This window comes from Uranotaenia lowii, chromosome 3 (assembly GCF_029784155.1).
Source record: "Uranotaenia lowii strain MFRU-FL chromosome 3, ASM2978415v1, whole genome shotgun sequence".
Taxonomy (NCBI): Eukaryota; Metazoa; Arthropoda; class Insecta; order Diptera; family Culicidae; genus Uranotaenia; species Uranotaenia lowii.
This window is the reverse complement of record NC_073693.1, coordinates 164,670,925-165,247,640: the sequence shown is the minus strand read 5'-3', so window position 1 is coordinate 165,247,640 and position 576,716 is coordinate 164,670,925. Positions and strand designations below refer to the sequence as shown.

The 576,716-nt window shown below is 36.8% G+C and overlaps 14 protein-coding genes and 4 long non-coding RNA genes across 29 annotated transcripts in view; 5 read left to right on the top strand and 13 right to left on the bottom strand.

Annotated features, from left to right (window-relative positions):
* Positions 1-62,103, bottom strand: part of LOC129758062 (transient receptor potential cation channel subfamily A member 1) — a 118,800-nt gene extending 56,697 nt beyond the window's left edge. Inside the window, 6 exon segments of the mRNA XM_055755489.1 lie at positions 1,432-1,627; positions 2,259-2,301; positions 2,304-2,505; positions 46,140-46,304; positions 46,404-46,503; positions 62,092-62,103. Coding sequence (XP_055611464.1) covers positions 1,432-1,627; positions 2,259-2,301; positions 2,304-2,505; positions 46,140-46,238 — 540 coding nt within the window. The 5' untranslated portion in view covers positions 46,239-46,304; positions 46,404-46,503; positions 62,092-62,103.
* A 17,893-nt stretch (positions 62,104-79,996) lies between these two features.
* Positions 79,997-138,926, bottom strand: LOC129752815 (fer-1-like protein 6). Its single transcript, XM_055748594.1, has 19 exons — positions 138,727-138,926; positions 138,379-138,526; positions 138,161-138,314; positions 137,973-138,099; positions 137,714-137,903; positions 133,230-133,888; positions 131,507-131,629; positions 130,883-131,413; positions 119,092-119,229; positions 118,285-118,617; positions 117,951-118,211; positions 117,445-117,894; positions 102,300-102,502; positions 102,014-102,235; positions 101,343-101,951; positions 101,078-101,198; positions 100,667-100,966; positions 100,475-100,575; positions 79,997-80,310 (listed from the first exon to the last, which is right to left on the bottom strand). Exons 1-19 carry the CDS (start codon positions 138,916-138,918, stop codon positions 80,070-80,072), a joined length of 5,103 nt encoding a protein of 1,700 aa, XP_055604569.1. The 5' UTR covers positions 138,919-138,926; the 3' UTR covers positions 79,997-80,069.
* Positions 138,927-142,971: 4,045 nt separating this feature from the next.
* On the bottom strand, positions 142,972-144,726 carry LOC129752814 (uncharacterized protein K02A2.6-like). Its single transcript, XM_055748593.1, has one exon. The coding sequence runs from the start codon at positions 144,724-144,726 to the stop codon at positions 142,972-142,974; it is 1,755 nt and encodes a 584-aa protein (XP_055604568.1).
* Positions 144,727-158,974: 14,248 nt separating this feature from the next.
* LOC129750710 (tetraspanin-18) lies at positions 158,975-381,615 on the top strand. Of its 9 annotated transcripts, XM_055745720.1 has the most exons (10): positions 158,983-159,277; positions 172,536-172,654; positions 206,593-206,620; positions 234,885-234,911; positions 289,041-289,059; positions 317,121-317,350; positions 334,887-334,985; positions 368,450-368,578; positions 380,365-380,727; positions 380,797-381,615. In XM_055745720.1, the coding sequence occupies exons 6-10, from the start codon at positions 317,285-317,287 to the stop codon at positions 380,947-380,949; spliced, it is 810 nt and encodes a 269-aa protein (XP_055601695.1). In that variant the 5' UTR covers positions 158,983-159,277; positions 172,536-172,654; positions 206,593-206,620; positions 234,885-234,911; positions 289,041-289,059; positions 317,121-317,284; the 3' UTR covers positions 380,950-381,615. The 9 variants fall into 9 exon arrangements, with proteins under 9 accessions (XP_055601692.1, XP_055601695.1, XP_055601691.1 ...); XM_055745717.1 differs by lacking the exon at positions 234,885-234,911 and having other exon boundaries at positions 158,975-159,121; XM_055745716.1 differs by lacking the exon at positions 234,885-234,911 and having other exon boundaries at positions 158,983-159,218.
* LOC129752813 (uncharacterized) lies at positions 235,954-242,280 on the bottom strand. The gene has a single exon (XM_055748592.1). It carries the CDS (start codon positions 242,278-242,280, stop codon positions 235,954-235,956), a length of 6,327 nt encoding a protein of 2,108 aa, XP_055604567.1.
* Positions 381,512-428,283, bottom strand: LOC129750709 (cubilin homolog). The gene is made up of 13 exons (XM_055745711.1): positions 428,144-428,283; positions 420,823-421,095; positions 419,846-420,761; positions 419,385-419,780; positions 410,776-412,357; positions 409,302-410,699; positions 408,731-409,074; positions 408,299-408,659; positions 404,515-404,847; positions 404,262-404,446; positions 399,822-404,201; positions 399,665-399,751; positions 381,512-382,501 (listed from the first exon to the last, which is right to left on the bottom strand). The coding sequence occupies exons 1-13, from the start codon at positions 428,230-428,232 to the stop codon at positions 381,638-381,640; spliced, it is 11,208 nt and encodes a 3,735-aa protein (XP_055601686.1). The 5' UTR covers positions 428,233-428,283; the 3' UTR covers positions 381,512-381,637.
* A 45,853-nt stretch (positions 428,284-474,136) lies between these two features.
* Positions 474,137-488,572, bottom strand: LOC129752812 (uncharacterized). Its single transcript, XM_055748590.1, has 5 exons — positions 484,527-488,572; positions 477,861-478,344; positions 477,616-477,799; positions 477,472-477,553; positions 474,137-474,224 (listed from the first exon to the last, which is right to left on the bottom strand). Exons 1-5 carry the CDS (start codon positions 488,570-488,572, stop codon positions 474,137-474,139), a joined length of 4,884 nt encoding a protein of 1,627 aa, XP_055604565.1.
* A 641-nt stretch (positions 488,573-489,213) lies between these two features.
* On the bottom strand, positions 489,214-493,419 carry LOC129752811 (uncharacterized protein K02A2.6-like). The gene has a single exon (XM_055748589.1). The coding sequence runs from the start codon at positions 493,417-493,419 to the stop codon at positions 489,214-489,216; it is 4,206 nt and encodes a 1,401-aa protein (XP_055604564.1).
* A 14,602-nt stretch (positions 493,420-508,021) lies between these two features.
* On the bottom strand, positions 508,022-508,964 carry LOC129756813 (ribosome biogenesis protein SLX9 homolog). The gene is made up of 2 exons (XM_055753835.1): positions 508,847-508,964; positions 508,022-508,786 (listed from the first exon to the last, which is right to left on the bottom strand). The coding sequence occupies exon 2, from the start codon at positions 508,771-508,773 to the stop codon at positions 508,057-508,059; it is 717 nt and encodes a 238-aa protein (XP_055609810.1). The 5' UTR covers positions 508,774-508,786; positions 508,847-508,964; the 3' UTR covers positions 508,022-508,056.
* A 317-nt stretch (positions 508,965-509,281) lies between these two features.
* On the top strand, positions 509,282-510,779 carry LOC129756132 (splicing factor C9orf78). Its single transcript, XM_055752905.1, has 4 exons — positions 509,282-509,489; positions 509,553-509,667; positions 509,795-509,949; positions 510,016-510,779. The coding sequence occupies exons 1-4, from the start codon at positions 509,365-509,367 to the stop codon at positions 510,497-510,499; spliced, it is 879 nt and encodes a 292-aa protein (XP_055608880.1). The 5' UTR covers positions 509,282-509,364; the 3' UTR covers positions 510,500-510,779.
* A 7,255-nt stretch (positions 510,780-518,034) lies between these two features.
* LOC129755826 (serine-rich adhesin for platelets-like) lies at positions 518,035-528,244 on the top strand. 3 transcript variants are annotated; one of them, XM_055752503.1, is made up of 5 exons: positions 518,035-518,179; positions 518,266-518,394; positions 522,804-523,139; positions 524,171-525,372; positions 525,435-528,244. In XM_055752503.1, exons 3-5 carry the CDS (start codon positions 523,046-523,048, stop codon positions 527,400-527,402), a joined length of 3,264 nt encoding a protein of 1,087 aa, XP_055608478.1. In that variant the 5' UTR covers positions 518,035-518,179; positions 518,266-518,394; positions 522,804-523,045; the 3' UTR covers positions 527,403-528,244. The 3 variants fall into 3 exon arrangements, with proteins under 3 accessions (XP_055608478.1, XP_055608479.1, XP_055608480.1); XM_055752504.1 differs by lacking the exons at positions 518,035-518,179; positions 518,266-518,394 and adding an exon at positions 519,240-519,396; XM_055752505.1 differs by lacking the exons at positions 518,035-518,179; positions 518,266-518,394 and adding an exon at positions 520,688-520,972.
* Positions 528,245-542,828: 14,584 nt separating this feature from the next.
* On the bottom strand, positions 542,829-551,932 carry LOC129751745 (microtubule-associated protein futsch). 2 transcript variants are annotated; one of them, XM_055747432.1, is made up of 5 exons: positions 551,434-551,932; positions 545,039-550,934; positions 544,814-544,972; positions 544,354-544,702; positions 542,829-544,094 (listed from the first exon to the last, which is right to left on the bottom strand). In XM_055747432.1, exons 1-5 carry the CDS (start codon positions 551,658-551,660, stop codon positions 544,018-544,020), a joined length of 6,708 nt encoding a protein of 2,235 aa, XP_055603407.1. In that variant the 5' UTR covers positions 551,661-551,932; the 3' UTR covers positions 542,829-544,017. The 2 variants fall into 2 exon arrangements, with proteins under 2 accessions (XP_055603407.1, XP_055603406.1); XM_055747431.1 differs by having other exon boundaries at positions 542,829-544,702.
* Positions 551,933-553,464: 1,532 nt separating this feature from the next.
* Positions 553,465-554,807, top strand: LOC129755201 (ubiquitin carboxyl-terminal hydrolase isozyme L5). Its single transcript, XM_055751576.1, has 2 exons — positions 553,465-553,741; positions 553,810-554,807. The coding sequence occupies exons 1-2, from the start codon at positions 553,666-553,668 to the stop codon at positions 554,706-554,708; spliced, it is 975 nt and encodes a 324-aa protein (XP_055607551.1). The 5' UTR covers positions 553,465-553,665; the 3' UTR covers positions 554,709-554,807.
* A 671-nt stretch (positions 554,808-555,478) lies between these two features.
* Positions 555,479-557,030, bottom strand: LOC129755781 (queuine tRNA-ribosyltransferase accessory subunit 2). The gene is made up of 3 exons (XM_055752426.1): positions 556,775-557,030; positions 555,754-556,709; positions 555,479-555,691 (listed from the first exon to the last, which is right to left on the bottom strand). The coding sequence occupies exons 1-3, from the start codon at positions 556,889-556,891 to the stop codon at positions 555,487-555,489; spliced, it is 1,278 nt and encodes a 425-aa protein (XP_055608401.1). The 5' UTR covers positions 556,892-557,030; the 3' UTR covers positions 555,479-555,486.
* A 1,293-nt stretch (positions 557,031-558,323) lies between these two features.
* LOC129756139 (uncharacterized) lies at positions 558,324-559,735 on the top strand. The gene is made up of 4 exons (XR_008739404.1): positions 558,324-558,655; positions 558,737-559,121; positions 559,177-559,270; positions 559,335-559,735. It is a non-coding gene; the product is annotated as an uncharacterized LOC129756139 (long non-coding RNA).
* A 555-nt stretch (positions 559,736-560,290) lies between these two features.
* LOC129756138 (uncharacterized) lies at positions 560,291-560,839 on the bottom strand. Its single transcript, XR_008739403.1, has 2 exons — positions 560,649-560,839; positions 560,291-560,593 (listed from the first exon to the last, which is right to left on the bottom strand). It is a non-coding gene; the product is annotated as an uncharacterized LOC129756138 (long non-coding RNA).
* A 7,047-nt stretch (positions 560,840-567,886) lies between these two features.
* Positions 567,887-570,434, bottom strand: LOC129757796 (uncharacterized). The gene is made up of 3 exons (XR_008739806.1): positions 570,292-570,434; positions 568,206-568,444; positions 567,887-568,070 (listed from the first exon to the last, which is right to left on the bottom strand). It is a non-coding gene; the product is annotated as an uncharacterized LOC129757796 (long non-coding RNA).
* A 2,172-nt stretch (positions 570,435-572,606) lies between these two features.
* Positions 572,607-573,155, bottom strand: LOC129757461 (uncharacterized). Its single transcript, XR_008739712.1, has 2 exons — positions 572,965-573,155; positions 572,607-572,909 (listed from the first exon to the last, which is right to left on the bottom strand). It is a non-coding gene; the product is annotated as an uncharacterized LOC129757461 (long non-coding RNA).
* Between the last annotated feature and the right edge of the window lie 3,561 nt (positions 573,156-576,716).

The window sequence follows — 576,716 nt, the reverse complement described above, 5'->3', positions numbered from 1 at the left end:
TCCAAAATAGTTGACAATAATAATTCCAACTCATCATACGCCGACATCGTAAAGAGACAAATTGAAGCACACAATCTGCACCGAACAAAACAACCAGACCAGCAAGCGGACAACGAGAAGTTCCGATTCAACAAGAAGACAATCAACAGCAGCAGCAAACAAGCAAGGAGATAGAGAAAAGAGATCGCTTCACAGCAGCCACCGCAAACCCAATTCCCGTGTTTAATGCTGATTCCCCCCCTAGGAAAAGAATCACATAACAGCCGCCCCCTCCCGTGCCGACAGAAAATATGGAAGACAATCGTCTACCCAAAGTTGGAGACAACTGTCCAATTCTGACCCGTTCACGGAGTGCAAATCGCATCAAAACTTATCCTCATTCCTCATCCCTTCCTAAATCCTGACCTTCCGTCGATCCTCCCCCCACTTTTGCTTTGTATAATTGACCCCCGGCCCTATGAAACTTGTAAAAGTAAATGGCCTTCAATAAAGAACTATTTGAATTAAAAAAAAATCTTTACCCAGTATGACGGGTTGGCTTAACGATTTCACCTACAAACTTAGTATTACTTTTATTATCCTATACCAACACTGTTGGAGTAAACATATTTTTCGTACAATCACCTTTTTTTTTTAAATAAATATTTTTATAATTAAGCTATTAGTCTGGGCTAATATGCGTCAAAATGCAAATCAAAGATTCACCTTTTAAATCTCATTTCCATATGCTGGAATATGATTATTTTGCATCACGCGTTGTTTTTGTAAAATTTAATAATAACTAGTTTAACCAATACGTCAATTTGATGACTCAATAACCTTAAAACTTTTAAAGTACAAGTGGTAAGATTATCTGTAAACATTAAACTTTTAGAGTACATTGAAGTTGAAAAGTGTTGCATGATGCCCCGATAGACGGTATGATAAAAAAGATTCATGAAAAGATAGTACCTAACGAGAGAGAAGAGACAGAAGAGAGAGAAGAGAGAGAGAGGAGAGAGAGGAGAGAGAGAAGATAGAGAAGAGAGAAGAGAGAGAAGAGAGAGAAGAGAGAGAACAGAGAGAACAGAGAGAGAACAGAGAACAGAGAGAAGAGAGAAGAGAGAAGAGAGAAGAGAGAAGAGAGAAGAGAGAAGAGAGAAGAGAGAAGAGAGAAGAGAGAAGAGAGAAGAGAGAAGAGAGAAGAGAGAAGAGAGAAGAGAGAAGAGAGAACAGAGAAGAGAGAACAGAGAAGAGAGAAGAGAGAAAAGAGAAGAGAGAAGAGAGAAGAGAGAAAAACTCAAAGAACACCCCAAAGATTTTTTTTTTAATGAAGCGTTAGACTCTTTGGAAACCGTGTTATTTATTTGGTTTTGAACATATTAATCTAATCATACATCATATTTAGTAGGATGAAAAGTTATATTCAAGGTCAGAAGATGAAAAACTTACCAAAATTCGCGCACACTCTTCGTTGTCGTAGATCGCAGCCAGATGAAGGGCCGTGCGGCCGTGTTCGCCTCCCTGTTGTATGTCGATAACGCTTCTGTATTTGCCCATCACCTGCAACCCCTTGACCTTGTTGAGCTCGGTGGCCAGATGGATTGGGGCCAGCTTTTTCTCGTTTAGTAAGTTCGTCTCGACAGGTCTGTGAGCCGAAAAAAAGGAAATGGTACCGTAGAACTTATATGATGAAATATGTTTGCGCGCCAGAATCAATTACTTGGATGCATTTCAAGTTTTGCTTCATTTTGTTTGCCGAAGTGAACAAACAATCGACAACACAGCATTACTGTACCCTTCAGAATATTTTTTTTGAAAAACCTCACGTTCGTGATCATTAAAAAAAAAAAATGTCAATCGTAATGAACAATCAATTAATAAAACCAATTGATTAATAAAACATTCAATCATGTTTTTTTATTTCTCAGATTCAAAACAATTACATACTTTGAATCCTCAATGAACCGATTCAATAATAATTGAACTACCTGGAAGAAAGCGACAAGGTAATTAACTGATGATATGTACAAGCGTTATTAAACTTTTCAAATTAACTTCATAGATCCAATGAAAATTGCCAATTCAAATGAAACACCTCCAGTTCTTCAATTTCAAAATATTACAGAGAGCGAAGTTGGTTAGGTCTCATACTTTTTCCAAGAAAACGGAGTAGTTTAGTTACGCCAATCAGCTTGTTAATTAGCTGTCGCTGTCAATTTGCGCCATTTTCAAACGACCTACCAAATTTGTGGTAGGGGGGTTGAAAAAATACTTACACGTTCAACAGGAACTCCAGAGCATCGAGCGAATCGTTTTCAAGGCCACGTGAAGCGGAGTGTTGCCGAACAAATCCTGGGCGTTGAGATTGCCACCCTGCTCGTGAACGAAGGAAAGTATGTTGACTCGATTTCGGGCGGCGGCCTGATGACCTGCGGTACGTCCCTTGCTGTCTTTCACCCCCAGTCGACTGTTGTCGCCTTCGTACAGTCGTATGAACTCGTCGAGATTTCCTTGTTCGGCCGCCTATAAGGAAAAGAGAATGATACCCACAATAGTGAATTATGATTGCTCGAATCTATCTTGATGCGTCTTAACAATATGAATAACGTTGGGAGTCACGAGTGGCTCCAGAGAGTGAAAAATAAAACTGCTTACGTAAGCAGCAAATAAATTTCGGTAGCAAACGTAAATTATCAGTCAATTAAAATGAATGCAATTGAAAGCTATTGATCCGTCATCCGGGGCTGCCAAATTTTTAAAACATTGCAAAAATCAATGAACTATTTTGAATTTAATGAGGGATTTGGATGTTTGTAAGGCCTGCGAATCATTTCTTAAATTGTTTTTATTTCATGGTTTATTAATTTTTTTCCATTAAAAAAATTAATGTAAAAATGGCTAGTTTTGTTATCTTGATGAAATATGCACTTCACATGTTTGCAGTTGCTTTGCCCCACAAACCTTTTCTTGCATTTTGGGCACGTTTTATGTTCTTTTAAAGGCATTTGATGCAATATTTCATATTGTCAAAAAGGACATTGGAGTTTTGTCTGGCTCAGATTACATTTTTTCCTAAGTTTTCAACTAGGGTAAATGATCTTGAGCGGAACTAATTGGGTCAATTCGACGCAACTCGGAACAGTTGACCAAGCAGTATGGATAGAGGTTATATCCGAACGAATCTTTTTTAGTTCAGCGGATATATTTTGGTTTCTGCCTTCTAATGATGGTTTGTAGAATATTTTAGAGTAAATCCTAATAACTCTAGAGCTGTTTTACTGAAAAAAAAATTCTGATCTTGAGCGGAACTAAAATATGATCTTGAGCGGATTCCAAATCTTTGCGTAACTGTGAACAATTCAATTAAATTTAATCTTTAAAGGTTTTAAAGTTAAAAAATTGATGTTTTTACGTAAATAAATGAAAATCTTATCATACTTTTCTAATTCAAAGTAAGAATCCTAAATTTTATATTCAACAAAAAAACTATGCAAATCCAATCGAAATTCAAAAGTTCTGTGAAATCTGTGAATATTTCAAAATTCTGTGTTCTGTGACACATATTCTGTGATAAAAATTTGCTCAAAATTCTGTGAAATTACAGATTTATCTGTGATTTCGGCAACCTTGCTCTAAACAACTCATTCATAGCATAAATTTTATAATAAATTTCAGTTTCTTAAGAATCACGATAAAATTCATTTATATTATAAAATTATGGAAACATTAAGTATTTAGCTCAATTGATAAAAGATTTTTTTCCCAAACCAATATCCATGAGTTCGAGCTCAAGCAATCGGATAGGATTTCAATCCCAGGCTTCCAATTGAATCGTTATGTATTATAAAATAGCTAACCCGGTGTGCTTTGCTACACTTTGTAGGACTGAAGGAATTCTTGTTAAAAGTAATTTGAATTTTTGCTTATTGGAATATCGTTTTTAATTGGAATTTCAACATCAAGAACAATCTCTTAAACGAAAGCTGCTTCTTAAAGTTCGAATAGTAATGGCAATGAAGATTGATTATTTTTCTGAAATAATGACTTTACTTTATTGGCTTTATTAGTTCTCGAATTATGCCAAAAAGTATATACCTAGTTGACATAGTGAAAGTTAAAGGTCACAGGACGTGACAGAATGTCTTCCTCCTCCTGACCGTCATCCGTCTGAAAGAAAGAATCGAAAAACATTTCTTGTACCCCAAAAAATTAAACATTTTGTGTGCCTGGTTTGGTACGCAATGACACCAATTATAGTAATTTTTGGTTCTATTCGAATTAAGTACATCTTTTCTGTCCCTAAAGCTGATATAATAAGAAAAAAATACAAAGGTGTTGCATACATTCAGGGGTAAAACTTGCGTGTGAGATATAAGGCATAAGGCAGCGCACATAGCGGTATATTTTGGAAGCTAGTAGTTCCGCTCTAGATCAAAGATGGTTAAACTCAAGATCATATTTTACTTTAAAAAACTACGCGATTAATTGATATTTTGATGGAAAACTTGTTACAAAAACCCGAATAATGCTTTTTTAAGAATTATTTTACCATTTTGATCATTAAGAATCAGTTTATAACGGTCAAGGGTTACAAAAATTGACGTTCAAAGTCAGCATAGATTGGTGAAAATTGCAGCAGAAATGCGTATGTTTTTAAAGCTTCTAATAACATCATTTCATTTCATTAATTTTAGCAAAATTGACAAAGCTTGTATGAAAAGATCTGGAAAAAGTGTTTTTTCAACATTTCGATAAGATTCATAAATAATCATTACCTAGATCTTAGGAAATGTAAATGGTTCCGCTCAAGATCATTTACCCTACCGTTTTTAAATTCAAATTCAAGAAAGCAGGTCGAGAGAGCAAAATGAAATCGGAAGGATACAGGTGATCACAGGCATTTGAAGTCCGTTATTTATAATTAGTTTTCAGTTTCAGGCAAAGATAAAGTTATTGTATGCTAAAAATGCTAGTAAAGCACATTTTTTTTGAAATTTTTTTATTCCATTAAATTTGAAAAATAAAAAATGATTGTTAACACTTAAATACTGAAAAAAATTAAACCATTAACGAGTGAAATGTTTTTGTTCTTGTATAAAGACGGAATTGAGGGAAGTGGGATAATGAAGACTGAATGAACTATTTTACATTTTCTATCAACATGATTCAGCATCAAAGTCTCCGATTAAAACTCTGAATTATAGACAAAAATAATATCTGTAATTCTGGGACTCGTTCCAAATATTTTATGACGATTATCTACGATGCTATTTTTCAAAATTTCATCGAAAAATCATGCCTAACGTCAACAAATCGAGTCATTTTACTTGAAAATTTACAATCCACATTACTAAAGTCATATGATTTTCAGGAATGCCAATCCCAATTAAGTAAATTCATGAAATCAGTGAAAATTTTTTGGGATCAAAACTTTGACAAAGTTTGCTTTTAATTTTTGAGAAATTATGATTTTCTGATCTGTTGATTCTGTGATTTTGACAACTTTGCATAACATGCAACAATAGACTGAGTCGATTTGGGGTCATTTTGGAATTTCTCAAATCCTGGGGTCTAAAAAGCTTCTGGGTCTGATAAACAATAAATTGTATTGACATCCCTGCAGGGTGCCTAGCGAGGTATTGCATGACTACTTTCCATGCAACACTTCGCGAGGCTCAAGCAGTGATGTCAACTGAATTTATTGTTAATCAATGCGAAAAGACATACCCCTGTTAAACAGCTAATAACTTTTTATCCTAATAAGATACGATGTTACGGTCTTGGACAAAGTTGTTCAGTGGAAAATTTCCTTTAGGAATTTTATAAATTGACACATAAACCATCAGCTGGCTCGGTTCCACAGACGAAACAAAAATGATTTTTCAGTACAAAATATTCAAATTTACCATACAAACCTAAAAGTTCAAATTTACTCATGTAAACGTTACTTAAAAATTTCTAAAAAAATCGTGGATGAGTTTTGGACCAAGGCGAAGCTTTTAAGACCCAAGGGTTTGAGAAATTCCAAAAGGACCCCAAATCGACTCAGCAGTCTAATGCAACAATGCAATCTTATACGGAACTTCAAACTTCAGTTTTTTCATTGTTTGTTCAATACAATTGGGTCTTCGAGGATAGAATTTAAATTGTGAAAATTTTTTTCGAAAATGCGCACAGAAAATAGAATTTTAAGTCTATAAATTCAACAACGATTAAACGTCCAACGCTGAGAAGACATTCATCGATTTTAAATGATATGTTAAATATTTTTCTGAAAGCAAAACCAGAATATTTGCGCTAATGCTTGTTTGTTTTTCCGTTTCCTTTCACCCGTCTTCGTGTGCGAAATGGCTTTGAGATATTTCCACCATCTGCGCCCGTCTGCCAAGCAAGAATTTTTGCTGATTTTTCAAAATACAGAAACTACAACTCTATTTTATTTATCATATTTTTGTTAAGCACTGTTCTTGTGCATATAGTTTTATTGCCCAAATTTTGCGGGAAAATACGCAAAATCCAGTGCAAAGGCGAAGGTAAGTGTAAGAATAGTCTCAGAAAATGCAATTGATAAAAATGTATAAAAACAGCTACATTTGAATAGTGAAACAAGTTGAGCACCACTGATTTTCAGTGTGTAGTGCACGGCTAACTATTACCCAAGACACAAACACGCAAAACCCTAAACTTGCAGCAATTATAATTATTTATTTACACACGACATTTTAAGCTAGCTTACATATAACATATCCCAGGAGTGAGCAACCTTTTGAACCAACGGGCCAATTTAAATTTGAAAACTTGTCGGCGAGCCGCACTTTAAATTATTTTTTTTTCATAATCAGCAGAACTTCACGTCAGTTTTTATAACTACAAATGTTTGGCGAAAACAAATCTGAAAAAGGAAAGATTAACCGAATTTACGAGTTTAAAAACAGAAAATCAACACGACTTTTTAAAAACCCGACAATGAAAAGGTACATCACTAAATCTTTGTAATTTTTACTCTCTCTCAATTTTTCAATAGTCAATCACCGTCTTCTCGGCGTTGAACGTATAACTGCTAATTGACTTTCTGTGTTTTGTTTTTCCATAATTAAAACTTGTCCTCAAAGCCTAGATTTTTTTCCAACAAACGATAAGAACCTCGTTTTTTAAAGCGAAGTTCTGTATTGGATCTTTGCATAGAGATGTTGAGCAAGGTTGTATAGAAATCACAGAAAAAATTTCAGTTTCACATATTTTCAAGCCACTATCTTCAAAATTCTAGAATTTTTATCCAGATTTTCATAATTTTTAATCTTATTTATATATCATTGGGATAGGATTTCAAAAGCTATATTATGAGTGAAACAACTCAATTTATCGATGTTTTTTATAAATTTTCTATAAAATTTCTGTTAAAAGCATCACAGATAATCGTCAAATAACTTTTGGGTCAAATCACAGAATTTCAGATATCTATTGTTTTTATCAAGAAATAATCATTTTTGTCGGTAACTTTAATGCCGGCTGATTCATGTTAATATAAAACCTAAAATCGTTCACCCAGGCTTTATTATTAAACTTTCGTTTTTTCGTCAATATTCAGAAATAAATAATATTTCCCCAGGTTTTGGTTTGAATTTTTTTGCCAGTATTTGGATGCTAACAGAACAAGCCTTTTTACCGAATAAGATAGAAAATTATCTGCTGAGCATATTTTTTATCATTCATCTTTATTTTTGCTTGAGACGAAAATAATGACTTCACTAAAATGGGCTTCGAAATTCCTTTGATCATGTGTAGCTTTACTTGCTCTTCCTCATTTTAATGGATTCTGCTTTTCAAGGTGGTAGGAGTTAAATAACTAGGAAAAATGTATCCTGATTTTAAAAAAAATCAAAATTACGTTATGCCAATAAAAAATATTGCATTTATGCCTTGAACAGAACATAATATATGCTTAAAAGCCAGAAAAAGTTAACAATTTCAATGATAGTGGGGAAAACGCAGATAAGAGCATATTTTGATCAAGTCATTTAAATTTTCCTATCAATCAATTGTTGAAAAAAAGGTAAGGCAAAAAATTTTAAAAAAGCTACGCGGGCCGCACAAAAGGGTCTCGCGGGCCACATGCGGCCCGCGGGCCGCGGGTTGCTCGCCCCTGACATATCCAAACAATAACAACTAACAACAATCATATCACAGCTCGGATGGCACACGGCATGTGCCTGGTTGCACTGCTCAACGGGCACATGGCGAAGGCCCGGAGCACCTCCGTTGTCGGCTTCCGGCTGGATTTCTTCCGGCTTGGCCCGACCGACTGAGCTGGAGCCAATAGTGCCTTTAGCTCCCGAACAACGGCACTCGGCTCTTTAACAACGATCCACGAGGGATCGTTGTCTTCTTCCAATCAAAATTTCTAACGAACCGGATGATAGCCGAGCTAGTGGTTTTGTTCCGGCACAATTTTTCTTTCGTCTTCCAATTTCCTTTTTGCTAGTGGTACGGAAACGCCTTCGACCTACGGCGTCTTTTCTGCTGGATATAGTTCTATTTGTTGGTGGGTCATCCGCTATCTCCCGTTGCCTCTTCACCAAACCAACTTGAATTGGGCTTCCAGTTTGTTGGCTTCTACTCCGGAAAGTAAGCGATGGACGGTAACTCCACGACGTTCCGAAAATCACAATCGCAATGACGAATTCTGGCGCTTAATTTGTTTTGTTCCACCAATTTTGTTTTTGTTTTGCCGAATCTTGTTTATGTTATGTGTGTTCAATGAAAGTTGGTTGAAACAGGTTGAAATAGGTCGAAACAAGTAGGAATGGGTTTTGACAGTTGATAATCTGTCTCTTTCCAATTGACTTCGACCGATTTCAACCAGGTCGTCCGTTGAACATACGTTCACCAATACTAATGCGTGTTTTGTGCGTTGTACACACGAATTTCCAGACAGACCGTTTTCATTCAAAAATTTTTGGAACCTGCGAAACGATTACATTTATACTTTTCTAAAATTCAATTTCGTTTAAAATTTCTTTCAAAATTCATTAAATGAGCAAAAGTCATCAAATAGAAAACTTCTTTTACTTTTTTCGCAGAACGCAAAATTATTTGAAGTATTAAGGAACGTTTGATAATTAATTCGAAACTTTTATTCTAGAATGCCACGTTTTTGTTTTCAATTTTTGTCAAAAGCGTTAAATAATTTTAACCTATTTAGAAAAGTTTTTTCAACATCAAGAGCTAGTAGAAAAATTGCATATTCAGATTCAGGGCACATAAATATCATCAGAACATTTTCAATTACATAAATGAACTCCTGTTACATGGTTTCAAATTTGTCGATGTATAAAACAAGTATTCGATTAATAAATTTTGAAGTTATAATGGTTCGTTTCAAACTATGTTCTTATTCAGTTACACTTCTTAATTAAAACCCATTCAAATGACGAGCTAGTGTTTTTGTATGTCTTATTTAGAGTTTCAATTAAAACAAAAGGCTAATTGAATTGCAATTTATAATTTACAATTAAACATTATATTTTCAATTATAGTGTCGTCAAATGAAATTAGGTTGATTAAAGTGTTAATTCCGCCGGAGGCGAACCAAATTTCTGACTTGTTTGTCAACACTTATTATTAAACACCTTTTAAGGTCAAGTAATATTCCGGAACTCTACAAAAAAATTTACTTGGAAAAAATCTTCATGGGGGGCGGGTTCGCACGGCTTTGGTTGGTACCTAAAAAGTTCAAAAGTACCTCCCGCAAGCACCACATCAAACCGTTTGATTGCGGTGCCAGCAGAGATCATGTATGAAAAATTAATTGCAGGAAGCACCGCGACTATCCCGACACGAAACACACAGGACCGACCGCCGACTGAATCCAAACATCCAGAGCACGAAAATGAAATGGCGAAAACGAAACAAAAACATGCTCTCTGTCTAACACACACGCTGCCTGTGTGTTAGTGTGGTAGAAATGAATCCTGCTTTCGAGCTGGATCGGTTTCGACTAGTTTCGAGCGATTTCAACTTGCTCCGTTGAACAACGACCAGACCTGTTTCAACCAAAACATCAGCCTATTGAACAACGACCACTTGACAGAAACTAGTCGAAACCAATCGCTACTTACGATTGAACGAAGCTGCTGTTCACGTGGTTTCGTTTGACATCTTACACTATAAACTCTAAATACTCGAGTTTGGCTCGATTTAAACAATCACTACACACTCAAAATCAAACAACACAAATACTTAATTATAACGCTACAATAGTCGGCAAAAATTCTGTGTTTTGTGTTTTATAAATGCCAAAATATCACAAATTAGTGAAAAAAAACGTTCAAATAAAAAGAGTCATGAAGAAAAATTAGTGTAAAAACAATTATAATAGGAGTAAAGTCATTAGAAATTCAAAAAATTTCATTTAACCCCCTCTGGTTCGAATAGTGTTAATAAGCATAACAATATCTTCAAGTGAACAGACAAATATGAAGAGCCAGTTAGACCAGGAATGAGAAACCTTTTGAAACAACGGGCCAATTATGGTATTATGCTTTATTTTTAACATAATTTATGAGTTTTAGAATTTTCGTGATTTTTTAAGTCACAAAATTTAAAAAGTGTGTGCGGTTAGTAAGTAACGTAAGCAGAAATTAAAAAAAGGCATAAATTTTTTTAAAAGAAAAATGCATAGAATTTCGATCATATTTTATATATTATTAAAAACAGGTTTTACTTTAAATCTTCTAAGATAGAAAACTAAATTGTATGTTTCACTAAAATTAACATTATCCGTTACATGACTAATTGAATAATTTTTTTTGTGTGATAAGTGGAAAATAACGTCACAAACAGTTAAATTCACTCTGTATGTTAATAATAATAATAGGAACACCTTCCCTGAGTAAAGATACTCACCTCAATCAATTTGTCCCCCTCGAAAAGCACATGTTTGAAAATATCAAACCAAGCCGCTCGAAATGCTTTCATAGGATGATCCGCACTTTTTGACTGCACAATTTCGATTTTATTCAAAACTTTAGTGGAACTTTTGCTTCGAGAAGATTTTTGCAATTTACTCCAAGCCATTTCGAAACTTTTTCGACTACAAGCCTTAGCCGGAATCAAACTGTTTCACCTTGCCACCGAATGATTAATGCCGTGACCTATCGGTTTAATTCATTGAGATGTACATGAGACCCTTCATTAAAAATGTATAGATGCGTTTGAAACGTAGGTACCAACATCATTATTTGAGGCTTCCGAACCAATGTTCTCGGCTTAGCATTGGCAATTAGTGCCATCTATTTAGATCTTATCGCAGCTTTATCATACAGTTAATTGTCTGAATGGTGAGTCGATTTGAGGGTCTCTTGCTGTGCATAGTATCAAAAGTTTGCCAAACAAAGAAAAAAAGTTTCGCGAACAAAGAAATCTTCTTTGAAAGGTTCAAGATTTTTTTTTAAAAATATTAGCAGATTAGAAATCAGCTTCCTGTTTAGAAAAGAATCGAATCAAAATCTGTGAATCAAATTAAAAGATGCTATACATATACACGTTGACAATGTTCTATCGTTCGTTTGCTCGAGAAAAGAAATAGTTTTTTCAGGATTCTGATTGATGTATTGAGAAAGGTTGAAAAAAAAACATCCTTGACGAAATAGTAAAGCATTACACTAGATGTGCCCTGTCGCTAGATTCGATCTTATAACTGACGAGGATGCTTTTCAATTGTTGAGAAAAAAAAAATGATGACGGGTCTTGTAGCTCCTTTTTTTTTATTTATATCTTTCTCAGCGGCTGCACACGTTTATTTTTCCAGAAAGATCACCTTCAGATGTTACAAGAGCATGTTACGTTTAAAGTCAATGAAACATGTATAGGGGAGAATGGAGATACATGATCCCCTTTTCTCATTTTCATCATATCTTTTTGGAAAAAAATTAACAACTCACCATCTTTTGCATTTTCTGACAGCGTGTAATTTCAAGTTTGTATGCTCCAAAAGTTAGAAAGATACATAAACCCATAGATGAACTAGAAGCATTTTCGTGAGACCAAAAAAAATTTGATATTTTTTAAGTTAAAGGAAATTAATTCAGGGTGCCCTGACCCTAGGCAAAAATCTAGCAAAATTAAAAGATAAAAGGTCCGGTGACTATTTTTTACCATATTTGTTCTCATTTCACAATCTGTAAGTATCAGACAAAGATAATTCTTAAAGTTTGTCTACTAGCCTAGATTCATTGCATACTTTCAGGCGCAATTTTATAGTTTTTAGATAAATCCAGTATTTTGAGTCCTTTTAAACAGAAAATTACTGGTTAAACATTAGTTACTGGACAAATATTAGTAATTCAGTGATAACCAATGATCACGATCCTTTTAGAAGAGAAATATCTGTTAGGACTCTAGGGATCAATTAAAACCAATAACATAAATTTTGGAAAACTTTGAAAATACGGCCTTATGATGTTCATGGGAATCATTTTAAAGTGATAGAAAAAGATCTTCAAATCACATTTTGTTAAATTTTTCAAACAAAGTTCGAAAACTCAAAAAATAAAATTTTGAAAATTTGTTAAGATAACAGCATTGTCGTTTTTTTCTATTTGGCACATTTTTCTAGAATATTTGAGTCATTCTGAATTCAAGATATAGCGAAGGAATCAAGTATCCCCAGGGATCAAGTATCCTCATTCTCCCCTATTGGAAGCCCGAAGATTTCTGAAAACTTTTCCTCGAAGCCGATCCTTTTCAAACTTTTCGGAAATGAAGATGTGTTGAAAGCTTATGTAGGTACATAGGTACGTATATTTAGGAATGTCATTTCTTTATTGAAACTCCTTCCTTTACAGTCCGTGACATTCTTTAGATCCCTTTATATCCGGTTGTATGGTGGTCTTTGAACTTTCCGGGTGCTATTCTGGAATCAATGATTTCATGTTGTTAACATCCATTTGATATAGCCTCGAAACAAAGGTTACGATGTTTTTTTTGTGTTTTTCTCCATTTTTCTTCTCTTTTTAATGTCTTTTTAAATTAGTTTTTAGTTTAAACAATTGAACACTGACTATTAAAAACTCTATTTGAACACTCTAACATAGTTTAATATTATGCAGTTTATATGTATTTTTATCACAATCTATTGGCTCGTATTACAATTGTCATAAATATAATGTACATTTGTCTGTTATATTACGCTCCTACTGTAGGAATTTTAAACTTTTGGTACATTATCAACTCAAACTGAGTAAGTGTGGGGCATAACTTATTTTGTGGATTGTTTTATGTGGTTTAACTCAGCTCAGCGATTCAGTGTTCAGCAGATGTATGGTTTATTTCTCTCTCGTGGTTTCTCAACGGCTGTGATGAAATCAACGGGTACAGAGCGGGGAAAACTTTTTATTCAAAAGGATCCAACTTTAGCTTGGGAATGTTTTCGCGCTTTACGTGAAAGCGTTACCGATGTTGGATGATGAATAGCTTGGTAAATGCCATCGCATCGTTGGTTTCTTTCAGTCTACAGGCCAGAGAGAAAGTGCCGTCAATCAACAATTAGGTAGCATTTTAGATTTTATACATAAATATTTTAAAGCAAATTCACGTAGTTTATTTGTCAGTCATTTTCCCATATTTGTATTTGGGTTAAACAAAAAAAGTTTAATGTTTAATGTTTATTCTTAGGAGTACGTGAGCCTGTCAGTTATAAACTACACAGCAAAAAAAGTATTGCTATATTACATCAAATACCTGCACATAACTTGAGTCGCAAATGGTACCTGATTTTACATTGTCTTGATGTGCCCGGCTGTTTGGAGACAAATAATTTGTTTCGTACCGCTGATCCATATGGGCCAAATTTCCTAAAAAAGGAAAAATTATGAAATTTGTTTTGAAGCAGTGGGTTTGCTTATATTTTTAATTAATTTTGGAAGTACTTACAAGCCAAACAAATACAGCTGAGGTCCATAATCCGTTTCTTTATTTTTGAAATGAAATCAAATTCCAACGTCAACAAAGGAAAACATTGACTACTTGATGTGATATCACATAGAAGGTTGTGATATTACACTTCACGACGTATTCACGTTGTGTACATCATTTAGATGTATTATTGCAACAGAAATACGTAATCCCCAGAAATTACATCGTCCATCGTTACATTATTTTTTGCTGTGTATAGTTCAGGTTAAGGATATAAATTCTTAGAAAAAACACTCACAATTCACGAGGCAACCCATTTTCAACATCTTTTCATTGCTTTTAACCTTAAGCTTAACCGTGAATAATTTGTTCAGTATGTGTTGAATTTTATATAATTTTCTATGAGATCTTCCAATTTTTAAATAGGAGACATCATTCATTGTAACATTCATCTTTTAAGGTATGTCAGAACTTTCTTGTGTTCCAAATTTGGTGATTGTAGCTTCAAAATTGTTGGAGTTATTTTTGTACCTAAGGTGGAGGTAATCTAGAATAAGGAATTATCTCGTTATGTCAAAACTTGTAGTTTTGTGGAGTTTTATATTGATTTCGGATGATGAATTTTAAATAAAAACTTTTCTGAAAAAACTATAGAAATGTTGATTCGATCACGTTATTTTTCAAGCGTTTCATTGAAAAATTTACTTGAAATCCGACATGAAAACTTCTCAACTTGTTTGGCATCACTGTAGAATATTCAAAAGTATTATATGTTAAACATTTTAAATCAACTGTCTTCAATCGCGAGCAACTTTGGCTATTGTGAAGAAAGTTATAAATGATTTGATTTCAGTTCTCTTCTGCCGTTCAATAAAATATCTGAATTTTCGATGAAAATGCGAAAGGTTATTCTTATTTAAAACTCAGAAAAGTTCTCTAGTGATTTGAGAAATGATTAAACGGGTTTATTGAATTACCGTCAAACGGGACATCATGCAACAGCAGAGTTTGTTGCAACATTTGGATATAATATTTTTTATTCATTTTTTATTTTAATATCTTCTAATTTATAAAGATGAGTTGGACTATACATGTTTTTTCTTTTTTTCATATGTCTTTATTAGTATTTTAATCATTACATTTAAGTTAAATTATTAAAGTAAATTAAGTGATCAGTACAACTCTTTGATTCAGTAAATTCTAAACATTGTTTATTTGATTTAAATTTGCTATAACAATAAAGCAGGGGAAAACTGTACAAGACATACCAGAGTAAGATGGCCCATGCCAATCTTTCTTAAAAATACACTAACCTATGGCTTCTAATGATGTTTTTCTTCATTTTTATTGTAGCAAACATCATTTAACACATGAAAAGTTCATTAAAACGACTTTAGATTTTAGAAACAGCATTGAAGCATGCATTTTTGGAAGACTATAAATATTTTGTTGTATTTTACTTATCTACTTCTCACAAATTTTAACCGTAATCAATCATATCAAAATTGGGGAAGAATGCCCACAAGACCACGTTCAAATTTTGAATGCTTGAACTCTTGAGAAAACTCGAATACCATGATAAAATGCCATTCTTTTTATTTGCTGACTCCCACATTACGATAACAATGAGTTTAAAAAGTGCACCAATATTTGACTCGAAAAAGACATCCGCCGCCATGTTTGCTGCGATATCAGGATGTAGAAAAGTGTATTTTGAAAAGCTAAATTTTCGATATGTTTACTACCTCTGGAAGAATGATTGTCACATGTTACATTTTGATATATAAGGCATTTTGGCGTTTGCCGCCTCGTTGTGATGAATATTTTTATTATTTTTAATAAAAACATGTTTTTTGGAGTGAACTTGATGTTTCCATCAAATAACGCAAACAAAAATTTTGAAGTAAGTCTTCTAAACGTTTACGCACCGCTGTTCGATAGTAGGTTTATCTTGTCGAATGTGGCAGACAGATTGGTATATATATAGCATCAGTTAAAGAAGTCTTTCATTTGGAAAATGTTTTTGAAAAATTAAATTTCAACTTATATGAAATAAAAAAAGATCAAACTAGATAATTAAAAAAAAAAAGGTTTTGAGAAATTCTGGGAAATGTTGATGGGAAAAAGGTCCTTTCTGTGGGATTAATTTTTTTTATATGTGGTGGAAATTTGTTCATGGAAAATGGTCCATTATTGGGTTTAATTTCGGGTATTTGTCATTCTGAGGCCCTTCTGATACCTTATGGCTAAATGAGATTCTTTTGATCGTGTTTAGGGTCTTTTGTATATATACAAATGTTTTAAAGATGATAAAATGTTAAATAAAACAAAATGTTGATTTATAGCGCATTTTCAGTAACTCATAGAACCAAAACTGTTGCTGGAGCTCTGGGGTACCTATCTCATATCCATTAATTGGTCGGGATTCGACCAGACCGAACTGAACGCCATCAGCATTTTTTCGATACACTTGAACTTTATGTGCATATATTTTCATCTAGGCACAAAATCTTAGATGTTTATGAGCTTAAATAAATAGTTTATAATTCAAGGAATTCATTTTAGTCAATGGTATTCAGTTTTGCGATGTAAGATATGTATTACTCGAGATTTAGTTTCTGTTGTTTTCAAATTTTCTCATGGCGCTCAGTTCGGTCTGGTCGAAGGCAGGCCAATTACCCAAGATCAAAAAATATTTTTTTTTAGAAAAATCTGAATTTATTTGAAGTGGAATAGAAGCCTGAATCTACGGATGAAGGTTTGTAAGGCGCTCCTGAAAAATAATCTTTTCTTCTCGTAGGGCTTTTTGAAATTATCGTGAAATAAGCTCTCTTTCATCTTGTTTGAATTTTTAAAATTAAACGCATCGTTGCAGACATAGCAGATTATTCAATTGGTAAGTAAAGTAATAAATTGACTAAACCCTAATTTCATGTTCGAAAATGATGTGAATCCAGTTACCTGCAGCACAATTTCCGGATTGATCCGCGACGATTGCAGCCGCAGGACGCGACTCCAGTTGACCGGAATTTTCAGTGGCGTTGCGATTGTCAGCGTGTTCTCAGGATAGCAATCTCGTAACATGTGCCGCAACGATTTTCTGCTATACATTTTGATAGTTAACAACAATCAACATCAAAGTCACTTTTCTTCGCGCGAAAATTAAATTTCAATTCAGAATTTCGATGTAATGTCACTTTACGTAAAATTTCACCTCAGCCTCCGTCAGCCACATTTCACGTAACTCGCGCAGGGCAAAGAATTTAATTAGCTTCGTCCTCGACTGGTTGGTTGGCTGGCAAGATTGCATAAACGAAACCATCCGTGCTCGAAATATTTATTTTATTTTTCTCGATTGTGTCCTGGAAGGAGCGATAAATTCAATCACTGTCATAACTGATGAACATGATTGGAAAATGATGGATGGGGATCGCTCTGCACAACACCTTGAGGGTGGCAAGCAGCACGATGACAGTTTCCTTGTCGAATTTTGTTTTTCTTTGAGGCCGGTTACATTGATTCTGATTAATCCTAATTTCATTTCCACTATTGATTCAGTGTGTACAATTACCACGGGCAAAATGAAAAGAATAATTTGAAACCTCGAAAATGGGACACAATATCACAAAAGGTATTCGGAGTTGCGAGAGGGGGTACAGTTCTGGTGTACCTATTTGATTTCTGATACAATTGAACAATGAAAAAATGATGTGTCATGTGATTTGGATCACTGATAATATAAAAATAACATCTATTCATATGCAACCTGTGATATGTTTTTCTGAAACAGTGATTATGGAGCCAGAATTTTAACGTTAACAGTTTTCTCTAAAATAAAACAGAACTTTACAAAACACGCCTTTGATCTCCTGGAAGTTGTTCTCTATTTATATTTAGAAATAAAAAATCTCAAGTTCCCTAAGCAAATAACAATGAACAAATTCACAATCACAATTCTGTTAAAATATTAACCAAAAGTATTTCTTCAAGAGTGGAAGACAAAAAAAGTCACGTAAAAATGAGCAAGCTCCTCTTTCTGAAATTAGTTAAGACCATGAATTCACCACCAAATTCTGCTAATAAAATTGTCTTCTCTTTGCAGGGCTTTGAGACTTTAATCTTGTCGTTGTTTTTGCGGAGATTGAGTATCAAAGTTGTACAAGAAATTCAGGTAAAAAGACATTAGGCAGAGTCGATTTGGGATCATTTTTGTATTTCTCAAACCCTGGGGTCTAAAAAGCTTCGTTCGGGTTGAGAAGTCATCCATGATTTTTTGCAGAATTTTGAATTAACGTTTACATGAGAAAATTTGAACTTTTAAGTTTTTATGGGAAAATTAAATATTTTGTTTTCAAAAATCAACCTCATTTTTGTTTCCTCTAAGGAACCGAGCCTGGTTATGGGCCAATTAATAAATTCTTTAAAGGAAATTTCTGCTGAATAGAGAGGGGTATGTCATACGGCATTGAAAATCAATCAATTCAACTGACATCACTTCTTGTGCTTATCGAAGTATTAGCTTAGCTTAGCTTGATTGACTACTCACATCCACCCTAAATCATTGAACTCGAAATACAACCTGAAGAATATTTAAGTTCGATATATTTTAATAAGCTTCGTAGACTTAGTTGATATTTTTTTAAATGATGGAAATCTTTTAAAAACAACCGCATTTCGAATTCCATGATCGTAGGCGTGGCTCAGTAGAACGAATTCCACATCGCCAATGGTTGCTACTCCGTGATTGACCGAGGCCATCAATTTTGTACAGAGGTCAAAAGAATGGTGTCTGGGATTGACAGCACATTCACAATGAACAAAACTGATGCTCTCTCTTTAAACATCAATAACGGCGCCGGCCACGTCCTAGTAGTCAATAGACAGATCTTGGAAAAGAGAGAAAGGGATTAAAGAACAAATTTGTGCTTTAGGACCGAGGTTACCTCTGCATCCTAGCAAATAATTAATTTTTGAGGATGGGTTGAGGGATATGATCAGGAGACACTTTTGACTAGTGTAAAAATCAAACAATGACAAACTATCGTATATTAACCTACGTTCCTTCTGATTTTATTAAAGAATTTGATTCTGTAGTATAGATTCATCACTTTTGCTATTATTCAACAAACAAATTGTAAAAACTTTGCTATAGAATATCTACTTTATCTGATGTCTTTATCAAACTTTAAATGTTTCCTTTGTTTATTATATTCCTATTTACACAAACTGATGAGTTCAATCAAAAGTAAAATAACTGATGGGATTGAATTCATCTTAAACAAAAAAAATTTAATGTGTTTTATTCTCAGATAAAACTAACCAAGAATGCATAGGATTTGGAAATAATTAAAGTTTTCATTACCAATGTAATATTCTGAAATCTCTCAACTTACAGTCTACCAATTTTCACTTTAAACTTCTTGTGCCTATCGAAGTATTCCTTGAAAAGTAGCCATGCAATGCCTTGCTATTTGAGGCCTGTCCCTATTCAAATTGCATCAAGGGGTAGAAAATAACCCATTGAATATTTTTTCATGAAAATTTTCATAAAGATAGTTTCAAATGTATTTTTTATATGTCGATTTTTTTAAAGTTGGAAATGACGTCAAGTAGTTGACGAAATTTTTCCTACAACTTTTGTTTTAACAATGCATACATAACAAAAAGTAAAAAAAAAATGAAGGTTGTATACAATTATTCAGGTTTTAGTTGATTTATTTTAATAGTAAGATATTTATTTTATTTTTTGTCTTTCGAAAATAATTATAGCAGTTGCCATTTTTTTTTCCAAGAATTTTTTGAAAATAAATAAGGGATTGGAAGAATTCATTTATAAGTAGTAAAGCTCATTTTTTTAACCACAAGCATGACCATTTGAGGCATTGGTAAAAATTAGTCAAATATTGATAAATAAAAGTAAGAGATTAAGTTTGCGGTTCAAATCAGATTTTTTTCTACTCTTGTAAAATCGAGTAAAATTAAAGATTTCAGTTTCAAGCTTTGTTTAAGAAGAATCTGCAATATAGATTATGTTAAACAAAAAACCAGTAAAATATGTTCTCAGATGACTTTTATCTTGGAAATAAAGTACAAGTTCTTTGGCCACAAAAAATAATTATTAATAATTCATTTCATGATTTATTTTACGTATGGGATTTCTTTTGCTTTGTATTCCAAGATAACCCTGATTGAATATAAATTTTTAATTTTGGATCCAGAATCAAAACTATAAAACAGCGATCGCCTGTAATTTGCATCCTTGATAAAATTCTCACATAGATATTTTAATCTTAATTATAATACTTAACTTCGAGCTAAATTTGAAGTTTTAATTTTGATATACACTCAGGCAAATTCTTATTATAATTATCATAAGATGCGTCTTATGAACCGCATTTTAGAGTGTAAAAATGATTTTCATAAGAGTCCTATGAAATTCTTCGAATTTTCAAAGTAAGTTCTTATGAAAAATAGAAAAACCGGCATTGTGAAAAATAATGGACACATTCATTCCATCAGTCATTATTTTTCATTGTCATACGAAGAATCAAACAGCAGTGAAGCCATTATAGTTTTCCTAAAAGTTAAGTGATTATGTTATTCTAAATTGAAAGTTTATTTTTTGTAAACGTTGACATTATTTGTAAACTCAAACACATTATTATTTGTTTACTTTTCAGTACATGGACCGGAAAAAAGTAAAAACTCGAAGGACCCGATGCGGCAGAATAGTTTTTTAAGAACCGGGTGTTTGTGTGCTGCTGTTCTTGATAATGATGTAACAAATTAGCTTGTAAATTAAAAAAATGTATTTAACATCAATTATCTTGAGCTATTCTCATCAAACATGACATTTTCTGTTTCCATGAGACCCTCTTATGAAAAGCAAAAATCTATCAACGAAGTAGGCGTTCATCTGAAGAATTCATTCGCGTCATAAGACAATCTTATAAATTCAAATGATTTTTCTTATGGCGCCAGTTCCTAAGAGAATCTTATGGCAAACTTAATAGTATTTTTCTGAGTGTTGAAATATGAATTCCGAGTTTGAAACGACTATTTCAAAAAATAATTCACATTATTTTTGATGAAGTTATTTAAAAAAAATTTAGACTCAAATACATAATTTTAACGACTCAATTATAATTTCAGATTGGTTCAGCAAATAAAGTGCAAAAACTTGGGGGAAATCTTGACGATTTGGCCAACTTATTGAAACTCTATATCCGGGACTGAATTTCAAACAACAAATTAGAAATTTTTCGAAAAACTGTAGCAGAATTATTGACCTTGGATAAGATTTCAAGGTTTTGGCTTAGCTTCTGAGTCGAGATTTTTACACTTGAATAATTTTAGTCGATCATCAAAATTTGATTAGAAATTTGTAATTTTTAGTTTAGAAGAACATTTTGCAATGCATTTTTGGACCATCATGAGAGTGGTATAACCTACAATCCCCCCCCCCCCCCCCCGTTCCTACGGCCATGCTTGGAGATATTTATATGAACCAAAGGTGGTATCTTTTGTACCTTAGGACAGAAATTCCCCGGAACTCAAGACCCATCGACCCATTTTTTAAGCAAACACTACTAAAACGTTTCGAGGAGTTTAGTCCTGAGGAAGAAATTAATAAAAAGTTGATTTCTGTAAAGAAGAAGCCGAAGCCAAATGTGTAGAAAAGCTCACTAATTCGTTATATTTCGTTGTCTGAGTATTTTAAAATAATCGGTCAACTAGTTTATTTTCTGCAGTGTTTTCCCGTGATGCATTTTTAGTCGGGACAGGCCTTATAAATAAAAAACCCCGAAAGATCGCAAGTATGTAAATTCACACTTTCATTCGCAAAATTAAGTTGATTCATTCACGATTGGATTGCTAACATCATTGCTTCAAAGCTCACATCCATCTTTGGTTTCAGAGCAACATAAAACAAAAAAGACGCGACATTGAAAAAGGAACTGTTTCACCATTGGAGAAAAATTGCATCCTCGTTGTGGTTCGTGATGTTCTTTCTTTCTCATCGGATGAGAGGAAATAGAATTTTCATTTTACTTGTTATTGCGACCCAACTGTCCCGTATCAGCATTTTTTTGGTTTACTTTCCTAGTCATTTCTTGTTCCTGATTTTTGAAATGTTAGTTTTGAATTCAAATTAACATTTTTTGTGTGCAATTCATTTAAATTTAGCTCACTTGAAGGAGAATTTTCAATATGCATTCTTTTTCTGTATTTTGAATCTGAATTAACTACGATTGTTCTTCTGGATATATTTTTATTCCTAAACTTGGAAGGACTCCGAAAGCTGTTCATAATGTCTCATTTGGTTGTGTACAAATTTTGATTTTGATGTCAGATTATGCATCGATTGTTTTGAAATTTTCACCTTTTGAATTTTTTTATACACTTTGCTACTGAAATGACACTAATTCTGGTTATTTTCTATTAGGCATTAATTTAAAGTTTCTTTATTCTTATTGTGAATGGTGGCTTTATGGCACTGTTTACGCTTCCATGTTTGCTTTTTTTATTTCAAAAATTTAAGAATTGCCGTCTACAACTTATAATTGGGTCGCATACATACAATTACTCTATGAGGAAATAAGGTACGAAATTGGTTGAAATATGTTTTGTAGGGTTAATTACTTTAAATTAACTTTTAGGGAAAAATACCTCCCATAAAATTCTGCTCAGTGGTAACAAAACATGGACCGCATCGAACATTTTCTATCATTTTCCCATAACAGATGATGACTTCATTGATTTTAAACCCTTTTCAATTTACGCTTGATTATTGCCCAATGTCTTTAGATGGGACGAAACTGTGGGCAGTTCGATGGAATAAAACATTATATAAACACATCAAAAATATTCTTCTGGTACCATTATAATTTATCCCAGGTGTTGTGGTAGCTAGTTAGTACAGGCTAGAACCTCACGGGGCCTTCGCCTTACTAGATAAATGGCAAATCTAACTCCGGGAGACATTTCTTCTTCTAAACTTATCCAATTGTCCATTTATGGTTGCTCCAGTGATGAAAACTTTTGTCTCCCTTCAACAGCGAAATTTACAATTGTCAAATATGTTTGAAGATTTTAATCGCCGTATTTTTATATGATTCAAATTTTCATGGCATGCTCGGCGAGAAGAACTTTTTTTTAAGAGAAATATTTTTTCACAGATATGAAAGAAAGGTGGATAGACAGGCAGACAGGCATTTTAATATGTCATTGGAATCAGGAAATTTTTCTAAAATTTGGAAAAGCTCATTTTTTGTGCCTATATTCAAATCTGGTCGAAAGTCTGACATTTGAAATTATCGCGGAATAGCCATTATCTCTTGCATTCCCAAGTTTTTTGAAGCAATTATAAACGAAAAATTATTTTCCCTAATTAAGAACCGAATAACTGACAGGCAACATGGCTTTTTCAAAGGCCGTTCAACCTCAACTAATTTAATTGAATTTATAGACTTTTCATTGAATGTAAAGGATGATGGCAACCATGTGGAAGCTCTTTATACAGACTTTAGTAAGGCATTTGATCGCATAGACATACCAATGCTTCTTTTCAAATCACAAAAAAATGGAATAAAATCCGAACTCCTAAAATGGCTTCAATCATACCTCACGAATCGCCAACAAATAATAAATTTCAATGGAAAGAAATCATTCCCTATCCAAGTCACTTCAGGAGTTCCGCAAGGATCTCATTTAGGACCTCTACTTTTCATACTTTATGTAAACGACATTTCCTTTATTCTCAAAAATCTCAAAATGCTCATTTATGCTGACGACATGAAGCTCTATTGGGAAATAAGAAATGAAGAAGACATCCGCATATTCCATAATGAAATTCACATTTTCTACCTGTGGTGCAAAAAAAGCTTTCTGAAGCTCAATGTAAAAAAATGCAATTTCATATCATTTAGAAGAAAAAGAACAGCACTAAACATCGCAATCACATTAGGAGATCAGAACGTAGAAAAATGTGAACGAGTCAGGGATTAAGGAATTATCTTAGACTCCAAACTTACTTTCACAGACCATTACAATACTATCATTCATAGGGCAAATAACATGCTGGGCTTTATTAAGCGCTTTTGCTTTAATTTTCAAGACCTATACACAATAAAAACACTATATATTGCCTATGTAAGGTCTTAACTGGAATATTGCAGCGTTGTTTGGTCCCCATATTCGATTTCACACGAAGAAAGAATAGAATCAGTCCAAAAGCAATTTCTACTATATGCCCTTCGTAAATTAGGTTGGACATCATTTCCACTTCCATCATATAAAGCGCGCTGCATGCTCATTGACATACAAACACGAAAAGAACGCCGCGAATATGCAATGGTTTCATTTGTAAACGATATCGTTTCGGAGCGTATAGCAGACACTGCTTAAACCTATTCTTAAGGAAATGTACATGTATCAAACTAGTCTACGTTACGGTTGACGAAAAAAGCTTGACAGTGCAGCCGGATGCAACGTTATAGAAGCCGTAAGAAGAACATTTCTCTGATTTAAGTTTTTTCTTAGATTTAAGCTATTATCTCCAATGATCCCAAGGCAATAAAGCTTCAATCTGATCAAAAATGCTTAAAAACAAGATTCACTAACACTTAGCAAATAGATGTTGGTCGTGTTGGTCACACGTTTTATAGAGTAATCGCGTAACGTTTCATACTCGCCCTGTCTATACATGGGAATTCTGTTTCTCAGTTTTTCATGCATAGGTCGCTAGTGTGTAGAGCAAAGGCGTTACAATTCATGGTAGCTTTTTATCAACATGCTCTCTAGCCCAAAATTTCAACACCTATCAAGCTTTCTTCTATTGCCGCACTAATGCCTGTTTTATCAACCTTTCTTTCATATCTGTAAAAAATTCTCTTAAAAAAAAAGTTCATCTCGCCGAGCATGCCATGAAAATATGAATCAAATTGTCAAATTTGTACATATAAAACTTGGTTTGTCAAATCATCAACATGCGAACAAATATAGTCGCGAAAAAAATCATTTTTTTTTCGTTTTGAGAGGAGTTAACCCGTTAAGGTCATTCTTCCGCGAAAACAAAGTGAAGCAATCTGGAACATTCTTCTTTTTGCCCCGGAATTTGTTGATCTTTGGAGTTTGGAAGATTGGCGATCATTCCTCCTGAACATATAGGATTTGCAACGTGATTGTGCAGAATTATTTTTCCTCTCTCGCAGTCCATCTTGTATATCTTTTTAACGCGTGTACCAATCCTTACCAAAAATTTCACCATTAGATAAACAAATCTTACGACAGATCGAAACGCTGTCATCTGTTTCTCGGTATGATAACCAGAAGCACTGCAGTAAATAATATAAAACAACCCGATACTTATGCCTTATTGTTCCAGGGAGTTTAACAACTTTATAATTCGAATTTCAATAGTTTTTTTGGTTGTACTCCATTTACCCGAAAACCATTGCCCAGAATGAAAAATCCCCAAAATTCCAATCGCCAGAAAGAACCATTCCCCAGAATTTTTTTCCCCAGACGAACCATTCCCCAGAAAAATTTTCGCCAGAATGTACCATTTCACAGACATTTTTTCACCAGAATGAACCATGTACCAGAAATTTTTTCGCCAGAAGGACCATTTCCCAGAAAATTGAAAACATTTATCCTTACTAGAAATTATTAAAAAAAAAGGAATTGTTACAAAAAAAATGGGGTTTCATAACTTTATTCTTTTGCGGCAATGCCGCAACCAACGAGGATGAAGGGGCTGAGGCGGCACAAAGCCGCCGAAGCTCCCAAATCCGAGGAGGCCGCCGTCGGAAGCGGCGGCCCTTAGACATTGGTCTAGGTCTGTCGGGGCTTCCTAGGTCTGCGTGAAAGCTAGGGGTGATCCCTTAGCCCCGTCCGCCACGCGACAGCGTGAAGGACAAAACGTCTTTCAAGTTCGAACGCGCAGCGTGAGGAGTCGGATACCAAAACGGCTTTTTAAAGGAACATGGTAAGCATTGAATCAATTAAAGTACTCAAACCATAAACAAAGCACAATATTGGTTCTAAAATAAATTTAGTTGGAATTTCAAAGTCGTAGTTTCATTTAAAAAATCTTTTTGAAAAAAATAATTTCGAATCATATGAAATATTCAAGAATTCATTAGAAAAAAAAAACAAATGAAAATACTAGGGGAAAAAATCTGGGATTTGTGCCATTCTGGTAAGTGTTCCATTCTGGGGAAAAAAATTCTGGGAAATGGTCCATTCTGGGAAAAAAATTTCTGGTAAATGGTGCATTCTGGGGAATTTTTTTCTGGGAAATGGTTTACTCTGGGGTTTGATTTCGGGTATTTGTCATTCTGGGAAAAATTAATTCTGGTCAATGGTTTTCGGGTAAATGGGATACAATCGTTTTTTTTGAAGAAATTTTGTTCTTCAAAATTTAAACGTTGACACTTTTCTTCAGTTTTTCATTCGTTGTTTGTATTTCAGAAATTTGATTTGAAGTTTGAAGCCCTAATTTTGGATTTTTCAAAAGTTTTAATCAATTTTTTTTTAATTTTCAATTTAACTTTTTTTTTTACTGAATGTAGAATCAGTACAGTAACCAATTTTTTGTTCTTATTTTTAATTTCGATTTATTACGTCGTTTAGCGTTTTGAAGCTCAACTTTAGTTTCAAACATTGGACGAGACAAATTAAAGACACCAGGACAATTTGATATGCAGTGGCCAGTGACGCACAGCAGACTGTGGCGCCCATTGATTTAATCACTCGATCTGTATTCTTTCGATGCGACTTTTGCACCAAGTGTCATGAGATGGAAGCAACAAGTTCACACAAACACACAATCCCCGCAGGGCTTGAAATCGATGAAAGATGTTGATTTTATGGGGGACATTTTATGCAGCTTCAACACTGGAGTCTCTTACTTCTGTAAATGACTGTTTATCTTTGAATTGTGCTTTGTGATAAAGTTCAAAACCCATTTCATCGTTCTTGAAAATGGACTCGATATCAAGAACTCCGAACCGAAAAAAATTCTGTGTTTCTGCGAAAAAAAAAATTCGGCTTTCTGTGATTTAACCCAGAAATTCTGAAATGGTTTTCTGTTATGGAAATAGCATTAATTTATGCAAAAGTCATGAAAAAATGGATTTTTTTAAATTTCTACTTTTTTTTCAAAACAAATTTAAAAATCCAAAATTTATATTGTCAAAAAAAAAAAGAATTTTAGAAAGATGTACAAATCTGTGAATATTTGCAAAATTCTGTGATCTATGACACAGATTCTGTGATGAAAATTTGCTCAAAATTCTGTGAAATTATATGATTTTCTGCGATTTCGGCAACCTTGCTTGCTATACCAACGAATGATGAAGTTAAAATTATCTGGAATTCGTCTGTTTATTCGGCCGTCGCTCTGCTCAATAAGGAAAATTATCCACTCTGATTTTTTTTAAAATCTGATCCTGATTTCTCATTTACGTTTTAACTCAACTTTTAGTTAGTTTCTCGTCCTAGGTGTTGATGGAATTGCTTGTGATCTTACAATTAGGATACAAAATTGAAATAAAAATTAAAATACTGATTTTAATTTCAAATTTGGAATTACAAACATACAGTCATACATACAACATTGGGATTCAGATTTAAGAATGGAATATAAAATCTGATTTATCATTTGGGTGTGAATTCAGAAGCAGATTTAATAATGACAGATATGCTTGGCAAAAGTCATCGTCATGAGGCGTGAAGCTGTGACTGTGAAGCCTCTTGGTCCGTCAAACTCAATTGACTGTTCCTTAACGACCAGTCACTTCGTTTGCCAGTCATTCATTCCCCATTCATTTGAAGCTAAAATAATAACCTAGTCAAGCAATCGCATTCAAGCGACCGATGACGAAAAAGAAACGCATTTATTATTATTGTTGCTCCTACCAGCAAGCCGAAGACGACCGAAGAGGAACAAGAAAAGCATTTATTATTATTGTTGCTCCTGCCAGCAAGCCCGTTTTCAGTTTTTTATTGCTATTGTTGCTCTCTGCCAGCAAGTCGTTCAATTAGTTGTACCTGCCGTCAGCAGCCGGTCGAAGTGTGAAGAGATTTGCCAGTCACTCTCAGGAGAAATTTTGACCATGTGTAAGAGCTTCGCCAGTCGATGATGGAGAAATGTTGATTGTTGTTGTGCTTTATCCGTCATGCGAGTAGTGAGGCTCCGTCAATTGAGAACAGTGCCATTCGTTTGATGAAACAAAACTAGTCGGGTCAAGCGTGACGGGCGAAATTTACCATCACTGATGACAGATTTAACCAATGACTGTTGACACATTCCACCATGACGTGAATTTAGTTTTGCGGGCTTTTCTAAACTGTTGTCATTCTAGAAGTCAACCAATTTACTGTAGAATGATAAAAATAATAGCAAAATAGCAAACTAATTAAATTTTCATTGTCATGAGTATGATTGACTCCTTAAACGATTTACAATATGAACTTTGATTAAATAGTTGTTTTCCAGCTGTTTTTGAGTCTGCCACTTTCCTGGATTTTTCACGATTCCGCCCAAAAAAAAAAATTGTACATGAGCTTCAGAATTGGATTCTATTTCGAAAGCTACTTGACATATTGTTACCAAATTTTGTACACGTGACGTATACATTTTACATTGCTAGGTAACTTTGCAGAAAATTTTATCAACTTCCATTCATGAACTCAAAAGGTGCAAAGTGTTGCTGTTTTTTTCGAATACACTCCTTAGTTAGCCACAACTTGATATACGTAGCTTTCTGATTGAACAGATTTAAAGTTGTGACGTGAATTCACTCAGTTTAAACACAACAGGGTTGTGAACTGATTTCACGTCACGAAATTTCAAGCTGTTCTGAACCATACTTTATAGTTTTCAAATTTTGTGTACACTTTTAAAAGTGATATTATGTAACATAATTTATGTTATTCCGACTTGTTAAATCTTAGTTTTTCAGTATCTTTTTCCTTATTTTGACTAGCACTTATAGTTATAAAAACATACTGAGGAATCGTGCATTAAAATTACTTCTGTTTCTCATAATCTACTTATATTTAAATATTTGAAAAAAATTTTCATTTTTTCCAGTAACTTTATTTTTTTTAAATTATGATTCATGGAAAAAAAAATGTAAAAATGTTGTATTTGTAAAAATCCGACCATCAAGATTCAAAACAGCTTTCAGAGCATATTTCCCTTAGAAAGTTTTTTCAAAAAACCAAATTTTGTTCACTTGAATTTGTTGTCAGCTGGATTTCAACCGATTTCTTTAAAATTTAGTGTGTCAGAATCGTCTCTTCATTTTCAAAAAAAGGTTTTTATCCTTGTGATTTCTTGTTATTTGAATTTCTGAAATTTAAAATCCCTGAGAAAAAAGGAAAAAAAATCTGAAATTATTGACGATTATGAGATTAGTTTTTGGATTGAGAACGGATAAAAATCACTTCTGAGCGGTATAAGCAAGGTTGCCGAAATCACTGAAAAAATCGATATTATCACAGAATTTTGAGCAAAACTTCGTAACAGAATCTGTGACACATTTTTTAAAATTTTCACAGAATTCACCGATCATCTAAATCTTGTACAGATTTCCAAAATTATAAATTTTTAACGCCCTTTCGGCTTTTTATTTCTGACTCTAAAGGGTGATAGGTCAAAATTTGGTCAAGGGAAAACGCGTGTTAACCGGTGAACTCGTTTATTTAAAAAATCAAATTAAATTTTTTTTTTCAAGTTTAATTAGTATAAAATTCAGGAAAAATATTCAGTTAGGCTTCCGCTTTTCCAAATCCGAATTGCCGGGCCTTACGCTTAACCTCTGCCATCAGATTTTGTACAGCCACCTTGTCCTCCTTCTTCGCCGCAGAAAACCAGTTTGCCTTGAACTGCTGCTCGTCCTTAGCAGTTTTTTTGGTCTTCTTTAGGTTTCGCTTGACAATAGCCCAGTATTTCTCAATTGGGCGGAGCTCTGGCGTGTTGGGAGGGTTCTTGTCCTTGGGAACCCCCTGCACGTTGTTGGCGACGTACCACTCCATGGCCTTTTTACCGTAATGGCAATATGCCAAATCCGGCCAAAACAGTACGGAACAACCGTGTTTCTTCAGGAAAGGCAGCAGACGTTTATTCAAACACTCTTTCGCGTAAATTTCTTGGTTGACAGTCCCGGAAGCTATGAAAATGCTGCTTTTCAAGCCACAGGTACAGATGGCTTGCCAAACCAGATATTTCTTCGCGAACTTTAACAGTTTCATGTGCTTGAAAATATCTGCTACCTTTCCCCTTCCTTTTGCTGTATAAAACTCCTGTTCCGGAAGCTGCTTGTAGTCGGCTTTGATGTAGGTTTCGTCGTCCATTACCACGAAGTCACACTACGTCAAAATCGTCGTATACAGCCTCCGGGCTCGCGCTTTGGCCGTCGTATTTTTTTTTGGATCGATGCACGATTGTAGACGATACACTCAGCTTATTTATTTGCGGCATCTCGGAGAGAGAGGTTAGGGTTTCGCTTGAAATTACCGGCAACTCTGTCGTCTCAGCGGCTTCCGGTTTTCGATTTCCCCCCGATCCAGACTTCCTGGCTGTCGACAAACGTTCCCCAAACACTTTAATTACATTTGTAACGGTTGATTTGGCAACTTTTAGCGATTTTGCCAGCTTTGCGTGCGAGTAGCTCGGATTTTCGCGATGCGCGAGCAAAATTTTGATACGCTGCTTTTCTCCCTTGGACGGCATTTTGACAACTGAAGAGTGAATTCCAAAATCAAAATAGGAGCAAAATTCTACACACACACACCTTCAAAATGAGGAAGAAATACGTCAAGTTGATATTGACCAAATTTTGACCATATCACCCTTTAATTCATATGGAAACGAGGTAATGTAAATTGATTTTTTTCTATCAAAATTGAAAGCAGTTTCCAATTTGTTGATGTTTCCCATGATTTCCCAATAAACTTCATAGAAATAGCGTCACAGAAAACCGTCACAGAATTTTAGGTTCAAATCATAGAAATCGAGATTTTTTTTTTGTCATAAATTTTAGGCAATCTTGCGTACATATATAAGCACGTGGAATGTGTATATTGGAAATTTGGTAGGTATTTGGTATTGGATTTTCTTTATCAGAGATGATTGTAAATTTCTTATTTCAGATTCTACTTGATCTTAAAAAAATATTTTTAAGCTTATTTTCATCCCAGAATCGTTATTACTAAAGTATGATAGGTACAACGAAAAATATCACAGTCACAGATATGCTAAATCCAGTACCAATTTCTAAAAGATGCTTTTTGAGCATCGGTTTAGTCATAGATTTAAATTTGATGGCAATTAAAATTATGCTTGAATATTAACCATGAGAATGTGCAAAAGAAAAGCAAGCAAGGTATTTAGAGTGTTTATTTCCAGGCCATTTTCAAGTTCCGGAAATCGGGAAGTCTGACGAGGCCTCTCCCGGGGTTTCTCGTGATCTCGGAAGAAATTGAAAATTAAAATTTTAAAACTCTATTACATACCATAACTTAATATGGTATGCCTTAAAAATTCATTAAGCAATTATGAATCCCAACACCCAAAAACTAAGTATTTTAACAAAAAAAAAAAATCTAATTCCTGCTGCAAAAAATTTAAAAAATTGTGAAAGATTTTTCACACTCGATTGAAATTGGTTAGCTAGACCTCATTCATTAGGTCTCGTAAATTTTCAGATAACTATCCTTTTGCTTCAAAAAATGTAATTTCTTCGCCGATGTTTTAACTACTGTCAAAGTTTGCTAAATGGAAGTTCTAAATGATGAGCAAAATAGAACATTCAGATTCGTTGCGTAGCGTTTCTTTATTGGAACTGTTTGGTTTCATATATTTTTTGTCATTTTTCACTTTTACACTAAGTTTTCTAACGGAAAACATGTTTTTTTATCATATCAATGTATTAACCAGTTTCAAGAAAAAAAAATTAAAGTCTAAGCCTATCAATTCCTTGCTCAATCTGATTTTTTTGTTTTCAATTTAGATCGTGTAAATTTGTACTAATTTAGCACTATTATTAGCTTCGAGAATTCCCGGGATATTTAAACGTTTCCCAGGATCTATCTAGACTCAAGACTCAAAACTAATAATAAAACCTCTATAACAATTCCCAAGTTTAGAGTTGTGCTACAGTTTTTCAAAATTTTCTCACTTGTTCCTAGAAATTCCATCTTGATATAAAATTTTAAACGAGATTAAACTCATTTCAGAGGTTCAGGTTTCATATTACTAAAACGAAACTTGTATTTCTATTTTCATATTTTAAATCAGGTTCACAATATGGATAAAAAACTAATAATTTCTATTATAAACTTAGATCGAAACCCTGAACTTTAGAATTTAAATAGGCTTAAGATAGGCTCTGAACAACTTGTTGCTTCATTTTCCAAATTCTGATCTGGAATTAAGGTACGGAAATCTTAGCTTCTGAGTATTTCATAAATCATATTGAAATTCGGAAACAGATTCAAAATTAAAATTTCAAATCAGGATCAGAATAAATATTAAGAATGCAGACTTTAAATTTTGATTCAGATAAAGCTCGGAATTGAGTTCTCCAATCACGATAATAATATCGAATAATTATTTCGTTGAGATATTGAAGATATCCCAAACTTATAAATTTGCTTGTTTATGCAGGTCAAAATTTTTAATTTTTCAAACACAATTAGTTTGTACACACGTTTAATTTGAAGTCCCAAATATCAATAGAAATTGAGTTAATTTTTAAGCTGTGTTTTAGGAAAAAAACTGATTTTTATTTTTCGAAAATTATTCTCTAGATTGAATTATGGAATTGATTTTTAATTAATCATATTTGCTGATAGAGTAACATGTACCTGATCTTCATCTAAAAAATCTGCAGAAATTGGTATAATTTCATGGTATTTTGTTTAACATTATCAATAGTTCAGTTTTTCAAAAGTCAAATTTTAAACTGAAGTCTTAAATTAGGATCAAGTTAGTTAGAAGAATCAGATTAAAAAAAAATTGAATCGCTTACTTTAAATTTAAGAAATTTGATTTATTTTTATCGATGGTGAAATTTTTTAAATTTGCTCAAGTGTTTAGAATAAGGATGCCAATTTTTTTTTCAGCACGCATCCGACCGGACAAATTCATGCTATGTTATCTGAAATCCGGGCAATATCCGGGCAAATTTGGTCAAAACTCAGGAATTACTCAATAAAAAAAATTGAAATAAAAAAATTTCCGTCAAAACTTATTTGCAGATTTTTATCGTATTTTAGGCTTCCAAAAAACCTTTCATGGTTATTTTTATGAAATGTATTCAAAAAATTTCGTTTTGGAAGCATAGATAAAAAGAAATTACAACACATTTTTTTTTAATTTGGCAAATAAAGTGAATAAATCCGGGCGAAATCCGGATTTTTCAATGAAATCCAGGCAACCGGACCGGAGCGGACTTTTCCTTAAATTTTGTATTAAATATCAGGGCAAATCCAGATACAACTGGGCAATCTGTCAAGCTTAGTTTAGAATAATAGGTTTTTTTGATATACGAATCTTCTTTTTTTTTTTTAAAAAATTGAAGGCTTTCTTAAAGAACTTGTTGTATGCTCAAATCAAGTAGGCTAAATCTGCAAGACTCCTGAGAAAATTCAAAGACTTTAACCATCGATGAAAGAGAGTTCTCTATTTTGTTACTCAAAACTATAATGAATCCTTGAACATCACCGATTTAAAAATTTAAACACATATTTTCTAAAGTCACGATTTAATACGAGAAACTTTTTCTGTTAAAGAACTAAAAATCGAATAATCATGCAAGTACTGCCGAAAATAAATTGCTTTAAAGTTTTTTTATTCATTGAAAAGTACTATAGAAAAAAACTAGTTACCTAAACCCTCCCCCATGAGTCAGTTCTTCCTACGGCCCTGATCACATTAGTATAAAAATTTTATTAAAAATTACAGGTAAGTTTCAGAACTAAAATATGTGCATTCTTAAGCATTGAAGTAAAAAAAAATCATCTCTATTTAAATTATTGAAAATTGGAGTTAAAATTTCGAAAAACTTGAGGAGGGATCAGTTATCAGGACCATAATTTAGATTAACAACCATTGAGATTCAAAATAAAGGGAAGATTTTAATTTAAATTTATTTTCAGTTTTTTGGTTTTCTCTTCTGTTTAATATTTCGATTTGAAAATTTCAATATTTGGCGCTCCAATCCACAATGCAAGGTTTTATGCGTCTGAGGTTTCACTTTACTGCTCAATAATCACTGTTTACATCATTTGTTCTTCGCATTTACTAATTTATTCGTTAAGACCTCACGAAAATTTTAAAGCCTTGACTTTAAGTTTCTTTTCCAGGAAATCAACCATCATTAGCATCATGAAATTGCAATCACACGCATAGGCTTTGTCGCTTTTAACAACCAAACGATTCTCCCGTTCTTTGAGCACATTTGAACTTGGTAGCGTGATCTACCTTAGCGGTTAATCACTTTCGAGTTTCACTATTACCACATCATTAAAACCCCGTCAAACGATAAGTATTCCTTACTGCCCAACTTGCTCACAGATAAATCCACAGTCACAGGTAGAAAAACCCTTTGATTTCTTCGAACTTTTACAAATCACTAAAATTTCCCTTACGGCTTCAAAAAGAGCTTAGCTTAGCTTAGCAGGTGAAGAAGGAGGGCAGGAGGGAAAACAGTAGCAGCAATAGGTATCCAGAAGGTAGAGGGAAAGCAATCTATCCGTTTTCACTACACTTTGCTACATCCTTCGGAAGGATTTGTTTCTCGCGCCGCGTTCTCAAACGAACTGGAGTTCATTCCGCAAGGATCGCTTATTTTTATAGCCCATCAATCGGGGCTGTTGCTGCTGGCTTTGATTTCGGCGTCCTGGCGCTAGAACGGCTCTACCATTTGATAATTTTCGATATCTTCAGTCTGTGAACCAGAAAGCTTCCAAATAAATAAATTGGTTTTTTTAAACAGAGAAACTCATTTAAAACCATTGCATAAATTTGGGGGTTTTCTAAGATATCCGCAGGAGTTGAGTGTTATTACTTGTGCAATGACTTAAAACATCAATTTTCTCCGACCAAATTGATAAAATAATTAATGATGCAGAATGTGGTATGAAAAATTTTCCCGATTAGATAGTTGAGATTGAATAAAACATTTCTTCATATGAATTCTGATTTCAATAGGGAGAGGTGTTTGGGTGTTAACCCTTCCCCCCTCTTCATTGAGATTATTTTCAGTTTCAATTGAAATAAAAAAAAACTCAAAAATAATATCTGATCATCGTTCAGTTATTGCTTTTCAAAACGTTGAATTAAAATTTGCAATTGAGATTAAAAATTTTGAAATTTCACGCACCAACGATGATTTTCAGAATTAGGTTTCCTAAACTGTGTCACCTAGAGTTTTGAGGCTTACATTTAATGGTTTTTGTTTCTTAAAATCTTCTCGTTTGATGTTTTACTACACTAATAACTCTTGGCCCTGGGATCTGCATTTAGATATTGTATAGTGTTTTAAAAATGTGTCATGAATTATGAATTCTTGAGCCATAATTGAACTATAATTGAGGGAAAAAGGGGGATTTTTTTTTCAGAAATCATACTTGTCGAGTGTCCGTCCCGGGATTTCTCGGGCGTTCCCGAATCCCGGGAAACGATGGAAAAATCCCGGGAATTCCCAAACAGAAAAAAATCGAGCTAAATTTTCGAGAAATTACACAACTTAAATTGGGAAAATAGGTCTTAGTCAGTAAGAAAATATCTTGGTATTAGCCCATTTTTTTTTCGAAAGATTGTTTAAGCATGATCATCAACAAAACAAAATTGAATTAAAAAAGGGTTTTTAGGAAAACCTTGCATTACAAGTGAAAAACAACGAATATGAAAAACCAAACATTATTAATAAAGAAGTACCACAAGAAAAGATAGAATGTTCTATTTAGCAACATTCATCATTTAGAACTTTCGTTTCGCACACTGTGGACTCTAAAAAAATCATTGGCAGAGAAATAACACTGTTTGGAACATAAGTGCAGCGGTGCAGTTATCTAAAAATTTACTATATTTGATGAATGACCTGAAGTTTAGCAAATCAACTTCTATCGATAGTAAAAAAAATCTTTCTCAATTTTATCCAATTTTTGCAGCAAGAAGCAGTCAATGATGTAGGGTAAAGTACTACAGAACCCATTCGATTTTGGCAATATTCGATTTTGGCTACATCCGTTTAAACCGCTTTTAAGAGATTTCATAGTCTAAATCAGGGGTGAGCAACCTTTTGAACGAACGGGCCAATTTAAATTTTAAATCTCGTTGGCGGGCCGCATATTGCGGACCAAATTCGAGATATCTCGTTTTTTTCGCTTGACGCGAGTGCACTTCACTAGGAAACATAACTCAAACGTGATTTATTTTACAAAGAAACTTTATTCTACATAATTGTGAACAGTGATTTCGATAACTCAAAGATACTAAATTTGAAGAATTTGATCCAGTTATTTCTGAAGTTGAAGATACCAAATTTTGGTGTTCTCGGGCTCAGATTTCTTTTCTTTCTGATCCTTAATGTGTTAAGATAACCCTTTTTTTAATAACTAGCAGAGCTTCACGTCATTTGCTATAAATTCATATTTTTGGCATTACCAAATCTAAAAAGGAAAGATAAAATGAGTTGACGTGATCAAAAACAGAAATTCATCACGATTTTTTAAATATCCTATATTGAAAAGGCACTCCACTAAATCTTTGTCATTTTTAAATTCTCCAAATTTTTTTATAGTTTTTTTTGCCGTTTCGTTCTTACAACTTTCTTGTTAAAACCGATGGTACTATTCGTCTTCGCTTCGATTTTAAAATCTTCTGCAGCTTACCCCAGGGATAACTAAGAGTGTGAAAAATATACCTTTATTTAAAGAAATCATCGTTTTCTTAACGTTGGACGAATCCAGATTTTTATATTTTTTTATCTGATATATATATCATTGGGACAGGATTTCTAAAGCTATAATATGACATTGGTAATGTGGAATGCGAATTATGAGTGAAATAACTAAATTTGGTATAATGTTTGTTATAAAAAAAATTCTTTCAAATTTCTGTAAAAGCATCACGGAAAATCGAAAAGACCTTTTGGTCGAATCACAGAACTTTAGATATCTTTTGTTTTTATCGAGAACTAATATTTTTTGTCGGTAACTTCAATGCTGGTTGATTTATTTTGATGAAAGAAATCTAAAATCATTCACCCAGGCTTTGTTATTTTCGTCAATAAATATTCAATAAAAAAAAATATTTCACAAGGTTATCGTTTAATTTTTTTTGCCAGTATTCGAATGCTAACAGAACAAGCCATTATGTCGAATTGGATAGAATAATTTAAAAAAAGTTTTCTGCTGAGCAAATTTTTTATCATACAACTTTATTTTTGTTTGAAATGAGAATAATGACTTGGACTACGACGGACTTCTAAATTCCTTTGGTCATGTGTAGCTAACGATTTTTAGCTGCTCTTTCACTCATTTTAATGGATTTTGCTTTTCAAAGTAATGGGTGTTAGATAATTATTTATATTTTCTGTTTTGTTTATTTATATAGGATTTTAACCAACTTGGTTATTCGTCCTTTGTGCTTGTGCTCCTTGTGCTCTCATGCATTCTTTCAGTATGATGCTGATTTTCGAGTTTTATACGATCATTCTGTAACGTAGGATATAAGACGCATAACAAAGTTGCTGAGAAATATACCTACAAAAATGTTTATGGGTGTGATTAAAAAGAAACATTTTACTCTCAAACATACTGCAACATGGTGTTTTCTTTCAATTTATTATTTATTTAGCATCAACAAGTGAGGCAGGCGTTGAATTGGTGAGACGTCAAAAAATTTCATCTCGTGTTAAAATAATAATTATTTTCATTAATTGTTCATGAAATTGAATGTTAAGTGCTTTTGTAAGAAAGAGCAGTCTTGTAGTCTTATGTCCAAGGGCAGAAACCTGTTAACTTCAATACGGTCAATGGAAGAATGCTGCTACTCAGCAAATATATTTGTTGGTTTATTTCTCAACAAACTTTATCATACGTTTAATGTACATTATAAAATCATCGCCTGAAACTCGAAAAAATGGCTTTTACCTACCAAAGTGGAGGCAATATACATAAGACCGCTGCAAAAAATGACTTTTTGCTCCCATATGTTTTTTCGATGCCTTTTGGGTCACCAAGCATCAGTGTAAAATTTGAGATGATTTGGTTGATTCCTGAGTTAGCGCAACGCGTTTCAATTTTGTATGGAAATTTGTATGGAAGAAGAAATTTTTTGCACATTAAATCATGCAGAAAATTTAAATAAGCTTGAAACGAAATCGGTCTTTGACTTTTGGTTTCGACTATTCTTAAGCTTCATTTTTTGTTAACCTGACAAGCAGCTAAGAATTCCATGAAAAAATTTAAAATCATTTCAAAATTAAAAGTTTGAATCTATTGAAAAGTATTCTAAAATGGCAGACTTTGCTTGCTAGGGCTGCTAATAATTGCATGAAAGGTTCTTGCAAAGGTAATTTAAATCAATGAATTCTCTGACAATGCAAAACAGTCAAGTCAGTCAAAAATGTAAAAATTAAAAATAATAATTTTCAAAAAAAAAAAAAACAATTTATACCATCGAATAACTTTTCTGGGGTACAAGTTATGTTTCTGCTTTGTTCACCTGAATTGTACTGCAAGAATCAAGCAATATTTTCCATCGTAAGTTGAAGTTTTTGGAACTTTCAATACATCTCTGGCGGTTTTTGAATGGAAAATTTTGCTTTCCTATACAAAATTAAAGCTCGTTGCGCTAATTCAGGACTGAATGTATCGGTTCAAAAAATTTTATTTCTGGCATTTCTGGCAGCAAAAACAACCAAAAAAAGTTATGGGAGTTGTATAAATTTAAGAATTTGAAATTTCCATACGAAGTTTGCAGTGGTCTAATATACATACATATTTTTAACTTCTGGCTAAACGATTGGACGATATTCAACATCTTGTTCGTACATCCTGAAAGTATACAAGAGAGCGCAAGTTTAGCTCTCAATGCATGCAAACCGTTGCCAGCTACAATATTTGCTGACAAATGGGCAATTTTTCAGAATGAACCACCTGATTATAAGCAATCAGGTTGCACTGCTCATCGCAGAGAGAACAAGGTTATTTTCTCACTCGAATCCCGCACGGGAGAACAAACTTGCAAACATGGCGAACTTTTTATCATATCCGACTTATTTATACCGACTTTAAGCAACCATTTTCACGACCGTTTATTTATTTGGTAGGAATTGCGATTCGCATTAACATTGTTAACGATTTGAGCTATAATTTCTAATACGATTTTATCTATGCTGGGTAAATTTCTACAAAAAATTTACGAATTTGTCCGCATAAATTACTTCTGCTTAATAAAAACCGCTCACTAGGAAATCTTCCGCACACCGAAAGAATTCTTCACATGAACGCTACGTGAAAATGTACATGGATTTTTGCCACCATGAAAATCACGTGAACCTACGTGAATTTCAGGTAGCAAACAGAGCTGGCGCAGCAAGCAAAATTCACGTAATTTTCATATGAGTTGTATGTGAAAATAACGTAGGTCGAATGTGAAAAGGGATGCGTTCTGCTACAAGTGATTCACTTAGATTTAATTGAAATATAAACGTAGTTGGGGTTTTTGGTTCTAATAAATAAAAAACACTTTTTGTACACTTCACTTCACATATCTAACACATAATACCGCATCGAAGATGGCATTTGGGTTGCCGCCATAGTGGTTGCCTGGTCGTCCTAGTAGCCCCAATTCCGAAATCTGTTAAAATAACAAAAAATGTAAATATTGAATACACAACAAAATTTTAACTACTTATCAAAATCAGCTTCTTCATCACCTAGAATTTCTCTTTCCGATAGCACCAACTGTTTGATCCGCGCCATATTGAGTAGTGTATTCCCTCACATAGATTTTACGTGAATAGGTAATCCAGAGCTACGTGAACGTCACAAAGAATACACCAAATCCCTTTGTACTTGGTGGATCACTGGATTTTCACGTAAATCGAATGTGTCTTCGTTTTGACAGCGAACAGCCATGTGAATTTCACGTACGAATCAAGTGCATTTGTATTAGCTTCGAAGTGATTCACGTAAGTCGGTCAAAAATTCACGTAGTGAGCATGTGAGCACGTGAAAATCCAGGTGAATTTAAAGTTGCTATTTCGGCTGAGTGCAGAAATAATGCTTTCACACGGTTAATTATTAACGCGTAGGGATAGCAAAAGATAAACTACGTTACACTGAACCTCGAAAATACCCAAACTAGAGAACTTTCCCCACCAACCCGAATGAAACCCCCTCCCTACAGGTTTGGCTATTGGTGGCATAGCTCAAAGTTAAGCTCTTAAAGAAGAACTCATTCCCCAAAATCTGATACCGCAATAAAATGGAAATCAAAATAAAAATAAAAAAAATACAGCCAGGTACAGGAATCAAGCCCATACCTGCAATGGCACTGCGATTACCATCTCAGGATGCTAACCGCTCGACCATCGGAGAGTTGTTGAGAGAGGCAACTGGCAACTACATCATCGTATATGCTAGACTTCCTGCGAATGAAGCGAGAATAAAAGTTTCCCCCCCAAAAAAAAAAAACAGTTCTCCGCTTTGAACTTACCCCCAAAACCTAAATCTGCCACGATGAGGTAATAGAATCAGATTCGCTTACAACAAAAAAAAAACCCTCAAAAAAACAGTTCTCCGCTTGAAGGACAAGTTTGGCGTATTTGCAAGCTGTGATTTTTTCTCAAACTTGAGTTGTCAAGATTGAACTCAGGTTTGGGGGGTGGCAGTTCTCAAGTTTGGGTATTTTCGATTTTCAGTGTAGAATTGTACGTCTCGGTGGTCGAGTGGTTAGCGTGGTAAGACGGTAATCGCTGGTCCAACTGATGGCATGGGTTCGATTCCCATCTCGGTACTGGGTGTTAAATGTTAATCTTAAGTTGTCCACGTCATTTATTCAGTCTGTAAAGCCTAATCGGCTAAGACGGTGTATGTCTTTTTATTTTATTTTTTTTTTTAGAATTAACATTTTAACATGAAGTACACACTCAACCGAAATAAAAACTTTAAATTATCCTGGATTTTCACGTAGGCGCTCACTACGTGAATTTTTGTCCGACTTACGTGAATCATTTCGAAGCTAATACAAATTCACTTGATCCTGAGGTGAAATTAATATGGCTGTTTGCCGTCAAAACGAAGACACATTCGATTTATGTGAAAATCCAGTGATCCACCAAGTACAAAGAGATTTGGTGCATTCTATGTGACGTTCACGTAGCTCTGAATAACTTATTCACGTAAAATCTATGTGAGGGAATACACTACTCATTATGGCGCGGATCAAACAGTTGGTGCTTTCGGAAGGAGAAATTCCAGATGATGAAGAAGCTGATTTTTGGTGAGTAGTTAAAATTTTGTTGTGTATTCGTTATTTACATTTTTTGTTATTTTAACAGAATTCGGAATTGGGGCAGCTAGGACGACCAGGCAATCACTATAGAGGCAAGCAAATGCCATCTTCGATGCAGTATTATGTGTTAGGTATGTGAAGTGAAGTGTATAAAGACTCCATTGAAAACAAAAAGTGCATCGTGTCTAAGAAAAAAAATAAAATGTCCTGCAAAATCAACACATTTTTTATTTGTAAGATCCGAAAAAATCCAACTACGTTTATATTTCAATTAAAACTAAGTGAATCGCATGTAGCAGAACGCTCTGTTTTCTACCTGAAATTCACGTAGGTTTCACGTGATGTTCATGGTGGCAAAAATCCATGTACATTTTCACGTACCGTTCATGTGAAGAATTCTTTCGGTGCACTGTAACAATAATAATCACTAGAAAATTATAGCGATACCGTGGTTCGGAATTTTCGGCAAATATGAAATATTTTTAAGTTACGTTATACTTCACGTTAATTTGAAAAATAATAGTGAATTCATAATTAAATGTGATTGAAAGATATCTAGAAACTACGATGAAGTTGATTGTTGAATTGAAAATCATTGTTCAGTTATTTTAATACCATGGTCTTTGCTATTCGGGAGTGTATGTCTTTTCTATAATCTTGACGTTTATGATTTTTTTCAACACAACCAACGACTTAGCTTGCGAAACGCATGACGTTTCGACCATTTTAGTTGCTTTTCTCAATAGAATTCCCGGGCATTTCAATAGATAGGGTTTGATGAATCCCAACCGTAAGATAACCAAAATACTAAGGAAACAGGTATCACGGTCGAAAACATAAATCTAATTTAAGAAGAATATTTCTTTGTACTTTAATTCGATTTTTAAATAGGTGACCAAAATAACAAGACTTTCACTGAATTTTGAAAGCCCCTACCATTGACGTAGCATTCACACGGGCCTTGGCTGTATTCGGAATCCAACTAAGTTAATTTCACCCTTACTTTGAAAATCATTCACAAACTCTAACTGTTAAAAACATTCAAAATAGCGTCGGCTCTAGGCGGTTGCTCGGGAAAGTTCGCGTTCGGATTTTTTTTACTGGTAGCGATGTTTTCCCCCGGATGAAGATAACTCACGAACGGGAGATACGCGAAACGACACAGAAAACCGTGCCATTGAAAGATTTCGGTTCCGTCGTGAGACAGATTTGTTTTGCCGGTTTTACCGAGGTAAGTAAGAAGAAAATGATCGGTTGCAATATTTTTCGCGAAGTTTTGCTTTACTGGGTATACGACACAACAACAAATTGACGCGCTTTTCCAGTAGCATTAATAGCTGCTGCGTGCTTTGAACTGTTCTTTAAGCTGCCATTCAAGTGCTTTAGAATGCTTACGAAAGAAGTGGCCACAGTGCCTGTTATATGACTTTAAGCTATCGATATTCAAACTATCTGATAATGTAATGTAGTGTCGATTTTATATCAAAAATCTGTGGTATCAATATGCTAATTTTGAAAAAAATCAAATTGGCATTTTTGGAAAGAGGGAAGTGAAACTGTTTTAGGGGCTGATATTTGTGTAATGTGATGGATTGTGTCTTCGTAAAGGCATCATTGGCAAACGAAGTGCACATTTCTACTTCTGTGTACTTCCGACCTAAATATGCTACGTTACATTATTTAGACTTTTCAATATTGAAAATACATTATCTGAACAGCCAGATGAAAAAATTATCTATTATATTTTGGATGATGAAAATGAGGCAATTCTACTTCCAGTCGTAGGTGAGAACGAAATGCTACAATTAATTTTCGGCAATGCTTCTATTTATGGTTTTAATCAAGTAAATCTTAATAAGAATAGTAACAGTACAAACATTGATATTTTATTTACAAACTGTGAAATAAAATCCAAAAATATGAAAATGGTTAGTCCCTGAAAGCTGGAATTTATGAAAATTGGCTTATCAGTTTTCAGCACTCAGTCAAAATACTTAAAGAAGTCAATTCATTATGAAGTTGAATTATTGCATTGCATTAGACAGAGTCGTTTTGGGTTTTTTTTAATATATCAAAACCTTGGGTCTTCAAAGCTTCGTTTTGGTTCAAAACTTATTCATGATTTTTTGCAGTTTTTTAAGTAACGTTTACATGAGCAAATTTGAATTTTTTGATTCGTATGGGAAAATTGAGTATTTTTTACTGAATCATCAACATCATTTATGTTTCTTCTGTGGAATCGTGTAAATTTATAAATTTTCTAAAGGAAATTTTCCGCTGAACAACTTTGTCGAAAAACGTAACTTCGTATCTTATTAGACATAAAAATTATTAAGTGTTGAATTGAGGCATGCCAATTGACATTGAAAAACAATAGATTCAAATGGCATCACTGCTGAGTGCCTAGCGAGACCATGATGGCTCTAGATATGGTGATCTCATATGCCAAATCACCATTCCGCCATATTGAAAAAAGTTTTGACAGCTGGCTGTAGTGTTTACGAAAAAAGGGGTCCAGGGATGCCAGGTGTTAGTGATGAAAAATCAGATGACAAAAAAGTGTTTGTATGTGCAGAAGCCAATCGTAAACGAAAGATCAAAAGATTTAAAACCGTACTGGGGTTTAGTTTATTTTATTATATTCAAATTGAGTTTTCGGAAAAAAGCAATGCAATGAGTATATTCAATGAATTAATTTGTATTCTAAACACTTTTTTTTTTAAATTACAATACAGTTCGGTCTATCCGTATGTTCCGAAAAAGAAAAACTTTTCATTGACCGTTATGATAGAAAGGATCTTAACAACAACTGGAACAAACAACTAAAACCCTAAACCGGATGTTGCTTGCTCCTTATATATTCTTTTTACCTTATCCAAAGAGCTATTTTGTTTCCCTTTAATCGAAAGGTGTTGGATGAAAATAAACGTAAATCGGTTCTGCTAAAGGAATGCTATAAATTCTGCTATTGATAATTTTCATGATTAAATGATAAAAGATTTTATGATTCGAAATTTTATTTTCAAATAACTGTTGCATCATGTAAATACTGCTTAAGCCTTTTTTTAATATTAACATATTCAGTTAATCTACCTTCACCACCACCCACGAGCAGCGCTGAGCTGGAGCTTTGCTGCACTTGAGGATGACTAGCAATTGGACAGCATCACCTGCAGAATCCTTCAGGGGCTCAATCCATTCCGGACAATCAACAGTCTGCAATGGATCGAACTGATTCCCCAACCCACTAATCGGACTTATCGTCATGCTGCTCAGGCGCCTAACGTTGCGCATATTTTCCTATTTCAGCTCATCGGTTCCTTCATTCAAAAGTGCCAAAAACTTCATCTGGTTTTTCCAAATGCTACCCATCAGATCCGGATTACTCGATTGGATCTTCTGGAGCAGCGATGGCAACAGACGGGGGTCTTCCTGAAGCAGCTTTTTCATCTCGATGAAGATCGGATGTTCCTGCAGGAGGGCCAGCCGCTTCTCGGACGATGGAATGTAACGCCTCGCCATGGTATCATCCGATTCGATGACTTTCTGCTGCTTCTAGATAGCTCTTGAAAGAAAAAAAGTGTTGGATAAGCATAAATTTGTCATAAGTAATGCAAAATTAATGTTACTAACCACTACCGACAAAGCTGGCACCGTCGTTTATAGGTCCAACTTCTTCCAGCTTTGCTTACTAGCCCGGAGCTCAGCCGGAAGATTTTGTTTCGATTCTATGAATTATATTTGCAAAAATCAAGGCGAAATCTTTGTCAAAGCAATATCTTGATGATTGGAAAAACTTCGTGATTTACAAAAAATCAGAGCACCTGGCATCCCAGCCAGACAGCAGCCAGCCGAACAGCCAGCTGTCAAATTTCGGCTCCTCCTCCGCATCCAACCCTCGTCTACTTTTTGTCAAAGTGAGACCACCATATCTAGAGCCATCATGAGCGAGACTAACGAGCCTATAGTAAACAAAGAGACGAAATGTCACGATTGGAATTTTTGATTTTCTGTCAGTGTCATTCCAATCGAGCTAAACCAAGCAGTCTTAAAGGCAGTCCTACAGCAGGGTTGCAAGCTTATTATTTCAAAAGGGATTAGATTGCGCTTCTTTGTTTACTATAGTTTCTTTAAGCGAGACCCATGGCTACTTTTCATGCAATACTCCGCGAGACCCCTGTTAAACAGCTGATAACTTTTTTGCCTAATTAGATACGAAGTTACGATCTTCGATGAAGTTGTTCAATGAAAAATTACCTCGCGAGAATTCAGCACAAAAAAAACCATTAGCAGGCTCGATTCCACAGCAGAAACGAAAATGATGTTTATTTTTCAGAGCAATATATTCGATTTTCCCATACAAACCAAAAAGTTCAAATTTACACATGTTAACGTTACTTAAAAACTCTGCACAGCATGTTGTAAATTAAAAGGTGATAAATCATTGATTTTTTTTTCAAGTTGATTAGATGTCATGTCAGTGGATTGACAGTTAATTTGTGCATTGTCAAGTACATGGCTAAACTTAAATATTTTAACAAGAATTTCCAGCAAAAGTTTTTTTCGTACTGTTTTAATTTATCATACTTTATCTATATTTTATTATTGCTGCGGGAAAATATCGATAACGCGTTCATAGATGTGCTACATACACAAATTAATATTCAAGGATGATTGGAATGTTTCTCGGTAAACTTACCCGCAGTATTCGGAAAGGGCTTTCACTTAGAAGACACACTTCGGCATCGACCGTTTGCGACAGAATGGCTTGCAGTTCACTGTTTTCCAGCTGATTCATGTTGCTGGCTCTACTCGAGTGAAGAATGCTTTCACTGGTTTTTCGCAATCTGGAGAGCAGCCAATTCTGGATGGATGAGGATGAGAGAATTAAAAGTTTAATAATTTCCCCCCGTTTCGTTTTCGCGATTGGGATTTTTGAAGGTTTTTCTTTTAAGCTACGTACTCCAAAGTGTGGCACATTGTGCAGATCGTTTCCGTCGAGCACCGCCGTCGGGTCACACACATCCAGTTCCGGTTCCGCCCCGGACTGAGCCGGTCTTGCGCTATGTAACAAATACAGCGGTGTTGGCATGGCTAATTGAATGAGTTGTTAAGTTGTGATCATTTTCGCAGAATTTTTTCCTCTTTTGGTTCATGAATTTTTTTAAATTCTTATTTCATTCCACTTTCGCAGAAGAGAGATTATGATTATGAAAGTGGATACTCAGTAGAATGGAATCATGTCATACTCGAAAATTCCATTAAATGGTTTACGTTATCGTCCATGGTTGGATGAGAATTTCATTCAACTGGTAAATGGTATCGTACCAGTACAGATTTATTGAAATACCAAAGACTCAACATCTAGTAAATACTTCTTCTAGATTTGTATTGAATATACAATGAAACTTGTATAAAAATCTGCCAGTCTCTAAGTTCCAATGAAAGTTGTTTATGTTTTGGTGTACAAAAATTAACAGATCAAATTTAGATTCTAATGATAAATTTATTGGGGTGCAACAAATTTTAAATCCTTCTTATGTCACTTGGAGTCGAAATATCACGAGGGTGGATAGTACAATATGATTCAAAAAAAAAAAAAAACAATAAACTGCAATAAATTGGACAAAACTTTATATGAAAAAAAAATGCTTAAGTACAATCAAAATAGAGCAAAATCGGAAAATCAAATTATTTCAGATCAAAGAATTGAAAAATCACGATTTCGAAAGGTAGAAAAGAACCTTTCACGGTTTGTTTTTTTGTTCTTAAAATTGTTTGATTTTCCACTAATCGTTCGATTTTATTTTTTATTTAATTGGAAGGAAGGGGGGATACTTTGTCCTCTTTCACCGTTCCTGTTTATTCTGATTATGCAAAACGTGCTGCGTATGGTCGAGAATAGGGTTACTGAGTTAAAAAAAAACGAGGGAACTTCGAATCAAGGTTCCGAAATTCGCTCGCGATAGCTTCTATCTACACACTTTTCTCATAGCACCCTCAGGCAGCGTTGGTTAGCCCCTGCCTTTGCTGTACGAACCGAGGAAATGCTGTGCGACATTTCATTTCCAAATTATCAAAGCGGGCCTTCCGTTTTCTTGTTTACGGATGAGGGGAAGGCTCTTTCCAAAACACAAATAGATGGACGACTCACAACAGAATTTTCCGTCTGATGCATAGTAGCTAAGCGATCTTAGAAGGGGAAATTTTTCGTTTGTTGCATTCGCTCGCGATCGTCTCTATGTATTATTCGGCTCTGATTATAATGTATTTCGTTGTGACAGAAGTAGTGTCAATAGTCGTCGTAGCAGGGGTGGCGGAGTACTTATAGCGGTGTTAAACAAGCTCAGCGCATCATTGGTTACTTTGTCTAATACCAATTGCATAGAAGCCTTGTGGGTGAAAGTTTCTCATGCTCATAGTTCGTTTTTAATTGGTACACCATATATTCCACCGGAAAAAAGTCAGGATGGATCAATTATCGATCTGCATGTTGATAGCCTATTTGAAGTTAGAGTGCAACATCCTTCGTGCAGCGTTATTCTTCTCGGTGACTTCAACCAACCGCAATTGACGTGGATTCGTGGTGACAGTAACAGTATGGTGATAGACTCTACTTCAGTATTAACATCGGCTAGTGCATCACTTTTGGATGGAATGCAACTGAATGGAATGGATCAGAGAAACTCTCTACGCAATTCTCAAAACCGAACGCTGGATTTGGTTTTTACGGACGAGTCTATCTCAATAAGCTCGGTCACTGAGGCCATCGATGCCGTTGTTCCGATTGACACGTACCATCCTCCGTTCAATTTTGATATCTCTTTTCCAAACCCTATCGTTTTTGATGCGGCGTTCGATACTTCAGCTCGCAACTTCAATCGCGCAGATTTTGACACAATGAATCGAGTCCTTTCTGAAATCGATTGGACGGATTTCCTCAATTGTACGGACGTTGATATTGCCGTGAGAGTCTTTTGTTCAATTTTGGATGATGTTTTTAACAACTCGGTACCCTTGGTGCAACCTCCGCATCGACCTCCCTGGAGTAATGGACACCTAAAGCGGTTAAAACAGTTGCGTTCTAAATTACTTAGAAAGTTCACTAGCTCCAGATGCCCTTTCGCTAAAATGAATTTGAACGTTGCTACAAGAAAATATCGCAGTTACAACCGTTTTTGCTATCGACGTTATGTTGCTCGTACGCAAAGTGAGCTTCGCCGCAATCCGAAAAAGTTCTGCGGTACTCCAGCTAAATGATAGAATTGCCACGTCTTCTGCCGAAAAATGTAACCTCTTCGCGATGCACTTCTCCAGTGTTTTCTCTGATCTATCGCTAACTGCTGATCAAACTTTCGCAGCTGTCACACGGTTACCCATAGATGTGTTGAATCTGGATGTTTTTTTTCTATAAGTGAGGAAATGGTTCTTGAAGCCATTGGTAAACTGAAGTATACTACATCAGCCGGACAGGATGGAATTCCGGCGTGCGTTCTTAAGAAGTGTCGAACTCTTTAAGTGAAACCACTCACTCACATCTTTAACCGGTCCCTAGAACAGCAAAAATTTCCCGACCTCTGGAAAAGATCGATTATGAACCCAGTCTATAAAAAAGGTGATAAGCAAAATATTCTCAACTACCGTGGTGTAACATCACTAGCTGGCTGCTCGAAGGTATTAGAGAGGATCGTAAACGATGTTATTTTCTCAGCTTGTCGGAACTGGATCTCTGAAAATCAGCAAGGATTTTTCCCTAAACGTTCGGTAACCACGAATTTGACAATTCCTGGACATGGTTGTGAACTGGTGTGCTGATAATTTACTGGTTTTAAGCGTTGCTAAGTGTTGTGTTATTACATTCGGTCGGAGGAAACATCAATTCATATATGAATACAGCATACTGGGTGAGTCACTGCAACGTGTGGATCAGATAAAGGATCTTGGAGTTTTATTGGACCGTCATATGACTTTTAAGCCCCATTACTCTGTGGTACTCGAGAAGGCCAACAGGATGCTGGGATTAATTATACGCCTGAGTGCAGAATTCACCGATCCCGTCTGCTTGCGAGCTTTGTATTGCTGCCTGGTTCGATCAATATTGGAATCTGCGAATCTGGTATGGTGGCCGTTTGAGGCTTTGTGGGTTGCGCGTTTCGAAGCAATTCAAAGGCGATTTGTACGGTATGCTCTCCGTGAACTACCTTGGGAAAACCCGTTAAATCTATCGCCTTATCCACAACGATGTGCTCTGCTTGGACTCCATACGCTGGCTGATCGTCATTCCATTGGTCGATCACTGTTCGTGGCAAAGATCTTGAGAAATAAAATTGACTGCTGTTGGCTGCTTTCCCGTTGTAACATTTATGCTCCAGAACGAACCCTTCGGAATCGAGACTGGCTCTCATTGGAACCACGAAGTACGCGCTATAGCAGTAACGACCCCCTTCGTGCCGCAAAACTATGCTTCCTCCGTAATTATACCCTATTCGATTTTCATGTGTCCATTGCAACTTTCAAACAACGGATTGAGCATAGCATGAGTGAACGATTAAGAAACTAGCAAACGATTTATGTAAACCTAGATTTAAGTTTTATTCATTCAGACACCCACCTTTGTCAGATGATATCAAGTTAATAAACAATTATAAACAATTATAAACAATTCAGCAGTGAAACATTCGGAAGTGAACTGCTCAAAATGTATCGCTTATATATCAATCGTAGACGCCGGGTAAGGCGGGAATGTTTGGGGGGTAAAAAATTTATACTTCCCCTGCTAAAAGCTTCAAGCAATTCTGACCAAAGATTGCTGCGACAATCAGGAAAACAAAAACAGCTCGGATAGTCTGCTTGCGAATAGTTCACCAACGATGCGCTCAGCAATGATCAGCGACAACCATAGTACTTTGAAATATAAGGGCCCTCCCAACGGTTCAGGCGTAAATATTGGTTTTAAGTATACCAGTTTAAGCACAATTTGAAATTTTAGAATCGGCTAAAACACCCACTCCCCACCGGTGTAGGAGCAAATTTAAAACGGAAACACTTTCATTGCAGACACTCAATAATTGAGAAGAAAAAACCCATTTTATTAGAAAAATTGCATAAGTTTTGAGTTTCACGATTAATTGTCTTAAAATTAATTCTACGAATATTCTTTTTGACAGAACAATGATTTCAACTATTCTACCAGGATTACATTAATTTAAAAGCAAACATGACTACACAACGAGGAAAAAAGCTCAATTGAAACAATTCTTCAATTAATTCAATCAAATTGCTTTGAATCAATGGAATAAGGTTTTGTTAAAATGAAATGAAAAAGCAATTTTTTTTTCAAGTTATTGCTGACATTGATAAAGGAAATGAGAAATGTTTATCCCAAAGTCAAAGGAAATTTTCCTTTGATTTGTCGACATTTTTGTTTGACAAAAACTTGTTTCACTATTTGTAAATTTATGTATGGATACAGAAAAATATGCTGATATTGACGAAAACTCCGAGCAATCCATACGAACTAAAAATCTCTCAATATCTCAAATAAAACAAAAATTATAGAACAAACAATAGACATTTATTTTACCTCATCGAAAAAGTATTAAAATTTTCTTTTCGTTTATTTTTTTCAAATTTTAAAACGCTAACTGGATTCACTTATTCGTCGAGCCCAAATGAAAACCTTTTTATTTAATTATATTAAATCGAGAATAATGTGACATCTATTATTTATACTTGATATGGTTTTTATAAACATCTTTCCTCAATTTATGTTACGTATAGGGTGGTTGAAGCGAAAAAAAAAACATTCAAATAATATCTCAAAAAGAAACTATTACACCCAATGTTACCCAAACATGTGTGAAAGAAATCATTGTTGGCTAAAATTTTCTCACCGTGAACTAAATCGGTCTGTCGTATATTTTGAAATCCTGTTCCAAATTTGCATGAATTTGGAACAAAGGCGTATAACTGTTGGGAATTTCGAAATCGATAACTGTGCTAAAACAGCAATATACGACACCGGTGCCAGCCGAAATGTTTTAGCGTGGTCGAAAACCGTGTTTTGCATCTACCGTTGGGACCGCCCTAACAGATAGGCCATTGCGCTTAACCTCAATTGGCAGCTCCGTGTATGTACACGGCATTCCTTCTACAAATAAAAATAGCTATGAAATATTACTGGTTTTCTATGGAATCGTTAATTTTGTCTTTATTAGCCGCTTAATTCTTCTGAAAAGTGCTTGAAATCAAAGATTGATTCTCAGAGGTCATATGAAACGGTAAGTTGGCATTAAATTTCTTAGTATTGTACATAAATTGTGAACATTACAAAAAGAACTCCGTCGTCGTCCCCGAATATATTATAAAATCAACGAAAAAAATTCCTGCATTCTTAGCAAAGCATTTATGAAATAAGCTGTGTACATAATATTTCGATGACTATTAGTCGTTTTGTGAGATTACTTAGGAAATTTTTACAAGAACATTACAAAAGTCAACCGAATTTTTGTTTTTCAGTCGCCAAAAACCCACCAGATAAAACTTTTTACTAATTCGAAGAGCCAAACATAGTTGACGGTGTTATAAAGCTAGAGCACATATTTTTTTCATAATTTTATTGCTTACCAGTTCTATAAAAAATAAGATTTTTAGATGAATTCCATACATTTGCTAACAATTTTCATAACTATTTTTTGGAGCCTTTCACCAACACAGTTGAAGAGGGCGGAATAGCCTACCTTGTCTATTTCAAAGTACTATGAGCGACAACTAGAATTCTTGCGTAACATTTCAAAAGGGCGAAACTGCCAAATGTAAACAAATCGAGTTAACGGTCATTCCGGATGTACGCGGTTGCACTTTACCTAATGACCGCGGTTTCATCTTAAAATCGCTTAAAACTTTAAAAAACTTGATAAAATTTAATTGGGCGAAACTTCATGTTGATGCATTTTCGTTGGAACATGAAGTTACGCCTATTCGAAATGGGGTTAATTTTCTATTCGTGTAGGCTCAATAGGCGTAACTGAGTTGACCGTGTGTGACAAAAGGGCCTAATTAGTTTTTGCGTGTAGGACCAAAGGGCTTAACTTCAAAACCAAAACAAAAACGGCCGATCAATTGGGCGAAACTTGCAGGCGTAACTAGAATCGAAAACAATAAAGGGCGAAACTCGAAAATCTCTGAAATTTAGTGGAAAAAGTTAAAGTTCTTGATAACCAAAGAACAATAAGTGAATATAATGTACATTTTTTGATTTTGTTGTACAAAAAGTGGTCGATTTTTTAAATAGGTTTTGATTAGATGTTCCGAAATTTCAAATGCGTTTTTCTCGATTCGAGCTAACTGCTAGTTTCGCCCTTATGAAATGTTACGCTAGAATTTTGAATGTTGCAGATCACCATTGAGCGTCTTTGTTGTTGATACAATATTGTTGCATTCGCTTGACTGCCTTATACAGGAAGGTAGATGCAACATACGCCTTCCCTTTTGGCTGAAAAGTGGCAAACTTGATTGTAGCAGGAAGGAAGAATAAAATTTGTGTTCCTGTGATGAGTTGGCTCGCTTGGTGATTAGAGGAAAGGAGCGAATTTCGGATCCTTGCTTCGAATTACCGTTCATACTTGCTTTTGCAGATGATTTGCTTGTTTTAGCTAGCAATAAAGATCAGATAGCTAAAATCCTGAAGGCACTAGAAGAGCAGCTGGAGGTAGTGGGTTTAGCAATCAATGTGGAAAAAAGTCAAGTTCTTATAAGAGAGCCAGATGCTAGTATAACTCACTGAGAGATAAACGGAAGTACATATAAGAGCAAGTTCACTGGTTGAGATGGAGTTGAAAATTTCGATGATTTACAACACATCACAAGATTTTTGCCGTACACCGGTGTTGGGAAAATCTGATATTCGAACAGTTTCGCGATGCAAAATTTATATCGTATAACACTTTTTGGCTGAGGGTGATAGAAAAACACGATGTTTTGCAACACCGAACCGAGTGATAGAGCCGGCGTTGCAAAACAGTATTCGTGCGTGAAACGCTTCGGTGCTGCCACCTATCTTATGTTCGAAACCTCGGTTAAAGGAAAAAAATGTAAATTGAGCCAATTTAAAATTTTTATGTTATATGATATTTTCATGTTTCATTATTAATTATCATAACTAAAATTGATATGAATTATAAACAAGTTAATAAACTCTTTAAAAATTACAACCAAATTTTCATAACCCATGGCCAATCGCGCGAACCATCACTTTTTTATCGACAACATGAGGCGCAGAGATGCCAGACAGCTGTATAATTCATCTCGTTTGTTTTGTTTTCGCGGTTTTCAAAAGTTAAAGTAATTCGTTTTAGAAAAAAAAAATCCGTCTGCGGTCTCTTGGTTGGTTTCCGGCGATCCCACCGACCTGCAGACCTTGCTTTAAAACGATGTTTTAACATGTTCATAGGAGTAATAATAAAAAATAGGCTAGCCAATGTAAGTTTGTTAAAAGTAAAACTTTTAAATCCGAAAAGTTTTACATAGTAAATCACTCCCAATGTGCGCGATCCTAACATACTGAAATTTTCGTATTAACACATAGCGGACCAAACGCGAGAATTCTCGTTTTTTCGCTTGGCGCAAGTGTTAAGATGTTATTAACTCTATAATGAAACTTTCATCCACAAAATTTAAACGATTTAAAAATCTTTAGAATTTCCTTCCGAGATATAAAATGCCAAGGGTTTTGTGTTTCACGGCTTAGATTTCCTTAGTGTCCTCAATGTACTAACACTATTATTTGAATTCGATGGTTGAATAAAGAGAATTGATTTAAATTTTCAAACGGTGAATTCAAATTACAAAATTTTACTGAAAAGCAAATTCACTTGGCATCGCTTTCGATTTTATACCTTCGTATTCTATCACACCGGTGGACGGCCAACATTTTTGTTCTATATTTCACGATATAAAAATTCCCATCTGTGCTACAGCTGTCAAAATTCCTACCACTTTTTCCCAACACCATTGGACTTGCTCTAAGGTGTGTAATTCAATTCGTTATCTAGGAGTTAATTTGACATCAAAGCTAGGCCAGAGACCGTTAGACCAAGATGCCAGAATGCACTGAAAGCAGCCAAAGTGATAGTAGATTTTTGTAAAACCTACAAACCTTCAGGAGAGTTAGGAAAATTTATGTACAATTCAGTTATAGCTCGTTCAATGCTTCATGGAACCAAGGTGGCAACGCTTACGAAAAGAAACAGGTTGCAATTGGCAAGGTTCGAGAAGCAAATTTTGTTGGAGATTTTGAGTAATTGCAGGACTAAACCAGGAGACAAGTTTAATATCAGGAAAATTTTAAGGGGCAAAACCATTAACAGAAGGGTTAGATCAGGTAGGTTAAAGTACTTTTGTCACATTTTACGGAGAGAAAGTGATCACCCGCTTAAACTAGCTAAAGTTTTGAAGTTCGAAAATAAGAAGAAAGGTAGGCCGAGTTTCACGTACAATACAGGAATAGAACAGGACATGCGAAGGTATGATATAAGTCAAGATGTTTGGTTAGAGCTGGCAAAAGACAGAGATGAATTCGTGCAGGAAGTGGACAGATATATAAGTTTAGCGATAGTGAAATCTCTGAATGTACATGTACCCAATCAGATAGTGAGTGAGAAAAAAGTACAAACAGATTAGGTAGTTGATCGATTCTCTCAAGACGCTCTCAAATGGGAATACATCCGGAAAAATTGCCACTTGCCCTTTCGTCACTCTGCTTGTATCAAATTCTTGTTCAATGGTTATAATAAAAACACAAAAAAAGGAAAACGAATACATCATTTAAACACAAAACACATAAAAATAGAAACACACAGACACACATTTAGGTAATCTAACTCTCTTAGTAGTAGTGTTGAATGGTGATCGTTCGTGGCCATGACCCGGCAACGTTACACGTTTTGTCTATGTATCGTGTGACCAACATCTTTTAAATATGTGCTCGTGAAACTCGTTTTCAAGCTTTTTTTTCTCAAATGTAAACTTTTCTTTGCCTTGAGAGCATAGGAGATGAAAGCTCAAATCTGAGGAAAAAAGCTTAAATCTATCAAAAAAAGGAGAAAAAGGGGAAATCTGAGAGATGTGCTCCATACGGTTTGAATAAAATTGCCGGGATGTGTTCGTGGCACGACTGTTAATGTGAACTCGAATGGCGTTATCGAAATGATACATCATTGTATTTCGCAGGACTGTATCCTTTTGAAAAATACCATAAAAATTGTTGTAATATAGTTTATATTATCTTCTTTCATTAACATTTTCATTATTTAATTATTATTTTATATGCAATTGTTTTTTTTTTACTTTTTGATTGTACCATTATATGCTCATATTATTATATTTCATCCTTTCCTGTATAACATTATGAAAGCCCTAGAATTAATTCGAAGGCCAAGCCACACAGACATAGGCAGAACCTTGCTACCGATGGGGGAACCATACATACATACATACATACATACATACAATTGGAAGGAAGGGGGGATACTTGATTCCATTTTTTTTTATTTCTTCATATCCTTTTTGAAAATTTATAAATTTGCCGCCTTTTGCAGATTCTGAACGCATGCAATTTCGAATTTCTATGCTTTTAAAATCAGGATGATACTTGATCCCGTACATGAATTAGAGCGTTTTCGTTGAGTGACAATAAATTAGATTTTTATTATTAAAGTAACTTGATCCTTAATTCAGGCATACTTGATCTTTCTTCAAATACGCATAAACTTTGTCGAAATTCCGGCAAGTCGAAAGATAAAAGGTTGATTGACGAGTTTTAGGCCATATTGGTCAAAAATATAGCACAGGAGAAGGCGCTCACAGCTACGGATGGATGCATTTTGAGGAAAAGTAGACAAGGGGTACCAAGAGTTTCTCAGTGGTGGAGGGTGGGAGACGGAGGGCTTTTTGACAGACAGTTGTTCGTCTACCATGCCTACGATTGTGATTGCCTGTCACAAGATGGTCGATTCCGTGTTTTGGTATATTAACACACCCGTAGCTGTACTCGCCCTGGCACGGAACATAGATCGAGTAGGCGCTGGCTCGCGCGAACGTCAAAAGTTTTCGCTCCGTGAAAATTTCGTTCTAAATAACTGAGGAATAGCATCAATATAGAAGAAGAACCAGTATAGTCCTATTTGCCGCTAGTAGTACGAACGTGTTCGTCGGCCGACTGTTCGATTTCTGCACTGAAATTTTTGGAGGTTAATTGTCCCGGTCTCGTCCGTACACGCCAGTGGGATGCCAGTTAATGTGCGTGAGAAATGTCAAAAACAACTCTATAGAATCAAGTTGAAAGCAACCGAAAGGGTGTATAAAATGGTAAAGTGAGCCATAGCATTCAAAAGCAACAGGATGTGAGAAGAAACAAATCAGTTTCAGAACTTCCGGTTGCAGTAGGTTCCGATTTCAAAACAGAATCAACCTTGCTCCTGACAACCTAAGATCTATGGTTGCGAATCAGCGAAGAATGTGTCCTGTCAACGATAACCTATTTTATGAGATCTAACCTTTTTACGATCTAAGACTTGTGCATTGTATGATTTCAATATAAAGTTATTGAACATAAAGCGTATAAAACGTTTGGTAGGCAACTCCACGCTTTATTTCTCCCCTTGTTCCACTATCTTTTGCGGTATTTACCACATGGTAGGCCTGGCCGTAGTAATCTCTGCTATGGATATTTAAAAATAACGTTGACTACGTTGAAAAAAAAATATTAAGGAAGCAAGTTTTTCATTTTTCAGGATGCTTACATGTTTTGGCTTTGTTGGTAAAAGAAGAAGAATAGAAGTTTTAAAGCTTTAAATATAAAAAATTCTAAAAGTCGGCCTACAACCCTATTGGCATAGCATACTTTCAAGCCAAAATTTATATTTTTTTAAATAAAATCATTTTTTTAAGTCTAAACAATCCAATCATTGGGTAAACAATAGTTTTTGGATAAGTATCTGTTTCATCGTGCTAAATTGTAGTCACAAATCATTTAGTTGAAAAACATGTCTTTTTGAACTAAAATGATCATAGTAAACATTGCGGAAAACTGTTTTCTAATAAATTTTAAAGGTTAACCTTTGCTCTGACATTAAGACATTTTGAAGTTCACATCACTCCGCAACGATTGCTATACCTACATGTTGAAATAAATATAAGTCGAAGGAATTGATTAAAGATCACTTGGGAATAAGCTGAATCAATATTTTTTATCATATCCTTAATTTTATTGATAAGATCCCTACTTGATAAATTTTGTTCACGTTGAAAACATTTGAGAATTATGAAAAAAGATCACATTTTGTTATATTTTTTATCAAAAGTCCTGAAAAGTATAAAAAATGTATTTGTAAAAGATAATTCATGCGAAGGCGCATAAAAAAATGCAGTGATTGTAATTTAGTGGAAAATTATCTTACACGATTTTTTTTATAAAAATTATCCTGATGATAAATTTTTGTTTGAGATTGACTAGAAGTTGACAAAACTTAAAATCTCTTAACTTACTGTACCAGAGTATATTTCCCATCAAAACAACAAAAAATATATAAATATACAAAAAACTACTGACTTTTGTAGAAATAAATCAACAAGATCAAACACCTGAGTTTGAAAATTTGTAGGTAGCAAAGGGGAATAAGTGAATTTATTTGGTGGCAAAAGAGTATAAGTGCGTTTGTTTGGAGCCAAAGGGGTATAAGTTAGGCTTGCCAGAAAAAGCGGGACATTTCACGAAAAAAGCGGGACACAGCCGATAAAAGCGGGACATTTAAGAAACTCCTAAAACAAGGTTTAATTGTATAGCCACACTTATACGTATACTTATAGCCAAAGATGTTCGTAGAAAGTACGTTAAGGTTTTTTTTCAACGTGGTTTGATTTTTTTTCTGTTTTTCTTACATGGTTTTATTTACACGGTTTTTGCCATAAGAGCAAGTTCACTCGTGTTGTGAAAAAGTGGTAGAAATTTTGACACTTGTAGCACTTTTTGAAAATTTTACCATGCAATAATGTTTTCAAGATGCACTGTTTCTATTTCAGCCGTATGTGATAGAAATGTTGCTATTTTTGCATCAAGGCATGCGGAAGTAGAAGTGTATTGTGAAAAAACTTGAAGGCCGCAGATCATGAAAATGTTTTTGCATGGTAGAGTTTTTAAAATGTGCTAAAAGTGCAACATTTCAACCATTTTTTTCTACACGAGTGAACTTGCTCTAAGCGTAGTTATTTTTCACGATTTTCGCGAATTGACACGTTATTTGAGAGAAAATATTTCAACTCCTACATGTAAACGGCGAATTTGATACCGCGTAAAAAATCTGTGTGTAATAACAAATATGATTAAAATTTGTTTTAATAATTTGATAACTCATGTGAGTCGAAAAAGGTTGTGTATACTTTAGGTTGCCAGATTGCACAGTTTTTATTGAAAAATCGATTTTGCCCGGATTTATTCACCTTATTCGTCAAAAAAAAAATTGTGTTGTTTTGAGCAAGTTTCATCAAAAAAGATTTGAGATTTTTTTTGAGAGTTTCATAAAAAAGAATTGAGAGATTTTCAGATTTAATTTCTGGGTTTTGACAAAATTTTCCCAGATTTTTCCGGCCCGGATACGTGTTGTAGAAAAGATTCTGGCAACCTTATGTATACTATAAGGCAATTTCCGGCAATTCCGGCGAAAAAAAGAAAGATCTATAATCATTTGTAAGAAACATGTACAATTTTTTCTTCATACCGAAATTATTTAAATTGCATTGGTTGAACGCGCTCTTATTTAGAATTGTAAATATTATAGCAGCTATGAAAAATATTGCTTATTTTGAGAAAAAAAAGTCGTAGTTATTTGAAATATTTTCTGTGTTGAACCAATTAATTAAAAATTGAGGCTAAGGTTGGTTTTATCGAGTGTAATTTAGTGAATTTTGTAAAAGTTTCCAAGGAAAAAAGCTGGACATTTTGAAAAAAAGTGAGACGACGGGACATTTATCAAAAAAGTGGGACATGTCCCGCTTTTTCAAGACGGTTGGCAACCCTAAATTGCCAAAATATAAAATATGTGTCGTCGCAATTAACGTAAAATAAATGTTGCTTTTTGGAAAAATGTTGTAAAATGATTTCTTTTCATTTCAGAAGATCATTCTCATAGAAAAGTTCGTAAAAAATATCTTTGGAATTCACTGGAATACAACAAAGTTCAAGTGCTTTTTTTTCATCGAAATCAGCTTTTATGCACTTACATATATCCCTCTGGCTCCAAAGGCCTCAAATATGATCGGCAAGGCCGTGTTAATGGGAAGGGGGCAAATGCCCCAAGCTTCCCGACTCAGCTCCCCCCTCCCGAGGAAAAAAAAGTAACATTATTTTAGTTTTACTGATTTTGTTCTAGGAATCTGGGAAAGTAAGAAAAAAAAAACTAGAAAATAGGTATTAAAATGAAAAGTAAGGCAGCTTTAATACAAGTCAGAGAGTCCCCTTAGAGTATAAATTTTAGAATTTATTCGCATCCATGTGGGCTGAGCAAATCAGGATGATTTTTTCCCGAAACCTGGCAAAATCGAGGCATTTAAAAATTTTTCTACACAAAATCCGGGCAAAGCAGAATTCAGTGATTATTTGAAAAAAATCGACATGAAAGTGAGGAAAAACACCTCAGGAGCGATTTCAAATAAAATACGTCAGCAGCGCACAATTATTGAACCGCAATAACTTTTTTTTGTTTTAAGTCCAATCGGGTTGCAGTCTTGGAGTGAAATATTAGTCTCAGTTTAGGCTTTATGAGAATTATTTATAGAAAGTAATCGGCCAGTGTAGATAAAAGTTATTAATGAAAACCCAGAATTTTTTGTTCCTCTTCAGAAAAATACCTCAAAATCCTATTCTCTTTTGAGACTCAAGTAACCCCTTCCCATGTTAAGATCGTTCTGAAATTTGGCATGTGACCTTCTGGTAAGCTAATAATTGATTTTGAGATTTGCCATGTTTAATTCTTTCTATACTTTGATAAATTTTCAGCTGATTTCGAAAAATAACCATTTGAAATCTTCGTTTTGAATTGGCATTTAGGGCCAATAGAAAATCAGTTTTTTAATGTTATCATCGAGTCTAAAACTTTCGCTGATACAAAATTTTCTCTAAAAAATGCGTTTTTTTTTCTATTTTTTTTTCTATCATAAAGGAACTAATATCAACAATACTGTTGAACATACGCAAAAATGAGGTTCAGATGATCAATAGGAAATTTATTCATCTTTAATATACCAGAAAACGCATTTTAAAGTTTTGATCACAAAATAAGCTCAGAATCGCTGAAAACGCTTCTAAAGACCAGAAAATGCATTTTAAAGTTGTGATCCCAAATTAATCTCAGAATCGCCGAAAACCGCTTCTAAAGGCCAGAAAACTCATTTTAAAGTTGTGATCTCAAATTAAGATCAGAATCGCCGAAAAACGTTCCTAAAAGCCAGAAAATGCATTTTAAAGTTGTGATCACAAATTAAGCTCAGAATCGCCGAAAAACGCTTCTAAAGGTCAGAAAACGCATTTTAAAGTTTTGATCCCAAATTAAGCTCAGAATCGCCGAAAAACGCTTCTAAAGGACAGAAAACGCATTTTAAAAAATTTCATATTTGGAGCATAACTCTAAAACCTGTGCTAAAACTGTTCTACTGAGATTTTTTTCAATTTCATTTTCGGATTCAGCGCTCGATTTCACATCAAAAATATAGGTCAACCAATGAAGTTTGCGATTTTTTTTAAAATTTGGTAAACTAGTGTAATTCGATGTTTTCAATCTTATCTTTTTCAAAAGACATAGGTGATATACAAAATATGCTGCTCCCCTTTGAGCTAATTTTGACTTATTTTACAGCGCCAAACCGAAACCATCAATTATTTTTTTCTATCAGTTTCCGTTCATAAGATTCCATGGTTGACTTGTAAAAATGGGCTTAAGTTCATTTTTTTCTTCAATTTTTAAGGAAATTTTAAATTAAAATGACTCTTAGTTGTTTTTATGCAATCTTGAAAAAGTTACAAAATAAATGAAAATCTTCAAAACGCCCTTCAGTGACGTCAAAAGTATTCCACACTTATTCCTTTAATATTTTCTAAAATTTGTGGAGTTTTTGTTTTAGAAACACTGTACATGTTTGAAACTAAAATTTATGCTAAAAACTGATTTAATTTGAATTTTCCAAACACCATAACGTTAGTTGATAGACAAAATCTGATCAAGGTTAGAATTTAATATGCCTAGCTCTTCCAAAATTACCTCTAAAAACAAAAGTATCAAAAATTTTGTGTATCTTAGGATTATTGTTTTTCATTCGAAGAGTAACTAGTTCAAGTTCTACTCGTATTAACTCGTAAAAAGGATTTAAAATATTTTCAATATTTACTGTTTAGTTGAGTTAATTAGGAAAATAATTTAAATCAAGCTGAATTAAAGCCGATAAGGCCTGTTGGCAAACTTAAACCATCCACATGTGAACTATTTATATCACTGGAAAGCTCCCATTCAAATTTGTTTGTCGAGAGTAAACAGATCACATTTGCTAGACCATGCCACACGCTTATTCGGACGGTCTATTTCCCGATCAAATATGTATCTCACATGGTAACACTGGTAATCCTTTAATCGATGGAAGTTTAACTTGTTTGACAATTTTCCACTAAGAGCTTAGTGTTTCTAGTTGATGTTCAACTAGAGTTTTTCTTCACTGACTGCGAGTCCTCGGGAGTCGTCCTACTGAAACGTTCAATCTACGCGACGGTTGGTGAAGAACTAACTTGGACGCGTTGATCCAGGCCGAAGAAATAACTGTCAACAAGTGGATATGGCAAAAATTAAACTTCGCCTGGGTGGGTCTTCGTCTACGGCAGCGTTTCCCAACCTTCCTGATAATTGGTCTTCAAATTTCTGGTAATTTTGAAAACTAAATAGGAATTGATGCCTGACTTTATAATAAGGTCTTTTTTAAATTGGATACTAAAGAAAGCTGTTTGTACTAATACAGAGGTGTCAATTTACGAATTTCTCAAATTCCGTTGCTAGGAAACGCTGCTCCAGTTGATATTGGAGTAGGATTTTTCCATTTTCGCAGCCGGTTATATACATATTTGTATTTGCAAGTGGTGACAGAAAAGCGGAAATCGGCCGCTAACCCCTTTTCCCGACTGGAAAGGGTTTGCATATGATGACGATGGAGCTAGGAAATAAAATAAGCAAACAATCCGCGTTCGGAAGAGGCGTGAATTTTCCCCCTATTTATTAGCCGTTACTCACACATCGGTCGAGGACCATTATTAATAGTAAACGATTCAGCTAATGTGATCTTTCAGATGGTTTGTACAATTGTGATACTCCACTTTTTTCCATTCGTATTGTGGAAATGGTTGATACCCTCTAACTGATAGGGAGCGACATTTTGACGAATGGATAATGATAGTGACAAATAATAGCGAAGGCTCTGATAAATTCAAGAAAAAACTGGGATAGTCCGGCTGTCCCACATTTTGTTGGCGGCTTGGCGTTAATCAGACTGTTAGTGGGTGTTGATAATTACATGTGAGCTTCACCTGTCTTTATGCTTCCCCAACATTGGAAAATGTTGCGAAATTCTTTTCGTACGATCCCATTGGAATACATTTGTGGATCTGTGGCTTGGCATGCCTTCCACCAATTCCCAAAAGTGAGTAAAACATTGTTTTAGCTATTTAACGTCGTATAACAACTTGAAAAAATCTTCCATAAAAATGCTCATGCTCTGTTAGTTATAAAAATCGTTTTCTTTCTAGGTATTAAACTAAGCTGTAATAAAATTTACAGTTTGTCACTTGGATTTGAAACATCACGAGGGTTCGGATAGTTAAAATCAATTGAAATTTCAAATAAATTGTTATAAAAAAGATACATTTTGTCGCAATCCAATTGCATTGCAGAATATCAATGAATCGAGTTATTTTTGATTGATTTTTTTTCTTTCAAATTCGAATACAAAAGCTGATACAGTTTGATTTTTGATCACTCAACTGTTTATATTTCCAAATAATTCATCAATTTTTTTTAACAAAATATGTAACGTAAACTGGGGGAACTATGATCACTTTTTTCATTCAGTTTTGAATATTTTGGAAAGGGTTGTTTTTTCGTAATACCTAAAAATTTTAAAACACTTACTGAGGTGAGGAGTATAAAACATGATCTTGATTGCAATAAATTCAAACGAAATTAGTGGCTATAATTAAATGTTTGTTACAAAACCAGATTTCGATTTTCGGGGTAACTTTGATCACTTTGGTTTTTACGTGCCTCAGCATCTTCAAAACTATTGTTATGGTCCCATTTAGCTCAGAAGGTATAAACATCAATAACAGTAATATTTGATTGGACTAAACTGGTTTTTGCAACGTTTTTTGTCAGAAACATTTATATTCAAAAGATGGACAATGTTACTGCTTACATTTAGGGGTAAAAATTATAAACATTTCTCAAAATTTTTTGCCCTCAAAAACAAATGAAATTTTGGCTTCATGCAATTCCCTAGGTCCTGGCACTATTACCATGTTCTTTTTTTCTCCAAACTCAACAATTTGATAGGGTTTAGCCACTTTTTCTATACGGGCTTTTTCAATATCCAAAAATTATCACCAAATGACCATTGAAATAACACTTAAACTAAACCTAAACGAAGAAAAAAGTTGAACTTCTTCATAAAATAACCCATTTGCTTCTTAATGCATAAATGTGCTCAGGAGAAATGTTTGTTTGTGGGCCTTCGAAAAACCAGATATTTTAAAATTTCAAAATTACATTTTAAGCAAGGTTGGATTAAAGGGGGGGCAAAAGGGGCAATTGCCCCGGGCCCCCCGGCTCAGGGGGCCCCCCGAGGGAGAAAAAGGTTTATTTTACTTTAATCATACTACTTCAAATCCATGAAAAGAAATCAAAACTAGAAAATCGGAATGAAAACTTGAAATATAAAAACTAATGGGCCCACGTGAAAATATATCTAGATAAGATTTTGTTTTAAAAAGTTAGGGGGCCCCTAGAGTAAGCAGTGAAGAAGCTCTCCCACATTTTGCAAGCTGAGAATATCAAAATCTTATGGACAAAACCGAGTTCGAAAAAAAGTTAAGAAAAATATGAGGCAAAACACCTCAAATTTTCATTTTTATCAAAACATATCAGTTACAATATTCTGTACAGAACAGGTAAAATAAAAAAAAAAACATCTCCTCATTTTCATTACATTCTAACGTCTTGCACAAAAATAATGTTTGTTGTTACGTTAAGTTTCTAAGTGATGGTTTTCTGCACTTAAATAGCAGCTTATTTCGCTTTATGATAAACATTTCAGAATTTTACCCGGGCAGTATCCGGGTTAATACCGCGTATTTTAATAACTTTTCACCTTTCAATCATTATTATTGAAATTTTCATTGGTTTATAAATTCTTAACACTTTTCCCTCCCTATTTTTGAAAGTAAAATCTTTATAAAAAACTGTAGTTGCTTAAATTGGACCAATCGACAGTACAGGGTTTCTTTATTGATTTTGCATACCAATTTCTGTCCTAAACTTGAAATTTGTACTGGATTATTTTCAACTGATTTAACCAAAATTTTATCATCTACTGAAGTGAATATCCTGAATTCAGCAGATCATTTTCCAAATGATCATTCTCAAATTGTCATAAAAACGATTGAGTGATTTTCTTAAAATGAATATTCCTATGATCATTATCCAAATTCAATTCATTGGGATTTTCAAGTCATGTGTTGTTTCTTCAGTTACTGAAGTTCAGTTTCATAATTTTTCTGAATTTTGAAAATTCAGGATCTTTGTTTAGAGTAAGGCTGCCACATTTTTCTCAGCACGTACCCGGGCCGAACAAATCCAGGCTATTTTAGCCTAAAATCTGGCAAAATCCGGGCCACCATTGATACCAAAATGTCGACCGAAAATCCGGGCAATATCTGGGAAAAATTAATCAAATCCCAGGAAATACTCAACACAAATCGAGTAAAAAAACTTGATTTTTTTAATCAGCAATTTCTAAATCGTATTTTTAGCTTTCAAAAAAAAACTTTTCATAATTAATTTTTAAAAACTTGCTCAACAAAATCCGTTTGGGAACAACACAACACAATATGATTTTCTCTATTTGTTTTGGCAAATAATGTGAATAAATCCGGGCAAAATCCTGGCTTATTTCAATGAAATCCAGACAATCGACCCGGACCGGACTGTTTTCAAATTTTGTGTTTAATATCCGGGCAAACCCGGATAAAACCGAACAATCTGGCCACCTTAGTTCAGAGTACTAAACTCATTTGGATTCCGTATCTGATTTTTTTCAATGATAACTGATTCTGTGTTTTAAACATTTAATCTTTATTCTCAATTTTTTTTCAACCGATCATTTTTGCACTAAGACCGTTTTGGCTTTGAGGGCATCGAATGAAACTTTCGTCACATTTAGAAAAACAGTTTGATAAAAAAAATTATCTGATGAGAGTCATATTCAAAAACATCTCACGAAAAGATTTTTTTTGTGTTTCAAAGACATAAAATTGAAATTCACATTTGGTGCAATTTCTGCTTTTGATCTGAATGTAACTTTGTATCTCTTTTTTAAATTTAATTCATATTTTGTTTCTTAAAACTTGATTTGAAATTATGATTTAGATTTGAGACACTGAATTTTGGTTCTGAATATAACATGATTTAAAGTATTGAATTCTTAAACGCTTATATCTGTATCTCATATGGAATATGGATTTAGTTATTTTGTATATTTTTATTTAAATTTTGTTTTCTATGTTTCAAACATTCAAGATACTTCCTAATTGTCACTAGGTATATATTTCTCGAATAAGCACAAATCAAACGATCAATGATTGTATGAAAATCATTTAAAATATCTATCCGGTCATTTTTTTAAATTAGAGAATTTTAGTTGGTGATATAAGGCTTAAAAAAAAAAGAATTAAATTTAGCATTTTGCAGCTTAAATTAGAGTTTTCATTTCTAAGAAATTTCTAAACTCTTCCGCAATGTTTGCGCGTGATTGATTAACAATTTTTATTTGAAGATACTAGAAACTATTTTCTACGCAGACGCCATGTTGGCTATTTGAAGATAGTATTCTGAATTCATCTCCAGTTTATTGACACGTTTAAAACGGTTTTGTACTTTCTGAGTAGCATTTGAAAAAAAAAAAATCGAATGATAGGGGCCCCCCGAGAAAAATTGCCCCGGGCCCCCCGATGGCTTAATCTGGCCCTGATTTTAAGTAATATCAAAAATCTCCTAATAAAAACCAAATTTAGCCTATTTGCAACTCAATTTGTAGACTTCCAAACGTTGTAAACAGTTTTCAGATATTTTATCTTTATACTTAGTTAATGATTATCATCATGCAAAAAAATTATTTTGATCAAAGTTACCCCGCTGATCAAAGTTCCCCCAGTTTACGGTACCTCATCATCTTCAAAATTACTTTTATGGTGCCATTTAGCACAGATGGCATGAAAATTAATTACAGTAATTTTTGATAGGACTAAACTGATTTTTTTTACCTTTTTTTCAAAACCAAATATACTCAAAAAATGGATAATGGTGCTGCATACATTTAGGGGCAAAAATTATAAACAATTCTCAATATTTTTTTGGCCTCAAAAACAATTGAATTTTTACCTTCATGCAATTCCCTTAGTCCTCACGTTGTTCTTTTTTTCATGTTCTTTTTTTCTTCAAACTTAGCCATTTGATAGGGTTTTAAGTCATTTTTTCAATACGGGCTTTTTCATGGAAAATGACCCATTTTTTCAATATCCAAAAATTATCATCAAAAAACCATTAAAATAACACTTAAACCAAACTTAAACCAAGAAAAAAGTTGAACTTTCACATTAAACAACCCATTTGCTCCTAAATGCTGAAATTTGGTTAAGGGAGATGTTTGTTTGTGAGCCTTCAAAAAAAACAGATATTTTAAGATTTTAAAATAACATTTTAAGTCACATGAAAAATCTCCTAATAAAAACCAAATGTAGCTTATTTGTAACTCAATTTATAGGCTTTCAAACGTACCTAAACAGCTTTCAGATATTTTATCTTTATACTTAGTTAATGATGGTTATCTGAAAAAAAAAAAAATCATTTTGATCAAAGTTACCCCGCTGATCAAAGTTCCTCCAGTTTATGTTGGTTTTTTTTTCTGTTTTGGAACCGAAATATAATCGGTTTATGCCAATTTTAAATTCTTCAAATGAAATTTTCTGCTCAACAACTTTGTCGAAGAACTTAAATTAGTATCTTTTAGTTACAAGAACCAAAACAAAACATTTGGTACCTGAGGACCTGAGAAATTCATGAAATTTTTTTTAAAGGAAATAAGTTCAGAAAAATAAGAAAATTTAAATAAATTTTCGAAACATTTAAGATTTTAGTTTATTTTTTTTAAATTAAATTGAGAATAATAAAATTGAAATCTGAATTGCAACGCTCTATGTGTGGTAAAACGTTCAGGCTAAAAATGGTTGTACTCCATTTACCCGAAAACCATTGCCCAGAATGAAAAATCCCCAGAATTCCAATCGCTAGAAAGAACCATTCCCCAGAATTTTTTTTCCCCAGACGAACCATTCCCCAGAAAAATTTTCGCCAGAATGTACCATTTCCCAGAAATTTTTTCACCAGAATGAACCATTTACCAGAAATTTTTTCGCCAGAAGAACCATTTCCCAGAAAATTGAAAACATTTATCCCTACTAGAATTTAATAAAAAAAAAGGAATTGTTACAAAAAAATGGGGTTTCATAACTTAATTCTTTTGCGGCAAAGCCGCAACCAACGAGGATGAAGGGGCTGAGGCGACACAAAGCCGCCGAAGCTCCCAAATCCGAGGTGGCCGCCGACCCGCCGTCGGAAGCGGCGGCCCCATTACATTGGTCTAGGTCTGCCGGGGCTTCCTAGGTCTGCGTGAAAGCTAGGGGTGATCCCTTAGCCCCGTCCGCCACGCGACAGCGTGAAGGACAAAACGTCTTCCAAGTTCGAACGCGCAGCGTGAGGAGTCGGATACCAAAACGGTTTTTTAAAGGACCATGATAAGCATTGAATCAATTAAAGTACCCAAACCATAAACAAAGCACAATATTGGTTCTAAAATAAATTTAGTTGGAAAATTTCAAAGTCTTAGTTTCATTAAAAAAATCATTTTGAAAAAATTAATTTCGAATCATATGAAATATTCAAGAATTCATTAGAAAAAAAAACAAATAAAAATACTAGGGGAAAAAATCTGGGATTTGTGCCATTCTTGTAAATGTTCCATTCTGGGGAAAAAAAATTCTGGGAAATGGTCCATTCTGGGAAAAAAAATTTCTGGTAAATGGTGCATTCTGGGGAATTTTTTTCTGGGAAATGGTTCATTCTGGGGTTTGATTTCGGGTATTTGTCATTCTGGGAAAAATTCATTCTGGGCAATGGTTTTCGGGTAAATGGGATACAATCGCTAAAAATATTCGAGTGGAATTAACGAAGCAAAAATATATGAGACTTTTGAGCAAACCTTTTGAAACAATTGACCATTGAAAAAAAAAATCAAAATTTTGTACATACTTCAAAAAATAATGAACCGATTCATTCTCTTGAACATTAAATTTCACATTTTATTATATCAGCTATTAATCTTCAATTTCAAATCCGAGAAAAAGTTAACTATTTAAATACAAGGAAATTAAAAATGGCTAAACTTAACTTTGTTTTAGTTATTTCACATTTAAATGATTTAAGAAAACATACCAAACTATAATAAATCATTATAATGATGCTTGATTGAATAAGACGAAAAATAAATGTTGATAAGAATATGTTTTAAGGAAGAAATTGAGTCCTATAATGCGAATAATCGATTCAACGGATTCAAGCCCGACCTATAGAATGAAATTAAAAAAAATATAATTTAAGATAATTTAAGTACCTAATTTGCATGGAAATTATTAAAAATCGTGATTTTAGTGACCATATTAAAAAAAAGTAACTGGTGAGTGACCAGCTTAAAAAAGTGAAGAGGTTATTAAAAAGTGATCAACTTGTAGCCCTGGAGAGACATGCGGTACTCTTCTACACAATAATTCTTCTATATTCCTGAAACTGTCTCATATCAATTTAAGAACTCGATCTAAAAAAATTGTGGTCCGAGTGAAAGCCCAGTACAAATATTTTGTTAAAATGCATCATGAGGTTTTCTCAAACATATTAACAAATATATTAACATTTTCGTTGAAATGGTCAAAACTGGCTGCTTTCCCGTGTCCGTGAGTTCGAGCCCAAGAGTAAACATCGATCACAGCTAAGGAAAATTCTTGAGAAAATGTTGGCTTCTAGGCTGATAAAGGGTGTTCACGATGAAATTGCCACACACAAAGTTGATTTGCAAAATTCGAGTTTTCATCCGATTGCCATCAAATTTTCAGGGATTGAAAAATAACTATAAAACTTCATTTTATCATTTTACTCGTATTTTATTAACTGTCCATACGCAAATGCCCGCACCTTGGCCTTAACCCCAGCCATAAGATTCTGCACAACTTGTGAATCAACCGTTTTTTGCATGTAAACCCATACTTTCTTCAGCTCTTCGACCGTCTTCACTACCTCAGGCTGTTTAAGGAGGTACTGCTTCATAATCGCCCAGTACTTCTCGATAGGGAGCTCCGGAGTGTTGAACATTTTCGGCACGATTCACCTTATTGTCCGCATCCCGATCACGAGAGCATATCAAAAAAATAACTCAAACATATCTCACCAAGATATTTAAATCTGATTCAGTTATAATTAAGTACTCTAAATTTTCGATTTCAAGTTTCTCCAATCTGAATTATATCTTATTCTTATTGACAGACTTGAATGGGGTTGAAATAATTTTCAATGATAAAGAATTTTTTCGGGGTTGTCTCAAAATAAAATGATTATATCTTATTTTGATATATGTACAACTTTTTCTGAAACACGGACATCGAAGTCAACGGCCCAAACCGTGCATTAATGAGTTTCGCTCAACAAATCCATAAAATTGCATCTAAGTTTTGGGAAACTGAAAATGGAGCATGGGTTTAGTATATAATGTGGTTTATTGACATTCCACTGACAAATTTTCTCGAAGCACTCATATCTTGATAAGTTATAATTTTGTCCAATATCAAACTATGCTATCTGAATAAGATATAATCTTGAAAGGAGCATATTTAAAATTGATATAATTTAGCATAGATCGCATAGATTTTTTGATATAATTTGAGATATTTTAACATCCTACGAGTACTGAATATTGGATAGGAAAAAATTGGTATCAATATATCTCATTTTGATAAAATTTAGTTGTTCCCTCCTGATCGGGACCCGATCGCCACAGAGGTAGGGCGGAGGCACAAACAACAGCAGCAGCCCCCTGGTAGACCCCAGGAGGCGCCACAGAGGTAGGGCGGATTCACAAACAACAACATCAGCAGCCCCCTGGTAGACCTTAGGAGGCGCCACAGAGGTAGGCCGAAGAACGATAGTGGCGCTAAGGTGCTACCAATCGGCCCCAGTCGGAGGGCGGCCGAGCAGCAGCAGCGGCAGCGGCGGCCAAAATGGTGAGTACACGCTAATTCGGGGAAATGTGGGGGTGTTATGCCGAAATCATTTGAAGCCATTATTTTTTATTTACGTGGCGATGACCATAAAAGCCTCCACAATAAATGGCAATTCAGTACTCGTAGGATGTTAAAATATCTCAAATTATATCAAAAAATCTATACGACCATAGCTAAATTATATTAGTTTTATTATTAGTTGATATGCTACTATCAAGATTATATCTCGTTCAGATAGCATAGTTTGATATTGGACATAACAAATTATATCAAAATTTTAACTCATCAAGATATGAGTGCTTCAAGAAAATTTTCTAGTGGAAGGTCAATAAACCACGTTATTTGATAAAACCATGCGCCATTTTCGGTTTCCCAAAAATTTGAATCAATTATATGAATCTGTTCGAATCTCGTTAATGTATGGTTTGAGCCGTTGATTTCGATGTCCGTGTTTCAGAAAAAGTTGTACGTATATCAAAATGAGATAAAATCATTTTATTTTTTGACAATCCGAAAAAATTCTTTATCATTGAATATGAGCTCAACCCCATTCAAGTTTGTCAATCAGAATAAGATATAATTCAGATTGGAGAAACTTAAAATCGAAATTTGGAGTACTTAATTATAACTGAATCAGATGCAAATATCTTGGTGAGATACGTTTGAGTTATTTTTTTGATATGCTCTCCTGATCGGGGATTCCACTAGTAATTTTTCTCGAAGCACTTATATCTTGATAAGTTATAATTTTGATAGGTTTTGTTCTGCCCAATCCCGATCAGGAGGGAAAAACAAAATTATATCAAAATGAGATATTTTGATACTTATTTTTTTCTATCTAAATGAGTTATAATTCAGTACTCGTAGGATGTTAAAATATCTCAAATTATATCAAAAAATCTATACGATCATAACTAAATTATATCAGTTTTTGATATGTTCCTATCAAGATTATATCTGGATCAGATAGCATAGTTTGATATTAGGCAGAACAAATCCTATCAAAATTATAACTTATCAAGATATGAGTGCTTCGAGAAAAATTTCTAGTGGAGTGTCAGTAACCCACACTAATTGCTAAAATTATGCTCCACTTTTGGTTCTCCAAAACTTTGATTCAATTTTATGAATCTGATGAGCGAAACTCATTAAAGTACGGTTTGGGCCGTTGACTTCGATGTCCGTGTTTCATAAAAAGTAGTTCGTATATCAAAATAAGATATAATCATTTTATTTTAGGACAATCCGAAAAAAATCTTCATCATTGAAAATGAGCTCAACCCCTTTCAAGTCTGAATAAGATATAATTCAGATTGGAGAAACTTGAAATCGAAAATTTAGAGTACTTAATTATATCTGAATCAGATGTAAATATCTTGGTGAGATACGTTTGAGTTATTATTTTGATATGCTTTCCTGATCTGGATATCAAACTATGCTATTTGAACGAGATATAATCTTGAAAGGAGCATATTTAAAATTTATATAATTTAGCTATGATGGTATAGATTTTTCGATATAATTTGAGATATTTTAACATCTTACGAGTACTGAATAATAACTCGTTTAGATAGGAAAAAATTAGTATCAAAATATCTAATCTTGATATAAGGTACACCGGGGTAAGTGGGGACGGATTTTCATATAGTTCAACTTCAAACGCTCATAACTTTTCGAGATTTCGATGTATTTCTTCAACAATAAGTTCAGTGTGAGCCTTGATATGTTCTCTGTCAAAGCTATTAGAGAAAAACAGAATAATATGCTCTGACTTTTTTTTCCAGAGCAATCTTTGAAGTCCGGCCGTCGTCCTCACTTACCCCACAAACTGGGGTAAGTGGGGACGATGTTTTTTTACGCACGGATGCCTCAAATATCTTCAATATCTTTCTAATTTCGTTCATTTGTCATCATTTGTTGCTATTAACGTCTCTGTATAAGACTACAGTACAAAGGGCATAAGTAAACAATGTTTTTAAATGTTTATTTATCAGTGTTAAAAAAAATCATAAAAAGTGAACTAAACAGTGAAATGTAATCCTAAAATGAAGTAAAAAATAACAACAAAAACAATTCATGAATAAAAGATAAAAGAAACATAAACGGTTGAATTAACAAACTTTCTTGGAAAAAAAAAATCAATATCTTAATCGGTTTTTAGAAGATTTGATAGTATGTTCGGCCGCCCTTCTCAAGGCTTCTCGAGATGTTACAACCTCTGCTCCGTTGCAAACACGCTTCTTTTTCTTTGTCTCACTTGGCAGCTGCTTGACGAATCGCAAAAATATCTCCTCAAATGTTATTGAATTAGAAACTGAATGAGTTTCTGAGGAATCGTTTGAACTTATGGAATAAGGCAGGGCCACTGAAACCGAATGATCGTCAAATCCATGGAAGGATGAGTCACTAGGACAGTCTGGCAGTACATAACTAGTTCTGTGATTGGGCGTAGAATTTCTAATAACGGAAAGATCTGTGCAAATAGGTTGTTTTGAGATTTGAAACCGTTTCCAAGCCGAAATGTCGTATTTTTCGATTGGAATCACATTCTCGCAAAACGGATTGATTCCAGCCTTACTAAAACCATTGACGATTACTTTGCTGTCCAGAGCTGTCCAGATGCGGCTGATAATAGTTGAAAACGAGGATTTTGGGAGCTTTTTCCCGTAGTGTGTTCGTTGCCATTTAATTAGTTCGCTATCGTACATGCCTTTCAACGGTTTAAACACACTCAAATCGAACGGTTGTAGTAAATGGCTGCTATGTGCTGGAAGCTTGAGAATAACAACATTCTCGGATATTGCTAATTCTACTAACTCAAAACAAATGTGAGATGCATGTCCATCGTAGATTAGGACTACTGGCCTTTGTGTAGAGATACTTTTTAAAAAACTATTTTTGAAGTAGTTTTTAAAAGTATCCTTCTCCATCCAACCGTTCTTAGTTGCTGCATAAGTAGTGTTAGGAAACTCCTCGCTTGTAGCAACCCAGGCATCCCAAACGTGCTTACCTTTGAAAACAATTAAAGGAGGCAGCTTCTCCCCAGAAGCACTTCCACCCATCAAAACGGTAAAATTTTCACGGCCTGGTCCTGCAGTGACTCGATGTGCTGCTGTTCCTTTCTTTCCGACTACTTTCACACGTGAAGGATCGAGACAAAAACTAGTTTCGTCAATATTATAAATGCGTGACGGTGGTATACCTTCGGTAACCTCTTTGAGCAGGTCGAAATATTCGGAGATTATGAATGGGTCTATACTTTTCTTACGAGCTACCTCGACAGCTTGGGGGCGTTTTTGCGATAGTCCATGTCTTTTTTTCAAACCAATGAAAAAATCAGCTCCGGGAATCCCATCTTTGAAGGGAGTCTTTAAGTTATTTTCAACAACATATTGTCGAATGGCTTCCAGAATCTCTGGCTTGGATAGTCCGAAGCCCCACTTTTCAAGCGTTTTTATACAATTGGCCAATCGCAATTCGACATCCTTATTTAGTGCCGTGCATCGTCCTTGGGTGTCTCTTTTACTTCCGCGGATTCCACTGGCCCGATTATGAAGCGTCGATTTTGGGATACCATATTTTTCCGAAGCGCCTTTAAGGGAGAGCACTCCGGATTTAACGGCATTCAAGGCAAGGACCATGTTGATTTCCGTGTAGGTCTCCCCCCTTTTCGTTTTCCGGACATAATGGCGAGTCATGTCAACTAAAAATGACGAATTTGCATCATTTGAATGAAAATATGGAACGGAAATCATATCGTCCCCACTTACCCCAGTGTGATCGAAAATTCGATTTTGTGTATTTTCTTCAGTTTCGGACTTTATTTAACGAATTTTCTTGTTTTTTCTTCTCACAAACCTAAATTACTAATCACTTTTTGAAACCTATAAAAAACCGAATAGTTTCAACTCGTTTTTGGATGAAAACAATCAATTTGAAATTTGCCGTATTCACCTCGTAGGCAGAGTTAAAAACACTAATGTAAACAAAAACAAAGTTTTGTCATCAAAAGTTGCCAGAAAAAAAACTTTTTCCGCAGTAACATGTAGCAGACATATGTGCTTAACTTTTGCATTCATTAGTTTTTGAAAATAGTGTATCGTTGTTTTTTAATAGCTGCCGTCCCCACTTACCCCGCGTCCCCACTTACCCCGGTGTACCTTAATTTAGTTTTTCCCTCCTGATCGGGATACCACTGCAGCACGCCCTTGGAGTAGTATCATGAGCAGTGATGGTAAATTTCGCCCATCACGCTTGACCCGACCAGTTTTGTTTCATCAAACGACTGGCACTGTTCTCAATTGACGGAGCCTCACTACTCGCATGACGGATAAAGCATGACAACAACCAACATTTCTCCATCATCGACTGGCGAAGCTCCTACACAAGGTCAAAATTTTTCCTGAGAGTGACTGGCAAATCTCTTCACACTTCAATCGGCTGCTGACGGCAGGTACAACTAATTGAACGACTTGCTGGCAAAGAGCAATAATAGCAATAAAAAACCGAAAACGGGCTTGCTGGCAGAAGCAACAATAATAATAAATTCTTTTCTTTTTCGTCTTCGGTCGTCTTCGGCTTGCTGGCAGGAGCAACAATAATAATAAATGCGTTTCTTTTTCGTCACCGGTCGTTTGAATGCGATTGCTTGACTAGGTCATTCTTTTAGCTTCAAATGACTGGGGAATGAATGACTGGCAAACGAAGTACTGGTCGTTAAGGAACAGTCAATTGAGTTTGACGGACCAAGAGGCTTCACAGTCACAGCTTCACGCCTCATGACGATGACTTTTGCCAAACCTGATCATGAGGCCAAATCCGGCCAGAAGATTATTGGGACGTTGTGGGCCTTCAGGAGAGTAAGCAGCCGCTTTTGGAGGTACTCTTTCAGGTACACTTGTCCGTTCATCGTGTCCTGGGTCACGAAAGGTGCACTCCGCTTCCCGCACGTGCAGACGGCTTGCCAAACCAGGATTTTTTTTCGCAAATTTGGACATCTTCTGAGTGTTGACATGCTTCGGAACGCTGAACTTATTCTTGGTTGTGAAAAACAGCTTGCCGGGGATTTGTTTGAAGTCGGCCTTCACATATGTTTCGTCGTCCATGGTGCAGCATTCAACTTTCGTCGTACAACTTCCTGGCACAGGTTTTGGCGGACTTATTCTGCTTCTCGTCGCGATTAGGGGTCTTTTGTACCTTGAACGTTCAAATCCCAGCCTTAGTTTTGGTGTTCGGGACAAAACTTTGGCTTTCATGCTGCTCTAAGCCACATCCCGAACGGAGGCGTTCGGGTTCTGGTTGAAGGCCCCAACTACGCGGTTGTGATTTTTGGACTTGTACGGAATATTTTTCCTCAACTTCTGGGCTTCTAATCGGTGGTCAATCGTTCCTCGAACCGCTTAATCACTTGCGACACCGTGGAATTCGCGATTTCCAACGTTTTAGCGATGCACAGTGGTCCGAAATGGCTAAAAGTGGAACTTTTTTCCTAGCGCCTCTGTCTTTCATCTAATGTCTTAAGTGTCTTTAGAACATTTGCTTCTTCAAACATGCTTCATAACTTGAAAGTATCAAAAGTTAGTTAAAGTCCACTATAAAAAAATTGAAAATTCTAACTTTTTTATTTCAATAGATGGAACTCTACTTTATACTACAAAGTTAAAGAATACGTAAAAATATGAAACTTTGTTGAATACATAAAAACTGTATCTCTTTTCAGACCAGAGTTATAAAGGTTTTCTTTTAAAAGTTATTTAAAAGTTAGTTTTTTAAACTTAACTATAGTAAGATGAAGATTTACATGAAAAAGATGTTTTGATTATTTGTTGGGGCATTTAAATTACACGTTTTGAACAAGATTTCAACATTCTACGACGTTACCTAACCAACTTATTGCAACTTTAAGTTTTATTTTTACTCAATTTCACGAGCGTTTATTGCAAAAACGTGCAAGTGGATTTTTAAAACTAATAAACCACATTGAAGCTTGAACTAAGTGCAACAAATTGGTGTTGGCGCCATTTGTCTCCACGCGCTCATATTTGAACACAACTAGCATACGTTTGATGTGTTTTGCGTGTTTTCATACAAAAATTATTTTCAACTGCCTTCTGCCTTCGTTCTGCATAGAATCTGCGTAGCCTGGAAATCAATTTTTCCATTTTTTGTATGGAAACACGTAAAACACATCAAATATATGCTTGTTGTGTTCAAATGTGAGCGCGTGGAGACATATGGCGCCAACACCAATTTGTTGCACTTAGTTCAAGCTTCAATGTGGTTTATTAGTTTTAAAAATCCACTTGCACGTTTTTGCAATAAACGCTCGTGAAATTGAGTAAAAATTAAACTTAAAATTGCAATAAGTTGGCTAGGAAACGTCGTAGAATGTTGAAATCTTGTGCAAAACGAGTGATTTAAATGCCCCAACAAATGTTCAGAACATCTTTTTCATGTAAATCCTCATCTAACTATAGTTAAGTTTAAAAAACTAACTTTTTAATAACTTTCAAAAGAAAACCTTTATAACTCTGCTCTGAAAAGAGATAGAGTTTTAATGTATTCAACAAAGTTTCATATTTTTACGCATTCTACAACTTTGTAGTATAAAGTAGAGTTCTACCTATTGAAATAAAAAAGTTAGAATTTTCAATTTTTTTATAGTGGACTTTGACTAACTTTTGTTACTTTCAAGTTATGAAGCATGTTTGAAGAAGCAAATGTTCTGAAGACACTTAAGAGATTAGATGAAAGACAGAGGCGCTAGGAAAAAAATTCCACCTTTAGCCATTTCGGACCAATGTGCGATGGAACGACGCGAGAGATCCTTGTCCATCGATGATGAATGCACAAGATTGTTTATCACGCACGAGCTGTTCTTTCGGCTCCATTTCCGCGAGTTTTAATCACAGATCTTTAAGTTTTGCAGGATGTAAATAATGCACTATGAACTAAATCCACCCAAATTTTCGGTAAATTCTATCCAACGGTTCAAAGTTAGAGCTATTTCATAGTGAGGCAATTTCATTTCAGACACCCAATAGATTTTCTCAAAATCCACAAAATTATTAATACTCGTCAATTAATACCTTAGCAGCAGCATGTGAGTTGTGAATAAAATTCTACATAGTCTGGATGCAAAAAAAATCTTGAGAATTCTCTATTTAGACCTAAAAAAGGCCTTCGATACCATAGATCACTTCAATAGCTTCTTTAAAACCCACGTCCACAGATAATCATACCCTTTATGCATCAAAATATGTTGATGGGACATCAAATTGACGTCGTCAAACTTAGTTTTTAATGAAAAATCTAATGAAAACGTAGGTATGTGAATTTATAGTTTTTGATAAATTTTTGATACCTTCAAAACCATTACGCATAAAAACATCAATTGCAGTAATTTCTGCATCTGTTGAAACTCATTTTTACATTTTATCTGAACATAAATATACTGCATATATTTAGGGGTGTCATAATTATCATAAAAAATAAATGTTTGGATGAATTAAATTTAAATGTTGACAAATGCGTGATGCAAAAATATCATATTCCAGCACATGTAAACGAGATTTACAAGGTGTCTCTTCGATTTGCATGTTACCCCTGATAGGTAACTGAATTATAAATTTTTTAACACCAGTAATCTTGGTACAGGATGGGTAACGTTTTTTTCGGTATCGACAAATTTTAAAATTTCTACATTTATTGGAGATTTTTTTTATTGTGAATGAAAATAAAAAACTTTAAAATACCAATTCAAGATGTGAGAAATTATGTCATCATCATTTTGTTGTTATTAAAAGATAACTAGATTACATCATATAAAATTAAAAATTATAACAGGGCTGTTGTATACAAGTGTTGCATTTAACCCCGCTGTTGCATGATGCCCCGTTTGACGGTACGCATTTGCTTCTGACTGTCGGCGTACTACAAGGGAGTAACTTTGGACCACAGCTATTTCTTTTGTACATAAACGACTTACTGAAGCTTGGCCTTAAAGGAAAACCACGACTCTTTGCAGATGACATATCGTTGTTATAATTCACCAATAATCCTGGTGAAGTCGTTATTTAAATGAAACACAATTTACAACTGCTTCAAAAATTTTTCTCTCACCAAAACGAAATTTACCGTTTTAAACTCTCGGAGGTAGTTACCACCAAGTATTGACCCCATTTGTTGGTTAATTCCGAAGTAAATACTTCAGATTTTCCACAGACAGCTTCTTTAAATCTTCAATACCTTTACAAAGATGTCATTACTCCCACGATTGTGGACCGTAAAATCGTCGATTATCCTCCAATCTTTCGTCATGCTGGACTACCCGATTAGACATCTACATATGATGGATACACATTGGCGACGTGACGTCGCCTTACCTTCGATTTCCTAGCATCACAGTACATGAATTTGCCAGTCTACATTTCAGCGTTGCTATAGAATTCAATGGACTTTGTCTTCTGTATCCGTTGAAGCATGGTTCCGGCTTTCCATACATGGACTTGATAAGCTATCAAATTACACATCAAGTCAATCGAAGACTGTTTTGTTATTCTTTTGCTATTTGAACTTTACATATTGAAATAATCTTATGTTGAGATTTTTTAAAGGATATTTGTTGAGATTATTAAGTAATGACATAAAAAAAAAAATTATTGCAAAAATATTCAAAAACTATAAAGCCAAACACCAAGTAAAAATTTGTCATCGATATTGATTTCTTTCTCTATCTATTTAAGTAAAACAAACTGAACTTGCTATCAAACAGATGAAAAATGTTTGCGGATACAAATATAATCGCAGTAATTAGCAGCACACATTTTATCAAACTGATAACTTGCTCTACACATACACAATGGCAGGAGGAACGACACCCGAAGCATCATTCGGACATAAACATATGTACGATTAACCGATAAATTAGCATTCAACCGGGGAGGACTAGTTATCTTCTTGTTCCGGGGCATCGACGCCAGTTTGGACGATCCTATCCAGGGAAGCCTTACGGGCCAGTGCTTTGGTGATGATGGACATTGGCACGGCACTTATCAGGGCGTAGCATCCCAGCACAACGAACCCTAGCACGAGGATGGACAGACACGCTCGGCGGACGTTTGGGCGCACAATCATTTGGAACGATTTGAGAGGGTGGCGGTGCCAGTTGAACGATGAAGTCGGCCGCCTGGGAATACAACGGAATGATTACAGTTTATTGTCATTCGATGTTACGCAGTTATGTTGAAAGTTTATGTATAATGCAAATAGTTAAGTTTCACTCAAACAAGCCAAGTGTTAAATTGCCCAGTTTTGGTATTACGTCGCATAAGTCAAGTCGCCAACAAAAAGTTAGGTGTTAGTGGATAAAGAATTTTGTGCCAAATACATTCCATAGTCACTAAGTTTTGTTTATCTCTTTCACTTTTGTTCTTGACTTATAAATATTCTTAATTATTTTAGAAACATTTGAACATCTTCAAATAACTTAACACATTACGGAGCATGAGAAAAATCATACCCTGAAAACTCCAAAATTAGGCATTCTATAGGTGTCTTGAAACCAGTGGAGCAAATTCTACCAATTTTATTATTTTGAGTACCTTTTAAACTGGGGGAACTTTGATCTCTTTTTTCATTCATTTTTGAAATTTTTTGGAAGGGGTTGCTTTTTCGTAACCCCTAAAAGCTTTAAAACACTTACTGAGGTGAAGAGTATTAAACATGATCATTGATTGCAGTTAATTCAAACGAAACTGGTGGTAATAATTAAATGTTTGTTACAAAACCAGACTTCGATTTTCGGGGTAACTTTGATCACTGTGGTTTTTGCGTATCTCAACATCATCAAATTTATTGTTTTGATGCCATTAGCAAAGAAAGCTCAAAACATCGATATCCGTAATTTTTTTTTGGACGCAATTGAATTTTTCATCGTTTTCTTTCAAAAACAAATATACTCAAAAGATGGACAATGTTGCAGCATACATTTAGGGGCACAAATTATAAACATTTTTCAATATTTTATGGCCTCAAAAACAACTGAAATTTTACCTTCACGTAATTCCCTAAGTCCTCACACTGTTCCCATGATCTTCTTTTCTTCAAACTTAACCATTTGATAGGGGTTTTAGCCATTTTTTCTATACGGTCATTTTCATAGGAAATGACCGTTTTTTTCACCATCCAAAAATTATCATCAAATGACCATAAAAATAACACTAAAACTAAACCTACACCAAGAAAAAAGTTGAAATTAACATTCAACAACCCATTTGTTCCTAAATGCTGAAATTTGATCAGGAGAGATGTTAGTAAATATGTGAGCCTGCAAAAAACGAGGTATTTCAAGAATATAAAATTACATTTTAAGTAACATCAAAAATCCTCTAATAAAAACCAATTATAGCTTATTTGTAACTCAATTTATAGGCTTTCAAACGTAGTTAACAGTTTTCACATATTTTAACTTTATACTAAGTTAATGATGATTCTCTGCAAAAATTTCATGTTGATCAAAGTTTCCCCAGTTTACGGTAATCTAAATTGTTGTGTTAAACTTTGGAGAATAAAGTTTCTTTATCAATTCGTTATCTTATTTTAATCGCCGCTGGGATAAATTCTTATTTAATTTTTGGCATTTCGGCGAGTTGTGAAAATTCAAGGTAGAATATTTAGAAAGAACATGAAAGTATTATAGGTGGAAAGATCAAAGCTAGAGCGCTTTGGGTAGAAGAAATTGAATAGTTGGTGAAAATGTGAGCAGCGCTTTTGTTTTGTGAACAGCTTTTGAACTACTTGCGTGATTTTTTGCCGCGCGCCGTTTCAATGTTGATAGGAAGCGATGAAACCCATCGCATTCCTACCCACATTGAAACACGGACGGGTCGAACACATGAGATTGTGTCCGACCGGGCAAAAAATCACCCAAGCAGCGCTCACATGTGTTGTTCTATTGCTTGGCTAAAGAAGGGGGGAAATGGGATAACAAAAATTACAACACAATTACCACGATGCATTTGGCAAAAAAGTAAGGCATCGGATGGATAATATGCGAATACAAAAGTAGCAACCATCCGATGTACCGTCAAACGGGGCATCAACACCACACTGAATCAATTTTTAATTTAATGCATTGTAACAAAGTTATCTTTTAATGATAACAAAATGATAATGACATAGTTTCTCGCATCTTAAGCTAGTTTTTTAAAGTTTTTTTTTATTTTTATATAAAATTTGAAAAATCAAGCATTAAATGTACAAATTTTAACACTTTTCGATGCTGAAAAAAACTTTACCCAGTATGACGGATTGGCTTGATAATATTATCTACAAACTTTTTACTGGTTTCCACATGCTATACCAACACTGTTGGTGTAAAAATATTTTTCGAACAATCACAAATTTTTTTTAAATAAATATTTTTATATTTTAGTTAGGTGTATGGGGTAAAATGCAACAAAATGCAAATCAAAGAAACACCTTGTAAATCTCATTTCCATGTGCTGGAATATGAATGTTTTGCATCACGCGTTTGTAAACATTGAAATTTCATTCATCCAAACATTAATTTTTATTATTTCAGCTTTTAGAATTTTTCATATTATCATTAAACCCCTAAATGTATGCAGCACTCTTATTTTCAGAAAAAATGTGAAAATTAGGTTTCACAGACCAAAAAATTACTGCAATTGGTGTTTCCATGCGTAATGGTCTTTAAGGCATCGGAAATATATTAAAAACTTTAAATTTTCATACGTGTTCATAAGATTTTTCATTAAAAACAAAGTTTATTGCAAGTTACCCCATTTTCTAAGGAGGGTGAAAATCGCATGTTTTTAGAAAATTAAAAATAACTGAAGAAACCAATAATTTTTTTAACTACGCCAATTTGATGTCCCATCATCCTTAAAACTTTTGATGCATAAGGGGTAGGATTAACTATGAGCATAAGTTTTTTAGAAGCCATTGAAGTTGAAAATTGTTGCGTGTTGCCCCAGTTGACGGTACCTAAAAAAGTAGCACGCATCGATAGAATTGGCTTAGCAATAGAACAACACATGTGAGCGCTGCTTGGGTGATTTTTTGCCCGGTCGGACACAATCTCATGTGTTCGACCCGTCCGTGTTTCAATCAGATCCCTGCAACGTTACACGATTTGTCTATGTATCGTGTGACCAACATCTTTTGAATATGTGCTCGTGAATCTCATTTTTAAGCTTTTTTTCCTCAGATTTAAGCTTTTTTTGCCTTGAGAGCATAGGAGATGGAAGCTCAAATCTGAAGAAAAAAGCTCAAATCTGTCAAAAAAGGGGAAATCTGAGGGGAAATCTGAGAGATGTGCTCCATATGGTTTGTATAGCATTGCCGGGAAGTGGTTTCAATGTGGGTAGGAATGCGATGGGTTTCTTCATCGCTTCCTATCAACATTGAAACGGCGCGCGGCAAAGAATCACGCAAGTAGTTCAAAAGCTGTTCACAAAACAAAAGCCCTGCTCACATTTTCACCAACTATTCAATTTCTTCTACCCAAAGCGCTCTAGCTTTGATCTTTCCACCTATAATACTTTCATGTTCTTTCTAAATATTCTACCTTGAATTTTCACAACTCGCCGAAATGCCAAAAATTAAATAAGAATTTATCAATTCGGTACATTTGAGTTATGCCTCTTAAAGTAGCACACTAGCGGCAAGCGAAAAAACAAGATTTCTCGTATTTGGTCAGCAATGTGTCTTGAACAGCTTCGAAGAATGAAATATTAAAACATACACAATTTAAAAAAAACATGGATAAGTGTTCCTAATTTGGCATGTGTGCTTGATGTTAACATACCGTTTGATTTTGACAGTTTGTGACGTTATTTTCGACTTATCACAAATACAAAAAAATTGACAATGTAATGGATCATCTGAACTTTAATCATACATACAATCCAGTTTTTTTACTCCTAAGATTTTAAGTAAAAACCGGTTTGTTTCAAAGTATGTCCAAATTGAACGGAATTCTTAGCATGTTTCTTAAAAAACACTGTTTTATAAATGGAAGATATAAGCTAGATTTTTTAATCGATTTTTATTGAAAATTTTCGTCGGATTGTCAATCACAATGATTTTTGTAATTAGACTGTTATAACTCTGGTTTTTTTCAAGTAAAAACTAAAAAATTGCTATGTTCACTATTAGGAACACTTTTTTCAGTGTGTTCCTAATGTTGGGCACAGTCAAAGTTTTCCAAAGCATATTGAAGTTATAGCGTGTTTTTTAAATGAATATGATTGACGTAAAGTTGTTAAAACTAATTTTATCTTAACTTTATTTTCAAGGAACTGTAAAAAAATGGTTATAACTTAAAACACGATAGTGTTTTTAAAACTTTAGTGCATTTCAAAGCTTTATCTATATGTCAAAAATATTTTTCCGAAAGAATAGTTTTATAAAAAACCCCAAGAAGTTCTGGAAATAGACATGAAGCTTCACAGCTACAATTGAATTTAAGGAAGCTTTTAATAAAAGTCATATATATGTCCATTCCAAAAGAAATACTTATTCATATTCGTGACTTGATGGGCATGGGCATTTTACAAAAGTTCTAAGGAAATCGTTGTTCAAAAGTTCAAAAGAACTGATTTGAACCATTGAACCATTTGAAATAACAACGAATTGATTTTAAAATAACATATCATGATGTTTAAATTACTACAGTAGGAGAAAGTTATCCTGGATGTGCCTTTTGCGTTAAATGCGCCTGCAGCCGTTCCAAAAAACAAATCTAATCTATGCATTTTGAGGGTGGTACGCTTTGAACATCAGGTATGTAAGAGATTTATGAATATACAAACTAAAAATTTTCAAAAAAAAATTGTTTAGACAATCCTTGACGTAATTTTTTTACCTTTTTTAAATGATCAAAGTAATTTGAAATTTAAAAATTATACGTACTGAAGCACAAAACGAAAAATTGGGTTTCCAATTTAATTGAACAGAGAATATTTTTGAAGGCCCATTCATGTTTGTAAAATTTCACTTTCCAAAAACAGGAAACACGGAATAAATTTGAGATTTTTATCATTTATACTTTGAATCTAGGCTCTAATTAACATCCCAAAAGAGATCAGAAGTTCTCAAAACTGATTTTCTAAAGTTTTTAAATGGATGAACGGCCTTGTCGTATAAATAATATCAGTTTCAGGCGATTTCAATCAAATTTCCCTGAAATATTGCTAAAGAAAGTTTTTTTTCTAACAACATCAATGAGCGCATTAAAACTGCACAATTTGAGGTTCGACAATTGAGACAACTTTTACAATAAAATCGTTTTTTCGAGAAAGGAATTTCGACAGGAAATTTCATTTATTAAGATTAATCACCGTGATTTATGTTTTGGAATTAATTTTTACGGCCTTATCGGTGAATGTTCTGTTCTCATAGTGAGAACATGTCAAGAATTGAAAATTATAGATGGATAGAAGAAGATTAGAAGAAAATTATAGGTGTTGAAAATGAGCGGGTAGAAATTTTTAAGAAGCATTTTCACCACATACTTAACTTTTGTTCAATCACGGATCAACTATTTTGAAATGTTAGAATCGGACAGGGTTGAGTCTAACACAACACAATAGTTGATCTTGCGTGGTTCGCACCGCGAAACTTGCAGTGCGAACGAACAAAAGGAAAGCATGTTCCAATGTATAGAACACAGTTGTCTGTCCCTGTGTATTTAGAAATTTTGTACACATATTGCAATAATGATTGAAGAGCAACAGGAAAACTTCTAGGAGTCTGCTACAAACCAGGATAATCGAAATTTGTCACATGCATGGGTGGCAAAACTCCTCAGATCGGCTTGTCCAGTGAAAGAGAGTGCCATTTTTTTCGTCTGCTCCCCCAATCGGTGCGGGGAGAGATAAATCGCACTGAAATTGGGAGTGAGATTGTCAACACATAAGAGTGAGCGAGAGCATTCATATCCGCTGATGAAGAGAATTCCCTTCTCCGGAAAAATCTGTTGCGCAATGTGCTGAGGAGAATTCGAGAGCTAACTCAGTTTATTCTTGGTACGTTCACGAGAAAAGATGCTACTTTACGAATCAAAGCTCCCAGCGGTGTCCTGATTTTCTAGAAGCCGTCCTTATCTTTATTGCAATTGATTTTGCAATAAAAACAGTTTAACCTCTTAAACCAATGGTAATCTTCGGTTCAGATGATATTAGAACGGTGTTTTTCGGTATAAACAAAAAGCCACCTAACTTCATATCTCTTCTGCTGCATAAATGAAGGCGTCTACTGCACCGCTATTTCGCCTTAATTTATGCAATCTAAGAAGAGCTGCATTTCATTTCCACCAATCTACTGGGGTCCTGAAAAATCCTGGTTTTTGTTCTTCGCGGTGTCCTTTTTGATGAAACAACCTGTCACCTCTTCTTCGAACGCTACCTTTTGCAAAAAAAAAATTCAAAACTGCTAACAGCAGTAGGCATGGTAGCGGAGTAGAAATTGCTTATATTTTTTCTACGTTGTGTGGTGGGAGTCTAAATAATTTTTTCCTTCTTTACTCTGAGGTGTATGACTGAAACACAGGGCGCTCTTTGTTTAGAATTCTCTTTCTCCCACTCGGATGCAAATGCTCTCACACTTGCCGTCCGAGTCACTTACAGCTCGTGTAAACTCGGGTAACGAGTGGAGCACGATCAGCGAAAGAGGATTACACTCGGAAGCCGAACTGAAAACAGTGTTGGTTGCTCCCGGCTCTTTGTTTTTTGAGAAGAGCCGACCAACCCTGGTCACATGTAATGGGCGATGATAGTCCAAAGGTTCTCAATTCGTCCTCAAATCGAAAACCAATTTGAGAAACCTCCACGCGGAATTGAAAACTAAAATAAATCTTATTAAAATACGCTATAAACTTATTTGTATTCATTACTTTTAATTTTCTACTTATTCAATGTTGAAAAAAAAAACAAGTTTTAAAAGTCCAAATTGAAAAATGAAAAGTTTTATTTTTTATTAGCTTAACATGCACTACTTTCTTCAAAATTGACATAAACGAATTTGATGAAATATTTTAAAAGGAATGTTTTCTCTGGTCATATTTATTCCAACAAAACATTTTGAAAGTAATGATAAAAGTATGTTTCAAGAATTTTCTCATTAAACTTATAAGAAACATAACCATATACAGAATCAGGAACAAATAATGTAGTTTTGGGTACGCTGATGCACTTTTCCTTTATATGTCCAAATTAGGAACATCGACACACTTAAAAAAACAGTTATCGAAAATTAAAGCTTAAAATGATTATTTCAAACTTCAAACGAGTGCATAAAAGAATTTGGAAATTAGTTACCAAAAAATGTTAAGTCTTACAATTGAAGATTTGGCTTACTCTTATCAAATCTAAAAATCCCTGAAAATATAGCTAAATTAGACACACCCACCTTACGAAAGCATTAGATTTTCCTTAAAGTACACAAAAGAGAATTAGTGCCTTAATATCATTCATTGAAAGTGTATTGAGATCTAGTGAATGAGAAATGAGCATTTTCTTTTTTTTTCTAAATATTTTTCCAACGAAAAATGTAGAATGGAGTCTTTTTCTTCTTTTTTGTTATGCGAGAAGAGTAGATAATAGGAAATTTCAAGCCCTCTATTAGGAAAATTTCAAAAAACCTATTCACATAAAAATGTTGTAAATATCATGACCTTTTTTGAGTTATTTTTAATAAACGCGTTGAGCACGCATGTCGATCAACCATCAGTGTAGGTTGCTATTCACTTTTATTTTAGTACATTTAATTTTTACTCTCGGATCACCAGTGTACATAATATTATTAAAGAAGATATTGGTATTAAAGTTTTGTGATATTAAAGTTATTATTTATTTTCAGACGTAAATGACATCACTCACTATCATCTACAATCAACATATCTCTATCTCTGTCCCAGGGGCGGTCCTAGAGTTGGCTTCTGGGGGGGGGGGGGAGGGGGGGGGGGATATTCCAAATTTTCAAAAATCAGTCAATATGAAGGACCGTAATATCTGATGAAAAAAAATCATTTTGAAAAAGCGAAAAGAGAGGGAGGGGTGGCGGGAAGGGGGCTTGTTTGAAGGTCTGCCACTTTCGAATGAGTGCAATGTAAGCTGCACACTGCTCCTCCTCCCCCACTTCCATTTAATTGAACAAAATCAGATGTATTTCGAAAAATATGAAATAAGAGAAGAACAATGAAATCTTTTAACAATATTTATAGAGCAACCAGCAAATCTATAATATTCACTGCAAAAAAGTTAATAAAAAAGAAAATTGTTATAATTTGTATATCTGGTAGTTTGAAATTGTCAAATTCAAAGATCTTTAAAGAATTTCTTGTTATAAATGTCATTTTACAAATGAAAAACATACACACGTTGTTGAGCTTCTGAATATTAGTGCTAAACCAAACAAAAAGTATAGTTTTGAGATAAGTTTTAGTTTATTGTTGCAAAGCATTTAAAACTGATTAATGGAGATTAAATTTTTCATTGGAGAAATTTACTGAATAATGATTTGGAAATTTCGAAATATTATTTTCAATTTGGAAACACAATGCTTGTTCAAAATTCTGGTTTTGATTTTTCAAATTCTCAATATTAAAAATCAACACTCAAAATATAAATATAGTTTGATATAAGATTATCTACATCAGATACTGAAGTATGAAGCTTCTGGAATTTAACTTTAATGGATTTGCTCTTAAATTTCAGGTTATAATACAAAATTTTTAATTTGAATTGTATTGAAACAAATGAAAAAGCAACAAATAAATTATAAAGAAAATGAAAAAAACGTTTTTTTTTTCTTTATGTATGTAGGTAATTATTCATAATTCCAAACTCTTGAAATGATATTGATTTATAATAATAAAAAAAACATAGAAAGAAGCCATGAAGGGTTAATTTAGTGAAGAGTGTTTATCAATTTCAATTGAAATAACCAAACTTTCAGACGTAGAGTATCAAACTTTAAACTGGATTTTAACTTAAAATTTCAAAATTATTATGTGGATAAGCTGAAAGCAGTTTCGGCGATATAATTGGTGTATATCTTGAAATCCAGTAGTATAAGTCAAAAGTCACTAAAAGCTCTTTCCTTGATGCATTGCCTTGTTGCCGAAAAAATAATCGATTGATAACGGGAAAATTTTAATCTACAGGGCAAAAAATAAAACATAGGCAAACTGATTCTGGAAAATTTTTGGGTCCTTAACTCGATTTTTTGTCAGAAAACTAATAAGTTTAGAGTTTAATCGATCAATGATAACTGATGAAGCAACTGACTTACATGAACAACAAATAATTATTTTGAATCTATAAATTATCTTTTATTCATTGATCGATGCAGATTTTAGGGGAGAACGCCACTAAGTGGCAAATTCCCGAAAAAAACGATACTGATATTGTTCCTAAAAAACAACGATTTGAAAAAAAAAAATAGATTGAACAATTTTTTAATTCTATAACTTTGTCGTCCAGAAGTCACCGTAAATTACCTACAGTCTTCAGAAAAATTGATCATGAAGTTGGAACCTTTTTTCTTAATCTCTTTGATAATGTACACAATTATTTTAAATAAATTTTAACTTTGTATTTCCAAAAGTTATGCCGAAAAACAGAGCAGATAGAAAAATACAAATTTGCATCCGGTCAAAGTCAGTTTTCAAATTATTTGCACTTCGGAAAATATGAATTTTGTTTCCTTGTGTTATAATTGTGAATGCAGATTTCGAGTTTTGAAGATGAATTTAAATCTCTTTCTTAAAACACAAAACGCTTCATATTGAAAAAGCTTTTATAAATAGTTTTTATTCCTTTTTAGCTCTAAAAACTCATAGGGAACGCAAAAAATAACAAACACTGCCCACAATTTCTCTTTAGGTTTATTGTTGCTCTGGAATCTCTTGTGTTTTATTAACGCATTAACTTGAATTAAGAAATCTTTAAAAGGTTTTTAAAACTTAAACTGTAACTACAAAAATTTAAAAATTTCATTTTCAATTTCTGATTGGTAGTATGTACTTGAAACTTTTCATCCATTATATGAATGCTTGATGTGATAGATTTCAAACCAAGTTAAATAAAATTGGTTCTATTTTTTTTTGAATTTCTTAATATAGGTTAGTTTTAAGTTTCATAATTCATATTTGAATGATGTAAAATCGAGGGAGAGATGAATTCGTGCAAGTGAATCTGTGATTCAAAAACTCAATTGTTATTTTGTAATCTAATTATGGACTCCTTGTAAACGCAAGTGAGAATAGTACTGCATTGGATTTTGGAATAATATAGACATCATTTTGTAAAGATTTAAAATTGTCAATTAACCAACTGTAACCAAATGATAAAATACAGAACTGGAAATGCTAATTTATATTTGAATTTCAGATCCGTCTAATCATTTTATTCTTGAAGTTAGTTTAATTATAATATTTGGTCCCGATTCCTTCGGTTTTTAAGATATTTTGAACTACAATTAAAAATTATGATGAGGAAATTTCCGTTGTCGTTGTTTATTACGATTGAATTTATTTTGTGAAATATTGGTGTCAAACAGAAAGATTAGAAGATACCAAAGACTGTCAATTGAAGTCACACGTTTCTTAACCCTTCATTTAATGATTTTTTATTTTCTTTTAAAAATCATTTTTAACTGTTGGAAGTGATGTGTACATCAAGAAAAAAATAAATTAAAATAAAATACGATTTTTCACTTTTTTCATTCATTAACTATTGCAAATTTGTTACTTTATAAAACGAAGGGTTAAGCGTCTACTGAAAAACTGATCACTCCAATGGAGAATGTGACTACAATTTGAATTTCTTACTAATAAGGCAATTTAACACTTTAAATCCAAAAGGTATTTTTTTCACTTCTTCGATGACGAAGATCTGTAAATCCATTAAACATGTTAGTAATTTCTGAAAATTAAAGGAAATTGCCAATCTAATGATTCCGTACATATGTAGGGGAGAATGAGGATACTTGATCCCTGGGGATACTTGATTCCTTAGCTATATCTCGAAACTGGAATGTCTTACAAAAATCAAATGTTCTAGAAAAATGTGCCAAAAAGAGCAAAATAACAATGCTTGTAGTTTAAAAAATTTTAACATAATAATTGTTTGAGTAATTGAACTTTGTTTGAAAAATTTCACAAAATGTAACTTGAAGATCTTTTTTCATCACTTTAAAATGTTCCTTACACGGGAAAATAATGAAAAAAATATTTGTTCCAATGTATCAATCGTTCGAGCGTGAAATGAACTTCATAATGCCATATTTTCAAAGCAATGGAAAACTCTGAACTTTTTTCAGAAAAAGTTTTCTAAAATGTTGATTATGGGTACAATTGATCCCCTATAGTTGGGTACAATTGATCCCCCTTCCAAACGGCATATTCTTCTTCTGAATTGATCGTTATGATTGTTGATTACGAAATAACTAATATTTATCCAAAAACTAATATTTATCAAACAATTGTCTGAAGAAAAGAGCAAAAATAATTAATTTTCTCTTAGTTATAGAAAATAGCGCCTTTAAGTATGCAATGTTATTAGCGTTGAGACAAAGTTATAGAATTCTCTTCTTATGTCTGCTATAAATAGTGAAATGAGAACAAACATGACCAAAATAGTCAATTAACATTCTATCTTGGGGTTTTGTTTGATTTTTATACAAGGATTAGGGCTTCCTGAATAAAAGATCAAGTCTCCTTCAATAGGGGATCAAGTCTCCCCTAACTTCAGAAAATTCGCAATTTTTTTACTCCCACGAAAATGCTTCTAGTTCATCAACGGGTTCAAGTATCGATCTAATTTTTGGAGCATAGAAACTTGAAGTTACAAGCTGTCAGAAAATGTCAAAGACGACGAGTTGCTAATTTTTTCCAAAAAGATATGGTGAAAATAAGAAAAGGGGATCAAGTATCCCCACTCTCCCCTATATATTTTGAGTATTTTATTGTTTTCTTCTATCTGACCGAATAAAAAAGAAACTGCATGGTAAAGGCAATCAATGTATGACATCAGAAGAAAAAATATTCAAGTATTTCAGTGTTATAACAATACTCACTCTCCTATTTGACTTTTTCAAATTTGTCGTTCCATTAAAATTCAAAACATAATGAAGAATTAAGAAGCTCAGATTTTGAAACAAATACAAAATTTATCACAATTTGCTCATGTTAATTTAGGCATATGAGGGATATTAGTGACAATTAAAAAAAATGTCTCTACATTTCATTACCGAGCTCAAATGTTAACTAGATAAATGGTTAGCAAATTTAAAGTCAACACTCTAAGTAATTCAACAGAAGTTGGTTGTTATAATTCGGTCCAGGGAATTGCAAGTTACAGCTGTCTGAGTTTGATAGGCCGACTTTTCTTCAATCTTGAGCCTTGAAGTGATAAACAAACTTTTTCGTTGATCAAACACCCCCACGGAGTGGAAAATTTTTGAAAATTCAAAAGCACATCTACTAGGGGAAGTTCAAAGTTTTTATAGAAATTCGAGCATTTACGGATTTTTGTAACGGTTTTTTGGCGCTTGGGGGGGGGGGGGGAATCCCCCCGATCACCCCCCCCCCATAGGACCGCGCATGCTCTTACCTATAATGTTATTAAAATTTATCGATTGCTCGTTAGAGCAATCATTTATAGATAGGCTAAATAGTGATGAATAAATATCGTTGTATTGCGACCCCCTTCGATAAAGTACCGGTTCAAGTTGACCAAGTCCAAGTCTTTTACCGTTTTTTTTTTCAATAAGGCCGAAACAAATGTATGCAATTTTGTTGTATATAAGATTTCGTGAAATTTATTCCAATTTATCAGTTTTCTGCATTATTTTTTATTATCACCCCCTCCTCTCGAGACGTTCCAATTTGAGTGACAAAAGAAGGATTTGAAATTTGTTCCGGCCTAGTTTGAATGAAAATTATTAACACTAAACATACCTGTACTTTGTTTATACCTATTTATACGGCCGAGGGTCAAATGACTTCTGACACTTTTTACGCTAAAACTCTCTTGTTTATAAAATTATTTTTACAACATTTCAGTTTTGGGAAGCTTGTAACGTGACTCAAATATGTATCACAGACAATATTCAGCTTTTTATTTTAAAGTTATTCAAAGTCGAAGAACTTGAAAAAAAAACATACCGTCAAACGGGGCATCATGCAACAGCGGGGTTCGATGTAACATTTATATAACACTACATTGAGTCAATTTTTAATTTAATGTATTGTAATAAAGTTATCTTTTAATGATAACAAAATGATGGTGACATAATTTCTCGCATCTTAAGCTAGTTGTCTTAAGTTTTTTATTTTTATGTAAAATTTGAAAAATCGAGCAATAAATGTACAAATTTTAACATTTTTTGATGCCGAAAAAAACTTTACCCAGTATGACGGATCGGCTTGATAAAATTACCTACAAACTTTTTACAGGTTTCCTCATGTTATACCAACATTGTTGGTGTAAAAATATTTTTCGAACAATCACCCAATTTTTTTAAATGAATATTTTTAAAATTCAGGTAGGTGTCTGGGGTTAAATGCAACAAAATGCAAATCAAAGAAATACCTTGAAAATTTCGTTTCCATGTGCTGGAATATGAATGTTTTGCATCACGCGTTTGTAAACATTTAAATTTCATTCATCCAAACATTTATTTTTATGATTTCAGCGTGTAGATTTTTTCGTACACAGCAAGAAAAAATTCGTGTAATTTTAGATTGAAAACGATGCACGAAAACGGAACATCGTTTTCAATCTAAATTTACATCATCATTACATTGAGGCGTGTAAATTTAGACCATAAACGATGCACGAAAAGAGAACAGCTTATTGTCGGGTAAAAATACACAGCGATGTAAAATTTTAGATATTCCTCGGGATATTTGAAATTTTTATGAAATATTGAAATATTATGAATCTTTTGAGAAGAAAACTACACTACAGTTTACTATTATTAAACATTTATTTAAAAAAAAACATAAATAGTAAAGAAAAACAAAGTACACCCACCACCACGAGCACCGTCAGGCTGGGGCACTGTAGAATACGAAGATATTCATATTCTGCTGATATTTCAACCGCTCACTGGGGAACCAAAGGAAATTTCGTTCCGGACAGTCATGGTCCGGATCCATACAGGTCACTGCCGGGTCAGGAGGGATTTTTGCTCACAAATGCCCCAGATTGTTCACGCGAATTCTTCGCCTAGCAATCATATTCCGGATTCCTGCCACTGCAACATCTGCCGTCGCTGTAATCGAGAAATAAATAATTAATTTTTGTAACATCATTCGTTTGTATTTTACTTTAGAAATTTACCACTTTAGCAATGTATAAAGATGATTGAGCTGCGTATTGAAACGAAGACGTTCGGTTTCCGAAAATGACTCGACTGGCAAATGGTATACAAAAAAAAAACAAACAAACAATTTCATTCAATTTTAAATCAACAGATATAATTTTACACTGCTTGCGATATAAATTTCACTGGCTGCTTTATTTTTACATCACGAAATGTAAAATTATAGCAGAACAATTTATTTCTATTTGCTTTTTGAGAACAGACTAAAATTACATCAAAAAGAGTGGAAAATTACATCTTTTTTTGATTATACTTGAGAAAAAATAGATCACTCGTGATTTAGATTCCGTATACTTTAAGAAATTTTTTGCTGTGTAGTATTCTTTAACCCTTAAATGTATGCAGCATCCTTATTTTCAGAAAAAAATGTGAAAATTTGTTTTTACAGACCCAAAAACTACTGCAATTGGTGTTGTCATGCGTAATGGTCTTTAAGGCATCGCAAATATATTAATAACTATGAATTTTCATACGTGTTCATAAAATTTTTCATTAAAAACAAAGTTTGTTGCAAGTTACCCCATTTTCTAAGAAGTGTGAAAATCGCATGTTTTTAGAAAATTAAAAATAACTGAAGATACCAAAAAATTTTTTAACTACGCCAAATTGATGCCCCAGCATCCTTAAAACTTTTGATGCATAAAGGATACGATTAACTGTGAACATAAGTTTTTTAGAAGCCATTGAATTTGAAAATTGTTGCATGTTGCCCCAGTTGACGGTACTTCGGGAAAAAGGCTGTGAGCCAGTTATTAAGTATTCACTTATTGCCTGAGAAAGCTGAAGTTGGAAACTGTATGGTCGGGATTCGACCAGACCGAACTGAACGCCATAAACTTGATTTCGAGAAATTCGAGTTCGAAGTTTACAGCCTTACCAACTGATACCATTTCATCAGATATACATATCATTTAATCATTTTACCATCCTATTTAGACTCTTATAAAGCCGTCGAAGTTGTACTGATCGATTTCTGATTACACATTAAGCAGAAAACTATATGGCTGATGCTTGAAAAATGTTTTTTTTTTCGTTGAGCCAGAGTGAACCGAGCCATACAAATTTCGCACTTTTGAAATGCGGAATAGCTGTGATTTTAAATTACCGGTCATTCAATATCGTTCGTAGCGACAGTAAGCAATAAAACGAGATCCATCATCATTTTGGGAGCATTTTAAAGATAGAAAACAAAACGCCACCGTACTCGTAGATGTAAGCTGTAAGTGTCACTGCCTCCAATCAAGCCGAATCGGTCAATTTGTTCGCGGACTTTTTCCAAAATGTGTATTGTTCTGTTAGCATTGATGCAGACTGCAACTACCTTGCACGTTGTAAATTTGCCTTCACCGTGCTTCACCGAACAGGATATTTACGAAAAGTTCCCGCTCTTCTGAAACATTGTGCTGCATCTTTATCCGCTCTGATCTGCAGTATCCTTAATCGATCGGTAACCGAAAGATCGTTTCCTAATGCATAGAAAGTTGCGGCTATTTCTCCGATACACAAATCCGGAAATGCTCACACAATTCAATGTCAAAGATCTTTGAAATTCTGATGCACGAGCGAATGTATGCCGCTGACAAACCTTTGATTGGAATAAATATCAACATGAATTCGACAAGAAAAGGTCAACAGTTATTAATTTGATGTACTACGTAAGTTAACTGAATAAAAGCATGGAGAAAGGTTGCCATGTGGATTCAGTCTAGGATTCGCTGCTCTCGGATTTCTGCGTCGCAACACGTACGTAGCATCATGGAACACGCCGTCCAGCTGTGGGCTCCAGCTCAAAGTACACAATGTCACCGTCTTGTACAAGTTTAACGCTGTTTCTTAAGATACGCTCTACGGCGCCTTTCCTGGAACGACCCGATCCTACTAAAAACATTTGCAAAAAAAAAAAAGTTAGAAAAATTGCTGAAATTTTCACAGATTTCGCAATTCCATCAAGTCTTTGAGTCTGAATTAATCACAAATATTTTCCTGCAGCAAATTAACATTGTTTGATAGAAAATTTCAAAACCGTATTGAAAGAAATTGAAAATTTCAAAAATTATTTTTGTACTTTGATATGTAATTACTTTTGTAAGACTCAAAATAACGATTTTCAAACAGTTGAAATGTGTTTTTCAAACAAAATTGATATAATTTAACTGATTGGTGACAGATTTTTGTTCAATAATATTTTGTTCCAACATGAAAGAAACACTTTTTTTTTCAGTACTATTTGATTATTCAATTTTGAAGATTTTTTTAAATTGAAAAGTATTGAATATTTCCATTTGAAAAAATCTCCGAAAAGATTAAAAATGCTAAGCACAGTTTGTGTAACGAAAAGTTGTGTAACAAAAAAGGAAATTAACTTTCATTGATTGTGAAAATCTTTGAATTGTCTCATGTCTAAAGTCTAATAGATTTAGCTCATTTGATTTGAGCATGGATTAAGTTGTTTTAGGATAGTCTTGAACTACTCAAAAAGAACACATATCAAACTCTAGAGCAAATTTGAAGGTTCAATTCAATATAAATACATTAGAACAATTTCCTCCATTCCGATAGATTTCGTCACCCGACCAGTATTACTTTCACATGCCGGGTTGTCCCCTGTAGTGTGTTAATATATGGGCCCCGGAGAGACGCAAGATGTGGGTTCAAGTTTTACCCGGAGACAAGGCGAATTTGTTTGCATGTTTTTTTTCATCTATTTAATCTAATCTATCCTCTGAAATTTCAACTTGCAAAGCTAGAATCATTTCTCCACAATGAATCAAGTTTTTAAAATTAAAAATTTGAAAATAGAGGTTGAGACTTTGTGGTTCAAATCTTGAATTTTCAAACTTGATCCATATATTGAGATTTTTGTTTGAAATTTAGCCCCTTACAAACTGCTTTCTACTTAATGTGAAACAATCCACCATGAAAATATGGAATTTCCGGTATTTTTCGAGAAGATACAATGTTTCTTAATAAACATCTATTTTTCTTTAAAAATTAATTCCTTATTCAAAATCTTCGGAAGGTTTTTTTTTTAATAAAATAAAGTTTTTTCATAAACAAAAAATATAAAACAAACAGCATTTTTTCATATTAGCGATTTTTTTTGCAAAAATGTGTAAATGAACTGATTTTTTATACAAAAAAAAATTGAAAATTGTTTCAAAAATCAATATTATAAGTCTCGATTTGCGAAATAGTTATCTTGATATTTTTATCACGAATTAAAACTCATTTACGAACTAAATCTGAATCGGAATATTGAACATTAATTCTGAATCAGAATTCTGAACATCAACTCCAAATTTAAATTTGGAATCTGATTCTGATTTCAATACGATTTGCGATCGGAGGAGCAGTCTCCTCAGCACGCCCTCAACTAACAGGAGTTCCGCATTGATCAGTACTATCACCGACCCTATTCATACTAGTTATGAATGGAATATTCGAGACCATCCCTAGAAATATTTCGGTCCTCATTTATGCAGATGATATTCTCCTGGTTGTGGGTGGAAAATTCATAGCGGTATGCCGAAAGAAACTACAATACGGCATTGACTGCATTTTGAAATGGGCCAAAAAAAATGGATTTTCGATCAACGCACGAAAAAGTTCATTACTACATACATGCTGTGGAACAAAGGGGAAAAGACACCGATTTTTCCTCCAAAGAAAACTGACAGCTGATGGAGTTGAGATAGAACGCACTAGAATTGCAAGAATTCTAGGAGTTACACTGAACCAGAACGGAAATGCTAACACACACTTGAAAAATACTAAAAAAGAATGCGCACACCGAATCAGATTCTTAAAAATTTTAGCCAGCCTGGGGAATCGTGAAACTCTATTAAAAATAGGGTTCGCAACAGTGGTTTCTAAATTATTTTACGGATGTGAAATATTCGAACCGGAGGAAATTATTCAACTAGAAACAGTCTACAACAACATGCTCCGAACTGTTTCTGGAGCATTCTGCACATCACCCATTGAGGCACTATGTGTAGAAAATGGAGTACTTCCGTTCACTTCCCTTGCAGCAATTACATGGGCAAGAAAGGCAACCTGGATTGCGGAAAGGAGTAGAGTAAGCGAAAATTTCCTTCTGAACAGAGCGAATAGAATGCTGCAGGAAATTACTTACCATCGACTACCACCAATACTCAAGTTGTCATCAGAAACAACGAGGAACTGGTACGAGAAGCCACCAAATATCGACTGGACTATAAAACGTCATTTCAAATCCGGTGGAAATAGTAGACAAGCAGTTGCCTTGTTCACCTCACTGAAAAACAACAAGTACCTACATAAAGCAGAATGTTTCACTGATGGCTCCCTATCAGAAGGAAAAATAGGCATTGGAGTTTTTCACCCAGATATGGAAAACGTTTCGAGACAACTCCCAGAAAATTATTCAATTTTTTCCGCAGAAGCAACAGCCGTTCTTCTTGCTATGAATAACATCAACATACCAACCGCTATTTACACGGACTCAGCTAGTGTTCTTATGGCTTTGGAATCCGGAGTAAAGCATCCGATTATACAAAAAATCTATAAACATGTAAACTTAAAAAAAGTTACATTTATCTGGGTCCCAAGCCACGTAGGCATAACCGGGAATGAAGCAGCAGATCGTCTGGCAAACGCAGGGAGGGAAGCCGAAATGCTGGAAACTGGAACACCGAAAGCAGACAACCTAAAATGGGTGAAATCGATTATTTCGAGACAACATTCATCAAAATGGAGAATCAACACAACAATCAAATTGAGAGAAGTGAAATCAGATACCGACAAGTGGAAAGACGTAGAAAACAAAAAAGACCAACGTATCCTAACAAGGCTAAGAATTGGCCACACGAAAATTACGCACGATTACCTGTTGAAGAAGGAAGAACCTCCAGTGTGCAGTACCTGCAATGTGGTGTTAACAGTGAAACACATTCTAATAGAATGTATAAAATACAACACACATAGAAATGATTTACTACGAGAAACAACTTTACAATCAGTGCTACAAAATGAAAAAAAACAAAGAAAAAAAAGTGATTCTGGCAACCTTAATCATGAATCAAGTTAATTGTAATATTTTTGCTTTCAATTTCGTTATTTCAATTATTTATTGTTAATCCGACTTGTGAATCTGAATCAGATTCACCATTCGGAAATAACATTATATTAACTTCCAATGATGAATCTGATTCTGCGTTTTCAATTCTGAATCGCCCTATTGAAGCTTTATGATGCTAGAATTCTGCATAACAATAAAGTTAAAGAACTTCAAAACTGAATGTGAAAACGAAATTCAAGATGGTTTCTAATCTCGCTTTTTCATAGAAACGGAAAATTATTACCCAAAATTTGAAAATGTGTGTATGAGTTTCAAAAAGGAAGTTTCGAATTATAACCAGGATCAAAACCGCTTTCCATTTCTTATTTCTAATGATGGTTCGAACATAAAATCAAGAATCCCAAACTGTATACAGAAATCGAAATATTAAAACAGAAATATAATTTTTATGGCACCAGAACCTCCGAGGAGAGATAAATCTCATTAAACATCTAATATTCAGAACTGATCATCTATCAATAAGTGAGAAATTTTTTAAAAATTGTGTTTAATTTTCTAGGTTATGATATCAGTTCTGAGTCAAGATTGTTACCTTTGAATAACCCTACTCAATCATCCAAATTTGATTAGGAATTTAACAATTACGGCCATGTTAAGAGTTAAAGTCATTTGAAGTTAAAATGTCATTCCACCCCTTCTTATACGTTTAGTGTTAATTTGAAGCCGACAGTTGTTGTCCTTATAGTAGCGTATTTAATTAGTACCGCCTGCAATCCACAAGCTCCTCATTATGTTGAAATTAAAACGGTATCAAGAATAAGATTTAAAATGCTGCTCACTTATGTCGGCTTAGCGAAAAACCATAGCTACTCACTCTGGCACCGGCAACCTTTGAGGAGGTTTACGACCTTTTCCGGCAGGTCGAGCGAAAGCGTCCTCTTCCGTTAGCAATTGGAGCTCGAGTTCGATTTTTCCCTGGAATCGAAGAAGAAGAAAAGAGAAACGAAATCTTTAATGTGTTATGTTTTTCATCACACGTCCAGCAAACATGCGGGAGGACGCACACGGTTTGGGCAATTTTATCGTTCACTTTTCCCACGAGGGGATACCACCCGCGAACTTTTCCTTCACGAAACAGGTTCAGATATTCTTCCCTGGTGTTGCCGGGCGTTGTCAATGGGCGGTGGACACAGTTAATCGCTTTCGGAACCGGTTTCGGAAGTTGCGCCAAATTGAGGTTCAACGTTCCCAGAAAATCATCTCGGGTTAGCAGATCATTATCCCAAGCTTGAACCGTCAACATTGGGGGCATTTTTTCTTCGGTGTCGAGTTGCTCGTAGAAACTTTTCTTCCTTTTTACAACCATCTGAGGTGAGGTGAAACAAACATCGGCCACATGGGGCAGGAGAAATGGGATATTTATAAACGAAACAATTAGGAAACTTTTAATTTTCTTCGATGGTTGAGTATATGTTACCATAGCTTCGGAAGGAGAGTAATAGAGCGGGAATATCATCCGCCAGTTGAAGTTTGCTGTCCCATCCAGGGATCGGTAATGAATATCGGTGAATTGGGCCTCGTCCACTTCATTGAGCCAACTGTTGATATAGCATATAATTAATGAATATTTTGATAATGTTGCTATTCAATATAAAAGCAGAAGAACAAGGCTAGCTAAAGGATAGTTCTTATTTTTTTACTTTTCGGCTTGTGAAATACAAAGCGGGATTTTTATTGCTTACCATTTGATGTAGATATCGCTCATTTTGGTTCCGAAAATATTACTCTCATCCAGAATCACATCCGCCGTATTCCACACTATAAGTCTCAGCTCGTAAGCCTTCGGAGGCAAGGGAGTGATATCAATAAGCACGGGCTCTACCGTCGATGGATAGATTTCAATCCACATCTGAAGTTTACCCTGTTCGATGCCAGGATGGTCATCGTGATAGAGTGGCCTTGATTCTACATGTTCAGGAACAAAATGGCTGCCCACGAGAGGAATTTTGTGGAAGTTTTTCAACCCAACTAGAGCCAGCCGTTCATGAAGGTCCTCATCTGTTGATACCAAGGTATCATCGTTGAATGTGAGATTTGCTAACTGTATGCTTTGTCCGACATAAACAGGATGCGTCAACCCATAGTTTTGACAAAGTTCTTCCAATATTTTGCTAGGTTTTTTGGGATGACGCCATGCGTTGTATCCCAATGAGCTGTACTCGAAGGGCAGCCCTAGATTCAGAAAATGAGAACTGCGGGTACGATCCTCAATATCGATTTTTGTGACACCAATAAGATCATCTGCAGTACAAATGTCATGATCAACTACCGCTATAGTAAGAATTTGATCCCTTAAAGCGTGAATATATGAGAAATTTCAGGATGAAAATACAAAGAAACATTATCTAGTTACCTCGGCAATTGTCCCTGCATAACAAATCGTTTACCAAACACCGGATTCGTTTGGTTCTTGACGTAATTTGGTCGATCAGAAAGCTTATTCTTACCATATTCTAGTTTAACATATGGATCCGAAAGGCCAAACATGTCTCGGGATCTTAAATTGAGTCCCTGGACGATGTATACAACAATTGTCAGTTTTGTGTCCGCCATAATCGTTGGAATTGATCTTAAACTGAAAGTTGAAATAGGTAAACTTTGTTAAAAGGCTGATAAATCTACAAAAAAATAATACTTACAGTATATTCGAACGGGAGTCCATCGCAATTTTCGACACCGAGTTACTTTTTTGGTTTGTTCTTATCAATATTTTGCACTTAAGTTTAGTGTATGGTAACGGATATCCGGATATATTTTCTAACACAGAAAACAATGGAATTGGCTTGCTCCAATCGTGAAACTTCTCGAATTCTGGGACTGCTTCAAGCTCGCAATCGAATATCTGGAAGCGAAATACCTACAGTTACTGAATTTTGTGTTTGCGGAAAAAGGAGATGATGTATAGCATTTACAGGAAGTTCCCTTGTGATCTAATATATTTAAGGCGACTTGGTATGTCTGCATGTCCTCAATGGACGCAGAAACTACTGAACAGTTTGTCGTTAAAATGGGCGTGGAGAAGTTTTTGAGGCCGGAAATCGTTCCTACGAAGTTTGAAGGCCTCCCACCTCTTAAAGAGAGGCCACCATACAAATCAAGGGTTGAATTCAGTAAAACTCCAGTTTTTCGTAGAGAGTTTCAACAGATTTATCCCTCTAGTGCCTCAACCCCGCCTTTAGACGGGGTATACTAAAATCGGCATTAAACCAATGCCAAAAAACGAACACACTCTTGACCTCTGGATTAGAAGACTACCTGGCTACCCTCTAGGCCTCGGTCAGCGGCGGCTCTTTTTTGGACAGAATGTGTAACAATTGATTTTTTTATTAGATGTTTCTAGTCTTAAATGATATGATACTACATATAACTTGGCAACCAAAAACCCATCCCCATAATGATAATTCTTAGCGTGTCGTTCAAATTTACACAAAAATACACGGCGTGTAAAATACACGAGTATCCCACGTTCAGCGTGAGGTGGAATATCCGAGAAATGTCATTTGCATTTCCGGGTGTAAAGAGAATAGCTCGCCACGAGAGCAAGTGGTAGTGCGTCAGTGCGTTGAAAAAAAAAATACGGAGAAAACCGGGAAAGACCGTTGAAAACGGGGCAGTTCCTCAGCACGCAACAAGTAGCAACAAGCTCCGGTAAGGTGCATATCTGAACACGCGGAAGCATCGAAGAACAGAGCTCACTGAATTCACGGGGAAGCTCATAGCTACGGAAAAATAAAAACAAAAGGGTCGCATAGACGACCTTCTTTTTATTATTACACCTTATTCGTCCACATTCGCCGGAAGTAAGAGGGCAAAAAGTTTGTCCCCCAACACTTCTCTCAAAGCACGTGTTTCCGCACCACTTGTCGGAAATTGTTTTCAGATCCTATCGACGGTGGCTCAAGCGGCGTCGGGAAATTCTATTCCGACTGTGGCTTCAATTCCAGTGTGGTCTGCGCACGAAAGGTAGCAAAATCTCTCAACGTCTGCGTCAGTGCGGCGCATCAGTAACCAGTTCCGGTCCCATCCCTTCGGCAGCTCCAGCCGTGTCGGGTTCCCTGCTTCGACGGCGGCGTTAGCATCTGCCGTTGAATGAGCAATGGTAATCCAGGGGTGGCGTCCTCGCGTGATTGCAAATAATCGTTGGAGCGTAGCATTGAGTTTATGACGTACCTAGCAATCAAGGTACCAATTTCACACAAGGTCAGGACCGCAGCGACAACAGCATCGCCAGGGTGAAGGCTGCCGCTCCGAGGCAGGCATATACGATCGGCTTCTTCGGGCCGCGACGCACACAGGGGTAAATGCATCTAATAAGTGATCAAAATTATTAGCGGACAAACGGTGAACGATAGACATTTGATGTCTTCGCAACATTTTTATACTTTTTGATGATCTATCAAACTCTTGAAAGAAAAAAGTGATTTTTCTACCTGTAAGGGAAATAAAAAAAATATTTCTTGAAATGATTTGTTTAGAGATTTGATGTCTTCACAAAAGTTGTAGATCTTATTATTTTAAGCAACTTTGTTGAAGACACCATCAAGATCACATGAAAATCATAAAAGTTACGAGCATTTTAAAAATAACGAGCATTTTAATAAGTAATTTTGAGTTATTATTTAATATCTTTTTTAGTATACGATTTACAAACTTGGTATTTTTTGAGAAAGTTGTTCAAATGATTGAAACACACAATTTTGTGGAACATTTTAAATACATATTTCAACTAAGAAAGGAGATATACTACAAAATATCCAAAATAATGGTCCACAAAATTGTGTGTTTCAACCATTTACCCCTGTGTGCGACGTTGCAATCTCCTGGAAAAGGAAGGTCCTCATTCAATGGAGGTATATTGCGGATTGTGAAATGCGATTGTAAGTACACGACTATGAACGGGGCCCTTTCAAAATGTTGCCAACATAAACAAATTTAGCGAAATTTACTCTTTCTTTACTTTACTTTACTTCTTTCTTTTCCGTGGCCTTGACCACGGAACCGCTTTTATAATAAATATTTTAAAATATATTAATCTAACAATCCCTGCTAATGAAAACTATTAAACAAGCAGTTGTCAAAAGCAACAGCTAAGAGAAGCTTCAAAACAAGAGAAACCTATTTTTGGAAAAACTATCAATTTGGTAGCCTCAGAAATCCTTGATCCAAGTGTTTTTCGATCTAAAAAACTGATTGGCAGTTATGTCTAGGAGCTACCAACATTCTGGATTGATTTTTTGAGCAAAAAATCCTAAGTTAGGTAGATCAGATGAAACATAAACTCCGTCTAAATCTCCGAAATATCTCAGTTATATGTGGAACAGTTTTAACAAAAACTTTATAAAAATATAGCTATGAGTCTATCTTAATATGTTTAAAAATAAAGGGAAAAAATGGTTGAAGTGTGTTAAAACTACAACCTTAAAAGTACTGAATGTCGACAAAAGGGGTCGTTCATACAACACAAATACTTTTTTTTAGCGATACTGACGTTATAATTCAGATGATTGGATGGGGAATTTGAACTCGAAAGTTTTCGCCGATGAGATGGACTCGCTAATCAAGAACAGGACATGGACTTTCATTTCATTGCCTCCAGGAGGGGCAATGGGCATTCGTGCTGGGGAGGACATGCAAACGCTCTGAACCGAACATACCAGAACTGCCAGCAGACGTAGGCTGGCCCCTGGGATTGAAACCGGTTCCCGACAGAGGTAAAAGAGTCGTTTATGGTCTACATCGGAAAATACCTAAAGGAAACCACATATCGAGAAGTTAAGAAGACTGCTAGGGTTATCAGCTTGAAGGGGGGGTATTAAAGTGTAGTATTCATCCAACTGATCACCCCTAGTTTTGTAATACCACTCTGACAGTTAACACATTATACCACTGTATATTCTGACGTAATAAAGTTCCCTTTGATTTTGTATTCCAACAGGTGCGGACGCGTCGTCCTCGGTTCTACCCTTTTGCTTTTAATATTCGCACTGCCGTTTTGAACTTTGAACTCGATGTTCTCAAAATCAAGTTTATGGCGTTCAGTTCGGTATGGTCGAATCCCGACCATATAACCGTCAAACGGGGCTTCATGCAACAGCTGGGTTGGATGCAACATTTGTATACCACAACATTTATTTAATTTTTATCTTAATATTATGTATTCAAGATATCATTTAATGATAACAAATCGATGATGACATTGTTTCTCACATCTTGAGGCCTACATTCGGCTTCTTGTCACAATTTGAGGTACATGGTCCTACGCCTCTCCTCGTGACTCGAGACCCTCTCACGCTCATCCCTCTTGACGCAATTCGAGACGAGAACAACTCGCCTCTCCTCGGGTCTGCAGATAATCGCACCACCTAACGTGTTCTCCATCTCGACTTCTCGAGACTCTGAGGCCCAACCTTTGGGCGCCACATGTTTACGGCATACGGCCCTCTGCCCGTCGTGAGTCGATCATATCCGCGAATCTCTTGGCCGTACGCCTACAGGTGACGAGTCTGCAGACACGCTTCCACTCTCCACCACAGGGAGGTGGAACTACTTCGCAGATTCAGGCACAAACTGAATGTTGTTAGCGGCATACCACTCCGTCGTTTTTTTCCATAGGGGTCGTAGAAATATTACGTAACGCAATTTTCGGTAATTTTCAACCCCCTCACCCCCGTAGGTAACACATGTTTATCAGATTTTCTATCAAAAATTCCCAAACCGTAGACCGCTGCAAAAATTGACTTTTGCTCCGTTGTGTTTTTCCGATTCCTTTTTGCTCTCTTATCATCTGTGTTAAATATAAGATGATTTGGTTCATCCCTGAATTAGCGCAACGGATTTTAAATTTGTATGGAAATTAGTATGGGGAATGTTTTTTTTCCAGATTAAAATCGTTAGGGAAGCGATTTTGGGTTTTATGCAAAAAATAACTTCTTCATTGGGTAACTGTACATGCAAGTACTTCCCAGTACTTCCCAGATACGTTTATCTCATATTTCTGTCTATTGGAAATCAATGAGGCTGTATCTGGGCGGGGGAGAAAATAGGTCAAGGTCAATTATTGCATGCAGAGTTCAGAAGTTTTTCAAGTTCAAAACATTGGAAGAAAATGTTTTGAATCTGAATCAGTTTTAAATTCTTGCTAGTATTTTTTTAACCTTTGTACGTATTTTCTCTCGAGAAGGGTATGCCAATAGTGCATATGTAGTACATGCATTTGCACAAGCTGTATTCTTCCATATTTTCTCGTTTTACCAATTTGGAATATGATTTTTCATTTAACTAATCTCTGCTCTCCTAGTAACTCCGTTCAATAAAATCTCTTCACAAGTGTTCGAATGTGAATCGCAAACCCATCGCTTACGGCCCCATTGCTTTTGGCAATCTGTTAATATAAATCGATTTGAAATCATAGAAGAATATGATCTACATCAGTTATAGCTGTTACGTCAAGCGCAAAATTAGTGTATTTTCCTTATAACTGACAAGTATTCAGTCCCTTCTGTGGTAGATATAGCGATAATGATAAATGATAATAAAAAAGATGGCCGAAATCTTCTAATTGATTTGTACTTTTTGTTTATTGAAACAAAGAAATATATTTAAAATTATTAATAATAATGTTATCATACACAAAAAAAAATCGTTTATCTGGCAACACAGAAAATACTGTCGGTGTGGTCTTGTTAAAAAGGACTAAGCCAGATGTAAATCATTGTCGGACTTAAACTTGTTCATGTGTGAGTGATAATCATATTGGCAAAAGCCAGCGATCACTAACACTAAAAGATTGGAGAGATGATTGGTAGAGTGTGAGTGAAAGCAAACGACGGACGAAGCGGGAAAATATCGTCATTCTATTGGCTACTTTCATCGTTGGAGTGCGGGTTTTTAAGTCGAGTGGAAGTAAAGTCTTAGTGAAAAAATAAACCGAGAAATGAATTCAGGGAAGAAATTTAAGGATCACCACAGTGTCATATGAATTCAGTGCTGTTAAGGATTCAACTTTTTTTAATTTGTAAATTTACATCAATAAATCGAGTTCCACGTCATGTAATGATACAGGTTTTCAATTTCAGTGTTGTTAAGGATTCAGATTTTTTTTCTGTGTATGTACACTCAGAAATGAAAAAAATATAAAAATATTATTTTTCATGCTTTTTCAAGCTTCACCGTGCCCACTCACTGAGTTATTTTTCAGCGTGTAATAACTGAAATATTTCTCGTCGAGAAATATCTCGGTTATTAAAATTTTTAGAAATATCTACGGCAGTGACATCTGGTGGTGGAGATCGGAATTAAATTCAAAGTAGGGGCAGTATAATGCAATGACCAATTTTGGTATATGATTCTTAAACACAGGTTTTAAAACTTCCTTCAACCATTTGCATGTTGTTTGGCATTGTAACGGTTCCGAACTCTAATCTGGAAGTTTTTTCTTATTTGCAAGCGTGATAATTGATGGATGAGTGAATCATCAAAGTAGCTTATAATTGCTTGACTCGAAGTATAATCAAAATATTTTGGAAAATCTTTGATTTTCTGAAAATCTGTATCAAATCTGTATAAATTTCCAATTATCTGTAATCTGTATATACAGAATTTGTGTTACAAAATTTCCAAAAAATCTGTATACTTACAGAAAAATCTGTATATGTGGTAACGCTGGGTGACACTGTCCTGCTGGCGCAAAATCGTAGGTCTAAAATGGACCCAACATTTTCATCGGAGCGATTCAAAGTTGTTAAACGGCAGGGGGCTAAAGTCGTAATAGTTAGCTCTGGTGGAATCCAGTACACTAGAAATGTACGGGAAGTAAAAAAAGCTCCTTTTCAAGATGAATTCACTCTTCCATCCGATGTCATTTCACCGGAACACAATGATGAAATCAATCCAGATTCAAACGAACTTGGAAATTTGAATTTACCACCAACTGAACTCGATAAGGAACTAATTCCGTACTCAAGATTCCGAGACAGATCTGTTGTCAAGAAACCGGCTCGTTTTGACGATAGTTACCTGTATGTGCTGTATGATTAAGACGAGTAATCAAAGCTATGATAATCATTAATCGATGACTGTTTACATTACCTAAAACACAAGAAAAAAGAATTCGAAAAATTAGTTAACGTACTTACTCACCCTGTTAAATTTCTGCAATCGAAGCAATCAAACTGAAATCCAAATGGGTCCGTATGATGATGATAGTTAGAGACGACCAATGATAAGCAAGTAATCAAATGACTGTATACCTAAAACAAAAAGAAAAACTTCGAAGAAATTGGTTACTTTACCTGCACAGCCATGAAATTTCCGCAATCGAAGCAATCAAACTCGGATTCAAATTTGTTGTTCTGATGACGAAATAGAGAGAGAGCGACCAATGATACCGAATCATGATGACAGAGAGACCATGAACCCAAATGACGTCTGCCGGATGTACTGTGGTAGTAAGTACACTGTAGAAAAATATATGTGTTATTTGTTCATGAATAATTTGTTTATTTTTTTCAGATATGTAAGAACGTAAAATTAAGATGTGATGTTAAAAAAAAACAAAAAAAAAATGAAAAGAACAAATAAACAAATAAAATAAAACAAAATAACTAAGTTATCAGATCGCAGAGTCAATCGTTTTATGAACTATGGGTACAAGTAAATAATAAATAATCACTTTTCGACTAGACTAGGAATACAATTAAATTTAATTTGCTGAAATAAGACGTAAATTATTGATGTACATATGAATGCAAAATGAAAAAAGTAAAAAAAAAAAAAATAATAATCAATCACTAAATACAGGTTTATCTTAAAAAAAAAAAAAAAAAAAAAAAAAGCCAGACGAAGAGTAGACAAGAGAGCGAATGTGGTAGATATAGCGATAATGATAAATGATAATTAAAAAGATGGCCGAAATCTTCTAATTGATTTGTACTTTTTGTTTATTGAAACAAAGAAATATATTTAAAATTATTAATAATAATGTTATCATACACAAAAAAAAAATCGTTTATCTGGCAACACAGAAAATACTGTCGGTGTGGTCTTGTTAAAAAGGACTAAGCCAGATGTAAATCATTGTCGGACTTAAACTTGTTCATGTGTGAGTGATAATCATATTGGCAAAAGACAGCGATCACTAACACTAAAAGATTGGAGAGATGATTGGTAGAGTGTGAGTGAAAGCAAACGACGGACGAAGCGGGAAAATATCGTCATTCTATTGGCTACTTTCATCGTTGGCGTGCGGGTTTTTAAGTCGAGTGGAAGTAAAGTCTTAGTGAAAAAATAAACCGAGAAATGAATTCAGGGAAGAAATTTAAGGATCACCACACCTTCTATCTTTGGATTGGTAACAGAATTTTGTGGAGGTAAATGTCCGTTCATATAAAGATATTTAATTGTTAAAATTGCGTCATGGTTATTCAATCATTGAAGCCGTACAAATATCGTTTCCGTGGAAAAAAAAATTCAAAAAAATATTTTTTTTTTTTAGGTTGCCAAAAGGCTTTAATATTCCCTATTAAATCAAGTTTTTGATCAAATCTTGTATCGCATGTCGACAGTCATATCTGTTTCACCTAATATATGTCACTTCTCTTGAATTGACACATGTTCCCTTAGCTTTAGAATGGTTATGGTGTTAAGAAGAGTCAAAGCTCCTTTAATATCGTACTCTGATATTTCGTACCATACGTCAAACCTGGTTCTGGAATCCACTGCTACAGCTTCGTGCACAAATTTGGCGTCACAGAAGCTCATTGTAATCGTCTAACCAGAGCGCTAACTGGTCAGTTAAATAAAAATATATAAAATCAAGACTTTGTGCTCTGAATCTCCTGTATGGTTAAGCTATGATTCAGAGGTACCATTGTACCTATATTTACCTTCCACTTATTGTGTACATGTCCTTCTTTTGCCCGACTTCATTTTTTTTTAATGTATGTCAGAATTTAACAAAGAAAGTTAAAAAAAAGTTCTTATTACCAATATTATGATTAAAAAAAAAGCTTCATTGCTCAAAAATCCCTATGTGGATAGGCTAAATGCCAACTTTGCCATTATAAAATCGTTTATTTGCCCTCATGGTAGCATCCTGGTTAGAACATTTTCTGATCATTGTAAACTCAAATTTCCTGAATTTTGTAGTTGTGAATCAATAATGTATGATTCATTTTAGCTCATATATGCCTGTTTTTCATTTGCTAGAAAGCTTTTATTTGCTCTCGCCTATCCTGTTAAAAGTGTATCTAATTCTAAGAATTAAAATAAAATAACAATCTGTCATTTTTCACCCAATGTGGTTATAAGCTTCAATGCTTCAAAATCCCTAAGTGGATCGGCTTTATGCCCTAAATATTTACTTATTTTCTAATCCTTTTATGGTTTTCAGGTTTCTCAGGTATATGATGAAATCTGTAATAAAAAGGTTAGGCACAATTTTCCCGTTTGTTTGGATAACGTGCCGCTATTAAGCCTACCCCTTTTCTGATACCTGATCGTTAGGGAAGCGATTTTGGGTTATATGCAAAAAATAACTTCTTCATTGGGTAACTGTATTCTTAAACTTCAATTTTTACTAAGGTTACTTTCAGCTAGATGCTACCAGAAAAAAAGTTAAAGCAATCTGTAAAAAAAATCATTCATAGTAGATCAACAGTCAAAACTGTCAGCAGCACTGGAATCATGAACTTGCATGCAATTTTCCTAGCTAAATACTTTAATAAAAGCTACTGCGTGGCATCAGGTACTATCGGCTTCTGAGAAATTTTTGGGACAAAACACTAGCGCCAAAATAATATTGACGAATAAAACTTTAACGATCAATTCGAAAATTTTAACAGCATGCTTTGGATTTTTTGTTTACACCACAATCGATGAAAGCTCCGTGTCGTGATTCGTTTCTTCGTGTGGGAGTGATTCGAGTTTCGATTAGATCTGGCAGATCAGCGCTTCACGGGAAAATAATGATCTGGGATTCCTGACGTTCGATCTCAATACCGTTCTAAATAGATTGTTCAACTAAAGTGTGAAGCAGCTATTCCTGTACCTGACGGCCGAGTTCCAGACGGAACAGAAGGAGCTCAATCAGGTGGTCCTGTGGGACAAAATCATCCTGCGATGCGAAAACGCTCTGCTGGACTTCAAGATCATGATCATCAGGTACTACTTCTGTGACGATGGCATGGCTCAGGTGAAATTTGAACTTTTTAAAAAATTTTGGATTGTGATCGGAAAAATTAATTTTGTTTTTCAGGGACCACCAGAACGTGACGACGACCCTTTCCTGGAACATCTTTCCAAATGCAGGACTGCTTCCGAATGTATTTGCTCACGGACATCATTCGTACAAGTTCTCGGAAACCTATATGCCATCACCGGTATAAAGAACTTAAAAAAAATATTACAAAAACCCTACAAGAGCTTATCTGTGATAAGCCACCAAAGGATTTGTTCTCCGCCGAACTGCAGCTGACAATGCAGCATTTCCATTTATTCCATTCTTATTAATTTGAGTTTAGTTTGCAAATTGGAGCTGCCTATATCATCATGATCAATCATCAATGAAAACCCATCTGCAGGAACATCTGGTCGGAATGATCCCAAGAACCGTATGCACTTCTTCCTTGGTTCTTCAATTATATTTGTTTAGTTGAAAGGAGAAAATGTTCGAAATAAAACGAAATTTGAAATCACAGGACCTTTCGATATGAATTTTTACTTTAGTTGATTGTAGTCACACAAATTCTGCGGTCTATGCTATGACCAATGACTGCCTTAAAAACTCGATAATAATTCTTCATAATTAGTTAGTTTTGCTCTGATGGCCGCTAGTTTGACCGTATTCCTTTTTGAATCTGAGATTCTATGAATTTCGGCCTTAAACTAAACAGATCCATTTTTAAACAAACTCCATAAAGTTCACAGTTGCAAAACCAACATGATTCGGGTATTCGATACGGTGTCACCTTTTATATACACACACCTTGGTTGTTTGGTTTTTAGTGTTTGCAAGCTTGAATGCAAGTTGAAAGCTTGAAGACTTTTTCGCTGGTGGCAGCACTGTAAACAAAGAGTTGATGTCCCAGACTACTTGTTCGAAAAACTATTCAGCCGGGTATCTTGATAGAATAGAATATCTTTGGTGGCATACACAAAGGCGTTTTAAATCGGGTAACGCAGATTGAAAAAAAACTACAGCACTATGTAGAAAGTAAGATACAAACTTTTTGAGATTTTTGAAGATATACGGTGATAGATGTGGTGAAACGTTCCCGAAATTCACAACCAAGTTGAAAAATAAGATAAAGTTACGCATGTGGTATACCTATTCATTCCGCGGGCGGTCAAATGACGGTAAACACTTTCCCCTAAAACTCTCTTGTTTCTCGACCGATTTCTACAAAGTTTATAGTTTTGGAAAGCTCGTAATTTGACTTAAATACGAATTTCAGCTACAATTATTTTTCTCAAAGTTATTCATAGTCGAAGAAAAAAATTCGTAAAACAGGATTCGGGAAAGGCTCTAAATCAGTTATTAAGTACTCGAAAAGAATTTCACTTAGTGCCTGAGAACGTTTCGATCCAGTGCAAAGCCAATTCTAGGTGCTAGAATAGTCTAAAAAAAGGCAGATTGATAAAAAGTTATAAAAGAAACAGCTACCTTTGAAAAGTCGTCAAAAAATCTGTTTCGTGTTTTAGAAATCTAAAGATGCCAAAATGTCACAAATTACGTCAAATTTCCATTTCACTTTACACAAATTTTCTAATGTAACGGGAATAGCTTTGGCGGTTGATTAATTAAAAATTACGGTTCACCACTTTTTTACATTTTAAGTGGCCATGATCTTAAGAAATTTTCAAAAAATATTTCCATATGTGTAACATATAGCTTCTAACTTTTCTAATTTTTTTTTTCGAGTACTTAATAACTGATTTATAGCCTTTTTCCCGAAGCCTGTTTTTTCGATTGTTTTTTTCTTCGACTTTGAATAACTTTGAGAAAAATGATTGAAGTCAAATTTTGTCTGAAAACCGTATTTGAGTCAATTTACGAGCTTTCCAAAATTAGAAACTATGTAGAAATCGGTCGAGAAACAAGAGAGTTTCAGCGGAAGAGGTGTTTGCTGTCATTTGACCGCTCGCGGTATGAATAGATACACAAAAAATGTAGGTATGTTTAGTGTTAAATTTGTAATTTATCATCTTAACTTCATTTTTGTGTAAATTTAACACAATACATACATATTTTGTGAATTAATGATAGAAAACACGATAAATAACGCATTTGTTTAGAAAAAAAAAAATCAATTTTATTTATGTCCAGAGACGAACCAGCCAAAGGCTGAAAGTCTCTCAAAATAAAGAAAAAAAAAACTTTATTTATCGTTTCGGACCTGATTATAACATTTAAAAAAAAATCATTTCCTGTGGATTCTGTGAATCAGTTAAAACAAATGATTCAAGAGGTTGTTTACCGAAATCGATTGAAAATTATATAAGTTATTATTGTTTTACTGTAATAATGATGCCTTTTCTCTTAATAATACCACCATAGTGTAAAGTAAAGTAACTAAACTTAGTTTATGAAGAATTCAACATTATAAATCTTCACCTGTTAAGGGGGGGGTAGGGTCTAACGGGTATAAAAAAACACCATTTTCACGATTTTTTTCTAGAGCTATCGTTCAAACAAATGTATTCAAAATTTTTGCATTATGCAAAGCATTGTTAAAAGAACATTTAGTAATTTTTTCGTAGAAAAATATTGAAAAATGAGCCGGTGACGGAGCATTTTCGAGGATGCCTTTTAGAAAACAGGATTTGCGGTGGACACTGTATCTCAGCACAGAATCATCTGAAGTCAAAAAATCAGAGCAAAATATTTTTAGTAGATGTTTTTCTGGACCCCAACGTTTTTATTTTACTTAAAAATATTTTTATGAAATTTTTGTGGCTGTTTGAAGTAAAAACTACGATTTTTCACTAAAAAATCCGCCATTTTTCACCTCTAAAATCTCCCCAAAGTAAAAAAATCAAAAAAGAAAAACGTTGGGGTCTGGTATTTTATATGTAGAAAATATGTTCCAAATTTGAAAAGAATCGGATAAGTAGTTTTCAAATGACGATGTCCACGGACTTTAAAAATGTGCTTTCGAGAAAAACGCGTTTAAAGTTTCTGCTCTTGCTTTCTTGCAGTATTAGATAGGAGGAGATAAAGGCCTATAACTTCTACAGTTTTGCTTCAATTGACTTGAAAATTTGACACAACATTCTTGAAATGTTTTACAATAAGAAAATAAAAAAATAAAAAAATCGATTTTTTGAAAGTGTTAGACCCTACCCCCCCCCCTTAAACGGACTGACTTTGGACTGATTTCTGACCAATTTCGGACCGATTCGGAACCGTTCCTTCGATCTGGGAAGGAATAACTTACATGCAAGTTTTCAGCCAGCGATGCCATGAGTGAAGCAAACTCGTCTGAGTTATTGATAAATCTTTTCTAAATTCCAAATATCTTTGTTGTATTACAACTAAGCATCATAGTACCTTCACATCATTTGTAGAGATAAACTCGAGGAATAGTATTCAGCCTTTTTTTTTATTTTTCCGAGATTTCTGTAAATCTGTAACGATTTTTGAATAAAAAAATTGATTCTCCATGTAATTCTCCATACAAATTTAAAACTCGTTGCGCTAAATCAGGACTCATTTAAGAGATGAACTGAACAATGAAAAATCAGTTCATCTCTTAAACGGAGACACCGGACCAGGGCACACTTGGTTGTTCAAATTCTTAGGTAAAAAGAAATACAATAATTTACCTGACAATGCCCAAAACCGGGTAGAAAATAATTTAGCACTACCAGAAAACACCCAGAATAGGGTAGGTAGACCCAAAAAACAGACAACGGCACAACTGCCGAGCATTCGGAGGTTTTTGCTACCTAGTAGTAGCTTACCTAACCCGGACAATATAAGGGAGGGAAACGATACACATTCATCAATCGAAAACGTTCACTGAAGAAGGTAGTAAGTTGCTATCGAAATACTGGTATATGAACTTTTCATTTACCGTGGTTGAATTAAAATGTATCGCTTCCAAACTTTACGGAGATTTTTGTGTGTGAAAATACCATCAAAAAATGGTATGGGAGTTGTAATAAATTATAAATTTCAGATTTCCCATACAAAGCCTGCAGCGGTCTAATGGCCAAAACAGCATAGACAAATCATGTTTCTTCAGGAAAGTCAGCAAACGCTTTTGAAGACGCCTTTTTCCGTAAATTTCCTTATTGACGGTCCCGGTTGCAACGAAAATGTCGCTTTACAAGCTTCAGGTACAGATAACTTCCCAAACGAGATATTTGGTTGTTGTATAAAACTCTTATCACGGAAGCCTAACCCTAACACTTTGTCAACAATGTCGCTACAGCTTCCGAAATCTTGTTTTTGCCGTAAGGTTTTGCTTTTCATTGTGATTTAGAGTCACTACCTTCTCTTAAGTCGATATTCCGGATCGTTTTTAAGATTCATGCACAGTTGTAGAAGATATTCACAACTTATTGGCGACATCTCGAACGGAGAGATCGGAGTTTCGCTTCTTCTGTTCGTCACAGCGGCTCCCAGATTTCGGATTCCCCCAGATCCCGGCCTCCTAGTTGTTGAAATACGTTCCCCGAACACTTTTATTACCTCGGTGACGGTTGATTTCGTCAAATTCAACGATTTTGCGTTTTCTGCGTGCGTGTACTTTGGATTTTCACGACCCATGTACAAAATTCTAATTCGTAGCTCCTCTTGCTTGGACGCCATTTTGAAAAGTAAAGACCTATGTCGAAAGCCAAATAAAAGCATCATTCTACACAAACACACCTACAAAATGAGGGGTGTTCGGGTTATTATATTATTGATTAGTAAAAATAAGGCGAATTTAGGTTGACCACTTTTTGATCCGAACACTCTTTAGAATAACAAATTTATGTTTCAATTGTTCCCCCTATCTATCCATTCCCTGGATTACCCTGGATTGGCACCACCCGGAAAGAAAACCTGCGAAATTGTGGATCATCGACAATGTGTTTTTCACGTTCCACATAAAAGAAATTTAATGAAGTTTTCAAAAAACCTTGTTCAATGTTCGATCTATAAATCTTATAAAAAGTGGTTATCAAAGATTTAGTATATAAAATCTCAAATTATGCCTTTCTTTCAGAAGTCGGAAGTAATACAATAGAAACAAAGTTTTCAATAGAAAGTTAATAGAGCGTATCTTTTTTTGGGGATAAATTCTATATTACAAGAAAACAGAATACTTATATAACGGAAAAAATTAAAGTTTTAACAGGTTCAGGAAAGAAGACAATGAATATATTTGAGAAGACTTTCTTTTAAGTATTATTAAAGTATTTTTCCTTAATGAGTGTGTTGAAACGCACACAGAGTTTATGCTAGTATGAAATAAAATATCAGTTACGTCGTTTGAAGATGGTCATTATCCCAAATAAATTTGATTAATAAATGTTCTCAAATGTTAGGACTTATGAAGGATCCGAAATTCAAATTTCGAATAGATACATTATTTATAACATATCCAGATTCGAATGTAACAACGATATTTAGAACTTTTAATTGAAACCTCTTTTCGAATATTTCCATTTGTAAAGTTTGTACCTATCTCTATCTAAAACATTTTTCAAGGCAAAACAAAAAAAAAACCACCAACCCGGGAATGACGTGAGTTTGTTATGTTAATGGACTGAACCAGTCCTTTTGAGACCTTTTACCTTCAATCTGTGCCTCAGTTCTGAGGGATTTGAGCTGCAACTGTTATAAAACTTTGTCCACCACGAGTACTCGCTCTCGTGGGAAATCCGTCTTCCAGTGCTTTCTGGATGCTTCCTATCATTGGCCGCACGCCTGGTTTCCAATGACTCCCAGAGTAGGTTTATAATTGGAATTAGCTTCTGCTTGAGCTTGTTGCACTTTCTCGCGGGAGTTTTTATCGTTTTATTTTTCTTAGGTTTGTCTAATGTATCGATTGAAATTTGTTGCTGACGTTTCAAAAGCATGGTTGATTTATGGAATAAAAGTTCTCCCGACACATCATGATCACAAAATAACAACTGAGGGTTGTGAATAACATTAGTTCCAACCACTGCTAAGGTTTTGGTTCTCGAACAATCCACATGCTGAACGATAAGTGGCGGCCAATATTCGAATTGGGACGGAAGAGTCTTGAAAGAAGTTCAAATGATTTTAAATGTTTCTAGAGACTTCATAGTTTTCTTACCAACGTCGCGGAAGAAAAGACGTCTAAGAAATTGATCGATCTTCCAGACTGTCGTCTTGATAGGCCACTGGTTAACTTCAACTCACCCAAAACAAGTTGAACGCGATATCTTCCGGTGGTGATAAGGTGAATCGATTTTCCAAAACCTCTCAAACCAGCAAAAACAACAAAAATTGTGAACTCTTCCAAAGAAGGAGTTATAGCATTCGGGATTCCCTGAACCACTTTCATTTCCGCCGTCTGCTGATGGTGTTGGTTGTCCTGAGGATAGAAAGATTCATTGATTACACGAACAGCAGCGGCTCGGTGACATTGGATGCCGTGCAGAAATTACCTGCTCTGTGTGCACGGACATTAGCACATCCGCTATTTGATTCCCGTTACGATGTAGACCAACCCATCTGAGCACTAAATCCCGCCGGTCATCGAACTCTTTCCACAGATCATTATTCGATGTGGGCTCACCAGCAAGGAGGGGCTGAATGGTTAATTTATTGTCTTTATTTCCGGTGGGACCTTTAACTCGAACCTGTTGCTTGTTTATTATTGAACATTGTTGAAAAATTTCCGTGAAATAGTCTGGCAAAACTGCTTCCAATGTTCCCGGAGGATGTATCGGGCTTCGGATTAGGCCTAAACCGAGGGGTTCGTCAGGTTTCTGGAAAAGCTGGAAATTGAAAGATTACAGTTAAACTTTTTTTATTATACATTTCTACTGAAACGATTTCTTTTGTATTTGAAATCACTACACTTATAACAAAGAAAGCTAAAAAACTATGTCATTATTTTCAAGTGATCTAAATTGTGTATTCTTTAAAACGAAGATTTGGGATACATAAACATTATCTGTTTTCAAATTATGATCCTACTTTGTTATTTAAAATAAAATCTATAAAAAAAACATCAGAAAAAAATCAAGAATAATCAGGTTTATGTTTTCGACCGTAGATACTGTATAGAATTTTAAATTTGGCTTTTTTCGGCTTTTTTGAAATGGGTATTTCAAAAACAATAGTTGTTCGATCTACATCCAAGACCGAAAAAAGCCAAATTTAAAATTCTAATCAAGAATAATCTACAATAATATTGCTGTCAGTGATCTGTGGTTTAAAATTTGATCAAAGAGCGAAAAAAAACTAACGTCCTTTTCATTTTCTTCCAACAGCATCAAAACGGCAACTAATTCATCGCATATGAACAGAGAACTGTTCTCCAGCAGCTTAATGTTCGAGAATATAATTGTTTCGTTCCATCGTGGAGAGAGCGTTCGATTAATTGTCTGAAAAAAAAAATGAATATTTATGGGGTAATGCATAAAAGTAAATTTACTGAGTATTTAAAGTTAATAATAAAAAAAATCTGGGTAACCTAAAATAAAAAGTATTCGAAAAAATGGACATTTTATTTTGTAAATAACTTTTGAATGCATTGATGGATGCTAGCATGTCTGAATTTTTCTAAAGGTTCTATCGATGAGATCAAAAGTTACGCGAGGTGCAATATTTCAGGCATGAACCTTGAAATGCGATTTCTATAGAATTTTGGACGTTTTTTCATAGGAAAATCACATTCTCTGTTTAACAACCAGTTATAGTGCGCAGAGGAACACTACTGGGAATTGTACACTGGTCAGTTTCGCGGTCGTTAAATGAGCGGCTTCAGCGCCACCTCTTTTAGTCGAGGACCACTCGTCGAGTCCAAATTGCCCGGCGAGAACTTTGACCTCAGGACAGGTCGTTCCTAAAAGGATCCAAGAATGGATACGAAAGATCAGGTTTTATACAATTAGCCTGAGTAGGAACCACTCGTATCGGCTTCCTTTCCCAATTAAGAAAAAGCTTATGGATACAGCGTTCTATCCCCTTAGAAACACTCGCTTGTGCTTCTCATCACTGGCTTAAAATGACCAAATCACCCTAGCTTAACACGTGATACGAAGGAGAAGCGAGCAGACTGATTTCCCGGGCAGTCCTCCCAGAGTAAAAGAAAACTAATCGGGGAAGAACATGTGAACCACCTTTTAACCCAAGAGCTCAATGTTCGGGGAAGCACAAAATAACAAACTAGAACATTTTGTTGGAAGAAAACATAATATTAACTTTATTATCATTATTATTATTATTTTTATTAAAGACATTTTACCATTTACATGGCATTCGTGTCTGTATTAACTTTATATTTAACGTTCATCAAACATATATTCGGAGAAACTATTATTCTATTTTCTGCATGCTAATTTTGGTTTATTTTTCTTATCCTAGGATTACATAAGTTTGATTTCTAATTGTTCCTTCCCTAACTCCCCTATTTCGTGTGCGATTTTTACATGTTCTGAAGACTTTTTGGCGAGTTTCAGAAGAGGAACCCTTCAATGGTTGGCGGTTCTGAAATAAACTGTGTGTATTTTTAGTTAACTTTTACATGAAGAGTTTGCTGAGTGTAAGTCTATTTATATATGCGCATATTTTTATCACTCACTCATGCGGTACCGATTTAGATTTCGGCCGATAAAGTAGGCTTGCTTGCGATAGTAAAACGGTGTTACTTTGAGACCGTGGGTCAACGACGAATTTGATGATGTTAATGATTTCAGCAACAACGACCCGAAGAATTCAACGGCCGGAATGATTATTCTGGAGGTTGGAAAAACAATCATATTGTGCATGCTCGCACTACATATTCTTGGAGAAATTCCCAAATGGGTACATACCTTCGGTGGAGTGATTACCAAGCACGTGGTTACTCGACACCGTATCGGGTCCAACGTTTAGTGTAGGTGGCGCTTCAAAGAGAATGGTGGTGGCTTGATGCAAAATAGAGTAGGTCATCCAAGTGACGACTGACGACCTCGTCCGACTCTCAGTGGCCGGGGTCCGAATCCTCACCGTGGTGTTGTACCGGAACTGCTGGGCTGTAGCGGTGTTAGCAATTGCTAGATGTGCGTCGGCTTTTGAGCTGGATATAATTGCCAGATTACGGCAAACAATTAATCACACACAGAACACACATTTTGGGCAAATGAGGTTTACCTTTTGGTAGCAACGCACACGACTATCATCTGACCGCACACAAATTCTAGCTAGCTAACTGGATGGGCTTAATAATTTCCTGGGAAGGAACATGGAACATTAAAACACTCAAATCAGAAGGCACTTAACGTGTTCTTACGGTACAAAGACGCGGAACAAGAACAATCTCGCTTCTGATTTTTACCACGGCTAAATTCGGAATAACCCAGTGGATTCAAGGGATTTCTCAGATTCGCACAAGGGCCATCGGTGGTTTCAAAAGGGAAGTCGAAGATTTCCCGAAGGAAGTCGTTGACCTTTGGACACAATAACCAATGGGCTTCCAACCAATAGAAAATAGGGCTTCTCTTTCCCTCCTACTCAGTCTAATCGTTCCATCTCATTACGATCCACCCTTGGAATCCCGATTCCTTAAAATAATGGGGTCAACTCGAGAGATGACGCTGAGCGCGCAACTTCTCATTGAGACCAAGGATCCGAAATTCGCTCGCGATAGCTTCTTTCTATACACTTTTCTCATAGCACCCTCAGGCAGCGTTGGTTAGCCACTGCCTTTGCTGTACGAACCGAGGAAATGCTGTGCGACATTTCATTTCAAATTATCAAAGCGGGCCTTCCGTTTTCTTGTTTACGGATGAGGGGAAGGCTCTGCCCAAAACACAAATTGATGGACGACTCACAACAGAATTTTCCGTCTGATGCATAGTTGCTAAGCGATCTTAGAAGGGGAAATTTTTCGTTTGTTGCATTCGCTCGCGATCGTCTCTATGTATTATTCAGCAGTGAAACATTCGGAAGTGAACTGCTCAAAATGTATCGCTTATATACCAATCGTAGACGCCGGGTAAGGCGGGAATGTTTGGGGGGTAAAAAATTTATGCTTCCCCTGCTAAAAGCTACAAGCAATTCTGAACAAAGATTGCTGCGACAATCAGGAAAACAAAAACAGCTCGGATAGTCTGCTCGTGAATAGTTCACCAACGATGCGCTCAGCAATGATCTGCGACAACTAGAATTTTGAATGTTGCAGATCACCATTGAGCGTCTTCGTTGTTGATACTATATTGTTGCATTCGCTTGACTGCCTTATACAGGAAGATAGATGCAACATACGTCTTCCTCTTCGGCTGAAAAGTGGCAAACTTGATTGCAGTAGGAAGGAAAAATAAAATTTTTGTTTCTGTGATGAGTTGGCTCGCTTGGTGATTAGAGGAAAGGAGCGAATTTCGGACCCTTGATTGAGACAATTCCTGTAAAGCGCAAGCTTCCTCCACTTCCTTTTAAACACGTGCATTATCAAATGCATTACATAAATAAAGGCACTTCTAAGATGTAAGTTCTAAGTATGAGTCTACATATTAAAGCATGCAATTGACTACAATAATGGACGAATTAATTGAAATAACGAAACTTTATATGATAATAATATTTAGACAAAAACGAATTAAAAAATTAAAATTCTATACAAATCCCATTTCAAGGTTCATGCCTGAAATATTGCACCTCACGTAACTTTTGATCCCATCGATAGAACCTTTCGAAAAATTCAGACATGCTTCATATCTCAACAATCACTGTGCAAATTTTCAATAAAAATTGTTGCGTAGTTTCAGAGATATTGCAGTTTGATTGAGGAAAGTCCAAAAAGTCCGATTTTCGTAGAATCACTGTTTCTCTGGCCACACAAACTCCAGAAAGCTCAAATTTTCTGATATAATAGTGTGATAGTTGACCTATCTAACGTAAAAAATTTGATCAAAAAATATCATCAGAGTAAAAAGTTATGGAAGTTCAAAGTCGAAGTGACAGTGCGCTTGCTTCCAGTTTCTATACAATTATGAACGGTACTGTATATACTAATTGTTAATGTTAATATGCCGTGACCGTTACATTGTTAAATCTTTGAATGATTAGAAAATCAAAAATTGTTGACATCAATACTGATGTTATGAAATCGCTTGGTACATCTTTGTACCCGAAGATAAACACATTTTCGTAGGTGAAAAATTTATGATATTTACGGCTTATGTTCTTTCGTTCTTTGATACCTCATGTTTCTCTAATTCTTCCCATCACCTACGAAAATGCAAAAATTGTTGAAATCGGTCATTATATGAAAAAAAAAAATGGTATATACACTGGTCGAAATTCTCATAAGCGCACACACATTTTGAGGTTTATTCTCATCATTAATTGAATGTCGCCAAAATAATGATTCCATTTGATAGATCTTTCAAAATAACACTAATTCTTCCATAACACAACCCAATTGTATCCTCATTAGCCGAGTAAATAGAAAACAAATGATTTTTTGGCTGGAAATTACTATAAGCGCACTTCCTATATTAACACTAGAAAGACCGCACCAGTCAAAATGACTGGTTGGACACTTTGTTTGTTGAATATCTTTTAAACACTACGCTCTAAAAATTCGCAAAAAACGACTTTTCATACATTTTGAATCTCTACAAAACTGTGTATTTTTTTGATCACTAGCTCTTTTGATAAGCGAGAAAAATTTCGCCATGGACACTCGGACCGTGACCAGTCAAAATGACTGGTAAAATTCACAATCCTATAACTCAAACAGGATACATTTTTTACGCTTGCTTTTGGTTTCATTTGCAATCTACATTCAAAACAATGAAGCTTAGTTGATTTATGGTGGGCAGGAGTGTGTCATTCGTAATGAAATTATTGATTTTCGATGCGAAGTCATGAAAATTTGTAGAAAAAGTTCTCGGATTGACCGCTGTGTGGCGCTTCAAGCACTTGACTCCCAATTTTTTCAGTCCGTTTTGTTGCTCAACTATAATCAAACTTTCTGTCAAAATTTGGCGAAATTTCGTCAAGATTTGTAAAAGTTATGTTAGATTTAATACATGTCCATTCGAGAAAGTTTTAGGTGATAAATATGTTTATACTAAACTAGAATGAGTAAAATAATTATGAATTGTGTACTCATTTATTTAAATTTGAAGACATCAGCTATGAAACTGAATAACTTAAATGATACTTCAACATGTGTTTGGTTTCGATTGTTTTGGTAACCCTGAAACGAGCGTCACATAAGTTTGTGCATAACCCCTTGTACCGTTACCATTGTGAATGATTCTGAATGTTGCCAGTTTGATTGTTTTAGCCGTTAATTTATTGTACTTTGCGCGGGAAAAGTTATAATTTTTTATGACGATGAAATAAAAACCCTCTTTAGTTCGAACTTTTATCCAGAAAAGTTGTTTCTCTATCCGAAATAAAAATGGTTTGACACAACATTTGGTGCCGTGACCAGGATGCAGGAAGCTTTTGCCAGGAGTTCATCACCCCTGCTCTGCATTAAGCAATCCTGCCCTGGGTAAACTTTCGCTGTACCTGTCTGACCCTGTACATAGACGATCTACGCCGCCCAGTTACCAATCCCGACCTGCAACCTAACCCGTGCGAATATGTGTACCATATACAACAAGTCACTGTAAAGATCGAGCTTCCATCAACAATGGCCCTAACCCTCCTGAACCCTGCCCTCGTTGCGGATCGACCGTGCAGCCCGAATGGGAGTACTGATGTTGACGGCCTAACATCAGCCATCCGGGATCCTGCGGTACTGACTGCCAGCCAGTGCCCGTCCGTAACTTCTTTCCAGTACTATGAACAAATCCTTGTATTCCGACCCGTCCCGAAACGTCATCCCGAATGGAAAGCGGTGGTATTTAGGTTGAATACCTGCCATCTGGATATCCACCGTGCTTGCTGGCTCGTAAGCACTCCTGTTGTTCCGATAGTCCAAACTATCACTCCTATGTGACCCGAATCCAGAGGCAAGCTGCTGATGTTATAAGTTACCTACCTGTGCCGACGTTTCTCAAGCTCATCGTCCAGTTTTTTTGTGACCCAGTCTGCAAGATGCAAGATGCATTTCGCAGCAAAGTGACCCTTTCGACGATGAACACTTTGCGCCAGTAGTTGGTGGAAGAATAATTCTGTGCTTCAATAGCGTGATCTGAAACCAAAACAAATATAGGGCTGCTAGATGTAAAACAGTTGTTTTAGGTGGCCGGTATGTTTGGTTTCGATTGTTTTGGTTACCCTGAAACGAGCGTCACAAAAGTTTGTGCATAACCCCTTGTACCGTTACCATTGTGAATGATTCTGAATGTTGCCAGTTTGATTGTTTTAGCCGTTAATTTATTGTACTTTGCGCGGGAAAAGTTATAATTTTTTATGACGATGAAATAAAAACCCTCTTTAGTTCGAACTTTTATCCAGGAAAGTTGTTTCTCTATCCGAAATAAAAATGGTTTGACACAACAACATGGGTGCACGGAATATTTTTTCTATGTTGGTTATCCACCATGGGTGCACGGATTCACCGCAGTTTCTGCCAATGGAAGTTCACTTACAGGTATTCCGGCACCCGTGTATATACCTGACCAGCTGGAAACTGATTGAACATTCTTATTGAACATTCTTATTATAAGAGGAAACACATCTGAAGTGTCGGAAACTTATGGGGTTTGAACCAAAGTGTTTTCGTGCCGATACCGGGAATCGAACCCAGTACGCCTGGCATACCTAGACCAGACTCGCCAGCCTATCTAATAGATCACATCGGCGGTAAGATATTTCAACATGGGTGCACGGATTGGCTGTAAATTTACCGTTGAGAGTTATATAGAAATAAATAGTTTTCAACTTGCTTCAGAACACAAAATATTTTTGAGTTAGATATGATAGGTATTTAAAATGCAATATTGATCAATCAAAAAACTTTTAAAGAAAAACAAATAAACGTGTACATTTGTCAATGTTGATTCATAATTTTTATTTTCACTGGTTTCCGTCGCACGACATAACTTGATGCATATAATTCCTAAAATTCACTCGGTCCATGGTAACCGTTTTCAGATTTCTTGGATGTTGATCAGAGCTTATCAGATAAATATACGACTTTGGTTTAGTTAAGATTTGTAAAAATGCTTTTTAAATATGTGAAAAAAGTCCAATATTTGATTAAAACGCAGTGAATCCGTGCACCCATAGTGAAAAACCATGTATTTAACACAATTTTTCATTTGAATCTATATAAGTCTTTATTCTTTACCTTTAGCATGCAAAAAAATTGATTTTTGGATGAATGGCGGTGAATCCGTGCACCCATGGTGAATTGATCTACTTATAGAAAAAGTATGCTTCAAAACCTACAATATCAGGTATAGTTTATAGGCAACGTGTTGAAAAATTTCAGAGCGGTGGATGCTAGAAAATATCTACTAAAACAAAATTGAAGTGAAACCGTGCACCCATACCTATACTGCCGCTCATAGCAAGTCCGTCCCATTTGCGTTTTTGTTGAAATGAGAAAAACGGCATTGAAAAATCGTAAAAAGTCCAACGGTAAATCAGCACTTGTATGCGTTTATATACGAAATAATCAACAGAATCTGTCACTGCAACGGCCAATGAAAGATTTTCGCTTTTTAATGATATTTTTTTTGTTTTGATTCTGTTGAAAATCTTTTGCTGGGCCCTTATGGCTGTGGGACTGACATGCTATGATTTATGCCATATGGGACCGACTTGCGATCATTTGTTCAATGGGACAAAATTACTTGAGGTTTTTTTCAATGTTCATCAGAACAAAGTACTGAAAACAAAGTTTTCTCTTGAAACTACAGATAAAATTAAAGTGATTCCAGCGATAAACTGAAAAATGATAAAAATGCAAATGGGACGGACTTGCTATGAGCGGCAGTATAGCCATTTATTTATTTATTTATTGTTAATAAATCAACGGATCACGTATTGATCCTAATGATTAGACTTAAAAGTAACATTAATGTAAAATTACAAAAAATCTCATACTACAGACTACACAGTTCTTAACATAGCTAGAATTCTTCTTTTAAACATGTTCCTGGAGGTATCAAAGTCGAAGAGCTCTGAGAAACGGTTGAATGTCCTAGTAATACCAATCAGGGCACTATTGGCCCCATAGTTGTTCTGGCGAAGAGGAATGTGAAGCTGAAGATTCCGATCTCTTAGTCCTGGAGGTCGAACGCACAAATTGATAGTTTCCAGCAGCATGGGGCAGTCTATATTCGAAGCCAGAAGATCGGAGACTAATAGTGCTCGAATGGTAGCTCGCCGGGCTTGGAGCGTGTCCAAGGATATGAGGTTGCAACGATTCTCGTATCGAGGAAGGCGAAACGGATCTTGCCAATTCAAGTGTCTCAAAGCGTAACGTATAAATCGTCTTTGGATGGCCTCGATTCGATCAGCACCATTCTGATAATAGGGACTCCATACGGCAGATGCATACTCCAAAGTTGAGCGGACAAGGCTACAATAGAGACTTTTCAGGCAGTAAATGTCTTTGAAGTCTTTAGTCACGCGAAAGATGAATCCAAGACTTCTCGATGCTTTGTCCACTACATAGTTAGTGTGCGACTTAAAGTCCAACTGTTGATCAAGAATTACACCCAAGTCATTGACGTGCTTTGTTCGCGCGATTATCTGGTTTCCAAGAAGATAATCAGCAATAACAGGAACCCGTTTACGGGAAAAGGTGATAACCGAGCATTTTTTGCGATTTAATGGCAGGCAGTTGTCGTCGCACCAATTGGCAAAATTGTCAAACTGTCGCTGTAAAAGTACAGTGTCTCCAGAACATTTTATAGTGTAAAAAAGCTTCAGATCATCTGCATAGGCGAGTTTTGGACCGTCAAGTAGTAAAAGCACGTCATTGAAGTAAATCAGGAACACGACAGGGCCGAGGTGGCTGCCTTGAGGCACGCCAGATGTGGCAGAGAATTGTTCGGAACATGAGTTACCAGATCTTACAGAGAATTTGCGTCCAATGAGGTAACTGCGAAACCAATCTAATAAGGACCCGCAGATTCCCAGCCTCTCCAGCTTCGCAATAGCTATTTCGTGGTTCACCTTGTCAAAAGCAGCTGACAAATCGGTGTAAATGGCATCGACTTGAAAACCGGCAGCAAAACTGTCTTGCACGAAAGATGTGAATGTCAATAAGTTCGTAGTCGTGGAGCGCTTGGGCATAAATCCATGTTGATCATTACATATATATTGCTTGCAAAACGAGAAAAAGGGATCAACGCCCACTTTAAACGAAACGAAGCGCAATGTGCTCACATCGGTACCTTTGGATACGAGTTTCACCACTTGCGCCTCATCCGTCAACAGGTTAGCCTTTACCATCGAAGCGACACTGTCTTCGCTCACATCAGGTTTGATGCGCGTGATGTACAGCCAAAACAGGTTTTCGTTTTCGTTGCTGCATAGAGGAACCGAAACGACATCAGCAGACGACTGCCTGGCACCCAGTTTACAAGGCTCGCTTATCGGTGGGTCAGGAGCTCTGAATCTTTTCAGGGCACGACGGTAGTCGAGACGAGCTGGAGTTAAAGTTGGTATCGGCGTAACTGGCGGCTTTGTGCATACAAGTTTAATTTCCGATCGCAGTTCGGTGATAGCTTCAGTGAGTTGAGCTATTCCAGTTTGCTCAGGACGTGGCGCAAAGGCTAGGCTACGAAAATGTCCATTTTCGAATAGCTCGGCGCAGTCGTCACACATCCAAAAGACATTTTTGGAAAGTGATTTTAAATTTCGAGCTGCGGTATTAGAAACACTAACACAACTTAAGTGGAATTCTTTACCGCACATTCCACGACAGATCATGAATTCAATCCCGTTGATCATGCCCGCGCAGCTTGAACATTCTTTAGCCATATTAGCCCGGCAGGTATGCAACAAGCAGTTCAAAAGCGAATAAGTTGGTGTAAAATTTTTGCCGTCGGGTGTCAATACTGTTGCAAAAAAGGTATAAAAGGAGCTTCGCCGCCCTGCTGATTACTTTTTGTTCCGGTCAACGGCGTTACGATCGCAATGTGGATGGGTATAGGCAAATCTGTTGCCTTTCCGCAGCAAAGCAGTTGGAGTCCCAGATGAAACACACGAAATAGGCGCACTTCAAGAGTTCACATAAACAAACTAATGTATTGTACTATCGAGCGCGCACGGCAAAGGTAATATGAACATAGAACAACGAATTAAAAGTCCAGAATACACAACGAAATTAACGGTTAAAAATGGTTAAAAATCACATAACAACAACATGAGCAGTGCTGTCAGTCCATTTTGATTTTATAATTAAATTGATAATGTGTTTATATTTTTCGATAATTATTTGAAATATTCATTTTATGACATACACGCATTCGCCAACTATGCGAAAATGAGGTGATTCCGTGCACCCATGGTGAAAAAATATTTCCATTTTATAATAAAAATGATATCGAATAAATAACAAAATAATTTCAAAAGAAAAAAGTTAAAAATATCTTGATATAAAATTTTTTTCCTTTACCGGTCATTTTGACTGGTCGCGGTCCGAATAGGTATATTCAATTTGCCGGTCCTTCTAGTGTTAAGAAAACATAGAAATTAATGAATAAAATCCCAATAACTGTTGAAAATAATGACTGATTGGAGTACCTTTTATCAAATTAGTTTCAATTATTTGGTTTGGCATTTATTCAATTGGATTATCCAAGGTTTTTGAGATTTTTTATCCTATCCAAATAAAAAATTGTAAATATTGAAGTTATTTTGTATCTACTACATGTTTGCAAATCATGGGTTGATCCAAACTTCTGATAATAACTTCAGATATATCAGATAAAGATATCCCTAAGAATTCAGAGCTAGATTATGACCTGGCACTGCGGAAAATGATTCTTTGCCTTGGAGATCTTTTCAATTTTTTTTCTTGGGGACATGAATTATGGCATTATTTACCAAAAAGATAACGTTTAAATGAATAACATCCTCCGTGAATTAGATTAGTACACTGTCTAGCTGTTCTGTGTAGTTATTTTGAATAATTTTATGCGAAATAAGGCAACAATTTAAATTAGACCTTTCCGCGAAAATCCAATCCATTCCCGATTTTTTCAATTTAGGTCGTGTAAATTTTGGAAATTTAGCCTTTATAATTGGGGTTCAGGGATTTCCGGATTTTTCAATCGTTTCAAGATTTTTCGATCGAGATTCAGGAGTTCCCGAAATTTTCTCATGGGTTAAAACTTTAATCGGGGCACACATAACAGTATATTCAACCAAGCCCAGTGAATTAATAGTAAAAATCCATTCTTAGGCTTTCAAATTTCTTTGATTTAGTTTCATTCTGGTCAACAAAATACACCACCTAAAGTAAAATTTGCACTGAAAACTGAGAAAAAGAAGAAATATAAACAAATTAGCTCGAAAACCTTACCCCGAATCACCCCATTGTACAGTTTTAACATATGAAGCCTTTAGAGCCAAAGAGGTTAACGTTAAAGTGCAAAAATGCTCGATTTTGAGTAAATAATACCAAAAAAAATTTCATATCTCTAATATATAAAAATGGAGGCGTTTTCTTTGTAACACCATCACGTATAAACGAGTTACGAGAATCTTACTTTTTATGGAAGAGGGGCTCCCACACAAAATCATTTTGAAATGGGACTCATCTTGAAGAATTTTATGACGATTTTCATGAAAAATTGATTCACGAGCGCGAAGAAGTTAAAGACGTGCAGATGAAGTAAAACATTTTCCAACGATTTTCTAAGTAAAGGGTAAAACTAAGTTTACCAGGTCAGCTAGTTTTAAACTAAAACTTGAAAGTGTGTTTTCTCGAAATTCGCTTTGATGCACTTGTACCTTTTTGGCTTCAAGGGCCTCATAATACAATATTCTACTTCTAAGCTAGGTCTGTTTACAGATTCAAAATCACTGAACCTGATGGGTTTCGATAAGTAAGGCTATGTGCAAAAAAAATTGTTGAACAAATAAGAGCGACTTGAAAATTCGCTTCGCTTTAGAAGTAACAGAACTTACCGAAGTTGTCATTTCATGGTTTTCCAGAAGAACCACCATTTTCGGATCACTCAATCCTCTGGCATTCGTACCGGCATGAATTTTGCCCTGATATACGCTGACGTAGCTTCGTATCGGTACATTTTTCTCCTCACATGGGACAAGATGCGGCCGAACCGTGGCCTGATTGCCCATTTGTGCTACCGGCTGATTTTTTGTGCTCCATTCAGCCGGTTGCTCCCGCTCTGGGCCAACCCAAATGGCCACATCCAGTTTGGCGTAGACACATCCACACAATTCTGTTTTACAGGAATGTGAACAGCAAAACGGTCGCGCCAGGATTGAAGTTCGCCTGACGACAGGCCGGATCCCATCACCGCGTGTCACTTTAGGGGTCGGGGTCATTCGATGCAAGTGTTTGATAGCTTTCAACCGGCAGAGGGCATCAGCGTGGCTTTGGTTACACGCTGACGAGCACCCTTTGACAAACTTGGTGACATTACCTCCAACAGACCAAATGAAAAGAAATCCTTCCGGGAATACGTTTTGCTCCTGATTTTCGGGAAAATTAGTGAGTTATTGGGAACGTTGAACGAAGTTACGTTAACGAGAATGAGCGTTGAGGTTTGTCTCATGGAATCTTACTTCATGCATCAGTTTCTCCAGCATCCCAAATATGTCTATCGTTTCTCTGTAAATTTGCGATATGTTGGGAGATTCGTCCTTTAAACTCTCTTTTAAATTGCCGATGTTTGAAAGAATATTTTTCTGAAAATATACTTAGTAGTTTTCCATTATAAATTTATATGATTGATTTTTTTTTTAAATTTAGTTATCTGAATTGCCAACTAGATGGATGTCGGTAGATTAGTATCGGGTAATTTATTCCTTGAAAATATATGACAAATAATGACAATAAATATCAATTTATATGTTGAAAACTCAACAATTCAATTAATTTATGCCTGAAATGTCGTCAGTGATGTCGACGTCGCTGATGTTGACGGAGATTTGGGAATTCAGCGACAATATATAAAGTTGAAGAAGTCAACTTGAATTTAATCTATAACATTATTATAAACGTCCTTTTTTTTTATTGTGTAGTGAGCCTTCTTGGTTGAATAATTCAACTGAATCAAAGAAAATCGAAAGATTCCTTTTAATTCAACCACGGTTTTACGGTTACGGTCGTTGAATTAATAGGAATCTTTCAATTGCTTTGATTCAGTTTTTTTTTGTCCCAATTTTATAGGGGAGAGTGGGGTATCTTGGGCCATGGGGAAACGTGGGCCACTTTTAATATCTCAGATGTGTGTTGAGATAAAAATCTTAAACCAACTGTCATCGTCGTCGCTTTGCGTGAGCATATATTCCTATATGTTGTTGACTGAAATACGCATCATATGTTTCTTTTATTTATCAAGCTAAAAAAAGTTTAAAAAAAATTACTTACATAATTACAAAAACACCCGCTAATTTCATCGATGGAGAACCTAAAGTGCAGATATAAATATTCTCATACGCTTATGATCTTAGTTTTGTCATGATCTTTCACGTCGAAAAGGAATTTTTGATGAAACATCAATAAGTCACACAAACGCAACCAATTTGCAAATCATAGTTTGTGGAGAATCGTGGGCCACACATCTTGAATCACCTATATTTTTATGTTTTTATAAACATTCAGAACTTAAAATACGTTTTACCTATCTGTAAAGTTTTCTTATGCCAAATGAAGAGCTATGAAAAATATTTTGTCCATCCTATATAAGTAATTTTGCCAAAACGTTCGCGAGCCAGGTTTTGGAATCTTTACGCTCATACACAGCTCTCATTTTTACTTCATCATCTGAAATTGCTTTATAAAAACGAAATGAATTAGGAAATCACAGTTTTGGGTCAACTCATAAACATTGCATGTTATTTGGTCAATTTGGATTTGGTGGCCCACGATTCCCCACCATTTTTCAAAATCCAAAAAATATTGTTTTTTTCAAACAGTCAAAATTTGGGGAAAATAACTTATTAAAAATTTTTAAAAAATATCTTATGATACCTTGAAAATGTAGAAAACCATACCATTTTTTATTTTCATTTTATCTTTCATAATAAAGAAGTTAAGGAACAACGAAAAAAAGTGGCCCATGATTCCCCACTCTCCCATACTTATTTTCATCAAAATCATTTTGTTGGAATTTTTTACTTCAGTATTGATATTTCACTTATAAAAAGGACCACTATTATCAAAATGTGTGGGAAGTTATGTCAAATTTGTGGAAAACGTCATTATTAGTTTCGTATGTGCAAGTGTCATTGTGCCAGAGAAATAAAAAAGATAAAATAATGTTTTTTTTTTTAATTTACTTACCATTCGTTCTAAAGCGTAGAGCATCCATTTCTTATCCCAGTCGGTAAGTCGATGGTTAGTTGTAACTTTGAAATTTATGCTGATCTGCTTCAAGTTGTTATCTAGTTCGTTAAGAATTCTTCGAATGACAACCGTCGATTGCCCAATTTGATCCCGACCACTGCACATTTGAAATAATTCAAACCTTTCCAGCGAAGCACGTCCTGTTAGCCAGCAATGGTGAAGCGATTGATGCAACACATACTTCCACCGGAAATCAGGACATTTGAAACGTACGGTGAGTATGGGCCTTCTTTTGGGGGGAAATTCGTGGAAAGGGGCATAGCGAGTTTTTGAGATGGGATGCTTATCGAGCTTGATTTCGATATGACCGGACGTTTGGTTCAAGAAATCTAAGGAAATTTCTATTTTCGACGGCTTTGATCGATCCAGAACAATAACATTGAGTAACAGAAGGTTCAGAACGAACGATTCCTCTGTCCAGAACAAGGCAGTTTCTAGTGACGGTTGGATCGGCACCGATGGATACTTTGTCGGTGATGCTCTTCGATTATGTAGAATTTCGGTCGAAATTGATAGGAGCACACGACCAACGTAGGAATAGTTCCGATGCCCTCGGTAGAAATATAGATACCCTGGTCCGAATGTCGGTAGAGAATCTGAGAAGGTAAAACATAATACATTAGGAGCTCGGATTCAAAACACCAATCAAGGGATAAGATTTATATTTCAGATTCTAAACTCACATTCAAAAATAGGGTTAATCATAAAAATTCGTATTTTTAACTGAGAATTTGATTACATTAAGTTATAGCTGACCCGGTTTGCCTTGCAACAACTTCGAAAAAATATTTGTTTTATGAAAGCAAATCTGATTTTGAATTTATTTTTCGTTTCATATTCAAAATCAGAATATTTGGCTGAGTTTCTTAAATTCTGTATTATAGAAGAATATATTTTAATTTAAATTAAATATCATATTTCTTGCATTATTACAAAAAAGCAACCTTTTTGCTAGATTTGCTAGAAATTCATTATTGAATTAGTCATTGGTCTTTAATTCGAAAAATTTAGAAATGAATTATTTTTGATGTGTTAATTCAAAAGTTGACCTTCAACATTTGTTATTGCCATTTTCTTAGAATGGTCTTAGAAAGATTATTTGAAAATTTTCTCCAATTTTTTCATTTCTTTCATTGAATATTCCAGAAATGCCTTTTTTTGTTTTGCTTCCGTCCTTTAGAAAAAATTAAAAGTAGGTGAAAGTGAGTGGAGTTTTATTTTTAAATTGAGTCATCTAATTATTAAATCAGATTTGTACACCAAGCTTAGTAAAGTTAATCAGAAATTGTTCAAGTAGATTATATATTAGAACACAGAAAAAATATTGATTCAATATCTAACAATACAAACCACGACCAACTTAGGGCAAACCACTTGAAATTTTCCCGATTTATGAACAACCTTACGTTGGTTTTGTATGGGAGCATCCACAAAAGGTGGAAGAGAATTTCAAATCGGTAAATCATTACATCAGGACTTGTATGTGTACCGAATTTTATCGGAACCACAGGAAACTTATTCTAGTTTTATCATATTCGTATAGGAGCCCTCCTCCATTTTTCTTAGAAAGAAGTGCTCTTACACAACAATAAATTATTAAATTATATCATGACTTATCAATCAATGTTATAAATCATGTCATTATATCAAATTTAGTTTTAAAGCAAATTTGATACATATCTCTTATAACTTTTTGGATATTGTTATAATTCATGCTATTTTTATATGGGAGCCAGACCCAATTTTTCATGAAAATTCAAACAAATATCTCAACTGTATAAACTTTTAAGTGCAAGTCTCTTGAAAATAATTCGAGTTTTGTCATATTTTGGGTCATTTTGTATCACCTTCACATAAACGGAAAACGCCTCATAATATTTTAAATCATCTCATAACTGCAAAACTTGGAAGTGTACCAAATTTGGTCAAAACAGATTGAAAACTGTTCGTGATCTGTCACATTTTTTATGGATTTTACATGGGACCCCCTCCCCCTTTTAAAAAATGGCAAGGGTGCTTTATAATATGTCGTAACATGTTCAATAATACAATAAACCATATGAAAGTATTAATTTTTTTTGTAGAAAATTTGATGGATACTGCTTCAACATTGTATAAGTTGTGTCCCCTCCCCCCTCCCTCAAGTCGGAGGGTTCCGAAACTATTATAGAAACCATTTCCGGTCCTGGAAACGGTCATATGCCAAATTTCAACATGATCAGTCCAGTAGTTTCTGAGTCTGAGGAGAACAAATTCTGACAAGATTTCAAGGCCGCTATGCTAAACATAGGTACAGGGTGTTCAAAACTTCGAATACACTTTTTATTTTATTGTTGTGGTAAACCCGTAGCACATACCGTCAAACAGGGCATCATGAAAAAGCGGGGTTAGATGCAACATTTCGATACCACAACCCTGTTTTTATTTTTAATTTTATATAATGTAATCAAGTTATTTGAAAGTTTTTCATTTTCATTCAAAATTGAAAAAAAAGATCTCCAATAAATGGTAAAATTTTAACATTTTTCGATGCCGTAAGAAACTTTACCCAGTATGACGGATTGGCTTAATGGTATCACATACCTACAAACTTTTTTCTGGTTTAATCATCCTGTACCAACACTGTTGGTGTAAGAATATTTTTCGAGCCTGTCTGGGGAAATATGCGAAAAGATTCAAATCGAAGGGACACCTTGTAAATCTCGGTTCTATGTGCTGGCATATGATTGTTTTGCATCCCGCGTTGGCAACGTCGAAATTTCATTCATCCAAACATTTATTTTTATTATTCCAGCTAGCAGAATTTTTCGTAGTATTTTTTACCCCTAAATGTATGCAGCATCTTTATGTTCAGAAAAAACGAAAAAATTAGTTTCGGAAGCTTATTATGAGCTTATTATGAGAACTTCTAGTTCAAATGAAATCCATATAAACCATCCAGTGCACAATGGGAAAATGCGGACCCATAATCGAAAAAAAAATACGAAGCCGCCTGTTTGAGAGTCTGGAATAGCATTTATCACACGTGAAATTTCCTCAGAAACTCAAATCCGCCGCTGAATTTAACCAGAACCATCTGATTGAAGGATTGTATCCCATTTACCCGAAAACCATTGCCCAGAATGACAAATACCCGAAATCAAACCCCAGAATGAACCATTTCCCAGAAAAAAATTCCCCAGAATGCACCATTTACCAGAAATTTTTTTTCCACAATGGACCATTTCCCAGAATTTTTTTCCCCAGAATGGAACATTTACAAGAATGGCACAAATCCCAGATTTTTTCCCCTAGTATTTTTATTTGTTTTCTTTTTTTTCTTCTAATGAATTCTTGAATATTTCATATGATTCGAAATTAATTTTTTCAAAATGATTTTTTTAATGAAACTAAGACTTTGAAATTTTCCAACTAAATTTATTTTAGAACCAATATTGTGCTTTGTTTATGGTTTGGGTACCTTAATTGATTCAATGCTTATCATGGTCCTTTAAAAAACCGTTTTGGTATCCGACTCCTCACGCTGCGCGTTCGAACTTGGAAGACGTTTTGTCCTTCACGCTGTCGCGTGGCGGACGGGGCTAAGGGATCACCCCTAGCTTTCACGCAGACCTAGGAAGCCCCGGCAGACCTAGACCAATGTAATGGGGCCGCCGCTTCCGACGGCGGGTCGGCGGCCACCTCGGATTTGGGAGCTTCGGCGGCTTTGTGCCGCCTCAGCCCCTTCATCCTCGTTGGTTGCGGCTTTGCCGCAAAAGAATTAAGTTATGAAACCCCATTTTTTTGTAACAATTCCTTTTTTTTTTTTATTAATTTCTAGTAGGGATAAATGTTTTCAATTTTCTGGGAAATGGTTCTTCTGGCGAAAAAATTTCTGGTAAATGGTTCATTCTGGTGAAAAAATTTCTGGGAAATGGTACATTCTGGCGAAAATTTTTCTGGGGAATGGTTCGTCTGGGGAAAAAAATTCTGGGGAATGGTTCTTTCTGGCGATTGGAATTCTGGGGATTTTTCATTCTGGGCAATGGTTTTCGGGTAAATGGAGTACAACCGATTGAAGTGTTATTTGACCTTATTTCCCCAGTATTGAACTTTTATCTTTTTACATATGTCCAAGCAACATATAATTTTATGTCATTGAAATTCCATTGAATTAAATGAAAGATATTTTAAACTTGCCTATTTACAGGTGAAAGGATGGAAGGACACGATATGTTTTGCCCCAGTGGATTTCAAATTATCGAAATTTTGATGTATTTGAAGTTATTGAACTCCCTGTAAATCGAATCAAGAAGAAATTTCCGTCGAAAATCATAAAACAAGAGTACGACAAAGTACGTAAATTGAGTAAGAAAGTTCTCAGGCGTTGGGCTTGGATACAGTTTTGACCTAGAGTGAAAATTAAAATAATTGGATCTTACAAATGCCATCGATCTTTTTGGACAAACTCGTGAACGGTAAATCCACGCTGGCGTAGATGCGTTTTTGGCAGCATCCATTGATAATGATATCAAAAATGAACAGTTGACACAGGGAAGGAAAAGTTCCAACAAAAGCCAGATTTTCATCCCAACGAGGATTGTTTCCGGGCGGAAGCATCTTTGTTCTGGACTAAAAGGGGGAAAAAGTAGTAAAAAAAAGGCAACAAAGGGATAAACTTTCTGGCAGCATCAAATTTACCCTGATGCCTCCGTAGGTAACTTGAATGGCATAATCCGCTTTTAATGCAAACTCGCCAGAACAAATCTTAACGGAGTAGTTAACTCGCTGGAGATTGTTGTCATCCGCGACTGGCATCAGCAGATTTCTGAAATAAGAAGTGTTATTGTAAAAAATATGTGATAATAAATTCAATTTTTAAGCCATACTGATCGATAATGTCACTGTCGATGAAAGGCATTGTAACGGGTTGAGGTCGTTGAAAATTAGCCAAAAGAGATAAATCTACTTGTAAAAATCCAATATCCGATTCATTGGTATCTGGATCTTCAAGAGTTGCCCATTTTTGTATGTAGGCATGAGCTGTTGAGCATTAAAAGGTGACATTAAAAAGTATTCGCTTTTGAACAAAATCAACAATATCTACAAGGATTATCCCATATGGTTTTGAGACCAATAGTAAATTCTCCGATGATTTGGTTTTTTCGAGAAATACATCTATGATGAACGACTGCCAGTTGTAAATTCAATCGAAATAGCTGCTTCTTGGTAGTAAAAATTTCAAAAACAAAATACTGAAAAACAATTCTAGGTAATGCTTCCGAACAATTTTTATTCAATGGGCGATGGAAGCGAAAAGTTATTCTTTCTCTCCTTAAGAAAAAACCCTTTAGAACTGTCAAAAGTTGGGTGAAATTATAGCTGCATCCCACTTGCACTAATGCAAAACCATCACCCAAATTCGTCAGCGCTTCCATCGCCTATTCAAACCTACCTCATTGAAAAACGGACAGTCCGAATTGCGAAAGGTTTTTGTCCGATAGTGTTTTCCATTGCAGGAAACCAGCACAAAGGTGTCCTCGTTGAGGAGCTTCAAGTGCCGAGCCTTATGAACAGTGACGCACAGGAGAAATGGCTGACTGATGGCCTCAAAACAATCCGGAATCACTGGTGAAAATTCCGACATTCCGAACGGTTTTTATTGATCCGTTTGTCTGAAAATGAATTTGGTTATTTAACTGAGACGCAGTTTGCTTTGATGTTTTTTTCCAGAAATTTATTCCATCCGACTCGGACGACCCGAGTTTGTAAGCATGAATTGAAAGTGAATTTATTTTGTTATATATTCAAGATTTACATGATTGAACAAGCAATCTTATTATTAGCATCATTGAATATCGATATGCATTTACAAAAAGTCATACTTTTTTCATGTCAAACTTTTTGACAAAGGTCCTACGCTGAGCAACGGACTGATCCATTATGCATGGCATGTTATGAAGGTTGCGCGTGGTGTTTTACTCTTGAAGCGTTGCGTCTCTCTTACAAGCAGAAAAAGCTTCATTTCGCTCAAAAGCTTTCGTGCAAAAGCTAATGCTTCAAAACTTAATGCCACAGTATATTGGATGGGAAACACGTGGGAAATCAACCTAACGATAAGTTCGTCGAAATTGTCAGCTTGTGATACCCATGAATAAGATTTTAACAATTTGTGATAATTTTACAAGAAGGAACAAATTTATTACTTACATTAATGACGATTCCAAGAGTTGGTGTTCTAAATGCCTAGAAAAGAAAATTTGACTATTACGTGTCACTGAAAACTGCAACCTTTAAAATAAATCACCTGTAATTAACAAAACCTGTAATTTTAAATAGTTTTCCTTGAAAGTTAACGAAGATTCATTTAAAAAAAAAAAGGTTAGATGGCCCATGTCATTCTTTCTCAAAAATACACCAACCTATGGCTTCGAGTGATATTTTCTTCATTTATATTGTAGCAAACAGGCTTTTTCACTATTTATTAGATTAAAAGTTCACAAAAACGACTGTAGTTCTTAGAAATAGAAGGATTAATAGAAACAGCGTGAAACCTCTTTTTTTATGGTTCACATTTAAGGTTTTATTGTAAACTGGCCTGGGCAATGTGATGAAAATACAGCTTATCGATTTTACACTCCCTTGCACTTTCGGAAGGCTATAAATATTTTGTTGTATTTTACTAACTTCATACAATTTTTAGCTAAAATCAATCATATCAAAATTGGGGCAGAATGCCCACAAGACCACGTGTTTAAGGTAGGGTTACCATACGTACTCTTTTAAGAGTACATGTACTCTTTTTCGATCGTAAAATGAGCGTACTCTTCTTATTGTGAAATTTTACGAAATATACTCTTTTTTTTTGTGGAACAAATTAAATAAAACTTTCTCATACAAATTAACTTAACTCTTCCGATACATAAATATTGTATCCTTATAAATTCAAGAGATCTAAATTTTTATGCATTCGATGCACAACACTTCAGTTTTGCTTCTTTTGTTGAATGTTTCAAAGGATGGATACCAGTGGAAGGAATTACGATAACATTCACGATTTTAATCAGGATTTTTCATTCAAAATAAACGCTTTTGAGTATGCAATGAACTTCCGGACAGTAGACAACATGCATAACAACAACTTGCTTAAATATAAGCATAGTGCACTAAACAAACGCGCACGAATCAGCAATATTGTTTTCAAAGAATCAAAAAATTCGCCTCTATAAAAAAACTATTTTTTAAATGCAGTTTTTTTATCAACTTTGGTGTGCTTTCTCAGCATATAATCGAAAATTTTGTATAATCCAACTTAAAATTCTGAGCACGTCAGTCATATATCTTCCAACAAATTGGCAGTTTTTTAATAACCTACAAGATCATGTTTTTTTTAATAAATGGCGTTTAACATGACAATTTTAATTTTTTTTCTCTATGTACTCTTTTATGGCGTTGCAGGATATGGTAACCCTAGTTTAAGGCTCAAATTTTGAATACTGTTAACTTTTGAGAAAACCCAAATATCAAAACAAAATACCATTCTTTTTATTTGCTGACTTCTAAATTGCAATATTAATGCATAATTATAACAAATTTCATCCTTGTTCGAGTTAAAAGTTGCACCAATATTCGACTCGATAAAATTATTTGCCGCCATGTTTGCCGCGATATCAGTCAACACATTGAATTTCGTTGCCTACCTGAAGGCGTTTTACCTATAAGCCTATAAAAAAGTGTATTTTGAAAAGCGAAATTTTCAATAAGTTTAGCATGATAAATGTTTTTTTTGCCAAAGTATGGTTGGTTTACAAAAATACGATGAACATGTAATTAAACATTTTATGTTTCAATCATTACATTCCTTATAATCATTGTTTCATTTTTTACCACCCTTTCGGTATGGTGCGTTCTGTCCACTAGTTTTGGCGTTCTACCCCGGGGTTTGTTTTCTGGCTGCTTAAGTTTTTTGCAAAAAAGTCATCAAAATCGTATTTTTATTATATTTTTTCTCTTTGATATTACGTAAATCTGATCCCTTAATCGTTGCAAACTTTCAATTTGGTTCTTAGATGATTGGTATCGCTGTAAATAGCGATTATGCTTAACTGGTGCGTCTTGTGCAGTTTTCCCCTAGGTAAATAAAAAGTGAAGAAAAAGTGAAAAAAGTTCTGTGCTCTTCAATAAATTTTACAAAGCCAATGTTACGGGAATACTGAACAGTTTTGTTTTAAAATTTCATTCGGAAGGCTAAGTTTAATCCAATCTAATAAGATTGAAGCCCAATGTCTTTCTTATTCTTGTCCAACAAAATTTCAATGATCTTTATATTATTTTTTATAATTATTCATATTGTAAAACTTCAATGATGATTTTAAACATAGTAAAACAAGACTACCTAGTGCTAACTACTGCCTCTGCATTCCATTATCTTCCTTAAAATTCTTGGAACTTGGAGTAAAACAAAACTGTTTAAACTGCAACTTGAAACTTGAAATAATTTGAAAATTTGTGACATTTGGTTTCCTGAATGATAATTTATTGCTGTTGGAACCTACCACTAACCACTAACCACCTTGGGCCTTAAAATGGTTTCTGTTTTTCGCGCTGGTAATATTAACATTATTACAGAAAATTTAATTTTTTAATCAAAACTAAAATGGATATCAAACCAAAAGGTCTGTGTCGCACGACTTTTGAAATGTTATTCAAGTTAGTTAAAATTCTTTATGTTCTTCTGTTAGTTTAGAAAATGTAGAAGAAATATAATTCCTTCTTTATTAATTTGATAATTTTTCAAACAACTGTGGTGTTCTTCCATTTTCTTCACCAGATAACTAGAAACTTGTCCTTATAAATTCTTGATTGACACGACACCAAAATATCAAAAACTTCACTTGAACATCCGTTGCCACCAAAATTACTCAACAGAATGACGAGATTTCGAACCGCTCTCAGTGTTCAGCAGTCGTCTCTCTCTTGATGATTTTATCTCTCAACGAAGCCCTGTAGCGTTTTTAGTTTTGTCCTTATAGTACTTTTGAGAAATGATCATTTTCAAACCCAAGAAATAAAAAGAGCGTATCTAAATTATTGATTTTCGTGTACAGCAAATATCAGACAAATCTTATTTCCCATTTGATCGCGAAAGTAATTTATTCATCAATTAGCTTCCAATATTTACTACATTGCCCTCCTTCTCTACCTTTTTACGAAAGCACATCTTAGAATGTTTTTGAACTTCTGAATTTCTTGATAGAAAATGTTAAACCGTAGAAATCAATAGCATAATGCAAACATTTGAATTGGATGAACAAGTTTATTTTAGTGTATATTCAGCCTTGTCTAAACGATTTTCCTATGTTTTAAGAGTGAAGCCCAGTCAATCAGTTTCAAAAAAATTCGATTGAACACTCCTATTAAATATATCATCGCGCGCATCGCATGCCCAATAATGCAATCAAAGCCCCTCGGAAAGCAATCAAAACAAATAAAAAAGAGATTGCGCGATTGCTTGTTTCGTTCGTTTGTATGTTTTCGGTTATTCGGATTCTAGAAGGTATGTTATTCGGGTACCTAAAATTACAAAATAAAGGATACGGTGACATGATAGAACGTAGTGTGATATTCACAAATTGATAAACGGGAAAATAACTGGTACATACTTACTTGTTTAGAGACCTCACTCAAATAAATCATTGTTTCAGTGAAATACCACATAAATATAATTATCGTCAAATCTTTGTGGTTTCCTTATCCTTTCTCTGGACCTTAGGGAGCTAGTAGCAGTTGTTTTCGGCTGTTGCATTGAAATGTCTGATTCCAAGGTCGATGTATCATCAGGTAAGTCGATGTTAGTGTTTACATTTGGATTGTCATCCGGTTCCGGTGTGTTAATCTCAATCTTTTTTAGATCTTGGATATTTCTGCTGTACTGCACGCCATTCGAACTCATGACGGCAACTTTTTTACCGTTCCTTGCAATTACTCTGTAGTATTCTGGTGAAAAGGTTGTGTCGGTTTTATTCTTTTTATTTTGCGCCATCAAAACTTTGTCGCCCACATTAATGTCCGATAATTTGGCCCCCCTGGAGGTATCAGCGTATATTTTACTAGACAGCTTTGATTCCGAATCTTTCTCGCGAATATCTATTCTATCCAAGGGCTTATCAACGGTTCTACTCCACAAAACTGGAAAAGTCCCCCGATATTTCCACCCAACCATCAATTCAAAGGGTGTGACTTTGAGCCTCGCGTGAGGAATTAGGGTATTGTGGTTGTGAACATACTTCTCCAGAGACGTGCGCCAGTTTAAACCTTCCACTTTACTTGCAGCTACCGCTTTTATCATGGCTTGGTTCTGCCTTTCAACCGCTCCATTTGATTGAGGGCTTAGTGGAATTGATTTTCTAACTTTTATTCCTTTATCTTCCCAATAATCACAAAAGGGAGAACCTTGGAAAGGAGGGCCGTTGTCGCTTTGAATGATTCTTGGCAAGCCCCAGGTTTTGAAAATCTCACACAGAGCAGTATTAGTAGATTGTGTGTCCTTGCTTCGCATTTCCACGACAGATAGGTACCTCGAGTCTGTGTCTACAGTAACGAGAAACTCGCCCGAGCCACAATTGGGAAGTGAAAGAAAATCGATCTGGAGTATCTCCCAGGGACCGTCCGGCAAATTTCTAGAGCAAAGTGGAACTGGTGGATTTTTTTTGGATAACAAATTACATGTGTTGCAACCCTTTACAAATTTTTCGGCTGCTTGGGCTAGTCCTGGCCACCAAAAATATTCTCGCAGAACACGTTTTAGAGCCACTTCTCCAATGTGTCCACCATGTGCTGACTTCATAGCTTTCAGACGTAGACTATCTGGCAGAACAATTTTGTCGTCTTTAAATAGCATGTTCCCTAGACAGTGTAGACTATTCCTTTGACTTTCGTACTTCTTCAGCATGGGAGACCAATATCCGCTTTCCAATGATTTTATTACTCCTTGCAGTTCTTTATTATTTTCAGCATGTCTTTCGATGTCTTCCCACGTTATCTCCATCGAGCATGCATCCAATGCATAAAGGAAGTGACCTGTGTTATCATCTTCAAAGGGCTCAGCGTTTTGTGTTTCTTGGATGAGTCTGGATAATGCATCCGCAGCATTGTCTTCACCGGCCACCCTTTCCATTTTAAAATTGTAGGGCTGCAGACGAAGTGCCCAAGATTCAGCTCTTGTTGTAGCCCTCTTGCCGATTCGGTGAAGACCATTGAAAATAAGTTGGTTCGCTTCGGCATCAGTTCTCACCACAAACGATTGCCCGATCAAATAAAAGGAAAAGCGTTCGATACCCCACACAACAGCGAGTGCTTCCTTCTGTGTGTGGGGATACTTTTTTTCAGTTAATGTGAGAGCTTTCGATGCACACGCTTTGATTCTAGGTGTTTCTTTACTGTCGTACTGAACCATTACTGCTCCCAATCCTACTACGTTACTACGTTAATCCTCCCAATGTTACTACGGGGTACTCTGTACCCTCCAGTGACCGAGGCGCACTGTTATCTTTGCCTGAGTTATATGTACTGTTCCAAGGTACTCTGTACCTAGATTTCAAAGAATACTCCGTATTCTATAATTTTATCTTGCCTATAAGGTATTGCCAAAGGCACTCCGTGCCGATATTATTAAGACGAGTATAATTATAATTTCTCTTAAGGCACTTTGTACCGAACACAATCTAAGACACTCTGTGTCATAATTTTTTTTAAGTACGTTGACACTCTGTGTCATCATTTTACTACAGTACTCCAAACTATCAAAGGTACTCTGTACCAGATTTTAACTAAAAGCACTCCGTGCCACATCGTAACGTTTACTTTTTTTTTTACCATGTATTGCAAAGTTTCTGAGGGCACTCCGTGCCATATTTTATCAACCCTATTTCTAGAGCACTTTAAATTATTTTTCAAGGTACTCTGTACCTGAAAACATAGACACTCTGTGTCACCATCTCACAGTACTCCGTACTATCAAAGGTACTCTGTACCAGAATCAATTTACGATAACTTGTTTTATTTTCAAGGCACTCCGTGTCAAATTTTACTGTATGTAATCTTGGTCACCTGTCTAATTATCTAAGATTATTCGAATCTCGTTGAAAGTTAGTGACGCTTTCCCAAAACACGTTTGGTTTTAATTTTACCGTGCGCCGCCATTTTGTTCTTTCAACGAATTCAATTTTACTTTCCTTGCTCCTATATAACTGACAATAATAAATTCGAGTTAGTTTACTCACCTATCGACTGCGCCATTGTGGTGTTCTTCCATTTTCTTCACCAGATAACTAGAAACTTGTCCTTATAAATTCTTGATTGACACGACACCAAAATATCAAAAACTTCACTTGAACATCCGTTGCCACCAAAATTACTTAACAGAATGACGAGATTTCGAACCGCTCTCAGTGTTCAGCAGTCGTCTCTCTCTTGATGATTTTATCTCTCAACGAAGCCCTGTAGCGTTTTTAGTTTTGTCCTTATAGTACTTTTGAGAAATGATCATTTTCAAACCCAAGAAATAAAAAGAGCGTATCTAAATTATTGATTTTCGTGTACAGCAAATATCAGACAAATCTTATTTCCCATTTGATCGCGAAAGTAATTTATTCATCAATTAGCTTCCAATATTTCCTACAACAACATCTTCCAATTCTTTTCAACCAGGTATTACCATAGGATTATTTGTCGTTTCATTATATACTTTTAAAAAGATAAGCGGTAATTGTTAACTAAAATACATAAAGAGGCTAATTATAAAAATAAACTCTGTATGTATATTCTTCAGAAATTTTTTTACAATCACAATGAAATGTGCATTCTTCAAATGAAGCATGGAAATACTTCGCATCTGAGTAGATTCAATATCAGATCGCTGTAAGCTTTAATAAGAAATTTTGAATTTATAATTTGGAATTAGAAATAACATATTTTGATAACAATTACCTTTGTATATAAAAAAATGATTTCAATTTAGGAGGAATTAGATTTGATCTAAAAATAGCGCATTGAGTTATAATTTTGTTTGGAAATTACTTTAAAAACATCATATTTTTTCAGACAAAAATCATGACAAATGTTAGTTTTTAAAAGATTCATCAATTTATAATTATCTTTGCACTCTCATTTAAGTTAAAAAAAAAAAATTATTAATTATTTTAAGCTAATTTAACAGCTAAATTCAAGAATGTCGGGAATTCCCGGGAATCCCAAAATTTTGGAAGCTTTTAAATTTCAGGAAATGTTCAAAAATTCTTGGAAATCCCCAAAGCCAATAAAGAAAACAAAATTTACAAAAAATAACCCAACTTCAATTGGAAAAAATGGGTCGTACTATACCATGGATATATTTGAATAAGACTTCGTTGCTGATTTTTCAACTATGACTAAGAAATCCAAAGACTTCACAAATAATTAAATAAATAAATTTCAGAAGATATAAAAAAATAATGATAAAATAAAATAAAAATAGTTTTGTTTGATAAAGGATGTATTTTAAAAATCGCTGTTATTTATAAAATCAAACACCTTCTTACATCATATAAACAATGTTAGATAGAAATTGGAAAACCGTTACGAAACAAACTGACAATTCCAGAAAATTACAGGTAAATGTTAGTAATTTACAAATTTGCCCAAACGAACAGTCCATTGCTTTTTTTTAAGGAATTTAACAGCAAGCTGTCATTCTTCCCAAATAACACTTCATTGCAAAACAAAAATTTAATTTAATATAATTTTGAAGAAAAGTTTAATTTCATTTTCTTCTTCTGAGATGGTGGTCTCTATCACGGACATCTCTTTGATTGTACATGTCTGAGCGCATCTCGTAAATATTTTTTTACGGATGTTTATAACCAGGGTAAAAGCTGCAAAAAATTGGGAAGAAGGAAGCCTAGGTCCTTCTGCCAACAGGGAAAATCCAATCACCACAACCAAGAGGAAGGAAGCGCCTGGTCGAAGCAGCGGTTCGACAATCGATTCAAAACCGACAACGTTGAAGATGGTGACCGCCCGCAAGCTTGTCGAAGTCTCGCTGTTTGGAGACGAGTGCGAGGCAGAGAGTTACGACAACCGGGTCAGCTTGTTGTACCTAAACCAAAAAGAAACGTTTAATCAATAAAATTGATCATTTCAAAAGTATTAATAAAATGATTACTAACAACTATCTCTTCATCAAAAGTTTAACCGACTCTGTAAGATAATTGATAATGAGTAGTTAAGTATGACAACTTTTCTCTTTTACTGTGTGATACGCAAAGTTCATACAACAAGTGTTAAGCGAAATATTAGTTATTGTTAAAGCCTTGCTTAGAAGTGAATCATGTCTTCAAAACTGTTTTTTAAATATTGTATTGTACTCACCTACTTGCACAAGCATTGCATCTGGAACATCCAAACGTATTTCATCAATGCAGGTCCCGAGAAAAAGAATAAACGTCACAGTTTTCAGAAATTCAAAAACTATTACCTTCTGATAGGACATCAGATCTTTGAAATTCACGTTATTTTGAATTTTTTCTGAATTATATTTACTTAGGTTATCCAAGGCAATACCAGTAGCTTTTTCAAAGTGATAACTTAGCATCTTCCTACGTCGTATAATTGGAAATTTATTTAAGTGCTCCGCAATATTTTGTTCATCATTGAAAATTTAACGAACAAATGGTTGACTTTTTTTAAGTAACCATTCATCGGTAACATTCGGCTTATCGCGCAGATGCAGCGAATATACATGCTGATTTTTCTTTCCAATAATCTTCGATGGTTCCGCTTCTTACAAGGCGATGTTTTCGGCGTTTCGGAAGTTGTTTCCACAATATCTTTTTTTATAGCTAACGCGGTTTATCGTCTTTCTAATAAGAATTTGATTCGAACTTCATATCTGGTGCTGAACGTTTCTTGTTACATCGCAACAATTTGACTAATACAGACATGACTCTCCATACACAATTTGATCCAATTTTTCGCAAAAGTGACTACCACCAAGCGTCGACATTGCCTACCAATAATAAAATGCAAAGAATTGAGCATGGTAGCCATGAGCTCTTGACCTTTGTTATGAAAGTGTAAACAAACATCCCAAACAAATAGGGCTTTTGCACAGTGCATTAGTATTAGTAAGCCGTTGGGCAGACACAAGTGACAGCTTAACCCTCATCCGCATTAGGGTGTCATTTTGACACCATTGCAAGTTTGAAGGCTTGTAACTTTTTTCAGAAGCTTCAAAATACAAAAATTTCTTCGGGGACCCTAAATGAATTCAAAAGTTCTTCAATATTGCATCTTTACTTTTTTTATGGACGAACCCTGGAAGCCTGGACAAAAAAACTCCCTTTTCCGACTTTTGGTGTCATTTTGACACCACAAAAGTAAAATCTATTTAAGTAGTTTGAATTATTATGAACTTCATATAAAACTTATATCAATAGAAACCTTGTAATGTCAGTGAAATATGTTTAGAACATTATATACAGCTAAAGTTACAAGTTTTCTCGTTATTCAGCATGAAAGAAAAAAAATCTGAAAAAACATGCCTCACGAAAACTGTTGTAATTCATATGTTACACGTCCAAAAAAATATTTGCCTTATGCATATGAAAGCTGAAGTTAATGCCTACATCATGAAGACAAGAAATATTTTTTTAAATTTTTTTTAATAAGATGGCCCCAAAAAGTTAAAAAAAGTGGTCTAAAAAACCTACTTTTCATTCGATTGCTAGTAAATACTGTTTAAGCGCTGGTAGAGTTTTGAAAAAAATATGACTACAAAATGTATTAAAATTCCAACATTTTGCTGTCTTTAGATTTTTAATGCAACAAAAATTGAATTTACTGAAATTTTTCAAAGTTCACTACTTTGCGCGATTTTTTTACAAATTGAAATTTCATCTGTTTTTGTGGTCCACCGTCAGGTTGTACCCGGATTATCGGTGCTTTTACTTTGTTTGGACCAACCAAGAGTATATTCATTGGAAAGCACATTTAATCTTCATTCTAGTGAGGTGCTGCAATTCACGCTGTGAGATTTTACAAAAATATGAAAATTATAAACATAAAATCATTCCTGAATTTCTAGAACCACAAGCACCTCGTCCAGCAAAACGTGTTTGTTTGCTCTCCGAGTAGGTACGGTGGGTGGTGATTCGGGCAGAGAGCGAAGCCGACAGACGAAATAATGATGCGTGTCGTGACTAGCAAACGAGAACTACTGTCAATAGAAAATTTCCAACCGAGAAACGTACGACACGCATCATTATTTCGTCTGTCGGCTTCGCTCTCTGCCCGAATCACCACCCACCGTACCTACTCGGAGAGCAAACAAGCACGTTTTGCTGGACGCGGTGCTTGTAGTTCTAGAAATTCAGGAATGATTTTACGTTTATAATTTTCATATTTTTGTGAAATCTCACAGCGTGAATTGCAGCACCTCACTAGAATGAAGATTAAATGTGCTTTCCAATGAATATACTCTTGGTTGGTCCAAACAAAGCAAAAGCACTGATAATCCGGGTACAACCTGACGGTGGACCACAAAAACAGATGAAAACTTTGAAAAATTCCAGTAAATTCAATTTTTGTTGCATCAAAAATCTAAAGACATCAAAATGTTGGAATTTTAATACATTTTGTAGTCATATTTTTTTCAAAACTCTACCATCGCTCAAACAGTATTTACTAGCAATCGAATGAAAAGTAAGTTTTTTAGACCATTTTTTTGAACTTTTTGTGACCATTTCATTAAAAAAAATTTAAAAAAATATTTCTTGTCTTCATGATGTAGACATTAACTTCAGCTTTCATATGCATAAGGCAAATATTTTTTTGGACGTGTAACATATGAACTACAGCAGTTTTCGTGAGGCATGTTTTTTCGGATTTTTTTTCTTTCATGCTGAATAACGAGAAAACTAGTAACTTTAGCTATATATAATGTTCTAAACATATTTCACTGACATTACAAGGTTTCTTTTGATGTAAGTTATGTTTAAATCGGTCCAACACGCCAAAAGTTATAACGATTTGAGCTTGTGGTGTCAAATTGACACCACAAGTGCTGATTAGGGTAATGAAATCTAATGCGGATGAGGGTTAATGCAAAATGAATACGATTCGAAGGAAGAAAGTTATTTTCGAATTTATTTTTGAAAGCTATCGAAAGTTTTTCAATATACAGCGCATTTTTGAGAAGTCAGTGCATTTGTTTATTTTTTTCTTAATTTGCTTTCTGATTTCGAGTGAGGTGCTTTGAAAAAATGAAGATTTTGTACAGGATACGACCGTTTCCTAAGGATGAGAAGAAAATATTGCTAAAGATCTTTATAAATTCCGCAACGAAATCACTTAGCTTCATCCTTTGGGTTCGCTGCTATGCTGGATTGTCAACGTTTGTGAATAAATCTTTTTTTTTTCGTAATAAAGCAAAAAATACCTTTCGAACAAACAAATGGTTTTTTACAATCAACGATGACAACTTCAGTCTTTTTCTTCATCTTAAATTTTAAGTTCATTTTAAATAAAATTAAGTTTGGCAATTTCGAAAATTAAAGAAAGTTTGATCATGAAAGTTATTGGTTTTGATTCCGGAACATAATAAAAACAACGCTCAAATTCCGGTGCCGTTTCTCGAAACAACCATACTTGCGGATGAAAGCCAGGTGGTCCCTCCGGATGACGATGGTCCGCTGCATCTTCGTCTTACGTTCCACCTCGGTCAGGATACGACTCCGAATCGAGATGTGACCGGTGAAGGGACATTTCTTGTCGATTTAGATTCCGGCGATGGCTTTTTGGGAGGTTTTGAAGCCGAGACAGATGCTGCGGTGCAGACGGACACCCTTCTTCTTGTTTGCGGTTCCGGTTCATGCCGATTTGCTTCTGGAACGCTCGCTCGATTTGATCAGCTATTTTGATATTGAGAAGGGTTTTCCTCGACAAAATCTGTAATAAAGTTTTGTTATTTTTTCTAGGATTTGTGAACTGTATAGCTTACCTGTAGAAAATTTGATAAATTAGAATAAACAAACTCGAATAACAACAAACGGTTACCATGTGAATATGTATTTCAATTTTAGTCGAATTGACGAAAACAAAATCGCCAGCTTCGATTATGTCAGCTATGTCCTGTCTGTATTAGTCTGTGGTATTAGGTTGTTTGGAGCCAACCTGTATACACATCTCAGGTGGCGATGGAAATCCCGTGCTATGTGTTAGTAAAAGTTTTTTTTTTGTAAACATTGTACACGCTCGGCCATATTGAACCATAAATGTTTGAAAAATAACCATAATCGAAGTTTTGTGGATCAAGTCGTTTTATGAGTTTTCAGTGAAAACTCATAAAATGAGATTTCACGGACAACTTGGATTATGGTTATTTTTCAACCGTTTGCTAAAGCTGAATAATGGTTATAAAATAACCGTTTTCCGAAAAGAAAAAAGCAGGAATCGATTTTTAAAGCTTAAAAGAAGGGATTCCGAATTAAATACAAAGGATCAATGCATTTAAGCAAACATGGTGTGTTAATAGGCTGAAATTATTTATTTCTGTTCAATTACGTATCAATTTTTCTACAGAAAATTTCAATGTCTACGTAAATCATATTTAAATCGGTTGAATTCCATCCTTCAAACCAAGGCACCCAGTTCCGGAAGTCTGGATTAGCACGCTGGGCAGCTTTTGTGAGAATCAAACAATGGATAAACTCGTTTCGGAAAATTATTGCACCTGGTGCATCAGTTATTCCGATTCCAACAGTCACGTCAGGTCCCAGATCTTTTCAAAAATCGTTAGGCTTTCTCAGAAATTTTCCTCTTCTGGAACGATGAACAATCTTCCGGTTCAAGAAAAATCGTAGATGAACTCACCCAGCGGCTGCAGTTTTTTTCAGGGATTTCAAAAATATTCCCCTACTGGAATTAGTTTAGCAGGAAGAAAACTCCGCCAGAAAGTCCAGCTGCTTAAAATAGTCCATTCGTTCATCGTAACGCTCTCAGGATTCTCTGGAACGACACTGACAATATGGACCGTAAATATCGCATAATAATTCAGTACAACAATTAAAATTTACCTGATCGTGGCCATAGATTTGAATCTTTCTATATTTTTCCTCAGTATCCCGAATGTTATTGAACGACAAATGAGTCAAACTAAACAAAACAATGGCGGACCGCTCAAAAAGTTCATGCGCTAAAATTTTAAACCATTATTTTGGTTTTCCACCAGAACTAAGAAAACGGTTGAAATTTAACAGTGCATTATGGTTAATTAATAACAATAATCGAAGTTTTAACAAAAAACTCATTAAACGGTTGAAAAAAACTCGAAAATGGTTATAAAAAAATGAGCGTGTAACCATGACTATTCGTGACGTCAGTTGCATTTTCAAACAAACAACAAACAGCGAAAGCTATAGAGAAAAAAATCATTGCCAACTGCTGTTTACGATTCTCGCCTAGGATACATAAACATCCTGGCAAGTGACGTAGGCTTTGTTTACCTTTTTACTTTTTGAATAACGAGTTCTGTAAGAGTGTGCGTGTTTGTTCATCACCTTCTTTGTACCACATTGGTTTGGAGCTTCCTGATCACTTGTACGAGGACTGATTGAAAGTGGGATGTTAAGAATTCTAGCGTAACATTTCAAAAGGGCGAAACTGCCAAATGTGAACAAATCGAGTTAACGGTCATTCCGGATGCACGTGGTTGCACTTTACCTAATAAACGCGGTTTCATCTTAAAATCAGCTTATTGCCGTCGGAATTTAGCGTCGATTTTCTCCTGGATTCTGTTAAGAATCAGGGTTGTACAGATAAACGTTATGCCAGTTACCGCACTCTGTCAGGTTTCCTTTCTTCGGAACCTTTACGAGGATACCCTGCATCCAGTCGGCCAGGAATGTTGCAGTATCCCAGATGTCAGCGAAAAGACGGTTCAACATTTGTGTTGACAGGGCTGGGTCGGCTTTCAACATTTCAGCAGGGATGCAATCGATCCCCGGTGCTTTGTTGGATTTCATGTTTTTGATTGCAGGTTCTATTCCAGCCAGCGAAGGCGCTTCCGAGTTGACGCCATTTATGCGACTTACAGTTGGCGCTTCGAGCTGCGGGTTCTGTTGGCCATCGCTATTCGTGACTCGGAAGAGTTGTTCGAAGTGCTCAGTCCATCGTTTGAGCTGATCTGTTCGATCGGTCAATAACTGACCTGCTCGGTCTTTTAGCGACATTCTTGCATTTTTCCTTGCACTACTAAGGCGACGAGAAATGCCATAAAGTAATCGGATATCTCCATTGGCGGCGGCTCTTTCTCCCTCTTCGGCTAGGGAGTTTGTCCAGGCTCTCTTGTCTTGTTTAACTGCCTTTTCCAGCTTCGCATATCGTAAGCGTGCGGCTGCTTTGGCTGGCCCGGTACATGCCTGCTCAATTCTGACTTTCGCCTTTCTCCGATCATCGACCATCCTCCAAGTTTCATCCGACATCCATTCACTTCTTCTTCCACAAACTTTACCGAGAGTACCATGACTCGTCGTAATAAAGGCATTCTTGATTCCATACCACTGCTCTTCGACTGTTCCGTCTGTAGGCAACTCCGAGGCTCGGGATTCTAGCTGTTCAACGTATGCCCTTTTAACCTCTGGATTTTCCAACCGGCGGACGTCGAATCGACACCCGACTTTCTCCTCGCGCCGTTGGACACGCGCAACTCTCAGTGTATCTCGCCAAAGACGAGGTGATGGTCAGATGCAGATGTGGTCAATTTGATTTTCTGTTCGGCCATCTCGGGATACCGAAGTGACCTTATATGCTGGTCGATGGGGGAAGAGCGATCCACCGATCATCATGTTGTTGTTGCCACAAAATTCTACAAACATCTCTCCGTTTTCGCTCATCTGTCCTAGGCCATGGCGCCCCATGATGCGCTCAAGGTCTTGATTGTCGGAACCAATCTTTGCGTTGAAGTCGTCCAAATGGATTTGAATGTCACCCTTCGGAATTTTCTCTACCACGCTGCTGCTCTTTCTCCGTCAAATCGGCAAAGTCAGTTGGCGCATAACACTGGACCATTGTAAGGTTTCTAACCCGTGTTCTAAATCTGGCTACGATTATTCTTTCGTTTATCGGTTCCCATCTAACGAGGGCCGCGTAGGCCTGCGGGCTTAACAGGAAACCAACTCCTCGTTCCCGAGAAGCATGTTCTCCTCGTATGCCAGAGTATACCAGTACTTGCCCTGACTGTGTCTTGAGTTCTCCAGTATTAGGCAAACAGACTTCGCTCAGTCCCAGAATTTCAAGCTTGAGGCGGCTAGCTTCTCTAGCAAGTTGTGCGAGTTTGCCTTGTTGGGCAAGGGTTAAAACGTTCCAAGTTCCAATTCGTGTCCGTGTTTTTATGTTGTTTATGCTTGATTGCATAAATATGCGTTTTTGGAGGCATTCGTGTATACAAAAATTTGGTCTAATTTAAGTTTTCAAGCGGATATTCAAGATTGTTAATTTTTGTCAAAAGTACACAAACGGAACCTAACGTCTTTCATTGATTTTTTTTTCGATAAAATGGAAAAAGAAGATTACAAAATCTCAACATCAATTTTAAGTGGTTGGTTTGATGTAATACTATTATCTAAAAATATTCTCTCAATTCACTTTAAACTTAAGTTATCAGATATTTTAGCGAATTTTATATTTTGTTTTCTAAAAAGGAATTTGTCGGCCTTAGCGGTGAAAAGTGATGTCCTTTTTAGTAGGGACATCTAAAGATTATGAATTTTTTATATAGATGGATAGAAGGTTAGATGAAATGAAAGTTGGTGAAAATGAACGGGTAGAATTTATTTAGAAGCATTATCATCACATATCAAATTTTTGTTCCTCACGGGCCAACTACCGTTTCGCATCCAAACCCCGGATGTAACAAATGCGAAGATTACAAACTGAGAAGGCCCGTAAGGAACAAAAATTTGATATGTGATGATAAAAAGGACATCACTTTTCACCGCTAAGGCCGACAAATCAAAGTAACATAAATACAAGCATTGCGATGGTTAATCTTCATAAAATAAAATTTTTACATTTGTTCAAATTAATGTAGGAATAAAATGGTTCACGGTCAAGAGTTCGGATCTTTAGATTTAGAACGCGTTGCTTTTAAGGTTAATAATAACTTTATTAAGAAGCTAGCGTTTCGCAAGAGGACCAGTTCTTTGGTCTTCCTCTTGAGTACTGAATACCCCTCCACTTTCTACTGATTCCACCAAAGTTCAGGAACATAAGGAATAGAGAAAAAGCATGGTCTCGGGAGAGCAAAGGATTGGTCTAGGAATGTGCATTGAATTTTCAATTCAACATTCATGATTTTTTTTTATTTCCTAGAATAAATAAAAAAATGGGTTTTAATCTGGTAGTATGGAACACTGAAAAATTGTCTGTGGATTTCAGCATTTTTGGCTTTCCCCTGGAATGATATTTTATACTTCTATGAAAACAAAATATAACATCGAGTTAGGAACAGAACTTAAATCAGTTGATTGAAATGCTTTAAATTATTTTTCTTCATTTATTTGCCCAGATAATGTACATATTAAAAATGTTACTTTGCTCAAAGTATGAAATGAGCAACAAAATTTTCAAGAAAAGCAGGTGCCGTCTTTTTTTTATATGGCCGGAACAAATTTGAAATCCATCTTTTGTCACTTGGAGTTGAAACATAACGAGGAGGGAGGGGGGGGGGGGGGGGTGTTGGTCTATAATAAAAATCAATTCAAATTTTTGGAAAAAATGGACAAAAGCTGGCTTGCAATAAACTTGTATACAAGCTACATTGCACAAAATCAAAAAATCGAGAAAATTTAGATCAAACATCTAAAGAAAAAAAACCGTAAACAACAGGTGATATTACTCCCATCTTCTATAGTACGGCTTTCGCTCTTTCAACTGTATCAAATGTATCAAATTTTTGTTCAAAATGCCTTAATCTTTATACATCCGCACTTCTGGATTTTGGGAAAAATCGAAGTGACAAAAAAAGAATTTGATATATGCTCCGGAATAATAAAAACCCCATAAATGCTCATTACTCCAGATAATCCTGATCAAATTTATGTAAAAGATTGATTGTTTAATGTAAATTATTCATCCTGAACATATACTCTCCAATGAACCACTTAGCTCGTAGAATACTATTTCTTGTCTTGGTACAATCAGTGATGTGAAGTTTTATTGATTTTTTTGAATGAAATGATAATCACTCTGTTTGTGACATTCTCACTCTTTTCTCTCAATTTTTATCACTGTCTTCTACTTACAAAGCCAGGAAAATTTCCTATTAAATCATGTTATTGACATATGGAGTTGGATTAACTCTAAAGGGAAGACGAGCGTTTTCACAGTGATAAGTATGATTTTGTCTTTGAAAAAAAAAACTATTAAAAAGGTTGAAAAATCTTTAAAAAAATTAACTGTTCTAGACCCCCGGGGGATTATTTCAAATTTGGGCTCAAATGAAAGCAGAAAATCCCAGCTTTCGAATGGTGCAAAAATTAGCGATGCTAATTTTAGATTAATAAAATGGTTCCACTAGAGACACCGTGAGGCCAGGCAAATCCGGGCATTCGATTTCTAAATTTTAAACTCTAAATCAGGTAATACCCGGGCAAATCCAGTCCAGTACTGCAGCTCTTCAAATTTTCTAAATTTTTGTAATGAAATTTTTCGCTCATTCAACTCAAAAAGGTTTCCGACTCCACTGGTTTGTAGAAGTAGCATAAGTTACATATTTTTATACGTTTTGATTCGTGAACTTACTAGAATGAGTTTTACGATTTGTTCGTAGGCTTCAATTTCTGAAGGTTTGTTCAGAGGAGCAATTCTACAATTCCTGTGTTGTGACCCAGTTGTCTGGGTTTCCTCTCAAGCTTTTCATATTGACATTATAGCACTCTATTTTTGCAACACATTTAAATATCTGAATTTACAACTTATAAACTCCGAAATAATATTCTGATGCTAAGCATCAACACGCCCCAACATCGCTTCCCAGTCACAACATTTATGCTCGCTTCTCGGGCCTGCCTGACCATAGATGCCACACCTACCGATTTTTCGGTATTCATACCGATTTTTGAGCAAATTTTTATCCAAGAATCGGTATATACCGAATACCGATTTTTGACAAAACATACCGATTTCATACCGATTTTTGAGATTTTGATACAAAATGTAAAATATATTTCAGTGTAAGCGAGACTACCGAAAATATTGGGTTTCTGTTCAATTGAAGACGACATAATTATATTATTTGGCGTTAGCTCAGTAAGAAACATTTGATGCTTTTATTATAAGTGTACTTTTTCAATATTTCAATTGAAACTCTCAAATTTTAAAGGAAAGAAGTATTTTGTTTTTGATAGTCGAAAGTTTAAAGATAAGTCTACGACACGAATAAAGTTTTAACTATCCGTTGGAATTTGAAGGTGATTTTTCCATTGAGAATGTTGGAAAACTGTCGTTTGCTATAAAATATTCTATGATATTTATAATTACGCCAAGATAACCAGCGGAAATTACTCTAATGAGGTTGAGTATGTATGAGTTTTCAGAATTTTGAAAACATAAAAAAATTGTAAAGAACACTCTATAAGGATTACACCTACAAGGAATCATGTGTTAATCGATAACATGAAGAAATTTAATGATTGAGAATATTACAAAGAGGCTTCATGATTTTTTTAAATAGAGAATTCCACAAAAAATTGAAAATGCGATTTTTTCAAAATTAGGGCCCACAGAGCCAAAAGAGTATAAGAGCAAATGATCTCTGAGTTTATAATACGGAACGATTTTTCATGTTTCAAACTATATTTCGTGATTTCTTCAGATTTTTAGAAATTTATTTTCATACCTTTATGTTCGAAAGAAAAATACAAATTATTTAAATACGTATGGAAAATTGCCAAACACAACAGCTTTAAAGCGTTTTTTCTCGAAATTTGCTTTGTGGCGTTTTTGGCATCAATGCAGTAATTTTCTAAAAATAATAATAGAGAAGAAAAAACAGTATAAACCTTCTAAGAACTCTTAAAATCAAATAAAAATATATAAAAACAAAAAAAAAACGAGCACACAAAATACTATAATATGATTTAATTCATCGACTTTTTCCGGCGGATTTTTGTTTGTAAGGTTTGAAATATTGTAAATTTAGATAAAAATTCATTGTTTAAAATATAATTTGAGTGTCCACTGAAGAGGAGCGAAAGCCATAGTAGCTCGAAACGTCTGGACAACTGGTAAAAACGTTTTTGATTCTAAAATCCGCCAAAAAACGTCGATGGATTAAATCACATTAAAGCGCGGCGATACACAAAATTCCAAAATGCTATAAGGCATTTATTAGAAAAAGTATTAAATTTACAGACTTCAGAATCACTATCGAAAATTTTTTAATCGCCATAAAATACCGATTTTCATACCGATTTTTCGGATTTCCATACCGAAAAAAGATTTTTTTGGGTTCAAAAATACCGATTTAAATGTGGCATCACTGTGCCTGACACACCTCCCGTCGCCAGTATTCAGGTGTATCACCGGCATGCGCCTCTCCCGCCGTCCATCCAAACGGGAGGGCGGCAGCATGCGTTTATTTCAGTTAGTCGGTAGTCGAGTTGAGCGAGTCCATTCAGCCAGTCAGTGCCTTCGCAGAGATCAACGGAGGAAGTTGTGCGCTTGGATTTTCGTTCGTTCGTACGGTCCCGGTTTTATGCTCTCAGCGCGTTCAAGTCGTCTCGGCTTAGATAATTAGCAACAACAACAGCAACAAGGTGCAACTACTAGTTCGCTCAGTGGCTAAGTTCGGTCGGACAGTGCCTAGAGAGTCACGCGGATCTCGCGACTTGGGGGTTTAAGTTTTAGTTCTTGGTGAGCGCTTTCACGGTTCGTTTGGCCGATCATCTGGGCGCAATTCATAGATTAGAGAGGTACGAAACGGCCAGCGATCGTGAGTGTTACGAAGGTTTTGCAGTGCCACTTTATGTTTGTAGCCTAGCCTTTAGCTTAGGTTAGCTTAGGTTGTTTGGGACCGAAAGACTCCCGCTTTCAACGACTCTTGAAGTGGAGTTGATGTTCGTTTTTTTTTCTACTGCTGTTAGCTGCTCCTTAACTTGCTCCCCTCTGCTGTGCTGTTTTGAAGAAAGGTGCATTTCACGGTCGCGTGTTTCTGCCTTTGGGAGGAAGCTTTCAGCAGTTGAACCCCCGCCCTTCCTTCAACTTCCCCGCCATTCGGTTGTGATGTTTAATGTTTCGCAAAAACAGGTTTGGGACATTTCTCCTTTCGCCAAGGAAGGAGTTTAGTGAAGTTGGGGCTCGTTCCGTGTCGATACGTTTTCGTGGAATGGATCTTTGTTGTTTCAGTTGATGGATGTTATTTTATGTGCGATTAATCCGAAATCTAACGCACGAAGACGGTATTATTCGTATACCTACCTACTAAACGAAAGTTCTACGCCAGCTGCTAAACGTAACGAAACGTGCCTCTCAAAAGTGCTCATCATCAGTAGTGGCGGTGCGAAATCGACGATACTTCTGCTGCTTGTTGATTCAATCAATTTGAGAAAAACAGACACACGAAAAAAAGAACGGCGCTCGTCGATCGGAAAGAACAACAACACCACAATCTGTTTCAAACCCTGTGATTCTGAAGTCGACGTTTGTGTCAGTGCGAGTGTGTGTATTTTTTGTGCGTGAAAGCAGAGGAAATTAAATCAACCAATTAATGTAAATGAACGAAGAAAGGCAGATCGGAATAGTGACAGTGCTCAGGGGTAGCAAGAAGGGAATCAAAAATAACTACGACGTTTGCTGGACTGTCTGACTGCAAATTGTAGACGCCTCAAGAAACAAACATCCCCCAACAACAGTCAGTGTGAAATAAACCTACCTCCCCGTGGCGTTTGATGCGATCCACCCCCACAGAGCTGAAAAACAACATCAACAACAGTCCTGAAAAGTGATTTTCAAGTTAGGGCAAAATTGGACGAACATTGTTTTTTTAACCTTTTTCCAAACCCAACCTGTGGATTATTTAGAGTAGAAAGTTTACCAACAACCTTCAGTGCAGTACTGTTTGATATTATACAATGTCGTTACAATAACCAAAACAACTCCGGAACGTGTTTTGTCGAAAGTTGATCATCGTTTGCAGTAAAACTCTTTTTGAAAGTTGAACCATTCAATTTAATTCCTTAATACATTCGTCTCTAAAAGCCCGATTTAAAATTAAGTTTTAAAATTTTGATAAGGCACATTTATGCGTTCTTAATCTGAATTCTAAATTTGAATTTGAATTCTGAATCTGAATTCTGAATCTGAATTCTGAATTCTGAATCTGAATTCTGAATCTGAATTCTGAATCTGAATTCTGAATCTGAATTCTGAATCTGAATTCTGAATCTGAATTCTGAATCTGAATTCTAAATCTGAATTCTAAATCTGAATTCTGAATCTGAATTCTGAATCTGAATTCTGAATCTGAATTCTAAATCTGAATTCTGAATCTGAATTCTGAATCTGAATTCTGAATCTGAATTCTGAATCTGAATTCTGAATCTGAATTCTGAATCTGAATTCTTAATCTGAATTCTGAATCTGAATTCTGAATTCTGAATCTGAATCTAAATTCTGAATCTGAATTCTGAATCTGAATTCTGAATCTGAATCTGAATTCTGAATCTGAATTCTGAATCTGAATTCTGAATCTGAATTCTGAATCTGAATTCTGAATCTGAATTCTGAATCTGAATTCTGAATCTGAATTCTGAATCTGAATTCTGAATCTGAATTCTGAATCTGAATTCTGAATCTGAATTCTGAATCTGAATTCTGAATCTGAATTCTGAATCTGAATTCTGAATCTGAATTCTGAATCTGAATTCTGAATCTGAATTCTGAATCTGAATTCTGAATCTGAATTCTGAATCTGAATTCTGAATCTGAATTCTGAATCTGAATTCTGAATCTGAATTCTGAATCTGAATTCTGAATCTGAATTCTGAATCTGAATTCTGAATTCTGAATCTGAATTCTGAATCTGAATTCTGAATCTGAATTCTGAATCTGAATTCTGAATCTGAATTCTGAATCTGAATTCTGAATCTGAATTCTGAATCTGAATTCTGAATCTGAATTCTGAATCTGAATTCTGAATCTGAATTCTGAATCTGAATTCTGAATCTGAATTCTGAATCTGAATTCTGAATCTGAATTCTGAATCTGAATTCTGAATCTGAATTCTGAATCTGAATTCTGAATCTGAATTCTGAATCTGAATTCTGAATCTGAATTCTGAATCTGAATTTTGAATCTGAATTCTGAATCTGAATTCTGGAACTGAATTCTGGAACTGAAGTCTGAATCTGAATTCTGAATCTGAATTCTGAGTCTGAATTCTGAATCTTAATTCTGAATCTGAATAATTGATTTGAATGTTAATCTTCGTCTAAAATCTGATTAAATTGTGTTTCTAAAATTTAAATTTTATTTTTTTTCTGATTATTTTACTAAGCCTTTTCGCTGTTAGTTTAACCCTCTAAAATCCAACCCTGGTTCACTAGCAAGGTTGCCGAAAAGTAATTCTGTGTTTAAAAAAATATTCTGACTTTCTGTGATTTTGCCCGAATATTCTGTGATTGTTTTCTGTGATGTTATTTCTATCAATTTAATTTAAAAAGTCATGGAAAATTTGGTCTTTTTACATTTTTTTTCGCTAAACATAAAATTTGACATTCCTAAATAGATTTTGATGAAAAACTAAAATGATTCAAGAGTAACAATAATAACAATCTCAACTCCAAAACCTCGAAATCTCATTCCAGGACCACAATTCTACAACAGTTTTTCAAAAAATTTCTCACTTTTTTATTAAAGTTGAGTCAAATATTGAATCCCTACAGAGTTAGACTAAGCTTACCCGATTGTCCGGATTTTGACCAGATTTTCTCACTCTACTTGCAAAATCAAACGTTTTTCAGTTGAGTCCTTAGAATTATGTATCTTGCGTCCAAATCATTTTTTTTCTAAAAATTTGTAGTAAATTTAAAAATAAAACATTTTTGGTAGCCTCAAATATGATTCAGAATTGGCTTATGTGTTTGGATAAAATGAACACAGTTGCTGAAAAATATCTAGTAAGTATCTAATTTAATGTTCTTGATTATAAGTTTGAATCAGATTAAATATTTAAAATTCAAACCATTTTTAAGATTTGGACTTGAGCCATAAGAAAAATTCATGAGTCCGGAATTGAAAAATGTGAAACAATATCATCATTCAAGATTTTATTTTAATTTACAAATTCAATTACGAAGAAATAATTTAAAAAATATATGTATTGAAAACCCCAAATTAATAATCAAATAAGAGATTTCTGGTTAAGGGTCTGTCACAAATTTCGCTTTTGGTTTTCAATTTCATAGGAATACTTATCTGGACATTAGATTCAGGTTTTGAATTTAGGTCCAAAATGCAGATTTCAGACTTGGAACCAAAATTCAAGACTCGCATTCGATTTAGCTCAAATTAAAGTTTTATAATCAATATTGAAATATCAATATTAGAATTTGATTAAGCATTCAAATTTAAGGAATTTATTAAATTAAAATTTAAATTAAATGAAAATTTTAAATTTCATCAGAGTCATTTACGAAACACAAACCTGGTAAGAATTAGATTTTCAAAAATAAGAACTGGATTCAATTCAAAGAATTTGTTTTTTGAAAAATCTAGATTTTGATTTTGAAAACTTTAATCACAGTATTTAAATTATCAGTCATAAAACAATAAACGATTATTTCTGAACTTTTTTTTCATCCTCAGGTAAAAAATCAGCTGGAAATTTTATTTAACATTATAACGTATATTGCAGATTCTTCAAAATCAAAGGTTCTAACTAAAATCTTAAATTTGAATCGAGTTTACAAGAGTAGAAAATAAACCTTATTTGGACCGTAACACTATTTTTCTACTTTTACTTCAGAATATTTGATACATTTTTACCCATGCTTGAAATGGTTATGCTTGTGGTTCAAAAGAATTTGCTTTCTCATTTAAATGATTAAAAATGTAGTTTTTCAATAACGATCCGCCAACTGTAACGTTGATAAAGTCGCGAATGCCATAATGATGGTAAAACGACTATAATCGAAAAAAAGTAGTTTTTCTAAATGAAGCGTTCAAAATCCATTTTTTTCATTTCGATTATGGTCGATTACGGTACATAATTGTGTCACTCGCGCACGGTGCCCCCCTGGACCGTTATTATAAAAAAAAAGTGACCAACAAAACCAAATATAGGGCTCGATTTCTTAGGTAATTCTACACCTCTGGGCAAATTTTTAAAAAAATCCCTAGTCGAATTTTCGAGAAATCTTGATTTGAAGTTTTTAGGTCAAAAAAACCAATTTTTATATACATATATATAAATGAATTTCTGTCTGTCTGTCTTTCTGTCTGTTCCCTATAGACTCAGAAACTACTGAACCGATTTACGTGAAACTTGGCAGGTGAGGGTATTGGAGGCCGGGGAAGGTTCCTATTATGGTTTGGGACCCCCTCCCTAACAGGAAGGGGAGGAGGGGCCTTCCAAACAAAAGACAATTTTTTGCATAACTCGAGAACCAATCAAGCAAATGGTATCAAATTTGGCATGGGGTGGTATTTTGGAACGGAAAATATTTCAATGAATATTAGGTACCCCTCTTTCCTCTCAGTGGGGTGATAGAAAGGGGGGAGGGGGCTACCTTACAATTTTCATATAACTCGAAAACTATTCAAGATATTGGAACCACATTTGGCATGGGAAGGTATTTGGATACGAAAAATATTTCTATGATTATTTGAGACCCCTCCCTCTTTACAGTAGGGAGATATAAAGTGGGGAGGGGCCCCCTTTTTAATTTTTACATAACCCAAATACTAATCAAGCAAATGGAACCAAATTTGGCGGATATTTGGGAACGTGATATGTTCTAATGATTGTTTGAGACCCCTTCCTTCTTCCAGCGGGGAGAAAGGAAAGAGGGAGGGAAGTTCCATACAATTTTTATTGCATAACTTAAGAACTACAACAGCAAATGGAACCAAATTTGACATGGAACGATATTTGGGTACGAGAAATGCTTCATTGAATATTTGGTATCCCTCAATCCTTCAAAAGGGTGGATGAAAAGGGGGAGAAGAGATTTCTCTTACAATTTTCAGTATAACTGAAGATCTGATCAGCAAATTTGAACCACATTTGGCATGTTAGGATATTTGGATACGAGAAATGTTTCTATTATAAATAAAAGCCCCACCATTTTTTCAGCGGAAAGATATAAAGGGAGAAGGGAGCTACCATACATTTTTGTGCATAGCCCGAGAATTAATAGAGCAAATGAAATAAAATTTGGTATCCAAAATTTGATCAGTACAAAAAATACTTTTATGAATATTAAGTTCTCACTCCTCCATTCAAAGGGGCGAATGGAAGGGGTTTGGTAGTTCCTTTCAAGTTTATGCATAACTCAAGAACTTACATCGCAAATAAAACCAAATTTGGCATGGGATGGTATTTTAAGAAGAGAATTTTTTTACGTCAAACAATTCCTTTCTTGCAGTGTGATGATAGAATTGGAAATAAAGGAACGGAAGGGGAAAGCTGACATTTAACTTTTTTTTTAACAAAATCCGAGAAATGGACAAAACTTAATATGGAAAACCATTTTGGTATGATTCTATGATTATCTGATACATCATCATCATCATCTGATACATTTCAGTGAGTAGGTACATAGGAGGAGGGAGGTGAACCCAATACAATTTTTTTAACATAAGTTCTCAATTTATGCTATAGCACATGGTCTTCATTGAGCACCCGTCGCGAACGGTTCGTTGAATTTAGTCAGTGCGTCGGATTACATTTTCGCTTTCAAGTAAAATCGCCCTGGTGCCGGAATCATTTTCGTTTTCAAAATTGAAAGTTGTGCTACATTGAAGTGGAAGATAACCTACATAGAATTTAGAAAGAATGCTTTGCGAAGTAGTTGAATATTTTTTCGAATTGAACAGTGGAAAGAAATTAAATTTCGTTTAGGATGAGCTCGGTGCAGAAGCATTAGTTGGTGTCCACGATAAGTTGCTTCGAGAGCGCAAATTTGAATTATCGCATGGCTTGCTGTGATTTTCTTGCGTTTGCCAAGAGCGCTTCAGAAGACGTTGTGGTGTTTTTCGTATGGTGATTGCTAAAGAGGATCTAAAAGAACATTAAATCATGAACGATTTAGCCAGATTAAGACACGAGCCCGGTTTTATTCGTTAAAAAAGAACGGAAGCATATTTGAAGGGTATGTTTTGTGTTGAAAACTAAATGGGGTTAAGAAGAAGAGTTAAGGGTGAGCTTCTTCCTAAAAACAGAGTGCTTTAAAGTGAAAAACCGGTCGCATATTTTCAAATTAATTCGTGAAATCATTCTCGGGAGACGGTTTTTTTTTCTCCACATCGGTTTTGTGCTGAAGTGCTAACGCGCATGCGCGTGGGGATGAATCGTGTCGTCTCGCTCCCTCAAATGGCTAAAGTGTTGCCGAAAACATCATCAGATGAATTGAGCTTTTTTTTCCTGCTGTATCAAGTAAATATTCTTGTCTCAGATAATGTCCTGTCTCGCTTTCTCCTGTGAGACACTGACATAAAGAATTCGTCACGCATGAATCATGTGTGGTGTGTGTTTTGCCGAATGAATTATTTAAGCAAAGCTCTGGAACCGATAAAAGCTAAGTATTTATGTTTTTTTTTTCTATTTGGAGCGAACTCTGTATTACAGTAGCGAAAGCTGATCTAATTGGTGCTCCTTCAAGTATAAGAAATCGTTCATAAAATAACTATATTGATGGCTGAGTAATAAACAACCTAACAATTTACTTTCTTCATACACTATCTACATTATTCCTCCCTTTTAGGTCGTTTATCATTTAGTGATAACTTCTTATGTCATAACATCGTTACAAGGACAACGTTAATTCTCATATGACCAAAAGTTCGCTTTATAAATTCAAACATATATCAGATACTAGAATTTCATTAATGTAGAAATTATTTTTTTCAAATGGTCCGAAATTTTCGACTCGTGACACTTTTTACCTTCTAAACACTGTATCAACCAAACCATTAATTATTATGTATTGTTATCAATTGTTACTGTTGTACTTCACCTAATATTAACAAATTTGATAAGTAACAGATATTTATCCATGGATCAACTTAACTTTTTTCATTCGATTTTTTATGACCTTTTTTTCCTATAATTATCAAACCAGTTGTTTTAAGGTATTTATATTCTTGGTAGCGTTTACGTTTTACGTGAAAAATATGTATTAAATTTCATTTTGAACAATATTCTTTATAAATTTTTTGAAAGTTGCAGTGAATTGAGGAATATCATCTAGAAACAATTCAACACAAAGTGCAAACTTAAAATAAAAACAATTATATAGCTGGTACATTTTTGCTATGAAACTAACCTATTCCTTAAGTAAATTGGATCGATGTAAGGTAATGTAAAATTTATATTTATCATGTTTTTGTTGCATCATTCCAAATTAGATAGTCCAGGTAGATGGCCAGATAATCTTAACATCATTCCATGATATATTTGTTGTCAATGTTTTGCATATTATATTCTTATTGTCTTGTTCAACCTACACAAAATTTAAAATATTCTACTGCTAATAACATACTATTTTCAGCTTAACTCAGCTTAATTTTATTGAAAATTGCAGCTCAATATTGTCATCACATTGGAAAGTAAACAAATTCAAATATTTTTACTGATAAAGGGACAGGATTTCATCACGATTTATATTTCAATTACTTCAAAAACTTAATTATAGAATTATCAGTCGAAATGCGGAAAACTTGCGAAACTGCTGAAATTATAGTATTGAACGTGTTTATTAAATTCCAATCCTTTCCATGACATGGTCATTTGACTTCTTATTTTTCAGGTGATTTGGAACATTTATAAGTTGAATGATCAGTATCAGTATCCATAATGATCATTCCATCCATTTTTTCAGCCTGGTTTTACGCACACATTAAACTAATAACATACTTTTTTTCATATAACCACCGATTTATTTTGATAACCATTTTTAATTCTTGTAGGTGAAGTGATGAATAATTTATTTCTTTAATTATCGCAATGATGCTTATACCTAGTATTTTAAATCATTCTTTTCAGTTTCAGCCTACATTCATTCAACATGTAATTTATATTTTTTCTCAGATGATGTTGGCTCAATGATGTTATACTCCTTTCATTATATTTTTACTATGATAGCTTCGTTTGTCTGCAGATTTTTATCTCATTGTTATATTCATATCGACCGTATTTTATTTTATGGGGATTTTTCAAATATTTAAATAAATTCAATAATTTAACAATTAATTAAAAAAATTTCTTCCATAGAATTAAATTATACTAGTTTAACCATAGCATAACAGATAACTGACCATTATTCACAGTAATTCATTTACATGTTCATTCAACTGATATTTAGCACCCAGCAGATATTTTGTTTCAGTTACATGATGCACATTTATAAAAAAAAATATTGTTTATGATGAAATTATATGATCGGAGTTAGAAAAGTCCGAGCTGAATGTCATCAGCTTTTTTCGGATACTGGAGACTTATATTTAAATATTATTCACTGGCGACATTTACGTTTCAAATTTTTGTAGGGCGTGGTCATGTTTACTGTTCTCAGTAATTTATACTTAAACTGAATTTATCATTTTCGGTACTTTGTTCAAATATTATGCTTCGAAATTTTTTAATGGTATAAAAATTGTTTATTTTAGATCAGATGGATTAAATATGGTTATGATGCTAAATAAGGTCGGTTACAGCTAAAGGTAAGCTTAGAGTGTTTTGAGGTAAGACGGGTATATAGGTAAGGTTATTCTATTGTATAACTATTTCATTTATTGACTATATTATATAAGAACATTCAATCAGTTGCCAGCTGGGCAGGTATCTACACGCATGCGGAATACCTGTCAAAGATTCATAACACTGAAAATGTTATGAATTTTATACGGTTGCGAAACTGTTTGCTTGTTCTACAAATAAGACATACACATACACGAAATACATTCATTACATGACAGTTCAAACGAAGCCATGGTGTCGGGTATGTGGTATTTTGCATTGAAGATTGGCCGAACTAATAATCTAAAGAATGCAATTAAGCACATACGTTGGCGAAACTGCGGTGAATCCGTGCACCCATGGTGGATTATCTACATACATACATACATACATAAGTTCTCAATTTATGCTATAGCATAATTTATGCATAAATTTATGCTATAGCATAAATTGAGAACTTATGTTAAAAAAATTGTATTGGGTCCACCTCCCTCCTCCTATGTACTTAATACCATCCCATGCCAAATTTGGTTTTATTTGCGATGTAAATTCTTGAGTTATGCATAAACTTGAAAGGAACTACCAAACCCCTTCCATTCGCCCCTTTGAATGGAGGAGTGAGAACTTAATATTCATAAAAGTATTTTTTGTACTGATCAAATTTTGGATACCAAATTTTATTTCATTTGCTCTATTAATTCTCGGGTTATGCACAAAAATGTATGGTAGCTCCCTTCTCCCTTTATATCTTTCCGCTGAAAAAATGGTGGGGCTTTTATTTATAATAGAAACATTTCTCGTATCCAAATATCCTAACATGCCAAATGTGGTTCAAATTTGCTGATCAGATCTTCAGTTATACTGAAAATTGTAAGAGAAATCTCTTCTCCCCCTTTTCATCCACCCTTTTGAAGGATTGAGGGATACCAAATATTCAATGAAGCATTTCTCGTACCCAAATATCGTTCCATGTCAAATTTGGTTCCATTTGCTGTTGTAGTTCTTAAGTTATGCAATAAAAATTGTATGGAACTTCCCTCCCTCTTTCCTTTCTCCCCGCTGGAAGAAGGAAGGGGTCTCAAACAATCATTAGAACATATCACGTTCCCAAATATCCGCCAAATTTGGTTCCATTTGCTTGATTAATATTTGGGTTATGTAAAAATTAAAAAGGGGGCCCCTCCCCACTTTATATCTCCCTACTGTAAAGAGGGAGGGGTCTCAAATAATCATAGAAATATTTTTCGTATCCAAATACCTTCCCATGCCAAATGTGGTTCCAATATCTTGAATAGTTTTCGAGTTATATGAAAATTGTAAGGTAGCCCCCTCCCCCCTTTCTATCACCCCACTGAGAGGAAAGAGGGGTACCTAATATTCATTGAAATATTTTCCGTTCCAAAATACCACCCCATGCCAAATTTGATACCATTTGCTTGATTGGTTCTCGAGTTATGCAAAAAATTGTCTTTTGTTTGGAAGGCCCCTCCTCCCCTTCCTGTTAGGGAGGGGGTCCCAAACCATAATAGGAACCTTGCCCGGCCTCCAATACCCTCACCTGCCAAGTTTCACGTAAATCGGTTCAGTAGTTTCTGAGTCTATAGGGAACAGACAGAAAGACAGACAGACAGAAATTCATTTATATATATGTACAGACCCCGTTTGATTTTGGCAACACGCCCGTACATTTTGTGTTGCCAAAATCGAATGTTGCCAAAATCGAACGGTTTTTTTTCTCATCTTGTTTTTTAGTTAATTTTATAAAATAACTATGATTATTATCAAAAACGTTGTTTTCAGTAAATTTTCGACCATTTGTAGTAATTTTTTTAATTTTTTCATCATGTTTCTGATGCATTTAGCACTTTTCTTGTTTTGTTTATAATATTTGTTTTCTTACTGTCATGTTTGCTGTTTTTGTCATTCTTCATCATTTTTAAGTTGTTTTTTGACATATTCAGTCTTTTATTTGAATTTGTTTTTTATCTTTTTGAATTTTTCATCTTTTTGTCGTTTTTGAGTACATTATAAAATTTTTAAAAATCTTTGGTTTTTATTGTTGCATTTTATCACCATTTCAGAGCATAAAAACGTGTTTATGATGTTTGTCTGAATTCAATTGGTCCTGTTATAACGAAAACTAAAAGGTAATGTTGTTTCTAAAAACCGTTCGATTTTGGCACATGTGCCAAAATCGGATGTTGCCAAAATCGAATGTTGCCAAAATCGAATGTTGCCAAAATCGAATGTTGCCAAAAACGAACGGGGTCTGTATATAAAAATTGGTTTTTTTGACCTAAAAACTTCAAATCAAGATTTCTCGAAAATTCGACTAGGGATTTTTTTAAAAATTTGCCCAGAGGTGTAGAATTACCTAAGAAATCGAGCCCTATACTTGGTTTTGATGGTCACTTTTTTTTATAATAACGGTCCAGTGGGGCACCGTGTCGCGACCTTTATCAACGATGCAGTTGGCACACCAGTCATTGAAAAACTTTTCTGGATTAACTGTGTTCGATGTTTACTTCTGGCCTCGAACTCACGGACATCAGCTCAGGGGGGCAACTGAATTGTCCCCATATTTTTTAAGGCTTTATGAAAAAGAAAATGGTAGCTCCTAGGACTTATTTAAAAAAAAAATCACTTATAATGCAAAATACCTTTAACCTGAATAATTTGTATTTAGTACAAACACTTTTTTTTTTCACTTGTACCTTGTGCATGCATTTATCAAGCAAAAATGGTTCAGAAAAAAAATTGTCATCAAACCCCACCCCCCCCCCCCCCCCCCTCCTCATGAGCTGGTTCTTTCTACGGCCTTGGTATGAACATTCAGCTCTATTTTGATTTGAGATTTCTCATGCGTAGTTTGGCTTTCAAAATTTGAGTTTTAATCAATTTCGAGTCAAACTTTCAGTGTGATTTCTTGTTTTTAGACAAGTTTAAAATTATCCGCATTTATAACCCAAATTTAAGAAATATTTGGTCATTATTAAAAACTTCTTCGTTCGTGTGTTTCAAATGTTTTGGAAACTCCAAAAGCACACTGCATTTTTAACGAAATTTGTTCTGCAATTTAAAATACTTTTGAGGATCAATTTTCAAAACGCAATGCATTTATGCTTCAGGAGACTTAGTGATTAGGTAAAAAAAAATTTCATCATCAGCTCTGCAACATCAATTGATGCATATTGACTCCTAAAACTTAAGTGGATTTGCTTTGGAATCAGGTCTGAAGAGTACAAAGATTCAAGAAACATAAAATTGTGCTTGCATTATGCGATCCTTTTAATTCTCTTCAATTAAATTTTTTTTTTGCTGAAAAATTCACAAAATTTGAGTTTTAATATTATAAACAACGTTTAAGAAATTTTTTAACAAATTTTTAAAAATTGCATAACTACAGGGGCTTAAGAATTGAATTTTCAGAACTTTTTCGATTGTAGTTTTTACGGACTTCAACCATTTTTTCTCTTTCCTACATTAGGAAACATATAAGGACTGTCTCATAGCTATAATTTTGAATATTTTTTTGTTTAAGTCATTCCACAAGTCACGGAAATATTTCAAATTATACATAAATAAAGCTAGGTACCATGCCTTTAGACTTACAGGGTTTACATTTCATCTTTTATACCTTACTAAAGATAATTATTTCTTTAAAAAATAGATGGTTGTAGCTCTTAAACCTAACTGACAGTACTTTTTCATTAAGGAACAAAAATTATGATGAAAATATAGGTTCATTTCCAGTTTCCTCATGCTTTCAAGCTTCTCTAAGCTGTAGACACAAACTTGTCAATAATTTTGATACTTCAAATCACACAAAACCAACGAAAAAAAGAGAATTTTTTTTAACATGTTTTATTTAATTTTGATTTTTGAAAATCAAATTTTTTGATGAAAAAAAATGTATATGTTGACTATTTTTACCTAATAATCAATTAAAATATATGGATTGATTTGTTTTTGAATGAAACTAATTAAAAGTTTTGAAGTCAACAAATACTGCTTCATTTAGTAGAAAAAAAATTGGTTTATATTCAATAGGGTTGTTTTTAAAACAGAGTTCTATACATTTGAAATTATTCGCTAGTATTCTTATGTTCAGTTTTTCTTCAATTTGATAATGATTTCAAATTCCATTGTAAATTGTAAACAAAAAAATTAATTAACCGAACTAAATGCTATCAATACTCCATTGACGAATCAGTTTTCGACAAAATCATCATTTCATCCGTTGATTACCAAAAAAAATGTGTGTCATTTATTAGAGAAGCATTCGTTGTGTGATAACAACAAGTGAACGACGATCGTTCCAGGAGAAAGGAAGGAAAATTTACGACGATACGGATTATAGACGCCGAGTCCAGCAAATAATCAACTCAATTCGGTAAGTGTTCTGTTTTGGTCTGATTTTTTTTGTTTTTCATTCATTCAGTACGGTTTAAGTCAGTTTAGCGTCTCGCCGCTTTGTTTTGTTCTTTTTTTTTATATAATGTTCATTAAACCGTTTTGGTTGTTTGCCGATAGCGATAGGGCACCTGCAGTTCAGTCAGCCAATTGTGCCTCATTATGTTCCGGTTGTTGACTTTTTCATTTCTGGCAAGCGATTCGAATTACAAAGTTTCCTTGTGTAACTTTACCTCCACTTATGAAATAAAAGAATGAATAAATTTGACTTAAAATTCAAAATTTAAAATTAACTCAAAGTTAGAATTTATTAAATTAAAACGATAAAATGTCGTAACATTTATGACAATGCTATTTAAACAACCGATAAACACCTCTGCTGCGTATTCCGACTGTGTTTTTATTGCATCCAGCCCAGCAGCATCCAGTAATAATTCCGGTATCGCAAAACCGAAGACAACTGATCTTTCCCTCGCCGAAAGGTCATGTCTAATCAAACTCATTTAGCAAACAATGGATCGGAATGGCTTGGTGTGGTGCTGGTGACCAACCGTGGCTGCTAGTTTGTACGTACGTAAGTCCGTATATGCATGCATTCATCAGACAAATTGTCGGTTCTGGAACCGTATAGGATAGTGACAATGCCCGGTGCGGCTTTGTGAATGGGCGAAGTCCATAGAATACGACTTTGAGCATTGGATTTAGTCTTATTTACAAATAATTCACTTTCCAGGAAAATCTACCAGGGCAGCTAGTGTTTGGGTCCAACTCCATTCCTCAGCTTAGCATCGACCTTTTCCAAAGTTAATTGTTTAGAACATTCGTGATCGTGCTGGGCAAGTTACATGTAAAATGATAGGTACATGATGTAAAGTGCCATACGGAAGTAAAGTTAAATAAATTTCTTGATCCAATCTGGCGAATCCCTCAAGCTAAGTTAGTGCTCTACTCATTCGCTAATGTGCTTGTGAGAAACTAATGGCATGAGTAAAGATTTTGTTATGTATCCGAAATAAAACTTAAAACAGGATCAACTTTTTTGACCCTATATCAATTCGTAATAGTTTATTTCGGTTAAATTGTTATCAAAACCTTATTTTTTCAGGTGTTCAGTAAAAATTGTAATGACAACACCGAAGAGTCAACTAAATTACCTTTAATTGAAATGGTTAGACCTGTTTGAAACTCCTTATAAACTTATATGAAAAACCAGTGAATAGAGTGTAATTTCAACATTTAATCTAAAAAATCTTAATCTATCTTATTGAATTAGGTTATTTCTTCTCGTTGAATCAATTTTGACGGTCGCCATATCAGATAAACAGAAATGAAAGGTGCGTCTATAGAACTCTAGGACTCGATTCTTATTTGTTTTCCAAAGAGAAGAATCAAACCACCTATCGCAAATATCTAGTTTGGCATACTATAAAGCTTTCATACCGCATTAAATTCGTCTAATGTTTGCATTAATCTAACTAGAACTAAAGCTTCGATCATTTAAAAATTGGACGATTGTTGGTCGTTGAAAGGTTCAGAAAATTTGTCTCCATTAGGCATAAGGCTGAATCAATCAATTAAACTGAGCTTCAAAAACAAATTTTGTCATTTCCAGAGCTTGAAAGCCTTACAGCCGGTGCCGACGCAATGCGATAGATAAGTTCTAATAGATGACAAAACATGTGAAAAAATCAATTTCAATCAAAATCAGATGAACTCTGTAACGTTCCTGCTCGTGATCAGGTCCCTAGCACATTAAAGTTTGTAATTCTTTTGCGAATAAAAACTTGATTTGCCAGCACCCGACTCCTGTGGAGAATTTTTCGTGACCGAAATTTTGGTTTTCACTGTTTTCAAAGAGCCCCTAAGCCTCAACAAACCGAATTGATTTAAGATTGAGTTACACGATGATTTTTCAATGGTTTTGTCAAATTTCCCTGCTGAAATTGCAGTGGATCGTGGTTTAGTGAAACGAAAAAAATCTAGTCTCTATCTAATCTAATTTCATTACGTTGTTCAATAAACTGTTCTCAGGTTCTTTCAAAAGAGATATACCGTCAAACGAAGCATCATGCAATAGCATGCAATAGGGTTATATGCTACATAAGTCTATTACAAAACTTTTTCAATATTTATTTTAATATAATGTAATGAAGTTATCATATAATGATAACAACATGATAATGGTATTGTTTTCTCTTCATCTCTGTTGCATCCCGAGTCGTCCTACCATTCTTCTTCATCTTCTGCTTGAAAATTGCCTAAAATTTTTCGTTAAGGCGGAATTGAGGGCAGTTGGGTGGGTTTATGTCCTTTTCGTCAAAATCCACCCGTTGGCCCGATACCACTTTAGTACCTCTTTGCTGTAGTGGCAGCTCGCCAAATCTGGCAAAAACTTTACTGGTCCTTCGTGAAACCGGGGTTTTTCGTCCGCAGATGCAAATACCTTGCCAGATCAAACACTTTCTTGCCAACTTATCGGCAAAAACGAATTTGAACTTGGCGGGGACATCACCCCGACCAGTGGCTTTGTAAAATTTTTGGCCAGGTAGCCGCCCAAAATCAGATTCCACGATTTGTGAACCAGACCACGTCGGGTTTTTGACGTGGGTGTCCAAAATTAATTTTCGTCTCGCGGCTCCCATTACGTGTAACTTTTTTGGAACAAAACGAATCGTAATGAAATTTACAGCACTGATAGAGGAAAGTATTCCGAACAAAGTACTGTCTAAACATTCCAGATCCGACAACTCGGAGTGATATGGTATAATAAACAGTGCGTTCAGATTTTGGATGATCCATGCTTTATGTACACAAATTGGAGAAATAAGGGCATGATAGCCATACGAGGCGAGACGGGAACTTCCAGTTTTAGCAAAATTATTGGCTTCGCTCAACGAAATTAAGTTTCTGCAATAACAAAACATCATTTACAATATGAATAGAAAGAGTAGACATATATTATATTCCATTCTCTCGTGAAACTAAGGATAACTTCATCTATAAAAAAATTAATCAAAACCTTGTTGATTTGTTTTCTTTGGAAAAACTGACGTGACTCTAGTAGATTAAAGGTGTTGATGGTGTTATGCAGTGCTTAAAATCTCTAAGAGTCTCTAATATGCGTTTTGAGCCACAATCGATTGCTTTGATGCAGTCTCTAAGAATATTTGTCAGTAGAAAACTATAAAATAAAAGTTTCTTTTTATGAAGAGATGAACCACCGTAATTTATATTTGTTACTTGTTAATTTATCGGCCTTAGCAGTGAAAAGTGATGTCCTTTTTAGTAGGGACATCTAAAGATTATTATGGATAGAAGATTAGATGAAATGAAAAATGTTGAAAATGAGCGGGTAGAATTTATTTAGAAGCATTATCATCACATACCAAATTTTTGTTCCTGTTGATATGTGATGATAATGCTTCTAAATAAATTCTACCCGCTCATTTTCAACATCTTTCATTTCATCTAATCTTCTATCCATCTATATACAAACTTCATAATCTTCAGATGTCCCTCAAACTCGAATGACCTCTCAAGGTAAAAAGGGCCTGATTGACTACTCACATCCACCTTAAATCATGGATCTTGGAATGCAATTTGAAAATATTCTAAATCGATAGTTCCTTATAAACTTCGTCATCCTTTAATTGTTTTTTTATCGGTAATAAAACGAACGCATTTCAAATTCCATGATCGTAGGCGTGGCTCAGTAGATTGACCGAGGCCATTAATTTTGTCCAGAGGTCAAATGAATGGTATCTGGGATTGACAGTACATTCACTATGAACAAAACTGATGCTATCTCTTTACACATCAATGAATAGGAGGAAAATAGAGAAAAAGGATTGAAAGAATAATAATTCATGCTTTAGGACCGAGGTCACCTCTGCGCATCCTAGAAAAACAGTTTTTTGTGTGGATTGGGTAAAAAGGATATGATCAGGAAACACTTTTGACTAATGTTATGCAATCTTGGTTACAATCCTATGCTTCTAGGCTGCCTGATTTGGTATTGGAACTCTTCCATTCTGATGACATTTTTTTATATCTACATAAACAAAATATGATAAGATATCATAAGGGCTACCATGTTTGTCGCATACTTAACTCCCTGCCACAAATCAAATTTAGTATGGAGAGAAACTCGAAACAATTTTTTTTTATAAATTTAAGTGGATCATCAAATTTCAGAAGATTTGAGTTTCGAAATTACGATGGTTTGATCTAATTCTTTACGATACTTAAACTAACTTTTCATTTTATTTTCCACGAATAAAATAAAACTAGCTTTTTCCTGGAGACATCAACATTCATAAAAAAAATTGTACTCACTTGGATAATGATTCTCAATAGTTTAGAAAATTATAGAAAACACATAAAAACGTTGACTGGATGTCAAGATTGAAAAATGAAAATGTAAAACAGAATCATATTAAATGCAGCAGTTGAGTGACATTTCGTCAAACTAACAACATTACTTGGAATGACTGATCACAATCATCTAAATCTATAAGTGCCCTTAGACTATGCTCTCAACTGCAGAAAACGCCTGCAAATATGCTGATTTAAAATGCGATACTAATATAATATTCATGATAGACTTACTTGGAACTTTTCAAACTTTAGGGCCATCGAAACTAGCAACTAAAGCATGCTAATGCAATAAAGGCTTTTCTTGTAAACTGACATGCACACAAATTGAAATTCCTATAGTGAAATATTTCACACCTTAATGCCATTAATTCAGCTATCAAAAATGGAATTTTACAGTTTTAAATCGTTGACACATTAGAAGTACAAAATACTTAACAAATTCCACTTATCTTAGGTGAGATCCGGATCATGATGGCCCAGCAAAATCCATTATACGCGTGCATTTTTAGATTTTTTTCGTAGTCATAAAACCGTCTTCACTAAACCGATTAGGGGGAAAAAGTCTTCTAGGATTTTTACGAACTCCACTTTCACATCACAGAAAACATTAAAATATTGCACTTGAATCACAAACAAACTATTTGAAACGTATTTTTCACCAAATATTTAAAATTTTCATCATTGACAACTTTATTTTCTGCGACCGTTTTCGTGCACAGCTTGCTGAGAATCCAGGACATCACCTTTCACCGCTAAGGCCGATAAATTAAAAAGTAACAAATAAAAATTCTTTTAATTGAAAATCTAGGGTAGTCTCTTTTTTCCTTATAGAACCTGTAGGCTCTTGTGAATTTATATAATGCGACTAATAAGTTTCATTAGAAAACTCTAGGAGATGAGGAAATCAGATTAAAATAGTCAGATCCATGCACTTGTCAAAAGTGTTTCCAGATCATATCCCTGCACCCACACTCCCATTTTTTTTGCTAGGATGCAGAAGTGAAATTTCTTTCTTTCATCCTTTTCTCTGTTTTTCCTAACTATCTATTGATCACTAGGACGTGGCCGGCGCCGTTATTGATGTTCAAAGAGTTTTGTTCATTGAGAATTTTGCTAATCCGAAGCGTCATTCTTTTGACCTCTCAACAAAATTGATGGCCTCGGTCAATTAAGGAGTAGCAACCATTGGCGATGTGGATCTCGTTCTTCTGAGCCACGCCAGCGATCATGGAATTCAAAGTGTTCCACCAAGGTAAAGCTCTATATTTTATATTGAAACTAAAATGTTTAAATGTGCCCAAATTGTAAATGTAATATGACAATTTTTTATTACCAACTATTTCGAGTCCATGATTTAAGGTGAATGTGAGTAGTATTGAAGCCAAGCTGAGCTAAGATCTATGAGCTTGTGTAATCAATGTTTTCAAAGAATTTTTAAATACCAGATCGAATGCGATGTTTTGATTTTTATTGTTGTCGAAAAAATGATCTATTTCGTCTAAGATCAAATTAACAATTGAAAGTTCAGCGTTTTCAGTAAGCGGAAATCAAAACTAGAGACATTTTCTTATCCGCCAGCTAACTAAAATTTTAGTGTCAAGAATAACTTTGTGCCAGACCCAGCGAACTACTATTAAATACTCTAGTATTTTATGAAAGCCATATTACAACGTTAAGACCAATTTACACTTCACGACAAAATGAACGCGATAAATTTTATTCCGTGAATAATTCAATAACGCGACGAAACGAGGTTTTGTAACAGAAAAGTTTTAAAATGTTTGAAATGTCTTAATGAGCTAGTACTGACAAGAAGAAATGCAGGAATATCGAACATTTATACGTTGGTAGTATGATTGCTGAAGCGAATTCTGTATTTTGGAAAATTCTGTATTTCTGATTCTGTGACTTGACCCAATGATAATTATCTAATAAATGTACCTGGAAATTCATGTAAAATTAACGACTTTACAATCTACCAAAAAACACAATTATAACATTTTTATGGATCAAAAATAATTTTATTGATACAATGTTTAACACTCCCTGCTTAACAAAATCTTCGGGATGGCAGGGACTTAAATTTTTCAGGAAAACGTTTACTTGTTGGAGCTACCTTGCATTGAAGGTCTGGGTCAACAAACCTTTTCGATGCTTTTAAAACCTAATTTTCCTGCCCTTCTTAGCAATATCTGGCAAACATAGCAACTGAAAACTCCTATCCAAAAGATATTGGTGTATATTTTGATGGCTTTAAAACAATGCTTTCAGGTTTAAGCAGCTTTTTCTTTTTTTTTAAGTTCCATTCCGGGAATTATTGGGGAATGACACTACAGTGTTAATTTGTTTTTTTTTTCAAATTAACTAATTAAGATAACTAATATGTTTTTAATATTGTTAATAATTATATTTTATGTTGCCGTCACATTTCAGCAATTAATCGCTACCATTTCTGATGAAAATGCTTCTCTTTGATGTCAACAGGTTCGTTATTCACGGATTGGCCATTACGATATATTTATAGGGTATCCAAACGATACCTCATTCATCTGTGCCGGCCAATCCTCCCGACACGAACCCATCAAAACTTGTCCCATCTGTTATGAAGGATTGGATACTCACTCACTCACTAGATGATGATAATTTGCTCAAATGTCGCATCATGACATCCATCGAGACGACCCGTTCAATGATGACGATGTTGGTTGATGTTGATGTCGACAGAACGCAACGCACTACGGAACAAACAAAAGCAATTTAAGTTAGTCGTTCACAATTCGATGTCCCGCCGGGTTGACCGACATTTAACGAAATCGAACATAAATACAACATGGTTTAACAAATGTATGTAAGGTGGTTCTTGTCCCAACTTGCATGTCATTTCGTTCCACTACATCACACTTTAAAAGGAGTTTTGAGAGTAGCCGGTGCAAGTGGTTTCGATTCAGTTCTGCAACGTTGCACAAATTCGTAAGAAAAAGGAACAACAATCTTTTCTTGCTGCTACCCAGAGCCAGCCGGTTAAATTTGGGCTCGTAAATTACTGGCATTGATTGTCGCTGCTCGTTTGCTCAAGTTGAAGTTGAAAGAACCTAGGACCAGCAGCAAAAGCAGCAGCGCAAGTTTGCAAAACCTACATACAAAAAATGGCAACCAATGGAACAGGTTTTTGCGAATCTGCGCTCGGAAAAGTGCATAAGGTGGAATAATGGGTTGAATATTATGCAATTCTTTCAAGGGAACGTTGTTCATTTTTTTGGGGTAAAAATAGGCTGACCCAATAAATAATGAAAATGTCGAAGCAGCACCACGCCATTTTTTTGAGAAAGGAGCCGTGAATTTCCTCAAATATATAAGATGACCTCCGATCTGAAGTCAATCTGATGATTTTAACGCAAACTTAAAAAAATGAATGGAGAATACATTAAGATAATCAAAAACGTTATAAGGAATCATATTTCTAAATCAAAATCAGCAAAATGTATAACCTAAAAAAGAATAAAAATTCTCGAAATTATTCAAATTTGTGTATACATTAGTAGAGTGTCTGTCCCGGGATTTCCCGGGAATTTGAAAAATTCGAGAATTCCCGATTCCCGGGAATCATAGTTTAATTCCCGGGAATTCCCGACATGTATGTAATTTTTTGTCTGGAAAAGCCTAATAGTCTTCGGAACCATTCTTATTGTTCTTTTTGAAAATTAGTCATACAAAACTTATTGAGAATATTCCGATTCCTGTGGGAGGAGACATTTTGCAGCCATTTGGTGCAATTTTTTTTCAAATAGATAAGTTTCAAAAGATTATATGTACTTCCTTTTCATTGAACGAAAACCCACATCACTTCGAAAAATATATGAAAAATCGCGTATCAGGTAGGAAGATTGTGTTTTCTCGAAAGTAACATTTATGCACTTGTTTCCCTCTGATTTTGAAAGCCAGATGAATTTCATAACTTTAAAATGAAGAATACATCGTATTTTTTCATATGAATATCAAATATGTAAAATATTCAGAAAAACGACAAAAGGTTGGAATAACCGAAAAAATAAAAAGATATTTTTAATTAACCCTTAATTGTATGAATGAATTCTTCATTTGACATATTCAGGTTATTTCATGGTTGGTTTGACTGTTTTTAACCCTTTAAAGCATAGTGTTGTTTTAAAACAACACTAATTAAATCAAATTTATCTCTTAAACGCACTGATATTCACAGAACATTCCTTCACTTAAGTTGTGCTTAAGATTACTGGAAATCAGTTCAGGATGTTGTTGAAACTGTTTTTCCAACCATTTATGAGTTATTTGAGAAGGTATGCATAAAAGTTGACTTTTTTCACTGTTGTTTTAAAACAACATTATGCATTAAAGGGTTAATTTATCATTGTTGAAAACAGTTTGATTTATTTGATTAAAAAACATTATGAACAGATCATTTTGAACAAATTTTGAGCTTGTATGCACGAAACGTTTGATAAGTTATGTATATTTGAATCGAAGTGCATATATTTTGTGTTTTTTTGAATATTTCCCGGGATCCCGGGAAACAGGCCACCAGATTTCCCGATTCCCGGGAACAGGAAAATGGCCGAGAAATGGACACTCTATACATTAGACTGCCCCAAATTTGTATGGAAAGTTTGAGACTTGTGAAATGTTATATGCTGCAGGCTAAAATTGATCCTAGGCCTAGCACAAGAACAACAGCCAAGCACAACTTGAATCGAATTGCAATCTTGGGATGAAAAATTTTCCTTAATTTAGGCTTTAAGAAAACCCTTATTTAAAAGAAATCGGCCGAAGGAGACCCAAGTTATTGATGAAAAACTGCATTTTCATGTTCCTCCAGAACAAAATGTCTCAAAATCCCATACAAACTTCCGGCTCGTTGAGCGACTTCTTCCCGTGATCCGATTTGACCCAAAATTGGCATGAAATCTTATACTAGACCTAGGATCAATTTTAGCTTGCAGCGCCGCCGCCACATATGGGGCTGAAAACGACTTTTTCAAAAGTCGTTTTCAGCCCCATATGTGAAATACCACGGATGTAGCTACTTCACATTGCTTCTTTCGGTGAAATAATCTTTGATTTGTCGCTTTAAGTCATTGATTCAACTCACTTGATGTCGAATTATGTACACTAGTTTTCGAAGACAGGATAAAAAGAAGGTAGGAATGTCTTCTTGTTTGAAAAACTATTAGATACAACTAAAAATCATGATAAGATTCAACTTACAATGTGAAATTTATGATATTTTCCCAAAATTTTGTTCTATCTTTGATAACTGCATTTAGTTATTAAATGATCAAATTTAAGTCTGAGAAAGTAGTTCGGTGAGCAAAACATATTCTATATGGGACTGTTATGCGAGTAGATTTGGAAAAGGTTCTGAATCAGAGGTGCCAGGTCGTTTTGTCAAAAATCAGGACAACGCGAAGAAAAAAGTCAGGATTTTTCAGGACACCACCAAATTGGTGATATTAACATGCAGTTCTGCTAAGATTGCATAACTAAGGGGAAAAATAGGTGCTGAAGACGCCTCGAATTATGCAACACAAGAATAACCTTGGCTGGCCTGTAGTTAATATCGATAAACAGAATTCAAATATCATTTGAACCAAAGATTATCATTGGTTAAACTGATTAAATTACTTTATTTAATATTTGTTTGATGTTCTCATCATTTAACAATATATTTAGTTATAATTTGGATATTTTTTTATGGGCCATTTTTCAAAAATCTGGACAATTCAAGCGTTTTTCAAAAATCAGGACGGCCTCTCGAAAATCAGGACAAATCCTGAAAAATCAGGACACCTGACACCCCTGTTCTGAATATACTCGCATAACAGTCCCATAACAAATAAAATGGCGCTCCAGACCTTACCAAATTAACCAATTTTAAAAATTTCAGGTCCTACGATTTGTTATGACAACCTAGAAAACATTACATCAAACGATTTTCGTTTATGCTAAAAGTTTTGGTCACAATTTGAAAATATATTCCAAAACAGAAAAACGCTGATTTTCTCGTTTGCTCGTTTTTGCAAATGGGACTGCTATAAAAGTAGGGGCAGTATAGAGAGTATATGAAACCCACTAAGAATCTATTTTGTGAAAGTAGGTATTTAAAAATAATTCTCTATTCAAAAATAACAAATACTATGGTTTTATTTTCTAACGAGACTTCTTAATTTATCCTTTATAACATCTCTTATGGATTGGTCTAGAAATGAAAAAAAAAATCTCAAGAAATAAAAATGTGTTCGAAAACATCAAATGGAGGGTAGAACGGAGATTCTTGATCCCCTTTTCTTATTTTTATATCTTTTTGAAAAATTTAGCACCTCGCCGTTTTTTTTTGCATATTTTTGGCAGCGTGTTGTTTCAAAAAGTATGCCAAGATTTTTTGACAACGGACGCGTATTGTTTTCTCTCCGTCGTTCAAAATAATGTTTTTTTTTATTTTTAAATATTAAAATTGTTAAAACTTTTGAATTATTTGATTACCGGAAGTATTACTTGTCGCTAAGTGTGATCGGGGGCGAGAGTTTCAGTCTCATACGGCGTAATAAATACAGGAAGGTGAAAACCATCATCAACTATCAGGTTCCTCAGATGATTTGGTGAGTCCGTTCCATAAGTAATACTTATTTTTCATAATTCTGGATGATTTCAGAGAAATCTCCAGGTTTTCGATTTACAATTGACGAGATTCAATTGCTGAAAAACGATTCGAAAATGTGGTCCAATGAAGAACATTACATAAGTGTAGGTATGACATTTAAGTGTTTTTTTTACATCCATGGTATTTAATTTGAAGCGGCCGGTAGCATTTTGATTATTTCATTATAAACACTTCTATGTGAGCCCAGCGTGGGTGTAAAGTGCTGCGTTTGGAAGTATATCAGCGATAGCAGGAAATATAGAGCTTAATATATTTATTAGTGCCTTTTATACGAAGCGATCATTTCGAAACTATACATTATATATCATGTTCTCATGTTAAAATTTAAAATAAATAGAATTACGTTGAGAATTGAAAGCTTATGATTAAGATTATTTTTCAGAAATTTTGAATGGGTAAGATTCGATTTTTTTTTCAAATGCTATCCCAGAGAATGTAAAACATTCTAAACGTATAAAAGAACTGGAGATGAGTTCAGTATACTGTCTTCAAATAGCCATGCTGTCTGCGTAGAAGATGGTTTGTGGTATCTTCAAATAAAAATTGTTATTCAATCACGTGCAAACATTGCGAAAGAGTTTAGAAATTTCCTTAAAATGAAAGCTTTGATTTGATCTGCAAAATACAAATTTAATTCTCATTTTTTTAATACGTTTAATACGTTGGTAATGATTATCACCAATTAAAATTCTCTGATTTAGTAAAAATGACCGGAAAGATATTTTAAATGTTTTTAATTTCTTGATTAATCATCGGAATTGAGCTTCATCGAGAAATATTCTCCTAATGATAATCGGGTAGTATCATGAAGATTCGAAACATATTTAGAATACAAAATTCGAAAAAATAAACAAAATAGGTAATTAAACTCAAATTCCATAGGGATGCAGATATTTGCTACTATTGAACTATTGAACCAGTTATGTTCAATGTTTGCAACACCTTCCCAGTTTAAAAATTCAAAACATAAAATTAGGTTAAATACAGAACCACAATCCAGTGTCTCAAATCTAAATCATAGTTTCAAATCAAGTTTTAAGAAACAAAATATGACTTTAATAAAAAAAAAAAAGAGTTATTCAAAGTTACAATCAGAGCCAAAGCAGGAATAGCACCGCATAATTTGCATCAGATAAAAAAATTATAACAATTTATTATTCTAAATGTGACAAAAGTTTCATTCGATGCTCCCAAAGGTAAAGTAAGTCTTTGTAGAAATTGAAATAGTATGATTAAAGTAATGTTAAAACTTTTTTCCGGCCTTGCGTGAGACGGGATACTACGAAAAAAAAAAAATAAATATTTTTTTATGGTTTAAAACTACTCATTCCAGCGATAATATAGAAATGGAGGAGGTGGTTTTTTACAAGTCCAGAACTGATCAAGGCCCTCCTCTATTTTTATGAAGAGGAGAGGACGTCTCCCATATAATTGGTTTGAGGGGATATTTGGGTGCGAAAATTGTTATAATATGAAGTTTATTCCACCTTCAGTGGGTAGATAAGAAAAAGTGAGTAGGTAATTTGTTTCGTAAAATGTTTTACCGACTGTTCGAGAACCCTCCCTTTCTCCAGCGCGCCGATGACAAGGCTGATTGCTTCTCTAAATATAAGTTTATTGGCATGAGGAAAGGGAAACTCCTTACAAAAAACATTAATTTTAGCATTATTTAAGGAATTATAAAAAAATATAATTTTAGATTTTCAACAATGATTAAAAAATCTAAATTAAGATCAAGCTACGACAAAAAAAATCATCTCTAAAAATCAAACATCTTTGTACAGCACTTCAAAACTCAAGTTGCAACTCTTGCAGACGTTTTATTTGAATCATGTTGAAATTTTGTTTTAAATTATGTACAAATACATCGAAATGTAAATAATTTCCAAAAATAAATTAAATTTTAATTCTAAAAAATCTCTAAAATCACGTATCAAATTTGTTTATTTCCATCCGTCTCCAAGACTGTTTATCAGCTAGCGTTATAAAGCGGGTTTACCTTTTAGAGCTACCACTCATGATTTCAAGGGGACAAGACGATCTGTTGTTTCGGCCTTATTTGGTATCCTGTCCCATTATGCGGCCGGTTTGAATCAGCCACAGAGAAAACAATTTCGATCTGGTATCAAAATACCTACCCAGTTCACCGAGTTCACCGGTTCTTCGCTTGGAAAAAGTGTTCATGAAAACTTGGTTCAGTAGCATATTCAATGTGTTATAAAGAATGAGTTAGCCTGAAGAGTGGACAATAAAGCGACTTCATTAATACTCGAAATTTCCTAAAATAAAACTGATCATTACTGAAAGCGAAAGAATTTCCGAAAAATTCACTCGCATAATTGGTTCATAATAAAAAAAAAACACTGAGCATTTTTCTCATGTCTAACTGTGTGGTTATGTTACCGTCACTGAGCGTTGAAATTTTACAAATCATATATCAAATAGTTTTCAAATTTACAGCCACTTTATGACGCATTAATTCATGCTGTTTTATGATTGCTGTTTCCGCTCACTTTCGTTTACGACTAGTGAAGCGCTAGAAAATAGCTTAAGCGGCTACAAACGATAACAAGCATAAATGCTCGCAATAATGCTTGCACAAATTGTCAAATGAAGCAATAATAATATTCGGCCGAGCGTTGTTTAACCATTTTATTGCACCTTGCGCGCCAGACTTAAATAGTTGAGCTGCTCGAAGCTTAGTTGGTCGGTAGTCTGGGCAGCTAGTCAGTCAGTCAGTCGAATGCCAATTTCCAACAGTCTTTTCCTTCACATCCAATCAAGCGATCAGGCGTTTGTTTTGAATTTTTCCTTCGTTTTTCATCGCACATAACATAACTGAATGAAACTCGATACACCTTGGGATGGTCACACAGAACAAACGCGGCGCTTCGAATGGTTGTTGTTTGTCTATGAGGAGCAGCCGCGGCAAGTCGATATCCATCTCAACCGAGGAGGGCATAACAAACAACTATTGGCCCATCCATGCAAACATACTTCTTACTTATGGTCATTCTGTTGTAAGCGGATTAAATACGATGACCGTTGCCACTTACAGCGGATCTAGGAAGAATTAATTGTTCGATGTCTACAATCCCTTTGCTTCCTGAGCATTTAAAATGAAAACATTTTCAAACTACCTATTAAATGGATTGGAATGAAACATGGATAAGTAATGAAAATTGAAATTGTGATTAATTTCTATAAGAATCGAATGATTTTCGTTAAAAGTTTCGTAATCTTAAAAATAGTTTAGTACCCCTATAAGACTTATATAACTTAAAAAAAATAAAAGTATAACTTTTATAGGGTACCTTACAGGTTTCAATCAATTTTTTGCGTATTCTTTCTTCACAGTTTCTGATGTAAGAAATTTTCAAATTCCCGCTCGTGAATAAAGGGTTGCACGATGTGGGCGTAGGCGTTCGCCCTGCAAGTGTGCGGTGTCAATTCAGTTGATTGGGATTTTGTTACATTGCGGGTGCACTCATTCTGACTGATTCGTCATGTTACGATTGGTTTGACATGGGCACGTCTTATTATGTATATGTACATACCTAAACGTTTCAATAGAATGACGAAAGGCGTTTGACATCATTTGACCGATAGGGATTTCGGATCGGGTGACTACTCGGGATTCTCGTTGATTGGATTTCGTTGTCAAGATCTGAAATTTTTATTCTTAGGATAGCTTTTCTACTAGTTTTAGAATGATTTTTTGACTTCTTTTTTTTCAATACCTCATTCCAACAGACTTCTAACAGATTATCGAATCATAATTTTTTTTCCAATTTTTGACACGATTCACTTCCATGTGTTTGTCCAACCCAAATTCTGGTACAATAAACACTAGACTAAGTTAATTTGGGGTCAACTTTTAATTTCACAAACTCTGAGGTCTTAAAAGCTTCGTTTTGGTCCAAAACTCATTCTTGATATTTTGCAGAATTTTTAAGTAACGTTTACATATGTGAATTTAAACTTTTAAGTATTTACGGGAAAATTGAATATTTTGTTTTAAAAATTCGACATCATTTAAGAGGAAATTTATCAGGGTTTGCCCGGATATTTAATAAAAAATGTAGGAAAAGTCCGATCCTGCCCGGTAGCCCAGATTTCATTGGAAAAGCTCGGATTTTGCCCGCGTTTATACCAACTTTCATTCTCAAATCAAACTAAAAAAAACACAAATTGTGTTGTAAAAATTGTTTTTTTATAAACGTCCAAAAAGCAAGTTTCCCAAAAAAATTACGAAAGGTGTTTTGAAAGCCTACAAAAAATTTAAAATCTGCTTATAAATTTTGGTGAAATACAATATTTTTCAAGATTTTTGTTTTTGATTTTTGATGAGTAATTACTAGGTTTTGACCAAATTCGCCCGGATATTGCCTTGATTTTGGTCGAAAATTTTGGAAATCAAATGCTCCGATTTTGCCAGGTTTTTAGGTAATTTAGCCTGGATTTGTCCAGCCCGGATACGTGTTGAAAAAATTCTGGCAACCTTAAGCTAAACTCTGCATAATATTTTAGGATATGCTTATAAAACTTGGATAAAATTAAGATTTCGGCATAGACATATGTTGACAAAAAAATCGCCTCTAAAAATGTTGATCAACACGAATTTTTTGCAGAAATTCATCATTAACTAAGTTTGAAGTTAAAATATCTGAAAACTGTTTTCTATGTTTGAAAGCCTATGAACTGAGTTACAAATAGGCTAAATTTTGTTTATCGTTGGAGTTTTTTTTTCATATTGCTTAAAATGTAGTTTTAAAGTTTCAAAATATCTGTTTTTTTCGAAGACTTACAAATAAACACCTCTCCTGATAAAATGCTAGCATTTAGAAATCGCATTTCAAGGTTCATGCCTGAAATATTGCACCTCGCGTAACTTTTGATCTCATCGATAGAACATTTCGAAAACTTCATACATGCTAGCTTCATATTTCAACAATCACTCTGCCAAATTTCAATAAAAAATGTTGCGTAGATTCAGAGATATTGCAGTTTGAATTAGAAAAATCCAAAAAGTCCGATTTTCGTAGAATTACTGTTTCTCAGGCCACACAAACTCCAGAAAGCTCAAATTTTGTGTTAGTTGATCTATCTAACGCAAAAAAAATGATCAAAAAATATCATCAGAGTAAAAAGTTATGGAAATTCAAAGTCGAAGTGACAGTTCGCTTGCTTCCAATTTCTATACAATTATAAACGGTACTGTAGGTATAGTATTAGAGTTATTTGTATGGTCATTCTATGATATTCTTTGGATATTGAAAAGTAACGGACATATTCTATGAGAAAGCCTGAATAGAACAAATGGATAAAAACCCTATCAAATGGTTAATTTTCAATAAAGAAAGTACATAGGGACAGGGGGAAGACCTAGGGAATTACATGGTGGTAAAATTTCATTTGTTTCTGAGGCCAAAAAATATTGTGAAATGTTATAATTTGTGCCCCTAAATGTTTGCAGCCACCTTGTCCATCTTTTGAGTATTTTTGTGTTTGAAAGAAAACGTTAAAAATTCAATTGGGTCCAAACAAATCAATACTGTTATTGATGTTTTTAAGCCTTCTGTGTTTATTGGTATCAATACAATAATTTTTAAGATGTTGAGATATGTACGTTAGAACCATAATGATCAAAGTTACTCTGAAACATGAAATCTGGTTTTGTAACAAACATTTAGTTTTAGCCACTAATGTCGATTAAATATTCCGCTATCAATGATCATGCCTTATACTCCTTACCTCAGTATGTATTTAAAAAAAAAATGTGTTTCAAAAAAGCAACCCCTTCCAAAATTTTCGAAAATGAATTAAAAAAGTGAACAATGTTCCCCCAGTTAATGGCACTCTTTTTTGTGAAATTTTACCAAATGTACCTACTATTTTTTATTATTGGAGACATTTGATAAGAAAAATAAACACATACAACTTATGCAAAAACTACGAAATGAATACTTACAGCTTTCAAAAAATTACTTTAGAATCTTTTTTTCAAAATCATGCATATCATGCAAAATCATGCAGGGAGCAGAAAAATTTAGATAATTTGCTCGAACGCCTCGTACAGAAATAATGAGCATCAAATAATATAAAATATAAATAATATAAACAAATAAATAATATGAAAAAAAAACTCTTTTTGAAATGGAATGTTTTATCATATTTATTGTGGTTTAAAAAAAAAGTAAAATCCATGTAATTGCCGAGCTATGCGCCTGGATTATATACAATACTCGAGCAGAAGGATTGGGTATTGCATATAATCCAGGCGCATGTGTTTTGTTTAATCCGAGGTTTCACTTATCCGAGGTTGTCCTTCCCCCGACTACCTCGGATAAGTGGGGTTCTACTGTCCATCCTTTTCCTTCTGTTCTGCAAACCATTCGGGCGCACAGCTCGATAAGTATGTAAAGCTTAGTTCTTTTAGAAATGGGACACTTTCATTTGCTAATAGCTCGTTAACTAGTTATTGGATATTAAAAATTTGAACAGCATTTTGTTGCCTGTAAAAAGTACTATTCGACCTATTTTTTTCAAAATTTAAAATTTACGCGTTTTTGAGATATGTACGATGCTTGAGAAAAAGAAAAAAAAATTTTTGCACAGATTCCTTTAAAATTCGTCATTATCAAATTGATAGCTGAAAAAACCGTTGATTATTCAAAGAATTACTGAGTTTATGTGGTGGATAAGTATGCAAACACTGTCAATAATGTCCACAAAGTTCAAATCAAGCATTGGAGTGAAGCAGATGATCGGCAACAACGGTTAAGGATCATCAAGGAATGCAAGTCTCATACCAGCATTTTTAATTTTCAATAAACGAAAAGCTAAGGGTAGATCGCTGAAATGTCCAAAACAATTTTCTCCGATAAGCTGAAAGTGTTGCCTAGTGATGACTCATTGAAATCCAACCTCAAACAGCCATTTTGTGATAGTTCCAAAGCTCTTAAGCTGTAAAACCGGTACCGAAAAAAAAACGTTCAAAAATGTGATAAAAAATAACCAAATTTGTTCATTTCGAAACAACTGTATCCACTAAAATGCTTCCAGTTTCCAGTTTCCAGAGAAGTATTGGACCAAAAAGTATCAGAAATTGAAGAAGGAAGGTGAAGCCACCTAAAATATAGATTTTACAAAGTATAAGTTGGAGAAACTGATCAATACCATGACAGAAAAAAGTGTGCGCCGGCCAATGGGAGACACCAAGAATAAAGTAGAAATTTCTTTTACAAAAAACGGTAAATATTTTTTTTCAAATTTTTTCATGAAATATCATAACATTGCCTACTTTTCCTTCATAGAAAGTATTTCGTTCAAACGAATGGTTTTTGAGATACAGGCATTTGTAACTGTCCCATTTCTAAAAGAACTAAGCTTTATATGGATCTTGTATCAATCTGATGGCTGGGATAATGCGGGAGCCCAGAAAACCGGAGTTTGGATAAGCTGGGTTCAACTGTATAACGTTTCCCATAACCATTTTGGAAGAATCATCTCAGCAGATAAGCTTCAAAACACGAGAAAACTGCAAATGGACCTATTTTTCGGAAAATATATTTGATAGCCTCACAAATCCTTGGTCAATGTGTTTTTTTATCTAAAAAATATGATTGGCAGTTAAATCGAAGAATTTACAGCATTCTGGATTGATTTTTTGAGAACCAAATCCTAAGTTAAAGAAGGAGAGATGAATCATAACCCCGTCTGAAGGGTTGGGAAATAACGACAGCAAGTAAAAAAATATGCACAATATCGTAACGGACTTATTTTGGACCGGGTACATATTATGGACCACCTTGCAGCTTTTTTCTAATGTTTCTCTCACAAATCATGTTAGTCATGAAAATTTTGAGCAAATAATAGTTAAAGCCACTTCTTATGATTCTAATCATATCTAACATTGCATTTAAATCAGTTGATAAGGGAGAGGAAATTGAAAACGAAGGTTTGATTTTTCACAATTGGGCCGAATCAAGACCATTTCATTATTGGAGTCAACTTTCAAGAGGATTTCTGTATAGCTGTGATGAATTTAACCACTACTAACATGTTCACAGCTATGACAAAACACTTGACAACTAGTTTGCAAATTCGAAAAACCAAAACTTGTTTTTGTAGCAATTTGACCCATGTCGAAAATAGGTCCTACACAATCCACAGTCCTTAAGGAACTTATTTTGGACCACCCAACATAACCTGAGTATTGAACTTGCTGTTCATGAACGTAATACGTAAGACGTTGTGCGACGATATGAAATCATTTTAACCGTTTATTTAAAAAAAAGGAATTTTCCCCTGTGGTTATGCAATTTTTGAAGAAAAAATCTGTTGAATAATTTACTCAAACCAAAAATTTTTTCGTAGAACAAAAGTTGTTTTGAAGATAAAACTAAACTTTTGTGAATTTTTAAGCGATAAAAACTGAATTTTAGATTGTTAAAAAAATCGCATTTTTTTTCGCACATTTTTATCTTTTTTAATCTATGTATTCTAGAGAACTGAAGCTAATATAAATCAACTAAGGTTTTGGAAGTCGAAATTCGTCAATTTATGTCGCAGAGTTGATGATGTCAGACTTTCTTAACTTATCATTCGGTCGTCGGAAGGAGATTTATGTTCTTAAAATTGATCCTAAAGATAAGCCAACTGACCAGTATTTAACACTGCAGAAAACGATAGTCGAGATTGCAATGTGCTGTCGAAATTTTCTAAACATTTGAAACATACTATGTAACGGAGGAGTTTTTCTGCTGTTACTCTATTCTTATTGAAAATTGTTGTTTTAAAGCAAAAAAGTTGTAGAAAAAAGGTTGTATAAAGAAATATTAAACAAACAAGTGTACCTAAATAGATAGAGATTGCTGAAAAGTTGAAGAAAATTAGTTCAGAAATGAATTAACGTGAACAAACAAAACTTGACTACAAGAATACGAATGGAAAAGATTAACTGCACTATTCGCATAATTTCACATCATTCACTGTCGTAAATATAGCAAAATTTAGAAAAAAAACCTTAATATGTTTAAGGATGGTTCAAATATGTCCAATCATTTAAATCTGGTTACATTGCAACAAACGACGATATGTTTCGATAGAAAAAGCCTTGATCTTCACATCAAACCGAGTCAAAAGGTGTAGCATGTATTTTTTTTATTTCAGGAAATAGCATAGCCGCTTCCCAAAGCGGTCCAAAATAGGTCCGTTATCCTATTTACCTTTTTATTAAGTTAAAATATCTAAGTTATTTGTGGAACAATATTAACAAAAAATAAATGAATATATAGCTATGGGTCGGTGTTAACCTGCTTCAAAATTAAGGAAAAATTGATTGAAATATATAAAAACTACAATCGGTAAAGTACTGAAAATCAAGTTCCTCAGCCCCTGGAGTTATGCAATTTTTGAAAAATTAGTCAAAAAAAAATTCTCATTTATGAAGTTTTTTGTTGAACAAAAATTGTTTGTAATCATAAACCTAAGGTTCTGTGAATTGTTCGGCGAAAAAAAATAGGTTCTAGAGGGTTGATTTAATGATTAATGGCAGTTCGGTGCAGCATTAAATTCTATTGCGAAGAATATCAAATGAAAGTAATGCAAATTATAGACGGATAGATTAGGTTAGGGAGCATGATAGGTGTTGAAAATGAGCCAAGAGCGTGTTATGAGAAAACTTCTTGTCGTACAAGACAATTTGTCCCGCACCGTATTATTGTATGAAAGAAGTAAAGTTGATAAGCTGATTTTTTATTGATCTATAAAATGATACATGAATGGATTGAAGGTCGTGTTTCGTACGGGTGGTTGATCTCCATCTCAAGAATTCTTTGTATCTGAAATGGTAATGATCAAAATTCCACAATTACTGCACAATTCGCAACAATTTGCTACAATTCGCAATTTTTTTCTCTCTCTGAACACTGGTTTTTCTCATTTTGAAACACATTTACTCATTCCCGTACAATTAGCCACAAATTACTTTTCCTATTTTTATTTATTCGCCTGATCTCTCATAGTGCTTCTGTACAACAACACACGGCTTTTACCTCCCAAAAAAATATTTTTTGCTCTTGATCGTCACTAATTTCCCCTTTCAATTTTTTTCATTGCTGAATCGATGTGCAAAAGCGAAAATTGAATTGAGCAAACAAACAAATATTTTTACTTGATCGGATGCAATTGTGATTCCATTCAAGCTGTGCCATAACTCATGAACTTATGCATGCCATAACCAAATGTGAATGACAAAACCAGATTGAATTTCTCGAGGCTTGAATTTCGTTTGGTTGTGAGGAAAGAAGAAAAACATCAAATTTCCCCATTGAATGACAACGGCCGCCGGTGGCCCTCTCGGATCACTCACAAAGGAGGAACCACAAAATAATGGCCCCCGGGAGAAAGGGTGAAGTGACAACATAAAAACCACATAAAATCGATCATCTCCTCGTTCGTATTCTGCCGGAATTTGTTGGCGGTTTTATTTTCATACCAGTCAGCCAGCCTTCGACATATTGTGTTGTTGTGGTCTGGCCACGAGTTTGTCTCCCGGCGGCACCACCGTAACTTCCACTGCCTACCGGAAGTCAGCGAGTCACATCAAAAGATCTTTTAACGGTGCAATTTCGCTACGGGGGGGCACTCGAAGCTCATTTCGGCTTAATCGGGAGGCTTTCCCAAAGCTGGAAGTGAAACTGTTACTTAATGAAGGGAAAAAGATTAACCATCGAGAGAGGTCTTTTAAATATATGACGAAAATGGCAAATCTGCTTTCCGCGAGGTTCATTCTTTTGACAATGAATGGTTTTCACGATGGAGCTTTTGCGAAACTCAAAGTGTAATTTAATTGGCTTTGGATTTCGGATTACTGAAGTTTAACTATTCCTTAATTTGAAAATTCAAACATCTCAACTTAAGAAAAGTGTAGAAATAAGTACTTAATCATTCTTTGAAGCGCGAATTGAAAACAGTTTGAAGTTCGTTTCAGTTACAAAATGTTAAATCTCCGTTTTTAGAAATATGCCGAATTGAATGAGTTACTTTAAAAAGACCTTATTTTATCGAATCCTATAAATGTTTCACGATTCTATTACATGGCTTGGAGGTGTCATCGCATCAACCGTTTATCCATTCAACACATTTCCAAATTTAACAGCTCGTTTCATGGTTGGCTAAAATCTTCATCTCGGCCGTTCTCCTAATTGACGACTCTAACAACACACGCAGCATTAGCTGCAGATTGGCTGACACCTGAACTTTTTTATTGAAGCTTTCAGCCGCGTGGAGCGCACATACCTACCTACATCTGTTGTTAGCATGGGATTCAATCGCTGCGCTGATGTTGTGCAACAAAAACTGCTTCTTTTTCACGCTCTTTTTTCGTGAGACTTCTGACTAAAGTTTAATGAAAATGCGCATGTGTTGCTCGATTTTTTTTTCACGATCCACAGTCAATTGTTACCAGTCAACGAGTTAAGCGTTTGATCTGCTGATCCACTCATGTTGATGGTGTTAATGATTTTAATCTCAATCGCATTGGTACATGAGTCAATCATCAAGTATTGGGATAAATGTTGCGTACCTACAGACAGCTCAAATTGGACTTTGAGTCAAATCGGATTTCATCAAGGTATAATATTACTCAAGTGCAGCTTAATGATGACTCCAAATAAAGCTTTTCTGAGAAAGTGTTAAACCGCTGTTCAAACCATGTTAATTGTTCAAGTACAGATTATAAGAGGAAAAAATCTCTCAAGATTCTCGTTTCAGATTTGCCTTTCGTTAGACTATTCTTATCAAGTCGTAGTTAATCTTTTCTTTTTTCTTCCAAACATTCAGTCGATTTTGTCTAAACAAAAGTGATCGATTTTTGAAATTAGATTAATGAAATCTGTTGTAGACCTCGAAAAAACAAACTATTTGAAGGGCAGTGTCCGGCAATAGAGCTTAATCGCTAGTATTCCTATATCCAAGCGAATTAATTTTGCCTCTTGCCATGTCGAACAACTCGGTGATCCGCTGCAGCAGAAGTAGGGTCCTGGCGATCATGACCTCGTCCATTTTGGGGTATGGAGCGGCAGCCCTGGCCAGGCAGTGTAATCTGCGGAAGCTCTGCATGTCCTCGGTAGCTGCTGATGTTGTGGCGGGGGTCAGGCCCATCTTGGCCTTGTTAGAGGAAAAAATCTTCTGCTACAAGCACAGGCACATGCCCGATGTGCGGAAACATGCCAGAGAGGCCTCGTTGTCCACCTGGCAGCATCAGTGGGACAGCTGGAATCGCGACCGATGGACCCATCGCTTGATCCCTAACATCGGATTTTAGATTGATCGGAGACATGAAGAAATGGATTTCTGCATGACGTAGTTCTTGACTGATCCCGGATGCTTCATGCACCACCACCATCGGTTTAGAAATGTGGCCTCGCCATTCGGCCCAACCTGCGGTGACACAGCAGAGACACCAGAGTACGTAGTGTTCAACTGTCCGAGGTTCAAAGGGGTACGCGCTAACATGCTTGCCGCCTGCAGACCAGACACGACAGCCGACAACATCGTGCGGAGGATGTGTGAGGGTGCCAACACTTGGCGTGTGGTCAGCGATGGGTTCACCCGGATCATGACTGCCCAGTAGAGGAGCGTCCGAACCTAGCATTAAAGCATACAGAGACAAGACTTTACCTTCTACGTATGCCGAGCTGCCAGGTACGTTGCGTGCGTGCGTAGGATATCTCAACCGTTAACGTCGCGGAGTAACTGAAAAGAAAGCGCCCTCTGCAACGGCGGCTGCGGGGATAAGACCTTCACCGCAATCGAGCTCGTAGGGGAAAGAGTATTCACGGGATACTCTCGGGTAGAGTGGACTGTCGAATGAGCCACTCGAGCCTGGTAGGATAACATCACCATCGGGATTAATCTGAGTCGTAAGCGTCGTAGTCATTAGCCTGTTACGTTTGCTGTAATAGGTGCGAGTCTAGGATAAGCTGCTCTCGATTCGGCACACGGCGGGCAAAAAGCCCAGGGTTGCCAGCCAAAGGAAGGAGGAAGACCGGACCACGGTCGGAGTAGAATGCCTTTTCGGCGGGGGCCCTTCGAGAAGTGTGCGTCCGATCCTAGCAATAAAGCGCACTAAGATAAGACTTTACCTTCTGCGTATGCCGAGCTGCTAGGTACGTCGCAAACGTTGCGTAGGATACCTCCACCACCGCGGAGTATCCAAGTACACACAAAATTTCCGAGACCGAATTTTAGCGAAAAAAAAAAAATCAAATTTGACCAGCTAGAAAAAAATCGCTAGTAGAAAAAAAAACAATTTTGCTATTTCCACCACAAGAACCACCAGCATCGCGCTTCCGGTCAGTTTGTTTTTTTTTTCTCATCCTACGGCGGCTTTTGTCTGTAGACAAAACGGCTAGAGAACCTTCGTTTTCTAAAATCAAGTAAAATTGCCCTTTTTATTTCTAAAATAAAGCATGTTTAGCTTTTTTGCTGGTGCTCCGTGAAAATTTATCAAAATTAAACTTTAAATAGCCAAAAAACGTGAAATTGTGCATAAAGATTAGAAAGGATTACGTTGATGTAAAGTGTTAAGATGGGTGAAGTTTGGAAAGCAGCTTCCCGGGATATATTATTGCGATTCTAAAAATAGTGCTTAAAATAAAAGAAAAATGGCTATCGGTGTGATCTGATTTGCGCTTACGCAGTACCATATTTATCGATTAATGTTCAAGCGTGCTTTTCGATATAAAAAATGTGCTCAGTGGACGACTGCTGGTGAAGTTAGGGGAAATTGTTTTAAAATACGTCTGATAAATTTGGAAAAACAGCAACGCAGTGGCGCAGCCCAATTATTAGTCCACAGCAAGATAAAAAGGGAAAATTCCGCAATGGGCGAAAAAATGCAGTTCTTTTTAAGATTGCTGCGATGCGCGTTGCTTGTAGGTGACAAATATATTGAAAAACATTTGGTTGCAACCTGTTCCAGTTGACTCCAATCAGGAAGAATTGGGAGACAGCTCCGGCCTAAATCTTATATAGCGTTTGATGGATTTGGTGAGATCGTTTCTTTTTGAAAATTCATTGCTTTTACTCATTTTTTCAGTCCTATTTGCCGAGTAGGATTTCCCATAAAAATATCCCTTCCCCTTCCTATCTGAATACAGCGCCCTGGGTCGTATGAGTTCTCTGCACCTGAAAAGTTTTATTTGCTGTATCAGATCATCCCCATTATGATTACATTGACTTGTCGCGGTGTGCATTATTGTACTACACTTATTTTTAAAACCAACACTTGAAACGAATATTGAATCCAGATACTCGTTTTGGCATCTTGTGTTTGTTTTGATGATTAAGTTGTACTTTGTGTATCAGCCAATGCAAGATGTGTGTAGTCACCCAATGCTATGCTATGCTATGCTATGCTAAAGCATATTTAGCTTTTTTGCCATCGCATTAGTAAAATAACTCTTTAAGCTAATCGAAACTAACAGCGAAATTTTGCTAAGTGGAGCCTCGAAATTTTTTTGTGTAGAACGCGCTCTTAACGACGGAAGCTGTGGGGATAAGACTTTACCTTCTCCGCAGTGGAACTCGTAGGGAGAAGAGTATTCACGCCGCGGAAAACTTTCGAAAAGTGACTTCACGTCGTTGGCGGGTGAGTCACTCGAGTCGGTGTAGTATGTCGTCTTTGCCGGGTATCATCCGAGTAGTTTCGTAAAACCCGGACGTGTGCTGTGACAGGCGCGAATCTAGGATAAGCTGCTCACGACCAGCACACGGAAGGGCAAAGGGGAGAAGGCCTCGAGCAAATCCAAGGGGGACCAAGACCTCAAGTCGTTAGAGTAGAGGTTATTGGTCTCTAGCAGTGGTCTCAAACAGAGGCAGAGCGCACGATAGTCGTGGCAACCAGGCGAGCCTTGTGTAACGAGTAAAGGCCGGACCTCGAGTCACCAAAGGAGAGGTCCTTAGTCTTGAATCCTAACAAGAGGCAGGGTATGTATGCTGGAGTTTTGACTTGAAACTGAGAAAGCCGATGAACGCAGAAGCGCGGACATGGTCTCCCATCACGGGTACAGCCTTCGTTGCAAGTCCGGATGGGAATTATGGCCAGAGGCCCCAGGCAGATTTTATGGCTTAGAGGTACATAGTATCTAGGGTCGCCAACAGCGTTGCCAGATTGAAAACCGCTCAAGTCCGTAGATTTCACGAAAATCGTAAAACGTACTGATTTCGGTAAAATAAAACTTGATGACCTTTTATTTTTTGGTTGTCAGGAAGAATTTTCATTTATCCGCAGAATCCCTTGAATTTATTCGATAATCCGTAGGAAATGCTGAAAACCCGTAGATTTCGAGCATCGATCCGTAGCTCCATAGAAATGCTTAAAATCCGTAGAACTACGGAGAAATCCGTAGATCTGGCAAGGCTGGTCGCCAATTGCACCTATGGACCTACAGTAGAATACTGGGGAGACGCGGGGACTCGCCGTGCCTTGGAATGCAATCCGTTAAAAGAATTTACCATATGGATGATCAACTAATAAAAAAAGATTGGTAGAGGAAGGGTTATTTGCATTTATGGGAAATCATACATGGCAGATGAATGAAAATGGAAAAGGCTCACCAATTTTTTGTCGTACTTAGCTAACTTAGTATATGGGCGACCTGATTGTGTGAACTATGTTGCACTGAATTGACTTCCACTCTGCAATCGTTAATCTGATTCCTATGTTTTACAATTTCTGGCCCTTTCAAAATCATTCTAGACGAATGGGTTCTTTTTTCCACAATTTCCTAACACCTGGTAAAAAACGGGTTCGATACTCATCCTTGGACAAAATAACTGCTTTGCTTCAATCCGCAAATCCTTATCGATGTTCCGGAGCCGCGGATCCTAGGTGAAAAACTGCTTGTATACTTCCATTGTGAATTTTTTGTATTTTTTTCCCTATCGGTACTATCTGAAAAATGATCAAACTTTATGTGAGGCAATCGAAAAAGGATTTTCCGGTTGAATAATAATGAATTCTACTCTAGATTTTCAATTTATGCAAGCTTTAATTTGGCAGTTGGAAAAAAACACGTCTTTCCTCGGCAAACGCCTACTTCCATTCCTCAATATAAATTTTGACCAAAAAGAATATCATAAAATTCCAGGGAATTTGAAGCATAAATAAAACTTTCAACGTTTAAATTAAAATCATGAGCAGACTCAAATTGTGAGGCTAATTTTTGAGATTTTTTTTGCGTTAGTTAAAAGAAGTTTATTTCCATCTTTCAAAGTAAGAATTGGCTTTTGAGGCTCTTTCAAAATTTTAGTAAATTTCCAAAATGACTTTGAGTAGGGTTTTATGTCCTCTACTGCGTTTGCATGATTTTCATCCCGAATAAAATTTTCACTACGATTGAATAAATTTTGAATAAGTATCTCTAGTTCGTTGGTATTGGCATCGATGAATGTTTTTCAGTCGTATCAAAAACTGAAGATCATCGTCGATCAAAGGTTGATTAAATTTATGTTTAACTTTGGGTAAAAGCGGCTTTAGCATTTACTAATGAAGTTTTCAAATTTTTCTGTTCACCGCTACATTGAAAAAGCAAGTATGCGGCAACAATTATAATTTTCCCCATAGAAGTATCTAATTCAACTCCAATTGTTTCTAAGACTTTTGTATTGAAAGAAGGAAGAAGTCGAAATTTGAGACGACTATTGATGACAATAGCTAAACCCCCACCTTGTCGATCAAGTCGATCATTTCGTAAAATTTTAAAGAAAGCATTGCTTTTCGAGTTATTGTTTGGCTTTAAAAAAGTTTCAGTGATGGCAGCAATATGTATGTTTTGAGTTTTCAAAGATAAAAAGAATTCATCTTGGTTAGCCAGTAATGATCTAGCGTTCCAATTCATAATATTTAAACATCTATTTGGATCCATGAGGGAATCGTAAAGTCATCATAATTTTGTTAGCATAATTAAAAGAAGTTTGGAAAGCTTCAAACATTGAATTTGCTTTCAATATAAGTTGCATCATTTCTATTAAACTTTGATGCAAAAATTTTAATTTTTCCTCAGAAATCTCACCCAAATCAACAAAATTGTTAGGATCAGAAAATGAAGGAGAAGAACAGGTATTTGAATTTGAATTCCGGGGACTTTCCCAAGCCTTCGCATGAACGTTGAGACTTGGTTTTTCCCATTTTCATTAGTTAAACCTGAAGAGGGCAACCCATTTTCAACCACCTCTGAGAACGTTAAACAACGAGTCTGTGGCGCAGAATCAGCACAGGTAACATTAAAATCACTTCGAGCATTACCAAGTCGTGATTCCAATGTAGGCCGAGGCTGACTGCGAACAGGCAGATTGTTTGCCTGCCTGACGTGTGAAGACGAAAAAGAGGAAGGAGGAGAAGAAACTTTTCTGACAACTTGGGGATTTTTCCTAGAAGCAATAATGTTTGCCCTAACGGGACAGTCTAAAGAATTCGAGGAATGATTACCTGCGCAATTCGCACACTTAAAAAATTCTGTTTGTGGCTCATCACCACCAAAAAGGCATTTAGATTTTTCATGATCGTATGAGCCGCAAAGCATGCATCTGGCATTCAATTTACAATTTTTAGTGCCGTGACAAAAAGCTTGACAACGACGACATTGCGTAATATTTTGGAGAAAATTGGTAGAAGATTTTCGAAAAGGTTCAAATTTGACTCGACAATGAAACATAAGACGAGCCATTTCAAGAATTTGCAAATTATTCAGCTGATCCATTTTAAAATGGATCGAATAAAGCTCAGGAGCAAAACCAACGCTACTGGTATTATTCGTGTTGGTTCTTTTCCTCATTTGAATAACCTAACAAAGAATTTAATTCGGTTGTGATTTCATCCGGTGTCTGAACGCCGGTGAGACCACGAAGCACAGGTTGTGCTTATGCGTTTCTCTTTTTTTAAGTTACCCCTTTCTTCCTCCCTGTGTGTTTGTCTTTTTTTAAATAAACAATTAAAACTCATTGTGCAGATCTCGCGTGCAACATATTTTATTGATTCGGAATTGGACACAAGTTGTGCAAACGTTCTCAAATAGGATGAAGTAGGTAAATATGTTTAGCTTTATTAACCCTGTTATCACAGACAAACAGACAGGGCACTCTGAAGAAAATCTGGCCAATTTTTCGCAAATCGATTATAGTGCCATCCAGGGCCGTAGGAAGAACCGACTCATGGGGGGGGGGGGGGGTTTTGGTGAATGATTTTTACCTATGATGTTTTGCTCAACAATGTACGAAAAAAAAAAACAAATTATATTTGTTACTATTTATATGATTATCTATTCATTTTAAAGTTTTCATTAATAGTTTTTGTATTAAAACGTAACTTTTGAAAAATGGTCCTTAGCCTGAAGGATGAGCTTATTTTTTTATGAAACCTTTAGAAACAAAATATGAAATTAGTTTTCATCGAAAGTTAAAATTTAATGTTTAAGAGTCTGGTAGGTCGAAAAATAAAAAAAAGTTCTTTTAAAGCTAAATAGCCTTCATTTAAAAAAAAAAAACGTATTCCATGCTCAAATCATACGAGCCCAATCTTTCAAACTCTTTTGCAAATTCCAAGAATTTAACCTTTGAAGAAAATAAATAAAATTTTTCAAAAAAAGAAAAAACAGAAAGCGATAACAAATTTTCGGATCGAATTTACTCGATGCTAACTTAAACTAAATATATGATTTCAGTTTGAAATTGAGCTTTAAAAAACTTTAAAATCAATAATGTTAATCAATACACTGAGAAAATACAGAATTTTTTGCAGATTTTTTAGGTGAAGAACAGATAGGAACTTGTTTTTTTTTAACAGGAAATATTTTTCATAAATAATCAATTCCATAATGGAAATCCTGTGGGTAATTTTTTTTAATATAATTTGGGATACTTTGCATAAAACAAAAGACAGAATATTAACTCAAATTCTACATTATATAAGTGATTTTCAGCTGAATTGTGTGTAGAAACTTCTTCTGATTAAAAAAAAGTAAATCTGGCAATTGACAAGCAAATTTTTATGTTCATGTTCTCTCAAATTCCTTTACAATTTTATGTTGATTGAAAAACTCGTTCACTCATTCCTGAGTTTTCAATCTGAATACTGAACCTGAATTCAAAAATTGTTTCTGAATTCCTATGCCATTTCTAAAATATACAAAAAATACGATTTCCGAATCTTAATTCCAGATCAAAATTTTATGAGCCAATCATTCATGAATCTTTTATTTAAATTCTGTATTGCTGGTTTAATCTTAATTAATTTTTTTTTCAATTATTTATTTTTAATCTGTATTGTGAATCAGAATTTAAATGTGAATTTCAAATGATGAATCTGAATCTGAGTTTTCAATTTTGGATTGCCACTTAGAAGCTTTTAATGTTTGAATGTTGTTTTAGAATAAAGTTTGAGAACTTCGATATAAAATGTAAAACAAAATTCTTATTTTTTTCATATTTGGAATAGAGTTATCAAAATAATATATTGAAAATGGAAATGATTTTCAAAAAAACATGATTCAAATTTGATATGAAATGCAAAACCGAATCAGGAAAGCAGCTTTTCATTCCTAATTTCTTATGATTATTCGAACTGAAAATCAAGAATTTTTAACTTGATACAGAATCAGAAATACGAAAATATGTAGAAATACAATTTTGGTTATGGGAATATAGAATCAGAATTTCCAAAATGGGTTTTATTTCAAATCTAATATTCGATACAAATTTCTATGATAAGGTTGCCAGATTATCCGACAAATAATATAAATATTCCTGGATATTTAATATAAAATTTGGAAATAAATTGGTCTGACCCGGTTGCCCGGATTTCATTGGAAAAGCCGGGTTTGTTCTCATTCTCATTTTAAATCAAACTTTTAAAAACAAATTGAGTTGTAAAATATTTTTTATTCATGCGTCCAAAATTTTTGGAGCAAGTTTCAAAAAAAAAATCAGGGATGGTTTTTAAAAAAATTTATTCATGATTTTTAATGAGCAATTCCTAAGTTTTGATCAAAATTGCCCGATATTGCCTAGATTATGGTAGAAAATGTTGAAATCAAATACCCGGATTCCGCCTGGTTTTACATAGAACAGCCCGGATTTGTTCGGCCCGGATCCGTGCTGAAAAAATTCTGACAACCTAAGTCTATGAACATGTGAGAGAATTTTGAAAAACTGTAGCAAAATTTTGAACTTGGGATATATTTTTGAGGTTTTGGCATTAATTTTTAGTCTAGACTGTTTTTCTTTAATATATTTGCTCTATCATCATAATATGATTATGGATTTAAAATTTTGAGTGTATAGTAGAATACCTCGCTTGCTTTTTTGGACACTCATGGGGGGGGGTTTAACCCCCAAAACCCCCCCCGTTCCTACGGCCATGGTGCCATCTGTTGCCGACATTGCCTTCCAATTTATTTTGATATTAAAAAACTATCATGGTCACCTTTGAAAATTTTACGTTTTGTTTTGAAGCGTACATAACCGTTTTGTCATTTTCAGAAGAAGGTATACTCAAGGTGGGTATATATTCAAGAGGTGTTCCCGAATAACGAATTCCCGATTCAGCCATTTTGGCTATGTAGGCTATGCAACTATGCGGAACTCATGAAGTTTGTTTACTAACAAACCACAGAAAAGCTGAGCAAAAAACAAACAAACCCATTGAGAGCCCCGCTCACTCCTCGCCTACTTACTGTGAAAGTCGGAGAACCTAGTGTATCTAAGAACCTTGGGTATACTGTTATTTGTGTCTCTTTGAATATTAATATTTCTGCTTTTTAGGTTTGATTCAAAGGGCTTCACTGCTGCCAGCGAAATCAGTCAAATGCATTAAAAACTATTGTGATAGTTGTGGTGATGGTTATGTAATGAATTCCAAAGATCACCTTCGGAAACGGAAAAGTTTTCCACCGTCAACCTCCCGTGTTCAAGAAATCCAACTCAATAATGACAATTTCGCACAGTCAGCTCTCATTTTGAACGAAACTATTGAATGTATTAAACGATTTCCCAAAAAAAATAATTTTTAACTAATTTTTCATAAAGGATATAATTATACAGATTTTACAGAAAATATGACTTTATAATGAAAAAGGAATAAGTACAAATTAATGTAAACTTTTGTTTAAAAAAATAATTAATTAAAGCAAGTTTCTAGATTAGCTTACAACACACTTCGCAAATTTTCTATAACACCTTCTACCTTCGGCAGTGGAAAGCATCTTTGGAATCGATTTGCACATAAAAAAAATATCTGGTTTCCTATTTCAGACAATTGATTAACCTGAACATTTAGATATTTCTCTCTTAAACTGAAGTTAAAAACTGTTTTAAATATAGTTATATTCATTCCGGAGTACGGCGAAATTATCTGCTGGAAACTGCATGGAAATAAAAATAATATCTGGAATGGGAACATTTGCTTCAGCTTTCCTTCACACTCTGGCGGGAGAGCCGAACGATTGAAATAAATTTTGATCGGGAGGCTACGAATGGTCAATCATAAGGTGCAGATCTTCTTTAAGTCAAGTGAATGTAAGATGAACGCACATTTTCCCAGGAAATCTGATGCACTACTCATCGATTCCTGTCTCTAATAATCGAACCACATACATAGCATTCACCTGTCTTCGTCATTCCTGAAAAACTTTGTGGAAATGTAAGATTTCCGAGAATTAGATACCATTAAATAAAACTTTCTGAAACGACCAATATCTTACGAATATCGTCGAGTTTTCCGCCAATGTATTTTAAGTTTTGAACAGATACCAGAAATGCGGCTGCCACCGCCTGATTCCAACTCGCTTTTCCGTCACCTTCTTTACACTTTCAAAAAGGCATTTGTTTTGAAGAATATTTTGGTCGGTAAGGAATAGTAAACAAATATAACACAAAAAACAGGACTACCATGATGGGAATTGTGATTTCCAAACAAGTGAAGCAGCGCTACCTGGTGATGACATTGCCTAGCTTCTCAGCTAGTTTTGCGAAGAATGAAAATGGAGTGTCCCGTCTGTTTGTCTGTGCTGTTATCGTCACCTTAAAATTGTTGTCAGGTGTCATCAAACCTTATACCTACTAATTTTTTTAACCTAACACTCGTATAGCCCAAACAACTCCACTTCAAAGCTCATTAAATATGACAATTGTCACCCAATCGTCAGAAACAGAACCATTATCACGCAACAGGTGATAAATGGTGCCGTAAATCAGAGAAGGAGAATTTCTACGAAAACTACCGTTGGATCACCATCGCCTATACAGTTCAGCGGGCGGGAGGCGGCGTAGGTCTCATAAAATCCAATGAATATCTTGCATTTCAACTTACCTTTTTTTCTCTGAAATCTGTTCGACAAGTTAATCGTCAACAGACGCACCAACGCTTTGCGCCACCCGACTTAAGGCGTAGGTACCCTTTGCAGCAGAAGAAATACAAATTAGGTAGGTACCAACTTACATCAACCAAGGCTGACGGGGATTTGTAGGAGTGTTGTCATGATTCAATCTCTTGAATGTGATCCGATTGTCTGCAGCAGATTAAATCCGCTGTGGTGCGTGTATGGCTTTTGAATCAAAGATATGTATCCGATGCACCACTAGAATACGAAACAAGACGGATCTACCTGTCAAGAAAAACGCGTGAGTTTTTCGAAGCTTGTTTGCACTCGTTTCAAAAACAAACCTACAATGAAATAATTCTGAGAATTTTCATTATAAAAATAGATTTTCCCTTTAAATTTAAAAACAAATCTAGTTTATATGTTATAATTAATGTAGGTACTTTTATCTTTCTTCAACAGGAACTTCACGCTGTGCTAGAGAAATAAGGTATGTAATATGAATATGATATCAAAACAATTTGCATTAAAACTTTAAATGTCAGAAATTGCATACTTCAAATTACTTCTCCACAGTCACACCCGACGACTGTTTCAGTGACAATTATTACTTGTTGTTCCTTTACTATAACAATACCGAATGAAGGTACTTAAACCATAAACGGCACGAAAGATCCATTCGACTTGGTTCACGCTTGGTTTGCGTCGAAAAGGAAACAAACTAAGAAATGCACCGACTGCAAATAAAAACTTCTCTACTGCGCTCTCCTCGAGCCGGGTTAGAGTATACTTATTAGCACAGCTTAATTACACATCGACTAGGCCATTAACTTCATCGGCAGATCGTAAGTATGCACGTCCGTCTCTGAATGGAACCTTGCGTTATGTATCGACCCTTACCTACAAGTTTCCATCGAGAACACCAATGAAAGTGAAAAAATACCATGCCGTCGAACAAATTATGAGAAGAAAAATAACACTTGTAGAGCAAATCTTGCGCCCGAAGACGCACGGACGCAGACGCTTCTGGCTACAGTTGCATTTGTATAGAATTTTCTACTGCTCAATGTTTGCTCTTGTTTGCCATCATCATTGCTTCCTTTTCGCAATAATGGTTTATTTTCCCCGCGGCAAACCATTTTCTGTGAGCTCTGTTTGTTCTGGGCAGCCGAGAGGGCAAAAAGAAACGAGTGAAGTGAAATTTACAACTTCCCCAGTGACCCAATCTTGAAGAACAATGATGTAATTGACGCTTGGAAAGCGTTTTACCCATGTGTCGATGGCTTAATTCCAGTGGCCGATGTCTATCGATCAATGAATGCTCTGCAACGATCTACAAGTACCTATATTTAGGGATGTCTGTACAGGCAACTGTAACTGAAATGGTTTAAATGGTTTATTGATTACAACATGACAACATTAAGAATCGTTAAAATTAATTGTACAAAAATTACACCTGATTATGAAACTTTAAATTTTCACAGATTTCAAATTCAGACGTTAAGAAATCATAAACAGTTATTTTAAATTTTCTTAACAGTGCATAATCAATTGTACATTCCACAATTCTGGATCGGAATCCTGATTGTTGAACCTCATTTCAAAATTAGAATTCCGAAACTGAAAACAAATTTTTAATCTACGGTCCTGTAGTTATTTTATGTCATTTTACTTTAATTTTCTTCAATTCAAACCCGAAATGAATACACTTCCATTTCCGTTAACAAATGTCTTTGCATATAATTGTTCCTAGTCTTACTTCGTAGTCTATTCCCTACAGGTTCAGATAATAATTTCTTTTAAATATGTTCAAAAAAGTGAAATTTGAATCAGAGCCCTCAACAAGAATAATCGTACTTAACTTATGGATTTTCGACTTCTGAAATGAATTCTTTCTTCAGTTATTTATTGGAAATTTAATTTGTAAATTTAAATGAATAATGCAAACGATGGAACTCTTTAAGATTTTTAGATTTTTGATAAACATTATGAAACTTCCAACTGTCTTAAATTCCAATTCTTCAAAAGAGTTTTTTTTCTTTTCACATTCCGAAATTATGAGTTTCAAATACGGAAAATGCATCTATCTATAGAATGCAAAATCTGATCACAGACATCGATTTTTAATGTTTATAAGCACGTTTGAAATCACAAAATCCGGAATTGTTCTAACTCAAGCTTACCAGATATTTTTCCGTTGGTTTTACCGGAATTAGCGATATCGGGCTTTTCGGAGGTAATAATTTAACGGCACTGCTAGTTGGACAAGACGTATAATATTCCACAGAAAATGAAATTAAAAACTATAGCGCGACGGTTCGGATCAACTGTAGAACGTTTATTTCTTTTAGACGGTACGAGACACAGAACAAAGGGACAAAAATGCGGTTGTTCTGCTAGACGGTTTATTCTATTCTACTTAGGTTTGGTATGGGATGCTTCAAGTGGCGCCAAATAAAGGTAGCTAATTTTGGAGCGCGAGAGACTGACCGGTTGTTTGATGAATGACGGTGTTCGATAATCTAGATTTTAGATGGTTGGATTTTTGTTCAAACATCCGTCAATACCCAGGATGTGCAATTTTAGGTTACTTTCTTCAATATCTGAATTGTTCAATAACCATAAAAAAAGCATTTGAAAAACTCTTTTTTAAACACAGCAGTCAATTTGAAATCATAATCAAAGTTTCCACATAAATCGTTTATATTAACTTTAATGAAATTTGCTCAAAAAATTGGGACGAAAAATACATAATTCTAATGAATAACATCAAATTTTTGTTTGATTTTGCAAATTGAGTGAACAAAATCAGGCAACAGCATGGAAATCTGGCAAGCTCAGTCTTATCTTATTGAATCTTATTGTCTTATCTTATTCGATATTCAATCAACAAGTGAGAAATTATTTGAAAAACTGTACTAGAATTGTGAACTTGGAATAAGACTTAGAGGTTTTGGCTTTTGTTCTGAGTCGAGATTTACTCTTGAGTCATTTTAGTCGTTCATCACAATTTGATTAAGAATTTGAAATTTTGAGTTTAGAGAGTATCATTTTACTTGGCATTTTTGACCCTCATGGTAGGGGGCGAAGGTTTAAAATGAATATTGATTTTAAATTTGTTATTGTAATTTTATTGAGTAACGATAGCCTTCTTTGGTACTACATAAGGTTAAGAAAACTATTTTCTTAATTTTCTAAAAGTCTTAAAAAAGACAAAAACATTTAAACTCCAGATCACAAAAAAGTTGAAGCAGTTCTAAGTATTAAGTAATTTTCTTAATTTAGTTCATTTATTTCCTCCCTCCCTTATTCCCTCCAATGTTTTCACAATCAGAAAACTTATAAATTGTGATTAAGTTAACTTTGTCTGAGATTTGTCAATATTTTAAAAAATAAATAAATTATCAGTTATGAAAGAAAATTAGCAGAAATTTGAAAAAGTGAAGAAAACCCTTTAAAATGTGTTTGAGTTGTAAATGACTTGGGATTTTCTGGGAATAAAATTAATAAAACAATGCAATCTCGAATGATCACTTTATAAGCATAAGTATGAGTATGAAAAATGCAAAATTAATGTTAGTTTTTGGATCACAATTAAAACATTGCGTTGATTTATACACTATCCTTTCAAATTTTGAAAAAATAAAAGATAACTGTAGTTGACTAAATAGGATAAATCGGGAGAACTGAGTCCGGTATTGAATTTTTATTCCAATTTGAATCTTAAATTTGAAATTCTAATTGAAGCTTTTCCAACTGACGTAGCCTAAATTTCATACTTCATAACGAACTTTTTACAGTTTCTTTGTATGTTTAAAATATTATCAGTGTATCTACAATTGCGTTCAAAAAAGAATGAAATCGCGTCAAGCTGCGCACTCCAACCCAACTTTGACAAGCTGCCATTTCTCTCTCGGTTGATATTTTTCCATAAAATTTTCACACAATTCAGTTCAACCACAGATGAACAGATGTACAAGCTCGAACAAGAAATATTCAGAAACTTATGTAGAGCTTCAAATGCTCTATTTTGAAGAAGCCGTAAAAAATTAAAACTTTTCAATTGTGATGTCAATTTGTGATGTCAATTGAATTTATTGTTTATCAATACGAAAAGACATACCGTCAAACGGGGCATCATGCAAAAGCGGGGTTAGATGCAACATTTGTATACCACAACACTCATTCAATTTTGATTTCAAAATACTGTAATTAATTTATCATTAAATGATAACAAATTGATGATGACATAGTTTTTAATATCGTGAAAGAGTTTTTTAAAGTTTTTGATTCTCATAAAAAATTTAAAATTTGGGCAATAGATGCACAAATTTTTACATCTTTCGATGCCGTAAAAAACTTCACTCGGTATGACGGATTGGCTTAATGATATCACCTACAAAGTTAATATTGCTTTCATTATTATATACCAGCACTGTTGGTGTATGAATATTTTTCGGACAGACACCTAATTTTTATAAATATAATTTTAATAATTCACTTAGCTGTCTGGGGCAAATTGCAACAAAATGAAAATCAGAACTAAACCTCATAAATCTCGTTTCCATATGCTGGGATATGATTGTTTTGCATTATGCGTTTGTTAACATTTAAATTTCATCCATCCTAAGATTTATTTTCATGATTGAAGCTAAGAGAATATTTGAAGTATTTTTTACCCCTAAATGTATGCAGCAAATTCAAACTTTTTCCTTAAAAACACTTTTGATAGAAAAATGTAAAATTTAATTCAAAGCAAACCAAAAATTACTGCAATTGGTGCTTTATGCGTTATGACATCACAAATGTATCAAAAACTATAAATTTTCCAACGTTTTCACTTGATTTTTCATTAATAGCAGAGTTAGTTGCAACTTATCCCTTTTTCTTAGTAGGGTGAAAATCGCATGTTTTTGAAAATTTAAAAATAACGTCAACGTCAACCTTAAAACTTTTGATGTACAAGAGGTTTGATTATCTGTAGGCATTAAGATTTTACAGTAGTTTCTCGATTTTATCACTATTCGATTTTATCAATACTCGCCAAATTCACGCTCGATTTTATCACGATTTTTGAGAAATCACTCAGAAACCATTACCAGGTCCTTAATTTTCATTCAAAAGCATAGAGCGTCTTTGTTTATGATATTTTTTATGGTTTATGTTATAGTATATAGGTATCCAATTATATGAAAATTCCATTGAACTGCTTATTTTATCTGTATAGTGTTTAAAATCGTCATTTGGATTTTACAAACGCTTGTAATAATCGACATAAGTATTTTAACGTCACGCTGATGCTAGTCTTGTTACTTGGGTTGGTTAGTCGCTTTAAAAAATTTAACTTTTTTGGTTATGCGAATCATATCAAAATGCGGGTGAATTTAAGCGTTTTTGATCAGAGATAAGTGTCTCTGATTTCTTTGGATATTCGGACAACTTTTTCCACAATGGTAGGCTGTGACCGTTTATGACGGGTGTTTATTTTTCGGCTGCAAATTTTTGCTTCTGAAAATGAAACTATTTTTGAAGAATTGAGGTGCTAAGAAGTTATAAGAAGTCCTGTGTTTTAAATCATAAGAAGTGTTTAATCAAGTGAAGTTTTATATACTGACTGACTCTAAGGGACGAGTGCTACGTCCAGGATCATATTCCTCCGTGAAAGACTTTGGCTTCGGAGGGCTCATTAAGATAAGTGTTTTTTTTATTATAATTTTTCTTCGGTTTACGATAATTTTTTCCGCGTTTGTCAAAGTCATAGTAGAAGATTTTTTTTTCTCAAGTTATTCAATAATAAGGGAGAGAATTACACAGTTCAGTTTCCTCTGATAGTGCATATGGATCAACCTTAAGATGACCCGGTGGCAGCGGCTTCTCTCCGTCAGTGAAAATTTTTTATTATTGTTAATATATTTGTGAAAATGTTTTTTTATTATCGATTTTCCAAATAAACTTTTAATCGTTAAGTGTGATCGTTAAGGCTGCTAAAGCCTCGAATAAATAGTTGTGCCTCGCTCGGTTCAAGTGCTGTGCGGAATTGGAAATCGTAGAGAGCAGATTAGAATGAGGAATCCACCATCAACTACCAGAGGCTTGATGTTTTACTTCTTTATTTGGTGAGTTTGTTCCATGATATTACTAATATTTGGTTGAAATTAAAATTGGGTTGTGGAAGTTCTTATCCGGAATGCTTCAGATTATGGTTACATTTGAATATGCTCGATTGCCGGAACTCGATTTCTGAATTTTTTTGCGCACCAATAAATCTTCCTAATTTTGTCCATCCAATTATTCTTTTTCAAATATGATACATACATAAATAGATAGATCAATCGAGTGTATAATATAATATTATCTACGTTGATTTCTACTGGTCGTTTTTCTTCTTACGGAAATCATTATTGTGGGCTGAATGTAAGTGCGCATGATCGTGCTAACATCTCAGATTGCTATGATGTGAAGTAAATCTGTGCTTCGAGAATAAACAAGGCTATTTTTTGAGTTGATGTGTTCAAAGGAATTGAAAAATTGACTTTTGAAAAAACTTTTCGAGTTCTGTTTAGAGCTCGAAAGGTTCATGTTCTACTAATTTTTCCCGTTTTCCTTTTTATTTTCAAGAGCGAGTAAAGGCGCTATATCCTTGGTCGATGACCAGAAATGATTGTACACTGAAATCCAAAACAGTGCAACGAAAAATAATAAAGATAAAATACTTAAAACCTTTTATCATTTTCATCAAACTCCTCATTAATGCTTCTATTGCCATGTTTGATGATTTCTGTGTACAAAATAAATCATTTCCAGCCGCTGAAGAATGGTCCTAGTGCAGTTACTTAACATCACGTCTGGTTAATATCATCAAGGAGCATTTTTCTTAGCATGCTTCCAACGATACTGCCCATTTGAAACGTATGGTACTGGTGGTCCACGTTTCTTCTGTTCCTGTGTTCCAGATGTCTCTGCGTTCTCTGCTCCATGGTAGGCCCAACCAGTTCATGTTTTCGAATATTTCAATATTTTTATGTTAAAATAATTGAAAACATGATTAAAGACAAGAAGAATAATAAAACACTTTTGTTATTCTTTGGGATCAGACATAAGTTCTGGCTGTGGAAGTACGATTAGTGATTAGTGATTAGAGATAAGTGTCTCTGATTTCTTTGTTGAACTTGTTTATTTTAAAGGGTGGCGTGCGTAATCCTTATTGGATGGCCTTGAGTATTGTCTGAATGAATAATTTTGGAAAAATAAAATGAAATTCTGCTAGCTTTGTCTGAAAATATGACTAAGATTTCTGTTTTTCTACATATAAAGACAAAAGATTATCTGCCCATAAAGCAAATTTCGAGAAACACACTGAAAAAGTCTAAGTTGAGCAAATTTTAAAATATTTTTCGAATAAATATACTTTTTAGTTCATCAAAGGTGTTAAGATTAAAATATTGAAATTTGAAATAAGCAGAAACAAATTTTTTGATGCTAATTTTTTTGAACTTTTTTTCAAAATCGAAATAAGAGATAACGACTGTTAAATTTCCATCAAAACAAAATAATTCACTTTAATTAGATGTAGACTATCAAATGGATATACAACATGGTTTTATTTCAAGAAAAAGCCTAAAAATTTGCTTTAGAGAAGAATAATTAGAACTGAAAACGATCCTTTTTGTTTAGTAATCTTTGATAATTACGCCTTATGATCGAAATTTATTGATACAAAACGTTTCCACTACTGAAAATATTATAAATTATTGATTAAAGACAGTAAACATACTTTTTTCTACTTCAATTTTTAGTTTCGCCAAATTCACGGTTTCGACATATTCACGGTGAAATTTTTTTTGACCGTGATAAAATCGAAAAACTACTGTATAAGCCATTGAAATTGACAATTGTTGCATGTTGCCCCAGTTGACGGTACCACTGTTAAACAGCTAATAACTTTTCTGCCTAATAAGAAACGAAGTTACGGTCTTCGACAAAGTTGTTCAGCGGAAAATATCCTTTCATGAATTTTTAAATTGGCACAAAAAACATCAACTGGCTTGGTTAACAGAAGAAAAAATGCTGATTTTTCGGCACAAAATATTCAATTTTCCCATACAAACTTAAAGTTCAAATTTACTCATGTAAACGTAACTTGGAAATTCTGCAAAAAATCATGGATGAGTTTTGGATCAAAACAAAGCTTTTTTTGTTTGAGCAATTCAAAAACGACCCTAAATCGACTTAGTTTATTGTCCAATCCAACAGAAACATTACTAACGAAAAGTTTCACCTAGCGGTACCAATTCTAAGCATCGTGCACTTTCATGTGTGACTCCTGTTTTTTATTCTTATTGTACATCATTTAGTACTTCAAACAAGTTCGAACTAATATTTAACATTTGCTGAATCATGCATGTGTTTCGAAACTTCATCAGTAACTTTATCAAGACTCATCATTTACCCATCTCAGTAAAAAAAAACTAAAACAATTACCTCATACGACCCGCTCAATACTGACTAGATGTTTGATTTTTTTTGTTCACACTGAATATTCTTTTTAACAGTTCTTTCTGGTTTTCTTGGAGAAATCAGGTGGCTCAATCAAAAATCATAAAAATTATACAAAATGTTCGTTGAGACTTTACACACGTTTCAAAGCTAAGCTTGTACATCTGTTCATCTGTGATTCAACTATCCAATTGACGCTCTACAAAATTTGAAGTCTCTACAACGACTGAAAACAATAATGGAATTGCTTTACTAAATTTGCTGTATCTTTGACAATTTTCCTTTAAAAATCTTAAAATTTGGTCCAAAGTTGTAAAAATATACGGTCTATTTAGTACCTGGCCAAGTTTGGTCAAAATCGCGATTAAAAATAGTGTCGCATGGAAGATAATATTGGTTATCGCCCAACATACCATTTCATTCTTTATTAGACGGATGTTTTATGGAATACATCATAATCAAGGTTTTCTTGGTTTTTTTCTTCTAAAAATCAAAATTTATCACCAAGAATATTGCAAATTGATAGAAACTTCATTCCTGCTTTGTTTAGAAATAGAAACTGTTCCAAAAGAACTGGTATTTAAACACAAGAGCGAATATAATACTCACTTTGGTTGTGTATCAAATTTGATTATCAGTGTATTAAGCAGGTCATTTCTGGAACTCTGTTCTTCTTATTTGATCTCAGTTGAAACGTTTTCAATTCCAAAACAAAGCGCGAATGAAGTTTCTATCAATTTACAACATTGCTTAAGATGAATTTTGACGTTGTGAAAGGAAAAACCATGAAAACATTGATAATGATATTTTCCATACAAACATCCGTCCAAAAAAGAATGAAATCGTCTGATGGGCGATAATGAATCTTATTTTCTACCCGGCACCATTTTCGATGGCGCTAATCGATTTTACATCTTTGGACCAAATTTCAAGATTTTAGAATGAAAATTGTTATAGACACACTGAATTTAGTGAAGCAATTCAATATTACTTTTATTATGGGGATAGCGAAGTTGGAAGAGAGTGCGTGCGCAGCTTCACGCGATTTCATTCCTTTTTTAACGCAACTGTATGTGTTCTCGGGACAGATTATGAAAAATAATTGATTCATAGGGGACCCGTGAAAAATTGTCCTGGGCTCCCCGATGGTTTAGTCCGACCCTGACCACCACACATTAGCAGGCCAAGCGTGGTTCGCCCCACAAGCGAAAACTTGCGGTGCAAGTGCGATCGAACAAAACAGGCAGTATATGATCGCTTAGATAAGCTCCCTTAAACTCATCAGTTATCTTTTTATTTTATTTTTTTGAGAAGCAATTTTTTACGAAATTTCTAAGAGATAACTTTACTTTTCATATAGCATCAAACTGTTGAGGTTGATTCGAGGAAAGGTTACCGAACCCGTATCTTGAGATCCTCGATTTCTCATTTTCCTCCCATGCTGAAACCTGCCAAAGTCCCGGAGTCCACACTACTGCCTGACTACCTTTGACTCCCTTGCCTCGCATAAGTTGTTATCGATACACCGGCCATATCTGGCCACTCACTTTCGTAGAAACATAGAAAAGCAACATTGGAAAAAATGTGCCTAGCACACGGAAAGGGAAAACTGTCCCATGGTTTATTTTTCCTTTTCTGGGTCCGACGACGAGCGACGCCAAGCTACATACATAGCTTGCCAGCCAACATTATTGTACATAAAAGACGCCCATGCAACTATTTCACTCCCTCTTGCCCCATTAAAGTGCCCCTTCTGTTTGGAGTTTAAATCCGGCTGAAATAAAGGTACCGATATTTATTTTTCTCTAGCAGCCACTTCCAGTTTGCGTGTGATATTTCTTTCAGCGCACGTTTGAATTATGCAGCGGATATGACTGCCATTCGACCCTTTCCCCTCCCCATCTCTTATGTTCCCAACTTAAACAAAAACCTCAAACCGCCGAAAGTCCGATTCTCATTCCCATTCCCAGTCGTAGTCGTCTTCGGTCGCCTCATCGTCAGACAACAACAGGACTGGTAAAACAAGCCGAGACAAAACGAAACGAAATTGGAAACGTCAATTCGAAACAACCAACCGGTCGTCGTCGATCGGCCGAAATGCGCCACATCACCCAACGCAGAGAGACGCAGCGCACCACACGGCAGCAGTACAAATCGTCAGGCGGATGCATGAAATGTCGTTATGTTGCCGGTTGTTTTTCTTTCTCTATTTAACCTCTCTGTTTCTAAATAAATTCCCGAATTCGTCCAACGACGATGACAGTCCAGGAGGCAGCAGCTAGCATGCATATCGTAATTCACCCACGCACACGCTACAACATAATCGCTTTCACCGATCGTGATGATAATGATGATGGTTTTCTACCACTCTAACTGGCTGGCGCAGGTCGGTGTTTGAACACTTGTTGTTGTTGAACATTTCTGTCTGACCCGGACGGGATGAGACCTGTTGGTGTTTTGGCTCCCGAGGGAGACCGCGGAAAGTTATCTAATAGGGAATCATAAGCGCACATCAAGATTGGATGATTGCACTTGGCGGTTGGAGACGATTTCCTAGAAACGATACTTTATTGAGGGAACACTGTAGTGCTTTATGAAAGTCATAAGTGTTATGGGGTGTTGGAACGTTATTGATATTGGAAAACATAAAGGATTTTTTTTAGAAAAAAAAAATCAAAATAACATTAGTTAACAACTCATCGTAAACTTTGTTGTCTTATTGTATATTCTAGTGTAAAATTTTGCGCTGAATCCAAAAATGAAATTTAAAAATTTTCTAAATTGGACAGTTTTCGAATTATCCTCAAAATATGAAATTTTTCGGAAAGAAAAAAAAATACTTGTAGGGACATAAATCGAATTATCTTGGGCTACATAACATCCATTTGATATCTGTTTCATTCATATTGAAGATGCTATTGATGAATTTGCCATCAATCCTTCGAACTTCATTTTTATGTGCGATAAACAGTATTGTTGATATTTGTAAATTAATGTTCGAAAAAGCGATAAAAACGTAAATGCCTTAAAAACTTCGGATTTAAAAATAATTACTTAGACTAAAATTTTGGATTCAGCGCACGATTTTACATAGACATAATTTCTAGTTTTCTGAGTAAACTAAGCTTGCGTAATTAATGAAGCCTCATATATAGCTTCAGAGTGACAATAAAGCTCCCGTACTTTTTAATATTTACTTTATCAACCCAGATATTTTTTTTTATATACATTCAAATCAAATCAACAATAGTAACAATCTATGGAATTCAATGAATAAATTATTAAATTATCTTGTCTATCAGATTGCACCGAAAAAATAAAAAAGGAGCTCAAAATCCTTACCGTAGACCTCCAAACATTTTTTTCAGTAAGTGTGCCTTCGACGCTGCTCTCTACTTAAACTCTTCCCATGGTTTTTTTCTTCACCAACCCTAAGATTTTCACAACTGAGCCACTTCACTACCACCAAATGCTCTAGATCCCCATTTTGAGTGTAACGTCAAGACTAATAGGGTAACGGACCTATTTTGGAACGCTTTGGGAAGTAGCTAAGCTATTTTCTGAAATAAAAAAGAACATGTTACAATTTTCGACTGCTTTATCCGTTCATTACGAAGATCAAGGCTTTTTCAATCGAAACATATCGTCGTTTGTTGCAATGTTACGAGATTTAAGCCTAAAAACTCGTTTCTTCGACCATCTGGTCTGGTCGGTATTTTGGACCACTAGGTTTCTATTTTGGACCACCCTCTGGACTTATTTTGGACCACCCTTAAACTAAATAAGTTATTTTTCTAAATTGCGATTCTGCGATTGATGCGCAATTATGCGAATGATTCATTTAATCTTTTCCTTTCTTATCCTTGTAGTCAAGCTTTGTTTGTTCACGTTAATTCATTCCTGAACTAACTTCCTTCAATTTTTTACCACACATGTTTGTTGAATATTTGCTACTACAACTAGGTATCTTTTTTTCTAACATAGTGTTTATGCTTCTTATGCTTTAAAACAGTAGTTTTCTATAAGAATACAGTAAAATAGTGTGTGTTGTTATATGGTGTGTTTCAAATGTTTCGAAATTTCCGACAGCACAGTGCAATCTGCGACGAAATTTGTTCTGCAGTGTTGAATACTGGCCAGTTTGCTTATCTTTAGGATCAATTTTTAGAACGAAAATCTCCTTCAGACGACCCAATGATATAATCTGTGTTACTTGTTAAGACATAATCGATTCCGCGACATCAATTGATGCATTTTGACTTGAAAAACCTTAGTGGATTTGGTTTGACTTCAGTTCTGTAGAATACATAGATTCAAAAAAGGTAAAAATGTGGAAGAATTATGCGATCTTTTTAACCATTTTAAAGCCAGTTTTTTTTAAATTGCATAACTACAGGGGCTGAAAAACTAGATTTTTAGTACTTTTTCGCTAGTAATTTTTACTAAAAAAAATAATTTTGAACCACATTAATCTCAAAGCTTTAGTTGAGTTTTAGTTGAATATATCATTTGTTAAAATTGTTCTACTATTAACTGGTTGTAACTTTTAGACCAAATTGTTAGTAATTTTTCATGAAGCATAAAAAATAATGACTTTATCAAAAATGTGCGTGTGCTGTTTTTTTTCATGTTTTAAGCTTCTTAAAATTGAAGCTTTTGACAACTGCTTATCAAACAGTTGCCATTAACATAGATTGTAAGATTAACTTGGTTTAAAGCATTGTGCTCAAAAAGAAAGTTAAAACAATGATTGGCTTGGTTTTATTCCGTTTGAAGTGAACCTTGTTTAAAGGCGGGTTTGGACGTTAGCGAGTTGATTAAATAAAATAATGCCAAAATTCCAATTTTTTTATAATAGGCGATTGAAATAGTGTACATAATTCTTTTCATATCACCGTACAACGTTTTATTACGTTCATGAACATTTAACAGTAAGTTTAATACTCAGGTTATGTTAGGTGGTCCCAAATAAGTCCCTAAGGAATTAAGTAGGACCAATTTTCGACATGGGTCAAATTGCGATTAAAACAAGTTGTTTTTATTCATCAAGCTTACAAACTAGTTTTAAAGTGTTTTATCATAGCTGTGAACATGTTTGTAGTTGTTGAAATCATCACAGCTAGGCAGAAAACTTTTTGGAAGTTGACTCCAATAATGGCACGTCCTTGTAACGTTTTCTTCTTGCCACTAATGCCAGCAACTTATTTAAGGGCGCCACTTCCTGGAAGGAAGATTGCTGGCACGTGTTTTTAAATCCGGCCGAGACTCTTTCTCAAGGCGGGTGCTAATTTGTTTGGCTCGAAAAATCGAATTAAGGACTCACGGAACCCAATCGGGAGACACAGGGGATAATTATGAATCAAAAGGGAAAAGTTGTGCGAAACGAAATAACCGATTCTAGTAACTCTAATTTGATGATATAAAAGAAGTCAAAAAGCTCACTTCGCTAGAGGATTGCCTACCCGCCAGGCGTATTTCGGGAGCCAAAACAGTACTTTGGTTATGGCAACAATTAGTTTTTATGTCAACTTTTTGGTGTGTGGAGCTCCTAGCTGAATCCCTAGCGGTTTGTTTGAGGTACAATATTTGTTGTTATTAATTCTAACCTGTTTTATTTCCGGTTCCTGTGATTGGTAGGTTGAAGTGAATCCGACACTGGTGGATGGCGATGCGATCTTCTTCTGGACGACTTTTTTCAGGAACTGGCACAGTAGCACTCGGAGGTATTCAAACCGCAACCGAGTCGCCTGTATCGATAGTGCCGAGCAATCCGGACACTGGTGGATGCGGGCACAAACTTTTTCAGCACGTCGCCTTCTCAGGAACTGGTCCAGGAAGACTCGGGGGTATTCAATCCGCAACCGAGTCGTCCGTGGCGATCGGGCCTAAACGTATAATAGCGGTTTGTATTCGGGTTCACGTTCTTGGTGGTAGGCACTGTCACTGCCCAGCTCGGGGTCTTCAATCCGCAACCGAGCAAACAGCGTCAATCCTGTCGACCCACAGCAGACGGACGAGACTTCCAGTCCCGGATAAAGACCCACGTTGACGTGGGTAACCTGTCAACGTTTAGCTGTTATTATGCCTCATAGATTACCAATCACAGTTTTTTTTTACCTTTTTAGACTCAACACGACTAGCGTATTGCCGACGGTCCTGTAGCCTTTTTTTTTTAACTACCCGTTTTAATCCTACGAATACATTTACGCGCGGTTTTTATAATTGGTTCCATACATTTTTTTTTTTCAGCCTACTTACAATTCGTCAGCTTTACAATATACGCTCGAATATTTTAATAATCGCAAATATCGTTGGACTATTGCTTTTGTTTTTTCCAATTTTACACTTGCCGGTTACTTAATATTACTTTTAAGTAACGTTATCTTAAGCGATATCACACTTCCGAAAAAACGAACTGTCGTACTTAGCGATCTCTTTAAAAGTGGCCGAGTCATTGTACGATTTAGACAAAGATGATTTTGAAGATTCAACAAAGGGATCTGTTATTTTGTCTCGCTTTTACTTGTGGGGATGGGAATGACCGGGATCAAGGAACAGTTTTTCCGTTGCTCCACAACCGGAGAGGAACCGTGAGCCAAGCGGTCGATATTGGAACCGTTTCAAGCCTATTTATTTCACAGGTAGATGGCGCTATCTGATATGAATTAGAGTTGGTGGCTATTACGTCTTATTTTAGTTAGGTGATTCGTTAAGGTGGTTCGTTACACTTGCCCACCCTTAATTCAAAAAAAAAATTGAAATTAGATTTTTTTTTTTTGAATCTACAATTTACTGTTAAACTTTTAATTTATTTTTGCCACAAATTTCTCTCGACGCTTTGCAACGTTTAAACATCGAAGAGGGTTGAATTTTTCTTTTCTGTTTCTCGTTAAATTTTTCTCCCGACGCGCGTCCACGTTAGAACTCAAGGAGGTTTACATATTTTGTTTTCATTATCCATCATTTATGCTTTATAATCATATTCATCGTAGTTATCCTAAAATATATTTTCCCTAAATTTTCTCCGGACGCGTTGCCACGTTTGAAATCGCGGAGGTTTTAAATTTCTCTCCTACCTCTTCAATTTTCTCCCGGGGGTGTTGCCACGTCTGAACATCGCGGAGGTTTAATTGTTTTTTTTTTTTTTTTTGTGAATTTTTCTCCGGACGCGTTGCCACGTTTTAAATCGCGGAGGTTTAAATTTCTCTCCTGCCTCTTCAATTTTTCTCCCGGGGGTGTTGCCACGTCTAAACATCGCGGAGGGTTAAATATTCCTAAATATTCAAATTCTGTGTTATTAATATCTCTTCTATACTTTATAATAATATTCATCGTACTTATCTTAAATATATTTTCCCTAAATTTTCTCCGGACGCGTTGCCACGTTTTAAATCGCGGAGGTTTAAATTTCTCTCCTACCTCTTCAATTTTCTCCCGGGGGTGTTGCCACGTCTGAACATCGCGGAGGTTAAATTTTTTTTTTTTTTTTTTAATTTTTCTCCGGACGTGTTGCCACGGTTAAAATCACAGAGGTATAAATTTGCTCTCCTGCCTCTTCAATTTTCTCCCGGGGGTGTTGCCACGTCTGAACATCGCGGAGGTTTAAATTTTCTGTTTATAAAACTTTCTCCGGACGCGTTGCCACGGTTGAAATCACGGAGGATTAAATTTGCTCCTACCTCTTCACTTTTCTCCCGGGGGTGTTGCCACGTCTGAACATCGCGGAGGATAAAAAAAAATTTTTTTTTCTTACCATTTTTTTTTCTGTTTTTATTTTTTTTTTTATTTCTTAATCTTTTTCATTATTATTATATGCCATTTTTATCTAAAATTTTCTCCGGACGCGTTGCCACGGTTAAAATCACGGAGGTTTAAATTTGCTCTCCTGCCTCTTCAATTTTCTCCCGGGGGTGTTGCCACGTCTGAACATCGCGGAGGTTTAAAATTTTTTTTTTTTCTTTTTATTTATTCATTTATTTATTGATTTTTTTAAGTTTGCTCCGGACGCCTTACGCGTTTGAACTCACGGAGGTTTAAATTTGATCTCCTTCTTCTTCATATTTCTCGCGGGGGTGTTGCCACTTCTAAACATCGCGAGGATTGTAAACTTTTTTTATTTGTTTTGTTCGAGCTTTTTGTAAATTATATATATATATATATATATATATATATATATATTTTTTTTTACTTTCTGTCATTCTTCCTTATGTACCAAAAGGGAAAGGTCGAAGATTCATATTCTTCTTTGATTAAGATTATTTTCGCACTGAAACCATCAGACATTTCTGATTATATACTTTCTATTATGTGAACTGACCTCAGATATATTTTTGAAACGTGTCCGTTTTCGAATTAATTGGCCTGAATCAGGTCTATAGCCTGAACGAATGTCATGATAAATAACTTTGCCGCTTTAATTTAACGGTTTATCGACATTCGATTTACTATTAAACTTTTTTTAAAGATATTCGCTTTCAGACGTTATCGTCTGGACCCTCCTAACAATATCGGGCAGCCCTACAGAACGAACTGTCACTTGATTAAGTGTCCAATGGAGACGATTCAAAGATCCTCGAAAGTAAACAAGCTGTGCTATCATAAGGATGACGAAAATTAATAATTTACATCTGATTAATATTTTTCGAGATTATAAAAAGGTAAGTTGCGTTGAAATTAAATGTGTTAATTTTTTTTTTTTTTTAGGTGGTTTCTAAACTAAAACTAAAATCGTTGGAATTGCGTGAGAAAGAAATAAAAATAATGCATATATTCTACCAATGTTATCCAATAAGACGAGAGAGAGTAAATAAATTTAATCATCATTTGACTGCGGAATTAATTATTTTACATGGCAATGGAAGGAATACCTTGGACAAACTGAGAAGCCTTGTACCTCTGAACGAGTGTTTTATTTGTGATTCTAGTTTTTGTGCCTCGGCAAAGGACACCGTCATAGCGCTGGGTATTACTATACACGTTTCAGAAAGGACCCGTGGTAACTTCCGGGAATTCGCTTACCCTCAATACTCTCCAAAATGTATGCATTGGAGCCCACAACTTGTTTTATTCGCACTTTGGTGAATTTTGGAGCGAACTTACCGACAAAGTTTCGGTCCTTGTTGGAAAGATGCACATTCCGTTTGTAGACGATTTCGCCCTTTTGAAAAACATGTCGTTCGTTGGATCGTAAATTATAGCTTGCGCTATACTTTTTATAAGCCTTTTCCAAGTTTTCCTTGACAGTTTGGTCTACGCTTTCCATCAGTTGGGGGCGATCAAATTTCCCCGTTGTTTTACCAACAGTATCACAAAGCAGTGTATCAAACTGTTGGCCGTTTTCAACCATATTTCGGCCAAAATTGACAAAATATGGAGTGAATCCCGTACTGTCGTGTACGGTTGTGCATATTGCCTTTGCGATTTGGGGAACAGATTCGTCCCAGTCGCGATGCTCTCGTTTCTTATTCAAAGTGCACCGGATAGCAGTAACTATAACCCGATTAACCCGTTCTGTAGGATTTGGACTGGGATGGTATACGGATAAATTCCAGTGGGTAGTGCCGTATTTGCGGAGCATTTGTTCAAACAAATTAGATTTGAAAACTTGAGCATTATCAGTTATGCACACGGCAGGTGCCCCAAATACATTAAAAACTAGATTTTCGACGAAGGCACACACGGATGGCGTGGTAGCTGATCTCATGCACTGTACAAGGGTGAATTTCGAAAAGAAATCGCACACGACAAGGACCCAAATATTTCCACGTTTAGAACGGGGATATGGCCCAAGGAAATCCATCGAAATAAGTTCCCAAGGGCGAGTACAAAGCTTTGGTTGGCCACATCTAGGTGTCACGTTATAGTTAGGGGGTTTCGATTCGCGACATACTTCACACTTAAGGCAGAATCGTTTAACGTCGGTGTACATGCGTGGCCAGTAAAACCGCTCCCTAAGCTTGCTTAATATTTTCAAATGACCTAAATGTGCTTCTTCGTGCACGGACCTAATCAAGTCATGGCGGTCGGAAAATGGTACTACTTCTTTCCATTTAAAATCTGGATCTTCTAAACCGGAAGCGGAAGGGATAAATTTCAACAGGCGATTATCATGAATTTGAAAGTTTGGATATCGAGTAGGATGTTTTTCGACCATTATTTTAAGTTGTTCGACATAATCATTAACTGGTTTAACCTCTATAGCAGTTATTGCCCTAGATAGCGCATCAGCTGGTACATTTTCTGATCCCTTCTTATATTCAAGTTTGATATCATATTTCGAAAGCTTTAGCGCCCACCTAGCGATCCTAGCCGATTTGCTTTCGATGGACATACTTCTCAGGAAAGTGAGGCTCATTGCATCAGTTTGTACAATGAAAGATGTCCCTTCCACAAAGTGCTTAAAGTGTTCAATACTTAAAAGTACCGCCAGGCACTCGCGCTCAGTTGCGCTGTAGCGTCGTTGCGTACTAGATAGCTTTTTGGAGAAGTAAGCGATCGGTTTTCGTGCACCCTCTTGGTGTTGAACTAACACCGCTCCGATAGCCAAATCGGAGCTATCGGTTTCGATTACAAATGGCAAGGCAAAATTGGGGTTTGACAAGACCGGTGCTGAAACTAGAGCCGTTTTAAGTTGGTTAAGCGCACGTTCGGCTTCAGGGGTCCAATTAAATTTTCTCCTATCTTTTTTTTAAAAGATTTGTTAAGGGGGTGGTGATTTCCGAATAATTGCGGATAAACTTCTGATGAACGCCGGCCAATCCCAATAATCGACGTAGATCTTTGACGGATTTGGGGGCAGGATAATCTAATACAGGCTGAATCTTACTGACATCCATAGAAAGCCCCTTTTCGGATAGAACGTACCCCAAGTATCGGATCTCAGTCTGACAGAATTTACTCTTTTGCAGATTAATAGTGAGTCCTGCCTCTCGAAGTCGTTGAGCTACTTGCCCGATAAGTCTTATGTGTTCTTCAAAAGAATTTCCAAGGATAATAATGTCATCTAAGTAGACATAAACGAGTGGTTCTAGGTCATGACCTAATACCGAAGACATGAGCCTCATCATTCCAGCTGGTGCATTCCGGATGCCATAGGGCATCACACAGAACCTGTAAACTCCACGCGTAGTCCTAAAGGCTGTTTTGTTCTTGGATGACTCGGATAACGGTACCTGGTAATATGCTTCTGATAGATCTATAACGGTAAAATATTTTGATCTTTCTATTCGCTGCAGAATTCCCATCATATTTGGAAATGGGAATTCGTCTTTCCGTGTACACTCATTGAGTCTTCTGGAATCTAGACAGATCCGCCATTTTCCGTTAGCCTTTTTTACAGGCAATAAGGGATTTATAAAATCTACGGCCCCAGGACACTCCTCGATTACGCCCAGTGTTTTCATACGATCTATTTCGGTTTCAATAACATTCTCGATAGTAGGTGACCAACGATAATATGGTACCTTTCGAGGTTGGGATTCTGGCAGCAGCTCAATGACATGCTCCATTGAATGGGTTCTACCGAAGTGTCCGTTGTAAGTGGCTGGTAGTGTCTTAACGACCTCGAATAGGGACTGCCGTTCACTCGAGTTTAACTCATGGCCAGTTTCTATCTCTTCCGCGCGTTGGATCATTTTGTCCGGTAGTTCAACCGTCGGTATCTCGAGGCTTTCATCGATTTCTGATCCATTAGGAGGCTCAAGAAAAGGATTCATTGGTTCCAATTGAAACTCAGCTCTGCCTGGACAACCGTCGGGTTGATTTTCCACGCGACATATTTCAAAACCATTCTCAGGGTTTACTCCTGGTTTCAAAAGAACAGAGTTTACGGTTTGATCAGCAGAGTTTACCAATCGAAATCCGAAAGTATTCAAGAAATCGATTCCCAAGATGAGATCTTTAGCTAACTCTGGCACTACGACCGTCGGAATCACGTGTGTAACTGATTCAAAAGTGAAGGGAATATTTACATAACCTAAGCAACGATATGCTGTTCCATCAGCCGTGGAAATGTTCAGTGAAAGTGGGTGAATTTTGAAACCTAATTGATCGATCAATTTGATCGAACTAATTACCGAGATACTCGCTCCCGTGTCCGCCAGACCTTCAATGTCGTGAGACAAAATTCTAACTTTTAAATGAGGGCATCGATGGAATGTAGTACTAATTCTGAAAATTTGGTTGAAATACTGATAAGCATTGGGAATCGGAAGATTACTGGTTTGAGGTGAGAGATTCCCAGACTCAGCCTCTTTAATTAGTTTTTTTGGTTTCCATTATAATTCAAGCGATGTTGATTGGGACAGTTAGTCGCAACTGCGTTCATAAAACCACATATGTGGCAGAACGTTCGTCTTTCTTCAGGGCATTCTCGCCACATGTGAGCTGAACTTTCACAGTTCCAGCACTTCCTAGGTCCGACATTTCTATTCACTCCACGTGTTGGCTCCCGCATTTCCACTTTGGTAGGTGGTCTAGAGACCTGGTTTTGAATCATGTAAACGTCCTCTTCGAAATCTTCGTAGTAGTTACGTTCTGATTTATCGACACTTATTTGATTCACGCCTGGTTTAAATCCCCCCGAATGGTAAAACTGATTTTCTAACGCGTCGAGACGAAAACACAATTGGGCAAGATGTTCGATTGAGGTGATATACGTCAAAGCTAATCGTCGTTTATAAGAAATCTTCATATTTTCCACCACGATTTCAAACTTCTCGAAATCAGACATTTTCCTGTTCAATCGTGAAGCAAACATTTCCATGTCCGTTAGATAGGCACTGAAGAGCTCTGTAGGACGTTGCCTTCTATTTCGCATTTCCTCCCGGATCAGTCGATCTCGGTTAGGATTATCGTATCGCAATTTCAAGTACGCCTCGAGGGTTTCCCAGGAATCGATCCTTTCCTCATAAGTAGTGTACCACGCGTAGGCACCCTCTTTGAATAAAAGATGTGCATGCATTCTAAGATCCTGTTTTGAGATACCGTAAGAACGACACAGAATATCAATTTGTCGCAAGAAATCAGAAACCGGTACTAAATTAGTGTCTCCCGAAAACTTTGGCCACTTCTCGATTATGTTACATTGCTGGTGTGGTAAACGATGAGGGGTCGTTTGACTTGACGGGTGATACGCATGGGAGTAGAACTGTGGTTCGCGCCGCTTTTGGGGAAATGAAAGTTGATTAGTAACTTGGTCGTAAGGATTCGGAATAGGCTGTCTGGACAGATGGTGTGGTTGGGCTGATCGATTCTCAAGGTTAAAACGCGGTTGGTCGCTTAGCTGCAACGGAGGTCCTAAATCAAAAGGAACAGGGTTTCGAGTGTTGATAATTGGATCAGGAGCTCCGTAGTCCATGCTAGGTTGTGTGTGCTGTTCACCAATTAGATTCATTTTGTTAAACTGTTTTGTCAAAGAGTGTTCTTCTCGTTCGGGTTTGCTATAATCCATGCCTGGCCTGAGAAGCTCTTTCACGTAAGCTTGAACGTACGCGTCGATCTCGGAAACGTGAATAAATTCATTGGAGCTGGTCTTAGCCATCAGGGGACTAACTTTCGGGACTGGACTAGGAACAGGAGGGTCCTGCCTGAAAAAATCTAAATCTTGAAGGTTCTCTTTGGGGTCATCGCCAGCTCTGCTCAACGATGGTTCTCGTGAGATCTCAATTAGATCATCATCGAGCTGTCTCCCAGTATTTGGTGAAACTTTCATTTGATCGGGTTTAGTTTGATTCAATTTAACATTAGACGGATGATGTTCGTTAACCCATTCTACTTTCAAGGGAGCATGTTTAGCTAAATTTTCACGGGACACTCCTAACTCCGCCCATCTCCCTTCGCTAAGAGTGTGCACAATCGATTTAAAAATTAATTTTTTTGGAATCGTTCCAGTGTAAGGTTTTGGATCTTCTGGATCAGGTACCATTATTTTCGATGCCGCCTTCTGCGAACCTTCCCCAGTGCCTTCGAAGAATTCAAAGGTTCGGTTGCCTAACTGATTTTCTTGAAATGGTGTCGAATTCTTTCGGTCATCTATAATTTTAGGTTTGATAATCGTAGGAAGAGCTTGCGCTGTACTATAAGTTAACGCCAATTGTTGGACCACCACATCAAAATCTATGCGAAAATATTCTCGAGTCAAACGAGAAATTAAATCAAGTAATAATTGTACATTTTTTTGTTGCACAGGATCTTGTGGAACATATCGTTTAACTCTCATGTGGTAGTGAACAAGACGGGAAAGTAGTTTTGATCGCATGTATTTTGTGGGATTTTGAGCAAGGCCTAGTCCTAATTGTTGGAGTTGGTACGGAATATCTTCATACTCATCCATTACTCCCACGTGCGGAATGTTTAGTGCATCTTGAGGACTTTCTGTCCGTAAGATATTTCGTAAAATTCGGTATCGACTTTCAATTGCGCCTTCCAAGGGCTGATTACGAATTAGTAGCTCATAGTTAAGCTCATCTTCTTCAAGGTCGTTTGCATTTATGTGGTATTGCTCCATTGCTTGAGCCAAAATTTTAAAACGTTATGCAATTGGATAATGTGTGTACTTGAAAATTTAAGAGAATGGAATGTATCTAACTTTTTTTTTTTTTTAGATCTAAGCTAAGGTAGTAGGTAATAACGTAACGTTGAAATATAAATAACTCACGTAAGTTCAACGCAAGAAACCAAAAAATAATCTCACTTCAAAACTCGATAAACTTACTATAACTTTCCAGAATAATCTAAAAAAAAAAAAAACTCATTTCAGTTCGTTTGATTCAATATAGTTTTCCCGGCCCCACGTTGGCCGCCAGTTTGTAACGTTTTCTTCTTGCCACTAATGCCAGCAACTTATTTAAGGGCGCCACTTCCTGGAAGGAAGATTGCTGGCACGTGTTTTTAAATCCGGCCGAGACTCTTTCTCAAGGCGGGTGCTAATTTGTTTGGCTCGAAAAATCGAATTAAGGACTCACGGAACCCAATCGGGAGACACAGGGGGTAATTATGAATCAAAAGGGAAAAGTTGTGCGAAACGAAATAACCGATTCTAGTAACTCTAATTTGATGATATAAAAGAAGTCAAAAAGCTCACTTCGCTAGAGGATTGCCTACCCGCCAGGCGTATTTCGGGAGCCAAAACAGTACTTTGGTTATGGCAACAATTAGTTTTTATGTCAACTTTTTGGTGTGTGGAGCTCCTAGCTGAATCCCTAGCGGTTTGTTTGAGGTACAATATTTGTTGTTATTAATTCTAACCTGTTTTATTTCCGGTTCCTGTGATTGGTAGGTTGAAGTGAATCCGACACTGGTGGATGGCGATGCGATCTTCTTCTGGACGACTTTTTTCAGGAACTGGCACAGTAGCACTCGGAGGTATTCAAACCGCAACCGAGTCGCCTGTATCGATAGTGCCGAGCAATCCGGACACTGGTGGATGCGGGCACAAACTTTTTCAGCACGTCGCCTTCTCAGGAACTGGTCCAGGAAGACTCGGGGGTATTCAATCCGCAACCGAGTCGTCCGTGGCGATCGGGCCTAAACGTATAATAGCGGTTTGTATTCGGGTTCACGTTCTTGGTGGTAGGCACTGTCACTGCCCAGCTCGGGGTCTTCAATCCGCAACCGAGCAAACAGCGTCAATCCTGTCGACCCACAGCAGACGGACGAGACTTCCAGTCCCGGATAAAGACCCACGTTGACGTGGGTAACCTGTCAACGTTTAGCTGTTATTATGCCTTATAGATTACCAATCACAGTTTTTTTTACCTTTTTAGACTCAACACGACTAGCGTATTGCCGACGGTCCTGTAGCCTTTTTTTTTTAACTACCCGTTTTAATCCTACGAATACATTTACGCGCGGTTTTTATAATTGGTTCCATACATTTTTTTTTTCAGCCTACTTACAATTCGTCAGCTTTACAATATACGCTCGAATATTTTAATAATCGCAAATATCGTTGGACTATTGCTTTTGTTTTTTCCAATTTTACACTTGCCGGTTACTTAATATTACTTTTAAGTAACGTTATCTTAAGCGATATCACACTTCCGAAAAAACGAACTGTCGTACTTAGCGATCTCTTTAAAAGTGGCCGAGTCATTGTACGATTTAGACAAAGATGATTTTGAAGATTCAACAAAGGGATCTGTTATTTTGTCTCGCTTTTACTTGTGGGGATGGGAATGACCGGGATCAAGGAACAGTTTTTCCGTTGCTCCACAACCGGAGAGGAACCGTGAGCCAAGCGGTCGATGTTGGAACCGTTTCAAGCCTATTTATTTCACAGGTAGATGGCGCTATCTGATATGAATTAGAGTTGGTGGCTATTACGTCTTATTTTAGTTAGGTGATTCGTTAAGGTGGTTCGTTACATCCTCCTGAAATCGGCTTGATTTGACCCAACTGTGAAAAATCAAAACTTTATTTTCAATTTTCTATCCCTCATCAGCTTATTTAAATGGAATCTTAGATATGATCAGAATCATGAGAAGAATTTACTATATTTGTTCAAAATTTTAATTATTAACATGATGTATGAGAGAAAAATAGGAAAAAAAGCTGCAAGGTGGTCCAAAATTTGTACCCGGTCCAAAATAAGTCCGTTACCCTAATCAGCAAGGGATCCTTCGTGAAGTACTTTAGCCGTGCAAAACAGAGCACTTTGGTCTCTATAGATTCACAGCTTCAGTAGGCTTGTAGCTTGATGAATTCCGCAAAATCGACCATTGTCATCTGTAAAAAGACATTTTTTCGCTTTTGGTGCTTTGTGGCAAAGAAAATTCGCCTGCCAAACTCATAGGTCTTTACCTAAAGGAACACTTTGTAGGAAAAGATCTCAGATTATGTAAACCGGAGATGAACTGAAAATGCCACTGATAGGGTCTAGCCTAGCTAGAACGACATTTGCTTGTGCTTATGATGGATTCACAGCCAAAGCTTGTCAGCATCCCGGATAGTAATAGAAGTACATTAACTACCCATCTTTACTTAACTGGGATCACTGTGAAGTATTAGACACAAAAACAACTGGAACACAGGGAGGAAGAAACGTGGACAACAGTACCATACGTTTCCATGATAAGAAATTGTTTTACGTTGGGAACTTATTTGCTGAAATGTAGTGTGCTCCTGAATACCGGCCCTTGGAAATAAGATTATTTTAAACAGAAATTCAAAATTTTAGGCGTACTTTAGGCGTTTGTTTCCAAACACTTAAATTCTTTGCTTGAATTTTTTGAACTTTTGACGTGAAAATTGACCTTGGATATAGTGCCATTGCTCGTTTTTAAAAGAAACATTGATAAAACAGAAAAAAACGTTTTTAAAACCATCATAAAATCTTTTGAAAAAAGTCTTTTCGCGCCAGATTGCAAAAAAAAAGAAAACCGGATTCGAACGGATTTTCTGATTTCATTGAAATACTTCTACATAGTTTGAAATATTTCAATATGATAACTAATGGAAAAACATATCACTTAGCTCTATTTCCTGATATAATTGAGCTTTGGGACCAACCTTTGATTTTTGTTCCGTCCCGTTCAGAAGGCAGATTGGGCGAACGGATGAGACCGTGATGGGGACCGAATAAGCACGGGTAAAAGTTTTATATTCTTCAATACTTACCAACGTCCCTAACACTTGTCTACTTCCACTATTTTTCCAGGTTAACACAAATACTCCCAAACCTTTCGGAAAACACTGTGAACACCTTTGACAACTCTGCATCCAATGTTTTCCGGCACGATGCATCTAATTCTAGTTCCGTCAGATGGTGGCCTTGAAGCTTCCCTTGAATTGCAATAGAAAGAATCGATGAACGTCTGAGATGGGACGCACACATAGATTATCTTAGAAGAGATCTAAGTGCTATTCACAGTATAATGTGGAAGCTTTCGAGGTTTGTACCGACCAAACAACTAGCGTGCCTGTATCATGCATTTGTGCAATCCAAGCTGCAGTACATGGTCTCGATCTGGGGCGCAGCTAGGAAAGAGGATATTAAACCGCTCCAAACAATGCAGAACCGATGCCTAAAAGCTGTTTATAAACGGCCCAGACTTTTCTCCACCTACAATCTTTTCCACGAAGCTCCACTATCTGTATTACCAATAGCTGCATTAAGGGAACTCCAAAGCGTTACTCAAGTACACCACCAGCTATACAACCCAGTCTTCCACCACAATCAACAAATTCAGCAGCAGAATCAAGGATTTCCTACGAGGTCGAGAGGAAACCTGATGCTCAGAAGAGTAAATACAGAGAAAATGAAAAAGTCCCCTGAGTACTTCAGCAAGATGAAGTACAACGCTCTTCCAGGATATCTGAAAATCACAACCAACAAAGCCAGCTTCAAACGTTCAGTCAAAACATACCTCAAAAAAACCAACCTAGCAAACTACCTAGCATGATGTGAGAAAAAAACAACTGAATTGTGAACTAAGCAGCTAACTAGTTCGTTAAGACCCCCTTAACAAAGAGTAATCTACTGGGGGCCTTGGAAAAATCAATTTCCTCACCCAAAATTATCTAACCTGCCACTAATCGCCACAATACGACTTTTCTTTATATTCCCTCTCTGCTAGCCACCGCCGCCCACCACAGCCGCCCACCACACCACACAACCACACACCACATGCCGCATTTGCAGAACCGCTAATTTAATGAAATAGTGTTGAAAAGAAAGTGTGAATTCTAAAGATTGTAAATAATGTTAGTTTTGAAAAGATATCAAACATGGTCAATAAATGTGAGGAGGTTTTATGCCTTCGGGAGAATGGTGCTGCAAGAGAGGCCAACTCCCGGGGGCTTTTCCCTGCTCAATTAAATAAAAAAATAATAAGAATAAATATCATAAACATTTCTACTGACGAAATTATGAAAAAATTCTTGGAACCGAACACAATGCGTGCGATGCAATCAAGTCAACGCCTACTTCTTCCCCTGTCTAGCTAGAACGACATTTACAGAAGAAGTTACCAACGAGTACGCAATGCGTAAAATGTACTCATTGCGTATTGACGACAACTCGTTCGTTTTAAGTCTAATCGTGTGGCATTCATGGAGTGAAATATTTGTTCCAATTCAGACTTTAAGAAAATTATTTATACAAAGCAACTTGCCAGTGAAGAATAAAGTTATTTATGAAAAACCAGAACTCAAGTAAGTCTTCCACATGGTCAAATCTTGCTAAAGTTTGGCATGCGATCTTCTGATAAGCTAATGATCTATATTAGTATGGAGCGAGTGAGATTTATCATGTTTAATTCTCCCTATATTAAGATTAGTATCTACACTGTGGTTCGTTGAATCATTCAAAAATGCAATCATAACTGTTTTAGTAAAATATTCATAACTTCTTCAATTTCCATCCGATTCTGATAAACAACCACTTGAAAACCTTTTTTTTTAAACTGACATTAAAGGTCCTTGAAAATCAAATTTTTAAAATCTTACTATCAAGTCTTAAACTGTTCATAAAACCAAATTTTAGCTTATAAAAAGCATTTTTTATCATTTTTTCTATCATAAATTCATTTAAAATTAACAATACTGTTGATCATACGCAAAAATAAATATTGTGAGTTTAATCACCTTTAATATACAAAAATGAGACTTCAAATAATTGTTAACCAGTCTGAGATATTCGAATTTAAATACAAGTTAATTTTTTTTATTTTTCAAAAATTTCATATTTGGAGCATAACCTAAAAATTGTTCTACTGAGATCTTTTTGAATTTCGGTCGGTCAATAACGATTCAAAAAAATTTTAAACTAGTGTTATTTACTAAGCAGGGTAATGGTTTTGAAGCCTTTTTTTAAGTAATGGAACTGTATTGTCTCCCTGTATATGATAGCATACTTGTAAAGTTTAATTGTTTTACATTATTGTATATATTTACTATTTCATTAAATACTGAAAAAATGTCCATCTTGCGTGATATGTGAAGGGTTTAATATTTGTTGTGTTTTCTTTTTCAACAGCTTTTGCTCATTAGCTCAATACCTCTAAAATTTAACAAAATATACTGACTGATTCAGATAATTGAATTAATTGAATGGCGACTTTGTGCAAGCATGAGAGCAGAATGAAAATTTCAAAGGGAAAGTGCAGTATTTATTTAAAAAATAATAATACCTAGTATGTACTTTTTTGACACTATAGAAGATTTTAACATTGTAGATGTATCCTGTTTCGAATATTTTGAAAAAGTTTAAACTCTATATGATTTTCAAGTTAAATATGATTGAAACTATTTCTTTCCAGATAACGATTACGTTTTCCTGAAGAATTGTAAGTCACATTTACATATAGAACACTTAGAATTACAAAGCCCTACCTAGGATTTAGAAGAAATTACCAAATGTACATTTTACAACTTTAAGGATATTTCAGGGTTTTGTCTCGTTGGAGAATCATTTTTTTCGCTACAGAGAAGTGATTTTGACTTTGTATTTGATAAAATAAAATTCTTTGAAATCATAATAATGCTGGACCAAATATCAAAATCTTCTTTTGTCAATTTTACGGTAAATATCGATTTATTGCAATATCTAACGCAAATAAATGGTAAAGAAAAATTTTAATATTTGATTATCTTAGATGGATGGAAAAGGCAGTAGCATTCATTTTGTAACTGCCAGAATATTCGATTTTTTTTTACTTCAACCTAATACTTTGTTTGAACAAGCTTTTAGATTTATGATAAGGGAGGTGACAAAAAAAATTATGGTGTGGCCTTATATACAGGTCAATCTTGATTTATGCACATGTGTCACGGTTTTTGAAACAACATCACCATTTCCGCTATTGAAGGAATAATATAATTGCACACATAATACCACTTAAACACACTTTAAAATTGAAAATAGAAAGGATATTGATTCTGTTCCGGACGTGGTGGATATGAAAAAACTGATTTTCAATAGCAGATGCTGAGCAGCTTTAAACTGCAAAAATTTGTATTTTAGATTGTGCATTAGGAATATATAATTAATTGAACTTACAGAATCAGTAAATCCGGTATAGTTTTACCACGCTTGAACAAGTTATAGTTCCTCTTGATTGTTATCCCTGTTAAGCATTTCAAGGTTAGGTAAACGCAAAATGTTACTAAATAGGAAAGACAAACCTGCATGTGTATCCTATAATGTTGGTACAAAGTTTGGAACTAGATACAATGCGATAAACTTTTACTTTGATAGAATAAACTTTGGAAACTATAGTAATAATAACTTTTAGAATTTTAACTTTTTATAACTCTCGTCGATGCTCTCGTTGATGCTTCTGGTACCGATGATTCAGCAGAAAAGACGATCCGAAAACCGCCCAACAGCTAAACGTCACTTGATTGACAGCGACGATCCTCGTCGCAAAGTGCACCTCCTGCAGTGCTCCCAGTTGTCAACATCCTCCCCCCCGTAACACAGGTCGAAGAAGCGGGAGATCCTTTGTTACAAGTAGGTAAGACGTCCAAAACGGCCAACTTGGACACTGCTTGACGACTGAGACCTCTGGTCGTCTGAATAATCGCTTTCCTAACTCGACCATCTGAGCCCAATATGACCTCTAAGACCTTACCTCGAACCCAACCATTTCTTCTACCCTCGTTTACGACTACTACCAAATCTCCTGCTGCAACCGGTTTGACTTCTCCAAACCATTTCGTACGTTTCGTGATAGTCGGGAGGTATTCCCGGATCCATCGACGCCAAAATCCGTCCAGCTGGTTTTGAATAAGATTCCAGGTTCGGTTCGATGTTCGACCCAAGTCGATGAAGTTCATCGGCGGTTGTTTGACCCCTGTAGAGCTACCCAAAAGAAAATGGTTTGGGGTTAGCGCTTCATTCGCCTCAGACTCCAGCGGCAAATAGGTAAGCGGCCGCGAGTTAACAATTCCTTCGGCGTCGACGATTAAGGTGTACAAGGCTTCATCGTCTAACTTTCTCCCATCTTGAATACTGGCCTCGAGAGCTGTCTTAACTGATCGTACCATGCGTTCCCAGCAACCCCCCATATGAGGGGTTCCGGGAGGTATGAAGACCCATTTCGTGGAGGCATTGGTAAACGTAGCGGCCATATCTTCGTGGAACTTGAGAATTTGTTGCTGCAGTATGTTGTCCGCACCACGGAAGTTAGTCCCGTTGTCGGAATGGATCTCAATAGGAGCTCCTCGTCGTCCTATGAACCTGCGGATACCCATGATGCAGGATTCTGTACTCAGCGTGTAGACCACTTCTACGTGAACGGCTCTGATGGTCATGCAGGTGAAAAGGGCAATCCACCGCTTGACCGAACTTCTTCCCACTTTCACCAACACCGGGCCAAAGAGATCTAAACCCACGAAACTGAAGGGGCGTACGTAGGAGGCAAGCCTTGCCTCGGGTAGAGGTGCCATCTTGGGAATCTTCGGCTTCGACTTGTAGATCTTGCACCACTGACATTTACGGATAACTCTCTTTACAGTTGGGCGGATCTGACTGATGTGGAAATGCTGCCGCAGCTCATTAACAACGGTTTCGAAATTGGCGTGTAGGTACTTCTGGTGATAATAGTGGACTATTAGTTCTGTCACAGGATGATCTTTGTCGAGGATTACCGGAAACTTAGCACCGGTGGAAACATTTTTCGCCGCTCCGACTCGTCCGTCTATACGAAGTACGCCACGTTCATCGAGGTACGGTGTCAACTTGTAGAGTTTACTCGACTTGGGTATAGTAGCTTGGCATTTAGTTGGAAGATCTTGATTGGCTTTCAGTAGAGCTACTTCTTCTGGGAAGGCCTGCATCTGGACCATACGAAACAAGGCATTTTCTGCTGCTAACAACTCTTCTTGTGGCCCCGGGAAATGTCCACGCGGCAGCCTGGCGCGATTTGGAAATCCGTTCAGGTATCGGTCCAGGAATCGGTACACGCATGACATAGATCGTAACAGCCGCTCCCACTTTGAAAATCGGGAAAACGCGACCACTACTTCGAGATCAACGGGCACGTGATGTACGCAGGTGGCCTTAAGCTCTTCTGGCGTCGACGTTAGCTTTCTCGGTTGAGGCCATTCCCTCTCGGTCTTCTGCAGAAACTCTGGACCACTAAACCACGTATCGTCCGCCTGCAGCTGTGGCCCAAGGGCCCATTTGGTGGCATGGTCAGCAATGTTTAACTTCGATGGAACCCATCGCCAGTCGGTGATGTTGGTTGTTGACAATATCTCTCCTACACGGCACGCCACAAACTGCGAATATCGCCGGTGGTCGGACTGAATCCACGAAAGAACGGTACTTGAATCGGACCAGAATATTACACGTCGGGGAATTACTGTATGACCTTCCATCACGAACTTCATCAGACGCGTTCCAAGCACTGCGGCCATCAGCTCCAAACGAGGAATAGAACAATGTTTGAGCGGCGCTACTTTAGTTTTGGCTGATATTAAGTTACACTTGAATTCCTCTCGATACGAAATGCGGAAGTAAGCTACGGCGGCATAGGCGTCTTCGCTGGCATCTACGAAGATGTGTAGTTCCAAACTCTGATAATGACTGGTTCGGATTTCAGAAAAGTAGCAACGAGGAATACGCAAGCTTTCGACCTTCGGAAAATACTCTACCCATTTCTGCCACTTCTCAAAGGACTTTTCGTCGATTTTCTCATCCCAAGATGTTCCACATCGCCAGACGTCTTGCAAAAGGACTTTCCCGTAAACGACGAATGCTGCCAAGAGACCAAGGGGGTCGAAAAAGGACATTAGGCATCGTAGTAATTGTCGCTTTGTTGGAGGTGTTTTCGTAGCAATGACTTCATTAATTTCGGATGGTAGAACTGTGGAGTAGCTTAAGGTATCTTCCTGGGGCAACCAATGCATGCCGAGAACACGTTCAAAGCCATGAGAGCTCTCTATGCTCAGATCTTTTGGTTGTGATGTGGTTCCACCATCAAGATGTTGTAGGACTTCCGGTCTATTAGATCTCCAGTCACGTAAATTGAACCCGCCTTTTGCGTGGATCATCTTAACTTCCGGCGCAACCTTTGCCGCTTCTAGTTCCGTCTCGAAACTGTCAAAGTAGTCATCCACGTAGTGACACTTAACTATGGCTTCAACCGCCCGTGGATAGACCTTCTCAAACTCTTGCGCGTTTCTATTTTTGATATACTGCGCTGTAGCCGGGGAACAGGTGGAACCAAATGTTGCTACATCCATCACATAGACTTCCGGGGGTTCTTGAGGGTCTGTACGCCAGAGAAATCTCTGCGATTGACGATCAGCTTGGATTATTTGTATTTGGTGGAACATCTCGGCTATGTCCGCACAAACGGCGACTGGGAACTGACGGAAACGGAAAAGCACATGAGGCAACGTTGTTAACTCATCAGGTCCTTTAAGCAGCATTTTATTCAGCGATATTTGATCAACGGTAGCAGACGCATCCCAGATAAGACGTACTTTTGATGGCTTTTTAGGATTGGTAACAACTCCGAGCGGTAAGTACCACACACGTCGCGGATCGGAGTTCAGGAGTTCTTCTTCTGTGGCTCTATGAGCGTATCCCTTGGCTTGGTAGTTCTTGAGCTGCTGGATAACGTTTTCCCGTAACTGTGGGTGTCGATTTAGTTTCCGCTCCAAACACTCTAGCCGTTTGACTGCCATCGGATATGAATCTGGAAGTTCGAAGTCATCGCATCGCCATAATAGCCCAGTTTGGAATCTATCCCCTACTCTGGAGGACGTATCTTGCATAATTCTTCGTGCTCGCTTATCAGCTTCGGACTCTATCTGAACAGAAGGGTAAACACCAGCTTCTTCCAACGAAAAGTAATCGCGGACTATGTTGTGCAAGGTTTCATCACTAGTGCAACTACAAGCATGATAGTTCAGTAATGGAGTAGATCTACCCGTTGAAACGCCTCCGTACACACACCAACCCATCCTGGTTTTGGTAGCCTTTGGTTCATGAAATAGGCCTTCTTTGATTTTCAGCGGAACAGTGAGATGGATGTTGTTGACCCCGATCAGAACGCGCGGAGTAGCATTGCTGTAGCTCCTGACCGGAAGTCCCTTGAGATGGGAATATTGCGTTGTTAATCTTTCGAAATTCAGTGACTGACTTGTGAGGCCCAACTTCTTTACAGTCCTTGTCTCTTTCAGAGTTGCCTTCAATCCCGTCACGCTCGAAACTTGCAGATCAATCACCTTCGATTCTCGTTCTGTTCGTGATACTTTACCAGTCCATTGTAGACACAGTTCTCGCGGGGTACCTTCAATGCCAAGCTCTTTCACCAACGCTTCCTCCACCAACGTAAGCGCAGAACCTTCGTCGATGAATGAGAACACCTCCTTCGAATTGCCATTGCCGTGAACCGTAATAGGTAGAATGCGGAACAGAAACGGAACCTCTGAAGCACTATGAGAGAAATTTCCGCTTGCGACTGGATGTGATGGCGAATTATCTTGAGTACCACTAGCTGCTACTGGTTTGGTTGAATGAAGCAATGGATGATGTCGATTGGTACATGCATTGACTCCACAGCGACTACTGCTTCGGCAAGATCTTCTTCCATGTGGGAACAGACAGATCCTGCAGATGTTGTATTGTTGAACAAAATGCCACCTTCCGTCCACATCGAATGACTTGAATTTGCTGCAGTCCCGCAACCGGTGATCTCGAGAACAGGCGGGACACTTCTTCTTATCGGGCATATTCTTGGGAATATCTCTGGGAGTCTCGGTGTGTGTATTCACTGCACCCCGCTTGGGCTTGTACTTCTCCTCCTTCACCTGAGACCCACTGTAACGAGTCACTCTACTAGCAGTCTTCACCAACTTGGCCATGAACACACCGAAGATTTCCATGTTCACTTCACTGAACTCAACACTAAAGTCAGACCACTCGAGTTGCTGCTGCGTGGGAAGACGACCGACAAGCTCAGACATTAACGTGGGATTCGACAAATGTGCGCGTTGATTCGCGGCTACTAAATGGTCGCACAGGCTTTGCACCGCTATACCGAACTCCATCAGTGTTTCTAACTTGTCTGCTTTAGGAGCGGGAAGGGATCTGACCTTTTTCAACAGGGAATCAATAAGAAGCTCTGGTCGGCCGAATAAAGAACGCAGAGTGTCTATAATTTGAGGCACAGACTCGGGAAGTAGAAGTTTACTGCGCACGGCTTCTAAAGCTACGCCTTTCAAAGAGCGCTGCAAACGATCGAGATTCTCAGCTGGGTTAAAACCGCACGCCAGGGTAGTATTTGTAAAAATGCTAATAAATAACGGCCAGTCGGCCGGGTTACCGGAGAATTCTGGCAAAGGTCGGTTCATGACCTGGCGTGTGGCTAGTTGCGAGGGGGATGGTTGATACGAGGTCATAACATTTGCAACAACTGGCAGCTCATTAGGTCCAAGACCGAGTTGCTTAATATATGGTTCGAGGTGGTCATTAACATGGGCATTATAATCATTTATTGGTCTGGGCAAAGTATTAAGTGGAATGTTCCTACCTTGTGTTTGCTGGAGGGGGTTGAGAGGGGGAGGATGGCTGTTACGGTTCGCCGACATTGGGCGGCTGAACGAAGGCTCTCTAGTACCTCCCAACGACGCCTGGTTCCTCGTCCCGATATTGCCACCCTTCGGCTGTGCACCACTTGGACCTCGAAAACCGCCTCCGGCATTCAACTTTGGTGTCGAATTTAGCTGAACCTTCGATTTGGTTGATTGATGATTCGGGGGATGTTCCTTGGATGGTCCCGGTTGAGACCCAGACGAATTGTCCACCAAATGTGGGATCGGAAAATGTCGATCCGGTAGCGATGCTCGCCGATAACTAGCTGGTTCTGTTGTTGGCTGCTTTTCCACTCCTTGCCTTCTAGAATTGGATTCTGTGGCCTCGGTACCTGGATTCGCGATGCTGGCGCGCGATTTCGGATCCTGCATTCGAAGAACGCCTTGCTGTAGCATAACCGACTCCCACTGGTGCACGCCCATGATCGACCAAGCGTGTGATTTGCTCCATAGGTTACGGGAGCTAGAGCTTTCCTGTGCGCCAGTATTACTGCGGGGAAACGCACCGGTGTATCGTCGTTGTCGATCGGAAGTGGTGAGTGTGACTGTGCTGCTCGTATGGGGCTGCTGCTGGTCACCTTGATTGCGCGAAGTTTCCGAAAGAACGAGCTCGCTTGCTGCACCTTCCGATTCGGGTGTTGATTCCAACCAGCTTTGAACCTGCGACTCATCCGGATCTATTTCGAAACCGCTTACCTCGCTGTCATCGGAATCCATTTGTTCCTGGAGTAGATTGAACCGTTCATCAACATAAATTTTTTCTGCATCAAGTTCCTCTAACTTGGCCTGCAGTTTCAACTTCCTTGCTTGACTCTCCAGTGCGCGCTTTGCCTCTAGCTGCTGCAATTGGAGGTCGCGACGACGAGCCTTGGAACTGGACGTGCTGGGAGCTCGTGTGTTCTGAACCGGAACACAAAATTTGCAGCTCCACGGTCGCTTCTCGACGGACTCCGTTACACCGGCACATGTTTGGTGCCACCAAGCTTGACACGTGTCACACTGCACCATATTGCTGGCCGAATTCGGAAGATCGCATCCTGGGCACAGGAAATCCGTTTCCTCCGGTTGTGGCGTTCCAAGTTGGCCGCTTTCATGGTTATTTTCCATGATTCTTTTAAAGAATTGTTCCGGACGTGGTGGATATGAAAAAACTGATTTTCAATAGCAGATGCTGAGCAGCTTTAAACTGCAAAAATTTGTATTTTAGATTGTGCATTAGGAATATATAATTAATTGAACTTACAGAATCAGTAAATCCGGTATAGTTTTACCACGCTTGAACAAGTTATAGTTCCTCTTGATTGTTATCCCTGTTAAGCATTTCAAGGTTAGGTAAACGCAAAATGTTACTAAATAGGAAAGACAAACCTGCATGTGTATCCTATAATGTTGGTACAAAGTTTGGAACTAGATACAATGCGATAAACTTTTACTTTGATAGAATAAACTTTGGAAACTATAGTAATAATAACTTTTAGAATTTTAACTTTTTATAACTCTCGTCGATGCTCTCGTTGATGCTTCTGGTACCGATGATTCAGCAGAAAAGACGATCCGAAAACCGCCCAACAGCTAAACGTCACTTGATTGACAGCGACGATCCTCGTCGCAAAGTGCACCTCCTGCAGTGCTCCCAGTTGTCAACAGATTCATTTGTGCCATTACTTTCTACCCCTTCACAGAATCTTCGTGACAGAACGAAACCCGTCTTTCGATAGCAGCATGCATCACAACAATCCTTTCAAAAAAACATTAACAGTTAGCCTTCCTTTTACCAAATTCGAAAACTGGAAACCCGTTCCCCGGAATCCCAGCTCATTCTGGTGAGGCTTTTTTATTTTTATCCACTGACGACATCAGAAGAAAATATCCAGCCGATGAAGGTCAACATCGTTTCAGTCAGTTAGGGAGTCCGTCAGTGGCAGAATCTTCCAAAAACTGCAACCTGGTTTGTATCAAGTGAACGTTCAAATTGAATATGTTTAATGTCATACAAGTTTTCACACGCCAGGGCTCGAATGTTCATTTCGACGATCGGACGATGTAATTGGAATGGTGTGTCAGGTTCTTATGGGCTTGGCTATATTCATGATTCGGAACATCATAATGTTTACCATTCACCAGTTTGACGCAAACATGTGTTCGTAGTCATACGCGGACGGAAAAAATCAGCCAAATCATCTACACAAAACCTAGAAAAAACTACCACGTGCGCGAGGGCGTCTCCCCGGAGCGTGAACAAATTTGCGCGGGAAACTGCAAAAAATGGCCGATGCTAATGATTATGATGGAATGTGGCGCACACCGCGAACAATGCCGGGCTGAGGCTGAGGCGGTTTAAATCATAATTAATTTGTCTCTATTGTGACAACACTATCGTCTTGGGTGTAGATACCTACTTGGTACTTCATCTTGTTGATGCTGGATATCTCGTTTTGATGCATGTAAGTGGTAAAATGGTTGTCTATCTACCAGCAGATTATATTAATTTTACAACAGTTTTAAAAAGCTTTAGAAGACAATGCCTTCAACCAGCATCAATTTGAGATAATCCAATTAGTGGAGCCAGTGCTATATTGTACCAAAAAGCTCTGAGATGGTGTAAAGTACTCTGGTATAAGATGTAGGTTGGATAAAAAAGAACGCAACGAGAAGAAGATGTTTTTTTTTATTTTCTTGATGGCTTTTTTAACGTTTCTGAGGAACTTTGCATTACTTTCAAGTGGTAATTTAAGTTATAATGGACAATAAAAGCGATATATTTTTGAACGAAATATATTCAAGTCACTAATTTTTGTGGCTTAAATAACTGACTTCATATCTTTAACATAAGTTCTAGGATGAAGTATCCAAAACAAATCAACTTAAAAAATATCAAATGGAAGTAATCTTACTAAAATGAAAGTTGAAAACAGTGTATTAGCTTGGACGCATTAAAAATCGCTTCTCAGAAGTTGTTTTTATATGCAAAACACCCTCGCATATTAAAACAACTTCTGATGCAAATATGCAAATACCTTTATGTTTTCAATAAGCTTTTCGAAGTACTTTTCTCTGAACTTGGTAGTTAAATTTTGTAAGAAATTCAAGAGTTCCTTTCCCCTTAAAAGTTAGTTAAAAAAACCCGTTTTAAATTGCACTGTGTGAGTAACGTTGAATAGCTTCTAAGTACGTATCATAGGTGTACACTGTAGACAAAAAAAAACAAACGATGCACCTATAGCTACACAGCAAAAAAAAATGTAACGATGGCCGATGTAATTTTTGAGGATGTAAGCCAATAAATGCAAAATTTTTGATTTTTGTTTTATTATCACATCGATTTTATGTACACAACTTGAACAGGTCACATAGTGTAATATCACTACCTAATATATAGTATCACATCAAGTAGCCAATGTTTATCATATTTGACGTTAAAACAAATTTTCATATCAAAAAGTGAGAAGAAGATTGTGGAGCTCAGAAGGATTTGTTCTCTTGGTAAGTCATACCAATTAACTTTAAAACTCATAGCAAAACTATTCATCCCAATTTTTTTTCCATTATTTGTCATTTTGCAGGAAATTGCGCTTGAATGTATCAGTCAAACAAAATGATCCGGAGACTTGAAACAACTGGATGTGAAGGTGAATATTTTTTCCATTCTTTCACCATCTCTATGAACTTTTTCTTTAAATTGTTACAGAAATGCAGTGTTAAGGTTTGCAATCACCTAGTGCCATGGTTATCCAAGGGACATCCATTTATAAGGAAGGAATTGGCCAAGTTGGCCGAATGAGGAATATCGCTGTAACGTTTCAGCGTGATGATTATTGTCAGGAATCCAGATCCTTCTGTGGAAAAGCTGTCAAGGATCTAGAAATTTAGTAGATTCTGCCCCGTGCAACTGTCTGGATTTGGTTGTTGCAAGCGCATTAATTCTTAAAATTTAAGTCGGATTGCTCAAAAATGTGCTTCGTATCCGTACAACCAGAAAATGGAGGACCTCTTCAACGATAGGAACAAACTTAAACAGAAAATTTAGATAATTGATAATTTAGTAAGGAAAGTGATTTTAAATAAAAATTGACTTAAGACCAAATTTGTAAATAAATTTTTAGAAAAATTGAATCGCAATTTTAATCTGATTATCCTACATGTAAGGATCAACCAAAATTTTAGTTCTTAAATTTTAATTTTAAAAATTGAAACAGTTATCAAGCGAAAGTAAAATTATTAAAATGAAAACCTCAAATGAAAACGGCTTACGATTTCTTCAAAAGTTGTCGGTACATAATTTGCGCGCTCGAATTTGTCTACTACGATACATTCATTGTATATTTTCTTGAACATCAAAATGATGTAATATTAGGTACCATTTGCGACTCAGGTTATGTGCACTTTTTCGATGTAAAATCACAACACTTTTTTTGCTGTGTAGATAAATATGATGCTCATATTTATCAGATCCATTCGTAGGTAAAGCTGCTGAAATGTGCGATAAACGTGGGAGTTCGTTGTTTTTTTTTTTCTTTTCAATGGGCGCCTCCAACGTTCCTAATAAAGCGGCTCTGAGAGAACAATAATCGATGAGGCGCAAAACGCAGCCGACTACCTACCTACTTATACTATGCGTAAGACCATTGTTCTCCACCCCATATCGTTAATGAATTTGTAGTCACTTTTTTATGATGCGTCTATGTAAATTGCACCTAGGCCCATAACAGATTTAACCCTGACCGGAAACGGCCGGTAAGTGTTTTCTGTAATTGTATGATCATTGAATACTTTTGATTTGTACTTTATTTAAATAATAACATCAAAGATTGAGCTATCAGTGCTTATGATTATTTATTTGCCTTAGTCAATATAAAATGTGTTTCAGCAAATCTTGACTGAACTGATCATTTTAAACATCACATACCCTAGTATACACATATCTACATATATGAACCGTTTTGTGGGTCGTAAAATGGGGGTCGGGCGATTTTGACAGCTGAACAGAGTGAAGGAAAATGTAAACAAATGATGCATGGAAACAACATTTTTTAACGTAAAATTTTGAAACACCTGAAGAATTTTCACAAAAACTGGTGAAAGGAAAAGTTCGGAAAACTATTCAAGATTCTTTTTTTGCTTTTTTTGTTTTTTAAAACGTATTCTCAAGGTGAGTATTATGTGATTGAAGTCAGTGCTTTCAAATGGTATTAGAAAACAAGCTTTTTTAAAAAGTGAATTTATAAATAAAAAATTATCAGTTTTCAATTTTTTTCAACTTTATATTCAGAAAAAATAGTTGAATAATCATATATAAGCTAGTTTTGGTTGTGTTAAGCCGTCAAGGTATCGTAAATCGGCTTGAAAATTGATTATTTTTTTTAGGTTTTCTTTGTTATTTTTGGATTGATTCAGTTGAAAATAAGCACAAAGGTAAGTAAATTAATACAAAAATCAGCATTCATTATACAAAATTTATTATTATTTTTATATTAAACTAAATGCTTCACTCAAAAAATGTACTTTTCATGTCTAATTAAATAATTTTAAAACCATAATATCAACCAATCTTAGACATGCTAGTTATTTGTACTTGATGTAAAATTTAAAAAGAATCTCGTTTTAAAAGTAATTGAATATTGAACCGATCGTTTGTTTTTTTTCATATTTTTTTTGCCAAACATATTGTGAGGCCATATGAAATTGATTATCGGATGTGATGAAGCATCGTTCTTAAATAATTGTATATTTAATTACTGAACTTTTATCTATTCATTCCTGATAACTATTTTAACTTTTTCAAAACTTTTTAAGTGTTCGGAAATAAGATCATTTTTACGTTATTAAAATAACCAAATTGTAACCGAATGAACTTAGTTGAATGGACAACACAAACTGTAGCCTTCCATTCGCATATAGTCATTATTTGCTTACTCGAACTACATCTTTGAGCTTAAAAACATTTTATTTAAAATTTTTGGCTGCTGCAAAACTGTTAAAGTAAATAAATTAGAATACACCTAGGTCATTTGACCTTTATGTACATTCCAGAACGATTAAAGCGGTTCCGCTAGAGAATTAGTTTTGTGCTCATATGCATGTTTTGGTCAATGAAATCAGTGATTTTTATATGTTAAAAAATTTGGTAGTTTCGAATTTCAAAATTCTACCAAAAATCATTTTGCAACTAGTTATATCTCTTTTAACTTTTAGTGAAAAAAAAAACGGGGAGGGTTAAAGCAAAAATTCATCATAAAATAATGTTTTTTGTGGGGTTCCATAAAGCGATGAATTAAACATGCATTTTATTTTAAGCATCTGTAACTAGATAGTAGTATAAATTTTTAGAAACTATACGAAATTTGAATCTACTTACGTTGAACAACAAACTTGTAGAAAAAACGGACCAAAAAAACCTTTTTAAACTATTGAAATAACTGTTTGAAAAACCTAATAAATATGCTCACTTTGTTTACACTTGAGCTCACTCTGTTCGTAAAAATCACAGCTGGCAGCAGTGCAGCTGGACTGAAGCGAATCACATAAAAACAAACATCGATTTGTTGTTGTGACGGAGATTCAATTAACAAAAAACTTTATGGAGTATCATGTAAAATTATTTATGATTGGAATTCAAGAATTTTAACCTTGAACTTTGAAAATCATAATGAAAAGTGGTTCTGTTTGTAGTCACAAACAACTATGTACGTATCTTCAGAAAGTTTTAGCCACTGAAACCTGGGAATGGATTTATAAATCTTTCATCGCTATCCGGAGTATAAAACTTGTTCATGAGAATGAAAACCAGATGATCCGTAGTAGTGTGATTCATGAATGATATTGGCTTCCATCCATTTAACGTCAGCAGCTATAGTGGTTATGTAATAAAACTATCTACCCACACGCATCAATCCTATCATTTGTCGACATTTTATAAGTTGACATGGGACGATAAACTTGTTCTGGATTAAATCGGAACAATTGATCAACGAGATCGTCGAACGTTTGATAGATCTACACACAGCTCACACACAGTTCTCTACGCATTTCCTACTAAGCAGAATTAGATGAGTGAATGTCAGTCATTACCAACACTTGGCGAATCAGATCGATAGCTATAGTAAAGAGGAATCAGTTCCACAGGACTCATTTTTGCAACATACGTTGACTAAAACTGAGGTATAAAACTGATACCGTAATCCGGGGTAAAATTGATCACTTTTTTCAATATTTTTCGATTATTATTTCTGTTAAGGGGAATGTGGCATGTTTCATATTTTTAAAACCAGTACTGGACTTCTATGAACGTAAAACAGGGTTTCAGAAATTTATTAGACTACTTTAAATTTGATTTAAAAATCGATTTAGTCTCTTTTCAGAATTGGATTCTTTTGGCTAACATTGATCAGTCTCTATTTTGACGATTTTATCGAGTTTTCTTGATCATAAAGGATACAAAACACCTTCATAATATTTACAAATGCTAGCTTTTCAATTTTACATTGTTTTTTAACAATGTTTAAAAACATTTATAATCGAAAAAAGAACAATGATGCTGCATACATTTAAGGGCAAAATTTATAACAATTGCTAAATAGTTTTAGCTTCAAAATACAAATGAAATTTTACATTCACACATTCTCCAAGGCCCTCCCACTATTTCCGTTTTCATTTTTTCTTTAAAGTTAACCATTTGATAGGGTTCCTATCAATTTTTCCAATACGGGCTTACTCTGTCCTTATATTTTTAAAATAAAAAAATTATCAGTAAATGACTATAAAAATAGCACTACAACTATACACATACAAAGAAAAAAGTTGTTCTTTCACATTCAACAGCCCGTTTGCTTCTAAATGCTTTTTGGTATCATCAGGAGAGCTGTTTGTTTGCGAGCCTTGAAAAAAATCGATATTTTAAGATTTTAAAATTACATTTTTTTCTCACAGGAAAAAAAATCAAATACAAAGCCAATTATGCCTATTTTATACTGAACATTTAGGCTTTCAAACGTAGAAAACAGTTTTCAAAAATTCAAACTATAGACTGAGTTATTGATGATAATGTGGAAAAATGTATCGTTGGTCAAAGATACCCCGGTGATCAAAGTTACCCCGTTTTACGGTAATAACAAAAATTGAGCTATATAACACAACACAACACAATTCCAAAGTTGTACCTACTACTCTAAATATATTTATGACAGTTTTTTTTTCTCTTATTTTCATTTCAGGTATGTAATTATACTCCGAAACTCAAACAACAAAATAGGTAAACCCAAATTTGAACTAAAAATCAAAATAATTACCACCGACAGTTCATTTTATAGTTCAATTCTGAAACATTCACATACATATACGACAGTTATTTTACGGTAAAAATCAAGGCCTTGCGAAGGGGTTTATCCATCCCACATGGAGAATTTTTCCAAGTATTTTTTTTTTATTTAAGAAAAGAATTTCCAATAGTAGGTTATTACTAGATCCCCAAAGGTGTGTAACTATGAGTGGTATTAAACATGTCAGAAAATTGGCTCGACTCCGGCAGAATTTAGTCATATATCACCCTAGGCTTAAGACAATTCATTTAACGACACTGTATGACGTTCACGACGAAATTTAGATTTGCAACTCAATAAACATTTTGTATTGAAACTCAAATCTTGACACTCAAAAACCCTACCAAAGAAATGTTACGAAAAAACTCCAGAAATTGAAACCAATCATTTTAACTTCAAAATTCATTCATCAAATACTAATTTAACACTTGAACAAGTATGTATGTAGCAATGTGAAAGGTGTTTACTGCACACAATAGTCAACAAAAACAGCAAAAAATAAAAATCAAAAACCAAATATCCTTTACTTTGTCACTAATCTCTTTGATTATATAAAAAAATTTATATCGATTGAGATGTGATGCTGATATAAAAATTTCTTCAAGAAATCAATTTAAGCCTCAATTATATTTTGGGATTTTTGTACTTCTAAATGCTCAACTTCACATTTAACCTTCCAAAGTCGTTCGGGTCATATTGACCGCGCACATTAAAATAATCATAACTCTTCGAGAAAAAATCGCAACAATTTGATTTTAAAAACCTCCCTGGGGAATTACAAAATACACAATCTCTAGTACCAGGCAACTTCCTGTGCCCACCGGAAGTGCTCCCTCAAAAAAAAATCCGTAATTAGGCTGTTCGGGTCTATATGACCCGAGAGTTTGCGTAAGTTCTCCTGGCCGCAAATATTGACCGATTTCGATGAATTTTAATTCATTGTATAGATAATTTATTCTTGTTTCTTAATATTGAAAAAATAAGTCGAAATATTTTACGAGATCACCAGGAGCTGATTCTGAATGAAAAAAGTCCCGAAAAAGAGCTCTTTTTAGAATGCTTATAACTTGTGATAGGTTCCAAATATTGCGCTGATTTTATAAAATTTGGAATTGTCAAGAATAAATCTATCCATGGATGTATAAGTCTTTGGTGGTCCAGAGGAAGTTTTGGCCGCTTTCCCGGAACTTCCGGTAGAAAAAATTCTTACTTCAAAAAAGTCACCCCATTTTTGGCTTTGCATTGCTGTATCTCGCTTACCAATGGGCCGATTCTCTACGTTCAAATTTTAGTTTTTTTTCGTTAACTTTGTTATTATTTTCGTAGAACATAGTTGGTTCCTAAAAAATCTCAGTTGTTCAGTATATGGTAATGAAACTCACATCTTTTTTGTCATTTTTCAAACTCCCCCTCGTGTCGGTGAGTTTACGGAATTTTGATAGCGTGATTTCTTTAAAATTTGAACTCAAATTGGCCACTTTTTATATACTTAGAGATTCATTAAAATCTTCTCCTTCGATTGACATACTTTTTATGTAGTGTTTTGAAAGTTTGTAGCAACGTTTTTCGAATTTACTGAAAGTTGCCAGATTTCAACCAGTTTGGCCCACGTTTTCAGCAGGTTGGTGTACAAATCTCGCACCCCTCACGTAGCCGCGGGAGAAACAAATTCTTTAGCTCTCTTTCTGTCGCTCACCAAATCTACCACGTTTGAAATTTTCGGAACGTGCAGTCATCGCGCGGTTGACTTTTACTTGCAGACACGTTCGACGTTCTGTACGTAAGGGAGAAAGAATCAGTTTGCAACTTTGCAAGATGATTCTTTCGTGCCCAGTAAGTGCGTCCTCTCAGAAATCGACAGAGCATGCAAAAAATTGAGAGTTGAGTCACCGAACTTAGAATAAAACGGTTAACTTCGGCGACACTCCAAGAACGCAAATACCCGGTAAATTTGAATCGGCAGAGAGGTAACTCAAATCGCCAGAGGGATCGTAACGATCTCTCTGGCGATTTTGCATCATCACATCGTTAGAGAGGAACACACCATACGCGTGCCTTGGGTTAGTGCCACGAATTAAGCTAAGACACGCCCTCCAGAGAAACACACGAACACAATCCGAATCGTGTTTGTATGTTTCCCTTCGAGACGCGTGTTCGCCTGCCTGAGAGGTCGACAGCTACGATTGAAAGCACACACGGGACACGGGGACAAAAGTCGACCACACCGTACGAGTGTACGATTCAAACTGATTTCGCATGTACGCATTCGTATTTGTTGCCTCTAGGTATCTCGGAAGGACAAACCGAATGAAAATATTTGCGTTCTTGGAGTGTCGCCGAAGTTAACCGTTTTATTCTAAGTTCGGTGACTCAACTCTCAATTTTTTGCATGCTCTGTCGATTTCTGAGAGGACGCACTTACTGGGGCCGATTCAAATTTACCGGGTGGCTGACGTCGGGCTGTAAGAATCGGCACTGCATGTAGCGTAAAGGGATCTCTTTGCACCTCTGCATAATATCCAAAATTTATATGGGAATACAAAAATAAATCTTGAAAAACTTCCAAAGTTTTAAAATTCTGTGAAATTTGTATAGATTTCTAAAATTCTGAGTTCTGTGACACAGATTCTATGATAAAAATTGACTCAAAATTCTGTGAAATTATAGATTTTTCTGTGATTTCGGCGACCTTGCCTACAAGCGGAAAAACTTGCAGTGCGAACCCTACCCGCTCATTTTCACCATCTTTCATTTCAACTAACCTTCTATCCATCTATAAAAACTTCAAGTACCTAACAAACGTAAATTACGCTGATTAACGCTGATTAATCTCTGCACAAAGTTGATAACAATTTTATCCAATATTTGTCACTGATTCTCCAAACCGGAGTCCATTTCAGCGGCAGCGACATTCATTGGCGACATTTCATGGTGACCAGACATCTAGCAAACATCTTCCAAATTTTTGAACTAGTACAGCAGAAAGGTTGGCCGATTGCAAAGTTCATACAGTTATCAGACTTTATATGAGGCCCTTGGAGCCAAAGGGGTATAAGTGACAAAATGGAAAAAATCGAGATAACCATCTAGAACGAATCCTTGACTGTCAAACATCATATGCTATTTTATTGTTATATGTTTTGATCACGTTGAAAAAATCCTGCTAACTGAAAATTACTTTTTGTTTGGAGCGAAAGGGGTAGAAGTGCAGCACTTATACCCCTTTGCCTCCAAGTAATTTACTTATACCCCTTTGCCACCGACGCAAATGTCATTTCCAGTAAGAAATGTTTTATAATCGAGACAGAAAATTTTAAAAAAAAAGTGGAATTTAATTTGCATTTGAAAAGTAAATCATGTTTAAAAATTTATCATCAACAGTTTAGGATATAGTGATAATTCTAGCGAACAAAACATTATAAAATTTTGTATTTTTTCTTTTCTAACTCCAATTAATGTATTCCAAGTTCCTAGTTTCTGGTCATAATTATTTTGAGTATGCACAAATGTGTATTTGTATGAGATGATTGGGTTTACGTTGAAGTGCTAGTCGTAAATGTATTGTTAAACATCATCTCATAATGCATACATGCAAATTCATAGAGAAATACTTTTCACGATATATTCTTATAAAAATCCTGATGAAAAATTGTAGTTTGAAGAGATTTACTACATCTAACTGACAAGACAAGGTTGATCTTTAGACATAAAATCTCTCGATTAACTATACCATTTCCTATCATAACAGTATAAAATGAATCTGTTAGTAAATTATTTGACTTTCATTTTATTAAATCCCTATGTTTTCTGAATCATATCAAGTTGATATTATCAACAAGACAAAATCACCTGAAAATGGAAATTTGTTGGTGGCAAAGGGGTATAAGTGAATTTATTTGGTGGCAAAGGGGTATAAGTGAATTTATTAGGTGGCAAAGTGGTGTGTTTGGAGCCAAAGGGGTATAAGTGCAAAAATTAAAAATCATATGTCACCTCAATTAACGTCAAATAAACGTTGTATTTCTTAAAAAACGATGTTAAATGATTTATTTTTATTTAAGAAGATCAAATTCATTGAAAGAATAATAAAAAAATCTATGGAATTTATTGGAACATTACGAACTTAAAGTGTTTTTTCGAAATCAGCTTTTATGCACTTATGGCTCCAAGGGCCTCATATGACATTTTTGATCATCGCTGGTTTGCAAGGTTGCTGATCGTTAGCACGAAAACTTCGGATAGCGGCTGCATAGGCAATATTTATTATAACGAAATTCAACGGTTTAAATATAAATTGACTAGACTCAAAACTGAAATGATTCTTATAAAAAAAATTCGTTAAATTTCTGACTAAAAAATCCGTTTGAGATTTGCTATCACACTGGGTTGGCAGTGCGTGTTTCAGCCGATTCCAAAATTTAAAATTGTGCTCAAACTGGTATACCTGAAACCAATATTTACGCCTGCACCGTTGCAGTTGCTCTTATTATTTCTAGCCAAATTGTAATTTAGAAAACCCCCCTTCTCATGGAGAAATCCTTCTTACGGGTCTGGTGAGAATCAGATAAATATGTCTCATATTTTTGTGTGAAAGGTTATCCGCCGCTGCCGGCAAGTCTTCCCCATATGCAAAAAAAAAACCAAACAAGGAAAACGGCTTTGAAGATTTTTATAAACTTTCGTGGATTTCTCGGTTGAAACTTTACTTGTTCCATTTCTTTCTTCAGAGATATTAAGATAATTGTTGTGGAATTTCATCCAATATTTTTTTCCTTTGCAATTTGTTGATGCAGAGAAGAAAATAATGATGGGACGGGACAGCCTTGCGAGTATATTTCGCATGCGTATTAAATGATGTCCCATATTTGGCTTTTATTTTGTCAGTTGATCCTTTGATTCTCTCTATCTGCGCTATGTTATTCACTTTACTTGTTGTTTACTGATGAAAATAAGTTTAAAATAATGTTTATGACATTTTTAGATAAAAATAACGTAAGTTTATTGTAAGAATTGAGTAGGTCTAAATAAAATGAACAACAACGTTCCATGAATTAAACAACCTGTACCTATCTTTTGGATAATTTTTCGTTCGATTATCTTTTTAGATTACAGGTAAATACCTAAAAATTATATCAATGCTGAATCAGAAGCAGCAAAGCATCTTGGCTGCAAATATTTTATGAGAAAAATCAATTCAGTTTGACTTAAGGGTGTGCTACCAGGTATGCGTATTTTGGTCCATAGATTTTATGAAAGTCCAAGCAGCAAGTAACAACATGACCAAAACCTCGAAAATATGGCTTTGTAGCTGACTATTTTCCATGTTTTACAACGATCAATTCAATAAGTCTCATGCGAAATTAAAAAAAAAAATCTGTTGGTGGAATGTACCCATTAGGCTAAACTTAGCTTGTAAAAATTTTGGGAACCTTTATTTTTGACTTTACTGTACTGTTTTATCTAGTCTAACTTTCGCAATTTCAATGAATGCTTATTTTGTCACACACATTGTACGAATATTTGTAAAATTAACGTAAATTAGAGGAGCAATTTTGAAGCATTCTATACAAATAGACATATGGGACAGCTTTGCGGGTATATTTCATATGAGACAGATATGACTTGGTATTTTTTCATATATGTTGAAAACAAAGTTTTGAAAGTTTTTAGTCTCTAATTGAAGAACTATCTGTATTTGAACGATTTTTGAGATGAACTGAAAAATGACGAAAATGCATATGGGCCAGTCTTGCGAATAGCGGCAGTTATGAAAAGCTGTATATTGAAAATCAATTACTTTTCATGAAATCCACGTTGACTGATTCATTCAATTTTTTTCGTTCACCGCATCCGCTGCACTTCAGATGCGCGATTCTCGTTCAACATCTTAGTTCACTTTCACTTTCTAACTACCGGGAAAACCTGTACTGAGCGCTCTGACCGGCTGGCTGCAAAAATAGTTGGTACATTAAAGGTATTAGATAGGCAGGGACATCGACAGTGCTCGATAAGCGCTGAGAGTGTCTCGTCGAGTGCTAAAATAAAATTCCCATTAGCGAGCAGCACGTCTGTTAGCATCAACACTGGACTGACTATGTTGTCAAACGACAACAACAACTCAAATGCAGCCTATCTTGCGTTCAGCCAGGGTCCCATTCGAACAACTGAGCGTCGTAGATCGAAGACGGAACTCGTCTACTCTCAGATAGGGTTTCAATGTTTCTTCTGGACATGAAAGTTGTTGACTGAAAACGAGGAATAGACTAAAAACCTGTTAACTCAGAATCTTGAATACTTTCTCGGGAGCTTACTGTTTATTAGAGGAAAAAGACAAACTTACTGAAACCTTTGACATATAAACAAAGTCACAGCCAGATATTTGTTCTGATCCGGTCAAAAATTTTAACAAATGGATTTTTTTTTAATACCTGACATTTTGATCTGGGGGTCTTGAGATTTTCTGCAAAATGTTCTAATATGTTTTGTGAGCCTACTTGGTTGAATAATTTTACTGAATCAAAGCAATCGAAAGATTCCCTTCAATTCAACCAAGGTGTGTATATATTCAGGAGGTGTTACCGAATATCGAATTCCCGATTCAGCCATTTTGGCTATGTAGGCTATGCAACTATGCGGAACTTATGAAGTTTGTTTACAACAAACCACCGAAAAGCTGAGCAAAAAATAAACAAACTCATTGAGAGCCCAGTTCTCTTCTCGCCTACTTACTGTGAAAGTCGGAGAACCTAGTGTATCAAAAGACCTTGAATTCAACCACGGTAAATTACTGTGATTGAATTAACCCATTCGAGACGGAAGCCTTTTCACAACATTCATACTCATAGTACTTTACTCTTAGATAACTTTTGTGTCGTTTGATTTTCATCAAAACTATTTCCCAATACATTTTTCCTAACATTTGCGGATTCCATTGGTATGAGAATATTATTTTTCCGAGCAATAGTAAACTCACAATGAAAGATTGTTCTGACAAAGGCACAAAAATTCCATTGCACACACGGTGTGCAATCGGTCTCGAACGGGTTAAAGGAAATCTTTCGATTGCTTTGATTCAGTGCAAAATGGTTTTTTTTTCGCTGAATAAAGCACAGTTCATCTTAAATCCTGACACATTAAAACGGGTCTATCTCGGAACTATGTAAACGAAATAAAAATGTTATGTACTCAAAATGTAGGTCTTTTATTGCACTTTATAGGAAAAATAACTAAAAAAAATATTTTTGAATTTTTGTTTCGCGGCTTCCATCACGTGTACCGTCAAACGGGGCATCATGCAACAGCGGGGTTGGATGCAACATTTATATAATACCACACTGAATCATTTTTTAATTAAATGTATTGTAATAAAGTTATTTTTTAATGATTACAAAATGATGATTACATAATTTTTCGCATCTTAAACCAGTTTTTTCAAGTTTTTTATTCTTATATAAAATTTAAAAAATCGAGCAATAAATGTACAAATTTTAACATAATTCGAGGCCGAAAAAAACTTTACCCAGTATGACGGATTGGCTTGGTAATACTACCTACAAACTTTTTACTGGATTCCTCATGCTATACCAACACTTTTGGTGTAAACATTTTTTTCAAACAATCACCCAATTTTTTTAAATAAATATTTTTATAATTCAGTCTGGTGTCTGGGGTAAAATGCAACAAAATGCAAATCAAAGAAACGCCTTGTAAATCTCGTTTCCATGTGCTGGAATATAAATGTTTTGCATCACGCTTTTGTAAACATTGATATTTCATTCATCCAAACATTTATTTTTATGATTTAAGCTTGCAGAATTTTTCGTAGTATTATTTAACCCCTAAATGTATGCAGCATCCTTATTTTCAGAAAAAATGAATTTTTATGAAAAAAAGAAATTTTTCATAAAAAACTAAATTTGTTGCAAGTTACCCCATTTTCTAAAGAAGGGGAAAACCGCATGTTTTTAGAAAATTAAAAATAAGTAAAGAAACCAATAATTTTTATAACTACGCCAATTTGATGACCCATCATCCTTAAAACTTTTAACGCATAAGGGGTTGGATTAACTGTGAACATAAGTTTTTTAGAAGCCATTGAAGTTGAAAATTGTTGCATGTTGCCCCAGTTGACGGTAACTGTTTTGAAACAAAACGAATCGTAATGGAATTTTCAGCGCTGAGACATTCCAAAAATAAGTACTTATTTATTTATTTATTAAGTCAAACTATGTAGACTACAATACTTAAAACTACTTAAAACTAATGTAAGCTATTTTGTTGTTCTATGAAGTTGTTTTGGAATGCCTTTTTTAATTGTGTTTTGTTCATCGCTACGTCTATAATTTCACTTTGTAAATTGTATTTGTACATCATTTGATTAATAGGTTGATGTTTTGCATAGTCTTTGTCGTAAAGTTTAATGTAGAACAAATGTTTATTTCTTAATGGACGGGAGGGTGCGTAAAAATTTAGTTTTGAAAGTAATTCAGGACTGTCTATTCTTTGTGTAACAACATCATTTACAAATGCAATTTGGGAAAATTCTCTGCGTTTACTGAGAGGTTCTATATCAATAAGCTTACAACGAGATTCATACGATGGCAGAGGAAAAGTGGTCCAATTTATTTTACGTAGCGCATATAACAAAAATTGTTTTTGAACTGATTCGAGACGTTGCTCGTGAATATTTGAATAAGGATTCCATATGATGCTACAATACTCCAGTATCGAACGAACATAGGATATATAAAGTGATTTTATGGTGTATGGGTCTTGAAAGTGTTTGCTGAAACGTTTTACAAATCCTAGCATGCAATTTGCTTTATTGATGATATTGTTCTGATGTTCTACAAACGTGAGTTTTGAATCCAGTATGACGCCAAGATCCCTTACAATTTTGCATTTTTGTACTGGTTGATTGCCTAATTTTGTTTCAATGATGGGGTAACTTTGCTTTCTGCTAAATGATATAGAGTTGCATTTTTTAACATTCAATTGAAGTAAACTTTTGTTGCACCATTCAAAGAAAACATTGATTTCGTTTTGAAATGTTTCAACATCTTCGGTTGTTTTTATTTTCAGAAATAGTTTAATATCGTCGGCGTATATTAGGTATTCAATCCGTTTTAGAATAAAGGAAATGTCGTTAACGAACAGTATGAAAAGGAGAGGTCCTAAATGAGACCCCTGAGGCACACCAGAGGTCACAGCTACAGATTTAGATAATTCGTTTTGGAAACGAACGATTTGTGTTCGATCAGTTAAATATGATTGTAACCAGGAGAGAAGATTTGGATGAAAGCCAATTTTTTTTAATTTGAAGATTAAAAGGGGTATGTCAATGCGATCAAAGGCTTTGCTAAAGTCGGTATAAATAGCCTCAACATGAAAGCCTTTGCTCATAGAATCGATAACGTATGTAACGAATTCGAGAAGATTTGATGCTGTAGAGCGCCCTTTGAAGAAACCATGTTGTTTACTCGTTATAATATTTTTTACTTGTTGATAAATTTTTTCATTTATTATTGATTCAAAAAGTTTTGGGATGCAAGACAAAATAGCTATTCCTCTATAATTTCGTACATCTGATTTTTTTCCGGACTTGAAAATCGGAATTAAAAAAGATTTTTTCCAAAATTTGGGTACTTTTCTATAATTTAATGACATATTAAAAAGAATCAGAAGAGGCTCTGTCAATTCGGCCGCCAAGTTTTTAAGAAAACATGGGGGAAGTCCATCAGGCCCTGCTCCTTTGGAAGCATCAAGTTTTCTAAGTCCTTCGGAAACATTATTGTAATCAATTTCATTGACCTGAATGTCACACGCTAAATCTGGAATGATTGAAAAGTATTCCCTATCTCGGTCAGCCTCAGTGAAAGAAGTGTACACTTCTTGAAAAAATGTTGCAAATAAGTTAGAAATTTCCAGTGGATTATTTCCAATGCTTCCGTCAAGTGTCAATTGAGTAGGGAAGTTTGAATTCTTCATCTGCTTTTTAGTATAGCCAAAGAACGCTTTTGGGTTTTGTTTAATTTCTTTTTCAATTTTCTGATTGTATTTTTCAAAAGAACTTTTTATACATGAATTAAGCTGGTTGCATAAATTTATATAATTTTGATGATTTGTAACACTTCTATCACTTCTGTAGACTTTATGAGCTTTTTGCTTCCTATTTTGTAAGTTTTTCAAATCCTTGTTATACCAGACAGGGTGTTTAGAGCTGTAGGACCTTCTTTTAAATTTTGAAGGAACATAACTGTTTATTAGATTAATCATTATGTTATAAAAGGTTTCTACTGTTGTATCAACATTTCCTTCATTCTTCAATACACTTGACCACTCTATATTAATTAGTTCTAGTTTCAATAGTTCGAAGTTTGAATTCTGATAGTCTGGCATTTCCTCGTATTCCCAGTCGCGAGGTTTGGCACAGTTATGGATAAAGAGCGAGTATTCTATCGCTTTGTGAAATGCTTCGTTTTTCCATAGTGGATCAGCCGATTCGTTTACGCAAAAGTCTTCTGTACAGTTAGTAAAAAGTAGATCAAGATAATTATTGTTACTATTTTTAACATGATTTACTTGGTTTAAGCCTAAAATAGAAGCTTTGCCGAAGATTAATTGTAACGTTTCGTTTTCGCCTACGACTGGAAGTAGAATTGCTTCATTGTCATCATCCAAAATAAAGTCAGCGTTGCGTTGATTGAAATCGCCATAAATATGTAATTTTGCTTCCGGTTGTTCAGCTAATGTATTTTCAAGAATTTGGAAGAATAATTCAAAATAATGTGAAGTGGCATATTCAGGTGGAAAGTACACGGAAGCAAAAATGTGCATTTCTTTTGCCAATAATGTTTTTACAAAGATAGAATCAAATTCAGTATATGTTTGCGTTGTAATTTCTTCTGAGGGAAAAATAGAATCCAAAGCTACAAGAACGCCGCCACCTGACTTTTTTTTGGACAATGCTAAATTTCTATCGCTGCGGAACACATTAAACCTCGAACCGAAAACTTCTTCACTGTTAACGCTAGCGTCCCAGCTAGTTTCAGTAAAGAGAACAATTTGAAAAGAGGAGCCTAAAAGTTTCAAGCTTATTTCCTTCATTTTTACCGCGCTTCTCATACGGTTCACATTTTGGCAATAAGCTAGAATTTCGATCGAAGATCTAGTACCTACATTGGCACGCGTCGTTGGGGCAGAAAATTATATTGCCCATACATTACCGGGTAATCAAACGCCGTGGGAGCCGTTGGAGCGCGATGGCAGCATGGGGCAGCAAACGGTGTGACGTACGGGTTGGGAAACGGATAGGCAAACGTCGCTTGTGGGGAGACAGGTGGCACTGAAGGCGTCATGTTTCCGTTATGATTCGTTGGCAAATTTGATGGGACGGCAGGTACAGTAATTCTCGGACGTCTTTTACGGCGCGGTGATACTTCAGGCGAAGAATTCGTTGGCAAATTTGGTGGGACGGTGGGTGCAGTAATTATCGGACGTCTATTACGGCGCGGTGACGGCACGGGGCTTGGTGTTCCTCGAACGTTGTCCTTTGGAGGGTTTAAAGTTTCACCCCTTATAAATTGGATACCTCGTTTGCTTCTGCGTTTACTGGGGCTGGCTGGCGGACGCGAAAAAAGGTTTTTGGCCGCCGCAAGAAGCTCTCGATCAGGCGGTAGTGAATAATTCATGTTGTGGGTAGAACGGCTATTGATGTGGGGGTTCATATTATTGTTGTTAATATTACGCGCCTTGCGTTGCCGTCTTTTTTTTGCTCTATCGGCTTTTAGTTGCTGCTTCTTGCGGCGCAACTGTCGATTGTCGTATTCCGTCCAATCGGCTTTCCATACTTTTCTGGTACCCAGAAGGCGCCAACCTGAGACAATTTTTTGACTTATTTGTTGATTCAATTCCTCGGCCAAACACGTTCTTGGTTCAAGCAAAGGGGTGACTGGTTTTGCTGCAACTGCGTCGTGAATCGACCGTAGTTCATCAATCAGGTCCACGTTACTCGATGGGTTTTGGACGGTTGCCCTTAGTGCATTAAGTTCCAAGGCAATGGACTGGAGCGAAGGAGTAAGCTCCTGTTCTAAATTGGAGAAGCAATTTTTGTGCTGCTCCTCCACCATGGACATAAGGCAATTTTGATGGCCTGAGATCATTTCTTCCAGCATTTCGAAGGTTTGCGCCATCTTCTTTTTATGTGCGTCGAAAGTTGGCACGTATTGCTCTTTCATAGACGATGAGAGCGTGTCAAATAAATTATCTGCTGACGGAGATGGTCGCATGGCCGCTTTTATCAATGAGGAGAGTTCATTCTTTTGGATACTTATTTGATTCGAGAGTGTATCGATACCCTCAAACAAAGTTTCAATATATGACAATTTTGAAACATTAGAGCTCAACTTCTCATGTGCCGTATTTTGCAATTTGAGCTGCTCCAATATTTGTGTTTGCTGGGTCATCATTTTTGTATGGTCAATCTGCTCGTTCATTGAAAGTTGGCAGTCATGGCACACCGGGAGCATGAACCGCCTAATCGATTCTTCACAATTCCGCTGCACTCCAATACAGGCAGCATGGTACCTTCGGTGGCATGGTCCAGTACACGTCCAAAGGTGGACGCTATCAACGATATTACATGTGGCGATATGGCACGGCATGTTTCTATAACACTTTTTTTATAAACTTTTGACTGTACTGTAAACAATAAACATTTCAGATCCGACCACTAGGGGCACTGTGGTATAATATACAGTGCTTCTAGATTTAAGATGAGCTATGCTTTATGACTGAACGTTATCAACTAATTCAGGAAATATTAAGTTATAATTAAAACTGAAGCTAGTTTTCAAAAGGTCGCTTTTGCATTAATTCGTTCAAAAATTGGGAAATGCAAATCTGATTTTCATCACTATCAAAAGTATATTTTTTCTTTCTCAACGACGACGCTAGTAAATAGGCAGATATTTTTTTCTTCGCGTGAAAACAAAACGTTCACTTTTTGGAACGGATCGAATTGCAAATTTCCGAGTAGTATGATGATATGCACATCACATACAAACTAGGTATCGTACATGGGACTAACTCCGACAAAGAGCCGTGCTCTCCTATCGGCGTTCACCTGTGTGATGTTGCTGTTTTTTTTTCTTGTTTTGATTTATATCTATTTTGCGTATCTTATGCAATGCGCATGTTTTATTGTTTTGCAGCTGCCATCCTTACCACATCCCATGCGCAATTCAAATTACGAAATTAGTGATTTCAGAGGCAATTCGTTGGGTTTATTTATTGAAGTTTGAAGTTGCATAGACTAACATTTTCCGGCTCTTGCGGTATGCCGGAAGTGTTTTTGGTTTCGGTGAAAGACTTTCTCCAAGTCAACGGTATAATATTTGTTCATGATTCAAACGCTGAAAAAGCAGTCGCACCATTTAAAGAGCAGCTGATATTGTTCATTTAGCATAAGGTAGTATCTGAATAATAGAAGATATCGACATACCTGAATTGGGGGTAACTAGTTTAATGTTTAAATCATGTTTTGCATTAGATCAGACATCACTAGGAAACTAAACGAAGTCATATCAATTTTATAAGAGTTCTACCAATTTTGTTTAGTGTATACACTGCAACGCATTAGACCGTAAACATGAGTCGTATGGATTAATTTTTAGATTTTCATCATCCCTATTTCTACTGATTTGTGATGGTTCAGATATTTTGACTTATTCCGGTGAGGTTTCAAAAGATGTTCTTTAATTGTATATGTACCTATGTATATATTAAAATTTGATTTAATTACGCTCCAGAACCGATTTTTATCTTTCACCGCAGCGCTATTAATTTTAATCCAAATCATTCATGAGCTTAGCCAGACGGAACGCCGGTTCCTATTTACCCCTGTTGAAGAAGAGCTCATCCAACACTTTTTAAAAGCAATGGCCACCACCTCCGAGGAACCTCCGACCGCAAAACGTTCTACAGCGCAACCCGTTTTACTTTCCGGTACTCCAACAGTTTCCCTTTCGAAATGGAAAATCCTCGAGCCATGAAGGTTTTCCATGTACCTGGTTATTAAATTCTGGCGATCGCTTCTTTCAGTCCGTCCGAGACTTTGATGATTGTGGAAAACCACGATCGAGCCTCACTGACTCATGTTGTGGTTGTGGCCAAAGTGTGGCCGATGTTTTCATTGCGGCGCGTAAGTCTAAATAAAGTAATGTTCAGTGCCGACCGGTTGCAATCTGACCGTGACCAGAACGGAGTTATTTAATCTGTCAGTTCCCCCCAAAACTAATGAAAACTCGACCGAGGAACGCTGGGTGATCACAGTTGTGAATGTACCTAACTCATGTTGGCAATTATGTTGATGTTATGCTAGGCCGGCTTATCATGTGCGCTGTCACTCTCACTTCAAGTTCGACACGGTCTGATGAAAGTAGGTTTATATGTGCGTTTCATTGTGCCGGCCTACAACAGGGGTCCATCCACCACATTCATTGATAACTTTTAACCAAGGGGAACGATTGAGGTTATGTTATGTGGTGCGCCTTACTGCCGTGATATGATATAATGGATTACAAAACTTCTGCAGTTCACTATGGGTTTTTTGTTGTGCGGCTAATGAAGACTGACTTTGACCGTGAAATCGGAACTCATCATGCGTATCGATTGAACTGAAGATTGGGTTTGTTTTGGTAATTTAAATTAAAACTTTAAAAAAAACAAGTCGAGATAAAGAATGGTATTATGGCATTATTTATATGGACAAATGATATAAAAAACAAGGCTTAAGCGTTTAAAATATCGAGTGTAGTCTAAAGAGTGGAATTTGTTGATCACAAATATTTTATAATAATTATAACAACTTACTTGGAAATGTACCAAGGAAACTATACTTATCTCATCTGAACCAAGGACCATAAGTTATTCCTAATAGCGTTTTCGTTTTCTCCATTGTCATGGGGCAAACTTTTTTTTTAGTATACAAATAAAATCGTCACCCGGGACGATGCAAATATATGGTTACACTCAGGCTTCCGAAAAGTACAGCTTTGCTATGACAGCCTTTTTCTTGCCAAACAAACTGTTTCGGTTTTCCTTACCACTCGGTTCGCTGCTGTACCGTCGGTAACGAATCTAAACGCTTCGGCTACATCGCACACGTGCGAGAACCAGGGATGTCAACCTTCCAGATTTTGTCTGGATCTTCCAGACTTTTTGACCTCCGGCCAGACTTTTTTTTTGGTATCCAGACTTCCAGATTTTTAGTATTTCTTCCAGACAATTCCAGACATTTTTTGATTGACAAAGTTCTTTTTAACTTTAATCTATTTTGGCTTCATTGACTACTTTAACTGACTGGCTGTGTGAAAAAGCATATCCAAATACAAAGCGACCAGCCGGCGGCCATGTGTGATTCTTTTCTTGGTGTTTCCGTGGCATGAAAACACGCGTTCTTGCGTCCCGTTGTCGAAAAGCGACTGGTTTTTCGGAAATTTTCCCAAGTTTGAGACAGAAAAAGAGCGGTTTCGAAATGGTAAGAATTGTAAGAAATTTTTTAATATGCCAGAGCTTATTTATTATTTCAATCTGAAACCTGAGACTGAAATGAAAAGACAGATATGATTTCTAAGTCAGAATCCGAAAAACTCAGGAAAAATTGTTTAATGGGCGTATTTCCCAACTCGAATCAGTTACTAGAAACAAAAACTCTGTAATCAATTTACATTTGTTTCTAGTATAAACATCTTATTGGTCGACTTCATTCTACAACAAGTAGTTATTAAAAATTCACAATAATGTGCCTACCCGCTTAAATCAGTATCATAAAATAACCATTCCTGTAATCTTTATCCCAAGACACTATAAAGATTACTCTAATAGTAATGGATTGTAAACGGAAGATTAAATAAATAGTATTGGAATCGTTTGGACACATACATTTTACATACTTTTTATCATATACTGAGGCTCAGGATAACATTTTCTGGATGTTGTTTGTAGCACCGTATGCATATATAACCATGGTTTTTGCTTGCAATGATCGCGGTTTTGGATTTGACCATCTCGAGGAAGTGGCCGCTCGATTTTTGAGAACATCATGCGGATGCCGGTGTTTTTTTTTGCTGCTGCTGCACTATCGGCTGATAAAGATTCGCACTGCTGCTGGTGTTGTTTCCCGCTGCTTTCGGTAGCAGGGTTCTTCCTCCAAACCTAGAACAATGTCCGGTTAGGAAAAGTCATTAAATTCTTCATAGATCAAAATAAATTTGATCTGATTTAATTTACCTTTACGCTTACGCTCGGCTTGAACTTGAAAAATTTACACGAACAACACTCCCCGAAGAACTTTTTTTTTCAAAATAATCTGACCGCGTGTTCCCTGACAGCAGATAAATTGGAGCGTGTTGCAAAAATACGCATCTTATTTTGAATACCATTAATTGTATCTTTCAGAAATAATTTTTTATCATTTCGGTGCGTTGCAAAAATTACCAATTTGTTTTTCAGAATATTAATCGTATCTTCCAGAAATACTATTTTATCCTTTCTAGCAACGGCACGTCTAGTCAAGACGCATCAGTGAACGTTACTATTAATGTAATCAGAAAGGAATAATTGAAAGGATTTAGAGTATCGTATCAACCTATGCGGGTATTTACGTAACATTCCAAACTGGATGATCTACATACATCACAACTTATCAAATTTTACGCCAGACACAAACGCTTCAAACTTTGCAAATCAAATACTATTTTTGTTAACATTCAGCAGCGCTGTTGGTATATATTGTGAAATTGCAAAAGAAATTGAAAAACAGTTTTAGACGTTTCATAACCATTGAAAAAGTAGAAATTGTCTAATTCAACGTCGGAATCTAGGCTCTGATAAACTTGACTGAGATTTCTCAAAATGGTGTTAGTTGTCTTTAACGAAAACTTTAATCTGAATAGTTATCTAAAAGTGAAATCAGAATATTGATATTCTGAATACACAAACATCGAAATCTACGATGTCTTGTTTGAAATCGTATGTACTCAAGTTATGTTATTTAATGTGACAAAAATTATCTCGACAAGCCACGAAGGTTTAAATAATTTGCTTTTTTATATTTACAGTGTTTTTCGATAATCTATAACTTCCGGTCATAATGCCCTTGAATCCAATGAATGGTTCGCATACAAGTTATTTTATACACAATCAAGAGTCGTGCTTAAAATATCTTTTACTTTTACAATTTCTCTTCCGAGAAAAAATTCTAAATCCATTTTTTTACCTGAATGTTTAGCATTACATGATAGAAAGGTTTTAACAATGAAAATAGGGTTTTCAATATTACCAATCTAGATATGACTGTATGCAATCAGAAATGAACAAAATCTTTAACTTTATTTTTTTTTCAATTTGGATCCCGATCACTTTTAATTTATAATCCATAGTTTTAAAACAATGAATCTGCGACCTGAAATAAGAATTTCTAAATGAACCTGAATTCCGGAATATGAATTGCTAAGCAGATGGTTTATATTCGGAACTTTTAATTTTTGATATAACGTATTATTTTAAAATTTTAGTATTGAAATAAGCTTCTCAACACCTGGGTAGGGAGGATAGAAATTCGCTGCATCATTGTTCATAGCCAAACATTGAGATAGTGGTTGATGTGTTTCGTTTTCAAGGATTTGTGATGTGCATTACCAACCAAATGCATTCTTATTTTTGAAAAATCATTTATTTTGGTAGAGATTATCTCAATAGCTGGATAGAACTGTTGAAACTTTGCATTTTGGAACCGACAAAAGCTCAACGTGATATCATTTTTCTAATTTTCTAAAAGGAATGATAAAGCTTAATACAATAACCCAAAGAAAATAAAAGAATCAATTTTTGAACTGGTCATTAAAATGATCAGAAAAATTTGATGTTCGGGCGTTTTTTTTCCAACTAGCTCAACACTACAATGTTCCAGACATTTACACCCATTTCAAGACATTTTGACCCAATTGTTCCAGACATTTTTTGAAAATAGGTGGCAACCCTGGCGAGAACCCAGGCTCTATCTGAACAATCGGCATGCGTTACCGAAAGTGTTGTGCTTTAAGTTGTAGCGAACCCAACCGACAGTTCGGTTTTCATCCCTTCATGCCTCCTGTTTCGTAAATAATTTCATCCTAACTGTCGGCTGCAGGGCGTGACAGTTTTGGGCAGGACTGTCACGGGTGACTGTCATGCCCATACCGTACCTATGCCCGATCGTATGCGCTGCTGCTCGGTTCGAATAGATCGAACGATCCATCTATTCGCACCGAGCAGCAGCATACGATCGGAGCGTAACGCGATGTGTGGTGAAGGTGCAGGTTAGGCGAAAAGGGAAGGGGGGGGTGATTGGGGTAATCACCACCCGCAGTAGCTTCAAGCAAAAGGAAAATACGTTCGTTCGAAATTAACTCGGCCCGAGCGAATCTCGGCTACAGTCGGACGGAGTAAGTAGTACTGTGATCAGGGTTGCCACCTATTTTCAAAAAATGTCTGGAACAATTGGGTCAAAATGTCTTGAAATGGGTGTAAATGTCTGGAACATTGTAGTGTTGAGCTAGTTGAAAAAAAAAACGCCCGAACATCAAATTTTTCTGATCATTTCAATGACCAGTTCAAAAATTGATTCTTTTATTTTCTTTGGGTTATTGTATTAAGCTTTATCATTCCTTTTAGAAAATTAGAAAAATGATATCACGTTGAGCTTTTGTCGGTTCCAAAATGCAAAGTTTCAACAGTTCTATCCAGCTATTGAGATAATCTCTACCAAAATAAATGATTTTTCAAAAATAAGAATGCATTTGGTTGGTAATGCACATCACAAATCCTTGAAAACGAAACACATCAACCACTATCTCAATGTTTGGCTATGAACAATGATGCAGCGAATTTCTATCCTCCCTACCCGGGTGTTGAGAAGCTTATTTCAATACTAAAATTTTAAAATAATACGTTATATCAAAAATTAAAAGTTCCGAATATAAACCATCTGCTTAGCAATTCATATTTCGGAATTCAGGTTCATTTAGAAATTCTTATTTCAGGTCGCAGATTCATTGTTTTAAAACTATGGATTATAAATTAAAAGTGATCGGGATCCAAATTGAAAAAAAAAAATAAAGTTAAAGATTTTGTTCATTTCTGATTGCATACAGTCATATCTAGATTGGTAATATTGAAAACCCTATTTTCATTGTTAAAACCTTTCTATCATGTAATGCTAAACATTCAGGTAAAAAAATGGATTTAGAATTTTTTCTCGGAAGAGAAATTGTAAAAGTAAAAGATATTTTAAGCACGACTCTTGATTGTGTATAAAATAACTTGTATGCGAACCATTCATTGGATTCAAGGGCATTATGACCGGAAGTTATAGATTATCGAAAAACACTGTAAATATAAAAAAGCAAATTATTTAAACCTTCGTGGCTTGTCGAGATAATTTTTGTCACATTAAATAACATAACTTGAGTACATACGATTTCAAACAAGACATCGTAGATTTCGATGTTTGTGTATTCAGAATATCAATATTCTGATTTCACTTTTAGATAACTATTCAGATTAAAGTTTTCGTTAAAGACAACTAACACCATTTTGAGAAATCTCAGTCAAGTTTATCAGAGCCTAGATTCCGACGTTGAATTAGACAATGTCTACTTTTTCAATGGTTATGAAACGTTTTTTTTTTTTTTTTTTTTTTATTTAGTAAAACTATTTATTAAGGCCGTTACTTCTTAAAGTATTTTTGTGCCGAGGAGTCCAATTAACATTAATTAAAATTAGGGTACAAAGTAAGGAAAAAGGAAGTGGGAAAGGGGAGGAAGAAAAGATCACTTATTTGTGTCGATGCGTGATCGACTTCGTGATGATCGAGTTCCTCTTGGGGGAATACAATTGGGCTCAGTAAATACCTCAACATCACTCGCTCCTTCACGGTTTGAAGGCGCGGGAGGTGGGGTCTGAGCGATGGGGTTTCGTTTCCTGGGGGGCGATTCGAGGTCCACATTTTGATTCGGCTTTGAAGCTTCAGCTGATGGTCGTTGAGGTGGTGTCATGTTTTCCAATCTCGTGCGTTTTTGTTGGCTAGTCTGCTGTTGGTTTTCTTGGTGTTGTTGTTGTTCTTGTTGTTGCTGCTGCTGCTGTTGTTTCAGATGGTGCGTCGGTAGAATTTCTTTTCGTTTTTGGTCGGTCGGCTGTGTTGCGTTCTGTTTAGCTACGTTCGCGTAGCTCGTGCTGCTGTTGTTTGCTTGAATCATTCTTCGGGCTGTGGCTATTGGTAAATTTTGATCCGTGCTGATTTTTATCGCCGCTGTTTCAGCTATCCACAAAGGGCAGCATCTATCGATGGGTCCGTGCTTTCCTGAGCAATTGTGGCAAAAGCTAGGTAAAGTACAATTTTCTTCTTCGCTTTCGTGTGATTTTGAGCAATTTTTACACGTACGTGTCTGCTGCTGGCATTTTATTTTGGGATGACCGTACTTTAAACATTGCCGACAAAGAAGGGGTTGTGAATAGTACGGACGGGTGCGAACTTTTAAAAAACCAAAATTTATAAACTCTGGAATAGTAGTGCTGTTGATGGTAAGCACAAGAGTCGATGTGCCTACAATTCCTGAAGTCGTTTTTTTCGTGATACGCCTGACATCTATAATTTTTTGCGGGTTCAACTCTGTTAGAAGTACTTCATCCGACATACTGTCCACATCTCTACACGTAACGACGAACTTCCGTTGGTTTAGTTGGGGATGACGGCCAACAACAATAGGAATGCCACTGAGTTGAGTTATCTTAGCGAGCAACCTCACTTGATCTTTGTTTCTAATTTTTAACACGTACCAATTATTTTTGCGCTCTATAAAACCTCCTTCGATAGTCCCAACATGGTCCGCAATAAATCGCGATATCACGAAGGGATTTTTTGGAAGCTCGTATCCGTCTTTAGCTTTCAGGGTTAAATAGTATAAACGGCCACATATGTTCTCTCGGTCTAACCATTCCGGAACAGTTCTACCGGGGAAATCCCCGGGCGATGGGCTCATCGCGAGCACTTTGGTAATTTAACACCACTTGAAGAATAAATCGATCATTTGCCTTTTGTCACAATAACGAGATAGAAAACACATCTGCTATCGACGGAGGCAGAGGACGAACTCCGGTTATGAAACGTCTAAAACTGTTTTTCAATTTCTTTTGCAATTTCACAATATATACCAACAGCGCTGCTGAATGTTAACAAAAATAGTATTTGATTTGCAAAGTTTGAAGCGTTTGTGTCTGGCGTAAAATTTGATAAGTTGTGATGTATGTAGATCATCCAGTTTGGAATGTTACGTAAATACCCGCATAGGTTGATACGATACTCTAAATCCTTTCAATTATTCCTTTCTGATTACATTAATAGTAACGTTCACTGATGCGTCTTGACTAGACGTGCCGTTGCTAGAAAGGATAAAATAGTATTTCTGGAAGATACGATTAATATTCTGAAAAACAAATTGGTAATTTTTGCAACGCACCGAAATGATAAAAAATTATTTCTGAAAGATACAATTAATGGTATTCAAAATAAGATGCGTATTTTTGCAACACGCTCCAATTTATCTGCTGTCAGGGAACACGCGGTCAGATTATTTTGAAAAAAAAAGTTCTTCGGGGAGTGTTGTTCGTGTAAATTTTTCAAGTTCAAGCCGAGCGTAAGCGTAAAGGTAAATTAAATCAGATCAAATTTATTTTGATCTATGAAGAATTTAATGACTTTTCCTAACCGGACATTGTTCTAGGTTTGGAGGAAGAACCCTGCTACCGAAAGCAGCGGGAAACAACACCAGCAGCAGTGCGAATCTTTATCAGCCGATAGTGCAGCAGCAGCAAAAAAAAACACCGGCATCCGCATGATGTTCTCAAAAATCGAGCGGCCACTTCCTCGAGATGGTCAAATCCAAAACCGCGATCATTGCAAGCAAAAACCATGGTTATATATGCATACGGTGCTACAAACAACATCCAGAAAATGTTATCCTGAGCCTCAGTATATGATAAAAAGTATGTAAAATGTATGTGTCCAAACGATTCCAATACTATTTATTTAATCTTCCGTTTACAATCCATTACTATTAGAGTAATCTTTATAGTGTCTTGGGATAAAGATTACAGGAATGGTTATTTTATGATACTGATTTATGCGGGTAGGCACATTATTGTGAGTTTTTAATAACTACTTGTTGTAGAATGAAGTCGACCAATAAGATGTTTATACTAGAAACAAATGTAAATTGATTACAGAGTTTTTGTTTCTAGTAACTGATTCGAGTTGGGAAATACGCCCATTAAACAATTTTTCCTGAGTTTTTCGGATTCTGACTTAGAAATCATATCTGTCTTTTCATTTCAGTCTCAGGTTTCAGATTGAAATAATAAATAAGCTCTGGCATATTAAAAAATTTCTTACAATTCTTACCATTTCGAAACCGCTCTTTTTCTGTCTCAAACTTGGGAAAATTTCCGAAAAACCAGTCGCTTTTCGACAACGGGACGCAAGAACGCGTGTTTTCATGCCACGGAAACACCAAGAAAAGAATCACACATGGCCGCCGGCTGGTCGCTTTGTATTTGGATATGCTTTTTCACACAGCCAGTCAGTTAAAGTAGTCAATGAAGCCAAAATAGATTAAAGTTAAAAAAAACTTTGTCAATCAAAAAATGTCTGGAATTGTCTGGAAGAAATACTAAAAATCTGGAAGTCTGGATACCAAAAAAAAAGTCTGGCCGGAGGTCAAAAAGTCTGGAAGATCCAGACAAAATCTGGAAGGTTGACATCCCTGACTGTGATGCGAAATTCAACGCATTGAAAACTGTCACGAAGATATTCCCGAAACTGCCACGAAGCTTTAAAAACTTTTATACCCACGAACAAACTCTCGCATGAGGTAAAACAAGCCATCGCTGTACATCGCACGACCGCTCCTTTTAAAACTGTCGGGGAAGAAATATTCGGGAAGCTTTCATCGAGGTGCATGTGCGACGTTCGCAAGAATACTGTCGTTCGCCAGTACTTTTCGGAAGCCTGGTTACACTCATCCCCAACACTGACAACTTCTACGGGTTGCAACCACCTGCTTGAGGTTCAAACCTCGGGTATAACTGGTGGACTTCTGAATAAGCTTAGCTTAGCTTAGCTTAACTGAGACTACTCACATCCACCTTGATTCATTGAACACGAGATGGTCCATACATTTTTGAATAGTGAAATATTTTTTTTTAATTGGTTCCTAAATAAAATTTCAGCGATGATCAATACATTTCGAGTTTCATGATCACTGGCATGGCTCAGTAGAACTAGCTCCACGTCGCCAATGGTTGCTACATCGTGATTGATCGAGGCCATCAGTTTTGATCAAAGGTCAAAAGAATGGTGTCTGGGATTGACATTAAATACATTCACAATGTCTAAATCTGAGGCTCTCTCTTTGAGCCGTTAACAACGGCGCCGGCCACGTCAGTCAATATATAGTTTGGAAAAGGTAGGAAAAAATGAGAGATAAATATCACGCTTTAGGGCCGAGAAAGGGTTTGATTAGGAGACACTTTTTACTAGTGTGAAGGTTTTAACAAATTCTGCTCTGAACGTCAAACAATCTGGAAAAGAAAATAATGCAAATAAACCAAAAACATCATAAGGGTCGAAAACCGGCATTAAAAATTTCAGTACACCCATGCCTGTTGAAAGTAATTACAGATATCGATTGAGTACTTCTTGAGCTTTTAAAGAGATGAAAAAAAACCTAACTTGTCTTTGGCAATGCTCTATCCTCATTCAATTGAAAAAATAATGTTGTTTTGATAACCGGCTATGAAGCAAAAAATTTCGATAGATTGATGAGAAATATTGATCGATTTTAATTCGTATACAATCTACTGCTTGTTACTGCCAGATCCAGAAGGGATCCCGCCTAAGCCCTCGAATCCCTGGTCGTTCCTCTGGGGATTCAGTGGAGGGTGGACACACAAGGCCTTCTTTTGTTGGCTGAGCTCAAGCGTGAGGCAACGGAGGTCTCAAGGTCGGCTCCAGGATCTAATGGACGAATCGGGAGTTCTTTTTAGCGTGTAGAGTAACCAAAACTTTTTATAAATGTACTTTTTGTTTGTTGCCCTAGCCTTATAAAGTCTGTGTATGTGTATTTAACTGTAAATTGTGTGTTTAGTGCGTAGCTTCACAGGTTCCTGTTTAACAAGTTGGGTCCAGCTGGCGATGACTCGGTGATGTTCTTCCGGGAAAGCGGCAAAATGGCAATGACTCGGTGATGTTCTTCCGGGAAAGCGGCAAAAACCTTCAAAGGGCGGTATGGATTTTTGCGTGGGTGGTTTGCTACCCAACGGAGTATTTTGGCGGAATTTTGTGCTTAATGGCGTATTGTGGTGGCGGAGATTGACTTGGCGGATTTGGGCGGCATGTGGCTGGTGACTTGGCAGATGGTGATGTCGGACCGAGGTGTTGCTTAACCCCGATATCAGAATAAGTCGCTATTGGGTTTGCGACTATTCCAGCTTCAATGGCAATGGCACGTTTCAAGATGGGAAACTAGCTGACAGTTTCGGGTCTTGATCCTCTTTTAAACCTTCGTTAGGTAAAATGATGTTTAATAACCAACACGATAAGTTCAAGGATATAACGCCTTGAACTCTACTGTTCCGAAGCCAACCGACAAATAGATCGAACACTGGTGATCGATCAATTATGGGACGTCTTTTCCCTCTTTGCCTTTCATTTTCCGATTTTCTTCTCACTCTTTCATGGTTTGCCATAAAACATTAACCAATGTTTAGACCAGCTTTTCGGTTGTATGTTAAATTGTGTGTGGTGAGGGGTTTGTCTGAATGTTGTGTATATTCAAATATTATCAAGATAATAAGTCTACCCTAAGTATAGTGGGAAACGAGCACAAACTCAAGACTCCATAAATACGAACGGTAACATGCTTCAAACTAATAACCATAATCTAAAATCTCATCAATTCACAATTAAAAACCTAATTTAACACCCTTGTAAATACGCTATACTTGTAATATTTCAAACCTCGGCTCGACTTAATGGTCAATTTTCGACAGCAGACATCGAGAAACCTTTAGTCTGCATGTCCTTTGAGACAAGTAATCCGCGGAAAAAAAAAATCACGGATTTAAATAAAAATTGAAACTTCTTCCGGCGACCGCTTTCTCGTCTTTGGAATATCTCCTTTTTAGTGAATCAAAGCAATCGAAAGATTCCTTTTAATTCAACCACGGTAAATGAAATATGAAATTTTTCGATAGCAACTTACTACCTTCTTCAGTGAACGTTTTCGATTGATTCACTGAAGAAGGTAGTAAGTTGCTATCGAAATACTGGTATATAAACTTTTCATTTACCGTGGTTGAATTAAAAGGAATCTTTCGATTGCTTTGATTCAGTTGAATCATTCAACTAAGTAGGCTCATACCACAACAGAGTCCTTTTTAGTATTCTCCAGAATGGCAGTGAAAGTTCCCTCGTTACGATAATATTTTGGAAATAAATAAAGCAACTTAAACTTTTAATATTTTTGCTTTTTAAATGGTCATGAAATTTACAGCCGAAAAAACTCCTGTCTAGTACGGTCACATCTAAATTCTTTGTTTCTCAGCACTCATACATTACATCAACTGAAGTTGATGATGGTGGAAATAATATTGAACAATTTAGATCAAGCTTCCATTTGAAAATACAGAGAACAACAATGGGAGGTACTTATCTGTTTGTTTTGTAGTTTGTTCATCCTTAGCTTGGTCATTCAAATGTTATAAAGATCCTTTTTATGTCATTCCCGACTTACATCAACGATGCAGTTGGTGAACAGTCATTGAAAAACATATCCTGTACAACTGTTGCTGTCAAAATTTGGCGTCTGCATTTCAGCCTACTCCCCGATATTTAATTTTTTAGTCACAACTGGTGGACCTCTGAATTAATAAATCAACACAATTAGAGCAACTTCACTGGTGTTGGTAGAAAGTGGTAGAAATTGCGGGTGAAGCTACTAAAGGGCGATACGGTCAAAATTTGGTCAAGGGAAAACGCGTGTAAATCGGTGAAATCGTTTATTTAAAAAATCAAATTAAATTTCTTTTTCAAGTTTAATTAGTATAAAATTCAGGAAAAATATTCAGTTAGGCTTCCGCTTTTCCAAATCCGAATTGCCGGGCCTTACGCTTAACCCCTGCCATCAGATTTTGTACAGCCACCTTGTCCACCTTCTTCGCCGCACAAAGCCAGTTTGCTTTGAACTGCTGCTCGTCCTTAGCAGTTTTTTTGGTCTTCGTTAGGTTCCGCTTGACAATAGCTCAGTATTTCTCAATTGGTCGGAGCTCTGGCGTGTTGGGAGGGTTCTTGTCCTTGGGAACCACCTGCACGTTGTTGGCGGCGTACCACTCCATGGTCAGCAGACGTTTATTCAAACACTCTTTCACGTAAATTTCTTGGTTGACAGTCCCGGAAGCTACATTTTCATAGCTTTTCAAGCCACAGGTACAGATGGCTTGCCAAACCAGATATTTCTTCGCGAACGTTGACAGTTTCATGTGCTTGAAAATATTTACTACCTTTCCCCTTCCTTTGGCCGTATAAAACTCCTGTCCCGGAAGCTGCTTGTAGTCGGCTTTGACGTAGGTTTCGTCGTCCATTACCACGCAGTCAAACTTCGCCAGCATCGTCGTGTACAACAAGGCCCCGTTCCAACAAGTTAAAGTAAAAACGCGTTCTGAAACTGATGATAGTGAAAAATCAAAAAAATTTATGATGTTGAAATTTGAGGAACAATGTGTACATCATGTTGCAACGCGTACATAATAGTTTAAGATGATTTAATATGATCATTGAGCTTATTTAACGATGCTCAAAAATTATGTTTATATTGTTTTTCTAATACTTCTGTAGAGATGATAAGAAACGTTTTTTTTGCTGAAAAATTAATACTATAGGAATCACCAAACTGTTCCTCATGAAATTTATTTAAGAAAATACGTATTTTCTTAAAGAGGAGGAGTGCCCAATTCGCCCCTAGCGTTCGTTATGCCTTTATCTCCCCTATTGGAGTTTTATTCTGTTTTATGGTCCGTTTGGGCTGTTTGCTAGCTCGATACGACTTGATTCCTTCCCGGAGTCGAATTCTCTTCCCGATACTATGAGCAGCACAGGATTTTCTAGCCAAATCACGGTCTGACAGATTGGAATTTCTCTCAATCGTTTTCAAAATCTTACCACGCAGTTTCCAGTCAACAATTCCACTCCGACTATTGACTTGAGGCTTCCGAATCGTCGTCAATGTTTCCTTATACCGTTTGATAACGTGCCATGTGGTATTTCTGGGCAGTTTCAGCTGTTTAGCTACCCTAGATGCAGACCACAATGGATTTTTCAAAAAACTGTACAGATTTTTTTTCATTCGTTCGGCTTCCATGTCAAAAGTACATTCGTGAAACTAACAAAATTCCCGACTCGTGGCGCCAACAACTTCCAAATCCGTCCACCAGGAGCGCCACAATATGAGCAAAAGTTTGTTCCAATTCTAATTGAATCGAGCCTTATAAATAGGTTGTTCTTCAAAAAAAAAACTTTAGAACAAAAATACTATGAAATAATTTCCACGTTCATAATAAAGCAACGGAGGTTGATCAAATTTCAGAAAATTAGGCCGTTTTTTTGCTTTAAAGAGTTGAATATTTACAAGTTATGTGCATAAGTACTAGGTACTATTTAGCTCAAAGACCAGGAAGCAGGTCTAAATTAAGATATAAGTAAGTAGTATTTAGAATGTCCCATTTATGTTTATTTGTCACACCCAATCTATGCTATCCGTTATGATCTCAGTTTATATTTCGGCACGCACAGGTGCCTCAAAGAATTCAAATGTTGGGCGAAAGGCAAAGCGAAACAGTTTGAAACAGGTTTTGAATTCACGATGCGTTGGCAAACTTCGAACATCATCGCCGGGTGCCATGCCGTCCGCCTTTTTTCGGGGGAGGAACTACCTAGTTTAGGTAGTACATCTTGTTTGACAAGCGAAAAAAAGACCCGTGACATGGCATAACGGTCGTAGATCGCGCTATAGGACATTCAAAGGCGAGCTAACAATAGTTATGGTTGTTATTGAGGGTTGTAACTTTAAATTTGCAACCGTTTTTTTCAGCTGTCAAGTGACTGGGACACAACTCCTCATTGATGACGATGGCAGCCGACTTCTTCATTCAGAGTGTGTCACGAAGCAGGAATATGGCTCTCATTATTTAGCATAATGATGAGAAAGCATATTGAGGCATGGGAGTCGGCGTTCTTTTTTAACAACAAGTGGGAAGCACGAATAACCCACAATTACTTACTATGATTGACTTTATTCGAACTTCTTGTCAAATTCGATTGGGTATTTAACTTTCAGTTACTGTTGAGTACTATTTTCGAATCTATATAATTTTAACAGGCATCCTCATTCCTCTATCCAAAACTTTGTTCGTTTTCTTTTAAACACAATCATATGAGCCTTATTTGTTTATGTTTATTTTCAGCTTCAAAGTGTCGTAACACACTCGTTAGCCCTAATTTCCATGCTTGGCGCATAAAACTGAATTGATTGAATGGATACATATCTTACCGGCCAAAGAATTTCCACATTCCTTCAAACTTGACCCAGTTGTTAATGATGCTGCTGTTTACACATAATCAACATCAGATAGCTAGTGTTTGTATATAAACAACTTTAGCACGTGTGAATTCAAATTCCTGTGGGAGCACCCGTTTCAAGGGCACTTTTTATCCAAACTTTTATGAGGGGCTATTTTTGGAGAGCTGTTTGCTTAGATGAAGGGCAACGGATTATTTATTTGAACATACACATTGCAACGCCTTTTTAAATAACGTTTAAGATTGATGCTACTGAACTTCAACCATAAAGTTATCAAAATCAGACAACATTATCTCAGATACATACCATACATGCCATCGGGTTGTTTGTTAACCTGCTGTGCACCAGTTTGATTTTTTCTTAACAATTTTGATTCAAATGCTAAAAGAAAAAGTGTTCAAAAACCTTAGGATCCATAGGACTAGATGATAATAAAATTTCTTATTTTTCGTATTTTATTTAACTTTTTTTTTTGCTGATTCATGTACAAAGCTCAAATTCAAACCTTAAAACGGCATGTGATCTTGAAAGTTACACTTTTCATCGAAACTTATGGAGAAGTTGAAATAAAATTAAAGCCTCTTTGACTTTTTTTTCGTGCTTTTCACTTCACTCTACATTTAATGCCTTTGCAAGTCAGTTAGTAAATAAAGTTTGGCTTTGAATTGTCGAGCCCCTCTCATTTGAGGGAGGGGTACACTCATACAACATAAAAATACGACGTACATTGACCAAAAAGATTAAAGTTCCCCTTCCTTTTTGAACTCTCATCCGTCTTAGATTAACCCTAATCAGTTCTAAAAGTGTCAATTATACACACCAGATTGAAATCGCTGTATGTGTCACACTTTTGTTTTAAACCGATCTTTACACGAATTATGGTTTTGAAGAGATTTTAATGTAACTCAAATATAATTGTCATATTTTGCTACAATCATTCATTTTTTCATTTTCATTTTCACTGCTAAGTAAACTGAAGTTATAAACCATATGTTGCACATAAGTATATTTTTTAGTTTATTTTTTTTTTTTAAATCATGTTAGTGATCAATGTTGTAAAATGGGTTGTAAAGTTGAAGTAATTTGACGCATTTTGGCATTGAATTTAGAAAAAAAAAACAATTTCTTAAAGCTGGTAACTTTTAAGGCTTTTTCAATCTGAATTTTCTCCATACCTTACAACAACTTTCGACAACTTACCCTCAGATTTTGAGTACATTTTCGAATGAAAAACTTTATTTGCTAGAACGAGATTCAAAGTATTAAAATTCTTATTTATCACATGAGCGCTACGATGTAAAAAAATATAATAAATATAAATGAAAAGTAGGGAAGAAATGAGCAGAACATACCAGCTGAGCATAAACGCTTTACAGATCTACGAAATATTAAAGCGTTCTATTCTGGTGATATGATGTGTGAAAATTTATTGGTTGGTTAGTTTTGAGTAAGACTGATTTTTGCTAACTGATAAACTAAGAAACCTAAATGAAAACTTAAACAGAATTAAAATCTATTTATTATCCTTCATTACCTAAGTCAAAGTTTCAGACCAAGCATAGAAATTTTAGTTTAAGAAACACAACGCTTTGTAAAAAAATATTCTACAAATTTTCAAAATTTCATTAGATAAGATCACCACTTTTTCTAACATCATACAAGTGAGTCTTTTAGTATTTGATATTGAAGATATCAACTAACTTGAAGTCTGTTTTGTAGACCGCAAACGATTTTAAGTAAGTTTGAAGAATTATAAAGATTCCGAATAAAAAAAATTGACAAAACGATTATAAAATTCTGCCTGGACCACAATTTTATACCTCACCGAAGAGAAAGGGTGTTCCTGCATCAGTGAAAGCCATTTGGAAAATGAATGTCAAAATTGACATTCAAGAATGATTACAAAATGAGTGCTACCCTTAATCAAACAGCATAGAATCTTACAATCTTTGGCCTCATCCAGGGTTAACATATCTTATAACGCCAAATAGAAGTACATTGCGATAACCTTTCCGAAAAAAGGGGAAACGTTATTTAAAAAAAAACAAGAAAATTGAAGTCGTGCAAACTTTGTCGTTACCACTTGGTTGGAAGTCATGTGATTCACATGACAATTAGAAAATTTCTTTTAAAATATTTTTTTAACTATTGAAAAACGATAAGTCAGAGGTTTAATACTCCTAGCTGGATTATTCGAAGAATTAGTAGTGTTTGATGGAAAGCTGATAAACCACCAATATTGCATTTCAAAGATCATTATATAAAAGATGTACATATTACCATTATAAACACTTTTTTTCGATTTGTGTGCTTTTTATTTGCGTACGAGACATTTTTTTTGTTGGGTACCTATCACTGCGATCAGTTAGTTGATCTATTGTAATATGTCCCCTGTTTAATATATGCTAAGTCAAGGAAGATCACTTTCATATATTAGATAGTGTCCCCATCTTGAGATTTAGCATTTTCCCAATCTGGTATAATCGTTCTTATGAAGCTTTTCACCTTTTTTTTACGAGACATTTAAGAAAGTTTATTCGTATTGATAACTGATTGGGGTTTTATTACATACCCAAAGGCACTTAGTTTAGTTAAGTTTATTTATCAGAAGTGGCGTAAGACAATTGTCTTTTTTTATTGCCACAATGGCTTTAAAGTATTGATGGAATGCACTATAACATTTACAATGGTTTGCTTCTCTATTTTTGATTATTCGTTAAATTTTACTGGTTGTTTTTTCATTTAACTAAATAGTATTGAACATTGCTTCTTGAATGCGCTAAAATTTAAAATATTTTTCGTTAAAGTTGGAAGTGAATTCCAAAGAACTGACAAAAAATGTGCAATTATAATATGTGCTTGCATGGTTGGGTATGACATAATTTCTCACCCTAGTCCCACTGAAGGGTTGAAGAATGTTAAACAGGTATAAAGGACATTTAGTATTGACGAACATTAAACATGATCGAACTTTAATAAAATTATAAAAAGAATAACCTAGCAACTTATGTTGTAAATGAGTAACTCGATCTAAGCGATTTAAGCTAAAAACAAAACGGACGCATGAATTAAGTGCAATTCTCATTCTATCGAGTGCTCTGGCTGATAATGTGGGTAGAAGGAAATCACACGCGATGAAATATGGCAAAATGAATGTCTTTAAAAAGTTTCAATTTAATGTTCTGGTTAAGGAAACAAGACTTGAGCTTTAAATTTCTAAGCATTCCGTAAATTTTGCCACACTGATTTAAAACATGACTATCCCAATCAAATTTGTTGTTTATCACACTCCTAACTTCAAATACGGCGTTTCTGTGCAAGCGGTTTGAGTTACCAGAAGGGCATTCGATTTACATGCGTTCAACGTCATCAGATTGTTCTTTGCCCATTCATTAATTGATTCTTAATCAAGGTTCACTAACCGACAGGTTTTGACAATATTACGTTCATTACTATTTGAATATAGCTGGATATCGTCAGCAAAAAAGTGTAGAGTACAATGATTTACAACACTTGGAAGATCGTTTATATACATTGTGAACAATATTGGCCCTAAAACGGATCCTTGTGGCACTCCAGAATTTACGGGTAGATATCTCGAAAATTCTTCGTTGCTGTAAACTGCTTGTTGTCTGTCGTCCAGTTACGAAAGAGTTGAGTCAACGGCTACCGGCTTTGAATTTGAAATTTTTGTTTAGTTTTTTACATAGTGTTCTGTGAGAAATTGTATCAAACGCTTTTGAACAATCTAGAAGAACTAAAACGACTTTACAACCTTCGTCAAAAGATTTTGATATATCATTACCTATTTTAAGCATGGATGTTTTAGTGCTATGACCTGTTCGATATCCAGATTGATGCTCTGTAATCAAATTATTTGCATTTAAATATTTATTGATTTGCTTTTTCATTATTCGTTCGAATACTTTTGATAGAGCACATAAGATGCTTATCGGACGGAGATTTGAAAGTGATGTTAAATTTGTTTTTTTTTCTTGAAAGGAATTATTTTTGAAAGTTTCCAAGCTTTTGGATATTGAGATGTTTCGAATATTTTGTTGAAAATGTGTGATAAATGTTTTATGATAAGTTGCAGAATTTGCTTGATAAATTTTATGGGTATTTCGTCTAGTCCTACGACATTTGATGTTACTTCGTACAAAGCATTGATAATTTCATATTCTTGAATGTAGTTGAATTCAAACCCTGATGAATTTGCAAGATCCCACATGGTCTACAGTAAAACTTTCATGAAACTTTTGATTGATTATATCTGGTTGAAAATCATTTTCCGTACTAGATTTACGCTTTGTTAAGCCAATATTTTGAAGCTTTCTCCAAAACTCTTTCGGTGTCATATCCTGACTAAATTCACTATTGTAGTAGTCACGTTTTGCTTTCAAAATTTTATTGTTTGCTAGATTTGCGCTCACTGTTAAAGACTTTAAGATGCCTTCATACAAACAGGTTATTTGAGTAAGTTTTGGTAAGTTACATTAATTTGGTATATTTTGTAAAAGATGTAGAACACAATTTTCATAAACTGGAAGAAATAAGTACGTTTTTCGATAAAATTGATTTCAACAAAAATAGTACATTTCGTAAAATTTCCCAAAAAGAAGATTACTCCCATTGCTTCATTGAAAAAGAGTACATGTAGGTACCGTAAAACGGGGTAACTTTGATCACCGGGGTAACTTTGACCATCAATAAATTTTTCCACATTATCATGAATAATTCAGTCTATAGTTTGAAATTTCGAAAACTGTTTTTTACGTTTGAAAGCTTATTAATTTAGTATAAAATAGGCAAAATTTGGTTTGTATATGAAATTTTTTCTGTTAGAAAAAATGTAATTTCAAAATATTAAAAAATCTATTTTTTCCAAAGCTCGCAAACAAACAGCTCTCCTGATGATACCAAAAAAGACTTTTAGAAGGGGTTGTTTAATGTGAAAGAAAATCTATTTTCTTTGCATATGGATAGTTAAAGTGCTATTTTTATAGTCATTTAATGATAATTTTTTTTATATAAAAAAATAAGGACATTTTCCAAGAGTAAGCCCGTATTGGACAAATGGATAGGAACCCTATCAAATGGGTAACTTTGACGAAAAAATGAAAATAAAAATTTTGAAGCTTAAAGTATTTAGCAATTGTTATTACTTTTGCCCCTAAATGTATGCAGCATTATTGTTGTTTTTTCGATTATGAATGTTTTTAAAAGAAAACGTTAAAAAGCAAGTCAAAATTGATAAACAAGCATTTGTAAATATTATGAAGGTGTTTTGTATCCTTCATGATCAAGAAAACTCGTTAAAATCGTCAAAATAGAGACAGATCAATGTTACTCCAAAGCATCAAATTCTGAACCGAGGCGCAATCGATTTTTAAATCAAATTTAAAGTAGTCCCATAAATTTCTTCAACCATGTTTTACGTTCATAGGAGTACAGTACTGGTTTTAAAAATATGAAAAATTACGGTACTCTTAAAAGAGAACGAATGGTATCCCTAGCCTAATCTCGACTTTCTAAATCTGTGAAAATACAAAAAATCAGTGGACAGTGTTGAAAAATTCAAGAAATATCGTCTTAAAGTGGTTAAAATTGACGAAGAACTGTGCAGAAGCTGATGTGGAGTGTTATAAGAAAATAAATTGAAAGAAAACACTTTTTTTTTTTCTTTAAATGATCGTTACGTCACAACGTGCCAGTTTATTAATTTGTGTTCTAAACAAGGTTGCGAAATCTCATGAGATTGAGATTTTTTTGAGTGAGATTTTCCCTTTTTGAATCTCAGTGTGATGCTAGGTAATCCCATCGTGAGTATCACAAACGGTTCTTGTCTTGAATGTCAACGCTTTCTCTGACTGAGAATCACGAGCAGAAAAACTACTTCTAGCGTAACATTTCAAAAGGGCGAAACTGCCAAATGTAAACAAATCGAGTTGACGGTCATTCCGGATGCACGCGGTTGCACTTTACCTATCAAACGCGGTTTCATCTTAAAATTATTTAAAACTTTCAAAAAATTGATAAAATTCAATTGGGCGAAACTTCCTGGTGATGCATTTTCGTTGGAACGTGAAGTTACGCCTATTCAAAATGGAGTGAATTTTTCTATTCGTGTAGAGCCAAAAGGCGTAACTGAATTGACCGTGTGTGACAAAACGGCCTAATTAGTTTTTGCGTGTAGGATGATTGGGCGTAACTTCAAAACCAAAACAAAAACGGCCGATCAATTGGGATTGGGCCTGCTAAAAAGAATAAAGCTTGCTCTTTACTCTTACACAGATTTCCATAAGAATGACAGCTAATCGGAGTGAAATTGGAGTGAAGGCTATCGCTTTCTTTGTTTAACGCATGAGAAATCGTATACCAGGGTCGCGAGCGCGCCCATCGCCCATTGGGCGAAACTTGCAGGCGTAACTGAAATCGAAAACAATAATAGGGCGAAACTCGAAAATCTCGGAAATTACGCGAAAAAAGTTAAAGTTCTTGATAACCATCGAACAATAAGTGAATATAATGCACATTTTTTGATTTTGTTGAACAAAAAGTGGTCGATTTTATAAATAGGATTTGAATAGGTGTTCCGAATTTTCAAACGCGTTTTTCTCGTTTCGAGCTAACTGCTAGTTTCGCCCTTTTTAAATGTTACGCTAGACTTTTTGGAAGGCAGAGATGCCATGGAATAATATTTGTGCAAGCTCTCGAACAATGAAACAAGTTTTATAGTTCAGAAAAAGCTGAACATACCACGACTTTTTAAAAACTGTCAGTTATACTTGATGAATGTTAAAGGCCAGTTATACTTTTTTTAAACATTTTTATAGAGCACATACTATTAAAAGCCCAGTACAATCAGGTTGATGACAAGAATTTGTTTTTTTTTATTTATGTCTTAAGCAAAGTTGCGAAATCTCGTTCAGTTAATATTTTATCGAGTGAGGTTCTTCCTTTTTGAATTTCAGTGTGAAACGTTAACGTTGATTGTGAATGAAAGTTTTGATTTTAAAACATCTTTCTGAAGAATGTATTATCATGACTTGTAAGAATCTGATTATAACATTTATGTCTTAGTTTAATGAAATTTTTACAGAATGAGCAAAAATTTTTTATGACCAAACATGTTGATGAGTCTCGCTCGTATTCAGAGGATTTAAGACCAGCAAGTTATGAAATTGTATTTCCTACAGTAATGTACTTTTAAATCTCTTAAAATGCAATCATGGAAAAGAACCGCAAACATTGAAATGCCCAAGCTCAAAATTCTTCAAAAAAAACCCTAATGGCTTAATGTGCTTGCCAGAAAAAAAACATCTCAAATCTTTTGGACATTACAAGAAACTATAAAAAAATATAGCAAAATCTGAATAGCTAAATATTTGATTTTTATAAATATTAACACAAAAAGTACCGCAAAGACAACTAAGCTGAGAAACACTAAAATTCAGAATAAAAATTATAAGGATCCACCGGGCCTAATTTTACCAATTTAGTATCTTTGAATTACCGAAAGTTTTTTTTGTCAATTTTGCAGAAAAAAGTTTGATTTTATTTATTATTTAGGAAAGTATGATTTTATTTATAGCATTCGAGCTATGCTTTGCTTTTACTTGTAGCGGCAACCTTAAAAACGAAGTTGAAATTTATAGGTAGCTATGCAGAGTTTTAATATAAATGAAGAAAACAAATTAAATTTTAAAATCTAAAAATTAAAAAAAAGATTGTTACCAACGAAAAACCATTCCATTTAAAACGCATGGCATCCCAGCTTATGCAACCGGCTGGAATCGACCACATATGAAAAGCATTTATGAACCAAATAAAAAGTAATAAAGAAATATCAAAATTTTCCCTTTCAAATGAAAGCGGCGGTTTGAAGCTACTATCCTAACGGTTAATCTTTTTTATTTCAATTTAAAAAAGACATTTTAATGATTTTTCATGCCATTTAACGATTTTCTATTTCAAGAGAAGAAAAGCCGGTTTTATTTGCACCGGCTCACAGATCTTTTTCAAATATTATCTCGACTCGCGTGATGTTTGAAATTCCCTGTGGGAAATTTCTGAAGTAGAAAACATGATCGTTGCACCAAAAAGAAGGATATGATTCATACCAGCCTATCTAATGTCCGATAAATTCACTTATTCTATTGAGAGCGTTTCCAGAAGATTTATAGAATTCTAAATAGAAAAAAGAATATGACAGAAATAATAATGTGCCATTGAATATTAAGATTGATCAAATATTTTTGTACTACCATTTGGAGTAATTGTAAAATCGCTTCTTTTGTTAAGCGGCCTTATTTCTAATTTTTGATTATTATCTTATGAGCTTTTGGACACATGCATCAGAAATGAATGGTTCTTTAACTATCATAGCTGGATTTTTTTAACGATTTTCGAGTACGTTTAAAAATGCCCTTTAAAAGAAATTCGTGAAACCCTTGGAAAAAACACTGGTCAATTTTATTAAAATGGCTAGTTTAGACTGTTTATTGATCATTCACAGGCTAGTACATCATTTTGAAGTGGTTTTTGTGAAATCGGGAATGTTAAGATTGGTTTCGAAAATTGGTTTTCTCTACGGTTGTTCCGGATCTTTTACAGTCTCTAAGTGACTATTACTGTCAAAAATTCGGCAGAAAATTGCACTACCAATGAGTAGTTTGGGACAGAGGAGGGATGTCAAGGACCAAGGACGTTTAAAAAAAGATCGTTTGAAAAGAGATTTAAATAAAAGTTCAAACAAAGGACAGCTTATCACTGACATCACGGCTTCTATTTTTTCATTTAGTTGATATAAAAAAGTAGGTTTTAATTCGGAATGTATAGATGCACATTTGTTAGAATACATTATCTTTATTAATATTTCCAAATTAAGATATCCTTCACTCGTACACAACATGCTCTGAAGAAGGGACTGCATGAAATTTGATGACTGTGATCATATTACAGTTCAACATATGTTTTTTTTTGTATGTCAACAGCCGAGAAAATACAAAAAAAAACCTAAAAAAATCTGAGTTTTGACCTTGTTTTTTGTAAAAAATTCAGCCCTTGAGAGTTAAAACCAATATCGATTTTTCTATTAATGTATTCTATGCGTAGCTTACTAAGCATATTTTACTGATTTCAAATAGCCAGAAAATCGATTAGAAATGTTGCTTTTAATCCCATATTATATTGTTGCTTTTAATTTTGAAAACCAACAAAACGTCGACTACTGAATTTTATATTTTTTTATTTAAGTCGTCTTGACTATGAAATTATGTACCAAAGCGCCGTATTTGCAAATAATATTATAAAATTAATGTGTTGTTCTCAACATTTATAAGGTAGTGTGTTTTGTACATAGACACTTTTTAAAACAGAGGTAGCACGAGCTTTAACACTTTCGTTGTTAAAAAGTTTCAATAAACTCCAATCATTAAAGCGCTCTTATTTTTTTTATACCAAAGCGTTCAGAGTCGTTCAACTTGGCGTGTCGCTAGTGTGAAAAGCTAATCACATTATATGATACATTCAAATATTCCATAGATTTGTTACAAATTTAACTGTCGTCAAAAAATAGTAGGGGAAAAAGTGGGGAATATAGCTGAAGATTTCTCTAATGGGATTCTGGATTTCTGATTTTTTTCTAGATGTGATGCTCAGTGAATTTCGTTTGACATCGAAAGCTTTGAGCATCACAACAAAATTCATTGTGCTGCCTAATTGATACTCATCACGGTGAGTATCAATTTCAAATGATTATCTGAAATCTTGCAACTCTGGTTCTAAAATTTGTTCACTTCCCGTTACGTTTTAATTATTTATTTACACAGTAAAAACTATCTTTCTGAATTTTGGAAGCAATCAATTCAGACTTGATCAAGCGCAACACTTTTTTTTATGGAAATAAGGAATAAAAAAAAATTATTATAAATCAACAAAGATGTTCTGAAAGTTCCAAAAAATTCCAATCTTACACTTCATTTTATGCGAACTAGCCAGGAACCTAAGTTGTACCCAAAAAAGATGCTGCTTATTTATGAGCTAGTGAACTTTAGAATGAAAGTTTAAAATCGCAAATGGCCAATTTGCATCACCTATGAGTTTGTTTGGTTTAAGTACATGGGTAAAAACATTCCGTAAAATTATTAAAAACGCTAGCAAGCAAATCCTACCATTTCAACTACTTTTAATTGGATTCGGAATTTTAATTTGAAAATTTTTCACGTTTTCCAGAAAAAATGAATCTTCTTCTCATGTTGTAAGCAAAAAATTAAGTTTAGGGATAGGATCAAAAAATCAAAATTAAAAAGATATTTTAAGTTAAGCTAATCTGAATTTTCTGGAAGAATGAATAAATATGCAAGATTTTTTTTTTCAATACTGATGTTATGAAATCGTTTGGTACACCTTTGTACCTGAAATCAATACTGATGTTATGAAATCGTTTTTGAAATGTTTTTTTTCCCATATGGGAGCCAAAAGCTAATATTTTCAGCGATCTAACGTACAGTTTTTTTGCATACTAACCAAAAATTAACAAAAACTCAATTGCTTCATAAAATACCTTCACTTTTCAAAATCGTTTTTAAGTAAACCGCCTATAATTAGGCAATAGATTTTAAATTCTTGGCTGATATCGCGACAAATATGGCGACATCTGTTTTGCGCGATTTTTTATGTGGTAAATGGTGCGTGGGTGGTGAATGGCGACTTAATGGTATTTCCAATAGTTATCAGAGAGAGAAATCATCTTCATTACTAAATTTTCCTAAGACATGAACTTATTTATGCTGATGAACACTTTTCTTCTCTTTTGCAGAAAACATCAGCGCCTGTTGGTAAGTGTCGAAAAAGTCTTCCTATAGACTCAATTTATCATACAGCTAATCGGTATTCGTTAAGTATTCCTCATGGAAAAAAATGTGACATTTTATGTAAATCATCTATAAGCTATGCTCATGTTCACAAGGATTGCGTCTAGAGAAACTTTCTACGCTAGCCGACCTCTTATTGAAAGGCAAACATGTCTAAACGATTAGTTCCTCTTTGCCAGATAAAAAACAAGCACCAGGATTGACATAATCTAAATAGTACCTCGGTAGATACATGCAGCAGTTGTTGTATTTTGAAATGCTCTTCTCGTCCATCACTGCAGACATCAGCCACAGGCGAAGATTAGATCTTTACTTAGCCACTATCTTCGGTCTGTTGACTTTAGCATCTCAACCCTAGCCCTATCAGTATGGCTGGAGCTCAATGAAGGCACACGTGTTTTCCTGCGTATTACAAAACAACCTCGTATTGTACCAATAATGCTAACAATAAGCAGTGGAATTCGCACCTGAGTTAAGCCAAGCCTCTCCTAAGGGTTTCACCAAAAAGGCCGTCTTGACGTTTTGAAAAGACTATTGATTTAAACAATTAGCATACGTGATCGATAACCTGGCCAATTTGTGCCTTCATGGGTTTGACTTTCGCTTGAAAGGAAAGAAGCTGGTCTCAACTTCACTGCGAGTAAGCTAGCTCCGTGCATTGGAAGGCATGTGAAGCGTCCAACCAGGAAGATGAGCTGAAGCTTGCGAGGTTTAAATTACAACTCACGTTACAATTACTACCCAAGACGCTCAAGTTACTTGCGCCTTCCTCTCTGAACCAGTGGCTGCTAGTGACCATCGGACTAGACCCCATACGACTATCGGCCGTTCATCGAGACCGAAAGTGACTTTCTAAAACTTGAACGTACTTACTTACATGGCTACCTATCTACTCAGTAGATAAATTCCTCACTACCAAAAGTCCGTTCCATTCTTTTCAGATTCGAATGTTTTTGTGAAAGGCATCACTCATTCATAAATTTGTTCATCATTTTGATGCACACATGTTAGAGATGGTATCGTAAGTTTGAAGATATCGGTCCGGCAGCAAGGAAAAAAAATTAACCAAACATTATTGCAAACTTAAACATGGTGTAATCGTGTCTATGGACCTCTCGCAAATTGCTTGCGCATTAAGGAAGAAGGCCTGTGGCGTTTTAATCAAAGACCATGCAATGAAGAAATCTCCCAATAACTCTGATCTTTTGTTTTGGTTCAAAATTGCTATTCTGAATACAGAATTTTGAATACAGAATAGCAATTTTGAACCAAAACACATTGAACCTTTTCTGCATGAATTAGGAATCCATTTAGGGAATAAAAATATCTATTGAAATTATTTTAATGACCTTCAACTAAAAAATTTAAGCCAAAAAAACAAAATTATTTTCCAAAAGTATTGATTGCTTAAAAGAAAAAGAAATGAGATATTTTTTCAACATTTTTACAGATTGTAAATACATTAAAATTGTTTAAAATATTTAACAGTACTGAATGAGGCTAAACAAGTAGTTAAAAAAAATCGCTTGCAGTAGATTCTGGATTGAAATTTTCTATCATACATTTTCATTCCGGATTCAAAATTGAACAAGTTAGAGTTTAGAACGTGAATACTAAATATTAAATTCAAAAACTGGAAATGTAACTTTCTGCATCTCTATCATCATGAGTTCTGAACATTAATATAGATAGCTTTCCGGGTTTTTGGTCAAAAATGAAATATATATTTTCATTTTAAATCAATGGCAAGGTAACAGAAAAATCAGAATTCCGGAAACTATTCAACCATTTTTGTAAATTGTTTTTTATTCTTTTTGAAATTAAATACTAAAGTTCTACAGAGCTGCCAGATAGTAAATTTTGAATTGTAACTTATATTTTGAAAGTAAAATTGGCATCAAAACACAAAAATGTTTACAACGATACAGTGTTGGCCAAAACTTAGTACCTACGTTCGTTTATTGGATGACCATGTTGAACACAGTTGAAATAAAAAACCCAAATTATGGTTAAAATGCCACAAATGCTATGATGAAAGATGCATCAATCAAAAAGAGATTCGTTGACAACGAGCAACAATTTTACATCTTTTCATCGCATACTTCCAGATCTAATTTCTCTTAAAAAAAAAACTCTGAAATTGGGAAACCCGACAACGGATACATAAATGACAAAACAAAATAACAAAAATACCGTTATGTAGGGTTGCCAACATTTTTTTTTTTTTCAAAAATCAGGGAACTAGTGAAATGAAAATCAGGCAACATCAGGCAACGTTGAAGTAACGGAAATTTCGCTCAAAGTGATGATCTTTTTTTTTATCATCGTTCCACATTTTTACTCTAATATGTGTTGTGAGCCTACTTGGTTGACAAATTCTACTAAATCAAAGCAATCGAAAGATTCCCTTTATTACCCTTTTTAAAAAAAGAATTAAGGGGAATCTTTCGATTGCTCGGGTTCAGGCACATTTTCACTATTTAACTTCAGCAATGGTACCTGAACCAATTCCTCACTATCCATTTTTCATCACATTCGCAAAAATCAGGCAAAATCAGGCATATTTTCAAAATCAGGGAAATTCAATGGCATATCAGGTTTTCAGGCTGAGCTTCAAAAAATCAGGCAAATCCTGAAAAATCAGGCACATTGGCATCTCTGCCGTTATGTTTTGTCTACGATAATTTCAATTGAAGACAGGTTGTTCATTCAGAGAAAAGTAGATAAAATTCTCATAAAATATACTCAAGAAAAACAGTTCGCAGATCGTAAATCAAATAGAATAAAAAATCTAACAGAGCAGAACCAATCAGAAGAAGAGGTCTAAAACAATGATCTAAAATAGTTTTTTTTTAAGATTTTCGAAACAATTCATTTACATTTTACATTATAATAATTCAACATTATAATAAAAAAAAATGAAAACAAAGTACATTTTTTTATAATGACTGAATGTGAGTCAAATTTTGATCATCCCGCGAGAAGTGGGACGTAGAAATTGTAAGCTGTACTTTACTACAGTAGAACATAAAAAATGCGTCAATTTTACACGCAATCATATCGTTTTTCAGATTATTTTTAATTTTTTCCAACCCCCAGTAATCCTTTTTTTTTTCATCACCCTCACTTATATTCGAAAAAATGTTAAAAAGTTTAACTGACTCCAACAGATAAAAAAATATACAATTTTTATTTCTTAGTTTACAGTGAAAGCTGAATGCCGTTTTTTTGTAGGATCAACTTTCAAGTATATTTTATATTATTTTACATTACTTACTACAATATACTACAATATAATAGCCGACAGTGCTTCCAGCCGTACAAAATTTCCTGAAACTTTGTAAATATGTTAAAATTACGTGTTTTACTGACAACAAGATTTGATCAGATAATAGGTACCACTGGAAATTTCGACCGTTTTCATCCATGGTGTTTAAAAAATTTCCTCGAATTGAATAAAATATGAAGTGAATCTACAAAAGTTATTGCTTTGAAATTTAAGCGCTTATCGCCAAGTTTATTCTAATTTTTGTTGGTTTCATGTTGCTTGGAGTTACAATACATTTTTTTATTCGTTAAATAATATTATGAGTAGCTGGATTAGTTAAAAGAATATTGTCAATTGCTTAAACCAGTAATTTTACATATCTATGTGAATGTGAAAAACACTCACACGTTTATAATTTTCATATTTTTGTGAAATATCACAGCGTGAATTGTTGCATCTCACTAGAATGTAGATAAAATTTGCTTTCCAATGAATATACTTTTGATTGGTCCAAACAAAGTAAAAGCCCTGAAAAACCGGGTACAACCTGGTGGTGGACTACAAAAACAGATGAAATTTCAATTTGTAAAATAATCGCGCAAAGAAGTCAACTTTGAAAAATTCCAGTAAATTCAATTTTTGTTGCATCAAAAATCTAAAGACAACAAAATGTTGGAATTTGAATAAAAATTTGTAATGATATTTTTCCAAAAACTCTACCATCGCTCAAACAGTTTTTACTAGCAATCGAATGAAAAGTAGGTTTTTCAGACCACTTTTTTGAACGTTTTGTGACCCTTTCATTAAAAAAAAAATTAAAAAAATATTTCTTGGCTTCATGATGTGGACATTAACTTCAGCTTTCATATGCATAAGGGAAATATTTTTTGGACGTGGAATATATTAACTACAGCAGTTTTCCTGAGGCATGTTTTTTCGATTTTTTTTTTCTTTCATGCTGAATAATGAGAAAACTAGTAGCTTAAGGTATATATAATGTTCTAAGCATATTTTACTGACATTACAAGGTTTCTATTGATATAAGTTTTGTTTAGATAGGTTGAACACGCCAAAAGTTATAACGATTTGAGCTTGTAGTGTCAAATTGACACTCCTAGTGCTGATTAGGGTAACGAAATCTTATGCGGATGAGGGTTAATATAGATATTGAACTTTAAAAATCGTGCGTACAGAATCAGTAAACAAAAATATGAATGGTTTTTTTTCTAATTCATCTGAAAATCAGAAGCAGAGTTACAAATGATAAGATAATTGGAATAAGAGATAGGTTTTGAATCAGAAAGGTAAAATGCCTCTATTAAGAAAAAATAGATAAGCCATATATTTTTTAAACTTTTTTTTATTGAAACATTAAATCTACGCTCTGATAACAATCTTGCAATGAAAATAAAAAAGCTTAATACTGATCTGATAAAAATGCGATATGAACAAAATACTACCATAAAATATGGCCATATGGCTTCCCTGACTATGTTTCATGCGAAAAAAAACTAGTGATATCTAAAATTTCGCCAAAATTTTAGCCATGACGTATGGCTTACATAAGTTTCCACCTGGGGGAGGAAGACTGAATAAAAAAAAATCTTTCAAACGTCAAATTTCTCTCATCAATCTACCGACCAGTGCGAAGGTTCAAAATTTTACTTTCTTATTTAGTGATTTTTAATAAAACTTGTTTGATGCTGAAAAGCACATGTTTTGCATAAAACAATGATTTAAATAGGTTTTGCAAATTCTTGTATGATCAGACGTTTTGAGTCGCTCAAGTTTCGTCAAAGTTTTGAAGCTGATAAACAAAAATGGTTTGATTAATGGTAGTAATGGTTTAGCACCTAAACAACTGAGTTACATGACTCGCTACACAAAACTGATCATCTAAAGTCAAAATTTGAACGATTACAAATCTATTCCACAATTGCTGGCTTTTTACCGAACAGTGAAAAAACGATACAGAAAACGATACAGCAAATTTCAGTCTTCCTCCCCCAGGTGAAGACTATATAGAATATCTTAGCACATCTTACTGCTCTTAAACATCTCTATTATAAATGACAAAATTTACTGTGCATAGCTAAATATAATCGATGGCCTATTAGAAGGTCACTTGTAATATTGAGGAGGAGCATGGAAAATGCCATCAAAAAGTTTCTTCATTACGAAAATAGTGTTTATAGCCATTTCATTCGAAGACCGCATATCGCTATGAGTTAAGTTTTTTTCGCCGAAAAATTCACAAAACCTTAGTTTTATAATGACAAACAACTTTTGTTCAACTACAAATTTTAATTTTTACAAATCTTTATGAAATTTTGCCAAATTTTGACAGAAAGTTTGATTAATATTGAGCAACAAAACGGACTAAAAAAATTGGGAGTCAAGTGCTTGAAGCGCCACACAGCGGTCAATCCGAGGAACTTTTCCTACAAATTTTCATGACTTCGCATTGAAAATCAATAATTTCATTACGAATGACACACTCATGCCCACCATAAATCAATTAGGGCTCATTGTCTTGAATGTAGATTGCAAATGAAACCAAAAGCAAGCGAAAAAAAATTTATCTTGTTTGAGTTATAGGGTTGTGAATTTTACCAGTCATTCGGTCCGAGTGTCCATGGCGAAATTTTTCTCGCTTATTAAAAGAGCTAGTGAAATAAAAAATAAACAGTTTTGTGAAGATTCAAAATTCATGAAAAGTCGTATTTTTGCGAATTTTTAAAGCGTAGTGTTTAAATGATATTCAAGAAACAAAGTGTCCAACCACTACGCTTTAAAAATTCGCAAAAATACGACTTTTCATGAATTTTGAATCTTTATTGTTTATTTCACTAGCTCTTTTAATAAGCGAGAAAAATTTCGCCATGGACACTCGGACCGAATGACTGGTAAAATTCACAACCCTATAACTCAAACAAGTGGTGCGGTCTTTCTAGTGTTAACACACGAGAAATCGTATACCGGGATTGCGAGCGCGCCCATCGCCCATACTTATGGTAGGCTGTGAGGACATATCATTTATTTTATTTACATAGTATTCCGTCTCACGACATAACTTGACGAACATAGTTCCTAAAATTCACTCGGTCCATGGCAACCGTTCTCCAATTTCTCGGGCACCCCACGTTCGCCAGATCACGCTCCACTTGGTCTAACCACCTCGCTCGTTGCGCCCCCGCTCGTCTTGTTCCTACCGGATTCGTAGCGAACACCTGTTTTGCAGGACAGTCGTCCGGCATTCTCGGAACATGTCCCGCACAGCGTATCCGGCCAGCCTTCATCACCTTCTGGATACTGAGTTCGCCGTAGAGTCGCGCGAGCATGTGGTTCATCCTTCGCCTCCACACTCCGTTCACCTGTACGCCGCCAAAGATGGTTCTTAACACTCGTCGCTCGAATACTCCGAGTGTACGCAGGTCCTCCTCGAGCAATATCCATGTCTCGTGTCCGTAGAGAATAACCGGTCTAATGAGCGTCATATACAGGTTACACTTCGTGCGAGGGCTAAGTCTTCTCGACCGCAGTTGCTTGTGGAGTCCATAGTAGGCACGACTTCCGCTGATAATTCACCTCCGGATCTCACGGCTGGTGTCATTGTCTGCGGTCACCAGTGAGCCGAGATAGACAAAGTCTTCGACTATCTCCAGCTCGTCGCCGTCGATTGTGACCTTGTTATTACTGGACAAGCGGGTTCGGTCGTTCTCGGATCCGCAGGCCAGCATGTACTTTGTCTTGGACGTATTAATCATCAACGCAACCCTTCCTGCTTCGCTTTTCAGTTTGCGATAGATCTTCTCCACCGCCGCAGATGATCTACTATATATGTCATCGGCAAAGCAGATGAGTTGACTGGATCTGTTGAAAATCGTTCCCCGCATTTCGCCCACCGCTTGTCGAATAACACCTTCTAGCGCCACGTTGAACATCATGCAGGATAGACCATCACCTTGTCGAAGCCCCCTGCGCGATTCGAATGAACTCGACAATTCACCCGAAATCCGCACACAGCACTGCGTTCCATCCATCGTCGCCTTGATCAGTCTGATCAGCTTCCTGGAAAAGCCGTTCTCGTATGCGGCTTTGAAGTCGATGAATAGATGGTGCGTATAAACTTGGTGTTCCCGACATTTTTGGCGGATTTTCCGTAATGTGAATATCTGGTCCGTCGTTGACCGTCCCTCCATGAAGCCGACCTGATGACTTCCCACGAATCTGTTTGCTTGTGGCGTTAGGCGGCGGAGTAGGATTCGGGACAACACTTTGTAGGCGGCATTGAGGACTGTGATCGCTTGGTAGTTCTCACAATCCAATCTGTCGCCCTTCTTGTAGATGGGGCATATTACCCCCTTCTTCCACTCCTCCGGTAGCTGTTCTATGTCCCAGATCCGGATTATCAACCGGTGTAGGCAATCGGCCAACTTGTCCGGGCCCATTTTGATGAGTTCATCTGCGATGCCATCCTTCCCAGCCGACTTATTTCTATTCAGCTGGCGAATGGCTTCCTTGACTTCACTCATCGTTGGGAGTGGCTCCTCTACGTCGTTGGCTACGCCGGCGATGTACCTTCCCCCACCGTCTTGATCTCCTGCATGTGCGCCGTTCAGGTGTTCATCGAAGTGCTGCTTCCACCTTCTGATCACCTCACGATTGTCCGTCAGGATGCCCCCGTCCTTATCCCGGCACATTTCGGTTTACCGGCTTACCGGTTTCGAGATATAGCGGAGGAATCAACTATCCTCATTCTCTCCTATTCTTCACTGATTCACAATCATCGCTTTGGAATCCGGAATTGGAGCCAACCGTAACTGAAGTTTCTGTTTCTGAAGTTGATTTGTTTCTTGTCACATCTTTTTTTTCGCTACAGCACCCTTAAGAATTTGACACACCTTAGCTGTTACTTTAAACTTTATTTGATATTAGTTCTTCCTTTTTTATACTTTTTGCTTATTTAGTTAGAACGATTTTTTCATGGGGCGAAAATTTTGGACGGCCACGCTTGTCAACGCCTACTCGATCTTCTCACATACATATATCGCCTAGCATAGAAAAGCATAGCATGGGGTGACTATACAGTTTTTGCTTTGGCTGATATTCAGGATACAACTGATAATCAAAACCAACAAGAGATGCCAAAATGAGTAGGTGTCTGGGTTCAATTCTCATTTTAAGTTTTACTTTTGAAGATCAGTGTTGTGCCAGATTTAATGTGGAAGGTCTGAAACAGCAATGATAACTCATTTGGTGCAGAGAACTAATACGACCCATAAAGCTGTTTCAGGTGGGAATTGGAAGGGTAAAATATAGGAAATCTTAGATGGTATATAAGATTAATATATTTTAACAATATCAATCTCACTAAAACCTATCGTTTGCCGGGAGTGAAGCCATACACCTGCAAATTCTTTTCCAGTAGTTCGCAGCCCGTTGTTCGCCACGGACTCCCCAGATTTTCAATTTCTCTCAATTTTCATTTCAATTAATCACAGCTCTTCGCATACATATATCGCATATACCTAATACCTAATAACAAACTGAAAACAGGTAGAAAAGATGGAGCTGGGAAATAAAATGTTGGCCGAACTTAATATGTCGGCATTTTAAGATTAAAACGAGGGGTGGATTTTTATTTGTGCCGGTCACTGTAGCTTGTGAAAATCTAGCAGGCAAAGGATCAGCTTAAGCCTGCAGTGCGCATGCTTTCCGATAAACTTCTTATCTTAGCCGCTCTGTTACGTATTTTATTTATTTATTAAGAATCAGAAGTAAATTTCCTTACTTGAAATAAAATTTCAATTTTAAATGTCTAGAATTAACTTCTTAAGTTGTTGTGAAATTGTGTTGAAATCGAAACGTTTAATCACACCTTTGTTTCCCTAAAGCATTTCACTTTCAGCAGCTCATCGATCAGGCCCAATGTTTCCTACCCTGGTGAACTAGCTTTCGTGTGTCAGTTTAATTCATTCACTGTTCTCGGTTCGTTGTTCCCATGGCGGGCCTTTTGAATACCCTCTAATGGACGGACGATGTTCCCCAACTAGCGCGGGTTCGGGTTGTGCAATCGCTCTGCCTATCCCGGATTCCGTGCCATGCCATATCTATAGAATGCACATAAACATCGGTGGTCCATTCATGTTCAAAGACTATACACATCACTTTCCGTTTCAATTGAATGTTGAGAGGCCTATAAAATACGTTCCCATTTAAGAAATGAAGTACGATTACACTCACAAAAATTAGTTGATTAAATAAATTTATTTGTGTGATTTAAATAACTGAAAAAAAAAAAAACATTTTCAAATGTTCAAATGAACATTAAAAAATAAGAAATACGATTTGAAAGACACTTCTTTTTTACAAAATCTACCTACCTGTATAGGATGAAATTTGAAATTGAAAATATTCTAAAATTAAAAAATGTAAACAAATACTCCTACGCTCTCGATATTATGCCAAAATGACCCAACCATTTCGGAGGACAGAGCGATCGATCTATGATTATATAGGCTAGAACGCTACCTTTTGCACTTCCAGAGCGCCGCTGGCGATGCATTAAAAATTAACTGTTGACACCATTCGAAAATGAAGTTGCGGGGTAGTCTCGTGCAAAAAGTGATATATCCAGTAGGTACCTATCTGAGTATTGACAACAAAAAGTAACCGTATAATCTCTGACAGCAACGGAAAACAATGAATGACTCTCTGGTGCATTAGCATGTTGTTGTAGGCCGTCCGTCCATTAAACAGCCCACGGTTCAGCTTTCAAAAGGGCTAAAGTTGCATTTGAAAACTTTATTACAGCAATCACTGAACCGTGTTTCAAAATTGGTTCCCTGTTACGCGTCAATAAAGTTTTTTTTTATTTCTGTATTATGACTCTCCGAAAACAGTGTCGAGGAATTGTTTGAAAAAATGTTCGCAGGGAGGGAAATAGTGGCACAAAAATTGCTTAGATTGGGACCTCTGGGTGTAATGATTAGACTAGAGTGGCCCCTTGTATCTGCACTCAATCTGTGTGTTGACGATCAACATCAGCCAGTCAGACATAGGAAGGGAATTGTGCAAATAAAAAATCGATCCGGAATTTAGTTCAATGCCGTACTATAAAAACCACAAGTTCGGAGGTACAAAAACTGGAAAAAATTGGTTTACAGTATTCGGATCCATGGGCTTTTGGTGTACAAACTTTTGTAGAGACTTAAATGACACCAATTTCTTCATAGAATTAACGATGCTTTACATACACTGGATATTTTTATTCCTGATTTATGTACATATTCCTGTCAGTGTAAGAGAAAATGTTAAAAATGGCTATTTCTTCCGTTTCCTCCAACTGACTCCGCAAAATGTTGGGGAGAGTACACACAGCGGAAATCAGCTGTTTAAACGTCATCCGGAATTTGCAGGGTTGTATCAAAATCGTGCTTATACATAGTCGAACACCCAATAATGTGCCATGCTTGAAATTTGAACTTATGATCTGAGGCATAGAACAGCGCATTCTCCCTTCATGTTGGAATTTGAATGTATACAACTAATTAATAGGTTAATCGTCTTAATAATTGAAGTAAGCATCTATTATTTTACATATCATATTCCTTACTGTACCCACACGTTCAATTGCAAGTTAATAAGGCTATTTTCATACTTTTTCAAATAATTTCCAAGTCAACCAGTATCCGTCAACATTTGATAGAAGCTGCATAGGCAATCAATTTCCGGAACCATAAATTTTAATGACCTATCGATGCACTTCACTCGTGGCCGCCACTGAATCGTATCAACCCATATCTTTAAGCTGCAGTAGGTACCTACTGCCGACTTAGACGGAATCATTCGGCGAGGTTTTCAATGGCTTTCATCGACGATCTACCACTTAAGGTAGGTACCACCTGTAAAGATGCCGACGATGAAGTGTGGAAAGTGAGAAACACGAAAATTGCCAACCATTACATAATTAGCAGAGATAAACTCCACATTCATTGCTGAGAAGCTTAGATTGCACTTCTACACATTCGTAAAGACGCGCCGGCCTAAGGCTTGGAGTGCCTAAGGGTTAGTAGGTTGACTGATCTTCGAGATGCGCCGCTACAGTATGTGAAAATTCAACCCACTTGAGAGGTGGAAACGGAACTAATCGGAGATGATGAGAGTGAAAAGGTTTTGGTTCGCTTTGACTATAGACTTTTTTCCAAAGTCTTTTGATGGCCTACTATGTGCCGGTATCTTTCATTTTCATCTATGAACATCACAGCTTGTCAGTATGATTTAAGTGGGCCGAATAGATGATAAATACATGCTAAACGAAACATTTCATTAAATCGATTACAAAGCTGCGCGAGTTTAATTAAAGACAAAACCTTACTTATGTAACATTAACATTATTATAGAAAATAAATAGACAACCTACGGCTTAAGATTCAACATAAAACAAACTCAATTTTCTGATTCTGGCTCATCGCTGTTAAGCCCTGCTTCGATAAGTGGGGTAAAAAATTCAAGTTACCTACTTTTAACGTAAGCATTCCAGATTGGCCAATTTTATTCGGGCTTGCCCGGATTTTCAAAGAAGAAATTTGAAAAAATCCGGTTCGACCCTGTTACCTGATAATCGAAGAAAAATTCCCGGATTATGCCCGGTTTTATTTGTAATATAAGCAGAATCTAAACCAAAAACTCAAATTTTGTTAATATTCTTTTTTTCTAAAAAGGCCCGGATTTTTTCGCCCCGGAAACCGGAAAAAATCTGTAAAGCTTATTCTTACGACTGTATCTACAAAAAAAAGCTAGCATTCACTATAAATAATTCTGGTTTTCAAACAAAAGATCTAAAAAACCCTAGGACATCGAAAGTTTCCAACAGTGCAGTGATGTGTTGAACGTAGTTTGATTCAAACTAATCTAAAAAAAATATTCATGGCGAATTGCCATGAAAATATCGAAATTCGATCAAATCAAATGAAACCTCTTTCATTTGTCATTTGTTGAAGAATGTAGGTAGCATAGACCGTCCTCAAGTTGAACGAAAATGGTAAGAAAGCAAAACCCTAAAGGTCACATGATTTTCCATGAAATAGGGGAACGAATTTCAACACCGGATTGGGTCACTGCCAATATTCTGTGTTTTTTTCGTGTTAGGAACTAGATCGCCTTATGGTAGGTTAAACCTTAATGGTAGGTTAAACCTCAGGTTTTGGGATATTTTCTTGTTTACCGATTCCCAATGTTTTTGTAGTTCAAATAAATTATTTTAGTCGCTTTTACATATTAGGATACTTTTAATTAAAAGGAGTGTATTCGAAAAAAAAAATGCAACACTGTGATTTTTAACAACTTTTGAATGCATGGATGAAACTTGATAAAATTTTTAGTGAAGCTACCTAGTAATGTATGTATGAGTATTTGATGACAATCTGTCTAGTGGTTCTTGAGATAGCGTCCAATACTGAAGTTCATTGAAAAAATTTTGTGCGCAGAATTTAGAAAAATCCAAAAAAAAATCCAATGGGAAACCCAAAAGCAGTTGGAAATCAACTATTCGACCAGAATTCACATGATAAAATGTTGAAGAATTCCTAGAGGGTCCAATAGTGAGCTTAAATTTGAATAAAAGATGATTGATTCATTAAGTGAGGAGAATGTGAGAGGTTTTTTCAAGCTCAAACCGGAAATATAATAGAAGAAGTGATAAAAAAGTCATTTTTTTTCTAACTGATTCGTCTAGCTAACTTTTAAATAGGCCTAGCTTCTTTTCTACGAGGTAGAAAAGATGCCAACCGGTAAAATAAACAAAATACGGTGGTCAAATTGTGTGCATAGTATTAAGACTGCTTGTGGGGAGAAATTTTGAAAAAAAAATCGTGATGGACTGCAAAACGCCTGTATTTCACGGAGATAAAAAAGGAGAACAAAATTGAAAAAAAATCAATGTCTAGTACTTGAGGAGGCTGTCAAATGAAAACTGTAAATTACTCAGTTTTTCATAACGATCGACACGATGAATGGCTAAAAATACAAAGAGAATGCCTTCAAATGCAACCGTTTTCTCTAAAAAGCACTTTAATAGATCCCACAAATTTTAAACTCTGTTTAATTTGGATCTGGAATCGCGCCATTACACAAAAACGGTGGAGGAGTGATAAAAAGTTGTATGTTGTTTTTGTGCCGAAGGAAGACAATCGGCTAAATTTGTTATAAAGAACTTCGACCAAATTCAAAACTTTATTACTTTGAAGGTTAAGCTTCAGGAAACAAAAAACGTAATTAAAAATAGTCTTGATTTAAAAAAAAAGGAAGGTTCATAGTATGCATTAGAGATGGCGCCCGTGCTACCCAAAGATTATAATCAAAAATTTGTTCATTGGACGCTATCTCAAAAATCATTAAACAACCACACAAATTTGCAGATGTAAACACTACTTTACCAGGTAATTTCTCTGAAAATTTGATCAATTTACATCTATGCATTCAAAAGTTATTTACAAAATAAAGTGTTGCATTTTTTTCGAATACACTTCATACAATACACTGAAGAATTTATATTTAAGACGTAACAAAGGACCTAAGACAAGGTGCCTTTTTAAGGACAATTTTAAGGAGTCATTTATTATATAAAATTGTCGTGTTAGTCGCACTTCTCCTCCGAAATGTTCCAATCCATTGTAATGAAATTATTTTTAGAATATTTTGAAGGCATAGTATCGATTTTTTGTGAAGCAGTGGCTAATCAAAGTATTAAAAAGGTTTCAGATACCAAATTTTAATAGCGGGTCATTCCCAACAAACACTTTTTGCTGCATAAACGCTGAAAAATTTTTGTGGTTCAATTTCTAATCAGCAATCTGGCTGAAAAAAGGCCTCAAAAATTCACTAATTCACGTGTCTTCAGCCTTTAATCATCTTGATCTGGAGAAGTTATTCAGCAAACGTCATTAAACGTCAATTGACGGATCTACCAAAAAAAAAAATAAAGACCTTCAGTTGTCTATCCGATGTTTGGCACCCACTTTTTCCCCTCTGTGTTGTTTTTTTTTCTCGTTTCAACTGCCCCGACTTTCAAACTTCCGGCTTGTTGGACGCATGCCGCAGTACGCAGAACCAATCATGAAGTCTGAGGCGCGATGAAAATTTGTCGATCTTAAGCGACCAACATGCCTCTCAACCGAAGATTTTTTTTTAATAAGTGTGAGAGAAATGATCTTTTTTCTCAGTTTTGGGTACCAAAAATAACATTCGTGAGAAAATTTAATCTTTATTTCAAAACTAAACTAAATGGGAAATCATAAAAAAATCTTATTGCATAAGGAAAACAAAAATTCCCCTCTCATTCCAATCAAGCCGCCATGATGCAGGGCAATTTTACCACAGTTCACAGTCTGTCAAATTCCAATGGTAGCGAATGGTTGAATAAAGGCTGAAAAAGTGTTATGGAAGCAACTCTTCAACTCCACTTCCATTGGCTGCACTGAGACTTCTTTAAACGCTGAAACATGGTTATAGTTTGTCTTTATTCAACCATTAAGCTGAAGCAGCAATTATGCTTTAGCTCAGCTTTTGTTCAGCGAATTGCCGTTCTTAAGCAGCCAAAATGTTTATTGGGTTAGGTTTAATTTTGTCAATCAAGTCCGCTCGGGAATGTTTTCCGATGAAATAAGACTTTTTGAGATATTTTCTCTTTCCACGTGGTTTTTGTGTTGATAGTTAACTAAAACTTTAAAATTCCTTCATCGGGAAATTAAGTTTTGCGTCAGAACAAAAAATTGGCAAATCGGTTTATCAGTTCTATTTTGAATTCTTCATCCCGCCCAATAACTCAAAATTTTACAGATTATTCCACTGTTTCTCTAAACTCGAGATAATCTGTTCCATTTACACGACGAATCTTGTTGAATTGTATTTCATACCAACAATGAACCCCTTGAATTTGATGAAACTATTGTCAAAACTATGCACAGTTTTTACTCAAAATCCCAAAAAAAAATCGAAGCCGCAGGTTGGAAGACCTGAAATACTAGTTGTGTATGTGAAATACAATCTGCCGTCGGGTTATACCAGAGACATTAGAGCCAAGTGTTTTTTGGCCTTCATTACCCCTTCGTTAAATTGAATTTGATCAAAAAAGTTTCTCAACTGAAATGTTGTTGGGAAACATTTCAATGTGATGTGAATGTTTCATGAAGATTAAATGCTACGCTGCCTTTATTACAAATAATCCCACAATCATCAAAAAGGTATTTCTATTAATTAACTTCCTGAAAAGATAAATGTTTAAATACTGCGTATCTGGAGCAAAAATCAGTCGAACAATCTGAAACTTTTGATGCATCCCAAAGCTCAAAATTGATATCAATAATGTAAAAATCGATCCACTTCCAAGAGAGATATAAAGCATTTTTTTTTTTAAAAAGACATCGTCTTCAAAGAGGTATAGATAGGGGATTTTTAACGATTTTTTTTATTTTTTTTCTACCTTTCCGAACATTTCATGTTTTGGATCTTGATGACCAATCCTGTATGAGTAAAAGCGACAAACAAATCGTGCGAATTTTCGAAATGACTAAAATACTGCATAAAAACTTAAAACATGCGCTCAGCAGTGCAACGATTGTCTAAGCTTTTTTTGCTAAAATAATAGAAAATAAAAGTCAGAAAACTTGTGAAGGGTTCACAAATAGGACACTTTTGAACATGATTTTCTATTTTGAGACCTGACATCACCTAAACTTTGTTTCAATACCATCCATTAATTAATTTTTTAATATTTAATTAGGGAAACCTATATAAAGCATTTTTAAAGCATTTTTTTTGCCATTTCTATGTAAACAAACTATAAGTAGGGGAGAATGAGGATACTTGATCCCTGGGGATACTTGATTCCTTAGCTATATCTCCAAACTGGAATGTCGTACAAAGATCAAATGTTCTAGAAAAATGTACCAAATGGAACGAAACAGCAATGGTTGAAGCTCAAAAAATTTAAACAAAATAAGTTTTTGGGTTATTGAACTTTGTTTGAACAATTTCACAAAGTGTGACTTGAAGATCTTTTTTCATCATTTTAAAATGTCCCTTACATGGAAATATTATAACAAAAATATTTATTCCAATACATCAATCTTTCGAAGAATGAACTTCAAAATGCAATGTATCCAAAGCGATGGAAAACTCCCAACTTTTCTCAGAAAAAGTTTTCTAAAATGTTGATTTTGGGTACAATTGATCCCTAATATATGAGTACAAATGATCCCGGAATATTCTTCTTCTCAATGGATCGTGGTCATTGCTGATTACGCGATTACTAATATTTATACAATAGCTAATATTCATCCATCAATTATCTGAAGAAATGGGTCAAAATAATTGATTTTCTCTTGTTTATAAAAAATTGCGCCCGTAAGTATGCAATGTCATAAGGGTTGAGAATAAGCTATAGAATTTTTTTTCTGACAATTATAGATTGTGGAATGAGAACAAACATGACCAAAATAGTCAATTAACATTCTATCTTGGGGTTTTGTTTGATTTTTTCCATGGATTTGGGCTTCCTGAATAAAGGATCAAGTCTCCCTTAACTTAAAAAATATCGCAATTTTTTTACTCGCACGAAAATGCTTCTAGTTCATCTACGGGTTGAAGTTTCGTTCTAATTTTAGAAGCATAGAAACTTTTCCGTGTACTAATTAGGATCAATAATCATCAAACCCGTGAGTAAACAAACAAATTTTGAGCTGCTTTCAAGTTTCATAACTTTGAAAATCTTTCCAGAGCATCGGGAGAACACACTAACATTGACCGACGTGTGTCGGAAGTGTGAATTTTAATGTTTTAATGCATGCATGGACAGAAACAAACAAACATACATAGTAATTTTAAAAAAAGTAAAAAGTAAATTTAAAATCAAGCTCCTCGCTCCTCCTAATCTTTATCATAACACATACCTACTAGTTTAATCATGAAACATATCAATTTTACTAGGCACGAAGTCAAACAATGCATCATTTGAATGACAGTTTTACTAAAACGCAGTCGAATTTACTATGCGCAGCCAAATTGAGCACATGGTAAACTAGCTATGCGTAAGGTATTATAAACAACAAAACATATTTGACTCAAAAATATGGTTGCCTGTTGTTCATTTAAACCACGGATCTAGTAGTTTTACTATGCTTTTTTTTGTGTGTATAAACAACAAGAATGTTTACCATAGTAAAATTATCAAACGCACTGATGTTTTCAAGGGGCTGAAGAAAGCAAACATTTCCGTTTCAAGTTTTTTGGTCAAGAAACCCGCAGGAAGAAGAACATTCAAACGAGTGAAACACGTATATGGGCAATATGGCCGTCTTCATTGCAACAATTTCAACCAGAAGCAATTTTTTAATAATCCTTAAATTGATATCTGCGGCTCGGGAATGTCAATCAAAGGGATCTTTGGTAACGTTAATAAATTATGGTTGGGCACAGAATGCAGAGTTTTCAGCATAATCCTTGTTAAAATTGATTCTAAATCTGCAGTATGCCAACAACAGATGCGTTTGGCAACCAAAATGTTACTCTATTTCGAGTCTGTTATGGGGTGAAGTGTTTGATTTCGGGAACCACACTGACGTTCTGGTACCAAAAATTTGGTACGGTTCGTTTGAATGCGATTTGACAGCTGGTTCAGTCCTCTGGATGTTTTTGAGTCAAATATGTTATGTTCTCAAAAGTACCATGTGCGTAGTATTTTGTTGATATGAATTGGTGCCACAACGTCTAAATTACTATGCGGACGCTAGTTGTAAAAGAAATTATGATGAAATAATCATGACCATAGTATTTTTGACAACAAACATTGACTGTCATAGAAAATTACCAGGTACATAGTAATTTCAATAACATTCATGAGCACTTTAACAAAATTGATGTTATAATTTGCGTGATTGAAAATACTATAACGCAGAAATGGTAAAATTATCATGAGAACGTCTTTGGAATAGCAGCGCCATTTTTTTACCGTGTATGTATGTATGTATGGTTCCCCCATCGATAGCAAGGTCCAGCCTATGTCTGTGTGGCTTGGCCTTCGAATAGCTTCTCAGGCTTCCACGGCCGATGGTTCGTCGAGAGAAGGCATCCAACCTTCAGAGACTTGCAATGGTTGGCAATCCACTCCGCTTGCAATAGTCTCTGGCTCATCAGATTAACCCCAGATGCATTCCCTGCCCCTGCCCCTGCATTCATGCCCCTTAGAAATATATGATTATTCATACAACGAAACACATCTTACCTGTCGGCAACTTATGGGATTCGAACACAAAAGGTTTGCTTACCGATACCGGGAATCGAACCCAGAACCCAGGGTTACCAGACTCGCGCGAGCCTATCCACTAGACCACATCAGCGATCTCTAAGTAAACAAACTACAAGTAAACACAAAATAGTTTGAATTTAAAATCAATTTTTTGATTTTTTTTTTTCGGAAAATCAAACTATTTATAGATATTTTAGATCAAGGTCTAAGAAAAGACACTTCTTATCGATGATAATGCTAATTTATTAACAAGAAATCTCAAGCCAATCAATTGACCTATCAATCTTCCTAATACGTTTCAAATTGGGCGTTAATTTAATTGACACCAATCGATGCGGTGGAGCGTCCATTCCGTTGAATGACCGACCATCCAACAATCCAGTATTGTACGCCTAATCACTGAAACAAATTCAATTTGCACTCGGCTTTCCGGAGAATAAAAACAATACACCAGTGACTGACTGTCGTTGGCGTTCATCAAATGCGAATTCAAACGCATCAACTTCAGCTTCAGACTCTTACTTACGAAGTACTGCTTTGGCCTCTGTCTGACTTTGGCCAAACCCAGTAGTTGAGACGGCGGCATTAATCGAACACTAAATTAAGGAAGCAAGTTGTAGCCAGTGATGAATGAAATAGATGTATGCATGGAAGCCGCACAAGATCATGCATGAAATTGATACTGGCGTAATTAAACACGATACATGTGTAGTTGCTGTTGGGGGTTGGGATGGTCTTATGAATGAAAAACGTCTCAATTCGATTGCATAGATGTAAGTAGGACTAACCTAAGCTTTGGGTTCAAACTGGTTTTCAAATTGTTCAATTGGATTCACATGTGGTTTTAGATTAAATATGATTCTGTCAAAAAGTGGATAATGAAATATGTTTCAATTACGTACTAAGCAACTTTACTGTAAAGTATCCAAGATGTATTTTTTATTTCTTATTTCAATGATTTTTAAATGTCTTGAGACATTGTTTTTTTTTTCTTTTTAAAGCACAAATCCACCGTTATTCGTCGCCAATTATACATAGTTTTATCGCTCTATTCGTGGAAACATCTACGAAATTGTTTCCTTTGTAGCTGAGATGACCCCTATCTTAGATCTTGTACAACTGGAGACTATCTTGATTACGGTCATGCCATAGAAATCAGCCGATTCCAACTCAAAACTTTTTTTAGCTTATTCGATAGTATTTTTTACCTATTTAAAATGTAGGTTTTAAAGTATGTATTTAAGAAAAAACCAATCAAACATCAATTATGATTCTAAAAAACACTTCTCATTTTAAACGAGATGGTTTTTTTTCTTTAGATATTTTTTCCCAACGAAAGTCAAGCCAAATGAGCGTTATTTTTCCTTGTCAAATTCAGAGCCATTCCAAGTAGAGCTAATATGTTGGAGACCCTTTGGTAAAACATCTCTCGTCACTCTTGTCCAAGACTGACAAAAAATATGGCAGCATAAACCCGGAAGAACCCGTTAGGTGCTACGACATTTCACATTTATCTTTCTTTCGCGATGCTCGCCACCACGTTTTTCCATCCACAATTTCGCGAAAATAATTAAAAGTTATTCGCCGTCGTCTTCGCTGTTGGTTTGTCGTTGAAGGCAGGTTAAGACTTAGTTTTTTTCTTTTAGTTCCGCGCTTGGGAAGTTAGTTTTCGTTCGTGTTTTTTTTAGCTTTGTCGGCTGCCTTTTTGTTCCTTCTAGCAGCCAGCATCTGATTAGCAGCGGCCATAATTAACAATGACCGCCGTAATGGGTGCAAATAAACGGCCAATTTCCCAATTGGCACTCAATGAAAGAGGAAGAAATAAAAGCAACACAGGCATAGGAATTGTGAATATTGTACCTATCATAAAATCTATCTTTATTTGAATTTGAAAACAAACTGGAAAAAATTAGGTTCATTAACCTTCTTGTTATTGGGGTGGTCCAACATTCAATCAAATCAAGTATTGCCCTAAATGTTCATCATTGAACTTCCATGAGAACGAGAACTCTAAAAAATTAAGTTTAGAAGTTATAATGAAGAAGTTTCATAAAACGGCATTTGTTCACACAATTACCAAACTTTTAAAAATATCACAAATTGATCACATTTCAAAGGTGATAGGAAGAATTAGAGAAACATGAGATATCAAAGAAAGAAAGGACATAAGCCGTAAATATAATTGATTTTTTCGAAAAAGATACATCGGCTCACCGGCAGAACCCTCAATTTCCGCTTCCCTGTCGGTGAGCCGTTGCATTTTTTCTCGAGAAATTTGAGATATTTATGGCTTATGTTCTTTAATTTTTTGACATCGGATGTTCCTCTAAGTAAAACTTTCTATCACCTTTGAAAATGTGATCATTTTAAGGTACGAATATCCAAGACTAATTCAATTTGAGAAAAAAAAAAACATTAGATTTGATCTTACAATGGATTTTTTTTTACAAATTTAACTAAAGAATGAAATTAACTTTTAAAGATTACGTTGGGTACAAAGCCTTGAAAAATGACTCTTTGAACTCTATTCGAGAAGATTTGGAGCAAAAAAAATTCCCAAAAAGGATTCTTCAAATTGAGTTTTTCTTATCAGAGGAGAGGTGCACAGGGAAACTAGGGGTGAGACACCCACGTTAAGGAGAATCATTTATAACTTGTAAATGAAGAATGCAATCCAGTGAATTTGACAATAGTTTTGAAAAGCGGACAGTTCTTCACCAGAAATATATAAACAGGAACACTGAGTGCCCCGACCCGACTTTTGAAAAAGTTATGCGCTGCAGGCTTAATTTGATCCTAGGCCTAGTACAAGTTCTAATGCCAAATTTGGGCCAGATCGAATCACGGGAAGGGGTCGCTCAACGAGCCTAAAATTTGTATGGGATTTTGAGACATTTTGTTCGGAAGTAACATGAAAATTGAATAACTTTGGTCCCCTTCGGCCGATTTCTTTTGAAAACGGTTTTCCTTGAAGCCTAAACTATGAATAATATTTCATCCGAAGTCTGCACAGTTAAGGAAAAGAAAAGTTATTATGCTTCAAAAAATAGCTATCTTTTTTAAGGGTGATATTCATCACTTTTAATGAGAGACATTGCTTCGAACATTTTGACGCAGCATTAACAGTGGTGAATATCACCCTGAAAAAAGTTACCTAATTTTTGAAGCCTAATAACTTTTTTATCATAAGTCAAAATGAAATAAATTCTTCGGATGAAATATTTGTCCTAGTTTACGCTTTAAAACAAACCCGTTTTCAAAAGAAATCGGCCGAAGGGGACCAAAGTTATTCATGAAAAACTGAATTTTCATATTACTCCCGAACAAAATGTCTAAAATTCCATACAATCTTTAGGCTCGGTGAGCGACCCCTTCCCGTGATCCGATCTGGCCCAAATTTGGCATGAGACCTTGTATTAGGCCTAGGATCAATTGAAGCCTGCAACGCATAACATTTCACAAGCTTGAGGCATTCTAAGGAGCACTCAAACCAATAATATTCGTCTTGTTCTTAAAATTTTGAAAGGCTTTCTAATGTATGATTGTCATTTCTGTTAAAAATTTTCTGTAAGAATCTTTTTTTTTCAGTTTTTGATAAACTGATTTTATAATAAAAGAAGTAAAAAAAGAGGATTTCTGTTTTTAGCTATGTTTCAGTTTCACTTGCAATATTTGGGCATAATTTTATTGAAAATAGTGGAAACCTGGGGGAGGAAGACTGAAATTTGCTGTATCGTTTTCTGTATCGTTTTTTTACTGTTCGGTAAAAAGCCAGCAATTGTGGAATAGATTTGTAATCGTTCAAATTTTGACTTTAGATGATCAGTTTTGTGTAGCGAGTCATGTAACTCAGTTGTTTAGGTGCTTAATTTAGATTTAGCTGTATTTTTAGAACAACCATTAATCAAACCATTTTTGTTTATCAGCTTCAAAACTTTGACGAAATTTGAGCGACTCAAAACGTCTGATCATACAAGAATTTGCAAAACCTAATTAAATCATTGTTTTATGCAAAACATGTGCTTTTCAGCATCAAATAAGTTTTATTAAAAATCACTAAATAGGAAAGTGAAATTTCGTACCTTCGCACTGGTCGGTAGATTGATGAGAGAAATTTGACGTTTGAAAGATTTTTTTTTTCTTTTTTTATTCAGTCTTCCTCCCCCAGGTCTTCACCAAGGTTCTTAGATACACTAGGTTCTCCGACTTTCACAGTAAGTAGGCGAGGAGTGAGCGGGGCTCTCAATGAGTTTGTTTAGTTTTTGCTCAGCTTTTCTGGGGTTTGTTGGTAAACAAACTTCATGAGTTCCGTATAGTTGCATAGCCTACATAGCCAAAATGGCTGAATCGGGAATTCGTTATTCGGGAACACCTCCTGAATATATACCCACCTTGGTCTTCACCAGAGATTAAAAACGTCACCGTCATCAGTCAAAAAACTGTGACTTTGAAAAAAATGAAGCAGTCGCATTCAAAACAGACGCTTTCAAATCAGTAACCAAGCAAACAATTTCGCCTCAACTTCCAGTCAAATGAAGCGTCGGAATGATCATAGTCGCTTTCCACGGTGTACAATATGATGATGATGATGGTGATGATGGTGATATCTTCCCGAGAATGTCGTCATTACTATCGATCTAGTGATCCTCGGTATATGCAGCATTAGCTTACGCGCGCAAAACTTTTTACGTAGTACACTATTCGAAGATAGTAATGACGTCACTTGTTTACATTCAAACGAGTTGTTTACTCGTGTTAGTAGCCTACCTTGTTTATTTATACCGTGGTCGCCTTTAGTTCATCGCCGTCTTTTGACTGTGACGGAATATTTATTGTTTAGATTTTTAAAAAATCTAAGACGACGCCGAAAAGGACACGTTCATCATTGGTCATTGGTCATGGTGAAACTGAAACCCGTTACCGGTTCAAATAGACATACAATGGAATGAAAATGTTTTCAACTAATTTTTTTTTTTGTAGAGAAATGAGTTTCGCTGACTGAATGTTTGAGTCAAGACCCATCTTTGGGTCACAGTTTAAAAAAAAAGTTTTCAACTAAGTTTCCGTTTTTGGAGATCAGTCCAGGGTAGTCAAGGCCCGGTATAAAATCGAACGAAACATCTACTATCTCGACCGAGGAGAACTCCGTAGGGACTAAAAAGGACAAATCGATCAATGACAAATGACTGTCGTCATGGATTTTTGTTCGCGTGATGGATGTTATTTTCAAACGACGGTCGTCAAGCAAGTTGATGGCGTCGGTTCAAAGCAATTGTGTATGAATCGAAAAATGTCCAGTGTTTGGATTGCTTGTTCTGCGTGTCCTTCTCGGCGTCGATGAACTGAAGGCGACTATGATTATTTCGAAGCTTCATTTGACTGAAGGTTCAGGAAAAATTGTTTGCTTGGTTACTCATAAGAAGGCGTCAGTGTTTAATGCGACTGCTTTAACTTTTTCATAGTCACAATTTTTTTACTGATGACGGTGACTTTTTTACGCTCTGTACACAAATGCTTTCAACCGACGCCGTCATCTTGCTTGACGACCGTCGTTTGAAAAATAACATGCGTCATGCGGACAGAAATCCATGACGATAGTCAAGCTTCTCCAGTCCCTTGAAGCATGCCTAGTAATCAAATGAGATCTGAAACGTGATGGTGGAGGAAAATCAGCAACCCCGTCAGCTATGATGTTTGAAAAATTTATGCTCTGGTCTTCACGACTACACCTCGTACACTCGTACCTCGTTAATTGGGGTCAAAAGAAAATCCGAAAACAGCTTTGCATCAACTGAGTTAAACTCGTTGTTTTACATAAATTACCAATTTACCATATAAACATTAGGGTGACAATTACATTGCAATCGAGATATGGGAAAAAAGTCATGAACGAATTTTGAAAAGCGACCATTTTGTAGTTTGGCCCAAAAAACTGACATAAGCAAAATTTCAGTTCGATCGGATTTGATTTAGGGGCTCAAAGTTTTCAAAGTTTTTTTACCCTAAAAATCACCAAAGGGGAGACCAAAGTCAATCAGAAAAAAAAAGATTTTGATGCCAAATGACTAAAAGTGCATAAAACTTCGAAATGCCGCAGCCCGTGGCGTAGAGGATAGCCTTCAGGTCTTCTAAGCCAGCGTGTATGAGATCGAATCCCGGTCACGGCATACACAGTAGGTACACTTTCTGTGGGTTGGTGGTTTTAGCATTTGTAAGATGCTAGCCATCATATCCCGGAAGTTGTACGCTTAGAGTTAAGAAAAAAGAATCTCTTCGAGGAAACATTAAGTTTCATTGAGATCCTGTATGTGTTTGTGTTCGTTATATCAATCTGGTGTTATCTCTAAACATTTTTTTGTCAATCTTCGACATTAGAATTTTAATCACTTACTGGGAAACAAGGGAATCCGGAAATTCGAAATTTTAATTTTGATGTCAAATGACTTAGGAATGCATGAAAAATCGAGATCTGCTGTTATCTAAAAAAAATGGCCAAAAATCGACTTCCTGGGACTTTCAGAAAAAGTCCCTTATAGGTGATTTTTGAACAAAAAATTTTCTTCTAGATAACACCGAATCTCGACGTTTCAAGCATTTATAACTCATTTGACATCAACATTAAAATTATAACTTCAATTCTCCGAATTTCCATTGGTCCCACCTTACGTGCATTTTAAAATTCTAAAGTCGATTTTTACAAATTGCATCGCAATGCATTGCAATTGCACCTTTGGTCTCCCCTTTGGTGATTTTTTAGTGTAAAACAACCAAAACCCGCTTTGAGGCAACCCTAAATCAAATCCGATTGAAATGAAATTTTGCTCAGGTCAGTATTTTGGCCCAACTACAAAATTAATATGGTCGATTTATGAAATTCTACATGACCCATTGGGCTGCCACCCTAATATAACATGGTTCCTTAATTTGTTTCCAAAACCTCTGTGAGCAAAGTTTTTTTTTACAAGGCAAAATGCGATAAATTGTGGAATGGAGTTTTTAGACATGTTATTTCTGATTTTTCGTGGAATTCAAGCAAAAACTGCCATCAATTCAAATGAAAATTTTTAAATTAATGTTATTAATATTCAGGTTATCCAGTTCCTGCAATAATGTGACGACTGGGATGATAGCAATCTATTTTTTCCGATATCGACCGCGTGCAAGCGGTCACGCTTTTGAGAATAGGTTGTGATATTTTTGCTGCTACATCATATGATGATCGCATGAAGCATGTAGCGGTACAGTTCGAGCCTTTCACGTAAACGTCACACACGAGACACCCAACCACTAGCTATAGATATTCAATCAAATAAAAGTGATTCATACGTTCTGTGTAGGTTGCTATAGAATGGGAGCAAGTCAACTAGCGTACGAGTTGTTGTAACATTTTGTTTGCACTCCCGGTGGACTTTAGTTGCATGTTTTGAGGTTACTGTTTGAAGAAGTTGTTGTAATACTGTAGGTTACCTGAAAAAATATAAGTGGAATACCATTAGTTTGATCCTGTTAACCTCAATTGATTTAAAAGTGAAAAACTTTAGGTAAGATTAAAATTAAATTTGTTCCGAAGAAAGCTCATGAATTCATACAAGGTAGAATTACATGATTTATTTTAATTTTATTCTGTTTTAAATTCCCACAAAATATTTTATAACGGAAAAAATCCAAAAACCGTTTGCGAAAGGCACACTTTGAAATGGTTAACATCCCAAGCGACACACACACTTCGTGCAATGAAGATTGTCATGGACTCATATTTGAGATAACGAGATATGAATTGCTTAATTGTGCGGATAATAAGTCATGCAGTAGTGACAGATACGGTTACTCATCAGATCAACACTAGAGATGCCTTGACTACTTTTTTAAGAATCGAAAAGTCTACGAATCTTTCGGATTAAAATATATCACGATAAAAACTAGATACTTTCTGTATATTTGATAGTGCAATCGAGAAGTTCTTCTTTGTTGTCTGAATTGGCCAAACTTTTAGTTCTAAATATGAACACCTCTCGTGCATTACCAGTTTATCTTTAATTTATCGCTTGTTTTACACCTTATCATACAAAGTGTGTCATTCAAAGTGTTTCTCAAAAGACTGCGACAGTCGTAAAGTGTAGCACCTGACTAGCCGACTTAAAAAAAAAACTTCATTAATCATCACCAAACTGCACCTGGATCGCGCTCGCTGTTCGGGTGAACTAATTAACGGATTATCATCGACTATCACGTTTATTTTCACTTTGCGCACGTGTTGCAAAAGCTAAGCTTTGAGCTCAATTGGAGAGCTGCAGCCAGCTAAAAAATGAAAATAAACAAAAGAAAGATAAACGAAGCCTTTTTCCTGCAATTATCATTTGATAGCACCAATGGATTATTTTTGTATGGAGGTTTGAACGTTTCAATAAGTGAATACATTCAAAGATTTTCAATTTAAATAATGTTATGAAATATAAAACAAAGATATATCAAAGTGAATTCATACTGTTCTAAACCGTTTTTTAAGTTCATAGAAATGAAATAATTGAGAAAGTTTCACAATATATTGTAAAATGAATATGTTTAGATGAATGGGAAGGTACCCACTACTTGACTCAACACTGGGGAGCGCTTGAAATGAGATAGTAATTTCGGATGTGATGAGTAATAACAAATAACTTTTTGATCATCCTAAGGTCGTGAGAAAATGTAAAATAATTTGTAATTTTTCCTTAGCATAGTACCTAGGTGTATGAGATGAGATTCGTCATCGTAACTCCATGATTGACCGAGGCCACCAACTTTGCATAGATGTCAAAAGAAAGGCGCTTGGGACTAGCACCTCAATCTCTTTGTACAAAACTGATGCCCTCTCTCTTTTAACATCAATAACGGCGCCGGCCACGTCCTAATAGTTTATAAATAGTTTGGAATAAGAGAATGGTATGAAAGAAATGAATTCGAAGCAAAACAACAATAACAATTTTTCTTGTCCATTTTTAATTCCTTTTTCTATATAAATACTCCAATAATGTTTACAGATTCTTTACTTTACACATTATTTGTGACATTAAAAATAAGTATATCTTCGAGCGTTCTGTCTCACCCGAATAGACCTTTATATTATAAAACTTTTATATGATGCATCCTGATCTATCTTTGAATGTGAAATTAAAATTAATTCAATCAATAATTATGCAGCCATTTCAAATGATTCTTTGTGAATCATGTAATGTATTCAAAATTTCGATATTGATTCTAAAATCCTGAATGAAAATTTCGTGCTACACAAATATAAAACGACATCTAAGAACTGTAAACTATTTCTCACCGCCAAAGGAATCTTCCCTCATGAATCATTTCATTTCAGTTGATACGAAACTACAATCAGAAAAATCTTGAAAATGTCATCAATCACTCGCCGATTCCAATTCTGATCACACACACCTTTTCTTCGATATCTATTTACAGATCGCTGCTGCGCGTGTCAACGCAACGTCGAAGATCGCCGCCCACCTCGGCAGTTGACGGACCTACCGACCCCATCTAACAGACTGATAGCAACCGCCATCCCGCTTTCAATTCATCAGTGACCGTGTGGCCAATCGCGACTTTGGCCGCTTTCCCGCCCGACGATGGGATGCGACTGTGAATCATGCATAGCGAAAACGCTACTATCAGTATTCAACTTTGTGTTCTTCGTAAGTACCTACATACATGGCAAGATTTCCTCTCACGTTCGATTCATTGACTAGGGTGAGGTGCTGCTGACAAAATGTATCCTAACAAAGTCATTGTAGGGAAAGTCGAAATAATTAACCCTAGGTCAAGGTCTAAGAACATATAAGGTTTAGCGTTGGAAAATGTACCTTTAAGTTGATTCCAAACAATTCGGGGTCTGGTTAAAAATTATCATGCTATTTAAAAGTATTGAATTTTCTTTAAAAAGCTTTATTCCTAAGCTATTTGTATGATTCCATACATCCATATATACAATCTATAGTAAAAACTTCACAAGCCAAACTATCAGGATCATCTTAAAACTTTTTTTTTTTTTACAATTTCATTTATTTGAAACGGCTCGTACCGGAGGTTTTAAGGAGCCAAACTCTTGTTTTTGTATTTACAATTCATTATTTAAAACTAGTATAGTTGAAGAAAGGAGAAGAAAAGGGAAGAGAAATTTATACACGAAGATCAATAGATTTGAGGTAAAGATATAATTCAAACATGTAGTCTAGGTCTATCGCAGCCAACACATCTCTCACTGGCACGTTAGGAGGTTTCCCTCGGGCCCGAAGGGAGTCTATTAAGTTCGCTCTGGCGATAAGATGGTCCTCACAAGACCAAACAAGATGTTCGATGTCATGGTAACCCTGGCCACAACGACACAAATTGCTGCCAGCGAGATTTACACGAAAGAGTAACGCGTCTAAGGAACCATGATTGGACATGAGACGGGAAAATGTTCGAATAAAATCCCGACTCAGGTCCAATCTATTGAACCAGGGTTTAAGGCTTACCTTTGGGATAATCGAGTGAAACCACCGACCCTTCTCATCCTCATCCCATTTGCGCTGCCAGTTGACAAGAGAATTTGTCCTAACCAAAAAGTAAAACTCGTTGAAGACGATCTCACGCTGATACGTGTCGCCTTCCGTCGCCCCCACCTTTGCCAGAGAGTCTGCCTTCTCATTACCTACTATCGAGCAATGAGAGGGAACCCAAACAAAGGTGATTGAAAAGCGACGTCTTGTTAAAGCACTCAAAATATCCCGTATCTTCTCAAGGAAGTACGGCGAGTGCTTTCCCGGTCTTATTGAGCGGATTGCTTCAACAGAGCTGAGACTATCCGTTACGATGTAGTAGTGTCCTACAGGTTGTGAAGCGATGCTGTCCAAAGCCCAAAAAATTGCTGCTAACTCTGCTATATACACAGAGCATGGTGACTGGAGCTTATAAGATGCGCTGAAGATTTCGTTGAACACTCCAAATCCTGTTGATTCCTCTATAAGTGATCCATCGGTAAAGTACATTTTATCAGCATCGACGTATCTATATTTAGCATCGAAAATTCTGGGAATCAAAAGTGGGCGGTGGGAGTCCGGGATCCCACGAATTTCTTGCTGCATAGACAAATCAAACTGGACAGAAGAGTTGTCGTAGTCTGGGATGAAAACACGAGTTGGAGAATACGAAGAAGGATTTACCTGCATGGACATGAAGACATGGTATATAGACATAAATCTGGTATGAAAATTTTGCTCAAGTAGTCTTTCGAAATTTACAATCACCAATGGGTTCAAGACCTCACACCTGATGAGGAATCGGAGTGATAATAAATTGAATCGATCTTTTAGTGGGAGTATACCTGCCAAAACTTCGAGACTCATGTTATGCGTTGAGGGCATACAGCCCAAAGCGATGCGAAGACAACGGTATTGGATACGCTCGAGTTTGATGAGGTGAGTTTTGGCAGCTGACTGGAAACAGAAGCTACCATATTCCATCACTGAGAGAATAGTTGTTCGATACAATTTTAAAAGATCTTCTGGGTGAGCTCCCCACCAGGTGCCAGTGATTGATCGGAGAAAATTGATTCTTTGTTGGCATTTTCCTTTCAGATATTCAATATGGGCTCTCCAGGTACACTTGGAATCAAACCAAACCCCAAGATACTTGAAACACCTCGATTGAATGATCGTCCTGCCTAAGAGTTGAAGCTTAGGCTGAGCAGGTCTATGTTTCTTAGAGAAAACAACCATCTCCGTTTTCTGTGGAGAAAACTCAATCCCAAGCCCCAAAGCCCAGGTTGACAATCTGTCTAAAGTATCTTGTAAAGGTCTGTGCAGATGATACTCAGTAGATCCTGTGACAGACACTACGCCATCATCTGCAAGTTGTCTAAGGGTGCAGCCTTCAGAGAGACAACTGTCGATGTCACTTACGTAAAAGTTGTACAAAAGTGGACTCAAACATGAACCCTGCGGGAGGCCCATGTAAGAGGTTCTTCTAACTGCAATATCTCCGCGAGCAAAGTTCAGATGTTTCTCACAAAGCAAGCTGTATAAGATGTTGTTCAATAGAGGAGGCAGACCTCGGGAGTGCAACTTGTCTGACAAAACCTTTATTGAGACTGCATCAAAAGCTCCCTTTATGTCTAGAAACACTGAAGCCATTTGCTCACGTTTTGCGTACGCCATTTGTATCTCTGAAGACAGCAAAGCAAGACAATCGTTCGTCCCTTTGCCCCTTCGAAACCCAAATTGAGTATCTGAAAGGAGACCATTTGTTTCCACCCATTTATCCAACCGGAACAAAATCATTTTCTCCATCAATTTCCGAATGCAAGACAACATCGCTATTGGACGGTACGAATTAAAATCGGACGCAGGTTTACCAGGTTTTTGTATAGCAATTACTCTTACTTGTCTCCAATCTTCAGGAACAATGTTATGCTCCAAGAATTGATTAAATAAATTTAACAAGCGGAATTTTGCAATGTCCGGGAGGTTTTTCAACAAGTTAAACTTGATTTGATCAATTCCCGGAGCCGAATTGTTACAAGAGAGAAGAGCAAGTGAGAATTCTATCATCGAAAAATTTGAATCCAATTCACTCCTACTTGTTGGCACATTCCGAATGATTTTTTGTACAGGAGCGGAGTCTGGACAAACTTTTCGTGCAAAGTTAAATATCCAACTATGGCTATATTCTTCGCTTTCATTAATTGAAGTACGGTTACGCATGCGTCGTGCCACTTTCCACAATGTACTTAAGGAAGTTTCTCGTGACAAACCTCCCACAAAATTACGCCAATATCCCTGTTTTTTTGCTTTGATCAACTTTTTGAATTGATTTTCAAGGGAAGAATACAACTGGAAGTTGTCAAGTGTACCATGCTTTCGGAAGGCTTTAAATGCTTTAGATTTATCGGCATGCAATTTGGAACACTGGTTGTCCCACCAAGCATTGGGAGGAGTTCGACGAATTGATGAGTTTAGGATGGGTTTCGTTTGAGATTGAATCGCACTCTCATAGATCAAGCGAGCAAGGAAGTTATATTCCTCTATGGGTGGTAAGCCAATGACGAGATCCAGGGCTGTCGTAATCGCATCCGCATATTTCTTCCAGTCGATGTGTCTTGTAAGGTCATACGTCATATTTATTGTGTTTGAAGTGTTGACCCCATTGGTGATTGTTATTTCGATAGGCAAATGATCACTACCATTGGGATCAGGGATTACCTTCCACTGGCAATCCAATGATAGTGAATTTGAGCAGAGTGAGAGGTCAATTGCACTTTGTCTTGCAGGAGGTTTAGGTACCCGTGTTTTTTCACCAGTGTTCAATATTGTTAAATTGAAACAGTCGCAAATGTCATAGATAAGAGAAGAACGACTATCATCAACTTGTTCTCCCCAGACAGTTCCATGCGAATTGAAATCACCCAGGATCAACCTTGGCTCAGGCAATACTGAGCATAGGTCCTCTAGGTGATTGCGATCCACTGCAACTCTCTGAGGCCAGTACAAACTGACAACACATAAGTCCTTACCTCTTATAGTTATATGACATGCAACAGCTTCAATTCCGCCAGATAAAGGAAGGTTAATTCTATAAAAGGAGTGGTGCTTATTGATCCCCAAAAGCACCCCTCCATAAGAATCGTCACGATCCAGACGGATAATATTAAAATCGTGGAATGAGATGTTAGATTGAGAAGAAAGCCAAGTTTCGGACAACGCAAAAATATCGCAACTAGTTTGGTGAAGTAAGTAATTGAACGCATCCATTTTTGGAATAAGACTACGACAATTCCACTGTAGAACAGTGATATCTCTGACCTCTCGGACTTGATTAGCCATCGAGAGAGATAAACACTGAAAGAAGGGGCCAAGTTTGCATCAATTGCTGAAAAAAGGTCTTTACAATGGGAAACATTGAAGTAACAATGCTTCTGACGGAATCAGAAACATTAAAGGACGAGAATAATCCGTTGATAATGTCAGAAAGCTTAAAAATTCCTGATTGATTAGTTGTTGCTGGCGAAACCACGTTCGATATTGGAGTTTTAGATGTTCCGGCGGTGGCTGGGTCGTTCGGTGATGAAATTGTCGCACGGAATCCAGGAGGAATTTCTCCTTGTTTATTTGTCCCAGTTGGTTTATTGCCAAAACTGAATGCGGGGGGGACCGGAGGAATTTTTCTCGGGATTTTAGCAGAAGGCGCTTTGGTACGCTTCCTGGAGTTCCCTGGTAGAACAAACGGGTGTCCTTCATCAGCCGAATCTGATTCCACTACGTCAACTGGCAGAGCAGCAAAAATATTGTTAGATTGAGAACGGGTCGGGGGAGAGGCGCTCTTTAAAATGGCCGCGTAAGAACGACTGGAGCGTTCTTTCAAAGAACGCCTCTGCTTATCCCAGCAGCTCTTGAATGCCTCGCATGAGGAGATATCATGAGGAGAGCCCCCGCAATAGATACATTTCTGTTCTATTGCTGAGCACGCTCCAACCCCATGACTCTCCCCACACTTGGGACAACGCGTCTTGTGACTACAGTGGGACGCTGTGTGCCCCAATTTAATGCAGTTTTTGCATTCCATTGGACGAGGCACAAAGAGCCGCACAGGAAGCCTTAAAATCCCGTCAATCAAGACGTAGTGAGGGAGGGCGGTACCCTCGAAGGTCACTCGAAATGAGGCTGACGGTGAATATGTTTTGTCTCCATTTTCGGTGGTAGCAATCGAGAGTTGGCGGCAGTCCAGGATTTTGACCGAGGTCGAATCAAGGCTCTTGAATTTGCCCACCCCTTTAGACAAAATATATTCATCCGTCAGGCTCATTTCAGTGATCACGCCCTCAATCTCTACGTTTCGAGACGGGATGAAAACATGATACTCTAGCCTGAAAAAATCGCTTGCAACAATTTCATTCGCGGCTTTTGAGTTAGCCACGACAACTCTCAGCTTGTTTGGTCTTACTCGAGTGACCTCTCTTACGGAGGACCATCTTGCCAGATCTTTCATAATCTGAATTACGTTGAGCTGTTTACCGCTCGGTCGGGGCCGGAAGTAAACCACCCACGGTCCAGAAAAAGATGGGCCTTCTGAATAGACCTTGAGTCGAGGTGCCTTTCCAGCAGCCTTGGTGGAGTTTTCAGAAACATCCATCAAGGCTGCTGGAGTTGACCCCCCGCCTTCGTCCATATTTTATAACGTAGGCCAAAGAGTCTGCCGTTATAAAATATGCACGAAGCTACAAATGTTCAAAAATAAAAGATAGATTTATAGAATAGGTGAAAAAATTAAAAAAAAAGAGTACAATAAATAATGAATATATAATTAAAAACAAACACTCAATTTTATTCAGTCTTCCTTATCTGCTTTTTATTGGGGCTCCAGTTACGCCTCCGGTGATGTGGTCAGGCAGCACGATAGATCACAATAGCTGATGATGATAACCTCCGTTGCAGTTCGATCCACAACAATGGCTGTAGCTCTGAAGATGATCGATTTGATGTAGAGGGTCACAACACAATATTCCTTGCTGTTGGTGTTTAAATAAGCAGATTATTGCTGCACACTTGTGTACTGTCCACTGATTCACTTTTATCAATTGTCCACTTTCACTGGCTGTTCCTGATTTGGAGAACGCCTTTCTTCGGTTACCCAGTAGCGGTAGACAAAATCCAGATTAACCGGTTTTACTGCCCCAGCCTCCTTAATGGCAATCAAAGCCGGAAATATCAGGCTGCAAGCAGTAACCAACACGTTCCAGACACTTCCAACAATCACGTTAAAAACTTTTCGGATCGAAAGAAAAAACACGTGTTTACAACTCAGCGCCTCGAAACAGAATGATCTTAAAACTTTGTGAATTTAAATTTGCATAAATTTATAGCATTTTGAGAATGAAAAATTCAAAATGAGAACATTGATCCCATACAGACATCCATCCAAGAACAAATTAAATTACCTGTTACTCGAAACCAACCTCATATTCAAACCGCTGTAACTTTCTCAATTTCATGTTTTCATCTCAAAATTTTGTGAAATTACGCAGAAAAGTACACCTAGTATTATGAGAAATTTGATCAAAATCTATCAACGTGATCAACAATTAAAGATCACGTTGATAGATTTTGATCAAATTTGGCACAATACTAGTTGTACTTTTCTACGTAGTTTCACAAAATTTCGAGATGAAAACATGAAAATTGAGAAAGTTACAGCTAATTTGGTGAGACAATCACATTTGTCCATGCTATTACTAAAACAGTTGTCTCTCTCCTGAAGCTCGCAGGATGTTCTAAACTCAATGAATGAGGAGTTTTTAACCCCCCGGTCAACTTATATACCTAACTTGCATGAAGGTTTCATTAACAAATTAAAAAAAACACTATTAAATGAAATGGCACCCTATCAAAGTTGAAAGTTTGTGCGCAGCTTGGTGCGATTTCATTCTTTTTAGAACGTTTCTGTATAATCACAGAAAATATTTTTGAGGAGTGTTAACCCATGGTACTTTTATTGGTGAGTTTCCATTTGTTTATAAGATGTTTAAAAAGATGTGCAAAAAATTGGAACAATTGAATTTCATAACCTTTTTTTTGGAAAAAGTAAAGGACCTACCGGTGATCTAGTCCGGGCGCGTGCTCATTTGTTTTTCGCTCGCTCATTTCGCAACCCGGGGACTCCCCGGCGGGGAGTTTTAGAAACGCGCTCCCCACTCATTTTTTTGGTTTTGCGTTTTGCTCTCAAATTGCCCGTGAGGATTTTGAGGAATAAATTGAGCGCGTGAACAATGAATAAAAGAGTGAGGAAAAATTTGTTCTTGCTCTTTCGACACACTCGCGTGTGATGCACCCTGACTTCAAGGATCGTAAAGTGTCATAAATCAAAGCAAAAAATAAATCAACCGTTTGTTTATGTTTGATTGCTTAAGTTAGCGTTTTAGGAGGCATTCGGGTGTGTAAAAATGTAGTAGAATATGAATTTACACAAATTTTCAGGTGAAAATTCAAGATTGTTCATTTTTGTCAAAAGTAAACGAATTGTACTTAATTAAATTTTGTATGTTTTAAATTTGTTCAAATTAACGAAAATATTTTTTTTTTCAAATTTCCTAGATGAAATTAAAAAACGTGGGTTTTTTTCTGGTAGTATTTTATATGGAACACTGCTAACATTTGGCTGTGGATTTTCGCATTTTTGGTTATCTATGGAATGTCTTTTTCTTATATTCATGCATACAAAAAATAACATCACGTCACCAACAAAATTTATTGCAGTGGCTTGAAAGGCTAAAAATAATTTGTCTACATTCATTTGTCTAGATTTTGCACAGATTCAAGATGTTACTGAACATTTATACACTCTACAATCAAAAACTAAGTCGTCAGAATACTAGTTTTGGTCACGTTACAATCAGTGACGAGAAGTTAAATTAGATTTTTCAAATGAAATAATGATCAATCTGTTTGCGACATAACAACTCTTTTCTCTTAATTTGTATGGCTTTGATGTCTTGGACAAAGATGTAGCTAGGGAGTTTTCCTATTAGATCATATTATTAACATTTGGAGTTAGAATAACGCGGAAGGTAAGACAAGTGTTTTAACAGTTATTTGTATGATTTTGTCTTTGAAAAAAACCATTAAAAGGTTAAAAAAAACTTCAAAAATATAGTTTTAGACCCCCGATGGATTTTTTCAAATTTGGTCGCAGGAATTAGCGATGCCAAATTTCGATAAATAAATTTCCTTTACCTTCTTATTCCAAAGTGCTTTATTTTCGCTTAGTCATTGTTAGGGATTGGGGATTATTAACGTAGAAAAATCGACAGATGTCAATTAATTACACTAGTTTACAAAAGTTACAGAAAACCGTGAACTTTAACTATAATTATTCTTTCAAAATATTCTTGTACTATATCTGAATTTTGTGCATATTGCTTATTGTTTGCATACTCAAAGGCGCTTATCGCGCTCGCCGTTTAAAACGACTAAAATGTATGATTATTAACGAGGGATTCCAGTGGAGAGAGAATTCTTTGCATTTGGAACGGCAATGATCAAAATTCCACAACTGCTTAACAAATCTAACAAATCGCAACAATTTGCAATAATTAGCACATTTTCACTCTCTCCGAGCACCGGTTTCTCTCATTTTAACTTAAACCTTCTAATTCTCTCTAACAAATAGTAACAAATTACCACAAATTTAATCATTGGCTGCAAAATTTGTTTGATCATGTACGATGATTCACCTTTTATCTCAGTCCCCTGATTATTAAATAAAACAAAACGGAAAGTACTTTGTTGTAAGCTGTATTCCTTTCGTAGATTTGCATAAGATGTGAAAAAAAACTTCATAAAATGGTAGAAATACAGTGTTTTTTCCTGATCAAATGTCTTTCAACAAAATAAGAGTACATTTGGTAAAATTTCACAATAAGAAGAATATGCCCATTTTTCGATCGACAAAAATACATGACCCATTCCAAGCACCCCTCAACTGGAGAACCGATTTTTTTTTTCATTATCCAAAAATAAATTACATAGCGTTAGAAAGTTTATTTCTTGAGTGTCTTTTTCCATTGAAGGATTTTCAGCTACCTTTTTCTAGAATTGAGTATGTTAACGTTTAAATTTAAAAATTTTAGTATCAAATTAAATTGATTTTTGCAAATATTCTTTATTTATAACAAAACTTTGTTAAAAACCTAGCTAAGTCAAAAAAAATTATTACAAAGTGATGGTAGAAAAGCCATCTTTTAAGCATTTTATAAGATAAATAACAGTCACTGCAAGTTTACGCTCTAGAATCGTTGATTAAGCTATCTATTTTTAAGCGTTGTGACGTCACGAAAAATCTACTGTTTTTAAATCTATGATTTACTGAAATTTCACATATTGTCAAAAATTCGAGGTCTCTTCAAACTTTTTGAGTGGAATTTAATGCAATTTTAAGATTGAAAATCGGTTTAGCAGGTTGTGAGTTGCACCCTGGTAAAGAATGCGTTGTGACGTCACGAAAATTTATTTTCTTTTTTTCAAAGACGTTCAAGACTTTTTACTTCAACACTATGATAGTATTTCTTCAATACAAGTTCAACACAACAATGTGCTTCAATGAACGAATTCAATTATCAAGTTTTTAAAGAAACTAATTTTTTTTTTGAATTAACTCAGTTGTTTTCAAACATTTCTAATAAAACATATAAAACAGCGCTTAAAAACGCTTGATTCAAGAATAAACAAACTATCGAACAAATGAAATCCTCATCGATTTTGTAAAAGAATATTTGTGAATTATAAATCAGGTAGTTATCTGTGATTTGAATAAAAATCTTGCAAAAGATCAAGTTCTTCAAATATTTATGTTAGAATGAAAAACACCGCTAGTAGCTTCTATTTATTTCTGGCATTATGTTCAAACAAAATATGTTCCATGAAATAAATGTAATGAGATTCAAAAAATTCTTTGAACATGGTAAATTTAATAGATTAACTTTTTTTATTAAAAAATTCATAAGATTTTCATAGACAATTAATAAATAAAATTAATTAAATTATTTTAATAAAAAACTGCCCTTATTGAAATTTCCACCTCAAAGAATGTCACTAGAAAATCCAAATCGAACCCCGTGTTCATATAAAATCTCACAAAAGAGACTTTGAACTGAATTACAAAATTTAATAAATTCAAATATGTACTAGCACAAGGTCTGCAAAATTTGGGCCAGATTATTCTAAGGAAAGGGGTTGCGCAACGCACCTGAAGTTTGTATGGAATTATGTAGATTTTCTTCGGCATGATAAAAAAAACCGTTTTCTGTCAATAATTTAGATCTTTATCAACCAATTTTTCTTTTAATTTGAGTATTTTAAAGCTTTGATTATGACAATATTTCATCTGAGGAACGCTTTTCGATTAGAGTTATCATAAAGCAGCTATAACTTTCAAAATTAGCGTCGATTAACGATCATTCAGGCAGGTATTTTTTGTATTTGACCCATCAGAAGCTAATTTTTGAAACTCAAAAACCTTTTTAGCTAAACCATTTTTGAAATGGGATCTTGAGATAAACTATTTGTCATAATGAAAGTTTTGTGAATGACTATAATTAAAACAAATCAGCCGATAGGGACTTCAGAAATTGATGCATAACTTGGTTTTCATGTCTTTCCAAACCCAATTTCTCATAATTCCATACAAATTTTAGGCTCATTGTGCCCTATTTCCTTGGGCCAATCCCAAATTTGGATTTTGTGTTAGGCCTTAGGTCTTTTCAAGCTTGCAACTTATAAGATTTTTATTAGATGGCTGATTTAGGCACTCTAGTGTCGATTAACTATCTTTGAAAAGATCGAAGGCTTTGAAATTATCTTTTATTTTTCCTTTCCTTTGCAATTGAAGATTAAAAAGATTCAGAAACACATTTCATTGCTTTTACGAATAAATATTTTCTAGTTTTAGTTTTGTGCTAAATAATATTCACATGATTGCACAAAAAAACTTCGAATGAAATTAATGTTAACAGTGTTGCAAATCTTATCTGCTTATTTGGGCCTTTGAGATTAAATTCCTTTTAATTTTTGGGAATAAATGGATCGATTTCATCACCAAATCACATTATTTATTAAATTTTTAAGCATTTTAAGTAAATTTAGCATTCATTTTAAGATTATACTTTGATTTATTTCATGTGGCTGACCATAAAATTTCGTGACGTCACAACGCTTTGCAAAACCCTGCTTAAAAAAAATGGTGCGTTGTGACGTCACGAAACTGAATCGCTCTAAAATGAATTGAAATCGAAATTTGAAAAAATCAAAAACAGCGATTTGTTGATTGTAATGAGAAGATACTTTTCTGAAATTTTCATAAAATTTGATCAAATGGAAGAGCAGAAAAATGCGGCGTTGTAAAAAAAACTGAAAAGTGGAAAAAGAGGCGCGTTGTGACGTCACGATTCCTTTTGCTTATATTTTGTTAACTATTTATTCTATACAAATACTTTTGGTTTCAAATTGTAGAGAATTAAATTTTGACCTTATAATGTACAATTTTTAACAATGTGCGATATGAACTGTACAACTTACATACAATATACCAAAAAATTGTTTTGCAAACGTTGTGACGTCACGCTGGAATGAGTCACATGTACTTTTAAAAGAGTACGTATGGAATTCCTACTTTACACTAACAACTATGTTTACCTTAAAAAAACACTAACGAGCCACAGCATACAGCAGAGTTATTATGGTCTACTGTAAAGTGTGGTTCGTAAAATAATAAAAAAAAATTCAAAGCTTTCTGTTGTAGTAAATTTAGCATAACTTCTACAATTTCTAACCGATTTTGATGAATAATCACTCGAAATTTTTGTTTTAAATTAGGTTTACAGGTTCAAAGAAAATAAGATTTTTAAAATGTTGCCATCGAGTCTTGAACTGTCGATGAAAACCAAATTTCCCTGAAAAATGCGATTTTTTTCGAATTTTTTCATTAAGAGTTCACAAATATCATCAATACAATAATACGCAAAAATGAAGTTACGATGATCGATAGCAAACTAAATCACCTTCAATATTAAAAAAACAAATTTCAATTTCATGTTGAGAAATCCGAATTATTTGGATATAAGTACAACGACTTTTTTCTTTTTCTAAAGTTCCATATTCGCAGCATAACTTAGAAACTGTTCTACTTGTGGCATCCTAAGCTTCTAAGATGTAGAGTGTATAAGGGGAGACAAAATGTGAATGTGTATTTTGCCAAGTGGATGTTTATTCGTTTATTTATAATGTTGTGTAATGCAGAATATCACATTGGCGATCCCGTCAGTAGAGAACAAATCATGCTGAAACGGTACGGTACCCTTACCATTGTATGACACTGAAACAAACATTATGTATTTGGTTCATGAATCGTTCGAAATTTAGCAACACTTAAAAACATCTATTATTCACTTTGCAGTTTTGTTTGGAGACTTACTTATTCAAAAAGAACAAAATAATTAAAAGTTAACAAAGTTTAAAAACGGATTTTTCTGAAAATTTTTAGTTTGGATCCGAGAAAATCATGATTAATGAGTGGCTCTTTGCTCGAGCTCCTTACCTCCTTAATATGTGTTTAATGTTCATAAAGTTCGTTGCACAGTAACACCACTGACCATACTGACTGGACACTCGATTTCGTTTTCTGGATAATTTTTCCAGAAAAAAAAAACAAAATAAAATCATTTTTCCAACAGTACGCAATGTCGATTCCAGAGTGCGCATCGATCGATTTGAAGAAATGCTATCCCAGTTAGGAAATGCCACCCAACTTTAAAAATAAAACGCGCAAATTCTACGATGAAATCGGGCTAAACAGGACCATTTTTCCTACAGGGCATTTTTAGTAAAATTTTTCAGGTTCGCCACCTGCCGTCGGTATTGCGAACCTGCAAAAGCTGACAACAAAAAATTAGACAGAAAATGGTTGAATTTTTGTTCTAAGAGTCAAGTCAGTGTGGTCAGTGGTAACACTTTGAGTAGAGTTTAGCTCCTTGCCAAGTAAATGATTACTGATTTGTATGAATTTATCAAATGTTAAACATCTTGAATTCAGCTCCTTGCCAAGAAACATGTTTAACGATTTGAGTAGATTCCGGCTCATTACCAAGTAACAACAGCAAACTTCAAGTGAAGAATTAAACATCTTGAGTAGAGTTCAGCTCCTTGTCAAGAAACATGTTTAAAACCTTGAGTATAGTAAATCTCATTGCCAAGAGAATTTCGATAGTAAAACGATAAACTTCTTGAGTAGAATAAAGCTCCTTGCCAAGAAGAACGTTTGGAAACTTATTTATTTTATTTGGAACGTTTGGAACCTTGAGTAGCTCATTGCCGAGGCTATTTCGTTGAATTAGTTAAGAGATTAACTGCTTGAATAAAGTAAAGCTCCTTGCCAAGAAGAATGTTTGAAACCTTAAGTAGAGTTCAGCTCATTTCCAAGGATACTTTCACTAATATAATGAAAAATTAAACAGGTTTAGTAGAGTACAGCTCCTTCCTAAGTAGAATGGTTGAAGTTGAAACCTTGAGTTGAGTCAAGCTCATTACAACGAAAAGTTGATCAGTCATCGCATTCGTAAACCCCCGAGTTGGAAAATAGAACAGTCTCAAAGTCGTAAATGATACGAGTAATTTTTGATGATAATAAACAAGCAAATTTTCATGAAATTGCTGCATCGAAACCATAGACATTTTCGTACTGCTTGACCCATGCAGAATTTGGAGGGAGCAGTCCAGAACGTGACGTTGTTACAAATAATTTCGAGGAAATGGTCGACGGTGTATCAGGATGTCCAGGATTGTATATTTTGTCAAACAGCTTTTCGTTTAGTCTGATATTTGGATGATGAGCTGATGGATGGGTCTTATTTAAATTTTTATTTTCTTGTGCTCAATCTTGTACTTAAGCAACACGAGTTTGTCATTTTAGTAAAACAAATTTTAAAGGCTATCACTTTATTTTTATGGTTAAATTTTTTGTCGTGGGGATTCCCGAGTTGGATTGTGGATTTAAATGAATTTGTTCAAGTCGGCCTGCATATAACAACGTTTTTCGGAGGGAAGGAATGCAGGTCATTTCCGTGTGCATTTCCCGATCGTGAAGATTAGGGCACTGCACAGTGGTTTAAAACTCGAAAAACGTGATCATGGGCTTTTTGATGCCTTAGATGTCAAAATAGCTAAATTACATGTTGTACAATGTTTCATTATTTTCAATTGCGCATATTTTGCCATTATTATTTTTCTGATCGATTCACCTAAAAGTGAGATATTTTTTATATTTTTTTAATATGTTATCCAATCAAAATGATGTGTTCAGAAAAGTTGTAGACAATACAATTTTAAAAAACTTTGTAAAAGACTTTGAAGCTCTATCTCTCAAAACAACAGATTTATAAACATTTTTCTAAAAACTAACCTCAAAAAACGAAATTTTTGTTTAACTTTTTTCAAAGCGACTTTCGAGTCTTACTTTATATGAGTGAGTTGTAACAATTGTAAAAGTGCACAACTTCATTGAAGGTGTCAAGTTTCTATCTTGACGTTAAATGGTACTTTTTGTGTAATTACGTTTTAAAATTGCATATTTTCATTGATCCATATCTCTAAAAGTTGCAAACTTATGAAAACAAAATTATATGCATTTGAAAGGCACATTCTTGAGCTTTAATGAACATATAATTTCATTAGTATGTATCAGGTTTTACTACTAAAATCATTAATCTGAAAGATGGTAGTTTTGAAGTTTTTGTTAAGCCAGCCTGGCAAACTCTTGCTTTTTAGCAAAAGGAAGGATGAAATCTTCTTTTTTTTTCTATTCCTACCGTTGACAAGTGAAGACGACAGTTCTTAATTTGTTAAGATTGAAGAGTTGGCCCTGTCTAGAAGCGTTAGTTCCATTATAGTTAGTAAATCATTTATCTGAAAGACCTGATGGCAATACAGCAAGGCGTTTTTTCAAGAATCTTAAAAATCTGCAGAAATCAATGGTACTTAAAGAGTACGATTTGTTTTTTCTGTACTAACTTTTAATATTTAAGGTATAGATTTGGAAGTCACCCATGCGGTGCTATTCTGCTAGTTTTGGCTTCTGGCCAGAAAATAAATATGGAAAAATTCGATAAGTTTTCTAAGGTAACGGCCATGAAACTAGTCAATTTGTATCCGTGGTATTACATATATACCCGCAGCAGTTCACAACATTTTATTTCATGGGGCTCAAATCGAGATACACTTTTTAATACCCTTTGGGCAACTATCCGAAGACGCTCAAGAGTCTAGGAATAAGGATATTTGAAATTTTAGAGAACATCACATTCGAAAATTTTCAAGGCAAGCAACAAACATCGACCTTATGCATCGGATGCTCGAATCTTCGGACCCTCTTATAACGAGACTAAGAAAATCTAAACCAAGACCACATTTTTCTTGCCGATGCAAAAAAAAGCTTGATTTAGAACAATCAGAAGAAGAAGATCATGAATATTAATTTTAATATTTCATTCTAATTTACTCTCTTACACAACTATTTAACCAAAAATAAAACTTTATAAATAAAGAAAAAACTTTAAAGATAGCCATGAAAATTATAGATTACAAAATCATGCATCCATGCCACTTTCGTGTTAAAAGGGCAACATTTTTTAAAGATGTGTGTTGTTAAAATACGCAAAATGCCCATTATTTCGAAACTACCTTCTTTCAGATAAATGATTTACTAACTATAATGGAACTAACGCTTCTAGACAGGGCCAACTCTTCAATCTTAACAAATTAAGAACTGTCGTCTTCACTTGTCAACGGTAGGAATAGAAAAAAAAGAAGATTTCATCCTTCCTTTTGCTAAAAAGCAAGAGTTTGCCAGGCTGGCTTAACAAAAACTTCAAAACTACCATCTTTCAGATTAATGATTTTAGTAGTAAAACCTGATACATACTAATGAAATTATATGTTCATTAAAGCTCAAGAATGTGTCTTTCAAATGCATATAATTTTGTTTTCATAAGTTTGCAACTTTTAGAGATATGGATCAATGAAAATATGCAATTTTAAAACGTAATTACACAAAAAGTACCATTTAACGTCAAGATAGAAACTTGACACCTTCAATGAAGTTGTGCACTTTTACAATTGTTACAACTCACTCATATAAAGTAAGACTCGAAAGTCGCTTTGAAAAAAGTTAAACAAAAATTTCGTTTTTTGAGGTTAGTTTTTAGAAAAATGTTTATAAATCTGTTGTTTTGAGAGATAGAGCTTCAAAGTCTTTTACAAAGTTTTTTAAAATTGTATTGTCTACAACTTTTCTGAACACATCATTTTGATTGGATAACATATTAAAAAAATATAAAAAATATCTCACTTTTAGGTGAATCGATCAGAAAAATAATAATGGCAAAATATGCGCAATTGAAAATAATGAAACATTGTAGAGCATGTCATTAAGCTATTTTGACATCTAAGGCATCAAAAAGCCCATGATCACGTTTTCCGAGTTTTAAACCACTGTGCACTGGGATGCTCAAAATATACAGTGAAAACCCGATTTTATACCATTATATTTAGTTATAATTGTTTTCAACAACTTTGATTAACAAAAAACCTGTTAAAACTTCACTTTTTTGTATAAAAATCTTGATACGTCCCTGATCAATCATCTTCACTTTCAATATCGATGTAATCATCCATCACTTTTGTCCCTTCAGAATAATTTCAACCTCAAGATGTTCAACGGAAATGAAAAAAGGCGATATTTAGTATTTTTGCGTTGAATAAAAAATGATGACAAAATCGGGTGCAAAAATGAGACAAAATCGGGGGTAGACAAAATCGGGGGCAGACAAAATCGGTGTGTGACAAAATCGGGTTTTCACTGTACATGCAATGATAAAAAATTAACTGCCTATGACTGCCTATGATTGTACATTAATTTTTTTTTCAATTTACTAAGTTTGAAAATACTGTAAATTAGTGTTATTAAATTCTCTCTTGAAATTTTTCAACCTCATATATTAAAACATGTTGAAAATATGTAAAAAATATGTTAAAATATGTTGAATTAGAAGTAAAAGAGCTAGGCAAGTTTAGTTATTTTACGATTCAATCATCTGTTATTGAAAAATCATATAACATTCTTGTAAACTTCACATCTGTTGAAGTTAGATGACCCTTGAATTTTTAGTGTTAATAGTCCGGAAGTTTTTTCATTTCTTTTCAATTTTCCTAAGGGAGGATTATACCCCCTTTGATTATGGAGTTATCAAAGAAGAAAGTGAAGTGAAAAAAAAGCAAAGTGTCTTTAGAAATAAGAAATAATCATACTGAATAAATTTGAAGGTCCCATTATTGAGAACGAACTTGAATATAATATCAGAGATTTGTCTTGATTTAAACAGAATCCAACCTTACTTCTAATGTCAGTCAACTTCTAAATCATGAAGTCAGAACGATTGTCAGGCATATCTCAGCAGCTATTTTTTGTATACTTAGTATCATCAAACGCTCCCCTGATGATCGGGTGACCTAAAAACACCCAACCTAGAACTGCATGAGGGCACACTCAGCGAGATCCGATCATCCGTCGGCGTCGTCGTAGCTTATTGTGCAAGCCATTGATGAGGTTTTTGTTAATTTGCCTTCTTCTTTTTTTCTCTTCCCACCCACACAGGTTCTCGGCACGGTTGTTCTAGCAGTCGGAGCATGGCTGGCAGCAGACAAATCGTCGTTCATAGCACTTCTGAAAATGGTTGAAAGCGATCAGCTGGAGGTAAGTTGCAACTCTCTGCCCATCATCATTCAGCACCAGGCGATCACGATATAAGGTTACCTACCTGTCGTCTTTTCATATTCTCATATGGGTGAATCAGAAACCCTGCATTGTTTCATGGTTAAGAAGATTGGAGATTTGCTGGCGTGAGACACAAGCTGGACAGCATACCGATCTAGTGTATACACTAAATTAACGTACTTTAACTACAGAATGGATAAAGAGAATATCAAAAAGACCTTCCTGGATAACAAACTATTTACCAGGGTCTAATGAATTGTCTCTTTTGTTTCAAACCTACAACTTGACTAATATCCAACGAATGCCTTACAAACTTTCGTTATGAAAAATTCATGGTATAATCTCTCAACTTCTACATTTAAAAAAAATATGAAAGATAGATTTGATATAATTTGAACTCTAACAAGCGTTTTGCTGAATATTTCTAGCTTTACAAAATATGTTTTCATATTTTGGTCAAAAATAATGTATCAGTCAAGAACCAAGGTTTCTTCCTTGCCAATCGATTGTTCATGTGGTTTCTCCAACTTATAGGGGAAAGTGTTCCTAAATGCGCATAGCGATTAATATGCACACCGCTGCTAGCTTTTTATGGACATTTCGAGTTTTTAAATTTTTACACCTTCCATAACTTTTTTTTTGTTGTTTTTACTGCCAGAAGAGACAATAAACATTTTGTATGGAAATTTGTACGGTTTTTTTTTAACTGAAAAAGATTTCAACATGAAAATTGCTCTAATGTATAGAAAACAGAAGTCTGCACATGTGCGTATAGTTTTCAGAAACCTATCTTTCGAAATATTGCATAAATTAAGTTTTCCCCTTAGTATGCGCATTTAACCCGCCTTTCCCCTATCTAACTTTCTACCTCATAAAAACTGCCTAGCCACCTGCCGATAGAAAATTTATGACATCTGCCGAAGAACTCGGTTAAAGGTGAACAACATTTCTGTCGCACCCCCACATTTCCAGTCAAAAAGGGAACCTAAGATTAGGGCTTTCTGGACAGTTTCCTTTAAAGCAGTTTTATATATATGTATACACCAAAAAAAAAAAATAGGCAGGTACACCACACCATTTGCGGTTGCAATTATGCAGGCCTACAATATTAATTCCCATTTCATAACACAAGACTGCCTGGGGCTAGCATTTTCTGGTCGGCACAAACGTACTAAAGGGGGTTTTCAGTTTCGATTTTTCCCCTTTAAAAAAATCCCCACCTCTCTTCCCGGATGTGGATCGATCGATAAGAGATCGGCGTCAGTTTTTGTCGAATCAAACTCGGTCACGTTGTTCATTAGGAAATGATTTGACAAGCCGAACGACTACCGACTCAAAGAAACGGTTGATGGTGCTACAACATGTATGGACTGATTTTTTTTTATTATTATTTTAAAGTTCCCTCACTGCACCGAAAGAAGGAGCATTGGACCTAACTTAGGTATACTTAGACCCCGGAGCCAAGTGTAATTGCAAAAAAGGCACCTCTAAAACATTAAAGGAAAGCATACCGCCGTTCGGTCATTGTGTATTGCAGCGAGCTATGCATTTCATGATTAGATATGCAAATTTGAAGGTCTTTCTTACGCGAGACTTTGGTTGTGCCCAACTGGTAGATTGCAGTTCGAAGTTAAGCTGCTAGGGGCCAATGAACTGCAAAATTATAATTTAAATAGGTATGTCAAACGATCTGGATAAGGTTGCCAGCATTTTTTCAGCACGTAACCAGGCCGAACAAATTCGGGCTATTTTACTCTGAAACCTGACCAAATCCTGGCATTTGATTTAAAAATAATCGACCAAAATTCAGAAAATATCCGGGAAAATTTAGTCAAAACCCAGGAATTACTCAACAAAACTTAAAAAAAAACTTGAAAAAAAAATATTTTTTATTCATCAAATTTCTTTAGCATATTTGTGAATCGAACACTATTTGTTTTTTTTTGCTGTTAATTTATCAAATACATTTTTAAAAAATCAGGGCCTTATTTAATTAAATACGGGCGGCCCGGTTGCCGGCCCGGTCATGACTTTTTTTTTATTTTATAATCCAATATGTATTAGCCTCAATATCGCAAAGATAGGGAAAAATTCATATGGACGATCCCTTTGGTCGAACCCTTACTAAAAAATTAGATAATTTTAATCAAATGCTGGTTCTTCAAAACACCCATGTGCATATTTTCATCTAAATTCGATGCATAATCACGACAATATCGCGACCTTTTTTCGACCACGATCCAAAACTTGATACCTATAATCAATAACTTTTACAGTACCGTCAACTGGGGCAACATGCAACACTTTTCAACTTCAATGGCTTCTAAAATCTTAATGCTTACAGATAATCATACCTCTCGTACATCAAAAGTTTTAAGGTTGATGGGACACCAAACTGACGTAGTCAGAAAAATTATTGGTTTTGCCAGTTATTTTTAAATTTACAAAAACATGCGATTTTCACCCTACTAAGAAAAAGGGGTAAGTTGCAACAAACTCTTTAATTAATGAAAAATAAAATGAAAACGTTTGAAAAATTAAAGTTTTTCGATACATTTGTGATGTCATAACACATAAAACACCAATTGCAGTAATTTTTGGTTTTTTTTTTTTTTTAATTTACAAGTTGTTTTATTAAGGCATTTTACTTATAAAGTTTTTATGTGCCGGGAGTATTTTTCCTAACTTTGGGTTAGTAAGAGGGGGGCCGTAATCGTCGCGGCTACTCAACTGTTAATTAAAATTTTATTATAGGAAAGGAAAGGGGATTAACTGGGGTCACTTCCAAGAACAGTTTCCGTTAGGGTCCGGTGGTGGCTTCCTGTAGCTGTGGTTTCGATAGCTACCTCAGGGTTTTCGATTTCCTGGCCAGCCTTCTTTGTGGTGTTGTAGGACCCGTCGGATGAAAGTTTGTTCTAATAAATATACGAAACGAGCATTAGATAGAGTACAGACAGAGGGGAAGAGGACTAAACGACCAAGTCAGACATTTTAAGATATTTGTATATAGGGTACAAATATTCAAGATCTAAGTTTGCCAAGATGTCTCGAATTGGAACACCAGGTAGTTTACATCGGGCCCTAAGGGTATCCAGTAGCCAAGCCCTCGATCGATCAAACCGTTCACACGTCCACACAACATGATCAATGTCGTGGTAGCCATCCCCACAAACACAAACATTGCTTGTAACTAGTTGTATACGAAACAAATGCGCGTCAAGCCGGCAGTGATTTGACATGAGCCGAGAAACCACGCGAATGAAATCGCGACTCATGTTAAAATGCTTAAACCATGCCTTCGTCGGAACCTTAGGGATAATCGTATGGAGCCAACGTCCCTTTGTGCCATTATCCCAGCTAGACTGCCAAGCGTTAATCGCTAAAGTGCGAGGTATTGAAAAATATTCATTGTAAGTTATTATCCTCTCAAAAATTTCACCTTGTAACGCGCCCACCTTAGCCAATGAGTCCGCATTCTCATTGCCTTGAATAAGACAATGAGACGGGATCCAAGCTAAGGTAATCCTGTACGAATTTTCGATCAAAGCGCCCAATACCCCTGAAATTTCCAGCAAAAAATGGGAAGAGCGCTTCATCAGTTTCATCGATCGAATCGCCTCAACGGAGCTGAGACTATCCGAATAGATGAAATAGTGGTCTACGGGCAGTGTGCGAATGTGTTCCAAGCTACAATAAATTGCGGCTAATTCAGCAACGTAAACGGAGCATGGCTCTCGAAGCTTGAACGAAGCTTCAAAGCGCTCATTGTACACTGCGAAACCAGTCGCGCCGTCGATTCTAGAACCATCAGTAAAGAACATTTTTGTAGGGTCAATTTCACGTACTTTTGATGCAAAGATTGAAGGAATGACGTTGGGTCGGACGTGATCTGGTATTCCACGGATGTCAGCGGTCATGGACAGATCGAATCTTATCAAGGAACTGCTAATCGGGTAAAAGTGACTCGTGTCCGAATTTAATAAGGAAGGATTTATTTCTAATTGCCTAAGAGTTTTATAATTATTGACATATTTTACTTGCGGATTAATATTCATAAGCCTTTCCAAATTTTCTATCACCAAAGGATTCATAGTTACACTTCGAATTAGGAAACGTAGCGATAAATCGAAGAACCGATTTTTCAACGGCATTATTCCCGCCAGTACTTCGAGACCCATCGTATGTGTCGATTGCATACAACCCATGGCAATACGCAAACAACGATACTGTATTCGTTCTAGTTTAATCAAGTGGGTATCCGCGGCGGACCCAAAGCAAAAGCTTCCGTATTCTATGACCGACAGTATCGTTGTTTGGTATAACCTGATGAGGTCCTGTGGATGAGCACCCCACCAGGTTCCAGTAATCGTTCGAAGAAAATTGATTCTCTTTTGGCATTTTTGTGTCAAGTACCTAATATGTTTTCCCCAGAGGCATTTAGAGTCGAACCAGACACCTAAATATTTAAAACTAAGAGATTGAGTTAGAGTTCTACCCATCATAAGGAGCTCTATTTGAGGAGGGGAATGCTTCCTTGAAAAAACTACTAACTCGGTTTTACTAGGCGAAAACTCGATGCCTAGATTCCTGGCCCAATGTGATAAATTATTTAGAGTTTCTTGTAACGGAGGTTTAATTTGAGTGCCTTTTTTACCTGTGAAATGAACAACACAGTCATCCGCAAGCTGTCTTAGCGTGCAATTTTGTGCCATACAAGCATCGATTTCTCGGACATAAAAGTTGTATAGCAGGGGGCTTAAACATGAGCCTTGGGGTAGACCCATGTAACTAATTCGCTCAACGTTGGTTTCTCCATGACTAAAATGCATGATTTTTTCAGACAACAGGTTATATAAAAAATTATTCAATATTGGTGAAAGCCCGCAAGAGTTAAGATTACTAGATAGTACTTCTATGGACACCGAATCGAATGCCCCTTTGATGTCCAGAAATACTGCCCCCATCTGCTCTTTTTGGGCAAACGCCAATTGAATGTCTGATGAAAGTAATGCTAGACAGTCGTTCGTACCCTTGCCTCTACGGAATCCAAATTGTGTACTTGACAACAGATTGTTTGATTCAACCCATTTATCCAGCCGAAAGAGAATCATTTTTTCGAGCAATTTCCGGAGACACGAGAGCATTGCAATCGGCCTATACGAATTGTAATCAGAAACTGGTTTTCCCGGTTTTTGGATGGCGATGACTTTCACTTGTCTCCAGTCCTGCGGAACAATGTTCATCTCTAAACATTTATTGAATAAATTCAACAAGCGTTTCTTAGCGGTATCTGGCAGATTCTTCAACAAGTTGAATTTGATTCTGTCCAGTCCGGGAGCAGAATTGTTACAAGACCAGAGCGCAAGTGAAAGTTCGACCATCGAGAATTGATCCTCCGTTTCGGAGCTATTCTCTGTATCCCGATAGTTTTTCTGAGCTGGTACTGCGTCCGGACAGACCTTTTTCGCGAATTGTGTCAGCCATCGACTCGAGCTTTCCTCACTTTCGTTCGAAGGTGTGTGATTTCGCATGTTTCGAGCTGTTTTCCAAAGCGTGTGCAGAGACGATTCTCGAGATAACCCATCCACGAATCGCCGCCAGTAACCACGTTTCTTGCCCCTGATCAAGTTCTTGAACTTGCGTTCCAAGGCCAAGTAACGTTGGAATTTTTCTGGCAATCCGGTTCTGCGAAACTCAACAAATGCCTTGCACTTTTCTCCTCGCGCACGTGAGCAGTCACCATCCCACCACGGAGTGGGAGGCTGTTTCTGTATCGTCGAATTGTCATTCCGTCTGACCTGTGCCCCGATTGCACAGTCCACAATTGTCCCGGAAATAAAACTGTACTCTGCCTCCGGAGGCAGTTCATCCGTTGACTCGATGGCATCAATGACACCCGATGCGTACTTTTTCCAATCTATATTCTTTGTGAGGTCATAAGGAATATTGATCTCTTCAGGTGGACTACGACCACTGATGATAGAAATATTGATAGGCAAATGATCGCTTCCCTGAGGGTCTTGGATTACCTTCCACGTACAATCCAAACTCAGAGAGGAAGAAGCTAAAGAAATATCTAAAATACTATGCTGTGTTTGGGATCCATTAATTCGAGTCACTTCCCCATTGTTTAAGACAGTCATGTTGAAGTCGTCGCACAGCTCATAAATAATGTTAGCACGATCATCATCACGTGAGCTACCCCAGCCCACGCCATGGGAGTTAAAGTCTCCAAGAACTAGCCGGGGTTCTGGGAGTAGTGAAATAATATTCGCCAATTGGTTCCGGCTCACGCTTGAATTTGGCGGAATATATACCGAGGCTAGGCAAAGGTCTTGACCTTTAATTCTAGCTTGGCAACTGACGACTTCAATACCTGGAGATGGTTGTAGTGGAATACGATAGAAAGAGTGGCATTTCTTGATCCCCAAAAGAACGCCACCCCCTCGTTGACCATCACGATCCAGGCGAATAATATTGTGGCTATGGAAGTTGAAATCTGTGTTTGGAGAGAGCCAAGTTTCGCATAAGGCGAACACATCACAATTCAAATTGTGTACCAATACTTTAAAAGAGTCTAATTTTGGTAAAATACTTCTGCAGTTCCATTGCAATATAGAAACAATTTCTCTTACCTCAATGGACGAGTTATTCATCAAAAGAAATTGCTTCTGCGATGAGGGTCATAGTACAAGCTTTCTTTTTCAAGACTTCTCTTAAAAGAGGTACAAACATATTAATCATAGTCCTCCAACCTGCTGGTACACTGAAAAAGTCCAAGATGAACGCAACAATTTCCGAAAATTTCATCTTACCATCAGATGAAAAGCTGGGCAAACTGTTCGACGATGGATCTGATGCAGTTTCTCTGGGAATTGTTGTATTCCTGTTTGCTACTGATGGTCCTGAATTCTGAAGGAAAGTCTGGGGTTTTGACTTACCAGAAAGTGGAGGGAAGTCCTTCGGGGACGGATTAAAACCCGGAGGTCTCTGAATAGGAGGGGTAGAATAACTATTTCCACTTTGAGGATTTTTTGTTTTATTAACTTTGCTGGCAGCTGATCGGGGTTGTGTGTTAGTTGTGCGTTTCCTTTTTGGAGCCTGTGAAACATTTTTTTTAACAAATGGCCCAGCTGATGTTCCTTCACATGGATCCTCCCCTTCGGATTCATACTCACTTAGAAGGCCAAACTGGTTCTCTGAGACGATTGGCAAAGACTTCATCAGCATGTCTCTGTATGATTTCTTAGAGCGGGTTTTTAAAGAAGTCTTGATTTTTTCTCGGCGCGATATGTACTTCGGACACGCCGAGAGAGCATGAGATTCCTCGCCTGTGCAATACAAACACTTGCTTACTGCTTGTATTTCACACGAAGCTTCTGCATGCTTCTCCCCGCACTTAGAGCAGCGTGCCTGATTGCAACAGTAGGCGGCCGTATGATCCAACTGCTTGCAATTCTGGCAGTACATGACCGAAGGCACATAAAGTCTCACAGGTAGACGAACCTTCCCGATCGCAACGTAATCAGGAAGTGCAGTGCCGGAAAAGGTAACCCGGAAAGAGTTCGACAGGGAAAATGTTCGCTTTTCCCCCTCGCCAGATGCTGTTTTCAGCTGACGCGCGTCCAGCACCTTGACCGTGGGAAGACCAGGGTCTTTGTATCGGCCAACCCCGGACTCCACAAGATCATCGACGGTCAAACCCTCCTCGGTTACCACTCCGTCGATTTCCACGTCACGAGCGGGAACGTATACGCGATACTCGATCGTAAACTTCGGGTCACAAGCAATGGCATTTGCTTCCTTCAGGCTACCAACAACAATGCGCATCTTGTGCGGTCTCATCGGCTGATAGCTGATTACGGAAGGGTAAGATCGATCAAGGTCCCGAGCGATTGAAATCACATTCAGTGATTTCCCATTCGTTTTGGACCGGATATAAACTACCCAAGGTCCCGTCGATTCAGGTTGGTAAACCCGACGGCGAGGGGCGGCTTGAGGCAGCTCATTAGCTTTTTCAACGGGGGAGTTTACTTGAGGGGTTGATGCTGGTAAGGAGTTGCCAAACACAAAGGGAATTTGAGAGAAAAGGGTCTGGGGGAGAGAAGAAGGAGTATCATCCGTATCTGATAGGTACATCGGAGGGTCAATTACTTCCTCGGAAATTATTTCCTCGGAATCATCCTCCCGAAAGGGAGGATCTTCGCCAGCCTCGCCGTCGTCATCCATTAGTCGATACTATTCGAACTAATGGGTTTGAGCGGAGAACCAAACCTTCAAAATGAAAGTATAAAATATTGAAATTCAATTCAAATTAAAAAAAAAATTGTTTATATATGTATTTAAAAAAAAAGAAATTATAGAGAGAATTGAAACAGCGAAAAAAATAAGAAGAACCCAAAATATAATAATAAAAAAAACCAAAACGAAACTTTTGGAAAAAAAAAATCGAAATATTTTTATTAGGTGCACCCTAATTTTCGATACACCCTATACCACCTGATGTCGAGAAAAATGTGGCCTTTTGTTTTGACCTTGGACCCTGGTTGGCTTTTGTTGGATGCTGGTGATAATCGTTTGCAGCACACACGGTGATAATATCACTTTTTACCCGGTGAAAACACTTCGATCGGAACTTATCGAGAAAATAATTGCCCGGGCGGCATTCACAACCGAATATGTGGACAACTAAATGACTAACTTGTCACTCGCGACTGAGATTACGGGTAAATATGAAATTTTGGTTTGTTCGAATTAAATTTTACATTTTTCTGTCAAAAATGTTTCTAAGAAAAAAGTGTTAATCTGCTGCATACATTAAGGGGTAAAAAATACTTTAAAATATTCAATTATCTTAAATCATGAAAATAAATCTGAGAACGGATGAAATTTTAATGTTAATTAACGCACAATGTAAAACAATCATATCCCAGCATATGGAAACGCGGTTTATGAGATTTAGATCTGATTTGCATTTTGTTGCATTTTGCCCCAGTCAGCTAACTAAATTTAAAAATAATTATTTAAAAAAAATTGGTGATTGTTCGAAAAATATGTATACACCAACAGTGTTGGTATAGGATAATGAAAGCAATATAAAGTTTGTAGGTGATATCATTAAGCCAATACGTCATACGAGGTAAAGTTTTTTACGGCATCGAAAAATGTTAAAAATTGTACATCTATTGCTCGATTTTTTAAATTTTTTATGAGAATAAAAAACTTTAAAAAACTCTTTCGCCATGATAAAAACTATGTCATCTTCAATTTGCTAACATTCAATGACAACTTTATTACAGTATATTGTAATAAAGTTTGAATGAGTGTTGTGGTATACAAATGTTGCATCTAACCCTGCTTTTGCATGATGCCCCGTTTGACGGTAACACTCCCATGTGCCAATTTTAATTACAATCCTATGCACAATAAAGATAATATTGCAAAAATAGTGATCAGATAATATGGACGACCCCTTTACCGACCGAAATTTGAAACCTGAAAGCTATAGAGCATCCCTCAAAACTCCTATGTGGAAATTTTCATCTCAATCCGATGTATAATAACGTCAATATCGCTTAAACAACATTTGTGTTGTATGGACGACCCCCTTCAAAAGGGGTCATCTGAAAATCTAAAAGCATTTTTCATCATTCCTGGTGCTAATGAGCATCCATGCAAAATTTCAGCTCTCTATCTCTTAAGACGGCTGAGCCTATAGAGGACAAACAAACACACAGAAATTGATTTTTATATACCGTAAAACGGGGTAACTTTGATCACCGGGGTATCTTTTACCAACAACAAACTTTTCCACATTATTATCAATAACGCCAAAACCTCGAAAACTAATCCCACGTTCAGTATTCTGTAACAGTTTTTCAAAATTTTCTCTCTTTTTGATTATGATTGATTGATGAGATTGATCTCATTTCGGAGGTTCTGGTTCCATATTATCAAGTCCAAATTGTCTTTTTGATTTCTTATTTCGGAATCTGAATTAAGTTTGGGATTGTTTATTTTCAGTAATAAATCATGATCCCAATCCGGTTTTCATTAGATTTCAAATTTGATTCATGCTTTTCGAACCTATCATATGATCTCTTGGAAAAAATGGGTATAAATGCATAAAAGCCTATTTCGTGAAAATACGCTTTTAAGCTGTTGAGTTTGGTCATTTTTTAAATATTAAAAAAAAAATTTCATTCCAATGAAAAAATTAAAAAAAAAATCAAAAATCTGAAAAAAAAATCATCAAATATTGTTTGAAATACGAAGAATCATTTGGCATTGTTCACTCAAAATCGACAATATTTGCACTCATACTCGGCTCTGAGGGCCTGCATTTTCACTATGAAGGTTAAATTTCCCTTAATATTCATATTCAGATTCGAAATTCTTAAGCTGAATTCTAATGCAGATTTAACATAGCACATAACAAAGGTTCAAAATGGCGATTCAGAATTGAAAACTCATAATTAGATTCATTATTTGAAATTCATAAAATGTTTTTTTCCCCGAATGATGAATTCAGTTTCACATGACAGATTAAATGAGTTAAGTCAAACTGAAATCCAAAACATCAGAATTTTAATCGATTCATGGTGAAGGGCTCATTCGATCTAAGTAGTCTGGCTGGTGCGGACGTGTTTTATCGCTTTTACCTCAAAGTGTTTTTACTCCGCTTTGCAAAAGTTAAAAAAAATTGCAGTTTTTCCACTAGGAGTGGTTTTTACTGGTTCGGTCGTCAATTGCCGAGCAGCACCAATTGGCACATATTAAGTTTTGCCACCATCATCAGCATCAAGACCATCGTCTTTAAGAACGTGCGCTTTGTTCGTTCCACACATCCGGGCTGCGTACCGCCGGGGCACCCGATCCATCCGGATCTGAACACCGTCGTCATCGGGTAACGGAGGCACTGGTCACCACGACACCACTGGCGCAACACTACCAAAGTGTCAAGAGGAAGTCGTCATCGTTTGGAGGTCCACTTCAGCGGAGCCATAGAAGGAACCCCACGAAGGAAACGAGGAATTCAATTCAAGTTTGTTCGTTCATTATTTATTGTCTCCCTTTCATTTCTCTTTTACTATCATTCTATAATTTTATCTACTTCGAAATTATTATAGATTCGTTGATATTTTATTACGACAGACTTTTTAGTCTCCGTAGTAAAATATGAGCGAAGGCGGGAGGTCAAACCCCGCAGTTTTGATGGATGTTTCGGAGAACTCTGTCAAAACTGCTGGGAAGTCCTCCCGACTCCGGGTCTACCCAGAGGACCCAACTTTTTCTGGTCCGTGGGTGGTCTATTTCCGGCCCAAATTGAAACCCTTAAATGTCATTCAGATAATGAAAGATCTGGCAAGATGGCCCTCCGTAACCGAAGTGTCTCGGGTCAGGCCAAACAAATTGCGTGTTGTTGTGGCAAATCGTAAGGCCACAAATGAAATTGTTGCTAGTGATTTTTTCCGATTAGAGTACCACGTTTTTGTTCCCTCTCGAAACGTAGAGATAGAGGGCGTGATCTCAGAAATGAGCCTGACGGTTGAATACATAATGTCTAAAGGGGTAGGCAAATTCAGAGGCCTTGATTCGACTTCGGTCAAAATCCTGGATTGCCGCCAACTCTCATTTGCCACCACTGAAAACGGAGATAAAAAGTATTCAGCGTCAGGCTCATTTCGGGTGACCTTCGAGGGTACCGCCCTCCCTCACTATGTTTTGTTAGAGGGAATGTTAAGGCTTCCCGTGCGGCTCTTTGTGCCTCGCCCAATGAGCTGCAAAAAGTGCATCAAAATGGGACACACGGAGTCCCATTGCTGCAACAAGACACGCTGCGCTCGTTGCGGGGAAACTCATGAGGAAGGAGCGTGCTCAGCAATAGAACAGAAATGTGTCTATTGCGGGGGCTCACCTCATGATATCTCTGTGTGCGAGGCATTTAAGAGTCGCTGGGATAAGGAGAGGCGCTCTTTAAAAGAACGATCCAATCGTTCATACGCTGCCATTTTAAAGAACGCTTCTCCCCCGGTCCAACCTCAATCCAGTAATGTTTTTGCTGCTCTGCCAGTTGACGAAGTTGATACGGATTCATCTGATGAAGGGACTCCATTCGTCGTTCTAGAGAATTCCAGGAAGCGTACCAAAGGGCCTTCTGCCAAGATAAGAAGGAAAGTCTCCCCAGTTAGTTCTGCATTCAACTTTGGTAATAAATCAGCTGCTATAGATAAAGAAGTCCCTCCAGGATTCCGTATGCAAATAACATCTCTCAAAGACACATCAGCTGCAGGAACATCTCTTTCTTCTAACATTTCAAATTCAAAATCAACAAACTCTTCAGGGTTTTTCAAGTTTTCTGACATTATTTACAGTATTTTAACATTCTTTAAAGTTTCTGACTCTGTTAGAAGCATTTTTACATCGATGCTTCCCATTCCAAAGACACTATTTCAGCAATTGATGCAAACTTGGCCCCTTCTTTCAGCGTTTATCTCTCTTGATGACTAATTTAACACGAGAGGTCAGAGATATCACTGTTTTACAGTGGAATTGTCGTAGTCTCATTCCAAAACTTGATGTGTTCAATTATTTGCTTCACAAAACTAGTTGTGATTTTTTTGCGTTGTCCGAAACTTGGCTTTCTTCTCAATCTAACATCTCATTCCACGATTTCAATATTATCCGTCTGGATCGTGACGATTCTTATGGAGGGGTGTTTTTGGGGATCAATAAGCGCCACTCCTTTTATAGAATTCACCTTCCATTATCAGGCGGAATTGAAGCTGTTGCTTGTCATACAACTATAAGAGGTAAGGACTTATGTGTTGTCAGTTTGTACTGTGGATCGGAGTCACCTAGAGGACCTGTGCTCAGTACTACCTGAGCCAAGGTTGATCCTAGGTGATTTCAATTCTCATGGAACTGTCTGGGGAGAACAAGTTGACGATAGTCGTTCTACTCTTATCTATGACATTTGTGACAGTTTCAATTTAACAATTTTGAACACGGGTGAAAAAACACGAGTACCTAAACCTCCTGCAAGACAAAGTGCAATTGACCTCTCACTCTGCTCAAATTCCCTATCATTTGATTGCCAGTGGGAGGTAATCCTTGATCCCAATGGTAGTGATCACTTGCCTATCAAAATAACAATCACCAATGGGGTCAACACTTCAAATTTAACAAATACAGCATATGACCTCACAAGACACATCGACTGGAAAAGGTACTCGGACACAATAGTTTCAGCTATCAATTCTATGGATGTGTTACCTCCGTTGGAGGAATACACTTTTATTTCTCATTTGATTTTTGATTGTGCGGTTGGTGCTCAAACCAATCCCATCCGAAATCCATCTGTTCGTCGAAGACCTCCCAATCCATGGTGGGACAGTCAGTGTTCCAAACTTTACAAAGACAAATCGAACGCCTTTAAAGTTTTTCGGAAACACGGAACCCTGGATAACTTCAACACGTATTTTTCTCTTGAGCAGCAATTTAAAAACCTGATCAAGGGGAAAAAACGTGCGCATTGGCGTAATTTTGTGGGAGGTTTATCGCGGGAAACATCCTTAAGCACTTTGTGGAATGTGGCACGGAGCTTGCGTAATCGTTCTTCCACGAACGAAAATGAAGAACATTCGCATAAATGGATTTTCAATTTTGCACGGAAAATCTGTCCAGATTCCACCCCTGTGCAAAAAATCACTCGAAGTGTGTCTCCGAACAGATGCGATCTGGATTCCAGCTTTTCAATGATGGAATTCTCAATTGCTCTCCTTTCTTGTAACAATTTTGCTCCGGGAGTTGATAAAATAAAATTCAACTTGTTGAAAAACCTTCCGGATGCCGCCAAATTTCGCTTGTTGAATTTATTTAATCAATTCTTGGAACATAACATTGTTCCCGAAGATTGGCGACAAGTGAGAGTTATTGCCATCCAAAAGCCTGGGAAACCTGCGTCAGATTTCAATTCGTACCGTCCAATAGCGATGTTGTCTTGCATTCGTAAATTGATGGAGAAAATGATTTTGTTCCGATTGGATAAATGGGTGGAAACAAATGGTCTCCTTTCAGATACTCAATTTGGGTTTCGCAGGGGCAAAGGTACAAACGATTTTACTGGTTCGGTCGTCAATTGCCGAGCAGCACCAATTGGCACATATTAAGTTTTGCCACCATCATCAGCATCAAGACCATCGTCTTTAAGAACGTGCGCTTTGTTCGTTCCACACATCCGGGCTGCGTACCGCCGGGGCACCCGATCCATCCGGATCTGAACACCGTCGTCATCGGGTAACGGAGGCACTGGTCACCACGACACCACTGGCGCAACACTACCAAAGTGTCAAGAGGAAGTCGTCATCGTTTGGAGGTCCACTTCAGCGGAGCCATAGAAGGAACCCCACGAAGGAAACGAGGAATTCAATTCAAGTTTGTTCGTTCATTATTTATTGTCTCCCTTTCATTTCTCTTTTACTATCATTCTAAAATTTTAACTACTTCGAAATTATTATAGATTCGTTGATATTTTATTACGACAGACTTTTTAGTCTCCGTAGTAAAATATGAGCGAAGGCGGGAGGTCAAACCCCGCAGTTTTGATGGATGTTTCGGAGAACTCTGTCAAAACTGCTGGGAAGTCCTCCCGACTCCGGGTCTACCCAGAGGACCCAACTTTTTCTGGTCCGTGGGTGGTCTATTTCCGGCCCAAATTGAAACCCTTAAATGTCATTCAGATAATGAAAGATCTGGCAAGATGGCCCTCCGTAACCGAAGTGTCTCGGGTCAGGCCAAACAAATTGCGTGTTGTTGTGGCAAATCGTAAGGCCACAAATGAAATTGTTGCTAGTGATTTTTTCCGATTAGAGTACCACGTTTTTGTTCCCTCTCGAAACGTAGAGATAGAGGGCGTGATCTCAGAAATGAGCCTGACGGTTGAATACATAATGTCTAAAGGGGTAGGCAAATTCAGAGGCCTTGATTCGACTTCGGTCAAAATCCTGGATTGCCGCCAACTCTCATTTGCCACCACTGAAAACGGAGATAAAAAGTATTCAGCGTCAGGCTCATTTCGGGTGACCTTCGAGGGTACCGCCCTCCCTCACTATGTTTTGTTAGAGGGAATGTTAAGGCTTCCCGTGCGGCTCTTTGTGCCTCGCCCAATGAGCTGCAAAAAGTGCATCAAAATGGGACACACGGAGTCCCATTGCTGCAACAAGACACGCTGCGCTCGTTGCGGGGAAACTCATGAGGAAGGAGCGTGCTCAGCAATAGAACAGAAATGTGTCTATTGCGGGGGCTCACCTCATGATATCTCTGTGTGCGAGGCATTTAAGAGTCGCTGGGATAAGGAGAGGCGCTCTTTAAAAGAACGATCCAATCGTTCATACGCTGCCATTTTAAAGAACGCTTCTCCCCCGGTCCAACCTCAATCCAGTAATGTTTTTGCTGCTCTGCCAGTTGACGAAGTTGATACGGATTCATCTGATGAAGGGACTCCATTCGTCGTTCTAGAGAATTCCAGGAAGCGTACCAAAGGGCCTTCTGCCAAGATAAGAAGGAAAGTCTCCCCAGTTAGTTCTGCATTCAACTTTGGTAATAAATCAGCTGCTATAGATAAAGAAGTCCCTCCAGGATTCCGTATGCAAATAACATCTCTCAAAGACACATCAGCTGCAGGAACATCTCTTTCTTCTAACATTTCAAATTCAAAATCAACAAACTCTTCAGGGTTTTTCAAGTTTTCTGACATTATTTACAGTATTTTAACATTCTTTAAAGTTTCTGACTCTGTTAGAAGCATTTTTACATCGATGCTTCCCATTCCAAAGACACTATTTCAGCAATTGATGCAAACTTGGCCCCTTCTTTCAGCGTTTATCTCTCTTGATGACTAATTTAACACGAGAGGTCAGAGATATCACTGTTTTACAGTGGAATTGTCGTAGTCTCATTCCAAAACTTGATGTGTTCAATTATTTGCTTCACAAAACTAGTTGTGATTTTTTTGCGTTGTCCGAAACTTGGCTTTCTTCTCAATCTAACATCTCATTCCACGATTTCAATATTATCCGTCTGGATCGTGACGATTCTTATGGAGGGGTGTTTTTGGGGATCAATAAGCGCCACTCCTTTTATAGAATTCACCTTCCATTATCAGGCGGAATTGAAGCTGTTGCTTGTCATACAACTATAAGAGGTAAGGACTTATGTGTTGTCAGTTTGTACTGTGGATCGGAGTCACCTAGAGGACCTGTGCTCAGTACTACCTGAGCCAAGGTTGATCCTAGGTGATTTCAATTCTCATGGAACTGTCTGGGGAGAACAAGTTGACGATAGTCGTTCTACTCTTATCTATGACATTTGTGACAGTTTCAATTTAACAATTTTGAACACGGGTGAAAAAACACGAGTACCTAAACCTCCTGCAAGACAAAGTGCAATTGACCTCTCACTCTGCTCAAATTCCCTATCATTTGATTGCCAGTGGGAGGTAATCCTTGATCCCAATGGTAGTGATCACTTGCCTATCAAAATAACAATCACCAATGGGGTCAACACTTCAAATTTAACAAATACAGCATATGACCTCACAAGACACATCGACTGGAAAAGGTACTCGGACACAATAGTTTCAGCTATCAATTCTATGGATGTGTTACCTCCGTTGGAGGAATACACTTTTATTTCTCATTTGATTTTTGATTGTGCGGTTGGTGCTCAAACCAATCCCATCCGAAATCCATCTGTTCGTCGAAGACCTCCCAATCCATGGTGGGACAGTCAGTGTTCCAAACTTTACAAAGACAAATCGAACGCCTTTAAAGTTTTTCGGAAACACGGAACCCTGGATAACTTCAACACGTATTTTTCTCTTGAGCAGCAATTTAAAAACCTGATCAAGGGGAAAAAACGTGCGCATTGGCGTAATTTTGTGGGAGGTTTATCGCGGGAAACATCCTTAAGCACTTTGTGGAATGTGGCACGGAGCTTGCGTAATCGTTCTTCCACGAACGAAAATGAAGAACATTCGCATAAATGGATTTTCAATTTTGCACGGAAAATCTGTCCAGATTCCACCCCTGTGCAAAAAATCACTCGAAGTGTGTCTCCGAACAGATGCGATCTGGATTCCAGCTTTTCAATGATGGAATTCTCAATTGCTCTCCTTTCTTGTAACAATTTTGCTCCGGGAGTTGATAAAATAAAATTCAACTTGTTGAAAAACCTTCCGGATGCCGCCAAATTTCGCTTGTTGAATTTATTTAATCAATTCTTGGAACATAACATTGTTCCCGAAGATTGGCGACAAGTGAGAGTTATTGCCATCCAAAAGCCTGGGAAACCTGCGTCAGATTTCAATTCGTACCGTCCAATAGCGATGTTGTCTTGCATTCGTAAATTGATGGAGAAAATGATTTTGTTCCGATTGGATAAATGGGTGGAAACAAATGGTCTCCTTTCAGATACTCAATTTGGGTTTCGCAGGGGCAAAGGTACAAACGATTGTCTTGCTTTGCTGTCTTCAGAGATACAAATGGCGTACGCAAAACGTGAGCAAATGGCTTCAGTGTTTCTAGACATAAAGGGAGCTTTTGATTCAGTTTCAATAGAGGTTTTGTCAGACAAGCTGCACTCCCGAGGTCTGCCTCCTCTATTGAACAACATCTTATACAGCTTGCTTTGTGAGAAACATCTGAACTTTGCTCACGGAGATATTGCAGTTAGAAGGATCTCTTACATGGGCCTTCCGCAGGGTTCATGTTTGAGTCCACTTTTGTACAACTTTTACGTAAGTGATATCGACAGTTGTCTCTCTGAAGGCTGCACTTTAAGACAATTTGCAGATGACGGCGTAGTATCTATAACAGGTGATACTGAGTCCCATCTGTACAGGCCTTTACAAGATACTTTAAACAGATTGTCTTCCTGGGCTTTGGGGCTTGGGATTGAGTTCTCTCCACAGAAAACGGAGATGGTTGTTTTCTCTAAGAAACACAGACCTGCTCAACCTAAGCTTCAACTCCTAGGCAGAGCAATCACTCAATCGAGGTGTTTTAAGTATCTTGAGGTTTGGTTTGATTCCAAGTGTACCTGGAGAACCCACATTGAGTATCTGAAAGGAAAATGCCAGAAAAGGATAAATTTTCTCCGATCAATTACCGGCACCTGGTGGGGAGCCCACCCTGAAGATCTTATCAAATTGTACCGAACAACTATTCTCTCAGTGATGGAGTATGGCAGTTTCTGTTTCCAATCAGCTGCCAAAACACACCTCATTAAACTCGAGCGTATCCAATATCGTTGTCTTCGAATAGCGCTGGGTTGTATGCCCTCAACACACACCATGAGTCTCGAGGTTTTGGCAGGCGTACTCCCACTGAGAGATAGGTTTTATTCATTATCTCTCCGGTTCCTCATAAGGTGTGAGGTCATGAACCCATTGGTGATTGCAAATTTTGAAAAGCTACTGGAGCAAAATTTTCAAACTAGATATATGACTGACTATATATCATGAATTCATGTCTATGTACATCAATCCTTCATCGTTCTCCCCCATTCGTGATTTCACCCTGATTACGACACTTCTTCTGTCCAGTTTGATTTGTCCATGCAGCTTGAAATTCGTGGGATTCCGGAACTCCATCGTTCTGTTATTGTTCCCAGGATTTTTGAAGCAAAGTATGGACACGTCAATGCTGAAAAAATGTACTTTACTGATGGTTCTTTATTCGACGAGTGCTCTGGGTTTGGAGTTTTCAACCAAAGTTCTAGCGCTTCCTACAAACTTCAGTATCCATGCTCAGTGTATATCGCTGAATTAGCAGCTATACATTGGGCACTGGACAGTATAGCAGCAAGACCTACTGGACACTTCATCATTGTTACGGATAGCCTCAGCTCTGTTCAGGCTATTCGCTCATTAAGGCCCGGAAAACACTCACCGTACTTCCTTGAGAAGATACGGGTATCCTTGAATACATTAGCTAGACGCTGCTATTCCATCACCTTTGTTTGGGTGCCGTCTCATTGCTCAATAGTGGGCAATGAGAAGGCCGACTCGTTAGCAAAGGTGGGTGCAGTTGAAGGTGAAATTTATCAGCGTCAAATCGCTTTCAGCGAATTTTACTTTTTGGTCCGTAGAAACGCTCTCGTCAACTGGCAGCGCAAATGGAACGAGGACGAGTTGGGTCGGTGGCTTCACTCGATTATCCCAAAGGTGAGCCTTAAACCATGGTTCAATAGATTGGACCTGAGTCGTGACTTTATTAAAACATTTTCCCGTCTCATGTCCAATCATTATTCCTTAGACGCGATACTCTATCGTGTGAATCTCGCTAGCAGCAATTTGTGTCGTTGTGGTTAGGGTTACCATGACATCGAGCATATTGTTTGGTCGTGTGAGGACCATCTTACCGCCAGAGCGAATTTGATTGACTCCCTTCGGGCCCGAGGTAAACCACCTTACGTTCCAGTAAGGGATGTGTTGGCTATGGTAGACCTAGACTATATGTTCGAAATATACTTTTATCTTAAATCTATCGATCTACGCGTTTAACTATCCCTTTCCTCTTTCTCCTTTTCTTTTTTGTCTATCATAGTTTTGAATAATGAACGACGAACTCAATATCTTGAATCCATAAAACGAATATATGGACAACAATGCGAAAATCCCTGTTAATTAAACTTAAGCAACTGTTGTTCAAAAAATAATGGTATCTCGGCTCCGTAAAACTAAGTGGTTTGAGCCGTTTCATATAAACGATTTATAAAAAAAAAAAATGGTGAAGGGCTCTGAATCAAATTTCCCTTCTTGGCTCACATTTTAAATCATATTGATCTGGAATTGAAATTCAAAAAATCATATTGAAATTCGGATATAGATTCAAAATTCAAGTATTAAATTCAATTTCAGAATTCTTATTCTGAATTAATATTCAAAATTCAGATTCAGATGGCTATTTTGTTGAGGAATTAACACATTGCGCACCAACTACGAGATATCTAGTATTTTTTCGCATGACGCGAGAGCGTTTTGCTGAGGAACATAACTCAAATGCTATACATTTTATGAAAAAAAAACTTCATTCTATAAAATGGTACACAAAACTTTTTATAGTTCAAATACACTAAATTTGCAGAATTTGATACAGTGATTTCTGAGATAGATAAAGCCAAATTTTGGTGTTTTCGGGCTAATATTTCTTTGCTATCCTCAGACTTATAAGTTTTGTCTAAATTTCAAATTTTCAATCATAATCAATTTTTAAACACAATTCAGCTGAAAATCACCAATAAAAAGAAGAATTTATGTTTTTTGCATGTTTTGTTTGATGAAAAGATCTGATTTTTTTTTGTAATTCTACTTAGGAAATTAATTATGGAATTGATTTTTAATGAAAAGGATGTGTTGATAAAGAAAAATGAATACAATATTTTCATGGTATATTGTAGGACATTAAGTTTATTGCAAATTTCCAAGAGCCAACTTACAAACTAAAATCTTATCTTGGGATTGAGTTCGCAAGATTAGGATTTGAATCGAAAAATTGCAGTCTCTTACTTTTACTTTTGAAAATTTGATTTACTTTTATCGATGATTTAAATCTTTCAATTAGTTCAAATGTTTGATAGATTTCACTTGCTTGAAAAAAAAAACAACTTATTATAAGCTCAAATCAAATAAACAAAATGCGGTCATATCTAAAGCAGCGGCAAAGCTCAAAAATTCCCTCTCTACTGGCCCGGACGGCATACCATCTACCTTTTTGAAACGATTTATTCCTGTTTTACTGACACCTGTAAGACTCATCTCCCAAGCCTCTCTTGACAGAGCCACCTACCCTTCACTGTGGAAGGAAGCCTACATGTTTCCAGTCCATAAAAAGGGGGACCGAAGAGATATCAACAACTATAGAGAAATTTCTGCTTTATGTGCAATCTCCAAACTATTCGAATTAGTCGTCATGGATCCGATTTTCTCGTACTGTAAGCAAAATTTTTTCAATCGATCAGCACGGTTTTATGCCCAAACGCTCTACGACAACTAACCTATTGACATTCACCTCCTATGTACACGAAAGTTTTGCTGCTAAGTCTCAAACTGACGCCATTTATACCGATTTGTCAGCAGCGTTTGATAAGGTGAACCACGATATCACCATTGGTAAGCTTGGGCGCTTAGGATTTTGCGGACCTTTACTTGGCTGGTTCCGCAGTTACTTAACTGGACGTAAATTGACAGTTCGCACTGGAGACACTCTCTCCAGCCAGTTCTCTGCTTCCTCTGGTGTGCCCCAAGGTAGTCACTTAGGACGGATTATCTTCTTAATCTATTGAACCATGTGCTCACACTCCTTAACGGCCCGAAACTCTGTTATGCTGACGATCTTAAACTGTTTTACGCCATAAACGGTCAGGACGACCTTGATTTTCTGCAAAACCAGTTTAATCTTTTCGCAAAGTGGTGCGACATCAACTGCCTGCCTTTGAATCGCAGTAAACGTGCAGTCATCAGTTTCTCACGAAGACGGCAGCCTTTTTGCGCGGAGTACTTCTTAGGAGATGAGTCCATTGCGCGGGTGGACCACATCAATGATTTGGGCGTAATACTCGACCGTAAGCTGGAATTCAAAACACATACGAACTACGTCGTCGATAAAGCTTCTAGAAGCCTCGGATTTTTATTCCGAGTGGCCAAGGAATTCAAGGACGTGTATTGCCTGAAGAGCCTGTATTGCAGCATAGTTCGATCCATCCTCGAATACGCCTCAGCTGTCTGGTGTCCTTACTACCAGAACGGTAATGAGCGGCTCGAGGCCATCCAGAGGCGCTTTTTGCGTTATGCCCTCTGACACCTTAACTGGCAAGACCCATTCCACATGCCAAACTACGAACATCGATGTCGTCTTATAGACATGGATACTCTTCAAGCCCGAAGAAATGCAACACGAGTTTCTTTTGTCGCCGATCTACTGACATCGCGTATCGATTGTCCTACGCTACTAGAAGCTATTCCTCTTAGTGTGAGACCTCATGGACTGAGAAACCAGGACCTTCAACTGTATGTTCCCATTCGATTGAACAACTATCGGTGTGATGAAAACGTTCAACCGCTTTTCCGAACTCTTCGACTTCGACGATTCGCGGAATGTTTTTCGAAGAAGTGTTTTAAGATTATCAAGAAATCATTAATTAGATGTAAATTTTATGTAACTTTAACTTTAAGTCGTCATTTGGACCTATACTTGGTCCGTTGATTGAATAAACAATAAACAATAAAATCTACCAGACTCTTGAACAAATTCCAAGCCTGTAACCACTGATAAAAGTAAGTTCCTCTTATTTGTTACTAAAGGCTTTATTTACAAATTTTGCTTACCATTTCCAAGATTTTGGGATGTGTCTTCGAAAGTTACTACTACAATACTACAAAAAACTTTTATCAAAAAAATACCTTTAAAATGAATAATCAAATGATAGGTACTGAACTGTTTTATTTTTTTTTCGTCCATACATTTTTGGAGCAAAAATAACGTAAAAAAAACCAGCCCCCTCCGAAGTCGATTTTTTAATTAAATTTAAAGTGGTCTAATAAATTTCTGCAACCATGTTGTACGTTCATTGGAGTCCAGTACTTTACTACTGGTGACTGCTTCTAACGATGATGAAATAAATGACTGATAAAATGAATGTGTTCATCAATTTTTCACAACGCAGTTTCTTTTATTTTTATTAGAACTTCGTATGAATAGTGCAAGAATTTAATAACACTCTTATGAAAAAAAAAATTCTTCTCAAAAAAGCATTTCATAAGAAACATCTTATGAAAATTATAACAAGAATTTGCCTCAGTGTAGGTGCATTCGTATAAGTACGGTTTTTTTTATCAATACTCTTAGAAGTGATATCAAAAATCTAACTTTTGAATCGTTGATCCAATCTCTTTGCTGTTTGGGTTAACTTGTTCAAAATATCATTTAATGAAACTGTCTTGAACTATGAGTTTGTAAAACGATCTTGTTTGAGTTACAGTGAAAAATGTGAATATAACCTTCAATAATCAACTTTTAATCATAATTTTTTTGTAGTAAGTTTTGAATTTTCAAAATATTCTACCAAGTTTTTTAACATTAAATATACAGGTTGAATAATGAACAAGTTATCAGCAGTTCAATTCAATGGGTAATCCAACTTACGTTTACTAGTGTTTGTTTCTTTTAATTCTGTTTATATTTATCTACTACAAATCTTCCGTTGTCTAGAGCACTCTGGTGCAACTAATGCTGTTTACGAACCTGAGATTAGCATTCGTTTTTGTTTGTAAATTTATAGTTTTCGCTTTATCGTGTCAGGATTTACCTACTCCACGGAGTCAGTGAACCGGACTTCCGTTTGTTCTAATGTGGTTACTGGCGAGGATTAGTGTCCTATATAAATTAATTTAGTTTGAGTGTTTGCAATTAGGATAAGCGAACATAAGAAAAATAGGGAAATAAACTTACTTGTGCTTTTTGCACTATTAAACGTAACTATTATTCTATCAAATAACGAGGGCAACCGTTCTTACTAGGTGAGTTCCTACCACTTCCGTTAAGCTTCTTCTTTTTAATCGTATGTTTGTCGCTTGTGGGTTTTCTTGGCTCAATTCAAAGCTATCCTCTTCTACAATCGACTAAAGGGTGATACGGTCAAAATTTGGTCAATATCAACTTGACGTATTTCTTTCAATTTTGCATTTAAAAAACCTGAACAACCCTCATTTTGAAGGTTCAGTTGTCAAAATGCCTTCCAAGGAAGAAGAGCAGCGTATCAAAATTTTGCTCGCGCATCTCGAAAATCCGAGCTACTCGCACGCAAAGCTGGCAAAATCGCTAAAAGTTGCCAAATCAACCGTTACAAATGTAGATAAAGTGTTTGGGGAATGTTTGTCGACAGCCAGGAAGTCTGGATCGGGGGGAAATCGAAAACCGAAAGCCGCTGAGACGACAAAGAGAGTTGCCGGTAGTTTCAAGCGAAACCCTAACCTCTCTCTCCGAGATGCTGCAAATTAGCTGGGTGTATCGTCTACAACCGTGCATCGAGCCAAAAAACGAGCCGGACTATCGACTTACAAGAAGGTAGTGACTCCTAATCGCGATGATAAACAAAATACGACGGCCAAAGCGCGATCCCGGAGGCCGTACACGACGATGCTGACGAAGTTTGACTGCGTGGTAATGGACGACGAAACCTACGTCAAAGCCGACTAAAAGCAGCTTCCGGGACAGGAGTTTCATACGGCAAAAGGAAGGGGAAAGGTAGCAGATATTTCCAAGCACATGAAACTGTTAAAGTTCGCGAAGAAAGTCTGCTTCATTTAATATTGGAACAAATTCTTTTGCTCATTGTTGCACTCCTAGTGGACGTATTTGGAAACTTTTTTCACCCACGTGTCGGGAAATTTATTACCTTTCACCATGTATTTATGTCATAACACCAAACGATAGCATTATGTAAACAACCACCATGGAAACCGAACGGAGAGATCAAATTGTGCACAGTTTTCTTGAAAATCCATTGTTGTCGGCATCTAAGCTAGCTAAACTGCTTAAAATGCCCAGAAATACCGTATGGCGTGTTATCAAGCAGTAAAAGGAAACATTGAAGACGCGACGGCTCGGAAGCCGCATTTGAAGCGTCGGAGTGGAACTGTCGACCTGAAACTGCGTGGGAAAGTCATCAAGGCCGTCAAGAGGAATCCCAATCTTTCAGACCGCGATTTGGCCAATAAGTTCCAGGCCGCTCACAGTACGGTGCGACGAATTCGTCTCCGGGAAGGAATTAGGTCATTCCGAGCCAGCAAACAGCCAAATCGGATGCTGAAGCAGAACAATGTGGCCAAAATCCGTGCTCGAAAGCTGTACGACCAAGTGCTGACCAAGTTCGACGGATGTATTCTGATGGACGATGAGACCTACGTGAAGGCGGACTTTGGGCAAATCCCAGGTCAAAAATTTTATTTGGCGACGGCTCGGGGGGATGTACCTGCAAAATTTAAGTTCGTGTTTGCGGATAAATTCGCCCGCAAGTACATGATTTGGCAGGGGATATGCAGTTGTGAACAGAAAACCAAAGTCTTTCTCACTGACAAGACAATGACATCAGAAGTCTACAAAAAAGAGTGCCTACAGAAACGGATTCTGCCTTTTATTCGTGCCCACGACCGTCCAGCAATGTTTTGGCCGGACCTCGCAAGCTGCCATTACAGCAAAACGGTTATGGAATGGTACGCAACGAACGGGGTCAGCGTAATACCGAAGGACCTCAACCCCCCAAACTGCCCCCAGTTCCGGCCGAAAGAGAAATACTGGGCAATCACGAAGCGGAGGCTTAAGGCAAAGGGAAAACTTGTTAGGAACATGACTCAAATGAAGAACTGGTGGAATTAAATCGCCAAAACGGTGGACGAAAAGGGTGTGCGCCGCCTAATGTGCCGTATTACGGGAAAAGTACGAAAATTTCTTCGAAACAGCAATGAATAATTTTTTTAATTTTTTTTTATGAAAGAGTAAAGAAAATGCTACATTTGTATGAAAAAGAAATTATGAATTCGTTAATAAATGACTGAACTACACGTAATTGTTTGTGTTCCAATATTAAATGAAGCAGACTTTAAAGAAGACCAAAAAAAACTGCTAAGGACGAGCAGCAGTTCTAGGCAAACTGGCTTTCTGCGGCGAAGAAGGTGGACAAGGTGGCTGTACAAAATCTGATGGCAGGGGTTAAGCGTAAGCCTAACTGAATATTTTTCCTGAATTTTATACTAATTAAACTTGAAAAAGAAATTTTATTTGAATTTTTAAATAAACGATTTCACCGATTTACACGCGTTTTCCCTTGACCAAATTTTGACAGTATCACCCTTTAGGTGTTGAATAGGGGCATATCTTTTGGCATTGACAAACAATAAACTCAATTGACATCACTTCTGGGTGCCTGGTGAGGTATTGCATGACAACTTTTCATGCAATGCTTAGCGAGACACCAGCAGCGATGTCAATTGAATTTAATGTTTGTCAATGCTAAAAGATGTGCCCCCATTCAACACCTAATAACTTTTTCGTGTAATAAGATACGAAGTTACAATCTTCGACAAAGTTGTTCAGCGGAAAATTTCCCTAAAAAAATATATAAATTATCACAAAAACCAATATAAGACTCGGTTCCACAGAAGAAACAAAAATGATGTATGTACAGTTTTCAGTACAAAATATTCAATTTTCCATTCAAGTATAAAAGTTCAAATTTACTCATACACGTTACTTAAAAATTTTGCAAAAACATCATGGATGAGTTTTGAACCAAAACAAAGTACCAAATCGACTTAGTCTATTACCACATACGTTTTTCGAAATCTACTTACTTTTAAAAAGTTATAATAATAAAAAAAAATACGTACATTTTGAAAATAAAAATAGGAGTTATAGTTATTTGAAGTTAAAAAAATGTCATTTGACCACGTCCGGTATGTTTAGAGTTAAATATACATTAAGGGGGGGGGGGGGGGAGGGTCTAACATTTTCAAAAAATCGATTTTTTTATTTTTTTATTTTCTTATTGTAAAACATTTCAAGAATGTTGTGTCAAATTTTCAAGTCAATTGAAGCAAAACTGTAGAAATTATAGGCCTTTATCTCCTCCTACCTAATACTGCAAGACAGCAAGAGCTGAAATTTCAAACGCGTTTTTTTCGAATGCACATCGTCATTTGAATACTACTTATCCGATTCTTTTCAAATTTGGAACATATTTTCTACATATAAAATACCAGACCCCAACGTTTTTCTTTATTGTTTTTTTTTTACTTTGGGGAGATTTTACAGGTGAAAAATGGCGTGAAAAATCATAGTTTTTACTTCAAACAGCCACAAAAATTTCATAAAAAATTTTTTAAGTTAAATAAAAACGTTGGGGTCCAGAAAAACATCTATTAAAAATATTTTGCTCTGATTTTTTGACTTCAGATGATTCTGTGCTGAGATACAGTGTCCACCGCAAATCCTGTTTTCTTAGAGGCATCCTCGAACGTGCTCCGTCACCGGCTCATTTTTCAATATTTTTCTACGAAAAAAATACTAGATGTTCTTTTAACAATGCTTTGTATAATGCAAAAAATTTGAATACATTTGTTTGAATGATAGCTCTAGAAAAAAATCGTGAAAATTGTGTTTTTTTATACCCGTTAGACCCTACCCCCCCCCCCCCCCCCCCCCCTTTAATTCTGTATTAAGTTATATTAGACCCATTTAAGGTGAGGAAACAAAAAAAAAGTGCAAGTAATAATATACAGAACATAAAATGCCTAAATCTCAACACATCTCAGGGCAAAAAAGAAATTGATATTCATTGTACAACACCAAGCCGATTATGCCACTGTATCTACATTAACCTATACCCAAGGCCGGATCAACGGGGGGGCAAAAGGGGCAATTGCCTCGGGCCCCCCGGCTCAGGGGGCCCCCGAGAGAAAAAAATTTTGGACATTCAATTTTTTCAAATCTATGAAAATAATTGAAGGCTAGAAATTTGGAATGAAAACTTGAAATAAAACAACTAAAGAGGCCCCAGTGAAATAATATCTTGAATTGTTTTTTTTCTTCCATAAGGGGGCCCCCTAGAGTAAGTAGAGAAAGAGTTCTCCCGAGTTTTGTGGGCTGAAAATATCAAAATATTGGTATTGAAATTCAAAATTTCATCCCTAAATCTGACCAAAAATATTGTAAACTGAATTCCTAAATTAATCGACATAAATTAGGAAGAATATGAGACAAACATCTCAAACTTTAATCACAGACAAACAGACGGGACACTCGGTTTTCAATCTTCGCAAAGCTTTGAAAGAGCTAGGCAATGTCGCCACCAGATGGCAATGCATGAAATATTAAAGAAATCAAGGTAGCCACTTTTACGACTAATCATCTCCATGGTGTTAACTTTGATCAAATATTATAATAAACAAACACCCGTAGACTGCGGTAACGTTCGTTTAAAGAGGAAGTTTCGATTCACGCATTCGGTTCCGGTTCCGGTTAGGACTTCCTGTTCATTGGCGCTGTCATCAAGTGTACAAAGTGGAAGACAAAATCGAACTATCTTTTTATAATATTTGGGTTCAAGAAACGGAATTTGTTGTTACAGCGACTACCGCTTCTTGGAGGTAAGGCTGCAGCACGCTGCAGTTTCTGTACTTTCTGCTTAATCACAAGCAGAGAGATGGTTATAAAAATGTTCACATCGGATGTAAGCGTAAGGTGTTTACGGTGCTCAATATTCCAGAGTTCATCTCGGTGCCATCAATTGCCATTATTTTTAAAGATAAACTTCCCATTTCAAGTTTATTCAAAACATTCGAACTGTATGATGTTCCTGGTGCGCAAGACGAAAAATTGAATTCACGTGTAAGGTTCGAAAAACAACGTTCAAGAAGACTTAATCAATCAAAACAAGAAGAGGAAAAGCGGAAGAAGAAACTAGTTTATTTGTAGGATGGTTTCCAGGACTTAAATATAGCAGCATGATTGGATAATAATCTGTAGATTATTCGGTGGAATAAATATGACTTGTTTTCGTCCTATAAATTGTAAGTTCTGAGTCTTGCTAATTAAACTTAGTTTTTGTAGACATCCCCACGGGGTCCTGAAAATCCTGATTTTTTCATTTGTTATCTGTTATGCAGAACAATATGCGGAAGCTCGTTTAACAGAATCACAGTATATTTTAGACATTCATTTCACTTCGTTTTAAATTCTCTTCTTGTTTTTTTTTTTTTGTGACGAAATATTGTACTAAATATTTGTTAAGTCATTTGTTCCTCTACGTAGAGAAGCTTGCTAGAACTTAGGAGAAGAATGTAGAGAAGCTTGCTAACTTTATGAACATTATGATCTAAATTCCATTGTTAAGGAAAGAGAAATAGCTTGTACAATGTCGAAAATTTGGCTGATCACACAAATAAGCATACGGGCCACAAAAAGTATATATTTTTAAACATTTTTTTTTTCGATCGCAACTACAATAAATCTAAATGGAAGACGTGATTCGGGAGACCGAATAACACTGTTCACACTCCAAACACTCGATGGGCGTCTCCGGCAACAATTCAAATTAATTCCTTAATTCATGATTTTTGGGTATTCCGTCGTTCCTCTCGGGCTCAGAAAGTACAGAAACTGCAGCGTGCTGCAGCCTTATCTCCAAGAAGCGGTAGTCGTTGTATCAACAAATTCCGTTTCTTGAACCCAAATATTATAAAAAGATTGTTCGATTTTGTCTTCCACTTTGTACACTTGATGACAGCGCCAATGAACAGGAAGTCCTAACCGGAACCGGAACCGAATGCGTTAATCGAAACTTCCTCTTTAAACGAACGTTACCGCAGTCTACGGGTGTTTGTTTATTATAATATTTTGATCAAAGTTAACACCATGGAGATGATTAGTCATAAAGGTGGCTACTTTGATTTCTTTTATATTTCATGCATTGCCATCTGGTGGCGACATTGCCTAGCTCTTTCAAAGCTTTGCGAAGAATCGATGAAAATTTGCCCAGAGTGTCATGTCTGTTTATCTGTGCTTTAATTTTTTTCCATCCAAACATGTCAGTCAGGATATTCTGTACAGAAAAGTTAAAATAAAGAAAAATATGTCCACATTTTTATTACATATAAACGTCTTGCACAATAAAATTGTTTATTATTACGTTAACTTTCAAGAAACGATTACTGCACTAAATAGCAGCTAATTTCGTCAAAACTGGCTCACAGTGCTAAGAGATAACAGAGAAGCTTTATGATAATCACTTCAGAATTTTACGCGGGCAGTGTCCGGGTTGATACCGGGTATTTTTATGACTTTTCACTTTTCAATCATTACTATTGAAATTTACGTTGTTTTTTTAATTCTAAACCCTTTTCCCTACCTATTTTTTTTTAAATAAAATTTAAAAAGAGAACTGTAGTTGCTTAAATTGGACCAATCGACAGTACAATCCCAATTTCTGTCTAAGACTTGAAATTCGTATGGAAACATTTTTAACAGATTTGACAATAGTAAATATCCTGAATACAGCATATCATTTTCCAAATGATCATTTTATAATTATAATAAAAACGATCTCATAGTTCAGTTGCTAATATCATTGAATGACTCTCTTAACATGAATATCTTCATGTTTTTAATCGTACATTTTTCCAAATTCAATTCATTGAGATTTTCAAGCCTTACGTTGTTTCTTCACTTACTAAAGTTCAGTTTCATAGTTTTTTCTGAATTTTTAGAACTCGGGATCTTTGTTTAAGGTACTAAACTCATTCTGTGTTTAATCTGTATTCTGATTTTTTTTTCAATCGATTATTTCTACACTTATACCCCTTTGGATGTGAGGGCATCGAATGAAACTTTTGTCACAATCAGAATAATTTGATTACAATTTTTTTTATCTGATGAGAATTATACTCATAAACTGGGATGAAAAGGTTTTTTTTTTGGGTTTCAAAGATATAAAATTGTAATTCATATTTGGTGCAATTCCTGCTTTGGCTGTGATTGTAACTTTGTGTAATCTCTTTTTTTATTTAATTCATATTTTGTTCCTCAAAACTTGATTTTAATTTATGATTTAGATTTGAGACACTAAATTGTGGTTCTGAATATAACCTGATTTTTAGTTTTAAATTCTTCAACTTCTCAACTTCTGTATCTCTATGGAATGTGAAATTAATCATTTAGTTAATTTTGTATTCCACACGCTCTTTTTTTTTTAACTCAAAATTAAGTATGACCGAGGTTCAAAACATAGTTCGATTCTATGAACTTAAAGTTAAGTACCCTTTTTTCCTCCTTGCGATGGATCAAAACGGAGTTCGAACTGCGAACTCAAAATTGATCCCTTTTTTTCCTTCGGCGAGGGATCAAAGCTGAGTTCGACCTTATGAACTAAAAATTGAACTCTCTTTGTTAGACTGAAAACACTTAGCGAGTTCAGTCCGAACCGAAACAGCAACCAACGAACACGTCGCAAAATTATGTCGTTCCGGAACAATTACCGGAAGACTATGAAGGAACTTCATAATGAAATGCATGTTCACCGTGTCAGCGTAAAATTCTGTCCGTCATTGTCATCATATGGTGAGCGGCTTGGAATGTCCGGAAACTTTCGGATGTTGTTTACTTCCCGTGGGAAGTAACATCCAGAAGTTTTCTTTGACCGGGAATGTCAAAACTTTCCACCGCTCTGTTATTGCAATGCAATGCACCGGAACATCAACATCCGGGTACAACGAATTTTAATCATCATTCAATTCCCTGAAAATCAGCTACCCTCGAAAAAAAAGGATAAATTCGAGTTCGGCTGCCGAACTTAGTATTGAGTATGCCTATCGGAACTTAGTTTTGCTATTGCCCAGTCGAACTCAAAGTTGAGGGAAGCCACCGAAGTGCTGTTTTGAACCAAAACTACTTAATTTTGAGTTAAAAAAAAAGAGCGTGCATGTTTCAAATCTCCATGATACTTCCCAATTGTCATTTGGTGAATATCTTTCAATAATGCACAAACCAGACAATCAATGATGAAATAAAATCATTTAAAATATATGTCTGGTCATTTTTTCTAAATCAGAGAATTTAATTTGGTGTTAAGGATATTTTAAAAAATAGCATAGCATAGCAAAGGGTGACTACACACACCTTGCATTGGCTGATACATAAGAATAACTGTTAATAAGAGCCAACACGAGATGCCAAAATGAGTACCTGGATTCAATACTTATTTCAAGTGCCGCTTTGATTTTCAGTGAGGTACTATTATGCACACCGTGGCAAGTCAATGTAATCATGATGGGAAAGTTCTGAAACAGCGAAATAAACTCTTTAGGTGCAGAGAACTCATACGACCCATAAAGCTGTTTCAGAAAGGAATGGGGAAGGTTTTAGATATGGGGGTTCCTACAAGGCAAGTAGGATTTGTTAATACAATAATAATGATATGTTCAACAAATTCCTATAAATTAAACAATCTCACCGAATTCAGCGCATTCTTCCTTCCTCTTCAAAGTATCATCTGAATGTATGCAATGATGGAGCCTTATAGTATCTTCAACCAATTGGTCAAAGATTCCGACTTCAGCTTCATCGAAATTGTGATGTAATCCGGGTCTTCTTCGAAATTTTGATCTGAAGAAGGATTCTCAGGAAGTATCTTGAGTTGAAGTATATTTCCTTTCAGCTTCGGCACCGGCTCCAGATATTACATCGGCCACTAAACATCATCCACCAATTTTGGCAATAAATTAGGCATGTAGAACGTCTACCAAACAAGAATATATACTATGCAAATTCAAAGCTTCCAACTTCTGAACAATTTTTCAGCACAAATAACAATTAATTTATTGAAAATGAATATTTTTCCGGGATGAAAATTCGCAGCGAAAAACTTCACAACCATTTTCCACGGCCGCAGCATACTCTTCTTCGGTTTTAAGGATATTTAAAAAAAATGAAAATTAAATTTTGCATTTTGCAGCTCAAATCAAAGTTTTCGTTTTTGAGAAATTTCTAAACTCTTCCGCAATGTTTACACGTGATTAATTAACAATTTTTATTTGAAGATACCAGAAACTATCTTTTATGCAGACAACATGGCTATTCGAATACATTGTACTGAACTCATCTCCAGTTCTTTCATACGGTTAAAATGTTATGTATTCTCTGAGATAGCATTTGCAAAAAAATCGAATCATAGGGGCCCCCCGAGAAAAATTGCCCCGGGCCCCCCGATGGCTTAATCCGGCTCTGCCTATACCTAAAAAAATTGATCACTCATTGGGCACATTGCAGCGGAAAATTCTTTATAAGATTTATTACGAAACCTACCCATTTCTGTCACTCGTACACAGACCTACCTACATCGCCGGATTACGCCACTCGTATGAATCGATTGTCTTTTACTTTTTGTCTAACGATCTATTTAAAATTCCAAGAACAGCAGCGTGGGCCAATATCAAAGCAGCTTTGTCTCGATGTGCAAGTTGTACAGGGAAAGAGTTCTAACGCCCCCCAATTTGGACGGCGCGATGTGATCATCAACGCCATGGGGTGAGATTTGCATTTTAATGTGCATCACCTACCTATTAAGAAATATCGCGTGGTTGAAGTTTGGTGGTTTTGCAAATCGGTTGTTAACACGTGACTACAGTGTTTGGATCTAGAATGCTTTAGAAGAAGTTAATGATAGAAACACATCGTTGAAAATTTGCTACCCAAATATTAAATTGAACTATCATCTATTAGAAAAAAAAAACATAACAACAGATCTCAACAATCTTTCTCACCATTACCTGAAGTTTATGTTCCTCCACTTAGAAAACCATTCTAAAATACTTTTCTATATCTCACCAACAGCACTTTACTCAGCCGGCAGTGATAGAACAGTTGGCGTACTGTCTGATAGCGATCGGGGCCATCATGTTCTTCCTCAGCTTCCTCGGCTATTGCGGGGCCATCCGGGAGAGTCAATGTCTGCTCACAACCGTAAGTATTTGCTAGTGTCGTTTTCATTCACAGAGTACGTCAGGTGATTTAGGAACCGATAACATCTGACTTTATTTTGGATCTGATCTATTCAAACTTTTTTGTTATGGGATAACAGGATGGCGAAATGAGCAACTGTTGCTAAAATATGAAACCTAAAGAAAACTTTTATAACATTAGGTAGTAGGCCTACATACAGTCAACTGGGGCAACATGTAATATTTTTTTAACTTCAATGGTTTCTAAAAACTTAATGTCCACAGAATCATAACGCATGTACATCAAAAGTTTTAACGTTGATGTGACATTAAATTGACGCAGTCAGAAAAAATAATGGTTTCACCAGTTACCATCAAGTCACCATTCACCGCCCAGACACCATTTACCGCCCAAAATCACCCTTTTGTGTGTATTTCGAAAAAACTGGAATTTTTTCTCCAAAAATTAGACCTGTGTTCTGTGTCTGCATCATTGTTCGACCATTTCACTGAAAAACTCATCACTTAATTATGCTAACTATAGCCAGAAATAAAATATTTGGTTTTTCGTTTCCGGTCAAATTATTGAATTCGACGCCTGTTAGCGAACTAAGCATAACTGTGCTCCTAGGGAAAAAAGGGGTTTTGTTTACTAAATAGTACCTATTTGTCCTACAATCGATTTGAAACGATAGTTTGATTTTTGCAGAATAAATTTGCATCGGAAAATTTTCGATTTTTCCAATAGTTGTTGTTTTTTGAAGCGTTTAGTGATGGGCGGTAATTGGTGTATAAATAAAAGTGTGGGTTCCTAATTACCGGTCACGCACAATTTCTTTGTTTTTAACGCATGTATTGTATCAAAAGTGTAAATTGTAAGCTAAGCTTAGCTTAGCTTGTTTGACTACTCATATCCACCTTAAATCATTAAATCCGAAATGCTTCAATTACAGTTTTCAAAATACGATAATTTTTCATGATTTCTATAAAAATAAAACATTATATTATATTCATTCATCCAAACGCATTTCGAATTTCATGATCGCTTGCGTGGCTAAGCGGAACAAGTTCCACATCGCCAATGGTTGCTACTCCGTGATTGATCGAGGCCATCAATTTTGTGCAAAGTCCAACAGAATGGTGTTTAGGATTAACAGTACATTCTCAGTGCACAAAACTCATGCTCTCCCTTTAAAAAAGATCAATAACGGCGCCGGCCACGTCCTAGTAGTCAATGAAGTACAGAGGAAGGAATGTTAGTAAGATACTCTTTTGGTTCAACTTACAACCCCTTATCTTCGTGTATCTTAAAAATTTATTTTAAAGTAATCAAAAACAGAGGTACGCATGTATCACCATCTATGGAAACCGTCTGTACGTCTGCGAATCTATATTCAAGTATCAAAGGAAAGGGTTATGTTAGTAACGGGAGGGTATAGATCAGGATCCATTTTGGAAAATGGTACGACCTTGGGTTTCCCTACACCTTCTGTGCTCCTAGTCGTTTCCTATTGAAACTCCTGATTCTGTCTATGAGGCCTATTGACAAGAAGAATCAATGATGATAGTTCTTTTTCAATAGCACTTGAACAGTGCAAGAGTTCAACCAAAAAGAACTTAGCGATAATAAGGCCTGGTTAAAACTAGCTCATTTTCCTCAAACTGGTTCCTATAACATCAACGAACTTGCAAAACGGCTAAATTATTCTTATTAAGTTTTTAACATTACATATCAATTAAATTGGTGTCAATCAATCAAATACAACAATTGTTTATAGCGACCTTTGATATTATTTTCATTTTGCTCTATCGCTTGATAATTCAAAACAGCCGTTTTGTAGATTCCTTAATGCTTTTCTAAACTCGGCCTCATTATTTTGATATATGTACTTGTTTGAAAAAAAAAAACAGATATAGCGCAATTTTAAATATGTAAAATAAATTATTCATTTTGTTGAAATTTCCAAGTTCTTGAGTTTTACAAATACCGTAGTTTGTTTCATGCTTTTTAATGCTTGAGTAAAAATCTTCTTTAGATAACTTAATCTCTTTTAGACATATTTGAACTTGGAACAAACATTTGTTTTTCTTTTGACGGTAAAACATTGAATCGTGATAATTTTCAAAAATGTTATGAAATTATTAATCAAATTTTAAAGTATTATTCATGAATAATATTGTAGGTTAACATTTGTTGAACCTTATTCTGTTAAATCATCACGGTTTGTTGTACAAAATAGATCGTGAATAGTAAAGCAACGTTATTCGATTTTGAAGTTGTTACGATGATATAATATAAAAATTAAATATGTTGATATAAAGTGTCGAATCAATACTGAGTATCGGATTCATTTCTCTGTTTATTTTCCCGCTTCGAGGTGTCAATGCTTTATATATTATCTATTTAAAATTTGTACTGTTTTGCAATAACAACTGGTTGACTTCATATTATTGTAGTAAACAAGCGAAACTTTAAGAAAGGTGCTGTGAGTTGATTGTAAAAAAAACGCAATTTTGATTTATGAATTAATCTTCCGTAAGTATTTTTAAAGTTTACTTATTGTGTTCTTATTCTTTATATTTTCATTTCGTTTTACATCCTTATGTAAAAAATTACTTTCCCCTAAATTTTTTTGGAATTAATAACGATGCTTGAATATGAGAACACTAAGCGTTTCAAATTGGATTGACTTCGAAATGTCGTTTAAAAATTTAGAAACATTAGAATCTACCCCGCCTTATTCTGTAAATCAGAATAAATCCATAATAATTTATACAAATAATCAAATTCAAAAAAAAACTATTTTTGGTTCGAACGACGCAATTTGATCATACGAACTTATATCTTGCTGCTTGAAATAAACGCCTAAATATATGCTTAATTTCGAACATGTAAAAGCTCCGCAAGCATTTTTCGGTTTCATACTTGCATGCAAGGTTTTATAACATCCAGTTATTTTTCATACTATAATCACTGATCACACTGACATGACACTTCGAATAAAATTTCGTTCAAATTTTGTCTAAAAGCCTCCTACCGCCGACATTGCGCAGCAGCAATTCGAGCATAAAAATTTGGCACAATAGCATGGACTCCAACCTGTTCAGCCAGTTCCAGTAGTCTGAATTGATCGATATTTATCAAATGTCTGGTTTCATTTTCCAGCCGGGCTACAACATCGATCGAAGCGCCTCTGGTATCGACATTGCTCGTTAATTTTTCGAGCAGCCAAAAATCTAAATCGAGTGTCCAGTCAGTGTGCTCAGTGCTATAATCGAAAGTGAAATATTTCATTACATGAAATATTTCGCATTCTGTTATGACGCTGTCAAAAGTTCAGCTTCAAATTTTAAAAATGTTTTTTTTTTTTCTAAATTTAATTTAAGAAAAATCTAAACAAACAAGTTAAAAAGGAAACGATTTAACTTATCTTAGCATCCGGTGTCCTTAGCGCATTGCTCCACTTCTGGAAAACCATCTATAGTCTCGTTCTCGTAGCATCTGCTTTTTTTAGTCCTCGCTCACCCATTTCGAGCAAAAACACACCAAATACAAATTTTTCGTCGAAACTCCACCTTTTTACTATAAACAACCCTTAAACACAGCACTTGAAAATAACAGCCACAATTTACAACCCGTTTTACAGCAAAAAAATAGAAAAAAATGTTCTTCAAACACAATTTAGGAACTTCACACAAACAGTCTGTATCAAAAGTGTAAATTGTAAGAAGCATTTAGTTTGATTACGTTAGAAAATGATGTTTTATCGCTGAAAGTAACCGATTACTTGAGGCTGTTTGCCGGGAATCATCATTTTGTTAGTCAACGCACTTTGTTAAAATTTGTACAAAATTTGCGGGTAAGATTTCACAAAATGTATTCTCTCAAGATCCAAAATATGGTTTTGACAGCTCGTTACATGGACAATATTAAAAAGAACAGTTTCCGTGTTGTAAGATAGTTTTTCCTTAAGAAAACATTATCGATACTCGAAAAAGTCGAGTGGGGCGGTAATAGGGCCAGTTGAACACCTCAACGTTTAGTTAATTATTTTTAAAAGCGTACATTTTTCGCATTCCACTAAATTTTTTATTTAAAGTAGAGCAGTTTTGAGATGTATTGGAAAAGAAAGCGAATAAAAATCTGCCGTCGTTTTTTTATTGCACATGTTTGAAGTTGAAAAACCGCTTAACTGGGCGGTAGATGGTGACATGATGGTATTTTAAAATTTTTAAAAACATACGATTTTCACCCTACTTAGAAAAGGGATAAGTTGCAACAAACTTTGTTTTTAATGAAAATCAAACGAAAAGGTTTTAAAATTTATAGTTTTTGATATATTTGTGGATTCATAATACACAAAACACCAATTTCAGTAAATTCTGTTTTTTAGAATGAAATTCATTTTTCATTTTTTCTGTCAAAACCTGTTTTTAAAGAAAATGCCTAAGGCCCATAAAGGTACTTCATACATTTAGGGGTAAAAAATCTACTAGCTGAAAGCATAAAAATTAATGTTTTAATGGATGAAATTTGTTGCTATTCAGCTGACGAATGGCATCCTTAACTTTACTCATTGTTGGGAGTGGCTCCTCTTTGTCGGAAAATTGAGTTATGAGTGATTTACCTTCAATTCCCCTACATTTTTTCAAATAGCTCAGAATAACCATGTACGGACTTGAAAATTTTGAACTAAACGAGACTTATCTTATATTCGGTAATAAATTCGGTGTAAGAGGCCGACAAAGGGGGTCTTCTATATTAGGGTAAAATACCTAGATTTCGACAGTTTTTGCTTGTTTTGTCAGAAAAACCATGTAAATAAATTATTTGACTTAAGTTTTCCATTTCAAATATGATAGGTTATCTGAATCGAACTTTTTTCTTCATTCTCTACCCTTTTTATTGATCGAAAGTTTTGAAACAACGTTTGTATTGTCCTTTTACTAAAACCTCTCGATGATCTAATTTTTGACATTCAATTTTATTTTTCGACACAAAAAGTTTTAGTTTTCGACAAGCATATTTCCACCTCCTTTGTTAGCTCAGGAATATGAATATTTGCGTATTGGAATTGCTTGTCTACTTCACGGCGTTTTTTACACCATGGAAACAGTATAAACATGCCCAAATTATGGGTGTCGAAAAATAGATAATTAGGTGAATTTTCAGCGCTAGTTTTGGACAGCTCAGAAAACAGTTGAAATTTCATTAAATGCCAGCAAAAAATTAAAATAAATTACCGAAAATATGGATTTCAGAACCTTATCCATCCATTGATACCATTTATGTTGCTTTTTATCGAATAAAAGGTGAGTTTTTTCGTGATTCAAAATCATTCTTATTTGGTCGATGGCATTGAATTTCACAGGTGATTTAGAATGTTACTTTTAAATTATTGATTTACTACTATTCAATTACTTATTTAGAAGATTTTTTCTATTCAACATATACTTAAGTGGGAGAGCAAAAATAGAAAAATATGAACATAGATAGCTTGATCCACCAAATAGAAAGATAAGCCTTTTATTAAAAATTTGTCGAAAACTAGCTCCTGTCGAAATCTAGAGTATCTACACCTTTCAAAATTTTAATAATACCGTCGTTATTTGACATCTGGATTGGGATGAAAATTTGCACAAGGTAGTTTTCGGGGACGGGCAATCGATTTCAGATGTCAAATGTTTTGCCAGGGGTCGTCGAAAAGAGTCGTCCATATTAATAAACTTTTCACTGTTTTGAGCTAAATTGACGTTATTATGCAATGGATTGCTTTGAAAATTTGCACACGGGAGTTTTGAGAGAAGGGCAATCGATTTCAAATATCAAAGATTGTATGTATATGAGGCAACCGAAAGAGGTTTAACTTTTTGGCAATAATTGCGTTGTTATGCAACGATCGAGTTGAAATTTATAGAAGGGGTTTTTTGTCACGGCCAATTGAATCCTGATTTTAAATTTAATAGCAAACGATAGAAAAAGTGATCGTCCAATATTTTTGAAATTATTACTTAACAATGAATTAAGAAGTACATCTGGAAAATGCTTGGCAGTTGACTTTTATACAAACTGTTCATGACATATTCCAAGTTGAAAGCGAAACGGAGTTTGTATGGGATCAGCTAGTTTTTAATATAAGTTAACCACCGTTAATTGATTTTTGTAAATTTATTTTCGACATATCGGTGAAAAATTTCTATTTTTGAAGAAAAAATATCAGAATTTAAAATTGATATAGATGGATAGAAAAGTAAGGAGAAAGATGACAGATGTTGGAAAGAGCGAAAGAGCATTTTTTCGAGGAAAATTTATTAACGTACACCAAACTTTACCACGCAACATTTCATTATTTAGGAGAAGTAAATAGGACCGGGATAGAGGTGGCACTACCTTAACCTATACAATGAAATTTGGTTGGTCGGAAGTTTACATGTGTTGAACACGTATACTTTCTCCTAACGTTTCTATCTATCTATATCAATTTTCAATTCTGCTATTCTTTCTTCAAGAATATAAATTTTCACCGATATGCCGAAAATAAATTTTCAAAAAATTTCAATTTATTCAGAAAAAACATGTTCGGAATAAAACGTTTTTAAATCGAACGAAACCTATCTTTTCCTTTTTCCTAAAGAGTCAAATGAAGGCTTTTAGAGCCTCCGCACGCCTCGGAAAATGGAATCAAGGCCGCTTTACCCTAAATTTTCCAACATTTTTTGTATAGTTCAGAAAAAAGCTTGTTCGAATGAGGGTAAAGCGGCAAAAAATTCCAGTTTCTTTTTCGTGTGGTGGCTCGAACAGCGTTCATTTGATTCTTTTCAAGATAGGTCTAGTTTGATTTAAAAATTTTAAGTCCGAACATGCTTTGTACTGAATAAATTGAGAAATGTAGGGGAATTGAGTGTAAATCAGTCATAACTGCGTTTTCCGGAACGGTGGCTCAAACAGCGTTTATTCGATTTCACGAAAAAAAAATCACACTATATTGGTTTCAGTTAGTTCAAAATTTTTAAGTCCGAATTTCCTTTTTCATAATTAGTTGAAAAATATAGGGTAAAATCAGCCATAATTTCATTTAACGAAGCGTGAGGTGGCTCAAACAGCCTTCTTTGATTCCTCGTAAAAATCACACAAATAGGCCTATTCATGTTTAAAAAAATTAGTGTAAATCAGTGTTTTTCTGGACTGTTTACAAAATAAATAGGGAAATTAAGGGTTAAAAAAGCACTATATCTCCGTTCGCAATCTCGTGCGGCGTCTGAAGTTATGTCCAATCAGGTCTCCGGAGATTGTTACTAAAAGAAAGTATATTTTCATAGATATGGTTCATGTAGGAAGCTTCCCCATTCGTTGCTTCAAAAGGTTTCTCACCACTAGTTTATAAAGATAAATATTTTACGTTTTTTGATATTCCATAAGAAGTCATTTTTCGAAAGAGACCTTTGGATGAGGAAGAATGACCTAAATGGGTTAAACTCCTATCAAAAACAAAAAAACAAAAAAAAAAAAAAAGAGACCTTTGGGATTGTGATCAGAGCATACATTCAGGTGATTATAAGAGTCGAGAAATAATACATAATAGGAATCAAAAGGACACACAATGGACACAAAAGTACAGCAAAGTACTCAAACGGATTGGGCGGTTACGGCTACAGCTATGCTACAAAATCCATATCGCCACTTCGAGTTTTAGTTTCAGCTATAACAACATCTAAATAGGTAACGTATTCGATTGTCAACTCCAAGGCTGGGGCTCGATCCCCAAAACGTAAAGGTTTTTTTTCAATAGGTAATTTGATTAGGGGAAAACTGTACAAGACGCACCAGTTAAGCAGCCAGAAAACAAAAAGCGGGGTTGAACGCCAAAACAAGTGGACAGAACGCACCATATACACTATGGGGCAGTTCCATACGATGAGGCGGCAAAAAGTATGATTAAGTGTTTTGGACAATTTTATATTTTTTGAAAATTTTGTATGAAACACAACTATTTTAACTAACTTAAAATAAATTAATACAAAAATTTTGTAAAAACAACTTTTAAAGTAGGATGTTTGGTGTTATTTTTGACCCTACTTTTAATTTCTTTTGAAAACCGGGTTTTGGACTAATTGATCATTAAATGATAAATATCATCAAGATATTTCATGAAACTCAAGAGAAAAATGTGTGAAATGATTGATCAATCATAAGAAACCAATTTTTTTTACAAACCAACATCAACTTTGTTGAATTTATACTCATTAATGGGTAAAAATTACCCATTTGCATGATATTTTCAGCATTATTTGATTATAACTCAAAAAACGGTGCTTCAAGGTGCCTGGAATATCTTTCATTGTATTTTTAAGATTTTAAACTAGATCTTTACAGTGAAAAGAGTATGGGGAAATGCGGGGATTTTTTTTTTGGCAAGGCTTTAAAGTTTTTGACTTTTGAAAAAAAATAATTATTTACTCATTTTTATCATAGATCAATTAAGTGTGTACAAATTTTGAATAGTTCAAATGATAGCTTTTAATATTAGCTTTCATATGGTGGAGCTTAAGTTTAAAAAAAAAAATCCATAGAAATATATTAGATTTAAATTTTTTTCTTCTTTTCTTCTTTATTATTGCTAAAGTTATCGAAAATTTCGCTTTTCAAAATGCACTTTGCTACAACCTTATAGGTAAAACGCCTTCAGGTAGGCAACGATATTAATTTTCTTGACTGATATCGCAGCAAACATGACGGCGGATATCTTTTTCGAGTCGAATATTGGTGCACAGTTTTAACTCGAACAAGGACGAAATTTATTTGAATTATTCATTGTTATCGTAATTTGGGAGTCAGCAAATAAAAAGAATGGCATTTTGTTTTGATATTCGGTTTTTTTTTCAAAAGTTATGAGCATTCAAAGTTTGTGGTCTTATGGGCATTCTGTCCCAATTTTGATATGAATGATTTTAGTTAAAATTTGTGAGATGTTAGTAAAACACTACAAAATATTTATAGTCTTCCGAAAGTGCATACGAATGGAAAAACGATAAGCTGTAGTTAAATAATAACAAGTTTCATGTTGATTTCATTAATCCTGCTGTTTCTAAGAGCTAAAGTCGTTTTAATTAACTTTTCATGTAATAAATGATGAAAATCCTTGTTTGTTACAATAAAAATTAAGAAAAACATCATTAGAAGCCATACGTGAGTGTATTTTTGAGCAACATTGACATGGACCACCTTACCTCGCTGCACAGTGGTTTAAAACTCGAAAAACGTGATCATGGGCTTTTTGATGCCTTAGATGTCAAAATAGCTTAATGACATGTTCTACAATGTTTCATTATTTTTAATTGCGCATATTTTTCCATTATTTTTTTTCTGATCGATCCACCTAAAAGTGAATTTTTTTTTTTTGAATTTGTCGGCCAATCAAAATGACGTGTTCAAAAAGATGTAGAAAATACAATTTTAAAAAACTTTGTAAAAGACTTTGAAGCTCTATCTTTTAAAACAACAGATTTATAGACATTTTTCTAAAAACTAACCTCAAACAACGAAATTTTCGTTTAACTTTTTTCAAAGTGACTTTCGAGTCTTACTATATATGAGAGAGTTGTAACAATTGTAAAAGAACACAACTTCATTGAAGGTGTCAAGTTTCTATCTTGACGTTAAATGGTACTGTTTGTATAATTACGATTTAAAATTGCATATTTTCAATGATCACTATCTCTAAAAGTTGCAAATTTATGAAAACAAAACTATATGTATTTGAAAGGCACATTCTTAAGCTTTAATGAACATATAAATTCATTTGTATGTATCAGGTTTTAATACTACAATCATTTATCTGAAAGATGGTAGTTTTGAAGTTTTTGTTAGGCCACCCTGGCAATCTCTTGCTGTTTAGCAAAAGGAAGGATGAAATCTTCTTTTTTTTCTATTCCTACCGTTGACAAGTGAAGACGACAGTTCTTTATTTGTTAAGATTAAATTTTATTTTATAGAGCTCGAATCGTGAAACACTTTTCAATACCCATTGGGCAATTATCCGAAGACGCTCAAGAGTCTAGGAGAAAGGATAATCGAAATTTTAGAGAACATCACACACGAAAATTTTCAAGGTAAGCAACAAACATCGACCTTATGCATCGGATGCTCGAATTTTTGGACCCTCTTATAACAATCCTAAGAAAATCTAAACCAAGACCACATTTTCCCTTTGTTGCCGATGCAAACTACATGCTTGATTTAGAACAATCAGAAGAAGAAGATCATGAAAATTAATTTTAATATTTCATTCTAATTTACTCTCTTACACAACTTTTTAACCAAAAATAAAACTTCATAAACAAAGAAAAAACATTAAAAAAGCCATGAAAATTAAAGGTTACAAAATCATCCATCTATGCCACTTTCGTGTTAAAGTGGAAACATTTGTAAAGATGTGTGTTGATAAAATACGCAAAATGCCAATTACTTCAAAACTACCTTCTTTCAGATAAATGATTTACTAACTATAATGGAACTTATACTTCTAGACAGGGTCAAATCTTCAATCTTAACAAATAAAGAACTGTCGTCTTCACTTGTCAACGGTAGGAATAGAAAAAAAAGAAGATTTCATCCTTCCTTTTGCTAAGCAGCAAGAGATCGCCAGGCTGGCCTAACAAAAACCTCAAAACTACCATCTTTCACATAAATAATTTTACTATTAAAACCTGATACATACAAAAGAAATTTATATGTGCATTAAAGCTTAAGAATGTGCCTTTCAAATACATATAATTTAGTTTTCATAAGTTTGCAACTTTTAGAGATATGGAACATTGAAAGTATGCAATTTTAAAATGTAAATACACAAAAAGTACCATTTAACGTCAAGATAGAAACTTGACACCTTCAATGAAGTTGTGTTCTTTTACAATTGTTACAACTCTCTCATATATAGTAAGACTCGAAAGTCACTTTGAAAAAAGTTAAACGAAAATTTCGTTGTTTGAGGTTAGTTTTTAGAAAAATGTCTATAAATCTGTTGTTTTAAAAGATAGAGCTTCAAAGTCTTTTACAAAGTTTTTTAAAATTATATTTTCTACATCTTTTTGAACACGTCATTTTGATTGGATGACAAATTCAAAAAAAAAATATCTCACTTTTAGGTGGATCGATTAGAAAAAAAATAATGGCAAAAAATGCGCAATTAAAAATAATGAAACATTGTAGAACATGTCATTAAGCTATTTTGACATCTAAGGCATCAAAAAGCCCATGATCACGTTTTTCGAGTTTTAAACCACTGTGCGCTGGTGCGTCTTGTACAGTTTTCCCCTACTAGAGTGACCATTCTGATGCGATTTATGTACCCGTACAATTAATGTGAAAAAAGAAATCGAGCAAATTGAACAAATCTTGGCTAATCGCAATTTGTCGTGATTTATACCTAGGGTGAAATTGAAATAGAGAGAGAATTCTTTGCTCATTTAAAGATTTTTGGAACTGAATTAAAAGGACCCTGCAGTGCAACGGAAGCTGAATATGGTCATGGTCAAGGTCCAAGGTGTTTTGAAATTAGGTCAAGATGTTTGGAACTTAAAAGTATCAATAATAAATTAAATTTTGGTAACCTACTTCAGATCTATGATGGGGCTTAGTTAGCTTTTTCGTATCTGTTTTATGAAATTTTGGTCAATTGGTTGGGATTGGATAGGTTGTTCTAACATTTTCACATGCTCGATTTTCCCAAAGCGAAAGTCCTAAAGCTACAACTGTGAACGATTTTAATCATACAATAACTATATTCTCTTCATTTTCAACTATTTCAGTACGCCCTCTTCCTGCTAGTGATACTGATCCTTGAAGTGACAGCATGTGGCCTCGCAGCAGCCTACAAGGATCGAGCAAAGACCGAAACCAAGAACTACCTCCAGACGACCATCTCCCGGTACTACTCAAGCAACGATCGCAACCAATCGGACGCCGTGACGCTCATGTGGAACTATCTGATGTCGGAGATGAAGTGCTGCGGGGTGGACGACTATCGGGACTTCAACCTGTCGGACAAGTGGAACGAGAGCAAGGGAACGCGAGTCATCCCGGAGGCCTGCTGCATGCAGTCGGCGCTCTTCGAACCGATGGACAAAAACTGCCCCTTCTCGCCGTCCGACAGCAACAGTTACTATAAGCAGGTTGGTTCTACACGAAATTTAAATCGAATAAAATTTATAGAAACTCAAATATTTTTTACTTCACTTCAGGGCTGCTATAACGCGCTCATCGACTGGATCATGTTCAACCGCAATTTGGTTATCATCGTGGCCATTGGAGTGGGACTAGTGCAGCTGTTGGCCATTTTCCTGGCGTTCTGTTTGTGCAAATCGATCGAAAAGTATCGAGGAATGCGACTTTAAAATTACAGACACAAAAAAGCCACGGACAAAAACACCGAAGTTATCATCTAGACATCTCTTGAGGAGGAAGTAAAAGACAATCCCATTTTGGAAGGATTAGAGACGATTTTATACAAAGATCTGACCACATGCCACTAGCGGTGGCTACCGAAAAATCTGCGTTTACTAGTATATTAGTGATTAACGTCACGTTTTAAAATATTTACGTTCAAAACCGTCACACGATTGATAGGCGTTATTTAAACTAAGGACCTTAACAGATTTATGTAAGATCCCCAGAAATCAAACGGAGGCCTTTGGTCGAGCTAGTAGAAAGTGATCGAACGTACAAGTGCACTTTGTATTTTTAGGTATTGATGAGATAGATAAAAAGCCATTATGATCGAATCATCGAAAAAGATATACACTTGAGGCAGCCATTAATCATTCACACACAAGTCGTAATCAGTTGGAGTTCGGTTTAATGAGGTTTCTTTTTTTTAGATTTTTTGTTTGTACAATTTCTCATACAGCTTTCAGTACGGAAGAAAAAAGAAGCATCATTTCAATTTTTTATATTATGCTTTATTGAATTGATTGTTAGTAAGCTGTGTAGTATAAATTCGAATATTCGATTTTATAGTTACAATACTAAATTGTTTTGTTTAATGATTAAGGAAATAAATATTTAATACTACAAACAACTCGTCTACCAATCATTGACTGTAGCTCCCTTCTCGATGGCCATGAACTTAGCCTGCCAGCCAGTGCCTCCGAAGTTTTGTGTCTGCTTATAGAGGACCTGAATCACGCTGCTTTTGCCAATGAAAACGGCCGGAGTGTCACCTCCGCAGTGTTGCCGGATCACTTTCTTTTCTTCCCCGCTTACTTCTATCAGCTGGACGTAGTCAGTGTTGCAAGTATTCTTGCTGCCCATATCAAATATATCAAATTTCAATGCGATATACATGTTGGTCGGAACCGTAACCGTCCATAGGCATTCCATGCGGGTTCGATTGTTGTTCGGATACAGAGGACTACTGAATTGTCCACCGTAGTTGAATATCTCCCCGCCACAACCTCGGCCTTTGTCGGTGGCCACAAACGTTGCATCAAACACTGTGGTAGCATATTCAGTCTTCGATTTCGGCAGATCAATCCTTAAAACGTTTCCGGTACTGAATATGGGACCAGGCATCGCAAAGCCACACAATGCCGCAATCTCATTCTCCGTGTCCAATCCGTCGTAGATCTTAACGCCCTCTTCGTTGCAATCCGTCGTGTGGGTGTAGAAAAGGCCAAAGTACAGCGAAATTGTGTAGTTCTTCGGAACCTGGATCGTTACCGTACACTTCTCGTAACGGGTCATGTAGTTGCTGTTGATGCGTCCCTGGAGCCGGGTATAGTTTCTAGCACAGACATCCGTTTGACGAGCCGTCAATTTGAAACCTCGATCGTCAATCGAGGCGTCACTTTCAAACTTTACGTAGATTTTGCTTGAAGACGAATGATAGGTAGCCGGAAGCTCCGAACGTCCGCAATAAATGTGATGTGAGTTTGGATTTCTGGTTCCCTAAAAATATAAAATTTAAACATTAATCCTACTTATTTAGATTAGCTGACGATAGTAGGGAAGCTAAGGGCACCTTAAGAAAGACGCTTATCAAACCATTCTAAACAGCTTTAATATGTGAGTACCTTGAGTGTGACGTATTCATATACTAAAAATATGCCAACGATCACGCAAACTCTGGAGAAAATGATTGCAATTGTATAGCATATGCACAGAAGTGCAGAACATTGATCTAGCTGTACGAAATTAATAGCGCCCAGGGATGAAGAGATTTTTATTTGTTGTCTTCAGCAAAATTGTTTAATTTTACATGGAGCGTATTCTAATATCAAAATTTATGCCGAGGAGTCCACCGATAGCAAAATAAAAATGCTAACTTTTTTGTTTTTCAAATTAGGGCTTTGATGTCTTCAACAGAGTTGTTTATCTGATCAAAATACATAAGTTTGTTGAATATGTCAGGAGTTACAATCAAAGTAAAAAAAATCCCTTGAAAAATCAGTATTTTGAACCTGACACGTTGTAGGTTGGATAAAATGGTTCGCTGTCTTTGAAACAAAGTTGTAACAATCAGCGATCTACAATTGTTTCAAACATTATGATGAGTTTAGAAGTTGCTGAAGCCCTATAGAAAGCATTTAGTGTATTTTATTGGCAATTTTGGAAGGCTCGTTCATCGAAAAGTGCACATTTTCGCAACACCCCATTTTTGTGATTATTTCTGATGATAAGCGGAATCATTTCTATTTGAAATTAGCGGGGAAATCGGTGGAACTAGAAGAGATTTAAATGATTGAAAATCCTTTTTTTGTCTTATTAAAAAATAATTTTTCATAGAAAAATCGTAACATAAACTATACAATATCAAAACTAGCTTAAGTAACTATAAGTAACACAACTTCTTAGTTTATCTGTTAAGGTTTGATAAGAAATTCTATACATTTATTAACGTCTTCTATTTGTTTGAAAAGCTTAGAACTAGTTAGAAAATGGTCTGAAGTAAGCATTAATCTTTGGAATACATATTTTATGTTTGCCAGACGATTAAATTTTCATGTTCACGATAATTTCAAACACATTTGTTTCTGCGCTCTTGGACCTCTTCTGTCATCATTCCTATGGGAAGAGGATATTTCTCAAGAACTGCAGATCCGTGTACTAAAATTTTGTGAACCGATGGAGACAGCGGGTACCTATCGTAATAAGTAACGTAAAGCTGTAAGCATGATGAAATCGATTGAAGAGCAATTTTACTGCAGAAACTTCCAAAGATTTTAAAATGTTTCAATCGAGTTTGAGGCACTGTTACGTCCACGAGAGGAAACTTATCACTCAACGAAAAGACAAAAGCGAATTGTTTATTAGATTGGCTACTTGGATACAGTTACTTGGAACCGGTTGAGTCGTCCTACCATTCTTCTTCATCTTCTGCTTGACAAATGCCCAAAATTTTTTCGATAGAGTGGAATTGAGGGCAGTTTGGTTGGGATGTTCTTTTCTACAAAATCCACCCCGTTGTCTCGATACCACTCTTTGCTGTAGTGGCAGCCTGCCAAATCTGGCGAAAACTTTACTGGTCCTTTGTGAGATCTAATGTACGGAAAAAAAAAACGTTTTTCAGGCACTCCTCCTTGTACATTTCGGAGTCCATGGTCTTGTTTTTCACAAAAACCGGGGTTTTTCGTCCGCAGCTGCAAATACCTTGCCAGATAAAACACTTTCTTGCAAACTTATCGGAAAAAAACGAATTTGAACTTGGCGGGGACATCACCCCGACCACTGTCTTGTAAATTTTTTGGCCAGAAAGCCGCCCAAAATCCATCTTCACGTACGTTCCGTCATCCATGAGGATGCATCCATCGTACTTCGATAGAAACTTGTTTTATAACTTCCGGGCCCGTTCTTTGGCTACTACATTCTGCTTCAATGTTCGTATTGGTTGCTTACTGGCCCGATAAGATCGTATTTCTTCGCGCAGACGAATCCTTCTAACGGTGCACCGTCTTGTCTTGAATTTCTTGGCGATGTCATAGTCTGACTGCCCTGGGTTAACCTTGATCGTTCTCAAAACCTTCAAATGTTTCCGATCCTCAGGTCCACAATGACGTTGGATATGAACCTGCCGATCGATAGTATGCATCTCACGGAACCATACAACGCTGCAGACGGATGATTTGACCATTTTACAGATTTCGAGATTTTTGAACCCGGCCACGTCGGGTTTTTGACGTGGGTGTCCAAAATTAATTCTCGTCTCGCGGCTTCCATCACGTGTAACTTTTTTGGAACAAAACGAATCGTAATGAAATTTTCAGCACTGCTAGAGGAAACATTTCCAAACAAAGTACTGTCAAAACATTCCAGATCCGACAACTAGGAGCGCTATGGTGTAATAAACAGTGCGTCCGGATTTCGGGTGATCCATGCTTTAATCATAATTCGTAGTACAGACCCCGTTCGTTTTTGGCAACATTCGATTTTGGCAACATCCGATTTAGGTAACATCCGATTTAGGCAACATCCGGTTTTTAGAAACAACATTACCTTTTAGTTTTCGCTATAACAAGACCAATATAATTTTGATAAACACCATAAATACGTTTTTACGTTCTGTAATGGTGATAAAATACAAGAACAACAACAAAAGTTTTTTAAAAAATTTATAAAGTACTCAAAAATGACAAAAAGGTGAAAAATTCAAAAAGTTAGAAAACAAACCTAAACAAAAGACCTAAAATGACAAAAACCAACTAAAAAATGATAAAGAACGACAAAAACAGCAAATGTGTCAAAAAATAACAAGCATTATAAACAAAACAAGAATAGTGCAAAATGCATCAAACACATGATAAAAAATAAATAAAAAATGACTTAAATGGTCGGAAATTGACTAAAAACAACGTTAATGATATTAAAAATAGTTATTTTTTAAAAATATGAGACAAAAATTTAAATTAAAAAATCGTTCGATTTTGGCAACATTCGATTTTGGCAACACAAAATGTTTGGGCATGTTGCCAAAATCGAACGGGGTCTGTACTTAATATCGCCAAGATACCTCCAAAAAGGTCCAACAAGTTTCCCGAGATGTTTTCAACCGAAAGGTACATGTTGCCGTTGCTACAATTGTAATTATTTACAACTGACTTAACTCACTAAACAGGCTTTAGTATGTTGTTTATACGGTTTAATGGTTTTAGTTCAACTTAAGTGTTACTTTCTTTGGAATGAGAAATAAAGAGTGATTTTCAATTCAGTAATGGTGATTTTTAATGAAGAAACGTAAAATAAACGTTAATGATTCAGACTAATAGTGAGAAGCTAATCCTACCTAACATGTAGGATTACTATTATAATTAATCAATGCACTTATAAAGCGAAGGAATACGATCTTATCGGGCCAGTAAGCAACCAATACGAACATTGAGGCAGAATATAGTAGCCAAAGAACGGGCCCGGAAGTTACAAGATTCTAACGAAGAACGACGATGCATCCGATGCATGGATGACGAAACGTACGTGAAGATGGATTCTAGGCGGCTTCCTGGCCAAAAAAATTACAAGCCAGTGGTCGGGGTGATGTCCTCGCCAAGTTCAAATTCGTTTTTGCCGATAAGTTTGCAAGAAAGTGTTTTATCTGGCAAGGTATTTGCAGCTGCGGACGAAAAATCCCAATTTTTTTGGTGAAAAACAAGACCATGGACTCCGAAATGTACAAGGAGGAGTGCCTGAAAAACGTTTTTTTCCGTACATTAGATCTCACAAAGGACCAGTAAAGTTTTCGCCAGATTTGGCAGGCTGCCACTACAGCAAAGAGTGGTATCGAGACAACGGGGTGGATTTTGTAGAAAAGGACATCCCAACCAAACTGCCCTAAATTCCACTCTATCGAAAAATTTTTGGGCATTTGTCAAGCAGAAGATGAAGAAGAATGGTAGGACGACTCGGGATGTTGTGTAACAAAAGGGCCGCTGCGGTCAGCGAATAGGGTGTCCAAACTATAATGAGCGGTACTCGATGAAAAGTTCGAAATTTCATCAAAAAAACATCGGAATATTTTTTTTATTCCTTTAAAGTGCAATAAAACTCCTACATTTTGAGTACAAAACATTTTTATTTCGTTTACATAGCACCGAGATAGAACCTTTTTAATGCTTCCAGATTGTTGGTGATCCATGCTTTATATTCGTTTTTTGACTTAAAAACTTTAAATCAAGATTTCTCGAAAATTCGACTAGGGATTTTTTTTTTTAATTTGCCCAGATGTGTAGAATTACCTAAGGAATCGACCCCTATACTTGGTTTGGTGGTCACTTTTTTTTATAATAACGGTCCAGGGGGCACCGTGGTTTGATTATTCATTTTAAAGTTAGTTTTTCTTGATAAATAGAAACTAGTTTTTTGTGTTAAATAGTGTTTTCTTTTTGTGTTGAAAATGTTCTAAAATCTTATAAATGGTGATAAGGACTTGTGTAAAGAATCCTTTAGCATCAAAATAGGAAACTTACTTTCATTGATGGTTGAAATCTTAAGGGGAGAGTAGGGTCTAACACTTTCAAAAAATCGATTTTTTTTATTGTGAAACATTTCAAGAATGTTGTGTCAAATTTTCAAGTCAATCGAAGCAAAACTGTAGAAATTATAGGCCTTTATCTCCTCTTATCTAATACTGCAAGAGAGAGAGCAGAAACTTCAAACGCGTTTTTCTCGAAAGCACATTTTTAAAGTCCGTGGACATCGTCATTTGAAAACTACTTCACCGATTCTTTTCAAATTTGGAACATATTTTCTACATATAAAATACCAAACCCCAACGATTTTCTTTTTTTTTTTACTGTGGGGAGATTTTAAAGATAAAAAATGGCGGATTTTTTCGTGAAAAATCGTAGTTTTTACTTCAAACAGCCACAAAAATTTAAAAAAAAATTAAGTTAAATAAAATCGTTGGGGTCCACAAAAATATCTATTAAAAATATTTTGCTCTGATTTTTTGACTTCAGAGGATTCTGTGCTGAGATTCAGTGTCCACCGCGAATCCTGTTTTCTAAAAGGCATCCTCGAAAGTGCTCCGTCACCGGCTCATTTTTCAATATTTTTTTTACGAAAAAATTACTAAATGTTCTTTTAACAATGCTTTGTATATTGCAAAAAAAATTAAATACATTTGTTTGAACGATAGCTCTAAAAAAATCGTGAAAATGGTGTTTTTTTTAACTCGTTAGACCCTACTGCCCCCTTAAGTTAACATCAAAATCTGGTGAACCAAATAGTCTGATAGTGACCTACCACCGATGCTATGATGTCGTGTTTTTTTTTATTTCTTTTTGGCCAAAGTTATTTTAATGAGGAACAAAAATTTGATATGTGATGATATGCTTCCAAATAAATTCTACCCGCTCATTTTCAACATCTTTCATTTTATCTCACCTTCTATCCATTTATATAAAATAAATTTCAAAATCTTTAGATGTCCTTACTAAAAAGGACATCACTTTTCACCGCTAAGGCTGATAAATTAAATCTTAAGTGTAGTTTCATGATTTTTCTGACTTTTGACAATTCAAGATCTTTTCAATTTGTTTGCTTTCCTTGATTTTTCCCCTTGATCTATGTTTTGAACATTTAATCTCCATTTTGTTGTTCACAACAAGGCAGCCTACTGCCTGTGGTTAAAGATTTGATATCGCCGATCGATCGCTCCAATGTGGTCCCATGCGCAGGAGCTCCCGAACGAGATGAAGAATGCTCCAAATGCTATGTTGGGCAGACCAGCTATAAACTACGGACTAGAATGTCGAAACATAGATGTGATGTCACCAAATTGAAACGCATATTAGCAACAGGGTCCACAGCGTCAAACCCTAGCATCAGAGAACTGCGGCAGTCAGCTGTTGTTGAAAATTGTTTCGAACAGGAGCACATGCTTGACTTCGATAAAGCCACCGTCATAGACAGTGCTACATACAAAGTACCCCGAATACCGTCAACATCCAGAGCGACACAGACGGGAGAGCAATCTCGTACGGCGGAGTGTTTCACTCTCTCGCAAACACTCGCAAGCACTCATGGACGCCGGGTTCTGGCGGTAAAGAAAACGCTACGAAAACTCAAACAATAAAAACAAACAGTGAGTCGAGTGATAGAAGTTTTGCCACGGACGTGTTCCAAAACGACGGAGTAGGCGCCGACGCCCTGGCCGGTACCAGAATATTGAGCACGTAAGTCACACGCAAGCTCCTCCTCCTTCCGACATGAAATGAGATTTGAAATTCAAAATTTATAGCCAGAATCCCGACGATTGATGAACGCTGTAGGAGTGCATCTGCTTTGAACAATAACACGAATGTCCGAGTGAGTAATTAATGTTAATATTAATTATGAGAAAATATGTTTTATGCTCCTGTTTTTAATTATAGTTCCTTGATAAAGAATTAATATAATTCGAAACGTTGGATGAAGCACATATAAAAAGTTTTATAATTGACCCGATAAGACCGAAAAGCCAATACATAACCTTAAAATCTCCATTTTGAATTTATGTTTTCAAATGTAACTTTTGTTACATTTAAAAGAACACCTTGACAAAATATTCTGTTGTCAGTTGTAATCCGCTTTTCATTTTCCATTTTTTAAGCATTATATGAAAACATTTCTTTGTGTTTTAAAGATATTAAATATAAATAAATATTTAGATTATGAATAATAAATCTCGCAATTCCTGCTTTGGATCTGATTATAACTTCGATTCTCAATTTGGAATTTGTATTTTGTTTATCAAAACTTGATTTAAAATCATAATTTTAACACTTAATTTTGGTTCTAGATAAAATCTCAGATTTTAAGTTTTACATTCTTAAGCTCTTATAGTTGGGTGTTCAAAATTGTCATTAGGCAAATATGTATGATGACGCACATACCAAGCAATCAATGATGAAAGATATTTTGAATATTTTTCCTAACATTTTTGTTAACCAGAGAATTTAAGTTGGTGATAGACTTATTGAATACATTGCGAATTTAACCGTTCGCAAAAATTTGAACAAATTATTTTTCGCTTGTTTTGACTAGTAAATTGATTTCGTTCCACTGGTCAAATATCTTGACCGATATTAATGACTTCAGATTCATTCATTAGGTAATTTATTCAAGATTTTAAATATATAAAATTTAAATCGATTTGACTTAGCAGATGACCTATAGAATGCTTTGAACGGAAAACCTCCGAAAAAAGACATCATTTTAAAATTCTTATATCTGCAGTATATGTTGGTGTATAAATTTTTTTCTATATGTTTTGAAATTATGAAAAATAAATCTTTTCTAAAATATATAAAAATTTCAGGGTCCCATGGGAGTTTTGGCCGTAATCTTGGAATTACCGGAAAAAAATTCTTACTTTTAAAAAGAAGTAAATTTTTTTCTTAGCAGCGCTGTATCTCATTCCCAATTAAACCGATTTCCAAAATTCTAATTTTAGTTTTATTTTGATAACATGATTATCATTTTCACTGAATACACATAGTATCTCAAATATTACTGTTATTCGTAATACGAGAATGGAAACAAGAAAAAAAATCGTGATTTTCGGACCCGTCTGTTATGATGCGCACATTTCTCATTTTGTTATCGTGATTTCTTAAAACTTTTCATGAAACCTGCCCACTATTTATATACCCAATGATAGATTTTAATCTCTACAATCGACCACTTTTTATGTGGTTTTTCAAAAATTTGTAGCAACGTTTTCCGAATTTACTAAAAGATATCTTAATTCTACCAGATTTTCAAACGTTTGTAGCAAGCTAGCATAACCCCCCGGGAGAACTTAGATCGAACAAAATAGATTGCTCTCCCGGTCGTGCTCTCGAAATCTGCCTTCCTAAAGCAGACTGAAGGAATCGTCCGCATGGTTACGTAGGGTGGTTTGTGCTGATACTTATGAAAATTTTTACGTGATTCATAGCTAAGTCATTGTCTTCATCATTTTGCTTGTGTTTCAGCTTTTCAAAGTTACAGAGACCTAGTTCAGAATTTATTTTATCTTAATTGCATAGTGTGGTTTCAAAACGACACTTAATATAAATTATTTCGGAAGCGCGTGGATATTGTTATATTCAAAACAATCACAACCAATATAACAACGATTTAATCTTAAAGTTTATAATACTATAAATATCGAGTTTAAATTTACATGTGAAATATTAGACAAAATATGCATAAAAGTAGTTTAAATCATTATTGGAACTCTTCGTGGTGTTATGAGAATTAAAAGATGCTTTTAAAGAATTAGTAATTGACATATCAATTTAAAAAAAAAGTCGTGTTTTAAAAGGTTAAGACATTGTGTTCCAGAAAACTGTCATATTGCATAATATTTTGAACGACATCTTTTGTTTCAGAGATATTATTTGAAATAGACATTCTTAATTTACATAAGTGTGATTTATATTATTTTACTCATATTTTCTTCAAAATGATTCATAATTTTAAACTTAATATCAGGTTTCAGAACAAAAATTTGAAAAAAAAACTTCAAATAAATTATAAATAACTTATGATTCAAACTTCACAAATAATTTTATGGATTCATAATACTGTGCTTCGAATTGTGAGATATAAACTAGTTTTTCGTGTTTTATTATTTAAATTTTTGACTTTCCAAGTATGAATTTTGCAATTCAAATTAACATTTTTCTAAGAGTTCAGAATCGGAATTTATAATGAATAAATTCATAATTGAAAACTAAGACAAATGAATTGCTTATTCTTAATTCTAAATTCATAACTCAACAAAAATCAGAATGCGAATTCAAATTTAACATTTTCGTATTTAGTATCATAAATATGAAACTAACAATTTTTTAGTACAATTTTTCAATCGTGAATTTATTCTTTTTTGAATCAGGATTTAAAAAAGAATGGAAAATTGTGGACTTTTAATTCAAAATTCACCATTGGAAGCTTAGTATTGTGAATAATGAATTTTTGAGAGTGAATTAGAAGCTCATAATTTCGATTTGAGAGTTTTGAATTCAGAAAAAAATAGGGTAACCCGAGCAGACTTTGATGCCCGAATCGATAGCAAACAGTAACCAAAATAAGCTATCAATGCCAAAATGATAGCATGATTTAGTATAGCATTTTTTCCGATGGCAAAATTAGGTTTCATTTAAACATCAATATATCTAAAGATGATGCCAAACCAATACCTAAAAAAGGCATTGATACCAAAATGAAAGCACTATTTGGTTTTGTTTTTTTCCAAGATGACAAAACAAGGCATCACTAAGGTTTCATTTTTAACGATAGAGCAGAAAGGTGAGATAAAAATGATAGCATGATTTGGTATTCAACTTTGTGTGATGAAAAATCAGTTTTAATTATTTAGGTGTCAAAGATTAAATCTAACTGAAAACAAACAGCAAATTTGTTCGTTAACGGGCGGTTTGAGTGTTGGATTTTCAGTCATTGCAAAAATAGGCATCCTTAAGGTATCATTATTTTAAAAAAAGGAAGTTACCCCACATATATAAACCTCCTCTCTTCTATTTAGCTTTTTCTAACAGTTGAGTCGCTGCTACTGTTATGGCCCTCTTCCCTACTTACCTAGGGAAACGCCAACAGTGCTAAAACGTGGCGCTCATTTCCTATGAACGAATAGCACACTTAATTTGCTTTATTGCGGTTGTACTAATACCGTATTTGTTTATGCCGAGTGTTGCACTGGTGCACCACTCGGTGCTGTCAAACTGTTTGTTTATTCGGACAGTGTTGCACTGGTTTTGACCTGGTGTTGCACTGCCATCGGGCGGTGTTGCCCTGAAAATTTTGTCAGTGTTGCAAGAGAGCGTGTGACTGAGTGAGATAGCAATACACTGGCGACGATTTGTGTTTGTTTTTATCGGGTACGGTGGAACACTGACCGAGGGGAGAAAACAAATACGGTATTATACAAGTATTATGATACCTCGTTTAGCCATAGAACAAATATTTGTAGAGTGTTGAATTTTGAACTAACTGAAACCCAACCCGAACAGACCTTCTGCTCTACAAGGTGGCATCACATCACATCACGACATGGGGTATCCCTAAACTAAAAGAAACTTGAACGGGTAAACCTTTCTATGCCAAATCCATCCGAAATTATCTTTTTTCGCGTCCCATCGCTTAACCGTGTGGACACCATTCAATTCACATGAAAGCCAGGATTTGTCATTTTCAATTTTTTTTTCAAAACCTTTATTTTATCTCTGTATGGATTTTACTTATAAGAGTTCAACAAAATTCTCACCTGCTAGGCTGCGTTTATATGAACACGTTTTTATTATTTAAATTGGAAAACATTTGTTATTTCACATGGCACTTGTCCCGCTTGGTTGAAATAAATAACAAATAATTTTTTTTTTCAACAAATCAATTATGATTAATAAATAGTTGTAGGTGAATTATATAATAAAACAAAATCTAAAAACTAAATTTTTGTTGTGTGGTTGAAACATTAAAAAAATCTTTTTTCCATGCGCAAAAACTTTTGTAGGTGCATATATTTACAGTCACTGATCCAACCAATCACAGCACAAACAAAAAGAAAAATAAAAGGAAAAAAGTGTTTCCGTAGTTTTCGCGACGGGTCGAGTTTTTCGGATTGCTTATAATTATCAGTGCGTTGCTGCTGCAGCTTTTGCTACCTCCGCGGCTCCGAGCATTTCCGCCGTGGAAGAGGCAACACTGAATGATGCCCCTCTAGCGATACGGAATCCGAAGACAAAGCTGGAGGATACAGGAGCTGCTGCTGCTTAGATGTTGACCGATGGTTTGCAGAGTCTGGTTTCGAAAGCCGAACAGTCGCCAATCGGTCTGGAGCCGATGCAGGACGTAAACCAGGTGAAGAACCGTAAATCAAATAACATCATATTCGGCGAGGATGAGATTGAGGCCTTGTCCCAGCAGACGAATGTGCGATCGCCAAAAAGTTTAACGCTCCGGAAGTTACCTTGCCCCATGGAGAATCCTCTGACTCGACCACTTCTGTTGCCTCGATTTCCGAAGAAGTGGACGACACTGTATTTATGCGGAAGGTAATCGAGCTGGGCATGCAGAACGTTAAAAGATCCGGCGGCCAACTTGTTGGGTGAAATTTTGCCACATCAAGGAATTTTTCATACAGTTCCGAAACAAGAAAATTCGTTTCCAGAGAACTAGAACACCTAACTTGTACGGTATCCTGTCGCCTTGGATTTACTGCTGGCGCGTGACGAAAAAGGATCCCAGCTGAATCCGTCAAATCGGCTTCTCAGCTTCTCTGATCAAAATTTACTTGGTTCTGTTCTTGCCTCAGCAACGAGATATTTGATGAGATTGTTTCAAGGTAAGTACTGGTAAAATTTTGTTTAATCATTTTATCCACACTAGGCGATTTTCAATGCTGGAACAAATCGAAGTGCCTCCGAAGTCTTCCGAACAGTAAATCGATCGTGAACGGTGTTGTAGGTTTCTGACCTGTTTACGCATTATATGTTGCATTTATTTAACTGGGAAACCTTAAGCCACGAATATAGGGTTCTTATGTTTTTTTCATGAATTATTTACTTCAACACATTTACTTCGAATGCCAAGTGTATAGTTATGTTAAATTAAAACTTTTATTAAGACATAAAAATTATAGAATTTGAAAGAGACGTTCATTGAACTTATTTCAAGAACATTTCTAGAATGTTTACGTGCGAGATTTGTCTAACTTATTAATAGTGCATTTTTTTAAATTGTCTAAGATGAAATTGCTTTAAATTAATTTAATGAATTTTGAAATTACTTGGTAGGAAAAACGTTGTAATTTGGCTATAAATTTGTACAGTTTTGAGTTGGTGGCCCACATTTTCCAACTATATTTAAAAATTCGAATGCTAATCTCATTGCATAGTTTTAGGCGATTTTTTAAGGCGCATTATTTTCTTATTGTCAATGAAACGTCGGATCGTTGCATAAGTGCAGGCGATTTATTCTATGGAACTTATGTCATGAGGTTTTCTGAGATCGCAAACAATTTAGAATTATTTCAAGTTTTGCTATCATGCCTGTTTAGCAAAGTTTGATATCTTATACCCTATATAAAGGTGGTACAAGAATTTGGCTCTCATTTTCAATACGCAGATAGCATAGTTATGGAAAATTTTGATTTCCCTGGGAGTTTTTTGATACCTCGTTTTGCCAGCTTTCTTGAAGGAATTTTGAAAGCACAACGATGCCAAATTTTGGCGGGAAACAATACCTTAAAAAGGCATCATTATGCCCTCAAATCTCGTTACTAAACGTTGGCTAAATGAGGCATCATTAAGCTTTCAGTGAAACCTACACTTGGCATAATCGAGGTATCCGTATATGAAAAGTGAGACCCAAATTTTGGCATTGTACCACCTTTATTCGGGCAAAATGATACCAAATTTTACTTTCAAGGCATGATAGCAAAATTAGGTATAATATTGCCATAAAAGTCTGCTCGGGAAATGATCTTGAGCGGAACCAATTGGCTCAATTCGACGCAACTCGGAACAGTTGACCAAGCGCTGTGGATAGGGGTTACATCCGAACGAAATTTTTTTTAGTTCAACGGATAGATCTTGGCTTGTGCTTTCTAATGATGATTTGTAAAATATTTTAGAGTAAATCCTAATAACTCTAGAGCTGTTTTACTGAAGAAAGAATTCTGATCTTGAGCGGAACCATGCCGATCTTGAGCGGAACTAAAATATCTGTACCAACACGTGAAAAGGATCTATCTCCAAACAAAAACCATTTTCAGTACCTCGCGATAGGCCAACACTTGCACTAGTTAACGGTAAAATCCTTTTGAGAAAATAATATTCCGTTACATTAAAAACTCAATTTGAGTAAAGGATCTACAAACATTCTTAAACCAGAACTGCCATTACATGGATATACACCCTTTACTCCGAAACCATTTTTCGCTACTACTCCGCGAACAAACTCAAAATAATCAATTCAACTCTTTATTCAACATAAAAACATAGTTACAAATGAATGCGAGCTTGTAACTTAAGCTAAAAATAAGAAAATGGCAAAGGGTGTATAAACAGGTTAGACAAAATGTAACGTGAAGTAGGTTCTATCTACGATAGCGCGTTATTTTTTCATGAAAATTGATATTCCTCTATTCCAACATACAGAGGATGCTCCTAAAAATCGTTAAGCTATCATAAAAATCAAAAATTTCAAGTAATTTTTAATTAGCGGTTTAAAATAGGTTGTATTTTTTTCAAACGCGTTTTTTTCGATTCGCCATATATGGAGATAGATCCTTTTCACGTGTTTGTACAGATATGATCTTGAGCGGAACCATTTTGTACTGTCAACATCTTTAATAGCTATCATTCATAATCTTTGTGTAACTGTGAAAACTTCAATTAAATTTCATCTTTAAAGATTTCAAAGTTCAAAAATTGATGTTTTCATGTAAATGACAAAAACTTTGCCTTCCAAAGTTGTTCTCAAAATATCCGCTCAAATTTATTTCTTACTTCAAAAAAGATACCCTATTTTCACTTTGATTCACTGTATTTTATTTTGAAAAAAATAGATTCTCTATACTCAAATTTTAGTTGTTTCATCTAAGAAATGAGATTCGTTAGTATATTTGAGTGATAATTTGAATGTGCGTGCTTAAGGTCATATTGCCCCGAACAACTTTTGAAGGTTACGACAAAGTCAGTTATACAAAAGAAGATGCCTTTAATAACAGATTTTGCTAATAAAACTGTACATTGCTCTAAATCAAAGTGTATTGAGAGAAAAAATTTGATTTTTTTTAGTTTTATCCCCAAATTCAGTGATATAATTCTGTGATGCTAATTCCTTTAATTTCATTGAAAAGTTATGATAAATTGCTCCTTTTTTTATATTCTAGTAGGGAAAAATCAGTTAATATTGAAATTCTTATCAAAGTTTTCTAATTCAAAATAAGAAACCTTTATATTGACCAAAAGTTGAAATTTTGGAAATGTATTCAAAATTCAAAAATTCGGTGAAATCTGTAAATATTTCTAATTTCTGTGTTTAGTGGCACAGATTTTGTGATATAAATTTGCTCAAAATTCTGTGAAATTATAGATTTTTCTTTGATTTCAGCATTCTTGCTCTAAACAACTCATTCATAGAATAAAGTTTCTTGTTTCTTATGAATCACGATAAAATTAATTTATATTAACAAAATATGGAAACATTAAGCATTTAGCTCAATTGATAAAACATTTATTTCCCAAACCGATTTCATGAGTTCCAGCTCCAGGCCACCAATTGATTCGTTAAGTATTATAAAATAGCTAACTAGGTGTGCTTTGCAACACATTTAAGAACTGAAGGAATTGGTGTTAAAAAAAACTTGAATTTTTGTTTATTGGTATATCGTTTTCAATTGGAATTTCAACATCAAGAACAACCTCTTTAAACAAAAGCTGCTTCTTAAAGATCGAATAGTAATGGCAATGAAGATTGATTCTTATTCTGGAATAATGACTTTACTTTATTGGCTTCATTAGTTCTCGAATTATGCTAAAAAATATATATAAAAGCCTTCCTCCACCTGACCGTCTTTCTTCTGAAAGAAAAAACCGAAAAACATTTCTTGCACCCCAAAAACTAAACATTTGAGTGCCTGGTTTGGTACGCTGTGACACCAATTAAAGTAATTTTTAGTTGTATTCGAACTTAATTTTACATCTTTTCTGTTCCTAAAGCTGATATAATAAGTAAATTAAAAAGGTGTTGCTTACATTCAGGGGTAAAACCAGCGTGTGAGACATAAGGTATAAGGCAGCGCACCTAGCGGTTTATTTCGGAAGCTAGTAGTTCCGCTCAAGATCAAAGATGGTTCCACTCAAGATCATGATTTATTGATATTTTGATGGAAAACTTGTTACAAAAACCCGAATAATGCTTCTTTAAGAATTTTTCTACCATTTTAGTCATTAAGAATCAGTTTATAACGCCCAAGGGTTACATAAATTGACGTTCAAAGTCAGCATAGATTGATGAAAATTGTAGCAGAAATACGTATGTTTTTAAAGCTTCTAAAAACATTATTTCATTTCATAAATTTAAGAAAAATTAACAAAGCTTGTATGAAAAAATCTTGAAAAAGTGTTTTTTCAACATTTCTGTAAGATTCATAAATAATCATTGCCTAGATCTTAGGAAAAGTAAATGGTTCCGCTCAAGATCAGATTTCGACTAGTTCCGCTCAAGATCATTTACCCTAATTGTGAACAAAGAAATATGAATCGTGAATATTGAATTATTTATTCTAAAATTTATTCATCATTCGGATTTGAAGTTCAGATTAGTAATCTGAAATATAAACAGCAAATCTTATTTTAATACGTATGGTTTTGAAATATTTCAAAAATTAACATCGAAAACATTCACACTTGTATAAAAGTAGTATGTATGTATGTAAATTTTATGTTATAATAAAAATCAAAGAAGATGCCACCGAAATTATTTTGCAAAATGAGGATTCTTAAAAATATCTTAAAACATTTATGAACTAGGTCTCTGTAACTTTGAAAAGCTGAAAAACAATCAAAATGATGAAGTCAATGACTTAGCTATGAATTACGTAAAAATTTTAATACGTATCAGCACAAACCACTCTACGTAGCCATTCGGGCGATTCCTTCAGTCTACTATAGGAAGGCAGATTTCGAGAGCACGACCGGGAGAGCCATGGACTTTGTTCGATTTATGCTCTCCGGGGGGGTTGTGCTTGCTTGCTACAAGGCGTTTGAAAATCTGGTCGAATTCCGATATCTTTTAGTAAATTTGAAAAACGTTGCTACAAATTTTTGAAAAACCACATAAAAAGCATATCAATCGATTGTAGAGATTAAAATCTATCATTGGGTATATGAATAGTGGGCAGGTTTCATGAAGGAATCGCGATAACAAAATAAGAAACGCGCGCATCGTAACAGCCGGGTACGAAAACTACGATTTTTTTCTTGTTTTCATTCTCGTATTACGAATAACAGTAATATTTGAGATACTATGTGTATTCAGTGAAAACGATGATCATGTTATCAAAATAAAACTAAAATTTGAATTTTGGAAATCGGTTCAATTAAGAATGAGATACAACACTGCAAAGCAAAAGTTCAAAAAAAGAAGCTTTTTTTCAGAAATTCCACGCTAGCGACCAAAAATTCCATATGACCTTCAATTTTTCTTTATGTTTAGAAAGATTTATTTTTCAGAATTTCAAAACATATAAAATAATTTCAATACATCAAAGCAATTAGAAGATATGGGAATTCTGAGAAGACATTATTTTCGGGGGTTTTTTCCATACGGAACAGAATCCAAACGTTCGGATAAGTTACATCAACTGAAATTTTATAGATTCAGAAATTAGAATAAACTTCCTAACTAATGAATGTAAAATCATGAAAATCGGTTAACATATATCATCGGGGAACGCGCGCAAACTCTCGGGTCATATTGACCCGAACGGCTTATGTGTAACTTTTTTTTTCGGCTTGCCAGTTGTGGCATTTCCGGTGGTCACTGGAAGTTGCTTTTTCTACAGTTTATGTATATCGTGTATTCCGATTTTTTTCAAAAGAGTTATGACGATTTTAAAGTTCGCTATATTTCGCTATATTGACCCGAAGGGCCTAGGAAGGTTAATTATGCACTTAATAAATCTAATCAGAGTTTTCATTTTTGATAAGTAAAATCACTTTTCCGCAATGTTTGCACGAGATGAATTAACAATTTTTGTTTGAAGATATGAGAAGCTAACTTCTATGCAGACATAATGGTTATTTGAAGATCATATACCGAACTGGTTTCCAATTCCCTTGCACGTTTTAAATTTTATGTATCCGTTGGGTTGGCATATGAAAAAAAAATCGAATCATAAGGGTCCCTCGAGAAAAAATGTCCCGGGCCCCCAAAGGCTTAATCCTGCCCTGGATATAAGTTTTTCTCAACAGGAGTCCATTTCACCCCAGATGTTTCCCTTGTTTAAAATATTCTTCGAACATATTTTAATAAAGAATGAGGCCTAATTGAGAAAAAGAACGAACCATAAAAAAATCGATCTGGATCGATTTTACACAAGCGATTTTCGCAGATCTTTGCGACACTTACATGATAAAACGACGATTTAATTGCATGAGATGAACTTCCGCGGAACACAACATCTTCTCCAAGACCCTCATAGATGAATGATTTAACCTGTTAAGGAAGAAATATTTATATATTAAAAACTTCAATTTAAATAAAACTCGCTCTGAAATCTACTTACGTTTGCATCGAAAATTTCCAGCTTATCAGGACATTTTTCCTGTTCGTTGTTGTATGCCTGTAGTTGGAAATTGTGGAATTCGATCTCGATTGTCTTTCCAGCGTACACTTCAAGCAGCCACATACACCGATTGTTGGGAGGGTAATTCCCAATCCCAAAGTTAGGACTCTTCAATTCCTGTTCCCGTTTTTCGGTCAAATTGTAATAGCCAATGCCACACGGGGATTCGACCAGTGAAATCGTAGCAGCGAAACCAGTCCCCTTCAGATATGAATCGGTCACCAAACGTACGAACATTGATGTGGTGAAAGTATTGGTCAGAGGGGGCATCACGAATCCACAGTACTTGCCAACCAGCTCAGCAAATGGTCCCGATCCGTCACGAATTTCAACAAAATTATCTGAACAATCTGTTACATTTCGTGTTGATCCCAAGTGGAATTGGTCGAAATTGATTTGTAGCCCATATCCATCCGGTGCCTTGATGATGTACTGACAATCCTGCAGCTTCTTATTGTTGCTACCCAGAACGTTAAGGTTGTACGTTGGATTTTTTGAATCGAGAGTAACTTGGCGATCACAATCATCGACGAAAAATACCAATGCCGAAAACCGAGGGTTTGTGACTGTGGTGTACTGCTCAGATTTGAAATAAATGGCGCCGTGACCTCCGGTTATGCTAACTGCAGGCGCGTGAGCTGTGAGATTGCCACAGAGTGAGACCAGTTTATCTTCCGGCTTGCGCTCCAGTCCTTTGTATACTTCAATGGTATCAAAATAGCACCCTTCAGAGTGTTCTATTTCCAGATCCTCAAATCGAACGACCACTTTTTTGCCCGAAGGAATAGTGATATTCCAAATGCAGTTTATGGCATTATTGTAACCGGTCTGGGTATTTCCCGTAAGGTTTGGCGATTCGATTCGTTTGGACTCAGTTATTGTGCCCCCACACGTGTCCATCTTATATTCGAATTTAAAACCACGAGCCTCCAGCCATCGGTCACTCTTGAATATTACAGCTATTCGGGTTTTGTGCCGAAGTCTTCCGGGCGAATCTTTCTTACAATAGGTGGCAACCTTCTCCCACTGCACTGGTTCATAATATTCTAGTTGCTTGTAAATTGTAATGTTATCGTAGAGACATATCGAGGTCTGAGCTCCATCTTCAAGAGAGAAATCCAAGAAATTCAAACTTATATAAGAATCCTTTTCCGCTGCCACAAATGTGTAATTGCACACCATCATACGATTATAGTTCATAGGGTAGTTGGGGCTCACCATCACTCCTCCTATTCCATCGACATTGTAAATGCCTCCACAATTTTGCTCCCATTTAAGAGTGAACCCATCGCCTTCGACCAGATCATCGGTGCGGAAAACGACTCTCAGTAAAGATCCCGTTGAGTTAAATACTTTCGGTGTCTCTTTTCCACAAACACGTCCCAAACTAACCCACTTGTCCCGAACGCGGTCGAAAAATTCCAAATAATCTTTTGAGCAGTTTTCACTTTTTTGCAAATTGTATCTCCCGATAAAGTACGCTCCAATGTGAAAACCATTGTCAGCCTGAAGCGTCCAAATGCATTCCGTGTTAGGCTGATATTTGCCACCCACGTTTGGAGAGTTTATAATGTCGACGCTCTTGTGAAGTGTTCCTCCACACCCGGACACCATTTGATCAAGTTTCAGTTCGAAATTTCCGCTTGAGTTATAATTTTGAGAGTGATACTCAATAAATGCGTACCGACCTTGCGTTGCAATGGTTTCAACTCCAGTTCCTTTACAGAAAGTTCCTAGCAGCGGACTCGTCGTCGATGGTCCATTGTATATCAGCAGGTATTCGTCTTCACATGATTGGTTTAAATTGAAATTCACAAACTCTATGTTGATTAAGGTATTTTCTGGATAATCCAGATACCAGGCACAATCCAATGGTCCTTTGGTGTTACCGAGATAAGGTCGCGTAATGTTCTTCAGGCTATTTCCAAAGATACCTCCACAGTTGTGCACTTGATAGTTTAATTTAAATCTCACTTCACCAAGATAGGCCCCCTGTCTGGCTACGATTGAAATATCTGGGAAAGGAGACCTTACCAAATCACTCTTTGTGCCATTGCCACAGTACTTCCTAAGAAGTCCATTGCGATCGTTTGTTGCAGCGTTACGTCTCACAAATATTCCTCGGCTGTTGTGATTGTACGAACATGCACTCTGGTAATTACCGGCTTTGATTTCTTCAAAATACAAAGCCATGGTTCCCACTTTGTGACCGTCTATTTCTGCAAACACCGTCGATGATCTTTTGTACTCACAGGAATAGCTAGTTTGGTTGATGGGGGTCGCTATTATACCTTGGTCGTTATCCAAGCTGCCAACGCACAGAGAGGGTTCATCACTAGAGAAATGCAACTTGAATCCTCTGTTTGAGGATGTAAGCCTTGACCAAAAGTTAATCATCATCTGATTACCACTTGAATAAATTGCCTTCTTATCGTAGTTTCCCATGACAAACTGTATTCTGGAGGAAAAGTCGAAACCGTGATAGAATCCAAGCCGTTGCTGATAACTAGCTGCGGTAGCAAAGTCCAAATCTAAAAATTCTATTTTTACTCTCCGTCCAATCGGTGCCGTGATCTTCCATTCGCAGAACTTCTTTAGCTTGAGGCAGCTATCAGGATAGCCGGGACATACAATATCCCCGGACGGAGCGATGATCTCACTTCCGCACTGATCGGGTGTCGCAACATATGATAACTTAAAACCTCGGTACACACCCAGCGGATTGAATGTCGTAAACACGATTTTGACCTGATTATTTTCGCTCAATATCGAGGACGGTATCTCGGAACCACAATAGGTTCCCAATAGTTCGGACGTCGCGTTTTCTCCCGGTATTAAAGAGTATATTTTGACGTTATCTGTCAAGGAACAGTTAGGATTCGTTGGAAGATGGAAATCTTGGAAGGTGATGTTTAAAATTGTGTTGATTCTTCCTAAAATGTAATATTCGCACACAGTATTCGTGGGGTACCCACCTGGAATTGGGTAATTTCTCGAGTAAATTGTTCCCTTAGGAGTATGCAAGCTTCCACCGCATTGAGAAATCGTTACCCGAAGCTTGAATCCGTTACCAGGATCAGTGACATCGGTGAAGTAACGTATCCGCAGCATATTCGACGTTGTTAGTCGCGATGCTATGCTCTCGGAACCGCATGATTTCGCCATTAGTGCCGAACTAGATGTTCCACCATCTCTCAGTTCAACGTACTCAATGCTACACATTGAAGAGTATTTTAAGGTGAATTGCTCGAACTCGAACTTCATAGTTTCTCCTGCAGGGGCCATTATAGTCCAAACACATTCACTGTGTGGATGCGGAACCTCTGGGAAGTTCGGAGATGTTATCACAGTTGAGTTGGTTCTCTGAAGAATTATCCTGCCACCACATTGCAATCCAATCTCCCGATAAACTAATTTAAATTGATTATTGATATCAAATCCACTGCTAAACTTAACAAATGCTCTATTACTGGACGTATTGACCCTCGGTGGGATTTCAGAACCACTGAATGTACCTAGCAATGGTGAGAATTCGTCAATACCGTTCTTGATTACAACAAATCCTGCCCAAGGGCCAGGTTGTGTCCTTTCTATCTTGATAGACTCAAACTTGAATTCGATTATTCTTCCAGGTCTAACCGTTATATTCCACATGCAGTTCATTTCCGGTCGTTTTGACGCCGTTTCATTGATGACATATGGAACTTCAATGACTCCGTTTGGTTCCGTTATGTAGCCCCCACATAGCAAATCCACAACACCTGTGAATCCCGTTCGGTTCGTAAAATAATCGGTTTTAAATTGAACTTTTAGAAAAGGCTTTCCGTGAAACTCAGATTTAACACCTAGTCCAAAGGTACAAATACGCTCAGGAGTAGACCAAGTAAACATGTCCTGTGAAGTAGAGATTTCCAGATAATCCGACAAACAGGCATCGGTTTCGTCTAAATCAACATAGCTAAGCTTGAGAACTGGATGATGTGTGTTGAATGCTGACTGGAAAATCCAACTGCAGTTCAAATTTGTTCTATAGCCCGTAGGATAACCCGGTGAAATAAGGTCAAAAGACGTCATGTTCCTCGACAGCGCTATGACCTGATGTCCACCACAGTGCTGCTCATCATCGCTAACGGGTTCTGGTTGCTCCGACTGTTTACCAATTTGTTCCCACTTGAGCATAAATTTTGATGGCCCGTTTGAATCCGTGTGGTCAAGGCGCATGAAAATTACATTGGACGTTGATTTGAAAGGCTCTGGAGCTGAGAGTCCACACAGTTCTTCATGCAGGGGCTCCGCACTATCATCGTATCCATCGTATATCTGCAAAAGCAAAAGCATAAACAAACATGCGGAAAATAATACTGTTGTGGAAAAGATCACCTCCAATTGCCCTTCACATGACTCCAAATACCTCACATCGATCTCGAAAACACTGAATTTCATGGCAATTATTGAACCAACGTCGACAATAACCCTCCAAGTGTGGACTTCTGACCTGGCGTAATCTCGAGGGTACAGAGGAGATGTGATAACTCCACTTCTTCCAGTGATTTCATTGAAATTGTCTATCAGAATGAAAATCTAATATTATTACCGCACTACTGCTAATTCGCCAATCACAACATCTACCTACCGTAAGAATAGCTAGCGAGAAAACCTTTGCCAACATTTTGGTTGCTCGTTTTCAGCTTGACCCAAAAACTGTTCGAGGACGTCAGATTAATGGCAGGATTGTCACCGCAATAGTCACCTATCAGTTTGCCACTGCCCGATTCTTCGCGAATCTCCAAATAGTCACTGTTGCAGTCGTCCGAGGGTGGAATGTTTAGCGATTCCATGTACAGCTGTAGCGAGTTGCCCGGTGAAGCCGTCAGCTGCCATACGCACTCCACGTTGAGTGGGTACGTGTTAGGATAGTTAGGAGAGGCAAATTCCCCAGCGAAGGACGTCAGCGTTCCTCCACATGCTGGAACGGAAAATCGATGTGGGTTAAATTATATCAAATTGTTATCATTATAACTTAAATTCATTGGTAATAATATTTTTTATCTATATATCCAAAGAACAAATTTCAGTAAAGGATCCTTTACAGCAGTTTTCATTACCTGCTAAAAGAAATTTAAGGCCTTTGTAATGTATTGTTACCTACGAAAAATTTACGTTTGAATATTGCGTATACATAACGTACATGACCACTGACCATACGGACTCGACACTCGATTTCGCTAGTTGGGATTCCAAGGTGTGCATTGATCGCTTTTGAAGAAATGCTATTCCAGTTGGAAAATGCCACCCTACTTTCAAGGAAAAAATAAGCAATTTCGACGATATAATCGGGCTGAACTAATAATTTTTCCTGCAGGGATTTTTGTCAAAATCAGCAAGGTTCGCATTACCGACGATAGGTTGAAAAATGAAACATAAAATTATTGGATTTTTGTTCTTAGTGTTCAATTTGCTATTCCCAAATGAAAACGAACAAATAGGAATAGAAATCTATGAAAAAAATCAGTCAAAATTCAACAATAAATCTCGCGTGAGCTTTCATTGCGTCATTATGAGAAATATAGTTCTTTGGATCTAATCCGTACGCTCCGTTGTTGCTATACGAATTTTGTAAATTTATAAAAACTTCGTTACTACTGTGTCTGAAAAAATGCTTAACAGCGTTTAAAAAACAACAAAGTTCCATCAATTACCAAGAAGATATTGATAAAAAAATATCATACAAACTTTGCTGTAACTTTGTAAGACCACCCTATCCCCGACTCAGCGGCCCTCGAAGACAAAAAATTTGTACATTACTTTACATCAAGTTCTAGAAATCAAGGAACAGAAATCAAAACAAGAAAATTGAAATGAAAACTTATAATATAATAGCTAAGGGGAGGGGGGGGGGGTGGTTTGGTGTTCTGTGAAAAATATCTCGAATAGTTTCCCTTGGGGCTTGTTATATAGCTCAGTTGGTAAATCAGTTGCCTTCTAAGTCGATGTCCGCGAGTTCGAGCTCAAGAGTAAACATCGAACACAGTTGTACCGGATAAGTTTTTCAATAACTATCCGCCAACCGCAACGTTAATAAAGTCGCGAATGCCACAAACATGGTAAAACGACTAAAATCGAAACAAAAAAAAAAGTTTGCTTAACTTAGAAGGACCCTAGTACAAGCATTGCAGAAGTTTTCCCGTATTTCGCGGGCTAAGCAGAACAATACAACTTTGCTCAAAACCATTACAAATCATTACAAATCTTTGCAGAAATAAGTGATTATTAAATAAATCATGAAGAAAATTTAAGTTAAAAAAACTGAGCAAAATTAGAATTTTCTGATTTTTTTTATAATACTTATCCACTTTACTTTGAAAGCCCGAGCATCTTCGGAAAATTCCGGGAAATCTGGAATGCTTACCCTATAATAAATAATACATGGTTATTGTTAATTATACAATGAAGAATACAATTAAGGAGGTCCCAGCGAATCCAACATTAGGTTTTGATTATAAAATGTTTACTCGACATTAAAAAATGCAACGTAAAAATTTGAACAAATAACAGTTAATTACCAGATATTGAAAGAAGATTTTCAGAGCAGAATAGGTAGACTAAAGAAAAACATCTTCCATTTTCATTTCATACAATCTTCTTGCAGAATTACAAGGTGTATTAGGTTCACTTAAACTAATTTTTTGGGGGGAGTTTAAAAAATATGGATTAAATTGAATTGGATTGGATTGGATTGAAATGGACCAATCGGCAATGTTTAGTTTCTCTATTGAATTTCCATGCCAATTTCAGTCTTAGAATTGAATTTCAAATTGTAACATTTTTAACCGATTTTACCGAAGCTTTTTACTATTGAATAAGGTAGGTACTTCTGTTTAACAGTTATTCTCTACTGAAGTAGATATCCTGAATTCAGTTTATCATATTTCAATTTTTTTTATCATAAAAACGATCTCATTGCTATTATCTTTGAGTGATTGTTTAATCATTGATATTTCTTTGTTTTTAATTTTATCTTTTTCCAGATTCAATTAACTGAGATCTTCAAGTCTTGTCTTGTTTCTTCAGTAACTGAAGTTCTGTTTCATGGTTTTTATGACTTTTGAGAACTCGTAATCTTTGTTCAAGGTGCTATCATTTGGAGTCCTTATACTTTGCTTTAACATTTCATTTCCATTTTGAATTTATGTTTTTTGTTAAGGCTCTCATCTTGGAGTCAAATGGATTAAATTGCATAAAAGCTAATTTAGAGAACATAAGCTATTTTGCCATTATCCATATATTTTATTTTACTTTTTTAATTTCTCCAAGCGTAAAATTCTGAGAAAAAAAAACAAAAAATCTGATGAAATCACTAAACAGAATTTGAGATATGATTTTTTTTGGCATTTTTATCTCAAAATCGAAACTATATCCCTTTAGATCTGAGGGCTATAAATGTATCTCTTGCACATTTAGAAGATCAATTTGACCAAATTGTTTTTAATGTGATGAGAACTAGGCCGGAACAAATATAAATTTCTTCATTTGTCACCCTTACCACACCCCCTCCCCTCCCCTTCGAAATTTTCAGAAAAAAGCTCAGCTAACATGAAATCGTTATAGAAATGATATTCCAAATCTAATATCAAGTCATTTTCAATAACAATCGTAAACACGTTGGTATTGAGTGATTTTCTATCATTCATTTACGACAAGCTTTGCCCAAAAAAATGTAAATCGGATAGCAGTTTAGTCAACATGTAAATATGTCTCCAGAAAGTTGAGAATATGCTTATACGGCATTAACGATTTGAGCTACCTAAAAGTGAACTGATTTACGATAAATGGGCGGTCCTTCAATTTACAATCTATACCAGTGGTTTTCAAACTATTTTCACTCATCGCCCCCTTTTGCAAAATTTTCGAGCTAAACGCCCCCCTGGTCAAATTTTCAGAAAATTATAAAATATTGATAATCTGGATCGTTGAAAAACCATAAGCTTTTGGCATATGTACATTGGTAGATTGGTAGTAAGCACATTTTCAGAAACAGTAATAGAATAATTAATTATTAAACAAATTATCCTACGAGAGGTTAAACATCAAAAGATTTTCGTAATTTTTCAAAATTCTTGATTCCATACCACCAATTTTGTATTAGGATTTCATTTTTCAGCTATAATTTGTTTTTCGGCACTCGATTGGAAATTTTGTCTCAATTTCAGTCACTGAATTGTTGTTGTGAATAAAACCATTTTTTAGGTTTTGATTTACTCTTACATATATCTGTATCTCCATGGAATTAATTCTTTAATTGCATGGAGATACAGATATTCTTTTGTTTTTTTTTAATTTGGTTTTCTAAGTCAATATCATCATGTTACTTATAAATAGTAAAAAAAAATCTCAATCAATCCAACCATCGCACTTACCGTTCTCCAAAGTTGTGTAACTGGCCACAAACTGTGTTCCCAGGAGGCTGAACAAATTGAAATCTTCCGATGTGATGTGAATCGTCAGCGAGTTTCCGTTACTAACCAGGGCAGGAGGACTTTTGCTACCACAGCCAGCATATCGGATCGGCGCTTCAATCGAATCTCCATCATGAATTGTGAGATTGGCTAAACAATTTCCCTCCACCTCGACGACATTCATGTGCATCACCTGCAGTGTGATGTGTTGGGTGAGCTGCTCTGCCATCAGTATCCAGGTGCAGTTTTCCGATCTGATGGTAAAGGTATTTTCCAACGAAATTATACCCGACTGGGTAACGTTGATCTTGGCACCACAATTCTGAAGAAATTCGCAAATGTTAGCTAAATAAATACTTTGAGAACTGAAAATGTTTAAAAAACTTTACAAACCGTTGTGAAGTTAGCCCGGAATCCTTTCGCCTCCAAGGCTTCGTCGGATTGGAACACCACCAACATTCGGTATCCGGAGGAAATTGCGGACGTTACGTTGGCTTCACTATCGCAAATAGTCATCAGCAGCTTACTCTCGTCCCGGATGGGACCGTCGTATACCTTCACGTAGTCCTTGGTGCAGTTGTCACTACGTACGATGCCAATATCCTCAAACGTTAGCTGCAACGTGTGGGCCGGATTCGTTTGGATTGTCCATTCACACGAACTGTTGCTGGGGTAGTTTCGTGGATAGTTTGGAGAATACACGACACCCTGGTGAGAGGTTATCAAGCCACCGCATTCTGAAAGGAAAACCAAATAGTTTTCGAGAATTTTCAGCTGAAATGGATTCCAATACTTATAATTTGAAATTATTTTGGAAATTACTTCACACCTATAAAATTTTGAGGGTAAAAATTTCCAAACATACCACAAATTATTTCAAAACAAATAGAGAGAGTACTTTTGATGAATATCGCAAACTTGTTACGTGAGTCCACAACCTTGAAATTTAAATATACAAACTTACTTGCTGGCAACATGCGATACGTCGCTGTAAATCCTTTGTACGTGTAAGTTTGGTCGCTGAAGAACTTTGCATACAACATGTGGCCGCTACTGATCAACTTTACCGGTTCTCTCTGTGTGTGGCAGAACTCCGTTATCACTTGACTAAAGTCCTCGGTATTTGAAAAGGCTAATCCATCATACCGACAGGTACCGGATGCTTCCATGTTGAAGTCTTGAATCATAACTTCAACGACATATCCCACGGGCATTGAAATGGTCCAATGACAATGAGTGCTAACCGGATACTCGTTGGGATAGTTGGGGGTTGAAAATGTTCCAACAGGCTTCGTCAGAATTCCACCACATCCGTTGATTTGCCATTCCAGCCGGAAGCCACTCGTTTCCCCACTGGTATCGGTACGGAAGGCCACCGATATGGACGATCCCTTTGAGGTCATCTTGGCTGGCATGTGATTGCAGTATTTACGCGAGATGGTCGATTCGCCTTTGGTCTCGATGATCTCAACATAATCGAAGTGACACACGTGTGACATGTTCTTGTCGAAAGTCATGCCGTTTTCCAGTTCGAAATGCGAAAACTCTAGATCAATTTTATTCCCACGTGGGACGGTTATAGTCCATAAACAATCCGATCCAGGAGAATACTTGTTTGGGAAATTTGGGGACTCAATAACACCACTGAAGCCGGTAAGGTTTCGTTTGCATACAATGTTATACTTCAAGTGGAATCCGCGTCCATGGTTGGTGTCATCAGTGCGCATCTTTACCAAAGCATGGTTTGTGGATGTGTCCAATTGAATTGGATCAGTATCTGCTGTGCAATAGCGTCCCATGCTTTTACTCGAAACGTCCTTCCCATCAAATACCTCTAAATAATCGTATCGACAGTTGGGGTGACTCTCAAGTTCCAAATCACTGAAGACAATATGAACTGCGGACCCTTCGCTAACACTTATCCTCCAAGTACACTGAGCTCTGTTTCCGTATGGTTCCGGATAATTCGGAGAAATGATCGATCCTCTTGGAGAAGTCAACACTCCTCCACATCCGGTGGCTGTACCGTCCCATTCAATTTCAAACCCGGCATAATTTCTCGAAGCGTCTGAATAAAACTTCAGATACAATTTATTCCCAAACGAGGTAATACCATCAAACTCATCCGTTCCACAATACTTTCCAATTAGCGGTGAGTTGGCCGTTCCTCCGTTTCTGATTTCCAAGCCATCGAAGCGACAATTCGAATGCTTCTCCATGGTGAAGCTTTTCACGTCCAGGCGAATCTGCTGTCCCATTGGTACCGTGATAGTCCACTCGCACACCTTGCTAGCGGTGTATTCACCCGGGAATCCTGGCGATTTGATGATTCCGGTGCTGGTGAAGAAATTTCCTCCACACACTGAAAATTAAGTTGGGATGAAATTTTGGTTTTATTTTGTACATTTTATTGTTGTATAATAGTTATCAAAACTTACTTTTTTGAACATCTATAAACGAAAATGATAAAACAAATCCATCCTTGGCGTTGGAGCTGTCCGTCCGGAACCGGATGGTGACAATGTTGCCTGCACTCGTTATCGCCGGAGGCTTAGTCGTTCCACAATAACGACCAACGAAGCTACTATTTCCTTTGGTCGAATTATCGTAAATCTCCACAAAGTCGTACAAGCAGTTGCTACTTTTCTCCAGCTCGAAACTATTCCACGACAGTTGAACGGCATGCGTTTTAGGTGCTACAATCACCCACCGGCAGTCCGTATCAGGCAGGTAAGTTCCCTGATCGATTCTGATCGTTATATCGTCCGATTTTAGAATGCCTCCGCAAGCAACATCAACAAACGAAAAATTTGCCTTAAATCCGCGACCATTTATTGAAACGTCTGAGACAAAGCGAAGCAACATAACGTTCAGCGTGGACAATGCTTGAGGTGGCGTTTTGGCGCTACAGTATTTGCCTATCCGTGTGTTGTTATTCTCTTCATAACCATCGTAAATCGCAACATAATCCAAATCACAATTTGGAAAAGAATTTCCTTCGATATCGAAGTCAGAGAAATCCAACTTAATCGCTTTCCCTACAGGACCTTGGATCAAATAGTCACACAGTTGGTTGGATCCATAAGCCCTCGGGTAACCAGGGCTAACGATTTCCGTATTCGGATCCGTGATAACTCCTCCACATCTAACTTTGTAAGATATTGAGAATCCTCCATGAGAGGTTGACCAATCAGATCTGAACAACAACAATAGATTGTTGGAGGAGGAAGTAATTTCTGCTGGAATTCGATCACCACAAAACTTCCCAAGGCTTGGCGCATCGACTGTGCGACCGTCAAACACTGCTACGTAGTCAAATTTACAGGAATCACTTGCCTCCAAATGGAAACGATTAAACTTTATTTCGATTTTAGTTTCTGCTGGCAGTTGTATTAAATATTCGCAGTTCAAGTTGTGCGGATAAAAATTGTCCTCGTTGCGCCTTGGAGAGCTGATCTCTCCCTCAGTTTTTGTAAAAATTCCACCGCATCCAGGAATACCTTCGATTACCGCATAACTTATTTGAAAACCTGCATCGTTACTGTCTTCATCCGAATGAAAATATACGGTAGCTTCGTTGCTCGGTGTCACCAGCGGCTCCGGATGAGTAGTGTTACAGAATTTAACCAACATTGTCGACTCATCTCGCACACCGTCATTAATTTGCAGGAAATCATACTCGCAGCTATTGTGTGCCTCGATTTTCATTGTGAAAAAGTGAAACTGGATGCGTTTTCCCGGAGGTGCCGTGAGGAACCATTTGCAATCCCGATTCGGCGGATATGATCCAGGTGATCCGGGCGACGTCAACACCCCATGACTCTTGATGGCAATTTCCCCTCCACACACCGGATCAATGCTGTCCCATCGTAGCTCAAAACCATCGTGAGCTGTGCTGTTGTCCGATCGGAACCACAGGTATATAACGTTATGGGTCGAGATTATGTTACCACCCCGAGGTAGAGTGTTTCCGCAAAATCTACCAATGACATGTGCTGCAGATGTCCTGCCATCATGGATCTGGTTGTAAGAGAAGTATTAAAAACAAATAAATATAAATGCTAGAAGTAACTATTACAAAACTTCAAAAAATCAAGTGTGAAAAAACAACTACAGCATGAAGTGCAACAACAACGTGGTGATCGATGGATCGCTATTTTCTCATCGTCATCAAATTGAACACATCTGTATCAACCGAAACGGAGAAGAAGCCTAATTGATATCCGCAACGAACGAAGCTTGGATCGATCTAGAGCTGCGGCAATACACACGAGCTTGGAACAGCTTTTATAGTGATGGGAAAGATGTAAAAGCACGTGATCGGATGGACCCCGATCATCTCACGAATGTGCCGGTTGAGAATCAAGGGTCGGTTCTTCAACATCAGCATCATCAACGTGCACCTTATCTCGGAAGAACAGGTGACGTCAAAGACGAATTCTACGCTCAGTTGGAACGTGAATACGATCGTTGCTCAAAACATGATAAACAAGATCGTCATCGGAGATTTCAACGCTCAGGTTTGCCAGGAGGAGGAATTCAAACCGACAATTGGAAGGTTCAGGGCGTACCAGCTGACTAACGAAAACGGCCTCAGACTAATAGATTTCGCCGTCTCCAAACGAATGGCCGTACGTAGTACCTTTTCCCAGCACCGCTTCCCGCACAAGTACATCTGGAGCTCGCCGTACCAAACGCAATCACATATCGACCACATAAAGCATGGACCACCATGAATCTGGACGCACTGTTTATTATACCATTGCGCTCCTAGTTGTTGGATCTGGAATGTTTTGACTGTACTTTGTTCGGAAATGTTTCTTCTATCAGTGCTGAAAATTTCATTACGATTCGTTTTGTTTCAAAAAAGTTGCACGTGATAAAAGCCGCGAGACGAAAATAAATTTTGAACACTCACGTTAAAAACCGACGTGGTCGGGTTAAAAAAAATCGCGAAATTGTTAAAAATGCTCAAATCAACCGTGTGCAGCGTTCTCAAACGATTCCGTGAGATGCATACTATCGATCGGCAGGTTCATACCAAGCGTTATAGTGGACCTAAGAATCAGAAACTGCATTTGAAGGTGTTGAGAACGATCAAGGCAAACACAGGGTAGTCGGACTACGACATCGCCGAGAAATTCAACGTCGACCGGTACACCGTCAGAATAATTAGTCTCCGCGAAGGAATACGATCCTATCGGGCCAGTAAGCGACCAAACCGGACATTGAAGCAGAATTTAGTAGCCAAAGGACGTGCCCGGAAGTTATACAACAAGATTCCAACGAAGTACGACGGATGCATCCTCATGGATGACGAAACGTACGTGAAGATGGATTTTGGGCAGCTTCCTGGCCAAAAATTTTATAAAGCCACTGCAGTGGTGCACTGCACTGGTCAGGGTGATGTCCCCGCCAAGTTCAAATTCGTTTATGCCGATAAGTTGACAAGAAAGTGTTTGATCTGGCAAGGTATTTGCAGCTGCGGACGGAAAACCCCGGTTTTTGTGAAAAACAAGACCATGGACTCCGAAATGTACAAGGAGGGGTGCCTTAAAAATGTTTTCTTTTTCGTACAATAGATCTCACAAAAGACCAGTAAAGTTTTCGCCAGATTTGGCAAGCTGCCACTACAGCAAAGAGGTACTACAGTGGTATTTTGCCAACGGGTGGATTTTGTCGAAAAGAGCATCAACCCACCCAACTTCCCTCAATTCCGCCCTATTGAAAAATTTTGGGCAATTGTCAAGCAGAAGATGAAGAAGAATGGTAGGACGACTCGGGAAGCAACAGAGATGAAGAGATTGTGGAACAAAATGGCCGCTGTGGTCAGTGAATAGGGTGTCTAAACTTTGATGAGTGGTTCTAGACGAAAAGTTCGAAATTTTATCAAAAAAACATCGAAATATTTTTTTTTCTTATTTTTCCTTTGAAGTGCAATAAAAACCCTACATTTTGATTACAAAATATTTTTATTTCGTTTACATAGCTCCGAGATAGACCTGTTTTAACGCGTCCAGATTTGTAGTGACCCATGCTTTATTAATAGTCAGCTGACTACTCGGACATTATCGACTTCAGATCCTATCGAAGCGCTCACATCAAGACAGACCATTATCTGGTGATGGTGAAGATGCGCCCAAACTCTCCGTAGTGAACAACATACGAAACCGACTCCCGCCACGGATCAATATCGCACGACTGAACCCACCTGAGGTCACGGCAGACTACGCGCAATTGCTCGAAGCAGCGCTGCCGGCAGAGGGCGAGCTTGACGAAGCCCCTCTCGTGGACTGTTAGGATACCATCAAGACGTCATCAACAGTGCTGCGGAGAACGTCATCGGGCATGTGGAACGAACTTGACGGAACGACTATCTATGTATCAGAAACTCAACGCATCCTGCAAAGGCATCGTGCTGCAAGGACGGGGCATCCTGGCAGAAAATCGTGAGAGGTGAAAGCAGCACTTCGAAGAACACCTGAGCGGCGCAAATGCAGGAGATCAAGACGGAGGGGGAAGGTACATCGCCGGCGTAGCCAACGACGTAGAGGAGCAACTTACAACGAAGAGTGAAGTTAAAAAAGCCATTAGCCAGCTGAATAGCAACAAGTCGGCTGGAAAGGATGGCATCGCAGCTGAACTCGTCAAAATAGGCCCGAACAAGTTGGCCGGTTGCCTACACCGGGTTGATAGTGCGCATCTGGGACACAGAATAGCTACCAAAGGAGTGGAAGGAGGGGTTTCTATGCCCCATCTACAAGAAGGGCGACGATTGGACTGTGAAAACTACCGAGTGATCACTGTCCTCTATGCCGCCTACAAAGTGCTGTCCCGAATCCTACTCTGCCGCCTAACGCCATAAGCAAACAGATTCATGGGAAGTCATCAGATCGGCTTCATGGGGGGACGGTCACCGACGGACCAGATTTTCACATTACGGCAAATCCCCCAAAAATGCCGTGAACACCAACTCCCTACACACGATCGACCGTGACGAGCTATGAAAAATAATAAACGAGAAAACCTTTTCCGGGAAGCTGACCAGACTGATCAAGGCGACGGTGGATGGAACGCAGTGCTGTGTGTGGATTTCGGTGGAATTGTCGAGTTCATTCGAATCGCACAGGGAGCTTCAATAAGGCGATGGTCTATCCCGCACGATGTTCAACGTGGCACTAGAAGGTGTTATTCGCCGAGCGGTGGGCGAAATGCAGGGCATGATTTTCAACAGATCCAATCAACTTATCTAAAGCTTAGTTCTTTTAGAAATGGGACAGTTACGAATGCGTGTATCTCAAAAACCTTTCGATTGATCTAAATACTTTCTATGGAGGAAATGAAGGTAAACTTATGATAATTCATCAAAAAATTAAAAAAAAATTATCGTTTTATTGTAAGAAAAAATTCTACTTTATTCTTGGTACCTCCCATTAACCGGCGCACACTTTTTTCAGCCATGATATTTATCAGTTTTTTAAACTTATGCTTCGTCTTATCTGTATGTTAGGTGGCTATATCCTCTTCCTTCAGTTTCTGCTACTTTTCGGTCCAATATTTCCCTCTAAAAAGAAACTGGGGGCAATTTAGTGGATACGGCTGCTTTGAAATTAACAAATTTGATTTTTTTTGACCCCCTTTTTGAGCGTTTTAAGAGGAATTTCTGCTGGCAAAATCTGGCAATAACGGAGTAAAATCATCATGAAATCGAACTCAAAGAAAAGTCGGTTAGTTTAGATAGTAGGATGCGAAGGGTCCATACAAGATTACTCGTTTTAGGCTTTTAAAAACAGCGAAAACCAAAGTTTTCGTTTTGAAAATTGTTGTTTTTTTTTCCACAGAAGCAGAATTTTGGCAAATCTTTATAATTTATACAAAATAACCAGCAAATACATTCATCAATATACTCGGGACCTTGCAACGAGCAGACATGGTATAGGATTCAACCGCTGGAATTTGTTTAAAATATTGTATTCCATAAGTTTTGTCGTTCATCAGAAATCAGCTGTCCCATAGCCTCGGTACCGAATCTACAGCTTACGAGCTCTGGAACTAGCAAAAATTTGTTGTTTAAGGTTAAGTTTGAATGATTCATTACTAGGTAACACTTTCAGCTTATCGGAGAAAAATTTTTTGGGCTTGTCAGCGATTTACCCTTAGTTTATCGCTTATTGAAAATGGAAAATGTTAGCATGAGACTTGACTTCCCTGATGACCCTAAGCCGTAGTTGCTTCACTCCAATGCTTGATTTGAACTTTGTGGACATTTTTGACAGTTTTTGCAAACATTTCCCCTACTCACCCACAGTTCTTCTTTGAATAATCAACGGTTTTGTCAGTTATCAATTTGAAAATGGTGGATTTTGATGGAAACTGTGCAAAATTATTATTTTCTTTTTTTCTTTCTTCGTAAATATCTCAAAAACGCGTAAATATTAAATTTTGAAAAAATAGCTCAGATAGTACTTTTCACAGGCAACAAAATGCTGTCAAAATTTTGAATGTCCGATTACTAGTAAACGAGCTATAAGCAAAAGAAAGTGTCCCATTTCTAAAAGAACTAAGCTTTACTTTGCCGATGACATTCATGTAGTAGATCATCTGCGGCGGTGGAGAAGATCTATTGCAAACTGAAACGCGAAGCAGGAAGGATTGAGTTGATGATTAATACGTCCGAGACGAAGTACATGCCGGCCTGCAGATCCGAGACCGACCGAACCCGCTTGTCCAGTAATAACAAGGTCACGATTCACGATCGACAGCGACGAGCTAGAAATAGTCGAAGACTTTGTTTATCTAGGCTCACTGGTGACCGCAGACAATGACACCAGCCGTGAGATCCGGAGGCGAATCATCAGCGGAAGTCGTGCCTACTATGGACTCCACAAGCAACTGCGGTCGAGAAGACTTAGCCTTCGCACGAAGTGTAACCTGTATATGACGCTCATTAGACCGGTTGTTATCTACGGGCACAAGACATGGATATTGCTCGAGGAGGGCCTGCTTACACTCAGAGTATTCGAGCAACGAGTGTTAAGAACCATCTTTGGTGGCGTGCAGGAGAACGGAGTGTGGATGCGAAGGATGATCCACGAGCTCACGCGACTCTACAGCGAACCAAGTATCCTGAAACTGGCGCAGCGAGCGATTTAGTTAGGCCAAGTGGAGCGTGATCTGACGAATACAGGATGTCCGAGAAATTGGAGGATGGTTGCCATGGACCGAGTGAATTTTAGGAATTATGTTCGTCAACCCAGCTAACATGAAATCGTTATAGAAATGATAATCCAAATCGAATATTAAGACATTTTCAATAACTATCGTTACTACGTTGGTATTGAGTGATTTTCTATCATTAATTTACGACAAGCTTTCCCCAAAAAAAATTGAATCGGATAGCAGTTTAATCAATTCGTAAATATGTCTCCAAAATGTTGAGAATATGCCAATTCGACATTTACGATTTGAGTGAACTGAATTACGATAAATGGGCGGTCCTTCAATTGACACTCTCTCCGGTTTCTTCCTTTGACCGGTTCGTTAAAAGAAAATCTCACCTATAGAGCTACAGCGTGTTTCAAATCAACTAATGAGTTGGCATCGTGGTAAGATACCGGACTGCGAACTCGGAGGACTGGAGTTCAAATCTCGGTCGAGGTCATTTTTTTTGTTTATTTTTGCATTTTTTTGGAAAATCGAATCGTTGGAATCTTGTCATTGTAGATATATCGCCTCCACTTTTGTAGCTATATGCTATTTTGATAAGTTTAATACAATCTTTTCATCTGTTATATTTGTTTGAATAATTCTGTTGTTCCTGCGTTATACCTTCATAAATGTTTGCTGGGAAGTTACGTCGTGAGACGGAATACTACGAAAATAAATGAGTTCTATTTTTCATGCTTTGTTTAAACGAAAAAGCCGATTTTAATCTAAGAAAATTTCATGCATAGGATTTCAATTATGGAATTGATTTTTAATGAAAATTATTTGCTAATAAAGATGCATGTAATCTTCACGTTAACAAAAACGGAAAAAGGAATTATCATATTTTCTTGGTGTAATGTTCGACATCAATGTTTTATAGAAAATGCGTATATTTACTCTGTTTTTGATATGTTATAAACATGCTGATCATGAATTTTAAAACATATATTTTAATTGCTCATACATTGATATTCGAATGTTTGAGCTTTCTTGTCGGTATTTCAATGTTTACTTCAGCAAAACGCTGCCCTCAGGCAACATCCCTCATTACCGAAAATTTTAAAGATCGATTTTGCAGATATCGATCCTTTTGCTTCGATTTTTTTTATATGGCTCGATTCTGAATCGATCTTGGAAATCAATCTTTTCCAGTAGATCGAACAATCCTGATCTGGATGCAAGTTACGAATGTCTAACGGCGTGGGAAGAAGGTCGAGTGGCGATGCACACAAACACATATCCATAGGAGAAACACAGTCGAAAAACAGAGCGCATAGACTCTCGGCAAATTGAAAGAATGAAGATGATATGACAACTGAAGTATGGTCAATCATCAGAGGAAAACGAAAGCTGGAAAAGAACAGGTCAACCAAAATGGCCACTCTCCTACTAAGTATATGGGGACTGTGAAAGGTATTTCAACGATCTTGCAGACAAGGCAAGCTTAAGTGGCGTAAGAAATTCGATTCGAGCAAGTAAGTGGAGATAAGAAATACCCTAAGAAGCGATGTGAACCAGGTCTACAAAGAGGCGCTTCACTGGAATCCATATGGACAACGAAGAAAAGGCAGACCCAATAGATCATATCACTCACTGATGGCTAAACTCTTTCTGCACAAATTAAATTTGGCAACGAGAACCTTGACTGCCTCCAAGCGAAGAAGTAAGTTGCAGATCTTAAACAATAGATTTTTTTTATTTCGATCCTATGCGTCGAACAATCGGCTCTTGATCCTGAATTGAATGAATGAGTAATGAAATTGTTAAGTTTAAGAATGATATTTTTTCACCTTAATTATGTGATTCGACCAATAAAAAATTGTGGAATTGTTAAACCTACCTGCAACCAGTCAAATTTACATTCTCCGGTCGAAACTGCGTTTTCCACGTTGAACTGACTGAAGGTTATATTCAACACTTTAGTGTGATTTGTCTTGATCAACCACGCACATCGAGCGTTGTGATTGTACGTTCCATTATCGATAGGATGTTTCAAAATTCCGGAGTGTGAATCCAAAATTCCTCCACAGGCTCGTGCCGCTCCCTGGCATCGCTGTCCGGTATACCCACTGGGGCAGGAGCATACGAACCTATCCAAAACCGGAGTACAAGTTCCACCATTCATGCAAGGATTCGGAACACAAGAATTGATCAACTTCATACAGTTTGGAAGTGCCGTTCCCTGCGGACAAGTGCAGGTGTAGTTATTACCAACCGCTGTACAGGTTCCACCATTCTGAAAGCATGAAAATATAGTTCTAGAAAATGAACACGAATACGTAGCTTGGGCAGTTAACTTACTCGGCAAGGATTGAAAAGACATGGGTTGACAGGTGTCCTAAGGCAACCCGAGGGACCAAAACCGGACCCCTGGTAACCAGAAGGACAAATGCAGTTTATTCCGCTGGGATAATCAACGCAACGTGCCAGAGGGTGACACATGCCTGGGGTACATCTGCTTCCTCTTTGTTCACATATTTTTCCATCTCCTGTATACCCAGGTGGGCAATTGCCGCATTTAGATGAACCTCGTAAATTTATACACGTTACGGATGGAGAAGTACTACACCCACCATTGTTTATTTCACACTCATCTATATCCACACAGTAGAATCCATTCCCAGAATACCCCGGTGGACATCCGCCACACACAAATGACCCCGGAAGATTAATACAGCTGACTTCGGGGTCCTTCGAACAATGCGGCCTCGAATCTGTGCATTCATCTACATCGATCGTACAGGCAGGAGTTACCCCATTAGTTTTCCAGCCTTGCTCACAAATACACTTGAAACCAGGATCTTCCTTCGTTTGAACACAGGTTCCATGTCCACACAGTTCGCTTCCCGAAGTCATACAGTCCTTGTTTCGACTGTTGCAATGAATTCCCTGCCAACCGCTGGCACATATGCAACTGTATCCACCTGGAGTGTTCTTGCACGTTGCTCCGTTCTGACATCCCAAATCTGTGCCGGCAAACTCAGAGCATTCGTTAACATCGGTTGCACAGGTCGGTCCTTCCCAATTTTTAGGACACTGACACACAAATGAATCGTACAAACTAATGCACGATCCGCCATTTTGACAAGGACTTGTTTTACAATTATTTTCCCTCAGTTTATTGGCAATGTTCTTCACTTTGGTTTCCAGTGTTTGCAACCGTCTATTGATGTTGAATATGCGAACCCTTTCACGACCTCCACCAGCTGCTGAAGTGCTGAGAAAAGGACCAAACGGCAGTTTTGATTCTGTTCCGCAATTGTTTTTACAAATCTTACCCATTCTCTAGGTCGGCAACCCTTTTGAACAGCCCGTTAGGACCCTTCACCAGCCCGATGAGTTCCCGAAGTTGGGCAGCCGATCCGTCCAGCAGGTTCGGCAGCGGAGAGTCTCCTGTACCTCCGGAGGTTACGTTGCCAAGACTCTGTATCACCTTGCGCAGACTCAGATCACCAACGTTGAGAAAACCGTTACCCTTCAGCGTTATCGAGATGTTTCGATCCACAGCCGATTCGATGATCAAATGTCCATCGCTGGTAAGAATTTTCGGTCTGGAGAAATGCAATAAAAGAATTTTATATTAAAACTAGCTGATCCCGAACGTGCTGATAGTTTAAATAGACGAACCCTATTTTCTGACCTACATATAATAAACAATATAATAAGAGCTACAAATTTCAAGCCCCATCACTGATACTTTCAAGTTCCACAACAAGTCTTAATGACCTTCTATTCAGCTTCCAGCGGCCTTTCAATGCAGCCTCCAAAAATCGTAAAATGAGCGAAACATTCTCTCTACATGGCACCGCCTTGATGTCCGCGCTGGATTCCGAAGTTTGCCGAAATTTGTTCAATTTTCTGCTCAATTGCTTCTCTCCTACATTTCCTACATATATCGCTTATTGCTTATTGAAAAAAACTTGCCCGGCTTGGGGATTGAACCCCGACCTTCGTGATGAGAATCGACTACTAGACCACGCCTAGATGTTGTTCTAACTGAAACTAAAACTCGAAGTGGTGTTGGCACACCCGCCAAACCAGACAGCCAGCCAGCCAGGAAGAAAGAACTTCAATGCACTTTTTGTGACTTTGTAAATCTTGTTTTAAGCACTTTTATACACACACTTAGATTGCAAATATTCCGCTCGTGATAGTGATTGTTCGATCCACAGGGAAATTTTTCAATTTACACAAAATTCGAACGAAACACCACCCGAATCTCGTGAAACATCATTTTTCCTGAAATTTAGGATGACATTTCTACAAGTGCACAGGACCATGAACCTTTTCCGTGAATCTCAGGACAATGTTCCTCTGTATCACGGTAGACATATTCCTTGTCAAATTTTCTTTCTCTTTTTAGAAAGCAAAAGGATTGTTTTTCTTTTTTTTCCAGTGCATATTTTAACCGCCAAACATTTCAGCCAGTAATTTTTTTTGCAATTACCGCCCGTTGTAGTTTTCGGTTGTTGGTAGTCGCGCAGATTATTTTGTTCACTTAGCTAAATATTGAAATTTAAGTTGAGCGCCAGCGGAAAACGATACAACATTATGTGCGAACGGGACTAGGTTCCGGTGAATTTTGCACCAAGACAAGTGTGAATATGTGGAGAACCTCAAAGACTGGGAGTTTCGGGTGAAAGATTATTTCGCCCCGGTTTCGAAGCTTTGATTTAGTTTGGAGAAAAAAATCTACTTATTTAGCTGACATGGATCCGGAGCGCAAGGATTTCAATGCCATGATTGGCAAGGCGGATAAGTTTCACTTCCACCCAACGAATTGTAATAAAATTAATAAATTATTTTTTATTATTAGAGCAATTGCATTCGACTTTAATTTTTCGACTAAAAACTTTTTAAATTAAAAGTGGTAAAATTTGCAAAAAGTGAAAAAAAACATGAAATATGTTGGAATTGTTTAGAAAACAATTGTGTTTCATTGTGTATTGGGATTGATAAAAAAAAAGAACCAGGGAAAAGGATAGCATAATTCACTACAAATCACAAGAGAACCCGTTTCGGGCTCACATAAAAGTGACAAAACGCCCTGCAGATTACAGGAAAACATTGTTTTGAGCCTACAGGTGAATTTGACAGTTGTTTTACTGATCTATTTGTCTGTCCTGTAATCGTACTGTTATTTCAGTTGTTGAAAATACAGGACGACATCGTTCCGACCACAAGAGAAAAGATTAAGTGCGTACCCTCCCTTTATGTGACTGTCCCCAACAAACTACAATAAAAATCACTATTGCAACTCCCAAGTTCATCAATGAGTACATATAGTTCACTTATGGGAATTGAGCATAATAAGTTACATACAACGTACATATTAAACACTTTTGCAATTTTCAAGTTCATTAAAGATCACATAAAGTTAACTCAAGGAAATTGGACAGTTGATTCTCTTTGTCAGCCAATGTGTAACTTTCAAAGCTTTTATTCAAGTATATATGTGACTTTTGGTTTCTTGGGCGGTTGGCAGTCCAACAAAACTCCCGTGTGTGAACTTGCGTCTGAAACACTAGTTTACAGCATTTTTTAGCTTAGTAAACTGAAAGTCATTTTTAATGTAAAATCTGGCGCTGAATCCGAAAATGAAATTCAAAAAAATCTCAGTAGAACCGTTTTTAAATTTTAATCCAAATATGAAATTTTGAATAAATAAAAAAAAGTTCTTGTACTTAGATTAAAATATCTCGGACGGCATAACAGTAATTTGAAATCCCTCTTTTGTATATTGAAGGTGAATAAATTTTCTATCGATCATCTGAACACTGTTTTTGCGTATGATCAACAGTATTGTTGATATAAGTGACTTAATAATAGAAATTTTGCTTTAGCGAAAGTTTTAGACCCGATGATAACATTTAAAAAATCTTCTGCGCTTGAATGTCAATTTAAAACAAAGATTTCAAGCGGTTATTTATCAAAATCGGTTAAAAATTGAAGAAGTTATGGCTACTTTACCATAACAGTATGTTTTGTAGTTTTTAATAATTCAACGAACCGCAGTACACTTATCATAGTATAGGAAGAATGAAACATGATAAATCTCACTCGCTCCAAGTGAAAATTATTTATTAGCTTACCAAAAGGTCACATGCCAAATTTCAGGAAGATCTGACCATAGGGGGGGTTTCTTGAGTCTCAAACGTGAATTAAATTTTAAGGTATTTTGCCCTGGAGGAACGAAAATACTGGTTTTTCATCAATAACTTTTTTCATCACTAGCCGATTGTTTTTGATGGTTGATTTTCTTAAAGCCTAAGTTGAGACAAATATTTTATCCGAAGACTGTGACTATTTATCAACCGATTTTGATAAAAAACCACTTGAAATCTTTGTTTTAAATTGGCATTTAAGCGCAAAAGAAAATCAGATTTTTTAAATGTTGCAATCGAGTCTAAAACTTTCGCTGAAACAAAATTTTCTCTAAAAAAAATGCGTTTTTTTATATTTTTTTTCTATCATAAAGTCACTTATTTCAACAATGGTGTTGATCATATGCAAAAACAGTGTTCAGATGATCAATAGAAAATTTATTTACTTTCAATATGCGAAAGAGGGATTTCAAATTACTGTTATGCCGTCCGAGATATGTATATTAATCTAAGTACAAGAACTTTTTTTATTTTTTCCGAAATTTCATATTTGGAGCATAACTCAAAAACGGTTCTACTGAGATTTTTTTGAATTTCATTTTCGGATTCTGCGCCCGATTTTACATTAAAAATATTTGTCAGTCAATCAAGTTCACGATTTTTTTTTTAAATTTGGTAAACTAGTGAAATCAATGTGTAATCCCAAAGCTAGCTCAAAATATTATGAATTGATTAATCTCCGTAACTTATGTTTGTTTCCTAATTTATTGACCTTATCGGAGAGATGAGATGTCCTTTTCAGTAAGAACATCTTTAGACTATGACATTTTTATATTTAGACGGATAGAAAGTTAGAAGAAATGAAAGATGGTGAAAATGACCTGGTAGAATTTTATTTAGTAGCATTTCTTAACATATCAAATGTTTGTTCAGCACTGGTCAAGTACCATGAAGTGGTAGATTAAGGATGCTAGTTTCCCGGATTTATCCGTTCAGTGGAAAATTTCCTTGAGACTTTATAAATTGGCACAAAAACCAATAGCAGGCTTGGTTCCACAAAAGAAACAAAAATGATGTTGATTTTTCAGAACAAAATATTCAATTTTCCCATATAAACCTGAAAGTTCAAATTTACTAATGTAAATGCTACTTAAAAATTGTGCAAAAAATGGTGGATGAGTTTTGAACCAAAACGAAGCTTTTTAGACCCCAGGGTTTAAGAAATTAAAAAATGACCCCAAATCGACTCAGTCTTTTCATCATTCTGTTTGTCGCAAGTACCCGTTCTGTTGGTAAAATGTAAAACGCATGTTTTCGCAAATCAGTGAAAAAACTACCAACTTTCCTGTCAACGTCATCACCCGTCATGCACAACCAGTATTGTTATTCGTGGATACCGTAATCCGGGGTAATATTGATCACTTTTTTCAATATATTTCGATTATTTTATCTGTTAAGGGAAATGTGGCATGTTTTATATTTTTAAAACCAGCACTGGACTCCTCTGAACGTAAAACATGGATACAGAAGTTTATTAGAATACTTTAAATTTGATTTAAAAATCGTTTTCGTCTCTGTTCAGAATTGGTTGCTTTGGTGACATTGATCAGTCTCTTTTCTGGAGGATACAAAACACCTTCATAATATTTACATATGCTTGTTTAATCAATTTAACATTGATTTCTTACGTTTTATTTTAAAAATATTTATAATCGAAAAAAGAATCATGATGCTGCCTACATTTAGGGGCAAAAATTATAATAATTGCTAAATAGTTTGAGCTTCAAAATACAAATAAAATTCTACCTTCACACATTCCCCGAGGCCCTCCCGCTATTTCCATTTTCATTTTTCCTTCAAAGTAAACGATTTTATTAGGTTCCTATCCATTTGTCCAATACGGGCTAACTCTTGGAAAATGACCTAATTTTTTTAATATCAAAAATTTATCATAGAATGACTATAAACATAGCACTATAATTACTCATATACGAAGAAAAAAAGTTTTTCTTTCACATTAAACAACCCGTTTGCTTCTAAATGCTTTTTGGTATCATCAGAAGAGCTGTTTGTTTGCGAGCCTTTGAAAAAAATAGAAATTTAAAGATTTGGAAATTAGATTTTCATTTGCAGAAAAAAATTTCAAATACAAACCAAATTTTGCCTATTTGATACTCAATTAAAAGGATTTCAAACGTAGAAAACAGTTTTCAAAAATTCTAACTATAGACCGAGTTATTGATGATAATGTGGAGAATTTTATTGTAGCGCCGATGTGGTCTAGTGGATAGGCTGGCGCGAGTCTGGTTTTGGTATGCCAGGCGTACTGGGTTCGATTCCCGGTAGCGGCAAGAAAAACTTTTGGGTTCGAATCCCATGAGTGGCCGACAGGTAAGATGTGTTTTCTCATATAATTGACTAAGGTACACCGGGGTAAGTGTGGACGCGGGGTAAGTGTGGACGATGGCTATAAAAACAATACTGTGCACTATTTTTTCAAACTTTTGATGCAGAATGTTCAATTTACTTGTAATCTATCCAATAACTGTGAAAAAGATACGATTCAGACAATAACGGATGTTTACAGCGACTTTTTCGGAATTTTCTATTTTCAACTACGATGTCGAGTTGATGTGCATCTTTTTCAATTGCAAATTTCTCCTAAACTAGCTGGCTCTCGATGAAAAACTCTACATTGAAACAATCCTTACATTCCAAACAACCAGTTAGGAAAAGAAACGGCGGTTAAAAATTAAGAAAAAAGAGTTTATTTACAAAAAACTAAAATTTTGTCTCCAACCCCTACTTGGGGTAAGTGTGGACGGCTTTAAAAAGACTTGATGTTTACATTTTTTCAATTTTCTGTCCTTCATCCTTTATGAGTTGTATTATTTAGCTATATTTAGCATTCGGATCATGAAAATTTGAGTAAAGTACTTATTTGTTCTGTGTTTTTGATAAAATCGGATCTCGTGTGTTGTAACATAAATTACACACTATAATAATAGTATCATGAACTTTTTTCAAAATTTTGGACGGTTCGAGCAATAAAGTAACGTATTCTACCAAGAAAACACAATTTTTTTGAAAATTTCCTGAGCAATCAAAGGGAAAATCTACCGTCCACACTTACCCCATAAAGCGGGGTAAGTGAAGACACCAGCCGTCCATAACGATTTACGTGATAACTTTTTTCGCTTTGCTTCTATCGAGCTCATCTCTTCAGCTTTTGTAACAACATGTTCTGCATCACATTGAACGTCAATTTTTCAAAATTGCTCCACTGCTGATTTTTTAATGATTTGTGGAAGTGGAACTATACGAAAACCCGTCCACACTTACCCCGGTGTACCTTATATAATAAGAATGTTCAATCAGTTGCAAGCTGGCCAGGTATATACACGGATGCCGGAATACCTGTAAATAAACTAGCCCACCTGGTTGACTCGTTCTTCCAAAATAAACCTACATCAACACAATACATTCACTCCATAACAGTTCATACGAAGCCATGGGGTCCGGGTATGGTGGCGCGCTGCATTGGAGATTTGTCGAGCTTGATAATCTAAAGAATGCATGTGAGCACATACTTAGGCAGAAACTGCGGTGAATCCGTGTACCCATTTGGATAACCAACATACATACATACATAATGTGGAGAATTTTATTGTTGGTCAAATTTACCCCGCCGATCAAAGTTACCCCGTTTTACGGTACTATTTTTTACAGCGATTCAAAATTCATGTTGGTCGGTTTGCCTTGCCAGGGTTCACAAAATGATCTGTACCTATAACTCTTTTACCGAATGATACAAGCACTTCACTCTCATTTCTGCTTCAATTTTCTTCCAAAAACTTTTCATATTCCAATCAAAAATACTGATTCAATATTTTGACACGAGATAAAAAAAGTAGTAAGAACACACTATCAGATTCGCAGGATTTTTTCTTAATGTAAAATCTACATATGATATCATTGTATAAAAAAGAGGCGTCGATGTTTTAGCTTTTTTGGAGCTAGAAGTGACGCCCACTTTTTAGGTGCACACTTTCACGTGAATAATCGGTATTTTTCTTCTAGTAATCGAATACTGAGTCTACTTATGTACATACATCCTGCACTTAATAATATCCCTATAGTAGAAACAATATCTATATTATGATGAACATGCAAATAGTTATGCTCCGTTGTTATCAAGAAATATAAACCAATTTCTGAGTACAAATTGAAGCTGTGTACAATCTCCTGAAATCTCCAAAATATTCGATATTCCAGATGATTTTGGAATGATTTTTTTTTAAAGTTGCCTCCGAGTTCTCGTAAATCTGAATTTTTCCAGAACTCAGATCAGAAACTTCACTTCAGCACGTTTTTCAACTTCGGTAGAAACTCTTGATTACTACAGTACAATCGGTTACACTTGATTCAAATTCAAAAACTATTTTCCAACAATAAGTGTCAAAATTTCTAAGTCCCAATTTAAGCTGACACTTACTGATTTTCATAGTAACAATTCACTTGAACAGTCCAGAGTATTGCAACACACAAATTGATGTAAGCTGCAAACATTTTGCCTGAGTACATCACTTCATTTCTTGCACAGCACAATCACTAATTTTCCCGAGTCGTTTCCGTTTTTCCGCGTACCACGATTTTTGACCAATAACTGACTGGAATATAAGCTCCAGTCCCGTTTTTATATTTGCCGAATTTTGGGGGCGTCAAGCTTAGTTTATGGTTCATTTTCGAACAAAAGCTTGTAAACGAAACTGGGAGTATTTTCGAGAACTGATAAGTACGCAGTGCTGGATCCAGGTTTCATCCAGGGAAAGCGGAATTATGTCCTAGAAATTTGAAAGGATAAAGTTTGTTTAATAAAATGGTTACTCCAACAATTCTTTCTTTAATCCATAGACAAACAAAAATCCGTTATAAATTAGGCTACACAACTTCACGTTTATTGGCTTGTCATTGGTTTAATAGTTAGCTAAATTTTGTGAGCGAATTAGTCTTCTTAGAACATCTCCTAAACAAGAAGAGAAGTAGGCCATGGTTTGTTGGCAAAGGACGCATTTTTTTTTTTCTATCCGACGCTCAAAATTAGGTTTTTTAAATATTTAAGTGGTAAAATTGATTTTAAATGTCCTACTATTAAAAAAATTAATTGCCGGAAGTGTCACTAATCGTTAAGTGTGATCGAGCGATCGGGATCGAAAGTTGCAGTTTCCTTCGGCGTAATAAATAAATCACGCAACGTTTTTCTTATGTGCTGTACAGAGCAAGGTTGCCGAAATCACAGAAAAACCTGTAATTTCACAGAATTTTGAGTAAATTTTCATCACAGAATCTGTGTCAGTGACACAGAATTTTGAAAAATTCACAGATTTCACAGAATTTTTGAATATTGAATCGATTTCCAAAATTATTATTTATTTTTTTTTTTTATAATCCACCATGGGTGCACGGATTCACCGCAGTTTACCAACGCATGCGCTAAATTGCATCCTTTAGATTAATATTTCGGCGAATCTGTAATGCAAATTACCGCATACCCGACACCATGGCTTCGTATGAACTGTTGTGGCGTGGATGTTTAACGTGTATGTGATAGTTTTATATGAGTGAATGAGTCAATCACCTACACAGCTGTTTTAAAATTCATCACATTTAACATGCAATGAATCTTCGACAGATATTCCGCATACGTGTAGATACCTGCCCAGCTGGCACCTGATTGGTCATTCTTATATTTATATATTAAATAAATCATTTAAAATGGAAATATAGCAAATCAATCTTACCATACAACACCATACTCAAAATCTTACCATTCCATTGAACCCAAATCTTACCTTAAGTTGAATGCTCAATACCGTTTCACGACCTTTTTCCAGTTTCTAAAAAATACTTACAAAGAATTAACATAGATAAAAAATAAGATAAAAAAAAAGATCAATCATGCTCGCGAGATAAAATGGATTAAATATTGCACGAAATGCTAAATCAAAACAGTAAAAAAGACAGTATAATAAGTATGAAATTCTTAAAATTCCAAAAAGTATCAACATTTATTGATTCCTAAGACGCAATACGCTAATCTATTTTTTTTTTCTTGAACGTATATTAGTTACTCCATTAATATTTGGGAGGCTTGAATCAATTTAGTCTAGGGAAATACAAAAACATAAGAGCAAAACATTCCATCTTCAAAATGTAACTATGCAGGTGAAAAAAGAAATAAATGATTGATATTCCTACCGCTCCTCATGCCAAACGAACAACCAGCAGTCGGCATTCGCTTACCAATTATGCCCAAATTGTACGGTAATCTAGAGACTAGTCAATTAAAGCCTAGAATTTTCCACATAACAAGTTACTTCAACCAAATCACGAATCCCATTCGATTTCCAAAATTATTATTTATTAGCCAATACAAAATTTAGATTTTTTTTACCTTAAATTAAAAAAGTATGATGGGATATGTAATTTTAATTGATTTTGCCAAACTTAAATGTAAAAAAACCCAATTAATCATGAATTTTTCTATGAAAATAGAGGAAAAAGCATCACAGAAAACCATTACAGAATTTTTCGGTAAAATCACAGAAATTCAGAATTCTTTTTCTCAAACACACAGAATTTTTTTCGTCAACATTATTACAGAGATGAAACCTGCTCAGATCTGAGGATGGTGAGTCCGTTCCATGATACTTATTTTATGTCCAAAGGATGATTTACGGTAGATTTCGCATCAAAATCTTCAATTTTTTTTTACGTTCGAGTATCTTCGATTTACAAGAATCGACTGCAAAACAAAAATATGACTTTTACAGCATTTTTACGTATAACTAGGATTCAACAGTGGGTTTCGTGCTTAATGTAAAATATTCATTTTCAGTACTTAGGTATGTGTGTAAGAAGGTGGTTGGGCTACCACAGGGTGATGAACAAGTCTTGCATTTGCAAGAGTTGTATGGTTGATTTGAAAGCGATAGTGAAAGGCGAGAGAGTACGCTTGAGCATTATTTTGAAAAAAAAAAGGGAGAATTTGGGCTCCACATGGTCAAACCATATGACGAAGTAAAATAACAATTTTAAATGTTTTGAAAATTAAATTTTGTTTGTATGTATCATTTAAAAATCTATATAAAATATGCTTTTCAGTTTTAAAGAAAATTAACAGTTGAAGATTTTGATTCAAATCGCATGCGTAATTCTTCGTTTGATTTTTCCATACTTTGCAGCATTTTTAAATGAATATTTCTGATTATATTTTTTCATTTTATTGTTATTTATTATTAAATGGAAGGAAGAGAACACTGTATTGATATCTGATATGAACAATGTCGAAAAGAAAGTTTGTTTAATATTGCGGAAATTGCACCTATTTAGACTCCTGTGCAAATAATTTCCACGCAGAAATATTTTCGCACTGACGCACACATAGACAACCCGTGTCAGTTTTTCAAATCAGCCGTTGCTCGCTTCTGATTTTCGAATCACATTTCCAAACGGCATAATCGTTATTGTTTTGGCGAAAATTATTATGAAATGCGAACCAAGGAGTTTGATAACGAAAATTGACCGATCAACAAATGAAAAGAAACGAACAGAAAACAGAATGCATCCTGTACATTCGGGTACAAAAATGTAAGTGGAACAAATAAATCATGCATTATTCGGGCGTTTTTCGAATCACTGAAAAATTAGCCAAAAATTATGGATTCACTGACAATTTTTACTGACACACCAGTCGCAATTGTTTTTAATTCAATTTTATCCAAAGATGTAAAGAATATCGATATGTGTCATTGTCTATGTTTAGGTCTTACTGCGCGCAAATTGTTTGCACGGGAGTCTAAATAGATGCAATCTGCGCAGTTTGTTAAAGACGACAACGGTGCGTATGAAAGTTGATTTTTTGGTAGAAATAATTTGAAGAAACTGAACTCTGATGTTGGTCCTTTTTTCGTATAGTACCTTTTCAACTTTTAGCACATGATAGTTTATATAAAGAATGTGATGGTGTAAGTGAGTGCGGAATTGTTATCTGTCAAGACAGATTCTCTCAATAGTTTAAAAATTCATGCAATTGACAATACATATCGCTAGTCGAATGAATCCATTACCGTAAGCTGGGATGAAAAAGGACAAAACGTCCCCATGCTGGTTTAATTATATATGCATATTAACGTTTATCCTTACAGATACGTATCCTTTTAAAACAAAACATTATTTATAACTATTTTTTTAATTCATACATATAATCGTATTATTCAGATCATTTGAGTAATTTTCCTTACGGCCATATACTCTCGTTTGGGGTAGGGATATTTTAGAGGGAATAAATCTGGGGATAACCTGAAGAAACTATTGCAAGCGGAGTGGGTCGCCAACCATTGTATGTTTTTGAGAGTTGGATGCCTTCCTTCGACGAACCATCGGCCGTGGAAGCCCTAGAATTTAATTCGAATGCCAAGCCACACAGACATAGGCAGGACCTTGCTACCGATGGGGGAACCATACATACATACATACATAACTAGGATTCAACAGTAATTCAGTGATTCTTGGTGAAAAAGTCAATGAGCAAAAAATGGTTTACAGTGTTGGCTCCAGCTGCAGAGCTACTGAACCGATATTCATCAATAAGGCTAGCAGAAATTTGAAATCCTTCTTCTGTCACTTGGAGTTAAAACATCACAAGGGGAGGATAATAAAAAATGATCCAAATTTTGAATAAATTGGAACAAATTGGATTGCAACAGTCTTGTATACAATCTATAGTATGCCTAACATTGAAATAAAAAAAGTTGTTTTAGATCGAAGATTAGAAAAATCCCAAATGCAAAAGGTGATACAGTTCCCATATTTGAGATTTTCACTTTCGCTCTTCAAAATGTTTGAAATTTCAAAGAATTTTTTTGCAATAAAATACCTTAAACTTTATTTATTCCCCCCTTCCGCATTTTCGGGAAAAGTGAGGGGGGGGGGGGTTGACTAAAGATGAGTTTCATATTTATTTCAGCCTTATGCATTTTTGGAATTAAAATGAACATTGAAATTGAAAACCCCTCAATGTAGAGAGCGTGTTCCCCGCTGTTCTTATTCAAATACGGCTCTGAATTGTGATGGCTTTTCGTTGTATTTTTTAGTTTTGCTGTCGAATAAACAGTGAATAAATTCTTGGGTTTTTTGGATAATTTATTGCAAAATTTATTCATTTTTATACGAAAAAATATATTTGGAATGCAAATTAAAGCTTAGTTCTTTTAGAAATGGGACAGTTACAAATCAAGTATCTCAAAAATCATTCGTTTGATCGAAATACTTTCTACCAAGGAAATGACGGTAATTTTATAACAATTCATGAAAAAAATTATTTATCTTCTTTTGTAAGAAAAAAAAAATTTACTCTATTCTTCATATCACCTAATGCCCTGCGCACACTTTTTTCAGCCATGATATTGGTCAGTTTTTTCAACTTATACTTCGTCTAATCTGTATTTTAGGTAGCTGCATCCTCCTCCTTTAATTTATGTTCCTTTTTGGTCCAATACTTCTCTTTTAAAAGTAACTGAAATCGAAAACCGAAGTTTATGTTTTTAAAATTGCATTTTTTTTCTAAAGGAGCAGAGTCTAGGCAAATCATCATATTTTGTACAAAACGACCAGCAATGATATTCTTTACTAAAGCATGGATCACGTTAAATTTGGACGCATTAAAAATGGTGCTATGTGAACGAAATAAAAATGTGTTGTACTCAAAATGTAGGGTTTTTATTGCACTTTAAAGGAAAAATAATAAAAAAAATATTCCGATGTTGTTTTGATGAAATTTCGAACTTTTCGTCGAGTACCACTCATCATACTTTGGACACCCTATTCGCTGACCTCAGCGGCCATTTTGTTCCACAATCTCTTAATCTCTGTTGCATCCCGAGCCGTCCTACCATTCTTCTTCATCTTCTGCTTGACAATTGCCCAAAATTTTTCGATAGGGCGGAATTGAGGACAGTTGGGTGGGTTGATGTCCTTTTCGACAAAATCCACCCGTTATCCCGATACCACTGTAGTACTTCTTTGCTGTAGTGGCAGCTTGCCAAATCTGGCGAAAACTTTACTGGTCCTTTGTGAGATCTAATGTTCGGAAAAAACGTTTTTCAGGCACTCTTCCTTGTACATTTTGGAGTCCATGGTCTTGTTTTTCACAAAAACCGGGTTTTTCGTCCGCAGCTGCAAATGCCTAGCCAGATAAAACACTTTCTTGCAAACTTATCGGCAAAAACGTATTTGAATTTGCCGGGGACATCACCCAGACCAGTGCCTTTGTAAAAATTTTGGCCAGGAAGCCGTCCAAAATCCATCTTCACGTACGTTTCGACACCCATGAGGATTCATCCGTCGTTCTTCGTTAGAACCTTGTTGTATAACTACCGGGCCGGTCGGCATTGAATTTCTTTGCGATGTCATAGTCCGACTGCCCTGGGTTTACCTTGATCGTTCTCAACACCTTCAAATACAGTTTCCGATCCTTAGGTCCACTATAACGCTTGGTATGAACCTGCCGATCGACAGCGGTGTGTAAACTCGCTTCGGAAAGAATCATTCGGCTGATTTTTTCCGAGTTTAACTTGTTGTGTGCAGATTGATTTTATCTTCGTTCCAATCATTACGTAATTGCACACAAAACGAAGAGAACAGTTCTGCATTGATGTTTTCCATGCCTCGCAGGAATAAAATCACACCAACGAAACAACAGAACGATGCTTACCGTACACGAATGCACACGAGCGATCGTTGCCCGACGGACCGAGTTAACATACCTCGCACCCTTCTCTCGCTCGTTTCCCGTTCCCTTGTATCCATCACTTTTAGCCACGCCCCCATGTGTTGTCCGATTGATGTGTTCGGCTGCCGAACGAAAACGATTTGAATTTTGAATTCGCAGAACTGTACGTTCGCTTCGCTGATGTTTCCCCCGATTGCTGTTTACTCCTGCCGAGTTTACCCGAAGCTTACTTCCTGATGCTTTCCGAGTTGAACTTTAGATAGCATCATTGCAGTTTGAGTTTAACGAAATAAAATCGTTCTGCAAAGAAGGGCAAAGTGCGAGTATGTAGACTCGCGATTTTAACATCTCTGCCGATCGATAGTATGCATCTCACGGAAACGTTTGAGAATGCTGCACACGGTCGATTTGACCATCTTTACAGTGTCGTGTCAGTAATCGATACCCTACGGTACACGAACATTTAAATAGTAACAAGGAGAAGATGACCAGAAATAAAGGAGATGATCAGTTCGGATCAGACTGTCAAGCGAGTACGATTGGTGTTTTAAATAAAGTGGAACCTACGAAGGAATATCCGGCTATAATAGTGGCGACGAGGACAAGGAGCCTGTACACACCTCCTATTTTATTAAACAGTGTAGCACAAAGCTTGAATGCGTATTGTGTGGATTTAAGTATAGAGCCGTAAATCATTATTATGGGTTTCTGATTGTCTAGTGTTGGAACAAAGAACAGTATAGCCAGATATTCAACAAATAACTTGTGCTTAAATAGTGGTTTGAAGGAAGTATTGAGAAGGTAGACTGTGCTGTGGAACCGGATTTTGTTCAAAACCGCGTTTCATTCGATCATATAGGACATCTTGGGATTGAAAGCGTTCCTTCGCCACCATTGCATTTTTCGGCGGTAATTTTGTTCAAGCTGTAAAGCGAGAATATCTCGTGAGCGCAATAAGAGAGGTGAGTTACCTTCGGTTATTATTTAGTTCATCCATTCTTCGCAACATTTAAGATTGTTTGCAGTAAATCGATATTTTGTCGCGTTCAACAGTGCAACAAAAAAAAACTGACCAACCTGTTCAATAGTGTCGCGCGACATAAACAGTTTGGATTTGTTGATTGAGTTTTCTCTGAGGATTTTTTTTTCTCGACAGCAAAAGTTAAGAAGCAATGAATACTTTCATTGGATCTGTAGAACCATGGCTGATATGAATAAAGAGCTAGTAATTGCTTTTGCTATTTTCGAGCAGTTTTGTGAGTCAAATACTTCGAATGGCAAGCATATTTTTTATCCGGAGCTGGATGAAAGTAAATGTTCTACTCTGCTTTTTCATATCTAGTTGAGCAAATGCTTTTAAATTCTGCCATTCTAACATTCGAGCAAAGTAAAAGCTATCAAAGCAATTGCTATTTTCTTATTCATACCACCTCATATGTACCAGGTACATCTTTTGCTGATTATGCGAAACGCCTGGAATATGTGTTCAATTATAACAGTGTACCGGAATCCAGTCGAAAATCACTTTTTATCACGGTTGGAGGCGCAACCGTATTTAGCGAAATAAAAAAACTTTTTCCTGGAGTCGATTTAAACTCGCTACAATATATTGATGTAATTAATCGATTGAAAACCCGTTACGACAAAACTGATGGAAAAATGAAACGAAAGGAGAAATTTTACGGAAGAACGCAAGGCAAGGACGAGATGGTCGAGGATTTTATTTTAGATGTCAAATTGTTGGCTGAAAGCTGCGGGTTTGATTCTGAGGAAAAAGTAAATCAAATTCGAGATCGTATTGCCCTCGGTGCCTCAGATTTGAAAGCTCGAGAGCGCATTTATGAGCTGGAGAATCCTAATTTGGAAGAAATTGAAAGAATATTAATCGCTCGGGAACAAATGGCAAAACATTCTTTTAGAATCGAAACAACTGAAAGAGTAAGCGCCATTGAACGGATTGGTCGACATGGTAGTAGACGAGAGGTTCATCCTTCTCGCGATCGTCAAAATCGATTCAGCTACAATCAGAGGGATCGTTCGTACTCCCGTGATCGATCAAGAGGCGGAGTGGTTTGTAATTTCTGTAATGTCAAGGGACATATAAGAAGAAATTGTTTTGAAAGAAAAAGGTCTCAACAATCAATTCGGTTCTTGGACGATTCTACTGAAAACACGACCCCAAGCTTCGACTTCAAACGCACCAAAAACGAACATGAACGAACTATTGTAAATTTGAAACACAGATTCAAAACAATTTTCAATAAGGATTTTTCTACGCCAATTAAAGGTTACAAAGGTGACTTAGTTTTTAAAAAAGATCGTCCTATATTTAAAAAAAAACTATACAGTACCGTTGAGGCTAAAAGAAAAAGTTATGGAGCATTTAAATTTCCTTGAAAAAAGTGGTATAATAACACCGGTGAAAGCTAGTGAGTGGGCATCACCTGTGATAGCTATTGTCAAAAAAAAAACAATGATTTGAGGCTTGCTATAGATTGCAAAGTTTCGGTAAATAAGATTATTGTGCCAAACTCTTATCCTCTTCCACTTGCTCAGGATATTTTTTCAACTTTATCCGGAGCAAGAGTGTTTTGCTCACTCGATTTAGCAGGTGCTTACACACAGTTGGAATTAACTGAATATTCTAAAAAATTTATAATTATTAACACAATCAAAGGTCTTTACAAATATCATCGGTTACCACAGGGAGTGTCGTCATCCGCAAGTGTTTTCCAATCGGTGATGGACCAAATTTTGCATGGCTTAGAAGGAGTTTCATGCTATTTAGATGATTTGATTGTGTCGGGAAGAAACAAGGATGAATGCCAAATAAGATTGTATCAGGTAAATTTATACCAAACCTGTCTTCTCGATTGAACTGCTTTTATAAACTTTTAAAAAAAGATTCCAAATACAATTGGGACGAAAATTGTAACGAACAATTTGAAAAGTGTAAATCATACCTTCTTAAATCTAATGTTCTGGAATATTTTGATCCAAAAAAGCCTCTGGTTGTGGTGACAGATGCTTGTAATCATGGTCTAAGGGGTGTTTTAGCCCATACTGTAGGTGATCAAGAAAAACCTATTATGTTTACTTCTTTCAGCCTTAACGATTCACAAAAAAAGTACCCAATTCTACATTTGGAAGCATTGGCTGTGGTGACTTGTGTAAAGAAGTTCCATCGTTATTTATACGGTCAAAAGTTTGTTTTATACACTGACCATAAGCCTTTACTTGGAGTATTTGGCAAAGAAGAAAAACAATCTATATTTGTAACCCGTTTACAGAGATATATCATGGAACTTTTGATATATGATTTTGAGATTAGATACAGACCTTCAAATAAAATGGGCAACGCGGACTTTTGCTCGCGGTTTCCTCTTCCCTGTTCAGTACAACGAAGTTTGGACAAAGAATTTGTCAAGAGTCTAAACTTTTCAGAAAATTTGCCAATAGATTTCAAACTTATTTCCGCGGAAACAAAAACAGATCCTTATATTTCTAAAATCTTTGATTTCATAAATCAAGGATGGCCAAAAAGAGTTGACCGCGCTTTTAAGAATGTTAAAGCTCAAGCTCATGACTTGGAAATACATTCGGGCTGCCTGTTATTCCAAAAAAGAGTGGTTATTCCGAAAACTTTACAACCTAACATTTTGAAGATGTTGCTTTCAAATCATGCTGGAATGGTCAAAATAAAGCAGTTGGCTAGAAGGGTAGTTTTTTGGTTCGGTATTAATACAGATATCGAAAATTACGTTAAAAACTGAGAGATTTGTAATCGAACACAAGTTGTTTCTAAGAACAAAGTATTTTCACCTTGGATACCCACTACTCGCCCTTTTAGTCGCGTTCACGCGGATTTTTTCCATTTAGGAGAAAAGGTATTTTTGTTGATTGTGGATAGTTTCTCAAAATGGATTGAGTTGGAATACATGAGATTTGGGACAGATTGCAAAAAAGTATTAAAAAAGTTTATAAATATATTCGCTCGTTTTGGTTTGCCCGCAGTTCTTGTAACCGATGGAGGACCACCTTTCAATTCAGCTGAATTCGTTGAATTTATGCAAAAGCAAGGTGTTGTGGTTCTTAAAAGTCCTCCGTATCACCCCGAAAGTAATGGACAGGCAGAAAGGACTGTACGAACTGCGAAGGAAGTTTTGAAGAAATTCTTCCTTGATCCTCAAATGAAGAGTTTGGATATAGAAGAGAAAATTAACCTTTTTCTGATAAATTATAGAAATGGTTGCTTAACAAAAAGTGGAAACTTTCCTTCCGAACATGTTTTATCATTCAAACCAAAAACTATATTGGATTTGATAAATCCTAAGAACAATTTCAAACAAAGGTTATCTACCAATCAACCAATTATAAACAGCAAAACATATACAAGAGATCAACATGTTAAAAAGTCCGATAAGTTTAATAACTTGGTGATGGGGGATAAAATATGGTATCGAAACTATAGAAAGGATTTTGCTCGTTGGTTAGAGGCAGTTTTCGTTAAAAGATTGTCAATCAATGTTTTTCAAATATCAATCAATGGTCACATTTCATCTGCTCACAGAAATCAATTGAAACTGAGAGCTGAAGGATCACGGGCGAACAATGTCCTAGCACATGTTGTGAATAACAAAAGATTCCGGGAAGATGATGAGGAACGTGATTTCGCTGGATTTCCTGACGGAGATTATCCTGAGAGTTCTGGAAAAGGAAATGTATTAAATGATTCTAATCATGTAATTACAGGTGTCAAAAGATCCGTGCGAATAAAAAGGAGACGTGAAGAAGGCGTTCAAGGATCTCTAAGGAATTTCCCGAAATGAAGTAAAATGGAATAGAGCATGTTTTAATCAGTTATATTGATATGTTTGAATTGTTAAAAGCTAAGTGGGCGTTGGCCAATTGAATTGAATATTTATTTTAAAATGTATGTTTTTATAATCGAATCTTAAAGGGTGAAGGACTGTCGTGTCAGTAATCGATACCCTACGGTACACGAACATATAAATAGCAACAAGGAAAAGATGATTAGAAATAAAGGAGATGATCAGTTCGGATCAGACTGGCAAGCGAGTAAGATTGGTGTTTTAATTAAAGTGGAACCTACGAAGGAATATCCGGCTATAATATACAGATCTCGCGATTTTTGAACCTGACCACGTCGGGTTTTTAACGTGGGTGTCCAAAATTAATTATCGTCTCGCGGCTTCCATCACGTGTAACTTTTTTGGAACAAAACGAATCGTAATGAAATTTTCAGTACTGATAGAGGGAACGTTTCCCATCAAAGTACTGTCAAAACATTTCAGATCCGACAACTAGGAGCGCTATGGTATAATAAACAGTGCGTCCAGATCCGTGCTTTATGCTAGAGACCTTTTCACGAGCAGACAAGTTATATAAATCAAACGCTGGAATTTGTTTGAAATAGGGTTTTTATTAATTTTTGTCGTCCATCAGAAATCATCTGTCTCAAAGGCTCGGTACCGGCTATACAGCTTACGAGCTCTGGAACTAGCAAAAATATGTTGTTTGAGGTTAGGTTTGAATGACTCATAACTAGGCAACACTTTCAGCTTATCGGAGAAAAAATGTGGATGATCCACTGAACTAACTACCTTTATACATTAAGAAAAGTAGAATTTCTTTCAAAAAAAGATAGCTTTTAAATCAAATCAAGTAAGTTTATTTTCCTACAGACACTGGACAAGCGACCTGCGCGTACTGTAACCGAAAACCTCGATTCGCAACATCACCCAAATCGTTAGCGTTTGTAATGTAAAACAAATTAAACGGTGTTGCAACGCCTACAAATGAGATAAGAGATAGACAGAGATTAAACGCCTTTTCTGATTCAGCTATGAGTTAGGGTTCTTACTGGTTGTCGTCGCCAATCCAAGTCCGCAGAACCGATCAGCTGCAATACCCGTGGGGTTGGAGATGATCAGAAAATCTGTAGTACAGCCGCCACCATTTGCACCGACAGCAGCTGTACCCAGCTGTGCAGCCGCTACTGCCGTCACATCGCCAGTTAATGTAAACGCAAAGGGATCACCAGTGGGCTGTATTCGAGATAAGTGCGTCAATGAAATACATGGAACAGATACACTACGCTTGAATGACTCAAAATCAGTGTGTGAAAAATGCTTACCAAACTGTAGGTTATCGAACACATTCCCGTCGCAGGGGCGATACAAATTCCGTAGTTCATATTGGTCAATTGTCTGGTTCCTATCATTCCGTTGGCATTCAAAGCTGGATTAGCTGTAGTACCATAGTTGAAGCTTGCCACTTCACCCGTTGAGCTCTGGAAGTACTGCAGACATCCAGATGGCGCCTGGTATTGACTGGTGCATGAGATCATGGTCAGCTGAAGATTCCACAGACGCTGATAGGACGTTGTCCCGGTCATGAAAACTTTCACCGATATCGAAGCGGTTCCGATAAACTGAACGTACACATGTTGCCCGTTGTTATCGCCGCAGATGACCGGCACTTTGGAGCCCCCGGTGATTTGAATGTTATCAACGGAGCACGATCCGTCTGCGTTCGGTTGCGAAACCGTGAATGTACTGAAATCCACCCGCATCTGGCAGATCGTGTTATCGGGTGGAACAACCGTGTAACCGCAGCTGAGTAAAGATAAAATTTCATCATTCATACTGTATCCTGTAGTTTCTAACACTCCACTCACCTCCCTCCTCCGTTGTAGGGATTTGGGTAACCGGAGTTCTGGAAGTAGGTAACATTATTCGAACCCGATCCGCCACACGTTCCAACAGCTGGAGAAAAAAGTTTTATCATGTGATAATTTGATACTTTAAATGTGGTTATGATATGTCAATTGAAATAAAACGATTGTTACAAAAAAATCCGAAAAATTGTGGAGGGAAGAAAAAACAAAAGTCTACAAATGATTTTAAATAAACACAATTGGAGCGATCAGGATCAGAAAGACGCAAGTGCTCAAATGATAGCACAAGGTAACAAAATTCACATTTTTACAAGGTATCTATCAGAGCTAGTTTTGACTTATTTTGGGGCGCTGATTCCAAATGTTCATTCAGATTTGTTTTTATCAGGTAGAGGAGAGTGGGGAATCATAAGCCACTTTTCTCTTTGATCCATAACTTCTATATTACAAAAGATAAATGTTAAGGTTTTCTACATTTCTAACGTTTCATTAGGCTTTTTTTTAGTAAATTATTTTCCCGAGTTCTGACTGCTTGAAAAAAAGTTATTTAAAAAATAGTGGGGTATAGTGGGCCACCGTATCCAAATTGATCAAATAAAATGCAAAGTTTATGAGTTGATCCAAAACTGTTATTTCATATCTAATGTTGTTATTTGAAAATAATTTCAGGTGAGGAAATAAAAAAGAGAGCTGTGTATGCTCGAATAATTTAAAAAACCTGGCTCACGAACGTTTTGTCAAAATTCTTTACACAGGATTTATACTCGTCTCTATCGCATTGATAAAAATTGACAGAATATTTTTCATTACACTTCATTTGGCATGAGAAAACTTTACAGATAGAGGATAAATATATTTTAAGTTATGAACGTGTATAAAAACACCAAACTATAGGTGGCCCAAGATACCCCACATTATGTGGCCCATGATTTCCCACAAACTATTTTTTGCAAATTGGTCGCGTTTGAGTGACTTCTTAATAATTTATGGAAATTCCTTTTCCATGTGAAAGAGCAAGAAAAACTTAGACCATAAGCATATGAGCATATTTTTGTTTTGAGCTTTAGATTTCCCAGCAATGAAATTGATGGGGGCTTGTAACTAGACAAAGAAAAGGAGCATATGATGCGTACATAAGTGAACAACATATACCTAGAAAATATGCGTACTCAAATCCCCGCTCTCCCTTATAAATTCGCTGAAAAAAATAGTGCACTTTTTTGGCAAAACTGTGAGAATATTACAAATATTTTGAAAATAAAGATATTAACTCAACTTTCCCCAATACCGCGAGTAACTGCTAAGATAAAAGTTATTCAAATTTCCTTTTTGTAATTTTCCAAAATCTGTAGAAAATAGGGAATGTTGACGAAATTTCAAAGAATATTTAAACTGAATTTTTGTTTGTGCTGAATTGATATTGATACCTTACAGAAATTTTTAACAGAGTAGTTAAATGAGATTAAATGTTTCATATCAAATACTCATAGATTTTTTTTTATTATGTCTGAAATAGTTGTAATCTCATCTATTCATATTTCCCAAAATTGTAGAATTTATTTTTTTAAACCGTTGTATCTCTAAAGCCAAGCAAAGTTCCGAAAATCACTCATTTTCACTGAGCCTTTACTACATTCAGAGCCAAAAAATCGAAGCTGTAAAAATTTCCTTCTCCAACCAGATCATATAAACAATTGTATTATAATAATTTTTTATCATTTTAACTCAAAATCAACACACAGAACTTATCAAAATGTGTAAAAATGGGAATTCCAATTCAAATATGTGCTATCTAATCTGAGCGTGTCCTGTTTTGACATCTTGATCGAGAACTGTCACTAAGTTTTATGGTGGTTTAACAATCAGGCACTGAGTGCTATTATAGAACATGCAAACGAAAGCTTGGAGCAAACTTCTAAGTTTGTGTTTTATTATAGTTTAAACATAGCATTCCTAACTCTTTCTAAATAACTAAAACAGTATGTTTAATGGAAGATTTATGAGCGTTTTCAAAACTATCTGAAAACAGATGGTCGATAGAAGAATATAAGCATTTTGCATGACCATAATAAAACCGTCATGAAACGAGCTGCACAAAAAAGCCATAATAAAACCATAATAAAACATCGAAATGCTAGTTAGCGTGATCTGTGTTACTTGGGAATGCATATCAACGACGTTTTTGTATTTGAAACATTCCTGCAAAAAATAATGTGATAAAAAAGGACGCAGACTATCAGTGATCTATGGAAGCTACCAGATTTTTTTATTTTACGTCTGCGTAGAAGGACAAAATCATTATTTGGTAACCGCAATGAACTGTCCAGCATATTCTACGGCTTTTTTAAACATGTGATCCTAGTATTTCTTCAGATTTTCCCTCTGAGACATTCATGATCATCTATCAATAACGAACATTATAAACAATGTTGCGAAGATAGATGTTAGTAAATTATTGTGTGTTGATCACCGTTGATTAAAGTTTCCAAAATGTGCTACACTTGTCATAATTTCTACCACTTTTTCCCAACACCAGTGAACTTGCTCTTAGTGTTGATATTCGACAAACATTCCACGGATATTTTCTTTAACCCACGACCGTATCACAACACTCGGAGATATAAGTATTCTAGCTTGAAACGAATCCTGATTGCTTTTCTTGAACGATTTTACGAACATTGAAACCGAGCATCTGGTCAAGTTCCGATTTCTTGATTGAATGACGAATAATAAATTGATTCAAAATTAGCTTTCAATGTTCTGTTGTACAAGAAAACTGACTGCTGATTTTGAATCAATTTATTATTATAGGTTTATTAGTTTATCAATTATCAAAGATCGATTTTATCCAAAACTGACCAATTTTGAAAATTTTACACGCCATAACACCAAAACTAGAGGTGATAGATCAAATATGATAAACGTTTTGAATTCAGGTCGACAAAATCATCAAAATCAGTCATTTATCATAACTCGTGACAAAAAAATTGGAAAAATCTGAAATTTGGAACAATTATGCAGAGCCGCAGAAGACACAATCTGTAGTACACACAATCCGGTGACCACCGGAAATGGCCCCATGAAAAAAAAACCGATAATATGCCGTTCGGGTCATATTGACCCGAGCTCTTGCGCTCGTTCTCCTGGCCACAAATAATAACCGATTTTGATGATATTATATTTGTTGTTTAGGTAATTTAATCTAGTTTCTCAACATTATGAAATAAAGTCAATATGTTTTAATAAATTACCGGTAATCGATTCCGAATGAAAAAAGTCCAAAAAAAGAGCTCTTTTTGAAATGCTTATAACTTCTGAATGATCTATTGTTTTGATCTAACTTGAAGATTTTCGAAATTGTTAAGAATTTATTTTTCTATAGATGTACAAATATGTAGGAGTCCAGTGGAAGGTTTGGCCGCTTTCCCGGAACTTCCGGTAGAAAAAATTTCAAAAAAGTCACCCAATTTTGGCTTTGCATTGCTGTATTTCGCTTACGAATGGACCGATTCTCTAAATTCAAATCGGTGGGTAAACCGGATTTTGTTAGCGTGATTTCTCTAAAATTTGAACTCATAGTGGTCACTTTTTATATACCTAGAGATTCATTAAAATCTCCCCTTTCGATGGACATAATTTTTGTGTGGTGTTTTGAAAATTTGTAGCAACGTTTTTCGAATTTACTGAAAGCTGCCAGATTTCAATCAGTTTGGCCCACGTTTTCAGCAAGTTGGTGTACAAATCTGCACGTAGCCGCAGGAGAAACAAATCCTGTAGCTCTCTTTTTGTCGCTCACCAAATCTACCACCCAACCCAGCAGCAGGAGGAACTGCCGTCTCGCTGCGTGGTTTGTTGAATAATTGTGCTGATGCTGAAACGTAATGAATGTTATATTATTGTAGGTATTGTGTAAATCTCTTTTTGATATTTTATATCTATACTAGCTGATCCCATACGAACTCCGTTTCGCTTTCAACTTGGAATATGTTATGAACAGTTCGTATGAAAGTCAATTGCCAAGCGTTTTCCAGATTCATTGTTAAGTAATAATTGCAAAATTATTGGATGATCAATTCGTCTGTCGTCTGCTACTGAATATGAAATCAGGAATAAAAAACTACGTGTATAAATTTCGACAAAATCATTGCATAACAACGCAATTATTGCCAAAAAGCTAAACCCCTTTCGGGGGCTCTTATAAAAACTTTGATATCTGAAATCGATTGCCCTTCCCTCAAAACTCCCGTGTGCAAATTTTCAAAGCAATCCATTGTATAATAATGTCAATATTGCTAAAATAGTGAAAAATTAATTTATATGGACGACCCCTTTCGTCGACCCCTGGCAAAATATTTGACATCTGAGATTGATTGTCCGTCCCTGAAAACTACCGTGTGGAAATTTTCATCCCAATCCGATGTATAATAACGTCGATATTGCAAAAATATTGAAAGGTTTATATGGACGATCCCCTTTTCCGGCCCCTTAAACTGAATTGAATACCTGAAATTCATTGCTTATCTCTCAAAACCCTCGTGTTCCAATTTTCGTCTGAATCCGATGTATAATAACGACAATATTGCATCAACAGTGAATAGTTAACATGGACGTCCCATTTGGCCGACCCCTGATTTTAGTTCGGATAAGTGAAATCAGTTATTTGTCCCTAATAACTCCTATGCGCAGATTTTCATCCCAATCCGATGTATAGAAACGACAATATCACTAAGATACTGAAAATTTAATATGGACGACCCCTTTTGCCGGCCCCTTACACCTAATTGGATACCTCAAATCAATTGCACGTCACTCAAAACTATCGTGTACCAATTTTCATCTGAATACGATGTATAATAACGTCAATATCGCAAAAACAGCGAACAGTTAATATGGACGACCCCTTTGGCTGACCCCTTACACAAAATTAGACACCTGAAATCGATTGCTCGTCTTTCAAAACACTCATGTGCCAATTTTCAACACAATCCAACGAAAAATAACGTCAATATCGTGAAAACAATATTTGTCTTGTATGGGCGACCCCCTTCAGAAGGGGTCATCCAAAAATCTGAAAACATTTTTCATCCTTTCTGGTCCCAATGAGTATCCATGCCAAATTTCAGCTCTCTAGCTCTTAAAACGGCTGAGTCTATAGAGGACAAACAAACAAACAAACAAACAAACAAACATACAGAAATTGCTTTTTATATATATCTATATATATAAAAATGAATTTCTGTCTGTCTGTCTGTCTGTCTGTCTGTCTGTCTGTCTGTCTGTCTGTTCCCTATAGACTCGGAAACTACTGAACCGATTTGCGTGAAACTTGGCAGGTGGGGGTATTGGAGGCAGGGGAAGGTTCCTATTGTGGTTTGAGACCCCTCCCTCTCTCATTAAGGGGGGGAGGGGCCTCCCAAACAAAAGACAATTTTTTGCATAACTCGAGAACCCATCAAGCAAATGGTATCATATTTGGCATGGGGTGGTATTTGGGAACGAGGAATATTTCTATGAATATTTGGTACCCCTCCTTCCTTTCAGTGGCGTGATAGGAAGGGGGGAGGGGGGCTACCTTACAATTTTTCATATAACTCGAGAACTAATCAAGATATTAGATCCAAATTTGGCATGGGAAGGTATTTGGATACGAAAAATATTTCAATGATTATTTGAGACCCCTCCCTCTTTCCAGTTGAAAGGGGGAGGGGCCTCTTTGATATATTTTTATATAGTTCAAAAAATAATAAAGCAAATGGAACCACATTTGGCATGGGAGGGTATTTGGATACGAAAAATATTTCTATGAATATTTGAGACCCCTCCCTCTTTCCAGTAGGGAGATATAAAGGGAAGAGGGGTCTCTTCTATAGTTTTCAACATAACTAAGAAAGTAATTAAGCAAATGGAACCAAACTTGGCATGGGCGGGTATTTGGGAACGTGACATGTTCTAATGATTGTTTGAGACCCCTTCCTTCTTACAGCGGAGAGGAAGGAAAGAGGGAGGGGAGTTTCATACAATTTTTACTGCATAACTCAAGAACTACAACAGCAAATGGAACTAAATTTGGCATGGAACGATATTTGGGTACGAGAAATGCTTCTATGAATATTTGGTATCCCTCACTCTTTCGAAGAGGTGGATGAAAAGGGGGAGGCGAAGTCTCCCTTACAATTTTCAGTATAACTGGAGAGCTGATCAAGCAAATTGAACCACATTTGACATGTGAGTGTATTTGGATACAAGAAATGTTTCTATTATAAATTGAAGCCGTACCTTTTAAGCGGTAAGATATAAATGAAGAAGGGGGGGTTTCCATTTTTGTTTTGCATAACTCGAGAATTAATCGAGCAAATGAAACCAAATTTCGTCATAATCATCAAAAAGTATTTGAGTACGAAAAATACTTTTATGAATATTAAGTTATCACCCCTCTATTGAAAGAAGAGAACGGAAAGGGGGATGGTACTCCCTTTCAAGTTTATACATAACTCAAAAATTTACTACTTAAATAAAACCAAATTTGGCATGGCATGGAATATAGGAAGGGAAGAGGGAAGCTTACATTTAACTTTTATTTTACAAAATCCGAGAAACGGACAATACTTAACACGGAAAATCATTTTGGTATGACTCTATGATTATTTGACACATCATCCTCCTTTCAGTGAGAAGGTACATGGGAGGAGGGAGGTGAGCCCAATACAATTTTGTTAGCATGTGTTCTAAATTTATGCTTACGAAGCCAACAAATGGAAACAAATATGGCATGGAAAGGTACTTGGTTACGAGATATGTTTCTTCGATTGTTATAGACTCTTATGCTTAACAGCCCAAGTAACCATAAGCATTTAGCCAAAACCCTTAATCAGCATTAAATCAACATTTCTAATGCAAGTTAGCATGAAATCAACATTTCTAATGCAAGTTGACATTATATCAACATTCATAATGCTTTTTAGTTTTATATAAGCATTATTAATGCATAGAAGCAAAAAAGAAAATTAGCACTAATGATAGCACTATATGCACATATAGAGCTCCTATATAAAGTTAACAAGCATTAAGAGTGATGTGACCCGAACAGTACTTTAAGTAAGAGTTTTTTTCACCCACCTTATCAGCATCGAGAGTGGTCGAAATGGTAAAGGCGTTAGGAAAGATAAAGGCTGCTGCGGGATCCTCGGTTCGAGACTCATCAAATGTAATCCATAATTCAATTATAATCACTTCTTATTTCACAGAAGAATTCATTAAGTAGGCATTATCCTTCATTCAGCAGGTTGATTGCTGTTGTAGATAATAATTATTTTTAGAATTTTTGTTCATTTTAATTTTTCAAGTAATAATAATTAAATAAACAAAAGGTGTTCTAAGTATGCATTGTTAATGCTTTTATACGGCTTGCGAAAAATGACGCTTTGATGGTGCTCTAATTCAGCATTTGTAATGCTAATTAAAGGCTATGTTGCGATAGCATTTAATCAGCCCGCTATTTCGCCTTTTTAGCATTAAATCTGCATTATATACGCATATAGTGCAAAACAAGCATTAATACAGAGTTATATATGGGAATATAGTGTTGATTAAGGGCTATGTTTTAGTGCTTATGGTTACTTGGGAGTGTAGAGAGGGAAAGAAAGAAAGGGGCTCCATACAATTTTTGTTGTAAAGCTTAAATACTTATCGACCAATGGAACTATATTTGATATAAGAGGATTTTTGGGAACGAAAAAAATGTTTATTAAAGATTACAATCTCCATTCAGCAGGGGGTGAAGGGAAGAACAGGGGGGGGGTCTCTCTAATCAGTTTTTAAGCATAAATCCAGAACATATTAAGCAAAAACAACCTTACTAGATTATTAGCGAACGATTAATTTGGGACCCTTCTTTTTTAGGGCGAAACTTAAGGAAACAGATGAAAATTATCAGATCTTTAAAACAAATTTATAAATCAAGATTCAGAATATAAGTTATGGTTTGTGTTGCAATTTGAAACTCCAGCTGCAGCTCTCATTTTATAGTGGTTGCTTATTAATTTCGTCATAATTTGATTTAAAATAATACCAAAAACAATAAAAATTTGAATGATTTCTGAAAATATCATTTGATTCTGAAAGGTGTAGCAAAGCACGCCGGGTCAGCTAGTAGATATATAAAAATGAATTTCTGTCTGTCTGTCTGTCTGTCTGTCTGTCTGTTCCCTATAGACTCGGAAACTACTGAGCCGATTTGCGTGAAACTTGGCAGGTGGGGGTATTGGAGGCCGGGGAAGGTTTCTATTATGGTTTAAGACCCCTCCCTCTTTCATGAAGGGAGGGAGGGGCCTAACAAACAAAAGACAATTTTCTCCATAACTCGAGAACCAATCAAGTAAATGGTATCAAATTTGGCATGGGGTGGTATTTGGGAACGAGGAATATTTCTAGGATTATTAGGTACCCCTCCCTTCTCTCAGTGAGGTGATAGGAAGGGGGGAGGGGGGTTATCTTACAATTTTTTATATAACTCGAAAACTAATCAAGATATTGGAACCAAATTCGGCATGGGAAGGTATTTGGATACAAAAACTATTTCAATGATTATTTGAGACCCCTCCCTCTTTCCATTAGAAAGGGGGAGGGTGCCTATTTCATATTTTTTACATAATTCAAAAACTAATAAAGCAAATGGAGCCAAATTTGCCATGGGAAGGTATTTGGATACGAAAAATATTTCTATGATTATTTGAGACCCCTCCCTCTTTCCAATAGGGAGATATCAAGGGGGAGGGGGCCTCTTTTATATTTTTGACATAACACAAAAACTAATCAAGCAAATGGAACCAAACTTGGCATGGGCGGGTATTTGGGAACGAGACATGTTCTAATGATTGTTTGAGACCCCTTCCTTCTTCCAGCGGGGAAAAAGGAAGGAGGGAGGGGAGTTTCATACAATGTTTACAGCATAGCTCAAGAACTACAACATCAAATGGAACCTAATGTGGCATGGAACGAAATTTGGGTACGAGAAATGCTTCTATGAATATTTGGTATCCCTCACTCTTTCAAAGAGGTGGATGAAAAGGGGAGGGGGAAGGGTCTCCCTTACAATTTTGAGTATAACTGGGGAGCTGATCGAGCAAATGGAACCATATTTGGCGTGTGAGGGTATTTGGATACGAGAAATGTTTCTATGATAAATTGAAGCCCCATTTTTTTTTCAGCGGAACGATATAAAGGGGGGAACCGGGGGCTTTCATACAAATTTTTTGCATAATCGAGAATTAATCGAGCGAATGAAACCAAATTTGGCATCAAAAAGTACTTGAGTACGAAAAATACTTCTATGAATATTAAATTCTCACCCCTCCATTCAATGGGGAGAATGGAAGGGGGATGGTACTCTCTTTCAAGTTTATGCATAACTCAAGAATTTACTACGCAAATAAATCTAAGTTTGGCATGGGATGGTATTTCAATACGACAGATATTTCTATGTGAAACAATTCCTTTCTTGCTGAAGGAGAATAGAACTGGGAACATAGGAAGAGAAGAGGAAAGCTTATGTTTAACTTTTTTATTTACAAAATCCAAGAAATGTGCAAAACTTAACATGGAAAATGATTCTGATATGATTCTTTGATTATTTGATACACCCTCCTACTTCCAGTGAGTATGTACATAGCTAAAGGGAGGTGGGCCTTATGAAATTTTGAACAACAAAGCAACGAAACAAATATGGCATAGAGAGGTATTTGGATACGAGATATATTTCCACGATAGTTATAGATCCTTACGATTTACAATGTAGAGAGTAAAAGAAAGGAGGGGGCTCTATATAAATGTTGTTGTAAAGCTCAAAAATTTATCAGCTAATAGAACTTTATTTGATATAAGAGGATTCTTGGTTAGGAAAAATATGGGTATGATTATTAAACACCACGACCTCCATTCAACGGGGGGTGATAGGAAGGACAGAGGGGTCTCTTATCAGTTTTTTAGCATAAATTTAAAACATATCAACCAAAAACAAACATTTTTTATAAGTTAGATTTTTGCGTACGATTGATTTGAGACCCTCATATTTCAGGGCGAAGCTTAAAAAAATAGATTAAATTATCGGAACTTTATCACAAATTTATAGTTCAAAATTCAGGAAATTAGTTTAAGTCATCTTTGTATTACAATTCAAAACTCTAGCTAGAGCTCTCATTTCATATGGTTAATTTTCCATTATGCTATAATGGGCCAACAAAACAAAAAATTTTTTTAATAATTTCTGAAAATATCATTTGATTTGGAAAGGTGTAGCAAAGCACACCGGGTCAGCTAGTTATCTATATATATAAAAATGAATTTCTGTCTGTCTGTCTGTCTGTCTGTCTGTCTGTCTGTCTGTCTGTCTGTCTGTCTGTCTGTCTGTCTGTCTGTCTGTCTGTCTGTCTGTCTGTCTGTCTGTCTGTCTGTCTGTCTGTCTGTCTGTCTGTCTGTCTGTCTGTCTGTCTGTCTGTCTGTCTGTCTGTCTGTCTGTCTGTCTGTCTGTCTGTCTGTCTGTCTGTCTGTCTGTCTGTCTGTCTGTCTGTCTGTCTGTCTGTCTGTCTGTCTGTCTGTCTGTCTGTCTGTCTGTCTGTCTGTCTGTCTGTCTGTCTGTCTGTCTGTCTGTCTGTCTGTCTGTCTGTCTGTCTGTCTGTCTGTCTGTCTGTCTGTCTGTCTGTCTGTCTGTCTGTCTGTCTGTCTGTCTGTCTGTCTGTCTGTCTGTCTGTCTGTCTGTCTGTCTGTCTGTCTGTCTGTCTGTCTGTCTGTCTGTCTGTCTGTCTGTCTGTCTGTCTGTCTGTCTGTCTGTCTGTCTGTCTGTCTGTCTGTCTGTCTGTCTGTCTGTCTGTCTGTCTGTCTGTCTGTCTGTCTGTCTGTCTGTCTGTCTGTCTGTCTGTCTGTCTGTCTGTCTGTCTGTCTGTCTGTCTGTCTGTCTGTCTGTCTGTCTGTCTGTCTGTCTGTCTGTCTGTCTGTCTGTCTGTCTGTCTGTCTGTCTGTCTGTCTGTCTGTCTGTCTGTCTGTCTGTCTGTCTGTCTGTCTGTCTGTCTGTCTGTCTGTCTGTCTGTCTGTCTGTCTGTCTGTCTGTCTGTCTGTCTGTCTGTCTGTCTGTCTGTCTGTCTGTCTGTCTGTCTGTCTGTCTGTCTGTCTGTCTGTCTGTCTGTCTGTCTGTCTGTCTGTCTGTCTGTCTGTCTGTCTGTCTGTCTGTCTGTCTGTCTGTCTGTCTGTCTGTCTGTCTGTCTGTCTGTCTGTCTGTCTGTCTGTCTGTCTGTCTGTCTGTCTGTCTGTCTGTCTGTCTGTCTGTCTGTCTGTCTGTCTGTCTGTCTGTCTGTCTGTCTGTCTGTCTGTCTGTCTGTCTGTCTGTCTGTCTGTCTGTCTGTCTGTCTGTCTGTCTGTCTGTCTGTCTGTCTGTCTGTCTGTCTGTCTGTCTGTCTGTCTGTCTGTCTGTCTGTCTGTCTGTCTGTCTGTCTGTCTGTCTGTCTGTCTGTCTGTCTGTCTGTCTGTCTGTCTGTCTGTCTGTCTGTCTGTCTGTCTGTCTGTCTGTCTGTCTGTCTGTCTGTCTGTCTGTCTGTCTGTCTGTCTGTCTGTCTGTCTGTCTGTCTGTCTGTCTGTCTGTCTGTCTGTCTGTCTGTCTGTCTGTCTGTCTGTCTGTCTGTCTGTCTGTCTGTCTGTCTGTCTGTCTGTCTGTCTGTCTGTCTGTCTGTCTGTCTGTCTGTCTGTCTGTCTGTCTGTCTGTCTGTCTGTCTGTCTGTCTGTCTGTCTGTCTGTCTGTCTGTCTGTCTGTCTGTCTGTCTGTCTGTCTGTCTGTCTGTCTGTCTGTCTGTCTGTCTGTCTGTCTGTCTGTCTGTCTGTCTGTCTGTCTGTCTGTCTGTCTGTCTGTCTGTCTGTCTGTCTGTCTGTCTGTCTGTCTGTCTGTCTGTCTGTCTGTCTGTCTGTCTGTCTGTCTGTCTGTCTGTCTGTCTGTCTGTCTGTCTGTCTGTCTGTCTGTCTGTCTGTCTGTCTGTCTGTCTGTCTGTCTGTCTGTCTGTCTGTCTGTCTGTCTGTCTGTCTGTCTGTCTGTCTGTCTGTCTGTCTGTCTGTCTGTCTGTCTGTCTGTCTGTCTGTCTGTCTGTCTGTCTGTCTGTCTGTCTGTCTGTCTGTCTGTCTGTCTGTCTGTCTGTCTGTCTGTCTGTCTGTCTGTCTGTCTGTCTGTCTGTCTGTCTGTCTGTCTGTCTGTCTGTCTGTCTGTCTGTCTGTCTGTCTGTCTGTCTGTCTGTCTGTCTGTCTGTCTGTCTGTCTGTCTGTCTGTCTGTCTGTCTGTCTGTCTGTCTGTCTGTCTGTCTGTCTGTCTGTCTGTCTGTCTGTCTGTCTGTCTGTCTGTCTGTCTGTCTGTCTGTCTGTCTGTCTGTCTGTCTGTCTGTCTGTCTGTCTGTCTGTCTGTCTGTCTGTCTGTCTGTCTGTCTGTCTGTCTGTCTGTCTGTCTGTCTGTCTGTCTGTCTGTCTGTCTGTCTGTCTGTCTGTCTGTCTGTCTGTCTGTCTGTCTGTCTGTCTGTCTGTCTGTCTGTCTGTCTGTCTGTCTGTCTGTCTGTCTGTCTGTCTGTCTGTCTGTCTGTCTGTCTGTCTGTCTGTCTGTCTGTCTGTCTGTCTGTCTGTCTGTCTGTCTGTCTGTCTGTCTGTCTGTCTGTCTGTCTGTCTGTCTGTCTGTCTGTCTGTCTGTCTGTCTGTCTGTCTGTCTGTCTGTCTGTCTGTCTGTCTGTCTGTCTGTCTGTCTGTCTGTCTGTCTGTCTGTCTGTCTGTCTGTCTGTCTGTCTGTCTGTCTGTCTGTCTGTCTGTCTGTCTGTCTGTCTGTCTGTCTGTCTGTCTGTCTGTCTGTCTGTCTGTCTGTCTGTCTGTCTGTCTGTCTGTCTGTCTGTCTGTCTGTCTGTCTGTCTGTCTGTCTGTCTGTCTGTCTGTCTGTCTGTCTGTCTGTCTGTCTGTCTGTCTGTCTGTCTGTCTGTCTGTCTGTCTGTCTGTCTGTCTGTCTGTCTGTCTGTCTGTCTGTCTGTCTGTCTGTCTGTCTGTCTGTCTGTCTGTCTGTCTGTCTGTCTGTCTGTCTGTCTGTCTGTCTGTCTGTCTGTCTGTCTGTCTGTCTGTCTGTCTGTCTGTCTGTCTGTCTGTCTGTCTGTCTGTCTGTCTGTCTGTCTGTCTGTCTGTCTGTCTGTCTGTCTGTCTGTCTGTCTGTCTGTCTGTCTGTCTGTCTGTCTGTCTGTCTGTCTGTCTGTCTGTCTGTCTGTCTGTCTGTCTGTCTGTCTGTCTGTCTGTCTGTCTGTCTGTCTGTCTGTCTGTCTGTCTGTCTGTCTGTCTGTCTGTCTGTCTGTCTGTCTGTCTGTCTGTCTGTCTGTCTGTCTGTCTGTCTGTCTGTCTGTCTGTCTGTCTGTCTGTCTGTCTGTCTGTCTGTCTGTCTGTCTGTCTGTCTGTCTGTCTGTCTGTCTGTCTGTCTGTCTGTCTGTCTGTCTGTCTGTCTGTCTGTCTGTCTGTCTGTCTGTCTGTCTGTCTGTCTGTCTGTCTGTCTGTCTGTCTGTCTGTCTGTCTGTCTGTCTGTCTGTCTGTCTGTCTGTCTGTCTGTCTGTCTGTCTGTCTGTCTGTCTGTCTGTCTGTCTGTCTGTCTGTCTGTCTGTCTGTCTGTCTGTCTGTCTGTCTGTCTGTCTGTCTGTCTGTCTGTCTGTCTGTCTGTCTGTCTGTCTGTCTGTCTGTCTGTCTGTCTGTCTGTCTGTCTGTCTGTCTGTCTGTCTGTCTGTCTGTCTGTCTGTCTGTCTGTCTGTCTGTCTGTCTGTCTGTCTGTCTGTCTGTCTGTCTGTCTGTCTGTCTGTCTGTCTGTCTGTCTGTCTGTCTGTCTGTCTGTCTGTCTGTCTGTCTGTCTGTCTGTCTGTCTGTCTGTCTGTCTGTCTGTCTGTCTGTCTGTCTGTCTGTCTGTCTGTCTGTCTGTCTGTCTGTCTGTCTGTCTGTCTGTCTGTCTGTCTGTCTGTCTGTCTGTCTGTCTGTCTGTCTGTCTGTCTGTCTGTCTGTCTGTCTGTCTGTCTGTCTGTCTGTCTGTCTGTCTGTCTGTCTGTCTGTCTGTCTGTCTGTCTGTCTGTCTGTCTGTCTGTCTGTCTGTCTGTCTGTCTGTCTGTCTGTCTGTCTGTCTGTCTGTCTGTCTGTCTGTCTGTCTGTCTGTCTGTCTGTCTGTCTGTCTGTCTGTCTGTCTGTCTGTCTGTCTGTCTGTCTGTCTGTCTGTCTGTCTGTCTGTCTGTCTGTCTGTCTGTCTGTCTGTCTGTCTGTCTGTCTGTCTGTCTGTCTGTCTGTCTGTCTGTCTGTCTGTCTGTCTGTCTGTCTGTCTGTCTGTCTGTCTGTCTGTCTGTCTGTCTGTCTGTCTGTCTGTCTGTCTGTCTGTCTGTCTGTCTGTCTGTCTGTCTGTCTGTCTGTCTGTCTGTCTGTCTGTCTGTCTGTCTGTCTGTCTGTCTGTCTGTCTGTCTGTCTGTCTGTCTGTCTGTCTGTCTGTCTGTCTGTCTGTCTGTCTGTCTGTCTGTCTGTCTGTCTGTCTGTCTGTCTGTCTGTCTGTCTGTCTGTCTGTCTGTCTGTCTGTCTGTCTGTCTGTCTGTCTGTCTGTCTGTCTGTCTGTCTGTCTGTCTGTCTGTCTGTCTGTCTGTCTGTCTGTCTGTCTGTCTGTCTGTCTGTCTGTCTGTCTGTCTGTCTGTCTGTCTGTCTGTCTGTCTGTCTGTCTGTCTGTCTGTCTGTCTGTCTGTCTGTCTGTCTGTCTGTCTGTCTGTCTGTCTGTCTGTCTGTCTGTCTGTCTGTCTGTCTGTCTGTCTGTCTGTCTGTCTGTCTGTCTGTCTGTCTGTCTGTCTGTCTGTCTGTCTGTCTGTCTGTCTGTCTGTCTGTCTGTCTGTCTGTCTGTCTGTCTGTCTGTCTGTCTGTCTGTCTGTCTGTCTGTCTGTCTGTCTGTCTGTCTGTCTGTCTGTCTGTCTGTCTGTCTGTCTGTCTGTCTGTCTGTCTGTCTGTCTGTCTGTCTGTCTGTCTGTCTGTCTGTCTGTCTGTCTGTCTGTCTGTCTGTCTGTCTGTCTGTCTGTCTGTCTGTCTGTCTGTCTGTCTGTCTGTCTGTCTGTCTGTCTGTCTGTCTGTCTGTCTGTCTGTCTGTCTGTCTGTCTGTCTGTCTGTCTGTCTGTCTGTCTGTCTGTCTGTCTGTCTGTCTGTCTGTCTGTCTGTCTGTCTGTCTGTCTGTCTGTCTGTCTGTCTGTCTGTCTGTCTGTCTGTCTGTCTGTCTGTCTGTCTGTCTGTCTGTCTGTCTGTCTGTCTGTCTGTCTGTCTGTCTGTCTGTCTGTCTGTCTGTCTGTCTGTCTGTCTGTCTGTCTGTCTGTCTGTCTGTCTGTCTGTCTGTCTGTCTGTCTGTCTGTCTGTCTGTCTGTCTGTCTGTCTGTCTGTCTGTCTGTCTGTCTGTCTGTCTGTCTGTCTGTCTGTCTGTCTGTCTGTCTGTCTGTCTGTCTGTCTGTCTGTCTGTCTGTCTGTCTGTCTGTCTGTCTGTCTGTCTGTCTGTCTGTCTGTCTGTCTGTCTGTCTGTCTGTCTGTCTGTCTGTCTGTCTGTCTGTCTGTCTGTCTGTCTGTCTGTCTGTCTGTCTGTCTGTCTGTCTGTCTGTCTGTCTGTCTGTCTGTCTGTCTGTCTGTCTGTCTGTCTGTCTGTCTGTCTGTCTGTCTGTCTGTCTGTCTGTCTGTCTGTCTGTCTGTCTGTCTGTCTGTCTGTCTGTCTGTCTGTCTGTCTGTCTGTCTGTCTGTCTGTCTGTCTGTCTGTCTGTCTGTCTGTCTGTCTGTCTGTCTGTCTGTCTGTCTGTCTGTCTGTCTGTCTGTCTGTCTGTCTGTCTGTCTGTCTGTCTGTCTGTCTGTCTGTCTGTCTGTCTGTCTGTCTGTCTGTCTGTCTGTCTGTCTGTCTGTCTGTCTGTCTGTCTGTCTGTCTGTCTGTCTGTCTGTCTGTCTGTCTGTCTGTCTGTCTGTCTGTCTGTCTGTCTGTCTGTCTGTCTGTCTGTCTGTCTGTCTGTCTGTCTGTCTGTCTGTCTGTCTGTCTGTCTGTCTGTCTGTCTGTCTGTCTGTCTGTCTGTCTGTCTGTCTGTCTGTCTGTCTGTCTGTCTGTCTGTCTGTCTGTCTGTCTGTCTGTCTGTCTGTCTGTCTGTCTGTCTGTCTGTCTGTCTGTCTGTCTGTCTGTCTGTCTGTCTGTCTGTCTGTCTGTCTGTCTGTCTGTCTGTCTGTCTGTCTGTCTGTCTGTCTGTCTGTCTGTCTGTCTGTCTGTCTGTCTGTCTGTCTGTCTGTCTGTCTGTCTGTCTGTCTGTCTGTCTGTCTGTCTGTCTGTCTGTCTGTCTGTCTGTCTGTCTGTCTGTCTGTCTGTCTGTCTGTCTGTCTGTCTGTCTGTCTGTCTGTCTGTCTGTCTGTCTGTCTGTCTGTCTGTCTGTCTGTCTGTCTGTCTGTCTGTCTGTCTGTCTGTCTGTCTGTCTGTCTGTCTGTCTGTCTGTCTGTCTGTCTGTCTGTCTGTCTGTCTGTCTGTCTGTCTGTCTGTCTGTCTGTCTGTCTGTCTGTCTGTCTGTCTGTCTGTCTGTCTGTCTGTCTGTCTGTCTGTCTGTCTGTCTGTCTGTCTGTCTGTCTGTCTGTCTGTCTGTCTGTCTGTCTGTCTGTCTGTCTGTCTGTCTGTCTGTCTGTCTGTCTGTCTGTCTGTCTGTCTGTCTGTCTGTCTGTCTGTCTGTCTGTCTGTCTGTCTGTCTGTCTGTCTGTCTGTCTGTCTGTCTGTCTGTCTGTCTGTCTGTCTGTCTGTCTGTCTGTCTGTCTGTCTGTCTGTCTGTCTGTCTGTCTGTCTGTCTGTCTGTCTGTCTGTCTGTCTGTCTGTCTGTCTGTCTGTCTGTCTGTCTGTCTGTCTGTCTGTCTGTCTGTCTGTCTGTCTGTCTGTCTGTCTGTCTGTCTGTCTGTCTGTCTGTCTGTCTGTCTGTCTGTCTGTCTGTCTGTCTGTCTGTCTGTCTGTCTGTCTGTCTGTCTGTCTGTCTGTCTGTCTGTCTGTCTGTCTGTCTGTCTGTCTGTCTGTCTGTCTGTCTGTCTGTCTGTCTGTCTGTCTGTCTGTCTGTCTGTCTGTCTGTCTGTCTGTCTGTCTGTCTGTCTGTCTGTCTGTCTGTCTGTCTGTCTGTCTGTCTGTCTGTCTGTCTGTCTGTCTGTCTGTCTGTCTGTCTGTCTGTCTGTCTGTCTGTCTGTCTGTCTGTCTGTCTGTCTGTCTGTCTGTCTGTCTGTCTGTCTGTCTGTCTGTCTGTCTGTCTGTCTGTCTGTCTGTCTGTCTGTCTGTCTGTCTGTCTGTCTGTCTGTCTGTCTGTCTGTCTGTCTGTCTGTCTGTCTGTCTGTCTGTCTACTGAGCCGATTTGCGTGAAACTTGGCAGGTGAGGGTATTGGAGGCCGGAGAAGGTTCCTATTATGGTTTGAGACCCCTCCTTCTTTCATTAAGGGAGGCAGGGGCCTCCCAAACAAAAAAACAATTTTTTGCATAACTCGAGCACCCATCAAGCAAATGGTATCAAAATTGGCATGGGGTGGTATTTGGGTACGAAAAATATTTCTTTGAATATTAGGTACCCCTCTCTCCTTTCAGTGGGGTGATAGGAAGGGGGAGGGGGGCTACCTTAAAATTTTTCATATAACTTGAAAACTAATCAAGATATTGGAACCAAATTTGGCACGGGAAGGTATTTGGATACGAAAAATATTTAAATGATTATTTGAGACCCCTCCCTCTTTCCAGTAGAAAGGAGGAGAGGGCCTCTTTCATATTTTTTAACATAATTCAAAAACTAATAAAGCAAATGGAACCAAATTTGGCATGGGAGGGTATTTGGATACGAAAAATATTTCTATGACTATTTAAGACCCATCTCTCTTTCCAGTAGGGAGAAATAAAGGGGGGAGGGGTGTCTTTTATATTTTTTTACACAACTCAAAAACTAATTAAGCAAATGGAACCAAATTTGGCATGAGCGGGTATTTGGGAACGGGATATGTTCTAATGATTATTTGAGACCCCTTTCTTCTTCCAGCGGGGAGAAAGAAAAGAGGGAGGGGAGTTTCATACAATTTTTTCAGCATTACTCAAAAACTTCAACAGCAAATGGAACCAAATTTGGCATGGAACGATATTTGGGTACGAGAAATGCTTCTATGAATATTTGGTATCCCTCACTCCTTCAAAGAGGTGAATGAAAAGGAGGAGGAAAGGTCTCCCTTACAATTTTCAGTATAACTGGAGAGTTGATCGAGCAAATTGAACCATATTTGGCATATGAGGGTATTTGGATACGAGAAATGTTTCTATCATAAATTGAAGCCCCACCTTTTTTCAGCGGAAAGATATAAAGAGGGAAAGGGGAGCTTCCATATTATTTTTTTTGCATAACTTGAGAATTTATCGAGCAAATGAAACCAAATTTGGCATCAAAAAGTATTTGAGTACGAAAAATACTTTTTCTATGTGAAACAATTTCTTTCTTGCAGTAGGATTTTTTTTTTCAGTTTTATTCATCAGTTTATTGTCGTTTAGTATAACTTAACTTATGTACAAATATCAATACATTTTAGATTGTCAAATGAAAATCTAATGCATTTAAATCTACGTTGAAACTGCAGTCATTTACAAAAAGAATGAATTTTGCTAATAATTTCAAAATTTCTATGCGTTTTGACCGCCCTATTCTGTCCAGCATCGGCGAGCACAAATCATTCACTAAAATTGGTTGATGACCATCGAACAGCAGGTTGATTTTTTGTTGAAGCAAGCGCGCACCGGCTCTTACTCGTTGACAGCAGAAAAATTTGTGAGCTATTGTTTCCACCTCGCCACAATACTCACAGTTTTCGTTGGGTACTCGTTGCAGTGTGCATAGCAGTTTACGATGAACTGTCTTTTCGTTTGTCCAAATGTACAACAGAGATCTCACGCTCGAGGAGAGTTGAGGCGATGAAATATTGCCCCATATGCGTTTCCAATTGAGGGCTGGCTGGTTTCTTTCCACGCGAGGTTGATCTGTTTGATCAAGCAAACAGTTGTGCAGACTTTCTGCCGACGGGTTTTGTATAATCTGGCTTGGTAGTTGGGAGTGACTATTTAAAATCAATTTCAAACACGGAAGATCTGGAGGATGATGTGGGTTGTTAATCTGTGCCTGTTGTATCCAGGTCTGATAAAACGGCATACAATCCGCTTCAAGAAGATGTCTGTTTATCAGCATTGCCTTCGTTTTCAGAGCAGGCAGATGTAGCCCTAATCCACCGTTTCTTTTTGCTCGCGCTAGTTGTTGCATCGGTACACGTGCGACAATGCCTCGCCATATGAAGCTTCCCATCGTAGCCGTCAGTTTGCTAGTATGAACACAGTACGGAGCAAGGTTCGACGACATGTACCAAATTCTAGATGTTATAAACGTGTTCAAAAGTACTATTTTCTGGCACACATTGAGGGAGCGCATTGAATGAAGCCATACAAGCCGAGAAAAGTTCAGGACAAGAGCGTCCCAATTAAGCCTAGTCATATTTCGTATCGAATTGCAAAATACGACACCCAAAATTTTGATCGTCTCCCGTGTCTCAAGCCAAGGAGCGTGGATGGAGTTTTCATTCACCATTCCGATATCTATTGCTGTTGTTTTTGATAGGTTTAATGTAGCTCCCGAAACTCTCTGGAAACCTTCAAATAGTTCTCGCATTCGCTCTATTTTTCCCGCACAAGTTACTATTGAACTTATATCGTCTGCATATGCGACCAGCAGATCAGCTGCACAGACCACTTGGAGCTGTTGCAATAGTGGATGGAGGTAGAGCACGAAGAGATGCATGGAGAGAGGATCTCCTTGACGGACTGATCGGCTTATCGGAAACGGAGCGGAGAGATGTCCATTTATTAACAGCTGAGAAGAAGATTGGGCATAAATACGCGTGAGCAACTCCACCAGACGCGTATTGATCCCCAGGCGTGTCATCGTTTTGAACAGGTATCGGTGATCAACTCCGTGAAACGCATGGTCGAGATCAAATGAAATCAGTTTGCCGCATTTTTTCCTAGCCGTCAGTTGTGCTATCCGGTCCTTCAGCGCCAACGTGGCTTGAAAAATGTTGCGACGATTGTTGGAGCACTTTTGCACATCACTGAGCACATGGTTTTCTTCAAGCACGTGGTTCAGTCTGTCTTTAAGTATTCGGGAGAGTATTTTGTAATCACTGTTCAGCAGAGAGATCGGGCGGAACGAGCCTGCATGGTTGCCAGATCCGCGTTTTTTAACTAACACTATAATTCCGGCAACAAATTGGGTTGGAATGTTTGAACTGATTGCTTCGTTCAGTACCAAGTTCAATTCACGGTGTATCACATCAAACGTTCGAAAGTAAAATTCTCTAGGAATACCATCGGGTCCCGGAGATTTGTTTGGCGCACTATTTTTTATGGCTTTCAGAATATCACTAGTACTTATAGCGTCCATGCAGGCATCGTTCCGTCCGTTCACTTCTGGGACTAAACGGCAACACGGGAACATTTCTTCGTTTTCTTCTTCCACTGTAACATGTGCATAAAGGTTCTGAAAATACTCAACCATGTGCTCTTGTACTGCCACTGGGTCATCTATCACTTCATTCTCTTCGTTTTCCACTGTTCTTATCGTTGTTTTTTTACGAGTTCTCTCTCCCAGTTGGAATGTCGAAAGCGGTTCTCCGGCAATGTAGGGTTCGTTTGCTCGTACAAATAGTGTTGTGAACCGTCGCTGATGGGCCAACATTTCAGCCTTTATTCTGTTTATGTTCTGGATCTCTTCCGGGTGGCGATAGTACCGATCATACGCTGCTTTGAGGTACACGTAAAGGCGCTGCTGTTCGCAATGAAAATTTTCGAAGGCTTCTCGTGATTTGCTTCGAAAGAAGGACTTTATTTTTGATTTTGCACAAAATAGCCACCAGTCCATCCATGATCGGTAGTTTCGACGCTGCCGAGTCCAAAATTGCCACCTATTCCGGAATTCCTCGACACATTCTTCAGTTAGCAGATGAGGACGAAGGGACCAGTATCCTCGATTGGTGGGTAGGGTGGGGAGGGGAATACAGATTCGAGTAGTTACAGCTTTGTGGTCTGAGAAACAGCACACATGTACATCAGCTGTTCTCAGCTGATTTTGCAGGCCAGTGCTGACGTAAAAACGATCGAGCCTGGAGGTTGAGTTAAACGAAATATAAGTGTGGCCTGCGTCGCCGGGACGTAGTTTTATCCACACATCATGGAGCTGCAGCTGTTGGGTTGTGGCTTGTAAAGCAGGGCTCATGTTGTATCCCGTTGCATCGGATTGCCTCAGAACACAGTTAAAGTCACCTCCGAGAATGATGTGGTCTGTTCGATGACGAAGAAAGTATGCGAGCGTTTCGTTGAAAAATCTTTCACGATCGGCTCGCAATGCTGTTCCTGAAGGTGCATAAACATTACACAGCGTTGTGTTGTTTACCCTTACAGCAGTCAATCTTCCGTCTGCACTTTTTTCTGTGTGTGTGTGTCGAATGTGTTCTTTAAGTGCTATTGCTGTCCCTCTTCTATTGTGATCAACATTTACCACTACGGTATATCCCGGAATGGAGAGTTGTTCACTGTATACCTCCTGCAGAAACACGATGTCCAGAGCCAAAGTTCGGATAAATGTACGAAGCGCGTTCAGTTTTGTAGTATTGGTGATTGTATTGATGTTTATGGTGCCGATATTACAACTGACCATAGCCATCACATACAAACATCATCTTCTTGGGTGGAAACGTTGCCGTCAGTAGCTGTTTTCATCTTTTTGGTTGGTTGGATGTGTTTTCCTTTCTTCCTGCTGTTGTTCGAAGAAATCGAGGAAACAGAGATATCCGTTTCGTTCCCATCAGTTTGGGTGCGCATGGTGTCGTGACTTCTGAGTTGGATGGTTGTGGTGGAGGTGGTCGGCTTGGCGGGAGGTGGCATGAGTGTTGGCTGCGATTTCTTGACGACATCGTGCTGCACTGGCTTGTCTACAGCGGCTGTTGGGGCTGTAGTTGGGTTTGTTGTGATTGTTGTTAGCTGTCGCTCTTGAACGCTTGTTGAGGCGCCCAAGGGCTGTACTGGACGCTTAGTAGCGTGAGCTTGGTTTGACTGTGCGTTCATTTTAGCAACGTTTGCGTAAGTTTGATCTGCAGCCAGTTTCTGGACAAGCAGTCTTTTGTTTTGTACACATGGAATGCCAGTGTGTACAAATTCCCCACAGTGTCCACAAGTCTGACGCTGCCCTTTGTAGGCCAGACCCGTGGTTTCTCCACCAATAGAGACGTGTGATGGTATGTTTCTCAACACAACCATTCGAACCGAGCGAATCCCCGTCGGCATACCGCCGAAAAATAGTTTTTCGTCCCACAAAACATTTCGAATCGTGAGAACCTCACCATACGCCTGTAGAAAGTCAGCAACTTGCTGGTTGGTGATGGATCGAGTAAGATCAAACAATCTCACTTCCACTGCGCCATCCTCCATTTCTATACGTACTTTGTACGTTTTCCCGTTGTACACTAGGGAGTGTTTGTCGTCGTGGTCTTGCACAATTTTCTGTGCGAGTTCGAGGTCAGTGACCTCCACGTAGAAACAACCAAGTCTGCGGTTTGGTTGTATAAGCAAAACATCTTCACGCTTCAATCCAAGCTCATGAGCAATGAATTTATGCACTTCTTCGTTCGTAGGTGGCTTTGGAGCCAGCGAAAAGTCTATACGGAATGTGTTCTCGCGGCGCCCCATCGCGAAAACACCAAGCGCGGCGGCACTAAGTCCCCGACAAGTCTCCAATAACGAAAAAAACTTAGAAATTAGTCCGTGTTCGTCTTCCGGTAGCAGCGATAGAAAAACGAAGGATGATAGAGTTGGGAATCTAGGAAGGAAAGAGAAGGCTTACATTTAACTTTTTTTTCTACAAAATCCGAGAAATGGACAAAACTTAACATGAAAAATCATGTTGGTATGATTCTATGATTATCTGACACACCATCCTCCTTTCAGTGAGTAGGTACATAGGAAGAGGGAGGTGAGCCCAATACAATAGTGTTAGCATAAGTTCTCAATTTGTGCTTATGAAGCCAACAAATGGAAACAACATATCAAGAAAAAACAACCATATTTTATAAGTTACATTGTTTGCGTTCGATTAATTTGAGACCGTCCATACAGATTCAAATTATCAGATCCTTAACACAAATTTATAGAGCAAGATTTAGAATATTTATTTAAGTTAGCTTTGCCTATCGATCGTCGTCTATAATTCTTTTTATTTTTATATTTCCCTTTCCTATCTTCTTTTTCTTTAAAATAAAAGTGTTAAGCTAAGCAAAATATTGTAAAAACAAAGAACGAGTTTGGCCGCCTTAAAACCTGAAGGTATAAGCCGTTTCAAATAAAAATTTCCAAAAAAAAAGTTATCCTTGTGTTGCAATTTGAAACTCCAGCTGCAGCTCTCATTTTATAGTGGTTGCTTATAAATTATGTTATAACTAATTTGATTTAAAATAATGCCAATAAAAAAATAAAAATTTGAATATTTTTTTGAAAATATCATTTGATTTTGAAAAGTGTAGCAAAGCACACCGGGTCAGCTAGTGTACCTATATGTTTATAGATGGTATTATACATTATTCCTTTGCTCTGCGACGTAGTTCCACCTCCCCGTGGTGCAGAGTGGAAACGTGTCTACAAGTCCGGCGTATTGCAGATGTACGGCCAAGAGAACTACACCAAACCCACTAGAGGCCGTCGACGGGTCTGCCAAACCCGCGCGGAAGAAGTGGTGCACCCGGGTACTTAGGTACCAGTACTTGGGTGTGTACGTGATGGTCCAACACGCTTTCGGGGGGTCATGACCCTGATATGCGGATGCGACCGGAGGGAGAGCGATCGCCAACTTGTTTTGCGCTTCGGTGGGTATAGACCCGACTCGCAAAATGAGTAGATGCGCAAAGTGGTGGCCAATGGTGGGCCGATCACTTAGGGACGTGTTTACACGTCAGTGTCCGAGAGGCACATTTTGCCGGAGGTGTCAGGGTTCGACACGCGTTTCGGGAATTGATGCGCCTGAACCGCGAGTGTGACCTGATGAGTGACCTGATCGAGCACGAAGCTCGATCTGCGCTTCGGGTGGTCAAGCGCCCGACTTGAAGATCGGGTAGTTGCGCTGAGTGGCGACTTAAGTCAACACTATTTGTGAGTTCGGAGGAGTCTGAGTCCTACACTTGGCCCAGGGGGCTTACCCCCCTACCCGCGTGTTTGAACAGAGAAAGTGTCGTCGACAACTCGCTTTGTGTTTCTGGATCTTGGACTGGATTCACAAAGTTAGTAGTTGCGCTGTGTGGGGCCCTCATTCACACGATGAGATGTCGGATCCTAACTCGTCAGAGGAGGGATTGAGCATCGAGTTGTGTTAGAATGAGGCATTGCTGGTAGAGGATTCGGAAACGAGTATTGCCTTGGAGCGCACTAGCGCGAATTGACCTCCCACTATTGAAGTAAAGTGTGTCAAACAGTTCGAGGTGGGAACAAAGGTCAGTGGCCCCAGGTGGACTTTATGGCGTAGGGGGTACAGTGTTCCTTAGCATTGTATCATGAATCGTCCAATTGCACCCATGGACTCAGAGTAGCAAACTGTGGGGACGCGGTGGCTCGCCGTGCCTTGGAATGCAATCCGTAAATTGGATTTACCACCTGGGTTAACAACTAATAAAAAATACATTATTCCATTATATTCAAGCACAATTTTCTGCAACTGTAAAATCTTTTATTTTTATGAAACAAAAGTGTTTCGGTTATAGTCGTTTTAACATCTTTATGTGATTCGCGACTTATATAAACGATGCAGTTTGCAGACAGTCATGGAAAAACTTATCAGGTACAACTGTGCTCGATGTTTACTCTTGGACTCGAACTCGCGAACATCGGCTCAAGAGACAACTGGATTTACTCCAGTTATGAGTTCTCGATATTACAGCGTAATTGGCATAAGACAACCGGCAACAACCGGCATTAACCTCCCTGCGCATGACAGGCAGCGAACCGAGCGCTGTGTGTGTATGGAAACCATTTCTAGAATTTGTTTTGATTAAATCGTATGAGCCACATGACGTGTTTCGAGAAAATCGGTGTTGAAGTTTCGTTTCGTAACATATGTTTTTCTAGTTATTCTAGTATTTAAAGTATGGCTCAGAATTATCTTTATATGCTTGTTTAATGGCATGTGCAGAATTATCTGCAAATTAAAAATGCGATACAAAAACAAATTAAAAATATGCTACTGTGTTCGTTACTACCAGCCAAATGCCAGAAAGTCACCGCTGTGCCTTTTTCTGTGATTGGCCGTAGAACAAAGCCTATGAGATTTTTTTTCTCGTTTCTGGGATGGAATAATCCATTAGGATAAAAATCCCATAAAATGGTTTTCTTGTTTCGCGTTAATGGTGTGGTCATGCCTTATTTTGCCCGAGAGCTTGAGTCTTTATGCCAGTAGTGCTTTTCCAATCATATCATTTTTGGTTTGCATGTTTCAGGGCATTTTTGGCGTTGAGTTAGCATAGAGCGGCATTGAAATTTTTCAACCTCTTCTTTGGGTGTAGCTTTAAATAGCCATTCTTGAAACATTCGCTTCAAAAGTGCAGTTTTACCATTTTGATCCTGACCCAGGAGGAAGGTTAAATCGTTAACCAGAATCAATATAAGATTCTTCTTAAAGTAGAGCTTAATAACATTTTTTTTTTCATAACTAAAATTTGCTAACAAAACTTAGAGGTATTCAAATTTTTGCCATGGTTTGATTGCTATGCCTAACATGTCCAGTGATACTCACAAATGCAGCATACCGCCTGACTGGTTACGCCATTGCACGTTCCGGAAGCGATTCCTCCATTCGCAGCACATTCGCCTCTAATCAAACAGGTCCCCGTAAGCCCGTTCGTTCCCTTGCAAGGCAAATTCGAAATTCTTCCAACCGAGTAGAAGGGGAAAACTAAAAACCACCAGTCGATTACTGCGGGTTCCAACTCAACTTTAACATGAATTTAGTTGAAAATATTACCTCTACCCGTTCGATATTTGATTCCTGTAATGTTTCTGGCATCAGTTGAGTTTCCCAGATTCTCGAGACCTAACACACTATGTAGAATAATAACTATCACAAAACTACTGAAAAGTGCACTCATCATTTATTACACCAAAGATTTCACTTTCAACCAACAAACAGATACTCTGCAACTGCAACAACCGTAGCTATCGTTCGCCAAACAATGCGGAAGTGCACGAGTCAAATTCCAGATTGATAATCGAGACGTTTGATTATGTAGTTTTATATATTCGGCGGCATTTCAATAGAAAGTGTCAAAAAACAAATCAAATAGGTGTTAATTATGACATGGCGTTTGTTTTGTCCGATGTTTTATAATCGCTCTTGATTAACCCTCTAGTTCTAGGATTTTTTTTATTGTTACCCATTATCAATTAACCTAAAATTTCACCAAATAAAACAAAAAAATCCACGGTCGTTGGAAGGTTTGTTAACAATTACTATCATTCACTGCTGCTTGAACCTGCTGCTGAAGCCACTGCTGTTAAATCTTTAGTACCTGAACGTTTTAAAGTGATAAGTGTATTACAACATGAATTTCTATAGGAACCATAGTTTGGCTCCGAAACACTGGTATTGCTTATCTCTTTGAACTCCTTGGGTTTTTCAGCAGTTTGACTCCCGCTCATAGATTTTCTCCTGGCGAGATCACTCACTTGTAGAGGTTATTTCGCTTAACCAGTTCTCGCTTACCCAGGTTCGACTGTATTTATATTTAGTTATACAAGGAAATACATAAGTATATTACCTGTACTGTAAAGCTACTAATGGGATTCGAACCCAAAAGTTTTTTTATCCAAAAAAAAACATACACCGCCTTAGCCGTTTTAGACTTTAGGGTCTGAATAAAAAACTTTGACAGACAACTTAAGATTATCATCTAACACCCATGCCATCAGTGGACCAGCGATTACCATCTTACCAGGCTAACTATTTGACCACGCACTGCTGAACCACTTCAACACTTATAAAATTGTTGCTTTTCAAATGCATCACAAAATATTCAGAGTTTCTGCCTCATTTTAAGTAGAGAAGTACCTAAAATTCGGCGCCAAATACCACTCAAAAACCGTTAAGCCAAATATTCGATTCACTGAATATTTAGTGGAGCTAAATATTCGGCTGAATAGGTCGAATATTTATTTTCAAAAATCATCGGTGGTCGAGTGGTTAGCGTGGTAAGACGGTAATCGCTGGTCTACTGATGGCATGGGTTCGATTCCCATGTCGGTACTGGGTGTTAAATGTTAGTCTTAAGTTGTCCACGTCGTTTATTCAGTCTGTAGAGCCTAAATCGGCTAAGACGGTGTATGTCTTTTATGAAGTGAAAAAGTGGAAATGTGGCTGAATCAAAGCAATCGACAGATTCCCTTAAATTCTTATTTAAAAAAAAGGGAATTGAAGGGAATCTGTCGATTGCTTTGATGCTTTGATTCAGTAGAATTATGGCCACAACACATATTAGAGAGAAAATGAGATGAGATATTCATGCAGAAGATTTGGTGCCTCCAGGGTGCCGACGATGCCTGCGCGTATTTTAGGAGCGTAGATACAGATGGCCGAGTAAAGGTAACGCTGCTTACATCCTAATCGAAAATAGCCCCCTTGAAAACGCAGTCAATCCCTCGATTGGAACTTTGCAGAGCTTTGCACGGGGCACAGCTTTCCGAAATGGTCATCAAGGCAGTCAAATTCAATCCCAAGGTATTCTTTTTGTCTGATTCATCGTGTGTGCTGCAATGGCTGAAAGCAATCCCCAGCACGCTTACGGTATTCGTCAGGAACAGAGTTTCCAAGATTCAACAAATTACGGAGCAGCATGTATGGAATCATGTACCAGGAACCAGTAATCCAGCGGATCTCATATCGAGAGGATTATCACCCGGAGATATTCTCAACAACGAACTATGGTGGGAAGCAGGGTTGGTAAATTTGGCCCGTCACGCTTGACCCGACTAGTTTCGTTTCATCAACCGACCGGCACTGTACTCAATTGACGGAGCCTCACTACTCGCATGGCGGATAAAGCACGACAACAATCAACATTTCTCCGTCATGCGACTGGCGAAGCTCCTACACATGGTGTGACTGGCAAATCTCTTCACACTTCGATCGGCTGCTGACGGTTGGTACAACTAATTGAACGCCTTGCTGGCAGAGAGCAACAATAACAATAAAAAATCGAAAACGGGCTTGCTGGCAGAAGCAACAATAATAATAAATGCTTTTCTTTTTCGTCTTCGGTCGTTTGAAAGCGATTGCTTGACTAGGTTATTATTTTAGGTTCAAATTACTGGGGAATGAATGACTGGCAAACGAAGTGACTGGTCGTTGAGGAACAGTCAAATGAGTTTGACGGGCCAAGAGGCTCAACAGTCACAGTCATTTGACTAATGACGTTGAATTATGCCAACCCTGGTGGGAAGGCCCTCAATGCACAGTGGTGCAGAACATCAATCTAGCTGTACGAAATTAATAGCGCCCAGGGATGAAGAGATAGACATTTGATGTCTTCAGCAACATTGTTCAGTTTTACAAGGAGCATATTCTAGTATCAAAATTTTTGCCAAGGGGTCCACCGATAGCGAGATAAAAATGCTAACTTTTTTATTTTTCAAATTAGGGCTTTAATGTCTTCGACAAAATTGTTAATCTGATTAAAATACATAAGTTTGTTGAATATGTTAAAGTCCTGTTACATCACCCTCAGGAGTTACAGTCAAAGTAAAAAAAATCTCTTGAAAAAACAGTTTTTTGAACCTGACACGTTGTAGGTTGGATAAAATGGTTCGCTGTCTTTGAATCAAAGTTGTAACAAGCCACGATCTACATTTGTCTCATACATTATGATGGGTTTAGAAGTTGCTGAAGCTCTATAGAAGCATTTAGTGTATTTTATAGGCAATTTTGGAAGGCTCGTCCATCGAAAAGTGCACATTTTCGCAACATCTCCTTTTTTGTGATTATTGTTGATGATAAGCAAAACCATTTCCATTTGAAATTAGCGCGGAAATCGGTGGAACTAGTAGAGATTTTAATGATTGAAAATACACATTTTATGTAAAAATTACCTATTTTACTTATAAAAAACACGTTAAAACATTTAATTTGTTAATTAAGTGTTGCAGTTCTCTTGTACATATTTTGTTTTATCAAAAGACATTTAAATTCGTTTTTTCAAATCATTTAAACCCCAAAAAAATGAATGGAACTTATCTGTTAAATTTCGTAGAGAACTGAATTAGTATTTAAATAATAAAATTTTGCCATTACAATATAACTGCTATAACTGGTTCCAAGTAACTGTATCCAAGTAACCAATCTTACAAGCAATTCGCTTTGTCTTTTCGTTGAGTCATAAGTTTTAATCGAATTTAAATGCATTTTAATAAAACAAAATATATAAAAGAAAACTGCAAAATTTCATTAATCAATTAAACTTTTAACGTTTTTTCTTTAAGTAAAATAGGTAACACTAGTTTACAAAATTTTAAAAAAAATCGTGAACTTGATTAACTGACCAACATTTTTAATGTAAAATCGGGCGCTGAATCCGAAAATGAAATTCTTATGAAAATGAAATTCAAAAAAATCTCAGTAGAACCGTTTTTGAGTTATGCTCCAAATGTGAAATTTCGGAAAAAATAAAAAAGTTCTTGTACTTGGATTAAAATATCTCGGACGGCATAACAGTAATTTGAAATCCCTTCTTTTGCATATTGAAGGTGAATAAGTTTTCTATCGATCATCTGAACAATGTTTTTGCGTTTGACCAACAGTATTGCTGATATTAGTGACTTTATGAGAAAAAAAATATTTAAAAAAGCATTTTTTTAGAGAAAATTTTGTTTCAACGAAAGTTTTAGACTCGATGGTAGCATTTAAAAAATCTTTTTTTCTTTTGCGCTTAAATGTCAATTTAAAACAAAGATTTCAAGTGGTTATTTATCAAAATCGGTTAAAAATTGAAGAAGTTATGGCTACTTTACCTTAACTGTAATTTTTGCTGTTTTTAATAATTTAACGAACCGCAGTACACTTATCATAGTATAGGAAGAATGAAACATGATAGATCTCACTCTCTCCAAGGCAAAACTATTTATTAGCTTACCAGAAGGTTACATGCCAAGTTTCAGGAAGATCTGACCATAGGGAGGGGTTGCTTGAGTCTCAAACGTGAATAAAATTTTTAGGTATTTTGCCCGGAAGGAACGAAAAATACTAGTTTCTCATCAATACCTTTTTTCATCACTAGCTGATTGTTTTTTATGGTTGATTTTCTTAAAGCCTAAGTTGAGACAAATATTTCACCCTAAGACTGTAACTCGATTGGATTTGAAACAGAAAAGTTATTGCGGTTCAAAGGCCGCAAATTTTGTCCAACACGCAAAGAGTACTTTTTACGCATTGCGTTTTATACGACAATTTTCGACCAAAATACAATGTTTGAACCCCAATAACTTTTCTGTTTCAAATCCAATGGAGTTACAGTCTTAGGGTAAAATATTTGTCTCAACTTAGGCTTTAAGAAAATTTACCATAAAAAACAATCAGCTAGTGATGAAAAAAGTTATTGATGAAAAACTAGTATTTTTCGTTCCTTCCGGGCAAAATACCTCAAAATTTTATTCACGTTTGAGACTCAAGCAACCCCTCCCTATGGTCAGATCTTCCTGAAACTTGGCATGTAACCTTCTGGTAAGCTAATAAATAGTTTTGCCTTGGAGAGAGTGAGATCTATCATGTTTCATTCTTCCTATACTATGATAAGTGTACTGCGGTTCGTTAAATTATTAAAAACGCAAAAATTACAGTTATGGTAAAGTAGCCATAACTTCTTCAATTTTTAACCGATTCTGATAAATAACCACTTGAAATCTTTGTTTTAAAATGACATTTAAGCGCAAAAGAAAACAAGATTTTTTAAATGCTACCATCGAGTCTGAAACTTTCGTTGAAACAAAATTGTCTCTAAAAAAATGCGTTTTTTTATAATTTTTTTTTCTCATAAAGTCACTAATGTCAACAATACTGTTGCCAAACGCAAAAACAGTGTTCAGATGATCGATAGAAAACTTATTCACCTTCAATATGCAAAAGAGAGATTTCAAATTACTGTTATGCCGTCAGAGATATTTTAATCTAAGTACAAGAACTTTTTTAATTTTTTCGAAATTTCATATTTGTAGCATAACTCAAAAACGGTTCTACTGAGATTTTTGTGAATTTCATTTTCGGATTCAGCGCCCGATTTCACATTGGAAATGACCTTCAGTTTACTGAGTTCAAAAATGCTGTAAACTAGTGTAAATTTTACATAAAATGTGTATTTTCAATCATTCAAATTTTTAGTAGTTCCACCGATTTCCGCACTAATTTTAGATGGAAATGATTCCGCTTATCATAAAAAATAATCACAAAAAAGGGGGTGTTGCGAAAATGTGCACTTTTTGATGGACGAACCTTCCAAAATTGCCTATAAAATACACTAAATGCTTTCTATAGAGCTTCAGCAACTTCTAAACCCATCATAATACATGAGACAAATGTATATCGTGGCTTGTTACAACTTTGATTCAAAGACAGCGAACCATTTTATCCAATTTACAACGTGTCAGGTTCAAAAAACTGTTTTTTCAAGAGATTTTTTTTTACTTTGACTGTAACTCCTGAGGGTGATGTAACAGGACTTTAACATATTCAACAAACTTATGTATTTTAATCAGATTAACAACTTTGTCGAAGACATCAAAGCCCTAATTTGAAAAACAAAAAAGTTAGCATTTTTATCTCGCTATCGGTGGACCCCTTGGCAAAAATTTTGATACTAGAATATGCTCCTTGTAAAACTGAACAATGTTGCTGAAGACATCAAATGTCTCTCTCTTCACCCCTGGGCGCTATTAATTTCGTGCAGCTAGATTGATGTTCTGCACCACTGTGTAATGGCTGAAAAACGACGACAGCACTTGGCCTAACGCACCGGTAACATTCAATGAAGACGAAGTAACTAAAGAATTTCGATGTGAGGCGGTTCAGTGTTCGGCGGTCGAAAAAGAAACATTTGGAAGGTGGTTCGTTAAGCAGTTTTCAACATTCAGCGACATGGTTAGGAGGACGGCGTATTAGCGTCGGTATTTGAAGCCAATTCAGAAACGAACGCGAGTCGAAGGTTTCCTGACTACGGAAGAGCTCACAGAAGCGGAATTCGTCATTATTCTCCACGCACAGCAAGAAGACCTTTGAGAAGAATTGAAAGCACTCAAAAAGCAGCAGCCTGTTCCCCGAAGCTCGCAACGACGGTTTTTCAACCCGATGCTTCCAGAAGACAGTCTTATCCGAGGTGGTGGTCGACTCAGACATTCTAGCGAAGCAGAGAATACGAAGCATCCGATAGTTCTTCCAGCAAAACACCCGATACCTAACCAGAATGATTATAGAGCACTACCACAAGCGTTTGCTCCACGCCAGCCCGCAACTACTACTCGCAACAGTACGGCTCAAGCACTGCACACAAAATTTTCGAAGCCGAAAATTAGCAAAATTTTGCTCAAATTTGACCAGCTAGAAATTAAGCAATCAATTTAGCAATATTTTTTAACTAAAATTTTAGCAAACGAGCAAAAAAGTTAGCCGCCGCAGTTTTTACTCAATTTTTTAACAAAAACCGGAGGAAAAGATTGCCCGGATCCGTTATTTCATGTTTCTTTATTTTTTCTCTGGAGAATCATGGGAATGTTTGAATATTGAATAGAACACACAAATTTCATTCACTTATAATTTATTTTTTATTATTATTCTCACACTTTTCCTATCCTGGGAACGCACCTACTGGCGAGCGAAATGTCATGCCACCTTCATCAAAGAAAGCACCGGGGTGTTTGCCGGATGCAGCTTGTTGAAATTCCAGTTGTGGTTCTTCTTCATTACCGGACTGTTGCGGGTTTCGTGTTGCAGTTTAACCTGGTAGAAAACACACAAATTTGAAATGAAAAAATAGGAGAATCTTAACACTTTAAGATCGTACCTTACCTGTAAGCATCCGGTGTCGATTTAGCTACCATTTCGTCGTGGAGTTGGCCACCACAAGAACCATCAGCAACGAACATCCGGAACCGCACTTAATCGCGACAGCTTATTATTTTTTTCCCAACTGGCGCGGCGGCTCGTGCCTGTGAACAAAGCGGCTGAAAAACCTTCGTTTTACTAAAATCAAGTAAAATGACATTTTTTATTACTAAATTTAGCTTTTTGCTAACTCAACAGTAAAAAAATATTTTTGCTAACGGAAAGTAACAGCGAAATTTTGCTAAGTGGAGCCCCGAAAGTTTTGTGTGTGGCCACTTGGAGGTCGAAATATCACCCGGAATGTGGTAAATCAGTGTCAGCATTGTTTCCGGGTAAAGCCGAGAGCCATCCAGCAGTTCATGGGCGAACTTCCAGCAGCCCGAGTCACCTTTAGTCGCATTTTTGTAAACTACTTATGACGTCATCAAATTTCCAAACTGCGATCCACAACTGAGGCAAAACAAGAGAGAGAACCGAAAGATCCCTTGAGAGTGGCTACAGCATCCCAATTTTCTACTCAACGAGAGCAACACAACATCATCATCATCATCCCAATCGCTCCCAACAGAGTGCGACCGAGAATGATCATCATCCGAGGGGGAGGCGAGAAACGATCAACACATGAGGGGGAGGTGGGGGTATAGCCCAGAATCCACCCAACCAGAAGAAAGTTGTACAACCAGAAGATGATAATAGATTAAGTTAGTTACTTTTTATTATTACTTTTTATTCTTAATTATTCATAACCCTTCATTTCATGATTTTTTATTTTTCCTCAAAAATCATTTCATACAGTTGGAAATGATGAGTTGGGGAGATGAGGGCATAATGGTCACCTTAAGGAAAACGCTTATTTAACCATAGAGAACAGCTGTAATATGTGAATTACATCATTGTTTCGTGTTCAGACACTCAAATAGTTTATGGCCTAATTGGATGAAACTTGAAAAAGTAGATAAAAACGTTTAAAAATGCATTTTAAAAATTTTTGCCGAAAGCTGAAAACCAGTCACTGTAGAGGCATAATGAGAAACCCCCCGAGGCAGTATGAACACCATTAATGAAGGCATAATGAGCGTTTTCTGCCGGGGAATCTAGCAGCGAATTTGACTCGATGAAGCCAACTGACTAAAAGAGCTACAGATTAACTTGTACTGTCTGACGATTTGGCCTATTGGTAAGATGTCGGAGAGGTAATCAGTAGGCTCGAGTTCTATTCCTGGTCGAGGTGATTTTTTTTTCATTTATCATTCATGATCATGATTGCACTAAACGGTGAGGTGTAGATTCATCAAACAAAGCAATAACAGAATAATCTAGGTCTGTTTGTAGAATTCAAAGAATGAACATATGCTCATACATTATGTTTCTGGTGTTTTGTTTGACGGATAATGCTTTGATGCTATTAGCCGTATAATGTAACAATAAAAAAATCAATCATGAATGGTATGTGCAAAAAAAAATCCCCTCGAACAGGAATCGAACTCGAGTCTACGATTACCTCTCCGACACCTAACCAATAGGCCAAATCGACAGACGAAACAAGCCAAGCTGTAGCTCTCTTATTCAGTTGACTTCATCGAGTTGAATTCGCTGCTAGATTCCCCGGCAGAAAACGCTCATTATGCCTTCATTGATAGTGCTCTGTTCGCCTCCAGTGAACAAATTAAAGTAAAAACGCGTTTTAAAATTTATTATCGTGAAAAATCAAAAATTTTATGATGCTGAAAATTGAGAAACAATGTGTAGATCATGTTGCAGTGCGTACATTTCAGATCAAGATGATTTAAAGGTCATAAAAGCTTATTAGGTGGTGCTCAAAAATTATAATATTTTCGTCACTTGAGAACCCCGCTGGTTATTATTTAATATTTCTGTAAAGATGAAAAGGATATTTCTTTTTTGGTGAAAAATTAATACTATAGGTAGTACGAAACAAGTCTTTATGAAAATTTGTTTAAGAAAATACGTACTTATGTAGAAAAAAGGAGTGCTTTTTATGCCCTGGGTGCTCGTTATGCCCTCATCTCCCCTATCAATCGTTCGAGCGTTATATGAACTTCATAATGCCATATTTTCAAAGCAATCGAAAACTCCCAACTTTATTCAGAAAAAGTTTTCTAAAATGTTGATTATGGGTTTAATTGATTCTTAGAGTTAAAAACGGCATATTCTTCTTCTGAATTGATCATTATCATTGCTGATTACGAGATTACTAAGATTTATCCAAAAACTTATATTTATCCAACAATTGACTCAAAAAAGGGCTAAAATAATTAATTTTCTCTTAATTATAAAAAAAAAATAGCGCCTTTAAGTATACAATGTCTTTAGCTTTGAGACAAACTTTTAGAATTTTCTTCTTCTGTCAGCTATAAATTGTGAAATGAGAACAAACATGACCAAAATAGTCAACTAACATTCTATCTTGGGGTTTTGTTTGATTTTTATGCAAGGATTAGGGCTTCCTGAATAAAAGATCAAGTCACCTTTAATAGGGGATTGAGTCTCCCCTAACTTCAGAAAAATCGCAATTTTTTACTCTCACGAAAATGCTTCTAGTTCATCTACGGGTTGAAGTATCGTTCTAATTTTTGGAGCATAGAAATTTGAAGTTACAAGCTGTCAGAAAATGTAAAAGACGACGAGTTGCTAAATTTTTGCAAAAAGATATGGTAAAAATAAGAAAAGGAAGGGGATCAAGTATCCACACTCTCCCCTATATGTAACTTACGATTTGTTTCGATGTGGCACATGGAAGTACTGATAGCGAAGGCGATGTTATGGTTTTGCTCTTTCAATGGATTATGAAGGTTATGAAAAAATTGCACACTGCGCTCATTATGTTAGCGAATGACCCCGCTGTATGTAAGTGTATAAAAGCTATTTCCGAAAAAAAAAGACACTAAAAAGTACTTTGTGATAGCGATTTTTCAAGTCTGTTGTTTTCGATCGAACAAAAAAGTATGAAAACAATAATAAAGCTCTCAATGCTTCGTTTGAACTTAGATAGGAAGTTTCGACATTTAGACATCAACAAACAAATATTTAGAAAAATGAGATTTAGATAGTTTTATTTTCCTGATGATATGGGGCATGAATTTTGAGCATACCCTAACCGAAAGCCCCGGTTGGCCACATCTCCCTGATCATTCGCATTGGTGATGTAATACAGGTTAAAAGGAATTGTATTGCCTGTAAGTAGAGAATAGGAAAGTTATATAAATTTCTAATATATTTATTTGTTGAAAACCTACTAGTAATTGGATCCAGTCCCAAACCACAGAAGCGGTCGTTGTTGATCCCAGTTGGGTTGGGAATGATGAGATAATCCGTTGTACAAGCGACTCCCTGGGCTCCAACTGCCCCAGTTCCAAGGGTGGCTGCAGCCACGGCAGTTGCATCATTTGTCATCGTGAAGGCAAATGAGTCTCCCGTAGGCTGTAAAACAAGCATTTTAGATAAATGAAATAAAAATATTTAAAGAACCAGTGCACATTACCAGTGTATATGTTATCGAACACATTCCAGCGGCTGCAGCGATGCAAATTCCGTAGTTCTGATTGGCTAATTGTCGTGTTCCCGTCATACCAAGGGCGTTCAATGCGGGGTTAGCCGATGACCCGTAATTCAAACTGGCTACTTCGCCCGAACTTGAAAGGAAATATTGCAAACATCCGGCTGGAGCTTTGAAGGCACTGGTACACGATATCAGGCTAAGTTGTAAGTTCCAAATCCGCTGGAACGACGTCGATGCTGTAGTCATCACATTAATGTAGATGGGATTTGTTCCGCTGAATGTTACATAAACATGCTGTCCGTTATTATCTCCGCAGATCACAGGTACAGAGCTGGCCCCACCAGACACCTGGATATTATCGATCGCACAAACACCGTTGGCGTCCGGTTGAGAGATGGAAAAGGCTGTAAAGTCAATTCTTAGCTGGCAGATTGTAGCATCCGGAGGGACAACAGTGAAACTGCAACTGCAAGTAACATTTAAAGAGTACGTAACGGTTGACTATATGTTTAAGGCTAACATGAACAATAGACTGAGTCGATTTGGGGTCATTTTTGAATTTCTCAAACCCTGAGATCTAGAAAGCTTCGCTGTGGCTTAAAACTCGTCCATTATTTTTTGGAGAATTTTTAAGTAACGATTACATGAGTAATATTAAACTTTTAGGTTTGTATGGGAAAATTGGTTTTTGTGCCAATTTATAAATTCTCTATAGGAAATGTTTAATGGGGGATGTCTTTTGACATTAAAAAATAATAAACTCAATTGACATGACTGTTGGGTGCCTAGCGAGGTATTGAATGAATACTTTTCATGCAATACTTCGAGAGGCACCAGCAGCGATGTCAATTTTTTGTTTATCGATGCCAAAAGACATACCCCTGTTAAACAGTTAATTACTTTTTTGCCATGTAAGATACGAAGTTACGGTGTACAGCAAAGTTATTTAGCGGAAAATTTGCTTTAGAGAATTTATAAATTGGCACAAAAACCATGGAAGGCTCGGTTCCACAGAAGGAACCAAAAGTGATGCTATTTCTTCAGTACAAAACTTTCAATTTTCCAATAAATGTAAACCTTAAAGTTCCAATTTACTCATGCAAACGTTACTTAAAAATTTGGCAAAAAATCTTGGATGAGTTTCAAATCACAACGAAGAATTTTAGGCCCCAGGGTTTAAGAAATTAAAAAATGACCCCAAATCGACTCAGTCTAATAAACAATACTTACGATCCTCCGCCATTGTAAGGAACAGGATAACCAGAATTTTGGAAATAGGTTACATTGTTGGATCCAGAAGAACCACAGGTACTAAAATCTGTAAATAGAAAAAAGCGGACTTTTTCAATCTGTAATCAAGTGTTCAGCTAGGACGTTTGAATATTCTCAAATCTCAATCTCAATCTTTCTACTGCATTCTTCCATCCTTCAAGTCTAAAGGAAAAATGATTCATTCCAAAATATTGAAAATTTACGTAAAATTAGCTGACTCGGCAAACTTTGTTGAGCCTTTGATTTAAAAAAAAAAAATCGTGTATGTAAAAGGTAAATGATTATACATGTTCATGAAATTGGATTGGTTTCTGCAAAATGGGGTGAATCGGGCCAATTTCGGACTATTTATGTAATATTTCTGTCAAGTTTTATTAAGTGGACCTTAACACTGCCGGAAGCAGAATTGAACATATCAATAAGCCACTGTCCCTTTTCACCCAACTTGGGGGGTAAACAGAAATAGCTGTTTAAAATTAATAGTAACACGCCCAAGTAACAATTTAGGTTTTCTAAGGGACTTCCTACCAACTATAAATTAAAGCTATAAAACCACGGCCGGTTATATAAGGATCAATAAAACTGCAATACAACGCTTAATAACACAAAAAGGCCCTTCTGCAGTAGGTTCTGTAGCGCAAATTATAAAACCTTAGTAAGCCAAATTCAAAAGCTCTTTATAAATTGCGCTTATGAAACCTATTGATTATATTATTTTCATCTACAAATAATTCTGCTCCGGAATAAGGATCCTGGTAATAATTTTTAAAACAAATTAATCTCGTTCAAAATAAATATAAAAATAAAATAAAACACAAAGCTAATACCTGTTCTTTATCATTTTATTCAATAAATAAATGTTATTTTCTCATCCTGAATTTTCTTTACCTGTTGATTTTTCTCTTGCGCATTCAAATTTACCGCAAATAGGTATGAGATAATTTGAGAAAAATGAGGGGCCTGCTGAAATTCGTCCTTTTTAAGAATAAATATCAGATTAATCAGACTAAATGAATTTTATTTTCAATTTTAGAATCTTTCATGTGAATGGTAAACATTTTTTCAACATTATCACAGTCGTAAGGATGTCCAAGCTCATAAAAAACATGAACAAGATAAGTGTTTTTTTTCTAAAATAGATATACATCGTTAATATATTCATCATTATTTTTCGTACAAATAGCGCTAATACATGAAATTAATAATAGTCGATATTGAACGCTTAAAAAACGATTTTGTTTTTTATAAATTACTTATCGAACTTATACACTTTTACATAACTTTTTTGTCTTATTGAAGAGTGTGGAATAACAAAAAGCACCTTGAACGGCATTCTATAAACCGACAAAGTTATATAGCAGTCTGTGAGCCTTTCCTACAAAACTGCTTTAGGTTCGATGCGTTTTTTTGAAGCATTTTGTTAATTCTTATAAGTACAAAACGCTTCAAGGCCCTCTCGAAAATATTACCAAAAGAATATTACATGTACCTTATAAAACTTTTCGGATTCGAATAATGTTGACGGTAGAGGAATTGATAATCAAATAAAACTTTCAAAAACATTTGTTTAAAATTTTTATTATTCCAAGAATTATTTCACAATGTTTCATGTACACAGGAATGTTTTTCTCAAACTTTACTTTACACTTTTTTCTGATCATTTTCTGACTTATATCTTAGAAAATTATAAATTCATTGCGGCTCAGAACAAACAGAACAATTGCATCTGAGGAGGCTCCAAAACAAAACTACGCACTCCTAGCAGGTGATCAAATATTCAGTATGCCACCGTTCCGGATGATTGAAGAAATGAATTTAATCCTTTGTTGTTCTCATAAAATTAATTGAACACAATTATTCATACTGTTCACTTAGAAAATCACAATATTCTTGAGAGACAACCTTACTTTTCGATTATTTTCACGTAAAACTGCAATTATCGGTAATCAAGACAAATTCCAGTGAGATGTACATTTCCAGTGTATAATTCCACTGAGCAGCATTCCATTCCTTTTTTGACAAGGGACGACGTCAATTTCATCCGTTGTTGTGCCAGGCAAACGCGAAAACACTTATTCCTTCCTTTGCTTTCGAAAAACATCCTATTGTTGACGTTTTGGTCGATTACTGCATAACTTTGTTTTATAAACCCTTTATCTGGCCAAATACCCCTTACAAGCTTATTTTGGCATATAGAGGGATTTGCTCCATATAAACGTTTTAAAAAGGCTACAATTAGTCAATAAGCAACATTTATAAAACAGAAGTTTCTGGCAAAGACCTTATAAGAACAAGGGTACTGAGAAAGTATATAAAAAGGCTTTTATAAATCAAAACAGGTTTGTATGAAGGTATTTCTTGACTTTTTCAAAAGGTAAATATTTTGAGATATAAAAATGTTTTATAGCATGCACAAAGAGTCAAATAAAAAAATAACCAGAAAAATTTATTGCTGTTTCATAGATTGCCTTTATAAGACACTTGTAGCTGTCCTGGAGTAAAGTCGTGAAAAGGTTTCCAATGAATACATTTTAAAATAGTTATCGGTATTATACATCACTTATAAGACTCCTTGCAAAAATTTTAAAACCTATTTTACTTTTGTGTGTTACTTGGGACATCCCAATCTTTTTTTTTCTTCTTTGACCGAGTTTTTAAGTAGGGCCGGACACTCGGCCGAAGGCTGATAGACTGAAAGATGTTAGGCTGAAGGTCACCAGGCCGAATGGCTTAAAAGGCCGACGGATGTTCGGCCGAATAGGACAATAGGCCGAATGGGACATTAAGCCGAAGGTTATTTGACTGAATATTATTTGGGCGAATGGATGTTAGGCCGAATGGTCACTAGGCCGAATGGTCGTAAGGCCGAGAGGTCGTGAGGCCGAAAGGTCGTAAGGCCGAATGGTCGTCGGACCAAATAGTCGTAAGGGCGAATGGATGCTAGGCCGAAAGGTCGTTAGGCCGAATGGTCGTACGGCAGAATGGACTATTGGCCGAATCGATACTAGAAGGTCATAAAGCCGAATAGCCACTAGACCGAATGGTTGTTAGGCTGAATGGTCATTGGGCCGAATTTATGCTAGGCCTTTAAGATGTCTTATTATCGCTTTCTTACATGTTAGGCCGATCAGTAGTTAGGACGAATGGTCGTTAGGCCGAATAGCCATCAGGCCGAATTGTCATCAGGCCGAATGGATGCAAGGCCGTATTCGACCATTCGGCTTCGCGACCATTCGGCCTATCGTCCATTCGGCTTTACGACCATTCAGCACGCAGAAAAAACATTTTTTATTTCAAAGGAAAGTGCCGCAAAAACAAAGGATTTTTTCCTTTGATTTTGGGATAAATAAAAGATCCTTTGATTCAAATGCATTTTCTTTTGTGTCAAAGAATTTTTCTTTTGAAAAATCTTTGATTCAAAATATTAATGTTTTGATACAAAAACCAGTTTAATTTGATTCAAAGTTATTTTCTTTTGCTCAAATGTAATTAAGATATAGATTTAAAACCATTTATTCATTGAACCATTTTCCATTTATTCCAATTGGAAGAAATTTTTTTCCTGTTGTGTCGAAGTTCCTATTAGGAGTTTGAATAGTAAAAAAGTAAAAAGAAACAGTTTTAAATCTTAAATTCTTTATTATTCACAAACTCATAAAACATTGGTTCACTATCATCGAGTCGGGTCCCTTATTATTCCGGTAATTTTTGGATGGTGAAGAGGCGTACACAGGTTTTATAGCAGTTACAAACAGCTTAACTGAAATTTTATTACTGTTAGTTGTGAAACTTTAGAAATTTGCGCTAAATTCATACTCACAAATTATTGGTAAACCTTTCTCCTTCAAAATAGCTTTCCGTTCTTCTAACGGACTACGTTTGGCCTTATTCAAGGCAACTTTAAGGCTGTCTTATAATCGACCTAATCAGCGAAGAGGAATTGGTAAGTATTTTGTCGGTTCATTTCTAATTAGATATTAGGGGAAGGTTTCCTAAATGCGCATGTTGGGTAATATGCGCATACAGCCGATTGATGATATGGCTGGAGATTCATCATATCTAATCAGTGCAGTTTGAGAGTAACACGCTTTTAACACATGGCATGAAAAAAATAAATTGTTATATAAAGTCGAAAAAATTTAAAAATTCAAACAAGATTTTTGTCAGTTTTGTTAGAATATATTGAACTTTAATTATCGTGTGTACAGATTCTGGGAACAAAAATTTTGATGGTTTTTCTTTCTTATTTATCTGGAAATCGGAAATTCAACAAATTGGAGCTTTTGACAAAGTTGTAAATGATAAGACATTGGAATAAGAGACAGGTTCTGAATGCCCATACCAAGGCAGGTTAAATGCCTATATCAAGAAAAATAGATTAGTTTTATAATTTTTTTACTTTTTATCATTGAAACATTAAATCTACGCCCAAATCCCGATCTTACAGTGAAAAAATATGAACTTCATACCGATCCGATAAAAATACGATATAAACAAAATATTACCATGAAATATGGCCAAATGGCATACTTAACTATAATTCATTCAAAAGAACTAGTGATGTAAAAAATTTCACCGAAATTTCAGCCTTGACGTATGCTTAATATCCGTTTCTAACATTTTCAATGAAATAATATCAAAATATTGCGAGTGTTAATGAAATATAGCTAAAAACATAAATATGCGCATTTAGCCCGCCAGTTTCGGAAATCGGCTATTTTGACTTCTTTTATTATAAAATTATTTTCACAAAAACCATAAGAGATTTTAACAGAAAAATTGCTCTAACGTATATAAAACAGATGTCCGCTCATGTGTATATAGTTTTCAGACTCCTATCTATTGGAATATGGGAGAAAATGAGTGCTTTCCTTAATATGCGCATATAGCCCGCCTCTCCCCTACTTCTTGTACTCACGGTTCTCTACTTTTTTTCTTTTCCAGATATCGATTATGCACAGCACATTTCTCACTAACTGGCCTGAATTAGTAATATGATCGTTAGGTGATTCTTTAATAGAATAGTTTTGCTTTACTACTTACGATCTCAAATAAACATGTGTTGGATAGGAGAATCACCGTATTACGGTTAGATCGACCTGGATATATCTCCTAGCAGGATCTAAGGATTAATTTCAGTTATTTTATGAACTGCTTATGCATAATTTCAATCTACTCACATTACCCAAGAGAATCAAATGAATTTATCCAGATACGAAGCTATCTAATTCCTTTTTACTTGAGGACTTTGTAAATTACTATCCGAACTTGGCTATCTTCAAAACCAGGTGGTTTTCTAATTGACAACGTGGGTTTTATCTTTGTTTATATCTAGGTTTTCTTTTCTACCACACCAGCGACCTGACATTTGCCTACTCATGTGACGCCCGACTACTGTGGGTCACATCAACACCCCCCACCCGTAACTCCTTCAAGTCCGTTGCTTGAACGGTTTTACTTCCTGCTCCTAACTCTAACACAGCTAAGTTAACAACGCTGCGTCGATTCACACCATTTCCAGTTCGGATCAATGCTTGACGTACTTTCCCATCCTGTCCCTCAAGCACCTCTTCAACGATACCTCGAACCCACTGCTTCCGGTCCTTTCCAGTGACGACGAAAACAAGATCGTTTTTTTGAAGTTTTCTTATCTCTTGAAACCACTTTGTACGCTGATTAATCGATGGTAGATATTCTTTGATCCATCGCTGCCACATCTTATCAGCTAGGAACTGCGCTCGATGGAAGATACTCTTCAAAGCATCCGCCAACTCAGTTTCCGTCGTTGGTTGAAAATCCTCTGCTTTGACTGTTCGCAAAAAATGATTTGGCGTAAGCGCTTCTTCACATGAGTCGTCTTGCGGTTTATAAGTGAGTGGTCGTAAATTAATCATCTCCTGCACTTCTGACAATGTAGTCCATAGGATTTCATCCGTCAATTTCCTCCCATCATTCAAGGCTTTCATCGCTTCTTTAACGGACCTGACCATCCTTTCCCAGATACCCCCCATGTGAGGAGTTCCAGGAGGATTAAAGTGCCATTTGGTTCGGGAAGATACAATCGCTTCAGCACAATTATAGTTCACTTGTTTGCACATTTCATTCCAAGCTCCAGTAAAGTTGGTCCCATTGTCTGAAAAAAATTCTTGAGGGGTACCTTGTCTGCACATAAATCTACGAATAGCCATCAGGCACGACTGTGTAGACAGACTATAGACCACTTCGAGGTGAATTGCTCTAACTGACAAGCATGTGAAAACCGCAACCCATCTTTTCTCCACCCGACGTCCGACCGTAATTCCAAGGGGCCCCAGATAGTCTACGCCTACAGCTTGAAATGGTCCAAGCTGGGGTGTTATGCGCTGTATTGGCAAAGGCGACATCAATGGTACATGTGGTACACAACGGTGAACCTTGCACCACATACAGTCTTTAGCTACGAGACGAATGGCACGGCGCAATCCTGGAATGCAAAATTTTTGATTCACCTCATTGAATACGGTTTCACGATTAGCGTGACCGAAACGTTCATGATACTGCTGTAAAAGTCTTAAGGTGATGACATGACCTCTAGGTAAGATGATCGGAAACCGTTGATCAAATGGCAAGTATTCTGCTCTTTCAGTGCGGCCATTCACCCGCAAAACACCTTCATTATCAAGCATAGGAGACAACTTGTACAATTTACTTGATTTTCTTAAACGATATTTCAAACTGTTCTTCCTTTCTTCTAGAACCTGCTGTAAAGTGTGCAACTCTTCAGGAAAACTATCGTGCTGGGCTTGCTTCCACAGAATTATCTCAGCTCTTTTCAGTTCATCACAGTCAAGTGGACATATTTCGCAATTTATCTTCTTCAGCAGCAGTTTTTCTTGTAGTCCCTCAGCCTTGGAACATAATATTGGTTCACCATTCTTCTTGCGTTTCAAATTGCAAATGAACCTGTAAATTGTTGCTACGATTCGTAATGATCGATTCCACGTTGAGTATTTTCCCACGTCAATGACTGAGTTTTCCGGAACGGTCTCATGAAGTGACAAAAAACATTGTTTTATCTCTTCTGTAGTGTTGATCGGTTGTCTTATTTGTTCAGGCCAATGGTTTTCCAAATCGTACAAGAAGGCAGGCCCTCGGAACCATGGACCGTTCGAGTCCAGGGGGGAGCATGAATTCCATTTAGTGAGAACATCCGCTATATTTAGTTTGGTAGGAACCCATCGCCAGTCTGAAACATTAGTCAACTCCTGTATTCCCGCGATTCTAAAGGATACAAATTGCTGGTAGTTTCGTGCCTCAGACGTTATCCAACTAAGTACAGTCTGAGAATCCGTCCACAAGAAACATCGTGTAGCGTTCAGACTATGGTTTTTCTTCACTATTGTCATTATCTTCGCCCCGCGGACCGCTGCCATGAGCTCGAGACGCGGGACCGAAACGCGCTTCAAAGGTGCTACCTTCACACTTGACATTACCAAAGAAACTTTTATACCACCGGCCCAATGGATTCGGAAGTAGGCTGCACACCCATAGGCATGCTCACTGGCGTCCGTGAACACGTGTATTTCCAGGATTTGAATTTCATTTGAACGGAGATTTCCTAGATAACAACGCTCAATACGAAGGTTTTCGACTTCATGAAGAACACTGGTCCACCTCTTCCATTTGGCTAACGAATCATCGTCAACCGGATCATCCCACTCACAACCGGACCGCCAGAGGTCTTGAATTAAAATTCTCCCATGTATTGTGAATGGAGAGAGCAGGCCTAAGGGGTCAAAAAAACCCATCACGCAGCTTAGTACTATGCGCTTCGTGGGTCGCGATTCTCCTGTCAGATAACATTGCATATTTTCTCGGTGTGCAGTAGAAAATGAGAAGACGTCGTCGTGCGGGTTCCACACTATTCCCAGAACTCGCTCATTGTCCGTTTCCTTATTTCGGTTGAAGTGGATATTGCAATCAGTTTCCGGTTCACCTATTCCTGCTAGGACAGTTTTGGAGTTAGACACCCAATTTCGAATGTCGAATCCGCCTTTGCTGTGAACGTACCGCACTTCAGTCGCCAGCTGGATCGCTTCTTCCGGAGTGTCAGTACTGTGATAGTAATCATCGAAATAGTGATTATACAGTATCGCATTTGCTGCTTCAGGATAATCCGTGGCGAACTCGTTCGCGTTACGATTTTTTATAAACTGTGCCGAGCATGGAGAGCACGCAGCTCCAAAGGTTGCTACATCCATGACGTAGATCGTTGGTGGCTTAGAAGTGTCTTTCCGGAATAAAAATCGCTGCGCTTGTTTGTCCTCAGCTCTTATACGAATTTGGTGGTACATTTCCCGTATATCTGCACCGAAGGCAACTGGTCGTTCGCGGAATCGGCAGATGACAGCAGGCAGAGATACCATCATGTCAGGACCCTTGAGCAATTGAGTGTTCAATGAGATACCATTAACGGTTGCGGCGGCGTCCCAAACTAGACGCACTTTACCAGGCTTTTTTGGGTTAAGAACAACGTTCAGGGGTAAATACCAAGTTTTATGGATATCAGTTTTGACCAATTCATCGGAGGTGATTTCGTGGGCATAGCCTTTCTGTAAATATTCCTCAATTTGTTTGCAGACGGTTTTATGTAACTCTGGTGTTTTTGCTAATCTTCTTTCTAGTTGCTGCATACGACCAAAGGCCATCCCGTAACTTTCCGGAAACCAGACATCACATTTGCTCCAGAGCAGTCCCGTTTCAAATCGATCGCCGATGCGTACGGTCGTTTTTTCGAGGATTTCGCGAGCTCTTTGATTGTCCTTGGATTCAGTAGCCATCGCCACTGCGGATTCCTCTACGGCGTATTGGAACTTAATCAAGTCATGAATTTCTTGATTAGTAGGTTCTTCGTGAATCTCTACGTATTCACTTGGGCCACTTGCTGGTGTATGTTTTATTGGGCCGTATATCGACCAGCCTAGTTTAGACCGTACACCAATTGGATCGCCGATGTTTCCGATTTTTGTCTCCAACGGTGCGATAACGTCTAAATTGTTAAGACCAATCAGAATGCCAGGTCGTGCTTCACGATAAGATTGTACTGGTATTTCTTTTAATAAAGGATACTGTTCCTTTAAATTGTCGGAACACAAATGTTGAACGGGCAGACGAAGCTGTGATACCGTTCTTACGTCTCGAAGCAACCACCGTTTATTATCACCTTTGGGTGAAATTTGAATGTCGGCACGCAAGGAGTCCTTTTCGGTTCGCGAAATATCTGCAGTCCATCTGATGGTTAATTGTTCTCTTTCTCCAATTAACGCAATTTTTTTTGCAAGAGTTTTTTCAATAAGGGTTACGGAAGCACCCTCATCAAGGAATGCCAACGTATCTACGACAGATTTCCCGAAATGCAGGTACACCGGAACTACTCGGAACATAACCCCAGAGGATGTTGGAAAATGTGCATTCAGGACGACTTCTGACTGACCAGTAGGATGGAGAAGGGGGTGGTGGCGCTCACGACATTCCCCAACATCGCAATGTATACGGTGAAATCTACATGGAAGTCTGCCATGATCATTTAGACATATGTGACAGAGTTTCCATTTTTCAGCGAGTTCAAAGCGTTGCTCTTCTGGCATTCTTTTGAAAACGTCGCAGAAACGAAGACGGTGATCAGTCCGACCACAAGCTTTGCACGGTTTTGAAACATTGTGAGTCTCCAGATCACCATTGGTGTGACTGAATACTACGGCTTTGTCCTTAGTTTTATATTTTTGTAAATCCAATGCTGCGCTCACGTCAACGTTTGTCTCACAAATTTCAGTTACTGCAGTATAGTTCCCGATTACGATATTCCGGACAAATTAAGGACACTATTTTTCTGACTTAAAATACATATTTATTAGGTGATATGGAAAGCGGTTAGAAATACGACCGTTCTAAGCGGGGAGAGAACTCGAATTGGGATTCGATGTCTCCATATCGAGGGGTGCCTCGATGTCACTTCACTCATACATTACACCCCCCGTCTTAACTTGAAAAACATCTGCTAATAGCAAACATCTGTAAAAACGGTTTAACCTTTGAAAATTCTTCCTTGCTTGTCTCGCAGTCTCCAGAAACCTCTGGCGAAACCACTAACGACCAATCCAGCTTCAGCATCATCTTCGCTCGAAAACCCTTCTTCTTGTTCTGAGCTATCTTCTTCATTTGGGGTGAAATAGCCTTCATTTTCAGCTGAGCTTAGTTCCTCAACTTCTCGCTCAACAGAACCATTCGTATTAAGGGGCACTTCCTTAGTTCTGTCAATTTCAGGTACTGTATCCACTACACTCTCTTCGTTATTTACGACGGAACCCGATGGACTTGCAGACACGTTATCAACAACTAAACCTGAGTTGAAAGATCTTTTCACCGGCATCGACGCTGTGGCTATTGAAGATGACCCCGGCTTTGGTTCTTTCGGGGAAACAACCAGTTCTCCGCTCCCCAACAGTCGAGTGTCCTTTTTTAGCTGATCAAGGTGACGTTTTATAATGCGCCCGGAATGCTCTAGCCGAACATAATAGTTTCTCGGTCCTGAGATAGATGTCACAATCGCTGGGGTCCACGACACTTTATTCGGATTACTATAGTCTCTAGAAATAACCCTCTCCCCTATCTCAAATGTTTCTACCCGAGTCCCACGATAATTGCGCATTTGAGATTGCTGTTTCTGAGCAATTCGTTCCTTAACCGAGACAGCCACCTGATTATCTTCCGTCAAAATACTCGGCTTCAACAAATCCAACGTCGTTCTAATGTCTCTTCCCAACATCATTTGAGCCGGAGACACCTCGGTAGTGCAGTGATTAGCCTTTCGATAACCAATCAAGAAGTTTGTAACAATACTACTCACACATTTCTTCCCCTCTTGCAAACACTTAATTAGAGAGTTCTTGAAAGTCTTCACCATGTTTTCTGCCGCACCATTAGTAGAAGGATGACCCGGACTTGTGAGCTTATGGGTAATACCATTTGCCTTGAGGAATTTTTGAATATCGGAAGCTAAGAACTGTGTACCGTTATCACTTACTAATTCATCAAACAATCCAAACCTCGCAATACACTCGGTTAGTTTTTCCAAAACAAATGCGGATGTACAGTTTTTTGTAGGAAAAACCTCTACCCATTTAGAAAGCGCATCAACGATCAAAAGAAAACTCATTCCTTTTACAGGCCCCGCGAAATCCACATGTACACGACTCCAAACCTTTCGGGGTGAACTCCAAGGAATCAGTTTGGCCTTTGGTGGACTTTGAGTATTGAAAAGACACACCGAACAGTTTCGTACATAATCTTCCAGCTGAACATCAATACCCGGCCACCATACACTCGAGCGCGCGACACTTTTACACTTCACGATACCGAGATGCGACTGATGTATTTGTGCCAATACCAAACTTCTTAAAGCCTTTGGAACTACGACTCTGTGTCCACGCATTACGACTCCATTTTCTAGTGAAAGCTCGTCAAAAACAGTTTTATATGGACTGTCTTTCAATTCACTTAAAGATGCCTCACCACGTAAAACCTTTGTAACTATATGTATCTCGCAGTCGTTTTTCGACTCAGTGATCAATGTTTGCACAGTCAACGGATCAACAGTTTCTTGGTTAATGAAGTTCAAATAAGAATCCTCTTCCTTCCAAAGCTTCCAAGATTCCGTTGGAAAGCGTGATGCAAAATCAGCTATGTTTTGCTCCGACTTCACGTGTTCGATGCCATAATTAAAACCAGACAAAAAATGAGCCCACCTTTGCATTCTACTAGCTGCGATTGTCGGAACACCTTTCTGAGGGTGTAACAATCTAAGGAGTGGTTTATGATCTGTTCTTATCAGGAATCTATTTCCCACCAAGTACAAGAAAAATTTGTTCACACCATACATAATAGCCAGTGCTTCTTTATCTATGACACTGTAGTTCTTTTCAGATGAATGTAAAATACGAGAAGCATAAGCCACTGGCCTTTCAATGCCTGTTTTACTCTTCTGACTAAGCACGGCGGACACTCCTTCATTCGATGCATCACAAATTAAAATGATTTCTAAACTGGGATCAAAATGAGCGAGTGAAACATCCTTACAAATCTCGTCCTTGATCCGTTTGAACGCTACGCTGCATTCGTTGGTCCACACAAATGTCTCTCCCTTCCTCAGTAACACATACATAGGAGCCATTATGCTTGCCACATCCCTCACAAACCTCGCATAATAGTTCACGAGACCAGCGAAAGCTCGCACTTCGGTGACATTTTGCGGCTCTCTGGCATCCCTTATAGCTCTAATTCTATCATCCGTTTTCCGAACCCCGTTTTTGTCTATCGTATATCCCAAAAACGTTATCCCCGACTTGAAAAATTCACATTTTTCTTTATTCAATTTCAAACCCGCACAAAGTAACGCTTGGAATACCAGCCCCAATCTTGTCAAATGTTCTCGCTTCGTGCTTCCCGTAACCACAATATCGTCCAAGAAATTTTGAACACCTTCGATACCAGATAGCAACTTCTCCAACTCTTTTTGAACAATGCCAGAGGCCGGCCTTATTCCGAAAGGCAACCGATTCATTCGATAAACCCCTTGGATCGTTGAAATCGCACATAAGTCTCTCGAAGACACATCCAGCATGAATTGATTGTAACATTTAGATAAATCCAGTTTTGAGAAATATTGCGCCCCATTAAGTTTCGTCAAAATCTCGTCTACAGTTGGTAATGGGTGCTTCACATCTTTCACTTCCCTATTAACAGTTACTTTGTAATCGCCACATAGTCGCAAACTGCCATCTGATTTCAGTACCGGTACAAGTGGCGTTCCCCACAACGATGTGTTGCACTTCGATATTATTCCCAGGTTTTCCATATTATCCAATTCCTGTGCCATAAGGTCTCGAAATTTAAAAGGAACTGGCCGAGGATTCTTAAAAATTGGTGTTGCTTTTTCGTCCACTTCAATTTTCACCTCACGGTACTTGTAACACCCCAACTTGTTCGAAAACAACTCTGAATATTTCTCAATCAATTTACTTAGATCCATATCATTGCACTGCTGGATGTTTTTGATCACCGAAAACTGAATACCAAAAGCCCTTACGAAATTTCGCCCCACTAACGGAGGACCACCTTTTTCAACAACAACGAAAACCACCGATTTTTCCTTATTTTCGAACTTCACACTTGGACTGATTGCCCCCTTCACTAGCAATGCTCTTCCATCATAGCCCACCAGTTTCACCATCGTTTTACGCAACTCGCAATGGCTCAAATATTTCACGAAGAAATCCCAAGAAACCACCGATATTGCCGCACCTGTGTCCAATTCCATGGCATACTTTTCACCCCCAATAAACACTTCCAGCTTGATTGGTCGTTCGATTTCTTTTACGCCATCAATCGAATAAATTTCAATTGCTTTCGACTCACTCAAATAATTTTCCTGTACAACCGATTGGCTCTCCTCCCCCAATCCCGCTTTTTCTCCATCAAGCCCTTCAGCAACATAATTTGCTCGTTGTATACCACACGCTGCTCGAATGTGGCCCTTCTTGTTGCACTTTTTACACACATACTCTCGAAAACGACAAACCCGCCAAAAATGGCCAGATTCGTTGCAAGCAAAACACTTCATGCTTTCTCGCTTCCGCTGCGGTGGCTGAGATGAATCGGCCTTCTTTTTCCAGTTGGAATACACATCACTTTTACCTTTCACATAGTATTGGTGCGATATCTGTGATGCACTCTCGATCTCGTATTTCAACGCAATTTCTTGCGCTCTCTCCAACGTCAGGTTCTCGTTCTCCTCGCAAATTCTATCGTAAGCCTTTCCGTCCAAGCCATCGATAAATTTGTTCACCAAATTATGTTGCAGATGAACACCGAATTTGCAACTAGCAGCCAGATTTTTCAGTCTCACAATCCATTCGTTTACCGTTTCTGAGCCATTCTCTCCCCTTTTGGCTCGAGCAAAAACCCGTCGATCCTTGTGAATAATCACTGGCGGTGTAAAATGCGTCGACAACAGATTACATAAGTCAGCATACGACTTGTCCTTAGGTTGATCGGGGGTGCACAAATCACGCAGTAGCTTATACGTTTTCGCACTCAGTTGATTAATCAGCAAGGCTTTCTTCACTTCTTCTTTCACACCGTTGCTCACGAAATATTGCTCCAACTGTTCTTTGTAGAGCTCCCATTCTTCCGATTCGCCGTCAAAATGGCGAAATGCTAGTGACGCCGCCATGATAGTTCCAAAATTTTCTTTCGTAACTATTTCCACTGTAGGTTCTTTATTCACTTGACTCGTCGCCAATGCAGTATAGTTCCCGATTACGATATTCCGGACAAATTAAGGACACTATTTTTCTGACTTAAAATACATATTTATTAGGTGATATGGAAAGCGGTTAGAAATACGACCGTTCTAAGCGGGGAGAGAACTCGAATTGGGATTCGATGTCTCCATATCGAGGGGTGCCTCGATGTCACTTCACTCATACATTACAGTTACTATCTTGGAAAGAAATTTGGCAAACGTACGAAGATTAATGGCTGACTTTCTTTTCTTGTAACGCGCCCATTCCCGGATGTTGACTGCTGGCAATTTGTTTATAAGCTCCTGAATTAACGTCGGATTGACAAGGTGGTTATACAGTTCAGCTGCCTCCAGGTGGTCGCAAAGCTGCTCCACCGCGTTCTCAAATGGAATATACGAAGCTAGCTTATCTGGTTTAGGTGATTCCAACTTAAGCACCTTGTCCAAAAAATGTTGCAGTAGCAACTCAGGGCGACCATACAATTTACGTAGTTTCTCAAGTGCTTTCGAAACGGTTTTTGGATACAATAATAATCCGCGGACACTTTCTAAGGCAGGTCCCTTCACGCTTTCCTGCAGACGGACCAAGTTCTCTACGTCGTTGTAGCCACATGCCTCAGTTGATGAGGTGTAGCTACTAATAAAAAGTGGCCACTCTTCTGCTTTTCCTGAGAACGATGGCAATCTGCGGTTGATCCCATTTCTAGCTGACAACTGTGCCTTAGAAGGGACAGTGCGACGTGTCTTCAATCCGTGTGAAGCTACTGCCCTCGAGCTGTAACACGAAGTTCGCGAAGATATCTGTTCTACATCCTCTTCTTCAAAATCCGATTGAGAGCTTGAACATTCAGATTCGGAAGAGGTTGTGGATTGTCGTTCCGATAGTTCAACACGCTTTTCTTTGGACAGAAACTCCATTTTCTGTTTAGACTGACGCAAAGGGGTTGAAGTTTTTGGGACCTGACTTTTCGGCATATTGTGCAAAGAACCTAAGCTCAGCTCCGCCAGTTCATCATCTATAGCATTCATTCGCATCCGGTTAGACTCGTGCATCGTTTTCATTTGTTCCAATTGTAACTGTTTCTCTTTCAGGGCCTTTTCCAACATGTTGCGTTCTTGCTGCATTTTACGATCACGTAACTCCGCTTCGATTTCATATTGTCTAGCTAGTAACTTAAATTCGGCATCCTGGCGTTCTAAAGCTAGTAATCTTTCAGCTTCTTGCTTTTCTTTTCTGCACAGCTGCTCTTCTTCTACGGTCCTCAGAGTGTCATCCTTAAGTTCGTCTAAAGGCTTCAATCGTTGCTCAGAAGTGGCACTTGATTTATCAGAGCCATCCGTTTTCTTGCTGACGGCACCCTTCCGACCTGCTTCTTGTTTTTTTAAGTACTTGGAGTACAGTTGTTGGCATGCCTCAGCGGGGCAGAACCATTTCTTCTGCTTCTTCACATCGTCGGTCACACCAACGCAACGGTAATGAAACCATCCCGCACATCCGTTACATCCGACCATTGCTTCATCCTGCTCTGAAGTCTTACCGCAAGATTCACAGGGAGTCGCAGTGAATTCTTGTCTTCCACCTGTAGCCATCATGAAGGATTAATCCGTTGATCCACAATAATTTTTAAGATTATTCCGGTAATTTTTGGATGGTGAAGAGGCGTACACAGGTTTTATAGCAGTTACAAACAGCTTAACTGAAATTTTATTACTGTTAGTTGTGAAACTTTAGAAATTTACGCTAAATTCATACTCACAAATTATTGGTAAACCTTTCTCCTTCAAAATAGCTTTCCGTTCTTCTGACGGACTACGTTTGGCCTTATTCAAGGCAACTTTAAGGCTGTCTTATAATCGACCTAATCAGCGAAGAGGAATTGGTAAGTATTTTGTCGGTTCATTTCTAATTAGATATTACTTCTTGTACTCACGGTTCTCTACTTTTTTTCTTTTCCAGATATCGATTATGCACAGCACGTTTCTCACTAACTGGCCTGAATTAGTAATATGATCGTTAGGTGATTCTTTAATAGAATAGTTTTGCTTTACTACTTACGATCTCAAATAAACATGTGTTGGATAGGAGAATCACCGTATTAAGGTTAGATCGACCTGGATATATCTCCTAGCAGGATCTAAGGATTAATTTCAGTTATTTTATGAACTGCTTATGCATAATTTCAATCTACTCACATTACCCAAGAGAATCAAATGAATTTATCCAGATACGAAGCTATCTAATTCCTTTTTACTTGAGGACTTTGTAAATTATTATCCGAACTTGGCTATCTTCAAAACCAGGTGGTTTTCTAATTGACAACGTGGGTTTTATCTTTGTTTATATCTAGGTTTTCTTTTCTACCACACCAGCGACCTGACATTTGCCTACTCATGTGACGCCCGACTACTGTGGGTCACATCAACACTTATATCGTTGACAAAGTTTCGCATTCTCCGTGGGCCGGCCATTAAACTTCCGGAAGTCACTCCGGCTGCTGGCTGGTTCCACTGGTGATTGCCGTTGAAGATTGGGCCGAAAATAATTATTCCGCGGGATTTGGGGAGGTGTTACTTTGCGCAGCTTTCACCATGTTCGAGGGACTTGGAAATCTATCCGTCGGTTGTGGTCCTGTAACTATGCAAGCACTTTTAGAAAATCTTAAATTCACTTAAATTTTCACTTTTGGATTGACTTACACTTACCATTTTGCATCCTGAATCCTCCTTATTTATGTATAGCTTACTCCGATTCACGGGTTTGATTTTTAAAAAGACCGGCCGAACTTTATTCGATTTTTCGGTTTTCTATTCTTCTTGCCAGTCAATCCAAAATATCTTCTAAGTTTGAAGTTTTTGTTTCAAAAAAATATTCTTTCCCGTTGAAAACTTTTTTCTTTTGATGAAAGAAATTTTACTTTGTTTCAAAAGAAATATGCAATTGAAAAATGTCTTTTGAATCAAAGAATTTGTTTAAAATTATTGGATATTGGGAGCCGTAGAAAGAACACGTCTTGTCAGCTTGGAAGTAACAGTTAAAGAGAGAGATTTATTTCAAACTAATTATACAGATTGCTATGATCGCTTACAAGGTAATTCGCCTACTGCGTCTAACACTCCTCCTCGAATTATCCTGGAAGTACGCCCATCATAGTTCGCAGCTTTTCAAGTCGTACTCGCTGAAGTGGTTTCGTCAGGACGTCAGCGAGCATTTCCTCCGTTGGACAATACTTCAGTTCGATGACACCTTTTTGATGCAAATCTCGAACAAAGAAGTACCGTGTTTCGATGTGTTTGCTTCGTCGTTCAATTCTGTCACTCTGCACCATCTTGAGACAGCTTTGGTTGTCCTCAAAAACCGTGGTTGGTCGTGAACCGTCTTCTCCGATTTCAGCTATCAGTTTACGTACCCAGATCAATTCATGGCAGCCTTCAGCAAGTGCAACAAATTCTGCTTCGGTAGAGCTGAGAGACACACAGGTTTGTTTCCGGGATCCCCAGGTAATAACGCCTCCACCGAAAAGTATCGCATGGCCAGAATTGGATTTTCGGTCCCGGGTATCACCTGCCCAGTCTGCATCCACAAACATTGTCAAATCGCCTGCTGTAGAACCCAGATTCAGCTCGTAGTCGGATGTTGATTGAAGATACCGCAGTACTCGCTTCGCCTCGTTCCAATCCAGTTGGGTTGGGGAACTGGATTTCTGAGCCAAAATCGATGTACTAACTGCCACATCCGGTCTGGTGTGGACAGCTACGTATAGCAGACCTCCAATAAGGCTGAGGTACTGTTGGTTGTTCGGCAGCCGGTCGGTCTCCTCCTTCTGCTGTAAGTAGCTCGGGTCCAGTGGAATCTTGCTGGGTTTCGCGTTCACCAAGTTGAATCGTTCGGCCAGCTTGCGGATGTAGGTACCTTGGTTCAACTTGTATCCGCTTTCTCCTCTCTCGATTTCAATGCCCAAGAAGTGGTGAATGTCGCCGAGGCTAGTCACCGCAAAATTTTCTTCCAACAGCTTGAAAATGGACATGAATTCGCGCTCGTCGGGGGTAACAATTATCATGTCATCAACATAAATTAAAATATATGCTAATGATTTTCCTTTCTGTCGCAGGTACAAGCAGGAATCAGCTTTCGATTGCTGGAACCCCATGGACTTGAAAACAGAATCCACCTTCCGGTTCCAAACACGGGCGGATTGTTTCAATCCGTAAAGGCTCCTCCTCAAACGACACACCGTTCCAGCATCGCCGCTGGAAAAACATTCGGGTTGGCGCATGTAGATGGTCTCCTCGAGTTCGCCGTTGAGATAGGCTGTCTTGACATCGACATGCTTAACGATAGCATTTCGACGATGAGCCACGGATAGAAGCGTACGGAATGTCGCTTGTTTTGCCACCGGCGCGAACACCTCGTCGTAATCGATTCCAAATTTCTGGGTGAAACCTTGAGCGACGATCCTTGCCTTGTGCCGCACAACGTTGCCTTTCTGGTCCGTTTTGGTTTTAAATATCCATTTACAACCAATGGCCTTCTTTCCCGGTGGTAATTGGACGAGCTCCCACGTTTGGTTGTCCATCTGCGATCGGTACTCCTCCTTCATGGCAGCACGCCACTCGTCTGCGTCTGGCCCACGCAACGCCTCAGATGGACTTCGCGGATCAGCAGCTCGAGTTGGATTGGAACACCGACTAGCTTTCAACCCCTGTTGAACGTCACCTGTGCCTGGCTCAGCACTCGTTGCCTTGTTGGGTTGACCGTCGTCTTTGACCGGAATTCGGGATGGACCTGTGGAAGTTACGGAAGGAAAAACTTTTCTTGGAAGAATGTAATCCCGCAACTTGCCTGGCAATGCGCGCTCCCGACCACTGCGCCTCAACACCTGTGACTCGGGTGGATTTGAAGATGATTGTGGGGGGAGCGCCATAATTGTCACGTCACCAACTTCGTTTTCGGATACATCTGCTTCGCTAGTCTCAACCTGAGAATAGTAGTTCGATGCGTCAGATTCGTCGGTTGACACCTCGGAAGATTCGTCTTCGGCTAACACGTTCGAAGGTTGCTGGAATTCGAGACGGACCGTCTCTTCGATCGGAACCTCGCCAAAATCGAGATTGACAAACGTTCGGGACCTCTCCGGTGGACTCGCAGTACTTGTTGATTGCTGACCACCTGACAGTGTTGGCTCGAAGAAAAGAACATCTCGACAGGTGTACACATCCTTCTTCACCGGATCGAACAACCTGTACGCTTTGGTTGTTTCGTCGAAACCCAAGAGAATGGCTTCCTTCGATTTGGCATCCCACTTCTTCCGCTTCTGCTTGGGTATGTGTGCCATCGCCTTGACACCGAACACCCGCACATGGGAAAGATCCGGTTTGCGACCACTCCAGGCTTCCTCCGGAGTCATCGAATGCCCTTTGGTTGGAGACCGATTTACCAAGTATGTGGCGGTTGCCACTGCTTCGGCCCAAAAATTCTTCGGAAGACCCGCCTGGAACAGCAGACAACGTGCCCGTTCGACGATGGTGCGGTTCACCCGCTCGGCCAAACCATTTTGTTGTGGTGTATAATCGGTGGACGTCTGATGCACAATCCCTAGTGTACGCAAGAGATTCAGAAACGAGTTATTTCGATACTCCTTACCATTATCCGTCCTCAGCGTCTTCAATTTGCGCCCCGTTTGCCTCTCAGCTTCAGCACGGAACTGATTGAAAGCCTTCGTCACCTCGGTTTCGGATTTTTGTTTTAGGAAATAGATGAAGATACGCCTCGTCTTGTCGTCGGTAAAGGACACATAATACCGATGACCTCCGATCGATGGCTGCTCCATTGGTCCGCAAATGTCGGAATGAACTAATTCCAACACCTCGGATGCTCGATGACCTTGCTTGGGGAACGGAAGTCGGGACTGCTTACCCATAGCACAGATCTGGCACTGCTCACCTTGCTGCTCGTTGAAATCGACACCGGATGCTATACCTTGCTTGAGCCGTTTTAAACTTTCAAAGTTTAATGACCCATCCTGCGATGCCACGTGTCGATGTTTGCTTTTGCACACGTCAGCGCCGTTCGCTGCTTGGATTCTTCGAATCGGAAGAGACCTCTGGTTACATCGTGGCTGCCGGTCGCAATCACTTCACCAGACGGATCAATCACTTTCACACCTCTTTCCTGGAATCGGACTTCGTGACCACGCTGGACAATTTGGCTTACAGAGAGCAAATTGTTGGACATCTCCTGGATATACTTCACGTCGTTCACTTGAATTGAATCGCCTGGTTGACACGTGGGTTTCAATTCGACCGCCCCGCTTGCTACGATTTTCATTGCACCGTTGACAGAACCGAACAGAACGCCGATTGTCGGGCGGAACACTCCTTGGCTAGGTGCCCAAACTTGCTGCAACGTTTGCATTTCGGTCCCTTCGGTTTGTCTGATGGAACGTCGTTTTTTACTTGCCGCTGTCGGGGGGGAAACTTTTTTCGTCCGATGAATGCCGTTCGCTCGCTTGATTGATGCACCTCCTGAAGCAACTTCGTCTTGATGCTATCTCCGGTAATGGCTGTCCCCGAGTTTTCCAGAGCCATAATCATTGGTCGGTACTCTTCTGGGAGACCAGCCAACAGCAACGTGCCGATCCATTCTTCGGAAATTTCGAATCCCACGCCGCGGAGTTGGTGTGCGGTTGACACAATTTTGTTAACGTAGGTGTCAATCGAGTCGCACGTGGCCAGTGAAGTAGTGATCAGCTTCCGCAGGAGCGCAACTCGTCGGTTCAACCCGTTGTCTTCGAACGCTGCCTCCAACTTCGCCCACACTTCTCTCGCCGTCCTCGCGTCCTGCACGTGGACGTAGTTGATAGGATCCAACAGCAAAATTATTTTCGCTCGAGCCCTTCGATCCTTGCGCGGATCCGCATTCGGTATCGTCCCGTCTTCCAGCGGAATCGGCTTGACGACTTCCCAAAGCTCTTCTAGCTCGAGGAAAGTTTCCACAGCAAATTTCCACGTGGTCCAATTTTCACGCCCCGCTAGTCGCTCGATGGGTGGTAGACCAGCTGATGACTGAACCGGACCCGAAACTGCTTGAGGTTCGCCTTCATGGTTCTCTATCCTGCTCCTGGACATCTTCGCAAAAACTGACTAAAACTTTAACTTGTTAAAACTTGGGCCCAAAACCTATTGGATATTGGGAGCCGTAGAAAGAACACGTCTTGTCAGCTTGGAAGTAACAGTTAAAGAGAGAGATTTATTTCAAACTAATTATACAGATTGCTATGATCGCTTATAAGGTAATTCGCCTACTGCGTCTAACAAAAATCAAAGTTCAAAATTATTCAATTCAAAAATTTAATTTTTTCTTTCAAAAATTATTCTTTTGAATCAAAACTATAATTCATTGATTCGAAGAAAACAGGAGTTTGATTTAAAAAAATGAATTTTTCGAATCAAAGTCAGATTTAATTCGTTTCAAAATCCAAGTTTTCTCTGCGTGAGTATAATAACCATTCGGCCTTATGAAAATTCGGCATATCGTCCATTCGGCCTAACAGCCATTCAGCCTAACGACCATTCGGCCTCATGACCATTCGGCCTAGCATGCAGACAAGTGTTCAAGATTTCTTATTGACCTAGCAACCATTCATGACGACCATTCGGCCTAAAGACCTTTCAGCCTAACGACCTCTCGGCCTAACGATTTTTCGGCCTAGCATCCATTCGGCCTTACGAACATTCGGCCTTACGACCATTCGGCTTTACGACCATTCGGCCTTGCGACCATTCGGCCTAATAACCATTCAGCCTAGTGACCATTCAGCCGAACATCCTTTCGGCTGGATAACCGTCGGCCGAATAATCCATTCGGTCTAGTGTCCTGTTCGGCCAGATAGCCCATTCGGCCTAACATCCATCGGCTGAATGACTTTCGGCCGAATGACCCAGCCTCTTTTTGAGGTCCTCTAAACACAATTTGACAGAAATAATACGAAAACACATCACCACCAGGGTTGTCAGATGGATTTTTAAAAAATCTGTATCGCCCTCATAAAAAAATCTGTATTTATCTGTATTTGAACTTCAACCACTAAAAACTTCTATTATTTTTTTCTATGTTAGCTCATTATTGCTGAATATGTAATTTGGTAACCAGTTTTAATGATTTTAACGTATTCATTATTCAAAAGTTGACAATTTATTTCATTAATCGAACTTAATCTAGAGTGATAAAACGTAGTTGTAAGTTTTTTTAGTTGGATATGAAAATTATTACTAAAGGCTAATTTACTCACACCAGATGAAAAAATTCGATTTTGTTGGCCGCAACCTAACAACCGTAGGACCAAATTTTAAAAGTTTGTCACGTTTGAGCAGCATTTTGTTGAGCACCCTTTCATTTAAGTTCATAAAACTTTTGAACTTTTTTTGTATTTATCTAAATTGAAAATCGAAATGCGTGAGATTTAGCTCAAGCATTGCAAGTTATTATTCTAAATAATTAATTAAATACCAAATGAATCCTTTGAATTAATCTGAATTCTGAATCTTATTTCTGTTTACTGAATTTTCTCAACCTTATTTCTAAAATCCTAAAATTAAAAAATGTATATTTAATTTTAGGATTTTGAATTTAAGTGATGAATGAAAGTTAGTTACGCAATTATTTTTGAGAAATTTGAATTTGATTCAATTACCTAGTATTTTTATTTTATTATAAAAGTAAAACCCTGACCTGGATATAAATATTTTATCGGTAATAAATACAAAACTGGAATTTCGAATTCACATTACACAAGGGAAAGTGATTTATGGTTCCTGTGTTTTAATACTTTTTTGATTTTGGAAGATTTTGGGTTCCTAAATGCAAATCAATCAGATTTAGATTAGACATTTTAATATGTTCTTCTTATACTCAATAACAAACCTGCATGAATACGTACAACAGATTTTAAACCTTTCTGTTATCTTTAATTCAATCAATCATTCATATATCTTGCTTAGATATTTTAGTTTCAGAAACACAACGCTTTGAAAAATTTAATAATATCTATTTATGACATCATTCAAAAAAGTTTGTGAGAATTTGATATTGAAGATTTTGACTTATTCCCCAACCTTGCCGAAGTCTACAAAACGTTTTGACTCATGCCTCAAGAAATATGAAAGATTGTATTTTGTTCTTTAAATTGAGGTCAAAATTTCCACTATTTCCTCTGAAGTCAAAATTTCTCGCGGTCCTCGGGAAAGTCGATGACTGAATTGAAACCATTTTTTTAATATCTTTGTCTTATAGTTTTGCCAGCAATGCATGGTTAGTTAAAGAGTTTTGAATAAAAAAAACTGACAATGCAAACGTTATTGAATCTGAAATAAGAATATTCTAAATGATTCTCAATTTTTTTTAAAACTCTCTTAAAGTGATAATCTTAAATACCGCTCCCTACTTTATAGATATCAAACCCCAAGGAGAAGAGATTTTATACTGATTTTATTATCAAAATATGTATACTCTGTTTGAGGGGCTTTCATTCGCCGTTAAAACAATTAAGTTATGCTGTTGAGAAAAATAGACTATTGAAGCGCCTTCGAACCTAGAATAAATGAGAAGTACATGGTTATAGTCGTCACAAAAGCTAACTTGTAGAAGTTAAAGGTCTGGATGAATTATTTGTGCTGTTGCAAGCATTTGCGGTATACTGCAGATGGAAAGATAAACGTTCAAAAAGATTTTACTCAATTAGTCCATGGAAACCAGTTCATCAACAATTGATTTTGATTTTTTTTTTCTAAAAAATCTGTATAAATCTGTATCAATGTTTAGAAATCTGTATAAAAATCTGTATCTGTATCTTATCTGTATTGACGTTGAAAAATCTGTATAATACAGAAAAATCTGTATATACGACACAGCTGATCACCACACTAATACGTGCTAATACTTAAGCCTAGTCCATACTAGGCAACATGAACTGCGATTTTTGTTATGAGACGAACAACAACAGACAGTTGTTGGAACGGACTCAGTGGGTGGTATGAAAAAAACCTAGTAATTGCTTTTGCTAAACTGAATCGAGCAGTCGAGCAGTCGCTTAAAGCAATTGCTTCGGTTGTTATGAATAAAGTTTTTTTTGACAGCTGTTTTCTCAGTCAGAAGCTTTTACTTTTAGAACAAGCTAGTTTGGTATGAATAAAGCTCAAATCTGAAGCAATTGCTCGACCAATCTCCTGGCAATTGCTTAATTTTCTAAGCATGCTCGGTAGCAGACTTTTCTAATAAAAAATTCTTTAATAACGTCATGAGTTTATCAAATAAGCAATATTTCACTTCAAAACAATTCAAAAAGGCATTTTCAACATGGATAAAGAAAGTCGAAGTGATAACCCAACTTTTTTCATATTCCTGTCGTTGTATAAAATCATTTGTCTAAGATGACAATAACCAACTCAATTAGTAAATATTTCAAATTAAAAAAAATCCGGCTATAGTGGAAGAAGTCCCAATTGGCTCAAAGTAAGAAATAAATTGTAATAATTTAAAACATTATACAGATCTCTCATTTTTTTTATTCATTTTTTTTTATAATTCTAAGATTTAAAAAAAAATCTAAATTAAAATGCGCGCCTATTGCCTTTTTTTGATACATCGGATTATCCCGATCCAAATACATGTGGGATAGCTTATGATAAATATTAAAGAGGCCATTTTTTGTTTGACAATATTCGAATATGTCTATATTCATTTTTCTTTAAACATCAACATACAAGCACGCATTAACAAAAAAAAATTCCAGTCGTTCTTACACCCACCACCCGCTTCGTCGAATTCAAGGCTACTTTAGCCGTACTTTTCAATTTTCTGATCGTCTTCTTTCATTTTACTTTAGAAAACTTCAGATTCTGCTGGTTGGTTAGCTCTATTTTTCGAAGCAAAAGCTATGTTCTAAGACTTTAGTACACATCCGCTAAGCAAATGTTTATTCATACCAAACTAAGCAAATGCTTTGGACTTTTGCTTTGATTGATTTCGAGCTAAGTAAAAGCTACCGAAGCAATTGCTAAACCTTATTCATACCACTAAGTGTCTCCCGAAGAAAATGGGAGACGCTGAGACCGTCTCCTAGTGTGGACTAGGCTTTAGAAAATCAAACGTAACTTCACTCACACAATGTTTATGTTTATATTGTTTACAACAATGCAATTAGCACTGGTGCATGTGTGTGCGTGAAAAAAGTTCAAACTCGAGTTTGGATCTCAACCCGTCAACCCTCATTTGGCGCTAGTGTTTTGTCGCCAGAATTCCGTGGAAGCCGATAGCGCTTGATATTTCCTAAATTGTGTACATATTGTCTACTGTTTGCAATATCTCAATCGTTACTCGATAGAGGATAATATGAGCTTCATAATGCCATATTTTCAAAGGAATAGTAAGCTCTCAATTTTTTTTAAGAAGGAGTTATCCAAACTGTATGTTATGGGTATAATTAATCCCTAGAGTCCAAAAAGATGTATTTTTCTTCTGAATGGATCGTGATCATTGATTATCATGAAATTACTACAATCTGACCAATAACTAATGTTTATCCAGAAATCATCTGTAAAAACGGCTAAAAATACTGTATTTATCTAAAAACTAGAATATTGCGCCTTAAAGTATGCAATGAAGTGTAGAAGACAAACTTTTATAATTCTCTTTATCTGATACTTACAAACTGTGAAATGAGAACTAATATGGCAAGGAATAGTCAACGGAGATTTAGCCTAGGATCAGGGCACCCAATCACATTTTTTTTAGTCTCACGAAAATGCTTCTAGCTCATGTAGGGGAGATGAGGGCATAATGGGCACCTTAAGGAAAATGCTTATTTAACCATTATTGCCTGTCTGTTATTGCCTCCCAGAATTGAGTGCATGTAATACCATAGAGAACAGCTGTAATATGTGAATTACATCATTGTTTCGTGTTCCGACACTCAAATAGTCTATTGTCTAATTGGATGAAACTTGAAAAAGTAGATAAAAACGTTTAAAGATGCATTTTAAAAAATTTTGCCGAAAGCTGAAAACCAGTCACTGTAGAGGCATAATGAGAATCCCCCCGAGGCAGTATGAGCACCATTAATGAAGGCATAATGAGCATTTTCTGCCGGGAAATCTAGCAGCGAATTCGACTCGATGAAGTCAATTGAGTAATAGAGCTACAGCTCAACTTGTATCGTCTGACGATTTGGCCTATAGGTTAGATGTCGGAGAGGTAATCAGTAGGCTCGAGTTCGATTCCTGGTGGAGGTGATTTTTTTTTCTACATTTATCATTTATGATCATGATTGCACTAAATGGTGAGGCGTAGATTCATCAAACAAAGCAAAAACAAAATAATCTAGGTCTGTTTGTAGAATTCAAAGAATTAACACATGCTCATACATTATGTTTCTGGTGTTTTGTTTGACGGATGATGCTTTGATGCTATTAGCCGTATTATGTAACAATGAAAAAAATCAATCATGAATGGTATGTGCAAAAAAAATCCCCTCGAACAGGAATCGAACTCGAGTCTACTGATTACCTCTCCGACATCTAACCAATAGGCCAAATCGTCAGACGATACAAGTTAAGCTGTAGCTCTATTATTCAGTTGACTTCATCGATTTGAATTCGCTTCTAGATTCTCCGGCAGAAAATGCTCAATATGCCTTCATTGAAAGTGCTCTGTTCGCCTCTAGTGAACAAATTAAAGTAAAAACGCGTTTTACAATTGATTAAAGTGAAAAATCAAAAATTTTATGATGCTGAAAATTAAGAAACAATGTGTAGATCATGTTGCAGTGCGTACATTTCAGATCAAGATGATTTAAAGGTCATAAAAGCTTATTTGGTGGTGCTCAAAAATTATAATATTTTCGTCACTTGAGAACCTAGCTGGTTATTATTTAATATTTCTGTAAATATGAAAAGGATATTTCTTTTTTGGTGAAAAATTAATACTATGGGTAGTACGAAACAAGTCCTCATGAAAATTTGTTTAAGAAAATACGTACTTATGTAGAAAAATGGACTTCTCATTATGCCTCGGGTGCTCGTTATGCCCTCATCTCCCCTACGAGTTCATATATCGTTCTAATTTATGGAGCAAATTAACTTGAAACTACACGCTGTCAGAAAATGCAAAAGATGGTGAGTTGCTAAATTTTCTCTAAAAGATATGCTGACAATATGAAAAGGGGATCAAGTATCCCCATCCTCCCCTGCTTTTAAAAGAATACTTATGGTATCCCTAATACAGATCATATATTGATTGACACGTGCATCGCCTTCATCTATATACAACCTTAATGATCGAGCAATAAGTTACCAGTCACAGAAGTGGTTCAATATTTTATCTTTGAACTATTTAAAAAAAACGATCAAATCACTTACAAATGCAGCACACCGCCTGAACAGTATTACTGTTGCACCTCCCGGAAGGCAGTCCACCGTTGGCCACACATTCTCCCCGGATCAGGCAGATTCCGGTCAAGCCGTTCGTGCCAGTGCATGGCACGTTGGTGATTCGACCGAGCGAATAGAACGGGAACGCTGTTGAGATGCAAACGAATCCATTTATAGGACACCACGATGTAACCCTTATTTAACCAATTCACCTTTTCCTGTTCTGTAGCTATAGTTTGATGAATTTCCTTCCAGCATGCTAATTTCATCATTTGCTAATGAAAGAATCGCCATGCAGCACAGATTTGCCAGCACCGCAGAATTTAGCAACCTTTTATAACTCACACCCCCGCATACCATTTTTAAAATTAGTAGAAATGTTCGTTGAGCTAGACAATGTGTTCGCGTAGAAAGCCGTCAAATGACTAAATGCCCAAATTCCAGGGCAACAGAAAGAACAAACAGGTGTTAATTTTTAATTAGTCCACACCGTTATTCGATACAATAAACTGAAGATTTGGACGTTCCTCGAACATGACGTATTATGCTGTCGAATTCGGATCAATCTCCTATCGGATTGAAAGTGATTAGGGCTACCAGTACATCTTTGAATTCGTTATACGCAGGATTGCGGTAGATATAGGAATTCCACATTTTTCATAACGTGCGACGTAAATTACAACAATTTTTACACATCAAAATCAACAAGGTACCTAGTTAAATTTTCCTAAAAGTAATCAAAGACATAAAATGTAGCTACTTGGCTTACCACGTGATGTTAGTTTTTAGATTTTCGATCACAACTTCCATGCATCGCAGGGTAGAATCAAAACGTTGCCTAATCACAGGCGGTTAAAGTTTATAGTGGGAAAACAGTTTGACATAAATTAAGGCGATTTCATGAATTGATGGAATCATTTCATACAATAAAAAATCAGCATAGTAAAAAGAAACGCCTGAATGTATACTACATAAAAATTTAAAAAAAACTATGGCGTAGCTATAATCACAATCTGTGCTATAATCATTTGCCATTTTCAGAAGGTAATTTTTTTAAAACAAAGGTTATATGCCAATGATTTCGGAGTTAATGAAACTAAGAAATGAATAATTTTTAAGCAAATTTATTACAAATAACAATATTCAAGAATCTCCCAGTAACAATTGCAGCTGTTCTTTCCGGGAGTTCCGAATGTGTTCTGCAATCATTTTCTTAGGATTCTTTTTGAATTTCTTAGATTTCAGCACCTGGTTCACCTTCTGACATCGATTAAGAAACTCGGATCGTTTCTTTTTTAACAGTTCCGTTTTCTGCTGGTGCTTAGTTTTCGGTTTGGACTTCTTATCATACTTGGGCACACCCGTTTTGATGGCAGAACCTTCGGATGACTTAAGTTTGAACAGTGAATCCAGTGAGGGCAAAGCATCCAGGAGTGGTCGCATATCCCCGGTCACCGCAGTCTTTTCGCGCTTCTTGCGTTCTTTGTCCGCCTTGAAAGATTTCTGCGTCAGTTCGATCTTTTTGAGAACCTCTTCTTTGCGAAACTTTTTCTTATCTTTTTTATTAAGTCGGCTGATTACGAGTTTCCTCAACTTTTTAGTTTTCAGAGGAGATCCTTCTGGTTTCGTATCTGATTCTTCCAATGGTTTTTCCTGCTGCGGGGTGGTCACTGTTGACGATGTTTGTTTTTTCTTAGAGGGAAGCTTAAAATTTTTTGGCTCTGGTCCATTGAGCTGAACGGGTGTCGATCTGTAGATGGGAAACGGCCCTGACAACGATGTTTTATCTGATGCTTTGGCGGATTTTTGTTCATCCTTTTTTTCCTTCTCAAGCTGCAATTTTTTATTAATCTTTCCCATTTCGTATGGCAACCTGCGGAACAATAATAAAGTTGGTTTTCTGAATTTACATAAATTAGTATGAATTATTTACCAACTGGATCTTTTAAGTTCTTTAATAAATAACTAACTAGAATCTTTTGAATTCACATTACACGAGGTACAGATCGGCGAAACAAATTTTTGTTATTAGACAACGAATTCAAGACGGCGTATGAAAAAAACAATTTTAACACACTAAATCCATTCAACTCAAACCAGCTTATATTTTAGAGAACACAAACAATTAATCAAACAAAAACAAAAAACGATTAAAGTTTTATTTTACTCATTCAACACTGAAGATTCAACATTCTAAGTTTTTGAAAGTCTTTTTTTATGTGATCCAAAATTTCGGAGCAAGCAGGCTTTAGAATCTTGGCAATAATCGATTGTGTGGTTTATAATTTCGTATCGTGCAAACATTTAATTTTTTAGTTTGTTTTTTTTTAAGTGCACTTTGTTTACCAATACAGTAGAGTCCACAAAATCGAGAAATTGAAGCTGCATGCATAAACATTCGTCATTTCTATTAAAATAATTTTATTTAATATCTTTATAAAACGCTTTCAAATGTCGGAAGAAGCAACGACTTCGGTGAAAGTGGAATTCAAATCGAAAGCTCGAAGAAATATCCGGCAGCGGAAGCGTTCCGAAGATTCCGATAATGAAGAAAGGAAACCAGATGAGGATGTCTTGTAAGTGGCTATTATATTTAGAATTATCCAATAGATTTTTCTGTAACAATTTTATCGTTTCAGATCAAAACTCGAAGAAACTAAAGAAAAACAAAGGTTGAGAAGTAAACCGAACGGAATAAATATCTTAAGCTTGGCAGCTGGTAAAAAAGTAACAGTTGAAGAGGAAGTAACAAATGTAAGTCTGTATCTTTAGCAGCAAAAAACGAATAATTTAATTTTTTGAGTATTAATATTCTCTTCGCCTTTAGTATATGAACAGTAACATATATTATTAATTTAATTGAAATTTTAAAAATCAACAGAAAGACCCCTTCAATGCAAAATCCGGAGGTATGGTGAACATGCATGCCCTAAAATCAGGCAAAATCAAAACATCCGACGATGCCTACGACACCGGAATCGGTACACAATTCTCAGCAGAAACGAACAAACGGGACGAAGATGAAGAAATGATGAAGTACGTTAACATGTTTCGTAATTGTAGCTTTCACAAATTTATAATTCATCTAAAATATTTTCCAAGGTACATCGAAGAACAGCTTAGCAAAAAGAAAGGCATTGACACTGAAAACCAGGGAGAGCTGGATCCTGAATCAAATCGATATCTCAGCCCCGAAGAAGCAGCTTTACTCTCACTGCCGGCTCATCTTAGTCAAACTTCCTCGCAAAGGTCGGAAGAAATGCTTTCCAATCAAATGCTGAGCGGTATTCCAGAGGTTGATCTAGGCATCGAAGCCAAAATCAAGAACATCGAGGCGACCGAAGAGGCAAAGCTTCGGTTTCTCATGGAACAGCAACGCAAAAAGGACCTACCGTCGCATTTTGTGCCCTCAAATATGGCAGTCAACTTTATGCAACATAATCGTTTCAAAATTGATCAGCCTGTGCAGCAAAAACGACGACACCAAGAGGAACGTGGGCGTTTCTCGGGTGACGACAAGGCGCCTAAGAAGGCCACTGATGACTATCATTTCGATAAATTTAAGAAACAGTACCGTAGACATTAGCAGCTTAATATAAGTTTTAAAACAATATGAATGAAAAACATCTTCTGTCTGGTTTAAGTTTAAAAACCAGAAAAAAATAAATAAAAATCTGCCAGGTTAAATTTTCATAGTAAACAAAAATCTAAATTCATGCATGGATCATTTTACAAAGAGTTGAGGTAATGATTTTGAAATGCATATTAAGCTATGCTGTATTTATTCATTCCCGAATGTTGTTTTTTCTCCTACTATATTTTTTTTGACCTGATATAATATAATTTACAATAAGGTTGAATAAAGAACTAATATAATTGCTATGTCATAAAGTTTTTGGCCCTTATTCTGCGCCGCGCATGAGGTGACGATTGTCACCTCACCTCGAGTCACCGTGAGATTTGTCACCTTATTCCCGGAGTCGTTGTGGGTAAAGTGACAGAGGTTCACTCTAGGTGAGTGACCGAATGAACACATCTGTCAAAATGGTAGAATTTTGCTGGTGTTGTTTGGATTTTGCTCTCGCTTCGGATTTTCCGAAGTAAGTTTTTAGAATTTCGGGTTAGAATTTCGGTTCGAAAATGGCCATCATCGGATGGTACGGTTACAGCAAGCTGCTTGAGGAAGAAAAACGGACGATTTGTGCGACGTAAGTGGAAATTTCGTTCATCAAAGCTAAGTTCGGATCTGGGTCATATTGCCGGGGAAAAAAAATCAGATGCCGACGGCTGCTGCTCCAAAAACCCAGCGCACAAAAAGGCGGTGTTTGTTAAACATTTCAAAAGGTTTATCAGGTATGTAAAATAATTTGTGTTTTGTACCTGAAACTGTTCGAATATCCAAGAGAAGTTAAGTTTTTTTTTTGGTTTCAGTAATGGCGAATGCTGCCGGTTTATATATTTTCCTCAACTGAAGTTACCCCCGTGGCATGCCGGAAGTTGTTATCGCCTGCCAGATAGGAGATCATGGAATGCCATTTACCGAAACCAACGAAATAGCAGCAGCAGCATCAGATTCAAACGACAAATTTCGGTTACATAAACCTAAATCCGGTTTCTTTGCATAGCATATTATTAAAAAGTGAAAATAAAATTAAAAGTACTATAATATTTGAATTCCAAAGTTTTCGTCATTTCATCGTTTTAACGGTTCGAAAAACAAACTTCAATTAAATCTGAATTTTGTATTTCATTAGAAGATCATACTTTCCATTCAGTATTCCAATCCAAATTACATATTTGAGATAGCAATGAAAAAGTTTCAATATATTTAAAAATCATATTTGCTAATAAATTTGCTTAATTTTATTTCCAAAACTATCATTCATTAGTATAATTAACCATTTAGAGCCTTACATTGTGATTTACATAAATTCTCGATTAAATTTCTATCTCGTCACCACCTGAAAAGGTACCGACAATTGTCACCTAAAATCGTCACCCGAATGCGACGATTCTCACCCACGGTGACTACGAGAATAGGGTAAGAACTCACAAAGTTCATCCGAAGTGACGTTCCTCACCTAAACCGACTGCTGGAATAGAGTGACTTGGGTGACTCTACTATCGTCACGTCACTCGAGGCGCAGAATAAGGGCCTTTGTCTTATCATGGCCCTTATTCTGCGCCTCGAGTGACGTGACGATAGTAGAGTCACCCAAGTCACTCTATTCCAGCAGTCGGTTTAGGTGAGGAACGTCACTTCGGATGAACTTTGTGAGTTCTTACCCTATTCTCGTAGTCACCGTGGGTGAGAATCGTCGCATTCGGGTGACGATTTTAGGTGACAATTGTCGGTACCTTTTCAGGTGGTGACGAGATAGAAATTTAATCGAGAATTTATGTAAATCACAATGTAAGGCTCTAAATGGTTAATTATACTAATGAATGATAGTTTTGGAAATAAAATTAAGCAAATTTATTAGCAAATATGATTTTTAAATATATTGAAACTTTTTCATTGCTATCTCAAATATGTAATTTGGATTGGAATACTGAATGGAAAGTATGATCTTCTAATGAAATACAAAATTCAGATTTAATTGAAGTTTGTTTTTCGAACCGTTAAAACGATGAAATGACGAAAACTTTGGAATTCAAATATTATAGTACTTTTAATTTTATTTTCACTTTTTAATAATATGCTATGCAAAGAAACCGGATTTAGGTTTATGTAACCGAAATTTGTCGTTTGAATCTGATGCTGCTGCTGCTATTTCGTTGGTTTCGGTAAATGGCATTCCATGATCTCCTATCTGGCAGGCGATAACAACTTCCGGCATGCCACGGGGGTAACTTCAGTTGAGGAAAATATATAAACCGGCAGCATTCGCCATTACTGAAACCAAAAAAAAAACTTAACTTCTCTTGGATATTCGAACAGTTTCAGGTACAAAACACAAATTATTTTACATACCTGATAAACCTTTTGAAATGTTTAACAAACACCGCCTTTTTGTGCGCTGGGTTTTTGGAGCAGCAGCCGTCGGCATCTGATTTTTTTTCCCCGGCAATATGACCCAGATCCGAACTTAGCTTTGATGAACGAAATTTCCACTTACGTCGCACAAATCGTCCGTTTTTCTTCCTCAAGCAGCTTGCTGTAACCGTACCATCCGATGATGGCCATTTTCGAACCGAAATTCTAACCCGAAATTCTAAAAACTTACTTCGGAAAATCCGAAGCGAGAGCAAAATCCAAACAACACCAGCAAAATTCTACCATTTTGACAGATGTGTTCATTCGGTCACTCACCTAGAGTGAACCTCTGTCACTTTACCCACAACGACTCCGGGAATAAGGTGACAAATCTCACGGTGACTCGAGGTGAGGTGACAATCGTCACCTCATGCGCGGCGCAGAATAAGGGCCCATGTTTCCACTACCTGTAAAACAGTTACTACGAACGTTGAAATGGTTTTTTTTTTAAAAAAGCTCAAGTTTATTTTTATTATTTCAGGCAAAAAAAAATTCATCAATCATTTGAGAAATGGCTTGAGACGCAAGGACGCACACACAGTAAATGAAAATTACCGAGTTCGGTAATTTGTTTTACAGAACGTATTCTGTAATTTGAAAATTTTCGGTAATTGATTAATCTGACGTCTAGTTTTTACCGAGTTCGGTAAACCGGTTCTTGATTTACCGATGTTCGTTAATATTTATGTAAACAAATCACTTTGCCGTAAATTTTCGGCAAAAAAAACACCGAAAACTGTAAACCAGTGTCGATGTCATCGCAAACGTCAAATTTCGAGCGTCCGTTTCTGGCAGCTTTGAGTGCAACTGTCTCTTTCTGATAACCGCGATGTACTACCGTGTGCTGGAGCGGGATGCTAAAAATAACAACCGTGGCCGTTTTAGTCTGTACTCGATTCTTTCGCCTGACATTTTCTTGTTTTCGGACATGTTATTCGTTTCGGTCATCGCGCGCCGGTTTTTGAAGCGAGAAAAAAAAATATGTTTATTCGATGCGTATTTCGCTTGAAACTCCATTGATTGTTCAAGGATTCGTCAGTCAGTAACACGTAATACTATTTGTGTTCCGGTGTGGAGGTGATTCTGTTTCCTGTTTAGAAAAAAAAAGCAAATTTGAAGTCTTCCGATGTGTTTCGGCCAATTCAACCGTGATGTCTGTCTGAGGTAACGCACAGAAATCAGCTGACAACAGACAATTCCACTTTTGCCAAGAAGTGTGTGGGCGGGAGCCCGAGCAATCAAGAAGGATGAGGTTATGGAGTTCCTGCTGTCAAAGACTTGTGTCCGGAGGTGAGAAAAATGGTAATCGAATAACAATCATTCCACCAAATATTTGCTTTATCTTTTCGAGTTGGAAACCTAATTTATTCGTTTATTTTCAGGTTTTACTATTTGCATCGGATGTGAAAAAAAGTTCTGAACGGACTGCCTGTTTCCGGAAAACGATCGTCTTGTCGTTTGGGGTTGCTATTCGCAAGAAAAATCCGGACCCGAAATAGCGGTGGCTAATGGATTCAGGTTCAAATTGAGCACCTTTCCTTCGCCTGGGATAATCATCTTTTTGGATTAGGATAGTGTTCCGTATGATGAGCCAGCGTGAAGGATTAAATTTCGAATGCAGCCGATGCACTGATGGATCCAGAAAAGTGAAAACAAATCATCTCGACGTGAGTAGCTCAAAACTTAGGTAAATTCCTGGAAAAAAAAACTCAAAACTTACCACTGAAACGCGCAGAACGCCCTTTAATCTGTATATTTCCTAAAACAAAATTTATTTGAATTTTCCCTCTGACGAGTTTATCATGTTTCACTGATTTTTTATTTCATTTTTTTTTGGTTTGGATAAAAAATTGAAAGGATCTGATTCGTGTGAAAAATTCATTCGACCCGGTTGGTTTTACGGGATTGCTCGATGTTGAAAAGAATTCAAGTACAAAAATGAAGATTTCAGGTCTTCCATATTTTTTTTTGCTTGTTTTGATGTTTCCCTCGTTTACAGGAGCTTCTACAGATCGGAAGTATCTCTACCGAGGGCTCACATTGCAAGGACCATCTCAGCAGCAGCCAGCAGTAGAATTAGGCCACGTTCAGATATAGTACGCTTGAAAATCGGACAGCGTTCGAAACTTGTAAGTACTTTTGAAAGAACAACAAATAAAAATGAATGTGAAAGAAAATATTCTTAAATGTTTTCAGGTTTTTCTATTTCTATAGAAAAGGTTTCCAGATAGTTTTATTTGACTGATTGTAAGGTAAGTTGAAAACTTCCAATGCCTACATGTTTCGAATGAAATTGAATACCTACCCATTATTTTCATATTAATAATTATCTCTCTTCATTTGATACTACAATAGTTCTAACCAAGAGATTTTTTTAATAGAGATTTTGGTGATTTCGAGAATCTAAAATTTTAAACAGAAATGTCGTCTGGAAAGAGATTTTTTGTCTAAAACTAAAATATCTTATTTGGTTTTCAAATCTAAAATTTGAAGCACAGTTTGAAATTCCCAAAATGTTAACCAGAATCAATCTGATCGGAAATCAGCAACACACAAATAAATTTACAAAACAATATTTAATCTTTAATTAAAATTTAAAAAACAGTAATTAATCTTTATTTTTTCAGTAATCATTCAAAAATGAAGCACTGATCCTGTGCGTTGGTTGGTTCTGGAATAATGAAAAGCGAAAGGAAAAGTTCAGGTGGTGCGGTGTTAAACGGTGGATAACTGAACACTAATTGGAAATGAAATTTCAAAAGTGAGAAGTCTAAAATGGGATTTAATATGACAAAGATTATTACATATTTATTTATGTTTCAATTTTCAGAGTACCGTGAGGCGTTGATTCTACGGCATTCAGCGAACATTATCTTAAAAATTATAGAATTGGTAGTGCTGGCATGCGTGCAACAAAGATGGTATTATTATGTGGCATGTGATTATATGATAGAAGAATAAATATTAAATTGAGAGTTTGTAAATATATTCCAAACTATTTTCTGAATATAACTATTTCATATGGTTGAGCTTTTAAAACATTGTGCGGTTAGTGCTTTTGTTCTTTATTATTCGGATTATCATAAATAAAACGTATCAATTGCGGTCATAGATTAAATTAATAATTAAATAACAAAAAATATGAACTTCAGTGGATTTACATAAAATGATTAATTAATAACTTGAAAATGTTAATGACTTTTGGTGAGGTTTAGTTTTGTCTAACTTTATTAGGATTCTGCGAACCAGTTGCATTGCAGCTTTAGTATTCGAATGATAATTTGGATATATGATTTTTTTAAATTAAAAACAATTAGATAGTAAACACTAAACAGCATGTCTGTTAAGAAATGTTGTGAGGCGTTAACAATATATGTATATTAATTTAATTCCTATTTTATATTTTTTAGCTACAGTCAATTTGAATTCATTGATTTTCACAATTCTCAATAAGGCATGGATCCCGATGGGAAGGTCGAAATCCTGAATTACCGATGTGGTTTATTTCGCACAGCACGAACTTCGATGTGAGATAACACGAGTCGATTCCAGAAAGTGCTCCATGCAAAAAAAAACGTCGTTTTAACTGAGCCTCTATTGCTCATCAGAATGGATATGTTTCGCTTGTAGTGTCGTCTGAAAATGCCAATAATATTTACTGAAAACTGTCAAACGTTCGTAAATGTTTACCGAACATCGTAAAACATTCGGTAATTTCTGTTTTGGTGCACGGCGTCATCTCGCGTAATAATCTGTGCATCATAAACTCAAATTATCGAATATTTTACGGTGTTCGGTTAAAACTCCTAAATTTGGCAGTTTTCGGTTAATATTACTGGTATTTTCAGACGACACTACAAGCGAAACATATCCATTCTGATGAGCATTAGAGGCTCAGTCAAAACGACGTTATTTTAGCATGGAGCACTTTCTCGAATCGACTCGTGTTATCTCACATCAAAGTTCGTTATTTCGGTAAAAATAAAAAATACCCATTTTTCGGTAAAAAATACCGATTTTTCGGTAAATATTACCGAATTTTCGGTAGTAATTACAGACATATCGGTAAAAATCACCGGATTTTTGGTAAATATTACCGAACTTTTTGAAGTTGTCTGGTAAAATTTACCGGTAATTCGGTAGTAATTACAGATATTTCGGTAAACTTTACAGATTGTTCGGTAAATATTACCGATATTTTACAGTTTTTTCGGTAAAAATGATCCATATTTCGATTATAATTACGGTATTCCGGTAAAAATTTTAGGGATTTCGGTAAAAATTTTAGGGATTTCGGTAAAAATTTTAGGGATTTCGGTTAGAGTTTTAGGTATTTCGGTAATAATTACAGGTGTTTCGGTGAACTGTACCGGTTGCTCGGTTCATATAACCGAGCTTTATAGTTTTTTGGTTAAAAATGACCGACCTTTCGGTAATAATTAAAGACATTTCGGTTCAACAATACCGGTTTTCGGTAATATAACGAGCTGTCATGTTAACAACTGTCAATATTTTGACAGATGATCTGCCGAGTTTTGGTTATTTTTTACCGAAAAAGGTCCGTAATATTTGACAGCTGTCACTCCTCGGCCATGAAAAAATTACCGAACAGTTTAACGAACTCCACATGTTAGGATTTCGGTAAAATAATTACCGAACTCGGTAATTTTCGTTTACTGTGCATCCTCATCATACGCATTCAGGATAAAGTTTCCATGCGCATCGAAAACGTGCTGAAAAATTTGTTAAAATTTACAATCTGGGTGAACGTTAACTCAAATTCAGATTTTGTTGTCAACCGCTTGTCTTTCCCAACGTTTTTTCAGTGGGCATCCATTTTGCTTTTGAGGGGTCTCTCTAAGTTTTGATACTAAAATAAAAGAGAATTTTTTCGCCCTTCTTCATCAAACAATCTTATTATTTAGAATTCATATCGAAGGAGCCCAAATAACCCAATTATCATCATTTTAACTTAAAAAAAGAACTCCTCTTATGTTTTTGAAATTAAATTTTATTCTACATCAACCACGTAAAAACACATCCCAAGACCCCTCGTAGTGTCGGGGTGAAAATTTTCGAGTTTTGTTTTCAGTCGCGTGCCCTACGTGTGGTGGCTCGTCGCGATCGTAAGCATTGGTAAATTTGCGAGTTCCGATTTCCGTTTCGCATCGAGCCGCGACTTAGCTCATAGCAGTCCCTTTGAAGACCAATTTAAACATTGAAAATCAGGTGAGGAACAAATCGGAACGTATTTCCCGAAACAATCGTCTCGGTAGCAAGGTACAAATCGCTGATTTTTTTTTGTGGCCGTGAAGAAATCCTGCGGAGAGTGAAGGAAGAAAACGAAGAAGCCGTGTCTGCTGAAAGAACTGTCAAAACAGCTGACATTCGGGTGCTGAATATATACGAACGTCAGCATAGAGGAAGCAGAAAATTGCGAAGTGGTAAGCGAAGATCAAAACAGAAATACAAATACACAAATCCCAGCGAGAGGAATTACACGCCCACCACACCACCTCATTCATAAGCGGGTGCCAGAACTACGGATCAGAAATCAATTAAAATGCTATTAATGCTCGATTTATGAAAACTATTGCAAAAAAACGGTACAATTAACATTATAGGTATATAAATCTACCTAAGAAATTTTATGCCAAAAAAAAAACAAACTTTCCAATAGTTTCAACTGTTTAATTTATTGAACAAAATCATTTGCTACTATCAAATTCTACTCCCTTGACCCTAACTATGATTTTGTATCGATGGGCTGGCGATAAATCAATTAAGAACAATTCTGTACTATTCATATGTATGGAATTAAATTGATTTTCGTTTTTTTCATAATTGCTTATGCATGTTTTAAAATGGTTTTCCAATAATGAATAAAGGTTAAGAATGTAAACCAACTAAAAAAAACTAAAACCAACTAAAAAAAACACTTAATTATGCATTTACTCATAAATTTACCGCTATACTCGGTAACTCACTAATTAACATTCACTATGCCGAGAGAATTCAAAATTTCCCGGTATTTTCCTCAAAAACGTACGGGCATAAGTGCAAGCAAGAAATGGTAAGTAGCTTTTATGAATTGCGACTTTCACAGGTCAATAATTGACATCGATAAAAAAATTAACTTTTAATCATCAAAACCTGATAACAAAAAGTGGAAAAGCAACACTGCGCAAAGTGTGAATAGTGTGCATCACGTTCGCTTTATAAATATGCTCCACCCAGCCAACCATATTTATGCTCTGAAGGGTCAGTTCTGTTGCTCGTAGTTCGTTTTCGTCTCTTTCGCCGTCTCCGTACGTATAGTTGAACGAGATCGGAACGAGCATAATGGTAGAAAAAAGAAACATATATACATTCGCATCAATAGTGTTCAAAGATAAATTTTCCGTAGCATGGAAGCATTGAAAACTGCATTGTTCTGTGTTTGGCAGGTGAATTAAGAGGGTTTCAGGTTTATCGCTATCCCACATAGGCGAGTATAAATCTTAAACATGCGGTGAACATTCTGTATATACCACGAAAAACCCTGCTGTCTGGTGCGAAACAGCTCAAGTGCAAAGGGTGATTTCCTAAACTTGAGACTATTTTGAGAAACCTTGAGACGACTAAGTTTTTTTCCCTTTGAGTGAGTTTCGTTCAAAATGACCAATTATGGCGTTGATAAAGTTTTCTTGGATATACTTCGGACATGGCCTTACGAACCGTAATCTAATTAACATACATATTCATAATCCGAACGATGAACGACCTTTGAGAAAAGAAAGATTCGTACAAAGGATCGAAGAAATGGGGTGGTTGTCGTTGTTGAATGACACACACGATTACCCAACCCGGTCTCTCGAGTTTCCCGTCACGTCGTTATTCTCGTGATTAGTACAAGTGTAGTGTAGATACATACATATTCGATTAGAAAAAGTGTTCCGAAATCAGGACGCGTGCTTTGGTTATCATTCAACCAATTCAATGAATGCAGACAACCAGAGAATGGCCATCGTATCACCCCTTCCTGCCGAGAGGGACGCGTACTCAATGATAAGGTGTACAGCTCTCAAAGCGCACACGCATACAATCTTATAGTAAATCAATGATATGCTTCTCCAAGGGGTGGGCACAGGTGCAGTGAAGATTTTTAATAACTTTTATGCAAAACTATGCTTAAACATTTACAAAGATTTTGGAAGCATTTTGAGTTATAAACCACACAAAATCAAATTGTAACGAAAATTCGACTTTTTTTACGAGAAATTCGGATGTTGTCTTTGAAAAAGGTCTTAAAATATGTGAATTTGTATTGAACATTTACCAACTTTATAAAACCATTTGGCAAGGAACCCACGAGAACCTACTGACATTTTTTTACATGCATTTAGATCATAATAACAACTGTCACTTCTCGAAGAATGAGGTGCGCCAAACTGCTCGCAAGCAAGTTATTGCAATTTGAAAAATGTATAATTTTAACCTATTTTTTACGATTTTAACAGAAAAAATCTACGAAACGAATAATTGCAAAAAACCGTTTTTTTGCAAGGTTTCCTTAAATTATTATTTTTGCAAGGCAAGTACACAATATAGAGTCTTACAGTGTTCTACAAAGTTGATGTAAAAGGCATAATGAACAACTTTGTAGAAGAAACCATGTCTGTATCTTGCTTCTGTAAAAAGTTAGATTTTGGCGCCACCATGCGGAGAAAAATAGAACTAATTCAAATCCATCAATAGATAGCGCAAATATAGTCGAGTAACTTTGTCGAAGACACCGATGAGCTATAACGAAGCCTCTGGCCTGCAGTCAATTTTGACCGCAAAAGTGTGATTCCTGGCCCACTGTGCGTCGGTTGCCTTGAACCCCATTTGATTGAACACGCCGTTGATTTTGCTGTGCCAAACACGCGCCGACTGTTTCAGCCCGTAAATGCTGCGCTTGAGGTGGCAAACCAGGTCGTTGCCCTGTGAAAATCCTGGAGGCTGCTTCATGAAGATATCTTCCTCGAATTCCGCGTACAGGTACGTAGTTTTTATATCCAAGTGTTTCACTAGCAAGCACCGGTTGCTCGCGATGCACAGTTCATTCCTTGAGAAGATATGACAGAATTATTAACAATCAATCTCTATTTTCTCGTTGAAATCTAAGAATTCAACAAATTTATGCCGACCGTACTCAAAACCGGGCGCGTGGAGACAAGTAGTTTTTGGATAAGTTGTAGAACTTGAATTATACTCCAAGATGTGGTATTTAGTTTTTGGATCCACTTGCCCCATTTTACCCTAGAAATTCGTGAAATTAAGCAAAAATAAAACTTGAAATTGCGATAACTTCGGAAGACAAGGTCGTAGAGACTTAAGATCTAGTGCAAAATGTGCGTATTGAGTATCGCAATAAATATTGTGAACATCATATTTATGTAAGTTCAAAATTTACAATAGTTAAGTACAAAAAACAAATTTTAAGTATGTTTTAAACTAAAAGCTTTATAACTCTGCACTGAATAGAGATACAGCTTTTGTTATTTCAGCAAAGTTTCATATTTTGATGATATCTACAACTTTGTAGAACAAATTTGGTCTCTATCTGTTCAAACAAAAAAGTTAGTGTTTTTATTTTTATCGTAGTAGGCTGTGACTAATTTTTGATACTTTCACGTTATGGGAAACATTCTTACTAGTAAATATTCTGAAGACATCTAATAGCTAAAATGAAAGACAAAGTCACCAGGAAAAAAGTTCCATTTCAGGCCTTTTTGGACCACTGTGCGATGGTGAGCATCGTGCGAAACGTGGTCTGTCGCACTACAGGGGCGAATACCTCGTTGAAGTCTGTGCCGTACCGCTGCGAGAACCCTTGAGCTACGAGTCTCGCTTTGAAACGCACAGTTTCCCCATCGCCAACGTTCTTCTTCTTACGGCGTGTTCGTAAATTGATTTTTTCTATCGAAGTGATTTTTTTCATCGATGCTGGCGTTCGTAAATTGTAAACAAACGTATGCAAAAGCATTGGAAATTGATTTGACATCTACCAAACAAATCGATCGACTGGATGCATCACCCAAAAAAATCAATTTACGAACGCGCCGTTATTATCGTCTTTCTATTTCATTTTCTGACTGTGTTGGGATGGATTTTACGTTTAAAGTTGCACAACAGTTGTAAAAATGTAGTTGTTGGCTGTAAGAAGAAAAAAGTCATAGCAAGTATGATGTCGTTCATTCAACTTAGTCATGACATTGTAAGCTTATGTCGCTGTGTATCGCTGTCAGTATCGCGTGACATAGACATGCTAAGCAGTATCAAAGTCGGCTGATACTGGCTGTCTGACACTGATAATTTGCAGCTCTGATAGTAAGCGATCTTGAGACGTTGATTATACCATCCTGCACTTCATTAAGTCCACTTCGGATGAATATGAACTTAATGCAGAACAAGATACAGTATACAGTATTTTATATATAATTTAAAACAATAAAATAAATTGGACAGCTCTCACCATGTTTTAGAACTCTGTTATAATAGGTACTAAAAACAAAAATATATAGCAAGAAAATCGAGACCACTTGAGTTCCAGCTATGACTAGTACCTTTGTACAATAATGGCTCATTTTTAGTCCCTTATTAGCTCGGTGACTTGATTAATAAACAGCAATATGTATAATGATTCACACTCCAGTGATAAAACTGCGCGCTCCTTAATTTGAGTTTTTTGGAACATTGTCTCATATAATAAATTTAAAAAAACAGACAAAGTAAAATACTTCTTTAAATAAAAAAAAATGGGATTAGAAATAACAAAAAATATTGAACTTGTGTCTTATTAATTTTTTTTCATTCGTTTTACTTTCAGCTCCTTGCGGCACACCCAGGTCTATAAAGGATTTCTAGAACAAATTTTAAATTAAATTCATTCATTTCCTGCGGCACCGAACATTCATCGTGTTTTTTCTAACGTATTCATTGCCGTTTTATCCGAAGCCCTGAATTGATAAGGAAACGGAAGCGGTTCTGTTTAATCGAGCTGTGAACAAAAAAAAAACGCAAAGAGGCAAACAATCAAACCTTTGATAAGCACTCCAGATCACATCCGAGATGAGCAGCCGGGATTGTATTAGCCTGACCAAACTGAGAGGCCAGAAATGGAAAGCATTTGCTGAATTGGTCAACAAGTGGACTGTAGCTGATTGTGAGTAACTCCATAAGTAAATGATAGCGCATATGAAAGCAGATTTTGTGTACGATCTTGTCGTGTCTGAATCTGATTGTTCATTTCAAGAGATAATACACCAACAACAGCTAAACATTTGAAAACATATGTTATGACATTATTCAAAATGAGAGTCGAAAACAATTTAGAAACGAATTTTATACAACCGCGTGGGTGAGCGGATTGTGCAATTTACTGTTGGGTCTATAGACACTATAATTTCATATAGTCTGGCAAAGAGAATGACGGGAGCCAATCGAACTGTCATTCGCGCGGAGCCAATCGAGCATTCTACGATAATGTTCAAGCTCTTCATAACTCTCTCCAGATGCAAAATAAAAAATAGTTTCTCAGATTTGTAAATTACATGCTATTTTAGTCAATTCAACTGGAAATCGCTGTTGAAAACTATATTATGATTTATAGATGAAAAAATAGTGAAAATTATGCTAAATAACTTTAGTTGATGTTATCAAAAAGCCAGAAAAACTTTGTGAATCACAATACTTCAACCATGATTTTCCAATATTTAGAAAGTTTGCTCGATTGGCTCGGCGAATGACAGTTCGATTGGCTCCCGTCATTCTCTTTGCCAGACTATATGAAATTATAGTGTCTATAGTTGGGTCTAGGAAGATTAAGAATCAACAACTAGGTACCTACTCATCAACATTCTTTCATAGTTCAAATTTGAAAAAAAATGTAACCAGTAAAATTGTTTATTTTATTGAAGTAATAAAAAATTAAGAAATGAAAAAATAGGTACCCATTCCAAGATAATTTACCAATTATGTATTCTTTCCTCAAAAAAATCAAAACCTATCTCAAAGAAAATAACTAAAATGTCCAGTAGAATTTGATATATACCGCTTCAAGGAATGCCGAGAAACATTGGTCTGAAGCTCAATAATGTACACAGAAAAAAAACAGAAAATGTTTTTATTTTCTAAATTGCAATTAGGATATTAATTGCAGTTTTTTTTCTCTAAATTTCCCCCTTCTGTTTACAGCTGACGATGAAGACATTCCGATTAGTGAGCTTACGGGTGATTCTCGTAAATCTCATAAGAGCCATGGCAGCAGTCACCACAAGAGTTCGAACAAAGTCTCATCAACTGCTGTACCGGCTGTCGTGAGCAACAGTGCGCGTAACAACCGCCCCAAGGGCAGCGTTATGCGTTTGGACCGTGCCGACATGGGCCTGTACGGAGTGTGTCCGGAAACGGATCCGTTCTATGCTGTTATCTGTGATATTTGTGGCAGTGTGGTCAAACCACAAGGTCTCCAGAAGCACATGAGCAATCGACACCATTCCTATTACAGTCACGCTGCGAAAAATATATCTCACAGCAACCGGGATCACCACATCAGTAGCAGCGAGCCCACTTCCCGGAGCGCATCGATCAGCTCAAGTGAACCTTCGATCTCTAGAACGGAGAAGATACATCATAGTAGTTCAAAACAAGATGACCTGGATAACACTCCTCTTAAGGCTCGAAGTAGCGGTTCTAGTTCGAAGTTTAAGACTAAAAATGGCAAGAGCGGATCTTCTTCTCACAGTTCCTCGCATCACAATGGAAAACCATCTTCCAGTGTATCCTCTGGGAGATCATCCACGTCGGAAATCGTCCCACCGAGTGAACATACGGTACCAAACTCCAGGGAGCAGCAGAAGCATGAATCTTCAACCGCAACCGCAACTCTGGTCTCGGCCACTGGCTCGATGGATAAGAAAACTTCATTTTCCTCTACTTCATCGGGTGTCAGCAGTGACAGCGCTGCTTCACACAATCACCAACAGCAGTCGTCGCATTCGGGAAAGGGATTAAAGCGGACCAGTGCCAAGCTGCCTTCGTCCGCTTCTTCTTCGTCCTCATCATCATCTTCATCTTCATCCTCCTCATCTTCTTCGTCATCGTCAAGCACTAACAGCGGAAGTAGTAGCAGTAGTACCAGTAGTAGCACTAGTGTTTCCGCTTCCGCTAGTAGTAGTAAATCTTCGAGCGATAGGAAAAATGAAAGGAGGGATTATGATCCAGACAAGCATTGTGGTGTGATTGCTGTCGATGGTAAACGACATTGTACGCGTCCGCTTAGCTGTAAATCCCATTCTCTGTCCATGCGACGCGCCGTTTCTGGACGCAGCAAAACGTTTGATAAATTACTTTCCGATCTTAAATGCGGTATAACCACGTCGTCTACTAAAGAAGAGGTACAATTCATTAATCATATATTAAAAACTGTATTTTTGACAATCATTTTTCACTCTTACAGAGCTTTATCGAGGTGGAATCTTCCAGTAATTCGTCAAATGGGTTTGATGGTCGAGGATTGATTGCGGATACGTCAGTAGTCAATTTAGCTGAAACGTCTGCACAACTGATGTATACTCCCGAAAAATCTAGTCCTCAAAACGAAAGTTTACCTTCTACACCTAGCAGTCTTAAAACTACCAGCTGCTCCAGTGTTGTTTCATCATCGCCATCGGCCGCCAAATCAGTCGATTCAAAGATCGAACGATCTAAGCACAAGCAACGGTTCGGTTCCACACCAGCGAAGACAAGTTTAACGTTCCATGATCAACCACCTACCACCTTAACTCCTCCAACACCGCCGCCATCAATAACTACGCCCAATTCTGGGCTAACAACACATGTTGCACCAAGTCCAGTGGCGATTGGAAGACATAAAATACCAGCAAGGGATCCGCAGATTGCGATACCAGCAGCAGCTGAACTCTTGGCTCAACACTTTGTTGAAGAGAATCCTAACACTGTCCTTTCGGATGCAACGATTGTTATGGACCCAAATACAAATCTCCTTAAACTGTCCGTCTCTGGTACGCTGCATCCGACCAATGAAAACGAGACACCAGAACAATCTATCCAGCAGTTTGCTACCAATCTTATGCAGGAACAGTTGACAGTAACGGTTCCACTTTCTGTGATATCGTCTATGAACATTTCAGGAACCAATCTGGTAAACGTGAATGCTGGTTCAGATGATCCTTCGGCAATAACTTCGACTACTGCTGTCTTAAGTGAGTCCTCGTCAGTTGCATTGCAACACACGGGAGAGCTTCTGGCCACCGATGGTACAGCTACGGGAGAAGCTGATCTGAGTCGACCGGAACAATTCATTCCAACGGAGCTGATAAATCAACTTCCTTTAGTCCAAACTACGGACGGAACAGAATTACACCACGACACCAATCAGTACATTACCACCACAGATGGGCAGGAGTTAACCGAACATACACTCATCTCGAACTACAACGAACAAATTAACTATACCTTACAAACTTTAGCTCAGAATCTTCAAACCGATTTGGCTGAAAGCATAGATGACATCGTTCCCACCATAAACTTATTGCCGACTTCGGCAAATCCCTTGGTCATACCTCAAATACAATCAGATCTACCCGAATCCATCATACTAACGCCCATAGACTCCCATTTCATCGAAAATGTTACTCTAAAGCCAGAATTGGAAATCCTTACCGTCAACACACCTGTCGATATATCCAAACTTCACTTGATGCGAGCCGTCGATGACGAGTTTATCAAAGAAAGGCAGCAACAACAGCAACAAAACAATATTATGTATCACGCTCAGATCGACGAGTTCCGAGGAGTTAAGATGTGGTACAGTAGTTTGCCCAAGCCGCTTCATGTAAACAATTTTCAATTGCGTAAGCTCGGAGGAGGTTACGTTATGAATAGAAAGCTATTGAACATACGAAAAAATTTAGTGAATGAATCTAATAATTTGTCTAAATCTCTCAACTCTCAACTATCGCCTATCGGAGGTTCACGAAGTTCACTCAACTTTGGCAGCCCAGGAACCCGTTCCGGAGATCTCTTGTCACCAATTTCCGGAATGGGTAAAAGTAAAGATACGAATGGTGGCCTGGCTTTATCGAACTCGCCAGTGGGCAATCGCCCGGGTCAAGTAAACAGAGGCCAACGAAGACTTATACTGCCACAGGCTTCGATTAAAAAACCAGCTGAGAAAACGTCGTGCTTGCTTAGTAATTCTTACTTTAAAAATCTGATAAGCTCGATGCAAAACACTAGCCAACAAAATACAAGAGGAACATCAAGCCTGAAGCGGTCCGCTTCGACCTTGACTACGCTGTCCAACAAACGACTGAAAATCATTAACAACCTGCAAAACTCGACCGCACCGCCCCAAATGTTGTTGCAGGGCAGCAGCGGTAAAGTGAAGCCCAAAGTATTATAATTAGTGATCAGGATCTACAATCTCAACGACGGCTGCGAAGGCTCTGAAAATGCCGACGATCACGCCTAAGATAGGATTTGAGATCCGGAAGTACTTTTCACAGACTTGTAACCCAGTTTCGGCTTAGTAATCCTGTTAGGGCAAGCCAGGAGCGCATAATTATGAGAATTTTCTATGACTGAATGATGATTTAGCAATCATCATGATGATTTAGCAATCAGCAATGTTTGTCTCTAAACATATACACATCTATAAAATATTCCGATTATTAAGATTGAAATAACATAACAAAATAGTTTATAGATTTGTCACGCTTTAGGGACGTTTTTGAGAATCATTTTGTTAATATTTCTCCACATTTTATAAACCTGTTGTATCTTCTTGTGAAATCTACGTTTATTAGCCATGAAGGGCTATCATGTATTGACCATTTAATTTATTTTTTAAACAGAATTGTACAGATCAGATTAATAAAATTGTGAATCCACATTATTTTTTTCAACGAAATTGTGCTTAATTTGCTTGACGTTATACAGATACGTTCGAGGTCTTCTCATAAAACGTCCCGTAAGAAATATGCAAATGCGTTCTGTCTCCGATTAAATCGATAACGATCCTAAAGTTGTAACTAGGCCGTTACTCACAGTGCGGAGTAACACAAGCTGCTGGAAATACGCCGACTAGCTGGAGGTGTTGCAAAATAATAATGAACATGAAAATCACTTATTGTGTGGTTCTTTTCAAGCTAATATCCCAGAAGCATAACAAGACTAAATTAAATAAATGACAAACGTGAACCCTGTAATGTAGTCATCTTTTGTAATGAAATTAGAATACATCCAATTATAATCATCATCAAAAGGCTTTACATTTAGCGCGAACACATCCGAAATCTGCTGTTCACTAATTTTTTTTATTGATTGCGTGTTATGATTTATTGCTGGTGCAATAATAAGTAACTGTTATTACTAAGTAGGTACACGCAGAAAAATAGAAATTAGTTTCAAAGGAAAGTGCCGCAAAAACAAAGGATTTTTTCCTTTGATTTTGGGACAAACAAAAATTCCTTTGATTCAAATGCATTTTCTTTTGTTTCAAAGAAATGCTTTCCTTTGAATCAAAACTTTTTCTTTGTTCCAAATAACATAATGCTTTTGATTCAAAAGCCTTTTCGTTTAATTTTATGAAATTTGCGTTTATTCCAACGTTATTTGGGTTTCAATTTTAAAGCATTTGTTCTTCAATTCTATGTTTTGTTTCTAAAAATTCTAGTACTACATATATATTTATTTTCGTCCAATTGGAAATAAAAAGAAATAACTTATGGTTTAAAAACATTTATTTATTTGTAAGTTCATGTTCACACAGTCGATTTTTCCAGAGTTTTTAACCGGCACATCTGTAAATAAAGAGGAGAACAAAATGTACACAAATATGTAACAATAAAATAAATTAAAATTATTTATTGCATGAATGGAAAGTACTTACCGAACGATGTTTGTTGGCGGACAGTTCCTTTCGAACAATTCATGAAGGGTTTTGACGCCAGATGGATCCTTGGACCGGATCGGAAGCGATTAGTTGGATGAATGGTTGCCCTAAAAAAGCTTGTTAGGTTGACGGTTTATAAAATTAAATTGATTTTGATAGACCTACCTAGGAGTCCACTATCGTTTGGCCTCTAGTTGTCAAGACTTTCCTACGCCGGATCTTGTGATTCCGGTGCTGTCTGACTGTTGCGCGGTATGAGATGAAATGGTCTGACTGGTTGTCGGAAAAACTTCTTGCCCGACCCGTTCACTAAACAGAAGCTTATGAAGATGTGTCGACTGTTTGACGAAAAAATACTTTGATTCAAAAGAAAATTCATCTAAATCAATGAATTTTTACATTGATTCAGAGTCGAAAAAAAATTTCTTGAATTTAATTTAAATCTTTTGATTCAAAAATCTGGAACATTGGTTTAATGAAATAAAAATTCGGTTCAATTTAAAATTTACTTGAATTAAGGAAAATGGATTTTGTTTCAATGTACATGAGGTTTTTGAATCAAAGATGTATTTTTTTTATCTCAAAGGCACTACTTTTCGCTGCGTGTAGTTATAACTAGGGTTGGCATTATTCATCGTCATTAGTCAAATGACTGTGACTGTTGAGTCTCTTGGTCCGTCAAACTCAATTGACTGTTCCTTAACGACCAGTCACTTCGTTTGCCAGTCATTCAACCCCCAGTCGTATGAAGCTAAAAAAATTTCATAGTCAAGCATTCACCAATCGCATTCAAACGAGTCGTGGACCGAACTGAAGACGAAAAAGAAACGCATTTATTATTATTGTTACTCCTGCCAGCAAGCCGAAGACGACCGAAGACGAACAAGAAAAGCATTTATTATTATTGTTGCTCCTGCCAGCAAGCTCGTTTTCAGTTTTTTATTGCTATTGTTGCTCTCTGCCAGCAAGTTGTTCAATTAGTTGTACCTGCCGTCAGCAGCCGATCGCAGTGTGAAGAGATTTGCCAGTCACTCTCAGGAGAAATTTTGACCATGTGTTTGTAGGACCTTCGCCAGTCGATGATAGAGAAATGTTGATTGTTGTCGTGCTTTAGTCGTCATGCGAGTAGTGAGGCTCCATCAATTGAGAACAGTGCCAGTCGTTTGATGAAACGAAACTAGTCGGGTCAAGCGTGACGGGCGAAATTTACCAACACTGGTTATAACCGCTATAAAATGATTCGTTTTGCATTCTAATTAAGAAAAAGACATCGGATAGTTGGTGTGAAAATATTTAGCTGAGGCTGAGACAATGCAAGGTCATCAAAAGATTTTTTTTTATTCAATGATCCTGCGTCGATTCTCCGGCGCATACGGCCATGATGAAAGTCCTCCACTGTTGAAGATCCGTAGCCAGCGTCTTCACTTGGTCCCAGTCAAGATTCTCGTCGACAGTTCGCATTTCGGCGGCTATACCATCATGTCACCATCTACCGCCCAGACACCATTTACCGCCCAAAATCACCCTTTTGTTTGTATTTTGAAAAAACTGGGATGTTTTCTCCAAAAATAAGACCTGTGTTCTGTGTCGGCATCATTGTTCGATCATTTCACTGAAAAAACATCACTTAATTATGCCAACTATAGCCAGAAATTAAATGTTTAGTTTTTGGTTTCCGGTCAAATTGTTGAATTCGACGCCTGTTAGCGAACTAAGCATTACTGTACTCCTAGGGCAAAAAGGGTTTTTGTTTTCAAGATAGTACCTATTTGACCTAAAATCGACTTGAAACGATAGTTTTATTTTCGTAGAATAGATTTGCATCGAAAAATTTCAGATTTTTTCAATAGTTGTTGTTTTTTGAAGCGATTAGTGGTGGGCGGTAATTGGTGTTTAAAAAAAAGTGTGGGTTCCTAATTACCGGTCACGCACAATTTCTTTGTTTTTAACGCATGTATTGTGTCAAATGTGTAAATTATAAGAAGAATTTAGTTCGATTATGTTAGAAAATGATGTTTTATCGCTGAAAGTAACCGGTTACTTGAGGCTGTTTGTCTGGAATCATCATTTTGTCAGTCAACGCACTTTGTTACAATTTGTCAAAAATTTGCGGGAAAAATTTCACAAAATGTATTCTCTCAAGTTCCTCAAAATGCTTTTGACAGCTCGTTATATGGAAAATACTAAAAAGAACAGTTTCCGTGTTGTTAGATAGTTTTTCCTTAAGAAAACCTTATTGATACCCAAAAAAGTCGAGTGGGCGGTAATAGGGCCAGTTGAACACCTCAAAATTTAGTTAATTATTTTGAAAAGCGCACATTTTTCGCATTCCACTAAATTTGTAATTGAAAGTAGAGCAGTTTTGAGATGTATTGGAAAAGAAAGCGAATAAAAATCTGCCGTCGTTTTTTTATTACACATGTTTGAAGTTGAAAAACCGCTTAACTGGGCGGTAGATGGCAGTGATTGAATTTTGCTGAGCATGAATTGATCAACCATCTCTCGCTCAACGCTTTACTCGGAAGCAAAGGTTGCTTTGAGGCAGCGAAAACGACAAAACCGATGATGCATACGCTCTCACATGGCCCACCTTCAAGAAGCAATATAGGTACATTCGAGGCAGCGAATCCAAAAAACCAAACGAATGGCTCTCACTCATCTCCTGTTACATTCTTGAGGGAGCCGAATTCAAAAGGCAGAGCAAACCCGAGTCTCCTCGTTTGTGCCTGGATCGAATACCCGAAGTTTTTCTGCTATTGCTATTATTGCACAGCAACCGCACGCAGGCAGCTAGTTTTTTCGTTTCTTTTCCTCCCCTCTCCTTGCTCCATACGTTGCGGGCCTATGCTATGCATAAGTTCGGTTCTCCTCAACGACAGCTATCGGCTTGAGTCCATCAAATTCAATAACGTAAATGAGTATGTGTGCCTCGTTTACTTCATGCATCATGTGCGACCGAACGTTGAGAGAGTTCGTTCTGAGCAGCGAACGGATAGTGTCTCTCGGAGCAGATCCTCCTCATGGGGGGAGGTTTGAATGAATGTATATGTATCGTCTCCTGTATTACTATACGAGGCCTCAAAGTGTGTATTTTGAATGCCTCTGATGAGAAAATGGTTGAGGATTTCAATCACTGGTAGATGGTGACATGATGGTAATAGCAAATTAAAAAGTGACGCGGGGTAATCGCACAATTGTCAACTTAATGGTCGCAGTGGGCTCTCTCCAAAAGGAAATTAAAATCCTCGATAAAAATATCTTACAAGTATATCTAAATAGTCACTACACTGTAAGTTGAAGTTATGCCAAATGGCCTTTACGCCCAATAGCTTTTATGCCAAATGTCATACTTCCGCTGAGAAGTATTTTCCGAAACAAGATAATTTATTTAGGCATCAACAAGTCATATTATTTTTTGACGTAGAATTACGTCTTACGGCAACACTATAGGGGGGCAAATTGAAAGTTGCGATCGGATCTCGCGTCACGAAAACTTTCCAACTCAAGGACATCTTTCCTAAAAGACATTTCAAGCCTGCTCATCGTTGATTGGCTGGTCGAAAATGACAAAAAAACACGGACGCCCCGCCCCTTGGTATGTTTTATTTTTCCCTTCCTTCGAAAGGTATAAAAGTAAGGGGTCTCCGGCCGACCGGTTTCATTCTCAGTTTGCCTGTTGAGCATTTCGATCTGCGTACGGACCTCACCAGCGGTAATCCTATGCAGATATCGTTTTGATGTTCAAACAGTGGCAAGTTGCCAATTGTTGCCACTGGCAACAAACCAATCCACATAACACACAGCAGCCTCACATACTCACGCCACCAACACCACCCACGCCACACATCTCCTACCACACATCTCCTACCACCCACCTCCTACCACCCACCATCCACGCCACATGCCACACACTACGTACACCCACGCCACACATCTCCTACCACACATTTCCTACCACCCACCTCCTACCACCCACCATCCACGCCACATGCCACACACTGCGTACACCCACGCCACACACCACCTGCCACCCACCATCCTCGCCACACACCATCTCTATCTTCCACCCACGCCACTCGCCTTCCCCGCCACCTACCACCCACGCTACACATCACCCACGTCACACACCACACTCGTTACCTACCACCCACACCACACCTACGCCACACACCACCCACACCACACCTACGCCACACACCACCCATGCCACACACCACCTACCACCCATTCCACTTACCACCCATGCCACACACCACCTACCACCCATGCCACACACCACCTACCACCCATGCCACACACCACCTACCACCCATTCCACTTACCACCCATGCCACACCACCACCTTGCTCTGCGACGTAGTTCCACCTCCCCGTGGTGCAGAGTGGAAACGTGTCTGCTTTATGCAGATGTACGGCCGAGAGAACTACACCCCCCCCCCCCCCCCCCCCCTTATGAAGACCCTCGCTAACGAATTTGGATTACGACAATGGAATTTCTATCGGAAACCGACTCCATTGGTGAAGGGGTGAAGCTAACCGCGCCGATGTACCTGGAAGGCTGGCGGGTCGTTAAGTCACGCCAGTCTCTAACGGTTGCCTGTGGGGCACCGGGACACACCCCACAGTATCCCAGTCCTTGCTGCGCTAAGCAGGTCACTGGCGCAGTGGACCGTTTGTTACCTGATTACTCGTGGGATCAAATATGCCAAAAAATCAGAAAGAAACAAAAAAGGACGGAACGGATAAAGGCGAAAGCCCGAATCCGTTCGGCGGGAGTAGCCTTAGGCGTTCACCGGTTAGGCAATCTGCCAACCCGGTGGACCCGACGGCAACGTCGGTGGAAGCACCGAGCGATGTGCGAGCGGACCCGTACGATCAAGTACAGGAAGCGCTGGAAGACCTACTGAGCTCCCCGGAACTCCAAGATCCGGGAGCTCCAGTAGAGTTGGTCACGGCCATGGCTGGCATCGCTGACCTTGTGGAATGTGTGAAGGGGAAGTCCAACATCCACAAGGAAATACGCGAGAAGCTAGCCAGGGTGATGCAGCTCTTCATCGCAGCCAACAAAGCTGTGGTGGAACGGCTTGCGGAGCCCGAGGCCGCCAGACCAAAAGAGCGAGGGCCGGCAGAGACCCCTCTGAGGGCGGACACCATCCGCCCAAAGAAGGTCAATGCCTTTGCCCAAACAGAAGGCAGCCTTGCGTTTGCTGGCAACAGCAAGCGTAAGAGAGGGTCTCCCGGGGAACTCAGACCCGGGGACCCTAAGAAAAGAGCGGAGGATCCGTCTGTCCGGCAGGATCCTGCGGCCAGCGCTTCCAAGCGGGCGGAAGGCCCTGCCGAAAAGGCAGATGAGCCGACGAGCGCAAATACCGGATGGCGGACGGTATCGCGCAAAAGGGGAAGGCCCAAAGGTACGGAGACGGGAAAAGCCAAACCCCAACCCCAACGACGCAAACGTCGCGTCAGGGAGAGGGGCGAGGCGATTGTCGTCAAAGCACCTGAGGGCACGTACGCAGATGTCTTGCGACAGATGCGTACGAACGAAGATCTCGCCGATTTAGGCGAGAAAGTTCGGAGGATCCGTCGGACACGCACCGGCGAGATGATCCTCGAACTGAAGCGTGGTGCTGGAAACTCCAGCGGGACCCTTACGGCTAAGGCCGCCGAAGCCCTTGGTGACAAGGCTGAGGTGCGTGCCCTCTGTAAGGAAGTGACCATCCGGGTTAAAAACCTGGATGAAGTCACGACGGAAGACGAACTGCGGGTGGCACTGGTCGAGCAGTGCAAAATCTGCTCTGACCAGATGACGGTTCGTCTGCGGAATGGCCCTCCCAAATCTGGTATGCAGATTGGGCTGGTCAAACTTCCGGTTGCAGCAGCAAACGCCGCACTTAAGTGTGGGCGGCTAAAGGTGGGATGGTCTATCTGTCAGATATCCATCCCCCAGCAACCGGACCGGTGCTTCAAGTGCCTGTTGAACGGTCACAAGTCGTTCGACTGCACTGGGCCAGACAGAAGTGGCATATGCTGGCGCTGCAGCGAAACCGGCCACAAGTCGGCTAACTGCAAAAAGCCTGCTAAATGCCCTGTCTGCGCTGGAGACCACGCTGTTGGCAACCCTAGGTGCCCCGCCTACACAAAGGTGCAGGCGGTACCACCCCGGGCGCCAAGAGCATAGAGGTCGTCCAACTTAACCTCAACCACTGCTACACAGCACACCAGCTGTTGCGGCAGATGACAGTTGAGGAAAAGTTGGACATCGCGCTAGTGGCAGACCCATATCGCAGAGCTGCGAATGGCATTAATTGGGCGACTGATGATGCCAAACTGGCCGCGATATGGGTTACAGGTAGTTTCCCCATACAAGAAGTTGTGGCGACGGAAAACGAAGGCATGGTGGTGGCCAAAGTTAACGGGATCTACTTCTGTAGCTGCTATGCTCCCCCAAGGTGGTCCTTGGAGAGGTTTGGCACTATGGTTGACAAGATGGTGGATGTGCTAATGGGGAAAAGCTCCATCGTTATTGCTGGCGACTTTAACGCGTGGGCCGTTGAATGGGGTAGCCGCCTCACAAACCCCAGAGGTCAAACTCTTTTAGAAGCCCTGGCGAGGCTTAATGTGGATCTGGCCAACGTAGGGAATACCAGTACCTACCAAAGTTGGAACGGGAGCGAGTCAACCATAGATGTCACCTTCGGTAGCCCGGGGTTGGTAAGCGATTGGATGGTGAGCGAGGCCTACACGAATAGCGATCACTTCGCGATTCGCTATCGGCTAGGCTCAAGTACGCGGACAGGTAGACGCGAGTCTCGTACAGGAGAACGCCTCTGGAAGACAACGCAGTTCGACCAGAACGTCTTTGTCGAAGCGTTGCACTGGGAGAGGAACCTGGACAACCTGTCCGCGGAAGAACTGACGAGGGTTCTAGCTCGCGCTTGCGATGCTGCGATGCCGAGAAGGGCCAAGCATAAAAGCACTAGGCCACCCGTCTACTGGTGGACGGAGGAAATTGTGCCGACTGCCATAGGGCAAGGCGCAGGATGCAGAACGCAAGGACCCAAGAAGAGCGAACGGAGCGTAGGCCACTCTTCACAAGCGCGAGATCGGCCCTCCGCAGGGCCATCAACGCAAGCAAGAGGGCACGTTTCAAACAGTTATGCCGTGACGCCAACGACTGTCCATGGGGTGATGCCTATCGGATAGTCATGGGCAGAACTAAAAGTGGGGGCGCACCACCTGAAACGTGCCCCGATAAACTGAGAGTCATCATCAATGAGCTGTTCCCACAGCACGATGTTACCCGCTGGCCAACAGTCCCGTATGACTGGGACACCAGCGCCGAAGAGAGGATAACGGTGGAAGAACTTCGCGAGATCGCCAAGTCTCTCCAACCGAGGAAGGTCCCCGGACCGGACGGCATTCCGAACGTCGCGGTGAAGGCCGCGATTAGGGAATTCCCCGATATGTTCCGAACATCGTTGCAACGATACGTGACGGAACGGGTGTTTCCTGACACGTGGAAACGGCAGAAACTTGTTCTTCTGCCAAAGCCGGGTAAGCGTCCAGGAGACCCATCGGCATATCGGCCGATCTGTCTACTGGATACAGCGGGTAAGGTCCTGGAGAAGGTGATTCAGAACCGACTTCAGAGATACACGGAAAGTGAGGGCGGAATTTCGGGGAAACAGTTTGGTTTCCGTCGAGGTCGCAGCACCGTAGATGCCATCCGCTCGGTCATCGAGGTAGCGGACAGAGCCAGGCTGACCAAGAGGAGAGGGCTCCGCTTTTGCGCGGTTGTCACTCTGGATGTGAAGAACGCCTTCAACAGTGTCAGTTGGACAGCGATTGCGTCGTCGCTCATCCAAATGAGGATCCCGGCATATCTGTATAGGCTTGTGGAAAGTTACTTCCACAATCGCCAACTGCAGTATATGACCGGCGAGGGTTTGCGAACACAAGAGGTTTCGGCGGGTGTTCCACAGGGGTCAATTCTCGGCCCGGTTCTGTGGAACATCACCTACGACGAACTCCTACGAACGAGCCTCCCATCGGGAGCCGAACTCGTAGGATTTGCAGATGATGTAGTCCTCTTGGCGAGGGGCTCCTCAACAGCGGAGGTTGAGCTACTGGCCACGGTAGCTATCCAGGAAGTGGAACGCTGGATGCACTCCAAGTGCCTGCGTCTAGCCCACCACAAAACCGAGATGGTGCTTATCACCAACCTGAAATCACCCCAAACAGGTACCATTGCCGTTGGACCGTGCAACATCGTGTCTAAACGCGCAATTAAGTACCTAGGGGTGATGATTGACGACAGGCTCAGCTTCACGAGCCATGTCGAACACGTGTGCAAGAGAGCGGCAATGGCCACGGCCGCACTCACACGAATGATGCCGAACTCCTCGGCTATCCAAAGCAGCAAAAGGCGGATCATTGCAAGTGTGACCACTTCGATCTTGCGGTACGGAGCAGCGGCCTGGAGGCAGGCCCTGGGAGGAAGCTGTAACCTGCAGCGACTTAGCAGCGTTCAGCGGCTGATGAACCTGCGGGTTATCAGCGGATACCGGACCATGTCGTCCGAAGCCGCCTGTGTAGTAGCGGGTGTTATGCCCATCTCGGTTTTGCTGGAGGAGGATGTCTATTGCTACGACAACAGAGACACGCCCAACGTTCGAGATCTCGCCAATGAGGACTCGATGTCCAACTGGCAGCAGCTGTGGGACAGCTCAACGAGAGGAAGGTGGACCCATCGTCTGATCCCGCACATCGGGAGCTGGATCGGAAGAAGGCACGGTGAAGTGGACTTCTATATGACGCAATTCCTGACTGGTCATGGATGCTTCATGAAGTACCACTACCGGTTTGGACATGTGGCTTCGCCATACTGCCCAGATTGTGGTGACGTAGAGGAAACACCCGAACATGTGGTGTTTGTCTGTCCGAGGTTTGCGGCGGTACGTACTTCCATATTTGCCGCCTGTGGGCCTGACACGACAGCAGATAACGTTGTACAGAGGATGTGTGCGGATTCCAACACTTGGCACGCGGTCAGCGATGGGTTCACCCGGATCATGACTGCCCTGCAGAGGAGCTGGAACCAACGGCAGTCCGCGAACGGTGTAGGATGACTCCATCGGCGGGGAGCATCTGAGTAGTGTGCGTCCGATCCTTTGATCGAAGCTACAAAGATAAGGCAACATCTTCTGCGTAGCGGAGGTCAGGGGTGCGCCGCGAACGTGTGTAGGATACCCCAATGTCGGGGGGTATCCGAGTAGTTCCGCTTCCTAAGAGGGAAACTGCGGGGATAAGACTTTACCTTCCTCGTAGCGGATCTCGAGGGAAGAGGGTTAACCACTGTCGGGGGATACCCACGGGTAGAGAGGCTCTCGACGCCGGGCGAGCCTCTCGAGTCGGTGTAGGATGTCGTCACCGTCGGGAAACATCCGAGTCGTAGCGTTCCAAGTCCCGAATGTGTGCCGTGACAGGCGCGAGTCTAGGATAAGCTGCTCTCGATTTGGCACACAACGGGCAGGAAAATCCGCGGGCCAAAAATCCTAGGGTTGCCAACCAAGGGGGATAAAGAAGACCGGACAACGGTCGGAGTACCCAAGTAACCATAAGCACTAAAAACTAGCACCAACTCTGCTCTAACATCAGCTATAGAGCTTGATTCTGTGCATCATATTAGCCCTGTGAGCCAGGTTTGGCGAAATTAACTGCGGCTTTAGTACAGAAACTGGTATAACCCTATAAAAGCACTGTGCTATGCTGAATTGATGCTATAGCGTTGGCGGGCAAAATGCTGGGAAAATGCAAATGGCGTTCAAATGAGGTACAACCATGCGGGTAAAAAAAAACTTCGATTTTTGTTTGGCTCCATTTTTTCTGCCATGATAATGAATTTGACTTATTTTGATATTCGCTGATGCATATTAAGGGGATCTCTCGGTTTGAATTTTCAATATTTTTATTTTTTATTTTTCGGGTGAAGATGACCTGGAATCGAACTCATGACATCCATATGGATCGGACATTTTTCAGTAACTCTGCTTGTGGACCTATCAGGTCCGCGTTAAATCTTTGAAATTAAAGTCCTATTTGAATCAAATTTCTTGCAACCGGTGCCCTAAATTTGCATTGATTCAGCATCAATCAATGCTAATGTGCTTTGGCCTAATGCCAGTGTAGTGCTCAAATAGTGCAAAAAAGTATTTAAGCAAGCTTGTTTGATGCGAATTTAATGCTTAGAAAATATAGCATTTGTTATTCTGTTTTAGAGCTATGATGAATTTCTAAAGCATTGTGTAAAGCTGATGAAATGCTAGTTGCATTTTAAAAGAGTGGTATAATTCTAATTTCATGCAGCATAGCACTCGAAGGGCTGTTGTAATGCAAAATTGCACTTGGTATGCTGATATAGTGTAATTTAGCACTTGAATGCTGGAGTAAAGCTATAAAAATGCAAAGCTTTAGTGCTTATGGTTACTTGGGTAGACTGACCCCATCGACGGAGGGCTGTCGAGTAGAGTGCGTCCGACCCCACGGTTTGAAGTTACAAAGATAAGACAATACCTTCTGCGTAGCGGATGCCGTGGGTGCGCCGCGTTCGTGTGTAGGATGCTCCACCTTCGGGGAGTATCCGAGTAGAGCGGTTCTCAACGACAGAAGCTGCGGGGATAAGACTTGACCTTCTTCGCAGTGGAAATCGTTGGGAAAGGGTTATTCCACGTTCGGGGAATACCCACGGGTAGAGTGGCTCTCGACGCCGGGCGAGCCATTCGAGTCGGTGTAGGATGACGTCTTCGTCGGGAATCATCCGAGTAGTTGCGTTAAGTCCCGCGCGTGTGCCGTGACAGGCGCGAGTCCAGGATAAGCTGCTCTCGATCTGGCACACGACGGGCAAGGTGGCAAACTTCGAACCCTGAAGATAAGAGGTCGGGCTTCGAGTCGTTAGAGGAGAGGTCAGGCCTCAAACCTTCAGGCGGAGAGGTTTGTGTGGTCAACCCCGAGTCTTTATGATAGGAGGTCGGGTCCCGAGTCGTAAGAGGAGGGATCAGGCCCCTTACCAACAAGAGGAGGGGTACAAGTGGTCACCTCGAGTCATTACGAGGAGAGGTCAGATTTCAAGTCGTTAGAGGAGAGATCGGGCCTTGAATCGTGCAGAGGAGAGGTAAACCTCGAGTCGATGCGAGGAGGGGTCGGATCTCAAGTCGTCAGAGGAGAGATCAGGCCTCAAGTCGCGAAGAGGAGAGGTTTGTGTGGGAATCTCGAGTCATTGCGAGGAGATGTCGGTTCTCAAGTCGTCAGAGGAGAGTTCAGGCGTCGAGTCGTAAGGATGAGAGGTTTTGCTGAAAGTGGTCTCGTTAATGAGTATTGCCTTTGAGCGCATTAGCGCGAATAGACCTCCCACTATTGAAGCATAGTGTACTAAACAGTTCGAGGTGGGAACCAGGTCTGCGGCCCCAGGTGGAGTTTAGGGAGTAGGGGGTATACACGGAGTATATCATGAGTCTGCCCATTGTACCCATGGACCCAGAGTAGCAAACTGGGGGGACGCGGTGGCTCGCCGTGCCTTGGAATACAATCCGTAAACCGGGATTTACCACCTGTGGTTACCAACTAAAAAAAAAAAAAAAAACACACCACCTACCACCCATGCCACACACCACCTACCACCCTCGCCACCTACCACCCTCGCCATCTACCACCCTCGCCACTTACCATCCACGCCACCTACCACCCACGCCACACACAACTTACTACCAACGCCACACCACCCACCACCCAAGCGCCCAACTTGCATTGAAAAGACAAGACTCTTTCAAAGATATTTTGGCCCTGAAAAGGGCCGTTTGTTGAGTTGATAATCATCTAATATCTAGAATTATCAATAATCCCACCTTGAAACGTCGTTTTACGCTAGTGATTGCTGGACGGAAAAAGAATTGACTTAGAGGGAACGATAAATTTTGGTATCAATTTTTCAAAAGAGCTTATGAGTCAAATGTAAATAAATCGAGTAATCAGCTGAGTTCATAAGTAAGATTTTCCTTGGAAACTTATGGAGCTGTAAAATTTTAAACGCAATTTTCTCGAACAGCGATATTGGCACTATCGCCCTTTACAAAAATCGATATCGAATTGATACTGATTCAGAAGAGACGCATGAGGCAGAACTTTCAGAGAGATTTTTCTCTTCTTTTGCACTGAGTCAAGCGTTTCTATCAAAGGCAGCGGTGAGAAAGCTCAAAATTTCGGCACTGATAGGTACTAGTTAGCTTGCAAGCGTTTGATTTTAATGTTGAAGAAATCGTTGCCTATTCATAGGCGTTTAATACTATGCGTTTCTTTGCTACGGATAGTTTGCATGCAAGAGAGCATTTTGCGTTCTTCTGTGCCTATCAAAACATATTGATCATAGTTATTATGTGTAAAATAAAAAAAAAACACTTTGCTGTCACAAGTTTGACTTATGGTATCAATGTTTAAAAAACGTCGTTTTTAGCACGACCATTGTACTGACTCTAAATAATTCACCAAACGAGAATTGCATATTAGACAATAAATGTACATACTTGATATATATTTACGCACATTTTATGTGCGTTATCTTTTGTTTAGAGTTAAGCGTACACTCAGAAATAAATAAAATATCAAACAGTTATATTTTAGGTATTATCACATATCTCCCTCTTTACGCACACGGATATTTCTCATGGTGTAATTACTGGGATATTTCTCACTGGGAAATATTTCTGCGATTAAAATTTATGCATTGAGAAATGTTACGGAACGACATCTGGTGGTCAGAAATAAAAGTTTGAGCCGTAACGTAAAGGCAAACGCTTAAAGCAGAAATAAACAGAAAAACCAAACGAAAATCGTTTGATTTTCGTCCATGTTCTATGGTCAATGTGCATAATTGACCATAGCATAAAAACATGTGCATTTCGCTGGTAATATTACATGCTGCAATTGAGTCCATCCTTTTTAAATACGATTCAGATAAATATTTAAAGAGAATGGAATCTGCATGCAGTCAAGTTGAAAGGCATTTAGCAACTGAAGAATCTAGCATGTGCTCATACCCGTTTAGTTGGGACTCAAACGCACAAAGCGTTTGTTTGAACAAAATAATATATAATTTCTCGGTTATTAAATTTTATGCATTGGATCATTACACGCCAAGAAATTATTCGGATGCATAAATTTAAATATCTGAAATAGTTATTTTTTAATATTTCTGGATATTAATGTCAGAGAAATATCGGAGTTATTGAAATATAATAATTTTCATATTTTTTTCATTTCTGAGTGTATGGATGAAAGGGATCAGTTGTTGATTTAGTAGATTTTTTATTGAAATTTGAATGAAAAACTGTGTTGTATAAAAAATTATTGCTTCAATTTTTGTCTTTTGTATGCAGCGTTTTTTTTTTAATCCAAACGTTGAATAAAAGAAAAAAAAAACAGATTCAAAATTCCTTATTTAAGAACACTTGATTTATTAAATGCCAGCACTATTATTAGAAGCTTTCACGCAGGCGTTTGATACGGAGCTTGCATATAATTTGCTTAGAAACAAAACTTCAATTTCTAAGCCATGAGTCTTGACACCAATTATATGTATGTACATTATTGTACATGCTTATATTCATTTCGCCTTTAGTTATGCAACTGAATAGTGCTGAATAATGTTTTTAACGGCCAACCACTTGTTTGAAATTGATCAACTTTACTCAAAAAAATTTAAATTTATTACGAAAAATACATTGGCACAAGATAGGCTGTCGTAATTCTACGTTAAAATTACGGTCGTGTCTCATATACAACCTCTTAAACTTTTTTAAAGAAATCTCGATTTGTTTCTCATTTTATCATTAAATTATATCGATAAGGAAGACGGCTTTCGGAAACAGTTAAAAGATAAGAAAAATGTTCTACAATAGTTATTTTATTGTTTAATTCCCGCTATATGAAACTTTCACTTAGTCATATTTTAAATCTGTCGATATATTATCATCTCTCTATATATAATCTGCGAGAAATTGGATCCACTACACCTTTAATGCATCTCATATGGAACCCTTTCCTGTTTGATATTATCAATATTATTTTAGTTCTGTATGTTCCCCGTAGTAAGTCGCAGATCATTCTTGATTGTGTACCAATCATTTTTCCCCTTAGTACACGCAAAACACAATCCTGGTATGTGTACGAATAGTGTGAGATAGGTAATTGTTTTCGTTTTTTTCACTTTCCTATTTATATCTTTATATTTTATTTTACAAAGCTACCCGGTTAAAAATTGGACGACTTGCGCCGAAATTAAGAAATATCAAATTAGTGAATTTGAGCCGGGTTGATTAAATTTTGTCTCTTGAACCACCTATACCATCGCATTGCACATTCTATTGCAATACGTACCGATTGTGGGAATCCTAACGCCGAAGCTACTGACATACAATCGCAAACTTTCTACATTAACAGTAATAACCAAGTTTTATGTCAAATTCTAATGAAAATCACTGAATATACATAGTTGCTTAACAGGGTGTGGAAATATATGTGACATTTACTTATAATATTCTCATATTTACAATCGAAAAATAGATGCCTCTAAATCTTTTCGCTAAATTTTTGAAATATTTCGTTCACATTTTTAAGATTGCTATTTATTTCAAGCATAAATAATTTAAAAAATGCAGGCACCGTATCGACATGATAGGTAGTATGATAAATTATTTCGAAAAAAGGAAATCTAAACTGTGATACAAATTTTAATACTGCGTTCTGCTGTCTGCTACTTTTATTTTATTAAAGTAGCTACATAAATTGTTGGACAAAAAGTTAGAGTTAATTTTGTCCGTTCATTTTTACCACATACATATACGGATTTTGAAGCTGTTCGTGATAATCAATAACAAATGTCGTCCCGCCGGTGAACCTATATGTTTCGTTTTTGGATAGATAACCAATAACTTAATCCAGATTTCATTGGACTATAATACGGGTTAGCCCGTAGTTTACTCCACAGTATGAAATTGCAACTACAAACTATCATAATTCTACAAGAAATATAGCTTAAATTATTTTCACATGACGATTTCAAAAATCACCCTTCACTAGAATAGCGTCTTGTTGAAATGCTGCTGTAGAGAGCAACTCTCCCGCAGAAATCTCTGCTGATAAATTACTCTTACTACGATGTATACAGATGTGCAGAACGGGAAATTGGAAATGAAAAATTAATTTTAAATCCACAATCAGACACGCACACACATTTAGACGAACGTATTGAATGATTACGGCCTCTTAGACCGCAATGTTGATGGTATTCTTCTGTACAATACTTATTTATTTCAGCATAGTGGCCATTCCGGCGTACTTGCTGTGACTAGGTGCTTGATATGACGAAGAAGACTGTGACGAAGTGGACGCAAGATGTAAAGAAGACTTACCCCGGCCACCTCCAGTACTGCTGCCTCCCCCGCCGCCGCTCTTGGGAACCTTTTTGTGCGCTATACGGTCCTGAAGCTTTCGCAAAAGTTCCTCAATATCATCCAAGGAGTAAGTGTAAGCGAGCTTACAAAACTTTGCTGGCAGGCGACTTTCGGTGACAAACTTGATCGCATGCTTGAGGCAGTAGATTCGCTCCTCTTCATCAACGGCATCGTCGTCATCGGAAATAATTTTGACCCGCACCAAAGAAAGGTACAAATTAGCGCGACAAATGTCGCACTCAAACTCTTCTAATGAAGCTGTTTTCCGTTTGGTTTCAATTTTCTCCGATTTATTTACGCCATTGTCCTGAAACAAAGTGAAAATACCAGTTGTTATTGCGATTTTGATTCCGTGCTACCTTTATAAAATGATAAAGTTTGTATGTTTCGTTATTAAAGTATATACTTATACAAGTACCTGTAAGATACGGCGTTGCTGTTTTTCTTTCTCGTATATATCACTTATCATTGGGAAAACTTGAATCACCGTGTCGTGATTACTTCGCTGATCATTGGCAATGGCAAACACAAGCTGTTCCACTGAAAACATTGTTGGTTCACAGCTTTCTTGAATGTCCTGCAGCAGAAAGAAAAATCATTAGTGCCTGCACAAAAATCTAATACAACTCCCTAATCATCCTACCTTAAAATCGTCCTTTGCTGTATCCAACCATGAGCTGGAGGCAAAATAAACGCTTTCCGAAACGGCGTACCCAGTGCAAAGACTAGAAGTATAGGCTCTCGGAAACACGATCACAAATTGCCCTGGCTGTTGTTCGGTGCGACACAGTGAGACATTTCGATCCGTAAGCATATGGGGTGGAACCATGGCCGTATCGCAAGGGAGCCAGATAGTTTTGTTTTGACAGTGTGTCGGCACTAGCGATGTCAACGCTGATCGGAAATTGGAATTCTGATCATCCGGGATACCATACCAAATTTTGTTAGCTCCCGTATGTAGATATTCGATCCATGGAAGACCATGGGGGTCGCGATACCAGCAACATGCACTGAAAAGCATACCCACATGTAAAGTAGGTATGGTAATTCCCATTACTGGTCCAAGAGACCGTAGTATTGAGCCGCTATTGTTCGTCAGTACTTTTAAGTTCCAAGGATGTCTGGCACACGAGGAACCTTTGACTCGAGGTGCCGGAAATCCGAATCCATATGCGCTTGAATCGATTGAGCCAGAATGAACACAAACATGACTATCTCGCACAGCAACGTGCCGCCAATATTCACTTTCCATTTCTGCCACAGTGGGTTCAGAATTCTTGAACCACAATGACATTGTATTTCGGGCTATCCGGAAGAACTGGTTCAAAGGCATTGTTCTTCCTTTCATTATGCATTCCATAGAAAACTCATCGTCCTCCTCTTCTTCATTGGATTCTTCTTCTTCATCGTCAGAATCGCCACTGTTTCGGATTTCGGAATTTACGCATTTGTCTGCATTACGCCGAGCTTTAGCTTCCCGTTTGGCCCAATCAGCTTCGACCTCATCGAACAGTTTCTGACGCTCAGCAGGAGAGAGTGTGTCGTACGGAAGTAAGTATTTACAGTAAATGTCGTCTAATTTCGAAACACGATCATGTGCTGCTTTGGGAATGCACATGTCCTCCGAAACACGCGCCCATTTCTTTTTTTCGATAACCTCCTTGAGGCCTCCCAGTTCTTGTACAGTGTGATACAACCGAGGTAGATCTACCTCCATTCCCCCTATCAGGGGAGGATTTTGTAGGTTGATGCTTTGTGTGGCTAGATATTTCTTTATAGCGGCATACTCCTTTGCACTTGGTCCCCAGCGATGGAGCATCTTGTGCACATACTGGTTATACGCCATGAATCGCATATCATCGGAAATGCGACATTCGGGTTTGAAGCTCGCTGGTGGAATTATCCGGCAGATACCGAAACGAGCTGCCACCGGAGTAATTCTTTCAATGTATTCAATTGGGTCATGAAACTCTTTGTCGGTAGGTTTGAATACGGGAGCTTCGACCATTTGGGCTGGATCATCCCTGCGGGGAAAGGCTGTATTGTTGCTCGGTTGAATTTGTTGAGCTTCAAGCTTCGCTTTGACTTTGTTGTTTTTCGATCGCTGTGATGAATTGAGCGATGAGTTTGAGTTGATCCGTGAAAGGCCAGTGTTACTTCGGGGCTCCTCTTGTGGAACTGGTGGAGGTGGTGTAGGTGGAGGAGGCGCAACAGTAGGTGCCGTTGAAGTTGTTGCCACTGCAGGAGTAGATGGCTTGTCATTCGGTTTCGGAGAGTCGTTCGTTTTAAATCGAGGCTGCACGGTTCCAACCGGAACCATTTTCGAGAAACCGTCTTTGCTCATTCCTGGCCCCGCAGCCATCAGACTTTTGACCAACTCTTGTACATTCATGGATTCCGGAATTGGTGTTGTATTTGATCCCATTTGTGCTCGCGTAACTAGTTTAGCATGCATTATAACACGTTGATTTGGACCCTCGGGTCCTTCCGTGCCTAGTTTAACAGCAACTCCTTGAATGACCTGGTCAGATTTACTTCCTACAGCCGCCGAGTTTGGTCCTTGTAAAGGAATGTAAAACGTATGGCCTTCATCATCAGAATCGTCTGCACTGGTTTTCTTTTCCTCTTCTTTGACGCTTTCTTCAATTTTACAAGGTTTTTCATCCGAAGGCATTACAGAGATGGCAGTCGATTTGGCGTTATCATCTGGACTCAACGTGACGCTTACAGCAGGCTGCACACCAGTTTTACTTGGAGAATTCACCGAACCGGGTTTTTGAAATGTGTTTGTTTTTTCTTCCGACGATTTTCCTCTACCAGCAGATGTAGATGGCACGGGAGGGGCTTGAATTTCATCTCGAGCAGATGAATTGCATGATTCCCTTCTGCTTTGCCTCCGGAACGGAGTGGCCAATGGCACAAATGTATCTTCATTGTCGAAAGAATACACACTTGGTTCATTGTCCGGTGAAAATGCCCCAAATTTATTGGCAGCTGAGGCACTTGACGTAGTTTTGGAGGTTTTTAAGGCTTCCTGTTTATAAACAGGAGTTCGGCCCTGTTTGTAAATTGGTTTCCTTTCAGCGTTAGGCGTCGTAGCTGTTGCCGTTGCAGTGGGCACAGTCGTTGTTGTGGAAACAGTAATGGCCACCGTTGTACTTGAGGCAAGTTGTTCTGCCACTTTAGCCCTAGTCTCTTTTTTCGCTTCCTTCTTAGTTGGCGATGGAGTTCTGATTTTTGGTTGCTGCTTTTTAACTGGTTCCTCTACCTCTTTTATATCCTCTTTTGTGATAGAAGTTTTGGGTTCGATTGGTTTAGCGGTTTCTTCAGGAGTAGTAACAACTTCACTTACTATTTCTTTCTCTGGTTTCACAGTAACGGGTTTAGCTTTGAGTGTTGGCCCTCTCGAACCACTTCCACTGGGTTGCGGCGTTGGTGGTTTTGATTCTTCCTCTTTCTTGGCTTGTTGAACCGGTGTAGGTGGTTTCTGTTCCGCTGGAATTGGTTCTGGTTTGTTCGATTCAAGTAGCCTTTCCCAAGCAACGGATGGCGGTGTCGGAACCGGTGTTTTAGGTTGTTCCAAGACTTTCAAATCTCCTTCAATGTCATCCGGAATGGGAGACCAAGATGTTTCATCAATCCATTTTTGTATCTGTTCATGTGTCATGTTGACTTTGGTTTTCCTTCTATCCCTCGGAGAAAGATGTCCTCCCAACAGGGATTCTGTTAGCACTGGAGGGCCTAGTGGAGGTTTATGCACTGACCCACATTTGCCGAGCGTACATTTCGTGTCTAGTGGACCAGAACTTTGAGCTAGACTGACACTTGCAATTCCAAATATCTTTTCAGATTCCTCTTTGCTTGGCAGCAGATTTCCGAGAAGAGAGTTTGTTTTAGGTGCAACTGGTGATGTAGGTGAACTTTGTTCAAACCCTTTAAGGAAATCAGATTCATCCAGATTTACATCATTTTTAACGTTCCTATTGAAGGGAATTTCCGGTTGACCAGCATTAGGTGCAGGTTTTTCAATTGGTACATCTGTTGGTGTTGTTGTTGGTATTGGTTTCACCGATCGGATAAACGGTTGTTGCGGTGCTTGTTGTGATGTAATAGGTTTTATTGGAGATATACTTAAATCTGCTGCTGTAGCCGATTGGAATGTATTGTCGTGTGATTTATTCACTTTAGTAGAATTCAGGTCATCAGTACCGGCGCCAGGGGATCTCAGAATTTCGGGGCTCGATATTTGTACGGGAAGACTTAAGATTTGAGGGGTTGAAACCTTGGGACTCGAAGTCTTCAGAGGCGGCGTTTGCTTAGTGGGCGTTTTCACTGGTGATGGTGGTTTGGGTGGCGGGAGTGGAGAAGCGATTCGTTCTTCCGCATTTGGTTTGGGAGATTTACTTTCAACTGAGATCTCTTGTACAAGCGTGTTAGTTGTTGATAATTTTTCAACAGTATCCTTAGCAGGAGATGTTTTTGTAGGGCTTTTCTTTTTTGGAGACGCTTTCTTAGCTTTTTCTTTCTGCTTTTGACGTATTTGTTGCTTCTTTCGTTGGAATTTACTTGCCAAAGGCTCTTCATCAGAATCACTGAAACTTTTCTCAACAACTTTTTGTTCTTTACTTTCAGCTTCCTTTGGCTGATTCGCTTTCGCCGTTGATTTAACGGTCTCTTTCTTTTTGCGAGGATTATTTTTAGCAGGTCCACCATTTGATTCTTTCTTTTCGACATTGGCTTTCAATTCATTTTCCATCTGTTCTAACTTTCTTACATTTGGCAATTCTAAGCTATCCAACGACGAAGCATCATCATCAGTTTTATCATCATGGTTTAATTTTCTACCTATCAGTTCCATGTAGAGTGTAGCGGCTTCTTTAGTCTTCCGGCTTGGTCTAGAATTTATTTCCGGTGCGGACTGTGTAATTATTTCTGGTGTCTTCCTCGGCTTTTTCTCTCCAACTTGTGGAGAAACATCAGGTTCAACTTTCTTTTTCCTTCCCCCACTAGCCTTTTTGGGTGATGTTTTAGTAAATTGTTCAACCATAGTGTCATTAACAGCTGTTGAATCAATTCTGTCGACCATGGGCACTGTAGTGGTGGCATCGGTTACTTGAACTTGAACATCAATGTCGGGTACAGAAGGTAATTCAGTTGGTGGAAAACTGTACCGCTTTCTGCTACGAGGAGTTCTCTTCTGAGAGGTAACGGAGTTTTCCGGCGGCACAGGGACTTCTGATTTCTTTGAACTCACATCCGATTTCCGACTGACTGACTCAGATCTCCGTGGTTTCTTTTCAGGTGTTTCCACCGGCGTTTTCTCTGGAATAGGTTCAGATTTGCGTCCTTTCTTAGCATTCGTTGTCTTGGCTGCGGCTCTTTTCCGGGCTGCTCTTTTCAAAAGAGGTTCATCGTCGTCTGATGAAAAATCTTGATCTGGTGCTGGAATGGCTATGGCTTCTGTTTTGGATTTCGGTACTGGTGGAGGGGTTGCAGATTTTGAAGGGGATATTGTTCGAGCAATTGGACTTTTTAAAGCGGATAATCTAGTTGTCCGTTTTTCTGTTTCCTCTATGGGTTCAACAGATTTCTTCTTAGATCCTTTGGGTTTCGATTTGGCAGGCGTTTCTACAGCATTAGGTTTGGAAGCTACTATTTTCTCCTCTTCATTGTCGTTAACATTTTTCGTTTCTGTGTTGTCTTTAGTCAAACCAATCTTAGCACCTACTAATTCTTTAGAAGCAGACTTTTTAGTATTTTTAACGACTTTCTTTCCAGTGTTCTTCTCTGGCTGCTTTTTCTTTGCGGTACTTGGTTTTAAGTTTTTGTTTTCTTTTATGGGTTGTTTCGCTGTTTGTCTTTCATTTTCACCTTCATCTTCACCTTCTTCTTCGTCCTCCGAACCGGTTCTGCCTCTACTGTTTCCTGTTCGAGTTTGTTTATTGTAAGCCGTAACTCTTAGTTTGGCCATACGCTGTTCGTGGTACTTCTTCCTCAAAGCTTGAACCGTTTGAACCCGGCGATTCTCAGGGTGTTGTTCGGCCCTTTTCCTTACCGCAAACGGCATAAAAGCTGGTTTATCGATAGTTGCAGTTTCAGGTTTCTTTACTTCTGGTTCGTTCTTTTTCGGAACCGTCGAATCAGTTGAATCTTTCTTCTTTTCCATCGTATCTTTCAATTGTTCAGTTGCTGGAGTAGATTTTTCATTGCCGGTGTGAGCTTTAGGATTGGTGACAGATGTAGAGGAAACGGTTCCTCGGTTACTAGATGGTCCAGATGCTTGCTGAGCTGTATTGAAAAAGTCTAGACTTGGTGGAAGAACTTGCGTACCACGAAAGCAGAGAAATGTTAGAAAATCTTCTGTGTTCGGTCGCATGTTTGGTAAAAGCTCTGGAATGGGACCTGTATCTGTACCACTCGGTCGAGCTTGTCCATCTTTCGGGGGGTTTGTTGGAGGATTAGTCGCGAACGTTAGATATGCAGATGTAGACGCCGAACCTTGGCCTTGCGCAAATTTACGTTGCGCTTGGACTTTTGGTCTGGGGAGATAAGAAATGCACAAAAGTATATGGTAAGCTATGTGTAAAGACAATGAAGTTGCATTTAACTTATAATTGGCACTGTTAACAAAGGCGCTTGATTTTTTTTAAATAATAAACTTAAACTTAATCAGTTTTTATAATCTGCTTATTGTAGTACATAATTTAATCAATAAATTGCATTCATTTGTAAGGAAAAATTATAACAAAAAAATCTCGTGGAATATAATTTTTCCGACGGATGCGTGATATTATTAGTTGGTCAATCATAACATCTTTAACATTGGATAAAGTAAAACAGTAGACTATTAATTTCGTAATTTATACCTCGCCGTAGGCTATAGTGGGAAGCTATAGCAGCCTAGTATTATTCTTTAAGACTTTCGACAGGCTAGCCAATTATTTGACCTAGGAAGCAACGTCAATCGACGGTGACCGTTTTCATCAAACACGAAATATTCAATGATTCCACCCCACATTTCGATAAGACAACACTGACCTTTTAGGAATCTCGGGCGAAAGTTCGCTATCGGGAGTTTCTCTGGAAGCAGCAGCAGAAGCCGAAATTTGTTCCGCAGATCCAGCTGGGGCTTGTCCAGCGTTGCCAGCACCGGATGCTGTCCCGGTACGTGTGTTACTGTTACTAGAAGTTGCATTGGCCGTCCCCGAAGCTGTCACTGCCGACCCAACTTTCCTGCGACGTTTGCCATCCTTTGATACAACCATTTTGATTTTTTCTCCTCCACGGTGGGCGAAAAAAATTAAGAATTTCTCACTGTATGTCGGTACACTTTTATTTCGACGTTTTCTCTGAAAATCCACGAGTGATCGGACAAGTCTTATCGTCAATCGATTGCCCAAAGGTACGGCAACATTTTGCAAGTATTTTTAGGACCAGAATTGCACTCTTTACAGGAAAAACTATGCACTTTTACAGACGTTGGCAAATTTTCAACTTCTGCTTCGCGTTGAGGGATTTTTTATTTGCAGACGATTCCACACAAGGGATGGGAGAATTGAGAGCGGTTTCTCACGAATATCTCCCGAATCTCATCACAACAGAGCGATAAACGTTGCTGTCATCGGGCATCGGGAGCAAAATGACGCCATTTTTCTCTGCAGGGATGCTGTTGAACTTGACGTTTTCAAATTGCGTATCCAAACACACACTATCAGTATTTTAATCAAAATTGATAAAACGTTTAGCTGTGGTCCGTTTTATTAACCTTGTTTACTTGCTTAAAGATGTCACACTCAGAAATGAATAAAATATAAGCTATCAACGAAAACGCTCTAGACCAGCGGTCGGGGAACCGGGGTAAATTACCCCAAATGGGGTAAAAGTGATATTCTTGGGGGTAACAGTAAATATTTTTTGAGTGGAAAGTGTATATTTTCATTTTGAAATTTAATGAATTTGTTGGTTTTATTTCGAAAGTAAAGAACTTAGCGGCATATGCAAAAGTGAATATTTCTCTTTGATACGTTTTTTTTTGCTTTTCGTCATGGGGTAATATCAACTTGAATAAAAATGTTTTGGGGTAATGATTCAAAAAGTTCCCCGACCCCTGCTCTAGACTGATAAACCAAATGTTATGATGGCATGCTTTGGGTTCAAGAAATGATGATGATTTCGATCTAGCTGGCATTTTCGTTAAATGTCAGTCGTTAACAATCACCATTACCAGCTCTGATTAAAATAATTAGTTTTCAGATACACTGCACACACATGGATTCTTTTTTTAAACGATTAATGTGTTCGTGCTAAAAAAGAAATCGTATGAATAAAGTTCGAAACAACCGGGCAAAATTCATCGCTCATTTTGAGTAAAGTGGCCAACTTGGACTGTAAATCGATCATTTCCAACCAGGTAGACCATTCTGAAGTGATTTGAGTGAAACCAGTATTTGTGCTTTATTGATTTAACGTCAGCCCATCGATATAAAATCATAGTTAGGGTCAAGGTTTTGGTTATTTCTGGATCATTAAAAAAAAAATAACTCAAAATCATTTCTTGTCGAGAAATGAAGCGATACATAAATTTTAATAACCGCAATATTTTTCTCAAACACAATTTGTCTCATGTGCGTTTGAATCCCAGCTTAACAGGGAGAGCACGTGCTATATACTTCAGTTGCAAAATGCCCCTCACGAGACTGCAACTAATTCCACTAATTCCATCCTCTTTGAAAATGTATTTGAATCATATTAAAAAAGAATGGAATCAGTAATTCTTTATGAATACATTGCGGAGTAAGCATTGTACAGAACAACGTCAGGTCTCCTTTCTTCGGTACCTTTAAGAGAAATTCCTGCACCCGGTGGATTGCTCAACATTTTTAAGCAAATAATGGTGCGTTCCATTCTTAGGGGTTATCTACTTTTCGAAATGGGGTTTAACGTGTGACTTGCCCACCATCTTTCTCATCGCCATGTTCAGCATTCCCACCATTTCTATAATTCCTTATGTATCTTGATACCACAAATGATGATGATCCATAATGATTGGTAATGATGATGCCAAAAAATGGCATATTTGCCATGACACTGTAAAAATCGCAATCCGGGCAGAGTCAGCTTCGTTTCCTGTAGTTTTTAAGACAGATATTAGAGCCGGTAGATTCATATCCGTGAAAATCTGGTATTGAACTCCCAATTGTCGGTATCGGCGCATTTGCACATTTGTTGAAGCTAATTGGCTTAAGTTTTGGATTTAACGCATACGACAGAATGGCGGACAGTGCCGGAGAATGGTGTCTCATTGAGAGCGATCCCGGAGTTTTTACGGAACTTATTCGCGGATTTGGTAGGTGTGCCGTGTAACCTAGCTCTAAAAACTAAGCTGTGTTAATTTAATTTTATTCTCTCACTCAGGTGTTGAAGGCGTGCAGGTCGAGGAACTTTGGAGCTTGGATGAGGAACAGTTCAAGAACCTAGCTCCGATTCACGGTTTAATATTCCTTTTCAAATGGGTTAAGGATGACGAACCGGCCGGATCAATTGTGCAGGATAGCCGACTGGAAAAAATTTTCTTTGCCAAACAGGTGATCAACAATGCTTGTGCGACTCAGGCCATTTTGAGCATTTTATTGAACAGTGGTCATGCTGACATTCAGTTGGGGTCCACGTTGCGAGATTTTAAGGAATTCTGCCTTTCCTTCGACGCTTACAACAAAGGTCTGGCCATGAGTAATGCATCTCAGATACGGACAGTTCACAATTCATTTGCTCGCCAGACACTGTTTGAGCTGGACAACAAACATGCCAATAAAGATGAGGATGTCTTCCACTTCGTAGGGTATGTTCCGGTTGATGGTCGTCTGTATGAACTGGATGGTCTGAAGGAAGGGCCTATTGATTTGGGAGCAGTGGGTGCTGGAGATGATTGGCTTAATGTTGTACGTCCGATTATTGAAAAGCGCATTCAGAAATACAGTGAAGGAGAAATACATTTCAATTTGATGGCTTTGGTCTCTGACCGGCAAATGATCTATCAACGCCAAGTAGATCAACTCTTGAAATCGGGGGATGACGAAATGGAAACTGATACAAAACAGAATGAAATCACTCGTTTGCGGATGTTAATCGAAGATGAAGTGTCAAAACGAAAGCGCTATAAGGTTGAAAATATTCGTCGCAAGCATAACTATCTACCGTTGATAGTAGAGTTGCTTAAGATTTTGGCACAGAATGGCCAGTTAATGCCTCTCTATGAGAAGGCCAAACAGCGAGCTACGGAGCGAGAAACCGTAAAATCAGTGTCTCAAAAATAGCAGATTCTGTTTTTTAAATTGTTTTCTTCAGAACTGCATTAACACAACCTATTTTCTTATAAGCTCCTGTTCTTATGGTGGAATAAACGTAATTTGATTGATGCAAATTTGTGTTTTTAAGATTCGATCATTGAAGAATTATATAGTCCTATTTGCCACTGGTATAGTGTTCGTGATATTATGCTGGTTGTTTCATCAACACTTTTCAGTTTTGGGAAAATCAACCTAAAAAACGACCATATTTGTCGACAGGCTGCCCGTTTTTGTACCGAGAATTTTTGATGTTAAGTTGTCCAGTCTCTTCTGTACGTTCAGCAAGTGTCAAGTGTACAAATTAGGTTTCAAAATGAACTAAGCAAAAAAAAAAGATTAAAAGAGTAGAAATGAAAAAATCTAACTAGCTTTCCCTTCACTAATTCATAATCAGCATCATATGGATGCTTTATTTTGCCGAATGAAGTCAATTTCGAAACGTTTTTTTTTTTATTTCTCGTTCAGCTGCAGCCCTCATGCCTTCTTCAGCTATCACATCTTAGAAACTATACTGAAAACAAAACAAAATTAAAACAATGATGAGCGGACATAAACTGATCAGTTTTGCACAAGTCTATATTCCGGTTCACTTGCTATAGTGAAACTCGAATTGCGTTTCTATGTTAGTTTCGATTTCAAGTCTCGCTTTTGAATGAGTTGATTCCTTGATTAAATGTTTTTTATAGGCTTTCTTTCGAATCATTTGTTTTGTAACAATTGAAAAAAAGTTCATTTACCTTCTGTGCTACACTTTTACTCTTTTCTGAGCTGTTTCAGCTATCAAAGGCGATTCAGCGTTAATATCCTGCATACTGATTTTGTGTTGCTCTTCAACCACTTGTGGTACGTCTTTCTGTTTTTCTAAATGCTCGATCAGCGTACTGATAGTGTCGTTAGAAACGTGTTTTCTAATTGCTTGGAAAAATTTATTGTAATGATGAAGATTGTGTCTGCAAAAAAAAAAAAACAATAATTGGCATAGTTGTTTCAGGGACAAATTTTTCATAATTACATCATAAGAAGTATGGGACCCAGCATTTCCCTGGTATTGTACAGATGATGTGAGTATGCTCTGGTATGTTTTGTACAAGCCAAGCATGAACAGCTACTGGAAAATCCGGTAAAATCATCTGCCCATCGGGTATCCTTTACATCCAGTTCCGTTTCCATGTTTTCTACACTAGGCTCATCAACAGAAAAGCTAAATGTTAAAGCTCGATTTTGCTTAGTTTTCAGATACGGGTAACTGGTGTCGAAAACGTCGATACCACGGACTACCAGTTCTAGTACCATTTTAGGAGTATATGCTCCAAAAAGAAACCTCGGTTTTTGATTTGGAAGTTCTTTACAAACCTGCGAAACAATATCTAACAAAGATTCTTTATCCAGTTCCGTTGCTGAGCCGCCATTGGAATGTAATCCGGCTATAAGGTAACCGCCGAAATCCGCATCAAACTTTTTTAAAAATTTAACAGATTTCTCTCGTATGTTAGTGTTAAAACCTCCTATTATCGGCCCAAGCAGAGTTGATTGAGTCAAAGTATCAGATTTACGATGTAGTTCAAGGCATTGCTCTACAAAAGTTTCAGTTCTATCAAAAGATTTTTGAACCCTTTTCTTCGAGCTTTCATTTGTGGTATCTCCGTCAAATAGAGGAACGTAGATGTTCGGTTTGAACGTTTCGACCAGTTTGAAATACTTCTCTGAAGTATAGTTTTTACGACCACTTCTACTATATATAGGTACCAAATCCTTCTCGTGAAAATTGGGCAGACATAATTCGGCCGGGTCCTGCAACACCAACAGTGCAACCGATTGCTTTTGGGCGGTGAAGTTCGCAATCCCAGCACCAGAGGCGGCCACGGCTTCTTCCATGTGTTCGGTATTAGTGAGCGAATATTGCAGGAATTTTGGTTCCACATTTAAGTAGTTTTCAACTTCTTTGGATAGATGGGGGATGCTACCGCCCTGTAATAGTAACAGATTGTCTAAATATGGAAATTGATGTCACGTTTAAGCGTTAAACCAGTTACCTTGGTGTGATACACAAAACCTGGTGTTTGAATTTCCACATGTGCCAGTTTTTGAACACCGGCTAGCGTTCCAGTTCGTCCGGAACATTTAGATGCCATTTCGACGACGAAATTCATTTCTACCTCGATAGGAAACTTTAAGATGTGGCCTGAATATTATTATTATTCTTTTTATTGTGCTGTTCTGTTAATAAAAGATTTCAAAATAAAATTACGGAACAATTTTCAAAACAATATTTTGCAGCGAACGCAGCGAATAAACATACACTGAACAAAATCGGGCTGTATAAAGCAAGCGCATACACACAAAAAAAAGCATAGTAAAATTACTAAATCCGTGGTTTAAACGAACAACAGGCGACCATATTTTTGAGTCAAATATGTTTTGTTGTTTATAATACCTTACGCATAGCTATTTTACCATGTGCTCAATTTGGCTGCGCATAGTAAATTCGACTGCGTTTTAGTAAAATTGTCAATGAAATGATGCATTGTTTTACTTCGTCCCTAGTAAAATTAAAATGTTTCATGATGAAACTAGTATGTGTTATGATAAAGATTAGGAGGAACGACCCGCATAATCAAATATCATACCACGAATCTTCCATATCATTTAATTCTGATTACCATAATACCCAAGTAACCATAAGCACTAAAGCTTTGCATTTTTATAGCTTTACACCAGCATTCAAAGGCTAAATTACACTATATCAGCACATCAAGTGCAATTTTGCATTACAACAGCCCTTCGAGTGCTATGCTGCATAATGTTAGAATTATACCACTCTTTAAAAATGCAACTTGCATTCTATCAGCTTTGCACAATGCATTTGAAATGCAACATTGCTCTAAATCAGAATAACAAATGCTATATTTTCTAAGCATTAAATTGGCATCACACAAGGTTGCTTTAATGCTTTTAAGCACTATGTAAGCACTACAGTGGCATTAGGCCAAAGCACATTAGCATTGATTGATGCTGAATCAATGCAAATTCAGGGCACCGGTTGCTAGAAATTTGATTCAAATAGGTCTTTTTTTCAAAGATTTAACGTGGACCTGATAGGTTCACAGGCAAAGTCAATGTCAAATGTCAGAGCCACATATGTCATGAGTTCGATTCCAGGTCATTTTCAACTGAAAAATAATAAAAAAAATCATGTAGAAAATTCAATCCGAGAGATCTCCTCAATATGCATAAGCGAATATAAAAATAATTACAAATTAAGAATCATGGCCGAAAAATGAACCAAACAAAAATCCAAAATATTTTTTTTTTCGCATGGTCGAACCTCATTCGAACGCCATTTGCATTTTCCCAGCATTTTGCCCGCCAACGCTGTAGCATCAACCAATGCTATAACTGTGCTTTTATAGGGTTATACCAGTTTCTGCACTAATGCAGCAGTTAATTTCGCCAAACCTGGCTCAAAGAGCTAAAATGATGCACAGAATCAAGCACTATAGCTGACGCTAGAGCAGAGTTGATGCTAGATTTTAGTGCTTATGGTTACTTGGGTAGTGACTATCCAGTTTATCGTCCTTAAATAATTTAATTTTCACCAAATTTCCATTTTTGCGGCGTCCCTACTAGAAATCATAATGTACTATTACTGGAAGATACAGTTTATGATCTTAAAAACGAATTTGATTTGTGTCTTTACTTCACGTCATTCATAAAGAAACAAAATGGCGTTTTCGAGCGAGTTCGAGGTTGCAATTCTTAAGAAAAAGACGTTCTCTCGCGAAATTTTCTGCATCGTAACGCAAGCTATACCGCAATCGGTGCGGAAACAGTGGCCGATGGAACCAGTGTGGAAAAAAGCGAAACTTTACGAGGTGGTTTCTACAGGAATTGTACGAAAGAAGTCAACTCAGAAGGTACGAACGAACCAGTTTTAGATCTTCTCTTTTGGTGGTTATTTGTTTAATTCGTAATTTTAAATTGTTTTTTTTTAACAGATATTTTATCCGAAGAACTGGATCTTACAGCTTGAAAGGAACTGTAAATTAGACAGGCCAAAAATTTGTTCCGGTATAAATAATACCAGTGCCGTTTCCCCAGCAGCAGTGGAGGATAGAGCTCGGACCAAACCAAGCTTTTGACCTATGCTTTAACGGCAGCTGAATAGCAATGTTGCCGATGGAATGGCACAGGAAATTGTCGACAGAAATAGTATCGTTAGGCGGGAATGGAAAATGAAAGAAGCGAATACTTTCCTGTCGCTGCTGTTTCAATCGTACCGGTACCGGTAATTCAAACTCCCGGAAGGTGTGCCGAACCTCGGTCAAGCTGGAAGAATCGGCCCGTGGAGCATGAATCATCACCGGAAGGATTATTCTACAGGTGAGTTGAATGTTTTTAGAGGGAGAATAAGCGATTTTAGTAATTGACGTTTAAGTGTTTCAGATGCGACGAGGAAGTGTGGTCAGTGGAGGAAGTTTACAAAAGAGTCGAAGTAGTTCAAGTTAAAAGTTTGTGCTAACAATTTAGTGGTAAGACTTTAGTTTGAATTATCAAATTTGCAATCGTATCTAATAATATTCGGTAACTTGACAGTCCGCGGCTACCGGTGATAGAATTGGAAGCGCCACTGAAGCTGTTCAACATCCAAAAAAACAACGAAACGCTGCCGACAGAGCTGTGCTCGCCTAAGTTTTCTTCGTTCCCGAGCTGTGCCTCGATCGAAAATGACGCCAGTCTGCTCAAGGTGAGCGGTTCGATGGCTACCAAATGGAAACGGCTGATGGAAAACTTCTCTTCTTTGGATGCACTCAAGAACAATGCCGCGGAGCAGTTCGATGCTCGTGAATTTTTTTCTCAAACTTTTGGAGTTCAATCAAGAGATGTGAATTTTGTGGCCAGCAACGGGAACGTTACCTTCGACGCAGCAGAACAGATATTCTCCGCTGCGTGAACTTATGCTTCACCTGGTTCTCTTACGGCTGAGGTTAATAACTTGAAAACATAACCCGAATACGAAAATATTGTAACACAACAGTTCCTGTAGCAGTTATAAAACGATTAGAAACAGCGTAAAAAAACGTTTAGATAATGATATCTGAAACCATAAAAAACATTGCACTTATCTTGAATTCCAAAACGACGGTCTGTTGAATATGGCGTTAAGTTATGTTACTGTTTAAAACTATTAAAACCTCTGTATGGAGACACTGTTCTAGGAACAGTCGGGATATGGTTTATAAAACGCTTATGAATAACGTTTTCAGCGCACTAAACTGTTCCTAGAATGAACATATGTAGGCATATTTTGAACGATTTATCAAACCGTTAATCGAACTGTTACGGAAATCGGTGCACGAACCGTTCGATCCAAAATTACTTTTTTTTGATGGCCTCATATAACGTAACCATTGAAAAAAACTATAAGATTGTATCGTTAAACTGCTAAGAGACGATAACCTCAAAGCTTTTTTGTACCCTCACCCACACAAAGATGAAAATATTTTGGGAATTTTCGGATTTTCATTATTTAATAAATTCATACTTTCAACTCATCTTCATTGAGATTTTATTAGGTACTTACACAACGGTGTACAGCCGCTACGGAATGCCTGGTAAACAGCTAGGCCGACGGACCAGGACCCTGGAAAAAACCTAACCATTCCGGGGGATCCGCCTGGAACGACAAGTACTTGTTTAGGACCACTCCATACCCTTCCGACTTTGTTTTCATCAGCTCCTAAACCAGGTTTCACACACGACACACGGGCGGAACATTGTCGCAGCTGCTGGATCCAGAATCCTCACTCCTCCTTCTTTCAACGTGATGCATGGCTCCTTCAGCGAAAATGTTGCTGAAAAAAAGCCCTTTTTATGTTTGTTATTGTTAATGTATAAAATTAGATTTACCTGTTGCGATCATCGCTAGAAAAAGTCCCTGTATATATGTCCTCAACATCCGATTTGCGGCTGCCGATTGCCGTCCGGCAAACCACAATCGGAGAAAACTTTGGTGCTGGTATTTACCGGTACGGAACTTTGAAACGCGAAAAACGAAGGCTTCTTTTTCCTCTTTTTTGTGTTGTCGGCAGTGATGTCAACTAGACTGTTTTTTTAAATTGTATCAATGTGGAATGAAAATGTGAAAATAAAAAGTGTTATTGGAGATTAATTTTTATTTTATCTTTTCATCGTCTCAGCAGGGAGTGGGTGGGAAGGGGGGGGGGGGGGGGGGGGGGTTCAGGTGAGTTTTCATTACGTCGTATGAAACACCCCAAGAATTCACAGAAAACTACTGCAAAAGTTATCAAAACAACTTTAAAATTTGTATCTGACGTATAGAATATGTTTCTCAGGCTGCAAATATTCTAAATGGAATTAAGTTACGACTAGTTTATGTCAGTTTTTGTATTATATTTTTTCGTAACAAAAACTCCTTCTTTACATTTTGTTTCATACGACGTAATGATAGCTCACGCGAGTTGTGAATGTAGCATAATTAATGAGTAACAAAAAATATTTTTAATAGATTCGACATGTTAAACTCAACTCAAGGCTCAACAGCGTGAGTAAAATTTAGAATAGAATACCAAAAGATTTGGTTGGTATTTATAAAACTTGAAATTAAATTTTGAATCTAACGTTGCACCGCCATCAACTATAATTTTTTGTCCATAACAAATAAGATATATCAAAAATCGAAAGATTTTTTCTATAATGAACTTTTTATAATTATTATAACTCTTATAACAATTTGATACATGATAAGATAATAGATTGTAGCATTAAAGATAAATAACAACTCCTTAAACGACGAAGCCATTGTATTAGCAACAAAAATGTATTCATTTTATGTATCTGTTTAGAATATATAAAATAAATTACTCAATATATTTATTTATTTAAAATACATACATTTTCACAAATCAGTGCTAATTTTTTTTTTCGAGTCATCTGGCATCTCTGACCCGCGTTTTGGTCATTTTGACGTGAGTTTGACATATGACGTAAACGCTATGTGTTAAGGTTCGAGAACAGTTTTATGATTATTTATAAAATTGAAGTAAATCGTTTAAACCTTCATTCACCTTTTCAGATACCGTCACTTATTTACATGAACGTTCATATTTCTTTTTTATCGTTGTCGAAGTACAGTTTAAAACAATAGCTACGTTCATCGAAACAATCACTATTTCTAGAGCCGTAGATGTATCGTACTGATTATTCAAGATATAGTTTTTTGGTATGCGGGAAGTTAGAAACCCGAGCCAGTCGTGCACAGTTAAAATGGAGCTAGGTAAGAATACTTCTAGTCTAGGTTTATTTTTAAATGAAAATGACGACCTTTTTTTTCAGGAAACGTTCGGTAACGGAGCATGAATATCCGATAAAATGGTCAGCTGAATTTGTTTTGTTAAAAACACAAAGCATGCTAGATTTTGTTGGAGTACTTCGAAGAACAACTGGCGAAACAGAAAGAACAAAGGGCTGCAGTATCGACAACCGTTTCAGAGAGATTTCAACAATCCGAGTCCAAATGAAGCTTCCATTCCTAATGACATCAAATTGCCATGTGTCCATTTCTTTTGCCTTCGGCGCACCTTCAATGGCTCCCCTGGAAGAGAAACACCAAAACCACAAATTTAATGATATAGATAACAGTTTAGTTTATAAATGAGGATTTTGTTATTAACATCTAAATAAGTATTTGAACTAAAAAAATTAGAACTATTTTCGAGGGCTAAGCTTGACTAAGAACTTCTGAATCGAAATCAAATTTTAACATAGGTAGAAAAAATAACTATATTCAATGTTGCTTAGAATTGAAAGTTTTAAATCGAGAAGAAGAAAAAAGACATCTAGGAAGAAATTTTTTGATAACACAGAAAAGTGTCAAACTCAATTTAAGACATCAATAACAATAAAATTCTATTGTGATAAAATCCGAAAAATACAAATATTTTAAATGTCTATTATCAAATTTATTTATATTACTATTAATTACCAATCATACCACGAATCGTCCCGCCTAGTTAATTTTGTGTCTTTTTATTATTGTTAAAAGATACGTTCTATCGTCATCATTTTCTTAAAAGATCATAAAGTAAAGATTACACGTATCATATATTTCGGGTCATGGTCGTTTTGGAAAAGAAAAAAGCAAAAAAAATGAATGGTTACTCTACTTAACGACCCGTTCGCTGTATCGTAAAGTGCGTCCAAACGATTCCATTTCATGGGAAAAAGACTACCTTAATCGTTCATTAATAATCCAAAACTATAAAGCTAATCTTTCATGTGTCTTAGGAAGAAGATAATGGCAATCGTTATTTTATAATACTGATTTATGCGGGGAGGAGCTTGATTTAAATAGTAAAGTTACTATGTATGTTTGTTTGTTTATTTGCATGCATGCATTATGACATTATTTGAAACATGAAAATTCACACTTCCGACACACGTCGGTCAATCTTAGTGTGTTCTCCCGATGCTCTGGAATGATTTTCAAAGTTATGTAACTATAAAGCAGCTGAAAATTAGTTTTTTTTTACAAACGGGTTTGATGACCCGCATACTAAAAAACTATATCTCAAACAGTCCATACAATAAATCAACGGCTTCAGAAATAGTGACTATCTCTGTAAACGTAGTGTGGTTATATTGTTGAACTTAATTTCTAAAACGATAAGAACAAAACATGAACGTTCATGTGGAAAAGTGATGATATCTGAAAAGGTGTATCAACGGTTTGAACGATTACTTAAATTATATTGTTATCGTGAAAATGATCTCAAACCATCCGCTATTTCGAAGCTGCGCTGCTGCCATCTAGGGTAGTACGATGAAGCGTGAGCAACATTCTGGGTGAACGATAAATTATAGACGACTTCACATTGCTTCGAGTTAAGTTTCCATAAATCTAAATGATTATGAAAAAAAAACACTACTTTGAAAAATTTAAGTTGGTTTTCAATTAAATTAGAATAAATTAGCCTGGTAGAAGAGTCAATTCTATCTGATAGCTCCATTTTAAAATAGTCAGTTGGTCAGAAAAAACTAACATGTAAATCAATCTTTTCGTTCATTTTCTAAACTTTTAATTTTTTCCAATTATCTATATTGGTGTATCATATCTTTATATTAAACTTTATGCGCTTCTCGTCGGTCTGTATGCATGAACAATTGGTTACTTTAAACTATTGGATTTGGTTTAGTTGTAACATTTCATGAATACGTTATATAAAAATTTAAATAGATTCAGCCTAAGACAGTATAAAGTGTTAAATTTTAATTTTAATTTTTTTACGGCTAGTGGTTGTATAAATTTAATTTTTAATAAAATTTCTCCAAAAAAATCATATAAGGTCCGATAAAGTACAAAACATGATATAACCATTGAACGATGTCAATTGCATACCGTCAAAGTAAACTTAAATTGTGTATTTATTCAAGGATATATTTTTTCCATGGCATTTTTACCACCATCAAATATCCAAATCCGCCTTACAGCTTTAAAATTATTACGCCTTATAGTATGCAGCTGCAGAAGGAAACCTAATAGAAAATATCAAAAATTTATGTTTTTTCGAATAAAAAAAATTTTAGCTTACCAATTGTTGGTTCTTCCCCAAATTTTGAAGGAATGTTAATTGATTTCTTCTTTAACAAACTGCAATTGAAAATGTGCATTTGGCTTGAGTTTTCATTCAGAAATATGTGAAATACTCTGAAGAGTTTTTGGCGTAGTAAAAAATTGACCTTTTTTGTTGTCCATTTGCGATGCTTCACGGAACATATACATTTTTTCCTGTAGCTCAAAATAATCTCTGAATCTTCTACTTTAAATTTGTATCCATCATTTTCTGAAAAACCCTAACCAAATCAGAGAAAATAATGATTTATTACTAGCTAGTTTTTCCCCCTGTTTGTTTACATTTTTTGCACGCACACGATCTGTCAAAAATTAGCTTCGAAATCGCGAATTATCTGTAGCGTTCATGCCTTCTGTCACACTCATGCGAAAATAGCCGAAATGAGGGTGCCAGAGATGCCAGATGTTTTTTAACAAAATCGAAGCATTCACCAATGACCATTTTTATTAGGTTTTATTAGCAGGTAATATGCAGATTTCTGTTTTTCAGGGAAATTGGTCTTTAACGCTTGTGCCGATGACATAGTGATAGCGATGCGATGCGAATTTACGGACGCAGCCTATGCGAATTCGAGCAGCGGAACAAATTGACATCTGCTTCGCCGCTTTGAGTATGTCAGGTTTAAGCGATTCACATACCCCAAGTAACCATAAGCACTAAAAACTAGCACCAACTCTGCTCTAACATCAGCTATAGAGCTTGATTCTGTGCATCATATTAGCCCTGTGAGCCAGGTTTGGCGAAATTAACTGCGGCTTTAGTACAGAAACTGGTATAACCCTATAAAAGCACTGTGCTATGCTGAATTGATGCTATAGCGTTGGCGGGCAAAATGCTGGGAAAATGCAAATGGCGTTCAAATGAGGTACAACCATGCGGGTAAAAAAAAACTTCGATTTTTGTTTGGCTCCATTTTTTCTGCCATGATAATGAATTTGACTTATTTTGATATTCGCTGATGCATATTAAGGGGATCTCTCGGTTTGAATTTTCAATATTTTTATTTTTTATTTTTCGGGTGAAGATGACCTGGAATCGAACTCATGACATCCATATGGATCGGACATTTTTCAGTAACTCTGCTTGTGGACCTATCAGGTCCGCGTTAAATCTTTGAAATTAAAGTCCTATTTGAATCAAATTTCTAGCAACCGGTGCCCTAAATTTGCATTGATTCAGCATCAATCAATGCTAATGTGCTTTGGCCTAATGCCAGTGTAGTGCTCAAATAGTGCAAAAAAGTATTTAAGCAAGCTTGTTTGATGCGAATTTAATGCTTAGAAAATATAGCATTTGTTATTCTGTTTTAGAGCTATGATGAATTTCTAAAGCATTGTGTAAAGCTGATGAAATGCTAGTTGCATTTTAAAAGAGTGGTATAATTCTAATTTCATGCAGCATAGCACTCGAAGGGCTGTTGTAATGCAAAATTGCACTTGGTATGCTGATATAGTGTAATTTAGCACTTGAATGCTGGAGTAAAGCTATAAAAATGCAAAGCTTTAGTGCTTATGGTTACTTGGGCATTTTCATCACATGTGGTTCACCGCATTGAATCGCATTCACCGCATTGCATCGCATCGTATTCACTATGTCATCGGCCTTAGGGCATCTGTATTCGTGGTCTATTCTTGGGTCTAATTTATACAAGAATTGAACCAAAGAAATTAGATCCGATCCAATGAAAAAACTGGCAACTGCACTCGTGTTCCATTAACTGTCAAACGGTTTAGAACTGCGTCAAATTGGATCCAAATGTCATCAGTTTTGGATCAATCCTTATACCAGCTCTAAAAAAAGTTGAGTTGAAACTGGTATAATTAGTGGTATGAATAAGGTTTAGTAATTGCTTCGGTAGCTTTTACTTTGCTCGAAATCAAGCAAAGCAAAAGCCCAAAGCATTTGCTTAGTTTGGTATGAATAAACATTTGCTTAGCAGATGTGTACTAAAGTCTTAGAACATAGCTTTTGCTTCAAAAAAAAGAGCTATCCAACCAGCAGAATCTGAAATTTTCTAAAGTAAAATGAAAGAAGACAATAAAAAAAATGAAAAGCACGACTAAAATAGCCATGAAATCGACGGTGCGGGTGGTGGGTGTAAGAACGATCGGAAAAATTTAAGTCAATACATGCTCGTATGTTGATGTTTAAAGAAAATTGAATATTGTCAAACAAAAAATGGCCTAGCTTTTTAACATTTATCATAAGCTCTCCCACACGTTCTCGGATCGGGATAATCCGATATATAAAAAAAAATAGGCAATAGGCGTGCATCTTAACTTAAGATGTTTTTTTAAATCATTGAATTATAAAAAATCATATAAATTTGGGAGATCTGAATTATGTTTTAAATTATTACAACTTTCTTCCAACTTCAAGCCGATTGGGACTTCTTCCACTGTAGCCGGATTTTTTTAATTTGAAATATTTACTAATTGATTTGTTTTGTTTCATCTTAGACGAATCATTTCATACAACAACAGGAATATGAAAAAAGTTGGGTTATCACTTCGACTGTTCTTTATCTATGTTGAAAATGCCTTTTTAAATTGTATTGCAGTGTAATATTGCTAATTTTATAAATTCATGACGTTGTTGAAGAATTTGTTTATTGGAAAAGTCTGCTACCAAGCATGCTTAGAAAATAAAGTAATTGCTAGGAGATTTCTCGAGCGATTGCTTCAGATTTGGGCTTTATTCATACCAAACTAGCTTGTTCTAAAAGTAAAATCTCCTGACTGAGAAAACAGCTGTCAGAAAAAACTTTATTCATATCAACCGAAGCAATTGCTTTCTGCGACTGCTCGAATGCTCGATTTAGTTTAGCAAAAGCAATTGCTAGGGTTTTTTCATACCACCTAATGGATCACCAATGCGGTTGCTCGGGTCGGAATTTGGATCTAAACCGGCTGTTTGGACCACGGATACAGGTGCTCTTAGACTGGTTTGATATTAATCGTCTGTATGCCCACTCAAATTGATTTCAATTACAGACAATTGAAAAAAAGTTAAATTATGTTTAACGTATATCTCCGCAGTTCGCTTCTTCATTCGCGTTTGCTACTTTTCGCGTTCATTATATCATCGTATTGTTAACTTACACGCAGAAAAATATATTTTGGGAATAATAAAATTTTGGAAGAAAATAATAAAAATTTTGGTTGGGAAAAAGCAGAAATATATATTTGATTACTTTTATACGAAAGTGTAGATGAAATTAAAGCGAGTGTATTTATCAATATAATATAGGCCCTTTTTGAAAACGAATCGTATTTCTTGTCAAAACAACAATATTTTTGTGAAAAAAAATTAAAACAAACTGGTTTAAATTTAAGAAGTTTGATTGATTCAAAATTACAAAACGTTTTTGAATTGCAGCAATTCATTTTTTACTAATCAAAATAAAAAGAAATACAGTGGATTTTAATAATCCTGTTTGGTTATTTCAAGGATTTTTTTCCATTCATGAATAAAACACTAGAATTTAACTCATTTTTATATTCATATCAAATTATTCCACCCTTTTCATTTTTTTGGTTTCCGCGGGACAGCTCTTCTGGCAGCAGCAACTAATCGAAGCCAAAACCAACAATCGAAGCACCAAAATCTGCGACCCATTATAAATCAGCCTCATTGGCCCGGATGTTGATTGTTGTGTCTCGAATGCTCCTCTTGACATCTGAAATGGTAGGGGAAAGAAAAGTGAAGTTAGTTATATGGGACTTTTCAGACATTTGAGTAGCACAAAAATGTCTGGCCGATTGTAAGATTTATTCAAACTGGACGGACAGTTGATTATAAACTGCAAACTCACATTATATCACTCGCAGGACACGGACCAGGTACACGGCACGGATGATCGAAGAAATTTTCCCAAGGATCGAACGAGATGCGAAAACAAAATTTTCTTCTTCGGGGTAGCCGTTGCGCGGCTTCTTCCTGCGGAACCGGAACTGGCTTACATATTCCTGTTCAACCAGTCCTTGGATGTTGTTCTAGGGCGATTCGCCATCAGCCGGCGCTTTGACGAAGTCCCCTGAACATTGCAGCACCCTGCGAAGAAAAATAACATAAAAAAGGACAAACTGAAAGAAATTTTACATTTTTTTATTGCTGATCCACTCTTTTTTTCTATTTCTGCGATAGCTGATTTGGGCGCCCGTAGGGTACCACTGTAAAAAAAATTACAGTATTCAAGAAAAAAATTAGCATTGTTCTACATAAGGATTATTTATCGACTGAAATTAAATCGGATGAACAAGCAGAAAACATTGAAAGATGATTTAATAAAAAGTTGTCAAACAAACATGTATACCAAATATTTATAAAACAAAAAATTGTATTTGCCTTGAGCTTGGTCAATCAGCGGTCAAAATCACGGAAAAATGAATAGTTAAAAAACCTGTTTGCGATGGGTTCAATCAGCGGACAAATTCACGAAAAAAAATGAAAACCTGTAGTTGTTTAAGGGGGGGGTAGGGTCTAACACTTTCAAAAAATCGATTTTTTTATTTTTTTATTTTCTTATTGTAAAACATTTCAAGAATGTTGTGTCAAATTTTCAAGTCAATTGAAGCAAAATTGTAGAAATTATAGGCCTTTATCTCCTCCTATCTAATACTGCAAGAAAGCAAAAGCAGAAACTTCAAACGCGTTTTTCTCGAATGCACATTTTTAAAGTCCGTGGACATCGTCATTTGAAAACTACTTATCCGATTCTTTTCAAATTTGGAACATATTTTCTACATATAAAATACCAGACCCCAACGTTTTTCTTTTTTGATTTTTTTACTTTGGGGAGATTTTACAGGTGAAAAATGGCGGATTTTTAGGTGAAAAATCGTAGTTTTTACTTCAAACAGCCACAAAAATTTCATAAAAATATTTTTAAGTTAAATAAAAACGTTGGGGTCCAGAAAAACATCTATTAAAAATATTTTGCTCTGATTTTTTGACTTCAGATGATTCTGTGCTGAGATACAGTGTCCACCGCAAATCCTGTTTTCTAAAAGGCATCCTCGAAAATGCTCCGTCTCCGGCTCATTTTTTAATATTTTTCTACGAAAAAATTACTAAATGTTCTTTTAACAATGCTTTGTATAATGCAAAAAATTTGAATACATTTGTTTGAACGATAGCTCTAGAAAAAAATCGTGAAAATGGTGTTTTTTTTATACCCGTTAAACCCTACCCCCCCCCCCCCCTTAAATAAGTTTAGAGTTCGACGACACGGTAGCGATCATTCATTGAATGTTGGATATCGTGCTTTGTTTTGCAGTCGGAGTTATCCGTATAAAGTTTAACTGAAAAGCGGTTAGCGTGTAGAAAACCGTCAGATTTTATACTGATTTGACAGATCGCACAAATTGCGCAGTCCAATTTTTTGCGATGCGAATGGTATTATTTCCTATAATAGATTATTCACCGTACACAACTCCTTTTTTAACTTCTCATATATGTACGATTTGTTACATTTTAACGACAACATAATTGAATTCGACCGGCATATAAAGTATCAAAGACGCATTTATCGCATCAAAAATCTTCGTCATGCCAAATTCGTTAATTCTCAGGCTATGGAAAAATGTGTTTTCAATAATGTAGATTGTTTTTTTGTTTTGCCTGGGATTTTAACGCTCGTAATTAATTCAATCTCAATGAATACTAAAAATAATAATATTTCATTCCGAAGACTTCATGTTTTGTCCTCTCTTGCAAAATAATGATTTGAAGATTGATTCAAGAATTTACTTCTTAACTTTTCAATGAAATTAGTGAGTGAGAGTGATTTTTTTAACTGTGTTTACTGCTCCGGCTAGCCTACCGCACGGAAGGCTACCGTCGCGCGATTAGAAATTTTCCCAGTAACCGCAATATGCTACTGGTAAATATAGGCTTACCTAGCCGGGAGACAATTCCGGTTCTCGTCCATTTCGTATACGGTATCCCGGCCATAAAAATCCGGGAAAACAGTTGCGCTGCTGACAACTTGATTGCATTTCATGCACGATTCTGTCAGTTTTTTCGTCTTTGTTTGCCACCAATTACACGTTTACCTAATAAAACCAATTTTTGATTAAAAAACAACCCAATTATAAACTTGAAAACAACAATAAAAATATTTTAAAATAAAGAGGCACCCCTCGCCATACACGGTGTATTGGCTTCGACTATATTGTAAAAATAACGAAATCTTGGATTTTGTTTCGGATCGAATTTAAAATCAAAACTACTCATTAAATGTGCATTGATGAAATAAAATTAAATAACAAAACGTTTTGTTCATTCGACTCCCCTTCCTTTTTCTGCGTGTATATAAGTTTTTTTTTAAATTTATGCAGATTCCTACAGTTTTTGGATAAACATAGTACAAAATCGTAAAATATCTAAAATTGGCACCACTGCCCCACACCGGCTGAGTGAGAAAAAAGTAAACAACCAGTTGGTGAAAATGGTGACCGAGCTAGCGAAAACTACCAAAATCCAATGGAATCAACGATTATAAACAACCATGTAAGTAATAATACAGAAAATAACGATGTATCAAATCTTAATCGCATTTTCGTTTCCCCCCAGGAATGCACGTCTTTAGCACATCAGAAACTACAACGAAAATTGGAAACAGAGACCATGTATTTCATCAAGATTTGCTGGAGTCTGATGAGTAGGACACTATCAAAACTCCCAACGGAACTCGACCTTGCTAAAATCGAGTTGTTTTCCCATCCGGCAGTTTCTCCAACAGCTCCGAATAAAAATGGTGCGTTGAACGTACCTTATTCAGATTGGGTGCGATGGGGCACGACAAGAGAATAAAACAAAATAATACGCATGTACATATTTGTTCTGGAAAACAATGTTAAATGTAAGTAAATAATAAAATATAAAATAATATAAAATAGTATAAATACTTATGAAATCCGAAATCTCCATATTTTACGTCTGTGTGCGTGCTCCGTTAGCGCACGATTTTCATTACCGTTCGCATAACGTTCGAAGAACATTATATCAACTCGTTTCACGACTACTACTATCAATGTCTGGTTACGGGAGAACCTTTTGAAAAACTGTAACAGAAACAGTTAGACGACACAATCACGCTTTCCATGAGTGGTTTTGGATGTTATCTCAACTGTTGTAAAACAGTTCCTCCATATAAGCGTTTTAACAGTTTTTAACAATTACATAACCTAACGACATATTAAAAATACTGTGAATTCGGATTTCACGGTTCAACCAATGTATTTCACAGTTTGAATAATCGTTTGCTAAAGGTTTATTTACGCTTCACCAAATCGTCATTAGACTATTTAAGAAATCGTTTGGTTATAATCCTTATTTATGCGGGGATTAATGATCCTGAATTAGTGTAAACAACAAGAATGTTTACCATAGTAAAATTATCATACGCACTTATGTTTTTGAGTCAAATATGTTTTGTTCCCAAAAGTACGATGTGCGTAGTATTTTCTTGATATGAATTGGTGCCACAATGTCAAAATTACTATGCGGACGGTAGTTGTGATAGAAATTATGATGAAATTATCATGATCATAGTATTTTCGACAACAAACATTGAGAGTTATCGAAAATTACCAGGTACATAGTAATTTCAATATTGTTTCATGCGCACTTTCACAAAATCGATGTTAAACTTTTCGTGGTTGAAAACCCGAATACGAAAATATTGTAACACAACAGTTCCTGTAGCAGTTATAAAACGATTAGAAACAGCGTAAAAAAACGTTTAGATAATGATATCTGAAACCATAAAAAACATTGCACTTATCTTGAATTCCAAAACGACGGTCTGTTGAATATGGCGTTAAGTTATGTTACTGTTTAAAACTATTAAAACCTCTGTATGGAGACACTGTTCTAGGAACAGTCGGGATATGGTTTATAAAACGCTTATGAATAACGTTTTCAGCGCACTAAACTGTTCCTAGAATGAACATATGTAGGCATATTTTGAACGATTTATCAAACCGTTAATCGAACTGTTACGGAAATCGGTGCACGAACCGTTCGATCCAAAATTACTTTTTTTTGATGGCCTCATATAACGTAACCATTGAAAAAAACTATAAGATTGTATCGTTAAACTGCTAAGAGACGATAACCTCAAAGCTTTTTTGTACCCTCACCCACACAAAGATGAAAATATTTTGGGAATTTTCGGATTTTCATTATTTAATAAATTCATACTTTCAACTCATCTTCATTGAGATTTTATTAGGTACTTACACAACGGTGTACAGCCGCTACGGAATGCCTGGTAAACAGCTAGGCCGACGGACCAGGACCCTGGAAAAAACCTAACCATTCCGGGGGATCCGCCTGGAACGACAAGTACTTGTTTAGGACCACTCCATACCCTTCCGACTTTGTTTTCATCAGCTCCTAAACCAGGTTTCACACACGACACACGGGCGGAACATTGTCGCAGCTGCTGGATCCAGAATCCTCACTCCTCCTTCTTTCAACGTGATGCATGGCTCCTTCAGCGAAAATGTTGCTGAAAAAAAGCCCTTTTTATGTTTGTTATTGTTAATGTATAAAATTAGATTTACCTGTTGCGATCATCGCTAGAAAAAGTCCCTGTATATATGTCCTCAACATCCGATTTGCGGCTGCCGATTGCCGTCCGGCAAACCACAATCGGAGAAAACTTTGGTGCTGGTATTTACCGGTACGGAACTTTGAAACGCGAAAAACGAAGGCTTCTTTTTCCTCTTTTTTGTGTTGTCGGCAGTGATGTCAACTAGACTGTTTTTTTAAATTGTATCAATGTGGAATGAAAATGTGAAAATAAAAAGTGTTATTGGAGATTAATTTTTATTTTATCTTTTCATCGTCTCAGCAGGGAGTGGGTGGGAAGGGGGGGGGGGGGGGGGGGTTCAGGTGAGTTTTCATTACGTCGTATGAAACACCCCAAGAATTCACAGAAAACTACTGCAAAAGTTATCAAAACAACTTTAAAATTTGTATCTGACGTATAGAATATGTTTCTCAGGCTGCAAATATTCTAAATGGAATTAAGTTACGACTAGTTTATGTCAGTTTTTGTATTATATTTTTTCGTAACAAAAACTCCTTCTTTACATTTTGTTTCATACGACGTAATGATAGCTCACGCGAGTTGTGAATGTAGCATAATTAATGAGTAACAAAAAATATTTTTAATAGATTCGACATGTTAAACTCAACTCAAGGCTCAACAGCGTGAGTAAAATTTAGAATAGAATACCAAAAGATTTGGTTGGTATTTATAAAACTTGAAATTAAATTTTGAATCTAACGTTGCACCGCCATCAACTATAATTTTTTGTCCATAACAAATAAGATATATCAAAAATCGAAAGATTTTTTCTATAATGAACTTTTTATAATTATTATAACTCTTATAACAATTTGATACATGATAAGATAATAGATTGTAGCATTAAAGATAAATAACAACTCCTTAAACGACGAAGCCATTGTATTAGCAACAAAAATGTATTCATTTTATGTATCTGTTTAGAATATATAAAATAAATTACTCAATATATTTATTTATTTAAAATACATACATTTTCACAAATCAGTGCTAATTTTTTTTTTCGAGTCATCTGGCATCTCTGACCCGCGTTTTGGTCATTTTGACGTGAGTTTGACATATGACGTAAACGCTATGTGTTAAGGTTCGAGAACAGTTTTATGATTATTTATAAAATTGAAGTAAATCGTTTAAACCTTCATTCACCTTTTCAGATACCGTCACTTATTTACATGAACGTTCATATTTCTTTTTTATCGTTGTCGAAGTACAGTTTAAAACAATAGCTACGTTCATCGAAACAATCACTATTTCTAGAGCCGTAGATGTATCGTACTGATTATTCAAGATATAGTTTTTTGGTATGCGGGAATACTATAGCGCTGAAATGGTAAAATTATCATGACAGCGTCTTTGGGATGACCACTCAATTTTTTTCCGTGTATGCAGCAGTGAGCAAGATGAATCTAATACTGTATTTGTTTTCTCCACTCGTGGAGTGTTCCACCGTACCCGATAAAAACAAACACAAATCGTCGCCAGTGTATTGCTACCTCCCTCACTCACACGCTCTCTCGCAACACTGGCAAAATTATCGGTGGGCCACCGCCCGTAAGCATAACTCCGACAGGTCAAAACCAGTGCAACACCGTCCGAATAAACAAACAGTTTGACAGCACCTAGTGGTGCACCAGTGCAACACTCGGCATAAACAAATACACTATAAGTATGGTGATCTCAAATGCCAAATCGCACGTTCGGCAATTGAAAAAAGTTTTGGCAGCTAGCAATACGGAAAAGAGGCCAGCCCGAACAGGATTGCACCGTAAAAACAAATATAAATTCCATATTCACAGATCATAAATTGTATGTGTTAGTTCCGGCAACCCTTCCCGATAGAAAGAAATTTATACCAAGTATTTTTGCTATAGTTTTTTGCTTTCCATACCAATACCATTGTATTTTTTCTCCCAATAAATCACTTCTCGCGTGAGCTTTCATTACGTCGAATGAAACAGAAACACCGAACCGAGAAAAACGCTTCTGAAATTTGAAGAGTGTTTTTCGAATCCTATTTTTATTCCTTCGCCGATAACCCTTCAAAAAATACGCAATATTCATGGAAACTAATTGTATCAGATATTCCTCATTATGAATTTAATTTTTTGCAATTTTTAGAGCTATTTTTTCATCATAATAGGAACATACGACATATTCAAACATAAATCGTTCATACGTCTGAACACATTCGTCGTTTGGAGGGGAAATTTGTTTCATTCGTCTCTTTTCATTCGTCCTTTGATTCGTTCAACTTGCACATACGCCCAAATGTTTCTGATGAAAATACTATAGAAAATTTTCAATTTTTTCGGCGTAGTGGCTGTTTAATAAGTGGTGTAGCGGTAAATTGGTGAGTAAATGCATAATGAAATGTGTGAATCGGGTGCGACATCGATCAAACCAACTCGTTGCTGCTGATCAGCTTTCTGTTGCCGATCAGCTGGAGGGGAAATTTGTCTCATTCGTCCTTTGATTCGTTCAACTTGCACTTACGCCCAAATGTTTCTGAGGCAATTACCGGTAAATTTTCAATTTTTTTTGGCATAGTGAATGTTAACAGTGAGTTATCGAGTGTAGCGGTAAATTTATTAGTGAATGCGTAATAAAAGTGTGAATCGGGTGATTGGGTGACTAACAGCAGCAGGCTGCTGCCGATCAGCCTGATGCTGTTAGTTGTTAGGTTTGCTGCTACTGCTGCTGTTCGGTTTCTTGCTGCTTATTGTACAGCGTTCGAAAGCCTTGAGTATCGATTTAAGAACGCCTGCAAACAAGAATCTGAAATAATATTGCCAGGTTGATATTATGATTACCTCTACCTGTATACACTGTTTGCTCATGGAATCCATAGCGAATGTGCTTAGGTTTTTCTTCCTCTGCACATTCGCCGTTTGGAAGAAGGGACGTAAGCAACATTGAAATGGGCAAGCAAGGTTTTGTTTCATTCGTCATTTTGAAAGTCTTAAATTTTATGCATTAAAAGGGTTTAAATTTATTGTTTTATCAATCATATAGGTAGATAATGTTATAATGAAGCTTTTTTAGTGAATATCTCAGTTTTTCAAATTTTGTTTCATTCGACGTAATGAAAGCTCACGCGAGACTTGTTCTTTGACTGTTAAACGTAACAGACGCGTTTTTATTTTTGAACGATAATACAGTCCATTTGATCCGAACAGAATATACATATTTTTGGTCCGTTTCGACCCGGATGTTTGTTTCGGAATACTTGACCAAGTTATCGAGCGGAAAACTTGGAACGCGAAGTGATTCGGGCTTGGTGATCGGTTGAACCTCCGGAAGTGAAAAAACGATCGACTGATTGCTATCCGAAAAGCGTGAATTGAGAATAGTGACGCCATTTGCCGGCTACGAAAAGTCGATTGGTGTACGACGAAAAGTGACGCAACAATTGTAAAATTGGCGTTAAGCTGCGAGTCAGCTAGATTTGATGAATCGAAAATTGGTCAAATATTGATCGATTACTATTGAAAAGTGAAGACATAGTGAGACGACCGAGTGTCGACTGGGTTTTTATTGTCGCTTATCAGTGAGGCTGTGAATCAGCCGAAGTTTGTTAATTTCCGTGGGAAGGGGACGCCATTTTGCGACAGGCGATCAGTGCGAAAAAGACCGCCATTTTGTGATTCAATACGGCCAAGCCGTAATTCAGTGTTGGAGTGTTGCTCACTATACCAGTGGTATAAGTGTGGTTGTTTGTCGGAG

What these genes read in the sequence shown, in the direction of transcription:
- LOC129752815 (XM_055748594.1), bottom strand. Translation starts at nt 138,918, where the DNA reads ATGTCGGAATTTTCACCAGTGATTCCGGATTGTTTTGAGGCCATCAGT. An exon ending in AACCATATGGGATAATCCTT is followed by an intron (nt 138,315 to 138,378) that starts GTAGATATTGTT and finishes AATGCTCAACAG; the next exon opens with CTCATGCCTACATACAAAAA. An exon ending in TGTCCGTGCACACAGAGCAG is followed by an intron (nt 118,212 to 118,284) that starts GTAATTTCTGCA and finishes TTCTATCCTCAG; the next exon opens with GACAACCAACACCATCAGCA.
- LOC129752814 (XM_055748593.1), bottom strand. Translation starts at nt 144,726, where the DNA reads ATGGTTCAGTACGACAGTAAAGAAACACCTAGAATCAAAGCGTGTGCA.
- LOC129752813 (XM_055748592.1), bottom strand. Translation starts at nt 242,280, where the DNA reads ATGGAAAATAACCATGAAAGCGGCCAACTTGGAACGCCACAACCGGAG.
- LOC129750710 (XM_055745717.1), top strand. Translation starts at nt 317,285, where the DNA reads ATGGGATGCGACTGTGAATCATGCATAGCGAAAACGCTACTATCAGTA. An exon ending in TATTCAACTTTGTGTTCTTC is followed by an intron (nt 317,351 to 334,886) that starts GTAAGTACCTAC and finishes CCACCCACACAG; the next exon opens with GTTCTCGGCACGGTTGTTCT. An exon ending in GCAACAGTTACTATAAGCAG is followed by an intron (nt 380,728 to 380,796) that starts GTTGGTTCTACA and finishes ACTTCACTTCAG; the next exon opens with GGCTGCTATAACGCGCTCAT.
- LOC129750709 (XM_055745711.1), bottom strand. Translation starts at nt 428,232, where the DNA reads ATGTACTCAGGCAAAATGTTTGCAGCTTACATCAATTTGTGTGTTGCA. An exon ending in GTTTATAGATGTTCAAAAAA is followed by an intron (nt 410,700 to 410,775) that starts GTAAGTTTTGAT and finishes CTTAATTTTCAG; the next exon opens with TGTGTGGAGGAAATTTCTTC. An exon ending in CATGTGAAGGGCAATTGGAG is followed by an intron (nt 404,202 to 404,261) that starts GTGATCTTTTCC and finishes TTGCTTTTGCAG; the next exon opens with ATATACGATGGATACGATGA.
- LOC129752812 (XM_055748590.1), bottom strand. Translation starts at nt 488,572, where the DNA reads ATGTTCCGAGTAGTTCCGGTGTACCTGCATTTCGGGAAATCTGTCGTA. An exon ending in GTTCGATAACATATACACTG is followed by an intron (nt 477,800 to 477,860) that starts GTAATGTGCACT and finishes CTTGTTTTACAG; the next exon opens with CCTACGGGAGACTCATTTGC. An exon ending in AACCGGGGCTTTCGGTTAGG is followed by an intron (nt 474,225 to 477,471) that starts GTATGCTCAAAA and finishes AACCCGCAACAG; the next exon opens with TCCGGTAATGAAGAAGAACC.
- LOC129752811 (XM_055748589.1), bottom strand. Translation starts at nt 493,419, where the DNA reads ATGGCGGCGTCACTAGCATTTCGCCATTTTGACGGCGAATCGGAAGAA.
- LOC129756813 (XM_055753835.1), bottom strand. Translation starts at nt 508,773, where the DNA reads ATGGGAAAGATTAATAAAAAATTGCAGCTTGAGAAGGAAAAAAAGGAT.
- LOC129756132 (XM_055752905.1), top strand. Translation starts at nt 509,365, where the DNA reads ATGTCGGAAGAAGCAACGACTTCGGTGAAAGTGGAATTCAAATCGAAA. An exon ending in TTGAAGAGGAAGTAACAAAT is followed by an intron (nt 509,668 to 509,794) that starts GTAAGTCTGTAT and finishes AAAAATCAACAG; the next exon opens with AAAGACCCCTTCAATGCAAA. An exon ending in GAAGATGAAGAAATGATGAA is followed by an intron (nt 509,950 to 510,015) that starts GTACGTTAACAT and finishes ATATTTTCCAAG; the next exon opens with GTACATCGAAGAACAGCTTA.
- LOC129755826 (XM_055752503.1), top strand. Translation starts at nt 523,046, where the DNA reads ATGAGCAGCCGGGATTGTATTAGCCTGACCAAACTGAGAGGCCAGAAA. An exon ending in CAAGTGGACTGTAGCTGATT is followed by an intron (nt 523,140 to 524,170) that starts GTGAGTAACTCC and finishes TTCTGTTTACAG; the next exon opens with CTGACGATGAAGACATTCCG. An exon ending in CGTCGTCTACTAAAGAAGAG is followed by an intron (nt 525,373 to 525,434) that starts GTACAATTCATT and finishes TCACTCTTACAG; the next exon opens with AGCTTTATCGAGGTGGAATC.
- LOC129751745 (XM_055747431.1), bottom strand. Translation starts at nt 551,660, where the DNA reads ATGGTTGTATCAAAGGATGGCAAACGTCGCAGGAAAGTTGGGTCGGCA. An exon ending in TCGCCCGAGATTCCTAAAAG is followed by an intron (nt 550,935 to 551,433) that starts GTCAGTGTTGTC and finishes TTATCTCCCCAG; the next exon opens with ACCAAAAGTCCAAGCGCAAC. An exon ending in CAGCAAAGGACGATTTTAAG is followed by an intron (nt 544,973 to 545,038) that starts GTAGGATGATTA and finishes TTTCTGCTGCAG; the next exon opens with GACATTCAAGAAAGCTGTGA.
- LOC129755201 (XM_055751576.1), top strand. Translation starts at nt 553,666, where the DNA reads ATGGCGGACAGTGCCGGAGAATGGTGTCTCATTGAGAGCGATCCCGGA. An exon ending in GGAACTTATTCGCGGATTTG is followed by an intron (nt 553,742 to 553,809) that starts GTAGGTGTGCCG and finishes TCTCTCACTCAG; the next exon opens with GTGTTGAAGGCGTGCAGGTC.
- LOC129755781 (XM_055752426.1), bottom strand. Translation starts at nt 556,891, where the DNA reads ATGAATTTCGTCGTCGAAATGGCATCTAAATGTTCCGGACGAACTGGA. An exon ending in GTTTTGTGTATCACACCAAG is followed by an intron (nt 556,710 to 556,774) that starts GTAACTGGTTTA and finishes TTACTATTACAG; the next exon opens with GGCGGTAGCATCCCCCATCT. An exon ending in GGTCCCATACTTCTTATGAT is followed by an intron (nt 555,692 to 555,753) that starts GTAATTATGAAA and finishes TTTTTTTTGCAG; the next exon opens with ACACAATCTTCATCATTACA.